At 36.6% G+C, this 537800-nt stretch overlaps 14 protein-coding genes and 1 pseudogene across 15 annotated transcripts; 7 read left to right on the forward strand and 8 right to left on the reverse strand.

Moving 5' to 3' along the window:
- The first annotated feature begins 2064 nt into the window (after nt 1–2064).
- LOC120633583 (probable aminopeptidase NPEPL1) lies at nt 2065–261122 on the forward strand. Its single transcript, XM_039903834.1, has 12 exons — nt 2065–2252; nt 3068–3231; nt 3924–4103; nt 4377–4551; nt 12740–12909; nt 14017–14244; nt 15439–15584; nt 16915–16979; nt 17158–17249; nt 252080–252256; nt 255124–255234; nt 259918–261122. Exons 2-12 carry the CDS (start codon nt 3076–3078, stop codon nt 260014–260016), a joined length of 1599 nt encoding a protein of 532 aa, XP_039759768.1. The 5' UTR covers nt 2065–2252; nt 3068–3075; the 3' UTR covers nt 260017–261122.
- On the reverse strand, nt 110183–111732 carry LOC120633641. The gene has a single exon (XM_039903969.1). The coding sequence runs from the start codon at nt 111675–111677 to the stop codon at nt 110376–110378; it is 1302 nt and encodes a 433-aa protein (XP_039759903.1). The 5' UTR covers nt 111678–111732; the 3' UTR covers nt 110183–110375.
- Nucleotides 261123–272275: 11153 nt separating the features above from the next.
- Nucleotides 272276–312225, reverse strand: LOC120624087 (coactosin-like protein). Of its 2 annotated transcripts, XM_039890429.1 has the most exons (6): nt 290390–290673; nt 288762–288916; nt 284663–284745; nt 280482–280592; nt 278257–278386; nt 272276–272796 (listed from the first exon to the last, which is right to left on the reverse strand). In XM_039890429.1, exons 1-6 carry the CDS (start codon nt 290565–290567, stop codon nt 272680–272682), a joined length of 774 nt encoding a protein of 257 aa, XP_039746363.1. In that variant the 5' UTR covers nt 290568–290673; the 3' UTR covers nt 272276–272679. The 2 variants fall into 2 exon arrangements, with proteins under 2 accessions (XP_039746363.1, XP_039746372.1); XM_039890438.1 differs by lacking the exons at nt 288762–288916; nt 290390–290673 and adding an exon at nt 311833–312225 and having other exon boundaries at nt 272281–272796.
- On the forward strand, nt 272976–274478 carry LOC120624079 (origin recognition complex subunit 5). Its single transcript, XM_039890417.1, has one exon. The coding sequence runs from the start codon at nt 273031–273033 to the stop codon at nt 274420–274422; it is 1392 nt and encodes a 463-aa protein (XP_039746351.1). The 5' UTR covers nt 272976–273030; the 3' UTR covers nt 274423–274478.
- On the reverse strand, nt 282384–282623 carry LOC120625010 (annotated as a pseudogene).
- Nucleotides 312226–312642: 417 nt separating the features above from the next.
- On the forward strand, nt 312643–313660 carry LOC120637931 (EKC/KEOPS complex subunit TP53RK). Its single transcript, XM_039910006.1, has 2 exons — nt 312643–312717; nt 312867–313660. Exon 2 carries the CDS (start codon nt 312898–312900, stop codon nt 313612–313614), a length of 717 nt encoding a protein of 238 aa, XP_039765940.1. The 5' UTR covers nt 312643–312717; nt 312867–312897; the 3' UTR covers nt 313615–313660.
- A 2588-nt stretch (nt 313661–316248) lies between these two features.
- Nucleotides 316249–316860, reverse strand: LOC120625773 (EKC/KEOPS complex subunit Tp53rk-like). Its single transcript, XM_039893013.1, has one exon. It carries the CDS (start codon nt 316858–316860, stop codon nt 316249–316251), a length of 612 nt encoding a protein of 203 aa, XP_039748947.1.
- Nucleotides 316861–318010: 1150 nt separating this feature from the next.
- Nucleotides 318011–328592, forward strand: LOC120637922 (39S ribosomal protein L39, mitochondrial). The gene is made up of 8 exons (XM_039909993.1): nt 318011–318132; nt 318204–318383; nt 319638–319738; nt 320294–320435; nt 321923–322141; nt 322662–322775; nt 328101–328216; nt 328475–328592. Exons 1-8 carry the CDS (start codon nt 318060–318062, stop codon nt 328550–328552), a joined length of 1023 nt encoding a protein of 340 aa, XP_039765927.1. The 5' UTR covers nt 318011–318059; the 3' UTR covers nt 328553–328592.
- Nucleotides 328593–329448: 856 nt separating this feature from the next.
- On the reverse strand, nt 329449–336000 carry LOC120625699 (gastrulation defective protein 1 homolog). Its single transcript, XM_039892842.1, has 5 exons — nt 335229–336000; nt 334477–334588; nt 333172–333367; nt 331509–332444; nt 329449–330173 (listed from the first exon to the last, which is right to left on the reverse strand). The coding sequence occupies exons 1-5, from the start codon at nt 335811–335813 to the stop codon at nt 329984–329986; spliced, it is 2019 nt and encodes a 672-aa protein (XP_039748776.1). The 5' UTR covers nt 335814–336000; the 3' UTR covers nt 329449–329983.
- An 874-nt stretch (nt 336001–336874) lies between these two features.
- Nucleotides 336875–363425, forward strand: LOC120637880 (digestive cysteine proteinase 2). Its single transcript, XM_039909931.1, has 15 exons — nt 336875–336985; nt 337273–337360; nt 342606–342711; nt 343593–343716; nt 346923–347058; nt 348467–348582; nt 349074–349188; nt 349596–349676; nt 350979–351100; nt 352030–352131; nt 353888–354014; nt 358867–358972; nt 359875–359964; nt 361715–361812; nt 362769–363425. Exons 1-15 carry the CDS (start codon nt 336922–336924, stop codon nt 362953–362955), a joined length of 1662 nt encoding a protein of 553 aa, XP_039765865.1. The 5' UTR covers nt 336875–336921; the 3' UTR covers nt 362956–363425.
- Nucleotides 363426–365793: 2368 nt separating this feature from the next.
- Nucleotides 365794–367398, reverse strand: LOC120625640. The gene is made up of 2 exons (XM_039892732.1): nt 366556–367398; nt 365794–365952 (listed from the first exon to the last, which is right to left on the reverse strand). Exons 1-2 carry the CDS (start codon nt 367378–367380, stop codon nt 365869–365871), a joined length of 909 nt encoding a protein of 302 aa, XP_039748666.1. The 5' UTR covers nt 367381–367398; the 3' UTR covers nt 365794–365868.
- Nucleotides 367399–368706: 1308 nt separating this feature from the next.
- On the reverse strand, nt 368707–370719 carry LOC120626444. The gene is made up of 2 exons (XM_039893971.1): nt 370593–370719; nt 368707–368930 (listed from the first exon to the last, which is right to left on the reverse strand). The coding sequence occupies exons 1-2, from the start codon at nt 370708–370710 to the stop codon at nt 368734–368736; spliced, it is 315 nt and encodes a 104-aa protein (XP_039749905.1). The 5' UTR covers nt 370711–370719; the 3' UTR covers nt 368707–368733.
- A 99429-nt stretch (nt 370720–470148) lies between these two features.
- On the forward strand, nt 470149–473373 carry LOC120625943 (uncharacterized protein K02A2.6-like). The gene has a single exon (XM_039893247.1). It carries the CDS (start codon nt 470149–470151, stop codon nt 473371–473373), a length of 3225 nt encoding a protein of 1074 aa, XP_039749181.1.
- Nucleotides 473374–490096: 16723 nt separating this feature from the next.
- On the reverse strand, nt 490097–491554 carry LOC120626031. The gene has a single exon (XM_039893346.1). It carries the CDS (start codon nt 491552–491554, stop codon nt 490097–490099), a length of 1458 nt encoding a protein of 485 aa, XP_039749280.1.
- An 18322-nt stretch (nt 491555–509876) lies between these two features.
- LOC120626131 lies at nt 509877–526630 on the forward strand. The gene is made up of 12 exons (XM_039893464.1): nt 509877–510129; nt 510543–510628; nt 511100–511274; nt 517543–517688; nt 519563–519660; nt 521042–521238; nt 522588–522709; nt 523251–523388; nt 524687–524857; nt 525046–525454; nt 525755–525898; nt 526504–526630. The coding sequence occupies exons 1-12, from the start codon at nt 509877–509879 to the stop codon at nt 526590–526592; spliced, it is 2028 nt and encodes a 675-aa protein (XP_039749398.1). The 3' UTR covers nt 526593–526630.
- Nucleotides 526631–537800: the final 11170 nt, after the last annotated feature.

Genomic DNA, 537800 nt, shown 5'->3' on the forward strand with positions numbered 1-537800 from the left:
ACGTGTAACTACATTCCACACCATCTGTGGCGCAACTTCTTTTGCAGTTCTGTTGATAAGTCTCTACTGCCGTTGTAATACCATCGTGTGCAAAGCCTCTTACTCATTTAATTAAGTGTATTTTTTGTAAATAATTTCATGATGTTATTATTTTTATAAGATTCAGAGGGAATTTGGACATTATGTAATAATGTTTGTACTTTTAATCGTGATTCCAGTTTTTAATGTAATTAAAATTATATTGAAATAAATCACTAACAGGTTTATCAGCACTGGTTTTATTTTCCCCTCTTATAAAGCTTCTAGCTGTGCCACCAGTTTTAAGTTCATTAACGACGATGTTAAAAAAGTCATCATCTCTGGGTCCAAAATCCACGGTACTGGGCCGCTTGTTCGGCTCCCTGCGACTTCAATTCAATTTCCCCATACAAGCAATAATTATCCACATGCTTAGTTGGCAACATTAAAATTTAATGTGACGTCAGTCTTTCTAGAAAACATTTAATAGGGTACTGAAAAGATGATTACGACAGCGTAGCTGTGAAGCTGTCTATAGTGCCCTTATGACAGCAAGACATCTATTCTGATCCTTAATGCATAACTACCTACATTCCACTATAGTCGTAAAAATGTAATAGGCCCGTTTTGACATTTGTCATCGCGACGTAACTAGTTATGGAACCATAAGACTGTACTCGATACTCACGATAAATCAATTCAAGTTTGTATCAGTACTAGATTGATATTATTATGTATTGTAAAGTGTTCGTTCGTTCAAAGTATTCCTTTAACTTCACAACCAATACGCGTGACTGGCTGTTGATTATACGTCCACTTTTCAACATGTTGAAACAGAGTTAGTACTATATAACAACAAACACAAAAATCGAGTCAAATCACTATGTTTAAATTAATGTCCAAATTAGAAGAGCCATAGTTAACGTAATAGTAAACAATATATATCAAACTTAAACGAGCGCACAGTCAACTTTACAAGATATGGAACGAAAAATTGCGCAGTGCGCGCGGGGACGCTTCAGTCATGTGCCGCTTGGTCAGATACATCATCTCAGACTCATTATTTAGAACCCATTTTGAGAACCAAGCTTATTCTTTGCAGTAAAGATAACTACACAATATTTAATTTCGATATTCAGTAAAAAAATGGTTACAGCTCTAGTATAAAAAAAAAAAGACTGAGAACGTAACTGTTTTCGAAACGTTTCGCAACAATTATAAATTGCATGCTACTATGAAGTAAGCGCAAAAAGAATACTCGCGATATATTCTTTCATATTATTTAACGTCCCAAAAAAATTTACGTATTTTTTAAAACACTGTATGTAATTGATTATTATTTTTTTGTTTCCTTCAGTTTCGTTCCAAGTTACATTCTATGGTCTTGCACAAATGTCAAAACGGGCCTATTACATTTTTCCGACTATAAGTGTAGTAATAACCAATGAAAAAATTGCTTTTGAGAAAAATTAAAACTGGTGGATGAATTATGTTTAGTTTCACAAATAATACCGCTTTCAAAGTTATAATATATAAGTGTTAGCGGTGATAACTGATAGCCTGCTGGTTAGGGCTTTGGACTCGGTAATCGGTTGATAATAACGACCTTAAAATTTCAATTTTTCGCGCTGTAAATAAGCAGTACAATGCCGTTATAAATTGTACCTCATAAATTGATATATCCTGTAGAAAGAATACATTAAAAAAAATCTTTTCCTGCGTAATAGAAACGTGAGTAGTTTTAAATCCTTACATAAACTGTTTCGTTTCTAATTGAATTTTGAACATAGATACACGACCCTGTTTTTGATATATTTATACATTAGGTATATGATTTAGGATGACACTTTGTGGATGTTGTGCGGTGAAATACCATACTTTTTTCTATGGAAAAGAATAAAGAAATAAAATTGACAAGTGACATCATTAAAAATTCTGAACGCATCAGATTATTCAGAACATGGCTGTACGGTAACATACCTTTGCCTTTTACGAATGCGAAATAAATAAGAATAAAGAAAAAAAAATACCTGTCTAAAAGTGAACTTAGTGATTTGGCAAGTTATCATTGAATTTTATTTAAAATTATAGCTTAACTTTGCATTTTCTTCATTATATTAGAAAAAAACATTTGCCATTTAGTATATGATCTAAATACGATGTCAATGTTGTCCTGATAACAATATCGCAGTGCACTAGATTACAGCAAAGTGGGTGGATATCGGCGTAACTTCGTAAGTAAATTTAAAAGTTACCGGTAACTATTTTTACCTCGTTTGTTTGTATTATTGATACGGTTTAGTGTTATGTAAGTAATTATGTGGACAGTTAGGCTAATAACATGCAATCCTGCTACGTTTCATCGCCTCGTAATGAACTTTGCAGGTGAATGACCTCTGCGGAGTTATATTTGGTTTATAATGATATTTTCCGTTTAATAGATTGTATGTTTATGCATTTCGGTGGGAATTGAGGTTACATAAAATTATTTATTTGTGTTTACAACTGGTTTCAAACGTGCGAGCAGACAAACATGCGAGATTCTCTTACTAGACCCATTTCCCCACATTTGTTTAAGATTGAGGCTGTAGTCCCATGTAAGGCTAGTGCAGGCCTCTTTGCTTGTGCTCTAGCAGCAGGCAGTGCTGGATCTAGACTATTTGATGCCTTAAGCATTTCAGACCTGTGGACTCCTATTCATTAGTATACAAGTATCATTCTTAAAAATGCTATCATATTTATTAAGACCAGATAAGTTCTTACATACCTTAGAATATGTACGAAAGACAAAAGAGAATTGTGGACTGTGTTTGTTACCTATGTAATACAATTAAAACACCTTGTCTAGTAAATATTTTTTAAGTTGTGTTTATTGTGCCCCCTAGTGATGTGAATGTGATGCCCTAAGTGCTTAATTTGCTTGAGGGCAACAGCACATGTTTCAGCATTTCATCTTTTAAACAAGCTCTACTTAAATAAGAGAAGAACATAAAAAATTTTAAGCAAACTTTCCCTTAAATAGAAAATAATATAAAATTTTGTGTTCCAGTAAGGAGAATGTCTCACTCTCCAGTAAGCATAAAGTTCAAATGGGGCTTGAGTGCCTCAGACCCGGAGCAGAAGCCGGTGCTATTTGTAGGTCAGGCAGCCCACCTCTCTGCCCTGACCTGGCAGGATGTTCGCTGCAAACTGGAACCTAAGGTTTCAGAAGAGGTAACTATTCTAAAATATTACCAATTTAACTATTTAACAAAAAAATGGGTTTCAGAGAGTACACAACTAATATGATACTTATCAAGACAGATTACACCAACATACAGATATGGATATGCACTCAGGAAATTTATAAATTCATAACAAGAAGGCACCTGATGTCAAATGGTGGCCATAAACAACTAGATCACTCAGTGTTGGTGGCTATTGAGGAACTTGTTATTACATATGCTCTATAAATAACCCCATCTTGAAACCAAGACAAAATATCTCACTTAATATCATCCTCAGATGTCTTATCCTACATTCATAAGTGCACAGTTTGTAATAGGAAATTGGATATTAGTTAAATGTCTTTACATATTGTTTTGTGTTTTGAATATTTCATAGCATGAAACTATTATCCAATAATTATTATTTTTAATTTAAAATCATCAAATAATATTTAAACAATTTATGAATGTACACTATTACTTAATACACAGGTGTTGCCACAACTCTGGCCTTATTGGTTTAGGGTTTTTTCCAGCTGGAACTGAGGTTTTCATCCTCTATTGCTTTTCTGGATAAAAAGCATCTGTGGTGTCCACCTGGATGCAACCTATCTCTTATAAAATTAGTATCAAATGTACCTGTTCATCTTTATCATGATTACCCTTTGTTCCTTGTGGTCATTATATAACGTGTTGCAGGCTTGGCGGCGTGGTATAAACGTAGCCTCGCCTGGGGAGCTGTGCGAGCTTTGGCCTCGCGCCGCATCTCTGGGCGTGCTACCTCCGCGGCGTTCTCGGCACGCGGCGCCTGCACGCTCTCACGCACTGTCCAAACTCGTGCGTTCGGGCTTACGCTCCTCAGCCGACGAGTTTGTTGTGGTGAGCTTTAAGCTTCTAGCTGTAATAAATAACCAAATCTAAATTGCTTTATATAAATTGGTTTATTTATATTCACTTTTGAATCTTTCATACATACTGTTACCATTTTTCTTAATATTATATATATATCCTCTTTGTCTATAATATTATATATATATTATTAGTGTACCTGATGTGTCGACCGTCAATTTTTATTATCGGTTACACAAATTCTAAATGCTCGATTTGTTATGTAACCATATTCAAGCAAACAAATAACCTCTATCTTCCCAGCTGGTGTGCCGCAAGCGCGACGTGCTCGCCAGCGCGGTGGCCATCGCTCGCGCCGTGCCGCTGTACAGCGCGCGCTCCGGGCCCGCGCCGCTGCCCGCCAGCCTGACGCCGCCCACCACCCCCGCCGCGCCCACCAAGAACACCCTCACCGTGGAGATACACATCTCGCAAGACGGTAAGGACTGAGGGTACCTAAGCACGCAACTCCAACTTTTTGTAGCTATGCGCGTGTTAAAAAAATATAGGATGAAAGACCAAGGTATTCAGATATTGAGTTCAATACTAACAATGTTCAGGATGGCACTTGGATCTTTCATTAACTAACAGTATTATTGAAGCTAAATACCTAGTTTCTTAGCAGTAATTATTTATTCTCATGACTATTATTCTTCATTACTATTAATGTATTATTTTATAAAAGACGCCTGGCAGGAAACTCTACCGTTGCTCTTTTATTCAATTAATTAAAACAAGATTTATAAACACAATGACAACATTGTCATATGTTATAACGCTAGGCCCTTTGATACAAGACATATTTTAAGACTGGTCAAACATAAAATTTTTGTATAAAATAATGCTAGGGCTCCACATATGATACCTAAATAACCCAAAGAATGAGATATACTTATCTTATGCAACATCAGGTGCAACCATAGTACCAACAACTTTTAACAACTCCATCACCAGTACATACAACTCTTGTTTCGCCACAACAATATTTCATTAAGTATATTGTTTCCATTATAAATCATTTATTCCCAATTTGTAACGTTCTTTCCACAATACTTTACTTAATCTCCTTTTCTGAATTCATTAATTTAAATTCATGCTAACTTTTCTTTCCCACCAATCTATCTTGTCAAACTCGCCATAGATCCTATACTTTTCTTTGACAGTCTACTATAGTCGTAAAAATGTAATAGGCCCGTTTTGACATTTGTGCAAGACCATAGAATGTAACTTGGAACGAAACTGAAAGAAACAAAACAATAAAAATCAATTACATGCAGTGTTTTAAAAAATACGTAAATTTTTTTGGGACGTTAAATAATACGTAAGAATATATCGCGAGTATTCTTTTTGCGCTTACTTCATAGTAGCATGCAATTTATAATTGTTGCGAAACGTTCCGAAAACAGTAACGTTCTCAGTCTTTTTTTTTTTATACTAGAGCTGTAACCATATTTTTACTGAATATCGAAATTAAATATTGTGTAGTTATTTTTACTGCAACGAATGAGCTTGGTTCTCAAAATGGGTTCTAAATAATGAGTCTGAGTTGATGTATCTGACCAAGCGGCACATGACTGAAGCGTACCCGCGCGCACTGCGCAGTTTTTCTTTCCTCATCTTGTAAAGTTGACTGCGCGCTCGTTTAAGTTTGATATATATTGTTTACTATTACGTTAACTATGGCTCTTCTATTTTGGACATTAATTTAAACACAGTGATTTGACTCGATTTTTGTGTTTGTTGTTATATAGTACTAACTCTGTTTCAACATGTTGAAAAGTGGAAGTATAATCAACAGCCAGTCACGCGTAGTGGTTGTGAAGTTAAAGGAATACTTTGAACGAACGAACACTTTACAATACATAATAATATAAATACAAACTGATACAAACTTGAATTGATTTATCGTGAGTATCGAGTACAGAGTCTTATGGTTCCATAACTAGTTACGTCGCGATGACAAATGTCAAAACGGGCCTATTACATTTTTACGACTATAAATGCCATTATTCTATTTTCAATATACTATCAATGAGTATACAAACTATGATTTGTTGATATATTTAGTATAATCATCAGGTTTATCATAAATAAAGTGCTATAATTCCCTATTTCCTAACACGCGCTTGTAACGAAGAAACCTGCATGCCTGAGTGTTTTCTATAATGTTTTCAAGGGTGCGTAAATAATAAGAATAGTAATAACGCCCTGACTCCCGGCCGTCTGGTCTCCCCTGCCGGGGTGCAATCCTACGCGCGGTGCAAATATATATTTATGTAATGTATATTTAAGTGTATAAATCTCTATGTATCTGTTTGGCGTGGCTGAAAAATTTCCAGAAACCGAGGGTTTCATGCTTGTCTTACAGGATCAAGAAATTGATACCAACAACTACCAGAAATATATAATACGTAGTCCCAACATCAGCGATACATGCAGACACTGCCGCGCAGTGGGCAGAAATTCGAGCTTCTCTTTCATTCTTCTTCATCTTCTTCTTCTTCTTCTTCTTCTTCTTCTTCTTCAGCTTGCGGCTCAGGTTCGTCTGGTCCCTGGTGTCACGTCGACCGGCTACGATCTATTGTGACGCCGCTGTCTAGATCTCCCAGCTAGCGTTGGTCGCCTTCAGGAAAAGCAGCACTTTCCTTGCTGGAAGAAGTTTAGCATCCTCTGGTTGCATTATGTGCTTCCCCAAAAGAGTGCTGCGTTTATGCATCAGCGCGGGGCAGGAACAGATCAAATGCAGCGGCGTCTCCGCAGCCTCCTTACAGAGTCTACATAGATCTGCGTCCTGCAGCTTTCCCTTTCATAGGATTGTTTAAAAATTTATTCCTTATTCTGACAGTTTGTAATATACAGTTTTGTTGTCAACATAGAAATTTTGCCGACTTCGTGACAAAGCCATATGACCTTTGAGCTTGACCCCGACCGTCCCTGTTTAGAAGATATGAAGGAAATAAAAATGCTTATTTTGGCGTTATTGTTCTATGGGGTAGTGAACCTCAAAATACAGTTTTGCTAATTTTTTTATTACCCTGAATTGTTACCTGGTATCTAACGATCCCATAAAACTTTTTACCTTGACACCGACCCCCGTTTAGAAGATATGAAAGAAATAAAAATCATTACACAAACTATTTGGACTTAGAAATCAAATGGCCAGAGTTCAAGTAAATATCGACGAGTTGATATTATCGAGAATTGATGAATTATCGTGTGTTGAGGAGAGTTACGAAGATGCCTCAAGAAGTATTTTAACCGTAGCAACACCAAGCACGTCAATGGAATTAGCTGTGCCCCATGTTTCGACGTAAACAACTGCATTTTCTCCTCGAAAAGCCTTTCCTGATCTAAGTCGACTTTAAAAAAGAAGAAGGGCTGAAGATATTCTCAGTGAAGGTTTTGATACTCTGGCTTATGCTATGGCCAATAAAGCTGGTGAAAATGAAAACCAAAAGGACTTTGCTGAATTAGAATTATTTGAAGTATTTAATTAAACATCCTTAGGATACGCCAATGTTTCGAGCCTGCCTCAGTTTGAAAAGACGTACTTTTCCTGCTGATAAGGCACTGGTTATGTCAATATCACTCGAGATATGAAAATGACAATATATTACATTAAAAAAGAAAACAAAATATATGGGGGTGATATGTCCCCATCATATGGGGCTTTAACAAATGAAAAGAAAGTGCTAGGTAGAAAATGACAGTATGGTGAATCTGTATGGTGTAATTTATAATTTCCTCAATTCTTACACTCCAAACTAAACAGATCTTCGGCAATGCGCACGTTTCGCTCCGAAAACTGAGCATTCTCAGGAGATGTTGACTTTACAATGAATAATTGTTAAGTATTAGAGTATACGGATGCTTTTCGCGGAGTATAGCAAATTAAGCTTAATTTTCATAACACTGCGAGAAGATTTTTTGCCATTCCCGAAGCAACTGCACAGATCACGGGTGTTGGCGTAGAGCTCATCCGAAGTATTGGAGTGATTCTTCAGGTAATATCATGTGGAGAGTTTGTTGACGTGGAAAAGTTCAAGCAATATTGTGCTATAACTGCACATAGATATGTCGAGCATATTATCCATAATATGCTGATATCATCTGATCCATACCTCTCTAGCTTTAGATCTAAAATAATTCAGTTTTCAACGTCTTTTAGATGAAGCCAAATTGTTATTGTTATTAACTTCTAGTGCAGATCAAGAAAATGAAGAGTTTGTAAATGTAGGAAACCTGTCTGACAGTTACATTGACTAGTTTAATTGTGTTTTCCGCTATCTATAGATTTAATTTTATCTAACTTTTTAGTAAAGGTTATGTGATCGGATTGTGTTAATCTTATAGATGATTCTTTTGTTGTTTTTTTTTAAATTACTAATCTATAATTAAACGGTCCTATTACCATATACTATTTATTTAAACATTATTTTTAATCGATAATGTGTTAACATTCGTAGTTACGTTATATTATGGTGAACATCATATTTAAATTTGTTTTTTAAGAGAGTATTGAAACCAAAGTTGTAATTTTAAATATATCTTTATGTACCTAATTTTTGTCATCTGTATCTAACGATAAAATGTTATTTCCATATTTGAAAAGATAGGTTTTTTTATCATATAAATTTTAATTAATGAAATGCTTGAGTCACGGACAAGAACTAACTGTTTTATTCATAAGGTTTGTATTACATACTTTAAGAAAGATGGCGCTACTAGTTTCTTAATCTATGATATTGACGATATAATACAACACCCCCATCGCAAAATACATTAAACTATAATAAACTAAATAATTCAATACAAACTATGCCTAGACGCCACAAAAATCTATAATGTTTTACTAAACATAAACTTTTGGTTAAAATGCCATCTGGAAAAACAGCTGTTGGTAAATACAGAATCTCAACAATTTTTATTCATTTTCACAGTCACAGCGTTAATTAAAGTTTATCACAATCTGCAAGATCTATTTCCACAAGTAAAGTCCAAGAATAACTTGCGAGAAAACTTAAAATCACTGGGCCCATAACCTTTAATAAATGAAACGCTTGAGTCACGGACAAGTAACTGTTTTATTCATAAGGTTTGTATTACATACTTAAGGATAGATGGCGCTACCAGTTTCTTAATCTGATATTGCCGATACAAAACAACATAAATACTGTATCTACCTACTTGAGAAACAAATCCCCTAATCACGCTAATTAAACAATATTTGGTCACACCTGTGATATAACAATGGATATTGAAAGCAGGTAGACTTGAACTATTGTTAAGTTAGGTAGTCGAACATATAGATTAGTGACTAATGAACGACTTCTATTATAATACTTAATACAATAACGTTTTATTAACCATTTTTACCATGAACACATCTAAATATTATTTTTTCATAAATTCAAGGTCATTCATAAGGTCAAGGTCTTGGGTAAGGTTATATGGGACCGTGCGATCGGAACAATTCTGGATTAAAAAAAAATTACAACACTTATTTTTTGAGGTCCACTACCCCATAGGACAATTACGCCCAAATAAGCATTTTTTATTTCTTACATATCTTCTAAACAGGGACGGTCGGGGTCAAGGTCAAAGATCATATGGTTTTGTCACCAAGTCGGCAATAATACCTAAAGGTATCAGCCTAAACGAGCAAGACTAAAAAAAGTTATGGAGAAAACAAATTTAATTTTCATACATTTGAAATATACAAAGTAATTTTTTTATCGTTTATAGTCTAAAAAACACTTCGTATACTTCTAACTGTCAGAATAAAAAATACACTTAAAAAAAATCCTATGTCAAAGTAAAACATTACTTATATGGCACTTTTGATGCGTACATTACGTGTAAAATATAACTAAATTCGTCAACTTAAAATTAAAGCTACGAGGGTTCCAAACGCGCCTTGGTCTAAGAAGCCCATAACAAATTTAGCCGGTTGTTTTTTTTGTTATCACCATCTTACATTGTCACTTAAAACTATTAAAGAAGCAACCTGGTTAGAGCAATAGTTTACACCCAAGCATTTTTATCGTCGACATAGTCCTTAATACCTTTTCTATAAGCTTATGAAAGGGAAGCTGAAAATTCTGTCTATTGTTTGCCGTAACAGTCCAGAGACTATAAAGCATATTACCGGCGGCGTGCAAATCCATGGCACAAACAGACTACAAGCACCGCCAAGTGTCATGATAAAGTGGCTGCAATAATTCAAAAGTATTTAAATTTATGACGCAACCGGACGCAACAAAACGGAATTAAATCTCTACCACAAAACAAAACTATCTCCAGTTTTTATCAATTAATGAACAATTACATACATCGTCAAATGAAATAGTTATTCTCCAAAGGGGGGACATGTAAAGAAACCCTCTTTTCTTGAGTTCGTATATTGAACCTTTTTTAAAGTCACAAGTGCAGAACTTCTTTTCTCGAATTCGTATATCGAACATTTTTTAAAGTCACCCTTGCTTTTTACAGTCATCAGTGACATTTAAAAATATATATCGGAGTTTGTTTTAACAAGAAATTATTTTATTTAAAGACCTGAAGTGTTTGAAGACCTGAAGGCTTTAAATGTTGTTTCTTGCATTTCCAAAGGTTAGTGAATATATTTAACCATATAATTATTGTAATTGGTAAAATACTTTGTAATCTTGTATTTTCACAGAAATGCAATTTCGTATATATTTCAACTACCCATTGAAGGGGGGTACCCAGTGAAAATAAACACAACTTTAGTATTTAATTATAATTTATCTTTCTTTTTTCTTATTTCACACTCTTTGTTTTCACGTCTTTCCACCTTCCCATCAACTCGCCGAATCCCCCGTCATCCTTTTCGTCGATCAATCACCACACCGCCACCGCGGGTTGTTGCTCGACGTTTTCCTGCATCACCGTCATTGGTTAAATAAAAGTAACAAGTTCTACATTCTTAAAGTAATAGAATATTTTTAAACAATAATAATTTATATCGGATGACGGTGATATAAAATCTATATTTAACATAACACCATTGAATGGTGATAAGTATTATAAATATTATTATATATATTACGTAGACCCAACACAGTGATACATACAGACAATGCCGTTGCAGTACAGAGAATATACAGCATATAACCGGCGCATGTAAATCCAAGACTACAAGCATCGCCATGATCAAGTGGCTGCAATAATTCATCAGAATTTAGCTTGGTTATATAAAATTTATAATAAGGTTCTTTCTATGATATTAATCCGAGAGCCTTATTATAAATGCCAACTACAATAAGTCTTAGAAAATAATAGCTACAGGATTTACTGGGATAGAACTATAGTAACAGATAAAACTATATACAACAACAGACCAGACATAACAATTCTAGATAAAGAAAATACATCAGTTTATTTGATAGACATTGAAATCTGTAACACCCATAATTAAACCACCACCTACACCGACAAAATCTCAAAAAACACAGATCTAGCCTTAGGAATAAAAACACAGTGGGAAATCAATAATTCCAACACTATCTCTATAATTATTTCATCCACAGGAGTAATGCCTCACATTCTCCACGCAGGTCTAAAAACACTAAATATACATAACCTCATGCGCCTGTCATGACACCGGCATTCACACCGTCTCACCCGGAACACAGCAATGCTGTTTGTCGGCACAAATTAGCTTGGCGGCAGTGACGTGCATTTCATACAAGCACAAAAGCAACACTCCTACAGAAAGTCATATTAAACACATGTCGACTGGTGCAAAAGTGTTTAACACGACTTCCCTGATTTTGAACCTGGCTGATGGCTGCGGCACGTGCTTTGTTAATTATACTTTCTTAAAGAACAGATTTAAATTTAATACAAAATAATAATAGTAATAATAAACATTCTTGCAAATAAATGATTAATATAGTAGTAGTAGAGCTTTTTGAAACAGAAGAATAATAATAATATACTACGACAATACACACATCGCCATATAGCCTCGAAGTAAGCATATCTTGTGTTATGGTACTAAGATGACTGATGAATAATTATATGAATAATATACATAAATACTTATAATATATAGATAAACACCCAGACACTGAAAAAACATTCATGTTCTTCACACAAACATTTCCCAGTTGCGGGGCTCGAACCCGCGACCTTGGACTCAGAAAGCAGGGTCGCTGCCCACTGCACCACTTGGCCTTCATAATACGAAAGATAATTTGACCGGGGAATTTCTGTCGCCATGCAGTGGCGTGCACAGGATTTTTGACCTGGGTATGCATAAAGAAGGAAGATAGTGTGAGATGGAAGAACTCTTCCCGTCCCGTCTATTATTACACAAACATTATTTGAATATAATTTCCACTTGTACGCCAATGCTCTGTTTATAAAGCTGTGGGGGAAAAAAACTCCAGGGAAATAATTGTGTCCTGCCTATTCTAACTGTGCCGGTCTGAGAGATCTCACAAAAAACTTAGCTTAGCATTTGCTTATTAATCACTAAAAAGCATTTGACATTCATGAGTGAATGAATGAATACAATTTTATTGTACACCAAAGGTTTAAAAGCAAATATGATGAAGTCACTGCTTGGTCCGCCAATAAGTACTGTTCTATTCCTCCAGAGGGCGACTCCGAAGAGGAGGGCCTCGAGCAACTGGAGCCCGAGCTGCTGGAGAACACGCTGTCCACGGACGAGCTGAGCACGTTGCAGGACGTGGCCGACGCCACGCGCCTCGCCGCGCGCATCACGGACACGCCCGCGAACATCATGGACGTGGACGCGTTCATTGAGGTCAATATACAGACAAAGAACCTTATTGCTAGTGACTTGAAGTTCATAATCGCGCGTGGCAACGCAGCGTAGGTAACAACTCAGTTATGCCGAGAACATGTTACACTACTTAACTGTTACATAACTTTTATAATTTTTATTAGTGTTTTTACCTACACTTGGAGGAATTATCAATTCTATAAATTTAAAATGCATATAAAAATTTTCGGAACCGACAGGATTTGAACCTGCGACTCTCTGGCAATCGCGGCCTGAGCGCTTTCTCCAATTAAGCTACGGCTCTCCTACCGTCGATGCCGAAATTAGTATATGCCTTTTACATCAGTATTATAGCGACTGTAGCGTCATCTAGTAGGAATCTAGTGGGTTTTTATATGCATTTTAAATTTATAAAATACATAACTTTTATTTATTAGCTATAGTTTTCTCAGCTCACGCCAAATAACTCATTTTATGTCCAGATTTCGTTATTTTATTGCAGATTATTGCAATGTTCTTCTAAGGATTTCTAATTTATTAAAAAAAAGCTTTCTGTTGGTATAAAAAATGGTTAAAATTCGTCCCAAACAAACAAAAAAATGATTCCACTCTAAAATACCTTAATTATATTGTAATAATGTCGTCTAATAAGGGGTATTAAAACACGAGTGTTATAATAGTATCACATGAGTGTTTTAATTCCTAGCTATAAACAGATGCATACAAGACTGTATCAACTCCCTTAATATGAAACCTCTAAAAGATTATGAAACAGTAAGCCTAATATAAAATACATCTAAAATATCTGACGGTGTGCCGTCAAAACTTGAATCGCTAATTTTTATAAAAATATCGAAAAAAAAATGGAATAACCTACTTTTTTTTTTACGGCGCGCGGCTTTCATTTGTGGCTCACGCTTAAATGACACTATTCTTTGTTTTATCGAGCAGTAAGAAATTGGCTGTCTGCGAGAAACCCTTTGCTTACATGGGATATAAAAAAAAAGGAATGTTATAATGAAATTCAGTACAACATCATCTGTTTAGATGATATAATGGTTATTATGACTTTGGATTTAAGGCTTGGGAGTAGATAAAATAAAGAAAAATTTCACCTTTTTTTTCCAGGAGGCCTGCAAAGTAGCAAAAGATCTGGATATCGCAGAGCCGACGATCATCCGCGGGGAGGAACTGAAGGAGCGAGGCATGGGAGGCATTTACGGAGTGGGCAAGGCGGCAGTAAAGCCGCCCGCGCTTGTCACACTCTCGTACAGCGCCGCGGGTGCGACAGAGACGGTCGCGTGGGTCGGCAAGGGCATCGTGTACGACACCGGCGGCCTGAGCATTAAGGCACGGGTAAGATGATACTATATAATGTTAGGTACATATCCCTTGTTGATATTATTAAAAAAAAACCAGTAAATACAATGTAGTAAATACAACAAGAAAAACAGTAATTACATTACAATGTCATTTCACAATAAAATAAATGTCAATCTAATGTATGCATTTAAAATGGAGCCCTGTGAGTGTGCGAACAAGATTCGGGGGCGAACTTGTTATTGTCATTGTTAAATATTTTCATTTAGAAAGTCGTTCATTTGATAATAAGCTTTCTCCAGCAAGTAATGTTTAAAGGATTTTGTAATTATGTTTATACTTTTTTCTTTTGTATGCTCCAGGATTTTTTGTCCATTTTTGTGCGGTTTGGGCCGGTGCTGTGGATTTTAAATTTCGAGAGCGGTAGGACCAAGTTCTGTTTGCGCCGCAATCTATCGGGGCATGTCATGGAGTATTTAAAAATATTCAGGATGTTTTCTTACGTATTTGCATGTTTCTTGCATGTATATGCTAGGCAGGGTGAATATTTTTAGCGATCTAAAATAAGGCGCTCAGCTATCCTTGTTGTTAATATTTTAACAATACATAACAGTTGATGTACCTCTGTACTATTTCCCCATGATAGGATATTGCGTACGCGAAGTAGGCTAATTTAAAATCCAGCCTCCATATTTACCAATGGGGAAAACCCACGGGGTTCGATTCGATTTGACTTGGACTCTCGGCTATTATTACACAAACATTATTTGAATATTATTTCCACTTGTGCGCCAATGCTCTTTCTTCTTTAAAATTCTTTTTGTTAGTTTCAAACCACAGAGTAATGAGTTTGTCTTTCGCCTGATTCTTGATTTATTTATGGTCTGTCAAATGTACGTTATAAACGTAAATTATGATGCCCCGTTGGCTGATGCCTTGTTGCGACTTAATTGGTGAAATTGGCCCTAAATAAAGTAGTATTTCACTTCTGAAGGAGCAATATATAAAAAACAGACAATTCTTTTTGGTAGTTTTGAACCGCAGAGTAATGTTAGAGGTGTATCTTTCGCCTGATGTTTGATTTAGTGATGGTATATGTTATCATAATTTACTTATTATGATAACATCCCGTTTGTTTTTGATGCCCCGTTAGCTGATGCCTTGTTGCGAGTTTAATGGTGAAATTGTCCCTAAGTATAACGTGGTCTTACCTCTTTCTTTTTCTTACAGACCTCCATGGTAGGTATGAAGGGCGATTGCGGCGGTGCGGCCGCGGTGCTGGCGGCCTTCTCCGCACTGGTGAAAGCCAAACCCTCCATCAACCTACACGCGGTGCTGTGCCTCGCCGAGAACTCCGTTGGGCCCCATTCTACCAGGTGAGTGTGCTTTTGGCTTACAGGTATTCCATTTTATATCAAGGTAACTTATATTTCAGTTATAGCCTTAATGGGTAGCGCTTCGACCTCCCTTTGGGGGGGATCGAGTTTGATCTCCGGCACGCACCTTTTCAGTGTCACTCAGGATGATGTAAGAGTTCTAACGCTACTCCATACACCCGAATCTTTTCAGGCAAAGTAATTATGGAGGATTAATGAACCTCACATACATACATGCATACACATATATACATACATACATACAGTGGCGTGCATTTCATACATGCAACAAAGCACTGCATACCCAAATTATTTTATATACCTCGTATTGGAGGGGGATATTTCTATTGTATGCTATATATCTGCTTTATGCATACCCTGGCCGAAGACCCTGTGCACGCTACTGCATACGTACATGCATATATACACATACATACATGCATACATACATACATATATACATACATACATATAGTGTAAGAAAGTACATTAAAAAAAAAGCATTCAAAGTGCTTTAAAAAGGTAGGTAAGTTTGGAGCAATTATTGAAATTATTCACAAAGGAAGGCATTTACATTGCAACGCGCGGCGGTTAAAAAGAGTGCTGACTGACTGACATAAACCGGTGATTTTATGCATACAAATTACCTAAAAAAATAACAGTGATCAGTTTTTTGTTTCATTATTTATCTATAATAATAAGTTAGTTTATTGTATACACTAAAAAACATTATTTAATTTAATCGCCGCAATGGCAGTCAGCTCTAAAAACTGATTTACTGATTTAACGCGCTGGTCGGTCGTCGGAGAGCTTACTGGACATAGGAGATGCGATCTACAGACTACATTATACCAAATGAGTATCACAATAACTTGTTAAGTACCTCACAAAATAATATTATACAGTAACTTACAAATATCATGTTAACTTTTCCTTCATTATATATATATATATATATATAACATGTGATGATGCGAACAACTTCTGCTTCTCGAATAACCATTTTAAGCGTCGTAAAATTAAAAGAAGATACTACTGCACTTGCAGCAATAAAAAAAAACAAAACAGTTGTCGAGTGCTAATACACTGCGTTAATTTAAACTTAAAAGGTTAATGATGACGGTCCTGAAAATATCGTAAATAAATATGTCACTTACCTGAAATGCATTTCATTTTGTTTAAAACTAAGTAAATAATTATAAAAAAAATCAACTTAAGTTGACATTTATTCACAAAAAAAAATTAGGGCATTTTTGTGCACGCCAATTTATATAAATGAAAATGTAAAGTTATGAAGATGTATTTTAGTAGTTCTATTATTGTTTTCCAGACCTGACGACATCCATCAACTGTATTCAGGACGCACAGTCGAGATCAATAATACAGACGCAGAAGGTATTTTTTTTTTTTTGGTTTCTAATAATCAATTGAACTACGAATACAATATGGTCGCACTATCCCCCATTCCTTTACCCGTCAGAAGTTATTGTTCAGCAGTTAATTGCAGAATTTGCTAAAAGCAGAGTTCAAGTAAAGAATTTTCACAAATAAATCGCGAGAATATTCTTTGCAGGTCGTCTAGTACTAAGTGACGGCGTTGTGTTCGCTCAGCGGGATTTAAAGGCGGATACGATCGTCGATGTAGCCACACTTACTGGCGCGCAGGTGAGAATATATCTTATTTTTTATGTAGTAAGTAACAATTATTGCTCGTATTAAGTTTAAATGTGTGTTGTAACTCAGATTGGATTATCTGATAAGTTTAACTTTAATGCTGTTGATATTAACACTAAATACTCGCAGCAGAAGACGTAGAGAAGACAAGTAGCACGTCTTATTAGCACTTTCGATAAAATATTAGGCAGAAAATTTGGAAGTTCGACTTTTGAGCTCGTGTATTTTAAATTGTGTGCACAGTGGCGTTAAAACGTTTATTCTAACTAAAAGCAGCACTCTCTGGCTTTCCGAATACATATTCTTTTTTCGCTAGAGTGCCTTATTTAAGCAAGGGTCCCCCCTTTAACTAGACCCGGGAATGCCATTTTTTCGACGTTTCGTGAATCTATATACCAGGAGCGTAGCAAATGGGAAGAGATTGCGCATGTAGAAGAATTGGTCATAGTTAAGCTGATGCTTATCTAAGTAGCTTAGATTGGATTATCTGATTAGTTTAACTTTAATGCTGCTGATATTGACACTAAATACTCGCAGCAGAAGACAAGTAGCACGTCTTATTAGCACTTTCGATAAAATATTAGGCAGAAAATTTGGAAGTTCTACTTTTGAGCTCGTGTATTTTAAATTGTGTGCACAGTGGCGTTAAAACGTTTATTCTAACTAAAAGCAGCACTCTTTGGCTTTCCGAATACATATTCTTTTTTCGCTAGAGTGCCTTATTTAAGCAAGGGTCCCCCCTTTAACAAAACCCGGGAATGCCATTTTTTCGACGTTTCGTGAATCTATATACCAGGAGCGTAGCAAATGGGAAGAGATTACGCATGTAGAAGAATTGGTCATAGTTAAGCTGATGTTTATCAAAGTAGCTTAGATTGGATTATCTGATTAGTTTAACTTTAATGCTGCTGATATTGACACTAAATACTCGCAGCAGAAGACAAGTAGCACGTCTTATTAGCACTTTCGATAAAATATTAGGCAGAAAATTTGGAAGTTCTACTTTTGAGCTCGTGTATTTTAAATTGTGTGCACAGTGGCGTTAAAACGTTTATTCTAACTAAAAGCAGCACTCTCTGGCTTTCCGAATACATATTCTTTTTTCGCTAGAGTGCCTTATTTAATTCCCCCTTTAACTAGACCCGGGAATGCCATTTTTTCGACGTTTCGTGAATCTATATACCAGGAGCGTAGCAAATGGGAAGAGATTGCGCATGTAGAAGAATTGGTCATAGTTAAGCTGATGTTTATCAAAGTAGCTTAGATTGGATTATCTGATTAGTTTAACTTTAATGCTGCTGATATTGACACTAAATACTCGCAGCAGAAGACAAGTAGCACGTCTTATTAGCACTTTCGATAAAATATTAGGCAGAAAATTTGGAAGTTCTACTTTTGAGCTCGTGTATTTTAAATTGTGTGCACAGTGGCGTTAAAACGTTTATTCTAACTAAAAGCAGTACTCTCTGGCTTTCCGAATACATATTCTATTTTCGCTAGAGTGCCTTATTTAAGCAAGGGTCCCCCCTTTAACAAGACCCGGGAATGCCATTTTTTCGACGTTTCGTGAATCTATATACCAGGAGCGTAGCAAATGGGAAGAGATTGCGCATGTAGAAGAATTGGTCATAGTTAAGCTGATGTTTATCAAAGTAGCTTAGATTGGATTATCTGATTAGTTTAACTTTAATGCTGCTGATATTGACACTAAATACTCGCAGCAGAAGACAAGTAGCACGTCTTATTAGCACTTTCGATAAAATATTAGGCAGAAAATTTGGAAGTTCTACTTTTGAGCTCGTGTATTTTAAATTGTTTGCACAGTGGCGTTAAAACGTTTATTCTAACTAAAAGCAGCACTCTTTGGCTTTCCGAATACATATTCTTTTTTCGCTAGAGTGCCTTATTTAAGCAAGGGTCCCCCCTTTAACTAGACCCGGGAATGCCATTTTTTCGACGTTTCGTGAATCTATATACCAGGAGCGTAGCAAATGGGAAGAGATTGCGCATGTAGAAGATTTGGTCATAGTTAAGCTGATATTTATCAAAGTAGCTTAGATTGGATTATCTGATTAGTTTAACTTTAATGCTGCTGATATTGACACTAAATACTCGCAGCAAGAGACAAGTAGCACGTCTTATTAGCACTTTCGATAAAATATTAGGCAGAAAATTTGGAAGTTCTACTTTTGAGCTCGTGTATTTTAAATTGTGTGCACAGTGGCGTTAAAACGTTTATTCTAACTAAAAGCAGCACTCTCTGGCTTTCCGAATACATATTCTTTTTTCGCTAGAGTGCCTTATTTAAGCAAGGGTTCCCCCTTTAACTAGACCCGGGAATGCCATTTTTTCGACGTTTCGTGAATCTATATACCAGGAGCGTAGCAAATGGGAAGAGATTACGCATGTAGAAGAATTGGTCATAGTTAAGCTGATGTTTATCAAAGTAGCTTAGATTGGATTATCTGATTAGTTTAACTTTAATGCTGCTGATATTGACACTAAATACTCGCAGCAGAAGACAAGTAGCACGTCTTATTAGCACTTTCGATAAAATATTAGGCAGAAAATTTGGAAGTTCTACTTTTGAGCTCGTGTATTTTAAATTGTGTGCACAGTAGCGTTAAAACGTTTAATCTAACTAAAACCAGCACTCTCTGGCTTTCCGAATACATATTCTTTTTTCGCTAGAGTGCCTTATTTAAGCAAGGGTCCCCCCTTTAACTCGACCCGGGAATGCCATTTTTTCGACGTTTCGTGAATCTATATACCAGGAGCGTAGCAAATGGGAAGAGATTACGCATGTAGAAGAATTGGTCATAGTTAAGCTGATGTTTATCAAAGTAGCTTAGATTGGATTATCTGATTAGTTTAACTTTAATGCTGCTGATATTGAAACTAAATACTCGCAGCAGAAGACAAGTAGCACGTCTTATTAGCACTTTCGATAAAATATTAGGCAGAAAATTTAGAAGTTCTACTTTTGAGCTAGTGTATTTTAAATTGTGTGCACAGTGGCGTTAAAACGTTTATTCTAACTAAAAGCAGCACTCTCTGGCTTTCCGAATACATATTCTTTTTTCGCTAGAGTGCCTTATTTAAGCAAGGGTTCCCCCTTTAACTAGACCCGGGAATGCCATTTTTTCGACGTTTCGTGAATCTATATACCAGGAGCGTAGCAAATGGGAAGAGATTGCGCATGTAGAAGATTTGGTCATAGTTAAGCTGATGTTTATCAAAGTAGCTTAGATTGGATTATCTGATTAGTTTAACTTTAATGCTGCTGATATTGACACTAAATACTCGCAGCAGAAGACAAGTAGCACGTCTTATTAGCACCTTCGATAAAATATTAGGCAGAAAATTTGGAAGTTCTACTTTTGAGCTCGTGTATTTTAAATTCTGTGCACAGTGGCGTTAAAACGTTTATTCTAACTAAAAGCAGCACTCTCTGGCTTTCCGAATACATATTCTTTTTTCGCTAGAGTGCCTTATTTAAGCAAGGGTTCCCCCTTTAACTAGACCCGGGAATGCCATTTTTTCGACGTTTCGTGAATCTATATACCAGGAGCGTAGCAAATGGGAAGAGATTACGCATGTAGAAGAATTGGTCATAGTTAAGCTGATGTTTATCAAAGTAGCTTAGATTGGATTATCTGATTAGTTTAACTTTAATGCTGCTGATATTGAAACTAAATACTCGCAGCAGAAGACAAGTAGCACGTCTTATTAGCACTTTCGATAAAATATTAGGCAGAAAGTTTAGAAGTTCTACTTTTGAGCTAGTGTATTTTAAATTGTGTGCACAGTGGCGTTAAAACGTTTATTCTAACTAAAAGCAGTACTCTCTGGCTTTCCGAATACATATTCTATTTTCGCTAGAGTGCCTTATTTAAGCAAGGGTCCCCCCTTTAACTAGACCCGGGAATGCCATTTTTTCGACGTTTCGTGAATCTATATACCAGGAGCGTAGCAAATGGGAAGAGATTGCGCATGTAGAAGATTTGGTCATAGTTAAGCTGATGTTTATCAAAGTAGCTTAGATTGGATTATCTGATTAGTTTAACTTTAATGCTGCTGATATTGACACTAAATACTCGCAGCAGAAGACAAGTAGCACGTCTTATTAGCACTTTCGATAAAATATTAGGCAGAAAATTTGGAAGTTCTACTTTTGAGCTCGTGTATTTTAAATTGTGTGCACAGTGGCGTTAAAACGTTTATTCTAACTAAAAGCAGCACTCTCTGGCTTTCCGAATACATATTCTTTTTTCGCTAGAGTGCCTTATTTAAGCAAGGGTTCCCCCTTTAACTAGACCCGGGAATGCCATTTTTTCGACGTTTCGTGAATCTATATACCAGGAGCGTAGCAAATGGGAAGAGATTACGCATGTAGAAGAATTGGTCATAGTTAAGCTGATGTTTATCAAAGTAGCTTAGATTGGATTATCTGATTAGTTTAACTTTAATGCTGCTGATATTGACACTAAATACTCGCTGCAGAAGACAAGTAGCACGTCTTATTAGCACTTTCGATAAAATATTAGGCAGAAAATTTGGAAGTTCTACTTTTGAGCTCGTGTATTTTAAATTGTGTGCACAGTGGCGTTAAAACGTTTATTCTAACTAAAAGCAGCACTCTCTGGCTTTCCGAATACATATTCTTTTTTCGCTAGAGTGCCTTATTTAAGCAAGGGTTCCCCCTTTAACTAGACCCGGGAATGCCATTTTTTCGACGTTTCGTGAATCTATATACCAGGAGCGTAGCAAATGGGAAGAGATTGCGCATGTAGAAGAATTGGTCATAGTTAAGCTGATGTTTATCAAAGTAGCTTAGATTGGATTATCTGATTAGTTTAACTTTAATGCTGCTGATATTGACACTAAATACTCGCAGCAGAAGACAAGTAGCACGTCTTATTAGCACTTTCGATAAAATATTAGGCAGAAAATTTGGAAGTTCTACTTTTGAGCTCGTGTATTTTAAATTGTGTGCACAGTGGCGTTAAAACGTTTATTCTAACTAAAAGCAGTACTCTCTGGCTTTCCGAATACATATTCTATTTTCGCTTGAGTGCCTTATTTAAGCAAGGGTCCCCCCTTTAACAAGACCCGGGAATGCCATTTTTTCGACGTTTCGTGAATCTATATACCAGGAGCGTAGCAAATGGGAAGAGATTGCGCATGTAGAAGAATTGGTCATAGTTAAGCTGATGTTTATCAAAGTAGCTTAGATTGGATTATCTGATTAGTTTAACTTTAATGCTGCTGATATTGACACTAAATACTCGCAGCAGAAGACAAGTAGCACGTCTTATTAGCACTTTCGATAAAATATTAGGCAGAAAATTTGGAAGTTCTACTTTTGAGCTCGTGTATTTTAAATTGTGTGCACAGTGGCGTTAAAACGTTTATTCTAACTAAAAGCAGCACTCTTTGGCTTTCCGAATACATATTCTTTTTTCGCTAGAGTGCCTTATTTAAGCAAGGGTCCCCCCCTTTAACAAGACCCGGGAATGCCATTTTTTCGACGTTTCGTGAATCTATATACCAGGAGCGTAGCAAATGGGAAGAGATTACGCATGTAGAAGAATTGGTCATAGTTAAGCTGATGTTTATCAAAGTAGCTGAGATTGGATTATCTGATTAGTTTAACTTTAATGCTGCTGATATTGACACTAAATACTCGCAGCAGAAGACAAGTAGCACGTCTTATTAGCACTTTCGATAAAATATTAGGCAGAAAATTTGGAAGTTCTACTTTTGAGCTCGTGTATTTTAAATTGTGTGCACAGTGGCGTTAAAACGTTTATTCTAACTAAAAGCAGTACTCTCTGGCTTTCCGAATACATATTCTTTTTTCGCTAGAGTGCCTTATTTAAGCAAGGGTTCCCCCTTTAACTAGACCCGGGAATGCCATTTTTTCGACGTTTCGTGAATCTATATACCAGGAGCGTAGCAAATGGGAAGAGATTGCGCATGTAGAAGAATTGGTCATAGTTAAGCTGATGTTTATCAAAGTAGCTTAGATTGGATTATCTGATTAGTTTAACTTTAATGCTGCTGATATTGACACTAAATACTCGCAGCAGAAGACAAGTAGCACGTCTTATTAGCACTTTCGATAAAATATTAGGCAGAAAATTTGGAAGTTCTACTTTTGAGCTCGTGTATTTTAAATTGTGTGCACAGTGGCGTTAAAACGTTTATTCTAACTAAAAGCAGCACTCTTTGGCTTTCCGAATACATATTCTTTTTTCGCTAGAGTGCCTTATTTAAGCAAGGGTCCCCCCTTTAACAAGACCCGGGAATGCCATTTTTTCGACGTTTCGTGAATCTATATACCAGGAGCGTAGCAAATGGGAAGAGATTACGCATGTAGAAGAATTGGTCATAGTTAAGCTGATGTTTATCAAAGTAGCTGAGATTGGATTATCTGATTAGTTTAACTTTAATGCTGCTGATATTGACACTAAATACTCGCAGCAGAAGACAAGTAGCACGTCTTATTAGCACTTTCGATAAAATATTAGGCAGAAAATTTGGAAGTTCTACTTTTGAGCTCGTGTATTTTAAATTGTGTGCACAGTGGCGTTAAAACGTTTATTCTAACTAAAAGCAGTACTCTCTGGCTTTCCGAATACATATTCTATTTTCGCTAGAGTGCCTTATTTAAGCAAGGGTCCCCCCTTTAACAAGACCCGGGAATGCCATTTTTTCGACGTTTCGTGAATCTATATACCAGGAGTGTAGAAATGGGAAGAGATTGCGCATGTAGAAGAATTGGTCATAGTTAAGCTGATGTTTATCAAAGTAGCTTAGATTGGATTATCTGATTAGTTTAACTTTAATGCTGCTGATATTGACACTAAATACTCGCAGCAGAAGACAAGTAGCACGTCTTATTAGCACTTTCGATAAAATATTAGGCAGAAAATTTGGAAGTTCTACTTTTGAGCTCGTGTATTTTAAATTGTGTGCACAGTGGCGTTAAAACGTTTATTCTAACTAAAAGCAGCACTCTCTGGCTTTCCGAATACATATTCTTTTTTCGCTAGAGTGCCTTATTTAAGCAAGGGTTCCCCCTTTAACTAGACCCGGGAATGCCATTTTTTCGACGTTTCGTGAATCTATATACCAGGAGCGTAGCAAATGGGAAGAGATTACGCATGTAGAAGAATTGGTCATAGTTAAGCTGATGTTTATCAAAGTAGCTTAGATTGGATTATCTGATTAGTTTAACTTTAATGCTGCTGATATTGACACTAAATACTCGCTGCAGAAGACAAGTAGCACGTCTTATTAGCACTTTCGATAAAATATTAGGCAGAAAATTTGGAAGTTCTACTTTTGAGCTCGTGTATTTTAAATTGTGTGCACAGTGGCGTTAAAACGTTTATTCTAACTAAAAGCAGCACTCTCTGGCTTTCCGAATACATATTCTTTTTTCGCTAGAGTGCCTTATTTAAGCAAGGGTTCCCCCTTTAACTAGACCCGGGAATGCCATTTTTTCGACGTTTCGTGAATCTATATACCAGGAGCGTAGCAAATGGGAAGAGATTGCGCATGTAGAAGAATTGGTCATAGTTAAGCTGATGTTTATCAAAGTAGCTTAGATTGGATTATCTGATTAGTTTAACTTTAATGCTGCTGATATTGACACTAAATACTCGCAGCAGAAGACAAGTAGCACGTCTTATTAGCACTTTCGATAAAATATTAGGCAGAAAATTTGGAAGTTCTACTTTTGAGCTCGTGTATTTTAAATTGTGTGCACAGTGGCGTTAAAACGTTTATTCTAACTAAAAGCAGTACTCTCTGGCTTTCCGAATACATATTCTATTTTCGCTTGAGTGCCTTATTTAAGCAAGGGTCCCCCCTTTAACAAGACCCGGGAATGCCATTTTTTCGACGTTTCGTGAATCTATATACCAGGAGCGTAGCAAATGGGAAGAGATTGCGCATGTAGAAGAATTGGTCATAGTTAAGCTGATGTTTATCAAAGTAGCTTAGATTGGATTATCTGATTAGTTTAACTTTAATGCTGCTGATATTGACACTAAATACTCGCAGCAGAAGACAAGTAGCACGTCTTATTAGCACTTTCGATAAAATATTAGGCAGAAAATTTGGAAGTTCTACTTTTGAGCTCGTGTATTTTAAATTGTGTGCACAGTGGCGTTAAAACGTTTATTCTAACTAAAAGCAGCACTCTTTGGCTTTCCGAATACATATTCTTTTTTCGCTAGAGTGCCTTATTTAAGCAAGGGTCCCCCCCTTTAACAAGACCCGGGAATGCCATTTTTTCGACGTTTCGTGAATCTATATACCAGGAGCGTAGCAAATGGGAAGAGATTACGCATGTAGAAGAATTGGTCATAGTTAAGCTGATGTTTATCAAAGTAGCTGAGATTGGATTATCTGATTAGTTTAACTTTAATGCTGCTGATATTGACACTAAATACTCGCAGCAGAAGACAAGTAGCACGTCTTATTAGCACTTTCGATAAAATATTAGGCAGAAAATTTGGAAGTTCTACTTTTGAGCTCGTGTATTTTAAATTGTGTGCACAGTGGCGTTAAAACGTTTATTCTAACTAAAAGCAGTACTCTCTGGCTTTCCGAATACATATTCTTTTTTCGCTAGAGTGCCTTATTTAAGCAAGGGTTCCCCCTTTAACTAGACCCGGGAATGCCATTTTTTCGACGTTTCGTGAATCTATATACCAGGAGCGTAGCAAATGGGAAGAGATTGCGCATGTAGAAGAATTGGTCATAGTTAAGCTGATGTTTATCAAAGTAGCTTAGATTGGATTATCTGATTAGTTTAACTTTAATGCTGCTGATATTGACACTAAATACTCGCAGCAGAAGACAAGTAGCACGTCTTATTAGCACTTTCGATAAAATATTAGGCAGAAAATTTGGAAGTTCTACTTTTGAGCTCGTGTATTTTAAATTGTGTGCACAGTGGCGTTAAAACGTTTATTCTAACTAAAAGCAGCACTCTTTGGCTTTCCGAATACATATTCTTTTTTCGCTAGAGTGCCTTATTTAAGCAAGGGTCCCCCCTTTAACAAGACCCGGGAATGCCATTTTTTCGACGTTTCGTGAATCTATATACCAGGAGCGTAGCAAATGGGAAGAGATTACGCATGTAGAAGAATTGGTCATAGTTAAGCTGATGTTTATCAAAGTAGCTGAGATTGGATTATCTGATTAGTTTAACTTTAATGCTGCTGATATTGACACTAAATACTCGCAGCAGAAGACAAGTAGCACGTCTTATTAGCACTTTCGATAAAATATTAGGCAGAAAATTTGGAAGTTCTACTTTTGAGCTCGTGTATTTTAAATTGTGTGCACAGTGGCGTTAAAACGTTTATTCTAACTAAAAGCAGTACTCTCTGGCTTTCCGAATACATATTCTATTTTCGCTAGAGTGCCTTATTTAAGCAAGGGTCCCCCCTTTAACAAGACCCGGGAATGCCATTTTTTCGACGTTTCGTGAATCTATATACCAGGAGTGTAGAAATGGGAAGAGATTGCGCATGTAGAAGAATTGGTCATAGTTAAGCTGATGTTTATCAAAGTAGCTTAGATTGGATTATCTGATTAGTTTAACTTTAATGCTGCTGATATTGACACTAAATACTCGCAGCAGAAGACAAGTAGCACGTCTTATTAGCACTTTCGATAAAATATTAGGCAGAAAATTTGGAAGTTCTACTTTTGAGCTCGTGTATTTTAAATTGTGTGCACAGGTGGCGTTAAAACGTTTATTCTAACTAAAAGCAGCACTCTCTGGCTTTCCGAATACATATTCTTTTTTCGCTAGAGTGCCTTATTTAAGCAAGGGTCCCCCCTTTAACTCGACCCGGGAATGCCATTTTTTCGACGTTTCGTGAATCTATATACCAGGAGCGTAGCAAATGGGAAGAGATTACGCATGTAGAAGAATTGGTCATAGTTAAGCTGATGTTTATCAAAGTAGCTTAGATTGGATTATCTGATTAGTTTAACTTTAATGCTGCTGATATTGAAACTAAATACTCGCAGCAGAAGACAAGTAGCACGTCTTATTAGCACTTTCGATAAAATATTAGGCAGAAAATTTAGAAGTTCTACTTTTGAGCTAGTGTATTTTAAATTGTGTGCACAGTGGCGTTAAAACGTTTATTCTAACTAAAAGCAGCACTCTTTGGCTTTCCGAATACATATTCTTTTTTCGCTAGAGTGCCTTATTTAAGCAAGGGTTCCCCCTTTAACTAGACCCGGGAATGCCATTTTTTCGACGTTTCGTGAATCTTTATACCAGGAGCGTAGCAAATGGGAAGAGATTGCGCATGTAGAAGAATTGGTCATAGTTAAGCTGATGTTTATCAAAGTAGCTTAGATTGGATTATCTGATTAGTTTAACTTTAATGCTGCTGATATTGACACTAAATACTCGCAGCAGAAGACAAGTAGCACGTCTTATTAGCACTTTCGATAAAATATTAGGCAGAAAATTTGGAAGTTCTACTTTTGAGCTCGTGTATTTTAAATTGTGTGCACAGTGGCGTTAAAACGTTTATTCTAACTAAAAGCAGCACTCTCTGGCTTTCCGAATACATATTCTTTTTTCGCTAGAGTGCCTAATTTAAGCAAGGGTTCCCCCTTTAACTAGACCCGGGAATGCCATTTTTTCGACGTTTCGTGAATCTATATACCAGGAGCGTAGCAAATGGGAAGAGATTGCGCATGTAGAAGAATTGGTCATAGTTAAGCTGATGTTTATCAAAGTAGCTTAGATTGGATTATCTGATTAGTTTAACTTTAATGCTGCTGATATTGACACTAAATACTCGCAGCAGAAGACAAGTAGCACGTCTTATTAGCACTTTCGATAAAATATTAGGCAGAAAATTTGGAAGTTCTACTTTTGAGCTCGTGTATTTTAAATTGTGTGCACAGTAGCGTTAAAACGTTTAATCTTACTAAAACCAGCACTCTTTGGCTTTCCGAATACATATTCTTTTTTCGCTAGAGTGCCTTATTTAAGCAAGGGTCCCCCCTTTAACTAGACCCGGGAATGCCATTTTTTCGACGTTTCGTGAATCTATATACCAGGAGCGTAGCAAATGGGAAGAGATTGCGCATGTAGAAGATTTGGTCATAGTTAAGCTGATGTTTATCAAAGTAGCTTAGATTGGATTATCTGATTAGTTTAACTTTAATGCTGCTGATATTGACACTAAATACTCGCAGCAGAAGACAAGTAGCACGTCTTATTAGCACTTTCGATAAAATATTAGGCAGAAAATTTGGAAGTTCTACTTTTGAGCTCGTGTATTTTAAATTGTGTGCACAGTGGCGTTAAAACGTTTATTCTAACTAAAAGCAGTACTCTCTGGCTTTCCGAATACATATTCTATTTTCGCTAGAGTGCCTTATTTAAGCAAGGGTCCCCCCTTTAACAAGACCCGGGAATGCCATTTTTTCGACGTTTCGTGAATCTATATACCAGGAGCGTAGCAAATGGGAAGAGATTGCGCATGTAGAAGAATTGGTCATAGTTAAGCTGATGTTTATCAAAGTAGCTTAGATTGGATTATCTGATTAGTTTAACTTTAATGCTGCTGATATTGACACTAAATACTCGCAGCAGAAGACAAGTAGCACGTCTTATTAGCACTTTCGATAAAATATTAGGCAGAAAATTTGGAAGTTCTACTTTTGAGCTCGTGTATTTTAAATTGTGTGCACAGTGGCGTTAAAACGTTTATTCTAACTAAAAGCAGCACTCTCTGGCTTTCCGAATACATATTCTTTTTTCGCTAGAGTGCCTTATTTAAGCAAGGGTCCCCCCTTTAACTCGACCCGGGAATGCCATTTTTTCGACGTTTCGTGAATCTATATACCAGGAGCGTAGCAAATGGGAAGAGATTACGCATGTAGAAGAATTGGTCATAGTTAAGCTGATGTTTATCAAAGTAGCTTAGATTGGATTATCTGATTAGTTTAACTTTAATGCTGCTGATATTGACACTAAATACTCGCAGCAGAAGACAAGTAGCACGTCTTATTAGCACTTTCGATAAAATATTAGGCAGAAAATTTGGAAGTTCTACTTTTGAGCTCGTGTATTTTAAATTGTGTGCACAGTGGCGTTAAAACGTTTATTCTAACTAAAAGCAGCACTCTTTGGCTTTCCGAATACATATTCTTTTTTCGCTAGAGTGCCTTATTTAAGCAAGGGTTCCCCCTTTAACTAGACCCGGGAATGCCATTTTTTCGACGTTTCGTGAATCTATATACCAGGAGCGTAGCAAATGGGAAGAGATTGCGCATGTAGAAGAATTGGTCATAGTTAAGCTGATGTTTATCAAAGTAGCTTAGATTGGATTATCTGATTAGTTTAACTTTAATGCTGCTGATATTGACACTAAATACTCGCAGCAGAAGACAAGTAGCACGTCTTATTAGCACTTTCGATAAAATATTAGGCAGAAAATTTGGAAGTTCTACTTTTGAGCTCGTGTATTTTAAATTGTGTGCACAGTGGCGTTAAAACGTTTATTCTAACTAAAAGCAGTACTCTCTGGCTTTCCGAATACATATTCTATTTTCGCTAGAGTGCCTTATTTAAGCAAGGGTCCCCCCTTTAACAAGACCCGGGAATGCCATTTTTTCGACGTTTCGTGAATCTATATACCAGGAGCGTAGCAAATGGGAAGAGATTGCGCATGTAGAAGAATTGGTCATAGTTAAGCTGATGTTTATCAAAGTAGCTTAGATTGGATTATCTGATTAGTTTAACTTTAATGCTGCTGATATTGACACTAAATACTCGCAGCAGAAGACAAGTAGCACGTCTTATTAGCACTTTCGATAAAATATTAGGCAGAAAATTTGGAAGTTCTACTTTTGAGCTCGTGTATTTTAAATTGTTTGCACAGTGGCGTTAAAACGTTTATTCTAACTAAAAGCAGCACTCTTTGGCTTTCCGAATACATATTCTTTTTTCGCTAGAGTGCCTTATTTAAGCAAGGGTCCCCCCTTTAACTAGACCCGGGAATGCCATTTTTTCGACGTTTCGTGAATCTATATACCAGGAGCGTAGCAAATGGGAAGAGATTGCGCATGTAGAAGATTTGGTCATAGTTAAGCTGATATTTATCAAAGTAGCTTAGATTGGATTATCTGATTAGTTTAACTTTAATGCTGCTGATATTGACACTAAATACTCGCAGCAAGAGACAAGTAGCACGTCTTATTAGCACTTTCGATAAAATATTAGGCAGAAAATTTGGAAGTTCTACTTTTGAGCTCGTGTATTTTAAATTGTGTGCACAGTGGCGTTAAAACGTTTATTCTAACTAAAAGCAGCACTCTCTGGCTTTCCGAATACATATTCTTTTTTCGCTAGAGTGCCTTATTTAAGCAAGGGTTCCCCCTTTAACTAGACCCGGGAATGCCATTTTTTCGACGTTTCGTGAATCTATATACCAGGAGCGTAGCAAATGGGAAGAGATTACGCATGTAGAAGAATTGGTCATAGTTAAGCTGATGTTTATCAAAGTAGCTTAGATTGGATTATCTGATTAGTTTAACTTTAATGCTGCTGATATTGACACTAAATACTCGCAGCAGAAGACAAGTAGCACGTCTTATTAGCACTTTCGATAAAATATTAGGCAGAAAATTTGGAAGTTCTACTTTTGAGCTCGTGTATTTTAAATTGTGTGCACAGTAGCGTTAAAACGTTTAATCTAACTAAAACCAGCACTCTCTGGCTTTCCGAATACATATTCTTTTTTCGCTAGAGTGCCTTATTTAAGCAAGGGTCCCCCCTTTAACTCGACCCGGGAATGCCATTTTTTCGACGTTTCGTGAATCTATATACCAGGAGCGTAGCAAATGGGAAGAGATTACGCATGTAGAAGAATTGGTCATAGTTAAGCTGATGTTTATCAAAGTAGCTTAGATTGGATTATCTGATTAGTTTAACTTTAATGCTGCTGATATTGAAACTAAATACTCGCAGCAGAAGACAAGTAGCACGTCTTATTAGCACCTTCGATAAAATATTAGGCAGAAAATTTGGAAGTTCTACTTTTGAGCTCGTGTATTTTAAATTGTGTGCACAGTGGCGTTAAAACGTTTATTCTAACTAAAAGCAGTACTCTCTGGCTTTCCGAATACATATTCTTTTTTCGCTAGAGTGCCTTATTTAAGCAAGGGTCCCCCCTTTAACTCGACCCGGGAATGCCATTTTTTCGACGTTTCGTTAATCTATATACCAGGAGCGTAGCAAATGGGAAGAGATTACGCATGTAGAAGAATTGGTCATAGTTAAGCTGATGTTTATAAAAGTAGCTTAGATTGGATTATCTGATTAGTTTAACTTTAATGCTGCTGATATTGACACTAAATACTCGCAGCAGAAGACAAGTAGCACGTCTTATTAGCACTTTCGATAAAATATTAGGCAGAAAATTTGGAAGTTCTACTTTTGAGCTCGTGTATTTTAAATTGTGTGCACAGTGGCGTTAAAACGTTTATTCTAACTAAAAGCAGTACTCTCTGGCTTTCCGAATACATATTCTATTTTTGCTAGAGTGCCTTATTTAAGCAAGGGTCCCCCCTTTAACTAGACCCGGGAATGCCATTTTTTCGACGTTTCGTGAATCTATATACCAGGAGCGTAGCAAATGGGAAGAGATTGCGCATGTAGAAGAATTGGTCATAGTTAAGCTGATGTTTATAAAAGTAGCTTAGATTGGATTATCTGATTAGTTTAACTTTAATGCTGCTGATATTGACACTAAATACTCGCAGCAGAAGACAAGTAGCACGTCTTATTAGCACTTTCGATAAAATATTAGGCAGAAAATTTGGAAGTTCTACTTTTGAGCTCGTGTATTTTAAATTGTGTGCACAGTGGCGTTAAAACGTTTATTCTAACTAAAAGCAGTACTCTCTGGCTTTCCGAATACATATTCTATTTTTGCTAGAGTGCCTTATTTAAGCAAGGGTCCCCCCTTTAACTAGACCCGGGAATGCCATTTTTTCGACGTTTCGTGAATCTATATACCAGGAGCGTAGCAAATGGGAAGAGATTGCGCATGTAGAAGATTTGGTCATAGTTAAGCTGATGTTTATCAAAGTAGCTTAGATTGGATTATCTGATTAGTTTAACTTTAATGCTGCTGATATTGACACTAAATACTCGCAGCAGAAGACAAGTAGCACGTCTTATTAGCACCTTCGATAAAATATTAGGCAGAAAATTTGGAAGTTCTACTTTTGAGCTCGTGTATTTTAAATTGTGTGCACAGTGGCGTTAAAACGTTTATTCTAACTAAAAGCAGCACTCTTTGGCTTTACAAATACATATTCTTTTTTCGCTAGAGTGCCTTATTTAAGCAAGGGTTCCCCCTTTAACTAGACCCGGGAATGCCATTTTTTCGACGTTTCGTGAATCTATATACCAGGAGCGTAGCAAATGGGAAGAGATTACGCATGTAGAAGAATTGGTCATAGTTAAGCTGATGTTTATCAAAGTAGCTTAGATTGGATTATCTGATTAGTTTAACTTTAATGCTGCTGATATTGAAACTAAATACTCGCAGCAGAAGACAAGTAGCACGTCTTATTAGCACTTTCGATAAAATATTAGGCAGAAAATTTAGAAGTTCTACTTTTGAGCTAGTGTATTTTAAATTGTGTGCACAGTGGCGTTAAAACGTTTATTCTAACTAAAAGCAGCACTCTCTGGCTTTCCGAATACATATTCTTTTTTCGCTAGAGTGCCTTATTTAAGCAAGGGTTCCCCCTTTAACTAGACCCGGGAATGCCATTTTTTCGACGTTTCGTGAATCTTTATACCAGGAGCGTAGCAAATGGGAAGAGATTGCGCATGTAGAAGAATTGGTCATAGTTAAGCTGATGTTTATCAAAGTAGCTTAGATTGGATTATCTGATTAGTTTAACTTTAATGCTGCTGATATTGACACTAAATACTCGCAGCAGAAGACAAGTAGCACGTCTTATTAGCACTTTCGATAAAATATTAGGCAGAAAATTTGGAAGTTCTACTTTTGAGCTCGTGTATTTTAAATTGTGTGCACAGTGGCGTTAAAACGTTTATTCTAACTAAAAGCAGCACTCTCTGGCTTTCCGAATACATATTCTTTTTTCGCTAGAGTGCCTAATTTAAGCAAGGGTTCCCCCTTTAACTAGACCCGGGAATGCCATTTTTTCGACGTTTCGTGAATCTATATACCAGGAGCGTAGCAAATGGGAAGAGATTGCGCATGTAGAAGAATTGGTCATAGTTAAGCTGATGTTTATCAAAGTAGCTTAGATTGGATTATCTGATTAGTTTAACTTTAATGCTGCTGATATTGACACTAAATACTCGCAGCAGAAGACAAGTAGCACGTCTTATTAGCACTTTCGATAAAATATTAGGCAGAAAATTTGGAAGTTCTACTTTTGAGCTCGTGTATTTTAAATTGTGTGCACAGTAGCGTTAAAACGTTTAATCTTACTAAAACCAGCACTCTTTGGCTTTCCGAATACATATTCTTTTTTCGCTAGAGTGCCTTATTTAAGCAAGGGTCCCCCCTTTAACTAGACCCGGGAATGCCATTTTTTCGACGTTTCGTGAATCTATATACCAGGAGCGTAGCAAATGGGAAGAGATTGCGCATGTAGAAGATTTGGTCATAGTTAAGCTGATGTTTATCAAAGTAGCTTAGATTGGATTATCTGATTAGTTTAACTTTAATGCTGCTGATATTGACACTAAATACTCGCAGCAGATGACAAGTAGCACGTCTTATTAGCACTTTCGATAAAATATTAGGCAGAAAATTTGGAAGTTCTACTTTTGAGCTCGTGTATTTTAAATTGTGTGCACAGTGGCGTTAAAACGTTTATTCTAACTAAAAGCAGTACTCTCTGGCTTTCCGAATACATATTCTATTTTCGCTAGAGTGCCTTATTTAAGCAAGGGTCCCCCCTTTAACTAGACCCGGGAATGCCATTTTTTCGACGTTTCGTGAATCTATATACCAGGAGCGTAGCAAATGGGAAGAGATTGCGCATGTAGAAGAATTGGTCATAGTTAAGCTGATGTTTATCAAAGTAGCTTAGATTGGATTATCTGATTAGTTTAACTTTAATGCTGCTGATATTGAAACTAAATACTCGCAGCAGAAGACAAGTAGCACGTCTTATTAGCACTTTCGATAAAATATTAGGCAGAAAATTTAGAAGTTCTACTTTTGAGCTAGTGTATTTTAAATTGTGTGCACAGTGGCGTTAAAACGTTTATTCTAACTAAAAGCAGCACTCTCTGGCTTTCCGAATACATATTCTTTTTTCGCTAGAGTGCCTTATTTAAGCAAGGGTTCCCCCTTTAACTAGACCCGGGAATGCGATTTTTTCGACGTTTCGTGAATCTTTATACCAGGAGCGTAGCAAATGGGAAGAGATTGCGCATGTAGAAGAATTGGTCATAGTTAAGCTGATGTTTATCAAAGTAGCTTAGATTGGATTATCTGATTAGTTTAACTTTAATGCTGCTGATATTGACACTAAATACTCGCAGCAGAAGACAAGTAGCACGTCTTATTAGCACTTTCGATAAAATATTAGGCAGAAAATTTGGAAGTTCTACTTTTGAGCTCGTGTATTTTAAATTGTGTGCACAGTGGCGTTAAAACGTTTATTCTAACTAAAAGCAGCACTCTCTGGCTTTCCGAATACATATTCTTTTTTCGCTAGAGTGCCTAATTTAAGCAAGGGTTCCCCCTTTAACTAGACCCGGGAATGCCATTTTTTCGACGTTTCGTGAATCTATATACCAGGAGCGTAGCAAATGGGAAGAGATTGCGCATGTAGAAGAATTAGTCATAGTTAAGCTGATGTTTATCAAAGTAGCTTAGATTGGATTATCTGATTAGTTTAACTTTAATGCTGCTGATATTGACACTAAATACTCGCAGCAGAAGACAAGTAGCACGTCTTATTAGCACTTTCGATAAAATATTAGGCAGAAAATTTGGAAGTTCTACTTTTGAGCTCGTGTATTTTAAATTGTGTGCACAGTAGCGTTAAAACGTTTAATCTTACTAAAACCAGCACTCTTTGGCTTTCCGAATACATATTCTTTTTTCGCTAGAGTGCCTTATTTAAGCAAGGGTCCCCCCTTTAACTAGACCCGGGAATGCCATTTTTTCGACGTTTCGTGAATCTATATACCAGGAGCGTAGCAAATGGGAAGAGATTGCGCATGTAGAAGATTTGGTCATAGTTAAGCTGATGTTTATCAAAGTAGCTTAGATTGGATTATCTGATTAGTTTAACTTTAATGCTGCTGATATTGACACTAAATACTCGCAGCAGAAGACAAGTAGCACGTCTTATTAGCACTTTCGATAAAATATTAGGCAGAAAATTTGGAAGTTCTACTTTTGAGCTCGTGTATTTTAAATTGTGTGCACAGTGGCGTTAAAACGTTTATTCTAACTAAAAGCAGTACTCTCTGGCTTTCCGAATACATATTCTATTTTCGCTAGAGTGCCTTATTTAAGCAAGGGTCCCCCCTTTAACTAGACCCGGGAATGCCATTTTTTCGACGTTTCGTGAATCTATATACCAGGAGCGTAGCAAATGGGAAGAGATTGCGCATGTAGAAGATTTGGTCATAGTTAAGCTGATGTTTATGAAAGTAGCTTAGATTGGATTATCTGATTAGTTTAACTTTAATGCTGCTGATATTGACACTAAATACTCGCAGCAGAAGACAAGTAGCACGTCTTATTAGCACCTTCGATAAAATATTAGGCAGAAAATTTGGAAGTTCTACTTTTGAGCTCGTGTATTTTAAATTGTGTGCACAGTGGCGTTAAAACGTTTATTCTAACTAAAAGCAGCACTCTTTGGCTTTCCGAATACATAATCTTTTTTCGCTAGAGTGCCTTATTTAAGCAAGGGTTCCCCCTTTAACTAGACCCGGGAATGCCATTTTTTCGACGTTTCGTGAATCTATATACCAGGAGCGTAGCAAATGGGAAGAGATTACGCATGTAGAAGAATTGGTCATAGTTAAGCTGATGTTTATCAAAGTAGCTTAGATTGGATTATCTGATTAGTTTAACTTTAATGCTGCTGATATTGAAACTAAATACTCGCAGCAGAAGACAAGTAGCACGTCTTATTAGCACTTTCGATAAAATATTAGGCAGAAAATTTAGAAGTTCTACTTTTGAGCTAGTGTATTTTAAATTGTGTGCACAGTGGCGTTAAAACGTTTATTCTAACTAAAAGCAGCACTCTCTGGCTTTCCGAATACATATTCTTTTTTCGCTAGAGTGCCTAATTTAAGCAAGGGTTCCCCCTTTAACTAGACCCGGGAATGCCATTTTTTCGACGTTTCGTGAATCTATATACCAGGAGCGTAGCAAATGGGAAGAGATTGCGCATGTAGAAGAATTGGTCATAGTTAAGCTGATGTTTATCAAAGTAGCTTAGATTGGATTATCTGATTAGTTTAACTTTAATGCTGCTGATATTGACACTAAATACTCGCAGCAGAAGACAAGTAGCACGTCTTATTAGCACTTTCGATAAAATATTAGGCAGAAAATTTGGAAGTTCTACTTTTGAGCTCGTGTATTTTAAATTGTGTGCACAGTAGCGTTAAAACGTTTAATCTTACTAAAACCAGCACTCTCTGGCTTTCCGAATACATATTCTTTTTTCGCTAGAGTGCCTTATTTAAGCAAGGGTCCCCCTTTTAACTCGACCCGGGAATGCCATTTTTTCGACGTTTCGTGAATCTATATACCAGGAGCGTAGCAAATGGGAAGAGATTACGCATGTAGAAGAATTGGTCATAGTTAAGCTGATGTTTATCAAAGTAGCTTAGATTGGATTATCTGATTAGTTTAACTTTAATGCTGCTGATATTGAAACTAAATACTCGCAGCAGAAGACAAGTAGCACGTCTTATTAGCACTTTCGATAAAATATTAGGCAGAAAATTTAGAAGTTCTACTTTTGAGCTAGTGTATTTTAAATTGTGTGCACAGTGGCGTTAAAACGTTTATTCTAACTAAAAGCAGTACTCTCTGGCTTTCCGAATACATATTCTATTTTCGCTAGAGTGCCTTATTTAAGCAAGGGTCCCCCCTTTAACAAGACCCGGGAATGCCATTTTTTCGACGTTTCGTGAATCTATATACCAGGAGCGTAGCAAATGGGAAGAGATTGCGCATGTAGAAGAATTGGTCATAGTTAAGCTGATGTTTATCAAAGTAGCTTAGATTGGATTATCTGATTAGTTTAACTTTAATGCTGCTGATATTGACACTAAATACTCGCAGCAGAAGACAAGTAGCACGTCTTATTAGCACTTTCGATAAAATATTAGGCAGAAAATTTGGAAGTTCTACTTTTGAGCTCGTGTATTTTAAATTGTGTGCACAGTGGCGTTAAAACGTTTATTCTAACTAAAAGCAGCACTCTCTGGCTTTCCGAATACATATTCTTTTTTCGCTAGAGTGCCTAATTTAAGCAAGGGTTCCCCCTTTAACTAGACCCGGGAATGCCATTTTTTCGACGTTTCGTGAATCTATATACCAGGAGCGTAGCAAATGGGAAGAGATTGCGCATGTAGAAGAATTGGTCATAGTTAAGCTGATGTTTATCAAAGTAGCTTAGATTGGATTATCTGATTAGTTTAACTTTAATGCTGCTGATATTGACACTAAATACTCGCAGCAGAAGACAAGTAGCACGTCTTATTAGCACTTTCGATAAAATATTAGGCAGAAAATTTGGAAGTTCTACTTTTGAGCTCGTGTATTTTAAATTGTGTGCACAGTAGCGTTAAAACGTTTAATCTTACTAAAACCAGCACTCTCTGGCTTTCCGAATACATATTCTTTTTTCGCTAGAGTGCCTTATTTAAGCAAGGGTCCCCCTTTTAACTCGACCCGGGAATGCCATTTTTTCGACGTTTCGTGAATCTATATACCAGGAGCGTAGCAAATGGGAAGAGATTACGCATGTAGAAGAATTGGTCATAGTTAAGCTGATGTTTATCAAAGTAGCTTAGATTGGATTATCTGATTAGTTTAACTTTAATGCTGCTGATATTGAAACTAAATACTCGCAGCAGAAGACAAGTAGCACGTCTTATTAGCACTTTCGATAAAATATTAGGCAGAAAATTTAGAAGTTCTACTTTTGAGCTAGTGTATTTTAAATTGTGTGCACAGTGGCGTTAAAACGTTTATTCTAACTAAAAGCAGCACTCTCTGGCTTTCCGAATACATATTCTTTTTTCGCTAGAGTGCCTTATTTAAGCAAGGGTTCCCCCTTTAACTAGACCCGGGAATGCCATTTTTTCGACGTTTCGTGAATCTTTATACCAGGAGCGTAGCAAATGGGAAGAGATTGCGCATGTAGAAGAATTGGTCATAGTTAAGCTGATGTTTATCAAAGTAGCTTAGATTGGATTATCTGATTAGTTTAACTTTAATGCTGCTGATATTGACACTAAATACTCGCAGCAGAAGACAAGTAGCACGTCTTATTAGCACTTTCGATAAAATATTAGGCAGAAAATTTGGAAGTTCTACTTTTGAGCTCGTGTATTTTAAATTGTGTGCACAGTGGCGTTAAAACGTTTATTCTAACTAAAAGCAGCACTCTCTGGCTTTCCGAATACATATTCTTTTTTCGCTAGAGTGCCTAATTTAAGCAAGGGTTCCCCCTTTAACTAGACCCGGGAATGCCATTTTTTCGACGTTTCGTGAATCTATATACCAGGAGCGTAGCAAATGGGAAGAGATTGCGCATGTAGAAGAATTGGTCATAGTTAAGCTGATGTTTATCAAAGTAGCTTAGATTGGATTATCTGATTAGTTTAACTTTAATGCTGCTGATATTGACACTAAATACTCGCAGCAGAAGACAAGTAGCACGTCTTATTAGCACTTTCGATAAAATATTAGGCAGAAAATTTAGAAGTTCTACTTTTGAGCTAGTGTATTTTAAATTGTGTGCACAGTGGCGTTAAAACGTTTATTCTAACTAAAAGCAGTACTCTCTGGCTTTCCGAATACATATTCTATTTTCGCTAGAGTGCCTTATTTAAGCAAGGGTCCCCCCTTTAACAAGACCCGGGAATGCCATTTTTTCGACGTTTCGTGAATCTATATACCAGGAGCGTAGCAAATGGGAAGAGATTGCGCATGTAGAAGAATTGGTCATAGTTAAGCTGATGTTTATCAAAGTAGCTTAGATTGGATTATCTGATTAGTTTAACTTTAATGCTGCTGATATTGACACTAAATACTCGCAGCAGAAGACAAGTAGCACGTCTTATTAGCACTTTCGATAAAATATTAGGCAGAAAATTTGGAAGTTCTACTTTTGAGCTCGTGTATTTTAAATTGTGTGCACAGTGGCGTTAAAACGTTTATTCTAACTAAAAGCAGCACTCTCTGGCTTTCCGAATACATATTCTTTTTTCGCTAGAGTGCCTTATTTAAGCAAGGGTTCCCCCTTTAACTAGACCCGGGAATGCCATTTTTTCGACGTTTCGTGAATCTATATACCAGGAGCGTAGCAAATGGGAAGAGATTACGCATGTAGAAGAATTGGTCATAGTTAAGCTGATGTTTATCAAAGTAGCTTAGATTGGATTATCTGATTAGTTTAACTTTAATGCTGCTGATATTGACACTAAATACTCGCAGCAGAAGACAAGTAGCACGTCTTATTAGCACTTTCGATAAAATATTAGGCAGAAAATTTGGAAGTTCTACTTTTGAGCTCGTGTATTTTAAATTGTGTGCACAGTGGCGTTAAAACGTTTATTCTAACTAAAAGCAGCACTCTCTGGCTTTCCGAATACATATTCTTTTTTCGCTAGAGTGCCTTATTTAAGCAAGGGTTCCCCCTTTAACTAGACCCGGGAATGCCATTTTTTCGACGTTTCGTGAATCTATATACCAGGAGCGTAGCAAATGGGAAGAGATTGCGCATGTAGAAGAATTGGTCATAGTTAAGCTGATGTTTATCAAAGTAGCTTAGATTGGATTATCTGATTAGTTTAACTTTAATGCTGCTGATATTGACACTAAATACTCGCAGCAGAAGACAAGTAGCACGTCTTATTAGCACTTTCGATAAAATATTAGGCAGAAAATTTGGAAGTTCTACTTTTGAGCTCGTGTATTTTAAATTGTGAGCACAGTGGCGTTAAAACGTTTATTCTAACTAAAAGCAGCACTCTTTGGCTTTCCGAATACATATTCTTTTTTCGCTAGAGTGCCTTATTTAAGCAAGGGTCCCCCCTTTAACTAGACCCGGGAATGCCATTTTTTCGACGTTTCGTGAATCTATATACCAGGAGCGTAGCAAATGGGAAGAGATTGCGCATGTAGAAGATTTGGTCATAGTTAAGCTGATGTTTATCAAAGTAGCTTAGATTGGATTATCTGATTAGTTTAACTTTAATGCTGCTGATATTGACACTAAATACTCGCAGCAGAAGACAAGTAGCACGTCTTATTAGCACTTTCGATAAAATATTAGGCAGAAAATTTGGAAGTTCTACTTTTGAGCTCGTGTATATTATATTGTGTGCACAGTGGCGTTAAAACGTTTATTCTAACTAAAAGCAGCACTCTCTGGCTTTCCGAATACATATTCTTTTTTCGCTAGAGTGCCTTATTTAAGCAAGGGTTCCCCCTTTAACTAGACCCGGGAATGCCATTTTTTCGACGTTTCGTGAATCTATGTACCAGGAGCGTAGCAAATGGGAAGAGATTACGCATGTAGAAGAATTGGTCATAGTTAAGCTGATGTTTATCAAAGTAGCTTAGATTGGATTATCTGATTAGTTTAACTTTAATGCTGCTGATATTGACACTAAATACTCGCAGCAGAAGACAAGTAGCACGTCTTATTAGCACTTTCGATAAAATATTAGGCAGAAAATTTGGAAGTTCTACTTTTGAGCTCGTGTATTTTAAATTGTGTGCACAGTGGCGTTAAAACGTTTATTCTAACTAAAAGCAGCACTCTTTGGCTTTCCGAATACATATTCTTTTTTCGCTAGAGTGCCTTATTTAAGCAAGGGTCCCCCCTTTAACTAGACCCGGGAATGCCATTTTTTCGACGTTTCGTGAATCTATATACCAGGAGCGTAGCAAATGGGAAGAGATTGCGCATGTAGAAGATTTGGTCATAGTTAAGCTGATGTTTATCAAAGTAGCTTAGATTGGATTATCTGATTAGTTTAACTTTAATGCTGCTGATATTGACACTAAATACTCGCAGCAGAAGACAAGTAGCACGTCTTATTAGCACTTTCGATAAAATATTAGGCAGAAAATTTGGAAGTTCTACTTTTGAGCTCGTGTATTTTAAATTGTGTGCACAGTGGCGTTAAAACGTTTATTCTAACTAAAAGCAGCACTCTCTGGCTTTCCGAATACATATTCTTTTTTTGCTAGAGTGCCTTATTTAAGCAAGGGTCCCCCCTTTAACTCGACCCGGGAATGCCATTTTTTCGACGTTTCGTGAATCTATATACCAGGAGCGTAGCAAATGGGAAGAGATTGCGCATGTAGAAGAATTGGTCATAGTTAAGCTGATGTTTATCAAAGTAGCTGAGATTGGATTATCTGATTAGTTTAACTTTAATGCTGCTGATATTGACACTAAATACTCGCAGCAGAAGACAAGTAGCACGTCTTATTAGCACTTTCGATAAAATATTAGGCAGAAAATTTGGAAGTTCTACTTTTGAGCTCGTGTATTTTAAATTGTGTGCACAGTGGCGTTAAAACGTTTATTCTAACTAAAAGCAGCACTCTCTGGCTTTCCGAATACATATTCTTTTTTCGCTAGAGTGCCTTATTTAAGCAAGGGTTCCCCCTTTAACTAGACCCGGGAATGCCATTTTTTCGACGTTTCGTGAATCTATATACCAGGAGCGTAGCAAATGGGAAGAGATTGCGCATGTAGAAGATTTGGTCATAGTTAAGCTGATGTTTATCAAAGTAGCTTCGATTGGATTATCTGATTAGTTTAATGCTGCTGATATTGACACTAAATACTCGCAGCAGAAGACAAGTAGCACGTCTTATTAGCACTTTCGATAAAATATTAGGCAGAAAATTTGGAAGTTCTACTTTTGAGCTCGTGTATTTTAAATTGTGTGCACAGTGGCGTTAAAACGTTTATTCTAACTAAAAGCAGTACTCTCTGGCTTTCCGAATACATATTCTATTTTCGCTAGAGTGCCTTATTTAAGCAAGGGTCCCCCCTTTAACAAGACCCGGGAATGCCATTTTTTCGACGTTTCGTGAATCTATATACCAGGAGCGTAGCAAATGGGAAGAGATTGCGCATGTAGAAGAATTGGTCATAGTTAAGCTGATGTTTATCAAAGTAGCTTAGATTGGATTATCTGATTAGTTTAACTTTAATGCTGCTGATATTGACACTAAATACTCGCAGCAGAAGACAAGTAAGTAGCACGTCTTATTAGCACTTTCGATAAAATATTAGGCAGAAAATTTGGAAGTTCTACTTTTGAGCTCGTGTATTTTAAATTGTGTGCACAGTAGCGTTAAAACGTTTAATCTTACTAAAACCAGCACTCTTTGGCTTTCCGAATACATATTCTTTTTTCGCTAGAGTGCCTTATTTAAGCAAGGGTCCCCCCTTTAACTAGACCCGGGAATGCCATTTTTTCGACGTTTCGTGAATCTCTATACCAGGAGCGTAGCAAATGGGAAGAGATTGCGCATGTAGAAGATTTGGTCATAGTTAAGCTGATGTTTATCAAAGTAGCTTAGATTGGATTATCTGATTAGTTTAACTTTAATGCTGCTGATATTGACACTAAATACTCGCAGCAGAAGACAAGTAGCACGTCTTATTAGCACTTTCGATAAAATATTAGGCAGAAAATTTGGAAGTTCTACTTTTGAGCTCGTGTATTTTAAATTGTGTGCACAGTGGCGTTAAAACGTTTATTCTAACTAAAAGCAGTACTCTCTGGCTTTCCGAATACATATTCTATTTTCGCTAGAGTGCCTTATTTAAGCAAGGGTCCCCCCTTTAACTAGACCCGGGAATGCCATTTTTTCGACGTTTCGTGAATCTATATACCAGGAGCGTAGCAAATGGGAAGAGATTGCGCATGTAGAAGATTTGGTCATAGTTAAGCTGATGTTTATCAAAGTAGCTTAGATTGGATTATCTGATTAGTTTAACTTTAATGCTGCTGATATTGACACTAAATACTCGCAGCAGAAGACAAGTAGCACGTCTTATTAGCACCTTCGATAAAATATTAGGCAGAAAATTTGGAAGTTCTACTTTTGAGCTCGTGTATTTTAAATTGTGTGCACAGTGGCGTTAAAACGTTTATTCTAACTAAAAGCAGCACTCTTTGGCTTTCCGAATACATAATCTTTTTTCGCTAGAGTGCCTTATTTAAGCAAGGGTTCCCCCTTTAACTAGACCCGGGAATGCCATTTTTTTGACGTTTCGTGAATCTATATACCAGGAGCGTAGCAAATGGGAAGAGATTACGCATGTAGAAGAATTGGTCATAGTTAAGCTGATGTTTATCAAAGTAGCTTAGATTGGATTATCTGATTAGTTTAACTTTAATGCTGCTGATATTGAAACTAAATACTCGCAGCAGAAGACAAGTAGCACGTCTTATTAGCACTTTCGATAAAATATTAGGCAGAAAATTTAGAAGTTCTACTTTTGAGCTAGTGTATTTTAAATTGTGTGCACAGTGGCGTTAAAACGTTTATTCTAACTAAAAGCAGCACTCTCTGGCTTTCCGAATACATATTCTTTTTTCGCTAGAGTGCCTTATTTAAGCAAGGGTTCCCCCTTTAACTAGACCCGGGAATGCCATTTTTTCGACGTTTCGTGAATCTTTATACCAGGAGCGTAGCAAATGGGAAGAGATTGCGCATGTAGAAGAATTGGTCATAGTTAAGCTGATGTTTATCAAAGTAGCTTAGATTGGATTATCTGATTAGTTTAACTTTAATGCTGCTGATATTGACACTAAATACTCGCAGCAGAAGACAAGTAGCACGTCTTATTAGCACTTTCGATAAAATATTAGGCAGAAAATTTGGAAGTTCTACTTTTGAGCTCGTGTATTTTAAATTGTGTGCACAGTAGCGTTAAAACGTTTAATCTTACTAAAACCAGCACTCTTTGGCTTTCCGAATACATATTCTTTTTTCGCTAGAGTGCCTTATTTAAGCAAGGGTCCCCCCTTTAACTAGACCCGGGAATGCCATTTTTTCGACGTTTCGTGAATCTCTATACCAGGAGCGTAGCAAATGGGAAGAGATTGCGCATGTAGAAGATTTGGTCATAGTTAAGCTGATGTTTATCAAAGTAGCTTAGATTGGATTATCTGATTAGTTTAACTTTAATGCTGCTGATATTGACACTAAATACTCGCAGCAGAAGACAAGTAGCACGTCTTATTAGCACTTTCGATAAAATATTAGGCAGAAAATTTGGAAGTTCTACTTTTGAGCTCGTGTATTTTAAATTGTGTGCACAGTGGCGTTAAAACGTTTATTCTAACTAAAAGCAGTACTCTCTGGCTTTCCGAATACATATTCTATTTTCGCTAGAGTGCCTTATTTAAGCAAGGGTCCCCCCTTTAACTAGACCCGGGAATGCCATTTTTTCGACGTTTCGTGAATCTATATACCAGGAGCGTAGCAAATGGGAAGAGATTGCGCATGTAGAAGATTTGGTCATAGTTAAGCTGATGTTTATCAAAGTAGCTTAGATTGGATTATCTGATTAGTTTTACTTTAATGCTGCTGATATTGACACTAAATACTCGCAGCAGAAGACAAGTAGCACGTCTTATTAGCACTTTCGATAAAATATTAGGCAGAAAATTTGGAAGTTCTACTTTTGAGCTCGTGTATTTTAAATTGTGTGCACAGTGGCGTTAAAACGTTTATTCTAACTAAAAGCAGCACTCTCTGGCTTTCCGAATACATATTCTTTTTTCGCTAGAGTGCCTTATTTAAGCAAGGGTTCCCCCTTTAACTAGACCCGGGAATGCCATTTTTTCGACGTTTCGTGAATCTATATACCAGGAGCGTAGCAAATGGGAAGAGATTGCGCATGTAGAAGAATTGGTCATAGTTAAGCTGATGTTTATCAAAGTAGCTTAGATTGGATTATCTGATTAGTTTAACTTTAATGCTGCTGATATTGACACTAAATACTCGCAGCAGAAGACAAGTAAGTAGCACGTCTTATTAGCACTTTCGATAAAATATTAGGCAGAAAATTTGGAAGTTCTACTTTTGAGCTCGTGTATTTTAAATTGTGTGCACAGTAGCGTTAAAACGTTTAATCTTACTAAAACCAGCACTCTTTGGCTTTCCGAATACATATTCTTTTTTCGCTAGAGTGCCTTATTTAAGCAAGGGTCCCCCCTTTAACTAGACCCGGGAATGCCATTTTTTCGACGTTTCGTGAATCTCTATACCAGGAGCGTAGCAAATGGGAAGAGATTGCGCATGTAGAAGATTTGGTCATAGTTAAGCTGATGTTTATCAAAGTAGCTTAGATTGGATTATCTGATTAGTTTAACTTTAATGCTGCTGATATTGACACTAAATACTCGCAGCAGAAGACAAGTAGCACGTCTTATTAGCACTTTCGATAAAATATTAGGCAGAAAATTTGGAAGTTCTACTTTTGAGCTCGTGTATTTTAAATTGTGTGCACAGTGGCGTTAAAACGTTTATTCTAACTAAAAGCAGTACTCTCTGGCTTTCCGAATACATATTCTATTTTCGCTAGAGTGCCTTATTTAAGCAAGGGTCCCCCCTTTAACTAGACCCGGGAATGCCATTTTTTCGACGTTTCGTGAATCTATATACCAGGAGCGTAGCAAATGGGAAGAGATTGCGCATGTAGAAGATTTGGTCATAGTTAAGCTGATGTTTATCAAAGTAGCTTAGATTGGATTATCTGATTAGTTTAACTTTAATGCTGCTGATATTGACACTAAATACTCGCAGCAGAAGACAAGTAGCACGTCTTATTAGCACCTTCGATAAAATATTAGGCAGAAAATTTGGAAGTTCTACTTTTGAGCTCGTGTATTTTAAATTGTGTGCACAGTGGCGTTAAAACGTTTATTCTAACTAAAAGCAGCACTCTTTGGCTTTCCGAATACATAATCTTTTTTCGCTAGAGTGCCTTATTTAAGCAAGGGTTCCCCCTTTAACTAGACCCGGGAATGCCATTTTTTTGACGTTTCGTGAATCTATATACCAGGAGCGTAGCAAATGGGAAGAGATTACGCATGTAGAAGAATTGGTCATAGTTAAGCTGATGTTTATCAAAGTAGCTTAGATTGGATTATCTGATTAGTTTAACTTTAATGCTGCTGATATTGAAACTAAATACTCGCAGCAGAAGACAAGTAGCACGTCTTATTAGCACTTTCGATAAAATATTAGGCAGAAAATTTAGAAGTTCTACTTTTGAGCTAGTGTATTTTAAATTGTGTGCACAGTGGCGTTAAAACGTTTATTCTAACTAAAAGCAGCACTCTCTGGCTTTCCGAATACATATTCTTTTTTCGCTAGAGTGCCTTATTTAAGCAAGGGTTCCCCCTTTAACTAGACCCGGGAATGCCATTTTTTCGACGTTTCGTGAATCTTTATACCAGGAGCGTAGCAAATGGGAAGAGATTGCGCATGTAGAAGAATTGGTCATAGTTAAGCTGATGTTTATCAAAGTAGCTTAGATTGGATTATCTGATTAGTTTAACTTTAATGCTGCTGATATTGACACTAAATACTCGCAGCAGAAGACAAGTAGCACGTCTTATTAGCACTTTCGATAAAATATTAGGCAGAAAATTTGGAAGTTCTACTTTTGAGCTCGTGTATTTTAAATTGTGTGCACAGTAGCGTTAAAACGTTTAATCTTACTAAAACCAGCACTCTTTGGCTTTCCGAATACATATTCTTTTTTCGCTAGAGTGCCTTATTTAAGCAAGGGTCCCCCCTTTAACTAGACCCGGGAATGCCATTTTTTCGACGTTTCGTGAATCTCTATACCAGGAGCGTAGCAAATGGGAAGAGATTGCGCATGTAGAAGATTTGGTCATAGTTAAGCTGATGTTTATCAAAGTAGCTTAGATTGGATTATCTGATTAGTTTAACTTTAATGCTGCTGATATTGACACTAAATACTCGCAGCAGAAGACAAGTAGCACGTCTTATTAGCACTTTCGATAAAATATTAGGCAGAAAATTTGGAAGTTCTACTTTTGAGCTCGTGTATTTTAAATTGTGTGCACAGTGGCGTTAAAACGTTTATTCTAACTAAAAGCAGTACTCTCTGGCTTTCCGAATACATATTCTATTTTCGCTAGAGTGCCTTATTTAAGCAAGGGTCCCCCCTTTAACTAGACCCGGGAATGCCATTTTTTCGACGTTTCGTGAATCTATATACCAGGAGCGTAGCAAATGGGAAGAGATTGCGCATGTAGAAGATTTGGTCATAGTTAAGCTGATGTTTATCAAAGTAGCTTAGATTGGATTATCTGATTAGTTTAACTTTAATGCTGCTGATATTGACACTAAATACTCGCAGCAGAAGACAAGTAGCACGTCTTATTAGCACCTTCGATAAAATATTAGGCAGAAAATTTGGAAGTTCTACTTTTGAGCTCGTGTATTTTAAATTGTGTGCACAGTGGCGTTAAAACGTTTATTCTAACTAAAAGCAGCACTCTTTGGCTTTCCGAATACATAATCTTTTTTCGCTAGAGTGCCTTATTTAAGCAAGGGTTCCCCCTTTAACTAGACCCGGGAATGCCATTTTTTTGACGTTTCGTGAATCTATATACCAGGAGCGTAGCAAATGGGAAGAGATTACGCATGTAGAAGAATTGGTCATAGTTAAGCTGATGTTTATCAAAGTAGCTTAGATTGGATTATCTGATTAGTTTAACTTTAATGCTGCTGATATTGAAACTAAATACTCGCAGCAGAAGACAAGTAGCACGTCTTATTAGCACTTTCGATAAAATATTAGGCAGAAAATTTAGAAGTTCTACTTTTGAGCTAGTGTATTTTAAATTGTGTGCACAGTGGCGTTAAAACGTTTATTCTAACTAAAAGCAGCACTCTCTGGCTTTCCGAATACATATTCTTTTTTCGCTAGAGTGCCTTATTTAAGCAAGGGTTCCCCCTTTAACTAGACCCGGGAATGCCATTTTTTCGACGTTTCGTGAATCTTTATACCAGGAGCGTAGCAAATGGGAAGAGATTGCGCATGTAGAAGAATTGGTCATAGTTAAGCTGATGTTTATCAAAGTAGCTTAGATTGGATTATCTGATTAGTTTAACTTTAATGCTGCTGATATTGACACTAAATACTCGCAGCAGAAGACAAGTAGCACGTCTTATTAGCACTTTCGATAAAATATTAGGCAGAAAATTTGGAAGTTCTACTTTTGAGCTCGTGTATTTTAATTTGTGTGCACAGTGGCGTTAAAACGTTTATTCTAACTAAAAGCAGCACTCTCTGGCTTTCCGAATACATATTCTTTTTTCGCTAGAGTGCCTTATTTAAGCAAGGGTCCCCCCTTTAACTAGACCCGGGAATGCCATTTTTTCGACGTTTCGTGAATCTATATACCAGGAGCGTAGCAAATGGGAAGAGATTACGCATGTAGAAGAATTGGTCATAGTTAAGCTGATGTTTATCAAAGTAGCTTAGATTGGATTATCTGATTAGTTTAACTTTAATGCTGCTGATATTGAAACTAAATACTCGCAGCAGAAGACAAGTAGCACGTCTTATTAGCACTTTCGATAAAATATTAGGCAGAAAATTTAGAAGTTCTACTTTTGAGCTAGTGTATTTTAAATTGTGTGCACAGTGGCGTTAAAACGTTTATTCTAACTAAAAGCAGCACTCTCTGGCTTTCCGAATACATATTCTTTTTTCGCTAGAGTGCCTTATTTTAGCAAGGGTTCCCCCTTTAACTAGACCCGGGAATGCCATTTTTTCGACGTTTCGTGAATCTTTATACCAGGAGCGTAGCAAATGGGAAGAGATTGCGCATGTAGAAGAATTGGTCATAGTTAAGCTGATGTTTATCAAAGTAGCTTAGATTGGATTATCTGATTAGTTTAACTTTAATGCTGCTGATATTGACACTAAATACTCGCAGCAGAAGACAAGTAGCACGTCTTATTAGCACTTTCGATAAAATATTAGGCAGAAAATTTGGAAGTTCTACTTTTGAGCTCGTGTATTTTAAATTGTGTGCACAGTGGCGTTAAAACGTTTATTCTAACTAAAAGCAGCACTCTCTGGCTTTCCGAATACATATTCTTTTTTCGCTAGAGTGCCTAATTTAAGCAAGGGTTCCCCCTTTAACTAGACCCGGGAATGCCATTTTTTCGACGTTTCGTGAATCTATATACCAGGAGCGTAGCAAATGGGAAGAGATTGCGCATGTAGAAGAATTGGTCATAGTTAAGCTGATGTTTATCAAAGTAGCTTAGATTGGATTATCTGATTAGTTTAACTTTAATGCTGCTGATATTGACACTAAATACTCGCAGCAGAAGACAAGTAGCACGTCTTATTAGCACTTTCGATAAAATATTAGGCAGAAAATTTGGAAGTTCTACTTTTGAGCTCGTGTATTTTAAATTGTGTGCACAGTAGCGTTAAAACGTTTAATCTTACTAAAACCAGCACTCTCTGGCTTTCCGAATACATATTCTTTTTTCGCTAGAGTGCCTTATTTAAGCAAGGGTCCCCCTTTTAACTCGACCCGGGAATGCCATTTTTTCGACGTTTCGTGAATCTATATACCAGGAGCGTAGCAAATGGGAAGAGATTACGCATGTAGAAGAATTGGTCATAGTTAAGCTGATGTTTATCAAAGTAGCTTAGATTGGATTATCTGATTAGTTTAACTTTAATGCTGCTGATATTGAAACTAAATACTCGCAGCAGAAGACAAGTAGCACGTCTTATTAGCACTTTCGATAAAATATTAGGCAGAAAATTTAGAAGTTCTACTTTTGAGCTAGTGTATTTTAAATTGTGTGCACAGTGGCGTTAAAACGTTTATTCTAACTAAAAGCAGTACTCTCTGGCTTTCCGAATACATATTCTATTTTCGCTAGAGTGCCTTATTTAAGCAAGGGTCCCCCCTTTAACAAGACCCGGGAATGCCATTTTTTCGACGTTTCGTGAATCTATATACCAGGAGCGTAGCAAATGGGAAGAGATTGCGCATGTAGAAGAATTGGTCATAGTTAAGCTGATGTTTATCAAAGTAGCTTAGATTGGATTATTTGATTAGTTTAACTTTAATGCTGCTGATATTGACACTAAATACTCGCAGCAGAAGACAAGTAGCACGTCTTATTAGCACTTTCGATAAAATATTAGGCAGAAAATTTGGAAGTTCTACTTTTGAGCTCGTGTATTTTAAATTGTGTGCACAGTGGCGTTAAAACGTTTATTCTAACTAAAAGCAGCACTCTCTGGCTTTCCGAATACATATTCTTTTTTCGCTAGAGTGCCTTATTTAAGCAAGGGTTCCCCCTTTAACTAGACCCGGGAATGCCATTTTTTCGACGTTTCGTGAATCTATATACCAGGAGCGTAGCAAATGGGAAGAGATTACGCATGTAGAAGAATTGGTCATAGTTAAGCTGATGTTTATCAAAGTAGCTTAGATTGGATTATCTGATTAGTTTAACTTTAATGCTGCTGATATTGACACTAAATACTCGCAGCAGAAGACAAGTAGCACGTCTTATTAGCACTTTCGATAAAATATTAGGCAGAAAATTTGGAAGTTCTACTTTTGAGCTCGTGTATATTATATTGTGTGCACAGTGGCGTTAAAACGTTTATTCTAACTAAAAGCAGCACTCTCTGGCTTTCCGAATACATATTCTTTTTTCGCTAGAGTGCCTTATTTAAGCAAGGGTTCCCCCTTTAACTAGACCCGGGAATGCCATTTTTTCGACGTTTCGTGAATCTATGTACCAGGAGCGTAGCAAATGGGAAGAGATTACGCATGTAGAAGAATTGGTCATAGTTAAGCTGATGTTTATCAAAGTAGCTTAGATTGGATTATCTGATTAGTTTAACTTTAATGCTGCTGATATTGACACTAAATACTCGCAGCAGAAGACAAGTAGCACGTCTTATTAGCACTTTCGATAAAATATTAGGCAGAAAATTTGGAAGTTCTACTTTTGAGCTCGTGTATTTTAAATTGTGTGCACAGTGGCGTTAAAACGTTTATTCTAACTAAAAGCAGCACTCTTTGGCTTTCCGAATACATATTCTTTTTTCGCTAGAGTGCCTTATTTAAGCAAGGGTCCCCCCTTTAACTAGACCCGGGAATGCCATTTTTTCGACGTTTCGTGAATCTATATACCAGGAGCGTAGCAAATGGGAAGAGATTGCGCATGTAGAAGATTTGGTCATAGTTAAGCTGATGTTTATCAAAGTAGCTTAGATTGGATTATCTGATTAGTTTAACTTTAATGCTGCTGATATTGACACTAAATACTCGCAGCAGAAGACAAGTAGCACGTCTTATTAGCACTTTCGATAAAATATTAGGCAGAAAATTTGGAAGTTCTACTTTTGAGCTCGTGTATTTTAAATTGTGTGCACAGTGGCGTTAAAACGTTTATTCTAACTAAAAGCAGCACTCTCTGGCTTTCCGAATACATATTCTTTTTTTGCTAGAGTGCCTTATTTAAGCAAGGGTCCCCCCTTTAACTCGACCCGGGAATGCCATTTTTTCGACGTTTCGTGAATCTATATACCAGGAGCGTAGCAAATGGGAAGAGATTGCGCATGTAGAAGAATTGGTCATAGTTAAGCTGATGTTTATCAAAGTAGCTGAGATTGGATTATCTGATTAGTTTAACTTTAATGCTGCTGATATTGACACTAAATACTCGCAGCAGAAGACAAGTAGCACGTCTTATTAGCACTTTCGATAAAATATTAGGCAGAAAATTTGGAAGTTCTACTTTTGAGCTCGTGTATTTTAAATTGTGTGCACAGTGGCGTTAAAACGTTTATTCTAACTAAAAGCAGCACTCTCTGGCTTTCCGAATACATATTCTTTTTTCGCTAGAGTGCCTTATTTAAGCAAGGGTCCCCCCTTTAACTAGACCCGGGAATGCCATTTTTTCGACGTTTCGTGAATCTATATACCAGGAGCGTAGCAAATGGGAAGAGATTGCGCATGTAGAAGATTTGGTCATAGTTAAGCTGATGTTTATCAAAGTAGCTTAGATTGGATTATCTGATTAGTTTAACTTTAATGCTGCTGATATTGACACTAAATACTCGCAGCAGAAGACAAGTAGCACGTCTTATTAGCACTTTCGATAAAATATTAGGCAGAAAATTTGGAAGTTCTACTTTTGAGCTCGTGTATATTATATTGTGTGCACAGTGGCGTTAAAACGTTTATTCTAACTAAAAGCAGCACTCTCTGGCTTTCCGAATACATATTCTTTTTTCGCTAGAGTGCCTTATTTAAGCAAGGGTTCCCCCTTTAACTAGACCCGGGAATGCCATTTTTTCGACGTTTCGTGAATCTATATACCAGGAGCGTAGCAAATGGGAAGAGATTACGCATGTAGAAGAATTGGTCATAGTTAAGCTGATGTTTATCAAAGTAGCTTAGATTGGATTATCTGATTAGTTTAACTTTAATGCTGCTGATATTGACACTAAATACTCGCAGCAGAAGACAAGTAGCACGTCTTATTAGCACTTTCGATAAAATATTAGGCAGAAAATTTGGAAGTTCTACTTTTGAGCTCGTGTATTTTAAATTGTGTGCACAGTGGCGTTAAAACGTTTATTCTAACTAAAAGCAGCACTCTTTGGCTTTCCGAATACATATTCTTTTTTCGCTAGAGTGCCTTATTTAAGCAAGGGTCCCCCCTTTAACTAGACCCGGGAATGCCATTTTTTCGACGTTTCGTGAATCTATATACCAGGAGCGTAGCAAATGGGAAGAGATTGCGCATGTAGAAGATTTGGTCATAGTTAAGCTGATGTTTATCAAAGTAGCTTAGATTGGATTATCTGATTAGTTTAACTTTAATGCTGCTGATATTGACACTAAATACTCGCAGCAGAAGACAAGTAGCACGTCTTATTAGCACTTTCGATAAAATATTAGGCAGAAAATTTGGAAGTTCTACTTTTGAGCTCGTGTATTTTAAATTGTGTGCACAGTGGCGTTAAAACGTTTATTCTAACTAAAAGCAGCACTCTCTGGCTTTCCGAATACATATTCTTTTTTTGCTAGAGTGCCTTATTTAAGCAAGGGTCCCCCCTTTAACTCGACCCGGGAATGCCATTTTTTCGACGTTTCGTGAATCTATATACCAGGAGCGTAGCAAATGGGAAGAGATTGCGCATGTAGAAGAATTGGTCATAGTTAAGCTGATGTTTATCAAAGTAGCTTAGATTGGATTATCTGATTAGTTTTACTTTAATGCTGCTGATATTGACACTAAATACTCGCAGCAGAAGACAAGTAGCACGTCTTATTAGCACTTTCGATAAAATATTAGGCAGAAAATTTGGAAGTTCTACTTTTGAGCTCGTGTATTTTAAATTGTGTGCACAGTGGCGTTAAAACGTTTATTCTAACTAAAAGCAGCACTCTTTGGCTTTCCGAATACATATTCTTTTTTCGCTAGAGTGCCTTATTTAAGCAAGGGTCCCCCCTTTAACTAGACCCGGGAATGCCATTTTTTCGACGTTTCGTGAATCTATATACCAGGAGCGTAGCAAATGGGAAGAGATTGCGCATGTAGAAGATTTGGTCATAGTTAAGCTGATGTTTATCAAAGTAGCTTAGATTGGATTATCTGATTAGTTTAACTTTAATGCTGCTGATATTGACACTAAATACTCGCAGCAGAAGACAAGTAGCACGTCTTATTAGCACTTTCGATAAAATATTAGGCAGAAAATTTGGAAGTTCTACTTTTGAGCTCGTGTATTTTAAATTGTGTGCACAGTGGCGTTAAAACGTTTATTCTAACTAAAAGCAGTATTCTCTGGCTTTCCGAATACATATTCTATTTTCGCTAGAGTGCCTTATTTAAGCAAGGGTCCCCCCTTTAACAAGACCCGGGAATGCCATTTTTTCGACGTTTCGTGAATCTATATACCAGGAGCGTAGCAAATCGGAAGAGATTGCGCATGTAGAAGAATTGGTCATAGTTAAGCTGATGTTTATCAAAGTAGCTTAGATTGGATTATCTGATTAGTTTAACTTTAATGCTGCTGATATTGACACTAAATACTCGCAGCAGAAGACAAGTAGCACGTCTTATTAGCACTTTCGATAAAATATTAGGCAGAAAATTTGGAAGTTCTACTTTTGAGCTCGTGTATTTTAAATTGTGTGCACAGTGGCGTTAAAACGTTTATTCTAACTAAAAGCGGCACTCTTTGGCTTTCCGAATACATATTCTTTTTTCGCTAGAGTGCCTTATTTAAGCAAGGGTCCCCCCTTTAACTAGACCCGGGAATGCCATTTTTTCGACGTTTCGTGAATCTATATACCAGGAGCGTAGCAAATGGGAAGAGATTGCGCATGTAGAAGAATTGGTCATAGTTAAGCTGATGTTTATCAAAGTAGCTTAGATTGGATTATCTGATTAGTTTAACTTTAATGCTGCTGATATTGACACTAAATACTCGCAGCAGAAGACAAGTAGCACGTCTTATTAGCACTTTCGATAAAATATTAGGCAGAAAATTTGGAAGTTCTACTTTTGAGCTCGTGTATTTTAAATTGTGTGCACAGTGGCGTTAAAACGTTTATTCTAACTAAAAGCAGCACTCTCTGGCTTTCCGAATACATATTCTTTTTTTGCTAGAGTGCCTTATTTAAGCAAGGGTCCCCCCTTTAACTCGACCCGGGAATGCCATTTTTTCGACGTTTCGTGAATCTATATACCAGGAGCGTAGCAAATGGGAAGAGATTACGCATGTAGAAGAATTGGTCATAGTTAAGCTGATGTTTATCAAAGTAGCTTAGATTGGATTATCTGATTAGTTTAACTTTAATGCTGCTGATATTGACACTAAATACTCGCAGCAGAAGACAAGTAGCACGTCTTATTAGCACTTTCGATAAAATATTAGGCAGAAAATTTGGAAGTTCTACTTTTGAGCTCGTGTATTTTAAATTGTGTGCACAGTGGCGTTAAAACATTTATTCTAACTAAAAGCAGTACTCTCTGGCTTTCCGAATACATATTCTATTTTCGCTAGAGTGCCTTATTTAAGCAAGGGTCCCCCCTTTAACTAGACCCGGGAATGCCATTTTTTCGACGTTTCGTGAATCTATATACCAGGAGCGTAGCAAATGGGAAGAGATTGCGCATGTAGAAGATTTGGTCATAGTTAAGCTGATGTTTATCAAAGTAGCTTAGATTGGATTATCTGATTAGTTTAACTTTAATGCTGCTGATATTGACACTAAATACTCGCAGCAGAAGACAAGTAGCACGTCTTATTAGCACCTTCGATAAAATATTAGGCAGAAAATTTGGAAGTTCTACTTTTGAGCTCGTGTATTTTAAATTGTGTGCACAGTGGCGTTAAAACGTTTATTCTAACTAAAAGCAGCACTCTTTGGCTTTCCGAATACATATTCTTTTTTCGCTAGAGTGCCTTATTTAAGCAAGGGTTCCCCCTTTAACTAGACCCGGGAATGCCATTTTTTCGACGTTTCGTGAATCTATATACCAGGAGCGTAGCAAATGGGAAGAGATTACGCATGTAGAAGAATTGGTCATAGTTAAGCTGATGTTTATCAAAGTAGCTTAGATTGGATTATCTGATTAGTTTAACTTTAATGCTGCTGATATTGAAACTAAATACTCGCAGCAGAAGACAAGTAGCACGTCTTATTAGCACTTTCGATAAAATATTAGGCAGAAAATTTAGAAGTTCTACTTTTGAGCTAGTGTATTTTAAATTGTGTGCACAGTGGCGTTAAAACGTTTTAATCTAACTAAAAGCAGCACTCTCTGGCTTTCCGAATACATATTCTTTTTTCGCTAGAGTGCCTTATTTAAGCAAGGGTTCCCCCTTTAACTAGACCCGGGAATGCCATTTTTTCGACGTTTCGTGAATCTTTATACCAGGAGCGTAGCAAATGGGAAGAGATTGCGCATGTAGAAGAATTGGTCATAGTTAAGCTGATGTTTATCAAAGTAGCTTAGATTGGATTATCTGATTAGTTTAACTTTAATGCTGCTGATATTGACACTAAATACTCGCAGCAGAAGACAAGTAGCACGTCTTATTAGCACTTTCGATAAAATATTAGGCAGAAAATTTGGAAGTTCTACTTTTGAGCTCGTGTATTTTAAATTGTGTGCACAGTGGCGTTAAAACGTTTATTCTAACTAAAAGCAGCACTCTTTGGCTTTCCGAATACATATTCTTTTTTCGCTAGAGTGCCTTATTTAAGCAAGGGTCCCCCCTTTAACTAGACCCGGGAATGCCATTTTTTCGACGTTTCGTGAATCTATATACCAGGAGCGTAGCAAATGGGAAGAGATTGCGCATGTAGAAGATTTGGTCATAGTTAAGCTGATGTTTATCAAAGTAGCTTAGATTGGATTATCTGATTAGTTTAACTTTAATGCTGCTGATATTGAAACTAAATACTCGCAGCAGAAGACAAGTAGCACGTCTTATTAGCACTTTCGATAAAATATTAGGCAGAAAATTTAGAAGTTCTACTTTTGAGCTCGTGTATTTTAAATTGTGTGCACAGTGGCGTTAAAACGTTTATTCTAACTAAAAGCAGCACTCTCTGGCTTTCCGAATACATATTCTTTTTTCGCTAGAGTGCCTTATTTAAGCAAGGGTTCCCCCTTTAACTAGACCCGGGAATGCCATTTTTTCGACGTTTCGTGAATCTTTATACCAGGAGCGTAGCAAATGGGAAGAGATTGCGCATGTAGAAGAATTGGTCATAGTTAAGCTGATGTTTATCAAAGTAGCTTAGATTGGATTATCTGATTAGTTTAACTTTAATGCTGCTGATATTGAAACTAAATACTCGCAGCAGAAGACAAGTAGCACGTCTTATTAGCACTTTCGATAAAATATTAGGCAGAAAATTTAGAAGTTCTACTTTTGAGCTAGTGTATTTTAAATTGTGTGCACAGTGGCGTTAAAACGTTTATTCTAACTAAAAGCAGTACTCTCTGGCTTTCCGAATACATATTCTATTTTCGCTAGAGTGCCTTATTTAAGCAAGGGTCCCCCCTTTAACAAGACCCGGGAATGCCATTTTTTCGACGTTTCGTGAATCTATATACCAGGAGTGTAGAAATGGGAAGAGATTGCGCATGTAGAAGAATTGGTCATAGTTAAGCTGATGTTTATCAAAGTAGCTTAGATTGGATTATCTGATTAGTTTAACTTTAATGCTGCTGATATTGACACTAAATACTCGCAGCAGAAGACAAGTAGCACGTCTTATTAGCACTTTCGATAAAATATTAGGCAGAAAATTTGGAAGTTCTACTTTTGAGCTCGTGTATTTTAAATTGTGTGCACAGTGGCGTTAAAACGTTTATTCTAACTAAAAGCAGCACTCTCTGGCTTTCCGAATACATATTCTTTTTTCGCTAGAGTGCCTTATTTAAGCAAGGGTCCCCCCTTTAACTCGACCCGGGAATGCCATTTTTTCGACGTTTCGTGAATCTATATACCAGGAGCGTAGCAAATGGGAAGAGATTACGCATGTAGAAGAATTGGTCATAGTTAAGCTGATGTTTATCAAAGTAGCTTAGATTGGATTATCTGATTAGTTTAACTTTAATGCTGCTGATATTGACACTAAATACTCGCAGCAGAAGACAAGTAGCACGTCTTATTAGCACTTTCGATAAAATATTAGGCAGAAAATTTGGAAGTTCTACTTTTGAGCTCGTGTATTTTAAATTGTGTGCACAGTGGCGTTAAAACGTTTATTCTAACTAAAAGCAGCACTCTCTGGCTTTCCGAATACATATTCTTTTTTCGCTAGAGTGCCTTATTTAAGCAAGGGTTCCCCCTTTAACTAGACCCGGGAATGCCATTTTTTCGACGTTTCGTGAATCTATATACCAGGAGCGTAGCAAATGGGAAGAGATTGCGCATGTAGAAGAATTGGTCATAGTTAAGCTGATGTTTATCAAAGTAGCTGAGATTGGATTATCTGATTAGTTTAACTTTAATGCTGCTGATATTGACACTAAATACTCGCAGCAGAAGACAAGTAGCACGTCTTATTAGCACTTTCGATAAAATATTAGGCAGAAAATTTAGAAGTTCTACTTTTGAGCTCGTGTATTTTAAATTGTGTGCACAGTGGCGTTAAAACGTTTATTCTAACTAAAAGCAGCACTCTCTGGCTTTCCGAATACATATTCTTTTTACGCTAGAGTGCCTTATTTAAGCAAGGGTCCCCCCTTTAACTAGACCCGGGAATGCCATTTTTTCGACGTTTCGTGAATCTATATACCAGGAGCGTAGCAAATGGGAAGAGATTGCGCATGTAGAAGAATTGGTCATAGTTAAGCTGATGTTTATCAAAGTAGCTGAGATTGGATTATCTGATTAGTTTAACTTTAATGCTGCTGATATTGACACTAAATACTCGCAGCAGAAGACAAGTAGCACGTCTTATTAGCACTTTCGATAAAATATTAGGCAGAAAATTTGGAAGTTCTACTTTTGAGCTCGTGTATTTTAAATTGTGTGCACAGTGGCGTTAAAACGTTTATTCTAACTAAAAGCAGCACTCTCTGGCTTTCCGAATACATATTCTTTTTACGCTAGAGTGCCTTATTTAAGCAAGGGTCCCCCCTTTAACTAGACCCGGGAATGCCATTTTTTCGACGTTTCGTGAATCTATATACCAGGAGCGTAGCAAATGGGAAGAGATTGCGCATGTAGAAGATTTGGTCATAGTTAAGCTGATGTTTATCAAAGTAGCTTAGATTGGATTATCTGATTAGTTTAACTTTAATGCTGCTGATATTGACACTAAATACTCGCAGCAGAAGACAAGTAGCACGTCTTATTAGCACCTTCGATAAAATATTAGGCAGAAAATTTGGAAGTTCTACTTTTGAGCTCGTGTATTTTAAATTGTGTGCACAGTGGCGTTAAAACGTTTATTCTAACTAAAAGCAGCACTCTTTGGCTTTCCGAATACATATTCTTTTTTCGCTAGAGTGCCTTATTTAAGCAAGGGTTCCCCCTTTAACTAGACCCGGGAATGCCATTTTTTCGACGTTTCGTGAATCTATATACCAGGAGCGTAGCAAATGGGAAGAGATTACGCATGTAGAAGAATTGGTCATAGTTAAGCTGATGTTTATCAAAGTAGCTTAGATTGGATTATCTGATTAGTTTAACTTTAATGCTGCTGATATTGAAACTAAATACTCGCAGCAGAAGACAAGTAGCACGTCTTATTAGCACTTTCGATAAAATATTAGGCAGAAAATTTAGAAGTTCTACTTTTGAGCTAGTGTATTTTAAATTGTGTGCACAGTGGCGTTAAAACGTTTTAATCTAACTAAAAGCAGCACTCTCTGGCTTTCCGAATACATATTCTTTTTTCGCTAGAGTGCCTTATTTAAGCAAGGGTTCCCCCTTTAACTAGACCCGGGAATGCCATTTTTTCGACGTTTCGTGAATCTTTATACCAGGAGCGTAGCAAATGGGAAGAGATTGCGCATGTAGAAGAATTGGTCATAGTTAAGCTGATGTTTATCAAAGTAGCTTAGATTGGATTATCTGATTAGTTTAACTTTAATGCTGCTGATATTGACACTAAATACTCGCAGCAGAAGACAAGTAGCACGTCTTATTAGCACTTTCGATAAAATATTAGGCAGAAAATTTGGAAGTTCTACTTTTGAGCTCGTGTATTTTAAATTGTGTGCACAGTGGCGTTAAAACGTTTATTCTAACTAAAAGCAGCACTCTTTGGCTTTCCGAATACATATTCTTTTTTCGCTAGAGTGCCTTATTTAAGCAAGGGTCCCCCCTTTAACTAGACCCGGGAATGCCATTTTTTCGACGTTTCGTGAATCTATATACCAGGAGCGTAGCAAATGGGAAGAGATTGCGCATGTAGAAGATTTGGTCATAGTTAAGCTGATGTTTATCAAAGTAGCTTAGATTGGATTATCTGATTAGTTTAACTTTAATGCTGCTGATATTGAAACTAAATACTCGCAGCAGAAGACAAGTAGCACGTCTTATTAGCACTTTCGATAAAATATTAGGCAGAAAATTTAGAAGTTCTACTTTTGAGCTAGTGTATTTTAAATTGTGTGCACAGTGGCGTTAAAACGTTTTAATCTAACTAAAAGCAGCACTCTCTGGCTTTCCGAATACATATTCTTTTTTCGCTAGAGTGCCTTATTTAAGCAAGGGTTCCCCCTTTAACTAGACCCGGGAATGCCATTTTTTCGACGTTTCGTGAATCTTTATACCAGGAGCGTAGCAAATGGGAAGAGATTGCGCATGTAGAAGAATTGGTCATAGTTAAGCTGATGTTTATCAAAGTAGCTTAGATTGGATTATCTGATTAGTTTAACTTTAATGCTGCTGATATTGAAACTAAATACTCGCAGCAGAAGACAAGTAGCACGTCTTATTAGCACTTTCGATAAAATATTAGGCAGAAAATTTAGAAGTTCTACTTTTGAGCTAGTGTATTTTAAATTGTGTGCACAGTGGCGTTAAAACGTTTATTCTAACTAAAAGCAGTACTCTCTGGCTTTCCGAATACATATTCTATTTTCGCTAGAGTGCCTTATTTAAGCAAGGGTCCCCCCTTTAACAAGACCCGGGAATGCCATTTTTTCGACGTTTCGTGAATCTATATACCAGGAGTGTAGAAATGGGAAGAGATTGCGCATGTAGAAGAATTGGTCATAGTTAAGCTGATGTTTATCAAAGTAGCTTAGATTGGATTATCTGATTAGTTTAACTTTAATGCTGCTGATATTGACACTAAATACTCGCAGCAGAAGACAAGTAGCACGTCTTATTAGCACTTTCGATAAAATATTAGGCAGAAAATTTGGAAGTTCTACTTTTGAGCTCGTGTATTTTAAATTGTGTGCACAGTGGCGTTAAAACGTTTATTCTAACTAAAAGCAGCACTCTCTGGCTTTCCGAATACATATTCTTTTTTCGCTAGAGTGCCTTATTTAAGCAAGGGTCCCCCCTTTAACTCGACCCGGGAATGCCATTTTTTCGACGTTTCGTGAATCTATATACCAGGAGCGTAGCAAATGGGAAGAGATTACGCATGTAGAAGAATTGGTCATAGTTAAGCTGATGTTTATCAAAGTAGCTTAGATTGGATTATCTGATTAGTTTAACTTTAATGCTGCTGATATTGACACTAAATACTCGCAGCAGAAGACAAGTAGCACGTCTTATTAGCACTTTCGATAAAATATTAGGCAGAAAATTTGGAAGTTCTACTTTTGAGCTCGTGTATTTTAAATTGTGTGCACAGTGGCGTTAAAACGTTTATTCTAACTAAAAGCAGCACTCTCTGGCTTTCCGAATACATATTCTTTTTTCGCTAGAGTGCCTTATTTAAGCAAGGGTTCCCCCTTTAACTAGACCCGGGAATGCCATTTTTTCGACGTTTCGTGAATCTATATACCAGGAGCGTAGCAAATGGGAAGAGATTGCGCATGTAGAAGAATTGGTCATAGTTAAGCTGATGTTTATCAAAGTAGCTGAGATTGGATTATCTGATTAGTTTAACTTTAATGCTGCTGATATTGACACTAAATACTCGCAGCAGAAGACAAGTAGCACGTCTTATTAGCACTTTCGATAAAATATTAGGCAGAAAATTTGGAAGTTCTACTTTTGAGCTCGTGTATTTTAAATTGTGTGCACAGTGGCGTTAAAACGTTTATTCTAACTAAAAGCAGCACTCTCTGGCTTTCCGAATACATATTCTTTTTACGCTAGAGTGCCTTATTTAAGCAAGGGTCCCCCCTTTAACTAGACCCGGGAATGCCATTTTTTCGACGTTTCGTGAATCTATATACCAGGAGCGTAGCAAATGGGAAGAGATTGCGCATGTAGAAGATTTGGTCATAGTTAAGCTGATGTTTATCAAAGTAGCTTAGATTGGATTATCTGATTAGTTTAACTTTAATGCTGCTGATATTGACACTAAATACTCGCAGCAGAAGACAAGTAGCACGTCTTATTAGCACTTTCGATAAAATATTAGGCAGAAAATTTGGAAGTTCTACTTTTGAGCATGTGTATTTTAAATTGTGTGCACAGTGGCGTTAAAACGTTTATTCTAACTAAAAGCAGCACTCTCTGGCTTTCCGAATACATATTCTTTTTTCGCTAGAGTGCCTTATTTAAGCAAGGGTCCCCCCTTTAACTCGACCCGGGAATGCCATTTTTTCGACGTTTCGTGAATCTATATACCAGGAGCGTAGCAAATGGGAAGAGATTACGCATGTAGAAGAATTGGTCATAGTTAAGCTGATGTTTATCAAAGTAGCTTAGATTGGATTATCTGATTAGTTTAACTTTAATGCTGCTGATATTGACACTAAATACTCGCAGCAGAAGACAAGTAGCACGTCTTATTAGCACTTTCGATAAAATATTAGGCAGAAAATTTGGAAGTTCTACTTTTGAGCTCGTGTATTTTAAATTGTGTGAGCAGTGGCGTTAAAACGTTTATTCTAACTAAAAGCAGTACTCTCTGGCTTTCCGAATACATATTCTATTTTCGCTAGAGTGCCTTATTAAGGCAAGGGTCCCCCCTTTAACAAGACCCGGGAATGCCATTTTTTCGACGTTTCGTGAATCTATATACCAGGAGCGTAGCAAATGGGAAGAGATTGCGCATGTAGAAGAATTGGTCATAGTTAAGCTGATGTTTATCAAAGTAGCTTAGATTGGATTATCTGATTAGTTTAACTTTAATGCTGCTGATATTGACACTAAATACTCGCAGCAGAAGACAAGTAGCACGTCTTATTAGCACTTTCGATAAAATATTAGGCAGAAAATTTGGAAGTTCTACTTTTGAGCTCGTGTATTTTAAATTGTGTGCACAGTGGCGTTAAAACGTTTATTCTAACTAAAAGCAGCACTCTCTGGCTTTCCGAATACATATTCTTTTTTCGCTAGAGTGCCTTATTTAAGCAAGGGTCCCCCCTTTAACTCGACCCGGGAATGCCATTTTTTCGACGTTTCGTGAATCTATATACCAGGAGCGTAGCAAATGGGAAGAGATTACGCATGTAGAAGAATTGGTCATAGTTAAGCTGATGTTTATCAAAGTAGCTTAGATTGGATTATCTGATTAGTTTAACTTTAATGCTGCTGATATTGACACTAAATACTCGCAGCAGAAGACAAGTAGCACGTCTTATTAGCACTTTCGATAAAATATTAGGCAGAAAATTTGGAAGTTCTACTTTTGAGCTCGTGTATTTTAAATTGTGTGCACAGTGGCGTTAAAACGTTTATTCTAACTAAAAGCAGCACTCTCTGGCTTTCCGAATACATATTCTTTTTTCGCTAGAGTGCCTTATTTAAGCAAGGGTCCCCCCTTTAACTAGACCCGGGAATGCCATTTTTTCGACGTTTCGTGAATCTATATACCAGGAGCGTAGCAAATGGGAAGAGATTGCGCATGTAGAAGATTTGGTCATAGTTAAGCTGATGTTTATCAAAGTAGCTTAGATTGGATTATCTGATTAGTTTAACTTTAATGCTGCTGATATTGACACTAAATACTCGCAGCAGAAGACAAGTAGCACGTCTTATTAGCACTTTCGATAAAATATTAGGCAGAAAATTTGGAAGTTCTACTTTTGAGCTCGTGTATTTTAAATTGTGTGCACAGTGGCGTTAAAACGTTTATTCTAACTAAAAGCAGCACTCTCTGGCTTTCCGAATACATATTCTTTTTTCGCTAGAGTGCCTTATTTAAGCAAGGGTCCCCCCTTTAACTCGACCCGGGAATGCCATTTTTTCGACGTTTCGTGAATCTATATACCAGCAGCGTAGCAAATGGGAAGAGATTACGCATGTAGAAGAATTGGTCATAGTTAAGCTGATGTTTATCAAAGTAGCTTAGATTGGATTATCTGATTAGTTTAACTTTAATGCTGCTGATATTGACACTAAATACTCGCAGCAGAAGACAAGTAAGCACGTCTTATTAGCACTTTCGATAAAATATTAGGCAGAAAATTTGGAAGTTCTACTTTTGAGCTCGTGTATTTTAAATTGTGTGCACAGTGGCGTTAAAACGTTTATTCTAACTAAAAGCAGCACTCTCTGGCTTTCCGAATACATATTCGGAATTCATTATTCCGAACATATGATATGTTCTTAATTTTAGGTGATTTTAACATGAGTTCCATTCGATGGAATGAAACTGAAGAGGGCCTTCAAGCTTATAATTTAAATGATAATAATTCAAGGAACTTTATTGATACATTAAGTTTATGTAACCTTAATCAATTTAACAATATTAAAAATAACTTCGGTCGCATATTGGACTTAGTCTTATCGAATGATTCAGTGACTGTTTTACATTGTGATGACCCTCTAGTACCTGAAGATCCATACCATAAGGCCCTTTGTATCAATTTACCGTTCTTTTCCATCCAGACACTACCATTGTCATCTAGAACTATGTATGCATATAAAAGAGGTAACTTTTCTCAGATTAATGAAGCCTTATCGAATTATGACTGGGATACTCTATTGCATGTCGGGGATCTTGAATCTGTTGTCAAATCGTTCTATAAAATTTTGTATGAACTGCGAGATAGATTTGTTCCCTTAATCAAAAATAAAAGTAATAAATATCCATCCTGGTACAGTATTCCACTTATTAAAGCAATTAAAGAGAAATACAAACATTTAGTTAAATATCGTACGTATAAAAACCTAGAAGACAGGCTTTCATTCGATATACTAAGAACCAGAGTCAAACTACTTGAAGATAACTGTTACTCATATTACATTAATTCACTTGAAGAGTCTCTCACGAAAGATTCTCAATTATTCTGGTCACATGTTAAGCGTAGTATTGCCAAACGTGCAACTAGCTTCTATCCTAAGTCTATGACTTATTCCCATTCTAAATCTGACACTGGAACAGGTATATGTGAACTCTTTTCATCATACTTTCATTCAACCTATCAACAAGTAACTTCTTCATCTTCGCATGTGCAGCCAGGAGATTCTATTACAACTGACATTTATACAATTGAATTCATTCCCCAAGTTATAGAAAAAGCCCTAAAATCCTTAAAACCTAATAAATCAGCTGGCCCAGATGAAATTCCTGCCATTTTTCTGATTAGTTGTGCGCATAGTTTATCAGTTCCCCTTTCTATTCTTTTTCGGAGGTCTATATCTGAAGGATATATGCCTTCTCTTTGGAAATCTGCTTATATTACCCCTATTCATAAGAATGGCCCAAGAAATATGGTAGAGAATTATCGCCCAATCTCTAAACTTTGCCTTGTGGCCAAAGTTTTGGAACGTATTGTATATAATCAATGCTATAATGTCCTAAAGTCGCAATTTAGTCAGAACCAACATGGTTTCTTAAAGGGTAGATCTACGGTCACAAACTTGGCACTATTCTTAGATTTTCTTACTGATAAGTTAGATAGTCGTGACCAAGTTGATGCTGTATATACTGACTATAGCAAAGCTTTTGACAGGATTGACCACATCTTGCTTCTAAAAAAACTGGCCTCCCTTGGGATCAGAGGAGATTTGTTTCGCTGGTTTTCTTCTTATATTAATAACAGACTTCAAACAGTTGTGTTAAATGGTTTTAAATCAAATTGGATGGCAGTACCGTCGGGTGTGCCCCAAGGGTCCTTGTTGGGACCCTTTTTATTCACTATTTTTATTCATGATATCGATCTCTGCTTTATACATTCAAAATTTTTACTTTTTGCTGATGACTTGAAGGTATTTCGTACAGTCAATAATGTTAAAGATGCGGAACTTTTACAAGCTGACTTGTTTAGATTAGATGATTACTGCATTCAAAATAAACTTGATCTTAATGTCTTAAAGTGTAACTCTATATCTTTTACTAGGAAAAGGGAACCTTTTCTCTATGACTACATTTTAAAACATCAAAACCTTAACAGAACTGATATTATAAGAGATCTCGGGGTACTCCTCGACACTAAACTAATTTTTGATTATCATATAGATGCTATTGTGACCAAAGCATTTAAAGCTTTAGGTTTTATTATACGTGTTAGTAAACCATTCAAAAAAATGAAAACCATCAAAATCCTCTACTGTTCACTGGTCCGTAGTCAACTAGAGTATGCTTGCCAAATATGGAATCCTGCGTATCACATTTATATCAATAAATTAGAAAGTATTCAAAAGAAATTCATTAGATTCCTTAAGCACAAATTTCACCTTCCTAAAACTTCCTACGAAATATCATGTTCGGATTTACACCTTGTACCCCTTCATACACGTAGAAACATTGCCGACGTTTGTCTCTTACTTAACATTGTTAGAGGGTCAATAGATAGTCCGGAATTACTTACTAAGTTAGATTTATTTGTACCCTCGCGATTACCTAGGCATAAAAAGATTCTGCACGTACCCTTAACTAAAACTAAGAATAGATTTAATTACTTTTTAATCCGTGTCTCTCTCTCGCCTTCTTAATTCTGTTTACAATGACCCCGAAATTGACCTATTTTATGGTAATATGAATAGTGTACGTCGCAAATTAGTAGATAAACTGTTGCATGCTAGGTAAACTTAACACTTTGTTTTAGTTTGCTGCGTTTCTGCTGGGTTCTATCAGGTACCCTTGTTTATATAAGACTTATCTGTGGAAACCTGTTATTAGTTTTAAGTCAATCAATCTGTTAACTAGTTAGTATCTACAACTGTTGGTTTTCCAATTAAAGAAAAAATAAATAAAATAAAATAAATATTCTTTTTTCGCTAGAGTGCCTTATTTAAGCAAGGGTTCCCCCTTTAACTAGACCCGGGAATGCCATTTTTTCGACGTTTCGTAAATCTATATACCAGGAGTGTAGAAATGGGAAGAGATTGCGCATGTAGAAGAATTGGTCATAGTTAAGCTGATGTTTATCAAAGTAGCTTAGATTGGATTATCTGATTAGTTTAACTTTAATGCTGCTGATATTGACACTAAATACTCGCAGCAGAAGACAAGTAGCACGTCTTATTAGCACTTTCGATAAAATATTAGGCAGAAAATTTGGAAGTTCTACTTTTGAGCTCGTGTATTTTAAATTGTGTGCACAGTGGCGTTAAAACGTTTATTCTAACTAAAAGCAGCACTCTCTGGCTTTCCGAATACATATTCTTTTTTCGCTAGAGTGCCTTATTTAAGCAAGGGTCCCCCCTTTAACTCGACCCGGGAATGCCATTTTTTCGACGTTTCGTGAATCTATATACCAGGAGCGTAGCAAATGGGAAGAGATTGCGCATGTAGAAGATTTGGTCATAGTTAAGCTGATGTTTATCAAAGTAGCTTAGATTGGATTATCTGATTAGTTTAACTTTAATGCTGCTGATATTGACACTAAATACTCGCAGCAGAAGACAAGTAGCACGTCTTATTAGCACTTTCGATAAAATATTAGGCAGAAAATTTGGAAGTTCTACTTTTGAGCTCGTGTATTTTAAATTGTGTGCACAGTGGCGTTAAAACGTTTATTCTAACTAAAAGCAGCACTCTCTGGCTTTCCGAATACATATTCTTTTTTCGCTAGAGTGCCTTATTTAAGCAAGGGTTCCCCCTTTAACTAGACCCGGGAATGCCATTTTTTCGACGTTTCGTGAATCTATATACCAGGAGCGTAGCAAATGGGAAGAGATTGCGCATGTAGAAGAATTGGTCATAGTTAAGCTGATGTTTATCAAAGTAGCTTAGATTGGATTATCTGATTAGTTTAACTTTAATGCTGCTGTTATTGACACTAAATACTCGCAGCAGAAGACAAGTAGCACGTCTTATTAGCACTTTCGATAAAATATTAGGCAGAAAATTTGGAAGTTCTACTTTTGAGCTCGTGTATTTTAAATTGTGTGCACAGTGGCGTTAAAACGTTTATTCTAACTAAAAGCAGCACTCTCTGGCTTTCCGAATACATATTCTTTTTTCGCTAGAGTGCCTTATTTAAGCAAGGGTCCCCCCTTTAACTCGACCCGGGAATGCCATTTTTTCGACGTTTCGTGAATCTATATACCAGGAGCGTAGCAAATGGGAAGAGATTACGCATGTAGAAGAATTGGTCATAGTTAAGCTGATGTTTATCAAAGTAGCTTAGATTGGATTATCTGATTAGTTTAACTTTAATGCTGCTGATATTGACACTAAATACTCGCAGCAGAAGACAAGTAGCACGTCTTATTAGCACTTTCGATAAAATATTAGGCAGAAAATTTGGAAGTTCTACTTTTGAGCTCGTGTATTTTAAATTGTGTGCACAGTGGCGTTAAAACGTTTATTCTAACTAAAAGCAGCACTCTCTGGCTTTCCGAATACATATTCTTTTTTCGCTAGAGTGCCTTATTTAAGCAAGGGTTCCCCCTTTAACTAGACCCGGGAATGCCATTTTTTCGACGTTTCGTGAATCTATATACCAGGAGCGTAGCAAATGGGAAGAGATTGCGCATGTAGAAGAATTGGTCATAGTTAAGCTGATGTTTATCAAAGTAGCTGAGATTGGATTATCTGATTAGTTTAACTTTAATGCTGCTGATATTGACACTAAATACTCGCAGCAGAAGACAAGTAGCACGTCTTATTAGCACTTTCGATAAAATATTAGGCAGAAAATTTGGAAGTTCTACTTTTGAGCTCGTGTATTTTAAATTGTGTGCACAGTGGCGTTAAAACGTTTATTCTAACTAAAAGCAGCACTCTCTGGCTTTCCGAATACATATTCTTTTTTCGCTAGAGTGCCTTATTTAAGCAAGGGTCCCCCCTTTAACTCGACCCGGGAATGCCATTTTTTCGACGTTTCGTGAATCTATATACCAGGAGCGTAGCAAATGGGAAGAGATTACGCATGTAGAAGAATTGGTCATAGTTAAGCTGATGTTTATCAAAGTAGCTTAGATTGGATTATCTGATTAGTTTAACTTTAATGCTGCTGATATTGACACTAAATACTCGCAGCAGAAGACAAGTAGCACGTCTTATTAGCACTTTCGATAAAATATTAGGCAGAAAATTTGGAAGTTCTACTTTTGAGCTCGTGTATTTTAAATTGTGTGCACAGTGGCGTTAAAACGTTTATTCTAACTAAAAGCAGCACTCTCTGGCTTTCCGAATACATATTCTTTTTTCGCTAGAGTGCCTTATTTAAGCAAGGGTTCCCCCTTTAACTAGACCCGGGAATGCCATTTTTTCGACGTTTCGTGAATCTATATACCAGGAGCGTAGCAAATGGGAAGAGATTGCGCATGTAGAAGAATTGGTCATAGTTAAGCTGATGTTTATCAAAGTAGCTTAGATTGGATTATCTGATTAGTTTAACTTTAATGCTGCTGATATTGACACTAAATACTCGCAGCAGAAGACAAGTAGCACGTCTTATTAGCACTTTCGATAAAATATTAGGCAGAAAATTTGGAAGTTCTACTTTTGAGCTCGTGTATTTTAAATTGTGTGCACAGTGGCGTTAAAACGTTTATTCTAACTAAAAGCAGTACTCTCTGGCTTTCCGAATACATATTCTATTTTCGCTAGAGTGCCTTATTAAGCAAGGGTCCCCCCTTTAACAAGACCCGGGAATGCCATTTTTTCGACGTTTCGTGAATCTATATACCAGGAGCGTAGCAAATGGGAAGAGATTGCGCATGTAGAAGAATTGGTCATAGTTAAGCTGATGTTTATCAAAGTAGCTGAGATTGGATTATCTGATTAGTTTAACTTTAATGCTGCTGATATTGACACTAAATACTCGCAGCAGAAGACAAGTAGCACGTCTTATTAGCACTTTCGATAAAATATTAGGCAGAAAATTTGGAAGTTCTACTTTTGAGCTCGTGTATTTTAAATTGTGTGCACAGTGGCGTTAAAACGTTTATTCTAACTAAAAGCAGCACTCTCTGGCTTTCCGAATACATATTCTTTTTTCGCTAGAGTGCCTTATTTAAGCAAGGGTCCCCCCTTTAACTAGACCCTTCAAAGAACTAAAAGCAGCACTCTCTGGCTTTCCGAATACATATTCTTTTTTCGCTAGAGTGCCTTATTTAAGCAAGGGTTCTCCCTTTAACTAGACCCGGGAATGCCATTTTTTCGACGTTTCGTGAATCTATATACCAGGAGCGTAGCAAATGGGAAGAGATTGCGCATGTAGAAGAATTGGTCATAGTTAAGCTGATGTTTATCAAAGTAGCTTAGATTGTATTATCTGATTAGTTTAACTTTAATGCTGCTGATATTGACACTAAATACTCGCAGCAGAAGACAAGTAGCACGTCTTATTAGCACTTTCGATAAAATATTAGGCAGAAAATTTGGAAGTTCTACTTTTGAGCTCGTGTATTTTAAATTGTGTGCACAGTGGCGTTAAAACGTTTATTCTAACTAAAAGCAGCACTCTCTGGCTTTCCGAATACATATTCTTTTTTCGCTAGAGTGCCTTATTTAAGCAAGGGTCCCCCCTTTAACTAGACCCGGGAATGCCATTTTTTCGACGTTTCGTGAATCTATATACCAGGAGCGTAGCAAATGGGAAGAGATTGCGCATGTAGAAGATTTGGTCATAGTTAAGCTGATGTTTATCAAAGTAGCTTAGATTGGATTATCTGATTAGTTTAACTTTAATGCTGCTGATATTGACACTAAATACTCGCAGCAGAAGACAAGTAGCACGTCTTATTAGCACTTTCGATAAAATATTAGGCAGAAAATTTGGAAGTTCTACTTTTGAGCTCGTGTATTTTAAATTGTGTGCACAGTGGCGTTAAAACGTTTATTCTAACTAAAAGCAGTACTCTCTGGCTTTCCGAATACATATTCTATTTTCGCTAGAGTGCCTTATTTAAGCAAGGGTCCCCCCTTTAACAAGACCCTTCAAAGAACTAAAAGCAGCACTCTCTGGCTTTCCGAATACATATTCTTTTTTCGCTAGAGTGCCTTATTTAAGCAAAGGTTCTCCCTTTAACTAGACCCGGGAATGCCATTTTTTCGACGTTTCGTGAATCTATATACCAGGAGCGTAGCAAATGGGAAGAGATTGCGCATGTAGAAGAATTGGTCATAGTTAAGCTGATGTTTATCAAAGTAGCTTAGATTGGATTATCTGATTAGTTTAACTTTAATGCTGCTGATATTGACACTAAATACTCGCAGCAGAAGACAAGTAGCACGTCTTATTAGCACTTTCGATAAAATATTAGGCAGAAAATTTGGAAGTTCTACTTTTGAGCTCGTGTATTTTAAATTGTGTGCACAGTGGCGTTAAAACGTTTATTCTAACTAAAAGCAGTACTCTCTGGCTTTCCGAATACATATTCTATTTTCGCTAGAGTGCCTTATTAAGCAAGGGTCCCCCCTTTAACAAGACCCGGGAATGCCATTTTTTCGACGTTTCGTGAATCTATATACCAGGAGCGTAGCAAATGGGAAGAGATTGCGCATGTAGAAGAATTGGTCATAGTTAAGCTGATGTTTATCAAAGTAGCTTAGATTGGATTATCTGATTAGTTTAACTTTAATGCTGCTGATATTGAAACTAAATACTCGCAGCAGAAGACAAGTAGCACGTCTTATTAGCACTTTCGATAAAATATTAGGCAGAAAATTTAGAAGTTCTACTTTTGAGCTAGTGTATTTTAAATTGTGTGCACAGTGGCGTTAAAACGTTTATTCTAACTAAAAGCAGTACTCTCTGGCTTTCCGAATACATATTCTATTTTCGCTAGAGTGCCTTATTTACAAGCAAGGGTCCCTCCCCCCTTTAACAAGACCCGGGAATGCCATTTTTTCGACGTTTCGTGAATCTATAAACCAGGAGCGTAGCAAATGGGAAGAGATTGCGCATGTAGAAGAATTGGTCATAGTTAAGCTGATGTTTATCAAAGTAGCTTAGATTGGATTATCTGATTAGTTTAACTTTAATGCTGCTGATATTGACACTAAATACTCGCAGCAGAAGACAAGTAGCACGTCTTATTAGCACTTTCGATAAAATATTAGGCAGAAAATTTGGAAGTTCTACTTTTGAGGTCGTGTATTTTAAATTGTGTGCACAGTGGCGTTAAAACGTTTATTCTAACTAAAAGCAGCACTCTCTGGCTTTCCGAATACATATTCTTTTTTCGCTAGAGTGCCTTTTTTAAGCAAGGGTTCCCCCTTTAACTAGACCCGGGAATGCCATTTTTTCGACGTTTCGTGAATCTATATACCAGGAGCGTAGCAAATGGTAAGAGATTGCGCATGTAGAAGAATTGGTCATAGTTAAGCTGATGTTTATCAAAGTAGCTTAGATTGGATTATCTGATTAGTTTAACTTTAATGCTGCTGATATTGACACTAAATACTCGCAGCAGAAGACAAGTAGCACGTCTTATTAGCACTTTCGATAAAATATTAGGCAGAAAATTTGGAAGTTCTACTTTTGAGCTCGTGTATTTTAAATTGTGTGCACAGTGGCGTTAAAACGTTTATTCTAACTAAAAGCAGTACTCTCTGGCTTTCCGAATACATATTCTTTTTTCGCTAGAGTGCCTTATTTAAGCAAGGGTTCCCCCTTTAACTAGACCCGGGAATGCCATTTTTTCGACGTTTCGTGAATCTATATACCAGGAGCGTAGCAAATGGTAAGAGATTGCGCATGTAGAAGAATTGGTCATAGTTAAGCTGATGTTTATCAAAGTAGCTTAGATTGGATTATCTGATTAGTTTAACTTTAATGCTGCTGATATTGACACTAAATACTCGCAGCAGAAGACAAGTAGCACGTCTTATTAGCACTTTCGATAAAATATTAGGCAGAAAATTTGGAAGTTCTACTTTTGAGCTCGTGTATTTTAAATTGTGTGCACAGTGGCGTTAAAACGTTTATTCTAACTAAAAGCAGTACTCTCTGGCTTTCCGAATACATATTCTATTTTCCCTAGAGTGCCTTATTTAAGCAAGGGTCCCCCCTTTAACAAGACCCGGGAATGCCATTTTTTCGACGTTTCGTGAATCTATATACCAGGAGCGTAGCAAATGGGAAGAGATTACGCATGTAGAAGAATTGGTCATAGTTAAGCTGATGTTTATCAAAGTAGCTTAGATTGGATTATCTGATTAGTTTAACTTTAATGCTGCTGATATTGAAACTAAATACTCGCAGCAGAAGACAAGTAGCACGTCTTATTAGCACTTTCGATAAAATATTAGGCAGAAAATTTAGAAGTTCTACTTTTGAGCTAGTGTATTTTAAATTGTGTGCACAGTGGCGTTAAAACGTTTATTCTAACTAAAAGCAGTACTCTCTGGCTTTCCGAATACATATTCTATTTTCGCTAGAGTGCCTTATTTACAAGCAAGGGTCCCTCCCCCCTTTAACAAGACCCGGGAATGCCATTTTTTCGACGTTTCGTGAATCTATAAACCAGGAGCGTAGCAAATGGGAAGAGATTGCGCATGTAGAAGAATTGGTCATAGTTAAGCTGATGTTTATCAAAGTAGCTTAGATTGGATTATCTGATTAGTTTAACTTTAATGCTGCTGATATTGACACTAAATACTCGCAGCAGAAGACAAGTAGCACGTCTTATTAGCACTTTCGATAAAATATTAGGCAGAAAATTTGGAAGTTCTACTTTTGAGGTCGTGTATTTTAAATTGTGTGCACAGTGGCGTTAAAACGTTTATTCTAACTAAAAGCAGCACTCTCTGGCTTTCCGAATACATATTCTTTTTTCGCTAGAGTGCCTTATTTAAGCAAGGGTTCCCCCTTTAACTAGACCCGGGAATGCCATTTTTTCGACGTTTCGTGAATCTATATACCAGGAGCGTAGCAAATGGGAAGAGATTGCGCATGTAGAAGAATTGGTCATAGTTAAGCTGATGTTTATCAAAGTAGCTTAGATTGGATTATCTGATTAGTTTAACTTTAATGCTGCTGATATTGACACTAAATACTCGCAGCAGAAGACAAGTAGCACGTCTTATTAGCACTTTCGATAAAATATTAGGCAGAAAATTTGGAAGTTCTACTTTTGAGCTCGTGTATTTTAAATTGTGTGCACAGTGGCGTTAAAACGTTTATTCTAACTAAAAGCAGCACTCTCTGGCTTTCCGAATACATATTCTTTTTTCGCTAGAGTGCCTTATTTAAGCAAGGGTTCCCCCTTTAACTAGACCCGGGAATGCCATTTTTTCGACGTTTCGTGAATCTATATACCAGGAGCGTAGCAAATGGGAAGAGATTGCGCATGTAGAAGAATTGGTCATAGTTAAGCTGATGTTTATCAAAGTAGCTTAGATTGGATTATCTGATTAGTTTAACTTTAATGCTGCTGATATTGACACTAAATACTCGCAGCAGATGACAAGTAGCACGTCTTATTAGCACTTTCGATAAAATATTAGGCAGAAAATTTGGAAGTTCTACTTTTGAGCTCGTGTATTTTAAATTGTGTGCACAGTGGCGTTAAAACGTTTATTCTAACTAAAAGCAGCACTCTCTGGCTTTCCGAATACATATTCTTTTTTCGCTAGAGTGCCTTATTTAAGCAAGGGTTCCCCCTTTAACTAGACCCGGGAATGCCATTTTTTCGACGTTTCGTGAATCTATATACCAGGAGCGTAGCAAATGGGAAGAGATTGCGCATGTAGAAGATTTGGTCATAGTTAAGCTGATGTTTATCAAAGTAGCTTAGATTGGATTATCTGATTAGTTTAACTTTAATGCTGCTGATATTGACACTAAATACTCGCAGCAGAAGACAAGTAGCACGTCTTATTAGCACTTTCGATAAAATATTAGGCAGAAAATTTGGAAGTTCTACTTTTGAGCTCGTGTATTTTAAATTGTGTGCACAGTGGCGTTAAAACGTTTATTCTAACTAAAAGCAGCACTCTCTGGCTTTCCGAATACATATTCTTTTTTCGCTAGAGTGCCTTATTTAAGCAAGGGTTCCCCCTTTAACTAGACCCGGGAATGCCATTTTTTCGACGTTTCGTGAATCTATATACCAGGAGCGTAGCAAATGGGAAGAGATTGCGCATGTAGAAGAATTGGTCATAGTTAAGCTGATGTTTATCAAAGTAGCTTAGATTGGATTATCTGATTAGTTTAACTTTAATGCTGCTGATATTGACACTAAATACTCGCAGCAGAAGACAAGTAGCACGTCTTATTAGCACTTTCGATAAAATATTAGGCAGAAAATTTGGAAGTTCTACTTTTGAGCTCGTGTATTTTAAATTGTGTGCACAGTGGCGTTAAAACGTTTATTCTAACTAAAAGCAGCACTCTCTGGCTTTCCGAATACATATTCTTTTTTCGCTAGAGTGCCTTATTTAAGCAAGGGTTCCCCCTTTAACTAGACCCGGGAATGCCATTTTTTCGACGTTTCGTGAATCTATATACCAGGAGCGTAGCAAATGGGAAGAGATTGCGCATGTAGAAGAATTGGTCATAGTTAAGCTGATGTTTATCAAAGTAGCTTAGATTGGATTATCTGATTAGTTTAACTTTAATGCTGCTGATATTGACACTAAATACTCGCAGCAGAAGACAAGTAGCACGTCTTATTAGCACTTTCGATAAAATATTAGGCAGAAAATTTGGAAGTTCTACTTTTGAGCTCGTGTATTTTAAATTGTGTGCACAGTGGCGTTAAAACGTTTATTCTAACTAAAAGCAGCACTCTCTGGCTTTCCGAATACATATTCTTTTTTCGCTAGAGTGCCTTATTTAAGCAAGGGTTCCCCCTTTAACTAGACCCGGGAATGCCATTTTTTCGACGTTTCGTGAATCTATATACCAGGAGCGTAGCAAATGGGAAGAGATTGCGCATGTAGAAGAATTGGTCATAGTTAAGCTGATGTTTATCAAAGTAGCTTAGATTGGATTATCTGATTAGTTTAACTTTAATGCTGCTGATATTGACACTAAATACTCGCAGCAGAAGACAAGTAGCACGTCTTATTAGCACTTTCGATAAAATATTAGGCAGAAAATTTGGAAGTTCTACTTTTGAGCTCGTGTATTTTAAATTGTGTGCACAGTGGCGTTAAAACGTTTATTCTAACTAAAAGCAGTACTCTCTGGCTTTCCGAATACATATTCTATTTTCGCTAGAGTGCCTTATTTAAGCAAGGGTCCCCCCTTTAACAAGACCCGGGAATGCCATTTTTTCGACGTTTCGTGAATCTATATACCAGGAGCGTAGCAAATGGGAAGAGATTGCGCATGTAGAAGAATTGGTCATAGTTAAGCTGATGTTTATCAAAGTAGCTTAGATTGGATTATCTGATTAGTTTAACTTTAATGCTGCTGATATTGACACTAAATACTCGCAGCAGAAGACAAGTAGCACGTCTTATTAGCACTTTCGATAAAATATTAGGCAGAAAATTTGGAAGTTCTACTTTTGAGCTCGTGTATTTTAAATTGTGTGCACAGTGGCGTTAAAACGTTTATTCTAACTAAAAGCAGCACTCTTTGGCTTTCCGAATACATATTCTTTTTTCGCTAGAGTGCCTTATTTAAGCAAGGGTCCCCCCTTTAACTAGACCCGGGAATGTTATTTTTTCGACGTTTCGTGAATCTATATACCAGGAGCGTAGCAAATGGGAAGAGATTGCGCATGTAGAAGATTTGGTCATAGTTAAGCTGATGTTTATCAAAGTAGCTTAGATTGGATTATCTGATTAGTTTAACTTTAATGCTGCTGATATTGACACTAAATACTCGCAGCAGAAGACAAGTAGCACGTCTTATTAGCACTTTCGATAAAATATTAGGCAGAAAATTTGGAAGTTCTACTTTTGAGCTCGTGTATTTTAAATTGTGTGCACAGTGGCGTTAAAACGTTTATTCTAACTAAAAGCAGCACTCTCTGGCTTTCCGAATACATATTCTTTTTTCGCTAGAGTGCCTTATTTAAGCAAGGGTTCCCCCTTTAACTAGACCCGGGAATGCCATTTTTTCGACGTTTCGTGAATCTATATACCAGGAGCGTAGCAAATGGGAAGAGATTGCGCATGTAGAAGAATTGGTCATAGTTAAGCTGATGTTTATCAAAGTAGCTTAGATTGGATTATCTGATTAGTTTAACTTTAATGCTGCTGATATTGACACTAAATACTCGCAGCAGATGACAAGTAGCACGTCTTATTAGCACTTTCGATAAAATATTAGGCAGAAAATTTGGAAGTTCTACTTTTGAGCTCGTGTATTTTAAATTGTGTGCACAGTGGCGGTAAAACGTTTATTCTAACTAAAAGCAGCACTCTCTGGCTTTCCGAATACATATTCTTTTTTCGCTAGAGTGCCTTATTTAAGCAAGGGTTCCCCCTTTAACTAGACCCGGGAATGCCATTTTTTCGACGTTTCGTGAATCTATATACCAGGAGCGTAGCAAATGGGAAGAGATTGCGCATGTAGAAGATTTGGTCATAGTTAAGCTGATGTTTATCAAAGTAGCTTAGATTGGATTATCTGATTAGTTTAACTTTAATGCTGCTGATATTGACACTAAATACTCGCAGCAGAAGACAAGTAGCACGTCTTATTAGCACTTTCGATAAAATATTAGGCAGAAAATTTGGAAGTTCTACTTTTGAGCTCGTGTATTTTAAATTGTGTGCACAGTGGCGTTAAAACGTTTATTCTAACTAAAAGCAGCACTCTCTGGCTTTCCGAATACATATTCTTTTTTCGCTAGAGTGCCTTATTTAAGCAAGGGTTCCCCCTTTAACTAGACCCGGGAATGCCATTTTTTCGACGTTTCGTGAATCTATATACCAGGAGCGTAGCAAATGGGAAGAGATTGCGCATGTAGAAGAATTGGTCATAGTTAAGCTGATGTTTATCAAAGTAGCTTAGATTGGATTATCTGATTAGTTTAACTTTAATGCTGCTGATATTGACACTAAATACTCGCAGCAGATGACAAGTAGCACGTCTTATTAGCACTTTCGATAAAATATTAGGCAGAAAATTTGGAAGTTCTACTTTTGAGCTCGTGTATTTTAAATTGTGTGCACAGTGGCGTTAAAACGTTTATTCTAACTAAAAGCAGTACTCTCTGGCTTTCCGAATACATATTCTATTTTCGCTAGAGTGCCTTATTTAAGCAAGGGTCCCCCCTTTAACAAGACCCGGGAATGCCATTTTTTCGACGTTTCGTGAATCTATATACCAGGAGCGTAGCAAATGGGAAGAGATTGCGCATGTAGAAGAATTGGTCATAGTTAAGCTGATGTTTATCAAAGTAGCTTAGATTGGATTATCTGATTAGTTTAACTTTAATGCTGCTGATATTGACACTAAATACTCGCAGCAGAAGACAAGTAGCACGTCTTATTAGCACTTTCGATAAAATATTAGGCAGAAAATTTGGAAGTTCTACTTTTGAGCTCGTGTATTTTAAATTGTGTGCACAGTGGCGTTAAAACGTTTATTCTAACTAAAAGCAGCACTCTTTGGCTTTCCGAATACATATTCTTTTTTCGCTAGAGTGCCTTATTTAAGCAAGGGTCCCCCCTTTAACTAGACCCGGGAATGCCATTTTTTCGACGTTTCGTGAATCTATATACCAGGAGCGTAGCAAATGGGAAGAGATTGCGCATGTAGAAGATTTGGTCATAGTTAAGCTGATGTTTATCAAAGTAGCTTAGATTGGATTATCTGATTAGTTTAACTTTAATGCTGCTGATATTGACACTAAATACTCGCAGCAGAAGACAAGTAGCACGTCTTATTAGCACTTTCGATAAAATATTAGGCAGAAAATTTGGAAGTTCTACTTTTGAGCTCGTGTATTTTAAAGTGTGTGCACAGTGGCGTTAAAACGTTTATTCTAACTAAAAGCAGCACTCTCTGGCTTTCCGAATACATATTCTTTTTTCGCTAGAGTGCCTTATTTAAGCAAGGGTCCCCCCTTTAACAAGACCCGGGAATGCCATTTTTTCGACGTTTCGTGAATCTATATACCAGGAGCGTAGCAAATGGGAAGAGATTGCGCATGTAGAAGAATTGGTCATAGTTAAGCTGATGTTTATCAAAGTAGCTTAGATTGGATTATCTGATTAGTTTAACTTTAATGCTGCTGATATTGACACTAAATACTCGCAGCAGAAGACAAGTAGCACGTCTTATTAGCACTTTCGATAAAATATTAGGCAGAAAATTTGGAAGTTCTACTTTTGAGCTCGTGTATTTTAAATTGTGTGCACAGTGGCGTTAAAACGTTTATTCTAACTAAAAGCAGCACTCTCTGGCTTTCCGAATACATATTCTTTTTTCGCTAGAGTGCCTTATTTAAGCAAGGGTCCCCCCTTTAACAAGACCCGGGAATGCCATTTTTTCGACGTTTCGTGAATCTATATACCAGGAGCGTAGCAAATGGGAAGAGATTGCGCATGTAGAAGAATTGGTCATAGTTAAGCTGATGTTTATCAAAGTAGCTTAGATTGGATTATCTGATTAGTTTAACTTTAATGCTGCTGATATTGACACTAAATACTCGCAGCAGAAGACAAGTAGCACGTCTTATTAGCACTTTCGATAAAATATTAGGCAGAAAATTTGGAAGTTCTACTTTTGAGCTCGTGTATTTTAAATTGTGTGCACAGTGGCGTTAAAACGTTTATTCTAACTAAAAGCAGCACTCTCTGGCTTTCCGAATACATATTCTTTTTTCGCTAGAGTGCCTTATTTAAGCAAGGGTTCCCCCTTTAACTAGACCCGGGAATGCCTGTTTTTCGACGTTTCGTGAATCTATATACCAGGAGCGTAGCAAATGGGAAGAGATTGCGCATGTAGAAGATTTGGTCATAGTTAAGCTGATGTTTATCAAAGTAGCTTAGATTGGATTATCTGATTAGTTTAACTTTAATGCTGCTGATATTGACACTAAATACTCGCAGCAGAAGACAAGTAGCACGTCTTATTAGCACTTTCGATAAAATATTAGGCAGAAAATTTGGAAGTTCTACTTTTGAGCTCGTGTATTTTAAATTGTGTGCACAGTGGCGTTAAAACGTTTATTCTAACTAAAAGCAGCACTCTCTGGCTTTCCGAATACATATTCTTTTTTCGCTAGAGTGCCTTATTTAAGCAAGGGTCCCCCCTTTAACTAGACCCGGGAAAGCCATTTTTTCGACGTTTCGTGAATCTATATACCAGGAGCGTAGCAAATGGGAAGAGATTACGCATGTAGAAGAATTGGTCATAGTTAAGCTGATGTTTATCAAAGTAGCTTAGATTGGATTATCTGATTAGTTTAACTTTAATGCTGCTGATATTGACACTAAATACTCGCAGCAGAAGACAAGTAGCACGTCTTATTAGCACTTTCGATAAAATATTAGGCAGAAAATTTGGAAGTTCTACTTTTGAGCTCGTGTATTTTAAATTGTGTGCACAGTGGCGTTAAAACGTTTATTCTAACTAAAAGCAGCACTCTCTGGCTTTCCGAATACATATTCTTTTTTCGCTAGAGTGCCTTATTTAAGCAAGGGTCCCCCCTTTAACAAGACCCGGGAATGCCATTTTTTCGACGTTTCGTGAATCTATATACCAGGAGCGTAGCAAATGGGAAGAGATTGCGCATGTAGAAGAATTGGTCATAGTTAAGCTGATGTTTATCAAAGTAGCTTAGATTGGATTATCTGATTAGTTTAACTTTAATGCTGCTGATATTGACACTAAATACTCGCAGCAGAAGACAAGTAGCACGTCTTATTAGCACTTTCGATAAAATATTAGGCAGAAAATTTGGAAGTTCTACTTTTGAGCTCGTGTATTTTAAATTGTGTGCACAGTGGCGTTAAAACGTTTATTCTAACTAAAAGCAGCACTCTCTGGCTTTCCGAATACATATTCTTTTTTCGCTAGAGTGCCTTATTTAAGCAAGGGTTCCCCCTTTAACTAGACCCGGGAATGCCATTTTTTCGACGTTTCGTGAATCTATATACCAGGAGCGTAGCAAATGGGAAGAGATTGCGCATGTAGAAGAATTGGTCATAGTTAAGCTGATGTTTATCAAAGTAGCTTAGATTGGATTATCTGATTAGTTTTACTTTAATGCTGCTGATATTGACACTAAATACTCGCAGCAGAAGACAAGTAGCACGTCTTATTAGCACTTTCGATAAAATATTAGGCAGAAAATTTGGAAGTTCTACTTTTGAGCTCGTGTATTTTAAATTGTGTGCACAGTGGCGTTAAAACGTTTATTCTAACTAAAAGCAGCACTCTCTGGCTTTCCGAATACATATTCTTTTTTCGCTAGAGTGCCTTATTTAAGCAAGGGTTCCCCCTTTAACTAGACCCGGGAATGCCATTTTTTCGACGTTTCGTGAATCTATATACCAGGAGCGTAGCAAATGGGAAGAGATTGCGCATGTAGAAGAATTGGTCATAGTTAAGCTGATGTTTATCAAAGTAGCTTAGATTGGATTATCTGATTAGTTTAACTTTAATGCTGCTGATATTGAAACTAAATACTCGCAGCAGAAGACAAGTAGCACGTCTTATTAGCACTTTCGATAAAATATTAGGCAGAAAATTTAGAAGTTCTACTTTTGAGCTAGTGTATTTTAAATTGTGTGCACAGTGGCGTTAAAACGTTTATTCTAACTAAAAGCAGTACTCTCTGGCTTTCCGAATACATATTCTATTTTCGCTAGAGTGCCTTATTTAAGCAAGGGTCCCCCCTTTAACAAGACCCGGGAATGCCATTTTTTCGACGTTTCGTGAATCTATATACCAGGAGCGTAGCAAATGGGAAGAGATTGCGCATGTAGAAGAATTGGTCATAGTTAAGCTGATGTTTATCAAAGTAGCTTAGATTGGATTATCTGATTAGTTTAACTTTAATGCTGCTGATATTGAAACTAAATACTCGCAGCAGAAGACAAGTAGCACGTCTTATTAGCACTTTCGATAAAATATTAGGCAGAAAATTTAGAAGTTCTACTTTTGAGCTAGTGTATTTTAAATTGTGTGCACAGTGGCGTTAAAACGTTTATTCTAACTAAAAGCAGTACTCTCTGGCTTTCCGAATACATATTCTATTTTCGCTAGAGTGCCTTATTTAAGCAAGGGTCCCCCCTTTAACAAGACCCGGGAATGCCATTTTTTCGACGTTTCGTGAATCTATATACCAGGAGCGTAGCAAATGGGAAGAGATTGCGCATGTAGAAGAATTGGTCATAGTTAAGCTGATGTTTATCAAAGTAGCTTAGATTGGATTATCTGATTAGTTTAACTTTAATGCTGCTGATATTGACACTAAATACTCGCAGCAGAAGACAAGTAGCACGTCTTATTAGCACTTTCGATAAAATATTAGGCAGAAAATTTGGAAGTTCTACTTTTGAGCTCGTGTATTTTAAATTGTGTGCACAGTGGCGTTAAAACGTTTATTCTAACTAAAAGCAGCACTCTCTGGCTTTCCGAATACATATTCTTTTTTCGCTAGAGTGCCTTATTTAAGCAAGGGTTCCCCCTTTAACTAGACCCGGGAATGCCATTTTTTCGACGTTTCGTGAATCTATATACCAGGAGCGTAGCAAATGGGAAGAGATTGCGCATGTAGAAGAATTGGTCATAGTTAAGCTGATGTTTATCAAAGTAGCTTAGATTGGATTATCTGATTAGTTTAACTTTAATGCTGCTGATATTGACACTAAATACTCGCAGCAGAAGACAAGTAGCACGTCTTATTAGCACTTTCGATAAAATATTAGGCAGAAAATTTGGAAGTTCTACTTTTGAGCTCGTGTATTTTAAATTGTGTGCACAGTGGCGTTAAAACGTTTATTCTAACTAAAAGCAGTACTCTCTGGCTTTCCGAATACATATTCTATTTTCGCTAGAGTGCCTTATTTAAGCAAGGGTCCCCCCTTTAACAAGACCCGGGAATGCCATTTTTTCGACGTTTCGTGAATCTATATACCAGGAGCGTAGCAAATGGGAAGAGATTGCGCATGTAGAAGAATTGGTCATAGTTAAGCTGATGTTTATCAAAGTAGCTTAGATTGGATTATCTGATTAGTTTAACTTTAATGCTGCTGATATTGAAACTAAATACTCGCAGCAGAAGACAAGTAGCACGTCTTATTAGCACTTTCGATAAAATATTAGGCAGAAAATTTGGAAGTTCTACTTTTGAGCTCGTGTTATTTAAATTGGTTGCACAGTGGCGTTAAAACGTTTATTCTAACTAAAAGCAGCACTCTCTGGCTTTCCGAATACATATTCTTTTTTCGCTAGAGTGCCTTATTTAAGCAAGGGTTCCCCCTTTAACTAGACCCGGGAATGCCATTTTTTCGACGTTTCGTGAATCTATATACCAGGAGCGTAGCAAATGGGAAGAGATTGCGCATGTAGAAGATTTGGTCATAGTTAAGCTGATGTTTATCAAAGTAGCTTAGATTGGATTATCTGATTAGTTTAACTTTAATGCTGCTGATATTGACACTAAATACTCGCAGCAGAAGACAAGTAGCACGTCTTATTAGCACTTTCGATAAAATATTAGGCAGAAAATTTGGAAGTTCTACTTTTGAGCTCGTGTATTTTAAATTGTGTGCACAGTGGCGTTAAAACGTTTATTCTAACTAAAAGCAGCACTCTCTGGCTTTCCGAATACATATTCTTTTTTCGCTAGAGTGCCTTATTTAAGCAAGGGTTCCCCCTTTAACTAGACCCGGGAATGCCATTTTTTCGACGTTTCGTGAATCTATATACCAGGAGCGTAGCAAATGGGAAGAGATTGCGCATGTAGAAGAATTGGTCATAGTTAAGCTGATGTTTATCAAAGTAGCTTAGATTGGATTATCTGATTAGTTTAACTTTAATGCTGCTGATATTGACACTAAATACTCGCAGCAGAAGACAAGTAGCACGTCTTATTAGCACTTTCGATAAAATATTAGGCAGAAAATTTGGAAGTTCTACTTTTGAGCTCGTGTATTTTAAATTGTGTGCACAGTGGCGTTAAAACGTTTATTCTAACTAAAAGCAGCACTCTCTGGCTTTCCGAATACATATTCTTTTTTCGCTAGAGTGCCTTATTTAAGCAAGGGTCCCCCCTTTAACTCGACCCGGGAATGCCATTTTTTCGACGTTTCGTGAATCTATATACCAGGAGCGTAGCAAATGGGAAGAGATTGCGCATGTAGAAGATTTGGTCATAGTTAAGCTGATGTTTATCAAAGTAGCTTAGATTGGATTATCTGATTAGTTTAACTTTAATGCTGCTGATATTGACACTAAATACTCGCAGCAGAAGACAAGTAGCACGTCTTATTAGCACTTTCGATAAAATATTAGGCAGAAAATTTGGAAGTTCTTCTTTTGAGCTCGTGTATTTTAAATTGTGTGCACAGTGGCGTTAAAACGTTTATTCTAACTAAAAGCAGTACTCTCTGGCTTTCCGAATACATATTCTATTTTCGCTAGTGTGCCTTATTTAAGCAAGGGTCCCCCCTTTAACTAGACCCGGGAATGCCATTTTTTCGACGTTTCGTGAATCTATATACCAGGAGCGTAGCAAATGGGAAGAGATTGCGCATGTAGAAGATTTGGTCATAGTTAAGCTGATGTTTATCAAAGTAGCTTAGATTGGATTATCTGATTAGTTTAACTTTAATGCTGCTGATATTGACACTAAATACTCGCAGCAGAAGACAAGTAGCACGTCTTATTAGCACTTTCGATAAAATATTAGGCAGAAAATTTGGAAGTTCTACTTTTGAGCTCGTGTATTTTAAATTGTGTGCACAGTGGCGTTAAAACGTTTATTCTAACTAAAAGCAGCACTCTTTGGCTTTCCGAATACATATTCTTTTTTTCGCTAGAGTGCCTTATTTAAGCAAGGGTCCCCCCTTTAACTAGACCCGGGAATGCCATTTTTTCGACGTTTCGTGAATCTATATACCAGGAGCGTAGCAAATGGGAAGAGATTGCGCATGTAGAAGATTTGGTCATAGTTAAGCTGATGTTTATCAAAGTAGCTTAGATTGGATTATCTGATTAGTTTAACTTTAATGCTGCTGATATTGACACTAAATACTCGCAGCAGAAGACAAGTAGCACGTCTTATTAGCACTTTCGATAAAATATTAGGCAGAAAATTTGGAAGTTCTACTTTTGAGCTCGTGTATTTTAAATTGTGTGCACAGTGGCGTTAAAACGTTTATTCTAACTAAAAGCAGCACTCTCTGGCTTTCCGAATACATATTCTTTTTTCGCTAGAGTGCCTTATTTAAGCAAAGGTCCCCCCTTTAACTCGACCCGGGAATGCCATTTTTTCGACGTTTCGTGAATCTATATACCAGGAGCGTAGCAAATGGGAAGAGATTACGCATGTAGAAGAATTGGTCATAGTTAAGCTGATGTTTATCAAAGTAGCTTAGATTGGATTATCTGATTAGTTTAACTTTAATGCTGCTGATATTGAAACTAAATACTCGCAGCAGAAGATAAGTAGCACGTCTTATTAGCACTTTCGATAAAATATTAGGCAGAAAATTTAGAAGTTCTACTTTTGAGCTAGTGTATTTTAAATTGTGTGCACAGTGGTGTTAAAACGTTTATTCTAACTAAAAGCAGTACTCTCTGGCTTTCCGAATACATATTCTATTTTCGCTAGAGTGCCTTATTTAAGCAAGGGTCCCACCTTTAACAAGACCCGGGAATGCCATTTTTTCGACGTTTCGTGAATCTATATACCAGGAGCGTAGCAAATGGGAAGAGATTGCGCATGTAGAAGATTTGGTCATAGTTAAGCTGATGTTTATCAAAGTAGCTTAGATTGGATTATCTGATTAGTTTAACTTTAATGCTGCTGATATTGACACTAAATACTCGCAGCAGAAGACAAGTAGCACGTCTTATTAGCACTTTCGATAAAATATTAGGCAGAAAATTTGGAAGTTCTACTTTTGAGCTCGTGTATTTTAAATTGTGTGCACAGTGGCGTTAAAACGTTTATTCTAACTAAAAGCAGTACTCTCTGGCTTTCCGAATACATATTCTATTTTCGCTAGAGTGCCTTATTTAAGCAAGGGTCCCCCCTTTAACTAGACCCGGGAATGCCATTTTTTCGACGTTTCGTGAATCTATATACCAGGAGCGTAGCAAATGGGAAGAGATTGCGCATGTAGAAGATTTGGTCATAGTTAAGCTGATGTTTATCAAAGTAGCTTAGATTGGATTATCTGATTAGTTTAACTTTAATGCTGCTGATATTGACACTAAATACTCGCAGCAGAAGACAAGTAGCACGTCTTATTAGCACTTTCGATAAAATATTAGGCAGAAAATTTGGAAGTTCTACTTTTGAGCTCGTGTATTTTAAATTGTGTGCACAGTGGCGTTAAAACGTTTATTCTAACTAAAAGCAGCACTCTCTGGCTTTCCGAATACATATTCTTTTTTCGCTAGAGTGCCTTATTTAAGCAAAGGTCCCCCCTTTAACTCGACCCGGGAATGCCATTTTTTCGACGTTTCGTGAATCTATATACCAGGAGCGTAGCAAATGGGAAGAGATTACGCATGTAGAAGAATTGGTCATAGTTAAGCTGATGTTTATCAAAGTAGCTTAGATTGGATTATCTGATTAGTTTAACTTTAATGCTGCTGATATTGAAACTAAATACTCGCAGCAGAAGACAAGTAGCACGTCTTATTAGCACTTTCGATAAAATATTAGGCAGAAAATTTAGAAGTTCTACTTTTGAGCTAGTGTATTTTAAATTGTGTGCACAGTGGCGTTAAAACGTTTATTCTAACTAAAAGCAGTACTCTCTGGCTTTCCGAATACATATTCTATTTTCGCTAGAGTGCCTTATTTAAGCAAGGGTCCCACCTTTAACAAGACCCGGGAATGCCATTTTTTCGACGTTTCGTGAATCTATATACCAGGAGCGTAGCAAATGGGAAGAGATTGCGCATGTAGAAGATTTGGTCATAGTTAAGCTGATGTTTATCAAAGTAGCTTAGATTGGATTATCTGATTAGTTTAACTTTAATGCTGCTGATATTGACACTAAATACTCGCAGCAGAAGACAAGTAGCACGTCTTATTAGCACTTTCGATAAAATATTAGGCAGAAAATTTGGAAGTTCTACTTTTGAGCTCGTGTATTTTAAATTGTGTGCACAGTGGCGTTAAAACGTTTATTCTAACTAAAAGCAGCACTCTCTGGCTTTCCGAATACATATTCTTTTTTCGCTAGAGTGCCTTATTTAAGCAAGGGTTCCCCCTTTAACTAGACCCGGGAATGCCATTTTTTCGACGTTTCGTGAATCTATATACCAGGAGCGTAGCAAATGGTAAGAGATTGCGCATGTAGAAGAATTGGTCATAGTTAAGCTGATGTTTATCAAAGTAGCTTAGATTGGATTATCTGATTAGTTTAACTTTAATGCTGCTGATATTGACACTAAATACTCGCAGCAGAAGACAAGTAGCACGTCTTATTAGCACTTTCGATAAAATATTAGGCAGAAAATTTGGAAGTTCTACTTTTGAGCTCGTGTATTTTAAATTGTGTGCACAGTGGCGTTAAAACGTTTATTCTAACTAAAAGCAGTACTCTCTGGCTTTCCGAATACATATTCTATTTTCGCTAGAGTGCCTTATTTAAGCAAGGGTCCCCCCTTTAACAAGACCCGGGAATGCCATTTTTTCGACGTTTCGTGAATCTATATACCAGGAGCGTAGCAAATGGGAAGAGATTGCGCATGTAGAAGAATTGGTCATAGTTAAGCTGATGTTTATCAAAGTAGCTTAGATTGGATTATCTGATTAGTTTAACTTTAATGCTGCTGATATTGACACTAAATACTCGCAGCAGAAGACAAGTAGCACGTCTTATTAGCACTTTCGATAAAATATTAGGCAGAAAATTTGGAAGTTCTACTTTTGAGCTCGTGTATTTTAAATTGTGTTCACAGTGGCGTTAAAACGTTTATTCTAACTAAAAGCAGCACTCTCTGGCTTTCCGAATACATATTCTTTTTTCGCTAGAGTGCCTTATTTAAGCAAGGGTCCCCCTTTAACTAGACCCGGGAATGCCATTTTTTCGACGTTTCGTGAATCTATATACCAGGAGCGTAGCAAATGGGAAGAGATTGCGCATGTAGAAGATTTGGTCATAGTTAAGCTGATGTTTATCAAAGTAGCTTAGATTGGATTATCTGATTAGTTTAACTTTAATGCTGCTGATATTGACACTAAATACTCGCAGCAGAAGACAAGTAGCACGTCTTATTAGCACCTTCGATAAAATATTAGGCAGAAAATTTGGAAGTTCTACTTTTGAGCTCGTGTATTTTAAATTGTGTGCACAGTGGCGTTAAAACGTTTATTCTTACTAAAAGCAGCACTCTCTGGCTTTCCGAATACATATTCTATTTTCGCTAGAGTGCCTTATTTAAGCAAGGGTTCCCCCTTTAACTAGACCCGGGAATGCCATTTTTTCGACGTTTCGTGAATCTATATACCAGGAGCGTAGCAAATGGGAAGAGATTGCGCATGTAGAAGAATTGGTCATAGTTAAGCTGATGTTTATCAAAGTAGCTTAGATTGGATTATCTGATTAGTTTAACTTTAATGCTGCTGATATTGACACTAAATACTCGCAGCAGAAGACAAGTAGCACGTCTTATTAGCACTTTCGATAAAATATTAGGCAGAAAATTTGGAAGTTCTACTTTTGAGCTCGTGTATTTTAAATTGTGTGCACAGTGGCGTTAAAACGTTTATTCTAACTAAAAGCAGCACTCTCTGGCTTTCCGAATACATATTCTTTTTTCGCTAGAGTGCCTTATTTAAGCAAGGGTTCCCCCTTTAACTAGACCCGGGAATGCCATTTTTTCGACGTTTCGTGAATCTATATACCAGGAGCGTAGCAAATGGGAAGAGATTGCGCATGTAGAAGAATTGGTCATAGTTAAGCTGATGTTTATCAAAGTAGCTTAGATTGGATTATCTGATTAGTTTAACTTTAATGCTGCTGATATTGACACTAAATACTCGCAGCAGAAGACAAGTAGCACGTCTTATTAGCACTTTCGATAAAATATTAGGCAGAAAATTTGGAAGTTCTACTTTTGAGCTCGTGTATTTTAAATTGTGTGCACAGTGGCATTAAAACGTTTATTCTAACTAAAAGCAGCACTCTCTGGCTTTCCGAATACATATTCTTTTTTCGCTAGAGTGCCTTATTTAAGCAAGGGTTCCCCCTTTAACTAGACCCGGGAATGCCATTTTTTCGACGTTTCGTGAATCTATATACCAGGAGCGTAGCAAATGGGAAGAGATTGCGCATGTAGAAGATTTGGTCATAGTTAAGCTGATGTTTATCAAAGTAGCTTAGATTGGATTATCTGATTAGTTTAACTTTAATGCTGCTGATATTGACACTAAATACTCGCAGCAGAAGACAAGTAGCACGTCTTATTAGCACTTTCGATAAAATATTAGGCAGAAAATTTGGAAGTTCTACTTTTGAGCTCGTGTATTTTAAATTGTGTGCACAGTGGCGTTAAAACGTTTATTCTAACTAAAAGCAGCACTCTCTGGCTTTCCGAATACATATTCTTTTTTCGCTAGAGTGCCTTATTTAAGCAAGGGTTCCCCCTTTAACTAGACCCGGGAATGCCATTTTTTCGACGTTTCGTGAATCTATATACCAGGAGCGTAGCAAATGGGAAGAGATTGCGCATGTAGAAGAATTGGTCATAGTTAAGCTGATGTTTATCAAAGTAGCTTAGATTGGATTATCTGATTAGTTTTACTTTAATGCTGCTGATATTGACACTAAATACTCGCAGCAGAAGACAAGTAGCACGTCTTATTAGCACTTTCGATAAAATATTAGGCAGAAAATTTGGAAGTTCTACTTTTGAGCTCGTGTATTTTAAATTGTGTGCACAGTGGCGTTAAAACGTTTATTCTAACTAAAAGCAGCACTCTCTGGCTTTCCGAATACATATTCTTTTTTCGCTAGAGTGCCTTATTTAAGCAAGGGTTCCCCCTTTAACTAGACCCGGGAATGCCATTTTTTCGACGTTTCGTGAATCTATATACCAGGAGCGTAGCAAATGGGAAGAGATTGCGCATGTAGAAGAATTGGTCATAGTTAAGCTGATGTTTATCAAAGTAGCTTAGATTGGATTATCTGATTAGTTTAACTTTAATGCTGCTGATATTGACACTAAATACTCGCAGCAGAAGACAAGTAGCACGTCTTATTAGCACTTTCGATAAAATATTAGGCAGAAAATTTGGAAGTTCTACTTTTGAGCTCGTGTATTTTAAATTGTGTGCACAGTGGCGTTAAAACGTTTATTCTAACTAAAAGCAGCACTCTCTGGCTTTCCGAATACATATTCTTTTTTCGCTAGAGTGCCTTATTTAAGCAAGGGTTCCCCCTTTAACTAGACCCGGGAATGCCATTTTTTCGACGTTTCGTGAATCTATATACCAGGAGCGTAGCAAATGGGAAGAGATTGCGCATGTAGAAGATTTGGTCATAGTTAAGCTGATGTTTATCAAAGTAGCTTAGATTGGATTATCTGATTAGTTTAACTTTAATGCTGCTGATATTGACACTAAATACTCGCAGCAGAAGACAAGTAGCACGTCTTATTAGCACTTTCGATAAAATATTAGGCAGAATATTTGGAAGTTCTACTTTTGAGCTCGTGTATTTTAAATTGTGTGCACAGTGGCGTTAAAACGTTTATTCTAACTAAAAGCAGCACTCTCTGGCTTTCCGAATACATATTCTTTTTTCGCTAGAGTGCCTTATTTAAGCAAGGGTCCCCCCTTTAACTCGACCCGGGAATGCCATTTTTTCGACGTTTCGTGAATCTATATACCAGGAGCGTAGCAAATGGGAAGAGATTACGCATGTAGAAGAATTGGTCATAGTTAAGCTGATGTTTATCAAAGTAGCTTAGATTGGATTATCTGATTAGTTTAACTTTAATGCTGCTGATATTGAAACTAAATACTCGCAGCAGAAGACAAGTAGCACGTCTTATTAGCACTTTCGATAAAATATTAGGCAGAAAATTTAGAAGTTCTACTTTTGAGCTAGTGTATTTTAAATTGTGTGCACAGTGGCGTTAAAACGTTTATTCTAACTAAAAGCAGTACTCTCTGGCTTTCCGAATACATATTCTATTTTCGCTAGAGTGCCTTATTTAAGCAAGGGTCCCCCCTTTAACAAGACCCGGGAATGCCATTTTTTCGACGTTTCGTGAATCTATATACCAGGAGCGTAGCAAATGGGAAGAGATTGCGCATGTAGAAGAATTGGTCATAGTTAAGCTGATGTTTATCAAAGTAGCTTAGATTGGATTATGTGATTAGTTTAACTTTAATGCTGCTGATATTGACACTAAATACTCGCAGCAGAAGACAAGTAGCACGTCTTATTAGCACTTTCGATAAAATATTAGGCAGAAAATTTGGAAGTTCTACTTTTGAGCTCGTGTATTTTAAATTGTGTGCACAGTGGCGTTAAAACGTTTATTCTAACTAAAAGCAGCACTCTCTGGCTTTCCGAATACATATTCTTTTTTCGCTAGAGTGCCTTATTTAAGCAAGGGTTCCCCCTTTAACTAGACCCGGGAATGCCATTTTTTCGACGTTTCGTGAATCTATATACCAGGAGCGTAGCAAATGGGAAGAGATTGCGCATGTAGAAGATTTGGTCATAGTTAAGCTGATGTTTATCAAAGTAGCTTAGATTGGATTATCTGATTAGTTTAACTTTAATGCTGCTGATATTGACACTAAATACTCGCAGCAGAAGACAAGTAGCACGTCTTATTAGCACTTTCGATAAAATATTAGGCAGAAAATTTGGAAGTTCTACTTTTGAGCTCGTGTATTTTAAATTGTGTGCACAGTGGCGTTAAAACGTTTATTCTAACTAAAAGCAGCACTCTCTGGCTTTCCGAATACATATTCTTTTTTCGCTAGAGTGCCTTATTTAAGCAAGGGTTCCCCCTTTAACTAGACCCGGGAATGCCATTTTTTCGACGTTTCGTGAATCTATATACCAGGAGCGTAGCAAATGGGAAGAGATTGCGCATGTAGAAGAATTGGTCATAGTTAAGCTGATGTTTATCAAAGTAGCTTAGATTGGATTATCTGATTAGTTTAACTTTAATGCTGCTGATATTGACACTAAATACTCGCAGCAGAAGACAAGTAGCACGTCTTATTAGCACTTTCGATAAAATATTAGGCAGAAAATTTGGAAGGTCTACTTTTGAGCTTGCTAAAAATATAGATATGGAAGGGCCAAGGTATTCAGATATTCACTTCAATACCCACAATGTTCAGGATGGCACTTAGATCTTTCATTAATTAACAGTATTATTGAAGCTAAATACCTAGTTTCTTATATTAAAGTATTCATTTTATAAAAGACATCATTAAAGCCCACCAACCTGCTTTAGAGCAGTGTTGTGGGTCTGTACTCTATAAACCTGACTTCCCAAGGAGTGAAATAAAACAACTGGACTGACTCTAATACTGTATATTAAGCTTCTCTATAATTCATATTACTTGTTACCTTCAAATGACTCTACTACCAGTTCGGAATGCTGTCTTCGGCAGAGAAGACCACTGGCAAGAAACTCTACCGTTGCTCTTTTATTCAATCAATTAAAACAACTTATAAACACAATTACAACATCATCATTACAACGTCATATGTAATAACGCTAGGCCCTTTGATACAAGACATATTTTAAGACAGGTCAAACATAACTACTATTATCACTTATAACATCAAGACTTTTGGAACAAGTTGTTTGTATAGAGCAACCTCTGCTACATAAACTGTCGGTATAAAGTTATGCTAGGGCTCCATATATGATACCTAAATAAACCAAGGGATGAGATATACTTATCTGATGCAACATCAGGTACAACCATAGTACCAACAACTTTTAACGACTCCATCACCAGTACATACGACTTGTTTCGCCACAACAAGATTTCGTTAAGTGTATCGTTTCCATTATAAATCATCTCAACCCAATTTGTAACGTTCTATCCACAATACTTTACTTAATCTCCTTTTTCCAATTCATTACTTTAAATCCGTCCTAACTTTTTCTTTGCCGCCAATCTAACTTGTCAAACTCGCGTCTCCCGCCATAGATCCTATACTTTTATTTGACAGTCTACTAAAGTCCATTATTCTATTTTCAATACATTATCAATGAGTATACAAACTATTATTTGTTGATATATTTAATATAATCATCGGGTTTATCATAGATAAAGTGCTGTAATTCCTTATTTCCTAACAAGCTCGTGTATTTTAAATTGTGTGCACAGTGGCGTTAAAACGTTTATTCTAACTAAAAGCAGCACTCTCTGGCTTTCCGAATACATATTCTTTTTTCGCTAGAGTGCCTTATTTAAGCAAGGGTTCCCCCTTTAACTAGACCCGGGAATGCCATTTTTTCGACGTTTCGTGAATCTATATACCAGGAGCGTAGCAAATGGGAAGAGATTGCGCATGTAGAAGAATTGGTCATAGTTAAGCTGATGTTTATCAAAGTAGCTTAGATTGGATTATCTGATTAGTTTAACTTTAATGCTGCTGATATTGACACTAAATACTCGCAGCAGAAGACAAGTAGCACGTCTTATTAGCACTTTCGATAAAATATTAGGCAGAAAATTTGGAAGTTCTACTTTTGAGCTCGTGTATTTTAAATTGTGTGCACAGTGGCGTTAAAACGTTTATTCTAACTAAAAGCAGCACTCTCTGGCTTTCCGAATACATATTCTTTTTTCGCTAGAGTGCCTTATTTAAGCAAGGGTTCCCCCTTTAACTAGACCCGGGAATGCCATTTTTTCGACGTTTCGTGAATCTATATACCAGGAGCGTAGCAAATGGGAAGAGATTGCGCATGTAGAAGAATTGGTCATAGTTAAGCTGATGTTTATCAAAGTAGCTTAGATTGGATTATCTGATTAGTTTAACTTTAATGCTGCTGATATTGACACTAAATACTCGCAGCAGAAGACAAGTAGCACGTCTTATTAGCACTTTCGATAAAATATTAGGCAGAAAATTTGGAAGTTCTACTTTTGAGCTCGTGTATTTTAAATTGTGTGCACAGTGGCGTTAAAACGTTTATTCTAACTAAAAGCAGCACTCTCTGGCTTTCCGAATACATATTCTTTTTTCGCTAGAGTGCCTTATTTAAGCAAGGGTTCCCCCTTTAACTAGACCCGGGAATGCCATTTTTTCGACGTTTCGTGAATCTATATACCAGGAGCGTAGCAAATGGGAAGAGATTGCGCATGTAGAAGAATTGGTCATAGTTAAGCTGATGTTTATCAAAGTAGCTTAGATTGGATTATCTGATTAGTTTAACTTTAATGCTGCTGATATTGACACTAAATACTCGCAGCAGAAGACAAGTAGCACGTCTTATTAGCACTTTCGATAAAATATTAGGCAGAAAATTTGGAAGTTCTACTTTTGAGCTCGTGTATTTTAAATTGTGTGCACAGTGGCGTTAAAACGTTTATTCTAACTAAAAGCAGCACTCTTTGGCTTTCCGAATACATATTCTTTTTTTCGCTAGAGTGCCTTATTTAAGCAAGGGTCCCCCCTTTAACTAGACCCGGGAATGCCATTTTTTCGACGTTTCGTGAATCTATATACCAGGAGCGTAGCAAATGGGAAGAGATTGCGCATGTAGAAGATTTGGTCATAGTTAAGCTGATGTTTATCAAAGTAGCTTAGATTGGATTATCTGATTAGTTTAACTTTAATGCTGCTGATATTGACACTAAATACTCGCAGCAGAAGACAAGTAGCACGTCTTATTAGCACTTTCGATAAAATATTAGGCAGAAAATTTGGAAGTTCTACTTTTGAGCTCGTGTATTTTAAATTGTGTGCACAGTGGCGTTAAAACGTTTATTCTAACTAAAAGCAGCACTCTCTGGCTTTCCGAATACATATTCTTTTTTCGCTAGAGTGCCTTATTTAAGCAAGGGTTCCCCCTTTAACTAGACCCGGGAATGCCATTTTTTCGACGTTTCGTGAATCTATATACCAGGAGCGTAGCAAATGGGAAGAGATTGCGCATGTAGAAGAATTGGTCATAGTTAAGCTGATGTTTATCAAAGTAGCTTAGATTGGATTATCTGATTAGTTTTACTTTAATGCTGCTGATATTGACACTAAATACTCGCAGCAGAAGACAAGTAGCACGTCTTATTAGCACTTTCGATAAAATATTAGGCAGAAAATTTGGAAGTTCTACTTTTGAGCTCGTGTATTTTAAATTGTGTGCACAGTGGCGTTAAAACGTTTATTCTAACTAAAAGCAGCACTCTCTGGCTTTCCGAATACATATTCTTTTTTCGCTAGAGTGCCTTATTTAAGCAAGGGTTCCCCCTTTAACTAGACCCGGGAATGCCATTTTTTCGACGTTTCGTGAATCTATATACCAGGAGCGTAGCAAATGGGAAGAGATTGCGCATGTAGAAGAATTGGTCATAGTTAAGCTGATGTTTATCAAAGTAGCTTAGATTGGATTATCTGATTAGTTTAACTTTAATGCTGCTGATATTGACACTAAATACTCGCAGCAGAAGACAAGTAGCACGTCTTATTAGCACTTTCGATAAAATATTAGGCAGAAAATTTGGAAGTTCTACTTTTGAGCTCGTGTATTTTAAATTGTGTGCACAGTGGCGTTAAAACGTTTATTCTAACTAAAAGCAGCACTCTCTGGCTTTCCGAATACATATTCTTTTTTCGCTAGAGTGCCTTATTTAAGCAAGGGTTCCCCCTTTAACTAGACCCGGGAATGCCATTTTTTCGACGTTTCGTGAATCTATATACCAGGAGCGTAGCAAATGGGAAGAGATTGCGCATGTAGAAGATTTGGTCATAGTTAAGCTGATGTTTATCAAAGTAGCTTAGATTGGATTATCTGATTAGTTTAACTTTAATGCTGCTGATATTGACACTAAATACTCGCAGCAGAAGACAAGTAGCACGTCTTATTAGCACTTTCGATAAAATATTAGGCAGAAAATTTGGAAGTTCTACTTTTGAGCTCGTGTATTTTAAATTGTGTGCACAGTGGCGTTAAAACGTTTATTCTAACTAAAAGCAGCACTCTCTGGCTTTCCGAATACATATTCTTTTTTCGCTAGAGTGCCTTATTTAAGCAAGGGTCCCCCCTTTAACTCGACCCGGGAATGCCATTTTTTCGACGTTTCGTGAATCTATATACCAGGAGCGTAGCAAATGGGAAGAGATTACGCATGTAGAAGAATTGGTCATAGTTAAGCTGATGTTTATCAAAGTAGCTTAGATTGGATTATCTGATTAGTTTAACTTTAATGCTGCTGATATTGAAACTAAATACTCGCAGCAGAAGACAAGTAGCACGTCTTATTAGCACTTTCGATAAAATATTAGGCAGAAAATTTAGAAGTTCTACTTTTGAGCTAGTGTATTTTAAATTGTGTGCACAGTGGCGTTAAAACGTTTATTCTAACTAAAAGCAGTACTCTCTGGCTTTCCGAATACATATTCTATTTTCGCTAGAGTGCCTTATTTAAGCAAGGGTCCCCCCTTTAACAAGACCCGGGAATGCCATTTTTTCGACGTTTCGTGAATCTATATACCAGGAGCGTAGCAAATGGGAAGAGATTGCGCATGTAGAAGAATTGGTCATAGTTAAGCTGATGTTTATCAAAGTAGCTTAAATTGGATTATCTGATTAGTTTAACTTTAATGCTGCTGATATTGACACTAAATACTCGCAGCAGAAGACAAGTAGCACGTCTTATTAGCACTTTCGATAAAATATTAGGCAGAAAATTTGGAAGTTCTACTTTTGAGCTCGTGTATTTTAAATTGTGTGCACAGTGGCGTTAAAACGTTTATTCTAACTAAAAGCAGCACTCTCTGGCTTTCCGAATACATATTCTTTTTTCGCTAGAGTGCCTTATTTAAGCAAGGGTTCCCCCTTTAACTAGACCCGGGAATGCCATTTTTTCGACGTTTCGTGAATCTATATACCAGGAGCGTAGCAAATGGGAAGAGATTGCGCATGTAGAAGATTTGGTCATAGTTAAGCTGATGTTTATCAAAGTAGCTTAGATTGGATTATCTGATTAGTTTAACTTTAATGCTGCTGATATTGACACTAAATACTCGCAGCAGAAGACAAGTAGCACGTCTTATTAGCACTTTCGATAAAATATTAGGCAGAAAATTTGGAAGTTCTACTTTTGAGCTCGTGTATTTTAAATTGTGTGCACAGTGGCGTTAAAACGTTTATTCTAACTAAAAGCAGCACTCTCTGGCTTTCCGAATACATATTCTTTTTTCGCTAGAGTGCCTTATTTAAGCAAGGGTTCCCCCTTTAACTAGACCCGGGAATGCCATTTTTTCGACGTTTCGTGAATCTATATACCAGGAGCGTAGCAAATGGGAAGAGATTGCGCATGTAGAAGAATTGGTCATAGTTAAGCTGATGTTTATCAAAGTAGCTTAGATTGGATTATCTGATTAGTTTAACTTTAATGCTGCTGATATTGACACTAAATACTCGCAGCAGAAGACAAGTAGCACGTCTTATTAGCACTTTCGATAAAATATTAGGCAGAAAATTTGGAAGGTCTACTTTTGAGCTTGCTAAAAATATAGATATGGAAGGGCCGAGGTATTCAGATATTCACTTCAATACCCACAATGTTCAGGATGGCACTTAGATCTTTCATTAATTAACAGTATTATTGAAGCTAAATACCTAGTTTCTTATATTAAAGTATTCATTTTATAAAAGACATCATTAAAGCCCACCAACCTGCTTTAGAGCAGTGTTGTGGGTCTGTACTCTATAAACCTGACTTCCCAAGGAGTGAAATAAAACAACTGGACTGACTCTAATACTGTATATTAAGCTTCTCTATAATTCATATTACTTGTTACCTTCAAATGACTCTACTACCAGTTCGGAATGCTGTCTTCGGCAGAGAAGACCACTGGCAAGAAACTCTACCGTTGCTCTTTTATTCAATCAATTAAAACAACTTATAAACACAATTACAACATCATCATTACAACGTCATATGTAATAACGCTAGGCCCTTTGATACAAGACATATTTTAAGACAGGTCAAACATAACTACTATTATCACTTATAACATCAAGACTTTTGGAACAAGTTGTTTGTATAGAGCAACCTCTGCTACATAAACTGTCGGTATAAAGTTATGCTAGGGCTCCATATATGATACCTAAATAAACCAAGGGATGAGATACACTTAGCTGATGCAACATCAGGTACAACCATAGTACCAACAACTTTTAACGACTCCATCACCAGTACATACGACTTGTTTCGCCACAACAAGATTTCGTTAAGTGTATCGTTTCCATTATAAATCATCTCAACCCAATTTGTAACGTTCTATCCACAATACTTTACTTAATCTCCTTTTTCCAATTCATTACTTTAAATCCGTCCTAACTTTTTCTTTGCCGCCAATCTAACTTGTCAAACTCGCGTCTCCCGCCATAGATCCTATACTTTTATTTGACAGTCTACTAAAGTCCATTATTCTATTTTCAATACATTATCAATGAGTATACAAACTATTATTTGTTGATATATTTAATATAATCATCGGGTTTATCATAGATAAAGTGCTGTAATTCCTTATTTCCTAACAAGCTCGTGTATTTTAAATTGTGTGCACAGTGGCGTTAAAACGTTTATTCTAACTAAAAGCAGCACTCTCTGGCTTTCCGAATACATATTCTTTTTTCGCTAGAGTGCCTTATTTAAGCAAGGGTCCCCCCTTTAACAAGACCCGGGAATGCCATTTTTTCGACGTTTCGTGAATCTATATACCAGGAGCGTAGCAAATGGGAAGAGATTGCGCATGTAGAAGATTTGGTCATAGTTAAGCTGATGTTTATCAAAGTAGCTTAGATTGGATTATCTGATTAGTTTAACTTTAATGCTGCTGATATTGACACTAAATACTCGCAGCAGAAGACAAGTAGCACGTCTTATTAGCACTTTCGATAAAATATTAGGCAGAAAATTTGGAAGTTCTACTTTTGAGCTCGTGTATTTTAAATTGTGTGCACAGTGGCGTTAAAACGTTTATTCTTACTAAAAGCAGTACTCTCTGGCTTTCCGAATACATATTCTATTTTCGCTAGAGTGCCTTATTTAAGCGAGGGTCCCCCCTTTAACAAGACCCAGGAATGCCATTTTTTCGACGTTTCGTGAATCTATATACCAGGAGTGTAGAAATGGGAAGAGATTGCGCATGTAGAAGAATTGGTCATAGTTAAGCTGATGTTTATCAAAGTAGCTGAGATTGGATTATCTGATTAGTTTAACTTTAATGCTGCTGATATTGACACTAAATACTCGCAGCAGAAGACAAGTAGCACGTCTTATTAGCACTTTCGATAAAATATTAGGCAGAAAATTTGGAAGTTCTACTTTTGAGCTCGTGTATTTTAAATTGTGTGCACAGTGGCGTTAAAACGTTTATTCTAACTAAAAGCAGCACTCTCTGGCTTTCCGAATACATATTCTTTTTTCGCTAGAGTGCCTTATTTAAGCAAGGGTCCCCCCTTTAACTAGACCCGGGAATGCCATTTTTTCGACGTTTCGTGAATCTATATACCAGGAGCGTAGCAAATGGGAAGAGATTACGCATGTAGAAGAATTGGTCATAGTTAAGCTGATGTTTATCAAAGTAGCTTAGATTGGATTATCTGATTAGTTTAACTTTAATGCTGCTGATATTGACACTAAATACTCGCAGCAGAAGACAAGTAGCACGTCTTATTAGCACTTTCGATAAAATATTAGGCAGAAAATTTGGAAGTTCTACTTTTGAGCTCGTGTATTTTAAATTGTGTTCACAGTGGCGTTAAAACGTTTATTCTAACTAAAAGCAGCACTCTTTGGCTTTCCGAATACATATTCTTTTTTCGCTAGAGTTCCTTATTTAAGCAAGGGTCCCCCCTTTAACTAGACCCGGGAATGCCATTTTTTCGACGTTTCGTGAATCTATATACCAGGAGCGTAGCAAATGGGAAGAGATTGCGCATGTAGAAGAATTGGTCATAGTTAAGCTGATGTTTATCAAAGTAGCTTAGATTGGATTATTTGATTAGTTTAACTTTAATGCTGCTGATATTGACACTAAATACTCGCAGCAGAAGACAAGTAGCACGTCTTATTAGCACTTTCGATAAAATATTAGGCAGAAAATTTGGAAGTTCTACTTTTGAGCTCGTGTATTTTAAATTGTGTGCACAGTGGCGTTAAAACGTTTATTCTAACTAAAAGCAGCACTCTCTGGCTTTCCGAATACATATTCTTTTTTCGCTAGAGTGCCTTATTTAAGCAAGGGTTCCCCCTTTAACTAGACCCGGGAATGCCATTTTTTCGACGTTTCGTGAATCTATATACCAGGAGCGTAGCAAATGGGAAGAGATTGCGCATGTAGAAGAATTGGTCATAGTTAAGCTGATGTTTATCAAAGTAGCTTAGATTGGATTATCTGATTAGTTTAACTTTAATGCTGCTGATATTGACACTAAATACTCGCAGCAGAAGACAAGTAGCACGTCTTATTAGCACTTTCGATAAAATATTAGGCAGAAAATTTGGAAGTTCTACTTTTGAGCTCGTGTATTTTAAATTGTGTGCACAGTGGCGTTAAAACGTTTATTCTAACTAAAAGCAGCACTCTCTGGCTTTCCGAATACATATTCTTTTTTCGCTAGAGTGCCTTATTTAAGCAAGGGTTCCCCCTTTAACTAGACCCGGGAATGCCATTTTTTCGACGTTTCGTGAATCTATATACCAGGAGCGTAGCAAATGGGAAGAGATTGCGCATGTAGAAGAATTGGTCATAGTTAAGCTGATGTTTATCAAAGTAGCTTAGATTGGATTATCTGATTAGTTTAACTTTAATGCTGCTGATATTGACACTAAATACTCGCAGCAGAAGACAAGTAGCACGTCTTATTAGCACTTTCGATAAAATATTAGGCAGAAAATTTGGAAGTTCTACTTTTGAGCTCGTGTATTTTAAATTGTGTGCACAGTGGCGTTAAAACGTTTATTCTAACTAAAAGCAGCACTCTCTGGCTTTCCGAATACATATTCTTTTTTCGCTAGAGTGCCTTATTTAAGCAAGGGTCCCCCCTTTAACTAGACCCGGGAATGCCATTTTTTCGACGTTTCGTGAATCTATATACCAGGAGCGTAGCAAATGGGAAGAGATTACGCATGTAGAAGAATTGGTCATAGTTAAGCTGATGTTTATCAAAGTAGCTTAGATTGGATTATCTGATTAGTTTAACTTTAATGCTGCTGATATTGACACTAAATACTCGCAGCAGAAGACAAGTAGCACGTCTTATTAGCACTTTCGATAAAATATTAGGCAGAAAATTTGGAAGTTCTACTTTTGAGCTCGTGTATTTTAAATTGTGTTCACAGTGGCGTTAAAACGTTTATTCTAACTAAAAGCAGCACTCTTTGGCTTTCCGAATACATATTCTTTTTTCGCTAGAGTTCCTTATTTAAGCAAGGGTCCCCCCTTTAACTAGACCCGGGAATGCCATTTTTTCGACGTTTCGTGAATCTATATACCAGGAGCGTAGCAAATGGGAAGAGATTACGCATGTAGAAGAATTGGTCATAGTTAAGCTGATGTTTATCAAAGTAGCTTAGATTGGATTATCTGATTAGTTTAACTTTAATGCTGCTGATATTGACACTAAATACTCGCAGCAGAAGACAAGTAGCACGTCTTATTAGCACTTTCGATAAAATATTAGGCAGAAAATTTGGAAGTTCTACTTTTGAGCTCGTGTATTTTAAATTGTGTGCACAGTGGCGTTAAAACGTTTATTCTAACTAAAAGCAGCACTCTCTGGCTTTCCGAATACATATTCTTTTTTCGCTAGAGTGCCTTATTTAAGCAAGGGTTCCCCCTTTAACTAGACCCGGGAATGCCATTTTTTCGACGTTTCGTGAATCTATATACCAGGAGCGTAGCAAATGGGAAGAGATTGCGCATGTAGAAGAATTGGTCATAGTTAAGCTGATGTTTATCAAAGTAGCTTAGATTGGATTATCTGATTAGTTTAACTTTAATGCTGCTGATATTGACACTAAATACTCGCAGCAGAAGACAAGTAGCACGTCTTATTAGCACTTTCGATAAAATATTAGGCAGAAAATTTGGAAGTTCTACTTTTGAGCTCGTGTATTTTAAATTGTGTGCACAGTGGCGTTAAAACGTTTATTCTAACTAAAAGCAGCACTCTCTGGCTTTCCGAATACATATTCTTTTTTCGCTAGAGTGCCTTATTTAAGCAAGGGTTCCCCCTTTAACTAGACCCGGGAATGCCATTTTTTCGACGTTTCGTGAATCTATATACCAGGAGCGTAGCAAATGGGAAGAGATTGCGCATGTAGAAGAATTGGTCATAGTTAAGCTGATGTTTATCAAAGTAGCTTAGATTGGATTATCTGATTAGTTTAACTTTAATGCTGCTGATATTGACACTAAATACTCGCAGCAGAAGACAAGTAGCACGTCTTATTAGCACTTTCGATAAAATATTAGGCAGAAAATTTGGAAGTTCTACTTTTGAGCTCGTGTATTTTAAATTGTGTGCACAGTGGCGTTAAAACGTTTATTCTAACTAAAAGCAGCACTCTCTGGCTTTCCGAATACATATTCTTTTTTCGCTAGAGTGCCTTATTTAAGCAAGGGTTCCCCCTTTAACTAGACCCGGGAATGCCATTTTTTCGACGTTTCGTGAATCTATATACCAGGAGCGTAGCAAATGGGAAGAGATTGCGCATGTAGAAGAATTGGTCATAGTTAAGCTGATGTTTATCAAAGTAGCTTAGATTGGATTATCTGATTAGTTTAACTTTAATGCTGCTGATATTGACACTAAATACTCGCAGCAGAAGACAAGTAGCACGTCTTATTAGCACTTTCGATAAAATATTAGGCAGAAAATTTGGAAGTTCTACTTTTGAGCTCGTGTATTTTAAATTGTGTGCACAGTGGCGTTAAAACGTTTATTCTTACTAAAAGCAGTACTCTCTGGCTTTCCGAATACATATTCTATTTTCGCTAGAGTGCCTTATTTAAGCAAGGGTCCCCCCTTTAACAAGACCCGGGAATGCCATTTTTTCGACGTTTCGTGAATCTATATACCAGGAGCGTAGCAAATGGGAAGAGATTGCGCATGTAGAAGATTTGGTCATAGTTAAGCTGATGTTTATCAAAGTAGCTTAGATTGGATTATCTGATTAGTTTAACTTTAATGCTGCTGATATTGACACTAAATACTCGCAGCAGAAGACAAGTAGCACGTCTTATTAGCACTTTCGATAAAATATTAGGCAGAAAATTTGGAAGTTCTACTTTTGAGCTCGTGTATTTTAAATTGTGTGCACAGTGGCGTTAAAACGTTTATTCTAACTAAAAGCAGCACTCTCTGGCTTTCCGAATACATATTCTTTTTTCGCTAGAGTGCCTTATTTAAGCAAGGGTCCCCCCTTTAACTAGACCCGGGAATGCCATTTTTTCGACGTTTCGTGAATCTATAAACCAGGAGCGTAGCAAATGGGAAGAGATTGCGCATGTAGAAGAATTGGTCATAGTTAAGCTGATGTTTATCAAAGTAGCTTAGATTGGATTATCTGATTAGTTTAACTTTAATGCTGCTGATATTGACACTAAATACTCGCAGCAGAAGACAAGTAGCACGTCTTATTAGCACTTTCGATAAAATATTAGGCAGAAAATTTGGAAGTTCTACTTTTGAGCTCGTGTATTTTAAATTGTGTGCACAGTGGCGTTAAAACGTTTATTCTAACTAAAAGCAGCACTCTCTGGCTTTCCGAATACATATTCTTTTTTCGCTAGAGTGCCTTATTTAAGCAAGGGTTCCCCCTTTAACTAGACCCGGGAATGCCATTTTTTCGACGTTTCGTGAATCTATATACCAGGAGCGTAGCAAATGGTAAGAGATTGCGCATGTAGAAGAATTGGTCATAGTTAAGCTGATGTTTATCAAAGTAGCTTAGATTGGATTATCTGATTAGTTTAACTTTAATGCTGCTGATATTGACACTAAATACTCGCAGCAGAAGACAAGTAGCACGTCTTATTAGCACTTTCGATAAAATATTAGGCAGAAAATTTGGAAGTTCTACTTTTGAGCTCGTGTATTTTAAATTGTGTGCACAGTGGCGTTAAAACGTTTATTCTAACTAAAAGCAGCACTCTCTGGCTTTCCGAATACATATTCTTTTTTCGCTAGAGTGCCTTATTTAAGCAAGGGTTCCCCCTTTAACTAGACCCGGGAATGCCATTTTTTCGACGTTTCGTGAATCTATATACCAGGAGCGTAGCAAATGGTAAGAGATTGCGCATGTAGAAGAATTGGTCATAGTTAAGCTGATGTTTATCAAAGTAGCTTAGATTGGATTATCTGATTAGTTTAACTTTAATGCTGCTGATATTGACACTAAATACTCGCAGCAGAAGACAAGTAGCACGTCTTATTAGCACTTTCGATAAAATATTAGGCAGAAAATTTGGAAGTTCTACTTTTGAGCTCGTGTATTTTAAATTGTGTGCACAGTGGCGTTAAAACGTTTATTCTTACTAAAAGCAGTACTCTCTGGCTTTCCGAATACATATTCTATTTTCGCTAGAGTGCCTTATTTAAGCAAGGGTCCCCCCTTTAACAAGACCCGGGAATGCCATTTTTTCGACGTTTCGTGAATCTATATACCAGGAGCGTAGCAAATGGGAAGAGATTGCGCATGTAGAAGATTTGGTCATAGTTAAGCTGATGTTTATCAAAGTAGCTTAGATTGGATTATCTGATTAGTTTAACTTTAATGCTGCTGATATTGACACTAAATACTCGCAGCAGAAGACAAGTAGCACGTCTTATTAGCACTTTCGATAAAATATTAGGCAGAAAATTTGGAAGTTCTACTTTTGAGCTCGTGTATTTTAAATTGTGTGCACAGTGGCGTTAAAACGTTTATTCTTACTAAAAGCAGTACTCTCTGGCTTTCCGAATACATATTCTATTTTCGCTAGAGTGCCTTATTTAAGCAAGGGTCCCCCCTTTAACAAGACCCGGGAATGCCATTTTTTCGACGTTTCGTGAATCTATATACCAGGAGCGTAGCAAATGGGAAGAGATTGCGCATGTAGAAGATTTGGTCATAGTTAAGCTGATGTTTATCAAAGTAGCTTAGATTGGATTATCTGATTAGTTTAACTTTAATGCTGCTGATATTGACACTAAATACTCGCAGCAGAAGACAAGTAGCACGTCTTATTAGCACTTTCGATAAAATATTAGGCAGAAAATTTGGAAGTTCTACTTTTGAGCTCGTGTATTTTAAATTGTGTGCACAGTGGCGTTAAAACGTTTATTCGAACTAAAAGCAGCACTCTCTGGCTTTCCGAATACATATTCTTTTTTCGCTAGAGTGCCTTATTTAAGCAAGGGTCCCCCCTTTAACTAGACCCGGGAATGCCATTTTTTCGACGTTTCGTGAATCTATATACCAGGAGCGTAGCAAATGGGAAGAGATTGCGCATGTAGAAGAATTGGTCATAGTTAAGCTGATGTTTATCAAAGTAGCTTAGATTGGATTATCTGATTAGTTTAACTTTAATGCTGCTGATATTGACACTAAATACTCGCAGCAGAAGACAAGTAGCACGTCTTATTAGCACTTTCGATAAAATATTAGGCAGAAAATTTGGAAGTTCTACTTTTGAGCTCGTGTATTTTAAATTGTGTGCACAGTGGCGTTAAAACGTTTATTCTAACTAAAAGCAGTACTCTCTGGCTTTCCGAATACATATTCTATTTTCGCTAGAGTGCCTTATTTAAGCAAGGGTCCCCCCTTTAACAAGACCCGGGAATGCCATTTTTTCGACGTTTCGTGAATCTATATACCAGGAGCGTAGCAAATGGGAAGAGATTGCGCATGTAGAAGAATTGGTCATAGTTAAGCTGATGTTTATCAAAGTAGCTTAGATTGGATTATCTGATTAGTTTAACTTTAATGCTGCTGATATTGACACTAAATACTCGCAGCAGAAGACAAGTAGCACGTCTTATTAGCACTTTCGATAAAATATTAGGCAGAAAATTTGGAAGTTCTACTTTTGAGCTCGTGTATTTTAAATTGTGTGCACAGTGGCGTTAAAACGTTTATTCTTACTAAAAGCAGTACTCTCTGGCTTTCCGAATACATATTCTATTTTCGCTAGAGTGCCTTATTTAAGCAAGGGTCCCCCCTTTAACAAGACCCGGGAATGCCATTTTTTCGACGTTTCGTGAATCTATATACCAGGAGCGTAGCAAATGGGAAGAGATTGCGCATGTAGAAGATTTGGTCATAGTTAAGCTGATGTTTATCAAAGTAGCTTAGATTGGATTATCTGATTAGTTTAACTTTAATGCTGCTGATATTGACACTAAATACTCGCAGCAGAAGACAAGTAGCACGTCTTATTAGCACTTTCGATAAAATATTAGGCAGAAAATTTGGAAGTTCTACTTTTGAGCTCGTGTATTTTAAATTGTGTGCACAGTGGCGTTAAAACGTTTATTCGAACTAAAAGCAGCACTCTCTGGCTTTCCGAATACATATTCTTTTTTCGCTAGAGTGCCTTATTTAAGCAAGGGTCCCCCCTTTAACTAGACCCGGGAATGCCATTTTTTCGACGTTTCGTGAATCTATATACCAGGAGCGTAGCAAATGGGAAGAGATTGCGCATGTAGAAGAATTGGTCATAGTTAAGCTGATGTTTATCAAAGTAGCTTAGATTGGATTATCTGATTAGTTTAACTTTAATGCTGCTGATATTGACACTAAATACTCGCAGCAGAAGACAAGTAGCACGTCTTATTAGCACTTTCGATAAAATATTAGGCAGAAAATTTGGAAGTTCTACTTTTGAGCTCGTGTATTTTAAATTGTGTGCACAGTGGCGTTAAAACGTTTATTCTAACTAAAAGCAGCACTCTCTGGCTTTCCGAATACATATTCTTTTTTCGCTAGAGTGCCTTATTTAAGCAAGGGTCCCCCCTTTAACAAGACCCGGGAATGCCATTTTTTCGACGTTTCGTGAATCTATATACCAGGAGCGTAGCAAATGGGAAGAGATTGCGCATGTAGAAGAATTGGTCATAGTAAAGCTGATGTTTATCAAAGTAGCTTAGATTGGATTATCTGATTAGTTTAACTTTAATGCTGCTGATATTGACACTAAATACTCGCAGCAGAAGACAAGTAGCACGTCTTATTAGCACTTTCGATAAAATATTAGGCAGAAAATTTGGAAGTTCTACTTTTGAGCTCGTGTATTTTAAATTGTGTGCACAGTGGCGTTAAAACGTTTATTCTTACTAAAAGCAGTACTCTCTGGCTTTCCGAATACATATTCTATTTTCGCTAGAGTGCCTTATTTAAGCAAGGGTCCCCCCTTTAACAAGACCCGGGAATGCCATTTTTTCGACGTTTCGTGAATCTATATACCAGGAGCGTAGCAAATGGGAAGAGATTGCGCATGTAGAAGATTTGGTCATAGTTAAGCTGATGTTTATCAAAGTAGCTTAGATTGGATTATCTGATTAGTTTAACTTTAATGCTGCTGATATTGACACTAAATACTCGCAGCAGAAGACAAGTAGCACGTCTTATTAGCACTTTCGATAAAATATTAGGCAGAAAATTTGGAAGTTCTACTTTTGAGCTCGTGTATTTTAAATTGTGTGCACAGTGGCGTTAAAACGTTTATTCTAACTAAAAGCAGCACTCTCTGGCTTTCCGAATACATATTCTTTTTTCGCTAGAGTGCCTTATTTAAGCAAGGGTCCCCCCTTTAACTAGACCCGGGAATGCCATTTTTTCGACGTTTCGTGAATCTATATACCAGGAGCGTAGCAAATGGGAAGAGATTGCGCATGTAGAAGAATTGGTCATAGTTAAGCTGATGTTTATCAAAGTAGCTTAGATTGGATTATCTGATTAGTTTAACTTTAATGCTGCTGATATTGACACTAAATACTCGCAGCAGAAGACAAGTAGCACGTCTTATTAGCACTTTCGATAAAATATTAGGCAGAAAATTTGGAAGTTCTACTTTTGAGCTCGTGTATTTTAAATTGTGTGCACAGTGGCGTTAAAACGTTTATTCTAACTAAAAGCAGTACACTCTGGCTTTCCGAATACATATTCTATTTTCGCTAGAGTGCCTTATTTAAGCAAGGGTCCCCCCTTTAACAAGACCCGGGAATGCCATTTTTTCGACGTTTCGTGAATCTATATACCAGGAGCGTAGCAAATGGGAAGAGATTGCGCATGTAGAAGAATTGGTCATAGTTAAGCTGATGTTTATCAAAGTAGCTTAGATTGGATTATCTGATTAGTTTAACTTTAATGCTGCTGATATTGACACTAAATACTCGCAGCAGAAGACAAGTAGCACGTCTTATTAGCACTTTCGATAAAATATTAGGCAGAAAATTTGAAAGTTCTACTTTTGAGCTCGTGTATTTTAAATTGTGTGCACAGTGGCGTTAAAACGTTTATTCTAACTAAAAGCAGCACTCTCTGGCTTTCCGAATACATATTCTTTTTTCGCTAGAGTGCCTTATTTAAGCAAGGGTCCCCCCTTTAACTAGACCCGGGAATGCCATTTTTTCGACGTTTCGTGAATCTATATACCAGGAGCGTAGCAAATGGGAAGAGATTGCGCATGTAGAAGAATTGGTCATAGTTAAGCTGATGTTTATCAAAGTAGCTTAGATTGGATTATCTGATTAGTTTAACTTTAATGCTGCTGATATTGACACTAAATACTCGCAGCAGAAGACAAGTAGCACGTCTTATTAGCACTTTCGATAAAATATTAGGCAGAAAATTTGGAAGTTCTACTTTTGAGCTCGTGTATTTTAAATTGTGTGCACAGTGGCTTTAAAACGTTTATTCTAACTAAAAGCAGTACACTCTGGCTTTCCGAATACATATTCTATTTTCGCTAGAGTGCCTTATTTAAGCAAGGGTCCCCCCTTTAACAAGACCCGGGAATGCCATTTTTTCGACGTTTCGTGAATCTATATACCAGGAGCGTAGCAAATGGGAAGAGATTGCGCATGTAGAAGAATTGGTCATAGTTAAGCTGATGTTTATCAAAGTAGCTTAGATTGGATTATCTGATTAGTTTAACTTTAATGCTGCTGATATTGACACTAAATACTCGCAGCAGAAGACAAGTAGCACGTCTTATTAGCACTTTCGATAAAATATTGTTGTGTGTATATATAATTTGGACTGTATTGATGTTTATGCATTGAAATTAAACTTATTGCTGGTTTACTAGGATTTATTTTGTTACAAAGTTTAGTAAATGCACTGAGACCGCCAATGCGTGAATGATCGTGTGGGCCACGTAACTCGAGCTCGCGGGTCGCCCCCCGCGGAGCCCGCGACCCGCGGACCGGTTTCGATGCATACTAGTGGGCATCGAACATACTGCCCGGGGAACGTTGAAGACATTCAACTTTATGAAGAGATTGGAAGGGGGCAGATGTTATTGAAGGCCCTCTGAATGATGCCCTTCCTGGTCTTGATGTCGGCAACCCGGTTGACACCATCCTTGCCTGGATGCAGCTTGACGACTCTGCCCAGCTGCCACAGAAGTGGTGGTTGGTTCTTCTCCTTCACGAGAACCATAGAGCCGAGCTGGAGAGAACTTGAAGAAGACCGCCACTTGGAGCGTTGCTGGAGGAGAGAAATGTATTCAGTTGAGAATCTTGTCCAAAAATGCTGTTTTAGTTTCTCGATCCTCTCGTAGCGGTCCAAGCGATTGATATTAGCGTCGCTGACCGGAGGACGGGGAACTGTCAACAGTGAACGCCCTATAAGGAAGTGAGCGGGTGTAAGGCATGTAAGATCTGAAGGATCCGAGGACAGAGGAGTGAGAGGTCTAGAATTAAGGATAGCCTCTATTTGAATCAAACAAGTTGACATCTCTTCGTAGGTTAAGTTTGTGAGTGTTAGAATACGTCTAAGGTGATGTTTCACAGACTTAACCGCCGCTTCCCAAAGACCACCAAAATGAGGTGTGTAAGGGGGAATGGTTTTAAATTCAATACCCCTATTACTTAATTCATTTTTAATGTTTTCTGAGCATTGACTAAAAAATGATGTAAGATCGTTACTAGCTCCTATGAATGTCGTCGAATTATCTGACGTCACCGAAATTGGCTTTCCGTGTCGACTAATAAATCTCAGGAACGCTGCAAGGAATGCCTCCTTTGTAAGATCCGTGACCAGCTCCAGGTGCAATGCTTTTACTGCAAAACAAACAAAAATGCAAATATAAGCTTTTGTTAATTTAGCACCCCTGCCCTTACGGTTGGCTATCAACACTGGCCCAGCATAATCAACACCAGTGTGTAAAAAAGGAAATTCTAATTTAGTTCTATCTTTGGGTAAGTCACCCATAACGGGTTGAAACGGCTTAGCTTTGAACCTAAAGCAACGTACACAACCATGCACGACACGTCTGGCAAGGTTCCTCCCCCCCAGTGGCCAATATTTTTGTCTCACATGAGACAAAAGTAACTGAGGTCCGGCATGCATAAGTCTTATGTGTTCTTTTTGAAAAATGATTTGTGTCAAATTATGTTTGCTGCATAGTAGGATTGGGTGTTTTACGTCAAATGTATAACAAGAATTTTTAAGACGACCACCAACTCTTATTAATTTATTTGAGTCCATAAAGGGTGATAATGAGTTTAACCTACTATTTTTAGGGAGAGGCCTGTTTGCTTTTAATAATATGTATTCATCAGCAAACATTATTTGTTGAACGAATTGTAATAAGTAATTTTCAGAATTTTGTAACTCTGTTGTAGATAAAGATTTAATTTGTTTATTTTTAGGATTTCTACAATTGTAAATAAATCTTTGTATATATGCAAATGATCTTATTAAGTATGTATAATTTGATTTGCTATTTATGAAATTATGTAGTATGTTTGTTGGTAAGTTTGTGCTATCATTTTGTGTAGTAGTATGTAAGATGATTTCTGAATGTGTATCTGAGTGTGTGTTTGGTATGATCGGAAATTCTATATTCTTAGACTTTAGAAAATCTGGACCAGACCACCATAAAGTACGAGAATTAATGCTGTCAGCTATGACCCCTCGAGAAACTAGATCTGCAGGGTTCTCTTTAGATGGAACGTAGCACCATCTGTGACCGGCAGTGCTGTCTTGTATCTCACCCACTCGAGTCCGAACAAACATTTTTAATTGATTCGATTGAATTTTAAGCCATGCCAACACGATAGTAGAATCGGTCCAAAAGTAGGAATTATTTATTTTAATTGATAACGATGATATCACTTTTGCATGGAGCCTGGTGGCAAGGAGCGAAGCACAAAGCTCTAACCTAGGGATTGTGGTAGGCTTTAAAGGTGCCACTTTATTTTTAGAAGTTAAAAGACGAACTTGTACTTTGCTATTAGTGTCAACCACTCTTACATAGACACACGCGCCGTAAGCGCGCTCTGAAGCATCTGAAAAGGTGTGCAATTCTAATAACAACATGTTATTAGTACAAACCCACCGTGGAATGCGAAGTGACTTGAGAGAAGTAAGGGAAGATGTAAAATTTAAAAAAGACTTTTGCGTTTCTTTTGAAACTTCTTCATCCCAACTGTATTTTTTAACCCATAGTTTTTGCATTAAAATTTTTGCTTGCACAATACAAGGTCCTAAAAGTCCAAGGGGATCAAAAATTTTACTTATAAGAGATAATATTTTACGTTTTGTCATTTTTTTTGAGTTGGAATCTAGGTTAATAATTGTAAATAATAAATTATCTGTATTGCAATCCCAATGGAGACCAAGTGTTTTACTGGGTGAATTGTCTAGATTTAAAGTTTTATCTATTTTAATATGTTCAAGTAAATTTTCACTAGGTAAAGAATTTAATATTTCAGTATTATTTGACTGCCATTTACGTAACCTAAATTGCGCTGACTGTAAGGTGTTGGTAACATTTTTACATAGTTGAATTACTGACTGTATGGAATCCCCACCGCTAAGAAAATCGTCTACATAGAAATCCCGAGTAATAGCGGTTTTTGCGTCAGGATCAAAACATTGTTCTGCCAACGAAACTAGGCATTTGGTGGCTAGGTACGGTGCAGATGCTGTACCGTAAGTAACCGTGTTAAGCGTAAATGTTCTTATTTTCTCACTAGGATTAAATCTAAATAAGATTTGCTGTAGTGAGCGTTGAGAGGGTTCTACAAGAATAGCTCTGTACATTTTTTCGATGTCTCCCGACACTACGTATTTATGCTGTCGGAAGCGCAACAAAATAGAAATTAAATCGTCTTGGACGACTGGACCAACCATCTGAATGGAATTAAAGGTTTTACCGTTATTTGACGAAGGGCTTGAACCATTGAAGACCACCCTTAATTTCGTGGTAGTAGAAGACTCACGAACTATGCCATGGTGAAATAAGTAGTATGAACGGTTTTGAGGTTTGTTACTAGGTTCTAAAGTTTTTGATGTGTCACTCATATGACCTAAGTTTTCGTATTCAGTCATAAAGTCTAAATACCGCTTTTTTAAGATAGGGTTGCGTTGAAACCTACGCTCAAGCGCTAAGAAGCGGTTTTTTGCACTTTGAAAAGAATCGCCGAGTACATCTGGGGACTCCTTTAAAGGTATAGTTACGATAAATCGACCGTCATTATCGCGCCAAGTGTTCTCTGCGAAGCTCTTCTCACAGGCTTGCTCTTCTAATGATAAGCTATATTTAGGATTAATTGATTCTAATTCCCAAAATCGTGTTAATAAGGCCTCATTATTTTGAGAAAATAAGCACGTAGTAGGAGAAGTATTTGTATTTCTGTATTTATTAAAAGTGCCTGAAACAAGCCAACCGAGTTTTGTTTGTTGCAACTTAGGACGTTGCTTACCTAAATCTATCAAGTTGGAACATATAACGTCCCAAAACACATCTGCACCCATCAAGATGTCTATGGGTGACGAAATGTGGAAAGAAGGATCGGCTAGTTGTATATTAGGCGGAAGTTTTATGCACTGTATATCTATATTACAAGAAGGCAAAGAATTTGTAATTTGAGGTAAAACGTAACATTCTATATTGAGTTTATAATCACCACACGATGACTCAATGGATAAGTTACAAGACTCTGCACTATGGGAAACTTGATTATTGATACCTGTCACAGTGGAGCTTACGTTACGCCGTTCCAAACCCAGCCTCTCACAGAGCTGCCGTGTGACATAGTGCGCAGTGGCACCATTGTCGAGAAGAGCGCGGGCAGGGTGTAGGTTTCCGTCCGCGCCAACCACGTTAACCAAAGCTGTGGAAAGCAATATATAGGGCTTGTTAATGGTATTAATATTGGAAGATAGTGCCACTGTGCTGTGCTGTTCTGTGTCTTTGTGTAAGAGTGTGTTGTGCTTGTTAACACAATATTTACAGTGTGTAAGTTTACAAAAATTGGCTTTGTGACCAGGTCTAAGACAATTTTTGCATACTGTAAAGTTTTGCATCTTGAGAATACGTGTATCTACGTCTAAATTCCTAAAATCGGGACAGCTAAATAAAAAATGATTTTGCTTACACATGGGACATGCAATTATTTTATCATCGATATTTTTTGTTTTATTGCTGTAAAATGTGTTTTTCGATTTTGTTTCTATATTTTGTGTATTTTGATTTCTTTCCGTACTTTGTGTGTTTAAGTAAGTTTGTGTTAATGATTGTCGTTGTTTTATATCTTGATGTATAGTTTCTAGTAAATCTGCCCTATTTGTTAAAAAGTCAACAAATTGTTTTAATGTAGGCGAAGTTGAAATTGTGTTGCGATGCTCTTCCCATTCGCGAAAGGTGATAGAATCTAACTTTTTAGTCATTAGGTGTATAATGAGTGTGTCCCAATGATCAGTTGGTTGACCTAGGGTATTTAAAGCACAAAGATTGCGTCTAATTGTGTCTATCAATTTCCTTAAGAAATGACATGACTCCTTTTGTATAGGAGTGAAATCCAATATGGCATTGATATGATTATTAATCAAAAGTCTTTCATTGTCATATCTATTTGATAGCAATTGCCATGCAATTTTATAATTTTTTGATGTAAATTCTAAATTTTGTATCATAATTAGGGCACTGCCTTTTAATGCTGCTTTTAAATAATGGAATTTGTTAATATCGCCTATAGTGTTATTATCATGAATAAGAGAAATAAACGTGTCTCTGAAAGTGAGCCAGTGCTGAAAGTCTCCGTCAAATATGGGCAAACTTATTTTTGGTAGCCTGACGAAGTCATGAAGGGCACCCCTGTTTGCTCGCTCGCTCCCTTCGCTCGACTCGGACATGGATAATGTTCGCCGTTGCTGACGACTACACTTAGCAAGAAGAGTGCGCGCCGATGCAACTAGCGAGTAATATCTAGTGTCGAATTCTTCTCGTTCGAGTAACAACTGCTCAGGATCGTCAGACAACAACTCCATCTCCGTCTGAAGTTTATCATACTCAACTTGTACGCTATCTAGTTTATTTAGACGACATTCCAGCTCGTTAAATTGAGTTTCATTTATTCTCTCACATGTATTTAAGCTATTTAAAAAATTTTGAAAAATTGTTAACTTTCCTTTAATGATCCCTCTAAGTTTGATCAGGTCTTTGCTCCGTGCATCAGACATTTTGAAAGGAAAGGATATATAAATTCAGTATAACAAAGAAATAAGTAGGTAAGTCGCGTAAAATAACGCGCAAATCAAGCGGTAGGCACGGTGCGGTGCGTTGTAGGTATAAGAGACCGACCGGCCGGCAAGCGATAACAAATGCGAAAAGGTCTCAATGTCAAATCAAATAGTGGCAAGAAAGACGGAAAGAAAAAGAAAGGATATGGAACGGACTCACTGAAGATCGTGCCCTTGTCCTTTTGTCATTCCGCGATGCCTCCTTCTCGCTAAGTCTTCTTAGGTCTAAGGCTTGATGAATTCACGATGCGGCCACCACGAGTTTTCCACGAGGTGTGATTATTTATCCTTTTGAGGATCGAAGGACCAAAATGTTGTGTGTATATATAATTTGGACTGTATTGATGTTTATGCATTGAAATTAAACTTATTGCTGGTTTACTAGGATTTATTTTGTTACAAAGTTTAGTAAATGCACTGAGACCGCCAATGCGTGAATGATCGTGTGGGCCACGTAACTCGAGCTCGCGGGTCGCCCCCCGCGGAGCCCGCGACCCGCGGACCGGTTTCGATGCATACTAGTGGGCATCGAACAAATATTAGGCAGAAAATTTGGAAGTTCTACTTTTGAGCTCGTGTATTTTAAATTGTGTGCACAGTGGCGTTAAAACGTTTATTCGAACTAAAAGCAGCACTCTCTGGCTTTCCGAATACATATTCTTTTTTCGCTAGAGTGCCTTATTTAAGCAAGGGTCCCCCCTTTAACTAGACCCGGGAATGCCATTTTTTCGACGTTTCGTGAATCTATATACCAGGAGCGTAGCAAATGGGAAGAGATTGCGCATGTAGAAGAATTGGTCATAGTTAAGCTGATGTTTATCAAAGTAGCTTAGATTGGATTATCTGATTAGTTTAACTTTAATGCTGCTGATATTGACACTAAATACTCGCAGCAGAAGACAAGTAGCACGTCTTATTAGCACTTTCGATAAAATATTAGGCAGAAAATTTGGAAGTTCTACTTTTGAGCTCGTGTATTTTAAATTGTGTGCACAGTGGCGTTAAAACGTTTATTCTAACTAAAAGCAGTACACTCTGGCTTTCCGAATACATATTCTATTTTCGCTAGAGTGCCTTATTTAAGCAAGGGTCCCCCCTTTAACAAGACCCGGGAATGCCATTTTTTCGACGTTTCGTGAATCTATATACCAGGAGCGTAGCAAATGGGAAGAGATTGCGCATGTAGAAGAATTGGTCATAGTTAAGCTGATGTTTATCAAAGTAGCTTAGATTGGATTATCTGATTAGTTTAACTTTAATGCTGCTGATATTGACACTAAAGACTCGCAGCAGAAGACAAGTAGCACGTCTTATTAGCACTTTCGATAAAATATTAGGCAGAAAATTTGGAAGTTCTACTTTTGAGCTCGTGTATTTTAAATTGTGTGCACAGTGGCGTTAAAACGTTTATTCTAACTAAAAGCAGCACTCTCTGGCTTTCCGAATACATATTCTTTTTTCGCTAGAGTGCCTTATTTAAGCAAGGGTCCCCCCTTTAACTAGACCCGGGAATGCCATTTTTTCGACGTTTCGTGAATCTATATACCAGGAGCGTAGCAAATGGGAAGAGATTGCGCATGTAGAAGAATTGGTCATAGTTAAGCTGATGTTTATCAAAGTAGCTTAGATTGGATTATCTGATTAGTTTAACTTTAATGCTGCTGATATTGACACTAAATACTCGCAGCAGAAGACAAGTAGCACGTCTTATTAGCACTTTCGATAAAATATTAGGCAGAAAATTTGGAAGTTCTACTTTTGAGCTCGTGTATTTTAAATTGTGTGCACAGTGGCGTTAAAACGTTTATTCTAACTAAAAGCAGCACTCTCTGGCTTTCCGAATACATATTCTTTTTTCGCTAGAGTGCCTTATTTAAGCAAGGGTCCCCCCTTTAACAAGACCCGGGAATGCCATTTTTTCGACGTTTCGTGAATCTATATACCAGGAGCGTAGCAAATGGGAAGAGATTGCGCATGTAGAAGAATTGGTCATAGTTAAGCTGATGTTTATCAAAGTAGCTTAGATTGGATTATCTGATTAGTTTAACTTTAATGCTGCTGATATTGACACTAAATACTCGCAGCAGAAGACAAGTAGCACGTCTTATTAGCACTTTCGATAAAATATTAGGCAGAAAATTTGGAAGTTCTACTTTTGAGCTCGTGTATTTTAAATTGTGTGCACAGTGGCGTTAAAACGTTTATTCTTACTAAAAGCAGTACTCTCTGGCTTTCCGAATACATATTCTATTTTCGCTAGAGTGCCTTATTTAAGCAAGGGTCCCCCCTTTAACAAGACCCGGGAATGCCATTTTTTCGACGTTTCGTGAATCTATATACCAGGAGCGTAGCAAATGGGAAGAGATTGCGCATGTAGAAGATTTGGTCATAGTTAAGCTGATGTTTATCAAAGTAGCTTAGATTGGATTATCTGATTAGTTTAACTTTAATGCTGCTGATATTGACACTAAATACTCGCAGCAGAAGACAAGTAGCACGTCTTATTAGCACTTTCGATAAAATATTAGGCAGAAAATTTAGAAGTTCTACTTTTGAGCTCGTGTATTTTAAATTGTGTGCACAGTGGCGTTAAAACGTTTATTCTAACTAAAAGCAGCACTCTCTGGCTTTCCGAATACATATTCTTTTTTCGCAAGAGTGCCTTATTTAAGCAAGGGTCCCCCCTTTAACTAGACCCGGGAATGCCATTTTTTTGACGTTTCGTGAATCTATATACCAGGAGCGTAGCAAATGGGAAGAGATTGCGCATGTAGAAGAATTGGTCATAGTTAAGCTGATGTTTATCAAAGTAGCTTAGATTGGATTATCTGATTAGTTTAACTTTAATGCTGCTGATATTGACACTAAATACTCGCAGCAGAAGACAAGTAGCACGTCTTATTAGCACTTTCGATAAAATATTAGGCAGAAAATTTGGAAGTTCTACTTTTGAGCTCGTGTATTTTAAATTGTGTGCACAGTGGCGTTAAAACGTTTAGTCTAACTAAAAGCAGCACTTTCTGGCTTTCCGAATACATATTCTTTTTTCGCTAGAGTGCCTTATTTAAGCAAGGGTCCCCCCTTTAACTAGACCCGGGAATGCCATTTTTTCGACGTTTCGTGAATCTATATACCAGGAGCGTAGCAAATGGGAAGAGATTGCGCATGTAGAAGAATTGGTCATAGTTAAGCTGATGTTTATCAAAGTAGCTTAGATTGGATTATCTGATTAGTTTAACTTTAATGCTGCTGATATTGACACTAAATACTCGCAGCAGAAGACAAGTAGCACGTCTTATTAGCACTTTCGATAAAATATTAGGCAGAAAATTTAGAAGTTCTACTTTTGAGCTAGTGTATTTTAAATTGTGTGCACAGTGGCGTTAAAACGTTTATTCTAACTAAAAGCAGCACTCTCTGGCTTTCCGAATACATATTCTTTTTTCGCTAGAGTGCCTTATTTAAGCAAAGGTTCCCCCTTTAACTAGACCCGGGAATGCCATTTTTTCGACGTTTCGTGAATCTATATACCAGGAGCGTAGCAAATGGGAAGAGATTGCGCATGTATAAGAATTGGTCATAGTTAAGCTGATGTTTATCAAAGTAGCTTAGATTGGATTATCTGATTAGTTTAACTTTAATGCTGCTGATATTGACACTAAATACTCGCAGCAGAAGACAAGTAGCACGTCTTATTAGCACTTTCGATAAAATATTAGGCAGAAAATTTGGAAGTTCTACTTTTGAGCTCGTGTATTTTAAATTGTGTGCACAGTGGCGTTAAAACGTTTATTCTAACTAAAAGCAGCACTCTCTGGCTTTCCGAATACATATTCTTTTTTCGCTAGAGTGCCTTATTTAAGCAAGGGTTCCCCCTTTAACTAGACCCGGGAATGCCATTTTTTCGACGTTTCGTGAATCTATATACCAGGAGCGTAGCAAATGGGAAGAGATTGCGCATGTAGAAGAATTGGTCATAGTTAAGCTGATGTTTATCAAAGTAGCTTAGATTGGATTATCTGATTAGTTTAACTTTAATGCTGCTGATATTGACACTAAATACTCGCAGCAGAAGACAAGTAGCACGTCTTATTAGCACTTTCGATAAAATATTAGGCAGTAAATTTGGAAGTTCTACTTTTGAGCTCGTGTATTTTAAATTGTGTGCACAGTGGCGTTAAAACGTTTAGTCTAACTAAAAACAGCACTCTCTGGCTTTCCGAATACATATTCTTTTTTCGCTAGAGTGCCTTATTTAAGCAAGGGTCCCCCCTTTAACTAGACCCGGGAAGCCATTTTTTCGACGTTTCGTGAATCTATATACCAGGAGCGTAGCAAATGGGAAGAGATTGCGCATGTAGAAGAATTGGTCATAGTTAAGCTGATGTTTATCAAAGTAGCTTAGATTGGATTATCTGATTAGTTTAACTTTAATGCTGCTGATATTGACACTAAATACTCGCAGCAGAAGACAAGTAGCACGTCTTATTAGCACTTTCGATAAAATATTAGGCAGAAAATTTGGAAGTTCTACTGTTGAGCTCGTGTATTTTAAATTGTGTGCACAGTGGCGTTAAAACGTTTAGTCTAACTAAAAGCAGCACTTTCTGGCTTTCCGAATACATATTCTTTTTTCGCTAGAGTGCCTTATTTAAGCAAGGGTCCCCCCTTTAACTAGACCCGGGAATGCCATTTTTTCGACGTTTCGTGAATCTATATACCAGGAGCGTAGCAAATGGGAAGAGATTGCGCATGTAGAAGAATTGGTCATAGTTAAGCTGATGTTTATCAAAGTAGCTTAGATTGGATTATCTGATTAGTTTAACTTTAATGCTGCTGATATTGACACTAAATACTCGCAGCAGAAGACAAGTAGCACGTCTTATTAGCACTTTCGATAAAATATTAGGCAGAAAATTTGGAAGTTCTACTTTTGAGCTCGTGTATTTTAAATTGTGTGCACAGTGGCGTTAAAACGTTTATTCTAACTAAAAGCAGCACTCTCTGGCTTTCCGAATACATATTCTTTTTTCGCTAGAGTGCCTTATTTAAGCAAGGGTCCCCCCTTTAACTAGACCCGGGAATGCCATTTTTTCGACGTTTCGTGAATCTATATACCAGGAGCGTAGCAAATGGGAAGAGATTGCGCATGTAGAAGAATTGGTCATAGTTAAGCTGATGTTTATCAAAGTAGCTTAGATTGGATTATCTGATTAGTTTAACTTTAATGCTGCTGATATTGAGACTAAATACTCGCAGCAGAAGACAAGTAGCACTTCTTATTAGCACTTTCGATAAAATATTAGGCAGAAAATTTAGAAGTTCTACTTTTGAGCTAGTGTATTTTAAATTGTGTGCACAGTGGCGTTAAAACGTTTATTCTAACTAAAAGCAGCACTCTCTGGCTTTCCGAATACATATTCTTTTTTCGCTAGAGTGCCTTATTTAAGCAAGGGTTCCCCCTTTAACTAGACCCGGGAATGCCATTTTTTCGACGTTTCGTGAATCTATATACCAGGAGCGTAGCAAATGGGAAGAGATTGCGCATGTAGAAGAATTGGTCATAGTTAAGCTGATGTTTATCAAAGTAGCTTAGATTGGATTATCTGATTAGTTTAACTTTAATGCTGCTGATATTGACACTAAATACTCGCAGCAGAAGACAAGTAGCACGTCTTATTAGCACTTTCGATAAAATATTAGGCAGTAAATTTGGAAGTTCTACTTTTGAGCTCGTGTATTTTAAATTGTGTGCACAGTGGCGTTAAAACGTTTAGTCTAACTAAAAACAGCACTCTCTGGCTTTCCGAATACATATTCTTTTTTCGCTAGAGTGCCTTATTTAAGCAAGGGTCCCCCCTTTAACTAGACCCGGGAAGCCATTTTTTCGACGTTTCGTGAATCTATATACCAGGAGCGTAGCAAATGGGAAGAGATTGCGCATGTAGAAGAATTGGTCATAGTTAAGCTGATGTTTATCAAAGTAGCTTAGATTGGATTATCTGATTAGTTTAACTTTAATGCTGCTGATATTGAGACTAAATACTCGCAGCAGAAGACAAGTAGCACTTCTTATTAGCACTTTCGATAAAATATTAGGCAGAAAATTTAGAAGTTCTACTTTTGAGCTAGTGTATTTTAAATTGTGTGCACAGTGGCGTTAAAACGTTTATTCTAACTAAAAGCAGCACTCTCTGGCTTTCCGAATACATATTCTTTTTTCGCTAGAGTGCCTTATTTAAGCAAGGGTTCCCCCTTTAACTAGACCCGGGAATGCCATTTTTTCGACGTTTCGTGAATCTATATACCAGGAGCGTAGCAAATGGGAAGAGATTGCGCATGTAGAAGAATTGGTCATAGTTAAGCTGATGTTTATCAAAGTAGCTTAGATTGGATTATCTGATTAGTTTAACTTTAATGCTGCTGATATTGACACTAAATACTCGCAGCAGAAGACAAGTAGCACGTCTTATTAGCACTTTCGATAAAATATTAGGCAGAAAATTTGGAAGTTCTACTTTTGAGCTCGTGTATTTTAAATTGTGTGCACAGTGGCGTTAAAACGTTTATTCTAACTAAAAGCAGCACTCTCTGGCTTTCCGAATACATATTCTTTTTTCGCTAGAGTGCCTTATTTAAGCAAGGGTCCCCCCTTTAACTAGACCCGGGAATGCCATTTTTTCGACGTTTCGTGAATCTATATACCAGGAGCGTAGCAAATGGGAAGAGATTGCGCATGTAGAAGAATTGGTCATAGTTAAGCTGATGTTTATCAAAGTAGCTTAGATTGGATTATCTGATTAGTTTAACTTTAATGCTGCTGATATTGAGACTAAATACTCGCAGCAGAAGACAAGTAGCACTTCTTATTAGCACTTTCGATAAAATATTAGGCAGAAAATTTAGAAGTTCTACTTTTGAGCTAGTGTATTTTAAATTGTGTGCACAGTGGCGTTAAAACGTTTATTCTAACTAAAAGCAGCACTCTCTGGCTTTCCGAATACATATTCTTTTTTCGCTAGAGTGCCTTATTTAAGCAAGGGTTCCCCCTTTAACTAGACCCGGGAATGCCATTTTTTCGACGTTTCGTGAATCTATATACCAGGAGCGTAGCAAATGGGAAGAGATTGCGCATGTAGAAGAATTGGTCATAGTTAAGCTGATGTTTATCAAAGTAGCTTAGATTGGATTATCTGATTAGTTTAACTTTAATGCTGCTGATATTGACACTAAATACTCGCAGCAGAAGACAAGTAGCACGTCTTATTAGCACTTTCGATAAAATATTAGGCAGTAAATTTGGAAGTTCTACTTTTGAGCTCGTGTATTTTAAATTGTGTGCACAGTGGCGTTAAAACGTTTAGTCTAACTAAAAACAGCACTCTCTGGCTTTCCGAATACATATTCTTTTTTCGCTAGAGTGCCTTATTTAAGCAAGGGTCCCCCCTTTAACTAGACCCGGGAAGCCATTTTTTCGACGTTTCGTGAATCTATATACCAGGAGCGTAGCAAATGGGAAGAGATTGCGCATGTAGAAGAATTGGTCATAGTTAAGCTGATGTTTATCAAAGTAGCTTAGATTGGATTATCTGATTAGTTTAACTTTAATGCTGCTGATATTGAGACTAAATACTCGCAGCAGAAGACAAGTAGCACTTCTTATTAGCACTTTCGATAAAATATTAGGCAGAAAATTTAGAAGTTCTACTTTTGAGCTAGTGTATTTTAAATTGTGTGCACAGTGGCGTTAAAACGTTTATTCTAACTAAAAGCAGCACTCTCTGGCTTTCCGAATACATATTCTTTTTTCGCTAGAGTGCCTTATTTAAGCAAGGGTTCCCCCTTTAACTAGACCCGGGAATGCCATTTTTTCGACGTTTCGTGAATCTATATACCAGGAGCGTAGCAAATGGGAAGAGATTGCGCATGTAGAAGAATTGGTCATAGTTAAGCTGATGTTTATCAAAGTAGCTTAGATTGGATTATCTGATTAGTTTAACTTTAATGCTGCTGATATTGACACTAAATACTCGCAGCAGAAGACAAGTAGCACGTCTTATTAGCACTTTCGATAAAATATTAGGCAGTAAATTTGGAAGTTCTACTTTTGAGCTCGTGTATTTTAAATTGTGTGCACAGTGGCGTTAAAACGTTTAGTCTAACTAAAAACAGCACTCTCTGGCTTTCCGAATACATATTCTTTTTTCGCTAGAGTGCCTTATTTAAGCAAGGGTCCCCCCTTTAACTAGACCCGGGAAGCCATTTTTTCGACGTTTCGTGAATCTATATACCAGGAGCGTAGCAAATGGGAAGAGATTGCGCATGTAGAAGAATTGGTCATAGTTAAGCTGATGTTTATCAAAGTAGCTTAGATTGGATTATCTGATTAGTTTAACTTTAATGCTGCTGATATTGAGACTAAATACTCGCAGCAGAAGACAAGTAGCACTTCTTATTAGCACTTTCGATAAAATATTAGGCAGAAAATTTAGAAGTTCTACTTTTGAGCTAGTGTATTTTAAATTGTGTGCACAGTGGCGTTAAAACGTTTATTCTAACTAAAAGCAGCACTCTCTGGCTTTCCGAATACATATTCTTTTTTCGCTAGAGTGCCTTATTTAAGCAAGGGTTCCCCCTTTAACTAGACCCGGGAATGCCATTTTTTCGACGTTTCGTGAATCTATATACCAGGAGCGTAGCAAATGGGAAGAGATTGCGCATGTAGAAGAATTGGTCATAGTTAAGCTGATGTTTATCAAAGTAGCTTAGATTGGATTATCTGATTAGTTTAACTTTAATGCTGCTGATATTGACACTAAATACTCGCAGCAGAAGACAAGTAGCACGTCTTATTAGCACTTTCGATAAAATATTAGGCAGTAAATTTGGAAGTTCTACTTTTGAGCTCGTGTATTTTAAATTGTGTGCACAGTGGCGTTAAAACGTTTAGTCTAACTAAAAACAGCACTCTCTGGCTTTCCGAATACATATTCTTTTTTCGCTAGAGTGCCTTATTTAAGCAAGGGTCCCCCCTTTAACTAGACCCGAGAAGCCATTTTTTCGACGTTTCGTGAATCTATATACCAGGAGCGTAGCAAATGGGAAGAGATTGCGCATGTAGAAGAATTGGTCATAGTTAAGCTGATGTTTATCAAAGTAGCTTAGATTGGATTATCTGATTAGTTTAACTTTAATGCTGCTGATATTGAGACTAAATACTCGCAGCAGAAGACAAGTAGCACTTCTTATTAGCACTTTCGATAAAATATTAGGCAGAAAATTTAGAAGTTCTACTTTTGAGCTAGTGTATTTTAAATTGTGTGCACAGTGGCGTTAAAACGTTTATTCTAACTAAAAGCAGCACTCTCTGGCTTTCCGAATACATATTCTTTTTTCGCTAGAGTGCCTTATTTAAGCAAGGGTTCCCCCTTTAACTAGACCCGGGAATGCCATTTTTTCGACGTTTCGTGAATCTATATACCAGGAGCGTAGCAAATGGGAAGAGATTGCGCATGTAGAAGAATTGGTCATAGTTAAGCTGATGTTTATCAAAGTAGCTTAGATTGGATTATCTGATTAGTTTAACTTTAATGCTGCTGATATTGACACTAAATACTCGCAGCAGAAGACAAGTAGCACGTCTTATTAGCACTTTCGATAAAATATTAGGCAGTAAATTTGGAAGTTCTACTTTTGAGCTCGTGTATTTTAAATTGTGTGCACAGTGGCGTTAAAACGTTTAGTCTAACTAAAAACAGCACTCTCTGGCTTTCCGAATACATATTCTTTTTTCGCTAGAGTGCCTTATTTAAGCAAGGGTCCCCCCTTTAACTAGACCCGGGAAGCCATTTTTTCGACGTTTCGTGAATCTATATACCAGGAGCGTAGCAAATGGGAAGAGATTGCGCATGTAGAAGAATTGGTCATAGTTAAGCTGATGTTTATCAAAGTAGCTTAGATTGGATTATCTGATTAGTTTAACTTTAATGCTGCTGATATTGAGACTAAATACTCGCAGCAGAAGACAAGTAGCACGTCTTATTAGCACTTTCGATAAAATATTAGGCAGAAAATTTGGAAGTTCTACTGTTGAGCTCGTGTATTTTAAATTGTGTGCACAGTGGCGTTAAAACGTTTAGTCTAACTAAAAGCAGCACTTTCTGGCTTTCCGAATACATATTCTTTTTTCGCTAGAGTGCCTTATTTAAGCAAGGGTCCCCCCTTTAACTAGACCCGGGAATGCCATTTTTTCGACGTTTCGTGAATCTATATACCAGGAGCGTAGCAAATGGGAAGAGATTGCGCATGTAGAAGAATTGGTCATAGTTAAGCTGATGTTTATCAAAGTAGCTTAGATTGGATTATCTGATTAGTTTAACTTTAATGCTGCTGATATTGACACTAAATACTCGCAGCAGAAGACAAGTAGCACGTCTTATTAGCACTTTCGATAAAATATTAGGCAGAAAATTTGGAAGTTCTACTTTTGAGCTCGTGTATTTTAAATTGTGTGCACAGTGGCGTTAAAACGTTTATTCTAACTAAAAGCAGCACTCTCTGGCTTTCCGAATACATATTCTTTTTTCGCTAGAGTGCCTTATTTAAGCAAGGGTCCCCCCCCCCCTTTAACTAGACCCGGGAATGCCATTTTTTCGACGTTTCGTGAATCTATATACCAGGAGCGTAGCAAATGGGAAGAGATTGCGCATGTAGAAGAATTGGTCATAGTTAAGCTGATGTTTATCAAAGTAGCTTAGATTGGATTATCTGATTAGTTTAACTTTAATGCTGCTGATATTGACACTAAATACTCGCAGCAGAAGACAAGTAGCACGTCTTATTAGCACTTTCGATAAAATATTAGGCAGAAAATTTGGAAGTTCTACTTTTGAGCTCGTGTATTTTAAATTGTGTGCACAGTGGCGTTAAAACGTTTATTCTAACTAAAAGCAGCACTTTCTGGCTTTCCGAATACATATTCTTTTTTCGCTAGAGTGCCTTATTTAAGCAAGGGTCCCCCCTTTAACTAGACCCGGGAATGCCATTTTTTCGACGTTTCGTGAATCTATATACCAGGAGCGTAGCAAATGGGAAGAGATTGCGCATGTCGAAGAATTGGTCATAGTTAAGCTGATGTTTATCAAAGTAGCTTAGATTGGATTATCTGATTAGTTTAACTTTAATGCTGCTGTTATTGACACTAAATACTCGCAGCAGAAGACAAGTAGCACGTCTTATTAGCACTTTCGTTAAAATATTAGGCAGAAAATTTGGAAGTTCTACTTTTGAGCTCGTGTATTTTAAATTGTGTGCACAGTGGCGTTAAAACGTTTATTCTAACTAAAAGCAGCACTCTCTGGCTTTCCGAATACATATTCTTTTTTCGCTAGAGTGCCTTATTTAAGCAAGGGTTCCCCCTTTAACTAGACCCGGGAATGCCATTTTTTCGACGTTTCGTGAATCTATATACCAGGAGCGTAGCAAATGGGAAGAGATTGCGCATGGCGAAGAATTGGTCATAGTTAAGCTGATGTTTATCAAAGTAGCTTAGATTGGATTATCTGATTAGTTTAACTTTAATGCTGCTGATATTGACACTAAATACTCGCAGCAGAAGACAAGTAGCACGTCTTATTAGCACTTTCGATAAAATATTAGGCAGAAAATTTGGAAGTTCTACTTTTGAGCTCGTGTATTTTAAATTGTGTGCACAGTGGCGTTAAAACGTTTATTCTAACTAAAAGCAGCACTCTCTGGCTTTCCGAATACATATTCTTTTTTCGCTAGAGTGCCTTATTAAGCAAGGGTTCCCCCTTTAACTAGACCCGGGAATGCCATTTTTTCGACGTTTCGTGAATCTATATACCAGGAGCGTAGCAAATGGGAAGAGATTGCGCATGTAGAAGAATTGGTCATAGTTAAGCTGATGTTTATCAAAGTAGCTTAGATTGGATTATCTGATTAGTTTAACTTTAATGCTGCTGATATTGACACTAAATACTCGCAGCAGAAGACAAGTAGCACGTCTTATTAGCACTTTCGATAAAATATTAGGCAGAAAATTTGGAAGTTCTACTTTTGAGCTCGTGTATTTAAAATTGTGTGCACAGTGGCGTTAAAACGTTTATTCTAACTAAAAGCAGCACTCTCTGGCTTTCCGAATACATATTCTTTTTTCGCTAGAGTGCCTTATTTAAGCAAGGGTTCCCCCTTTAACTAGACCCGGGAATGCCATTTTTTCGACGTTTCGTGAATCTATATACCAGGAGCGTAGCAAATGGGAAGAGATTGCGCATGTAGAAGAATTGGTCATAGTTAAGCTGATGTTTATCAAAGTAGCTTAGATTGGATTATCTGATTAGTTTAACTTTAATGCTGCTGATATTGACACTAAATACTCGCAGCAGAAGACAAGTAGCACGTCTTATTAGCACTTTCGATAAAATATTAGGCAGAAAATTTGGAAGTTCTACTTTTGAGCTCGTGTATTTTAAATTGTGTGCACAGTGGCGTTAAAACGTTTATTCTAACTAAAAGCAGCACTCTCTGGCTTTCCGAATACATATTCTTTTTTCGCTAGGGTAGCTTATTTAAGCAAGGGTTCCCCCTTTAACTAGACCCGGGAATGCCATTTTTTCGACGTTTCGTGAATCTATATACCAGGAGCGTAGCAAATGGGAAGAGATTGCGCATGTAGAAGAATTGGTCATAGTTAAGCTGATGTTTATCAAAGTAGCTTAGATTGGATTATCTGATTAGTTTAACTTTAATGCTGCTGATATTGACACTAAATACTCGCAGCAGAAGACAAGTAGCACGTCTTATTAGCACTTTCGATAAAATATTAGGCAGAAAATTTGGAAGTTCTACTTTTGAGCTCGTGTATTTTAAATTGTGTGCACAGTGGCGTTAAAACGTTTAGTCTAACTAAAAACAGCACTCTCTGGCTTTCCGAATACATATTCTTTTTTCGCTAGAGTGCCTTATTTAAGCAAGGGTTCCCCCTTTAACTAGACCCGGGAATGCCATTTTTTCGACGTTTCGTGAATCTATATACCAGGAGCGTAGCAAATGGGAAGAGATTGCGCATGTAGAAGAATTGGTCATAGTTAAGCTGATGTTTATCAAAGTAGCTTAGATTGGATTATCTGATTAGTTTAACTTTAATGCTGCTGATATTGACACTAAATACTCGCAGCAGAAGACAAGTAGCACGTCTTATTAGCACTTTCGATAAAATATTAGGCAGAAAATTTGGAAGTTCTACTTTTGAGCTCGTGTATTTTAAATTGTGTGCACAGTGGCGTTAAAACGTTTATTCTAACTAAAAGCAGCACTCTCTGGCTTTCCGAATACATATTCTTTTTTCGCTAGGGTAGCTTATTTAAGCAAGGGTTCCCCCTTTAACTAGACCCGGGAATGCCATTTTTTCGACGTTTCGTGAATCTATATACCAGGAGCGTAGCAAATGGGAAGAGATTGCGCATGTAGAAGAATTGGTCATAGTTAAGCTGATGTTTATCAAAGTAGCTTAGATTGGATTATCTGATTAGTTTAACTTTAATGCTGCTGATATTGACACTAAATACTCGCAGCAGAAGACAAGTAGCACGTCTTATTAGCACTTTCGATAAAATATTAGGCAGAAAATTTGGAAGTTCTACTTTTGAGCTCGTGTATTTTAAATTGTGTGCACAGTGGCGTTAAAACGTTTAGTCTAACTAAAAACAGCACTCTCTGGCTTTCCGAATACATATTCTTTTTTCGCTAGAGTGCCTTATTTAAGCAAGGGTCCCCCCTTTAACTAGACCCGGGAATGCCATTTTTTCGACGTTTCGTGAATCTATATACCAGGAGCGTAGCAAATGGGAAGAGATTGCGCATGTAGAAGAATTGGTCATAGTTAAGCTGATGTTTATCAAAGTAGCTTAGATTGGATTATCTGATTAGTTTAACTTTAATGCTGCTGATATTGACACTAAATACTCGCAGCAGAAGACAAGTAGCACGTCTTATTAGCACTTTCGATAAAATATTAGGCAGAAAATTTAGAAGTTCTACTGTTGAGCTCGTGTATTTTAAATTGTGTGCACAGTGGCGTTAAAACGTTTAGTCTAACTAAAAGCAGCACTTTCTGGCTTTCCGAATACATATTCTTTTTTCGCTTGAGTGCCTTATTTAAGCAAGGGTCCCCCCTTTAACTAGACCCGGGAATGCCATTTTTTCGACGTTTCGTGAATCTATATACCAGGAGCGTAGCAAATGGGAAGAGATTGCGCATGTAGAAGAATTGGTCATAGTTAAGCTGATGTTTATCAAAGTAGCTTAGATTGGATTATCTGATTAGTTTAACTTTAATGCTGCTGATATTGACACTAAATACTCGCAGCAGAAGACAAGTAGCACGTCTTATTAGCACTTTCGATAAAATATTAGGCAGAAAATTTGGAAGTTCTACTTTTGAGCTCGTGTATTTTAAATTGTGTGCACAGTGGCGTTAAAACGTTTATTCTAACTAAAAGCAGCACTCTCTGGCTTTCCGAATACATATTCTTTTTTCGCTAGAGTGCCTTATTTAAGCAAGGGTCCCCCCCCCCTTTAACTAGACCCGGGAATGCCATTTTTTCGACGTTTCGTGAATCTATATACCAGGAGCGTAGCAAATGGGAAGAGATTGCGCATGTAGAAGAATTGGTCATAGTTAAGCTGATGTTTATCAAAGTAGCTTAGATTGGATTATCTGATTAGTTTAACTTTAATGCTGCTGATATTGACACTAAATACTCGCAGCAGAAGACAAGTAGCACGTCTTATTAGCACTTTCGATAAAATATTAGGCAGAAAATTTGGAAGTTCTACTTTTGAGCTCGTGTATTTTAAATTGTGTGCACAGTGGCGTTAAAACGTTTATTCTAACTAAAAGCAGCACTTTCTGGCTTTCCGAATACATATTCTTTTTTCGCTAGAGTGCCTTATTTAAGCAAGGGCCCCCCTTTAACTAGACCCGGGAATGCCATTTTTTCGACGTTTCGTGAATCTATATACCAGGAGCGTAGCAAATGGGAAGAGATTGCGCATGTCGAAGAATTGGTCATAGTTAAGCTGATGTTTATCAAAGTAGCTTAGATTGGATTATCTGATTAGTTTAACTTTAATGCTGCTGATATTGACACTAAATACTCGCAGCAGAAGACAAGTAGCACGTCTTATTAGCACTTTCGATAAAATATTAGGCAGAAAATTTGGAAGTTCTACTTTTGAGCTCGTGTATTTTAAATTGTGTGCACAGTGGCGTTAAAACGTTTATTCTAACTAAAAGCAGCACTCTCTGGCTTTCCGAATACATATTCTTTTTTCGCTAGAGTGCCTTATTTAAGCAAGGGTCCCCCCTTTAACTAGACCCGGGAATGCCATCTTTCGACGTTTCGTGAATCTATATACCAGGAGCGTAGCAAATGGGAAGAGATTGCGCATGTAGAAGAATTGGTCATAGTTAAGCTGATGTTTATCAAAGTAGCTTAGATTGGATTATCTGATTAGTTTAACTTTAATGCTGCTGATATTGACACTAAATACTCGCAGCAGAAGACAAGTAGCACGTCTTATTAGCACTTTCGATAAAATATTAGGCAGAAAATTTGGAAGTTCTACTTTTGAGCTCGTGTATTTTAAATTGTGTGCACAGTGGCGTTAAAACGTTTATTCTAACTAAAAGCAGCACTCTCTGGCTTTCCGAATACATATTCTTTTTTCGCTAGAGTGCCTTATTTAAGCAAGGGTCCCCCCTTTAACTAGACCCGGGAATGCCATTTTTTCGACGTTTCGTGAATCTATATACCAGGAGCGTAGCAAATGGGAAGAGATTGCGCATGTAGAAGAATTGGTCATAGTTAAGCTGATGTTTATCAAAGTAGCTTAGATTGGATTATCTGATTAGTTTAACTTTAATGCTGCTGATATTGAGACTAAATACTCGCAGCAGAAGACAAGTAGCACTTCTTATTAGCACTTTCGATAAAATATTAGGCAGAAAATTTAGAAGTTCTACTTTTGAGCTCGTGTATTTTAAATTGTGTGCACAGTGGCGTTAAAACGTTTATTCTAACTAAAAGCAGCACTCTCTGGCTTTCCGAATACATATTCTTTTTTCGCTAGAGTGCCTTATTTAAGCAAGGGTCCCCCCTTTAACTAGACCCGGGAATGCCATTTTTTCGACGTTTCGTGAATCTATATACCAGGAGTGTAGAAATGGGAAGAGATTGCGCATGTAGAAGAATTGGTCATAGTTAAGCTGATGTTTATCAAAGTAGCTTAGATTGGATTATCTGATTAGTTTAACTTTAATGCTGCTGATATTGACACTAAATACTTGCAGCAGAAGACAAGTAGCACGTCTTATTAGCACTTTCGATAAAATATTAGGCAGAAAATTTGGAAGTTCTACTTTTGAGCTCGTGTATTTTAAATTGTGTGCACAGTGGCTTTAAAACGTTTATTCTAACTAAAAGCAGCACTCTCTGGCTTTCCGAATACATATTCTTTTTTCGCTAGAGTGCCTTATTTAAGCAAGGGTCCCCCCTTTAACTAGACCCGGGAATGCAATTTTTTCGACGTTTCGTGAATCTATATACCAGGAGCGTAGCAAATGGGAAGAGATTGCGCATGTAGAAGAATTGGTCATAGTTAAGCTAATGTTTATCAAAGTAGCTTAGATTGGATTATCTGATTAGTTTAACTTTAATGCTGCTGATATTGACACTAAATACTCGCAGCAGAAGACAAGTAGCACGTCTTATTAGCACTTTCGATAAAATATTAGGCAGAAAATTTAGAAGTTCTACTTTTGAGCTAGTGTATTTTAAATTGTGTGCACAGTGGCGTTAAAACGTTTATTCTAACTAAAAGCAGCACTCTCTGGCTTTCCGAATACATATTCTTTTTTCGCTAGAGTGCCTTATTTAAGCAAGGGTCCCCCCTTTAACTAGACCCGGGAATGCCATTTTTTCGACGTTTCGTGAATCTATATACCAGGAGTGTAGAAATGGGAAGAGATTGCGCATGTAGAAGAATTGGTCATAGTTAAGCTGATGTTTATCAAAGTAGCTTAGATTGGATTATCTGATTAGTTTAACTTTAATGCTGCTGATATTGACACTAAATACTTGCAGCAGAAGACAAGTAGCACGTCTTATTAGCACTTTCGATAAAATATTAGGCAGAAAATTTGGAAGTTCTACTTTTGAGCTCGTGTATTTTAAATTGTGTGCACAGTGGCTTTAAAACGTTTATTCTAACTAAAAGCAGCACTCTCTGGCTTTCCGAATACATATTCTTTTTTCGCTAGAGTGCCTTATTTAAGCAAGGGTCCCCCCTTTAACTAGACCCGGGAATGCAATTTTTTCGACGTTTCGTGAATCTATATACCAGGAGCGTAGCAAATGGGAAGAGATTGCGCATGTAGAAGAATTGGTCATAGTTAAGCTAATGTTTATCAAAGTAGCTTAGATTGGATTATCTGATTAGTTTAACTTTAATGCTGCTGATATTGACACTAAATACTCGCAGCAGAAGACAAGTAGCACGTCTTATTAGCACTTTCGATAAAATATTAGGCAGAAAATTTGGAAGTTCTACTTTTGAGCTCGTGTATTTTAAATTGTGTGCACAGTGGCGTTAAAACGTTTATTCTAACTAAAAGCAGCACTCTCTGGCTTTCCGAATACATATTCTTTTTTCGCTAGAGTGCCTTATTTAAGCAAGGGTCCCCCCTTTAACTCGACCCGGGAATGCTATTTTTTCGACGTTTCGTGAATCTATATACCAGGAGCGTAGCAAATGGGAAGACATTACGCATGTAGAAGAATTGGTCATAGTTAAGCTGATGTTTATCAAAGTAGCTTAGATTCGATTATCTGATTAGTTTAACTTTAATGCTGCTGATATTGACACTAAATACTCGCAGCAGAAGACAAGTAGCACGTCTTATTAGCACTTTCGATAAAATATTAGGCAGAAAATTTGGAAGTTCTACTTTTGAGCTCGTGTATTTTAAATTGTGTGCACAGTGGCGTTAAAACGTTTATTCTAACTAAAAGCAGCACTCTCTGGCTTTCCTAATACATATTCTTTTTTCGCTAGAGTGCCTTATTTAAGCGAGGGTCCTCCCTTTAACTAGAGCCGGGAATGCCATTTTTTTCGACGTTTCGTGAATCTATATACCAGGAGTGTAGAAATGGGAAGAGATTGCGCATGTAGAAGAATTGGTCATAGTTAAGCTGATGTTTATCAAAGTAGCTTAGATTCGATTATCTGATTAGTTTAACTTTAATGCTGCTGATATTGACACTAAATACTCGCAGCAGAAGACAAGTAGCACGTCTTATTAGCACTTTCGATAAAATATTTGGCAGAAAATTTGGAAGTTCGACTTTTGAGCTCGTGTATTTTAAATTGTGTGCACAGTGGCGTTAAAACGTTTATTCTAACTAAAAGCAGCACTCTCTGGCTTTCCGAATACATATTCATTTTTCGCTACAGTGCCTTATTTAAGCAAGGGTCCCCCCTTTAACTAGACCCGGGAATGCCAGTTTTTCGACGTTTCGTGAATCTATATACCAGAAGCGTAGCAAATGGGAAGAGATTGCGCATGTAGAAGAATTGGTCATAGTTAAGCTGATGTTTATCAAAGTAGCTTAGATTGGATTATCTGATTAGTTTAACTTTAATGCTGCTGATATTGACACTAAATACTCGCAGCAGAAGACAAGTAGCACGTCTTATTAGCACTTTCGATAAAATATTAGGCAGACAATTTGGAAGTTCTACTTTTGAGCTCGTGTATTTTAAATTGTGTGCACAGTGGCGTTAAAACGTTTATTCTAACTAAAAGCAGCACTCTCTGGCTTTCCGAATACATATTCTTTTTTCGCTAGAGTGCCTTATTTAAGCAAGGGTCCCCCCTTTAACAAGACCCGGGAATGCCATTTTTTCGACGTTTCGTGAATCTATATACCAGGAGTGTAGAAATGGGAAGAGATTGCGCATGTAGAAGAATTGGTCATAGTTAAGCTGATGTTTATCAAAGTAGCTTAGATTGCATTATCTGATTAGTTTAACTTTAATGCTGCTGATATTGACACTAAATACTCGCAGCAGAAGACAAGTAGCACGTCTTATTAGCACTTTCGATAAAATATTAGGCAGAAAATTTGGAAGTTCTACTTTTGAGCTCGTGTATTTTAAATTGTGTGCACAGTGGCGTTAAAACGTTTATTCTAACTAAAAGCAGCACTCTCTGGCTTTCCGAATACATATTCTTTTTTCGCTAGGGTAGCTTATTTAAGCAAGGGTCCCCCCTTTAACTAGACCCGGGAATGCAATTTTTTCGACGTTTCGTGAATCTATATACCAGGAGCGTAGCAAATGGGAAGAGATTGCGCATGTAGAAGAATTGGTCATAGTTAAGCTAATGTTTATCAAAGTAGCTTAGATTGGATTATCTGATTAGTTTAACTTTAATGCTGCTGATATTGACACTAAATACTCGCAGCAGAAGACAAGTAGCACGTCTTATTAGCACTTTCGATAAAATATTAGGCAGAAAATTTGGAAGTTCTACTTTTGAGCTCGTGTATTTTAAATTGTGTGCACAGTGGCGTTAAAACGTTTATTCTAACTAAAAGCAGCACTCTCTGGCTTTCCGAATACATATTCTTTTTTCGCTAGGGTAGCTTATTTAAGCAAGGGTCCCCCCTTTAACTAGACCCGGGAATGCAATTTTTTCGACGTTTCGTGAATCTATATACCAGGAGCGTAGCAAATGGGAAGAGATTGCGCATGTAGAAGAATTGGTCATAGTTAAGCTAATGTTTATCAAAGTAGCTTAGATTGGATTATCTGATTAGTTTAACTTTAATGCTGCTGATATTGACACTAAATACTCGCAGCAGAAGACAAGTAGCACGTCTTATTAGCACTTTCGATAAAATATTAGGCAGAAAATTTGGAAGTTCTACTTTTGAGCTCGTGTATTTTAAATTGTGTGCACAGTGGCGTTAAAACGTTTATTCTAACTAAAAGCAGCACTCTCTGGCTTTCCGAATACATATTCTTTTTTCGCTAGAGTGCCTTATTTAAGCAAGGGTCCCCCCTTTAACTAGACCCGGGAATGCCATTTTTTCGACGTTTCGTGAATCTATATACCAGGAGTGTAGAAATGGGAAGAGATTGCGCATGTAGAAGAATTGGTCATAGTTAAGCTGATGTTTATCAAAGTAGCTTAGATTGGATTATCTGATTAGTTTAACTTTAATGCTGCTGATATTGACACTAAATACTTGCAGCAGAAGACAAGTAGCACGTCTTATTAGCACTTTCGATAAAATATTAGGCAGAAAATTTGGAAGTTCTACTTTTGAGCTCGTGTATTTTAAATTGTGTGCACAGTGGCTTTAAAACGTTTATTCTAACTAAAAGCAGCACTCTCTGGCTTTCCGAATACATATTCTTTTTTCGCTAGAGTGCCTTATTTAAGCAAGGGTCCCCCCTTTAACTAGACCCGGGAATGCAATTTTTTCGACGTTTCGTGAATCTATATACCAGGAGCGTAGCAAATGGGAAGAGATTGCGCATGTAGAAGAATTGGTCATAGTTAAGCTAATGTTTATCAAAGTAGCTTAGATTGGATTATCTGATTAGTTTAACTTTAATGCTGCTGATATTGACACTAAATACTCGCAGCAGAAGACAAGTAGCACGTCTTATTAGCACTTTCGATAAAATATTAGGCAGAAAATTTGGAAGTTCTACTTTTGAGCTCGTGTATTTTAAATTGTGTGCACAGTGGCGTTAAAACGTTTATTCTAACTAAAAGCAGCACTCTCTGGCTTTCCGAATACATATTCTTTTTTCGCTAGAGTGCATTATTTAAGCAAGGGTCCCCCCTTTAACTCGACCCGGGAATGCTATTTTTTCGACGTTTCGTGAATCTATATACCAGGAGCGTAGCAAATGGGAAGACATTACGCATGTAGAAGAATTGGTCATAGTTAAGCTGATGTTTATCAAAGTAGCTTAGATTCGATTATCTGATTAGTTTAACTTTAATGCTGCTGATATTGACACTAAATACTCGCAGCAGAAGACAAGTAGCACGTCTTATTAGCACTTTCGATAAAATATTAGGCAGAAAATTTGGAAGTTCTACTTTTGAGCTCGTGTATTTTAAATTGTGTGCACAGTGGCGTTAAAACGTTTATTCTAACTAAAAGCAGCACTCTCTGGCTTTCCTAATACATATTCTTTTTTCGCTAGAGTGCCTTATTTAAGCGAGGGTCCTCCCTTTAACTAGAGCCGGGAATGCCATTTTTTTCGACGTTTCGTGAATCTATATACCAGGAGTGTAGAAATGGGAAGAGATTGCGCATGTAGAAGAATTGGTCATAGTTAAGCTGATGTTTATCAAAGTAGCTTAGATTCGATTATCTGATTAGTTTAACTTTAATGCTGCTGATATTGACACTAAATACTCGCAGCAGAAGACAAGTAGCACGTCTTATTAGCACTTTCGATAAAATATTAGGCAGAAAATTTGGAAGTTCGACTTTTGAGCTCGTGTATTTTAAATTGTGTGCACAGTGGCGTTAAAACGTTTATTCTAACTAAAAGCAGCACTCTCTGGCTTTCCGAATACATATTCATTTTTCGCTACAGTGCCTTATTTAAGCAAGGGTCCCCCCTTTAACTAGACCCGGGAATGCCAGTTTTTCGACGTTTCGTGAATCTATATACCAGAAGCGTAGCAAATGGGAAGAGATTGCGCATGTAGAAGAATTGGTCATAGTTAAGCTGATGTTTATCAAAGTAGCTTAGATTGGATTATCTGATTAGTTTAACTTTAATGCTGCTGATATTGACACTAAATACTCGCAGCAGAAGACAAGTAGCACGTCTTATTAGCACTTTCGATAAAATATTAGGCAGACAATTTGGAAGTTCTACTTTTGAGCTCGTGTATTTTAAATTGTGTGCACAGTGGCGTTATAACGTTTATTCTAACTAAAAGCAGCACTCTCTGGCTTTCCGAATACATATTCTTTTTTCGCTAGAGTGCCTTATTTAAGCAAGGGTCCCCCTTTTAACTAGACCCGGGAATGCAATTTTTTCGACGTTTCGTGAATCTATATACCAGGAGTGTAGAAATGGGAAGAGATTGCGCATGTAGAAGAATTGGTCATAGTTAAGCGAATGTTTATCAAAGTAGCTTAGATTGGATTATCTGATTAGTTTAACTTTAATGCTGCTGATATTGACACTAAATACTCGCAGCAGAAGACAAGTAGCACGTCTTATTAGCACTTTCGATAAAATATTAGGCAGAAAATTTGGAAGTTCTACTTTTGAGCTCGTGTATTTTAAATTGTGTGCACAGTGGCGTTAAAACGTTTATTCTAACTAAAAGCAGCACTCTCTGGCTTTCCGAATACATATTCTTTTTTCGCTAGAGTGCCTTATTTAAGCAAGGGTCCCCCCTTTAACTAGACCCGGGAATGCAATTTTTTCGACGTTTCGTGAATCTATATACCAGGAGCGTAGCAAATGGGAAGAGATTGCGCATGTAGAAGAATTGGTCATAGTTAAGCTAATGTTTATCAAAGTAGCTTAGATTGGATTATCTGATTAGTTTAACTTTAATGCTGCTGATATTGACACTAAATACTCGCAGCAGAAGACAAGTAGCACGTCTTATTAGCACTTTCGATAAAATATTTGGCAGAAAATTTGGAAGTTTTACTTTTGAGCTCGTGTATTTTATATTGTGTGCACAGTGGCGTTAAAACGTTTATTCTAACTAAAAGCAGCACTCTCTGGCTTTCCGAATACATATTCTTTTTTCGCTAGAGTGCCTTATTTAAGCAAGGGTTCCCCCTTTAACTAGACCCGGGAATGCCATTTTTACGACGTTTCGTGAATCTATATACCAGGAGCGTAGCAAATGGGAAGAGATTGCGCATGTAGAAGAATTGGTCATAGTTAAGCTGATGTTTATCAAAGTAGCTTAGATTGGATTATCTGATTAGTTTAACTTTAATGCTGCTGATATTGACACTAAATACTCGCAGCAGAAGACAAGTAGCACGTCTTATTAGCACTTTCGATAAAATATTAGGCAGAAAATTTGGAAGTTCTACTTTTGAGCTCGTGTATTTTAAATTGTGTGCACAGTGGCGTTAAAACGTTTATTCTAACTAAAAGCAGCACTCTCTGGCTTTCCGAATACATATTCATTTTTCGCTACAGTGCCTTATTTAAGCAAGGGTCCCCCCTTTAACTAGACCCGGGAATGCCAGTTTTTCGACGTTTCGTGAATCTATATACCAGGAGCGTAGCAAATGGGAAGAGATTGCGCATGTAGAAGAATTGGTCATAGTTAAGCTGATGTTTATCAAAGAAGCTTAGATTGGATTATCTGATTAGTTTAACTTTAATGCTGCTGATATTGACACTAAATACTCGCAGCAGAAGACAAGTAGCACGTCTTATTAGCACTTTCGATAAAATATTAGGCAGAAAATTTGGAAGTTCTACTTTTGAGCTCGTGTATTTTAAATTGTGTGCACAGTGGCGTTAAAACGTTTAGTCTAACTAAAAGCAGCACTCTCTGGCTTTCCGAATACATATTCTTTTTTCGCTAGAGTGCCTTATTTAAGCAAGGGTCCCCCCTTTAACTAGACCCGGGAATGCCAGTTTTTCGACATTTTGTGAATCTATATACCAGGAGCGTAGCAAATGGGAAGAGATTGCGCATGTAGAAGAATTGGTCATAGTTAAGCTGATGTTTATCAAAGTAGCTGAGATTGGATTATCTGATTAGTTTAACTTTAATGCTGCTGATATTGACACTAAATACTCGCAGCAGAAGACAAGTAGCACGTCTTATTAGCACTTTCGATAAAATATTAGGCAGAAAATTTGGAAGTTCTACTTTTGAGCTCGTGTATTTTAAATTGTGTGCACAGTGGCGTTAAAACGTTTATTCTAACTAAAAGCAGCACTCTCTGGCTTTCCGAATACATATTCATTTTTCGCTACAGTGCCTTATTTAAGCAAGGGTTCCCCCCTTTAACTAGACCCGGGAATGCCAGTTTTTCGACGTTTCGTGAATCTATATACCAGGAGCGTAGCAAATGGGAAGAGATTGCGCATGTAGAAGAATTGGTCATAGTTAAGCTGATGTTTATCAAAGTAGCTTAGATTGGATTATCTGATTAGTTTAACTTTAATGCTGCTGATATTGACACTAAATACTCGCAGCAGAAGACAAGTAGCACGTCTTATTAGCACTTTCTATAAAATATTAGGCAGAAAATTTGGAAGTTCTACTTTTGAGCTCGTGTATTTTAAATTGTGTGCACAGTGGCGTTAAAACGTTTATTCTAACTAAAAGCAGCACTCTCTGGCTTTCCGAATACATATTCTTTTTTCGCTAGAGTGCCTTATTTAAGCAAGGGTCCCCCCTTTAACTAGACCCGGGAATGCAATTTTTTCGACGTTTCGTGAATCTATATACCAGGAGCGTAGCAAATGGGAAGAGATTGCGCATGTAGAAGAATTGGTCATAGTTAAGCTGATGTTTATCAAAGTAGCTGAGATTGGATTATCTGATTAGTTTAACTTTAATGCTGCTGATATTGACACTAAATACTCGCAGCAGAAGACAAGTAGCACGTCTTATTAGCACTTTCGATAAAATATTAGGCAGAAAATTTGGAAGTTCTACTTTTGAGCTCGTGTATTTTAAATTGTGTGCACAGTGGCGTTAAAACGTTTATTCTAACTAAAAGCAGCACTCTCTGGCTTTCCGAATACATATTCTTTTTTCGCTAGAGTGCCTTATTTAAGCAAGGGTTCCCCCTTTAACTAGACCCGGGAATGCCATTTTTACGACGTTTCGTGAATCTATATACCAGGAGCGTAGCAAAAGGGAAGAGATTGCGCATGTAGAAGAATTGATCATAGTTAAGCTGATGTTTATCAAAGTAGCTTAGATTGGATTATCCGATTAGTTTAACTTTAATTGCTGCTGATATTGACACTAAATACTCGCAGCAGAAGACAAGTAGCACGTCTTATTAGCACTTTCTATAAAATATTAGGCAGAAAATTTGGAAGTTCTACTTTTGAGCTCGTGTATTTTAAATTGTGTGCACAGTGGCGTTAAAACGTTTATTCTAACTAAAAGCAGCACTCTCTGGCTTTCCGAATACATATTCTTTTTTCGCTAGAGTGCCTTATTTAAGCAAGGGTCCCCCCTTTAACTAGACCCGGGAATGCAATTTTTTCGACGTTTCGTGAATCTATATACCAGGAGCGTAGCAAATGGGAAGAGATTGCGCATGTAGAAGAATTGGTCATAGTTAAGCTGATGTTTATCAAAGTAGCTGAGATTGGATTATCTGATTAGTTTAACTTTAATGCTGCTGATATTGACACTAAATACTCGCAGCAGAAGACAAGTAGCACGTCTTATTAGCACTTTCGATAAAATATTAGGCAGAAAATTTGGAAGTTCTACTTTTGAGCTCGTGTATTTTAAATTGTGTGCACAGTGGCGTTAAAACGATTATTCTAACTAAAAACAGCACTTTCTGGCTTTCCGAATACATATTCTTTTTTCGCTAGAGTGCCTTATTTAAGCGAGGGTCCCCCCTTTAACTAGACCCGGGAATGCCATTTTTTTGACGTTTCGTGAATCTATATACCAGGAGCGTAGCAAATGGGAAGAGATTGCGCATGTAGAAGAATTGGTCATAGTTAAGCTGATGTTTATCAAAGTAGCTTAGATTGGATTATCTGATTAGTTTAACTTTAATGCTGCTGATATTGACACTAAATACTCGCAGCAGAAGACAAGTAGCACGTCTTATTAGCACTTTCGATAAAATATTAGGCAGAAAATTTGGAAGTTCTACTTTTGAGCTCGTGTATTTTAAATTGTGTGCACAGTGGCGTTAAAACGTTTAGTCTAACTAAAAGCAGCACTCTCTGGCTTTCCGAATACATATTCTTTTTTCCAGTGGCGTTAAAACGTTTAGTCTAACTAAAAGCAGCACTCTCTGGCTTTCCGAATACATATTCTTTTTTCGCTAGAGTGCCTTATTTAAGCAAGGGTCCCCCCTTTAACTAGACCCGGGAATGCCATTTTTTCGACATTTTGTGAATCTATATACCAGGAGCGTAGCAAATGGGAAGAGATTGCGCATGTAGAAGAATTGGTCATAGTTAAGCTGATGTTTATCAAAGTAGCTTAGATTGGATTATCTGATTAGTTTAACTTTAATGCTGCTGATATTGACACTAAATACTCGCAGCAGAAGACAAGTAGCACGTCTTATTAGCACTTTCGATAAAATATTAGGCAGAAAATTTGGAAGTTCTACTTTTGAGCTCGTGTATTTTAAATTGTGTGCACAGTGGCGTTAAAACGTTTATTCTAACTAAAAGCAGCACTCTCTGGCTTTCCGAATACATATTCTTTTTTCGCTAGAGTGCCTTATTTAAGCAAGGGTCCCCCCTTTAACTAGACCCGGGAATGCAATTTTTTCGACGTTTCGTGAATCTATATACCAGGAGCGTAGCAAATGGGAAGAGATTGCGCATGTAGAAGAATTGGTCATAGTTAAGCTGATGTTTATCAAAGTAGCTGAGATTGGATTATCTGATTAGTTTAACTTTAATGCTGCTGATATTGACACTAAATACTCGCAGCAGAAGACAAGTAGCACGTCTTATTAGCACTTTCGATAAAATATTAGGCAGAAAATTTGGAAGTTCTACTTTTGAGCTCGTGTATTTTAAATTGTGTGCACAGTGGCGTTAAAACGATTATTCTAACTAAAAACAGCACTTTCTGGCTTTCCGAATACATATTCTTTTTTCGCTAGAGTGCCTTATTTAAGCGAGGGTCCCCCCTTTAACTAGACCCGGGAATGCCATTTTTTTGACGTTTCGTGAATCTATATACCAGGAGCGTAGCAAATGGGAAGAGATTGCGCATGTAGAAGAATTGGTCATAGTTAAGCTGATGTTTATCAAAGTAGCTTAGATTGGATTATCTGATTAGTTTAACTTTAATGCTGCTGATATTGACACTAAATACTCGCAGCAGAAGACAAGTAGCACGTCTTATTAGCACTTTCGATAAAATATTAGGCAGAAAATTTGGAAGTTCTACTTTTGAGCTCGTGTATTTTAAATTGTGTGCACAGTGGCGTTAAAACGTTTATTCTAACTAAAAGCAGCACTCTCTGGCTTTCCGAATACATATTCTTTTTTCGCTAGAGTGCCTTATTTAAGCAAGGGTTCCCCCTTTAACTAGACCCGGGAATGCCATTTTTACGACTTTTCGTGAATCTATATACCAGGAGCGTAGCAAATGGGAAGAGATTGCGCATGTAGAAGAATTGGTCATAGTTAAGCTGATGTTTATCAAAGTAGCTTAGATTGGATTATCCGATTAGTTTAACTTTAATTGCTGCTGATATTGACACTAAATACTCGCAGCAGAAGACAAGTAGCACGTCTTATTAGCACTTTCTATAAAATATTAGGCAGAAAATTTGGAAGTTCTACTTTTGAGCTCGTGTATTTTAAATTGTGTGCACAGTGGCGTTAAAACGTTTATTCTAACTAAAAGCAGCACTCTCTGGCTTTCCGAATACATATTCTTTTTTCGCTAGAGTGCCTTATTTAAGCAAGGGTCCCCCCTTTAACTAGACCCGGGAATGCAATTTTTTCGACGTTTCGTGAATCTATATACCAGGAGCGTAGCAAATGGGAAGAGATTGCGCATGTAGAAGAATTGGTCATAGTTAAGCTGATGTTTATCAAAGTAGCTGAGATTGGATTATCTGATTAGTTTAACTTTAATGCTGCTGATATTGACACTAAATACTCGCAGCAGAAGACAAGTAGCACGTCTTATTAGCACTTTCGATAAAATATTAGGCAGAAAATTTGGAAGTTCTACTTTTGAGCTCGTGTATTTTAAATTGTGTGCACAGTGGCGTTAAAACGATTATTCTAACTAAAAACAGCACTTTCTGGCTTTCCGAATACATATTCTTTTTTCGCTAGAGTGCCTTATTTAAGCGAGGGTCCCCCCTTTAACTAGACCCGGGAATGCCATTTTTTTGACGTTTCGTGAATCTATATACCAGGAGCGTAGCAAATGGGAAGAGATTGCGCATGTAGAAGAATTGGTCATAGTTAAGCTGATGTTTATCAAAGTAGCTTAGATTGGATTATCTGATTAGTTTAACTTTAATGCTGCTGATATTGACACTAAATACTCGCAGCAGAAGACAAGTAGCACGTCTTATTAGCACTTTCGATAAAATATTAGGCAGAAAATTTGGAAGTTCTACTTTTGAGCTCGTGTATTTTAAATTGTGTGCACAGTGGCGTTAAAACGTTTATTCTAACTAAAAGCAGCACTCTCTGGCTTTCCGAATACATATTCTTTTTTCGCTAGAGTGCCTTATTTAAGCAAGGGTTCCCCCTTTAACTAGACCCGGGAATGCCATTTTTACGACTTTTCGTGAATCTATATACCAGGAGCGTAGCAAATGGGAAGAGATTGCGCATGTAGAAGAATTGGTCATAGTTAAGCTGATGTTTATCAAAGTAGCTTAGATTGGATTATCTGATTAGTTTAACTTTAATGCTGCTGATATTGACACTAAATACTCGCAGCAGAAGACAAGTAGCACGTCTTATTAGCACTTTCGATAAAATATTAGGCAGAAAATTTGGAAGTTCTACTTTTGAGCTCGTGTATTTTAAATTGTGTGCACAGTGGCGTTAAAACGTTTATTCTAACTAAAAGCAGCACTCTCTGGCTTTCCGAATACATATTCATTTTTCGCTACAGTGCCTTATTTAAGCAAGGGTCCCCCCTTTAACTAGACCCGGGAATGCCAGTTTTTCGACGTTTCGTGAATCTATATACCAGGAGCGTAGCAAATGGGAAGAGATTGCGCATGTAGAAGAATTGGTCATAGTTAAGCTGATGTTTATCAAAGTAGCTTAGATTGGATTATCTGATTAGTTTAACTTTAATGCTGCTGATATTGACACTAAATACTCGCAGCAGAAGACAAGTAGCACGTCTTATTAGCACTTTCGATAAAATATTAGGCAGAAAATTTGGAAGTTCTACTTTTGAGCTCGTGTATTTTAAATTGTGTGCACAGTGGCGTTAAAACGTTTATTCTAACTAAAAGCAGCACTCTCTGGCTTTCCGAATACATATTCTTTTTTCGCTAGAGTACCTTATTTAAGCAAGGGTCCCCCCTTTAACTAGACCCGGGAATGCCATCTTTCGACGTTTCGTGAATCTATATACCAGGAGCGTAGCAAATGGGAAGAGATTGCGCATGTAGAAGAATTGGTCATAGTTAAGCTGATGATTATCAAAGTAGCTTAGATTGGATTATCTGATTAGTTTAACTTTAATGCTGCTGATATTGACACTAAATACTCGCAGCAGAAGACAAGTAGCACGTCTTATTAGCACTTTCGATAAAATATTAGGCAGAAAATTTGGAAGTTCTACTTTTGAGCTCGTGTATTTTAAATTGTGTGCACAGTGGCGTTAAAACGTTTATTCTAACTAAAAGCAGCACTCTCTGGCTTTCCGAATACATATTCTTTTTTCGCTAGAGTGCCTTATTTAAGCAAGAGTTCCCCCTTTAACTAGACCCGGGAATGCCATTTTTCGACGTTTCGTGAATCTATATACCAGGAGTGTAGCAATGGGAAGAGATTGCGCATGTAGAAGAATTGGTCATAGTTAAGCTGATGTTTATCAAAGTAGCTTAGATTGGATTATCTGATTAGTTTAACTTTAATGCTGCTGATATTGACACTAAATACTCGCAGCAGAAGACAAGTAGCACGTCTTATTAGCACTTTCGATAAAATATTAGGCAGAAAATTTGGAAGTTCTACTTTTGAGCTCGTGTATTTTAAATTGTGTGCACAGTGGCGTTAAAACGTTTATTCTAACTAAAAGCAGTACTCTCTGGCTTTCCGAATACATATTCTATTTTCGCTAGAGTGCCTTATTTAAGCAAGGGTTCCCCCTTTAACTAGACCCGGGAATGCCATTTTTACGACGTTTCGTGAATCTATATACCAGGAGCGTAGCAAATGGGAAGAGATTGCGCATGTAGAAGAATTGGTCATAGTTAAGCTGATGTTTATCAAAGTAGCTTAGATTGGATTATCTGATTAGTTTAACTTTAATGCTGCTGATATTGAAACTAAATACTCGCAGCAGAAGACAAGTAGCACGTCTTATTAGCACTTTCGATAAAATATTAGGCAGAAAATTTAGAAGTTCTACTTTTGAGCTAGTGTATTTTAAATTGTGTGCACAGTGGCGTTAAAACGTTTATTCTAACTAAAAGCAGCACTCTCTGGCTTTCCGAATACATATTCTTTTTTCGCTAGAGTGCCTTATTTAAGCGAGGGTCCTCCCTTTAACTATAGCCGGGAATGCCATTTTTTTCGACGTTTCGTGAATCTATATACCAGGAGTGTAGAAATGGGAAGAGATTGCGCATGTAGAAGAATTGGTCATAGTTAAGCTGATGTCTATCAAAGTAGCTTAGATTCGATTATCTGATTAGTTTAACTTTAATGCTGCTGATATTGACACTAAATACTCGCAGCAGAAGACAAGTAGCACGTCTTATTAGCACTCTTGATAAAATATAAGCCAGAAAATTTTGAAGTTCTACTTTAGAGCTCGTGTAATTTAAATTGTGTGCACAGTGGCGTTAAAACGTTTATTCTAACTAAAAACAGCACTTTCTGGCTTTCCGAATACATATTCTTTTTTCGCTAGAGTGCCTTATTTAAGCGAGGGTCCTCCCTTTAACTAGAGCCGGGAATGCCATTTTTTTCGACGTTTCGTGAATCTATATACCAGGAGTGTAGAAATGGGAAGAGATTGCGCATGTAGAAGAATTGGTCATAGTTAAGCTGATGTTTATCAAAGTAGCTTAGATTGTATTATCTGATTAGTTTAACTTGAATGCTGCTGATATTGACACTAAATACTCGCAGCAGAAGACAAGTAGCACGTCTTATTAGCACTTTCGATAAAATATTTGGCAGAAAATTTGGAAGTTCGACTTTTCAGCTCGTGCATTTTAAATTGTGTGCACAGTGGCGTTAAAACGTTTATTCTAACTAAAAGCAGCACTCTCTGGCTTTCCGAATACATATTCTTTTTTCGCTAGAGTGCCTTATTTAAGCAAGGGTCCCCCCTTTAACTAGACCCGGGAATGCCATTTTTTCGACGTTTCGTGAATCTATATACCAGGAGCGTAGCAAATGGGAAGAGATTGCGCATGTAGAAGAATTGGTCATAGTTAAGCTGATGTTTATCAAAGTAGCTTAGATTGGATTATCTGATTAGTTTAACTTTAATGCTGCTGATATTGACACTAAATACTCGCAGCAGAAGACAAGTAGCACGTCTTATTAGCACTTTCGATAAAATATTAGGCAGAAAATTTGGAAGTTCTACTTTTGAGCTCGTGTATTTTAAATTGTGTGCACAGTGGCGTTAAAACGTTTAGTCTAACTAAAAGCAGCACTCTCTGGCTTTCCGAATACATATTCTTTTTTCGCTAGAGTGCCTTATTTAAGCAAGGGTCCCCCCTTTAACTAGACCCGGGAATGCCATTTTTTCGACATTTTGTGAATCTATATACCAGGAGCGTAGCAAATGGGAAGAGATTGCGCATGTAGAAGAATTGGTCATAGTTAAGCTGATGTTTATCAAAGTAGCTTAGATTGGATTATCTGATTAGTTTAACTTGAATGCTGCTGATATTGACACTAAATACTCGCAGCAGAAGACAAGTAGCACGTCTTATTAGCACTTTCGATAAAATATTAGGCAGAAAATTTGGAAGTTCGACTTTTCAGCTCGTGCATTTTAAATTGTGTGCACAGTGGCGTTAAAACGTTTATTCTAACTAAAAGCAGCACTCTCTGGCTTTCCGAATACATATTCTTTTTTCGCTAGAGTGCCTTATTTAAGCAAGGGTCCCCCCTTTAACTAGACCCGGGAATGCCATTTTTTCGACGTTTCGTGAATCTATATACCAGGAGCGTAGCAAATGGGAAGAGATTGCGCATGTAGAAGAATTGGTCATAGTTAAGCTGATGTTTATCAAAGTAGCTTAGATTGGATTATCTGATTAGTTTAACTTTAATGCTGCTGATATTGAAACTAAATACTCGCAGCAGAAGACAAGTAGCACGTCTTATTAGCACTTTCGATAAAATATTAGGCAGAAAATTTAGAAGTTCTACTTTTGAGCTAGTGTATTTTAAATTGTGTGCACAGTGGCGTTAAAACGTTTATTCTAACTAAAAGCAGCACTCTCTGGCTTTCCGAATACATATTCTTTTTTCGCTAGAGTGCCTTATTTAAGCAAGGGTCCCCCCTTTAACTAGACCCGGGAATGCCATTTTTTCGACGTTTCGTGAATCTATATACCAGGAGCGTAGCAAATGGGAAGAGATTGCGCATGTAGAAGAATTGGTCATAGTTAAGCTGATGTTTATCAAAGTAGCTTAGATAGGATTATCTGATTAGTCTAACTTTAATGCTGCTGATATTGACACTAAATACTCGCAGCAGAAGACAAGTAGCACGTCTTATTAGCACTTTCGATAAAATATTAGGCAGAAAATTTGGAAGTTCTACTTTTGAGCTCGTGTATTTTAAATTGTGTGCACAGTGGCGTTAAAACGTTTATTCTAACTAAAAGCAGTACTCTCTGGCTTTCCGAATACATATTCTATTTTCGCTAGAGTGCCTTATTTAAGCAAGGGTTCCCCCTTTAACTAGACCCGGGAATGCCATTTTTACGACGTTTCGTGAATCTATATACCAGGAGCGTAGCAAATGGGAAGAGATTGCGCATGTAGAAGAATTGGTCATAGTTAAGCTGATGTTTATCAAAGTAGCTTAGATTGGATTATCTGATTAGTTTAACTTTAATGCTGCTGATATTGAAACTAAATACTCGCAGCAGAAGACAAGTAGCACGTCTTATTAGCACTTTCGATAAAATATTAGGCAGAAAATTTAGAAGTTCTACTTTTGAGCTAGTGTATTTTAAATTGTGTGCACAGTGGCGTTAAAACGTTTATTCTAACTAAAAGCAGCACTCTCTGGCTTTCCGAATACATATTCTTTTTTCGCTAGAGTGCCTTATTTAAGCGAGGGTCCTCCCTTTAACTATAGCCGGGAATGCCATTTTTTTCGACGTTTCGTGAATCTATATACCAGGAGTGTAGAAATGGGAAGAGATTGCGCATGTAGAAGAATTGGTCATAGTTAAGCTGATGTCTATCAAAGTAGCTTAGATTCGATTATCTGATTAGTTTAACTTTAATGCTGCTGATATTGACACTAAATACTCGCAGCAGAAGACAAGTAGCACGTCTTATTAGCACTCTTGATAAAATATAAGCCAGAAAATTTTGAAGTTCTACTTTAGAGCTCGTGTAATTTAAATTGTGTGCACAGTGGCGTTAAAACGTTTATTCTAACTAAAAACAGCACTTTCTGGCTTTCCGAATACATATTCTTTTTTCGCTAGAGTGCCTTATTTAAGCGAGGGTCCTCCCTTTAACTAGAGCCGGGAATGCCATTTTTTTCGACGTTTCGTGAATCTATATACCAGGAGTGTAGAAATGGGAAGAGATTGCGCATGTAGAAGAATTGGTCATAGTTAAGCTGATGTTTATCAAAGTAGCTTAGATTGTATTATCTGATTAGTTTAACTTGAATGCTGCTGATATTGACACTAAATACTCGCAGCAGAAGACAAGTAGCACGTCTTATTAGCACTTTCGATAAAATATTTGGCAGAAAATTTGGAAGTTCGACTTTTCAGCTCGTGCATTTTAAATTGTGTGCACAGTGGCGTTAAAACGTTTATTCTAACTAAAAGCAGCACTCTCTGGCTTTCCGAATACATATTCTTTTTTCGCTAGAGTGCCTTATTTAAGCAAGGGTCCCCCCTTTAACTAGACCCGGGAATGCCATTTTTTCGACGTTTCGTGAATCTATATACCAGGAGCGTAGCAAATGGGAAGAGATTGCGCATGTAGAAGAATTGGTCATAGTTAAGCTGATGTTTATCAAAGTAGCTTAGATTGGATTATCTGATTAGTTTAACTTTAATGCTGCTGATATTGACACTAAATACTCGCAGCAGAAGACAAGTAGCACGTCTTATTAGCACTTTCGATAAAATATTAGGCAGAAAATTTGGAAGTTCTACTTTTGAGCTCGTGTATTTTAAATTGTGTGCACAGTGGCGTTAAAACGTTTAGTCTAACTAAAAGCAGCACTCTCTGGCTTTCCGAATACATATTCTTTTTTCGCTAGAGTGCCTTATTTAAGCAAGGGTCCCCCCTTTAACTAGACCCGGGAATGCCATTTTTTCGACATTTTGTGAATCTATATACCAGGAGCGTAGCAAATGGGAAGAGATTGCGCATGTAGAAGAATTGGTCATAGTTAAGCTGATGTTTATCAAAGTAGCTTAGATTGGATTATCTGATTAGTTTAACTTGAATGCTGCTGATATTGACACTAAATACTCGCAGCAGAAGACAAGTAGCACGTCTTATTAGCACTTTCGATAAAATATTAGGCAGAAAATTTGGAAGTTCGACTTTTCAGCTCGTGCATTTTAAATTGTGTGCACAGTGGCGTTAAAACGTTTATTCTAACTAAAAGCAGCACTCTCTGGCTTTCCGAATACATATTCTTTTTTCGCTAGAGTGCCTTATTTAAGCAAGGGTCCCCCCTTTAACTAGACCCGGGAATGCCATTTTTTCGACGTTTCGTGAATCTATATACCAGGAGCGTAGCAAATGGGAAGAGATTGCGCATGTAGAAGAATTGGTCATAGTTAAGCTGATGTTTATCAAAGTAGCTTAGATAGGATTATCTGATTAGTCTAACTTTAATGCTGCTGATATTGACACTAAATACTCGCAGCAGAAGACAAGTAGCACGTCTTATTAGCACTTTCGATAAAATATTAGGCAGAAAATTTGGAAGTTCTACTTTTGAGCTCGTGTATTTTAAATTGTGTGCACAGTGGCGTTAAAACGTTTAGTCTAACTAAAAACAGCACTCTCTGGCTTTCCGAATACATATTCTTTTTTCGCTAGAGTGCCTTATTTAAGCAAGGGTCCCCCCTTTAACTAGACCCGGGAATGCCATTTTTTCGACATTTTGTGAATCTATATACCAGGAGCGTAGCAAATGGGAAGAGATTGCGCATGTAGAAGAATTGGTCATAGTTAAGCTGATGTTTATCAAAGTAGCTTAGATTGGATTATCTGATTAGTTTAACTTGAATGCTGCTGATATTGACACTAAATACTCGCAGCAGAAGACAAGTAGCACGTCTTATTAGCACTTTCGATAAAATATTAGGCAGAAAATTTGGAAGTTCGACTTTTCAGCTCGTGCATTTTAAATTGTGTGCACAGTGGCGTTAAAACGTTTATTCTAACTAAAAGCAGCACTCTCTGGCTTTCCGAATACATATTCTTTTTTCGCTAGAGTGCCTTATTTAAGCAAGGGTCCCCCCTTTAACTAGACCCGGGAATGCCATTTTTTCGACGTTTCGTGAATCTATATACCAGGAGCGTAGCAAATGGGAAGAGATTGCGCATGTAGAAGAATTGGTCATAGTTAAGCTGATGTTTATCAAAGTAGCTTAGATAGGATTATCTGATTAGTCTAACTTTAATGCTGCTGATATTGACACTAAATACTCGCAGCAGAAGACAAGTAGCACGTCTTATTAGCACTTTCGATAAAATATTAGGCAGAAAATTTGGAAGTTCTACTTTTGAGCTCGTGTATTTTAAATTGTGTGCACAGTGGCGTTAAAACGTTTAGTCTAACTAAAAACAGCACTCTCTGGCTTTCCGAATACATATTCTTTTTTCGCTAGAGTGCCTTATTTAAGCAAGGGTCCCCCCTTTAACTAGACCCGGGAATGCCATTTTTTTGACGTTTCGTGAATGTATATACCAGGAGCGTAGCAAATGGGAAGAGATTGCGCATGTAGAAGAATTGGTCATAGTTAAGCTGATGTTTATCAAAGTAGCTTAGATTGGATTATCTGATTAGTTTAACTTTAATGCTGCTGATATTGACACTAAATACTCGCAGCAGAAGACAAGTGCACGTCTTATTAGCACTTTCGATAAAATATTAGGCAGAAAATTTGGAAGTTCTACTTTTGAGCTCGTGTATTTTAAATTGTGTGCACAGTGGCGTTAAAACGTTTATTCTAACTAAAAGCAGCACTCTCTGGCTTTCCGAATACATATTCTTTTTTCGCTAGAGTGCCGTATTTAAGCAAGGGTTCCCCCTTTAACTAGACCCGGGAATGCCATTTATTTGACGTTTCGTGAATGTATATACCAGGAGCGTAGCAAATGGGAAGAGATTGCGCATGTAGAAGAATTGGTCATAGTTAAGCTGATGTTTATCAAAGTAGCTTAGATTGGATTATCTGATTAGTTTAACTTTAATGCTGCTGATATTGACACTAAATACTCGCAGCAGAAGACAAGTAGCACGTCTTATTAGCACTTTCGATAAAATATTAGGCAGAAAATTTGGAAGTTCTACTTTTGAGCTCGTGTATTTTAAATTGTGTGCACAGTGGCGTTAAAACGTTTAGTCTAACTAAAAACAGCACTCTCTGGCTTTCCGAATACATATTCTTTTTTCGCTAGAGTGCCTTATTTAAGCAAGGGTCCCCCCTTTAACTAGACCCGGGAATGCCATTTTTTTGACGTTTCGTGAATGTATATACCAGGAGCGTAGCAAATGGGAAGAGATTGCGCATGTAGAAGAATTGGTCATAGTTAAGCTGATGTTTATCAAATTAGCTTAGATTGGATTATCTGATTAGTTTAACTTTAATGCTGCTGATATTGACACTAAATACTCGCAGCAGAAGACAAGTGCACGTCTTATTAGCACTTTCGATAAAATATTAGGCAGAAAATTTGGAAGTTCTACTTTTGAGCTCGTGTATTTTAAATTGTGTGCACAGTGGCGTTAAAACGTTTATTCTAACTAAAAGCAGCACTCTCTGGCTTTCCGAATACATATTCTTTTTTCGCTAGAGTGCCTTATTTAAGCAAGGGTCCCCCCTTTAACTCGACCCGGGAATGCCATTTTTTCGACGTTTCGTGAATCTATATACCAGGAGCGTAGCAAATGGGAAGAGATTACGCATGTAGAAGTATTGGTCATAGTTAAGCTGATGTTTATCAAAGTAGCTTAGATTGGATTATCTGATTAGTTTAACTTTAATGCTGCTGATATTGACACTAAATACTCGCAGCAGAAGACAAGTAGCACGTCTTATTAGCACTTTCGATAAAATATTAGGCAGAAAATTTGGAAGTTCTACTTTTGAGCTCGTGTATTTTAAATTGTGTGCACAGTGGCGTTAAAACGTTTATTCTTACTAAAAGCAGCACTCTCTGGCTTTCCGAATACATATTCTTTTTTTGCTAGAGTGCCTTATTTAAGCAAAAGCCCCCCCTTTAACTCGACCCGGGAATGCCATTTTTTCGACGTTTCGTGAATCTATATACCAGGAGCTTAGCAAATGGGAAGAGATTACGCATGTAGAAGAATTGGTCATAGTTAAGCTGATGTTTATCAAAGTAGCTTAGATTGGATTATCTGATTAGTTTAACTTTAATGCTGCTGATATTGACACTAAATACTCGCAGCAGAAGACAAGTAGCACGTCTTATTAGCACTTTCGATAAAATATTAGGCAGAAAATTTGGAAGTTTTACTTTTGAGCTCGTGTATTTTAAATTGTGTGCACAGTGGCGTTAAAACGTTTATTCTAACTAAAAGCAGCACTCTCTGGCTTTCCGAATACATATTCTTTTTTCGCTAGAGTGCCTTATTTAAGCAAGGGTTCCCCCTTTAACTAGACCCGGGAATGCCATTTTTTTGACGTTTCGTGAATGTATATACCAGGAGCGTAGCAAATGGGAAGAGATTGCGCATGTAGAAGAATTGGTCATAGTTAAGCTGATGTTTATCAAAGTAGCTTAGATTGGATTATCTGATTAGTTTAACTTTAATGCTGCTGATATTGACACTAAATACTCGCAGCAGAAGACAAGTGCACGTCTTATTAGCACTTTCGATAAAATATTAGGCAGAAAATTTGGAAGTTCTACTTTTGAGCTCGTGTATTTTAAATTGTGTGCACAGTGGCGTTAAAACGTTTATTCTAACTAAAAGCAGCACTCTCTGGCTTTCCGAATACATATTCTTTTTTCGCTAGAGTGCCGTATTTAAGCAAGGGTTCCCCCTTTAACTAGACCCGGGAATGCCATTTATTTGACGTTTCGTGAATGTATATACCAGGAGCGTAGCAAATGGGAAGAGATTGCGCATGTAGAAGAATTGGTCATAGTTAAGCTGATGTTTATCAAAGTAGCTTAGATTGGATTATCTGATTAGTTTAACTTTAATGCTGCTGATATTGACACTAAATACTCGCAGCAGAAGACAAGTAGCACGTCTTATTAGCACTTTCGATAAAATATTAGGCAGAAAATTTGGAAGTTCTACTTTTGAGCTCGTGTATTTTAAATTGTGTGCACAGTGGCGTTAAAACGTTTATTCTAACTAAAAGCAGCACTCTCTGGCTTTCCGAATACATATTCTTTTTTCGCTAGAGTGCCTTATTTAAGCAAGGGTTCCCCCTTTAACTAGACCCGGGAATGCCATTTATTTGACGTTTCGTGAATGTATATACCAGGAGCGTAGCAAATGGGAAGAGATTGCGCATGTAGAAGAATTGGTCATAGTTAAGCTGATGTTTATCAAAGTAGCTTAGATTGGATTATCTGATTAGTTGAACTTTAATGCTGCTGATATTGACACTAAATACTCGCAGCAGAAGACAAGTAGCACGTCTTATTAGCACTTTCGATAAAATATTAGGCAGAAAATTTGGAAGTTCTACTTTTGAGCTCGTGTAATTTAAATTGTGTGCACAGTGGCGTTAAAACGTTTATTCTAACTAAAAGCAGCACTCTCTGGCTTTCCGAATACATATTTTTTTTTCGCGAGAGTGCCTTATTTAAGCAAGGGTCCCCCCTTTAACTAGACCCGGGAATGCCATTTTTTCGACGTTTCGTGAATCTATATACCAGGAGCGTAGCAAATGGGAAGAGATTGCGCATGTAGAAGAATTGGTCATAGTTAAGCTGATGTTTATCAAAGTAGCTTAGATTGGATTATCTGATTAGTTTAACTTTAATGCTGCTGATATTGACACTAAATACTCGCAGCAGAAGACAAGTAGCACGTCTTATTAGCACTTTCGATAAAATATTAGGCAGAAAATTTGGAAGTTCTACTTTTGAGCTCGTGTATTTTAAATTGTGTGCACAGTGGCGTTAAAACGTTTATTCTAACTAAAAGCAGCACTCTCTGGCTTTCCGAATACATATTCTTTTTTTGCTAGAGTGCCTTATTTAAGCAAGGGTCCCCCCTTTAACTCGACCCGGGAATGCCATTTTTTCGACGTTTCGTGAATCTATATACCAGGAGCTTAGCAAATGGGAAGAGATTACGCATGTAGAAGAATTGGTCATAGTTAAGCTGATGTTTATCAAAGTAGCTTAGATTGGATTATCTGATTAGTTTAACTTTAATGCTGCTGATATTGACACTAAATACTCGCAGCAGAAGACAAGTAGCACGTCTTATTAGCACTTTCGATAAAATATTAGGCAGAAAATTTGGAAGTTCTACTTTTGAGCTCGTGTATTTTAAATTGTGTGCACAGTGGCGTTAAAACGTTTATTCTAACTAAAAGCAGCACTCTCTGGCTTTCCGAATACATATTCTTTTTTCGCTAGAGTGCCTTATTTAAGCAAGGGTCCCCCCTTTAACTAGACCCGGGAATGCCATTTTTTCGACGTTTCGTGAATCTATATACCAGGAGCGTAGCAAATGAGAAGAGATTGCGCATGTAGAAGAATTGGTCATAGTTAAGCTGATGTTTATCAAAGTAGCTTAGATTGGATTATCTGATTAGTTTAACTTTAATGCTGCTGATATTGACACTAAATACTCGCAGCAGAAGACAAGTAGCACGTCTTATTAGCACTTTCGATAAAATATTAGGCAGAAAATTTGGAAGTTCTACTTTTGAGCTCGTGTATTTTAAATTGTGTGCACAGTGGCGTTAAAACGTTTATTCTCACTAAAAGCAGCACTTTCTGGCTTTCCGAATACATATTCTTTTTTCGCTAGAGTGCCTTATTTAAGCAAGGGTCCCCCCTTTAACTAGACCCGGGAATGCCATTTTTTTGACGTTTCGTGAATGTATATACCAGGAGCGTAGCAAATGGGAAGAGATTGCGCATGTAGAAGAATTGGTCATAGTTAAGCTGATGTTTATCAAATTAGCTTAGATTGGATTATCTGATTAGTTTAACTTTAATGCTGCTGATATTGACACTAAATACTCGCAGCAGAAGACAAGTGCACGTCTTATTAGCACTTTCGATAAAATATTAGGCAGAAAATTTGGAAGTTCTACTTTTGAGCTCGTGTATTTTAAATTGTGTGCACAGTGGCGTTAAAACGTTTATTCTAACTAAAAGCAGCACTCTCTGGCTTTCCGAATACATATTCTTTTTTCGCTAGAGTGCCTTATTTAAGCAAGGGTCCCCCCTTTAACTCGACCCGGGAATGCCATTTTTTCGACGTTTCGTGAATCTATATACCAGGAGCGTAGCAAATGGGAAGAGATTACGCATGTAGAAGTATTGGTCATAGTTAAGCTGATGTTTATCAAAGTAGCTTAGATTGGATTATCTGATTAGTTTAACTTTAATGCTGCTGATATTGACACTAAATACTCGCAGCAGAAGACAAGTAGCACGTCTTATTAGCACTTTCGATAAAATATTAGGCAGAAAATTTGGAAGTTCTACTTTTGAGCTCGTGTATTTTAAATTGTGTGCACAGTGGCGTTAAAACGTTTATTCTTACTAAAAGCAGCACTCTCTGGCTTTCCGAATACATATTCTTTTTTTGCTAGAGTGCCTTATTTAAGCAAAAGCCCCCCCTTTAACTCGACCCGGGAATGCCATTTTTTCGACGTTTCGTGAATCTATATACCAGGAGCTTAGCAAATGGGAAGAGATTACGCATGTAGAAGAATTGGTCATAGTTAAGCTGATGTTTATCAAAGTAGCTTAGATTGGATTATCTGATTAGTTTAACTTTAATGCTGCTGATATTGACACTAAATACTCGCAGCAGAAGACAAGTAGCACGTCTTATTAGCACTTTCGATAAAATATTAGGCAGAAAATTTGGAAGTTTTACTTTTGAGCTCGTGTATTTTAAATTGTGTGCACAGTGGCGTTAAAACGTTTATTCTAACTAAAAGCAGCACTCTCTGGCTTTCCGAATACATATTCTTTTTTCGCTAGAGTGCCTTATTTAAGCAAGGGTTCCCCCTTTAACTAGACCCGGGAATGCCATTTTTTTGACGTTTCGTGAATGTATATACCAGGAGCGTAGCAAATGGGAAGAGATTGCGCATGTAGAAGAATTGGTCATAGTTAAGCTGATGTTTATCAAAGTAGCTTAGATTGGATTATCTGATTAGTTTAACTTTAATGCTGCTGATATTGACACTAAATACTCGCAGCAGAAGACAAGTGCACGTCTTATTAGCACTTTCGATAAAATATTAGGCAGAAAATTTGGAAGTTCTACTTTTGAGCTCGTGTATTTTAAATTGTGTGCACAGTGGCGTTAAAACGTTTATTCTAACTAAAAGCAGCACTCTCTGGCTTTCCGAATACATATTCTTTTTTCGCTAGAGTGCCGTATTTAAGCAAGGGTTCCCCCTTTAACTAGACCCGGGAATGCCATTTATTTGACGTTTCGTGAATGTATATACCAGGAGCGTAGCAAATGGGAAGAGATTGCGCATGTAGAAGAATTGGTCATAGTTAAGCTGATGTTTATCAAAGTAGCTTAGATTGGATTATCTGATTAGTTTAACTTTAATGCTGCTGATATTGACACTAAATACTCGCAGCAGAAGACAAGTAGCACGTCTTATTAGCACTTTCGATAAAATATTAGGCAGAAAATTTGGAAGTTCTACTTTTGAGCTCGTGTATTTTAAATTGTGTGCACAGTGGCGTTAAAACGTTTATTCTAACTAAAAGCAGCACTCTCTGGCTTTCCGAATACATATTCTTTTTTCGCTAGAGTGCCTTATTTAAGCAAGGGTTCCCCCTTTAACTAGACCCGGGAATGCCATTTATTTGACGTTTCGTGAATGTATATACCAGGAGCGTAGCAAATGGGAAGAGATTGCGCATGTAGAAGAATTGGTCATAGTTAAGCTGATGTTTATCAAAGTAGCTTAGATTGGATTATCTGATTAGTTGAACTTTAATGCTGCTGATATTGACACTAAATACTCGCAGCAGAAGACAAGTAGCACGTCTTATTAGCACTTTCGATAAAATATTAGGCAGAAAATTTGGAAGTTCTACTTTTGAGCTCGTGTAATTTAAATTGTGTGCACAGTGGCGTTAAAACGTTTATTCTAACTAAAAGCAGCACTCTCTGGCTTTCCGAATACATATTTTTTTTTCGCGAGAGTGCCTTATTTAAGCAAGGGTCCCCCCTTTAACTAGACCCGGGAATGCCATTTTTTCGACGTTTCGTGAATCTATATACCAGGAGCGTAGCAAATGGGAAGAGATTGCGCATGTAGAAGAATTGGTCATAGTTAAGCTGATGTTTATCAAAGTAGCTTAGATTGGATTATCTGATTAGTTTAACTTTAATGCTGCTGATATTGACACTAAATACTCGCAGCAGAAGACAAGTAGCACGTCTTATTAGCACTTTCGATAAAATATTAGGCAGAAAATTTGGAAGTTCTACTTTTGAGCTCGTGTATTTTAAATTGTGTGCACAGTGGCGTTAAAACGTTTATTCTAACTAAAAGCAGCACTCTCTGGCTTTCCGAATACATATTCTTTTTTTGCTAGAGTGCCTTATTTAAGCAAGGGTCCCCCCTTTAACTCGACCCGGGAATGCCATTTTTTCGACGTTTCGTGAATCTATATACCAGGAGCTTAGCAAATGGGAAGAGATTACGCATGTAGAAGAATTGGTCATAGTTAAGCTGATGTTTATCAAAGTAGCTTAGATTGGATTATCTGATTAGTTTAACTTTAATGCTGCTGATATTGACACTAAATACTCGCAGCAGAAGACAAGTAGCACGTCTTATTAGCACTTTCGATAAAATATTAGGCAGAAAATTTGGAAGTTCTACTTTTGAGCTCGTGTAATTTAAATTGTGTGCACAGTGGCGTTAAAACGTTTATTCTAACTAAAAGCAGCACTCTCTGGCTTTCCGAATACATATTCTTTTTTCGCTAGAGTGCCTTATTTAAGCAAGGGTCCCCCCTTTAACTAGACCCGGGAATGCCATTTTTTCGACGTTTCGTGAATCTATATACCAGGAGCGTAGCAAATGAGAAGAGATTGCGCATGTAGAAGAATTGGTCATAGTTAAGCTGATGTTTATCAAAGTAGCTTAGATTGGATTATCTGATTAGTTTAACTTTAATGCTGCTGATATTGACACTAAATACTCGCAGCAGAAGACAAGTAGCACGTCTTATTAGCACTTTCGATAAAATATTAGGCAGAAAATTTGGAAGTTCTACTTTTGAGCTCGTGTATTTTAAATTGTGTGCACAGTGGCGTTAAAACGTTTATTCTCACTAAAAGCAGCACTTTCTGGCTTTCCGAATACATATTCTTTTTTCGCTAGAGTGCCTTATTTAAGCAAGGGTTCCCCCTTTAACTAGACCCGGGAATGCCATTTTTTCGACGTTTCGTGAATCTATATACCAGGAGCGTAGCAAATGGGAAGAGATTGCGCATGTAGAAGAATTGGTCATAGTTAAGCTGATGTTTATCAAAGTAGCTTAGATTGGATTATCTGATTAGTTTAACTTTAATGCTGCTGATATTGACACTAAATACTCGCAGCAGAAGACAAGTAGCACGTCTTATTAGCACTTTCGATAAAATATTAGGCAGAAAATTTGGAAGTTCTACTTTTGAGCTCGTGTATTTTAAATTGTGTGCACAGTGGCGTTAAAACGTTTAAAAGCAGCACTCTCTGGCTTTCCGAATACATATTCTTTTTTCGCTAGAGTGCCTTATTTAAGCAAGGGTCCCCCCTTTAACTAGACCCGGGAATGCCATTTTTTCGACGTTTCGTGAATCTATATACCAGGAGCGTAGCAAATGAGAAGAGATTGCGCATGTAGAAGAATTGGTCATAGTTAAGCTGATGTTTATCAAAGTAGCTTAGATTGGATTATCTGATTAGTTTAACTTTAATGCTGCTGATATTGACACTAAATACTCGCAGCAGAAGACAAGTAGCACGTCTTATTAGCACTTTCGATAAAATATTAGGCAGAAAATTTGGAAGTTCTACTTTTGAGCTCGTGTATTTTAAATTGTGTGCACAGTGGCGTTAAAACGTTTATTCTCACTAAAAGCAGCACTTTCTGGCTTTCCGAATACATATTCTTTTTTCGCTAGAGTGCCTTATTTAAGCAAGGGTTCCCCCTTTAACTAGACCCGGGAATGCCATTTTTTCGACGTTTCGTGAATCTATATACCAGGAGCGTAGCAAATGGGAAGAGATTGCGCATGTAGAAGAATTGGTCATAGTTAAGCTGATGTTTATCAAAGTAGCTTAGATTGGATTATCTGATTAGTTTAACTTTAATGCTGCTGATATTGACACTAAATACTCGCAGCAGAAGACAAGTAGCACGTCTTATTAGCACTTTCGATAAAATATTAGGCAGAAAATTTGGAAGTTCTACTTTTGAGCTCGTGTATTTTAAATTGTGTGCACAGTGGCGTTAAAACGTTTAAAAGCAGCACTCTCTGGCTTTCCGAATACATATTCTTTTTTCGCTAGAGTGCCTTATTTAAGCAAGGGTCCCCCCTTTAACTCGACCCGGGAATGCCATTTTTTCGACGTTTCGTGAATCTATATACCAGGAGCGTAGCAAATGGGAAGAGATTACGCATGTAGAAGTATTGGTCATAGTTAAGCTGATGTTTATCAAAGTAGCTTAGATTGGATTATCTGATTAGTTTAACTTTAATGCTGCTGATATTGACACTAAATACTCGCAGCAGAAGACAAGTAGCACGTCTTATTAGCACTTTCGATAAAATATTAGGCAGAAAATTTGGAAGTTCTACTTTTGAGCTCGTGTAATTTAAATTGTGTGCACAGTGGCGTTAAAACGTTTATTCTAACTAAAAGCAGCACTCTCTGGCTTTCCGAATACATATTTTTTTTTCGCTAGAGTGCCTTATTTAAGCAAGGGTCCCCCCTTTAACTAGACCCGGGAATGCCATTTTTTCGACGTTTCGTGAATCTATATACCAGGAGCGTAGCAAATGGGAAGAGATTGCGCATGTAGAAGAATTGGTCATAGTTAAGCTGATGTTTATCAAAGTAGCTTAGATTGGATTATCTGATTAGTTTAACTTTAATGCTGCTGATATTGACACTAAATACTCGCAGCAGAAGACAAGTAGCACGTCTTATTAGCACTTTCGATAAAATATTAGGCAGAAAATTTGGAAGTTCTACTTTTGAGCTCGTGTATTTTAAATTGTGTGCACAGTGGCGTTAAAACGTTTATTCTAACTAAAAGCAGCACTCTCTGGCTTTCCGAATACATATTCTTTTTTCGCTAGAGTGCCTTATTTAAGCAAGGGTCCCCCCTTTAACTCGACCCGGGAATGCCATTTTTTCGACGTTTCGTGAATCTATATACCAGGAGCGTAGCAAATGGGAAGAGATTACGCATGTAGAAGAATTGGTCATAGTTAAGCTGATGTTTATCAAAGTAGCTTAGATTGGATTATCTGATTAGTTTAACTTTAATGCTGCTGATATTGACACTAAATACTCGCAGCAGAAGACAAGTAGCACGTCTTATTAGCACTTTCGATAAAATATTAGGCAGAAAATTTGGAAGTTCTACTTTTGAGCTCGTGTATTTTAAATTGTGTGCACAGTGGCGTTAAAACGTTTATTCTCACTAAAAGCAGCACTTTCTGGCTTTCCGAATACATATTCTTTTTTCGCTAGAGTGCCTTATTTAAGCAAGGGTCCCCCCTTTAACTAGACCCGGGAATGCCATTTTTTCGACGTTTCGTGAATCTATATACCAGGAGCGTAGCAAATGGGAAGAGATTGCGCATGTAGAAGAATTGGTCATAGTTAAGCTGATGTTTATCAAAGTAGCTTAGATTGGATTATCTGATTAGTTTAACTTTAATGCTGCTGATATTGACACTAAATACTCGCAGCAGAAGACAAGTAGCACGTCTTATTAGCACTTTCGATAAAATATTAGGCAGAAAATTTGGAAGTTCTACTTTTGAGCTCGTGTATTTTAAATTGTGTGCACAGTGGCGTTAAAACGTTTAAAAGCAGCACTCTCTGGCTTTCCGAATACATATTCTTTTTTCGCTAGAGTGCCTTATTTAAGCAAGGGTCCCCCCTTTAACTCGACCCGGGAATGCCATTTTTTCGACGTTTCGTGAATCTATATACCAGGAGCGTAGCAAATGGGAAGAGATTACGCATGTAGAAGTATTGGTCATAGTTAAGCTGATGTTTATCAAAGTAGCTTAGATTGGATTATCTGATTAGTTTAACTTTAATGCTGCTGATATTGACACTAAATACTCGCAGCAGAAGACAAGTAGCACGTCTTATTAGCACTTTCGATAAAATATTAGGCAGAAAATTTTGAAGTTCTACTTTTGAGCTCGTGTAATTTAAATTGTGTGCACAGTGGCGTTAAAACGTTTATTCTAACTAAAAGCAGCACTCTCTGGCTTTCCGAATACATATTTTTTTTTCGCTAGAGTGCCTTATTTAAGCAAGGGTCCCCCCTTTAACTAGACCCGGGAATGCCATTTTTTCGACGTTTCGTGAATCCTATATACCAGGAGGGTAGAAATGGGAAGAGATTGAGCATGTAGAAGAATTGGTCATAGTTAAGCTGATGTTTATCAAAGTAGCTTAGATTGGATTATCTGATTAGTTTAACTTTAATGCTGCTGATATTGACACTAAATACTCGCAGCAGAAGACAAGTAGCACGTCTTATTAGCACTTTCGATAAAATATTACGCAGAAAATTTGGAAGTTCTACTTTTGAGCTCGTGTATTTTAAATTGTGTGCACAGTGGCGTTAAAACGTTTATTCTAACTAAAAGCAGCACTCTCTGGCTTTCCGAATACATATTCTTTTTTCGCTAGAGTGCCTTATTTAAGCAAGGGTCCCCCCTTTAACTCGACCCGGGAATGCCATTTTTTCGACGTTTCGTGAATCTATATACCAGGAGCGTAGCAAATGGGAAGAGATTACGCATGTAGAAGAATTGGTCATAGTTAAGCTGATGTTTATCAAAGTAGCTTAGATTGGATTATCTGATTAGTTTCGTGAATCTATATACCAGGAGCGTAGCAAATGGGAAGAGATTACGCATGTAGAAGAATTGGTCATAGTTAAGCTGATGTTTATCAAAGTAGCTTAGATTGGATTATCTGATTAGTTTAACTTTAATGCTGCTGATATTGAAACTAAATACTCGCAGCAGAAGACAAGTAGCACGTCTTATTAGCACTTTCGATAAAATATTAGGCAGAAAATTTAGAAGTTCTACTTTTGAGCTAGTGTATTTTAAATTGTGTGCACAGTGGCGTTAAAACGTTTATTCTAACTAAAAGCAGTACTCTCTGGCTTTCCGAATACATATTCTATTTTCGCTAGAGTGCCTTATTTAAGCAAGGGTCCCCCCTTTAACAAGACCCGGGAATGCCATTTTTTCGACGTTTCGTGAATCTATATACCAGGAGCGTAGCAAATGGGAAGAGATTGCGCATGTAGAAGAATTGGTCATAGTTAAGCTGATGTTTATCAAAGTAGCTTAGATTGGATTATCTGATTAGTTTAACGTTAATGCTGCTGATATTGACACTAAATACTCGCAGCAGAAGACAAGTAGCACGTCTTATTAGCACTTTCGATAAAATATTACGCAGAAAATTTGGAAGTTCTACTTTTGAGCTCGTGTATTTTAAATTGTGTGCACAGTGGCGTTAAAACGTTTATTCTAACTAAAAGCAGCACTCTCTGGCTTTCCGAATACATATTCTTTTTTTGCTAGAGTGCCTTATTTAAGCAAGGGTCCCCCATTTAACTAGACCCGGGAATGCCATTTTTTCGACGTTTCGTGAATCTATATACCAGGAGCGTAGCAAATGGGAAGAGATTGCGCATGTAGAAGAATTGGTCATAGTTAAGCTGATGTTTATCAAAGTAGCTTAGATTGGATTATCTGATTAGTTTAACTTTAATGCTGCTGATATTGACACTAAATACTCGCAGCAGAAGACAAGTAGCACGTCTTATTAGCACTTTCGATAAAATATTAGGCAGAAAATTTGGAAGTTCTACTTTTGAGCTCGTGTATTTTAAATTGTGTGCACAGTGGCGTTAAAACGTTTATTCTAACTAAAAGCAGCACTCTCTGGCTTTCCGAATACATATTCTTTTTTCGCTAGAGTGCCTTATTTAAGCAAGGGTCCCCCCTTTAACTCGACCCGGGAATGCCATTTTTTCGACGTTTCGTGAATCTATATACCAGGAGCGTAGCAAATGGGAAGAGATTACGCATGTAGAAGTATTGGTCATAGTTAAGCTGATGTTTATCAAATTAGCTTAGATTGGATTATCTGATTAGTTTAACTTTAATGCTGCTGATATTGACACTAAATACTCGCAGCAGAAGACAAGTGCACGTCTTATTAGCACTTTCGATAAAATATTAGGCAGAAAATTTGGAAGTTCTACTTTTGAGCTCGTGTATTTTAAATTGTGTGCACAGTGGCGTTAAAACGTTTATTCTAACTAAAAGCAGCACTCTCTTGCTTTCCGAATACATATTCTTTTTTCGCTAGAGTGCCTTATTTAAGCAAGGGTCCCCCCTTTAACTCGACCCGGGAATGCCATTTTTTCGACGTTTCGTGAATCTATATACCAGGAGCGTAGCAAATGGGAAGAGATTGCGCATGTAGAAGAATTGGTCATAGTTAAGCTGATGTTTATCAAAGTAGCTTAGATTGGATTATCTGATTAGTTTAACTTTAATGCTGCTATTATTGACACTAAATACTCGCAGCAGAAGACAAGTAGCACGTCTTATTAGCACTTTCGATAAAATATTAGGCAGAAAATTTGGAAGTTAAACTTTTGAGCTCGTGTATTTTAAATTGTGTGCACAGTGGCGTTAAAACGTTTATTCTAACTAAAAGCAGCACTCTCTGGCTTTCCGAATACATATTCTTTTTTCGCTAGAGTGCCTTATTTAAGCAAGGGTTCCCCCTTTAACTAGACCCGGGAATGCCATTTTTTTGACGTTTCGTGAATGTATATACCAGGAGCGTAGCAAATGGGAAGAGATTGCGCATGTAGAAGAATTGGTCATAGTTAAGCTGATGTTTATCAAAGTAGCTTAGATTGGATTATCTGATTAGTTTAACTTTAATGCTGCTGATATTGACACTAAATACTCGCAGCAGAAGACAAGTGCACGTCTTATTAGCACTTTCGATAAAATATTAGGCAGAAAATTTGGAAGTTCTACTTTTGAGCTCGTGTATTTTAAATTGTGTGCACAGTGGCGTTAAAACGTTTATTCTAACTAAAAGCAGCACTCTCTGGCTTTCCGAATACATATTCTTTTTTCGCTAGAGTGCCTTATTTAAGCAAGGGTTCCCCCTTTAACTAGACCCGGGAATGCCATTTATTTGACGTTTCGTGAATGTATATACCAGGAGCGTAGCAAATGGGAAGAGATTGCGCATGTAGAAGAATTGGTCATAGTTAAGCTGATGTTTATCAAAGTAGCTTAGATTGGATTATCTGATTAGTTTAACTTTAATGCTGCTGATATTGACACTAAATACTCGCAGCAGAAGACAAGTAGCACGTCTTATTAGCACTTTCGATAAAATATTAGGCAGAAAATTTGGAAGTTCTACTTTTGAGCTCGTGTATTTTAAATTGTGTGCACAGTGGCGTTAAAACGTTTATTCTAACTAAAAGCAGCACTCTCTGGCTTTCCGAATACATATTCTTTTTTCGCTAGAGTGCCTTATTTAAGCAAGGGTCCCCCCTTTAACTAGACCCGGGAATGCCATTTTTTCGACGTTTCGTGAATCTATATACCAGGAGCGTAGCAAATAGGAAGAGATTGCGCATGTAGAAGAATTGGTCATAGTTAAGCTGATGTTTATCAAAGTAGCTTAGATTGGATTATCTGATTAGTTTAACTTTAATGCTGCTGATATTGACACTAAATACTCGCAGCAGAAGACAAGTAGCACGTCTTATTAGCACTTTCGATAAAATATTAGGCAGAAAATTTGGAAGTTCTACTTTTGAGCTCGTGTATTTTAAATTGTGTGCACAGTGGCGTTAAAACGTTTATTCTAACTAAAAGCAGCACTCTCTGGCTTTCCGAATACATATTCATTTTTCGCTAGAGTGCCTTATTTAAGCAAGGGTCCCCCCTTTAACTCGACCCGGGAATGCCATTTTTTCGACGTTTCGTGAATCTATATACCAGGAGCGTAGCAAATGGGAAGAGATTACGCATGTAGAAGTATTGGTCATAGTTAAGCTGATGTTTATCAAAGTAGCTTAGATTGGATTATCTGATTAGTTGAACTTTAATGCTGCTGATATTGACACTAAATACTCGCAGCAGAAGACAAGTAGCACGTCTTATTAGCACTTTCGATAAAATATTAGGCAGAAAATTTGGAAGTTCTACTTTTGAGCTCGTGTAATTTAAATTGTGTGCACAGTGGCGTTAAAACGTTTATTCTAACTAAAAGCAGCACTCTCTGGCTTTCCGAATACATATTCTTTTTTCGCTAGAGTGCCTTATTTAAGCAAGGGTCCCCCCTTTAACTCGACCCGGGAATGCCATTTTTTCGACGTTTCGTGAATCTATATACCAGGAGCGTAGCAAATGGGAAGAGATTACGCATGTAGAAGTATTGGTCATAGTTAAGCTGATGTTTATCAAAGTAGCTTAGATTGGATTATCTGATTAGTTTAACTTTAATGCTGCTGATATTGACACTAAATACTCGCAGCAGAAGACAAGTAGCACGTCTTATTAGCACTTTCGATAAAATATTAGGCAGAAAATTTGGAAGTTCTACTTTTGAGCTCGTGTATTTTAAATTGTGTGCACAGTGGCGTTAAAACGTTTATTCTAACTAAAAGCAGCACTCTCTGGCTTTCCGAATACATATTCTTTTTTTGCTAGAGTGCCTTATTTAAGCAAGGGTCCCCCCTTTAACTCGACCCGGGAATGCCATTTTTTCGACGTTTCGTGAATCTATATACCAGGAGCTTAGCAAATGGGAAGAGATTACGCATGTAGAAGAATTGGTCATAGTTAAGCTGATGTTTATCAAAGTAGCTTAGATTGGATTATCTGATTAGTTTAACTTTAATGCTGCTGATATTGACACTAAATACTCGCAGCAGAACACAAGTAGCACGTCTTATTAGCACTTTCGATAAAATATTAGGCAGAAAATTTGGAAGTTCTACTTTTGAGCTCGTGTATTTTAAATTGTGTGCACAGTGGCGTTAAAACGTTTATTCTAACTAAAAGCAGCACTCTCTGGCTTTCCGAATACATATTCTTTTTTCGCTAGAGTGCCTTATTTAAGCAAGGGTCCCCCCTTTAACTAGACCCGGGAATGCCATTTTTTCGACGTTTCGTGAATCTATATACCAGGAGCGTAGCAAATGAGAAGAGATTGCGCATGTAGAAGAATTGGTCATAGTTAAGCTGATGTTTATCAAAGTAGCTTAGATTGGATTATCTGATTAGTTTAACTTTAATGCTGCTGATATTGACACTAAATACTCGCAGCAGAAGACAAGTAGCACGTCTTATTAGCACTTTCGATAAAATATTAGGCAGAAAATTTGGAAGTTCTACTTTTGAGCTCGTGTATTTTAAATTGTGTGCACAGTGGCGTTAAAACGTTTATTCTCACTAAAAGCAGCACTTTCTGGCTTTCCGAATACATATTCTTTTTTCGCTAGAGTGCCTTATTTAAGCAAGGGTTCCCCCTTTAACTAGACCCGTGAATGCTATTTTTTCGACGTTTCGTGAATCTATATACCAGGAGCGTAGCAAATGGGAAGAGATGGCGCATGTAGAAGAATTGGTCATAGTTAAGCTGATGTTTATCAAAGTAGCTTAGATAGGATTATCTGATTAGTCTAACTTTAATGCTGCTGATATTGACACTAAATACTCGCAGCAGAAGACAAGTAGCACGTCTTATTAGCACTTTCGATAAAATATTAGGCAGAAAATTTGGAAGTTCTACTTTTGAGCTCGTGTATTTTAAATTGTGTGCACAGTGGCGTTAAAACGTTTAGTCTAACTAAAAACAGCACTCTCTGGCTTTCCGAATACATATTCTTTTTTCGCTAGAGTGCCTTATTAAGCAAGGGTCCCCCCTTTAACTAGACCCGGGAATGCCATTTTTTTGACGTTTCGTGAATGTATATACCAGGAGCGTAGCAAATGGGAAGAGATTGCGCATGTAGAAGAATTGGTCATAGTTAAGCTGATGTTTATCAAAGTAGCTTAGATTGGATTATCTGATTAGTTTAACTTTAATGCTGCTGATATTGACACTAAATACTCGCAGCAGAAGACAAGTGCACGTCTTATTAGCACTTTCGATAAAATATTAGGCAGAAAATTTGGAAGTTCTACTTTTGAGCTCGTGTATTTTAAATTGTGTGCACAGTGGCGTTAAAACGTTTATTCTAACTAAAAGCAGCACTCTCTGGCTTTCCGAATACATATTCTTTTTTCGCTAGAGTGCCTTATTTAAGCAAGGGTCCCCCCTTTAACTCGACCCGGGAATGCCATTTTTTCGACGTTTCGTGAATCTATATACCAGGAGCGTAGCAAATGGGAAGAGATTACGCATGTAGAAGTATTGGTCATAGTTAAGCTGATGTTTATCAAAGTAGCTTAGATTGGATTATCTGATTAGTTTAACTTTAATGCTGCTGATATTGACACTAAATACTCGCAGCAGAAGACAAGTGCACGTCTTATTAGCACTTTCGATAAAATATTAGGCAGAAAATTTGGAAGTTCTACTTTTGAGCTCGTGTATTTTAAATTGTGTGCACAGTGGCGTTAAAACGTTTATTCTAACTAAAAGCAGCACTCTCTGGCTTTCCGAATACATATTCTTTTTTCGCTAGAGTGCCTTATTTAAGCAAGGGTCCCCCCTTTAACTCGACCCGGGAATGCCATTTTTTCGACGTTTCGTGAATCTATATACCAGGAGCGTAGCAAATGGGAAGAGATTACGCATGTAGAAGTATTGGTCATAGTTAAGCTGATGTTTATCAAAGTAGCTTAGATTGGATTATCTGATTAGTTTAACTTTAATGCTGCTGATATTGACACTAAATACTCGCAGCAGAAGACAAGTAGCACGTCTTATTAGCACTTTCGATAAAATATTAGGCAGAAAATTTGGAAGTTCTACTTTTGAGCTCGTGTATTTTAAATTGTGTGCACAGTGGCGTTAAAACGTTTATTCTTACTAAAAGCAGCACTCTCTGGCTTTCCGAATACATATTCTTTTTTTGCTAGAGTGCCTTATTTAAGCAAGGGCCCCCCCTTTAACTCGACCCGGGAATGCCATTTTTTCGACGTTTCGTGAATCTATATACCAGGAGCTTAGCAAATGGGAAGAGATTACGCATGTAGAAGAATTGGTCATAGTTAAGCTGATGTTTATCAAAGTAGCTTAGATTGGATTATCTGATTAGTTTAACTTTAATGCTGCTGATATTGACACTAAATACTCGCAGCAGAAGACAAGTAGCACGTCTTATTAGCACTTTCGATAAAATATTAGGCAGAAAATTTGGAAGTTTTACTTTTGAGCTCGTGTATTTTAAATTGTGTGCACAGTGGCGTTAAAACGTTTATTCTAACTAAAAGCAGCACTCTCTGGCTTTCCGAATACATATTCTTTTTTCGCTAGAGTGCCTTATTTAAGCAAGGGTTCCCCCTTTAACTAGACCCGGGAATGCTATTTTTTTGACGTTTCGTGAATGTATATACCAGGAGCGTAGCAAATGGGAAGAGATTGCGCATGTAGAAGAATTGGTCATAGTTAAGCTGATGTTTATCAAAGTAGCTTAGATTGGATTATCTGATTATTTTAACTTTAATGCTGCTATTATTGACACTAAATACTTGCAGCAGAAGACAAGTAGCACGTCTTATTAGCACTTTCGATAAAATATTAGGCAGAAAATTTGGAAGTTAAACTTTTGAGCTCTTGTATTTTAAATTGTGTGCACAGTGGCGTTAAAACGTTTATTCTAACTAAAAGCAGCACTCTCTGGCTTTCCGAATACATATTCTTTTTTCGCTAGAGTGCCTTATTTAAGCAAGGGTTCCCCCTTTAACTAGACCCGGGAATGCCATTTTTTTTGACGTTTCGTGAATGTATATACCAGGAGCGTAGCAAATGGGAAGAGATTGCGCATGTAGAAGAATTGGTCATAGTTAAGCTGATGTTTATCAAATTAGCTTAGATTGGATTATCTGATTAGTTTAACTTTAATGCTGCTGATATTGACACTAAATACTCGCAGCAGAAGACAAGTGCACGTCTTATTAGCACTTTCGATAAAATATTAGGCAGAAAATTTGGAAGTTCTACTTTTGAGCTCGTGTATTTTAAATTGTGTGCACAGTGGCGTTAAAACGTTTATTCTAACTAAAAGCAGCACTCTCTGGCTTTCCGAATACATATTCTTTTTTCGCTAGAGTGCCATATTTAAGCAAGGGTTCCCCCTTTAACTAGACCCGGGAATGCTATTTTTTTGACGTTTCGTGAATGTATATACCAGGAGCGTAGCAAATGGGAAGAGATTGCGCATGTAGAAGAATTGGTCATAGTTAAGCTGATGTTTATCAAAGTAGCTTAGATTGGATTATCTGATTAGTTTAACTTTAATGCTGCTATTATTGACACTAAATACTCGCAGCAGAAGACAAGTAGCACGTCTTATTAGCACTTTCGATAAAATATTAGGCTGAAAATTTGGAAGTTAAACTTTTGAGCTCGTGTATTTTAAATTGTGTGCACAGTGGCGTTAAAACGTTTATTCTAACTAAAAGCAGCACTCTCTGGCTTTCCGAATACATATTCTTTTTTCGCTAGAGTGCCTTATTTAAGCAAGGGTTCCCCCTTTAACTAGACCCGGGAATGCCATTTTTTTGACGTTTCGTGAATGTATATACCAGGAGCGTAGCAAATGGGAAGAGATTGCGCATGTAGAAGAATTGGTCATAGTTAAGCTGATGTTTATCAAAGTAGCTTAGATTGGATTATCTGATTAGTTTAACTTTAATGCTGCTGATATTGACACTAAATACTCGCAGCAGAAGACAAGTGCACGTCTTATTAGCACTTTCGATAAAATATTAGGCAGAAAATTTGGAAGTTCTACTTTTGAGCTCGTGTATTTTAAATTGTGTGCACAGTGGCGTTAAAACGTTTATTCTAACTAAAAGCAGCACTCTCTGGCTTTCCGAATACATATTCTTTTTTCGCTAGAGTGCCTTATTTAAGCAAGGGTCCCCCCTTTAACTCGACCCGGGAATGCCATTTTTTCGACGTTTCGTGAATCTATATACCAGGAGCGTAGCAAATGGGAAGAGATTGCGCATGTAGAAGAATTGGTCATAGTTAAGCTGATGTTTATCAAAGTAGCTTAGATTGGATTATCTGATTAGTTTAACTTTAATGCTGCTATTATTGACACTAAATACTCGCAGCAGAAGACAAGTAGCACGTCTTATTAGCACTTTCGATAAAATATTAGGCAGAAAATTTGGAAGTTAAACTTTTGAGCTCGTGTATTTTAAATTGTGTGCACAGTGGCGTTAAAACGTTTATTCTAACTAAAAGCAGCACTCTCTGGCTTTCCGAATACATATTCTTTTTTCGCTAGAGTGCCTTATTTAAGCAAGGGTTCCCCCTTTAACTAGACCCGGGAATGCCATTTTTTTGACGTTTCGTGAATGTATATACCAGGAGCGTAGCAAATGGGAAGAGATTGCGCATGTAGAAGAATTGGTCATAGTTAAGCTGATGTTTATCAAAGTAGCTTAGATTGGATTATCTGATTAGTTTAACTTTAATGCTGCTGATATTGACACTAAATACTCGCAGCAGAAGACAAGTGCACGTCTTATTAGCACTTTCGATAAAATATTAGGCAGAAAATTTGGAAGTTCTACTTTTGAGCTCGTGTATTTTAAATTGTGTGCACAGTGGCGTTAAAACGTTTATTCTAACTAAAAGCAGCACTCTCTGGCTTTCCGAATACATATTCTTTTTTCGCTAGAGTGCCGTATTTAAGCAAGGGTTCCCCCTTTAACTAGACCCGGGAATGCCATTTATTTGACGTTTCGTGAATGTATATACCAGGAGCGTAGCAAATGGGAAGAGATTGCGCATGTAGAAGAATTGGTCATAGTTAAGCTGATGTTTATCAAAGTAGCTTAGATTGGATTATCTGATTAGTTTAACTTTAATGCTGCTGATATTGACACTAAATACTCGCAGCAGAAGACAAGTAGCACGTCTTATTAGCACTTTCGATAAAATATTAGGCAGAAAATTTGGAAGTTCTACTTTTGAGCTCGTGTATTTTAAATTGTGTGCACAGTGGCGTTAAAACGTTTATTCTAACTAAAAGCAGCACTCTCTGGCTTTCCGAATACATATTCTTTTTTCGCTAGAGTGCCTTATTTAAGCAAGGGTTCCCCCTTTAACTAGACCCGGGAATGCCATTTATTTGACGTTTCGTGAATGTATATACCAGGAGCGTAGCAAATGGGAAGAGATTGCGCATGTAGAAGAATTGGTCATAGTTAAGCTGATGTTTATCAAAGTAGCTTAGATTGGATTATCTGATTAGTTGAACTTTAATGCTGCTGATATTGACACTAAATACTCGCAGCAGAAGACAAGTAGCACGTCTTATTAGCACTTTCGATAAAATATTAGGCAGAAAATTTGGAAGTTCTACTTTTGAGCTCGTGTAATTTAAATTGTGTGCACAGTGGCGTTAAAACGTTTATTCTAACTAAAAGCAGCACTCTCTGGCTTTCCGAATACATATTTTTTTTTCGCGAGAGTGCCTTATTTAAGCAAGGGTCCCCCCTTTAACTAGACCCGGGAATGCCATTTTTTCGACGTTTCGTGAATCTATATACCAGGAGCGTAGCAAATGGGAAGAGATTGCGCATGTAGAAGAATTGGTCATAGTTAAGCTGATGTTTATCAAAGTAGCTTAGATTGGATTATCTGATTAGTTTAACTTTAATGCTGCTGATATTGACACTAAATACTCGCAGCAGAAGACAAGTAGCACGTCTTATTAGCACTTTCGATAAAATATTAGGCAGAAAATTTGAAAGTTCTACTTTTGAGCTCGTGTATTTTAAATTGTGTGCACAGTGGCGTTAAAACGTTTATTCTAACTAAAAGCAGCACTCTCTGGCTTTCCGAATACATATTCTTTTTTCGCTAGAGTGCCTTATTTAAGCAAGGGTCCGCCCTTTAACTCGACCCGGGAATGCCATTTTTTCGACGTTTCGTGAATCTTTATACCAGGAGCGTAGCAAATGGGAAGAGATTACGCATGTAGAAGTATTGGTCATAGTTAAGCTGATGTTTATCAAAGTAGCTTAGATTGGATTATCTGATTAGTTTAACTTTAATGCTGCTGATATTGACACTAAATACTCGCAGCAGAAGACAAGTAGCACGTCTTATTAGCACTTTCGATAAAATATTAGGCAGAAAATTTGGAAGTTCTACTTTTGAGCTCGTGTATTTTAAATTGTGTGCACAGTGGCGTTAAAACGTTTATTCTAACTAAAAGCAGCACTCTCTGGCTTTCCGAATACATATTCTTTTTTTGCTAGAGTGCCTTATTTAAGCAAGGGTCCCCCCTTTAACTCGACCCGGGAATGCCATTTTTTCGACGTTTCGTGAATCTATATACCAGGAGCGTAGCAAATGGGAAGAGATTGCGCATGTAGAAGAATTGGTCATAGTTAAGCTGATGTTTATCAAAGTAGCTTAGATTGGATTATCTGATTAGTTTAACTTTAATGCTGCTGATATTGACACTAAATACTCGCAGCAGAAGACAAGTAGCACGTCTTATTAGCACTTTCGATAAAATATTAGGCAGAAAATTTGAAAGTTCTACTTTTGAGCTCGTGTATTTTAAATTGTGTGCACAGTGGCGTTAAAACGTTTATTCTAACTAAAAGCAGCACTCTCTGGCTTTCCGAATACATATTCTTTTTTCGCTAGAGTGCCTTATTTAAGCAAGGGTCCGCCCTTTAACTCGACCCGGGAATGCCATTTTTTCGACGTTTCGTGAATCTTTATACCAGGAGCGTAGCAAATGGGAAGAGATTACGCATGTAGAAGTATTGGTCATAGTTAAGCTGATGTTTATCAAAGTAGCTTAGATTGGATTATCTGATTAGTTTAACTTTAATGCTGCTGATATTGACACTAAATACTCGCAGCAGAAGACAAGTAGCACGTCTTATTAGCACTTTCGATAAAATATTAGGCAGAAAATTTGGAAGTTCTACTTTTGAGCTCGTGTATTTTAAATTGTGTGCACAGTGGCGTTAAAACGTTTATTCTAACTAAAAGCAGCACTCTCTGGCTTTCCGAATACATATTCTTTTTTTGCTAGAGTGCCTTATTTAAGCAAGGGTCCCCCCTTTAACTCGACCCGGGAATGCCATTTTTTCGACGTTTCGTGAATCTATATACCAGGAGCTTAGCAAATGGGAAGAGATTACGCATGTAGAAGAATTGGTCATAGTTAAGCTGATGTTTATCAAAGTAGCTTAGATTGGATTATCTGATTAGTTTAACTTTAATGCTGCTGATATTGACACTAAATACTCGCAGCAGAAGACAAGTAGCACGTCTTATTAGCACTTTCGATAAAATATTAGGCAGAAAATTTGGAAGTTCTACTTTTGAGCTCGTGTATTTTAAATTGTGTGCACAGTGGCGTTAAAACGTTTATTCTAACTAAAAGCAGCACTCTCTGGCTTTCCGAATACATATTCTTTTTTCGCTAGAGTGCCTTATTTAAGCAAGGGTCCCCCCTTTAACTAGACCCGGGAATGCCATTTTTTCGACGTTTCGTGAATCTATATACCAGGAGCGTAGCAAATGAGAAGAGATTGCGCATGTAGAAGAATTGGTCATAGTTAAGCTGATGTTTATCAAAGTAGCTTAGATTGGATTATCTGATTAGTTTAACTTTAATGCTGCTGATATTGACACTAAATACTCGCAGCAGAAGACAAGTAGCACGTCTTATTAGCACTTTCGATAAAATATTAGGCAGAAAATTTGGAAGTTCTACTTTTGAGCTCGTGTATTTTAAATTGTGTGCACAGTGGCGTTAAAACGTTTATTCTCACTAAAAGCAGCACTTTCTGGCTTTCCGAATACATATTCTTTTTTCGCTAGAGTGCCTTATTTAAGCAAGGGTTCCCCCTTTAACTAGACCCGGGAATGCCATTTTTTCGACGTTTCGTGAATCTATATACCAGGAGCGTAGCAAATGGGAAGAGATTGCGCATGTAGAAGAATTGGTCATAGTTAAGCTGATGTTTATCAAAGTAGCTTAGATTGGATTATCTGATTAGTTTAACTTTAATGCTGCTGATATTGACACTAAATACTCGCAGCAGAAGACAAGTAGCACGTCTTATTAGCACTTTCGATAAAATATTAGGCAGAAAATTTGGAAGTTCTACTTTTGAGCTCGTGTATTTTAAATTGTGTGCACAGTGGCGTTAAAACGTTTAAAAGCAGCACTCTCTGGCTTTCCGAATACATATTCTTTTTTCGCTAGAGTGCCTTATTTAAGCAAGGGTCCCCCCTTTAACTAGACCCGGGAATGCCATTTTTTCGACGTTTCGTGAATCTATATACCAGGAGCGTAGCAAATGAGAAGAGATTGCGCATGTAGAAGAATTGGTCATAGTTAAGCTGATGTTTATCAAAGTAGCTTAGATTGGATTATCTGATTAGTTTAACTTTAATGCTGCTGATATTGACACTAAATACTCGCAGCAGAAGACAAGTAGCACGTCTTATTAGCACTTTCGATAAAATATTAGGCAGAAAATTTGGAAGTTCTACTTTTGAGCTCGTGTATTTTAAATTGTGTGCACAGTGGCGTTAAAACGTTTATTCTCACTAAAAGCAGCACTTTCTGGCTTTCCGAATACATATTCTTTTTTCGCTAGAGTGCCTTATTTAAGCAAGGGTTCCCCCTTTAACTAGACCCGGGAATGCCATTTTTTCGACGTTTCGTGAATCTATATACCAGGAGCGTAGCAAATGGGAAGAGATTGCGCATGTAGAAGAATTGGTCATAGTTAAGCTGATGTTTATCAAAGTAGCTTAGATTGGATTATCTGATTAGTTTAACTTTAATGCTGCTGATATTGACACTAAATACTCGCAGCAGAAGACAAGTAGCACGTCTTATTAGCACTTTCGATAAAATATTAGGCAGAAAATTTGGAAGTTCTACTTTTGAGCTCGTGTATTTTAAATTGTGTGCACAGTGGCGTTAAAACGTTTAAAAGCAGCACTCTCTGGCTTTCCGAATACATATTCTTTTTTCGCTAGAGTGCCTTATTTAAGCAAGGGTCCCCCCTTTAACTCGACCCGGGAATGCCATTTTTTCGACGTTTCGTGAATCTATATACCAGGAGCGTAGCAAATGGGAAGAGATTACGCATGTAGAAGTATTGGTCATAGTTAAGCTGATGTTTATCAAAGTAGCTTAGATTGGATTATCTGATTAGTTTAACTTTAATGCTGCTGATATTGACACTAAATACTCGCAGCAGAAGACAAGTAGCACGTCTTATTAGCACTTTCGATAAAATATTAGGCAGAAAATTTGGAAGTTCTACTTTTGAGCTCGTGTAATTTAAATTGTGTGCACAGTGGCGTTAAAACGTTTATTCTAACTAAAAGCAGCACTCTCTGGCTTTCCGAATACATATTTTTTTTTCGCTAGAGTGCCTTATTTAAGCAAGGGTCCCCCCTTTAACTAGACCCGGGAATGCCATTTTTTCGACGTTTCGTGAATCTATATACCAGGAGCGTAGCAAATGGGAAGAGATTGCGCATGTAGAAGAATTGGTCATAGTTAAGCTGATGTTTATCAAAGTAGCTTAGATTGGATTATCTGATTAGTTTAACTTTAATGCTGCTGATATTGACACTAAATACTCGCAGCAGAAGACAAGTAGCACGTCTTATTAGCACTTTCGATAAAATATTAGGCAGAAAATTTGGAAGTTCTACTTTTGAGCTCGTGTAATTTAAATTGTGTGCACAGTGGCGTTAAAACGTTTATTCTAACTAAAAGCAGCACTCTCTGGCTTTCCGAATACATATTTTTTTTTCGCTAGAGTGCCTTATTTAAGCAAGGGTCCCCCCTTTAACTAGACCCGGGAATGCCATTTTTTCGACGTTTCGTGAATCTATATACCAGGAGCGTAGCAAATGGGAAGAGATTGCGCATGTAGAAGAATTGGTCATAGTTAAGCTGATGTTTATCAAAGTAGCTTAGATTGGATTATCTGATTAGTTTAACTTTAATGCTGCTGATATTGACACTAAATACTCGCAGCAGAAGACAAGTAGCACGTCTTATTAGCACTTTCGATAAAATATTAGGCAGAAAATTTGGAAGTTCTACTTTTGAGCTCGTGTATTTTAAATTGTGTGCACAGTGGCGTTAAAACGTTTATTCTAACTAAAAGCAGCACTCTCTGGCTTTCCGAATACATATTCTTTTTTCGCTAGAGTGCCTTATTTAAGCAAGGGTCCCCCCTTTAACTCGACCCGGGAATGCCATTTTTTCGACGTTTCGTGAATCTATATACCAGGAGCGTAGCAAATGGGAAGAGATTGCGCATGTAGAAGAATTGGTCATAGTTAAGCTGATGTTTATCAAAGTAGCTTAGATTGGATTATCTGATTAGTTTAACTTTAATGCTGCTGATATTGACACTAAATACTCGCAGCAGAAGACAAGTAGCACGTCTTATTAGCACTTTCGATAAAATATTAGGCAGAAAATTTGGAAGTTCTACTTTTGAGCTCGTGTATTTTAAATTGTGTGCACAGTGGCGTTAAAACGTTTATTCTAACTAAAAGCAGCACTCTCTGGCTTTCCGAATACATATTCTTTTTTCGCTAGAGTGCCTTATTTAAGCAAGGGTCCCCCCTTTAACTCGACCCGGGAATGCCATTTTTTCGACGTTTCGTGAATCTATATACCAGGAGCGTAGCAAATGGGAAGAGATTACGCATGTAGAAGAATTGGTCATAGTTAAGCTGATGTTTATCAAAGTAGCTTAGATTGGATTATCTGATTAGTTTAACTTTAATGCTGCTGATATTGACACTAAATACTCGCAGCAGAAGACAAGTAGCACGTCTTATTAGCACTTTCGATAAAATATTAGGCAGAAAATTTGGAAGTTCTACTTTTGAGCTAGTGTATTTTAAATTGTGTGCACAGTGGCGTTAAAACGTTTATTCTAACTAAAAGCAGCACTCTCTGGCTTTCCGAATACATATTCTTTTTTCGCTAGAGTGCCTTATTTAAGCAAGGGTCCCCCCTTTAACTAGACCCGGGAATGCCATTTTTTCGACGTTTCGTGAATCTATATACCAGGAGCGTAGCAAATGGGAAGAGATTGCGCATGTAGAAGAATTGGTCATAGTTAAGCTGATGTTTATCAAAGTAGCTTAGATTGGATTATCTGATTAGTTTAACTGTAATGCTGCTGATATTGACACTAAATACTCGCAGCAGAAGACAAGTAGCACGTCTTATTAGCACTTTCGATAAAATATTAGGCAGAAAATTTGGAAGTTCTACTTTTGAGCTCGTGTATTTTAAATTGTGTGCACAGTGGCGTTAAAACGTTTATTCTAACTAAAAGCAGCACTCTCTGGCTTTCCGAATACATATTCTTTTTTCGCTAGAGTGCCTTATTTAAGCAAGGGTTCCCCCTTTAACTAGACCCGGGAATGCCATTTTTTCGACGTTTCGTGAATCTATATACCAGGAGCGTAGCAAATGGGAAGAGATTGCGCATGTAGAAGAATTGGTCATAGTTAAGCTGATGTTTATCAAAGTAGCTTAGATTGGATTATCTGATTAGTTTAACTTTAATGCTGCTGATATTGACACTAAATACTCGCAGCAGAAGACAAGTAGCACGTCTTATTAGCACTTTCGATAAAATATTAGGCAGAAAATTTGGAAGTTCTACTTTTGAGCTCGTGTATTTTAAATTGTGTGCACAGTGGCGTTAAAACGTTTATTCTAACTAAAAGCAGCACTCTCTGGCTTTCCGAATACATATTCTTTTTTCGCTAGAGTGCCTTATTTAAGCAAGGGTTCCCCCTTTAACTAGACCCGGGAATGCCATTTTTTCGACGTTTCGTGAATCTATATACCAGGAGCGTAGCAAATGGGAAGAGATTGCGCATGTAGAAGAATTGGTCATAGTTAAGCTGATGTTTATCAAAGTAGCTTAGATTGGATTATCTGATTAGTTTAACTTTAATGCTGCTGATATTGACACTAAATACTCGCAGCAGAAGACAAGTAGCACGTCTTATTAGCACTTTCGATAAAATATTAGGCAGAAAATTTGGAAGTTCTACTTTTGAGCTCGTGTATTTTAAATTGTGTGCACAGTGGCGTTAAAACGTTTAAAAGCAGCACTCTCTGGCTTTCCGAATACATATTCTTTTTTCGCTAGAGTGCCTTATTTAAGCAAGGGTCCCCCCTTTAACTCGACCCGGGAATGCCATTTTTTCGACGTTTCGTGAATCTATATACCAGGAGCGTAGCAAATGGGAAGAGATTGCGCATGTAGAAGAATTGGTCATAGTTAAGCTGATGTTTATCAAAGTAGCTTAGATTGGATTATCTGATTAGTTTAACTTTAATGCTGCTGATATTGACACTAAATACTCGCAGCAGAAGACAAGTAGCACGTCTTATTAGCACTTTCGATAAAATATTAGGCAGAAAATTTGGAAGTTCTACTTTTGAGCTCGTGTATTTTAAATTGTGTGCACAGTGGCGTTAAAACGTTTATTCTAACTAAAAGCAGCACTCTCTGGCTTTCCGAATACATATTCTTTTTTCGCTAGAGTGCCTTATTTAAGCAAGGGTCCCCCCTTTAACTCGACCCGGGAATGCCATTTTTTCGACGTTTCGTGAATCTATATACCAGGAGCGTAGCAAATGGGAAGAGATTACGCATGTAGAAGAATTGGTCATAGTTAAGCTGATGTTTATCAAAGTAGCTTAGATTGGATTATCTGATTAGTTTAACTTTAATGCTGCTGATATTGACACTAAATACTCGCAGCAGAAGACAAGTAGCACGTCTTATTAGCACTTTCGATAAAATATTAGGCAGAAAATTTGGAAGTTCTACTTTTGAGCTCGTGTATTTTAAATTGTGTGCACAGTGGCGTTAAAACGTTTATTCTAACTAAAAGCAGCACTTTCTGGCTTTCCGAATACATATTCTTTTTTCGCTAGAGTGCCTTATTTAAGCAAGGGTCCCCCCTTTAACTAGACCCGGGAATGCCATTTTTTCGACGTTTCGTGAATCTATATACCAGGAGCGTAGCAAATGGGAAGAGATTGCGCATGTAGAAGAATTGGTCATAGTTAAGCTGATGTTTATCAAAGTAGCTTAGATTGGATTATCTGATTAGTTTAACTTTAATGCTGCTGATATTGACACTAAATACTCGCAGCAGAAGACAAGTAGCACGTCTTATTAGCACTTTCGATAAAATATTAGGCAGAAAATTTGGAAGTTCTACTTTTGAGCTCGTGTATTTTAAATTGTGTGCACAGTGGCGTTAAAACGTTTAAAAGCAGCACTCTCTGGCTTTCCGAATACATATTCTTTTTTCGCTAGAGTGCCTTATTTAAGCAAGGGTCCCCCCTTTAACTCGACCCGGGAATGCCATTTTTTCGACGTTTCGTGAATCTATATACCAGGAGCGTAGCAAATGGGAAGAGATTACGCATGTAGAAGTATTGGTCATAGTTAAGCTGATGTTTATCAAAGTAGCTTAGATTGGATTATCTGATTAGTTTAACTTTAATGCTGCTGATATTGACACTAAATACTCGCAGCAGAAGACAAGTAGCACGTCTTATTAGCACTTTCGATAAAATATTAGGCAGAAAATTTTGAAGTTCTACTTTTGAGCTCGTGTAATTTAAATTGTGTGCACAGTGGCGTTAAAACGTTTATTCTAACTAAAAGCAGCACTCTCTGGCTTTCCGAATACATATTTTTTTTTCGCTAGAGTGCCTTATTTAAGCAAGGGTCCCCCCTTTAACTAGACCCGGGAATGCCATTTTTTCGACGTTTCGTGAATCCTATATACCAGGAGGGTAGAAATGGGAAGAGATTGAGCATGTAGAAGAATTGGTCATAGTTAAGCTGATGTTTATCAAAGTAGCTTAGATTGGATTATCTGATTAGTTTAACTTTAATGCTGCTGATATTGACACTAAATACTCGCAGCAGAAGACAAGTAGCACGTCTTATTAGCACTTTCGATAAAATATTACGCAGAAAATTTGGAAGTTCTACTTTTGAGCTCGTGTATTTTAAATTGTGTGCACAGTGGCGTTAAAACGTTTATTCTAACTAAAAGCAGCACTCTCTGGCTTTCCGAATACATATTCTTTTTTCGCTAGAGTGCCTTATTTAAGCAAGGGTCCCCCCTTTAACTCGACCCGGGAATGCCATTTTTTCGACGTTTCGTGAATCTATATACCAGGAGCGTAGCAAATGGGAAGAGATTACGCATGTAGAAGAATTGGTCATAGTTAAGCTGATGTTTATCAAAGTAGCTTAGATTGGATTATCTGATTAGTTTAACTTTAATGCTGCTGATATTGAAACTAAATACTCGCAGCAGAAGACAAGTAGCACGTCTTATTAGCACTTTCGATAAAATATTAGGCAGAAAATTTAGAAGTTCTACTTTTGAGCTAGTGTATTTTAAATTGTGTGCACAGTGGCGTTAAAACGTTTATTCTAACTAAAAGCAGTACTCTCTGGCTTTCCGAATACATATTCTATTTTCGCTAGAGTGCCTTATTTAAGCAAGGGTCCCCCCTTTAACAAGACCCGGGAATGCCATTTTTTCGACGTTTCGTGAATCTATATACCAGGAGCGTAGCAAATGGGAAGAGATTGCGCATGTAGAAGAATTGGTCATAGTTAAGCTGATGTTTATCAAAGTAGCTTAGATTGGATTATCTGATTAGTTTAACGTTAATGCTGCTGATATTGACACTAAATACTCGCAGCAGAAGACAAGTAGCACGTCTTATTAGCACTTTCGATAAAATATTACGCAGAAAATTTGGAAGTTCTACTTTTGAGCTCGTGTATTTTAAATTGTGTGCACAGTGGCGTTAAAACGTTTATTCTAACTAAAAGCAGCACTCTCTGGCTTTCCGAATACATATTCTTTTTTTGCTAGAGTGCCTTATTTAAGCAAGGGTCCCCCATTTAACTAGACCCGGGAATGCCATTTTTTCGACGTTTCGTGAATCTATATACCAGGAGCGTAGCAAATGGGAAGAGATTGCGCATGTAGAAGAATTGGTCATAGTTAAGCTGATGTTTATCAAAGTAGCTTAGATTGGATTATCTGATTAGTTTAACTTTAATGCTGCTGATATTGACACTAAATACTCGCAGCAGAAGACAAGTAGCACGTCTTATTAGCACTTTCGATAAAATATTAGGCAGAAAATTTGGAAGTTCTACTTTTGAGCTCGTGTATTTTAAATTGTGTGCACAGTGGCGTTAAAACGTTTAAAAGCAGCACTCTCTGGCTTTCCGAATACATATTCTTTTTTCGCTAGAGTGCCTTATTTAAGCAAGGGTCCCCCCTTTAACTCGACCCGGGAATGCCATTTTTTCGACGTTTCGTGAATCTATATACCAGGAGCGTAGCAAATGGGAAGAGATTACGCATGTAGAAGTATTGGTCATAGTTAAGCTGATGTTTATCAAAGTAGCTTAGATTGGATTATCTGATTAGTTTAACGTTAATGCTGCTGATATTGACACTAAATACTCGCAGCAGAAGACAAGTAGCACGTCTTATTAGCACTTTCGATAAAATATTAGGCAGAAAATTTGGAAGTTCTACTTTTGAGCTCGTGTATTTTAAATTGTGTGCACAGTGGCGTTAAAACGTTTATTCTTACTAAAAGCAGCACTCTCTGGCTTTCCGAATACATATTCTTTTTTCGCTAGAGTGCCTTATTTAAGCAAGGGTCCCCCCTTTAACTAGACCCGGGAATGCCATTTTTTCGACGTTTCGTGAATCTATATACCAGGAGCGTAGCAAATGGGAAGAGATTGCGCATGTAGAAGAATTGGTCATAGTTAAGCTGATGTTTATCAAAGTAGCTTAGATTGGATTATCTGATTAGTTTAACTGTAATGCTGCTGATATTGACACTAAATACTCGCAGCAGAAGACAAGTAGCACGTCTTATTAGCACTTTCGATAAAATATTAGGCAGAAAATTTGGAAGTTCTACTTTTGAGCTCGTGTATTTTAAATTGTGTGCACAGTGGCGTTAAAACGTTTATTCTAACTAAAAGCAGCACTTTCTGGCTTTCCGAATACATATTCTTTTTTCGCTAGAGTGCCTTATTTAAGCAAGGGTCCCCCCTTTAACTAGACCCGGGAATGCCATTTTTTCGACGTTTCGTGAATCTATATACCAGGAGCGTAGCAAATGGGAAGAGATTGCGCATGTAGAAGAATTGGTCATAGTTAAGCTGATGTTTATCAAAGTAGCTTAGATTGGATTATCTGATTAGTTTAACGTTAATGCTGCTGATATTGACACTAAATACTCGCAGCAGAAGACAAGTAGCACGTCTTATTAGCACTTTCGATAAAATATTAGGCAGAAAATTTGGAAGTTCTACTTTTGAGCTCGTGTATTTTAAATTGTGTGCACAGTGGCGTTAAAACGTTTAAAAGCAGCACTCTCTGGCTTTCCGAATACATATTCTTTTTTCGCTAGAGTGCCTTATTTAAGCAAGGGTCCCCCCTTTAACTCGACCCGGGAATGCCATTTTTTCGACGTTTCGTGAATCTATATACCAGGAGCTTAGCAAATGGGAAGAGATTACGCATGTAGAAGTATTGGTCATAGTTAAGCTGATGTTTATCAAAGTAGCTTAGATTGGATTATCTGATTAGTTTAACTTTAATGCTGCTGATATTGACACTAAATACTCGCAGCAGAAGACAAGTAGCACGTCTTATTAGCACTTTCGATAAAATATTAGGCAGAAAATTTGGAAGTTCTACTTTTGAGCTCGTGTAATTTAAATTGTGTGCACAGTGGCGTTAAAACGTTTATTCTAACTAAAAGCAGCACTCTCTGGCTTTCCGAATACATATTCTTTTTTCGCTAGAGTGCCTTATTTAAGCAAGGGTCCCCCCTTTAACTCGACCCGGGAATGCCATTTTTTCGACGTTTCGTGAATCTATATACCAGGAGCGTAGCAAATGGGAAGAGATTACGCATGTAGAAGAATTGGTCATAGTTAAGCTGATGTTTATCAAAGTAGCTTAGATTGGATTATCTGATTAGTTTAACTTTAATGCTGCTGATATTGAAACTAAATACTCGCAGCAGAAGACAAGTAGCACGTCTTATTAGCACTTTCGATAAAATATTAGGCAGAAAATTTAGAAGTTCTACTTTTGAGCTAGTGTATTTTAAATTGTGTGCACAGTGGCGTTAAAACGTTTATTCTAACTAAAAGCAGTACTCTCTGGCTTTCCGAATACATATTCTATTTTCGCTAGAGTGCCTTATTTAAGCAAGGGTCCCCCCTTTAACAAGACCCGGGAATGCCATTTTTTCGACGTTTCGTGAATCTATATACCAGGAGCGTAGCAAATGGGAAGAGATTGCGCATGTAGAAGAATTGGTCATAGTTAAGCTGATGTTTATCAAAGTAGCTTAGATTGGATTATCTGATTAGTTTAACGTTAATGCTGCTGATATTGACACTAAATACTCGCAGCAGAAGACAAGTAGCACGTCTTATTAGCACTTTCGATAAAATATTAGGCAGAAAATTTGGAAGTTCTACTTTTGAGCTCGTGTATTTTAAATTGTGTGCACAGTGGCGTTAAAACGTTTATTCTAACTAAAAGCAGCACTCTCTGGCTTTCCGAATACATATTCTTTTTTTGCTAGAGTGCCTTATTTAAGCAAGGGTCCCCCATTTAACTAGACCCGGGAATGCCATTTTTTCGACGTTTCGTGAATCTATATACCAGGAGCGTAGCAAATGGGAAGAGATTGCGCATGTAGAAGAATTGGTCATAGTTAAGCTGATGTTTATCAAAGTAGCTTAGATTGGATTATCTGATTAGTTTAACTTTAATGCTGCTGATATTGACACTAAATACTCGCAGCAGAAGACAAGTAGCACGTCTTATTAGCACTTTCGATAAAATATTAGGCAGAAAATTTGGACGTTCTACTTTTGAGCTCGTGTATTTTAAATTGTGTGCACAGTGGCGTTAAAACGTTTATTCTAACTAAAAGCAGCACTCTCTGGCTTTCCGAATACATATTCTTTTTTCGCTAGAGTGCCTTATTTAAGCAAGGGTCCCCCCTTTAACTCGACCCGGGAATGCCATTTTTTCGACGTTTCGTGAATCTATATACCAGGAGCGTAGCAAATGGGAAGAGATTACGCATGTAGAAGAATTGGTCATAGTTAAGCTGATGTTTATCAAAGTAGCTTAGATTGGATTATCTGATTAGTTTAACTTTAATGCTGCTGATATTGACACTAAATACTCGCAGCAGAAGACAAGTAGCACGTCTTATTAGCACTTTCGATAAAATATTAGGCAGAAAATTTGGAAGTTCTACTTTTGAGCTCGTGTATTTTAAATTGTGTGCACAGTGGCGTTAAAACGTTTATTCTAACTAAAAGCAGCACTCTCTGGCTTTCCGAATACATATTCTTTTTTCGCTAGAGTGCCTTATTTAAGCAAGGGTTCCCCCTTTAACTAGACCCGGGAATGCCATTTTTTCGACGTTTCGTGAATCCTATATACCAGGAGGGTAGAAATGGGAAGAGATTGCGCATGTAGAAGAATTGGTCATAGTTAAGCTGATGTTTATCAAAGTAGCTTAGATTGGATTATCTGATTAGTTTAACTTTAATGCTGCTGATATTGTCACTAAATACTCGCAGCAGAAGACAAGTAGCACGTCTTATTAGCACTTTCGATAAAATATTAGGCAGAAAATTTGGACGTTCTACTTTTGAGCTCGTGTATTTTAAATTGTGTGCACAGTGGCGTTAAAACGTTTATTCTAACTAAAAGCAGCACTCTCTTGCTTTCCGAATACATATTCTTTTTTCGCTAGAGTGCCTTATTTAAGCAAGGGTCCCCCCTTTAACTCGACCCGGGAATGCCATTTTTTCGACGTTTCGTGAATCTATATACCAGGAGCGTAGCAAATGGGAAGAGATTACGCATGTAGAAGAATTGGTCATAGTTAAGCTGATGTTTATCAAAGTAGCTTAGATTGGATTATCTGATTAGTTTAACTTTAATGCTGCTGATATTGACACTAAATACTCGCAGCAGAAGACAAGTAGCACGTCTTATTAGCACTTTCGATAAAATATTAGGCAGAAAATTTGGAAGTTCTACTTTTGAGCTCGTGTATTTTAAATTGTGTGCACAGTGGCGTTAAAACGTTTATTCTAACTAAAAGCAGCACTCTCTGGCTTTCCGAATACATATTCTTTTTTCGCTAGAGTGCCTTATTTAAGCAAGGGTTCCCCCTTTAACTAGACCCGGGAATGCCATTTTTTCGACGTTTCGTGAATCCTATATACCAGGAGAGTAGAAATGGGAAGAGATTGCGCATGTAGAAGAATTGGTCATAGTTAAGCTGATGTTTATCAAAGTAGCTTAGATTGGATTATCTGATTAGTTTAACTTTAATGCTGCTGATATTGACACTAAATACTCGCAGCAGAAGACAAGTAGCACGTCTTATTAGCACTTTCGATAAAATATTACGCAGAAAATTTGGAAGTTCTACTTTTGAGCTCGTGTATTTTAAATTGTGTGCACAGTGGCGTTAAAACGTTTATTCTAACTAAAAGCAGCACTCTCTGGCTTTCCGAATACATATTCTTTTTTCGCTAGAGTGCCTTATTTAAGCAAGGGTTCCCCCTTAAACTAAACCCGGGAATGCCATTTTTTCGACGTTTCGTGAATCTATATACCAGGAGTGTAGAAATGGGAAGAGATTGCGCATGTAGAAGAATTGGTCATAGTTAAGCTGATGTTTATCGAAGTAGCTTAGATTGGATTATCTGATTAGTTTAACGTTAATGCTGCTGATATTGACACTAAATTCTCGCAGCAGAAGACAAGTAGCACGTCTTATTAGCACTTTCGATAAAATATTACGCAGAAAATTTGGAAGTTCTACTTTTGAGCTCGTGTATTTTAAATTGTGTGCACAGTGGCGTTAAAACGTTTATTCTAACTAAAAGCAGCACTCTCTGGCTTTCCGAATACATATTCTTTTTTCGCTAGAGTGCCTTATTTAAGCAAGGGTCCCCCCTTTAACTCGACCCGGGAATGCCATTTTTTCGACGTTTCGTGAATCTATATACCAGGAGCGTAGCAAATGGGAAGAGATTACGCATGTAGAAGAATTGGTCATAGTTAAGCTGATGTTTATCAAAGTAGCTTAGATTGGATTATCTGATTAGTTTAACTTTAATGCTGCTGATATTGACACTAAATACTCGCAGCAGAAGACAAGTAGCACGTCTTATTAGCACTTTCGATAAAATATTAGGCAGAAAATTTAGAAGTTCTACTTTTGAGCTAGTGTATTTTAAATTGTGTGCACAGTGGCGTTAAAACGTTTATTCTAACTAAAAGCAGTACTCTCTGGCTTTCCGAATACATATTCTATTTTCGCTAGAGTGCCTTATTTAAGCAAGGGTCCCCCCTTTAACAAGACCCGGGAATGCCATTTTTTCGACGTTTCGTGAATCTATATACCAGGAGCGTAGCAAATGGGAAGAGATTGCGCATGTAGAAGAATTGGTCATAGTTAAGCTGATGTTTATCAAAGTAGCTTAGATTGGATTATCTGATTAGTTTAACGTTAATGCTGCTGATATTGACACTAAATACTCGCAGCAGAAGACAAGTAGCACGTCTTATTAGCACTTTCGATAAAATATTAGGCAGAAAATTTGGAAGTTCTACTTTTGAGCTCGTGTATTTTAAATTGTGTGCACAGTGGCGTTAAAACGTTTATTCTAACTAAAAGCAGCACTCTCTGGCTTTCCGAATACATATTCTTTTTTTGCTAGAGTGCCTTATTTAAGCAAGGGTCCCCCATTTAACTAGACCCGGGAATGCCATTTTTTCGACGTTTCGTGAATCTATATACCAGGAGCGTAGCAAATGGGAAGAGATTGCGCATGTAGAAGAATTGGTCATAGTTAAGCTGATGTTTATCAAAGTAGCTTAGATTGGATTATCTGATTAGTTTAACTTTAATGCTGCTGATATTGTCACTAAATACTCGCAGCAGAAGACAAGTAGCACGTCTTATTAGCACTTTCGATAAAATATTAGGCAGAAAATTTGGACGTTCTACTTTTGAGCTCGTGTATTTTAAATTGTGTGCACAGTGGCGTTAAAACGTTTATTCTAACTAAAAGCAGCACTCTCTTGCTTTCCGAATACATATTCTTTTTTCGCTAGAGTGCCTTATTTAAGCAAGGGTCCCCCCTTTAACTCGACCCGGGAATGCCATTTTTTCGACGTTTCGTGAATCTATATACCAGGAGCGTAGCAAATGGGAAGAGATTACGCATGTAGAAGAATTGGTCATAGTTAAGCTGATGTTTATCAAAGTAGCTTAGATTGGATTATCTGATTAGTTTAACTTTAATGCTGCTGATATTGACACTAAATACTCGCAGCAGAAGACAAGTAGCACGTCTTATTAGCACTTTCGATAAAATATTAGGCAGAAAATTTGGAAGTTCTACTTTTGAGCTCGTGTATTTTAAATTGTGTGCACAGTGGCGTTAAAACGTTTATTCTAACTAAAAGCAGCACTCTCTGGCTTTCCGAATACATATTCTTTTTTCGCTAGAGTGCCTTATTTAAGCAAGGGTTCCCCCTTTAACTAGACCCGGGAATGCCATTTTTTCGACGTTTCGTGAATCCTATATACCAGGAGGGTAGAAATGGGAAGAGATTGCGCATGTAGAAGAATTGGTCATAGTTAAGCTGATGTTTATCAAAGTAGCTTAGATTGGATTATCTGATTAGTTTAACTTTAATGCTGCTGATATTGACACTAAATACTCGCAGCAGAAGACAAGTAGCACGTCTTATTAGCACTTTCGATAAAATATTACGCAGAAAATTTGGAAGTTCTACTTTTGAGCTCGTGTATTTTAAATTGTGTGCACAGTGGCGTTAAAACGTTTATTCTAACTAAAAGCAGCACTCTCTGGCTTTCCGAATACATATTCTTTTTTCGCTAGAGTGCCTTATTTAAGCAAGGGTTCCCCCTTAAACTAAACCCGGGAATGCCATTTTTTCGACGTTTCGTGAATCTATATACCAGGAGTGTAGAAATGGGAAGAGATTGCGCATGTAGAAGAATTGGTCATAGTTAAGCTGATGTTTATCAAAGTAGCTTAGATTGGATTATCTGATTAGTTTAACTTTAATGCTGCTGATATTGACACTAAATACCCGCAGCAGAAGACAAGTAGCACGTCTTATTAGCACTTTCGATAAAATATTAGGCAGAAAATTTGGAAGTTCTACTTTTGAGCTCGTGTATTTTAAATTGTGTGCACAGTGGCGTTAAAACGTTTATTCTAACTAAAAGCAGCACTCTCTGGCTTTCCGAATACATATTCTTTTTTCGCTAGAGTGCCTTATTTAAGCAAGGGTCCCCCCTTTAACTAGACCCGGGAATGCCATTTTTTCGACGTTTCGTGAATCTATATACCAGGAGCGTAGCAAATGGGAAGAGATTGCGCATGAAGAAGAATTGGTCATAGTTAAGCTGATGTTTATCGAAGTAGCTTAGATTGGATTATCTGATTAGTTTAACGTTAATGCTGCTGATATTGACACTAAATTCTCGCAGCAGAAGACAAGTAGCACGTCTTATTAGCACTTTCGATAAAATATTACGCAGAAAATTTGGAAGTTCTACTTTTGAGCTCGTGTATTTTAAATTGTGTGCACAGTGGCGTTAAAACGTTTATTCTAACTAAAAGCAGCACTCTCTGGCTTTCCGAATACATATTCTTTTTTCGCTAGAGTGCCTTATTTAAGCAAGGGTTCCCCCTTTAACTAGACCCGGGAATGCCATTTTTTCGACGTTTTGTGAATCTATATACCAGGAGTGTAGAAATGGGAAGAGATTGCGCATGTAGAAGAATTGGTCATAGTTAAGCTGATGTTTATCAAAGTAGCTTAGATTGGATTATCTGATTAGTTTAACGTTAATGCTGCTGATATTGACACTAAATACTCGCAGCAGAAGACAAGTAGCACGTCTTATTAGCACTTTCGATAAAATATTAGGCAGAAAATTTGGAAGTTCTACTTTTGAGCTCGTGTATTTTAAATTGTGTGCACAGTGGCGTTAAAACGTTTATTCTAACTAAAAGCAGCACTCTCTGGCTTTCCGAATACATATTCTTTTTTCGCTAGAGTGCCTTATTTAAGCAAGGGTCCCCCCTTTAACTAGACCCGGGAATGCCATTTTTTCGACGTTTCGTGAATCTATATACCAGGAGCGTAGCAAATGGGAAGAGATTGCGCATGTAGAAGAATTGGTCATAGTTAAGCTGATGTTTATCAAAGTAGCTTAGATTGGATTATCTGATTAGTTTAACGTTAATGCTGCTGATATTGACACTAAATACTCGCAGCAGAAGACAAGTAGCACGTCTTATTAGCACTTTCGATAAAATATTACGCAGAAAATTTGGAAGTTCTACTTTTGAGCTCGTGTATTTTAAATTGTGTGCACAGTGGCGTTAAAACGTTTATTCTAACTAAAAGCAGCACTCTCTGGCTTTCCGAATACATATTCTTTTTTCGCTAGAGTGCCTTATTTAAGCAAGGGTCCCCCCTTTAACTCGACCCGGGAATGCCATTTTTTCGACGTTTCGTGAATCTATATACCAGGAGCGTAGCAAATGGGAAGAGATTACGCATGTAGAAGAATTGGTCATAGTTAAGCTGATGTTTATCAAAGTAGCTTAGATTGGATTATCTGATTAGTTTAACTTTAATGCTGCTGATATTGAAACTAAATACTCGCAGCAGAAGACAAGTAGCACGTCTTATTAGCACTTTCGATAAAATATTAGGCAGAAAATTTAGAAGTTCTACTTTTGAGCTAGTGTATTTTAAATTGTGTGCACAGTGGCGTTAAAACGTTTATTCTAACTAAAAGCAGTACTCTCTGGCTTTCCGAATACATATTCTATTTTCGCTAGAGTGCCTTATTTAAGCAAGGGTCCCCCCTTTAACAAGACCCGGGAATGCCATTTTTTCGACGTTTCGTGAATCTATATACCAGGAGCGTAGCAAATGGGAAGAGATTGCGCATGTAGAAGAATTGGTCATAGTTAAGCTGATGTTTATCAAAGTAGCTTAGATTGGATTATCTGATTAGTTTAACGTTAATGCTGCTGATATTGACACTAAATACTCGCAGCAGAAGACAAGTAGCACGTCTTATTAGCACTTTCGATAAAATATTAGGCAGAAAATTTGGAAGTTCTACTTTTGAGCTCGTGTATTTTAAATTGTGTGCACAGTGGCGTTAAAACGTTTATTCTAACTAAAAGCAGCACTCTCTGGCTTTCCGAATACATATTCTTTTTTTGCTAGAGTGCCTTATTTAAGCAAGGGTCCCCCATTTAACTAGACCCGGGAATGCCATTTTTTCGACGTTTCGTGAATCTATATACCAGGAGCGTAGCAAATGGGAAGAGATTGCGCATGTAGAAGAATTGGTCATAGTTAAGCTGATGTTTATCAAAGTAGCTTAGATTGGATTATCTGATTAGTTTAACTTTAATGCTGCTGATATTGTCACTAAATACTCGCAGCAGAAGACAAGTAGCACGTCTTATTAGCACTTTCGATAAAATATTAGGCAGAAAATTTGGACGTTCTACTTTTGAGCTCGTGTATTTTAAATTGTGTGCACAGTGGCGTTAAAACGTTTATTCTAACTAAAAGCAGCACTCTCTGGCTTTCCGAATACATATTCTTTTTTCGCTAGAGTGCCTTATTTAAGCAAGGGTTCCCCCTTTAACTAGACCCGGGAATGCCATTTTTTCGACGTTTCGTGAATCTATATACCAGGAGCGTAGCAAATGGGAAGAGATTGCGCATGTAGAAGAATTGGTCATAGTTAAGCTGATGTTTATCAAAGTAGCTTAGATTGGATTATCTGATTAGTTTAACTTTAATGCTGCTGATATTGACACTAAATACTCGCAGCAGAAGACAAGTAGCACGTCTTATTAGCACTTTCGATAAAATATTAGGCAGAAAATTTGGAAGTTCTACTTTTGAGCTCGTGTATTTTAAATTGTGTGCACAGTGGCGTTAAAACGTTTAAAAGCAGCACTCTCTGGCTTTCCGAATACATATTCTTTTTTCGCTAGAGTGCCTTATTTAAGCAAGGGTCCCCCCTTTAACTCGACCCGGGAATGCCATTTTTTCGACGTTTCGTGAATCTATATACCAGGAGCGTAGCAAATGGGAAGAGATTACGCATGTAGAAGTATTGGTCATAGTTAAGCTGATGTTTATCAAAGTAGCTTAGATTGGATTATCTGATTAGTTTAACTTTAATGCTGCTGATATTGACACTAAATACTCGCAGCAGAAGACAAGTAGCACGTCTTATTAGCACTTTCGATAAAATATTAGGCAGAAAATTTGGAAGTTCTACTTTTGAGCTCGTGTAATTTAAATTGTGTGCACAGTGGCGTTAAAACGTTTATTCTAACTAAAAGCAGCACTCTCTGGCTTTCCGAATACATTTTTTTTTTTCGCTAGAGTGCCTTATTTAAGCAAGGGTCCCCCCTTTAACTAGACCCGGGAATGCCATTTTTTCGACGTTTCGTGAATCTATATACCAGGAGCGTAGCAAATGGGAAGAGATTGCGCATGTAGAAGAATTGGTCATAGTTAAGCTGATGTTTATCAAAGTAGCTTAGATTGGATTATCTGATTAGTTTAACTTTAATGCTGCTGATATTGACACTAAATACTCGCAGCAGAAGACAAGTAGCACGTCTTATTAGCACTTTCGATAAAATATTAGGCAGAAAATTTGGAAGTTCTACTTTTGAGCTCGTGTATTTTAAATTGTGTGCACAGTGGCGTTAAAACGTTTATTCTAACTAAAAGCAGCACTCTCTGGCTTTCCGAATACATATTCTTTTTTCGCTAGAGTGCCTTATTTAAGCAAGGGTCCCCCCTTTAACTCGACCCGGGAATGCCATTTTTTCGACGTTTCGTGAATCTATATACCAGGAGCGTAGCAAATGGGAAGAGATTACGCATGTAGAAGAATTGGTCATAGTTAAGCTGATGTTTATCAAAGTAGCTTAGATTGGATTATCTGATTAGTTTAACTTTAATGCTGCTGATATTGACACTAAATACTCGCAGCAGAAGACAAGTAGCACGTCTTATTAGCACTTTCGATAAAATATTAGGCAGAAAATTTGGAAGTTCTACTTTTGAGCTCGTGTATTTTAAATTGTGTGCACAGTGGCGTTAAAACGTTTATTCTAACTAAAAGCAGCACTTTCTGGCTTTCCGAATACATATTCTTTTTTCGCTAGAGTGCCTTATTTAAGCAAGGGTCCCCCCTTTAACTAGACCCGGGAATGCCATTTTTTCGACGTTTCGTGAATCTATATACCAGGAGCGTAGCAAATGGGAAGAGATTGCGCATGTAGAAGAATTGGTCATAGTTAAGCTGATGTTTATCAAAGTAGCTTAGATTGGATTATCTGATTAGTTTAACTTTAATGCTGCTGATATTGACACTAAATACTCGCAGCAGAAGACAAGTAGCACGTCTTATTAGCACTTTCGATAAAATATTAGGCAGAAAATTTGGAAGTTCTACTTTTGAGCTCGTGTATTTTAAATTGTGTGCACAGTGGCGTTAAAACGTTTAAAAGCAGCACTCTCTGGCTTTCCGAATACATATTCTTTTTTCGCTAGAGTGCCTTATTTAAGCAAGGGTCCCCCCTTTAACTCGACCCGGGAATGCCATTTTTTCGACGTTTCGTGAATCTATATACCAGGAGCGTAGCAAATGGGAAGAGATTACGCATGTAGAAGTATTGGTCATAGTTAAGCTGATGTTTATCAAAGTAGCTTAGATTGGATTATCTGATTAGTTTAACTTTAATGCTGCTGATATTGACACTAAATACTCGCAGCAGAAGACAAGTAGCACGTCTTATTAGCACTTTCGATAAAATATTAGGCAGAAAATTTTGAAGTTCTACTTTTGAGCTCGTGTAATTTAAATTGTGTGCACAGTGGCGTTAAAACGTTTATTCTAACTAAAAGCAGCACTCTCTGGCTTTCCGAATACATATTTTTTTTTCGCTAGAGTGCCTTATTTAAGCAAGGGTCCCCCCTTTAACTAGACCCGGGAATGCCATTTTTTCGACGTTTCGTGAATCCTATATACCAGGAGGGTAGAAATGGGAAGAGATTGAGCATGTAGAAGAATTGGTCATAGTTAAGCTGATGTTTATCAAAGTAGCTTAGATTGGATTATCTGATTAGTTTAACTTTAATGCTGCTGATATTGACACTAAATACTCGCAGCAGAAGACAAGTAGCACGTCTTATTAGCACTTTCGATAAAATATTACGCAGAAAATTTGGAAGTTCTACTTTTGAGCTCGTGTATTTTAAATTGTGTGCACAGTGGCGTTAAAACGTTTATTCTAACTAAAAGCAGCACTCTCTGGCTTTCCGAATACATATTCTTTTTTCGCTAGAGTGCCTTATTTAAGCAAGGGTCCCCCCTTTAACTCGACCCGGGAATGCCATTTTTTCGACGTTTCGTGAATCTATATACCAGGAGCGTAGCAAATGGGAAGAGATTACGCATGTAGAAGAATTGGTCATAGTTAAGCTGATGTTTATCAAAGTAGCTTAGATTGGATTATCTGATTAGTTTAACTTTAATGCTGCTGATATTGAAACTAAATACTCGCAGCAGAAGACAAGTAGCACGTCTTATTAGCACTTTCGATAAAATATTAGGCAGAAAATTTAGAAGTTCTACTTTTGAGCTAGTGTATTTTAAATTGTGTGCACAGTGGCGTTAAAACGTTTATTCTAACTAAAAGCAGTACTCTCTGGCTTTCCGAATACATATTCTATTTTCGCTAGAGTGCCTTATTTAAGCAAGGGTCCCCCCTTTAACAAGACCCGGGAATGCCATTTTTTCGACGTTTCGTGAATCTATATACCAGGAGCGTAGCAAATGGGAAGAGATTGCGCATGTAGAAGAATTGGTCATAGTTAAGCTGATGTTTATCAAAGTAGCTTAGATTGGATTATCTGATTAGTTTAACGTTAATGCTGCTGATATTGACACTAAATACTCGCAGCAGAAGACAAGTAGCACGTCTTATTAGCACTTTCGATAAAATATTAGGCAGAAAATTTGGAAGTTCTACTTTTGAGCTCGTGTATTTTAAATTGTGTGCACAGTGGCGTTAAAACGTTTATTCTAACTAAAAGCAGCACTCTCTGGCTTTCCGAATACATATTCTTTTTTTGCTAGAGTGCCTTATTTAAGCAAGGGTCCCCCATTTAACTAGACCCGGGAATGCCATTTTTTCGACGTTTCGTGAATCTATATACCAGGAGCGTAGCAAATGGGAAGAGATTGCGCATGTAGAAGAATTGGTCATAGTTAAGCTGATGTTTATCAAAGTAGCTTAGATTGGATTATCTGATTAGTTTAACTTTAATGCTGCTGATATTGACACTAAATACTCGCAGCAGAAGACAAGTAGCACGTCTTATTAGCACTTTCGATAAAATATTAGGCAGAAAATTTGGAAGTTCTACTTTTGAGCTCGTGTATTTTAAATTGTGTGCACAGTGGCGTTAAAACGTTTAAAAGCAGCACTCTCTGGCTTTCCGAATACATATTCTTTTTTCGCTAGAGTGCCTTATTTAAGCAAGGGTCCCCCCTTTAACTCGACCCGGGAATGCCATTTTTTCGACGTTTCGTGAATCTATATACCAGGAGCGTAGCAAATGGGAAGAGATTACGCATGTAGAAGTATTGGTCATAGTTAAGCTGATGTTTATCAAAGTAGCTTAGATTGGATTATCTGATTAGTTTAACTTTAATGCTGCTGATATTGACACTAAATACTCGCAGCAGAAGACAAGTAGCACGTCTTATTAGCACTTTCGATAAAATATTAGGCAGAAAATTTGGAAGTTCTACTTTTGAGCTCGTGTATTTTAAATTGTGTGCACAGTGGCGTTAAAACGTTTATTCTTACTAAAAGCAGCACTCTCTGGCTTTCCGAATACATATTCTTTTTTCGCTAGAGTGCCTTATTTAAGCAAGGGTCCCCCCTTTAACTAGACCCGGGAATGCCATTTTTTCGACGTTTCGTGAATCTATATACCAGGAGCGTAGCAAATGGGAAGAGATTGCGCATGTAGAAGAATTGGTCATAGTTAAGCTGATGTTTATCAAAGTAGCTTAGATTGGATTATCTGATTAGTTTAACTGTAATGCTGCTGATATTGACACTAAATACTCGCAGCAGAAGACAAGTAGCACGTCTTATTAGCACTTTCGATAAAATATTAGGCAGAAAATTTGGAAGTTCTACTTTTGAGCTCGTGTATTTTAAATTGTGTGCACAGTGGCGTTAAAACGTTTATTCTAACTAAAAGCAGCACTTTCTGGCTTTCCGAATACATATTCTTTTTTCGCTAGAGTGCCTTATTTAAGCAAGGGTCCCCCCTTTAACTAGACCCGGGAATGCCATTTTTTCGACGTTTCGTGAATCTATATACCAGGAGCGTAGCAAATGGGAAGAGATTGCGCATGTAGAAGAATTGGTCATAGTTAAGCTGATGTTTATCAAAGTAGCTTAGATTGGATTATCTGATTAGTTTAACTTTAATGCTGCTGATATTGACACTAAATACTCGCAGCAGAAGACAAGTAGCACGTCTTATTAGCACTTTCGATAAAATATTAGGCAGAAAATTTGGAAGTTCTACTTTTGAGCTCGTGTATTTTAAATTGTGTGCACAGTGGCGTTAAAACGTTTAAAAGCAGCACTCTCTGGCTTTCCGAATACATATTCTTTTTTCGCTAGAGTGCCTTATTTAAGCAAGGGTCCCCCCTTTAACTCGACCCGGGAATGCCATTTTTTCGACGTTTCGTGAATCTATATACCAGGAGCTTAGCAAATGGGAAGAGATTACGCATGTAGAAGTATTGGTCATAGTTAAGCTGATGTTTATCAAAGTAGCTTAGATTGGATTATCTGATTAGTTTAACTTTAATGCTGCTGATATTGACACTAAATACTCGCAGCAGAAGACAAGTAGCACGTCTTATTAGCACTTTCGATAAAATATTAGGCAGAAAATTTGGAAGTTCTACTTTTGAGCTCGTGTAATTTAAATTGTGTGCACAGTGGCGTTAAAACGTTTATTCTAACTAAAAGCAGCACTCTCTGGCTTTCCGAATACATATTCTTTTTTCGCTAGAGTGCCTTATTTAAGCAAGGGTCCCCCCTTTAACTCGACCCGGGAATGCCATTTTTTCGACGTTTCGTGAATCTATATACCAGGAGCGTAGCAAATGGGAAGAGATTACGCATGTAGAAGAATTGGTCATAGTTAAGCTGATGTTTATCAAAGTAGCTTAGATTGGATTATCTGATTAGTTTAACTTTAATGCTGCTGATATTGAAACTAAATACTCGCAGCAGAAGACAAGTAGCACGTCTTATTAGCACTTTCGATAAAATATTAGGCAGAAAATTTAGAAGTTCTACTTTTGAGCTAGTGTATTTTAAATTGTGTGCACAGTGGCGTTAAAACGTTTATTCTAACTAAAAGCAGTACTCTCTGGCTTTCCGAATACATATTCTATTTTCGCTAGAGTGCCTTATTTAAGCAAGGGTCCCCCCTTTAACAAGACCCGGGAATGCCATTTTTTCGACGTTTCGTGAATCTATATACCAGGAGCGTAGCAAATGGGAAGAGATTGCGCATGTAGAAGAATTGGTCATAGTTAAGCTGATGTTTATCAAAGTAGCTTAGATTGGATTATCTGATTAGTTTAACGTTAATGCTGCTGATATTGACACTAAATACTCGCAGCAGAAGACAAGTAGCACGTCTTATTAGCACTTTCGATAAAATATTAGGCAGAAAATTTGGAAGTTCTACTTTTGAGCTCGTGTATTTTAAATTGTGTGCACAGTGGCGTTAAAACGTTTATTCTAACTAAAAGCAGCACTCTCTGGCTTTCCGAATACATATTCTTTTTTTGCTAGAGTGCCTTATTTAAGCAAGGGTCCCCCATTTAACTAGACCCGGGAATGCCATTTTTTCGACGTTTCGTGAATCTATATACCAGGAGCGTAGCAAATGGGAAGAGATTGCGCATGTAGAAGAATTGGTCATAGTTAAGCTGATGTTTATCAAAGTAGCTTAGATTGGATTATCTGATTAGTTTAACTTTAATGCTGCTGATATTGTCACTAAATACTCGCAGCAGAAGACAAGTAGCACGTCTTATTAGCACTTTCGATAAAATATTAGGCAGAAAATTTGGACGTTCTACTTTTGAGCTCGTGTATTTTAAATTGTGTGCACAGTGGCGTTAAAACGTTTATTCTAACTAAAAGCAGCACTCTCTTGCTTTCCGAATACATATTCTTTTTTCGCTAGAGTGCCTTATTTAAGCAAGGGTCCCCCCTTTAACTCGACCCGGGAATGCCATTTTTTCGACGTTTCGTGAATCTATATACCAGGAGCGTAGCAAATGGGAAGAGATTACGCATGTAGAAGAATTGGTCATAGTTAAGCTGATGTTTATCAAAGTAGCTTAGATTGGATTATCTGATTAGTTTAACTTTAATGCTGCTGATATTGACACTAAATACTCGCAGCAGAAGACAAGTAGCACGTCTTATTAGCACTTTCGATAAAATATTAGGCAGAAAATTTGGAAGTTCTACTTTTGAGCTCGTGTATTTTAAATTGTGTGCACAGTGGCGTTAAAACGTTTATTCTAACTAAAAGCAGCACTCTCTGGCTTTCCGAATACATATTCTTTTTTCGCTAGAGTGCCTTATTTAAGCAAGGGTTCCCCCTTTAACTAGACCCGGGAATGCCATTTTTTCGACGTTTCGTGAATCCTATATACCAGGAGGGTAGAAATGGGAAGAGATTGCGCATGTAGAAGAATTGGTCATAGTTAAGCTGATGTTTATCAAAGTAGCTTAGATTGGATTATCTGATTAGTTTAACTTTAATGCTGCTGATATTGTCACTAAATACTCGCAGCAGAAGACAAGTAGCACGTCTTATTAGCACTTTCGATAAAATATTAGGCAGAAAATTTGGACGTTCTACTTTTGAGCTCGTGTATTTTAAATTGTGTGCACAGTGGCGTTAAAACGTTTATTCTAACTAAAAGCAGCACTCTCTTGCTTTCCGAATACATATTCTTTTTTCGCTAGAGTGCCTTATTTAAGCAAGGGTCCCCCCTTTAACTCGACCCGGGAATGCCATTTTTTCGACGTTTCGTGAATCTATATACCAGGAGCGTAGCAAATGGGAAGAGATTACGCATGTAGAAGAATTGGTCATAGTTAAGCTGATGTTTATCAAAGTAGCTTAGATTGGATTATCTGATTAGTTTAACTTTAATGCTGCTGATATTGACACTAAATACTCGCAGCAGAAGACAAGTAGCACGTCTTATTAGCACTTTCGATAAAATATTAGGCAGAAAATTTGGAAGTTCTACTTTTGAGCTCGTGTATTTTAAATTGTGTGCACAGTGGCGTTAAAACGTTTATTCTAACTAAAAGCAGCACTCTCTGGCTTTCCGAATACATATTCTTTTTTCGCTAGAGTGCCTTATTTAAGCAAGGGTTCCCCCTTTAACTAGACCCGGGAATGCCATTTTTTCGACGTTTCGTGAATCCTATATACCAGGAGGGTAGAAATGGGAAGAGATTGCGCATGTAGAAGAATTGGTCATAGTTAAGCTGATGTTTATCAAAGTAGCTTAGATTGGATTATCTGATTAGTTTAACTTTAATGCTGCTGATATTGACACTAAATACTCGCAGCAGAAGACAAGTAGCACGTCTTATTAGCACTTTCGATAAAATATTACGCAGAAAATTTGGAAGTTCTACTTTTGAGCTCGTGTATTTTAAATTGTGTGCACAGTGGCGTTAAAACGTTTATTCTAACTAAAAGCAGCACTCTCTGGCTTTCCGAATACATATTCTTTTTTCGCTAGAGTGCCTTATTTAAGCAAGGGTTCCCCCTTAAACTAAACCCGGGAATGCCATTTTTTCGACGTTTCGTGAATCTATATACCAGGAGTGTAGAAATGGGAAGAGATTGCGCATGTAGAAGAATTGGTCATAGTTAAGCTGATGTTTATCGAAGTAGCTTAGATTGGATTATCTGATTAGTTTAACGTTAATGCTGCTGATATTGACACTAAATTCTCGCAGCAGAAGACAAGTAGCACGTCTTATTAGCACTTTCGATAAAATATTACGCAGAAAATTTGGAAGTTCTACTTTTGAGCTCGTGTATTTTAAATTGTGTGCACAGTGGCGTTAAAACGTTTATTCTAACTAAAAGCAGCACTCTCTGGCTTTCCGAATACATATTCTTTTTTCGCTAGAGTGCCTTATTTAAGCAAGGGTCCCCCCTTTAACTCGACCCGGGAATGCCATTTTTTCGACGTTTCGTGAATCTATATACCAGGAGCGTAGCAAATGGGAAGAGATTACGCATGTAGAAGAATTGGTCATAGTTAAGCTGATGTTTATCAAAGTAGCTTAGATTGGATTATCTGATTAGTTTAACTTTAATGCTGCTGATATTGAAACTAAATACTCGCAGCAGAAGACAAGTAGCACGTCTTATTAGCACTTTCGATAAAATATTAGGCAGAAAATTTAGAAGTTCTACTTTTGAGCTAGTGTATTTTAAATTGTGTGCACAGTGGCGTTAAAACGTTTATTCTAACTAAAAGCAGTACTCTCTGGCTTTCCGAATACATATTCTATTTTCGCTAGAGTGCCTTATTTAAGCAAGGGTCCCCCCTTTAACAAGACCCGGGAATGCCATTTTTTCGACGTTTCGTGAATCTATATACCAGGAGCGTAGCAAATGGGAAGAGATTGCGCATGTAGAAGAATTGGTCATAGTTAAGCTGATGTTTATCAAAGTAGCTTAGATTGGATTATCTGATTAGTTTAACGTTAATGCTGCTGATATTGACACTAAATACTCGCAGCAGAAGACAAGTAGCACGTCTTATTAGCACTTTCGATAAAATATTAGGCAGAAAATTTGGAAGTTCTACTTTTGAGCTCGTGTATTTTAAATTGTGTGCACAGTGGCGTTAAAACGTTTATTCTAACTAAAAGCAGCACTCTCTGGCTTTCCGAATACATATTCTTTTTTTGCTAGAGTGCCTTATTTAAGCAAGGGTCCCCCATTTAACTAGACCCGGGAATGCCATTTTTTCGACGTTTCGTGAATCTATATACCAGGAGCGTAGCAAATGGGAAGAGATTGCGCATGTAGAAGAATTGGTCATAGTTAAGCTGATGTTTATCAAAGTAGCTTAGATTGGATTATCTGATTAGTTTAACTTTAATGCTGCTGATATTGTCACTAAATACTCGCAGCAGAAGACAAGTAGCACGTCTTATTAGCACTTTCGATAAAATATTAGGCAGAAAATTTGGACGTTCTACTTTTGAGCTCGTGTATTTTAAATTGTGTGCACAGTGGCGTTAAAACGTTTATTCTAACTAAAAGCAGCACTCTCTTGCTTTCCGAATACATATTCTTTTTTCGCTAGAGTGCCTTATTTAAGCAAGGGTCCCCCCTTTAACTCGACCCGGGAATGCCATTTTTTCGACGTTTCGTGAATCTATATACCAGGAGCGTAGCAAATGGGAAGAGATTACGCATGTAGAAGAATTGGTCATAGTTAAGCTGATGTTTATCAAAGTAGCTTAGATTGGATTATCTGATTAGTTTAACTTTAATGCTGCTGATATTGACACTAAATACTCGCAGCAGAAGACAAGTAGCACGTCTTATTAGCACTTTCGATAAAATATTAGGCAGAAAATTTGGAAGTTCTACTTTTGAGCTCGTGTATTTTAAATTGTGTGCACAGTGGCGTTAAAACGTTTATTCTAACTAAAAGCAGCACTCTCTGGCTTTCCGAATACATATTCTTTTTTCGCTAGAGTGCCTTATTTAAGCAAGGGTTCCCCCTTTAACTAGACCCGGGAATGCCATTTTTTCGACGTTTCGTGAATCCTATATACCAGGAGGGTAGAAATGGGAAGAGATTGCGCATGTAGAAGAATTGGTCATAGTTAAGCTGATGTTTATCAAAGTAGCTTAGATTGGATTATCTGATTAGTTTAACTTTAATGCTGCTGATATTGACACTAAATACTCGCAGCAGAAGACAAGTAGCACGTCTTATTAGCACTTTCGATAAAATATTACGCAGAAAATTTGGAAGTTCTACTTTTGAGCTCGTGTATTTTAAATTGTGTGCACAGTGGCGTTAAAACGTTTATTCTAACTAAAAGCAGCACTCTCTGGCTTTCCGAATACATATTCTTTTTTCGCTAGAGTGCCTTATTTAAGCAAGGGTTCCCCCTTAAACTAAACCCGGGAATGCCATTTTTTCGACGTTTCGTGAATCTATATACCAGGAGTGTAGAAATGGGAAGAGATTGCGCATGTAGAAGAATTGGTCATAGTTAAGCTGATGTTTATCAAAGTAGCTTAGATTGGATTATCTGATTAGTTTAACTTTAATGCTGCTGATATTGACACTAAATATCAGCAGCAGAAGACAAGTAGCACGTCTTATTAGCACTTTCGATAAAATATTAGGCAGAAAATTTGGAAGTTCTACTTTTGAGCTCGTGTATTTTAAATTGTGTGCACAGTGGCGTTAAAACGTTTATTCTAACTAAAAGCAGCACTCTCTGGCTTTCCGAATACATATTCTTTTTTCGCTAGAGTGCCTTATTTAAGCAAGGGTCCCCCCTTTAACTAGACCCGGGAATGCCATTTTTTCGACGTTTCGTGAATCTATATACCAGGAGCGTAGCAAATGGGAAGAGATTGCGCATGAAGAAGAATTGGTCATAGTTAAGCTGATGTTTATCGAAGTAGCTTAGATTGGATTATCTGATTAGTTTAACGTTAATGCTGCTGATATTGACACTAAATTCTCGCAGCAGAAGACAAGTAGCACGTCTTATTAGCACTTTCGATAAAATATTACGCAGAAAATTTGGAAGTTCTACTTTTGAGCTCGTGTATTTTAAATTGTGTGCACAGTGGCGTTAAAACGTTTATTCTAACTAAAAGCAGCACTCTCTGGCTTTCCGAATACATATTCTTTTTTCGCTAGAGTGCCTTATTTAAGCAAGGGTTCCCCCTTTAACTAGACCCGGGAATGCCATTTTTTCGACGTTTTGTGAATCTATATACCAGGAGTGTAGAAATGGGAAGAGATTGCGCATGTAGAAGAATTGGTCATAGTTAAGCTGATGTTTATCAAAGTAGCTTAGATTGGATTATCTGATTAGTTTAACGTTAATGCTGCTGATATTGACACTAAATACTCGCAGCAGAAGACAAGTAGCACGTCTTATTAGCACTTTCGATAAAATATTAGGCAGAAAATTTGGAAGTTCTACTTTTGAGCTCGTGTATTTTAAATTGTGTGCACAGTGGCGTTAAAACGTTTATTCTAACTAAAAGCAGCACTCTCTGGCTTTCCGAATACATATTCTTTTTTCGCTAGAGTGCCTTATTTAAGCAAGGGTCCCCCCTTTAACTAGACCCGGGAATGCCATTTTTTCGACGTTTCGTGAATCTATATACCAGGAGCGTAGCAAATGGGAAGAGATTGCGCATGTAGAAGAATTGGTCATAGTTAAGCTGATGTTTATCAAAGTAGCTTAGATTGGATTATCTGATTAGTTTAACGTTAATGCTGCTGATATTGACACTAAATACTCGCAGCAGAAGACAAGTAGCACGTCTTATTAGCACTTTCGATAAAATATTACGCAGAAAATTTGGAAGTTCTACTTTTGAGCTCGTGTATTTTAAATTGTGTGCACAGTGGCGTTAAAACGTTTATTCTAACTAAAAGCAGCACTCTCTGGCTTTCCGAATACATATTCTTTTTTCGCTAGAGTGCCTTATTTAAGCAAGGGTCCCCCCTTTAACTCGACCCGGGAATGCCATTTTTTCGACGTTTCGTGAATCTATATACCAGGAGCGTAGCAAATGGGAAGAGATTACGCATGTAGAAGAATTGGTCATAGTTAAGCTGATGTTTATCAAAGTAGCTTAGATTGGATTATCTGATTAGTTTAACTTTAATGCTGCTGATATTGAAACTAAATACTCGCAGCAGAAGACAAGTAGCACGTCTTATTAGCACTTTCGATAAAATATTAGGCAGAAAATTTAGAAGTTCTACTTTTGAGCTAGTGTATTTTAAATTGTGTGCACAGTGGCGTTAAAACGTTTATTCTAACTAAAAGCAGTACTCTCTGGCTTTCCGAATACATATTCTATTTTCGCTAGAGTGCCTTATTTAAGCAAGGGTCCCCCCTTTAACAAGACCCGGGAATGCCATTTTTTCGACGTTTCGTGAATCTATATACCAGGAGCGTAGCAAATGGGAAGAGATTGCGCATGTAGAAGAATTGGTCATAGTTAAGCTGATGTTTATCAAAGTAGCTTAGATTGGATTATCTGATTAGTTTAACGTTAATGCTGCTGATATTGACACTAAATACTCGCAGCAGAAGACAAGTAGCACGTCTTATTAGCACTTTCGATAAAATATTAGGCAGAAAATTTGGAAGTTCTACTTTTGAGCTCGTGTATTTTAAATTGTGTGCACAGTGGCGTTAAAACGTTTATTCTAACTAAAAGCAGCACTCTCTGGCTTTCCGAATACATATTCTTTTTTTGCTAGAGTGCCTTATTTAAGCAAGGGTCCCCCATTTAACTAGACCCGGGAATGCCATTTTTTCGACGTTTCGTGAATCTATATACCAGGAGCGTAGCAAATGGGAAGAGATTGCGCATGTAGAAGAATTGGTCATAGTTAAGCTGATGTTTATCAAAGTAGCTTAGATTGGATTATCTGATTAGTTTAACTTTAATGCTGCTGATATTGTCACTAAATACTCGCAGCAGAAGACAAGTAGCACGTCTTATTAGCACTTTCGATAAAATATTAGGCAGAAAATTTGGACGTTCTACTTTTGAGCTCGTGTATTTTAAATTGTGTGCACAGTGGCGTTAAAACGTTTATTCTAACTAAAAGCAGCACTCTCTTGCTTTCCGAATACATATTCTTTTTTCGCTAGAGTGCCTTATTTAAGCAAGGGTCCCCCCTTTAACTCGACCCGGGAATGCCATTTTTTCGACGTTTCGTGAATCTATATACCAGGAGCGTAGCAAATGGGAAGAGATTACGCATGTAGAAGAATTGGTCATAGTTAAGCTGATGTTTATCAAAGTAGCTTAGATTGGATTATCTGATTAGTTTAACTTTAATGCTGCTGATATTGACACTAAATACTCGCAGCAGAAGACAAGTAGCACGTCTTATTAGCACTTTCGATAAAATATTAGGCAGAAAATTTGGAAGTTCTACTTTTGAGCTCGTGTATTTTAAATTGTGTGCACAGTGGCGTTAAAACGTTTATTCTAACTAAAAGCAGCACTCTCTGGCTTTCCGAATACATATTCTTTTTTCGCTAGAGTGCCTTATTTAAGCAAGGGTTCCCCCTTTAACTAGACCCGGGAATGCCATTTTTTCGACGTTTCGTGAATCCTATATACCAGGAGGGTAGAAATGGGAAGAGATTGCGCATGTAGAAGAATTGGTCATAGTTAAGCTGATGTTTATCAAAGTAGCTTAGATTGGATTATCTGATTAGTTTAACTTTAATGCTGCTGATATTGACACTAAATACTCGCAGCAGAAGACAAGTAGCACGTCTTATTAGCACTTTCGATAAAATATTACGCAGAAAATTTGGAAGTTCTACTTTTGAGCTCGTGTATTTTAAATTGTGTGCACAGTGGCGTTAAAACGTTTATTCTAACTAAAAGCAGCACTCTCTGGCTTTCCGAATACATATTCTTTTTTCGCTAGAGTGCCTTATTTAAGCAAGGGTTCCCCCTTAAACTAAACCCGGGAATGCCATTTTTTCGACGTTTCGTGAATCTATATACCAGGAGTGTAGAAATGGGAAGAGATTGCGCATGTAGAAGAATTGGTCATAGTTAAGCTGATGTTTATCAAAGTAGCTTAGATTGGATTATCTGATTAGTTTAACTTTAATGCTGCTGATATTGACACTAAATACCAGCAGCAGAAGACAAGTAGCACGTCTTATTAGCACTTTCGATAAAATATTAGGCAGAAAATTTGGAAGTTCTACTTTTGAGCTCGTGTATTTTAAATTGTGTGCACAGTGGCGTTAAAACGTTTATTCTAACTAAAAGCAGCACTCTCTGGCTTTCCGAATACATATTCTTTTTTCGCTAGAGTGCCTTATTTAAGCAAGGGTCCCCCCTTTAACTAGACCCGGGAATGCCATTTTTTCGACGTTTCGTGAATCTATATACCAGGAGCGTAGCAAATGGGAAGAGATTGCGCATGAAGAAGAATTGGTCATAGTTAAGCTGATGTTTATCGAAGTAGCTTAGATTGGATTATCTGATTAGTTTAACGTTAATGCTGCTGATATTGACACTAAATTCTCGCAGCAGAAGACAAGTAGCACGTCTTATTAGCACTTTCGATAAAATATTACGCAGAAAATTTGGAAGTTCTACTTTTGAGCTCGTGTATTTTAAATTGTGTGCACAGTGGCGTTAAAACGTTTATTCTAACTAAAAGCAGCACTCTCTGGCTTTCCGAATACATATTCTTTTTTCGCTAGAGTGCCTTATTTAAGCAAGGGTTCCCCCTTTAACTAGACCCGGGAATGCCATTTTTTCGACGTTTTGTGAATCTATATACCAGGAGTGTAGAAATGGGAAGAGATTGCGCATGTAGAAGAATTGGTCATAGTTAAGCTGATGTTTATCAAAGTAGCTTAGATTGGATTATCTGATTAGTTTAACGTTAATGCTGCTGATATTGACACTAAATACTCGCAGCAGAAGACAAGTAGCACGTCTTATTAGCACTTTCGATAAAATATTAGGCAGAAAATTTGGAAGTTCTACTTTTGAGCTCGTGTATTTTAAATTGTGTGCACAGTGGCGTTAAAACGTTTATTCTAACTAAAAGCAGCACTCTCTGGCTTTCCGAATACATATTCTTTTTTCGCTAGAGTGCCTTATTTAAGCAAGGGTCCCCCCTTTAACTAGACCCGGGAATGCCATTTTTTCGACGTTTCGTGAATCTATATACCAGGAGCGTAGCAAATGGGAAGAGATTGCGCATGTAGAAGAATTGGTCATAGTTAAGCTGATGTTTATCAAAGTAGCTTAGATTGGATTATCTGATTAGTTTAACGTTAATGCTGCTGATATTGACACTAAATACTCGCAGCAGAAGACAAGTAGCACGTCTTATTAGCACTTTCGATAAAATATTAGGCAGAAAATTTGGAAGTTCTACTTTTGAGCTCGTGTATTTTAAATTGTGTGCACAGTGGCGTTAAAACGTTTATTTTAACTAAAAGCAGCACTCTCTGGCTTTCCGAATACATATTCTTTTTTCGCTAGAGTGCCTTATTAAAGCAAGGGTCCCCCCTTTAACTAGACCCGGGAATGCCATTTTTTCGACGTTTCGTGAATCTATATACCAGGAGCGTAGCAAATGGGAAGAGATTGCGCATGTAGAAGAATTGGTCATAGTTAAGCTGATGTTTATCAAAGTAGCTTAGATTGGATTATCTGATTAGTTTAACGTTAATGCTGCTGATATTGACACTAAATACTCGCAGCAGAAGACAAGTAGCACGTCTTATTAGCACTTTCGATAAAATATTACGCAGAAAATTTGGAAGTTCTACTTTTGAGCTCGTGTATTTTAAATTGTGTGCACAGTGGCGTTAAAACGTTTATTCTAACTAAAAGCAGCACTCTCTGGCTTTCCGAATACATATTCTTTTTTCGCTAGAGTGCCTTATTTAAGCAAGGGTTCCCCCTTTAACTAGACCCGGGAATGCCATTTTTTCGACGTTTTGTGAATCTATATACCAGGAGTGTAGAAATGGGAAGAGATTGCGCATGTAGAAGAATTGGTCATAGTTAAGCTGATGTTTATCAAAGTAGCTTAGATTGGATTATCTGATTAGTTTAACGTTAATGCTGCTGATATTGACACTAAATACTCGCAGCAGAAGACAAGTAGCACGTCTTATTAGCACTTTCGATAAAATATTAGGCAGAAAATTTGGAAATTCTACTTTTGAGCTCGTGTATTTTAAATTGTGTGCACAGTGGCGTTAAAACGTTTATTCTAACTAAAAGCAGCACTCTCTGGCTTTCCGAATACATATTCTTTTTTCGCTAGAGTGCCTTATTTAAGCAAGGGTCCCCCCTTTAACTAGACCCGGGAATGCCATTTTTTCGACGTTTCGTGAATCTATATACCAGGAGCGTAGCAAATGGGAAGAGATTGCGCATGTAGAAGAATTGGTCATAGTTAAGCTGATGTTTATCAAAGTAGCTTAGATTGGATTATCTGATTAGTTTAACGTTAATGCTGCTGATATTGACACTAAATACTCGCAGCAGAAGACAAGTAGCACGTCTTATTAGCACTTTCGTTAAAATATTAGGCAGAAAATTTGGAAGTTCTACTTTTGAGCTCGTGTATTTTAAATTGTGTGCACAGTGGCGTTAAAACGTTTATTCTAACTAAAAGCAGCACTCTCTGGCTTTCCGAATACATATTCTTTTTTCGCTAGAGTGCCTTATTTAAGCAAGGTCCCCCCTTTAACTAGACCCGGGAATGCCATTTTTTCGACGTTTCGTGAATCTATATACCAGGAGCGTAGCAAATGGGAAGAGATTGCGCATGTAGAAGAATTGGTCATAGTTAAGCTGATGTTTATCAAAGTAGCTTAGATTGGATTATCTGATTAGTTTAACTTTAATGCTGCTGATTGAGCTCGTGTATTTTAAATTGTGTGCACAGTGGCGTTAAAACGTTTATTCTAACTAAAAGCAGCACTCTCTGGCTTTCCGAATACATATTCTTTTTTCGCTAGAGTGCCTTATTTAAGCAAGGGTCCCCCCTTTAACTAGACCCGGGAATGCCATTTTTTCGACGTTTCGTGAATCTATATACCAGGAGCGTAGCAAATGGGAAGAGATTGCGCATGTAGAAGAATTGGTCATAGTAAAGCTGATGTTTATCAAAGTAGCTTAGATTGGATTATCTGATTAGTTTAACTTTAATGCTGCTGATATTGACACTAAATACTCGCAGCAGAAGACAAGTAGCACGTCTTATTAGCACTTTCGATAAAATATTAGGCAGAAAATTTGGAAGTTCTACTTTTGAGCTCGTGTATTTTAAATTGTGTGCACAGTGGCGTTAAAACGTTTATTCTAACTAAAAGCAGCACTCTCTGGCTTTCCGAATACATATTCTTTTTTCGCTAGAGTGCCTCATTTTAGCAAGGGTTCCCCCTTTAACTAGACCCGGGAATGCCATTTTTTCGACGTTTCGTGAATCTATATACCAGGAGCGTAGCAAATGGGAAGAGATAGCGCATGTAGAAGAATTGGTCATAGTTAAAAGCTGATGTTTATCAAAGTAGCTTAGATTGGATTATCTGATTAGTTTAACTTTAATGCTGCTGATATTGACACTAAATACTCGCAGCAGAAGACAAGTAGCACGTCTTATTAGCACTTTCGATAAAATATTAGGCAGAAAATTTGGAAGTTCTACTTTTGAGCTCGTGTATTTTAAATTGTGTGCACAACAGTGGCGTTAAAACGTTTATTCTAACTAAAAGCAGCACTCTCTGGCTTTCCGAATACATATTCTTTTTTCGCTAGAGTGCCTTATTTAAGCAAGGGTCCCCCCTTTAACTAGACCCGGGAATGCCATTTTTTCGACGTTTCGTGAATGTATATACCAGGAGCGTAGCAAATGGGAAGAGATTGCGCATGTAGAAGAATTGGTCATAGTTAAGCTGATGTTTATCAAAGTAGCTTAGATTGGATTATCTGATTAGTTTAACTTTAATGCTGCTGATATTGACACTAAATACTCGCAGCAGAAGACAAGTAGCACGTCTTATTAGCACTTTCGATAAAATATTAGGCAGAAAATTTGGAAGTTCTACTTTTGAGCTCGTGTATTTTAAATTGTGTGCACAGTGGCGTTATAACGTTTATTCTAACTAAAAGCAGCACTCTCTGGCTTTCCGAATACATATTCTTTTTTCGCTAGAGTGCCTCATTTAAGCAAGGGTCCCCCCTTTAACTAGACCCGGGAATGCCATTTTTTCGACGTTTCGTGAATCTATATACCAGGAGCGTAGCAAATGGGAAGAGATTGCGCATGTAGAAGAATTGGTCATAGTTAAGCTGATGTTTATCAAAGTAGCTTTGATTGGATTATCTGATTAGTTTAACTTTAATGCTGCTGATATTGACACTAAATACTCGCAGCAGAAGACAAGTAGCACGTCTTATTAGCACTTTCGATAAAATATTAGGCAGAAAATTTGGAAGTTCTACTTTTGAGCTCGTGTATTTTAAATTGTGTGCACAGTGGCGTTAAAACGTTTATTCTAACTAAAAGCAGCACTCTCTGGCTTTCCGAATACATATTCCTTTTTCGCTAGAGTGCCTTATTTAAGCAAGGGTCCCCCCTTTAACTAGACCCGGGAATGCCATTTTTTCGACGTTTCGTGAATCTATATACCAGGAGCGTAGCAAATGGGAAGAGATTGCGCATGTCGAAGAATTGGTCATAGTTAAGCTGATGTTTATCAAAGTAGCTTAGATTGGATTATCTGATTAGTTTAACTTTAATGCTGCTGTTATTGACACTAAATACTCGCAGCAGAAGACAAGTAGCACGTCTTATTAGCACTTTCGTTAAAATATTAGGCAGAAAATTTGGAAGTTCTACTTTTGAGCTCGTGTATTTTAAATTGTGTGCACAGTGGCGTTAAAACGTTTATTCTAACTAAAAGCAGCACTCTCTGGCTTTCCGAATACATATTCTTTTTTCGCTAGAGTGCCTTATTTAAGCAAGGTCCCCCCTTTAACTAGACCCGGGAATGCCATTTTTTCGACGTTTCGTGAATCTATATACGAGGAGCGTAGCAAATGGGAAGAGATTGCGCATGTAGAAGAATTGGTCATAGTTAAGCTGATGTTTATCAAAGTAGCTTAGATTGGATTATCTGATTAGTTTAACTTTAATGCTGCTGATATTGACACTAAATACTCGCAGCAGAAGACAAGTAGCACGTCTTATTAGCACTTTCGATAAAATATTAGGCAGAAAATTTGGAAGTTCTACTTTTGAGCTCGTGTATTTTAAATTGTGTGCACAGTGGCGTTAAAACGTTTATTCTAACTAAAAGCAGCACTCTCTGGCTTTCCGAATACATATTCTTTTTTCGCTACAGTGCCTTATTTAAGCAAGGTCCCCCCTTTAACTAGACCCGGGAATGCCATTTTTTCGACGTTTCGTGAATCTATATACCAGGAGCGTAGCAAATGGGAAGAGATTGCGCATGTAGAAGAATTGGTCATAGTTAAGCTGATGTTTATCAAAGTAGCTTAGATTGGATTATCTGATTAGTTTAACTTTAATGCTGCTGATATTGACACTAAATACTCGCAGCAGAAGACAAGTAGCACGTCTTATTAGCACTTTCGATAAAATATTAGGCAGAAAATTTGGAAGTTCTACTTTTGAGCTCGTGTATTTTAAATTGTGTGCACAGTGGCGTTAAAACGTTTATTCTAACTAAAAGCAGCACTCTCTGGCTTTCCGAATACATATTCTTTTTTCGCTACAGTGCCTTATTTAAGCAAGGGTCCCCCCTTTAACTAGACCCGGGAATGCCAGTTTTTCGACGTTTCGTGAATCTATATACCAGGAGCGTAGCAAATGGGAAGAAATTGCGCATGTAGAAGAATTGGTCATAGTTAAGCTAATGTTTATCAAAGTAGCTTAGATTGGATTATCTGATTAGTTTAACTTTAATGCTGCTGATATTGACACTAAATACTCGCAGCAGAAGACAAGTAGCACGTCTTATTAGCACTTTCGATAAAATATTAGGCAGAAAATTTGGAAGTTCTACTTTTGAGCTCGTGTATTTTAAATTGTGTGCACAGTGGCGTTAAAACGTTTATTCTAACTAAAAGCAGCACTCTCTGGCTTTCCGAATACATATTCTTTTTTCGCTAGAGTGCCTTATTTAAGCAAGGGTCCCCCCTTTAACTCGACCCGGGAATGCTATTTTTTCGACGTTTCGTGAATCTATATACCAGGAGCGTAGCAAATGGGAAGACATTACGCATGTAGAAGAATTGGTCATAGTTAAGCTGATGTTTATCAAAGTAGCTTAGATTGGATTATCTGATTAGTTTAACTTTAATGCTGCTGATATTGACACTAAATACTCGCAGCAGAAGACAAGTAGCACGTCTTATTAGCACTTTCGATAAAATATTAGGCAGAAAATTTGAAAGTTCTACTTTTGAGCTCGTGTATTTTAAATTGTGTGCACAGTGGCGTTAAAACGTTTATTCTAACTAAAAGCAGCACTCTCTGGCTTTCCTAATACATATTCATTTTCGCTAGAGTGCCTTATTTAAGCGAGGGTCCTCCCTTTAACTAGAGCCGGGAATGCCATTTTTTTCGACGTTTCGTGAATCTATATACCAGGAGTGTAGAAATGGGAAGAGATTGCGCATGTAGAAGAATTGGTCATAGTTAAGCTGATGTTTATCAAAGTAGCTTAGATTCGATTATCTGATTAGTTTAACTTTAATGCTGCTGATATTGACACTAAATACTCGCAGCAGAAGACAAGTAGCACGTCTTATTAGCACTTTCGATAAAATATTTGGCCGAAAATTTGGAAGTTCTACTTTTGAGCTCGTGCATTTTAAATTTTGTGCACAGTGGCGTTAAAACGTTTATTCTAACTAAAAGCAGCACCCTCTGGCTTTCCTAATACATATTCTTTTTTCGCTAGAGTGCCTTATTTAAGCGAGGGTCCTCCCTTTAACTAGAGCCGGGAATGCCATTTTTTTCGACGTTTCGTGAATCTATATACCAGGAGCGTAGAAATGGGAAGAGATTGCGCATGTAGAAGAATTGGTCATAGTTAAGCTGATGTTTATCAAAGTAGCTTAGATTCGATTATCTGATTAGTTTTACTTTAATGCTGCTGATATTGACACTAAATACTCGCAGCAGAAGACAAGTAGCACGTCTTATTAGCACTTTCGATAAAATATTAGGCAGAAAATTTGGAAGTTCTACTTTTGAGCTCGTGTATTTTAAATTGTGTGCACAGTGGCGTTAAAACGTTTATTCTAACTAAAAGCAGCACTCTCTGGCTTTCCGAATACATATTCTTTTTTCGCTAGAGTGCCTCATTTTAGCAAGGGTTCCCCCTTTAACTAGACCCGGGAATGCCATTTTTTCGACGTTTCGTGAATCTATATACCAGGAGCGTAGCAAATGGGAAGAGATAGCGCATGTAGAAGAATTGGTCATAGTTAAGCTGATGTTTATCAAAGTAGCTTAGATTGGATTATCTGATTAGTTTAACTTTAATGCTGCTGATATTGACACTAAATACTCGCAGCAGAAGACAAGTAGCACGTCTTATTAGCACTTTCGATAAAATATTAGGCAGAAAATTTGGAAGTTCTACTTTTGAGCTCGTGTATTTTAAATTGTGTGCACAACAGTGGCGTTAAAACGTTTATTCTAACTAAAAGCAGCACTCTCTGGCTTTCCGAATACATATTCTTTTTTCGCTAGAGTGCCTTATTTAAGCAAGGGTCCCCCCTTTAACTAGACCCGGGAATGCCATTTTTTCGACGTTTCGTGAATGTATATACCAGGAGCGTAGCAAATGGGAAGAGATTGCGCATGTAGAAGAATTGGTCATAGTTAAGCTGATGTTTATCAAAGTAGCTTAGATTGGATTATCTGATTAGTTTAACTTTAATGCTGCTGATATTGACACTAAATACTCGCAGCAGAAGACAAGTAGCACGTCTTATTAGCACTTTCGATAAAATATTAGGCAGAAAATTTGGAAGTTCTACTTTTGAGCTCGTGTATTTTAAATTGTGTGCACAGTGGCGTTATAACGTTTATTCTAACTAAAAGCAGCACTCTCTGGCTTTCCGAATACATATTCTTTTTTCGCTAGAGTGCCTCATTTAAGCAAGGGTCCCCCCTTTAACTAGACCCGGGAATGCCATTTTTTCGACGTTTCGTGAATCTATATACCAGGAGCGTAGCAAATGGGAAGAGATTGCGCATGTAGAAGAATTGGTCATAGTTAAGCTGATGTTTATCAAAGTAGCTTAGATTGGATTATCTGATTAGTTTAACTTTAATGCTGCTGATATTGACACTAAATACTCGCAGCAGAAGACAAGTAGCACGTCTTATTAGCACTTTCGATAAAATATTAGGCAGAAAATTTGGAAGTTCTACTTTTGAGCTCGTGTATTTTAAATTGTGTGCACAGTGGCGTTAAAACGTTTATTCTAACTAAAAGCAGCACTCTCTGGCTTTCCGAATACATATTCCTTTTTCGCTAGAGTGCCTTATTTAAGCAAGGGTCCCCCCTTTAACTAGACCCGGGAATGCCATTTTTTCGACGTTTCGTGAATCTATATACCAGGAGCGTAGCAAATGGGAAGAGATTGCGCATGTCGAAGAATTGGTCATAGTTAAGCTGATGTTTATCAAAGTAGCTTAGATTGGATTATCTGATTAGTTTAACTTTAATGCTGCTGTTATTGACACTAAATACTCGCAGCAGAAGACAAGTAGCACGTCTTATTAGCACTTTCGTTAAAATATTAGGCAGAAAATTTGGAAGTTCTACTTTTGAGCTCGTGTATTTTAAATTGTGTGCACAGTGGCGTTAAAACGTTTATTCTAACTAAAAGCAGCACTCTCTGGCTTTCCGAATACATATTCTTTTTTCGCTAGAGTGCCTTATTTAAGCAAGGTCCCCCCTTTAACTAGACCCGGGAATGCCATTTTTTCGACGTTTCGTGAATCTATATACCAGGAGCGTAGCAAATGGGAAGAGATTGCGCATGTAGAAGAATTGGTCATAGTTAAGCTGATGTTTATCAAAGTAGCTTAGATTGGATTATCTGATTAGTTTAACTTTAATGCTGCTGATTGAGCTCGTGTATTTTAAATTGTGTGCACAGTGGCGTTAAAACGTTTATTCTAACTAAAAGCAGCACTCTCTGGCTTTCCGAATACATATTCTTTTTTCGCTAGAGTGCCTTATTTAAGCAAGGGTCCCCCCTTTAACTAGACCCGGGAATGCCATTTTTTCGACGTTTCGTGAATCTATATACCAGGAGCGTAGCAAATGGGAAGAGATTGCGCATGTAGAAGAATTGGTCATAGTAAAGCTGATGTTTATCAAAGTAGCTTAGATTGGATTATCTGATTAGTTTAACTTTAATGCTGCTGATATTGACACTAAATACTCGCAGCAGAAGACAAGTAGCACGTCTTATTAGCACTTTCGATAAAATATTAGGCAGAAAATTTGGAAGTTCTACTTTTGAGCTCGTGTATTTTAAATTGTGTGCACAGTGGCGTTAAAACGTTTATTCTAACTAAAAGCAGCACTCTCTGGCTTTCCGAATACATATTCTTTTTTCGCTAGAGTGCCTCATTTTAGCAAGGGTTCCCCCTTTAACTAGACCCGGGAATGCCATTTTTTCGACGTTTCGTGAATCTATATACCAGGAGCGTAGCAAATGGGAAGAGATAGCGCATGTAGAAGAATTGGTCATAGTTAAAAGCTGATGTTTATCAAAGTAGCTTAGATTGGATTATCTGATTAGTTTAACTTTAATGCTGCTGATATTGACACTAAATACTCGCAGCAGAAGACAAGTAGCACGTCTTATTAGCACTTTCGATAAAATATTAGGCAGAAAATTTGGAAGTTCTACTTTTGAGCTCGTGTATTTTAAATTGTGTGCACAACAGTGGCGTTAAAACGTTTATTCTAACTAAAAGCAGCACTCTCTGGCTTTCCGAATACATATTCTTTTTTCGCTAGAGTGCCTTATTTAAGCAAGGGTCCCCCCTTTAACTAGACCCGGGAATGCCATTTTTTCGACGTTTCGTGAATGTATATACCAGGAGCGTAGCAAATGGGAAGAGATTGCGCATGTAGAAGAATTGGTCATAGTTAAGCTGATGTTTATCAAAGTAGCTTAGATTGGATTATCTGATTAGTTTAACTTTAATGCTGCTGATATTGACACTAAATACTCGCAGCAGAAGAAAAGTAGCACGTCTTATTAGCACTTTCGATAAAATATTAGGCAGAAAATTTGGAAGTTCTACTTTTGAGCTCGTGTATTTTAAATTGTGTGCACAGTGGCGTTATAACGTTTATTCTAACTAAAAGCAGCACTCTCTGGCTTTCCGAATACATATTCTTTTTTTCGCTAGAGTGCCTCATTTAAGCAAGGGTCCCCCCTTTAACTAGACCCGGGAATGCCATTTTTTCGACGTTTCGTGAATCTATATACCAGGAGCGTAGCAAATGGGAAGAGATTGCGCATGTAGAAGAATTGGTCATAGTTAAGCTGATGTTTATCAAAGTAGCTTTGATTGGATTATCTGATTAGTTTAACTTTAATGCTGCTGATATTGACACTAAATACTCGCAGCAGAAGACAAGTAGCACGTCTTATTAGCACTTTCGATAAAATATTAGGCAGAAAATTTGGAAGTTCTACTTTTGAGCTCGTGTATTTTAAATTGTGTGCACAGTGGCGTTAAAACGTTTATTCTAACTAAAAGCAGCACTCTCTGGCTTTCCGAATACATATTCCTTTTTCGCTAGAGTGCCTTATTTAAGCAAGGGTCCCCCCTTTAACTAGACCCGGGAATGCCATTTTTTCGACGTTTCGTGAATCTATATACCAGGAGCGTAGCAAATGGGAAGAGATTGCGCATGTCGAAGAATTGGTCATAGTTAAGCTGATGTTTATCAAAGTAGCTTAGATTGGATTATCTGATTAGTTTAACTTTAATGCTGCTGTTATTGACACTAAATACTCGCAGCAGAAGACAAGTAGCACGTCTTATTAGCACTTTCGTTAAAATATTAGGCAGAAAATTTGGAAGTTCTACTTTTGAGCTCGTGTATTTTAAATTGTGTGCACAGTGGCGTTAAAACGTTTATTCTAACTAAAAGCAGCACTCTCTGGCTTTCCGAATACATATTCTTTTTTCGCTAGAGTGCCTTATTTAAGCAAGGTCCCCCCTTTAACTAGACCCGGGAATGCCATTTTTTCGACGTTTCGTGAATCTATATACCAGGAGCGTAGCAAATGGGAAGAGATTGCGCATGTAGAAGAATTGGTCATAGTTAAGCTGATGTTTATCAAAGTAGCTTAGATTGGATTATCTGATTAGTTTAACTTTAATGCTGCTGATATTGACACTAAATACTCGCAGCAGAAGACAAGTAGCACGTCTTATTAGCACTTTCGATAAAATATTAGGCAGAAAATTTGGAAGTTCTACTTTTGAGCTCGTGTATTTTAAATTGTGTGCACAGTGGCGTTAAAACGTTTATTCTAACTAAAAGCAGCACTCTCTGGCTTTCCGAATACATATTCCTTTTTCGCTAGAGTGCCTTATTTAAGCAAGGGTCCCCCCTTTAACTAGACCCGGGAATGCCATTTTTTCGACGTTTCGTGAATCTATATACCAGGAGCGTAGCAAATGGGAAGAGATTGCGCATGTCGAAGAATTGGTCATAGTTAAGCTGATGTTTATCAAAGTAGCTTAGATTGGATTATCTGATTAGTTTAACTTTAATGCTGCTGTTATTGACACTAAATACTCGCAGCAGAAGACAAGTAGCACGTCTTATTAGCACTTTCGTTAAAATATTAGGCAGAAAATTTGGAAGTTCTACTTTTGAGCTCGTGTATTTTAAATTGTGTGCACAGTGGCGTTAAAACGTTTATTCTAACTAAAAGCAGCACTCTCTGGCTTTCCGAATACATATTCTTTTTTCGCTAGAGTGCCTTATTTAAGCAAGGTCCCCCCTTTAACTAGACCCGGGAATGCCATTTTTTCGACGTTTCGTGAATCTATATACCAGGAGCGTAGCAAATGGGAAGAGATTGCGCATGTAGAAGAATTGGTCATAGTTAAGCTGATGTTTATCAAAGTAGCTTAGATTGGATTATCTGATTAGTTTAACTTTAATGCTGCTGATATTGACACTAAATACTCGCAGCAGAAGACAAGTAGCACGTCTTATTAGCACTTTCGATAAAATATTAGGCAGAAAATTTGGAAGTTCTACTTTTGAGCTCGTGTATTTTAAATTGTGTGCACAGTGGCGTTAAAACGTTTATTCTAACTAAAAGCAGCACTCTCTGGCTTTCCGAATACATATTCTTTTTTCGCTACAGTGCCTTATTTAAGCAAGGTCCCCCCTTTAACTAGACCCGGGAATGCCATTTTTTCGACGTTTCGTGAATCTATATACCAGGAGCGTAGCAAATGGGAAGAGATTGCGCATGTAGAAGAATTGGTCATAGTTAAGCTGATGTTTATCAAAGTAGCTTAGATTGGATTATCTGATTAGTTTAACTTTAATGCTGCTGATATTGACACTAAATACTCGCAGCAGAAGACAAGTAGCACGTCTTATTAGCACTTTCGATAAAATATTAGGCAGAAAATTTGGAAGTTCTACTTTTGAGCTCGTGTATTTTAAATTGTGTGCACAGTGGCGTTAAAACGTTTATTCTAACTAAAAGCAGCACTCTCTGGCTTTCCGAATACATATTCTTTTTTCGCTACAGTGCCTTATTTAAGCAAGGGTCCCCCCTTTAACTAGACCCGGGAATGCCAGTTTTTCGACGTTTCGTGAATCTATATACCAGGAGCGTAGCAAATGGGAAGAAATTGCGCATGTAGAAGAATTGGTCATAGTTAAGCTAATGTTTATCAAAGTAGCTTAGATTGGATTATCTGATTAGTTTAACTTTAATGCTGCTGATATTGACACTAAATACTCGCAGCAGAAGACAAGTAGCACGTCTTATTAGCACTTTCGATAAAATATTAGGCAGAAAATTTGGAAGTTCTACTTTTGAGCTCGTGTATTTTAAATTGTGTGCACAGTGGCGTTAAAACGTTTATTCTAACTAAAAGCAGCACTCTCTGGCTTTCCGAATACATATTCTTTTTTCGCTAGAGTGCCTTATTTAAGCAAGGGTCCCCCCTTTAACTCGACCCGGGAATGCTATTTTTTCGACGTTTCGTGAATCTATATACCAGGAGCGTAGCAAATGGGAAGACATTACGCATGTAGAAGAATTGGTCATAGTTAAGCTGATGTTTATCAAAGTAGCTTAGATTGGATTATCTGATTAGTTTAACTTTAATGCTGCTGATATTGACACTAAATACTCGCAGCAGAAGACAAGTAGCACGTCTTATTAGCACTTTCGATAAAATATTAGGCAGAAAATTTGAAAGTTCTACTTTTGAGCTCGTGTATTTTAAATTGTGTGCACAGTGGCGTTAAAACGTTTATTCTAACTAAAAGCAGCACTCTCTGGCTTTCCTAATACATATTCATTTTCGCTAGAGTGCCTTATTTAAGCGAGGGTCCTCCCTTTAACTAGAGCCGGGAATGCCATTTTTTTCGACGTTTCGTGAATCTATATACCAGGAGTGTAGAAATGGGAAGAGATTGCGCATGTAGAAGAATTGGTCATAGTTAAGCTGATGTTTATCAAAGTAGCTTAGATTCGATTATCTGATTAGTTTAACTTTAATGCTGCTGATATTGACACTAAATACTCGCAGCAGAAGACAAGTAGCACGTCTTATTAGCACTTTCGATAAAATATTTGGCCGAAAATTTGGAAGTTCTACTTTTGAGCTCGTGCATTTTAAATTTTGTGCACAGTGGCGTTAAAACGTTTATTCTAACTAAAAGCAGCACCCTCTGGCTTTCCTAATACATATTCTTTTTTCGCTAGAGTGCCTTATTTAAGCGAGGGTCCTCCCTTTAACTAGAGCCGGGAATGCCATTTTTTTCGACGTTTCGTGAATCTATATACCAGGAGCGTAGAAATGGGAAGAGATTGCGCATGTAGAAGAATTGGTCATAGTTAAGCTGATGTTTATCAAAGTAGCTTAGATTCGATTATCTGATTAGTTTTACTTTAATGCTGCTGATATTGACACTAAATACTCGCAGCAGAAGACAAGTAGCACGTCTTATTAGCACTTTCGATAAAATATTAGGCAGAAAATTTGGAAGTTCGACTTTTCAGCTCGTGCATTTTAAATTGTGTGCACAGTGGCGTTAAAACGTTTATTCTAACTAAAAGCAGCACTCTCTGGCTTTCCGAATACATATTCTTTTTTCGCTACAGTGCCTTATTTAAGCAAGGGTCCCCCCTTTAACTAGACCCGGGAATGCCAGTTTTTCGACGTTTCGTGAATCTATATACCAGGAGCGTAGCAAATGGGAAGAGATTGCGCATGTAGAAGAATTGGTCATAGTTAAGCTTATGTTTATCAAAGTAGCTTAGATTGGATTATCTGATTAGTTTAACTTTAATGCTGCTGATATTGACACTAAATACTCGCAGCAGAAGACAAGTAGCACGTCTTATTAGCACTTTCGATAAAATATTAGGCAGAAAATTTGGAAGTTCTACTTTTGAGCTCGTGTATTTTAAATTGTGTGCACAGTGGCGTTAAAACGTTTATTCTAACTAAAAGCAGCACTCTCTGGCTTTCCGAATACATATTCTTTTTTCGCTAGAGTGCCTTATTTAAGCAAGGGTCCCCCCTTTAACTCGACCCGGGAATGCTATTTTTTCGACGTTTCGTGAATCTATATACCAGGAGCGTAGCAAATGGGAAGACATTACGCATGTAGAAGAATTGGTCATAGTTAAGCTGATGTTTATCAAAGTAGCTTAGATTGGATTATCTGATTAGTTTAACTTTAATGCTGCTGATATTGACACTAAATACTCGCAGCAGAAGACAAGTAGCACGTCTTATTAGCACTTTCGATAAAATATTAGGCAGAAAATTTGAAAGTTCTACTTTTGAGCTCGTGTATTTTAAATTGTGTGCACAGTGGCGTTAAAACGTTTATTCTAACTAAAAGCAGCACTCTCTGGCTTTCCTAATACATATTCATTTTCGCTAGAGTGCCTTATTTAAGCGAGGGTCCTCCCTTTAACTAGAGCCGGGAATGCCATTTTTTTCGACGTTTCGTGAATCTATATACCAGGAGTGTAGAAATGGGAAGAGATTGCGCATGTAGAAGAATTGGTCATAGTTAAGCTGATGTTTATCAAAGTAGCTTAGATTCGATTATCTGATTAGTTTAACTTTAATGCTGCTGATATTGACACTAAATACTCGCAGCAGAAGACAAGTAGCACGTCTTATTAGCACTTTCGATAAAATATTTGGCCGAAAATTTGGAAGTTCTACTTTTGAGCTCGTGCATTTTAAATTGTGTGCACAGTGGCGTTAAAACGTTTATTCTAACTAAAAGCAGCACCCTCTGGCTTTCCTAATACATATTCTTTTTTCGCTAGAGTGCCTTATTTAAGCGAGGGTCCTCCCTTTAACTAGAGCCGGGAATGCCATTTTTTTCGACGTTTCGTGAATCTATATACCAGGAGCGTAGAAATGGGAAGAGATTGCGCATGTAGAAGAATTGGTCATAGTTAAGCTGATGTTTATCAAAGTAGCTTAGATTGGATTATCTGATTAGTTTAACTTTAATGCTGCTGATATTGACACTAAATACTCGCAGCAGAAGACAAGTAGCACGTCTTATTAGCACTTTCGATAAAATATTAGGCAGAAAATTTGGAAGTTCTACTTTTGAGCTCGTGTATTTTAAATTGTGTGCACAGTGGCGTTAAAACGTTTATTCTAACTAAAAGCAGCACTCTCTGGCTTTCCGAATACATATTCTTTTTTCGCTAGAGTGCCTTATTTAAGCAAGGGTCCCCCCTTTAACTAGACCCGGGAATGCCATTTTTTCGACGTTTCGTGAATCTATATACCAGGAGCGTAGCAAATGGGAAGAGATTGCGCATGTCGAAGAATTGGTCATAGTTAAGCTGATGTTTATCAAAGTAGCTTAGATTGGATTATCTGATTAGTTTAACTTTAATGCTGCTGATATTGACACTAAATACTCGCAGCAGAAGACAAGTAGCACGTCTAAAATATTAGGCAGAAAATTTGGAAGTTCTACTTTTGAGCTCGTGTATTTTAAATTGTGTGCACAGTGGCGTTAAAACGTTTATTCTAACTAAAAGCAGCACTCTCTGGCTTTCCGAATACATATTCTTTTTTCGCTAGAGTGCCTTATTTAAGCAAGGGTCCCCCCTTTAACTAGACCCGGGAATGCCATTTTTTCGACGTTTCGTGAATCTATATACCAGGAGCGTAGCAAATGGGAAGAGATTGCGCATGTAGAAGAATTGGTCATAGTTAAGCTGATGTTTATCAAAGTAGCTTAGATTGGATTATCTGATTAGTTTAACTTTAATGCTGCTGATATTGACACTAAATACTCGCAGCAGAAGACAAGTAGCACGTCTTATTAGCACTTTCGATAAAATATTAGGCAGAAAATTTGGAAGTTCTACTTTTGAGCTCGTGTATTTTAAATTGTGTGCACAGTGGCGTTAAAACGTTTATTCTAACTAAAAGCAGCACTCTCTGGCTTTCCGAATACATATTCTTTTTTCGCTAGAGTGCCTTATTTAAGCAAGGGTCCCCCCTTTAACAAGACCCGGGAATGCCAGTTTTTCGACGTTTCGTGAATCTATATACCAGGAGCGTAGCAAATGGGAAGAGATTGCGCATGTAGAAGAATTGGTCATAGTTAAGCTAATGTTTATCAAAGTAGCTTAGATTGGATTATCTGATTAGTTTAACTTTAATGCTGCTGATATTGACACTAAATACTCGCAGCAGAAGACAAGTAGCACGTCTTATTAGCACTTTCGATAAAATATTAGGCAGAAAATTTGGAAGTTCTACTTTTGAGCTCGTGTATTTTAAATTGTGTGCACAGTGGCGTTAAAACGTTTATTCTAACTAAAAGCAGCACTCTCTGGCTTTCCGAATACATATTCTTTTTTCGCTACAGTGCCTTATTTAAGCAAGGGTCCCCCCTTTAACTAGACCCGGGAATGCCAGTTTTTCGACGTTTCGTGAATCTATATACCAGGAGCGTAGCAAATGGGAAGAGATTGCGCATGTAGAAGAATTGGTCATAGTTAAGCTAATGTTTATCAAAGTAGCTTAGATTGGATTATCTGATTAGTTTAACTTTAATGCTGCTGATATTGACACTAAATACTCGCAGCAGAAGACAAGTAGCACGTCTTATTAGCACTTTCGATAAAATATTAGGCAGAAAATTTAGAAGTTCTACTTTTGAGCTCGTGTATTTTAAATTGTGTGCACAGTGGCGTTATAACGTTTATTCTAACTAAAAGCAGCACTCTCTGGCTTTCCGAATACATATTCTTTTTTCGCTAGAGTGCCTCATTTAAGCAAGGGTCCCCCCTTTAACTAGACCCGGGAATGCCATTTTTTCGACGTTTCGTGAATCTATATACCAGGAGCGTAGATAATGGGAAGAGATTGCGCATGTAGAAGAATTGGTCATAGTTAAGCTGATGTTTATCAAAGTAGCTTAGATTGGATTATCTGATTAGTTTAACTTTAATGCTGCTGATATTGACACTAAATACTCGCAGCAGAAGACAAGTAGCACGTCTTATTAGCACTTTCGATAAAATATTAGGCAGAAAATTTGGAAGTTCTACTTTTGAGCTCGTGTATTTTAAATTGTGTGCACAGTAGCGTTAAAACGTTTATTCTAACTAAAAGCAGCACTCTCTGGCTTTCCGAATACATATTCCTTTTTCGCTAGAGTGCCTTATTTAAGCAAGGGTCCCCCCTTTAACAAGACCCGGGAATGCCATTTTTTCGACGTTTCGTGAATCCTATATACCAGGAGTGTAGAAATGGGAAGAGATTGCGCATGTAGAAGAATTGGTCATAGTTAAGCTGATGTTTATCAAAGTAGCTTAGATTGGATTATCTGATTAGTTTAACTTTAATGCTGCTGATATTGACACTAAATACTCGCAGCAGAAGACAAGTAGCACGTCTTATTAGCACTTTCGATAAAATATTAGGCAGAAAATTTGGAAGTTCTACTTTTGAGCTCGTGTATTTTAAATTGTGTGCACAGTGGCGTTAAAACGTTTATTCTAACTAAAAGCAGCACTCTCTGGCTTTCCGAATACATATTCTTTTTTCGCTAGAGTGCCTTATTTAAGCAAGGGTCCCCCCTTTAACTAGACCCGGGAATGCCATTTTTTCGACGTTTCGTGAATCTATATACCAGGAGCGTAGCAAATGGGAAGAGATTGCGCATGTCGAAGAATTGGTCATAGTTAAGCTGATGTTTATCAAAGTAGCTTAGATTGGATTATCTGATTAGTTTAACTTTAATGCTGCTGATATTGACACTAAATACTCGCAGCAGAAGACAAGTAGCACGTCTAAAATATTAGGCAGAAAATTTGGAAGTTCTACTTTTGAGCTCGTGTATTTTAAATTGTGTGCACAGTGGCGTTAAAACGTTTATTCTAACTAAAAGCAGCACTCTCTGGCTTTCCGAATACATATTCTTTTTTCGCTAGAGTGCCTTATTTAAGCAAGGGTCCCCCCTTTAACAAGACCCGGGAATGCCATTTTTTCGACGTTTCGTGAATCCTATATACCAGGAGTGTAGAAATGGGAAGAGATTGCGCATGTAGAAGAATTGGTCATAGTTAAGCTGATGTTTATCAAAGTAGCTTAGATTGGATTATCTGTTTAGTTTAACTTTAATGCTGCTGATATTGACACTAAATACTCGCAGCAGAAGACAAGTAGCACGTCTTATTAGCACTTTCGTTAAAATATTAGGCAGAAAATTTGGAAGTTCTACTTTTGAGCTCGTGTATTTTAAATTGTGTGCACAGTGGCGTTAAAACGTTTATTCTAACTAAAAGCAGCACTCTCTGGCTATCCGAATACATAATCTTTTTTCGCTAGAGTGCCTTATTTAAGCAAGGGTCCCCCCTTTAACTAGACCCGGGAATGCCATTTTTTCGACGTTTCGTGAATCTATATACCAGGAGCGTAGCAAATGGGAAGAGATTGCGCATGTCGAAGAATTGGTCATAGTTAAGCTGATGTTTATCAAAGTAGCTTAGATTGGATTATCTGATTAGTTTCACTTTAATGCTGCTGTTATTGACACTAAATACTCGCAGCAGAAGACAAGTAGCACGTCTTATTAGCACTTTCGTTAAAATATTAGGCAGAAAATTTGGAAATTCTACTTTTGAGCTCGTGTATTTTAAATTGTGTGCACAGTGGCGTTAAAACGTTTATTCTAACTAAAAGCAGCACTTTCTGGCTTTCCGAATACATATTCTTTTTTCGCTAGAGTGCCTTATTTAAGCAAGGGTCCCCCCTTTAACTAGACCCGGGAATGCCATTTTTTCGACGTTTCGTGAATCTATATACCAGGAGCGTAGCAAATGGGAAGAGATTGCGCATGTAGAAGAATTGGTCATAGTTAAGCTGATGTTTATCAAAGTAGCTTAGATTGGATTATCTGATTAGTTTAACTTTAATGCTGCTGATATTGACACTAAATACTCGCAGCAGAAGACAAGTAGCACGTCTTATTAGCACTTTCGATAAAATATTAGGCAGAAAATTTGGAAGTTCTACTTTTGAGCTCGTGTATTTTAAATTGTGTGCACAGTGGCGTTAAAACGTTTATTCTAACTAAAAGCAGCACTTTCTGGCTTTCCGAATACATATTCTTTTTTCGCTAGAGTGCCTTATTTAAGCAAGGGTCCCCCCTTTAACTAGACCCGGGAATGCCATTTTTTCGACGTTTCGTGAATCTATATACCAGGAGCGTAGCAAATGGGAAGAGATTGCGCATGTAGAAGAATTGGTCATAGTTAAGCTGATGTTTATCAAAGTAGCTTAGATTGGATTATCTGATTAGTTTAACTTTAATGCTGCTGATATTGACACTAAATACTCGCAGCAGAAGACAAGTAGCACGTCTTATTAGCACTTTCGATAAAATATTAGGCAGAAAATTTGGAAGTTCTACTTTTGAGCTCGTGTATTTTAAATTGTGTGCACAGTGGCGTTAAAACGTTTATTCTAACTAAAAGCAGCACTCTCTGGCTTTCCGAATACATATTCTTTTTTTGCTAGAGTGCCTTATTTAAGCAAGGGTCCCCCCTTTAACTCGACCCGGGAATGCCATTTTTTCGACGTTTCGTGAATCTATATACCAGGAGCGTAGCAAATGGGAAGAGATTGCGCATGTCGAAGAATTGGTCATAGTTAAGCTGATGTTTATCAAAGTAGCTTAGATTGGATTATCTGATTAGTTTAACTTTAATGCTGCTGATATTGACACTAAATACTCGCAGCAGAAGACAAGTAGCACGTCTTATTAGCACTTTCGATAAAATATTAGGCAGAAAATTTGGAAGTTCTACTTTTGAGCTCGTGTATTTTAAATTGTGTGCACAGTGGCGTTAAAACGTTTATTCTAACTAAAAGCAGCACTCTCTGGCTTTCCGAATACATATTCTTTTTTTGCTAGAGTGCCTTATTTAAGCAAGGGTCCCCCCTTTAACTCGACCCGGGAATGCCATTTTTTCGACGTTTCGTGAATCTATATACCAGGAGCGTAGCAAATGGGAAGAGATTGCGCATGTCGAAGAATTGGTCATAGTTAAGCTGATGTTTATCAAAGTAGCTTAGATTGGATTATCTGATTAGTTTAACTTTAATGCTGCTGATATTGACACTAAATACTCGCAGCAGAAGACAAGTAGCACGTCTTATTAGCACTTTCGATAAAATATTAGGCAGAAAATTTGGAAGTTCTACTTTTGAGCTCGTGTATTTTAAATTGTGTGCACAGTGGCGTTAAAACGTTTATTCTAACTAAAAGCAGCACTTTCTGGCTTTCCGAATACATATTCTTTTTTCGCTAGAGTGCCTTATTTAAGCAAGGGTTCCCCCTTTAACTAGACCCGGGAATGCCATTTTTTCGACGTTTCGTGAATCTATATACCAGGAGCGTAGCAAATGGGAAGAGATTGCGCATGTAGAAGAATTGGTCATAGTTAAGCTGATGTTTATCAAAGTAGCTTAGATTGGATTATCTGATTAGTTTAACTTTAATGCTGCTGATATTGACACTAAATACTCGCAGCAGAAGACAAGTAGCACGTCTTATTAGCACTTTCGATAAAATATTAGGCAGAAAATTTGGAAGTTCTACTTTTGAGCTCGTGTATTTTAAATTGTGTGCACAGTGGCGTTAAAACGTTTATTCTAACTAAAAGCAGCACTCTCTGGCTTTCCGAATACATATTCTTTTTTCGCTAGAGTGCCTTATTTAAGCAAGGGTCCCCCCTTTAACTAGACCCGGGAATGCCATTTTTTCGACGTTTCGTGAATCTATATACCAGGAGCGTAGCAAATGGGAAGAGATTGCGCATGTAGAAGAATTGGTCATAGTTAAGCTGATGTTTATCAAAGTAGCTTAGATTGGATTATCTGATTAGTTTAACTTTAATGCTGCTGATATTGACACTAAATACTCGCAGCAGAAGACAAGTAGCACGTCTTATTAGCACTTTCGATAAAATATTAGGCAGAAAATTTAAAAGTTCTACTTTTGAGCTCGTGTATTTTAAATTGTGTGCACAGTGGCGTTAAAACGTTTATTCTAACTAAAAGCAGCACTCTCTGGCTTTCCGAATACATATTCTTTTTTCGCTTGAGTGCCTTATTTAAGCAAGGGTCCCCCCTTTAACAAGACCCGGGAATGCCATTTTTTCGACGTTTCGTGAATCCTATATACCAGGAGCGTAGCAAATGGGAAGAGATTGCGAATGTAGAAGAATTGGTCATAGTTAAGCTGATGTTTATCAAAGTAGCTTAGATTGGATTATCTGATTAGTTTAACTTTAATGCTGCTGATATTGACACTAAATACTCGCAGCAGAAGACAAGTAGCACGTCTTATTAGCCCTTTCGATAAAATATTAGGCAGAAAATTTGGAAGTTCTACTTTTGAGCTCGTGTATTTTAAATTGTGTGCACAGTGGCGTTAAAACGTTTATTCTAACTAAAAGCAGCACTTTCTGGCTTTCCGAATACATATTCTTTTTTCGCTAGAGTGCCTTATTTAAGCAAGGGTCCTCCCTTTAACTAGACCCGGGAATGCCATTTTTTCGACGTTTCGTGAATCTATATACCAGGAGCGTAGCAAATGGGAAGAGATTGCGCATGTCGAAGAATTGGTCATAGTTAAGCTGATGTTTATCAAAGTAGCTTAGATTGGATTATCTGATTAGTTTAACTTTAATGCTGCTGTTATTGACACTAAATACTCGCAGCAGAAGACAAGTAGCACGTCTTATTAGCACTTTCGATAAAATATTAGGCAGAAAATTTGGAAGTTCTACTTTTGAGCTCGTGTATTTTAAATTGTGTGCACAGTGGCGTTAAAACGTTTATTCTAACTAAAAGCAGCAGTCTCTGGCTTTCCGAATACATATTCTTTTTTCGCTAGAGTGCCTTATTTAAGCAAGGGTCCCCCCTTTAACTAGACCCGGGAATGCCATTTTTTCGACGTTTCGTGAATCTATATACCAGGAGCGTAGCAAATGGGAAGAGATTGCGCATGTAGAAGAATTGGTCATAGTTAAGCTGATGTTTATCAAAGTAGCTTAGATTGGATTATCTGATTAGTTTAACTTTAATGCTGCTGATATTGACACTAAATACTCGCAGCAGAAGACAAGTAGCACGTCTTATTAGCACTTTCGATAAAATATTAGGCAGAAAATTTGGAAGTTCTACTTTTGAGCTCGTGTATTTTAAATTGTGTGCACAGTGGCGTTAAAACGTTTATTCTAACTAAAAGCAGCACTCTCTGGCTTTCCGAATACATATTCTTTTTTCGCTAGAGTGCCTTATTTAAGCAAGGGTCCCCCCTTTAACTCGACCCGGGAATGCCATTTTTTCGACGTTTCGTGAATCTATATACCAGGAGCGTAGCAAATGGGAAGAGATTACGCATGTAGAAGAATTGGTCATAGTTAAGCTGATGTTTATCAAAGTAGCTTAGATTGGATTATCTGATTAGTTTAACTTTAATGCTGCTGATATTGACACTAAATACTCGCAGCAGAAGACAAGTAGCACGTCTTATTAGCACTTTCGATAAAATATTAGGCAGAAAATTTGGAAGTTCTACTTTTGAGCTCGTGTATTTTAAATTGTGTGCACAGTGGCGTTAAAACGTTTATTCTAACTAAAAGCAGCACTCTCTGGCTTTCCGAATACATATTCTTTTTTCGCTAGAGTGCCTTATTTAAGCAAGGGTTCCCCCTTTAACTAGACCCGGGAATGCCATTTTTTCGACGTTTCGTGAATCCTATATACCAGGAGAGTAGAAATGGGAAGAGATTGCGCATGTAGAAGAATTGGTCATAGTTAAGCTGATGTTTATCAAAGTAGCTTCGATTGGATTATCTGATTAGTTTAACTTTAATGCTGCTGATATTGACACTAAATACTCGCAGCAGAAGACAAGTAGCACGTCTTATTAGCACTTTCGATAAAATATTAGGCAGAAAATTTGGAAGTTCTACTTTTGAGCTCGTGTATTTTAAATTGTGTGCACAGTGGCGTTAAAACGTTTATTCTAACTAAAAGCAGCACTCTCTGGCTTTCCGAATACATATTCTTTTTTCGCTAGAGTGCCTTATTTAAGCAAGGGTCCCCCCTTTAACTCGACCCGGGAATGCTATTTTTTCGACGTTTCGTGAATCTATATACCAGGAGCGTAGCAAATGGGAAGACATTACGCATGTAGAAGAATTGGTCATAGTTAAGCTGATGTTTATCAAAGTAGCTTAGATTGGATTATCTGATTAGTTTAACTTTAATGCTGCTGATATTGACACTAAATACTCGCAGCAGAAGACAAGTAGCACGTCTTATTAGCACTTTCGATAAAATATTAGGCAGAAAATTTGAAAGTTCTACTTTTGAGCTCGTGTATTTTAAATTGTGTGCACAGTGGCGTTAAAACGTTTATTCTAACTAAAAGCAGCACTCTCTGGCTTTCCTAATACATATTCATTTTCGCTAGAGTGCCTTATTTAAGCGAGGGTCCTCCCTTTAACTAGAGCCGGGAATGCCATTTTTTTCGACGTTTCGTGAATCTATATACCAGGAGTGTAGAAATGGGAAGAGATTGCGCATGTAGAAGAATTGGTCATAGTTAAGCTGATGTTTATCAAAGTAGCTTAGATTCGATTATCTGATTAGTTTAACTTTAATGCTGCTGATATTGACACTAAATACTCGCAGCAGAAGACAAGTAGCACGTCTTATTAGCACTTTCGATAAAATATTTGGCCGAAAATTTGGAAGTTCTACTTTTGAGCTCGTGCATTTTAAATTGTGTGCACAGTGGCGTTAAAACGTTTATTCTAACTAAAAGCAGCACCCTCTGGCTTTCCTAATACATATTCTTTTTTCGCTAGAGTGCCTTATTTAAGCGAGGGTCCTCCCTTTAACTAGAGCAGGGAATGCCATTTTTTTCGACGTTTCGTGAATCTATATACCAGGAGCGTAGAAATGGGAAGAGATTGCGCATGTAGAAGAATTGGTCATAGTTAAGCTGATGTTTATCAAAGTAGCTTAGATTCGATTATCTGATTAGTTTTACTTTAATGCTGCTGATATTGACACTAAATACTCGCAGCAGAAGACAAGTAGCACGTCTTATTAGCACTTTCGATAAAATATTAGGCAGAAAATTTGGAAGTTCGACTTTTCAGCTCGTGCATTTTAAATTGTGTGCACAGTGGCGTTAAAACGTTTATTCTAACTAAAAGCAGCACTCTCTGGCTTTCCGAATACATATTCTTTTTTCGCTACAGTGCCTTATTTAAGCAAGGGTCCCCCCTTTAACTAGACCCGGGAATGCCAGTTTTTCGACGTTTCGTGAATCTATATACCAGGAGCGTAGCAAATGGGAAGAGATTGCGCATGTAGAATAATTGGTCATAGTTAAGCTTATGTTTATCAAAGTAGCTTAGATTGGATTATCTGATTAGTTTAACTTTAATGCTGCTGATATTGACACTAAATACTCGCAGCAGAAGACAAGTAGCACGTCTTATTAGCACTTTCGATAAAATATTAGGCAGAAAATTTGGAAGTTCTACTTTTGAGCTCGTGTATTTTAAATTGTGTGCACAGTGGCGTTAAAACGTTTATTCTAACTAAAAGCAGCACTCTCTGGCTTTCCGAATACATATTCTTTTTTCGCTAGAGTGCCTTATTTAAGCAAGGGTCCCCCCTTTAACTCGACCCGGGAATGCTATTTTTTCGACGTTTCGTGAATCTATATACCAGGAGCGTAGCAAATGGGAAGACATTACGCATGTAGAAGAATTGGTCATAGTTAAGCTGATGTTTATCAAAGTAGCTTAGATTGGATTATCTGATTAGTTTAACTTTAATGCTGCTGATATTGACACTAAATACTCGCAGCAGAAGACAAGTAGCACGTCTTATTAGCACTTTCGATAAAATATTAGGCAGAAAATTTGAAAGTTCTACTTTTGAGCTCGTGTATTTTAAATTGTGTGCACAGTGGCGTTAAAACGTTTATTCTAACTAAAAGCAGCACTCTCTGGCTTTCCTAATACATATTCATTTTCGCTAGAGTGCCTTATTTAAGCGAGGGTCCTCCCTTTAACTAGAGCCGGGAATGCCATTTTTTTCGACGTTTCGTGAATCTATATACCAGGAGTGTAGAAATGGGAAGAGATTGCGCATGTAGAAGAATTGGTCATAGTTAAGCTGATGTTTATCAAAGTAGCTTAGATTCGATTATCTGATTAGTTTAACTTTAATGCTGCTGATATTGACACTAAATACTCGCAGCAGAAGACAAGTAGCACGTCTTATTAGCACTTTCGATAAAATATTTGGCCGAAAATTTGGAAGTTCTACTTTTGAGCTCGTGCATTTTAAATTGTGTGCACAGTGGCGTTAAAACGTTTATTCTAACTAAAAGCAGCACCCTCTGGCTTTCCTAATACATATTCTTTTTTCGCTAGAGTGCCTTATTTAAGCGAGGGTCCTCCCTTTAACTAGAGCCGGGAATGCCATTTTTTTCGACGTTTCGTGAATCTATATACCAGGAGCGTAGAAATGGGAAGAGATTGCGCATGTAGAAGAATTGGTCATAGTTAAGCTGATGTTTATCAAAGTAGCTTAGATTCGATTATCTGATTAGTTTTACTTTAATGCTGCTGATATTGACACTAAATACTCGCAGCAGAAGACAAGTAGCACGTCTTATTAGCACTTTCGATAAAATATTAGGCAGAAAATTTGGAAGTTCGACTTTTCAGCTCGTGCATTTTAAATTGTGTGCACAGTGGCGTTAAAACGTTTATTCTAACTAAAAGCAGCACTCTCTGGCTTTCCGAATACATATTCTTTTTTCGCTAGAGTGCCTTATTTAAGCAAGGGTTCCCCCTTTAACTAGACCCGGGAATGCCATTTTTTTGACGTTTCGTGAATCTATATACCAGGAGTGTAGAAATGGGAAGAGATTGCGCATGTAGAAGAATTGGTCATAGTTAAGCTGATGTTTATCAAAGTAGCTTAGATTGGATTATCTGATTAGTTTAACTTTAATGCTGCTGATATTGACACTAAATACTCGCAGCAGAAGACAAGTAGCACGTCTTATTAGCACTTTCGATAAAATATTAGGCAGAAAATTTGGAAGTTCTACTTTTGAGCTCGTGTATTTTAAATTGTGTGCACAGTGGCGTTAAAACGTTTATTCTAACTAAAAGCAGCACTCTCTGGCTTTCCGAATACATATTCTTTTTTCGCTACAGTGCCTTATTTAAGCAAGGGTCCCCCCTTTAACTAGACCCGGGAATGCCAGTTTTTCGACGTTTCGTGAATCTGTATACCAGGAGCGTAGCAAATGGGAAGAGATTGCGCATGTAGAAGAATTGGTCATAGTTAAGCTGATGTTTATCAAAGTAGCTTAGATTGGATTATCTGATTAGTTTAACTTTAATGCTGCTGATATTGACACTAAATACTCGCAGCAGAAGACAAGTAGCACGTCTTATTAGCACTTTCGATAAAATATTAGGCAGAAAATTTGGAAGTTCTACTTTTGAGCTCGTGTATTTTAAATTGTGTGCACAGTGGCGTTATAACGTTTATTCTAACTAAAAGCAGCACTCTCTGGCTTTCCGAATACATATTCTTTTTTCGCTAGAGTGCCTTATTTAAGCAAGGGTCCCCCCCCCCTTTAACTAGACCCGGGAATGCCATTTTTTCGACGTTTCGTGAATCTATATACCAGGAGCGTAGCAAATGGGAAGAGATTGCGCATGTAGAAGAATTGGTCATAGTTAAGCTGATGTTTATCAAAGTAGCTTAGATTGGATTATCTGATTAGTTTAACTTTAATGCTGCTGACATTGACACTAAATACTCGCAGCAGAAGACAAGTAGCACGTCTTATTAGCACTTTCGATAAAATATTAGGCAGAAAATTTGGAAGTTCTACTTTCGAGCTCGTGTATTTTAAATTGTGTGCACAGTGGCGTTAAAACGTTTATTCTTACTAAAAGCAGCACTCTCTGGCTTTCCGAATACATATTCTTTTTTCGCTAGAGTGCCTTATTTAAGCAAGTGTTCCCCCTTTAACTAGACCCGGGAATGCCATTTTTTCGACGTTTCGTGAATCTATATACCAGGAGCGTAGCAAATGGGAAGAGATTGCGCATGTAGAAGAATTGGTCATAGTTAAGCTGATGTTTATCAAAGTAGCTTAGATTGGATTATCTGATTAGTTTAACTTTAATGCTGCTGATATTGACACTAAATACTCGCAGCAGAAGACAAGTAGCACGTCTTATTAGCACTTTCGATAAAATATTAGACAGAAAATTTGGAAGTTCTACTTTTGAGCTCGTGTATTTTAAATTGTGTGCACAGTGGCGTTAAAACGTTTATTCTAACTAAAAGCAGCACTCTCTGGCTTTCCGAATACATATTCTTTTTTCGCTAGAGTGCCTTATTTAAGCAAGGGTCCCCCCTTTAACTAGACCCGGGAATGCCATTTTTTCGACGTTTCGTGAATCTATATACCAGGAGCGTAGCAAATGGGAAGAGATTGCGCATGTAGAAGAATTGGTCATAGTTAAGCTGATGTTTATCAAAGTAGCTTAGATTGGATTATCTGATTAGTTTAACTTTAATGCTGCTGATATTGACACTAAATACTCGCAGCAGAAGACAAGTAGCACGTCTTATTAGCACTTTCGATAAAATATTAGGCAGAAAATTTGGAAGTTCTACTTTTGAGCTCGTGTATTTTAAATTGTGTGCACAGTGGCGTTAAAACGTTTATTCTAACTAAAAGCAGCACTCTCTGGCTTTCCGAATACATATTCTTTTTTCGCTAGAGTGCCTTATTTAAGCAAGGGTCCCCCCTTTAACTAGACCCGGGAATGCCATTTTTTCGACGTTTCGTGAATCTATATACCAGGAGCGTAGCAAATGGGAAGAGATTGCGCATGTAGAAGAATTGGTCATAGTTAAGCTGATGTTTATCAAAGTAGCTTCGATTGGATTATCTGATTAGTTTAACTTTAATGCTGCTGATACTGACACTAAATACTCGCAGCAGAAGACAAGTAGCACGTCTTATTAGCACTTTCGATAAAATATTAGGCAGAAAATTTGGAAGTTCTACTTTTGAGCTCGTGTATTTTAAATTGTGTGCACAGTGGCGTTAAAACGTTTATTCTAACTAAAAGCAGCACTCTCTGGCTTTCCGAATACATATTCTTTTTTCGCTAGAGTGCCTCATTTAAGCAAGGGTTCCTTCCCCCTTTAACTAGACCCGGGAATGCCATTTTTTCGACGTTTCGTGAATCTATATACCAGGAGCGTAGCAAATGGGAAGAGATTGCGCATGTAGAAGAATTGGTCATAGTTAAGCTGATGTTTATCAAAGTAGCTTAGATTGGATTATCTGATTAGTTTAACTTTAATGCTGCTGATATTGACACTAAATACTCGCAGCAGAAGACAAGTAGCACGTCTTATTAGCACTTTCGATAAAATATTAGACAGAAAATTTGGAAGTTCTACTTTTGAGCTCGTGTATTTTAAATTGTGTGCACAGTGGCGTTATAACGTTTATTCTAACTAAAAGCAGCACTCTCTGGCTTTCCGAATACATATTCTTTTTTCGCTAGAGTGCCTTATTTAAGCAAGTGTTCCCCCTTTAACTAGACCCGGGAATGCCATTTTTTCGACGTTTCGTGAATCTATATACCAGGAGCGTAGCAAATGGGAAGAGATTGCGCATGTAGAAGAATTGGTCATAGTTAAGCTGATGTTTATCAAAGTAGCTTAGATTGGATTATCTGATTAGTTTAACTTTAATGCTGCTGATATTGACACTAAATACTCGCAGCAGAAGACAAGTAGCACGTCTTATTAGCACTTTCGATAAAATATTAGGCAGAAAATTTGGAAGTTCTACTTTTGAGCTCGTGTATTTTAAATTGTGTGCACAGTGGCGTTAAAACGTTTATTCTAACTAAAAGCAGCACTCTCTGGCTTTCCGAATACATATTCTTTTTTCGCTAGAGTGCCTTATTTAAGCAAGGGTCCCCCCCCCTTTAACTAGACCCGGGAATGCCATTTTTTCGACGTTTCGTGAATCTATATACCAGGAGCGTAGCAAATGGGAAGAGATTGCGCATGTAGAAGAATTGGTCATAGTTAAGCTGATGTTTATCAAAGTAGCTTAGATTGGATTATCTGATTAGTTTAACTTTAATGCTGCTGACATTGACACTAAATACTCGCAGCAGAAGACAAGTAGCACGTCTTATTAGCACTTTCGATAAAATATTAGGCAGAAAATTTGGAAGTTCTACTTTCGAGCTCGTGTATTTTAAATTGTGTGCACAGTGGCGTTAAAACGTTTATTCTTACTAAAAGCAGCACTCTCTGGCTTTCCGAATACATATTCTTTTTTCGCTAGAGTGCCTTATTTAAGCAAGTGTTCCCCCTTTAACTAGACCCGGGAATGCCATTTTTTCGACGTTTCGTGAATCTATATACCAGGAGCGTAGCAAATGGGAAGAGATTGCGCATGTAGAAGAATTGGTCATAGTTAAGCTGATGTTTATCAAAGTAGCTTAGATTGGATTATCTGATTAGTTTAACTTTAATGCTGCTGATATTGACACTAAATACTCGCAGCAGAAGACAAGTAGCACGTCTTATTAGCACTTTCGATAAAATATTAGGCAGAAAATTTGGAAGTTCTACTTTTGAGCTCGTGTATTTTAAATTGTGTGCACAGTGGCGTTAAAACGTTTATTCTAACTAAAAGCAGCACTCTCTGGCTTTCCGAATACATATTCTTTTTTCGCTAGAGTGCCTTATTTAAGCAAGGGTCCCCCCTTTAACTAGACCCGGGAATGCCATTTTTTCGACGTTTCGTGAATCTATATACCAGGAGCGTAGCAAATGGGAAGAGATTGCGCATGTAGAAGAATTGGTCATAGTTAAGCTGATGTTTATCAAAGTAGCTTCGATTGGATTATCTGATTAGTTTAACTTTAATGCTGCTGATACTGACACTAAATACTCGCAGCAGAAGACAAGTAGCACGTCTTATTAGCACTTTCGATAAAATATTAGGCAGAAAATTTGGAAGTTCTACTTTTGAGCTCGTGTATTTTAAATTGTGTGCACAGTGGCGTTAAAACGTTTATTCTAACTAAAAGCAGCACTCTCTGGCTTTCCGAATACATATTCTTTTTTCGCTACAGTGCCTTATTTAAGCAAGGGTCCCCCCTTTAACTAGACCCGGGAATGCCATTTTTTCGACGTTTCGTGAATCTATATACCAGGAGCGTAGCAAATGGGAAAAGATTGCGCATGTAGAAGAATTGGTCATAGTTAAGCTGATGTTTATCAAAGTAGCTTCGATTGGATTATCTGATTAGTTTAACTTTAATGCTGCTGATATTGACACTAAATACTCGCAGCAGAAGACAAGTAGCACGTCTTAGTAGCACTTTCGATAAAATATTAGGCAGAAAATTTGGAAGTTCTACTTTTGAGCTCGTGTATTTTAAATTGTGTGCACAGTGGCGTTAAAACGTTTATTCTTACTAAAAGCAGCACTCTCTGGCTTTCCGAATACATATTCTTTTTTCGCTAGAGTGCCTTATTTAAGCAAGTGTTCCCCCTTTAACTAGACCCGGGAATGCCATTTTTTCGACGTTTCGTGAATCTATATACCAGGAGCGTAGCAAATGGGAAGAGATTGCGCATGTAGAAGAATTGGTCATAGTTAAGCTGATGTTTATCAAAGTAGCTTCGATTGGATTATCTGATTAGTTTAACTTTAATGCTGCTGATATTGATACTAAATACTCGCAGCAGAAGACAAGTAGCACGTCTTATTGGCACTTTCGATAAAATATTAGGCAGAAAATTTGGAAGTTCTACTTTTGAGCTCGTGTATTTTAAATTGTGTGCACAGTGGCGTGAAAACGTTTATTCTAACTAAAAGCAGCACTCTCTGGCTTTCCGAATACATATTCTTTTTTCGCTAGAGTGCCTCATTTAAGCAAGGGTTCCCCCTTTAACTAGACCCGGGAATGCCATTTTTTCGACGTTTCGTGAATCTATATACCAGGAGCGTAGCAAATGGGAAGAGATTGCGCATGTAGAAGAATTGGTCATAGTTAAGCTGATGTTTATCAAAGTAGCTTAGATTGGATTATCTGATTAGTTTTACTTTAATGGTCCTGATATTGACACTAAATACTCGCAGCAGAAGACAAGTAGCACGTCTTATTAGCACTTTCGATAAAATATTAGGCAGAAAATTTGGAAGTTCTACTTTTGAGCTCGTGTATTTTAAATTGTATGCACAGTGGCGTTAAAACGTTTATTCTAACTAAAAGCAGCACTCTCTGGCTTTCCGAATACATTTTCTTTTTTCGCTAGAGTGCCTTATTTAAGCAAGGGTCCCCCCTTTAACTAGACCCGGGAATGCCATTTTTTCGACGTTTCGTGAATCTATATACCAGGAGCGTAGCAAATGGGAAGAGATTGCGCATGTAGAAGAATTGGTCATAGGTAAGCTGATGTTTATCAAAGTAGCTTAGATTGGATTATCTGATTAGTTTAACTTTAATGCTGCTGATATTGACACTAAATACTCGCAGCAGAAGAAGACAAGTAGCACGTCTTATTAGCACTTTCGATAAAATATTAGGCAGAAAATTTGGAAGTTCTACTTTTGAGCTCGTGTATTTTAAATTGTGTGCACAGTGGCGTTAAAACGTTTATTCTAACTAAAAGCAGCACTCTCTGGCTTTCCGAATACATATTCTTTTTTCGCTAGAGTGCCTTATTTAAGCAAGGGTCCCCCCTTTAACTAGACCCGGGAATGCCATTTTTTCGACGTTTCGTGAATCTATATACCAGGAGCGTAGCAAATGGGAAGAGATTGCGCATGTAGAAGAATTGGTCATAGTTAAGCTGATGTTTATCAAAGTAGCTTAGATTGGATTATCTGATTAGTTTAACTTTAATGCTGCTGATATTGACACTAAATACTCGCAGCAGAAGACAAGTAGTACGTCTTATTAGCACTTTCGATAAAATATTAGGCAGAAAATTTGGAAGTTCTACTTTTGAGCTCGTGTATTTTAAATTGTGTGCACAGTGGCGTTATAACGTTTATTCTAACTAAAAGCAGCACTCTCTGGCTTTCCGAATACATATTCTTTTTTCGCTAGAGTGCCTCATTTAAGCAAGGGTTCCCCCTTTAACTAGACCCGGGAATGCCATTTTTTCGACGTTTCGTGAATCTATATACCAGGAGCGTAGCAAATGGGAAGAGATTGCGCATGTAGAAGAATTGGTCATAGTTAAGCTGATGTTTATCAAAGTAGCTTAGATTGGATTATCTGATTAGTTTAACTTTAATGCTGCTGATATTGATTCTAAATACTCGCAGCAGAAGACAAGTAGCACGTCTTAGTAGCACTTTCGATAAAATATTAGGCAGAAAATTTGGAAGTTCTACTTTTGAGCTCGTGTATTTTAAATTGTGTGCACAGTGGCGTTAAAACCTTTATTCTTACTAAAAGCAGCACTCTCTGGCTTTCCGAATACATATTCTTTTTTCGCAAGAGTGCCTTATTTAAGCAAGTGTTCCCCCTTTAACTAGACCCGGGAATGCCATTTTTTCGACGTTTCGTGAATCTATATACCAGGAGCGTAGCAAATGGGAAGAGATTGCGCATGTAGAAGAATTGGTCATAGTTAAGCTGATGTTTATCAAAGTAGCTTCGATTGGATTATCTGATTAGTTTAACTTTAATGCTGCTGATATTGACACTAAATACTCGCAGCAGAAGACAAGTAGCACGTCTTATTAGCACTTTCGATAAAATATTTGGCAGAAATTTGGAAGTTCTACTTTTGAGCTCGTGTATTTTAAATTGTGTGCACAGTGGCGTTTAAACGTATATTCTAACTAAAAACAGCACTTTCTGGCTTTCCGAATACATATTCTTTTTTCGCTAGAGTGCCTTATTTAAGCGAGGGTCCTCCCTTTAACTAGAGCCGGGAATGCCATTTTTTTCGACGTTTCTTGAATCTATATACCAGGAGTGTAGAAATGGGAAGAGATTGCGCATGTAGAAGAATTGGTCATAGTTAAGCTGATGTTTATCAAAGTAGCTTAGATTCGATTATCTGATTAGTTTAACTTTAATGCTGCTGATATTGACACTAAATACTCGCAGCAGAAGACAAGTAGCACGTCTTATTAGCACTTTCGATAAAATATTTGGCAGAAAATTTGGAAGTTCGACTTTTCAGCTCGTGCATTTTAAATTGTGTGCACAGTGGCGTTAAAACGTTTATTCTAACTAAAAGCAGCACTTTCTGGCTTTCCTAATACATACATATTCTCTTTTCGCTAGAGTGCCTTATTTAAGCTAGGGTCCCCCCTTTAACTAGACCCGGGAATGCCATTTTTTCGACGTTTCGTGAATCTATATACCAGGAGCGTAGCAAATGGGAAGAGATTGCGCATGTAGAAGAATTGGTCATAGTTAAGCTGATGTTTATTAAAGTAGCTCAGATTGAATTATCTGATTAGTTTTACTTTAATGCTGCTGATATTGACACTAAATACTCGCAGCAGAAGACACATAGCACGTCTTATTAGCACTCTTGATAAAATATAAGCCAAAAAATTTGGAAGTTCTTCTTTTGAGCTCGTGTATTTTAAATTGTGTGCACAGTGGCTTTAAAACGATTATTCTAACTAAAAACAGCACTTTCTGGCTTTCCGAATACATATTCTTTTTTCGCTAGAGTGCCTTATTTAAGCGAGGGTCCTCCCTTTAACTAGAGCCGGGAATGCCATTTCATTCGACGTTTCGTGAATCTATATAGAAGAATTGGTCATAGTTAAGCTGATGTTTATCAAAGTAGCTTAGATTCGATTATCTGATTAGTTTAACTTTAATGCTGCTGATATTGACACTAAATACTCGCAGCAGAAGACAAGTAGCACGTCTTATTAGCACTTTCGATAAAATATTTGGCAGAAAATTTGGAAGTTCGACTTTTCAGCTCGTGCATTTTAAATTGTGTGCACAGTGGCGTTAAAACGTTTATTCTAACTAAAAGCAGCACTCTCTGGCTTTCCTAATACATATTCTTTTTTCGCTAGAGTGCCTTATTTAAGCAAGGGTCTCCCCTTTAACTAGACCCGGGAATGCCATTTTTTCGACGTTTCGTGAAATTATATACCAGGAGTGTAGAAATGGGAAGAGATTGCGCATGTAGAAGAATAGGTCATAGTTAAGCTGATGTTTATCAAAGTAGCTCAGATTGGATTATCTGATTAGTTTAACTTTAATGCTGCTGATATTGACACTAAATACTCGCAGCAGAAGACAAGTAGCACGACTTATTAGCACTTTCGATAAAATATTTGGCAGAAAATTTGGAAGTTCGACTTTTCAGCTCGTGCATTTTAAATTGTGTGCACAGTGGCGTTAAAACGTTTATTCTAACTAAAAGCAGCACTCTCTGGCTTTCCTAATACATATTCTTTTTTCGCTAGAGTGCCTTATTTAAGCGAGGGTCCTCCCTTTAACTAGAGCCGGGAATGCCATTTTTTTCGACGTTTCGTGAATCTATATACCAGGAGCGTAGCAAATGGGAAGAGATTGCGCATGTAGAAGAATTGGTCATAGTTAAGCTGATGTTTATCAAAGTAGCTTCGATTGGATTATCTGATTAGTTTAACTTTAATGGTCCTGATATTGACACTAAATACTCGCAGCAGAAGACAAGTAGCACGTCTTATTAGCACTTTCGATAAAATATTAGGCAGAAAATTTGGAAGTTCTACTTTTGAGCTCGTGTATTTTAAATTGTGTGCACAGTGGCGTTAAAACGTTTATTCTAACTAAAAGCAGCACTCTCTGGCTTTCCGAATACATTTTCTTTTTTCGCTAGAGTGCCTTATTTAAGCAAGGGTCCCCCCTTTAACTAGACCCGGGAATGCCATTTTTTCGACGTTTCGTGAATCTATATACCAGGAGCGTAGCAAATGGGAAGAGATTGCGCATGTAGAAGAATTGGTCATAGTTAAGCTGATGTTTATCAAAGTAGCTTAGATTGGATTATCTGATTAGTTTAACTTTAATGCTGCTGATATTGACACTAAATACTCGCAGCAGAAGAAGACAAGTAGCACGTCTTATTAGCACTTTCGATAAAATATTAGGCAGAAAATTTGGAAGTTCTACTTTTGAGCTCGTGTATTTTAAATTGTGTGCACAGTGGCGTTAAAACGTTTATTCTAACTAAAAGCAGCACTCTCTGGCTTTCCGAATACATATTCTTTTTTCGCTAGAGTGCCTTATTTAAGCAAGGGTCCCCCCTTTAACTAGACCCGGGAATGCCATTTTTTCGACGTTTCGTGAATCTATATACCAGGAGCGTAGCAAATGGGAAGAGATTGCGCATGTAGAAGAATTGGTCATAGTTAAGCTGATGTTTATCAAAGTAGCTTAGATTGGATTATCTGATTAGTTTAACTTTAATGCTGCTGATATTGACACTAAATACTCGCAGCAGAAGACAAGTAGCACGTCTTATTAGCACTTTCGATAAAATATTAGGCAGAAAATTTGGAAGTTCTACTTTTGAGCTCGTGTATTTTAAATTGTGTGCACAGTGGCGTTATAACGTTTATTCTAACTAAAAGCAGCACTCTCTGGCTTTCCGAATACATATTCTTTTTTCGCTAGAGTGCCTCATTTAAGCAAGGGTTCCCCCTTTAACTAGACCCGGGAATGCCATTTTTTCGACGTTTCGTGAATCTATATACCAGGAGCGTAGCAAATGGGAAGAGATTGCGCATGTAGAAGAATTGGTCATAGTTAAGCTGATGTTTATCAAAGTAGCTTAGATTGGATTATCTGATTAGTTTAACTTTAATGCTGCTGATATTGATTCTAAATACTCGCAGCAGAAGACAAGTAGCACGTCTTAGTAGCACTTTCGATAAAATATTAGGCAGAAAATTTGGAAGTTCTACTTTTGAGCTCGTGTATTTTAAATTGTGTGCACAGTGGCGTTAAAACCTTTATTCTTACTAAAAGCAGCACTCTCTGGCTTTCCGAATACATATTCTTTTTTCGCAAGAGTGCCTTATTTAAGCAAGTGTTCCCCCTTTAACTAGACCCGGGAATGCCATTTTTTCGACGTTTCGTGAATCTATATACCAGGAGCGTAGCAAATGGGAAGAGATTGCGCATGTAGAAGAATTGGTCATAGTTAAGCTGATGTTTATCAAAGTAGCTTCGATTGGATTATCTGATTAGTTTAACTTTAATGCTGCTGATATTGACACTAAATACTCGCAGCAGAAGACAAGTAGCACGTCTTATTAGCACTTTCGATAAAATATTTGGCAGAAATTTGGAAGTTCTACTTTTGAGCTCGTGTATTTTAAATTGTGTGCACAGTGGCGTTTAAACGTATATTCTAACTAAAAACAGCACTTTCTGGCTTTCCGAATACATATTCTTTTTTCGCTAGAGTGCCTTATTTAAGCGAGGGTCCTCCCTTTAACTAGAGCCGGGAATGCCATTTTTTTCGACGTTTCTTGAATCTATATACCAGGAGTGTAGAAATGGGAAGAGATTGCGCATGTAGAAGAATTGGTCATAGTTAAGCTGATGTTTATCAAAGTAGCTTAGATTCGATTATCTGATTAGTTTAACTTTAATGCTGCTGATATTGACACTAAATACTCGCAGCAGAAGACAAGTAGCACGTCTTATTAGCACTTTCGATAAAATATTTGGCAGAAAATTTGGAAGTTCGACTTTTCAGCTCGTGCATTTTAAATTGTGTGCACAGTGGCGTTAAAACGTTTATTCTAACTAAAAGCAGCACTTTCTGGCTTTCCTAATACATATTCTCTTTTCGCTAGAGTGCCTTATTTAAGCTAGGGTCCCCCCTTTAACTAGACCCGGGAATGCCATTTTTTCGACGTTTCGTGAATCTATATACCAGGAGCGTAGCAAATGGGAAGAGATTGCGCATGTAGAAGAATTGGTCATAGTTAAGCTGATGTTTATCAAAGTAGCTTAGATTCGATTATCTGATTAGTTTAACTTTAATGCTGCTGATATTGACACTAAATACTCGCAGCAGAAGACAAGTAGCACGTCTTATTAGCACTTTCGATAAAATATTTGGCAGAAAATTTGGAGGTTCGACTTTTCAGCTCGTGCATTTTAAATTGTGTGCACAGTGGCGTTAAAACGTTTATTCTAACTAAAAGCAGCACTTTCTGGCTTTCCTAATACATATTCTCTTTTCGCTAGAGTGCCTTATTTAAGCTAGGGTCCCCCCTTTAACTAGACCCGGGAATGCCATTTTTTCGACGTTTCGTGAATCTATATACCAGGAGCGTAGCAAATGGGAAGAGATTGCGCATGTAGAAGAATTGGTCATAGTTAAGCTGATGTTTATTAAAGTAGCTCAGATTGGATTATCTGATTAGTTTTACTTTAATGCTGCTGATATTGACACTAAATACTCGCAGCAGAAGACACATAGCACGTCTTATTAGCACTCTTGATAAAATATAAGCCAGAAAATTTGGAAGTTCTTCTTTTGAGCTCGTGTATTTTAAATTGTGTGCACAGTGGCGTTAAAACGATTATTCTAACTAAAAACAGCACTTTCTGGCTTTCCGAATACATATTCTTTTTTCGCTAGAGTGCCTTATTTAAGCGAGGGTCCTCCCTTTAACTAGAGCCGGGAATGCCATTTTATTCGACGTTTCGTGAATCTATATAGAAGAATTGGTCATAGTTAAGCTGATGTTTATCAAAGTAGCTTAGATTCGATTATCTGATTAGTTTAACTTTAATGCTGCTGATATTGACACTAAATACTCGCAGCAGAAGACAAGTAGCACGTCTTATTAGCACTTTCGATAAAATATTTGGCAGAAAATTTGGAAGTTCGACTTTTCAGCTCGTGCATTTTAAATTGTGTGCACAGTGGCGTTAAAACGTTTATTCTAACTAAAAGCAGCACTCTCTGGCTTTCCTAATACATATTCTTTTTTCGCTAGAGTGCCTTATTTAAGCAAGGGTCTCCCCTTTAACTAGACCCGGGAATGCCATTTTTTCGACGTTTCGTGAAATTATATACCAGGAGTGTAGAAATGGGAAGAGATTGCGCATGTAGAAGAATAGGTCATAGTTAAGCTGATGTTTATCAAAGTAGCTCAGATTGGATTATCTGATTAGTTTAACTTTAATGCTGCTGATATTGACACTAAATACTCGCAGCAGAAGACAAGTAGCACGACTTATTAGCACTTTCGATAAAATATTTGGCAGAAAATTTGGAAGTTCGACTTTTCAGCTCGTGCATTTTAAATTGTGTGCACAGTGGCGTTAAAACGTTTATTCTAACTAAAAGCAGCACTCTCTGGCTTTCCTAATACATATTCTTTTTTCGCTAGAGTGCCTTATTTAAGCGAGGGTCCTCCCTTTAACTAGAGCCGGGAATGCCATTTTTTTCGACGTTTCGTGAATCTATATACCAGGAGTGTAGAAATGGGAAGAGATTGCGCATATAGAAGAATTGGTCATAGTTAAGCTGATGTTTATCAAAGTAGCTTAGATTCGATTATCTGATTAGTTTAACTTTAATGCTGCTGATATTGACACTAAATACTCGCAGCAGAAGACAAGTAGCACGTCTTATTAGCACTTTCGATAAAATATTAGGCAGAAAATTTGAAAGTTCTACTTTTGAGCTCGTGTATTTTAAATTTTGTGCACAGTGGCGTTAAAATCTAACTAAAAGCAGCACTCTCTGGCTTTCCTAATACATATTCTTTTTTCGCTTGAGTGCCTTATTTAAGCGAGGGTCCTCCCTTTAACTAGAGCCGGGAATGCCATTTTTTTCGACGTTTCGTGAATCTATATACCAGGAGTGTAGAAATGGGAAGAGATTGCGAATGTAGAAGAATTGGTCATAGTTAAGCTGATGTTTATCAAAGTAGCTTAGATTCGATTATCTGATTAGTTTAACTTAATTGCTGCTGATATTGACACTAAATACTCGCAGCAGAAGACAAGTAGCACGTCTTATTAGCACTCTTGATAAAATATAAGCCAGAAAATTTGGAAGTTCTACTTTAGAGCTCGTGTATTTTAAATTGTGTGCACAGTGGCGTTAAAACGTTTATTCTAACTAAAAACAGCACTTTCTGGCTTTCCGAATACATATTCTTTTTTCGCTAGAGTGCCTTATTTAAGCGAGGGTCCTCCCTTTAACTAGAGCCGGGAATGCCATTTTTTTCGACGTTTCGTGAATCTATATACCAGGAGTGTAGAAATGGGAAGAGATTGCGCATGTAGAAGAATTGGTCATAGTTAAGCTGATGTTTATCAAAGTAGCTTAGATTCGATTATCTGATTAGTTTAACTTTAATGCTGCTGATATTGACACTAAATACTCGCAGCAGAAGACAAGTAGCACGTCTTATTAGCACTTTCGATAAAATATTAGGCAGAAAATTTGAAAGTTCTACTTTTGAGCTCGTGTATTTTAAATTTTGTGCACAGTGGCGTTAAAATCTAACTAAAAGCAGCACTCTCTGGCTTTCCTAATACATATTCTTTTTTCGCTTGAGTGCCTTATTTAAGCGAGGGTCCTCCCTTTAACTAGAGCCGGGAATGCCATTTTTTTCGACGTTTCGTGAATCTATATACCAGGAGTGTAGAAATGGGAAGAGATTGCGCATGTAGAAGAATTGGTCATAGTTAAGCTGATGTTTATCAAAGTAGCTTAGATTCGATTATCTGATTAGTTTAACTTTAATGCTGCTGATATTGACACTAAATACTCGCAGCAGAAGACAAGTAGCACGTCTTATTAGCACTCTTGATAAAATATAAGCCAGAAAATTTGGAAGTTCTACTTTAGAGCTCGTGTATTTTAAATTGTGTGCACAGTGGCGTTAAAACGTTTATTCTAACTAAAAACAGCACTTTCTGGCTTTCCGAATACATATTCTTTTTTCGCTAGAGTGCCTTATTTAAGCGAGGGTCCTCCCTTTAACTAGAGCCGGGAATGCCATTTTTTCGACGTTTCGTGAATCTATATACCAGGAGCGTAGCAAATGGGAAGAGATTGCGCATGTAGAAGAATTGGTCATAGTTAAGCTGATGTTTATCAAAGTAGCTTAGATTCGATTATCTGATTAGTTTAACTTTAATGCTGCTGATATTGACACTAAATACTCGCAGCAGAAGACAAGTAGCACGTCTTATTAGCACTCTTGATAAAATATAAGCCAGAAAATTTGGAAGTTCTACTTTAGAGCTCGTGTATTTTAAATTGTGTGCACAGTGGCGTTAAAACGTTTATTCTAACTAAAAACAGCACTTTCTGGCTTTCCGAATACATATTCTTTTTTCGCTAGAGTGCCTTATTTAAGCGAGGGTCCTCCCTTTAACTAGAGCCGGGAATGCCATTTTTTTCGACGTTTCGTGAATCTATATACCAGGAGTGTAGAAATGGGAAGAGATTGCGCATGTAGAAGAATTGGTCATAGTTAAGCTGATGTTTATCAAAGTAGCTTAGATTCGATTATCTGATTAGTTTAACTTTAATGCTGCTGATATTGACACTAAATACTCGCAGCAGAAGACAAGTAGCACGTCTTATTAGCACTTTCGATAAAATATTAGGCAGAAAATTTGGAAGTTCTACTTTTGAGCTCGTGTATTTTAAATTGTGTGCACAGTGGCGTTAAAACGTTTATTCTAACTAAAAGCAGCACTCTCTGGCTTTCCGAATACATATTCATTTTTCGCTACAGTACCTTATTTAAGCAAGGGTCCCCCCCTTTTAACTAGACCCGGGAATGCCAGTTTTTCGACGTTTTTCTACACTCCTGGTATATAGATTCACGAAACGTCGAAAAAATGGCATTCCCGGGTCTAGTTAAAGGGGGAACACTTGCTTAAATAAGGCACTCTAGCGAATAAAGAATATGTATTCGGAAAGCCAGAGAGAGCTGCTTTTATTTAGAATAAACGTTTTAATGCCACTGTGCACACAATTTAAAATACACGAGCTCAAAAGTAGAACTTCCAAATTTTCTGCCTAATATTTTATCGAAAGTGCTAATAAGACGTGCTACTTGTCTTCTGCTGCGAGTATTTAGTGTCAATATCAGCAGCATTAAAGTTAAACTAATCAGATAATCCAATCTAAGCTACTTTGATAAACATCAGCTTAACTATGACCAATTCTTCTACATGCGCAATCTCTTCCCATTTCTGCACTTTCGAAAAAATATTAGGCAGAAAATTTGGAAGTTCTACTTTTGAGCTCGTGTATTTTAAATTGTGTGCACAGTGGCGTTAAAACGTTTATTCTAACTAAAAGCAGCACTCTCTGGCTTTCCGAATACATATTCTCTTTTCGCTACAGTGCCTTATTTAAGCAAGGGTCCCCCCTTTAACTAGACCCGGGAATGCCATTTTTTCGACGTTTCGTGAATCTATATACCAGGAGTGTAGAAATGGGAAGAGATTGCGCATATAGAAGAATTGGTCATAGTTAAGCTGATGTTTATCAAAGTAGCTTAGATTCGATTATCTGATTAGTTTAACTTTAATGCTGCTGATATTGACACTAAATACTCGCAGCAGAAGACAAGTAGCACGTCTTATTAGCACTTTCGATAAAATATTTGGCAGAAAATTTAGAAGTTCGACTTTTCAGATCGTGCATTTTAAATTGTGTGCACAGTGGCGTTAAAACGTTTATTCTAACTAAAAGCAGCACTCTCTGGCTTTCCGAATACATATTCTTTTTTCGCTAGAGTGCCTTATTTAAGCAAGGGTCCCCCCTTTAACTAGACCCGGGAATGCCATTTTTTCGACGTTTCGTGAATCTATATACCAGGAGTGTAGAAATGGGAAGAGATTGCGCATGTAGAAGAATAGGTCATAGTTAAGCTGATGTTTATCAAAGTAGCTCAGATTGGATTATCTGATTAGTTTAACTTTAATGCTGCTGATATTGACACTAAATACTCGCAGCAGAAGACAAGTAGCACGTCTTATTAGCACTTTCGATAAAATATTAGGCAGAAAATTTGGAAGTTCTACTTTTGAGCTCGTGTATTTTAAATTGTGTGCACAGTGGCGTTAAAACGTTTATTCTAACTAAAAGCAGCACTCTCTGGCTTTCCGAATACATATTCATTTTTCGCTACAGTACCTTATTTAAGCAAGGGTCCCCCCCTTTTAACTAGACCCGGGAATGCCAGTTTTTCGACGTTTTTCTACACTCCTGGTATATAGATTCACGAAACGTCGAAAAAATGGCATTCCCGGGTCTAGTTAAAGGGGGAACACTTGCTTAAATAAGGCACTCTAGCGAATAAAGAATATGTATTCGGAAAGCCAGAGAGAGCTGCTTTTATTTAGAATAAACGTTTTAATGCCACTGTGCACACAATTTAAAATACACGAGCTCAAAAGTAGAACTTCCAAATTTTCTGCCTAATATTTTATCGAAAGTGCTAATAAGACGTGCTACTTGTCTTCTGCTGCGAGTATTTAGTGTCAATATCAGCAGCATTAAAGTTAAACTAATCAGATAATCCAATCTAAGCTACTTTGATAAACATCAGCTTAACTATGACCAATTCTTCTACATGCGCAATCTCTTCCCATTTCTGCACTTTCGAAAAAATATTAGGCAGAAAATTTGGAAGTTCTACTTTTGAGCTCGTGTATTTTAAATTGTGTGCACAGTGGCGTTAAAACGTTTATTCTAACTAAAAGCAGCACTCTCTGGCTTTCCGAATACATATTCTCTTTTCGCTACAGTGCCTTATTTAAGCAAGGGTCCCCCCTTTAACTAGACCCGGGAATGCCATTTTTTCGACGTTTCGTGAATCTATATACCAGGAGTGTAGAAATGGGAAGAGATTGCGCATATAGAAGAATTGGTCATAGTTAAGCTGATGTTTATCAAAGTAGCTTAGATTCGATTATCTGATTAGTTTAACTTTAATGCTGCTGATATTGACACTAAATACTCGCAGCAGAAGACAAGTAGCACGTCTTATTAGCACTTTCGATAAAATATTTGGCAGAAAATTTAGAAGTTCGACTTTTCAGATCGTGCATTTTAAATTGTGTGCACAGTGGCGTTAAAACGTTTATTCTAACTAAAAGCAGCACTCTCTGGCTTTCCGAATACATATTCTTTTTTCGCTAGAGTGCCTTATTTAAGCAAGGGTCCCCCCTTTAACTAGACCCGGGAATGCCATTTTTTTCGACGTTTCGTGAATCTATATACCAGGAGTGTAGAAATGGGAAGAGATTGCGCATGTAGAAGAATTGGTCATAGTTAAGCTGATGTTTATCAAAGTAGCTTAGATTCGATTATCTGATTAGTTTAACTTTAATGCTGCTGATATTGACACTAAATACTCGCAGCAGAAGACAAGTAGCACGTCTTATTAGCACTTTCGATAAAATATTAGACAAAAAATTTGGAAGTTTGACTTTTGAGCTCGTGCATTTTAAATTGTGTGCACAATGGCGTTAAAACGTTTATTCTAACTAAAAGCAGCACTTTCTGGCTTTCCTAATACATATTCTCTTTTCGCTAGAGTGCCTTATTTAAGCTAGGGTCCCCCCTTTAACTAGACCCGGGAATGCCATTTTTTTGACGTTTCGTGAATCTATATACCAGGAGTGTAGAAATGGGAAGAGATTGCGCATGTAGAAGAATTGGTCATAGTTAAGCTGATGTTTATCAAAGTAGCTTAGATTGGATTATCTGATTAGTTTAACTTGAATGCTGCTGATATTGACACTAAATACTCGCAGCAGAAGACAAGTAGCACGTCTTATTAGCCTATCGATAAAGTATTAGGCAGAAAATTTGGAAGTTCCACTTTTGAGCTCGTGTATTACAAATTGTGTGCAAAAAACGTTTTTGTGGAAACTTCATTGGTTTATGTGATACATAAATACGGCATTAATTTTATGTGTAATAGTACTGTTTGTTTCCCTTAAAAAGCTAATAAATAATTAAATAAATAAATTAAATATTGTCACTTGTACGCCAGTGCTCAGAGATTTGTTAAAGCTGTATGAGAAGATAAATTTTTATCCATACTCCGAGGAGATAATTGAAAAATATGCTGCGGATGATGTCCTTACTAGGACCATAAATAATTTTTATTTTTCCATTCTCAGGGTACGGCAACCGGCAAATACCATGCAGCAATAGTTTCCAACTCTGCCCGCCTGGAGCGTCTGTGCGTGAGCTCTGGCCTAGTTTCAGGCGACCTGGCACACGCTCTGCCGTTTGCTCCGGAGCTGCACTTCTCAGAGTTCAGCAGTGTGGTTGCTGACATGAAGAACAGTGTTGCGGTGAGTTAGTTCACATTGTGCTATCATACATTACTGCAGCGGCATCGAATGGACGAACGTGTAATCGTGTAAACTTAATGTAGTCCATTAATGCTACCTTGCGGCCGAGGTTTGTAATTTTGCAAAATTGCGCGACCATTAAAACTGAGCAACAAACAAACTTATTTATTTTCTAGCGTCGAAGTGTTCGTTTGGGTTTTTGACTTTTTCAATAAACTGCTTTTTTCTTAAATTTAAATTAACCTTTGATAAGTTACCTTTTTATTACCGTTTTTCAGAGTGAAATGTCTTTCCATTTTTAAATTACACGACAGATGTTAGCTTATTATGCTAGCTAGGCTAGTTTATTTTGCGTACTTTCATAGTGTTATGTCCTATGGAATCTTGTTATGGGGTAAAGCAGCTGATATCGAAACTATATTTATATTGCAGAAAAGAGCTGTACGGTCAATATATAAACTTAAATCACGCGAATCCCTCCGTGAGAAGTTTAAAGAAATAGGCATACTTACTGTAGCTTCACAATATATTTATAACAATATAGTATTTGTAAGACAACATATTAGTCTTTATAAACAAAAAGTGGACATAAACAGTCGACTTACAAGAAATGGTCATAAATTAGTGTCATCTGCATATCGTCTGCGTAAGGTACAGGGATCATTTGTGGGATTGAGTATACGCTTTTATAATATGATTCCTAAGGTGATTTTGGACCTGCCAATGCACAAGTTTAAAGAATTTGTTAAAACACATTTATTAGAGCGAGGTTACTATACAATTGATGAATTTTTTAATGACAAGGTTGCTTGGAAGCATCCGGCTCCGCTTTCAGCTCTCACAAGATAGAAAAATGAATGTTAAAATACAAAATGTAAATTGTTGATGTTGGAAAAGAGCAACTGCTGAGTTTCTTGCCGGCTTCTTCTCGGTAGAATCTGCCTTCCGAACCGGTGGTAGAATCACTATAAACAGACAGACTTGACGTTTCAAAAGTGCTTATATTAGGCCTACTTGAAATAAATGAATTTTGAATTTTGAATTTGAATTTTTTGAATTTATGTAATTCATATAGATGTGGATTTTCATACAACTTTGCCCGCCGCTGCTCGCATATATTTGGACACAGAAATGGATTTATCTCGAAGAAGTTTTACTAAATAATGCTTAAACCGGTATTTTGCTTATAAATATTGTTAAACATAAGCCCACCAAATCGCATTATGGTGGCATTGTCGCAGCGTGGTGGTTCTACGCTGTATTAAATATAAAAAATATAATTCAGTTTATTTTTTAAAAACCTTCAACCCACAAGAAAAATATGATACACATAATACCACACCTTGTGGAAAGAAACATAGACAAGTTATGTTATATGAGTCGCCTCGTTAAAATCGGATGGTGAAGGGTAAATGTATGCCAAGGAATCTTCTTTGTCTTTGATTGACTTGTCTGTTGTTAGTGACAAAATTCAAAAAATTCAAAATTCATTTATTTCAAGTAGGCCTAATATAAGCACTTTTGAAACGTCAAGTCTGTCTGTTTGTAGTGATTCTACCACCGGTTCGGAAGGAAGATTCTACAGAGAAGAAGCCGGCAAGAAACTCAGCAGTTGCTCTTTTCCAACATCAACAATTTACATTTTGCATTTTAACATTCATTTTTCTATCTTGTGAGAGCTGAAAGCGGAGCCGGATGCTTCCAAGCAACCTTGTCATTAAAAAAATCATCAATTGTATAGTAACCTCGCTCTAATAAATGTGTTTTAACAAATTCTTTAAACTTGTGCATTGGCAGGTCCAAAATCACCTTAGGAATCATATTATAAAAGCGTATACTCAATCCCACAAATGATCCCTGTACCTTACGCAGACGATATGCAGATGACACTAATTTAATACCATTTCTTGTAAGTCGACTGTTTATGTCCACTTTTTGTTTATAAAGACTAATATGTTGTCTTACAAATACTATATTGTTATAAATATATTGCGAAGCTACAGTAAGTATGCCTATTTCTTTAAACTTCTCACGGAGGGATTCGCGTGATTTAAGTTTATATATTGACCGTACAGCTCTTTTCTGCAATATAAATATAGTTTCGATATCAGCTGCTTTACCCCATAACAAGATTCCATAGGACATAACACTATGAAAGTACGCAAAATAAACTAGCCTAGCTATTTCAACGTCAGTAATCTGTCTAATTTTTCTGACTGCGTAGGCAGCCGAGCTTAGTTTACCCGCTAGTGAATCTATATGGGCACCCCACTGTAGCTTATTATCCAAGGTCACGCCCAGAAAAACTGTGGAAGTCTCTATTTTTAGTGATTCACCATTTATCATTATATTTTTATCAATTTTCTTTACATTTGGTAAGATAAATTCGACACACTTTGTTTTTTTTGCATTTAAAAGTAAGTTGTTAACTGTAAACCCGTGCGACACATGCGACATAACACGGTTTACTTCGTCAGAGTTATCTTTACTCCTATCAGTCTTAAAAATTAGAGATTTATCATCTGCAAACAATACAATGTCGCATGTTCCACTGACATGGTACGGTAGATCATTTATATACACTAAAAATAGAACAGCTCTAAATAGACAACGGGCATAAATCGCTTAGCGGCACATTTTTGTCGGTAGGATGGTTACTGGCCTGGGCGGAAGCCTCCCATCAGGCCTGATCATAGAAAATTTTGAAATTGTGCATTCCAAAATTGCTCTTGGCGGAAATCGAATCCTTCTACATAAACCCACAGCGCTCACCGCTGCGACAGGGAGGACTTTGTTTGCTCGCTCGTTTCAGTTCTTGTGAGTTTATCTCCATTCTCAATTTAACTATCCCTTCAAATGTCCCACAGGACCGCAACAACGCGCAGTCGTCATGCGCCGGGCTCTTCATTCTGGCGCACCTCGGATTCGACTTCCCCGGCGCCTGGCTTCACGTGGATATGGCTGCGCCGGCGCACTGCGTGAGTTTTACTACTACATACATATTTTTTCTTTCTTTTTTTTCATAGTAATTAATGACGAACCAAGCAGATGGCCCACCTGATCCATCCTATAAGCACAGCAACACTCACAAAACACACAAAAAACTTTCCACTTTGTTAATGAATTCAAATTCAAAATTTCTTTATTCATTTAGGCCTATCACAGGCACTTATGAAGCGTTCATACATGTATATATGTTTACATAATTGTAAGGGGATGGTGATAACTTCGTTCACCAACTTAAACCTAAAGGGGTTCCAAACGCGCCCTGGTATAAGAAGAGCCCACAACAAGATTTTTTTTGTTATCACCATCTCACAGTAAATTTATATTAAGCTATGAAGCTAGAGCTATTCACACCTAAGCATTTTTATCGTTTAAGTAATCCTTAACATTATAATAGGATTTTTCTGTAAGCTTACGTTTTATATAAACTTTGAACTTATTGAGAATTAAAAATTCAATTGTAAAACGTGCAAGTATTTAATGGAGCCGTAGGTTCGATTGATACCGCGGCATTTTGCCTAGTAGTGCAAGTAGCATTTTAATTGTAGCATTTTAATTCCCGTCGTATAAGACTAAACGATTGTATAATTGTTATTATATTATATAATCTCATTGTAATATGGACCTTTGAAAACGTAGATCGAAGCTGCAACGTTTCCTACTAGATGGCGCTACAGTCGCTATAAGACTGATGTAAAAGGCATATACTAATTTCTGCATCGACGGTAGGAGAGCCGTAGCTTAATTGGAGAAAGCGCTCAGGCCGCGATTGCCAGAGAATCGCAGGTTGAAATACTGTCGGTTCCGAATTTTTTTATATGCATTTTAAATTTATAAAATTGATAATTCCTCCAAGTGTAGGTAAAAAAACTAATAAAAATTATAAAAATTAATAACTCATCTTTCACAAGATAGAAAAATGAATGTTAGCATGAAAAATGTAAAATGCACACAGTAGATGTTGAAAAAGAGTAACTGCTGAGTTTCTTGCCGGCTTTCTTCTCGGTGGTATCGGTGGTAGAGTCACTACAAACAGACTGACGTGACGTTTCAAAAGTGCCTACGTTATGTCTACTTGAAATAAATAAATTTTGAATTTCAATTTTTATGAATAATATACATAAAATACTAATAAAATACAGACAAACACCCAGCACTGAAAAAAAAAAAAATTTTCATCGCACAAACATTTTCCACTTGTAGGAATCGAACCCACAGCCATGGGCTCAGAAAGCATGGACGCTGTCCACTGCGCCAATCGGCATACAATGAATTTTTTTTTTCCAGCACGGCTAGCATGGGCTGGAGACAATTATCTCCCCGGGGAAAGGATAAAAAATATATCTTCTCCCACAGCTTTATCAAATCTCAGAGCAATGGTGCACACGTCGAAATAATACTATCCAAATAATATATGTGTACTAATAAACAGACTGTCAGTGATAATCGTTCGATCCCAGTAGAGCAATGCACTGCTATTTTCAAGAACTGACGCCGGGTCGTACCTATATATTTTTAATAGTGTTTTTTAATTTATTTTTAAGCATTGTTAATAATTAAAAAAAAAAAAAAATAAAAAAAAAATTATAAATGATAGAAAAGTAATAACAGACGTAAACTTCTCCTATTCCATGTTCCCGGGCTTTAGGAGATGGACACGTTAAATATATGCCTTGTTAGGTTAGGATTTATTTATTTATTGTTATTAGGTACACAAAACAGGTAATAACTAAAAGTAGATCTAAATATATGTAATAACTAGCCGTTTCCAGCCCGCTTCGCTGAGCGAATTGAAAAAGGAAATAAATAACATTTTATGTTTCATTTTTATTTTATTTTTTCATATTTTTATTATTCTCCTTTTTTTTTATTTTTGTATGAACATAAATAGGCCCCGCGGATAGAACTGTAAGCATCGATATTGTTTAGACTTACTCAAATTCCAAATTCCATCGATTTAGCCTGTATCTTTCATCCAGGTGATTTTTCTCACTAATATTTATTGTAACTTTCAATGTGCAATCATTATAACATTTCCGTGCATTTCTTCCAAAAATTAATAATAATTGACATGAAGAAAAAAATTTGAAATGAGCATTGAAAGTTTAAGTTAAAGTCATTGCAAGTCTCATATGTGAAGTTGAAATCTGTCTAGGTTCAAGTGCGACGAATTTTCTGTTAACTAAAATTTTCTCCGTGACATCAATTTTTTATAGAAAATTAATTGTGCATGTTTTTTATGAATTCTATTGGAATAAGTAACTAAATTTCTTTTCCACATCTCATGTGCTTGGAAAATGCATTCATTTTAATCTGTTACATTTCCGCGATCCCGCAAAAAAAGAATTCGTCGGTTATGTAGTCTGCAAAAGTAAAATGAATGTAAAATTCTTAGTCCGTTGATTGGATAGCTACATGTAAAGTTAAGTTTTTGAAACCTCTCAATGACTTTTTCTCCGCTGCCAAAAAGACGATTGTTGTAAGGAAATACACGAATATCCCTACATACACGAAGATCCCCACCAAATTTGGAGTCTGTAGAAGTTACAGGTTAGAAATAAAAACTTTAGATTTTAACACCCACCCCCGCAATTCCTGTCGGAAGTAGACTTTATTGAAATCCATTTTGAGATGTTCTTTATGTGAATAATAAAAGATTCCTACCATATTTAGAATTTTTAGAAGCTATATTTCGAAATTGAAATTTTTTATTGTTAACACCCACCCCCGCGAACCTTATTGGAGGTGATTCATTGTAAAATCCGCTCGAAGATCATTTTTATATTACATATAGAACACTCTCACTAAATTTGGAGTCTATAGGAGCTATCGCTTGGAAATTGAAAATTTTCATTGTTAACGCCCCCGCAATCTTCTTTGGGGTGGGATATCGTAAAATTTGTTCATAAATCATTTTTTACATCACTTATAGAAAATTCCTACAAAATTTGGAGCTTGTAGGAGCTTTAGCTGGAAAATTAAAAATATTAATTGTTAATACCCACCCCCGCAACCTCCTGTGGGGTGAGCTATCGTAAAATTCGTTCATAGCCTATTTCTACACCTCTTACAGAAGATTCCTACCAAATTTGAAGTCTATAGAAGCTATAGTTTAAAAACGGGAATTGTTTATTGTTAACGCCCCCGCAATCCCCTTTGGGGAATGAGTTTCTTAAAATCTATTCATAGCTGACCTCTACATAGCAAAAGTAATATTCCTACCAAGTTTCACGTTTCTAAGTCTTATGGTTCTCGAGGTTTCGTGGTGAGTGACTATATAGATGGGAATTCTTCGATTATCATCGAAATTTTTAACTTTTTATCGGGCTTTTATAAAATGTTCTTACATACAAAACTTTCTCCTGACAATTCTGAAGATAAAAAAAGCCCAATTGGTCCAGCCGTTCTCCACTACCGTGAGTAGATTCTTAGCTGAATGTAAAAAACCATAATCTGTTTAATACACTCTGTTGAAATCCATGAAAACAAAAGAATCAAGAGAAAATGCTTATCTTTTGTTTTTATTAGCGGGATAAATGTTCATAAAAGTAAAACAGCAATAAAAAAATGAAGGAATGTTGGAATTAAAAAAATAGATAGCCATAAACCATCTAGGAAAAATTTCGCATCGAATGGTGGTAGTTTCATGTCGATACGATCAGTGGTTTAGGCGTGATTGAGCCTCAAACGAAGACCATTTTCATTAAATATATATAGATAGAAGATTGTAGCGGTAATAGCCTAGTGGTTAGGTTTTTCCTTTTACGGAAAAAAAAAAACAAAATTTATTAATTTCCAGTAGGGAGTCAAATCTGTCTATTTGTAGCGACTCTACCATTTGTTTTTCTGCCTTTTGAATGGCCCCATATTTAAACACAATGAAAACACCGCAAATAGAAGCTGCATACACAATTTTTATGAAGGTACGTGGAAACAGGTTCTCCTTATAATTTTTATTGAATGCCGAGCCTCAAACGAAGACCATTTTCTTTATATATATATAGAGACAAGTTTTGTTCTGAGTAGTAGGGGAGCCCACGATGCTAAATGGGGATTTACTCGAGCGTCGCAGAGACCTATTGGGATGCAAAAGCTTAGATGATAAGAAGAAAAAAATGTTATATGATATATACCTTTACATCGGTGGGGGAAGCGGCTATAGATTTTTAAATATGTAAAAAAAACTGTTGCATGGACATCCTCAAGCGTGTAAGATATTGATAGCATCAATGCCCTACGTATTTTTAATAATGTACGTACATCAAATGTTAATCTGATCGTATGCATGATGCGGGTGGTTGTATTGAAGGGTTGTAAATGAAAAAAGTATGTGTACACAACCTGGAATTAAATTAAACAAAAAGTAAAGATAAAATTAAAGTTTATTTTAGGTCATATTTATATTTTAAAGAGACAATATTACTATATTTCTTCATTAACATTAACATTACTGAGTATTCTTAAATTAAAGTTGAAACAAAAAAGGGATACTTAAAAAATAATATATATATAATTACCCTAAAGATTATGTGGAATAGACATATTGGATAAGACAATTGTGCTTAATAATTTGATTGTTAAAAATCGGGGTATATAATTTTTATCTTCTGTCCGTGCTAAACCTGGAGTTGTAATGTTTAAATTTTTTTTTCCAGGGTGAACGTGCTACAGGCTATGGGGTGGCCCTACTGACGGTCCTTTTCGGTTCGCAAACTCGCAGTCGGCTTCTGAAGGCCTTGTCTCCGAACAAGTGACGAATGTACACAATCACCACCTACCACGTGAGTGGGTTATAGTACACCACACTCCGTATACGAACAAGAACTTATAAAGGATCTAGAACCAGGAATCTGTAATAATATTGTAAAGCGGAAGAGTTTGTTTGATTGAACGCGCTAATCTCTGGAACTACTGGTTCGAATTAGAAAAATATTTCTGTGTCGGATAGTCCATATCGACGCAAGCTTTAGGCTATACCTATAACATTGCGCTACGACGATTAGGAGCGGATAATTCAACGTCTCGAAAAAACAGGAAAAGTTATTTCCTTTTTGGGCTTCCAATGCGTGCGATGACGATGAAAACGATTAAAGTTACGGCAAAATTATGTATTACGGGTCTATTCTTCTTTTAAAGTTCTTAAAAAAAAAAGTCCGCGACGGTATGTATCTATACTCTAATTTTTTTTTAACTTGTCTTATTATTAAAACTATCCTTTAATTACTTTTTAGTGTAAAGTAGGTTTTTAAGAATAGAAGAAAAACCAATTTGTTACGATATATTAAAACAAGTATAATAATATTTTCAAAACGATCTAAACACTTAAAAGTAACTGAAAGATTGTTTTCATAATAAGACATACCTACAGTAAGAAAAAAATGTAGTGTATATTTTAGGGTTGATTCATACTCCGACAAAGTCGCGGGGTACCGCTAGTAAGATAATATAATGTACGAAAGCCAATACTGTATGAAGAGGTGCTAAAGTTGACGTCACAAATGTCACCTTTTGTCAAGACTTAAATGTCATATGGAAGCGGAGTTCTTGGTTGCCCACGATCGTATTTCAATCATGCATTCTGTGTGGTCGTAGCTTAGTTTTTGCAGAATCATAATAATATTTGTAAGTGCATATCCGTCAATAGCCAATACCAGTCCGATGATAAATAAATAAATAAATGAGAAGTGTGAAGGGAGAGAAGAGATGGTGACAATTGTATTTTCATCTGCCGTCGCCACACGCCACACGTACATATGAGAAGTCATTTAATATCCCTACTTATATTATAAATGTCAGTGTTAGTTTGTTTGTTACGCTTTCACGCAAAAACCACTAACCCATCCTCATGAAACTTTGTACACATATTCTTGGAAGTGTTTGAAGTAATATAGGATACTTTTTATCCCGACATTAAGCTCGGTTCCTTTGGGAGAGGGGATGAAAGTGTTTGACGATTTTACACCATAACTCCGACAAATTATAACCGATTTAAATAATTATTTTTGTACTATAGAGGTTATATATAATACGTGTTTAATTTTGCCCAAACTGTGGTTGGAGATAGACGACAGAACTCCTCATTTAAGGCATAGCGAACAACTAAATTTAATGCCACCACAAAAAACAAAATCAAACGCAGACGAAGTCGCGGGCAACAGCAAGTTGTAAAATAAATAAATAATAAAAAACTAGTTTAGGTGTGCAAGGCGGTCCTATCGCTGAAGCGCTCCCTCCCAGACAACCTATGGCGTAAGTAGTTGTAATAAGGACTGGTTTGGTGCGGCAATAACAGTTATATTAAAGTTAAAAATATTAATTTTTATATTAAAGTTGCCTCATTTAAATTTTGTTGATAACAGCCTAATTAAATAAAAAACCATTAATTACCATCTTAATAACTCTATGTAACAATAAAATACGTCCACCATTCCGCCCTGGGCCAACATGGTGGACTACGGCCTTAATCCCTTCTCACTGTGTCACCCGTGCCATGTTGTGGGCCGATAATGGGTTGATATGATGATGATAAACTAAAAAATGCTTCATGGTAGTGACGAACTTTTTCCACAGTTTTGCTCCACTTCTAAACATTACATTGCAATAAAAAATAAGGTGCTATAATAGGTACTAGAATATAGTTATTTGACAGCAGTTATAAGTAATGCTGTCAATTAAAATAAACACAAATTTCACGAAATAATAAAATAATACCTTATCAATTAACATCAACTGAGATTATCGTACCAAAATAATAGTGTGTTCAATTAATTCATAATAGATATTAAAACATGTCGTTTTTTCTGATAAAAATATTATTTTCATGCTCTGGGTTCTAGCTAGTTTAAGTTATTATAATGACCGCACTCTGAGTCGAAATTATATCGAATCGAATAAAAAAATAACCATGTATTTCTTCCCTAACAATCTTTTTAGCGTAAGTATATATTGAAAAAAATGAAAAAATGAAAAAATTTTTTTATTCAAAAAAAAATGAAAAAATTTTTTATTCAAAAAATACGTTTTACATTTAACATTTATCCGTTGTTGGGACATCCTTTTAAGTAATTATTTTACTTGTGCCAGGGTGTCCCGCCTTCCGTAAAATGTATATAATATGTATTATCTGTGTATATATTCTTATATATATAAAATCAAATCAATAACCGGGAGAGAGTGTGTGTGTTTCTGTGTGTGTGTGTGTGTGTGTGTGTGTGTGTGTGAGTGTTTGTGTGTGTGTGTGTGTGTGTGTGTGTGTGTGTGTGTGAGTGTTTGTGTTGCGATTGGGATTTTACTTGTTTGCTTCGAGTAATGCCTCAGTGTCTTCATATGTTAGTTTTCCAAGCCACTCAGTTAGAGTCTTTTTAAGCTGGTAAGTATTAAGTGAGTGTATATTTAATAAACTGTTTACCTTCTTGTAGATATAAGTCGATTGTCTAGTATATTGTTTTTTAGCAAATGTAGTTTTTACAATATTTGAACCTGTTCTAATGTTTATTCTTCTTTTCGTCTTTGTGTTTATGTCTATGGTTACTGTTTTATGCCTCCTTAATAATAGTTGTAATATATATAGCTTTCTCACACTCAACAAGTTATCTATGGAGTATAGCTCAATTGTGGGGAATCGATATGGTTTGCAGTACATTACTTTTAACAAGGCGCGATGACTACGTTCTAATTCAAGGAATTTAATTTTTGATGCTCCTCCCCATATTGGAACGCAGTAAGACAGTATGGATTTAGCAAGAGCTGTATAGACTTGTTTAACAACTTTATTTGTTGCAACATGTCTTAAGATTTTAAAGATCCAAATTAATTTTCTAATTCTGCTAGATATTAATTCAAGATGGGAATGCCAGGATAATCTTTGGTCAATAATTATGCCTAAGTATTTGGTTGAGTTTATTTTATCAATGGTAGGACACGTACAAATTACGCTCTGGTCGTCACAGTAATGTATTTTTAGATTTGATGTAATTGGTTGACTTTTATTATTTATTGCGAAACATATATAGTTTGTTTTATTAGTGTTAAGTGTGAGAAAGTGAGCATTAAGCCAACTTGATATTTTTCTTAAGCCTGTTTCGGCAGCGCTATGAACTTCTATCCAAGTTTTCCCATAAAATACTATAGCAGTGTCATCTGCATAAGAGTAAATATGTCCAGAATTTATTTTAAAATCACATAAGTCATTTATGTATATTAAAAACAAGGTAGGTCCCAAGACACTACCTTGTGGAACACCAAAGGTAATTTCAAGATCAGAACTGATAGAGTCGTCTATTTTTACGCGCTGAGTTCGGTTACTTAGATAGTCCTTCATCAGGTTAAGCTGGTTTCCTCTAATTCCTATGTTATGTAGTTTTTTTACAAGGATGGGGATAGAAACTGTATCGAACGCCTTTTTTAGATCCAAAAAGACAGTTAGACATTTATTTTTCTGGTCAAGATGGTCAGTAATTCGCGAAGTTAAATCTAAGATGATATCTTGCGTACTTTTCCCTTGTCTAAAGCCATATTGCGAGGTAGATAATATGTTAAATTTATTTAGGTAGTGAATTAGTCTGTTATTAATTAATTTTTCCATTACTTTAGACATACCCGTTAATACTGAAATTGGCCTGTAGTTATTGATTTGAGTTTTTTCCCCATTTTTATACACAGGAGTAATAATTGATTGCTTCATAAGTGAAGGGAAAACACCTTTTGTAAAACAAAGATTTGCTAAATAAGTGAGTATGGGAACTATTAAGTCTTTTGAGCGTTTTAAAAACTTTGTAGGGATGTTATCAATACCAGAAGCACTGTCTGATTTTAACTTCAAGAGAATTGAAGTTACCTCTTCGTGATCGGTATTTAAAATAACAAAGGATGACAATTGATTATTACCGTTAGGTATCTCTATTGATTTGTGAAGGAGTGATAATTGATTGTTTGATTCAATTTCTTTAGCAAGGTTTGGTCCAACATTAGCAAAGAAGTTATTTACCGAGTTAACTGCCTTTGCAGGACATGGGTCGATGTCTAGTAATTGGGAATTTGTTGTTTTACTGGGTTTTGAATTAGTTAAATTTCTTACATTGTTCCATAGCACTTTTGGATTTTTATCAAGTAATAATTTCCTATCATGTAAACGTTTTACTTTCTTAATTAAATTGTTACAGTAATTGCGATATCTTTTAAATGTTATTTTAAGTATGTTATCATCTGGATTACGTTTTAGTTGTTTTTGCAAATTATTTCTATGACGAATACAGCGTAAGATACCATGAGTTATCCATGGTTTTAATGTTCTTTGTTTTTTAGGTAAATTCATAGTATGTGTATTTTCTTGTAAAGATTCAGTGATTTTAGTAGTTAGAGTTTCAAGTAAACTGTTCGGGTCGTCACATTGCAGTAAAGAAGATAGGTTTTTATTTGCTAGTGTTATAAGAGCTTTGTCAAAATCAATATAAGTTTTCTTCTTAGTAGTCTCTCTAGCATATTTAATTTTAGTTAAACTACAAAATACCATAAGATGGTCTGTGATGGTTGTGTTAAAGACAGCTACACTAGCATTGATCTTTTTTCTGTCCAGTTTTAGCATAAAGTGGTCTAAGCAGCTATTATCTCTAGTTGGTAATATATGCCCTGGTAAAAGTCCAAACGTAGATAGCATATTTAGATAATTATGTCTATTTTTATGATCTGTGGAACTTTCATTAGGTTTCTGGATAAGATTAATATTAATATCTCCAGTTACTACAATACTTTTACAAGTTTTGATTATGTCAAGGTGCATTCTAAGTGATTCAGTAAATCTATCAGTATTAGTATTAGAAGGTGACCTATATATACCTAGTATGATATGATTAAAAATATCAATCTGAACACATGATGCTTGATCTAAGATAATTTCTTTTATTTTAGGATTAAGATTGCTTTTAACAAATATTACTACCCCATCGTTTTGGTTGAGATGATTAGCTGTAGCAAATGATATATAGTTATTTAACTGAGGTAAGTTTTTACTGTCGTCAAGTCTGCATTCTGTTAGTATTAATATGTCGATTTCATGCCTTAGATTTGATATTGTTACTTGTAAGTCATCAATGTTTTTATATATACTTCGTATATTTTGGGTGATAATAGTTAAATCTTTTTTATTTATATGTATATATTCATTTAAGTTTTCGATATCGCAATTTATTGAAGTAGCTATTTCAGTTTTGTCTATTTCATTCACTGTTGATAGTGTATTATCCATTTTGAAATGTTTTTCCCTGTATGCGTGTGAAGCAAGTGTTCGTCACCACGGTATGATTAAAGATTAGCTTACAGTATTTTTCGTGTAGTGTAATATACGTCCTTCTTAGCAGCAATTCATGTGTTACAACTATGATATTCCAGAGTAGTAACATAGATTTTTTAGGTAAAGATTGTTTGAGTATGTTTGGTGTGTATAGCAAACTATATAGGGTGATTTTTGGTAGTAATTTGTAATTGTAAGTTATGGAATGTGACCTTTGAGAGATATGTGTGAGTAAAGTAAGTGATGTGTGTATGAAAATATTTAGCTCGCATGTTTTAAGATTATATACAATCAGATAGATGTAGTAACAATGTAAATTTATAAGAGTGATTGACACTGTATTCACTAAGCATAGTCAGTCTTCTTGTTGCAGTTTTTGAATTTGGGCCTCGTTAGTAATCAGAATCACTCGCGAATTGTCGTCTTTCCTCACATACACTTTGCCATAAGACGTCCAACAGTATTTATATAGACCCGAATTTGTAAGCCCTCTTCCCAGAAAATATAGTCGGGAGGCCTTCGCTGTTAAGTTTTCAGATATGTAAACCGGAGTGTCTGGTTCACGGCGTAGTCCTAAATGTTTCGCACAGATTTTTGTCTTGTTTTTTATATTAAAAGACTTACTCATTTTAAGGAAGTTATTTTTGGTTATTGTTGACATTGTTTCTATTATTATAGGCGTATTCCTTTGTCCTTCCTTTCTTGGACGTACTCTATATATGTCTCTTATATCAGACCTACTTATTTCACAATCAATGTTTTTGGACAGGCAAGTTACCATGTCAAGCAAATCCTCCTTAGTCTCTTTATCATTCCTCGGCACATTTTTAACTTCAAAGCTAGTTTTCCTCATCCCTTTCTGTATGTCTTCAATTTTATCTTCCAAAATAGTTATGTATTTTCTATCTTCCTGCGCTTGCATTTCCAATAATTCAATTTTCTTTTTATATTCTTCATTTTGAGATGTGAGAAATGCAATAGAATTTTCTATGTTTCGATTTGATTGCTGAATGTCTGCTAGTGTCGGTGTAATTTTCTTTATTTCTTCACTATTTGTGGACACCATAGAGTGTATCAAGCTTTTCATTTCCTCCTTGAATACAGAGAATTCAAAACTAAAGTCCTCTTTTTCCCTCTTTCTTTTGTTACGCAATGAGACAAAACTTGATGTTGAGTCCGATTTGTTAGGCGAATCTTCCGCAATGTTAGATTCAGAGAATGATTTGTTCATATTGAATCCTTTAATTTATGTTATATTAACTTTTGATAATCTTAGAAGGTAATTTAGTTTATCAAATCTGAACTCCTCGACAGTGTGGGACAAGCATTACCAATCATATCAGTCGAAAGTATGGCTCAGGCATTATAATACCCCAACTAAGAGATCAAATGCGCATGTGCTCCATTCGCTGTACAAACAATAACAAAAGTCTGGATGTTCAAATGTCACAATCGTTACAGTTAGTAATTGTCAGGTACCAGGGTTGCATGAGCTCAGCGCAGGTCAACGTTAACGGCCACGCCTCGGAACAAGATGGCTTCAATGAAGGAGGCGCTTGCGCAGCAGTGAATCACGCCCTCCAGCAAGATGGCTGTCCTGAAGGGGCGGCGCATACACTCTTAACTCTGACGTCGCCGCTGAGACGGGGCCTGTGGCTTCCTAGTAGACCTCCTGAACACTTATGCACTCCTATTATTTTAAATTTATTTTTTGAACACAATTTAATTTAATATTAATATATATAAAAATTTACACTATGATCGCACGTCTACTCGATACCGAGGTCCGGGGGGAAGGATATATTATATTTTAAATGCAAAAAAAAATGTAACATTTAAAATATACATAGCGGAATTGTATTTTTTATGAAATTATGTATTATTCATAATAGAGTTTAAAGAAAAACATAACTTTTATAGCTTAATCAACTGTTGTAGAATTAATCAAGTATACATTTTCTATTTTAGTCTCGGTTTTGTTTCTAACTTCTACTTCACGCCTGTTTAAAATGCATTTGAATTTAACTTTTTTGATATTTTTCTGTGTATTCTTATCTTCAGTAGTTTTACACCACTATTCAGGTACACAAATCCTTGTATTACAAAACTTTAGATAAATTGTACTTTTTATTGACGACCTCCTTGGTGTGGCGGTGAACTCTGTGGTTTTAAGTTCGAGGACCGAGGTTCTATTCCCAGCAGGGACAATTTGGAAATTTATAATTTCTAAATTTTCTCTGCTCTGGCCTGGTGGGGGGTTTCGGCCGTGGCTAGATACCATCCTACCGACAAAGACGAAGCGGTTCAGCGTTCCGATACAAAGTCGCATAGAAACCGGTTAAGGGTATGGTTTAATATAACCCTAGCAGGTTAGCCCACTACTATGTCAGACTGCACTTAGGTACCACCAGGTGAGATTTCAGTCAAGGGCTGGCTGACAATAAAATAAAAATAAATCTATTATTTTTATTGTAAAGTTTCTCCTTTAAAAGTACTTACTTTAATATTTATCTTTCATTAAACTGCGGCCAATTTATCCGCGGACTAAATTTAAACTATATACTAAAAAATGTCACGTCGTTCGCTTAGTGAAGGAGTAAACAACATTTAAGGCTTCTTGTTGAAAATGTTGTTTACCTGTAAAATACAAAAATAACCTAGCCTATCCTGTTTTATAAAATGTTCACGACCTGTCATTTGTTTGTATACATTTGGTCCGCGGATAGATTGGCTGTTCTTTAGGTCTGTCGAAGGATTGCAATCATCACATATATTTGCAGTAAAGTTTCGTAATACGGGACCAAGTATAATTTTTGTAAACCGTTCATCGGACAATAGTAGATAGGTTCGCTAATCTAGCTAAAGTAGTTTTACTACAGTATTATAAATTACATCGCCAATATTCGTAAGCGCAAAATTGAAGAGCCAACTAACAAATGTGATATAGACCTTGTTACTCTGCGTTTAGATTTGAAGTTTGCTCTGAAAAAAAGTCACATCTGCACGAGTACTTTGTCGTAATTTATAAAACTGAGTAGGTACTATATAGTGATTAATATACATAAGGCAATAACACAAGTGTTCATTATATCATAATAATATAATTAAAAGGTGCTTATGGAGATTTAGTTATTCCAAGCGGGCCCCCAAGCACGACTAGGGCAGGAGACAATTATATACCCGGGTAAAGGATAAAAAATCATCTTCTCCCACAGCTTTTTCAACTCCGAGCACTGACCCACAAGTGGAAATAATATCCAAATAATGTATGTGTAACAATAAACGGAGGTAAACTTCTCCTTTTGCATGTTCCCGTGATTTAGCAGGTGGACACGTCAATTATATCCCCTGGCAGGGGATATAATCGGGGGATATAACTTTTGTCTCCTGCTTATACTAACTCTTCAGGAATAGGATGATACCGGCGCGAGCCTCCGAGTTTTCGAATATAAAATGCAATAAAACATTGAAAACTCAAGTTGCTACCGATTTTATCGCACATAGGACCCCGCTGGGTACAACCTAATCTCAGGGAGCCATCAATTACGTCACATAAAAGCAGTTTTGTCCATTCGAATGAGGATTCAATATGATAATACAAGTGTACTTTTGAGTACCTATATCTTTGTCGGCGCCAGAAAATTTTCATTGAACTTGTAACCTCTAAAGTGTTTCAGTTATAAGACTGAAAGGACGTGTTAATGTGACATAATAATTGGCCCCTTTCTATTCTGTTGTATTGTTAATTAATTATTAGACAATAAGCTCTTAGTAATGCATACGAAAAGAAGTAACGATAGAAAACCAACCAATAAGCCATGAAATATGTTAATTTCATAAAATCAATAAGTTGTAAGTGAAATGATAAATAAAAATTATGACACTAAGTTGTTTGGTTTTATTTGACGGCCTGTGCCAGTAGGCAGCGACCCTGTTTTCTGAGCCCTGAGTCCAAGGCTGTCGGTTCAATTCCCACAGCTGGGATAATGTTTGTGCGATGAACATTAACACAAACGTGAACATTTTTTCAGTATCTAGGTGTTTATCTGTATGTTATAAGTATGTATTTATGTATAATATTTCTAAAAATATTTATTTAGGGGCTAGCCGATGGCGATGTCGTTATATACTTAATTATTATATTATTTATATGTCAAAAAGTCAGTGTTTCTTTAAAAGTCTTGATAAACAAAATTTAATTACGATGTGGTGTTAAAATGTACATAATAAAGAAAAAGTTTTGTTCCATCACTTTTTGAGATCAATACTTTTAGAGAAATAACTCAACAAAGTTATCATTAAACAAACTAAACTAAATGTCCAATCTCGGTGCTCACGTGCAAATTGTAACCTTGCTACTTTGTGAGCTACTGTAAGTTTAGGGCCCGTTGCAGGTTTAAAGGATTTAAAACCTCGTTCTTTAAGCCTTCTTCTTACTGTCTATTCACTTACATTTCGAACATCTCTGAGCATGTGCTGCTCTTAAACAGCAGAGCGGTGACGATTTCTTAAACTTGTAGATACAATAAATCAATCATCTCTCACCGTTGTCTTCCTTCGGCGACCAGCCAAGTTCGCCTGATGTAGCCAACTGTCTCCAGATATCTATTGTACACATACTGAACAGTGGAACGACTAACTTCACACGTACTGGCCACATTTCGTTGACTCGTTCCGGTTTCCAATAGCGTGATGATACGAACAACTTCTGCTTCTCGAATATCCATTTTAAGCGTCGTAAAATTAAAAGAAGATACTACTGTACTTGCAGCAATAAAAAAAACAAAAAAGTTGTCGAGTGCTAATACACTGCGTTAATTTAAACTTGAAAGGCTAATGATGACGGTTCTTGAAAATATCGTAATAAACGAATAAAAAAAAAAAAATTTTTTTCTTACCTTCTACCTTAGAAAGAGGTTGCAATGCTTTGATTTTTACTTTGTTGTTGCTACAAATGATAAAAATTAAATCTGCATTCCATAGGATCCAATTTTAAGCGTGGCCTAATTATGCACGCCAGTTTATATTAAACAAACCATATTTTAGTTATTATAATAACATAATAGGTAAAAAATTTGAAACTTTCTTTCTTCTATTTTCCCAGGTATGAAAATTTACAAGAACTGTAATTGGAAAGCCCATGTAGATTATGTTTGTGCAAAGGTCAATAAATGTCTTTGTTCTCAAAAGATTAAGAATAACTAACTCTCGTAACATAGTTTTAATGTCATACTACGGATACATAGATTCTGTGCTTAAGTATGCTATTCTTGTATGGCGCAACTCCCCTGATTTAAATAGAGCTTTTATTGCACAATAAAGATGCATACGAGCAATTTGTGGTCATTATTATACGGACTCGTGTAAGCCCCTCTTTAAAAGTTCGGAGACACTAATTCTGTCAAGCATGTACATATTTGAATTGGAAGTTTTTCTTAAATGTACACTTATTTAAAAAAGCTATCGACAAACTCCCTAGAAATGTTAGATATCCAGAAAGATATATCTTTTAGAAAGCTTCAAAGCTAAATGCTTTTTAATTTATCTCAACATTTGGACGTCGATGTGAACGACGAAATATGCGTGAAACACAAAATGATAACATCTATATATAAGTGTTTAGTACCTATCATATTTTTGCCGAATAAAGAATTTGAATTTCTGTTATTTAATTATGAATTAAAAGATACGTAGTAACAAACCATAATATCAACTGTGTTTACATTTAAGGTCAAATGTGATTGCAACAGAAAAAAACAGGGTTAAATAAATAAAACCCATTAATCGATAATAATCTCACCCACATTCTCGTTTTAAATGCGTTATATGTTAGGGTTATATCTTATTAGGTTACTTTCCAAAAAAATCGAAAAATATTAAATTCATTTATTTCATGTAAATAAGTAGTATTTAGAATTTCACTCACACTTGAAAGGTCAAGTAGTGTCAATTTGTTTAGTTTGAAATGATAATCATTTAAAACCAAATAGATCTTTATAACTTGTCCTTGTTTGTATAAAATTGATTAACTACATCATATTTCAATGTTAATAGTGTGCCTTAATTTAAAGGATGTGCACACTGCATAGGATTTGATTTTTACCCATAGCCATTGCAGAACAGATAAAATAGAAAACATTTTAATTTTCTCTAATTAAAACTAGGATACCACTGAGGAGAAAATAAAACTAAAAAAGTATGGTTTGGTTATTTTTTTATTACCTGTCATCAAAAATTATGTACGGTGATATAATACTAGTCAATGTATAGGTATAAAAGCAAGTAAAATCCGAACGCTTGTATACAAATGTGGACCAAAAATAAATGCACCTTTGCGCCTTACACATGGCAACATCGCAGTTATTATGTCATTCTCATTCTAAATATGAATATTGCACCCTGCCACTAAAACTAAGCTTCATTAATTTAAAAAAAAATCAGTCGATGAATACAATATATTTCTTACAATCGATAAAAAATAAATATATCTCCACAGTTAAAAAAATAAATTAAAATTTAGTTAGTGACTGATCGAAATAAAAAAAAATGAAGTATTAAATAAAGAAAATAACCTGACTACATACTCTACAAAAAATGGTATTATATTTTAAAGGCAAGATGCAGCAGTAAAATAGCTAAGACCCGACGAGTTTCAATCCGATTACTGCCAAGAAATATTAATTATACAAATATATTGTCACACAATATATTGATACAAAATATAAATCGAAATTTCAATTTATACGATATAAATATAAAACATTACAAAAATTTTAAATCCTTTACGATTACTTTAATCTACTAAAAATTTCTTGAATATGCCACTTTTGACCTGAATTTAAACCTTTCACACAAAATATATCTTAACAAAGCAATACATCAGTAAAAATTGTTTTCTCACCCAAATTCCTTAATTTCAATAAAATCTCACTGAAACGCGGAACTAAATCCGTTCCGAATCGTTGATATAATCCACGTTTCAATTGTATCTTTATAACTTCGCGCCTTGTCAACGTACTACGATGAGAACTATGTTTTAACCACATACACACGAACTAAATGCTAAAGGGAAAAGAGTATTGCTCTGTTAAAAACGTATATTCGGTAAGGTTTCAGCATTTTATTCAATTCATAAATCTCTAATTCCAGTGCCGTAGTTGGCCCCGCCTGCTCTGTTTAGGGCGTCTTTGAATTGATCGATGTCTATTTCAGACTGGCTCTCTAATTGAAGCTCAACTGCAAAATTCTGAAACAAAAATGAGAAAACAACATTATATTATCTGATATTAACAATAAACAAAAATGAAAATCCTGTTCCATAAAAACAGCGTAGAGAGGCGGCACATTAAAGCGCGTAAAACGAGACGTTCAGTTTCAAGCCGACCAATGAGAATCGTTTAATTTTTGACATATGACACTTGCAATTTCAGTTATCCGCGCTTTGCGACTTGTAGCTTTTGATTTTGTTTATTTTAAAAATATGGACGAAATATATGAAAAAGTGCCTTGTAGAGAGAACCAGTTAGATGATTTGTTAGATCTGCTGGGTGAAGACGATGAACCGCTACCGGTTTCCATATTTATCAGTGGAAACATGGCTACTGGAAAAAGTTTATGTGTAAACACTGTGCTACAGCATTTACGTTTCAAACACGTTATGATAGACTGCATAGAGTGCTATACGCCGAAAATTATGTACGAGGTAATTTTATCGGGACTTTACGATGACCAGGTAGATATTAAATGCGATTCTATATGGGAATTAATGAATAACCTAAACACATACAGTACTCAACTAAGTCGCTACGAACCAATAGTATTAGTGTTCGACAGAGCAGAAAGGTTTCGTGCAATGGATCAAAGCATAATGTGCGCGTTTTTAAGATTGCGCGAATTCTGTACCTTAAATATTTGCACATTTTTTGTCACTCATCTGATTTACGACAACTTTAATTTCAAAATGGGCGTCCGAGAGCCTATAAAGATCTATTTCCCAAATTACAACAAAGAGGAGCTGTTTAAAATAATATTTTTACGCCAGAAAGCGTTCGTGCGTCACTTGACGAGCAATCACGACGTTGATTGTGGAATAAAAGAAGATCTTGAATGGCCAGAGTTGTTCGCAAACTTTCTTAATGCATTCTTGAGCGTGTTCTATCGACCATGTCGGGATTTAATCGAATTACAGCATATGGCGAGAGTAAACTTTGTAAAATACTGTGAGCCGATCATTAAAAATGAGATAAAATCCAATGATCTTTCAAAGCTATGGCGCCACATTGCACCTATTCTCAAAACAAGTTTAGAATTACTGTATCTTAGAATAAGCACATCAAAACCCACCATACCATCGCCAGGGAAAGAAAACAATGACTGGATTGATTCCCATAACTATAATTTTGAAAATACATTAAAACAAGAATTGTTATCAACAAAGACATTTGCACAGAGTTTTGAACTGCCATACTATGCCAAATTTCTTCTTATTGCTGCCTATTTAGCCAGTTATAACCCACCGAAAGAAGATAAAAGGTTGTTTATGAAAAATCATGGAAAACAACGAAAGAGGTTGCAGCAAGTCAAAGCGAAGGCTAAAATTAGTGAGAAACTAAACACACAGCTTGGACCTAAAGTATTTACGCTCGATAGATTGCTAGCAATCTTTTACGCTATACTACAGGAGAAAATTGGTTTAACAAGTAATTTATTGGCTCAAATAGCCACTTTAGTTGAATTAAAGTTAATTGCGGGCAGCAAAGAAATTGATTTAGACACATCTAAATATAAGTGCATAGTTGGTTATGATTTTATTTCAGCCGTTGCTCAAACGGTTGGTTTTAATGTTAGGAAGTATTTGTATGATTTCATCTAAACTGTAATTTCATATTTTGTTAAATATAATATTTATTAAATAGTGTAAATAATTTATTAATGGCTTTTATTCTCATTTAATATATTTATTGGTATATATAAATACATTCCAATTAAATATACAATTTATCTTAACAAACTTTTTTCCTGAAAGCAATTACTGTATTAATTAAATATTATAAGGTTGATCATTTTAATATCCTTAAACCAAATTTGCACACTATTAATTTAGTAGAATGTTATGCTCTCTAAACTAACTATATTGTTTACCAACATCTTGATATTGTACAAACGTTCTTGCAAATAAATGAAAAAAAAATAACTGGTTTTTTGGTAGAGTTAGTCAAAAGGATATTGTTGTTTGTTTGTTTTTCTAGGACATTTTGTCCTAGAAAAACAAATAATATCCACAGGATTTGTAAAAAACAGTAATTAAAGCTGGCAATAGCTAGTGTTTTTTATTTTTTTTTACATCTTGTTAGTACGGCAGGGCCACTAACACTAACACTAACTAGATAGAACTAAGATCATAATTTATGTCTAACTATAAGACAAATGAATAAAAGATGACATTAAACATTATAAAAGACATGATATTAATTTAGTGGACTATTGTGATACTCTGCAAATATTGAAGTAAAGGTCATTCAATATTCTCAGAGTAGGTATATCAACAATTCATGGAACAATGCTGTCCACCCCAATAGAATAGGTCCCATTGAGCATAAATAAACTATTAAATGACTGGTTTAAAAGAAACCATTTTTCATTGGAAAAATAATTGTTTTCATAACCCATTAGTGATATAGGGGATTAGTGATAGCTAATGATAAAATCAATATTGCCATCATGATAAGCACTCCTCAGTTCGCCCTTCCAACTGTTAATCTGACTCATATCAGCACTTAGCTGTATCTCATATTTCAGTACATACAAAGAAAAAAGTATTAAGGGACTGCTTAAGTATTTGTGGGATTTTAACAAGCACTTATTTAACTTGCCTTTTTTGCTGGGTGACAACAACTGAATTTTCAACCAGTCATCTATTGAGCTGAAATTTTGCTGCTGAAACATTGTCGTCCAAATCAAACGAGTACAACTTTTGATTTTAATGACGATGAATAGTACTAATATAACTAACTAATATAAACAATTTTGATATGTATTTTTATTAAAATGCTCATTATTACTTATTTATTCATTTAAATAATAAATTAATTGTTGTCCCACTGATGGTCCTTGTCTTAAGTAGGTGAGAGAGATTTAAGAGTTTAGACCGACCCTACTGCTCCTATGCGGGTATGCGGTAATTTTACTTAAAAAAAAAATTCAGTTTTTTACTCGCATGTATTATTAGCGTTTACTTTTAAACTATAAAGTATAAAATGATGTTGGAAAAAAGCAATCTGCTGATATTCTAGCGGGCTCTTCGCAGTGGAATCTGCCTTCCGAACCGGTGGTAGAGTCACTGCAAACAGACTGACTCGACGTTTCAAAAGTGCTTAACAAGGCCTACTTGAATTAAATGAATTTTGAGTTTGAATTTGTTTTTCATGATACACGTGAGCTAATAAAGAAAGAACCGTTGAAGCGAACGTAGGCCCTTAACACTAGAATCTAAATGATAAGAACATAGTGGTCTAATTATGATCATAAAACGATTATTTAGTTTTATTACTAATTGTCAATTTGATTTAAAATGGGTTTTTCGAAGTGGAAGTACTTAGTTATAAATAGGATAAAGATGTTTCTTTTTTTGTAAGAACATTTTTTTGAGAATGTATACTGTTCATAAACAATAAGACAGAAGAATGATTAACTATTGTTAAATTGTAAAAGTGTTAAAGAGCAACTGCTTAGTTTTTTGTCGGCTTCTTTCTCTTTAGAATGCAATAGTAACTTAATAGTTAAAACCGATAGACTTGACGTTTCAAAAATCAGTATGTAGTAAAGTCCGCCTACTTGAAATATAATGTTTTTTTTAAATGATTGAGCCAGAGAAAAAATGAACTTAAATTATAAGCAAGAAACCCGACGTTGCAAAAACAAAGATAAGTGAGTAATGTAGGGTAGGTACAAGGAAAAAATAACACGAGTTTAACTGAAGCGGTAAATAAGGACGCTACTAAGCTGCATTAAGATTCTCCGAATAATATTTTCCTGAGCTAGATAAAAGTTAGGTAAACAAATCGCGGTATTTATGAGTTACCAAAATACTGATTTAATCTGACGCAACAGTCAACACGTGTTATTTATTATTGTAAAAGTTTGCCTATCGGAGATTTAAAGTATAAGACTAGGTAGGATAAATATATAAGAATAGGTAGATATACCTAGTCTTACCTATAAACATAGTTATTTTCAGTACTTAAAAGAATATAATTGAAAGTCTTTAATTCATATACGTATAGAAAACTAGGTTAACAAAACAAACGATAATACTTTAAATATGCGCAAAAGCGTCCTTATCGCTTGAAACGATAAGTACGCCTTTGCGCATATCATTTCCAGAGAACCTTTGGCTGAAGAAACATGCTACACGTAACGGGATAGTGCAATAGGCAAATTTGAAAATTATATACAGGGATCGGGACAGCCGCATTTTCCACCTATAGGAGCGCGAGGTTTAGCGGCACCATGCTGCCCCGATGCAGGTTGGCGGGCCTTAACGTATATATTACCAGGTTGCTCTTCTAATAATTTTAAATGTCAATGTGAGATGCTATGATGGTACAAAAAAAACACCCGGCTATGTTTGTTTTGGGCTTCTTCTTAGACCAGGACGCGTTTGGAACCCTCGTAGTTTTAGTTTAAACTTTTTAAGAATACGAATATGGTTATCGCCATCATCTCACTACCGCAGTTTGCAGCGACCCTGCTTTCTGAGCCCAAGGCCGTGGGTTCGATTCCCACTACTGGAAAATGTCTGTGTGATGAGCATGAATGTTTTTCAGTGTCTGGGTGTTTATATATGTATATTCTAAGTATTTATGTATGTTATTTATAAAAAAATATTCATCAGTCATCTTAGTACCCATAACACAAGCTACGCTTACTGTGGGGCTAGATGGCGATGTGTGTATTGTCGTAGTATATTTATTTATTTATCTAAAAAAAAAAAAAAAATATTACGTTATTAACGTTCATATTTCTATCTTGTGAGAGTTGAAAGCTGAGTCTGATGCGTCCAACTAACTTAACCTTCTCATTTCAGAAATTTATTAATTGTATAGTAACCTCGCTGCAATAGATGGGTTATATTGTACTAGTTTAAATTTACCCGATTGGTTGGTTGACTTGGTGATTTCTACGCGGCGTACCAGATAGCATAATTGCTTAGTGGCACATCTTTGTCTATAGGGTGATAACTAGCCACGACCGAAGCCACCCTAGTTGGGGGAAACTATGTAATTAATTCTCATGTAATGTACGCATCAAAAGTGCCACCTATGGGCCTACTTGAATAAAGATATTTTTTAATTTGATATCACCACATTTCATTGATCCTGTGAAACGTAGTTGTAAACGCTAGGCCACTAAACCAAGCGGGAATTCTGGACACATGCTTCCATAAGTTATTTTTATTTAAAGTCAAAGTCAAAGTCAAATATATCTTTATTCAAATAGGCACATAGATGGCACTTTTGATGCGTTATTATATACAAAATGTGTACATAGCAGTGAGTAGTGATGGCGATAACTACAATCGTAAACTTAAAACTAAAGCTACGAGGGTTCCAATCGCACCCTGGTCTAAGAAGAAGCCCACAACAAACTTAGCCGGGTGTTCTTTTTGTTATTATTATTTTAATTGTAGAATGTTCGATACACTTACAGAAATTATATCCTTAATGATGGCCTTGTCAGTGGACATCTTGGCGCGGTTGATGACCGACACGCTGGGCCCCACCCACGTCATGAACATGAACTTCTTGCGCTTAGACATCTCGTCGCCCATCTGGAGCCTGAAGACAAACGCACATCATCATTATAATAATATGAAGTAACCTAACTTTTCTAAGTTATGTGCGTTTTAAGTAATTAAAAATATCTCCTGCTACGACGGTGAAGGAAAACATCTTGAGGAAACCGGCATGCCTGAGAGTTCTACATAATTTTCTCAGAGGTATGTGGAGTCCACCAATCCGCCCTGGGCCAGCATGGTGGACTACGACCTTAACCCTTTCTCATTGTGGGAGGAGACCCGTGCTCTGTTGTGGGCCGGCAATGGGTTCAAATTCAAATTCATTTATTTCAAGTAGGCATACCTTAAAAGCACTTTTGAAACGTCAAGTATGTATGTTTGTAGTGACTCTACCACCGGTTCGGAAAGCAGATTCTACCGAGAAGAGCCGGCAAGAAACTCAGTAGTTGCTCTTTTCCAACATCAACATTTACAATCATTTTGCTATCTTGCGGGAGATGAGAGCGAGGCTGGCTGCTTCCATTCTACCTTGTCATTGAGGAATTCATCAAATGTATAGTAACCTCGCTGTACTAGATGCGCTTTTACACATTTTTTAAATGTATGCATTGGTAGGTCAAGAATTTCCTTAGGAATCATGTTGTAAAAGCGTATACCCACAAAGGAGTTCTGCACCTTTCGCAGACGATATGCAGATATCACTCTCTCTCTCTCCCAATGCAGATCTTATCATCTCAGTTTACAGAATATGTTAAAACACATTTATTACAGCGAGGTATATTATACAATTGATGAATTTCTTAATGACAAGGTTGCTTGGAAGTATCCGGCTCCGCATTCATCTCTGACAAGATAGAAAAATGAATGTTAAAATGTAAATAGTCGATGTTGTAAAAGAGCAACTGCCGAATTTCCGGTAGTAGAGTCACTACAAACAGACATACATGACGTTTCAAAGTGCTTATATTCAATGGCGTGGCGTTTTATAAACTGGCCAAAGACCCTGTGTCTTCGGCCAGGGTATAAAACAGGGCATAAACCAGATATATAGCGTAAAATAGCGTAGAGCTTTATAAAATAATTTGGGTATGCAGTGCTTTTGTGCATGTATGAAATGCACGCCACTGCTTATATTAGACCTACTTTAAATAAATGAATTTTGAATTTTATCAACGTCCCACTTCTCTCTCAACGCCTCTCTCAACTCTCTCACCTATAGCATAGCACAGTCCCACAACACTGCTCCACCTGTTCTTGACGACCTCCCTGGCGCAAAGCGCGTGAGCTCTGTGAATTTAAGCAGGAGGTCCCGGGTTCTGTTCCCGGCATGGGCTATTTGGGAATTTATTACTAAATTTTCTCTGGTCTGGTCTGGTAAGAGGCTTCGGCCGTGGCTAGCTACCACCCTACCGACAAAGACGTGCCGCTAAGCGATTCAGTGCTCCGGTGCGATGCCGTGTAGAAACCGATGACTTCTATACCCCTAAAAGATTAGCCCGCTGCCATCTTAGACTGCATCATCACTTACCAGTGCAGGTTACAGTCAAGGGCTAAACTTTAGTGTTATTAAAAAAAAAAAAAAAGTATGAACACTCTCTGATCATAGTCAGTCCCTCAGGAGGGGAAGCTGAAGGTGAAGTCCTAACCTCTAAGCTATCAACTCTTAGATAACTGTTATTAGCAGGCTTTATATATAATGACTCAGATCGTATTCTTCACTACCAAGACGACACGGAGGACAGATTATGTATCTACATATAGATTGGAATCAGGGTTGAAGTGTTCTCTAAAGATTCGTGTCACATGATTACTCTGGTACACACACATACAATAATAAGTCATGAGAATATATTCCGCAATGATCTACCGCATCGAGAAATAACACCTTCATCTGACTAATTGTAATTATCAAAAAGATAAGAAAGAACCTGAAGCCAATTCTTCGAGTGCGACCATTTTAAAAAGATTACGGGTTGGTGAGCTTTGCTGACTACAGCAACAGGTTTACTACCGTTTAGTTGTTTACACAAGTGCGCCAAAGCTCGGAGAGTAGATAAAGCTTGGAGAAGATGAAGAAAGGACCAATCCTTTCCCCGGGGAGCAAAATGTCTCCTGCTTCTAGCCGTGTCAGTTACCTTAGGTATCCGAAAGCACGTTCGTCGTCGGAAAACTGCGTGCGGAACTCCGTGAAGTCAGAACCTCGCGCCGAGCAGATGATACGCGCCCCATCGAACTTGAAGACCGCCCTGCGGAGACCAAGAGCCTGTTAATAACTTTTACACATATCAAGATGATCACTAAGAACAGCCTTCGACAGTCCACTGAGCGATTAAAGATCTCTCCCAACGGGAGCGTTTGCCCGTAATCACCGAGCTGGGCAGATGGTTTGGTGATCGCAGCAGATGGTAGTAGTATGATCTTAACGAGAACTAATAAATTATTGGATATCTATATACATAAAAAAGAAAGTGTGTGGGTATGTTCTATATGAAACTTTCAGGGAATCTCCGGATTGACCTGGCGAGTAATCCTGTAAAGTTTGGTGACGATCGGAGCATTCCTATTTTTGAACTGTCAAACTGGCACATACAGCTTTTATTTACTATGATGATATTCTATTGTTGGGTTTACATGGGTGTAGATAATGATCTTCAACCGCTCGAGAAGAGAATAGAAGAGAATGAATACGGAGAGAAATATATGATTTAATATATTATGAGACTTAAATTAAAAATTTAATGATGTAAGTTTATTGTTTAAATAAAATTAAGCAAAATCTAGCCCGGCGAAGCGGGCTGGGTACGCTTGTAAAATATAAATAAAACGAAAAGGAAATTGAAACGAAAACGAAATAAACAAGTGTTTTTAATTTTATTTCTATTATTTGTAAATCATAATCACTCATTACCGGCTTACTACAGGCCACGGTTCTCCTCCTACAAAATTCAAATTTAAAATCAAATCTTTATTTGCGTGATTGCAAGTTAAAAATTTGATCTTTTAATAAAACATAACAAGTTCCGCGCTACAATCTGCCATTCTATGGCATGCAAATTATAACAATACCTTAATTATAAAATTATTTTTCCATTTTATACAAAATGTCAGAAAATTAAGGTATCAAAACTGTGTAATTAAATAACAATGTCAATTTTTAATTAAATAATCTAAAGTAAACCAAAATATAGAACTAGAAACACAATAATTTAAACCTTTAGTTTTAGATATTCGTCCACTAAATAAAACTGACGGAGCAAAAGCCATTACATAATTTTAATCTTAAATTTAGGCAGAGGTGTGTCTATTTAAGTATTTGGTAATTTGTTATAAATTGTTATTGCCATACAATAAACATTTCTTTTATATAAAGTCTTACAACGAGAATGGGTTAAGGCCGTAGTCCACCAAGCTGGCCCAGTGCACTGGTAGACTCACACACTTTTGAGAACATTATGGAGAACTCTCAGGCACGCAGGTTCCCTCCGATGTTTTCCTTTACAGTTGAAGCAAGTGATATTTTCATAATAAAACGCACTTAACTCAGAAATGTTAGAGAACTTAGAGGTGCGTGCTGGGATTCGAACTCGGCACCACGAAAGTGAAGTCGAAGTTCTACCCAATGGGCTATACCGGCTTCTTTTAATGATTATTCTAATATTAACTAAAAACTATTTTTCATCTTCCAGTCGTTCCGTGACTGCTAACTTTATGTTTATTAGTAAGTAAATGGCGAATCAATAAACTGCTCTATAGAATATAGTTTTGCTTTTCCTCGCTTCGGTAAACCGCTTACGCCGTGTTCATGAGCCGGTAGAGGCTTTTCTATAAGCCTTTAAAGTTTAAATTAACACCGCTCAGCTAGTTTTTGCAGCGCAACGGGCTCACAGACATGAAAGCTCAATTATTGGGATTGGTACAGACTGTGGATACCGAATAGCAAGCGTACAGTTTGGTTACGAAATGTTGACGTCTCATAGACTACTATTGTTTATATGTTATCTTATAATCTTATAATGTAAAACTTCTTAAGACTACATTCAGTAGTTTTAAGCCAGGATGCCGTCCTTCTTGGTGATGCTCACGATGCAGTCGTCGGACTCGCCCATGCGGCGGATGGCACCGCACGCCACGTACATCTTGCTGGCGTCGCCGGCGCGCCCCGTGGCCGGGTCCACGTCCGCGATCACCAGCTGCACGGACGCGTGGTCCTTGGCGTGGATCAGCCGGTTGCTGGCCGAGCATTTCCTCGGGCAGTACAAGTCAATGTTGGATAGAAGCAGGCGTTACTTTGCGAAAATCCATGATATATTATGAAAGCGAACGAGGGTATATTGCCGAAGATCTGTTTGGTGTGGAAAATAAGGATAGAAATTTTAAATTACACCATACATATTCTCCTGCTTTTCACAGAGTTTAGCAAATTAAGCTTTATTTTCACTATTGTTTAAGACTATTTTGTATGAACTGTTAAAAAATATTAAAGCCGCAATTTTTATTTTTAAAATGTCTTCGTTCTCTTTTGTATTTAATTTAGTACGCTAAAATTGTCTGCAATCTCACGTGCACGGCTAGCTTAGACAAGAGACGAAGATATTTTTCTCCCCAAGGAAAAGATGAAAATTTATCTTCTTCCATAGCTTAACAACTCTCCGAACATTGCCGCACAAGTGGCATAATAAACGGGTCTAAACTTCCTCTATTCATTGTTGCCGTAATTTGGCAGGTGAGCACGTTAATTTATTTAAGTAATGTGCGTTTAAAGTAATTAAAATATCACTTGCTTCAACGGTGAAGGAAAACATCGTGAGGAAAAATGCATCTACATAATGTTCTCAAAGGTGTTTGGAGTCCACCAATCCGAACTGGGCCAGCGTGGTGGTTAACGGCCTTAACCCTTTCTTATTGTGGGAGGAGACCCGTACTCTTTAGTGGGCTGGTAATGGGTTGATGAGGATGATGATTTGATGTAAAGCGTGTTGTTTCAACGCGGATTGCTACATGTACCTAAATGAACAATGTACCTACTATATGATTGCTATACTGTGTTACAGACATGGCATGAGCTGCGCAGGCAAATTTTTGGCCGTTTTTGTTCCCAGTCTCGTGGAATCGCGATGTCTCTCATCTTTTTTTTGCTTTTCGGAAACAGGTGTTTTGTGTTTATGAATACACTTTCAGTTTTTTGCTTTTTACTCTTTTTAGTTATGTTTTAGTAAAACTCAAAGTCATCATTTTACAGTCAGTGATTTGAATACCATTCTGCAGTGAGTGAGGTTGCCAAGTCGTTCTATCAAATTTGTATGGATTGATTGACATTCACGTGATATTAAAAACAGAATATAACAATAAGTAATAACACTTTCCTTCTGTTTTTTATTACCTAAATGTAGGTACCTTTTAATTTTAAATTCTTTTCCAAACAGTTGATTTTTATTTATTCTTTTATTTATAATCCCGAAAAAGCAACCGGGTATCCACGCCAATTGATATGCAATGCTGTACAGCCTAACCGAGCTTGAGGACATCCTAACCTACCTATATTATAAATATTGGATAAGTTACACCATACAGATTCTCCTGCTGTTCGCGGAGTATAGCAAATTAAGCTTAATTTTCATAATATATATTATAAATGCGAAAGTTTTGTATGGATGGATGTATCTTTGTTACTCTTTCACGCAAACACTCCACCAATTTGATTGAAACTTGGAATGGAGATAGATTTTAGCCAGGTTTGACACATACTTTAATCCCCAAATTTTACAGTTCCGCGGTATCTATGAAAATGCAAAAAAACGCGGTCAAAGCCACGGGCAATAGCTACTGTAGCATAAAGATAGCTTCGGACCTAGAGATAGGATACTTTTATGAGCACGAAAATATTCCTATATTCCTACGTTTATTATATACACAGGTCGTAAAATTAATTTGTTCTAAATTTAATAAAATCTTTATTTTTTATTTGCAGGAGACCTGGTTTATAAGCACTTTTGAAACGTCAAGCCAGTCTGTCTGTAGTGACTCTACCACCGGTTTGGAAGGCAGATTCCACCGAGAAGAAGCCGGCAAGAAACTCCGCAGTTGCTCTTTTCTAACAACAACAATTTACTTTATAATATTTACTTTCCGATCTTGTGAGAAATGAAAGCGGAGACGGATGCGGATAGTGATCTTGCTGTAATAAATGTGTTTCAACGAAATCTTATTGACAAGACAAATTAAGATTTCAATGGTTTTAACACATTGCTAACTTACGGTGGGTGAAAAAGCACCTTAGGAATCATATAAGGTATAATAAACTCAATCTTGTTATTACCACTCTGTGGGGGACCCGTCGGAGCGCACGTCTTCGTACGCTGACCGTATCGTGTCTCTATCCAGGCCGGTAGTCATGGTTACCTGCAACAATAAATACATCATCTTATTAGTTATGCGAGCCTAGTATATGACTATTACGTATTGTAATATATAGTAGTATATACCGCTAACGAGGCTTTATAGCTACCATACCCTAAGGCTAGCCCGCTACCATCTTTTTTTTTAATGTTTATAGACTAGCGCTTGACTGCAATCACACCTGATGGTAAGCGATGATGCAGCAGCCTAAGGTGGAGCGCGCTTGCCAAGAAGATGCCTATTCACTCTACAGATAAATAAATCTTAGACTTCATCACCAGATAAGAAAGTAAGATCCAGGGTTAACTGAAGGATGATGATGATAAGAATAGAATATCCGAAATAATAAGTTTTTTGTGGACTTTTAGGACCAGTAGGGTAAACATTCGCACCACGAGATAATTGCGTATCTCTACCATTTTCTCTTCCTATTTCTATGCGATAAGACGAGTACGTACATGAGTAGATAATTTTCTCGTGACGGGCATATTCTTAGCCCTATATATAGGGTTTGTTTGGAACCCGTTAGGAACTAGTACAATAAGTGGGAGCAACACATGATAACATTTGGATGATTTTTAATATATATTTTTTTCATACAAACATAATTGCCACCCAATTACATGTGTATGAAACGTTAGGTTACCTTTGTCATTCGCGGGTAGCGCAAATTTAAATACAAGCTTTTACAAAAAGAACTGCATTCCGTAGGCAGCGGTAAGTGAAGTGAAATATGTAAAATATGTGTTTTGCTGACTTCCTTTCACTCGCATATATACCGCGGTCGCTACGTGAAGCAAAATGTAATTTCTTTGTAATTAGCAACTCTTGTTAACTCGACTGGGGTGGCCAACTGTAGATGATGTTACGGGACAATCCCATAAATTCACCCATCAATGGGTACTGGGCCCCAAGTATGCTTCTGCAATTGTGTCTATGGTGTCGAGTGTGTCTGTATCTAAGGTGACAATGGTGTCTATGGTTTCGGTGCTGAGTCTAAGACATAGTACCCAAAAATGATATTATAGAAAGGCCTTAAAGTAATTGAATCCATGGCCGTAAAATAAGTAAATAAAAAAAAAATACTAATGATTTTTTTTAATACATGCAACAAAAGTATAAGGAGAGGTAAGTTTGCAATCAAGAGTGTGAAGAATCTTACGGTTACCTCAAAAGGTAACCACAATTTGAACAGGCGCCCACAATACAAACTTGTCTTGTGTGGTTACCATTTAAAAAAGTGGTTTATTAATTTAATTTTGTCATTGATCGACCACAGAGTCTGCTAAATGCTAAAAGGGATCGGCGCATGGTCGTGAGACAAATAACAACTGCCACAATCACTGCTTCAACGTTATGTTCACTTAACACCAGTGCTACGACGAAGATAAAGAATATAACATCATGCATCAATATACTGTTAATGTGCGAAGTAAGCAAGTTTTTTCATAGTAATAACTGTGGTGACCCACAGTTTGGAGCAGAGTATATACAATTCCGTAGTACATTAATTTGATCTATTTCATAAGGTATAGCTAGTTCGCCATGTAAGCGCACAAAAATATGTTTGGCACAACATTTATTGTGTGTGTCATGTCATTACAAATAAAACTAATCAAATATCTGAATTTCTTGGTTTCTCTCTACTATTATATGCATATATACTTTGTGCTATGTAAAGGTCAGGCCAAGCAGATGGACCACCTGATGCTAAGTAGAAAACCATCCGCCTATAAACAAGGCAACACTTTTTTTTTTTTTTTTTTTTTTCTTCTATATCGATATTTAATTTTCCCGTGTGATTTTAAGTTTCCCGTGCTTAAAATTAAAAACATATTGTTTATATGACGTACTGATTTATAAAAACCATTCAACCTCCCATTTCACTCGTAGTGGTGGAATTGAAAACAGCAAACTTAATGGAAATTTACGTATTTTGATAAAAAAAAAAAAAAATAATAATAATTTAAAAAAAAAATCGGTAAGAAACAAAGTGGTATCAATATATCGCTGAAGCCTCCTTTTAAGAGTAGTATTACTACCCCTGTGTCAGAAGACCATGTCCTGAAACGGGCCGCAACTTGAGGCTAGGTGTTAAGCATCATGCGCCTGAAATGGCACAAGCAACCACGCCCTTCAGACCGGAACACAGCATTGCAACAATGCTGCTTGGGGCAGAAATTAGCATGGCAGTAGTACTTTCCCGGATGAACTCTGTCTCAAGAAGCTCGACTACGACTGGCAAGAAATCCGACCCGACGAAAAATGCACACTTCAATCAAACAATCAATTTTTTATTTTCCTTGAATATGGTACATACAACATGTTTACATAGGTGTTAATTAAATTTTATAAGTATCACATACCCTGCCAAGATTGGCGTGCAAAAATTATTCGTTAATTATTATATAAATTTTCTACATTAAATAACAAGTCACATTTAAATAATTAATTAAAAGTAAAAACACAAATTAATGAAATGAAATGAATTCATGAATGTCTATAATTATAATAATTTTCCATTTAGGTAGTCATTGATATGATAATAAAGTCTATCCAAAAGTTTATTAAATAAAACTGATTTGATTTGTGGGTAGAAAGGAACTTGAAAAAGAAGAGAGGGCGATTGTTGTAGAAAAAATTGTATGCCGAGCGCAAGATTTATCGGATAGGTATAAAAGTGAATTCAGTGCTTGAATAAATATTTAAAAAAAAACCAACGTTTCCGGACTCCGCCTGCAAACCGGAAGTGACTATTTTGCTGAAGGTAAACTCTTTTATTTCGCGAGATCTTTTGTTAGAAGATTCTAAATTATTTTTTTATTATGAAGTAGTGCGCCGCCTTTATATTTTGCGAAGAGTGGGTAGTCACGTGCTATAATAACCACACGGTTGAGGTTCCAATCCAGGGTCATTTTATCTCAAAAGCTACAACCATATACAAAAAGATTTCACCGTGGTTTTCTAAATCCTTGGGAAACCTTTACCGTTTTAAACCGCCGTCACTAATATTTATATTTCACATTCATCAACTTTAAAGTACAATTTTATGTTTTATCTCGCTAGTCCTAAGTTATAGGTTAGGTACCTTTAATTTATTAACTCGCGCGTGAATCATTTCAAGGCTGGCGTATGGTACGCAAAATTAGGGGAATGCTGCCTGGCGTGACGCTGCGAGCAGACGGGTGTGGCGATCTATATTTGTCAACACCCACCCCTCAGGTTATTTCACTTTGTTTTAACTTTCGTAGTATAATACAGAAATATAATTTCTTGCTGTATTAAAGCAAAAAATTATATTCGGTATTATATCTATAAATATTTGAATTTGGACTGCTGATTCATACAAAAATATCAATGACAAACCATTTAAAAAAAAAAGTACTTTTAACGTCCCACTATTAACGATATGTCAGCCTGAGTACCTGTGTGAATCAGACAATAACACTAACGGAATCATCCTGATACATCATTAATATCAACAAGGAGCACAAACAGTCCTAATATGGAACCATAAGGGACCCTTCTGTTACAACTAATCAGTTTTCACTTTAATAACTTGCGATATTGAAGGCAAATTGCTGGAAGTCTTATGTCATGTTGCACGAAGACCAAAAAGTTTTAACAGATCAACATCGACGTCTTAAAAAGCTTAAAATAATGGTCTATGCTTTAACATTACCGGCACAAAAAGATTGAACTTACGCTGTGAGCACCGATTCGGGAGCCAATTTAATTTAGGATCAAAATAAATCTCTGGAAGAAATAGCTATATAGCGATAAGGCCACCAAATTGTACTCTCTTGCTCTGTATTTATATCTCTGTAACTACTTTTTTCTTTGGTGTACAATAAAAGTGTATTCATCCATTCATACTCTAAACATTGGATGCTCTATAGCAGATAAAGTGGGCTAGACTAAGTCAGAATGTAAACCGCACCTAGCAGGGTACCGTTTAGTCAGATACTTCATCATACTCGTAAGTGTGGCCTGAGTAGGTAACCCAAAAGAATTGTTACCTTGGATGAACAAGAGAACCCAGAATGGCAGGACTCAACATCGCGTACGTCATCGCTTGGGGCAGAGCCTTCCTCCTTGCCTTCCTTCACGATATCGTACAGTTCATCGATTCTGTTCCTCAGCACTTTTATATCAACCTTAAATTTTCTCTTGTCTAAAAAGAAATAACCGTTTAGTCGATACCATCATTACCGTTACCTACCTAAGTGTGGTTTATAGAAAAGTCCTACTATAGTATAATGGACTACGTAATAGATAAAAAAGCTTGGGTGTGAATTATTGTTCTAACCAGGTTGCTCATCTAATAATTTTAAATGACATTGTGACATGGTGATAACAAAAACAAAACACCCGGCTAAGTTTATTGTGGGCTTCTTCTTAGACCAGGACGCGTTTGGAACCCTCGTAGCTTTAGTTTTAAGTTTACGAATGTGGTTATCGCCATCATCTCACTACCGTGTAATACTTATGTACGCATCAAAAGTGCCTACTTGAATAAAGATATTTTTTTGACTTTAATAAAAAAAATTAAAAAAAAAATTACAAAAGCCCCTATTTTCAATTAGTGTAAATTACTCTACTAGTCAAGCCCTTTCATTTGATTAGGGATGCGGAGATTAAATGAGAGAGGTATGCGAAGATTCGAATCACGCTGTTCAACTCATCATCATCATCAACCCATAACCGACTCACTTAGTCTTCTGTCAGAATGAGAAGGACTCAGGCCGTAGTCCACCACACTGGCCAATTGCGGATTGGTAGACTTTGAGAACTTTAAAGAGAACTCTTAAGCACGTAGGTGTTTATGATATAAGAACGCACATAACTCAATAATTGACGGACCAATGAGATGTCCACCTGCGGGTAAGTGGAAAACCATCGCCTATAAGCAGACAACACTTCAACACTTCACAGGGCATGCAAGGAGCACGTCCTGCAACATGCCGCCATAAATTTAGGGCGTAGATATCAAATACTGGCAACTACGCCCTTCAGACCGGAACACAGCATTGTCACAATGCTGCTTAGCGGCAGAAATAGGCATAAAGTCAAAGTCAAATATTTCTTTATTCAAATAGGCACATAGATGGCACATTTGATGCGTTATTATATACAAAATGTGTACATAGCAGTGAGTAGTGATGGCGATAACTACAATCGTAAACTTAAAACTAAAGCTACGAGGGTTCCGATCGCGCCCTGGTCTAAGAAGAATCCCACAACAAACTTAGCCCGGTGTTCTTTTTGTTATCACCATCTCACATTGTCATTAGAAAATAAAATATACCATTGCATAGCCATTGTAGGTTCGTACACAGTCCTTCCGGAGGGGAAGCTGAAGTCCTAACCACTATGCTATCAACGCTTAGATGACTAATATTATCAAGATTAATATATATACATAATGACTCGTATCGTTCTCTTCACTACCAAGACACTGAGGACAGATTATGTACATATAGATTGGAATCAGGGTTGAAGTGTGCTCTAAAGATTTCGTTTCACATGATTACTCTGGTACACACACATACATAAGTCATGAGAATATATTCCGCAATGATCTACCGCATCAAGAAATAACATCTTCATCCGACTAATTGTAATAATCAAGAAGAAAAGAAAGAACCTGAAGCCACTTCTTCGAGTGCGACCATTTTCTCCGAAAACTGAGCCAGTATTTTTCTCATTTCATCAACATTTTTGGACAGTGCATCGAACTTTTTTATAATGCTGCACTGGTTCAGTGTCAACTTGTCGATGTTACTTTCTAGGTTCCTATAATTTTTGTCAACTGCGTCGGCCATGTTGGTAATGAACGGTTTTTGTATACCACCAGAATTAATAGCTATATTGTGAACATTATTTGTGGTTTTCCGGTAAAATTAACATCTGTATATTATTTTACAGATAACTTATGAAGACTTGTTGACATAAGTGACGTTTAGATTTCGTTTTAACTTTGGCTCGAACAAAAAATATTGAAAATCAACATAAAAGTTTTTATTGTATTACATATGTAATAGTTATGTTTGTTTTATTGTGTGTCTCAGACTTAGACCAAAACAATGAATAGGAAATAATTCCTTAGTCACTGGATAAAAAGGACATGTACGCTGTTCTAATGAATTAATTAGTATTTTTATTCTGTTTACCTACTCTTTGCAAAATAAAAAATAGACTTAAGTTATTTTTTTTAATGCGGTTTGGTCACATGTGATTTCGGGATAGATTCGGTTTAAGGACTAATCAATTCATGGTAGAAAAACTAAATACCTTAACGCAGTAACCTTAGTCGCATTGTCTCTACAGTTAACACAAAAACAGCCTTTGCCTTTAGGCAACTAAAGAAACAATCTAATAATCTCTTGTCTGCTGTATAATAGAATAAATAGAGTTTTGGATATTTATCCACTGAAACTGCATGACTGTAAAAAAAACAGTAACAAATTGGTTAAAATCATTAACGTACGATGAGACAGAATCTAGAAATAATTTTTCATTTTTTCATTTTTTAGTGAAAACTACACTTTCGATGAGATCAGCGGGATTACTGTCGCAGCTATTTATAAACATCCGTTGTTTAGCTAAGCGTCCAGCTATTCGGTTTACGGCGGAAGTGGCCAGTTGCTGCAACAACTAATGTAAGACAGCCCAATCTCGTGACTGAATTAAGTGAAATTGGTACTACTTTCATCCTTAAACGGACGAGGCGGATTCATGTGGGCCAGAGAATTAAGTCTGGAGTATTACTCCAGATTTAATCTTGTAATCGAATAATATAGAAATTATTTTACGGCGCAGTTATGAGACAGATTTTTTTATGCGCTTACAGCTTAGCTTAATTAGGTATACTCCGTTAAAAGAAGTAGAATCTGTACGGTGCATATGTAATGTATAATTTCTTCAATATTTATATCTGTTAGCAAATACACCTTGGTGTGTACGTTAAATTTAAAAGAAAAGGTATCTTCGTTCAGACTGGGCAATGTTATGGATAATCTGTGGTCGATAGAAGCGTCAAGGTACCATTGAAGAAGAAAAATATTAAAGTTAATTCAAAGTTAAAATAGTTTCATGTTTGAGTTTAAAATGTGTCATGCTGTAATTAGAACTAAAACGATTAAACGTTACCTAAAATATGGGGTTTATTTTAGGTACACAAAACATCTACCACTGCGTACTCCCTAAGCACGTTTCGATCCGACACCGGAGCGTGCTCAGGAGATGTTGACTTCACAATGAACAATTGCTAAGTCAGTAAAATAGTAGGTTATAGTATACATTTTGTCCCTCTCAGATGAAGTAAATGTCTTCTGTCTATTCTAGCTTTGCTGATAATCGAGATAAAGGTATAACTTGTAGAGTAATAAATAAAAATGCCACACATTTTAATGTCCGGTAATCAAATTCGAACTCACCATCGAAATAACGTAGTCGGTGTTGGATAGAAGCAGGCGTTACATTGCGGAATTCCATGATATATCATGAAAATTAAGCTTAATTGATAGTTAAGTTCTTAACAATTATTCATTGTAAAGTCAACATCTCCTGAGGATGCTCCGGTTTCGGAGCGAAACGTGCGTACAGGGTACATTGCCGAAGATCTGTTTGGTGTGGAGTGTAAGGATTGAAGAAATTATAAATTCCACACTACAGATTCTCCTGCAATCGCGAAGTAGGTATAGCAAATTAAGAGGGGGTATAAAGCAGACTCGCAACTTTTTGATTTGATTTTTACAGTAGTGCGTCAAGTTTGATTTACCCAAAAAAAAAACATATAAAAATCATATTTATTATCATCATACTTCCACATCCCACATCATATTTCCAACAGCCCAGATAGAGCGAAAACATAAAAATATGAAATTTTATCGATAGAAAAAATTACGTAATCTCACTTTAATTTTTAAGTATTATCAATATGTTTTCAATCTGTTGCATAGATCAGAGACAATATTTAATTACATAGTTACTATGAATATTATCCAGTGCCCCTATTAGCCATTTAAAAAATAAATTAAAAAAATTTTTGCTTAGATTTCATAGCAACGTAGTCAGGTAATTTACTAATTCCTCCAGTCACCACCGTTTAAATAGTGATACAACCACGTATTTAGAACAAGCCACGTGTCGCGACCCACTTGGCAACATATACAAATTGTTTTCGAAACCTACACGATATATCGAATTACTTACCCGTGGCGTGCACTCCATACATGCACAAAAGCACTGCATACCCTTACATTGATATATTACTGGAATAGGAGGAGAATTCGTGCCGTTTTATACAATTTTCCTGGTGTCTGCATACCCTGGTAAGAAACCCAATGCACGCCACTGCTACTTACCAGAAGAAAGACCAATTTTACGTAACATAGTTTGTAATAGTGGGTGCAAAGTGCATATTCTGATTTGCACCATTACGTACCTACGTAATGGTGCAAATCAGAATATGCACTTTCACCTGGTATCCCATGGACTCGCATGAGCACGGCTAGCATGGGCAGGAGACAATTATCTCCCCGGGGAAAGGATAAAAATGTATCTTCTTCGACAGCTTTATCAACTCTCAGAGCATTGCCGCACAAGTGGAAATAATATCCAAACAATATATGTGTAATAATAAACGGGTCATTTCAGTCAATGGTCTTCTCGCGAAAAGCTTCGACCAACATCAATCAATCAATAAATCAAATCTTTATTCAATTTCGGCTATAGTTACAGCACTTATGAACGTCATACATTTTTAAGTTTTATAAATAATAATGTAAAAAATGAAATTAAAAAAAAAACTGCAATGATCAATAATTATCTAATAATTAAAATTAAGTAAAGTTTATGTTACAGACTTAAAACATATAAGAGATGTTGACATCATCATATCAACCGATTACCGGCCCACTACAGAGCACGGGTCTCCTCCCACAATGAGAAGGGGTTAAGGCCGTATTCCACCATGCTGGCCCTGTGCGGATTGGTGGACTTCACACACCTTTGAGAATATTATGAATAACACTCAAGTACGCATGTTTCCTCACAATGTTTCCCTTTACCGTTTACGCAAGTAATATTTTAATTGCTTAAAACGCACATAACTTAGAAAAGTTATAGGTGCGTGCTGGGATTCGGACACCCCCCCCTCCCCCCCCCCCATATTAAAGTCGAAGTCCTACCTGTCCTACTGGGCTTTAACCGCTTTGAAGAACCGAATGAATAACACTCATAAATACTTATAATATACAGATAAACACCCAGACACTGAAAAACATTCAAATGTTCATCGCACAAACATTTTCCGGTTGTGGGAATCGAGCCCACGGCCATGGACTCAGAAAAAATCGGCCGTCTATGACGATGATGAATGTAATAAGAATAAGAAATGGCTGCGCCCAAACTGGGTGTACATACGTTACATTATATAATTAAATTTATTTTAAATATTGTATTATAAAGGTAACATCATGAAATAAATTGAAATTGAAATTGAATGAGTAGATCGCTATGCATTCGAAGTCAATATTTAACATTTTCCTGTTTTCATGTCTCGTAACACGCAAAATACATTACGGATAATGCATTTTGGGAATTCATGTTAAATTATTAATTACCGTTTTTGTACATTAAGTACCTACTACGAGTGTTAGTTTATTTGAACAACAAGGAACGATATAGACCGTAATGTCTAGACGTATATTGGACAGAAGCAGGCGTTACTTTGCGGAAATCCATGATTTATTATGAAAATTAAGCTTAATTTGCTGTACTTTGCGAAAAGTAGGAGAATCTGTATGGTGTAATATATAATTACGAGTACTTGTTACGGCAATGTACCCTACATTGCCGAAGATCTGTTTGGTGGGGAATATAAGGATTGAACTGCGCACGATTCGGTCCGAAATCGGAGCATCCTCAGATGTTGACTTTACAATGAATAATTGTTAAGTAAATTATTGACTTTACAATGAATAATTGTTAAGTACATTGTTAACAATTATTTATTCAATGTAAAGTCAACGTCTCCTTTTATTATTGTTATACCCCTACTTAAGCTGCTAGACTCTTACACTCTTAGCTGCAGCAGTGGAGACCAGTGGGGCTAGCATGCGCACCACGAGAAAAGTATGCCTACCTGCTATCACGTCTATACAGAGTATAATGTTAGCGCTGGGACGCCATGACATTCGTAAACGCCATTGGGGTTTAGTTTAGTCCCACATACCCACCTGTCCGATGGGATGCGTAAATAAATAAATAAATATACTAAGCGTAAGCGTAGCTTGTGGGTACTAAGATAACTGATGAATAATTTTAAGAATAATTTCCATAAATACTTATAATATATAGATAAACTCCAAGACACTGAAAAACATTCATGTTCATTACAAAAACATTGTCCAGTTGTCTAGTTGTCTAGTTGTGGGAATCGAACCCATGGCCTTGGCCTCAGAAAGCAGGGTCGCTGCCCACTGCGCCAGTCGGCCGTCAAATGGATTCCCCAGTGGCTTTAAAAAAAAACTATCTCGTCTATTGAATAGAAAATTATTATCTCGTGGCATGCATGCTAGCCCAACTGAACGAGAAAACATGTAAATACGTAGGATTTTATCACCACGAGCCCCCTCCGCTTACATTTAGATCCAATTCAAATCTTAATAACATTTACAAGCAATACGTCGTCTGCCACCGAATGAAAGGAAACGCGGGTGTTTAGGACCCCCCCCCCCCCCCCCACTTCTCCAAGTCCCCCTTTTCGTCAAAACATTCAAATAGCACGCTATAAGAGAAGACAGCGTCCTTAATTAAAGTTACTTGATGTTTTGAAGTTATTTTTATACCAAATCATTGCGAGATGAATATTATTACCTAACTTACTTAATGAAAACTAACTGGGAAATGGGAACTGGTAACTGTTTTCCTAACTAACGCCACCTACACGGTTTCTCAATTACCATATAATCTTTGTCGGAACAGTAATATATGCCATTTCAAGATTTATAAGTCGGCAAAAAACATTAAGAGTTGTTTATTAAAATTTAAATACAATAATATTATTGTACTACTATCTTCTTCTTTGGTTTACAACGACAAAAACCAAAATTATTTACTTCTTCAATCAAAAACATTAATCAAAATAACTTACATTAAAACTATAAACATAAAGAGTCGTGCATTCATATTTTTTACATTTTTGTGAAGTTTATGAAATTGTAGGTAAAATTTTGACCCCGTGGTCCTGTAATTTGGCGTAGACGAACGTTGCGTAGGACTTCTTTGGGGTATGGACCGTGTTGCTTATTCCAGCAAAACACATCTAAATAAAGCCGTGCGTTCAACTCGCGCAAGTTCACGTCATGATTATTTTTAATCTGTCGAATATTGACCTAACGACTTGGCGGCTGGGATATACCTATTGGTTAATATAATAAACTGTGTTTGTTTTGTTCTTTCGCACAGCAACGGAAGTAAATCTTTAAAATACTACGACTGGTAATTATTCAAATGGACTTAGGTCAAATTACTCTGTCAATCTATAATATTAATTACTAATATCAAAATGAGGAAAGATTTTCTTTATTGTTTGTGCCCAATAGGCTCCGAAACTACTGGACCAATATTGACGACTTTTTATAGTTAGATTCGTTATATTCTTTATATTTTTTTTCTTGCAATTAAGTAACCTAATGTACTATTTAATAATAAACTACGAAAAATCCGCGGAAAGTCTTGAAACTTTGTAAATAACCGCAGTTAACGCGGACGAAGTTGCGGGCAACAGGTAATCAATGGATAACCAAACTGAGAAATCAATCTGACAGATTCATTATCATTATCAATAACCCGTAAACAGTCCATGGCTGGTATCAATGGATGATCCCAACAGGATGGTATCTCCATAATCAGCAAGCTGGGCAGACGGGTTGGTGATCGAAGTACATGCTAGAAGTAGCACAGAGGACGCTGCCCGTTCTTTTTCCAAAACGTGAAAAAATTCCGCTCTCAATGTTGATTTCGCTCGCAAATTATAGACGTAAGTAAATAAAACTACCTTTCTATAGACGTAAATAACCGACCTTCTTATCCTGCTTCTATCCAATAAGAAGGTCGGTTTCATCTGCGTGCGCTGACTAAATGGCCAGTTCAAAAGAAATAGTACCTTCTTCATATAAACTAGTTTAAGTAGATATAAAAAAAAAACCAGTGGAGACCATCGCATATCAATAAGAAACTTATTCAAATTTAAATTTAAGAATTAAAAATTCAATTATTTTAATTAAACCTAACGACTTTAAAAACTTCAAGTCTGTCTGTTTTGAGTGACTCCACCACCGGTTCGGAAGGCAGATTCTACAGAGAAGCCGGCAGGCCACAAAACTAAAACATAAGCCGTAAAATAAGGACTATAGTAAATTAAGCTTAATAATCCTTTTATAAGGCTTAGTTATTTCAAAGTTAACAGACAGACAATTTAATTTTATTTGTTAATATGTATAGATATTAAATAGAGATTTACAATAGTAGTAGGTTTACTGGTAAATAACCAGTAAACCTACTTATAATTACCTTATCATAATGCATTTTACTAAGATTACCGCGAAAATTTACGGCTTCGAAAATACCTAGCATAGATATTTCGAGAAAGATAAAAATGTATAAAAATCGGATTTCTTTGTAATAAATAGGTATACTTAGTAATCATTTGTCTTTTTTTGCACAATTTTATAATCAACTTGTCAAAAAGGTATTTATGAAAATTTAAAATCACAACACACCCAAGCTAAAATCGATAAAAATCGATTACGTAGTCCTTTATACTATAATAGGACTTTTCAATAAGACGATCGGTAGTTTATTGTAGAATTGTATGCAATTTCCTTTAAACTAATTTTATGTACCTTCTAGTGTACGCTCGCAACATGTTATAGTTTTAAGTTTAGTTTTCTCTACTAATCGATTTTATGTCATTCTAATGAGAAATGAAGATCTTAAACCATAATTTTGGCATAGAGTAAGTTAAAAGGACGGAGAGTAACATAGACTTTTATCCCAGGAAAACAAACGGCTACCACGGGCTTGTAAAAACCGTAATAAAAGCGGACAAAGAATGCGGGCACCATAATATAGTATGTACTAAAGCAATAAAATATTGACAACAGAATATTATAATCTGTTGGAGTTTCTTATCAAATATTGTACTAAGGTGAGTAGGTATAACGGTCGGATTGTGAATCACTTAAAGATATATTTCGTTATTATTTCTTCTTTAACTAAGTTATTTTTTCTTCAATATCATTATCAGCTCTTTACCGGCCTACTACAAGGCCGGGTCTCCTCTGAGACTGAGGAGGGTTTAGCCCGTAAGGAATAAGTACAAAACGGCCAAGTAAGGATTAGTAAGACTTTACACGCCTTTGAAGTTTGAAGACCAAAGTCTTCGAACAGTGCGTTTACCCAGTGATGACCTATGGCTCCGAAACATGTTCGCTAACTATGGGACTCATAAGAAGGCTCAGAGTCACTCAGCGGGCGATGGAGAGTGCTATGCTCGGAGTATCTCTACGTGATCAAATCAGAAATGTGGCGATCCGTAGACCAAGCGACCAGAGTTACCGACATAGCTCAACGAGTCGCTAAGCTGAAGTGGCAATGGGGCACACGGTTCGGAGGAGAGATGGACGTTGGGGTCCCGAGGTGCTGGGACCCGCACTGGTAAACGCTGCGTTGGTCGACCCCCGACGAGGTGGACGGACGACATTAGGCGCGTCGCAGGTAGCTGCTGGATTCAAGCTGCACAAAACCTTGGAATTTGGAACTCCCTACGAAAGACCTATGTCCAGCAGTGGACGTCTATCGGTTGATATGATGATGATGACCTACAAAATGAAAAACAACATGAGGTTTCCTCATGTTGTTTTTCATGTGTTGAAGTGATATATGATATATATATATATATATATATAGTGATATATGATATATATGATAAACTCTGCGAGGATTGAACCCCCCAGGTTGTTGGAGTTGGAGGTCGACGAAAACATAAAACACAGCTATTTTGTTAAGATAGTAAGTATATTAGTTTAATAATCGTTATAAAGTTTAACATGGTCGGTTGAGTACACAGATTGCTCTCGAAATAAAAAGTGCGTCTTACAAAAAGAGAAATTACTTACTTGAGTGTAATAAAAACTGATCGCCAATGCTGATTACGTTGGTCACGAAAAATTGAAAGTGTTAAAATGGTTGCGCACGGCAACCAAGTTGTATGATAAATAAGAATGCAAAATACATAATTACTTAATTATAAGGTATCGTCTATAATTATTTTGTGGTTATAATGATTTATGATTGAAGCGGTAATAACCCAGTGGTTAGGATGTGGCTTCACTTTCGGTGGGCCGCGTTCGAATCCCAGCACGCACCTCTTTTTTTAATTTAAACTAAGATGCCGAATATCAAAATGCCCTTATTAATATATGTATAACTATTTTAAGCAATGTACGCCGATCCACCTCGTCGCGTTACCCGCATTCATCGATCGACTCCTAAGATTTTTCAAAAACGTATAAACAAACTAAAAACACTTTTTTTTAGCTTTATTAAGTAGGTATATAGAAAGAATATTAAAACATCAGTTAAACCTAAAATCCTACTCGTCAAGACATTACTTATGTGGTAAGTAGTTCTGTGTAGCTGTCAAAATCAATGCGCCAAGTTGGTAAGCAACAACACAAATATTAAACTAACTGAGGGTAGTACGCTTATAGAAATAATATGTGAGGCGGGTAAGTTCAAATATAGAATCTTGTGACCTCGAACTTCAGAGTGCATGCGTCTGGGCAATTTGCCAGGGGAATGAGTTTCGATTTTTAAATGACATGCACTCTTTAATTTCTTTGTATTATTCATCGCACCAAAACCACAGTAATTTAGATACTACAATAAGGGTTTATGTTATGTCATGTAAAAATATTTATGCGATAAAAAGTTCTATTTAATTCCAGCATCGTCGTACAGAGACCATGAGCAGGAAGGATAAAAATCCTGCTTATTTCGAAAGGGGTTTGAATAATATAACACCATAGTTGGCATTAAGGTGAATAAAAATTATGTGAGACACAATTTTCTTAAGTGTTTTTTGTTACATTAGTTTAAGGACGACCTGATCGTACCCAAGTGAAAAGTCATCGCCTATACATAGGTCACTTAAGCGTATGCAAGGAAAACATCCTGCAACGTGCTGCCCTGGCGGTAGTACTTAACCGGACGAGCTCTATTTTCAGAACTTTCCGACAGAATGTTGAAAAAATAAAACCGGCCACGGCTGTGCAACCAATTGGGTAATAATTTCTGGTATTATACAGAACTAATAAAGTAAAGAGTTAAAAGATAAAAGTTTCATTAATAAGTTTAAATCTTCAATAGATCTTCGTTTTGCGCATCATTCTCACATCTCACTTTTAGAGCTAATTTCTGAAATATTCTCTCACACCGTCGCACTATTTTTCAGATATACTGCATTTTTTCAATATTTGAAGCCCCTTTCTCGATATCAGAGGTCATCGCTCCGAGCCGAGATGGATCTCCGAACAAAAGAGGCTTTGTGGAGCACATGTGGCAAAGTACTTCCGGGTTCTTAACGCATCACGCCACAGACAAACTGAAAACAGCCTTGTTGGCTTGGGTACGAGCTTTTTTGTTGACAGATATACGAGTATGTATATATATATATACTCCATACTATCTTACTATCCTACAATATTATAACGTGTGGATGTTTGTTACTTCATCACGCAAAAACGGCTGAACGAATTTGGATGAAATTTGGCACGCATGTGCCTTTTATCTCGATTCCTTAAGTAGTTCCCGAGGAAAAATTGATTATTGCTTACGAGCTAAGGCATGGGCAGCAGAAATTTGGTAAGCATGTCACCTATGTTTTGGAAAAGGACAGGAACTTCCTATACCGATCTCTTGAATGGTTCCCGTGGTAGGATTAAAAGAGCTGGCGCTTATTTCGCCCAACGGCTAAGTCTAGCAATTCAAAGAGGCAATAGCGCCAGCATTTTGGGTACCATTAGTGAACAGTTAGACGGCTTATATTTATCGTAAATATTAATTTTAGTTTGTAATTATTATTTCCCTAGAAAAATATGTTTTTTAAATAAATAAATTATTTGAAAAAAAACAGTTATAATAACATTTCAGAGCGTTGCAAATACTGGTATTTAGTTGGTCTAAACCCGTATCTGTGGAACCATATACCTGACTCTTATATAAATTAGCTATAACGAAAAATTTTAATATGTTTTTGGTTATCAAAACCAAAATCTTTAACGACTTGTAACAAGGAATTATTAAAGCTCTAATTTAGCTATGAAGTCACTAGTAGGTACCACCATGACGACGGGCGAGCGTTTTCGCGAAAAATATTTGTTTTCAATATTATTGCATTTGTATAAAACTTATAATTTTTGTAAAACTAAGATATTTTTTGGATAGGTATCTATACTATATACATACTTTCGAATATCATAGTTATTTTTTTCAAAATTTGTCAAATTTGTATTGTTACATTTATTGATTAATAAACGTTTTATGCGTGGCCGCTAATCTGGGAAAAAATTAAAAATATAAAATTTGGACATATCAGAGTTTGTCAAGACAGCTAGTTTATAATGAAACAATAAACAACTCATTTGATCACATTACCTTCAATATTGACGTCAAAAATCACAGTAACGAGTGTGCTAAGATTGTGACATAGACAATCAGGGCCCCTTGAAAATGCATCACAATTGCTTAGTCACGAGTTAATTATAAGTAGCGAACGCCGACCGCGTGAAAGCTGCCATATTGCCTTATTGGCTGTGAGAAATGGGAATTGCTCAGATTCATTCTGTATTAATTAATGTTTTTATGCTCACCTAGACCTAATAGACATGTCTACAACAATTCAACGTATTCGATTGCGTATCTAGGTCCGAGGTTCGATCCCCGGATCGGTCTAAGAAACGTTATTGGGCTCTTAATGAAAGCCCAGTGCCTGTATATTGGACTTACATGATAGTTAATACTTGAAGCCCGCCAACCCGCATTGGAGAAGCGTGGAAGGATCTATGTTAAGCTCATTATTGTCATTATTGTATAAACGGAAACCTGTGCCCAGCTCTTGGGACTTGAGCACTTAATGATGTATTTTCCCCCAACTAGGGCGGCTTCGGTTGTGGCTAGTTATCACCCTATAGACAAAGATGTGCCACTAAGCAATTATGCTTTCTGGTACGCCGCGTAGAAATCACCAAGTCAACCAACCAATTGGGTAAATTTAAACTAGAACAATATAACCCATCTATTGCAGCGAGGTTACTATACAATTAATAAATTTCTGAAATGAGAAGGTTAAGTTAGTTGGACGCATCAGACTCAGCTTTCAACTCTCACAAGATAGAAAAATGAACGTTAATAACGTAATTTTTTTTTTTTTAAATAAATAAATATACTACGACAATACACACATCGCCATCTTGCCCCAAAGTAAGCGTAGCTTGTGTTATGGGTACTGAGATAGCTGATGAATATTTTTATATGAATATAATACACATAAATACTTATAATATACAAATAAACACCCAGACACTGAAAAACATTCATGTTCATCACACAAACATTTTCCAGTTGTGGGAATCGAACCCACGACCTTAGACTCAGAAAGCAGGGTCGCTGCCCACTGCGCCACTCTGCCGTCATATTTATTTATAACGTATTGTATATTTTCTTCATTTTATATCATCTGCATACCCTGTGCATACCCTCTATGTACGCCACTGTATATACATATGTGTGAATGTGGAAAAAATACATATGCATTCTGCATTCCCTAACTCTCCGATGTTGGAGCTGCCGTCCGATCTAGTCCGATGGGACGGCAACTCGGACATGACCGGAGAGAGATCTGCGCAGGACAGACAGCTTTACGTTGTCTACAATTCATGGGGGTGAAAACGCGAAAATTTTCATTGCGGGCTGATACTAAGAATTCCTTGATAGGAATATCCAATTCATTGCCATAACCGTGGATCGAAAGGGTCTTGTAATATCCAGACAAACACGCTAACAGCTAAACCAAAGAAGCCGTTTATAAGCATACATTATAGCGTTTTAATAAATGAATCAATCTTATCTTATATCTTATACTAATATATAAAGCTGGACAGTTTATAGTATTTAGTTTATTTGAACGCGATGATCTGAGTAACTATTGGTCCGATTTGAAAAATTCTTTCAGTGTTGCTTTGCCCATTTCTCGAGGAAGGCCATGGCCCATATACCATCACGCTAAAACCAATAAAAGCATAGCATCAATGAAGAATGTTTCAAAACCTTTTTTATATTCAACTACAAGTTAGCCATTGACAGCAATCTCATTTGGTGGTAAGTGATCATGCAGTCTAAGATGGTAACGGGCAATCATGTTACGGAGTATGGTAGTCATACTAATCCTTAATCGGTTTTTACGCGAAATCGCACCGGAACACTAAATCGCTTCGCGAAACGTGCCGCTTCACGACTTTGTCGGTAGTGTAGTAACAAGCCACGGCCAAAGCCTCCCACCGGCCACCACGCCAAATAAATTTTATAAATTTAAAATGCATATAAAAATTTTCGGAACCGACAGGATTTGAACCTGCGCCTCTCGGGCAATCGCACCCTGAGTGCTTTCACCAATCAAGCTATTAAGTATTCGCAAGTTGTGGCAGTCTTTAAGTGGGTCTACAATATTACATTTATATGTTTTTTTCATTTTTTGTTTAGTTCTTAAGAGTTGTTGTTGTAACCTGTTGATTGTCCCTTAAATAAATAAATAAATAAGCTACGGCTCTCCTACCGTCGATGCCGACTTAAGTATATGCCTTTCACATCAGTCTTATAGCGACTGTAGCGTCATCTAGTAGGAAACGTTTTAGTTTCGATCCACCCAACGACGCCAAATAAAGTTTTGATAAAATCTTGTATCACAAAGTTGGTCCTCTTAAAAAGTTCTAATAAAAGTCTTCGACAGCATATGACTATCCTCTAAGGTTTGACTTAGGAGGGACGCTAGTTTTAAATATCAGAGTAATGAAGCCCGTCGACGCGAGACTCAAGTTGCAGAGTGCGCTTGACCCCAAATTGGTAAAACTACCGGATAAAAACTTGATTATTGAAAACGAACCGAAAAGGTTATAATATGCTGACCTTAGCGGACCCAAGTTTGCACAAAGCAGTGGAGGTCAACTTTAATAAAGTATATCGGGGGTTCGTGACACAGTTGTTTTCACAACAGATGTATCAGAAAATCCACAATATGCCCTGTATTTATTTCGATAACTATATGTCAGCAAATTGCCTTTGCCTGTACGTACGTTAATTTAAAAAAGGAATCTTAGTTCAGACTGGCGAAAATTATGCATAATCTGTGGTAGATATAAGTTGCTGTGGGTCACCTAATTACGTCAGTTGAGTGGGAATTCAAAATAATCTTATCAAATTAGTATATTGTCATCGTTCCTCGATATATCTTCAAAGTTTGAACGAAATCAGACCGTTTGAGGAGGGTCAAAATCAAGTCAAAAGGAGTCTGTTACAAACATACCAACATAGCTAATAAAAATTTTATTTTTTATATTGAAAATTGGAATAATCTTCTCAAATTAGTGTATTGTCATCGGTCCTCGATATGTCTACAAAGTTTGAACGAAATCTGACCGTTTAAAGTGGGTCAAAAAAGCGTCCAAAGAAGTCGGTTACAAACATACAAGTGAAGCTAATATAAAGCGTGTAATGACAGGAACTCAGACGAAATAGGAAGGTTATATAGAAAATTATAAAAATAGCGGAATGGAAAAAAACAGTAAAAGATCGTAGTGAAGTGTCAAGAAGATTGAAGAAGCGAATTATTAAATTCACCGAATTAAAATTTCAAACAGTTTGATGCGTGAGTTTATAACGAGCTATGCCATAGATATAAATATACTTAAGCGCTGGAAGATAAGAATAAGAGTTTGCTGTGTTATATTTTATTGCTTTGCTTTATCCTGTATTAATAAAGGGATAATTCTCATCATCATATCAACCCATTACCGGCCCACTACAGGGCCTCCTCCCACAATGAAAAGGGGGTTTAAGGCCGTAGTACACCACGCTGGCCCAGTGCGGATTGGTGGATTATTCTAATGGAAAATTTTAATATTTTAAACTTATCATAGAATCTCTAAAAGTAGTCGATGGACTGTCATGGAATGGAGAAAACGGAAAACATCGTGTGGAAACCTGCACACTTGGCCAGCGTGGTGGACCCTTCTCTTTCTGAGAGGGTTGATAAGGTTGACATTATCATCATGATCAGTCAGATACAGAACAGTCCAATACTCTCCTGGGTCTCCTCTCAGAAAGAGAGGGTTCAGGCCGTAGTACACTACGCTAGCCAAGTGCGGATTGGTAGACTTCACACACCTTTGAGAATGTTATGGAGAACTCTCAGGTTTCGCTATACCAACTGATATTTTAAATTTCTTAAAATAAAAACGCACATAACTCCAAAAAGTTGGAGGTGCTCGAATCGAACTCGGTTAACCCGAAAGAGGTGCCGAAGCTCTAACCACAAGGCTATCACCGCTTTTTATTATAATTTTGATGATTATAGTATCATCAATCTATTCCTGCAGGGTTAAAGAATTAAACTAAACACCCATACAGATTGTGTTTCCGCCTTGAAACTTATTCGTAAGTGTCGAAGTTCTCAATATGGTACCGCTAACAAGTATGTAAAAGCATTTAGCCAGTCATCCCGCTTCGCAGTCATGTGCAGTCATCCAGAGACCGTTAGACGCTCGAAACTTAATCCTAATTAGATACCCAAACATTCCCCGAATCACACACTAATCTTTGAACAACTGGTTCACTGTTTATTTATAAACGGAAATCTATGAGTCTATAGTTTAGCAGACGATAGTTAAGCTTAGTTTACACTCTCTCACCCGACAATGGCCAAATATATCTAACAATCTAATTGCCCAGTAAACCAAGTTTCAGAGCCTGTCGCTTTCATCACATTAGCTCCGTGAACAGGAAATGGTGAGATGGTGATAACAAAATAAAACAACCGGCTAAGTTTGTTGTGGGCTTCTTCTTAGACCAGGGCGCGTTTGGAACCCTCGTAGCTTTAGTTTTCAGTTGACGGATTTAGTTATCGCCATCAACTCGCTTCTATATTATATTTTACATGTAATGTACGTATCAAAGTGCCTATGTGTCTATTTGAATAAAGAAATATTTGACTTTGACTTTGACGGACGCTGGGGTCCCAAGGGGCTTGAATGCCGACCCCGCAACGCAGCGGTGGTTGACGTCTGTCCACATCGTTGGGGGCTCCCAACGAGGTGGACAGACGACAATACGGTTCGCTGGGAGCCACTGAAAGCTAGCGGCCCAGGCAACAGAGCGAGAGTTCCCTACAAAATACCTACGAGGTAGACAGAAGTGGACGACAATCGGTTGAAGTTATCATAATGATGATATTTTGAATGTTAATGTTCGCCGAATTTAAATTTTTTTACGCGAGTGTTTAAATATTTAAAATGTTTAACTTCAAATCTCAGAGAAAAAAAAAAAGGGGAAAGTAAGTAATTTTAAATGAGCCATGGAACTGAGGAAAATAATCTAATTAAACCCGAAGCTAAAATAATCTAATTAAATAATTAGGATATTAATCCGTGATATAGTATTTTAATATACACTAGCAATGTGAACCAAGCTTTACGTTTAATAACTGGAATAAGAAATCAGAAATGCGCCGCCGCCCCTCCGTTGTCGATGATCATTATAATTTCTGAACGCAAACACAAATGGCAGTTATTATTCTTTTTTTATTCAAACTCGAGCACGTGCTCCTATTACCTACATTCTGAGAAATATGATTTCTTATTTATAAATGGATAGCGAAAATGTAATATTGGACCATTGAAGACTTTTTATTAAATAACAAAATAATTATTTAAGATAGCTTGATTATAAAAATACCGTTTTTGTTCAGGCCTTCTGAATAATTCATAAAATTAAGATACAAAAAAATTGAGTGTCATCATGTCGAGGTTGGAGATTTTTGACAAACAAAAGAATGAAAATTTATGTTTTTTTTCTGCCATTTCCAATCATCGTCAAATATTTGTTCCGCAAAATTGGCGCCAAATGTTACAAACTAACTGTCAATCTCCTGGCAATTTGTGTCTTTTCGTTACTTTTTCGAATTATAGCATAGTGAATCGTTGCGTACAACCCAACAAAGCTCGTTTTAATAAATAATCCAATTATAAAAATATAGAATTAAATCAATCAATTGACATATAAATATAAGTTTTTCTTTTAATACTAACATATTAAGAAATATTGCCACGGGTGGCAACTGACAAAGAAATAGCGTCTTCTACATATAAGTTTTCAGTAATCTTCTCTCGGAGGAGTAGCATAAAGGAGTAGCTCAAATACATAGTAGCAAAGTCTTCCCCAATGATGTTTTTCAAGAACAGACAACACTTCAAACTGTTCTTTTTATGCCATGAGACATCGCGGCCGAGCGCCAACTTGGCGCTAATATCACAGATAAAAAATATCAAACTTCACTTCTTACTATCGGCGCTTCTTATCATAATGATTAAAGATAAACCCGCAAATCATTAGCTACATTTACATTATATGAACTCGATAATATGGCTTACCTGCTGTATAATTACATTAACAATATTAATACTTAAAACTATTAATGTACAAATTTTAGTAAACAAACTATTCATCTATAAACAATAAATTACTTTATGGTGACATTGCGATATTATCAATTTAGAAACTCCGTACAGATTTTGTAAATATTTCGCAACTTTAACTGACCTTGAACTGTCAGTTTAAAAAAATAACGAAGCGAAACTGACAGAAACATGATTTTAATGTATAAAAGATGATAAAAAGTTTAACAAATAAAATCGTCTTCTAAACTCTGGGTCCCACAGCTTCTAGATCCCCGTTAACACTTAAAATGTAGCTACCAATTTACGGATAGTCTTATAATCGTTTATACAATAACTAAAACCATAAAAGCCATCGCAAGAAACATATTACTTTATCAGATTTTTGAACCGGATGTCCTCCCACATCTTAATCTAAATTAGGTACCTAGCAACTAATTACAGTCTAATGGTAAAAGCTATATTATTTACTTAAACAAATTTAGGTATGTAATAAGTTCATTGATAAATAAGTAACGCCTTATATAAGGAAAGTCCTATTTATACATCTCCACATCTACCTTTGACCATTGTTATCAACTAAGAACGTTTTTGTATAGGTACACATCGCCTAAATAACTAGGTATTCGACAACATTCCTAGGTTCCTAGGTATAGTGATAACGGACATAAGTTTTAATACATTGTAATTCATTATATCATTATGTCCTAAATTTTGCACAATTATATATTACCATACGCGTTCAATGCCCCGAATTAGACTTCTAAACTTAAATAATAATTAGGTTCGAGTTTTAAATTGTATACAAATAAAGCCTAAGTTTTTCAGCTGCGACCTGAATTAACCAAATGAACTGGGAATATAAAAATAGTCTGAAAAAATAATAATAGAGTGCAATTGTCTATGGGTAGCCTTACAATCCAATAAGATATGTTCATATAAAACACTGAAGACATGGCTACACGGCGCTTTTGCCTTTTCCCTGCGGCAAATAAAAAAAAAAAAAAATTATCTTCATTATAAATATTAATTTTAATTTAATATTACTAATCAATCTGTTATAATAGCTTAATTCATATTTATATTATTATTTTTAACAATCTTTAGTTAAATACTTATTTAAGTTTTAATTTTTTTTAATTGTGACCGGAGATAACAAAGATAATGCTGTATACACCTTTAATTGATTATTGTAATGGCACTAGACAGAATTTGTAATTCTAACTCATAATTTTATTTCTTATGAATGTAGTTACAATTAATTGCTGGTGTGTCTTATGAATAATTAAAATAAATAAATAAACCAAAAAGATCTATGGATATGTCTACCGTCAATAAAAACAAAATAACTGACATTTACTAAATAAAGCTCAGACTACTGTTTGAGTGATAAATTGGTCGATATTACGAAATACACCTACAAAAGAAATAAAAAAAACCAATCAAATGAGAATCAATCAAAGCTCTCCAAACAATGTCTCAATTCATAAATAACAATCTACGTTTTTTGTAAGAAAAAACATGCGCCACTAGCAACCACTCTGTCACAGATTTTTATACAAATAAATGATGTATTGTATAGAACAAGAAGTATAATTACTGCTTTATTTCATGTTCTTAGTACATTGTGACAAACGCATTTATTTAAAATCATCATCACATCAACCGACTGACGTCCACTGCTGGACATAGACTTTTGTAGCGCGTTCCACGATTCTGGGCCGCTTGTATCCAGCGGCTCCCCGCGTCTCGTTTGATGTAGTCTGTCCACCTGGTTGGGTGTCGACCAACGCTGCCCTTACCGGTGCGGGGTTGCCACTCTAACACCTTGGAACCCCAACTTCCATCGGTTCTCCGAGCTATGTGCCCCGCCCATTGCCACTTCAGCTTCGCGTCTCGCTGAGCTATGTCGGTAACTCTAGTTCTTCTACGGATCTCCTCATTTTTGATTTGATCACGTAGAGATACTCCTAACGTAGCTTTTTCCATCGTCCGTTGAGTAACGCTTAGCCTTCTTATGAGGCCCATAGACCCAATGGTCAAATAGACTTTTCCATGCCCGCTTACTTCGTATGCCAAATAAACTGTTATCTATACACAGTGTTCCCTATTCTGTTCTAAAAAAAGGAAAGGTACAGTTGTCCACAGTATATCTTTTAAGGTTATCTCATCTCATATGCGGGCAAAAACGCGGGGGAACGCTAGTATTAAACGTTATTCGCGACGGTAGATGTTTGGAAGCCCCCTGAAATATGACTAAGAAATAATTTTGTACTTCGGTATCTGCTGTCTCTGGGAAGACGGGCGTAAAAAAAACACCCCACGTGTCATTCAGCTTAAAAGCTTGCGTTAGGACAGTTATTTTCATACTATCGCAGTAAGACAACTTACGAGGTAGAAGTAACAAATATGGTGAAACTGAGTGAAAGAATACATTTATTTAGAGTTCTATGCATTATGTTGAGCTATCGTGTAGGATAGAATATATTATTTAATAATATTAGACTAGATATTTTGGACATTTGCTTGGTTTCCATTTCATATGTATAGGAATAAGAGAAGTTTTGTAGTGTAACTTTTTGTTGAAAAAGAAATAAACAAATCATAAGAACACATAGAATCAAAACCAAAAAATTCTAGTACAAGAAACACAATGATCGAGACTCTATATTTAAAATATAATTTAAAATTAAGAATAGATCCATTATGCTAATTCAAAATGGCTGTTCATCGACCCATGACCGTCGTGGGTGTGTTTAACATTCATGCTTTTTATGATAACAGTACACTTTTCTAATTTAGTATCTACGTGTTTTCGATGTAATTTTGTATCGTCCTTAGATATATTAAATAGATACACGTAGGTTTTTGTATTATTTATAAGAAAAACTGAGCAATAAAAAAACCATGCCTACCTATTTTATTTTTCATACATTTATAGTACCGACAATGTCTCGCATTTTTTATTTTTTTTACCGTATATTTATATGGATGACCGACCGAGAAAAACTAAGCAAAAAATAATCAGCTGGGCTTCTGGTTTCGGGACTGCCCGTATTCCCACCTGAGCTATACCTTGTACACGATGGCGAATTTACCTTCATATTCTAATGATATTGCATCAGTATTTCATTGCCTGAAAACACGTCTTATTAGACGTTTTCTTAGAATGAAATCTAACTAGATCGATTTATCGCCCCCGAAACCCCACTGCATACTAAATTCATGAAAATCGTAGGAGCAGTTTCCGACATTTAGATTAAATTATATATATATACCTACATAGATATATACAAGAATTTATGTTATTTTTGAACCCTTTAAATAACCTATTTATTTCAAGCAAAATTATATCATTAACTATTTCGATAAATGATGTAGATAAATATTAATATTAATTAATACTTAGCTATTAGTAATATAATGTTGATAAAATATCCTAGTGTAACGGACATTATATTTGTTCTGATCTCGGCCATCCATTGTTCACAGCTTTACCGTTTCACTAATAAAATCTCTTGGAACTAACTGTTTCATTATTATTTCACCGCTCTCATGCTTTTGGTGGGAAAATCTTGATTTTGAATCGCTTTCAAATCGAATTTTTGTTCATTTGACGAAATTAGGAGTTAATCTCCTAGGTACTTTCGGTATTCGAAAATTACTTTTCTGAAAAATATCTGTACATAGGTAGTTTTGTTTCATTGGATTGCTCTATATTAAGTTTCATCATAATTATTACAACAGTTACTAAAACATAATCATATTTATTTTGCTAAAATTGCCTTAATTGAAATAAACCTATTAATTGGATACTTGCTGACTGTCTCAGTAACTGCTGCAACTACTACCTTCCCAAGTTCACAAACTATAATCTATAAACAATCACGATTTTCCAGGAGTAATGGAATAATTAGAACGTTTACTAAAATTCTCTACTTAATCACGTACGAAAAAAACTGCTTGGTAAGAATCAAATTGGCTTAAAACAAAAAATAAAAACCAATGATTAAAAAACATCGTACAATAAATAGCAACAGCATCTATAAAATATCTTTGTTTATTACTCATCTTCCAGACAAACTCAAAGATTTTCATCGAACGGAAATCATATTAGTGGTATACAGGCACGCCTGCATTGATATATCTACGAAAATGCACCCAGACATTTCTATAGCATGCCACTTCACCCCCCCTCGCATATCAATACGGCGCGACATGGCAAAGCCATAGCTTACTGAACGGCTCTTACATGGTTATGTCCCAAAACACTAAAAGAAAAAAAATAACTTACTTTCTTAGGCCCATTCTGTACGATGTTTTCGTATTCCAAACCTTCCACAGACATTTTCACTTTAAAAAAAAAAATTACACTAAAAAATATACACTTCAAAGATTTTTCTTTTAAATATTTTGATTGCTTTAATTTTTTTAATTGCACTTTATCAGTTCTTGAACGTATCTGCAGTCTTTTAGGGATGGCACTGGATTATAAATAGTGATGTTAAATCACTGTCTTCATTAAAGAATTTAGAAAAATAAACTGTGATCGAATCGTACGTCGTGCGGACTGCCGGCACGGGTGCAGCCAATATCAAACGCCCACACAGCCTCCCTTGCTCTCCAGCGAGTGAAATAGTGCTGTCATACAGCATACTATGTATAGAAAGTTGGTAGAGAAACAACAAGGACTGTAACATGTAAAGTGCGGCTCATCTACGACTTTTTGTGTTATATTTTTGCAACGTTCCTTTTCACAGTCGATTTATTAATGTGATTCTCAGACCCACAACTTCTTGGAACAAGTAGAGGATTGATGTATTATTTATTATTGTGCTTTAAACGTAACTTGACGCCTGAACTGATTCCCAGAACTAGACTCAGGGTGCAAATTGCAATATGAATTTTGTATTGATACCAGCAATTTGTTTGAATTTATGTATTTATCCCGCTATCACCCTAGACTACATCATCACTTACCACGAGGTAAATTTGCACACACCCGTTTGGGTCTATTTCGAGAATCACAAATTCTAACCCTCACAACAAAAAAAATTAACCATAATTAGTGGTATACGATCAGGTCACTAAAGGTGTCAACTCTCATTTGTCAGTTGTCACCTCCTTGGAGTAATATTGTTCTGTGGTTGTCACTTGTCAGTTCATCGTCACCAATCAGGTACCTATCTATCATTTTATATAGCAAACAATCGGAGTATTAAGGTTCATTAAATATGAAACGGGAACATCAATGTTAAAACAACAATATTTTAAAGCCTTAAATTTTCCACTTTAAATAAAGACCATTTGGTTAAAAACATTTTTTAGGTTACCTACAGTATGTTTATGAAACTAAAAAATGAGTGAAGAATTAAAAATATTAAAACAAGGCGCTGAGGCGAAGTTATACATCTGCAATTACCTGGGAAAACCAACATTAATCAAGGAGAGATTTAAAAAGAATTACAGGCACCCTGACTTAGACGCATCAATCACTAAAGAGAGAATAAAAAATGAAGCCAGATCTATAGTACGTTGTAAAACAGCGGGAGTTAAAACCCCAGCTTTGTATCTAGTAGATTTTGAGCGACGACGTATTTATATGCAACATTTCCTACAGAGTATTACAGTGAAGGATTTCATTGTAAACTTAAAAAGTTCAACCAACCAGTGTGACATAACTGCCTTAGATGTGTATGCGGATAAAATTGGCGAAATAATACGTAGAATGCATGAAAATAACATAATTCATGGTGATTTAACTACATCAAATATGTTGCTTGTTGAAAAAGATCCTACTGGCAGCGAAGAAAATTCCAAATGGTTGGAATATAGTAATGTAGACTTGGTTCTTATAGATTTTGGTCTGTCTTTCATTGATTCTAGTGCAGAAGATAAAGGTGTTGACTTATATGTTCTTGAGCGAGCATTAATAAGTACACACAATGACTATCCAAATCTGTTTAATAGAATATTCAATGCCTATAAAAGTTATAGTAAGAATAATATAAAGGAAATTATTAGCAAGTACGAAGATGTAAGAGCTAGAGGAAGAAAAAGAACTATGGTAGGATAAGTGAATTTAAGAACTTTTAATAAATAAATTTGATAAGGTTAATTCATTTGTTCTTTTACTTGGGAAAATTCACTAAAATACAAACAATCCTTTATTAATATGTGTTGGAGAATGTGGGGATAGGACTTAGAATAATACTAGTTTTCACTTATTACATTTGACATATAATCAAGCAGAATTTCTCCCTACAATTACTTGATACAGAACAAATGCTTGAGCAGGTAAGGTTTATACAGCTTGGGTATCTTTTACAATATTAATTTCCAGAAAGTTATTTCACAAAATATAAAGTTATTATTCTATTTGGAAAAACATTCAATATTTAGATAAGTGTTATTATATAAAGCAAAATAGTACTATTAAAGCAATTCTATATTAATGAATCTTAAGCGAAGGTATAAGCCAGGTGGCCAACCGCTAACATATAAATGTGAAAGTGTGTGTTAGTTGGTTCCTTCTTTTAAGCCCTAACTAATCAACTTGATACTTTGATATTGGTACATAGTGGTGATATGACACTAGCATAATCTAAACTGTCATCTGTTACCAATCTAAACTATAATCGGTTCTATTCCCGTGTAGCAAATAATTGTTCTTAATCCTCGGAACATGCCCTGGGTTAGGAAATTGGGGGTGTGTTGGATGTTGTATTCCTTGGAAAGTATATTTAACTGTCTGTCTAGTTAATGTCCGTAACACCCAAAAAATATTGTTGAAGTCCAAGGCGGGCATTCATGAATGGTCCACCTTGGACTTTAAAAATAAGAGGAGTGTAGTGGATATTTTCTCTAAAACCCTGTCTCATAAAAAGCTCTATGCCTAGTTAAAGAGTTAATATGCTAAGAACGATGATCATGATAACCTAAACATTCTCGTTATATGATAACATTTTTGAGAAAAACTCAAATGTGATGTATAATGGCGTAAAGCACCGTCTAATAATCATAATCCGATCCGATCCGATCATAGAGTGTGACAAAGCCTAGAAATCTTCTTTAATTAGGCAGTTCCTTGTCCGTCGAATTTGCCTACAATTTTTTTTATCCTGCAGCTGCATATATATTATATTATTACAGTTTTATCAACTCTCAGAACATTTGCGCAAGTTTGGAATTAAAAATTTTAATACCCAAGTGTAAACGTGGTCTGGCAGGTGGACTCTTAAATTTTATCCCTTGTCAGGGGATATAATTTTTATCTCTATCATCATAGATAGATCTTTCTATAATCTAGATCTAATACTGCCATTTAATTTAACTTACTATCACTAAGCAGTCAGTCAGTAACATTGTGACTTTCGAGAAACCCTCATTGCAAAGGTGTTACTCACACCATATTTTCGATTTTACTAATTTACCTCTATTAATACTATAATAGAGGTATATTAGTTATATTATTAGTACTAATATTATGCTTCAAGCAACGACTTATTGCTTGAAAAAATATATAAATTTCTAGTTTTTGAAAAAGGAACCATTAAAAATTATTTTTGGGTTTCAAAATACAAATTCTTTTTCTAAAAACATACATAACCAGTTACGTGCGTGTTGGACCACGCTAAGTTTGACTAAAAGTAACTAGAAAGAAAGCGATATCTCACTTTATCTTAGTTATTATTATTAAGGATGTTATGATTTCATTTAACCATCGGTTTAAATCGACCAGATCGGAAAGGGGTAAATAAAGCAACATTTTCGCTTGTACTTCTACTATAATTCCCATTAACTGGTTACAATAAATAGACACATAGATATTTGATAAAAACTTGATAAAATGTTTTCACAGCCTATTCCTAAAAGCGGACTGTTTAAGATAATGATAAGATCAACATTAGGTACAGTTCTAAAATAATATGAATTTAATAAAATCTTAATAAAAAATTGTTTGCTATTCAATTAAATGCAATGCTTAAAATAATTAACAACAACTGACTAGTATTTTACACATACATTTGGTGCTAATTCTGTGTTGTTCGTACACAAGTCTTACATTTTCATAACCTTCCCTGTGGAGCAATTTTAAAGCCATAAGTTTACAACAGAATACAGTCTTAAATGTTTTTATTTTAATAAAAACTTAACAACTTGACATTTGTGTCAATTGTGTTAAACACAAATCTAAATAAACTAAATTAACAGATCTAGAAGTCCTTATCACAATGTTTGTTGTGGAAAAGGATTGCACTATTCTTGCAGGAATCAAACCAAGATGGGATTTATAAGAAGAATTTTTTAAAGATGATTTAAATTTGACCCATCAAATCCCAGTGTGCATTTCACATACATATTACCCTACATAATGGGATTTGAGATGTTAGTTAAAACTTTAAAGTATTCAATATTTTTTTTATGAGAGCCTCAGCACTGGCAACAGATGAACCGCCTTGGCCTAGTGATGACTGGAATGCTAGGTGGGCCGAAGACATCAAGCAAGTCACAAGGAGCTAGTTGATTGGACTCCATTGGTTCATATGGTCATGATGTTGATTCAGTTTCATATATGCTGATAATATATTTTTCTTATCATAACAACAAGATTCTTCAAAAATTCTAATTAATAGACCGGAATATATTCTATGAGTATGCATGAAATAATACTCCCACTGCTTCTTTTTCTGGGCGATTATTACCCTCTTTACATAAGAGTCATTTTTATCTCTTCATATTTGCTGACAATTTCAGTTATGTTGTTCCTGCTGTGACTCTTGTACGATTCAAATATTTTACCGAACAGATCTGGATGATTAATGTGTAGCTCACTAATGGATATCTCGAGGATGAATAAATCCTGTCCCTTAGCTTCAGGGCTAGCGTTAGCACAGCTGTTACCAAAATCGGAGATCACCAAGTCAATGTTGGCGTGGTTCAGCCATTTTCTGCTGCTTTGGGTGTTGGCAGCAACTTTTTCAACCAGCAACACATTCCTGGTACTTAGATTACCATGAATGCTGTTCTTCTCATGCATGATACAGAGGAGTTCACCGACTCTATCTGCATACACATCCAGGATGTTCATTTCAGCCGGGTTGTTCCTCTTTATCATGTTCTCGATGAAGTCTGCATACAAAATGCCCTGCGTGAACTGTTCCAAGGAAATGGTGCGTTTCTCGGAGTCCACTAGAAACAGGTTTAGGGTTTTAGGCGCTGTCCCGGATCTGTTTTCTTCTCGTGCTCGAGCATCAGCAGTTAATGCAGCATTGTTTTTTCCTTTGTATCTGAAGAGGTACAGATTTTTTTGTCCGCCCATTTTTGTGGTTTTGAAACCTTGTTTTGCTTCAGAAGCTTTGAGTTTTGAGTGGAAAACACAAAGTAGTAGACACAGATACTAATTTAATGTTGAATTTAAATTTTAAAACTAAATCATATTTTTAGTGCTCAATCACAAAGACATGGTTTTCCCTCAACAGGAAATCAATACTCAATTTTCAACTGCGTAGGTAAGGGTTGATGGTGTGGTTCAATCAATACAGTTGGATTAAAATTACGTGCGACAGGATAGTTTTACCCGAAATCATAACATTACAAATTAAGCTTAATGCTATGAACATAAGAGTGTTTTTAGGTTAACTAACTTTTATGAAGTCTTGCTTTTCCTTGGTGCGTTTTCTCTTTCCCACTCAGCTTTCCTACAATAAAATTATTGTCATAACAGAAAATTCATACCTGAAAAAAACTCTTGTATGTATTTTTGTACGCCTATGCGAAATAAGACTTGGAGTGCACAAACGATTTTTTAGAATTAAAACACATTTGTTAGAATTTTGGGTTTATAGGACTTTATAACATGATTTGAATGGCTTAGGTATCTATAATATTAAGGGTCGTTCACGTTTTGCAAGCGAAATGTATTTATGACACAATAATTAATCTGTAGCTACATATTCCTAAAGAAGTTTGAAGGACGTGCCATACAAGTATCCTCCATACATACAAGTTTATTCATCCTTTAAATTTTACTTTTATACCTATATAGTTATATAGTTTTTTTTCTATTCTGAATTGTAACATGAAAATAATTGTATGTTTACCGGATAGCTTGTTTTATACCTCAGCCAATAATAACGATATTTGAATATTCAGATGATTGTCAATACCATATTGGCATATGTGCCGGGTGCCTAGATAAAGTTACTGTTGCTTCCGTTGTTAATGATATAAATATATATTACTCTTACCTTAAGTGTTGATTTGGCTTTGGACTTTTAATTTCCGTAGCTCCTCCGTAGGGATTTTTTACCCTGAGGCAAAGATTATAATACCAAATAATTGAGGTAAATGCCCACAGATCAGATACGAGACCTTAAAAGACTTGAACCCGTACCAACCAACCCGTAAAAATTAATATAATAAAAATAACCTCAAAGGCTCATATTTTATGAAGTTTGTTTGTTTTCAAACCAATTACAATTTTTATGTAGCAAAAACAGAAATTTTAATTTTATAAAAATGAAACAACATTCTATGCGTATTTCGAAATCCTTGCTCTTGAACAACAGCACTAAATGTTTTTCTACACTAAGTAATATTTATGTCTGTAACGTTTAATACGTTTTTCTTTACATTTCGTTAATGATTTATTGTAAATTTAAGGATGTCTGAGTACAGCGGAGGCTGTAGAACGTCGGAATCACCTTTACAAGTTGGAAAAGAAACGGCAACTCGAAAAAGTGGGCCGAATTGAAAAAATAGAAGTGAATTACAAAGGTGTACCTAAAGACTGCACTTTGGTTATGAATAAAGATATATCCACGCCTTACGACTGTGCGAAACGTAAGTAGACTTTAATTTATAATATCTTAAAATATATCTATTAAAATAGACTTGTTCGTCTTCTTCTTCTGCTTGCGGCTCAGGTTCGTCTGGTCCCTGGTGTCACGTCGACCGGCTACGATCTATTGTGACGCCGCTGTCTAGATCTCCAAGCAAGCGTTGGTCGCCTTCAGGAAAAGCAGCACTTTCCTTGCTGGAAGAAATTTAGCATCCTCTGGTTGCATTATGTGCTTCCCCAAAAGAGTGCTGCGTTTATGCATCAGCGCGGGGCAGGAACAGATCAAATGCAGCGGCGTCTCCGCAGCCTCCTTACAGAGTCTACATAGATCTGTGTCCTGCAGCTTTAGGTTGAACATGTGTCTGTTAAGCCCACAGTGCCCCGTAAGCGCTCGCACTAGGATGCATAGGTTTTTTTCTGTTCAGTGCTAATGCCTCAGAGGCGGCCCTTTTGTTGAATGGTCTTATTAGCACTCGGGAATGGTTCATTCCTTGGAGTTGTCTCCAGCGAATGAGTGTGTGGTAATTACAAAAAATAAAAATAGACTTATACGAGGCACTTTTGATGAATACAATATACACTTCAAACAATTGCTAATTATTTTAAAAAACCCTACAACTGGAGACAAACTAAAATATCAGAGACAACGCAGTTTGTATTGACATCCTTTTGGCAGGTCATCTTTCCATCTTTTTTGAGTCCGTAATTTTTTCCTCTTGCCATCTCTAGGGTAGAGATGGGTACTCTTTAGTCCATTTTTTTTTCAAGGTTCTAACCACAAGGCCAGTCCAGCAACATTTTAGCCTTTAAATCTTTCTGGGGTCATGTGTTACTTGTATGGCCTTCCTAATTTGTCTGGGACTCCACCTGTCTGCCTTTTGTCCTTTTGATGTTTGTCCAGTCTGTTCTTTATCTGAGCCAGTAATGCTGCAGTTACTAGACCAGGCCTCCTCAGACAAGGCGTTCCGCATTTATAGACCATAAGTCTATTACTGATAAAGTGTTTAGAAGGAATGGATGAAGCCTACTAAAATCCAAGTTTGTGGCCATAGAGCCTCCTAGTCTGGGGTTACTCTTTTTGTAAATATGGAATGGAAATAAGGAATGTTGTAATACTTGTTCAGTATATTATAAGTTTCAATGAGATATGAGTATTACTATAAAAAAAAGTATTTGGAAGGCTAAATATTACCTCCCTAAACAACTGCCTCACTTAGATAAACTAAATGCATGTTTTTTTTTCTATTTTGTTGCAGATTTCAGTGAATGGCACATTGAAACCAGTGCACTGGCTTTGTTGGATGGCACTATTCACTGGGACATGCATAGACCACTCACAGAAAGTTGTACATTGGAAGTGAGTATCTATCTATGTATTATAGCAGGGGTTCCCAACCTTTTTAAGCTTGCAGCCCAAACTTTAGAAATTTGTAACTGTGCCCCTTCCTCAACCTGGCTTGTTGAATTATGTACTGGTTAGCTAGGTTAGTTTTTTAATGCCTCGTTGGTCTAGTGATTAGCATGTTCAACTACGGATCACGAGGTTTTGATTCGAATACAGAGTCGGGCGAAACAAAATAAAATGTTGCTTTTCTATTAAAGAATTTTCGGTAACAGCCCGAAGTTGGGAAGTTGGCGGTGTCAGATCCGTACCTTGAAGAACACGTAAAGCCGTCGGTCCTAGTTCATCATCATCATCATCAGTATTATAACCCATTACCGGCCCACTACAGGGCAGGGGTCACCTCCCACAATGAGAAGGGGTAAGGTCGTAGTCCACCACGCTGGCCCAGTGCGGATTGGTGGACTCGTTTTAATATTACCTACATAAAAATAAGTTGTATATGTTCTCATTGTGTGAAATTGTAATTTCTTTTGAGAAAATAAATGTCTTTAACCACAATGTCCACAGTTCCAATCGTTCAATGTAGCAGAGCCGCAGCAAGTCAACAAAGCTTTCTGGAGGTCTTGTTGCCTGGTGCTGGGAGCGTGTGCCAGTGTAGCCTTCAAGGACACAGTGCCGGTTGTGCTGCACAGCTTCCCTGGACCAGATAGTAAGGATCACTGACCTCTGTTTTTTTTTATTCCACTGTTTTTTGTTAAACCGTGACTGAAATCGCGCCTAGAACCCGGACCTCCCACTTATATGGAATACAGTGCTCACCACTGAGTCACGGAGTTCTAGATTATTTATTTATTTATTTATTAGTAATCCAACAGCGTTACAAACAGTTTTTGTTAAGGGTTTATCTTATTAGTAAAATAAGGCCAAATCTAGATTACATATATAAAGCAATAGGTACAAGTACAAAATATACAAAATAATCAGTTACGATATTCACAACAGCATGAATGAGTGTGAGTGTGCGTAAGTGTGTGCGTGTGTTCGATTATTTGAATCAGATAATAAAGGTCAAAAGGAGCAAGTCTTTAATACTACTTAAGCGGTTCCCCGCGACTTAGTTTCCCGTACAAACTTTCTCCCGCTATTTTACACAATTTACTATGACCCACCGCGTCGCGTCGCCCACCTGTGCTCATCATTACTCGGCTCCTAAATTGGCCTATCAAATGCAAAAAGCACAAAAAAAGCGAACAGATTTCTACGTAGTACAATTACAGATTAAATATCTGTAATTGTATGCCCCTTCTGAGGTAGAACTTTTATAAATCCCTAAAAATGTAATTTACTATTTTGTCTGTCGACCTAAATAACAATTTTCAACGATATGACTTAAACGACGTGTCAAAACAAAAAAAATATATAAATCAAATTCAAGAATGGTTTATATACTCGTATGTGGACCTACCACAGGCACTTATGAAGCGTTCATACATATGACATGTTACCACTAACTGCATTTGTTAACTTAACTTAACAAACGCGCGTTGTTCTAAAAAGAGCCCATAAGAAACTAAGCCGGAGTTTTTTTTTTTTTTATAAACCTTTCACCCTTCCCCTATTTCATCTCCGATTTATGATAATTCTCGGAATTATTTTTTTGTTTTGACACGTTATTATATTTTATTTATTTATTTTTATTTTTTATAACATAACAGTTGCCCAATTCGTCTCCCCGGGGCTATTAAAAGAATGTATGAACGAATGATAACAACAAATTAAATTAAATTAAAACATAAAAATAAGCTATATAACTATTGGATAGAAGCACGCGTTACTTTGCGGAAATCCATGATATATTATCAAAATTAAGCTTAATTTGCTATACTCCGCGAAAAGCAGGAGAATCTGTGTGGTGTAATTTATAATGACAATTTCATTGTAAAGTCAACATCTCCTGAGGATGCTCCGGTTTCGGAGCGAAACGTGCGTAGAGGGTATATTGCCGAAGATCTGATTGGTGTGGGGTATAAGGATTGAAGAAATTATAAATTACACCACACAGATTCTCCTGCTTTTCACGGAGTATAGCAAATTAAGCTTAATTTTGATAAAGCTATACATTAAGAATTTAAAAAAAAAAACAAAATTATATTATCCAGTACACATTATTTCTAACGTTGCATTGTCATCGCCCAGTCCGCAGCGGATCCTTCATCTACGACGTGGACCTGCCGACCCTGCCGGACTGGCAACCCTCGGCGCAAGAACTGCACACCCTTGCCGCGGAGTACATCAAGCTCTCCAGAAGGAAGCTGCCCATAGACAGGCTGGACGTGTCCGAGGAGCTGGCGTTGGAGATGTTCGTGGACAACCCTCACAAGACTGGCCAGATACCAAGCATCGCTAAGACCAATGGTAAGGTTCAACTGTACATGGAATTATCGACGACCTTTGCATTGTTCCGTAAAAAGTAAAACGGGACACCACTGTGTTACAGTAATTTTATTAAGTGCAAACTTTTGATAACTATAAATTGATATTTGCCAGATATTTTATTAAATTGATTAGGTTTTTACAAATACCCTAATAATTATTAATTAATTCATAGATAGTTTTCAAGAAACAGTTAAAATTTTATTTGATTAATAACCAATGTTCATGACATTGAGTTGGTGGTAATTTTGATATAAATACGGGTGCATTTTCGATACACGGCTGTCCTACATGGACTCGAACGATGTAAAGATACCTCCCGGTGTCTCAGTCGTTTATCAACTGCTAATGCCCGTTTTCACTAAATCTAGGCACCGCCTAAATCGAATGCCTAAAGATAAGAGAAATGCGTAATGCGTCTGTTTTCTTTATTTGGTCCTTTAACTTAATTTTTGGCATAGTAGGCATAGCGATAGTTAAAAATTAACATTCTCTTTTGCAGGCAAAGTGACGCTATACAAAATAGACAAGCACGTGGACATATCCAAGGGTCCCATGATCAGCAACAGCGGGCAGATCGGCAAAGTTGCCGTCACTGCTGTGCACAAGCTCACTGGTGAGTGTAAAGTGCAAAAGTAAAAGTCAAAAAGGTCTTAAGCCTTATAGCAGTTAGAGACTTCTATACCAATCTCGTAGAAAATACTCTTTCAAATTACACTTGAGACATACAAAACTAGCATAAAGGACACCTACATCTTATATGCTAGACATACAGAACTCACATAAAAGACACTTTCAAATCACATGCTAGAGGTACAGAACTCTCATAAAAGACAGTTTCAAACCACATGCTAGACATACAGAACTCTCATAAAAGACAGTTTCAAACCATATGCTAGACATACAGAACTCGCATAAAAGACACTTTTAAACTACATGCTAGACATACAGAACTCGCATAAAAGACACTTTCAAATCACATGCTAGAAGTATAGAACTCGCATAAAAGAGACTTTCAAATCACATGCTAGAAGTACAGAACTCGCATAAAAGACACTTTCAAATCACATGCTTTACATACAAAACTTGCTTAAAAGACAGTTTCAAACTATATGCAAATCACATGCTAGACGTACAGAACTCGCATAAAAGACACTTTTAAACCATATGCTAAACATACAGAACTCGCATAAAAGACACTTTCAATTCACATGCTAGAAGTACAGAACTCGCATAAAATACACTTTCAAATCACATGCTAGACATACAGAACTCGCATAAAAGACACTTTCAAATCACATGCTAGAAGTACAGAACTCGCATGAAAGACACTTTCAAATCACATGCTAGACATAGAGAACTCGCATAAAAGACACTTTCAAATCACATGCTATACATACAAAACTTGCTTAAAAGACAGTTTCAAAGTATATGCTAGCCATACAGAACTCGCATAAAAGACACTTTCAAATCACATGCTAGACGTACAAAACTTGCTTAAAAGACAGTTTCAAACTATATGCTAGACATACAGAACTCGCATAAAAGACACTTTCAAATCACATGCTAGACGTACAGAACTCGCATTAAAGACACTTTCAAATCACATGCTAGACGTACAGAACTCGCATTAAAGACACTTTCAAATAACATGCTATACATACAAAACTTGCTTAAAAGACAGTTTCAAACTATATGCTAGACATACAGAACTCGCATAAAAGACAGTTTCAAATCACATGCTAGAGGTACAGAACTCTCATAAAAGACAGTTTCAAACCACATGCTAGACATACAGAACTCTCATAAAAGACAGTTTCAAACCATATGCTAAACATACAGAACTCGCATAAAAGACACTTTCAATTCACATGCTAGAAGTACAGAACTCGCATAAAAGACACTTTCAAATCACATGCTAGACATACAGAACTCGCATAAAAGACACTTTCAAATCACATGCTATACATACAAAACTTGCTTAAAAGACAGTTTCAAACTATATGCAAATCACATGCTAGACGTACAGAACTCGCATAAAATACACTTTTAAACCATATGCTAAACATACAGAACTCGCATAAAAGACACTTTCAATTCACATGCTAGAAGTACAGAACTCGCATAAAATACACTTTCAAATCACATGCTAGACATACAGAACTCGCATAAAAGACACTTTCAAATCACATGCTAGAAGTACAGAACTCGCATAAAAGACACTTTCAAATCACATGCTAGACATACAGAACTCGCATAAAAGACACTTTCAAATCACATGCTATACATACAAAACTTGCTTAAAAGACAGTTTCAAACTATATGCTAGCCATACAGAACTCGCATAAAAGACACTTTCAAATCACATGCTAGACGTACAAAACTTGCTTAAAAGACAGTTTCAAACTATATGCTAGACATACAGAACTCGCATAAAAGACACTTTCAAATCACATGCTAGACGTACAGAACTCGCATTAAAGACACTTTCAAATCACATGCTAGACGTACAGAACTCGCATTAAAGACACTTTCAAATCACATGCTATACATACAAAACTTGCTTAAAAGACAGTTTCAAACTATATGCTAGACATACAGAACTCGCATAAAAGACAGTTTCAAACTATATGCTAAACATACAGAACTCGCATAAAAGACACTTTCAAATCACATGCTAGACATACAGAACTCGCATAAAAGACACTTTCAAATCACATGCTAGACGTACAAAACTTGCTTAAAAGACAGTTTCAAACTATATGCTAGACATACAGAACTCGCATAAAAGACACTTTCAAATCACATGCTAGACGTACAGAACTCGCATTAAAGACACTTTCAAATCACATGCTAGACGTACAGAACTCGCATTAAAGACACTTTCAAATCACATGCTAGACATACAGAACTCGCATAAAAAACACTTTCAAATCACATGCTAGAAGTACAGAACTCGCATAAAAGACACTTTCAAATCACATGCTAGACATACAGAACTCGCATAAAAGACACTTTCAAATCACATGCTAGACGTACAGAACTCGCATTAAAGACACTATCAAATCACATGCTAGACATACAGAACTCGCATAAAAGACACTTTCAAATCACATGCTAGAAGTACAGAACTCGCATAAAAGACACTTTCAAATCACATGCTAGAAGTACAGAACTCGCATAAAAGACACTTTCAAATCACATGCTAGACATACAGAACTCGCATAAAAGACACTTTCAAATCACATGCTAGACGTACAGAACTCGCATTAAAGACACTTTCAAATCACATGCTATACATACAGAACTCGCATAAAAGACAGTTTCAAACTATATGCTAAACATACAGAACTCGCATAAAAGACACTTTCAAATCACATGCTAGACATACAGAACTCGCATAAAAGACACTTTCAAATCACATGCTAGACGTACAAAACTTGCTTAAAAGACAGTTTCAAACTATATGCTAGACATACAGAACTCGCATAAAAGACACTTTCAAATCACATGCTAGACGTACAGAACTCGCATTAAAGACACTTTCAAATCACATGCTAGACGTACAGAACTCGCATTAAAGACACTTTCAAATCACATGCTAGACATACAGAACTCGCATAAAAAACACTTTCAAATCACATGCTAGAAGTACAGAACTCGCATAAAAGACACTTTCAAATCACATGCTAGACATACAGAACTCGCATAAAAGACACTTTCAAATCACATGCTAGACGTACAGAACTCGCATTAAAGACACTATCAAATCACATGCTAGACATACAGAACTCGCATAAAAGACACTTTCAAATCACATGCTAGAAGTACAGAACTCGCATAAAAGACACTTTCAAATCACATGCTAGAAGTACAGAACTCGCATAAAAGACACTTTCAAATCACATGCTAGACATACAGAACTCGCATAAAAGACACTTTCAAATCACATGCTAGACGTACAGAACTCGCATTAAAGACACTTTCAAATCACATGCTATACATACAAAACTTGCTTAAAAGACAGTTTCAAACTATATGCTAGACATACAGAACTCGCATAAAAGACACTTTCAAATCACATGCTAGACGTACAGAACTCGCATTAAAGACACTTTCAAATCACATGCTAGACGTACAGAACTCGCATTAAAGACACTTTCAAATCACATGCTATACATACAGAACTCGCATAAAAGACACTTTCAAATCACATGCTAGACGTACAGAACTCGCATTAAAGACACTTTCAAATCACATGCTATACATACAGAACTCGCATAAAAGACACTTTCAAATCACATGCTAGACGTACAGAACTCGCATTAAAGACACTTTCAAATCACACTTGAGACACAAAAGTTAGAATGTATCCACTTTTGGTCCCAGATAAGTCCATTGTATAATTCCTATGGGATAGAGTGATTCTGATGTAACCTCTCCACGCTAAACGCTTTTGTTTTTATAACATTAGTGGTAAATTGAGATACAATGAATGCGTGTAGTAGTAAAGCGAACGAAGCCGTAGTTACTTTTTTTATATGCCTTCTTGGCATTTCTTCTCATATTCTTAGATATTACTTTTATAATTGTTTTGTTTTTATTAATTTATGTGGCGGCTAATGGTACCGGTCCAGGGTGCTGAATCTTAAAATACACCATTACCAAAAATATACGTAAAGGAAAAACAAACAAACTTTCGCATTTATAATATTAGTAATGATAATTACGATGTATGTTTGTTCTTATCGGGCACTCTAGAGACGAAACGCGTGGATCGTTTTTGATGATTCTTAAATTTAGAATAAATTAATAAATATACTGATGAATTTATTTATGAATCTACATTTTATTTATACACTTTATTTGTTCACCACAAATAGAAAAAAAAACAGTGGACACAACAAGAAGAAAATTAAAAAGTTGGATACAAAGGGTTGCCTTATCGCTTAGTAGCGATCTCTTTCAGGCAACCTTAGGATTAGGAAAACCAACCAATAATTAGGTACATACATACTCTAACTCTAACAGCTGCCTTTCCCCTCCCAATCGGACCGAATCCGGCGCAAGCAATCCAAATTAAATTTGCCCGCTCCTTCGTATCCATTCTGAGAGGTTAAAATTTTATCGGGGCCAATAAAACGGATTCATGAATTTGAGAAATGCATAACCGTATTTATGGATGGAGGCGCGCTCGCTCCGCCGCGAATATGTCGCAGTAATTTGATAGCCGCCTTTGTAGCAGGTGCTGATGGGAAACATCGAAATTGATGCGGCTGTAAAAGTTTGTTCAATCTGCGTAAATTTGATACCCGTTTGCCGAAATTACGCACGTGTTTTATTTGACAATATATATTCATAAACCGAACAATCCGCTTTGGTTATGACAATATCTGGTGATACAGTATTGAATAGATGTAATAAGACAGCAACTAAACTAAAATGTCTAGTCGTTAACTTAGGTTAGGTACATTTTCTTTCCACTTTGTTTGATAACTCAATGCCCGTTCAGTGTTGAATGGTCTACACATACTTCGAGAAAAATACGTGGAATAATAATACATACATTCTACCATGTTTAACTACGATAGCTTCTTATTGGAAAATAACTTTACTATTTATTTTAAATGTCCGAAATTCTAATCTTTATTACTTAAAACGAATTACTACACAATATTTCATTTACATTTTCTTCTTCTTTTTTTTATATTTATTAAACATCGAGTTTACTACAAACACCCATTGTGAGGAGAGGAGTGTTTCTAAAACGAGCGGATTTGGCACCAAAATGCAGCTTATATTTAAAATGAATAAAAATAAATACTAAATCACACAAAGATTTTCCAGTTTTGGGAATCGAACCGACGGCCTTGGGCTCATAAAGCAGGGTCGCTGCCCACTGCGCCAATCTGCCGTCAAAATTACAAACGTTTTTCCTCAGGCTCCAGCGACAGTGAAGTAAAGCAGCTGTATAGGTTCCAGGGAGTGGCGCTGCCAACCGGCGTTATACTTAACCACTTCGCGTTCTCCTTGCTCATCGAGAGGGCGAAGAAATTGGTAATTTATTTATGTATTTATTTATTCGCTTTTCCAGGGTAACGAACAGTAGGTACTTGGCGGGCGTTCATAAAATACGTTAATACTGCATTATGAAAAGTAGTAGAACAAAAGTTGTTCGTTTTAATGATAAGAACTTCAAGGCCGAGAGCTTTCTGATCTTTTTTATTTATGATATATAGCTATAGCTAATGTATAGCTATTGCTATAGTATAGCTATTCGTTTTTATATTTGTTAATACTATTTTTTTTTTTCAGAACTCCGCTCGCTCACCGATCAATCCCTTTGTAGATACGAGGGAACCTGCTCCAGAAAGTATAGCTGCTAGGGCATAATGTATTTAATTATTTACCATAATTTGTAGTTAGTTTTATTATATCTTAAGAAAATAAATTTAGAAATTAAAATTAATAAAAAATGTACTGAATTTTATTTATTTAATATTGAACCTACGATCATTACAAGATTTGTTGGGGTTTGGCACTCCGTGTGTTAGAAACTTTGAACAGTGATAACACAGTTTCACAGATTTTATACGAGACGCGATTTAAAAGTACAAACCTCCATAGCGGAGCCGCGACCAAAAGTACTAACGCTATACTAAAACTTAGTGCAGTGCGCAGACTGCATAGGTGCGAGCAAGCCCATCACCCTGTGTGAGCGAGAGAAAGATAGAGAAAGAGAACGCATAATAGTTATGCGTTCTCTACGTTTGTGCAAATAACCGCACCGCGTCGCACTACTCATTTAACGGTTAAAAGAAGATACTTTCTCAATTCGGCGAATCAAATTAATTTTGTGTACGATATATCAAACCGCTCTCTAACTGGTTTCCCGCATGTTTACAAGAGATCGTAAACATGCAAGAAGCACATTGCCAGCTGTTAGAGGTCGAATGCATGCGGTCAATGAACCCTGGCAACGCTTACGCAAGGTCACAGCTTCATTCTTATTTATGTACTATGTTTACATAGGTTGCGGTTACAAAAAACGGTCATGAAAAATTTTCATGTAAACTAACGTCACATCCACGATTGCGTAAATTTTGGTTTGTTTTTGTTGCTTTGATAACCGCAACCTTTCGATTCAAATGGGAAAGGTTGTTATCCCCTTTCAATCGCAAAGCCTTCCTTAGCATCCATTATGTGCGGTTTATTAAACTTATTCTTTAAAAAAATAAATGAAAAACAGCATATTACATTAGACTATTTTATTTACCAAAAAAAATATATGCGTACGATAAAATAACAGTATTATACAATATTTACAATGGCTGTAGCCATCCAAATCAGTAGAATTTTATTTTTCGTTCAGAGAATCACAATGATGATTTTGCTCGGAAAACACAGCTCCTGTGTGTGCCATAGACAAAGAATAAAAGATGGATTGCGTTCAGTTTAAAAAAAAATCCGACTCTGGTATGACAGAAAGTCGGAACAATGGCAGAGAAACATGGGTATAATATAAACTTCGTTTCATCTCCATCACTTCAGTCGATTGAAGTCCACTGCTGGATATAGGTCTCTTATAGGGAGTTCCAAAACCCACGGTCCTAGGCCGATTTTTTCCAGCGGCTTTGAGGTCTTCTGTTCACCTCGATGGGGTCTAATTGATTATTTACCCAACTAAAAATCAGACTTTATTGGGATACCTATGTCATTAATCCAAATAAATAACCTTCTAAGAAAGTATAAAACTATGGACTATTACGTAAATGGGAATTAGAGTCTCCAAAAATGTGTGCTTCATTAAATTTTATCTGTTTTTCAACTATCTGTCTTTGGTTTCTTGGCATCGGAAGGATCGTCTTCGCTATCTTGAAAGATCGCTTTGGGCTGGGTCTTCTTGTAAGCTGGTGCTACCCAAAACGGATTCTCTTCAGCTTCTTTCGCATATTTCAATATCGCCTCCCTTGGATCCTGGTCATCATCAACTCTCTTGCTCAACCCCAGATTTCTATAAAAAAAAATCTTTTTTATTTATTTGAACATGTTTCTTTAGTGCTTAGTATAGGATAAATTAAGAATATTCATAAAAGAAATTAGAGGCTAAATGCGACCTTATCACTAAAAGTGATCTCTTCCGGGTTACCTAAACTACAGGAATATACATGAGAGTCGGGGAATCGCAATTACAACAAAACAATACAAAAAAGTTACACAATAAAATACAAATATTATAAATATTTATATATACTATTGCTATATATAAATGCATATATACATACAACATAATTATAATGACTGTTTGTCGTAATTTTATAATGTGATATGATATATATATAATAATGTGTAATGTGATACCTAACACAGCTTTTGAAAACAGCTAAGGATTTTGAGCGACGAGTGACTAGCAGGCAGGGGACAAAAATTATATCCCCTGTCAAGGGATACCCAAGAGTGAGGTAAACTGCATGCCTGAGAGTTCTCGATAAGTCAAAGACAAATATTTCTTTATTTAAATAGGCACATAGATGGCACTTTTTATGTGTTGATTATATACAAAATGTGTACATAGCAGTGAGTAGTGATGGTGATAACTACATTCGTAAACTTAAAACTAATGCTACGAGGGTTCTAAACGCGCCCTGGTCTAAGAAGAAGCCCAGAACAAACTTAGCCGGTCGTTCTTTTTGTTATCACCATCTCACATTGTCATTTGAAAATATTTAAGAAGCAACCTTAAGGTTAGAGCAATTGTTCACACCCAAGCTTTTTTATCGTTTACGTAATCCTTTATACTATAATAGGACTTTTCTATATGCATTCGCTTAATACAAACTTTTAGCTTTTTTAGAGACATCCCCAATATATCAACCGGTATTTTATTGTAAAATAGTATAAAATTTCCTTTAAACGAATTGCTTATTTTATTTAGTCTAGTGTGCTGTACTACAGGTTTATTTTTGCTTCTAACGTTCAAATTAATGCAGTCACATTTCCTATTAAATTTTGATATATTTTTTGTGAACATACATTAAATTTTCAAATATGTATTGGCTATAGACTGTGATTTTAACATCTTTAAGTTACGATAAGTATGAAGTAGGTGTATTAAATTAGATGTATTGCAGTTGTGGCGGTCTCCACATTACATAACTAGATGGCGCTACTAAAATCCTACATCGCGCTAGCGAAGTGTTCACTAAGAATGCCTATATATACAACTTCCAAAACCGAAAGTTCGGACCTCGGTCCCCGAGCATGATCACCCGTTCGGAGGAAGATCCCGTACAAAGTGATGTATGAAGAAGGTATCTGAAATTGGATGTAAATAATTAGAGCTACACACCTTATAACGAAGGAGCTCAAAGTGCTACCCGACGCAGCGACCCGACCTCCCTGACCTGACGTGATTGGGAGGTCAGGTCGCCGTGACTTCATCGGGTCAAGTCTATCCTTCTCCATTCTCTTCTTACTTGTCCGCAACTTCTCTTGTCTGAACAGGGGAAGTGCGTGTGGCGTTATTATTTGCTGCGAGCTCACCACCTCCATAGACTGTTTCTTGCGGTGAGTTTTGATAATGCAGAGTTTTGCGCCGCGTAAACTTTTCTTGTTATCATAATAACATTTAACTAAGCCGTTGCCGCAACCAACGAAGATCTGGTTCAACTTAGCGTGCCATACCGCCTTGATGACGTGGGACTTCGCGACATCTATATTCATGACCTCCTCGAATGTTTTCGTGCTGTAAAACCTCAATCTACCCACATCTTCGTTCCTCTGTAGCGACTCGCCCGTGAACACGATAGAATCGTCGGGGCTGAAACCGCAATCGGTTTGCTCGTATCTGGAGAACAGATTCCCGAACGCGTGCAGAGGTTTCCTGAAGTTCCTGAGGTCCCATATCTTTAGCGTATCGTCGTTCCCGCGGCTGACTAAACTGGAGCCTAGATATGAGAAAGAGATGCACGAAATCTCGCTTTGTTTCTGGTGCGCGTCCCGTAGTACTGCTGTGGTGTTCACGTAGTTCTTTCTGTGGTCCCACATTTGTATGGAGCCGTCGAAGCATCCGCAGGCTACGGTGTTGCCGTCCCGTGAAAACGCGCAGGCTGTGGGGTTGGTCTTCAGACCGCCTTGCTGTCGGGGTTTGATGACGTGTTTGTGCTGCTTGGGGGACTCCGTGAGCCAGAGGCGGAGGGTTCCGTCCTGGGAGCACGTCATGAACTCCTCCCGTATGTGCGGATGCCAGCAGCCGCTGTTTAACGTGGCTGTGTGGCCTTTAGTTCTGCAAAAAATATACAACGTGTAACAGAATTACCGAAATATTCAAGGATGTAGAATGTAGATTGTAGTATTTTTCCTGCGGAATCACCTGTAAAGATATCAAGTCAAAAGAAGCAAATTTCTTTCTCCATACAAACGAATTCAAAACATTGTCTATTAAAAATAAAAGATTGAGACGCGCATAGTACGTACGGAGTCGCTGCATTTTAATAAGAAGTTACCTATGCATAGCCTAAAATCAAAACCGATTATGACAAAATTTTGCATATATATAAACTGGCGTGCATAAAAATTAGGCGACATAAAAAATGCCCTAATCTTTTTTTGTGAATAAAGTTCAACTTAAGTTGATTTTTTTTATAATTATTTTAGTATTATTAGTTTTAAGCAAAATGAAATGCATTTCACGTAACATCTTTTTTTAAAGCTTTAAAAAAACAAAAAAGTAGTCGAGTGCTAATACACTGCGTTAATTTAAACTTGATAGGTTAATGATTACGGTTCTTGAGAGTATCGTAACAAACGAATAAAAAAAAAAACAATTTTTTTTTCTTACCTTCTACCTTAGAAAGGTTGCAACGCTGTGATTTTTACTTTGTTGTTACTAGAGATGATAAAAATTAAATATGCATTCCATAGGATCCAATTTTAAAGGTGGCATATTTTTATGCACGCCAGTTTAGCATGAGAAATGCAAATAGCATTATGGCAAATAAATAAAAACTCACTTCGCCATATCATTAATATATTGGTCTCCTTTAACGCACTCCAACACCTCGAAGCCATCTCTATCCAGCACCTTGGCCTGAGCCGCTCCGCTCACTACTAATATGGAGTCGCCAGTAGCTGAGTACTGTAGGGCCTTTATGGGATGGTTCTCACAGGGTTGCAGGGTACGGAATGAACGCATTGAGGAATCCATGCCTGAAAGTAATATGATGAAATTTCAAATACCAGCCATCTGGCGTATCAACCTGCTGCCATTTTGATTATTTTTCGAAGTCTTACGCCTACAATAACATGTAATATGTCTATTTTTATTGAATGTTGTTGTTTTCATACATCCGTAATCATTGATTTAATAATATGTAACTATACAGAATTTGTAAGTTAAATGCCTCACCTGTTACTTAACAATTTTTGTGCCCTCTAACCAGTGGCGTGCATAGAGGTCTAGGTTTGGTAACTGCTCTGCTCTTGTGTACAACGTAACCCTTAAGTCTGTGTTTTTCTTTCCTTTGTTGGGTTGCCTGGCAGAGAACGCTTTTTAGCGATAAGGCCGCCCATTGTACCTGTGTTTTATTGTGTTGTTTTTGTTTACAATTTAATTTCTGTTAGGTGTACAATAAAGTGTATTTTCATTTCATTTCATCGGCGTACCCTGTGCATACCCTCTATGCACACAACTGCCCCAAACCACTTTTATCGTGCACTGACTTCAATTTCAAGCAATAATCAAAATGGCGCCAGGTATGCTACCATACAAAAATTTTAGAGCCCCTTTATACAAGTTTTTTGTCAAATGTCAACCGAAAAGGGAATAAACAGGGCCCTAGTTTTAGCTACAATTGAAAAAAAAACATTTACTGATTGACTGTTTCCCTGACAGATTTCAGTCATGACAACATCAGTCTGTCTTCAGAGATTTTCAACTACAGCAGGATATATTATAGTGCACAAGTGTGTACATAAACACTGGTGCACTCTCTTTTCCCTCACTCTCATAGCCAGATGGGACGGCAGCACCAACACGACCGCAAAAGGGATCCGGTACCGTACTGCTCTACTACTTAACATGCTCTCAGAAGCACAGGGTTTAGTGACTGTCAATTTCCAAACTTCAAGCTAGTGCTAATCATGTGTCAATAATATCGTGACAGAAATATTTATTGATTGGCTTGACCCGGAGATTGAGCATGCTCCAAACCAGTTATACAAGACAAATTAAGTTATTACATAAATAACGAACATTCTTACTTATTTAACTTATACATACAAGACAGTAAGTAAAAAAAAAACATTTGGTGTCTTACCAGCAAAGTCCCAAAAGGACACATCATAGTCCACAGACCCTGTGGCCAGTCTAGCACCAGAGGGATCCACAGCAACAGCCACTACTGCTTTTGTGCCGTGACGCATTTCAACCTACAAGACAATCATACAATTTATTCAGTCTCGTGCTATTTCAACTCATTCTCATAGCAGAGAGAAAGGTGTAGAGTTTATTATCGTAACTGGTATGGATAGAAAATTTTAACCCAGAAATGAATCTAGTTTATAACTAAATTAAAATGCAATCATTGATTTTTCAAATATTAAAGTGACAAATTAAAAAAATATCGTAAAACAAATTGGTGGAAATCTAACCTGATAAACAAATAAAAGTCATTAAAAGTTATGCTATTTATCCTACACACCTAAAGTATTTGATTTTGTACCATATTTTTTCCCTTTCACTATCCAGTTTTCCTTAACATATTTCTACTGTTATAGTGTAGATAGTCTAGAGGAGATTGATTTATTTCTAGCAATAAGGCTGGCTTTGCACATTGAAATAAAATTTTGCATGTTGTTATTTTTATAAGACCTCTTTATCTATCTACACACAGAAAGTGGATGTCACAGTGGGACTAATGTGTTAAAGTTTCTTAAAGAAAAAGTTCACTACTACAGGTAATGAACTTTTTCCTTGCCCAAAATTTCCAAATTTTTTTAAGAGATCTGAGAGAAAAAACATAAGTTTTATCAACCCTCTCTGATATGGTATAAAATGCATCCAACCCACCTCATGCGAATTCGGTATTCGTTTCTCGAAACTCAACTCTTCGTCATCAGACCCGCTCAATTCGTCATAACTGTCTTCATCACCTTTTATTTTATCATCTTTACCTCCATCACCACTTTGGACTTTATCAGGGTCTTTAGCAATCAGATTGGAGGGTATTGGAGGCCCTATTAAGTCTTCATCATCACTTGATTCTCCACTGCTTACATCACCACCTGTAGACTTCGCCGGCAGAAGGCCTATCACATCGCTTTTTGAACAAACCATTTTCTTTGACAAACTATTTTCTGTTGAAAATACCTTTATATTCTTTCTACTCGTTTCTTGGGCAGTCTTCTTCGCTTGCTCGATCATCTCCTCGACGTTAAAGCTTTTGGCTTTCTTACCGAAGTTTTTGATACCCATTACTTTGTGGACGTGTTGACTTTCTAAGTCGTCTGTAATTTCCTCGATATCCTTTTGTTCCTGTATCGGTGTACGTCCGAAAGTTCCAAAGCCCGACGTGGATTCATCCTTGTTTTCGTCTAAACTACCTTTGGTAAAGTTGAAGCTAATTTTGCCGAAAGATATAGGTTTTTTGCTCATTCTGCTCAGTAGTGTCTTGTTAACGACAAAGTTTGGGAACCATAGAGTGTTCCTTTATGATTTTTTTTTATTTAAATAATTAAGCCCACGACTGACCACTAAACAACTTTTTCAAAAACTTCCGTCGTCTAAGAATTGAGATGCTATCAACTTGGAGTAATATTGTTCTGTGAGCTAAACAGTAAACTCCTGAAGACAAGTTGATAGCGACATTGACATTTGAAGGCTGAAATTATGGTTTTTGTCACACTGTTTGATAGTGGGTTCTAGCTTTTGTAAGCTGGTAAGATTTTTTTTCTGATATATCACATACTAACGTAATTGAAGCTATCTAAATACCTAAATAAAACGTACACGTGTGTATGTGTTATGTGCATGTTTGTAACTCAGATGGTGATGCGCCTTGCACCGATAACAATTTTCTATATGAACAAAATATAATTAATTAATTAAATATATCTAACATAATATGTAGAGAAGTTTGAACAATTAAAGTAAATAATATTTATTCAATCATAACGAGTAACATATAATTTCATCACGGGTAAAAATGTTATTTTTTTGCCCAACGGGGCACATTAGTTATTTTTGGTTGAATGCAAAAATTTCAGGAACTGTCGATTCGAATTGGACAAATCTTTTTGTGTTTGATAGTTTATTTATCAGCTTCAACATCATACTACGACTAATAGCGGATCATTGAAGAGAAATGCTGGAAAAATTATCCTTAAACGGCAAACGTTACGCCGAAACGACTGAAGTAGTTATATAGTAAGTATAACCGTTTTAAAAAAAAACAGTCGCGACAGCATATGAACATCTTTAAGGTTGACTCATACGCGGACAAAGTAGCGGGGGACCGCTAGTTTTTGTTATGACTCTCAGTCTAATAATGCCAGAAACGCATGAAATATATTACAGTACAAAACTATCAAGCAAGCAAAGCTTTGATTACAAAAACCTCTCAAATCTTTGAGCTAATCTAAAATTCAGATTATAGAACTGACATCAAGTTGTCAAAAGTCAAAATGCAAATTGACATTTGACATATCCATTTGTCTTGATTTGTCATTCTTGTTCAAGCGGTGCTAGCAGGCGCTTGTACAAAATGTTTGTTTACGCATTTATATGCGTTTTTATCGGGTCAACTATAGGCTTTCATGTCGATAAAGGTAAGGAAATTTATAGCTTTTAAGTACAATATTAAAATTTTATAATGCTACCTTATTCGACTTATTCTAGCCCACGAAAAACGTTCTGCGCTTTATAATTTTTTTCTGTTACTACAGTCTCTTAATTATTTTGTCTTTGTTTAGTAGACCGGTGTTTAACGTTATCTTTTGTATGTTGCACGCCTTTTTCAGCATCTATGCAAACTTAAAATGCATTATAAATCTTTTATATTTTGTGAAATGGGTGAAACTTTTTTGTTTCACTACCTACGTTTTATTTTTTTTAGAAGCACCACCGCAATGGAGTGACGTGTATACGATCAAGGGAATATTAAATATCCCGTATGCAGAGCTCCATGAACCCTTCTACGCTTGGTAAGATAAAAAAAGATATGTACTTTTTGGTAAACTTGTCACACAAATATTCTAAAGTAAGCTAAAGAATTCTGAAGTTATTGGTGTAAGCAATACACCGATAACTTTAGAATGTACTGAAAATATTTCAGTAGAAGATGCCAGCAATATATATATTGTTACCTCTTATTATAACTAGATCAACCGGTGAACATACAATCTAAAGAACTATTAAAAGTAATCAAAAGTTGCAATTGCCATAAAGAAAATCTAATTTAGTTATTTTCAATAATTCAACTATTCCAGATTTTTCTGGTTGAAAACATCAGGATGAATGTTATTTCCACACAAAAGTGTATGAGGCCCCTACCAACCAATTTTTTTTTACCTATTGTGGCTTTGTTAGATATTGAACACTTAATTGCTTATGTTACTGACTAGTATTGAGCTAACAGGTGGTAGAGTCACTACAAACAGACAGACAGACTTGACGTTTCAAAAGTGCTTATATTAGGCCTACTTGAAATAAATATTTTTTGAATAATCAGACCCTGTTTCTATGAAGAAAACTGTGTTTACAGGGACTGTTTAGCTCAATACTAGTAGTATTGAGTTTCTGAAACAAAATGTTTTCATGTATGGGCATCAATTATACCTATTAGTACCATACCACTGTGGTCACCTCATTCAATAATTGATATATCCTTTGGTTATTTTAATAATTAAAAGTCAATATAAAATATAGCCTTCCTCTATAAAAGGATTAGTCTATTATATATCGCATCTTTAATAATTTGAATAGTTATTCCTTATTATTTTAATTTAATTGTTTTTAATTTAGATATTTTTTTTTTATGTTTTATAAGTTTAGGGGTTTATACTCTAATAATTGTTGGGTGATCTTCTAATACAAATTATTCTTTATTAGGGGGATAACGGGGAGTAGCTCAAACAATTTCTTATGATGTGTAAGTGTGATACACACAGCATTATTATTTTTGCACTGTAAAGTACAGGCCTATTTTGACCCACAATGCTGCCTCAATGCATATTGGTGGACTTGGGTAAATTACTAAGACTATCATCTTTACCAACCGTTTACTGGCCCACTATTGACATGGGTCTTCTCTCGGAATGAGGAGAGTTTATACAGTAGTCCACAGTGCTGGCCAAGTGGATTGGGAGAACTCACACTCTTAAAGATTCCCTGAAAATGTTTTCCAAGAATCACTCATGGCACTGAAACGTGGAAGCTTATGTATGATACACAAATCTAAAATCACTCAACTAAATCAAGTGATATTTAATTGCTATATGTTGTATGTTGAGCACAAAAGATCCTGGAGGGTTGAAGAAGTAATCTGTTAGGTAGTATGCCAGTTATATTGAATTGTTTTACACGCGACTTGGTACCGGAACGCTAAATCGCTTAGCGGCACGTCTTTATCTGTAGAATGGTATCTAGCCACGGCCCAAGCCACCAGACCACACCTGGGAAAAGTTAGAAATTATATAAATTCCAAAACTATCCCTGTCCTGCAGGAATCAAAAAAGTAAGTAATTATATAAATTCCAAAACTATCCCTGTCCTGCAGGAATCAAATAAGTCCTCCAGCTTTAAACCACAGCACTCACCGGTGTGCCAGGGAGGTCGTCATATATTTTCTTTAGTCAACAGTATTTGATATGTTTAAAACTATTTAATTTTTAACATCTACTCGTAGGTACACACATCTAGGTACACAAATGATATTTTGATGACTCGTAATTTATTGCTTAGATATTGTTTATTTTAATACCTTGTTAATAAACTGTATTTTAATTATAAGTAGGTATTGAATAACTGCTGCGTTTGCCACCTATTATTGCATTTATTGTACATGAATATGATATATGTGACCTTGCAATAAGAAACTGAATTCAGTACACACTGAAGTGGTGCATTATAAGTATATACATTATTGATTGACACGCTTTTTTCATTAGGATTGCTGTCCTACTTGTACAGATATTGTTTTTTTTAAATACAGTCAAACCTGGATAAGCGAGCGTTCAAGGGAGCACAATCTCATTCTCGCTTACAGAGGTTTCTCACTAATGCAGGTACATGGGTAGCGTTTCTCTCTTATAGAGGTACGCAGCAATAACAAGACATATTCATGCACTATGTAATTTTATTTTATTTAGAACTTATTTACATTAAAAAAAATCCGTGAATTTCGTTTGGGTTTCTGTTTTTGTATTTTGAATGTTTTTCTCTAACTCATAAATTTTGTCGAATATTGCTTGCTCGACTGTCGCTTATAGAGGTATAGATAAGTAGCAGTCTCACCTACGGAGGTCCGTGGGGGAAAAACGACTCTCTCTTACAAAGGTTTCTGTTTCTCGCTAATAGAGGTTTTGGGAGCTTAAAATGACGGGTCCTGGCTATTACTCTCACTTATAGAGTTTTCTCACTTACCCAGGTTTGACTGTATACAGACAGGCAAAGGCAGTTTTGACAGACGTGCCTCAAATTGATGGACACAGGGTGGCATGCATGTTGCAAGATGTGCCCATTGCATGCCCTGTGAAGTGTTGCTCTGGCCATTTGCTAGGTCCGTCAATTATTACTGTCAATAGAAAGCTTCGATAATAGGTACAGGATACACTAATCGGAAATTCACTCAAGGAAACTGTTGTTTCTATTCATACCAATAATAAAAACGCTTAAGTTTGTCTGGATGTTTATTTATTTGTTTTGTTTGTTAACCTATGTTCTAAATCTGCTGCATCGATTCTGATGAAATTAAACGAAAAGTGATAGAAGAATTTCATCAAAAATTTCATCCCGGAGAAAGACATTCGAAACTTTTATCAGGCGAAAACTAAGCCGCGGGCGCTTTTAGTTAATTATAACTGAGGATATTTATTAAATTATATTATTATCATCATCATCATCATCATCATCATCATCGTCATCATCATCATCATCATCATCATCATATCAACCCATTACCGGCCCAATACAGGGCACGGGTCTCCCTCACAACAAGAAGGGTTTAGGCCGTAGTTCACCATGCTGCCCCAATGCGTATTGGTGGACTCTACACGGATTTCAGAACATTCAGTGGCGTGCACTTCATATATGCGCAAAAGCACTGCCTACCCTAAAATTGATAGATAACACGTCCTATCTCCTCCTATCGAATTATCGAGAACTTTGGCCGTTTTATTTTCCTGCATACCCTGGTAGGAAACGTAGTGCACGCCACTGAGAACATTATTGAGAACTCTCAGGCATGCAGGTCACGATGTTTTCCTTCAAAGTTGAAGCAGGAGATATTTTAATTACTTAAAACGTAGATAAATTGATGCTTGCTGGGGATACGAACTCGGTCCCCCGAAAGTGAAGTCGAAATCCTACCCACTGGGCTATCACCGCAATTATATATTACTCTGTTTATAATAATATAGTATATGTGCGATATATATTTGCACAACATGAGGTCATAGTATGAATCGAGGCGTTTATTGAACTTTATCTACATATTATGGGTCATGTTGTTCGAAGATAAATCTATTTACGCTTATTATTTATTGGCTTACTGCTTTGTTTTATGTTTCACGGAGTGTTAACCCAGTTTACGTTTTAATTAGATAGTATTTGAACTTTATCCATACCAATTACCAAGTTATGACCAAAGAAATCGAATTCAATATAAATTAAATTTAGGAAAGTAGGAAAGCAGGTGATGATTTTAATTACTTAAAACGCACGTAGATTAGAAAAGTTGGAGGTGCGTGCTGGTAATTTAGGGTTGCCAGACGGTCGGGAATTGGCGGGATTCTCCCGAATTTTTGTATGTCCTCCCGACTCCCGACAAAGCAAATAATCTCCCGAAAAACAAGTTCGATAATTTTAAGTTCACATTTTCGTCAAACGAAACTAGCAAACAACACACCAAAAAAAATGACAAATACTTATGGCAAGAACAAAACACAATAAACATGCTCATTCGGTTCTTATCTTATGTGTCACAAATACCTACTATTTTTTTTCCTCTTATATCTACAGTGCAATGTAAAAATATGTTTGTTTACCTAATATATTACGTATAATTGAGATTATTAACTTATTTTTTTATTTCTCCCGACCAAAGCCATAAAATCTTGAAAAATCGATTATTGATCCCAATAACAGGAAGAATCAATCTGGCAACCCTGGCTGGGATTCGAACTCGGTCCCCCGAAAGTGCAATCGAAGTCATATGGACTATAACAGCTTATAAAGTAAAACTGTGATAGTCCAGCGCGTAGGACTTGGAATTCACTTTCGGGGCGCAGAGTTTGAACTCCGGAACGCACCTCTAACTTTACTAAGTTACGTGTTTTAAGCAATTAAAATATCACTTGGTTCAACGTTGAAGGGGAACATTATGGAAACCTGCATGCCCGAGAGTTCTCCATAATTTTTCTTAAACGTGTGTGGAGTCCTCCAATCCGCACTGGGCCAGCGTGGTAGACTACGGCCTTAGCCCCTTCTCATTGTGGGAGGAGGGATATGCCCTGTAGTGGGCCGGAAATGGGTTGATATGGTGATGATGACGATGACTATTTATACTACTACTTTTGAAACGTCAAGTCTGCCTGTTTGTAGTGACTCTACCACCGGTTCGGCAGGGTTACGGATTACGTATCTTGCGACAGGCGTAGATCTTGCAATCACTGCTGTCAAACGTCACTTTTGTTTATTTATTGTATGGATAAGTGCAGTGTCACAGCAGTGATCGCAAGATTTACGCCTGTCGCAAGATAGGTGCGAGTGAGAGGGAAATACATCGTCCGCCAGCTCACTTCTTACGTTGGGCCCGCACACCGTCACAAAAAACCTGCACCCTGAATTTAGCGTGACGCAGATTCCACCGAGGAGAAGCAATTAATCAAGATATTTCATAATCACTTTTTGTCTTGCGGAGATAGTTGAATGAACGAAAATGAACGAAACACTTGATCCGTTTTCATTTAGGACTGGTAATGACTGTTTGAGGAATATTTTCAGAACTACTTGAAAAAGAATATAATATAGAATAGGGAAACTTTAATGAAAACAGTAATAGTACTTAGTGCTAGGGTGCAAAGTCGGCCTTATCACTAAATGTGATCTTTTAAAGGCAACCTGAGCGCACGAAGCTGATTATTTAGGTACTGGCTGTTACCCGAAACCTTCTTATGCAAGGCTAGATCGCACTTAGCCGCTTCTTTCAAACCCTATTCTCTTTTCCAGGTTTGACAGCAAGAATGGCAAGTCCCGGATCGACTACTATGGTGCGATGGTCAAGACCTACCAGCTCGCAGCATCCGTTTACCCCGAGTTTGGTACTTCTATCAAGGTGTTTTTCTCTTTTTTTCTTTACCTCTTCTTTAATTCTCGGCTATGCAACGTATTGAAGTCTTAGCGCACGTCGACCTTTATCGGTCTAGTATGATCTTGTCATCATTCTAAATTCAATATGGCGGATTATCAAAGATGGCGGAATTGTTTTTACTAGATATGTTTCTCTCCGTCCTTTCAACTAACTCTATGCCAAAGATCAAGCTGATTGGGTGCTTAGTTAGTTAGAGCATATTAATGAAGATTACCCCTATTTTATGATTTTTTATAAGTTTGCTGAGATTATTTTCAAAAAGTTATGAGATATAAAGTAGCTTTTGAATATGTATGTCACATAGTACAGGTTGGATAAATAAAGCTGGCATGTTCACGGTACTTTTATTATAAAAACTCTTTATTTGAACGAATCGAGAGTAATACAAAGACTGGAGTAGAATTCGAAAGGCGGCCTTATCACTTAGAAGCGATCTCTGCCAGGCGACCTCTGGATTAGGACAACAAGAACTTGAACAAATTGGTGGTGTAAAATTATTATAAACGTACATTCAATTAACTACATACGAATACATGAACCAGAACTAAAAAAAATATATTTATTATTAATGAATGAATGAATGAATGAATGAATACACTTTTATTGTACACCACATAAAAATACAGGAAAAAAAAAACACGATGTATACAATTACGTGGCCTTATTATACAGGCTGTGTAAAAAAAATGACATAGTGACCAATCCACTATACATTTCTTTGCTAACCATGGTCGCTTTTTACCTGGTGAAATTACTACAGGCGGTGCGAGGTCGCCATTCCGGCGCCTTGGGACCCCAACGACGGACGAACGGACAGAAGATTTCAATGGTTATATTATCAACAGATCGCTCCGGTGACCACTGAGAAAGTACAAAACCAAGACACCTGCCTCCAGGTGAACGGTACTAAGGGTGAGAGCATCAACGTACAGACAGTGCTGCCGGATATGACAGACTTCAAATATGTCGGTGAGTACCATCATCAGCAACCAATTGCCGGCCCACTGAAGTTCGCGGCAGGAGTATTACGTATCTCACAACTGGCTTGGGTACTTTTAGACTCTGAGATGGTGATAACAAAAAAAAAACCTGGCTAAGTTTTTTGTGGGCTCTTCTAAGACCAGGGCGCGTTTGGAACCCTCCTAGCTTTAGTTTTAAGTTAACAAATACAGTTATCACCATCAATAACATTAGTGTAAAATGTTAAATGTATGAACGCTTCGTAAGTGCCTGTAATAAGGTCTACGTGAATGAAATATTTTTGAATTTGAATTTTTTGGTAAATATCGCAATCTTTGCGACATTAGTTCAACAGCTTAAAAAACACACTTTGTATAAAAATCCAAACCTATATATATGAAAATGAAAATGAAAATGAAAAATGAAAATGAAAATTTATTTGTTCACATAAAACAATAGCAGATAAGGCGGAGAACTTCTGTTAAGTTTAAAACCTGTGCCAGAATATCTCGCTCTATCTATCTCAATTTATTTATATAATACTTTTTTATTTTTTACTTTTTCTGACATGCGAGTAAAACATGCAGTGTGAGTGCGATTATGTTATGTGTACGTGCGTGTGTGTGTGTGTGTGTGTGTGTGTGTGTGTGTGTGTGTGTGTGTGTGTGTGTGTGTGCGAGCGAGTGTGCGCGCGTGTGTGTGTATGTGTGAGAACGTGCTTGCGTGCGCGCGTGCGTGTATATGCGTGAGGCTGATTATTACTTAAGTAATAAACCTTATTGTTTAATAAATTTAATGACTTACTTTATCAGTTGCAAAAGGAGTTCAGTTTCTTCATATGTTAGTGATTGTAACCATTGAGTAATTTTTGTTTTACAATCGTAAGAATTTAATTGGTATATATTAAGTGCTTTATTAATTCTGTTATATATAAGACTGGATTGTTTTTTAAATTGTTTATTAGCAAAGGCCGTTTTAGTGATTACTGAAGGGACAACAGTATTATTAGTTCTTTTATTAAGAATACTTCGATCAATACGCAGAGTTTTATGTACTTTAAGAGTTGCATTTAAAACGTATAATTGTCTTACTGTAAGACAGTTACTGATTTGATATAACCACTCTGTTGGGAATCGACATGATTTGAAGTTCATAACTTTCAATAAATACCGCTGAGCCCTTTCCACTTCAATGAATCTAGTTTTAGCGGCACCTCCCCATAAAGGAATACAGTAGGTCATGATTGATTGGGCCAAGGCCAGATATATTTTTTTGAGCAACTCAGATGTAGCAACATATCGCAACATCCTAAAAATATAAGTTAACTTCCTTACTCTGCTAGCAACTAATTCTACTTGGGGATACCAGGATAGGTTTCAAGAACAACACCTAGATATTTAGTAGACGAGACTTTATCAAGGGTTGGACAAGAGCAATTTTGACTTTGTTGATCACCGCATTTGTGAATTTTAAGCGTAAAATTGAATCGTGGTTGAGCGTTATTCTTAATAGTGAAACATATAAAATTAGATTTACTCGTGTTTAAAGTAAGCAGATTTGAATTTAGCCATGCAGAAACCTTAGCGAGACCTTCTTCACTTGAGCTTTGGACCTCTTTCCAGGAGGTTCCATAGAACACGATAGCGGTATCATCAGCGTAAGAGAAAACTTTACCATTTTTCAATTTTTTATCACACAATCCATTTATGTAAAGAAGAAACAAGGTCGGTCCCAATACACTTCCTTGTGGAACGCCATAGATTATATTTGTCTCTTCACTAACATACTCTCCGATTTTAACTCTCTGTTTACGGTTACTTAAATAATCCTTGAACAGTTTCAAGGGCGTTCCTCTAATTCCTATATGTTCTAGCTTTTTCACCAGAATGGGAACAGAAACGGTGTCAAACGCCTTTTTTAAGTCCAGAAAAACACATAAACACTTATTCCTCTGATCAAGTTGGTTAACAATCATTGAAGTTAAGTTGGAAATTGCATCTTCGGTTGATTTACCCTGTCTAAAACCAAATTGTGTATTTGAAATTTAGTTGTATTTGTCTAAGTAATTAATTAGCCTTTTGTTCAAACATTTCTCTAATATTTTGGAAATTGCTGGCAGGACCGATATTGGTCGGTAGTTGTTGATATCGCTTCTGGCCCCACATATATATATTAGTTTAGTTTATTTATAAGGGCGTGTTTTTTTAGGTTTTCTTAAATTATTATATTTATTAAAGCAAAATTAATCGATGATTAATTCACCAATGTCTTTTTTTACTATTAGAAATTAAAATTACTGTCATTCCTGCCTTTTTGACTCATAGATGAAAATTATATAAATTAAGAAAACCAATTAGGAAAACGTTTTTTCAAAATTGCTTATATGTAATAGCTAAATATATTGTTTATATGTTTGAAGGAGTAATCTCAGGAACAACCAGTCTAATCACAAAAAATATTTACCTGTTGTATCGCCTTTTTATAAGAATCTTTTAGTTATACCAAAATTAACGTGGCAAAAATATTATTAACTTGATTAACAAAAATCTTATTTTACACATTGAAAAATGGAATAATCTTATCAAATTGTTGTATCATCATTCCAACAGAAAGCTAAAATATTAACAAAATATTAAGAACTACGGAAAATGCAAGTCGACATACAGCCTGTATAAAAAATATTATACTGGGAATTGCGAATGATTTTATAAATTTTAACGTTCATTACCAAATTAATTTTTTTTTATGGTTAAATAGATTTATATCCGGAAAAAATTTGGGCGCTTTTATGGCAAAACATATTTGGATCTATTTTATTCTGTACCTATTTACCACATATGTAACCCATTTTTGATGCAAATAAATTAATTATTATTATTAAAATTCAAAAATTATAAGTAAGGTTATTTGTTTCAGAAAATTCATATTAATTTCAAACGAATAAAAACTATTTGTTGATATGAAAAAATCCAGTAGGTGTATTATATCTATATTATCCAGTTAATTTAGAGGTGTGAGGTAAAACTTAACTTAATCGGAATATCTTAAATAACACACAAGTGCGGTAAAATTAAATAAAACACGCGTGTTTAATACCTTGGATAATGAGCCTTATTAGAATGTAATAAGGTCCACGTTACAAGCAAGAGTGATGCTAAAAAAATTATAAAATCTCTTACCATCATTGCATTTATAATATTGGTATGTTTATATAGATACAGAAACGATGCAAGACTCGGACGCAGTGAAATGGCGGATGGTGCAGAACATCGGCGACAAGATCAACAAGTACACTATGTGGGTGAAGTACAAGAAGAGCTTGAGGGGTGACCCCATTCCCATACCTATCAGGTGAGTGTGATGATAAAATGATAGATTTATCACGATTCACTAATTATATGAGTGTATGCTTTTATAACGAAGGTAATTTTTACCATTACATAAGTTTAAAGAATGTATAAAAACACATTGAATACATCAAGGTTACTATACTATTGATGATTTTTTTAATGGCAAGGTTGCCTGGAAACTAAACAGAACTATGATTGTTAAATTGTAAATGATGTTGGAAAAGAGCAACAGCTAAGTTTCTTGGCAGCATCTTCTCGTTAGAATCTGCCTTCCGAACCGGTGGTAGAGTATACAAACAGACATACTTGACGTTTCAAAAGTGCTTATATTAGGCCTACTTGAAGTAAATGATTTTTGTATTTGAATTTGATTAGTTTATGAATGAATGAATGAATACACTTTTATTGTACACCAAATAAAAAAAAGTAGTTACAAAGATATAAATACATATAAAGAGAGTACAATTTGGTGGCCTTATCGCTACATAGCGATTTCTTCCAGGCAACCAATGGCGTAAAAGGAAAAAAACATAGAAAAGAGGTAGCTGGTGCAATAAATAAGATTTAAAATTATACAAATATATAAATAATATATATATATATATATATATATATATATATAAATATAACTATAATATATAGTTTATATTCTGTGAATTATTAAATTTTCAACATATTTAAATAATACAAAATAACACTATTAAAAATTTATAAAAAACATCTTGCGGGGCTTTTGAGTACCCCAGCAACGGGCGGGGTCAGGTCTCCAGACAGGAACCTCACAATATGCGTCGTTTCAAGAACTAACTACTGCTTTTCTACGACCCTTGATCCAACAATTAAGCGAAAGCCTGTCAAGATGTTGGACTGACTAGTAAATAACAGTCTTATCGAAATAGAAATAATAACAAGTTTTGATCCACGCTAAAGTCGAAAGTGTGTGCACACAACTATGAATTTAAAATGAATGCAGTGCGAAAAAAAGTGGAATAACAGTAAAAAAAATGAAAAACTATACAAGCAATGCAATGAATGAAGTATCTAAGAATTCAATTAACCAATTTTATGAAGAAGCTAACACTCTGTTCTTTAACTCTCTGTGTTGTTTAACACTATGTTCTGACGGCCGATTGGCGCTGTGGGCGGGAACCCTGCTATCTGAGTCCAAGGCCGTGGGTTCGATTCCCACAACTGGAAAATGTTTGTGTGACGAACATTAATGTTTTTCAGTGTCTGGGTGTTTATATGTGTATTAAAAGTATTATTCATAAAAATATTTATCAGTCATCTTAGTACCCATAACACAAGCCACGCTCATTTTGGGGCTAGATGGCGATGTGTGTATTGTCGTAGTGTATTTATTTATTTAAAAAAAAAAAGGTCGGCTAAGTAGGTTTTATTATTTTCAGGTACGAAATGAAGGGCTTCAACTCGCTCCTCGGCTCGCACTACGACCATTACTACATCGACTATAGGGACTATGACGTCGATGAAATCGACCAGGACGTGTTCAGGATTGACCCCAGTAAGTTTATCAGTTTACCTGCTTAGTAATAAATTAATAGTTAAAAAAAAACTAAAAAACTCGCTTGTCATAAAATCCAAACTAATTTCTACCTTTTAGTTTATTCATAAATGCTTGAATATATTCGTTATATAAACTAACAAAAAATCTATTTTGCGAATTGAAAAATGGTATAATGCCATATGATTTCGTCAAACTTATATCTAAAAAGTTTTAACGAAATCAGACTGTTGCGGTGTCTGTTACAAACATATAAAAATAAATAACAGGTGAAGCTAATATAAAGCGTGTAAAAAGTTATAAATTTTAAATTTTTTTTGTTGTACTAGTAGTGTTATAACCTACACTTGCAGGAAATATCGATTTTATAATTTTTTTTTCAAATGCACATAAATATTAACTATCATCAATCGCGGCCTACCACTTGTGATTTAGTCAGCGCACGCGCATAAAGCAGCTCCAACAATTTCATTGGTTTTATCTGGCCCCAGGTTTCCAGTGCTCGTCGTTCCCGGGCCCTGGATCGCGCCACTTCGCCACCTTCAACCCGATGAAGGAATTCGTGCATCCTGTACATGACGCTCACGTTGATGATGAATTCGAAAGGTACTGTTGATAACCTCCTCAACCCAATCTTGATATTTATAATCTTTATTTCAGGCATCAAGGCTCATTTTTTTTTTTTTGTAAAAAGAGTTAGCATAACTGAAATTCAAAAAGAGATACCTGCTCACTGATTCACGAAATATTGACATTTAAAAGGTATTTTCTTTTTAAGACGTAGATGTCTGCTCAGAAATGGTTTTGAGAAATTACCAACCCAAGGGGGTGAAATAGGTGTAGGAAGTTTGCATGTTTTTGAAGTTGACCAAAATTTGCATGAAGAATTATATATAATATATTATATATATATATATTATATTATTCTTTAATATTATGAGTAAATGTGTTAATAATTAAGGGATGCACATACAACAGACAAGAAATTTAATTTCAGTAATAATTTTTTACAGGTTCAAATTCAAGCACAACAAACAATATGCATCCGACGTCGAACACGCCAAAAGATCCAATATTTTCAGACAAAACCTCAGGTAAGATGTTGTTTGTGGTTTTTCTTTTACTAAAATTTTTTTTATAAAAGCGCTGTGAAATTTATAAAAAAAATTTCAATGAACTTTTAAGCTTAATTTACTAAATTAAAATGCGAGACATAAATAATGGAAATTGAGCGTTTTGAAACTTCTAAATTTATTTATTTCAAGTATATTATTTACACACGTAAATGTATATATATATATATATATATATATATATTTTCTACATATATTTAAATTTATTATGGGTATTCATTGATAAATTAATATCATTGAAAAGTTTTTTTAAAGTCATCATTTTAACTATCGGCGATAGCCTAGTGTTTAGGACTTCGGCTTTACTTACGGGGGGCTAAGTTCGTATCCCAGCACGCACCACTAACTTTTCTAAGTTATGTACGTTTTAAGCAATTCAAATATTACTTGCTTCAACGGTGAAGGAAAACATTGTTAGGAAATCTGCATGCCTTAGAGTTCTCCATAATGTTCTCAAAGGTTTGTGGAATCCACCAATCCGCACTGGGCCAGCGGGGTGGGCTACGGCCTTAACCTCCTCATTGTGGGAGGAGACCAGTGCTCTGTAGTCGGCCGGTAATGTGATGATATGATGATGATTCTGAAAACGACTACGGTCATGACACGCCCATTTTTTATTTTTTTATATCACTACAACTTAGCCCTTGACTGCAATCTCACCTTTTGATAAGTGATGATGCAGTCTAAGGTGGTAGCGGGCCAACCTGTTAGGGAGTATGGTAGTTATACCCCTAATCGGTTTCCACGCGACATAGCACTGGAACACGTCTTTGTCGGTAGGGTGTTAACTAGATACGGCCAAACCTTCCCACCAGACCAGACCAGAGAAAAATTCAGAAATTAGAAATTCCCAAATTTTTCCTACCGGGAATCGAACCCGGGCCCTGCTGCTTAAATTCACAGAGCTCACCGCTGCGCCAGGGAGGTCGTCTTAAGGTGTAACTTCCCCTGTTATGCTTTTCAAATTCAATAATTATTTTTTCATGTAGACCTTATCACAGGCACTTATGAAGCGTTCATACATTTAACATGTTACACTAATGTTAGGTTATGGTTATAACTGCATTCGCTAACTTAAAACCAAAGCTAGGAGGATTCCAAACGCGCCCTGGTCCAGAAGAGCCCACAACAAACAAACAAGCTTAGCCATGGTTTTTTTTTGTTATCACCATCTCACAGTCGAGTTAATGTAGTTATGAAGTTAGGCAAATTCATACCCAAGATTTTTTATCATACGTATTGTAATCCTTAATATGCTGCCAGGTACATCCACTCAAACAACCGCGCCCGTCGTGGGTTCACGCTGACTGTCAACCACCTCGCGGACCGGACCGACGACGAACTCGCGGCGTTACGAGGCCGCCGGTACTCCGGACCCAACATGGGTATGTTGATATCAGGGCTTAGAAACCTGCAATCATCGTATTACTTTCAATAAATAAATAAAATAAATAAATAAATTATATATACTACGATTACACTTTCTATAGTAGGGTTGATGACGTATATTGAAAAACTGCCCTTTGACGTTCGGAAGTATAAACTATATACAAAATGTATCTTACTTCTGCAGAAATTAAAGGTTTTGTTCATATAAATTGCCAATTATATTAAAAAGAATTTATTCCCGCGGAAACGCTCGGCGGCTGTCATGGCCGCACATGGCTGTGACGTAATTTTCGTGTCATAGCTAAAGATTTTGGTATTTATAACAAATAACTTAGCATGTGATCTTTGATTAGAAATGACAAAATACCCGATATACGCAGAGTTTGTGACCGGATTTGGCACTGTTTTATTTCGATTGCGAAGAAATAAAATAACTCGTAAAATATAAAATAGGTAAAAATAAAAAACATATATTCCTATTACTTTCGTGATTTCCCCCCAATTGCTCATATTCTCCTGAGCACCGACAACATATATTATTTTCTTGTCGTTGCTGTTATTTAATCATGATTGTAAGTCTTTGAAATATCAAGGAATAAGTGGATATTTACATGAAATGGACGAAAACATTTTAATAAACTAGAAAAAATAAACAAAAATTAACAATAGTAATAAAAAAAACAACGTAGTGTTTACATACTCTTTGCATCAAAATAAAATTATCCTCACATAAAGGTTAGGTATATGATCAACAGTACTAGAACCCAGAGCCGGAAAGTCGATTATAACTATTTAGTTTTATCCTCAAGATCAAATTGAGTTTTAGTCCACCTACACATAGACACATATTATACGACTCCGACTCCGACTTTAAGAGCATGAGTAGTGGAAAAGATATATTTTAACCATACCCTTATATGAACAGGCTTGCCGTTCCCTCACAGTGAGAAGTCGTTGGAGGAACTGAGCGACAAAGTACCAGCGGAACATGACTGGAGATTGTTCGGCGCTGTCACTCCAGTCAAAGGTATGAAGTTTATTTAACACTTTCATATAAAAAAGAACCTTATTACTAATATATCAAAGTTCATAATGTATGACTCTCTAACTCATTGTAAGTGTTTCATGTGACTTTTTGTGGCAGGAGTTTTCGTTCCATTAAAATCTGATTTATATACATTGTCAAAAATGAGATATTTTGATATAATTCCGATATATATCGGATATATTATATGCAGGCTAAGAAAAATAAGCGAATTTGAGTATCTTAAGTAGATTAAACACTTAAAAATGTGAAAGGAATTTGTAAAAAATATGTGTCAATTATCACATTTTTTATTTTAAAAAAGTAAAAAAAGAATTCGTGGTTTTTTGAGATTTTTTTTAGGACACTCAATAAACAAGTACCTATTATTATATTAATCTTCATTTGTTTGTGATATAAATGAACTAAGTCAAGTTAATCAATCAAGTAATTTAAAGGGGATTTCCCCAATTTTAAATGAGATTGCTGTATGGAGTACAATCTTAATCATTCTGAATTGTAGTTTTACGCTACGTGTTGCCAAGGTAACCAGTAATCACCAAAAAATTTAGTTCAGAAGACAAGAAAAAATCAATTCTTATATGTCAACATAAATATCAAAGTCTAGGTCAAAGTCAAATATATCTTTATTCAAATAGGCACATAGATCGGCGAACCCTGTTGATAACACCGTAAAGTTCAGTTTACTTCAGTGAACTAATAATTAGACTATAGAAGCGAGTGGTTTCAAAATTCAGAATTCAAAATCTCAATTTATATCAAGAAGGCCTAGTTTAAAACACTTTTGAAACGTCAAGTGTTTGTAGTGACTCTACCACCGGTTCGGGAGACAGATTCTACCGAGAAGATCCGGAAAAAAACTCAGCAGATTGCTCTTTTTTCAAACATCTTTTTATAGTTTAACCATCTTTAGAATTTCTCTGTCTTATGCGGGATGAGGAATTCATCAATCGTGTTTTGTAACATTGTTTTAACTTATGTTAGGTAGATCTAATATTACTTTCGTGGTTAAGCTCGGTTAAAGTATCGCTAAGCCTTAAATGAGGGATTTGCTGCTGTCCGCTGAGGAGTTCTGTCCTCTATCTCCAACCACAGTTTGTGCAAAATTAAAAACATATTATAACCTCTATAGTACAAAAATAATTATTTAAATCGGTTATAATTTGTCGGAGTTATGGTGTAAAATAGTCTAACATTATTATCCTCTCTCCCAAAGAAACAGAGCTTAATGTCGGGATAAAAAGTATCCTATATTATTTCTAATACCTCCAAGAATATGTATAAGAAGTTTCATGAAGATCGGTTCAGTAGTTTTCGCGTGAAAGCGTACCAAACAAACTTACATTCACATTTATAATATTAGTAGGGCTAAGTATATTGCGAAGCTACTGTAAGTTTACCTATTTTTTTCTAATTTGTATTTATTATTTTATAAATTTAAAAGCATATAAAATTTTTTTTCGGAACGGCGCTCTTAACGTCGATGCCGACATAAGTATATGCCTTTTACATCAGTCTTATAGCGACTTTAGCGCCATCTAGTAGGAAACGTTTTCGATCTACTTTTTCAAAGGTCCATATTACAATGTACCAATTTGGAGATGACACATTGCTTTTTTTTTTTTTTATAATTTTATAATTTGTATTTGTATTACCCGTACCTATTTCTTTAAATTTGCCACGAACTGTTGCCTCCGGTGCTGGGGAAAATCGTTAAAATGCTGCTAACTTGTCACAGATCAGTCCGTCTGCGGTTCGTGCTGGTCTTTCGGCACCGTGGGTGCGGTGGAGGGAGCACTGTTCATGCACAACGGCGGCCACTTGGTGCGACTCAGCCAACAGGCCCTTGTCGACTGCTCTTGGGGGTAAGTGTGTGTTTAATTGTACGCGATGATCTCAGGAGCTACAAGTCGCGGCAAGAAGGTCTAGCGCTGAACGAAACGTGGAGGGGATAGCTGCGCATGGGTACTGTCGCGCAGGCAATACAATCATTACTATAATTAATAAATAGTATTTAGCCATTCATTAATAAAGCAATGATTATTATCCAATGAAAATGATATTATTTGTGGTTTAAGATCTTTATTTCTCAAAAGAATTACAAAAAATTCGCTTAGTTGAGAAAACATTAAACTTAGAAATAAAACATGTTGTGAGTGTACACTATAAAAGTACATATCTATAAAGCATAACTTAATGCAGCTAAAAGAAAATGTTCGTACAATCGGGTAGTTTCACAAATATTACCGAGCAAAAACATACGACTTAAACAAAGATCATCGTTTACTGGAAACGACTTATACTGACATATTATTTATCAAGTAGAATTTTAATTTTTTCTTAAAAATAAACGTTGATTTGTGAAAATTATTTAATTGTAATGTGTGTGTTATGTGTAGTGTAAATGCATGTTTGAGTGTGAGTGTATGTGTTTGTAATTATTATAGTTTAGAGTTTCAAGTTCCAAGTTCCAAAGATTTCTTGTTATCTAGGCTATAATTTTTTACAAGTTTATAGGGAATAGAAAAATAAAAACATTCATAAAAACAACAACAAAAATTAACAGTAATAACAATACAATTCAGAACGCGACTGTACACTGGAAGTGTGCGGGGTGTCGTATCGGTACGGGAGACGGAATACGACTGGTGAGCCAATAAGCACGTGCGAACAATACGCACACCCTCCCCGCGACCCTCTTACTCCCCCATGATACCTTATTTTCGACTCCTGCGCAATAATGGTCACCGCTACACTTTCGTGCCGCTACTTATAGTGGTCCGATTTGAAAAAAACTTTCAGTGTTGGATAGCCTATTTATCGAGGAAGGCTATAGGAGTATGGCACCCTAAAATAATGTTTAAAAATCGGATTTTTTTTTCGGAAGCTCTCCACTGCGTGCGCTTCGTGAACGGTAAAGTAAAAGTTTCGATTGAATCATGTATGACAAAGTTGTTGCCACTTAAAAGATCTGAAAAAAGTCCGCCTCAGCATATGTCTATCTTTTAAGGTTGACTTATAGGCGGAAGAAGTCGTGTGGGACCGCTAGTGACATCAGTGGCGTGCACAGGTTTTTGGTGTAAAACTGATTTTTTCGTTGCGACACAGGCCGTGGCAACGCATCGCCACGCTATATGATTAAATTTTTGTATTTCGTATGTAAAAATAGAAATGAATATTAATTTTGTAATAAAACAGTCATTATTAACCGACTTACAAAAAGGAGTGGTTATCCATATGGTTGTCATTTCATTATGCAATATCTGCAATAACTTACAGAAAACTATTTCGATGTTTCACATCTGCCAGGCGTCCCGTGAAAGCTCACACGTTTTTTTCGACAAGGGTATGCATAATGACCAGGGCCCCAAGTCTGCTATTACAATTGTGTGTCAGTGATCGATCAGTGACTTCATAATTGTCAATTTTGGCATATTTGGTAGTCTGCTAACACAATGGTGTCATTATGGTGTCATTATGATTTTCCGATGGAAAACCACTGACACTTCAATGAACATTTGCTAGTCTGCTGCACAATGACAATTCAATGATCGCACGAATTGGTAGTCTGCTAATATTTTGACAGTTCTATTGATCATTGTGAGACCATTGAGACGCAATTCTGCAGTCATTGCCTTTTAGCAATATTATTGTTGATTACAATTCAATTGTGAAGTGTGAGATCATAATATTCAGATTAAGGTGGAATATTTTTAAGTTGGCTAAGACTATTGATGTTCTTCAATACCATTTGATTAAGCGTAGCAGGCGCCGTCGAGCCCGCAGCTTGCTAAGAAACAATGTAGACTACTTTAGGATCTTCCCGATGCGGAATTTATAAAAAAAGGAGTTGCTTGGCAGACTGTAATGAGTCAAGTGTGGGAGCTCGCTCCACTTAGGCATTCCCAAACCACGGTAAGAAAACAACTTTAATTTTCGTTGCTTTTTAATTAAGTATAGTACCTATATCTCAGAAAATGTTATGATGGCATGGCTGTAATGCTGGTATTTCTGTTGCAGTTACTGGTAGCACTAGCATTTTATGCATCTGCCCCTAAAAAATAACGATTGGGCCCCCCACAATGTTTCTCAGATCACTGCCTCAAGAGCTGTGGGACAAATAACGGAGGTGCTTAACACCAAATTTAATAAAAAGTGTTAAATGTCCAGAGTGATAAGGATGCTGAAGTGGAGTGATGGATGAAGGAAGAAATTATATTTTACCAGTTATATGCTGAGTACTTTACCAAGAAGAATGCTTTTTCAGCTTCTATGAAAAAAATTACTTCAGATATCATAGATGGGACACATGTGGCAATAATAAGGCCAAATGTTCATGAAAGGCAATATTATAACACTAAGGTATTGCATTCCCTAACTGTTATAATAGTAACTTTAATATTGAACTCATATTTTAATATTATGTGATATATCTAGCCAATAATCTTCAATTTATTTAACAATCTGTGACGCAGATTTAAATATATTGTGCCTGCAACCCAGGCTCTGCTCTTAACTCCAATGTGTGGCAGAGTCACCCACTCAGCCAACACTTAACTCCATTAAATGATAATGGGGCATGAGGTTTTTTTTAGGTATTACTTATTTTAGGTTTTTTTAATTAATTCCAATATAGATTTTTAATCGTCAAGGTTAATATTGGTTGGATTTTCAGGTGAGTTTTTCCTCTGTGAAAAACTATGATGACCACAACTTAAATACTATAGAGGGGAGATACACCACACTACTCTATGCATGAAACTTGTGACTGTATGCAATACAGTAGAGCGCTGTAAAAGTATATTGGAAGAATGTTTCAGGTAAAGTAAATAAAATGCTTTAGATAGCATGTTAGGGTCTCCTAGATTGAAAACTGTAGTAATTCATGTACATAGTTTGATGGTCAAGTGTTTTATTTCCAAATATCTTTTTCTGGTAATTGTTTAGAGCAAGTATGCATTATAATGCATACTTGCTCTAAACAATTGCACTGCTGGCAAGATTGCAGATGCATGTTGTGTTTGGCACAATATAAAAGCCACAACACAATTAAAGCAATTCTTCTGCAAGAGGCATTTAACTTTTGTGTGTTATTAAAATTATTTTTATAAATCTATGAGGAGACAAATAATACAAGTTAATAAAGATAAGACACTGAACAATGATTTTTATTTACAGTAATTTAGTTTACAAATGAATACATGTAAAAAATGAAGACTCTTCAGCTGGCTTCCAATAAAAGCAGGAGGATATAATTTTTTCTTTAATTAGCAAATTTCATTTTGAAATCCAAACCTTTATTGTTACCCTTTTTATATTCATTCCAAGAATTATTTATTTTATCTGATGAAGTTCCTTATAGATAGAGGACAGAATTCTTCAACAGATAACAGCAAATCACTTTGTTCACGATTAGAGCCGAGTTGGAAAGCTCTATCACATAAGGACTTGGTTCACAGAGACTTCAACGAGTAAACCAGGGTCTGCTTGAAGGTTGGGCACTGCAGCAGGCTCTTGTCAAAAGACTGTGGACAAAGGCATATATTATGAGTATATGTGTTCCAAGGGTTAAACATAGTGTTTTGTCCTATTAATCTATTGTTTTTAATTATTCTACAACAATTTTTTACTCTGTTACAGGGATGCTGGTCACAATTTGTGCAATACCTTAAATGGGTCCACAAGTTAATAAAAGATAAAAAATTTAAAAGAAAATAGAATGGAATGAAAAGCTCCTAGCTTTAGTTTTAAGTTAAAAAATGTAGTTAGCACCACCATGATAAGTACAAGTTCATTAGCACCTGTGATAAGCGTACATGAATAAAGAATTTAAGAATTTTATAAAATTTTTGATTACTCCCCATATTTGTGTTTTTTTTAATTAAATTACCAGAGATACTGTTGGAAACACACCAATTTGATACCTACTTAGACTTCATATCATGCTTAAACAGTACAAGATTGCATTACTTACTTTCGCTCTTCAGTGGGAATTTATTTATAAAATTTGAGCGTAGGTACGCAACCCAATGTCGCTTCGCCGGGCAACGTCCGTTATTGGTACAGCTGCAGTGTCCAGGCTGATCTGTCTAACTCTCCAAAAGCAGCGACGAAGTTTGCTCGATGAGGAGCATTTTGTTTGTTTTTATTATAATTTATATATTTTCACTAGCACAAAATAACGTCAATGAAATTTAATGTCAATTCGACAGTTACAGATTAAATATAATTATTTTTGACAAAATTTGGCACACAAAATATTTGTTTTTTGGGTTCCTTCGATTGTTTTACCAAATGTGATACAAAGTTCGTCTTTAGAACACATATCAATAACATTTAAAAATATTTCTAATCAAAAATTCGCTTAATTGGACATTATTAATTAATGGTAGTTTTTTTAATTTTACTTCTCAAACACAGTTTGACCAAATGGCAACACTGATTCCCTTTCTACCACAATGCAATTATCATCCAATTACAATCCAATTGTAAGACCATTGTGAATTTAGTAGACTACCGACTTTGGGCACAATGATAATTGGATTGCAATGGAATGGTGTCATAATGACAAATCTTGTAAAATAGCAGACTTGGGGCCCTGGCTATCTTGTAGTGCGCTACAAGATAGCCCTGTAGTAAGTTATGTAGTGTAGACAATAAACGAAAAAACACACTTTATTTATTAAGGATTTGAACATTTTATTAAATAATTTTCAGTTTTGGTAACAACGGCTGCGACGGTGGGGAGGACTTCCGCGCGTACCAGTGGATCATGAAGCATGGACTACCCACTGAGGAGGACTACGGCGGTTATTTGGGACAGGTGGGTTATAAAGAGCCAAATGTCATCATCGTCGTCGTCGTCGTCGTCGTCGTCGTCGTCGTCGTCGTCGTCGTCGTCGTCGTCGTCGTCGTCGTCGTTGTCGTCGTCGTCGGCCTATTAACTGTGCAGAAACCAGCCATTTATGGCATAGATCCACCACACTGCTGGGTTGCTGGGTTATTAACCGACTTCAAAGAGACGTTATTTTTTTTTTTCAATTTGTTGAAGCATAACTCCGTAATAGAACGACGGCTTTGTAATATAGGGCCATTTATATTAAATATGGAGGGTAAGGTAAGGAGAGTCATCTTATATGGGAGAAAAGTTGAAAAAGTGTCCAGTTGTTGCGCTAAATAACAGTTCAAAAATCCTCCACAATGGCGCTGGTGGATGCACAGGGTATGGTATGAATGTAGCAATCGTAGATGAATTGAAGTATGCCGAGTTAAAAAATTGAATGTCATTATCGACTAAAGTAGTTAATTATTGAGAATTTCAACAACTTACGTTGTACAAAATATTGTGGTAAATATAACCTTACTTCCTTGTATCTCCATACTTCCTTGTTTATTTTTCAAGCCTACTCTAACAATATTTATATTTGGCGCTTCTTTTAAGAGTTACCCTGATGCAAATGTGGCGCCATCCTAATTTAATACATTTTGACGACACTTTTTCATATACACAGATGACTCTCCTTATTTAAATATAATATGATAATGACAGAAATTCTTAAAAAATTACAGCAAATTAATTTTACAGAAAGATGGTTATGGTATTCTAGCTTGATTCAATTTTCATCTGTCTCTTTCATTACTTTTTGCCTTATAAACTTGATACAGTTGAGCTTGGTCAAAGGATTAAAAAAAAAAATTTTGCTAACTCGTGTTACTTGTTTCCAGGATGGATACTGTCACATAGACAATGTGACACTCGTCACGTCGATGAAGGGCTGGGTGAACGTCACCACCAAGAACGAAAACTCCTTGCGGGTGTGTATTTTCCACTGACCTTGTTATTGCCACTTTATTTTTATTTCAAGTCGGCCTAAATAAAATTCCAATTAGTAAACACATAATAATGATAAAAAGGACCTTGCTCACGAGATTACCGCCATTTGGAATGTTGAGTCGACCGTTATTGTTCCGACTTCGTTTCAGTCAATGGTATTCTCGCGAAAAGCTTCGACCAACATCTTAAGAAGCTTTCGCTTGGTTGTTGGATCAAGGGTCGGATACAGAAGGCAGTAGTCCTTGAAACGGCGCGTATTGTGAGGAGGTTCCACACTCTTGAGCCCTGACTAAAAGCCCACCGGTTTCTTGGGCATTCAAAAGCCCCGCAAGCGGAAGGTGGATGTTTTTTCTTATAAATATTAAGTGGTTTTTTTTCAAGCATTGTTAAGAATTTAAAAAACAAATGAAAATCAATAAATCATAGATAAATTAAAAAGTAAAATATAAGCCGTCTAACTGTTCACTTATGGGCATGGTATCCAAAATGCTGGCGCTATTGCCTCTTTGAAATGCTACACTTAGCCGTTGGGCTAAATAAGCGCCGGCTCTTGGATATGTCGTCGGCCGATTGGCGCAGTGGGCAGCGACCCTGCTTTCTGAGTCCTAGGCCGTGGTTTCGATTCCCACAACTGGAAAATGTTTGTGTGATGAACATAAGTGTTTGCCAGTGTCTAGGTGTTTATCTGTATATTATAAGTATTTATGTACGAGTATATTATTCATAAAAATCTTAGTTCCCATAACACAAGCTACGCTTACTTTGGGGCTAGATGGCGATGTGTGTATTGTCTTAGTATAGTATATTAGTTTAGTATGTATAATACTATACTAATATACTATATCACTCTCTTACTGTAATCTCATATTATACGAATAAGTGGTGATATATTTTCACCTGGAACTAACATTTCAGGGTTTTTGTTAAAAGAATAAGCCATCTTTATACACGCCCAATTTATCTTTATAAATATTATCTTTATTAAACAAAGCATAAGTAATTAACAAAAAGTCGATATAAACAGTCGACTAACTAGAAACGGACATAAATTAGTGATATCTGCATATCGTCTGAGAAACGTACAGAAATCCTTTGTGGGGATGGGTATAGGCTTTTATAACATGATACCGAAGGTAACATTAGATCTACATTTACCTAAGTTTTAAACAATATATTAAAACACATTTAATAAATCGTGGTTACTACACGATTGATGAATTCCTAAACGACAAGGCTGCTTGGAAGCAGGCCACTCCGCTCTCATCTCTATATCACAAAACAGAAAGATTCTAAAGATTGTTAAACTTTAAAATGATGTTGGAAAAGTGCAATCTGCTGAGTTTCTTGCCGGCTCTTCTTAGTGGAATCTGCCTTAAAAACCGGTGGTAGAGTCACTACAAACAGACTTGACGTTTCATAAGTGCTTATTAATTAGGCCCACTTGAAATAAATGAATTTTGAATTTTTTGAATTTTGTGCATACCCGCTATGCACGCAACTGGACGTATTATATTTATTATTATTAAATTCTTTATTGCACACACAAAACCAAAATACAAAGAAGCACATTTACAAATAAAAAAAAATAAAAAAACTAGTTTAGGTGTGCAAAGGCGGACTTATCGCTAAAGCGATCTCTCCCAGACAACCTTTGGCGATGGTAGTATTTATATTTATTTATTAGCCATTGTAATGAACTTATGTAAAGATGCCATTTGACATTGTTTTCAGTTTGCTATCTTCAAATACGGCCCGGTGTCCGTGGCCATCGACGCGTCGCACAAAAGCTTCAGTTTTTACTCGAATGGCGTCTACTATGAGCCCAAATGGTGAGTTCAGTTGAAAATAACTTATGGATATCATCTTTTCATTCTTGGTTTTTTTCTTAATAGTAGTAGTGAAACGGTGAGTGGCAAATGGTATGTCTGGCTGGAGGCTTCGGTCGTGGCTAGTTACCACCCTACCTACAAAGGCCGTATTGACTGCCGATTGGCGTAGCGGGCAGCGACCCTGCTTTCTTAGTCCAAGGCCGTGTGTTCGATTCCTACAACTGGACAATGTTTGTGTGACGAACATGAATGTTTTTCAGTGACTGGGTGTTTATATGTATATTATAAGTATTTATGTATATTGTATATCATTCATAAAAATATTCATCAGTCATCTTAGTACCCATGTCACAAGCTACGCTTACTTTGGGGCTAGATTTCAATGTGTGTATTGTCGTAGTATATTTATTTATTTATTTAAAAAAAAAAGATATAAAAAAGCGTGCCGCTAAGCGTTCAACGGAACGCTAAATCGCTTAGCGGCATTTTTGAAATCTTTATATAAGTTCCATATGACTCTTAGTAGACTACATTAATTATGGGGTAATTTTATTTCATGTATGTTTATATCTTATTTGTATTTATATGTGATATATATATATATATATATATATATGTATTAATATATTATACTTATATATATAATATATATATATATATTTGTGTAATGTTTAGATCTTATTTATTGCGACACCTACCTCTTTTCTATGTTTTTCCCTTTAACACCTTTGGTTGCCTGGAAGAAATCGCTATGTAGCGATGAGGCCACCGAATTGTACTCTCTTGCTCTATCTTTATATTTCTGTAACTCCTTCTTTTCTTTGGTGTAAAACAAAAGTGTATTCAAGCATTCATTCATTCGTTCATTCACTCATTCGTTATATCTATCATTCATTCATTTATTTATTCTTTCATTCATTTTTTCTTTCAATCATTCATTCATTCAATGTTTACAGCAAAAACAAAGTTGAAGAACTCGATCACGCAGTACTGGCGGTCGGCTACGGCATCCTCAAAGGTCAGAAGTATTGGCTGATCAAGAACTCTTGGTCCAACTTGTGGGGCAACGACGGATACGTCCTTATGTCCACCAAGGACGACAACTGCGGCGTTCAAGCAGCCCCCACTTACGTCCTTATGTAGATGACATACACTTACGCCCTTAAATAAATACCATCTTTATAGCACGGACGAAATAATACGTTTCTGAGCCTCTAAAACAGAATCCAATTCTGTACGCCCATTTTTTTTTTAATTTTTTTTACGGCATGGATTCAAGTCCTTTAAGGCCTTTCAAAGAATATTACATTTTAGCTTGAAACTAAGATAAGGTAATTATCATTTTCTTTGAAACATTAAAAAAAAACAACATAAAAATAATTAATATAAAAGCTGTAAATTTAGGAACTACGGTGTCACTTATTGTGTCATGTGACATTGTAACAGCGCAGTATGGATAAAAAAACGTTTTCTCATTTATCGATGATTATAAAAAAAAAATCAAGTTGGTAGTATAGTTTGTGTTGATAATCTTCTAAAATTTGTACTTTTTGTGTACAAACCAGACATACTTGACGTTTCAAGTGCTTATAGAGTAGGCGTACTTAAATTAAATGAATTTTTAATTAAAAATTCAACGGCACTTCAAAGTTATACTTCCGCATTTTTTCATCATTCAAACCATGCCAGAGAAATTTCTCAAATAATATATAAAACTTACTAAGACTGCATGAACAAGATTTGAAGACGGGTTTAAGTGGAAGGCTTTCGATTCCCGGCGAAGAAATTTGGAAATTTATAATTTCACAATTTTGTCTGGTCTGGTGAAAGGCTTCGGCCGTGGCTACCACCCTACCGACAAAGACGTTCCTCCAAGCCATTTAGCGTTCCGGTACGATGCCGCGTAGACACCGATTAGGGCGATAGGTTTTAACGTAAGTTAGGCTGCATCTTCACATACCACCAGGTGAGATTTCTGTGAAGGGTTATCTTGTAGATAGTGGAATTAATAATGTTTTATATGAAGTTTTATTTTTAATTGCGTTTTGTATTTTAATAAAATCAAAAAAAAAAAACTTTTAGTTTCAAAACATATCATGCCCTATTCAAATGTATGTACAGATGAAATCCTCTCTCATCCTTAAGACCGGAGTATATGAGGAGATATTTTCAATTGTGCATTGCTGTATCGGATAAGATGGAGTAAATAATTAATTATATACAAAAAAGCATTTTAATGAATCTCAAGTATTTATTTACTATATAACTTCTAGTTTTGATATGGGTTAACCATATTCGAAATGTCCCATTTTCGTGTTCATCCGAAATCAAGTTTGCAGCGCGTTTCACTCGGTTCTGACGCGGATAGGTAAAAAAAAGAGGTTAAAAGGTAAGTTAAGAGTAATTTTTTTTTATTTATAGATTTAATAGTAGTTTGTTATTGTAACAACGACCCAAATATGTTATTAATATTAAGAGATACTGAGTAAAACTGAGCTATGAATTAAATGAATTTTTAAATAATTTTTGTTTTATTTCAGAACATATTAAATCTGATTTTAGTATTACGTTTTCATTTTACCAGCCGCATAAGAATCCTATACAAACTTGTTGCCGCTATTCTACACAAAATACTCCTGCTAACAACTGATACTTCTTGAGCTTAGCGCGTTCTACCAAATGAAGTTTCATCCCCTATTGAACCCCTTTGGGGTTGGATTTTTTTTATAAAATCTGAAACATTTGTTGAAATTGGCTAGCTAAATACCAATTATCATTGATACAGCTTGAAGAAATGTCGGAATTTCATACAAACTTTCATCCCTTATTTAATCCCCAGTTTAAATTGAAAAAGTTATATTATTTAATTAATTTACATGATATCTGTCATTATTATTATTATTATGGCTGTAATAACAATTATAGCTGTAATAATGAGTCTATATTATGTAACTTGGTAGGTATAACTATATCTAGTTCTGTTTTTTTCCTGTTCTGTTCTGTTCTCTTCTATTCTGTGCTAGTTTGTTCTATTATTTTCTATTCTATTCTGTTCTATTTTTTCCATTCTTTGCTATACAAGAGTTTATGAATTAATTCATTTAATTAATGTGATATTAGAATTTTGATACTAAATCTTAGATTTTTGTCTTAAAGTTCCAATTACGAGTTCAAAATATTGTATTATTGTTTCAATTAGGTCACAGTTATTATTAAAATTATTGTAACCTCACAATAACCTATTGGCCTTACGAAAGTAACGTTTATATTTGTTTAATATTGTTTAAAAACTCTTTCAGAGCTGTTCTGTAAATAGTAAGTCGGTATATTTTGGTTTGTTATAAAAAGTAGATTTTTATTTTTTTTAAACAATATTTCATAGTATTTTTAAGTTGAATGTTCTTTCGAAGATAAAAGCTTTGAAAATAGTTTAAGTATTACTACCGTCAGTTTTACCAAAATAAAAGACTACCTACTTTCGGACTGTAATAGCTCCTTCAAGTGTTGTTGTTAACGTCACTTTTATAAATTTATATAATTATTGCTTACCTAAAACGTCGGTACGGTTGAATCATCTGCAATAGGCTACATTTTAGTTTCCCCAAAAGACACTACTGTTAACAGACAACAGTTATTCGAAAGTGTTCTGTTAGATCTACATTTTTATAGTTTCAATTTTGGTATATGTTTATTAGTTATCAAATGGCATATATTCTTTATATTTTCGCGCTTTTTCGATCATATCTCGTAACTTGGTTTTTCTAGTTAACGATACTAGCTTTAGTACGGCAGAATAGGGGCCTCGAGTGTTTTTTTTACACTAACACAATAACATATTCTTTGTTATATGCCTCGAAAATAACAAATTATAAAACATAATATAAAAATAATGTTTATTCAATCACGATGGAGTAACTAAAAGAACAATTACTTAATTAAAAATTAAGCACTACAGGTTAATTTTTAATTTAAAATAGCATTTTGAATAAAATGTAACTTCTCCTGTTAATAAACATAGGTAACCGAAGAGTATATCCCTGGTCTGTACTATAAAGACTAATGTGGCGGAGTCCATATGCACATGTTACCAATTTTGACTTGTGTCCCGGGACAGACGTCTTCATGGATGGTCTTCTTATACTGAAAAATAAAAGCTGTGTTTAAAGTTGGGATGTGGTTAAGTGAGAGTGGTTATAGTGTGTAATCAACTTTTAGCGCCAGCCATAGCGAACATAGTAATGTAAGAAGAGACTTAAAATGCTACGTGCTTTTATTTCCACTTTATTATTTTCCTTTTTTGTCATTTTGAGCATGCTCTTTTGATTTTAATTTATAAGCAAATTAGGGCCAATATATTTATTTTGTAGATATCTTTAAATTTTGACTATACAGCTCGTCTATTTAAAAAAATCTCTATTTTTCTTAAAAAATGGTATATTGATTACACACATCTTCTATCAACACTATTTATTTTATATTTCATGCTTTCCCGAAAAAGCTTATTTTTTAAACGATAATAAGTAGGTACAAAAAAATTCTTTCATATGATACCGCACACAAACATGTCGCCATTTTATAATATCGATGCTCTTGTTTTTGTTTCGACCTTTATTGTTATGAAAACAAGCATTATATACATTTCAAACAAGCAAACTTGTGCCAATGCTCGTTTCTATAATTTTGGCGACGAAATCCTAAAATACATCAAGATGACTCTTTGTTACGGGATTTGAAATTGCTTACCGTCCAATAATTCCACGGTGGATAGTGCGGTATCCATTTCTCAGGTGATTTAATCTCTTCATAGGGCTCTGGGATCGTTTCCCTACCAGGAGCTAAAGGGTCATTATGTTCTCCAGACTTCTCAAATTGGGGAGACCTCAAGTTGTTGAGAGCGTTAATCACTTTTGCATAAGCTTTGACCCTTTTGGATTCAGGTTTGATTAATTTTATTTTATTCTGTATTTGTTTCAGCAGTTTCAATCTTTTATCTCTGACACCTTTATCATTGTTATATGTTTGGAAAGGTTCCAATAGAATGCCATCATTTAGATTAAAATGTTTATATTCAGCATCTTTTGGTTGCACAAAAATAATTTTTTCATGTTTTAAACCTTTTTTTAAAGTGTCATCGGTTTTTTTTGATGCAACTTCACTGAAAAATTGGTTTATCGATTTCGTTTTATGGACTCTTATTAAAGGTTTATAAATAGTGTTATATTTGTGATCATATTCAACACCAGATGGCGCGTTACCATGGGGAACGATCCTTTTCACTAATATTTTGTTTCTATAGTTGTTATCTTGTTTGCCTTTCTTGAATAAAATTGGTTCGTTTTCTTCTTCAACTTCATCTTTTATTCCATTATGTTGCAGTCTAGGCTCTTGAATATTATATTTCGCAAAAGTATCATCAAATTTAGCTTTATTTTGAATACCTTTTACTAATCTTGGTTCTAGTAAATCATTTATGTCTATTATTATTTTATAGCTGTTTGCAGTTTGATTTAAATTTAAATATATTAGGAAATACAGTAACTTTCTTTTAATAATTAGTGTTTCAGACATTTTGTTAGACTATGTAGGCACTTACATAATGTAGTAAACGACTTGCATTTCATTATTAATTAACAACGACTTTAGTAAAAATTTAATTATTAAATTTAATTAACCGTAAAATGTACGGTTCATCGCTATAATAATTTTGGTTTACAGTTTCCTAAGAATTTTTAGATATTTATGTTTCTGCGATAGTTATGTCAAGCGGTGGATAGCCTTGTGGAAAAGTTTTCGTGGAGACCGACTTTGAGCCCCGGCACGCACCACTGACTTTTCGGAGTTATGTGCGCGTGAAGTCTACCCATCCGCACTTGGCCATTGCGGTAGGCTACGGCCTAAACGCTTCACATTCTGAGACGAGACCCGTGCCGTTTTTATTTTATAACTAGCTGTCCCGGCGAACTTTTTGATGAGTGTTATATTTTAATACTTATCATCCTATTCCGGTCTAAGAGGAATCCAAAAAATCAAATAGTATAAAAATCGGTCCAGCCGTTCTTGAGTTATAAATGGTGTAACTAACACAACTTTCTTTTATCTATATAGATTCATTCGTTTGCAGATATATATTGTCGTTTTTTACATGTGTGTACAATTTCAGTATTGTCCATACCGTTTTATTTCTTTGGTGACCATCATCAATTCCACCTGTGTTAACAACTAGAAAAATATAAAATACCCTTTTTAATAACCCTAAAGGATGTGACCGCGGCGAAGAAATGAAAAATACGTGTCTTTAAATAATCTTTCTTAAAATATAAATAGTAATTCAGACTCTTTTTATGCGTCCCATAATAAAATACCATACATATTGTATGGTATCATCAGTTCATATAATTCATATCATCCCCCCAAGGTAATCAGTTACCCATACAGAATCGCACAGAATTAAGAAAATACAGAAACCGTGTACATGACTAATATTGAGGCATCAAAAACCACTACAATTTAGTAGTGACTCTCTAACAGAGGGTTAGTAACTTTACTCAAAGCAGTTGACAGTAATTATTGTGCCTCTAATGTTCTAAACGCGGTGATAACGCATTAGGTAGGAGCTCGACTTCACTTTCAGAGGGCTGAGTTCGAATCCCAGCACGCACCTCTAACTTTTAAGTTTTGTGCGTTTTAAGTAATTAAAATATCGCTTGCTTCAACGGTGAAACATCGTGAGGAAACCTGCATGCCTGAGAGTTCCACATAATGTTCTCAAAGGTGTGTGGAGTCCACCAATCCGCACTGGGCCAGCTTGGTGGACTGCGGCCTTAACCTTCTCAAACGTTTACCATAAAGTGGGGAAAATAGGAACAGTTTGAGAGCTAGCAACACTACGCGGGAGTGGAGCGAAACGAGTCTTTATTAAATTTAAAAATATTTCTCTATAAAATCGGAGAGTCTTTGTTTATCCAGATTCCCTTCGTCCTGGGTCATAGCAGCGAATATCGGGATATCGAACAGGTCAATTTCCTCGGATTGCGGTTTGTTCCTAGTTGGTTTAGTTTTGCCATATTCATGATTTGCAGGCTTCATATTACACCATTTGCAGTATTGTTTTGAATTGCCTGCAATTAAAATGATCTTTTTAAAACATTATTTATTAATTTTTTTTTTTTTTTATCTATCTAGTACCAAACATATTAGGTACGTTATATATTATATTTATATGTTACGTTTATTTATTTAAAATATCTATGTAATTGTATATATACATTTTGGTAATTATGGATATATTGCAACACTCTGCATTATCCCGTTCTCTTGCTGATTGTTATGGCATTGCTTGCAGCAATAAGGCCGCCTTTGTTTACTAAATGTTTCTTTTCATGTATGTTATACGTGCAATAAAAATAACTCTTCTTCTTCAAACTTCAACCAAAGGTTGTCTGGAGGAGATCGCTTCAAGCGATAAGGTCGCCTTTGCGCATATATATTTAATTACTTTTTGATTTGTTTCACTTGTTTTTTTTTCTGTTTGTGCAATAAAGACTTTCTAATCTATCTCTCTAGTTACTACCCGCATTCTTCTTCCGCGTTTATCACGGTTTTATACAACTCTCGTGGGAACCGTTTGTTCTCTTTGGATAAAAAGTACGTTCGACCACCCTGGTGCAACAGCGAAAGCCGTGATTTTAAGTAGGATGTACCGGGCTTGTTTTCCGGCAGAGGCAATTTGGGAATTTTTAATTTCTGAATTTAATCTAGTCTTGTCCGGTGGGAGGCTTTGGCCGTGGCTAGTTACAACCCTACCGACAAAGACATGCCGCTAAGCGATTTGATGAATGTTATATTTTAATAATTATTATCCTATTCCGGTCTAACAGGAATCCAAAAAATCTTATATTATAAAAATTGGTTTAGCCGCTTTTGAGTTATAAATGGTGTGACTAGCACAACTTTCTTTTATATATATATATAGATTCTTCATTCCAACTTAAGCTAAGTATCCTCTATATCCTCTCAGAGAATCCCTATCCTTACTAATATTATAAATGTGAATGTAAGTTTGTTTGTTACGCTTTCACGCAAAAACTACTAAACCGATCATCACGAAACTTTGTACACATATTCCTAAAGGTATTAGAAGTAATATAGGATGCTTTTTATCCCGAAATTAAGCGCAGTTATCTCGGGAGAGGGGGCGAAAATGTTTGACGATTTTACACCAGGCTTAGCCATCCTGAATACATAAAGTGCTGCCACATTTATGAGGCACATGTCTTTCGAAAAACAAAAGCGGACGAATTCGCGGGCAACAGCTAGTATGCTATAACTCGTAAGTATACTTGTCTAAATTTTTATACAAAACTTCTTGGGTAAACCTGCAAGCCTAAGAGTTCTCCATAACGTTCTCAAGGGCGTGTGAAGTCTGCCAATCCGTACTGGGCCAGCGTGGTAGACTACGGCCTTATCCCTTCTCATTCTGAGGGGAGACCCGTGCCCTGTAGTGGGTAATGGTTTGATGTGATGATGTTGAACGTGCATAAGTACTCCGAGCTATGTGCCCCGCCCATTGCCACTTCAGCTTCGCGACTCGTATAGCTATGGCGTCTAACTCTAGTCCTTCTATGGAACCATCATTTCTGATTTATCACGTAGAGATACTCTCAGCTCTCGCCTGCTGAGTGACGAGCCTTCTTATGAGGCCCATGGTAAGCCGCTACGTTTCAGAGCAGTCTTCCGATGTTACCCCACGTTATTTGTCAGACCCCACAGTAGTATGTTACCTGCTAAATATCGAAATATGGGCTTAGAATTTTCAATTTCTGACGAGATGTCTTTCGTTCTGTATGCAAACACTGATAGTTGAGGCATTAAAAATAAAAGGACGTGTATTGACTTCATCTGAACACACTAAAGAACTTAAAACTACCTAATGTAATATTCTATTCAACTGTTGAGCGTAAACTTTTGTTGTAGACGTAATTATTGAGAAGTCATGCAGTAAATTAAATTATGATTTTTAAAGTGCCTTTTATAGTTTATAGTTTTTATTTAATATGTGATTTATTTTATACCTACTAGTTGTTACCGGCATGGTGATTACGTATCTCGCGACAGGCGTAAATCTTGCAATCACTGCTGTCAAACGTCACTTTTATTTACAATAAATAAACAAAAGTGACGTTTGACAGCAGGAATTGCAAGATTTACGCCTGTCGCGAGATACGTAATCACCATGCCGTGTTCTCTGTCGGCGGGTATTTTACAAATCCCGCGGGAACGGTTCGTTTTACTGGAATAAAAAGTAGCCTATGTTACTCTCCGTTCTATCAACTAACTTTATGTCAAAAATCAAGTTGATTGTTCACTTAGTTAGGGCGTGAAGGAAGAACAAACAAACGAGTTTACTATTATTATTAAAATATACTTTCAAGCCCGTACAAGATATATATATATTAAGCTAAAACAACATTAACATAGTTACATACATAGAGATTAATACACTTAAATACTATATGCTATACAATAAACTACCGTTAGAACTCATTAAGACAAATAATTTTAATATATTTAAAAATAAATTGAAAGAGCATCTTCTGAATCAATGTTATTATGATGTAAATGAATATTTAGGTTAATTTTAAGAATTATATAACAGTAAGAAAAGTAATCAACTTGACTAAACATTTTGGTATTGGCTGACATTTGAGGACCTGCTTTAATATTAGGATATTAAATTTAGTTATAACTTTGGGAACTAAATTGTATAATTGCGTTATCATCGTAATATTATAATTATTATTAGTTTTAAAATAATGTTAATGATTTTGCACGCCAATTTTGGCTGAATATGAAGATCATGAATTATGCATAACATCTATTTTTCTAAATTCTAAATTTAAATACAGTACATAAATACATATTACACCCCGGCAGGGGAGACCAGACGGCCGGGGGTCAGGGCGACAAGTTAAGTAAGCGGCGGACTTTCCTAGCCGAGTCCAGCAACACCACTTTCTGCAGCCAGTGGCTACCACGGAACCCCAGTCGCAGGTATTACGATAGGGATGGTTTCAGTTGACCCCACGAGTCACATGGCGTTAACCTCGTGAGTTAGATGAAGATACTTACGATTACTTATAATTATCGAGATTTACTCTTACGCCCGTGTACAAAATAAATATATAAAGTGAGATAAATACACTTAAATAAACACTAGCTGACCCGTGCAACTTCGTCTGCACCAAATCGGTTATTACCGGAAAACACGAATAAAATGACATTTTCTAAAAATGAATCCTAGCTAGATCGATTTATCGCCCCCGAAACCCCCTGTATACTAAATTTTATGAAATTCGTTATAGCCGTTTCCGAGATTCCAATTAATATATAATTACATACAAGAATTGCTAGTTTAAAGATATAAGATGCAGTTTACTAGGCTACATAAATTTAAGGGCCATTGTATATTATTTTATAACAAATACCGAATGAAATCTCAACAAGTTCAATGTTTATATAAAACGTAAACTAATAGAAACGTCCTATTATAATGTTAAGGATTACTTACACGATAAAAAAGCATAGGTGCGAACTGTTCTAGCTTCAAAGCTTAATATAAATTTGCTATAACATGGTGATAACAAAAAAAACAATTTACCCGGCTAAGTTTGTTGTGGGCTCTTCTTAGACCAGGGCGCGTTTGGAACCCTCGTAGCTTTAGTTTTAAGTTGGCGAACGAAGTCATCACAATCCCCTTACAATTATGTAAAATTTACTGTGAGATGGCGATAAACAAATAATTTGCCCGGCTAAGTTTGTTGTGGGCTCTTCTTAGACCAGCGCGTTTAGAACCCTCGTAGCTTTAGGTTTAAACTGGCGAACGAAGTTATCACCATCCCCTTACAATTATGTAAACATATATGTATGAACGCTTCATAAGTGCCTGTGATAGGCCTACATGAATAAAGAAATTTTGAATTTGAATTTGAATTTGAAATTTGAATTACATAAATACATATTTGCACCGGAAGGGGGATTACACCCCGGCAGGGGAGACCAGACGGCCGGGGGTCCGCCGTCATGGTACGATACGTAGAGTACGTTGGTACTTTTGTCATTGATCGAATCTAACACGCTATATTAATAATTGTATTAGTAAACTTGAAGCCCTGATTTCGTGCAGAGATGCAGTAAAGAAAAAGTCTTTAATGACCCGCGCGGGACACAAATAAAGGTAAGGAGTCACGTGGAGAGGTATTAACCATAAAATGTCACGGTACACGTCACGTTCCCTATAAATGTTTCCCTGAAGTCCCCGCTGTAAATTACCTTACCTTAAAAGCTTTCCTCAGGAACGAAATGGGAATGTTCCGATTTTTCGTCGCCTCCTGAATAACGGGCGGAATTAAATTTGTATGAAAGTTAATTTTTTTTTAAGCAATTTAAATGTCACTTGCTTCAACGGTAAGGAAAACGTCGTCAGGAATCCTGCATGCCTGCAGGGCAAGCACAGACAGGAAATAAAAATTATACTTCCCTTGATTTTATTGATTGACTGATTATATCCCCGATTATATCCCCTGAGAGGGGATATAATTAACGTGTTCAGCTGCTAAAGCACGGGAACATGGAATAGGAGAAGTTTACCCCCGTTTATTAATACACATTTCTTATTTGGATAATATTTCCACTTGTGCGCAAATGCTCTGAGAGTTGATATAGCTGGGGGAGAAGATAATTTTTTATCCTTACCCCGGGGAGATAATTGTCTCCTGCCCATGCTAGCCGTGCCGAGAGTTCTCTGGTTCTCTCTCCACAGCACGTTGAGATGTTCTCAAACGGGTGTGGAGACCACCAAACCACACTGGGCCAGCCTGCTGGAGTACTGCCTTAACCCCTTTTCATTGTGGGAGGAGACCCGTGCCCAGTAGTGGGCCGGTAATCGGTTGATATGATGATGATGATGAAAAAGTACCCCATGCACGTTCGCTGGATGCTAGCTATATTTACGGCTTTTACAGTAAAGATATGTGCAATATTGGAGCTGAACCTAAACGGACGTACTTTCGCATTTATTTTATTAGTGTAAATATACGAGTATAACAGCTTGGAAGAAGCTCTGCTCTCATCTCTCACAAGATAGTGAATTTAAAAGATTTTATACTGTAAAATGATGTTGAAAAAGAGCAATCTGGTGAATTGATTGCCGGCCCTTCTCGGTGAAATCTGCCTTCCGAACCGGTTGTAGAGTCACTACAAACAGACTGACTTGACCGTTTTAAAAGTGCTTAAAAACTGGGCATATTTAAAATAAATAAATTTTGAATTTAATAATGTTATATTCGCTGTGGCTTCAGAGGATTTATATAACAAAAAACGGCGGGTTTAATCGTGAACGCGTCACGTTTCCCATAAATGCTCCCCTAAAGGGCCCGCTGTAAATTAACCTTAAAAGCTTTCTTTATTGCCGAACAAACTAAGTTTGCGCTGACTCCTCGTTTTATTGGCCGCTGAAAACCGGATTACAAAGATGTGAAAATCGGTTTTTTGTCACGCAGCCATCATTTAAAATTTAACTGTTATAATTATATATCATTTTATAACAAACCAGCTTTTGCCCGCGGCTTCGCTTACGTTAAGTTCAATTTTTGATTTGGTAAATTTTAACTGCAAAGGTTAAATAAAGTGTCTTGCTACCAATAGAAAAATATGAACGGATTTTGATAAACACGTATTTCTTTATTATTAATCGAAAACTAATAATGTAACTTGAAAAATAAATTCATAAATGAAAGATTTTATACAAAATTTCATCCCCCATTTAACCCTCTTAGCGTTGGAATGTTCAAAAATCCTTTCTAAGCTGATGCCTAAGTTGTAATAACTATCTGTGTGCAAAATTTCAGCCCGATCCGTCAAGTGGTTAGAGCTGTGCGTTGATAGATCAGTCAGTCAGTCAGTCAGTAGTCACCTTTGCCGTTTAGATTGCCATATGAAAGCCTTGAGATGTCTCTTAATAAGTTCAAAGTGTATATATAAAACGTAAGCTTATAGAAAAATCTATTAGTAAATCCTTATATAAAATTAAAGATCACATGTATGATAAAAAAGCTTGGGTATGAATTCCTCTTACTTTATAGCTAAATAAAAATTAACTGTGAGATCGTAATAACAAAAAAAAACCTGGCTAAGTTTGTTGTGGGCTCTTCTTGAACCAGGGCGCGTTTAGAACTTTCCTCGCTTTAGTTTTAAGTTAACGAATGTATTTATCACCATCACCTAACGTTAGTGGTAACATCTTATATGTATGTTCTTCATAATTGCCTGTGAAAACCCCTATGATTATTAACAGCTTTAAACCCTTATCATTCTGAGTGGAGATCCGTTCCTGTAATGGGCCGGTAATGGGTTGCTATGTTGATGATAACTCCGAAAAATTTGAAATGTGGGCCGGAATCGAACTCAGTTCCCCCCGAAAAAGCCGAAACCCTAACCACTGAGCTATCTTGTGAGGTTTACTTGTATCCTTTATCTTTTGATTTTATTTTCGTTTTGGGTTTTTTATTATCTGCTTTAAGCTACGTTTAACAACTTTGTGAATAACTCGATAAGCGTATAGTATACGTCGTGAGCTGATTTTATGAATTTTTTTACGATAGCTTTTCAGTGTTGTGGTGTGGGTGCAATAAAGCAAAAACATCTCATAATATCCAAAATACATCATAACATGGGGTTCGGAATTGGGAGATATTCACATAAAACTAGATCATAAATTCTGTCAAACGAATTATCGAAATCGGCTTAGATTTCACGAATATATCGTGTAACAAAGAATACTAGTACATTATGTTACGAGTTTGGTACTTAGCAATTTATAGTCGAGGCGGTATTAGGCGCGCGAGTTGTAAGCGAGCGCGGTAGTGAAGACGAGAATGTAATACGCAATGCGCCATACCCGTTGCAAACCACGATTTGAACTTGCGAGAAACTTTACATTATATAATTCGATTTTTTTAAAATATTGTATGATAAATGTAACAATTTCTATTGTGCTAAAGAAATTGAAATTGAAAAGCAGTTGTAAATCCGTTGTCAGAAACAACTTTTGCTCAATGCAAAAGTTGTTTCTGACAACGTTTATGAAAGTTTCAAAGGCCGCTCTCTAGATTTTGGTGGGAACAGGCTATTTACTCGCGATTTGTGCCTCGATTATTATTCCCGGCGGAGTAAAATCCACTATTCCTCTACTTTCCAAGTAAAACTGGACATTTTAAATAATTAATAATCAACCACAAAGCGAAATTATTAACAAAATATTGAATACGGAAAATGGCGCTAGGATTTTTTTTTCACCAACGCAGACCAAGCTTTGTTCTCTGCATATTATCGTATTCGAAATAAAGATATAATAAAAGAAATATTTTTGTATTTAAAACACAACGCAGTATGAATTTTGAATAATTTATTCAAATTAAACATCCATAATAAATTTTCATTCAAGAAAATGCGTACTATTTTAAGAATTACAAAACCTCTTTGTTTATTTAAAAAAAAAAAAACAATTAAAGAGGATAGTTATCATGTTGTTTAGTTTAGTATTTATACTTTGGTTTAAGTTTCTTAGAGTATAGTACCATAATAAAACCATGGTTTCGTCTTCGGTGAAGTAGCTATTTATGTGAAAGTTTCCTACTTCTTGTCTCAGACGAAGGAGCTACTCTAGTAGCTTCTTATACTTTTTTTATTAGTTTTTTTATTTATTTTTGAAATAGGAACTGGGCGTGGGGGAGTCTTTAGGTTTTGAGGAGGGATCTTAGTCCTTAGACATTCGAGTTCGCAACTAAGTTTAACATTAGAGGATTGTTCAATATCCATACAAACTCAGTGGATTTCCAGGACACAAAGTCACCTATATTTTTAATGCTACCGACTGATTGTAGGAAAAAAAAGTATATATGAAGATAAGCTATTTATGCGATAGTTTTGTCAAATCCATGTTCAACTTAATTTTAATTAAGTATTTTGTTGTTTTGTGTTGAGTAATGCTAGAGTCATAGAGATGCTATATTAAAAATCGATAAATTTGTTTATTTTAAATTATTTTTTATGCCACAAAAGAAAATACAAAGGCGGCTTATCGCTTAGTAGTGAACTTTACCAGGCAACCTTAGGGGCTCCGTGTGGAGTTGCTGGTCTCCCATCGGACGCGTCCCCAGGTTGTGGATAGGGGAACACTTCCCAGATATGGGTGGTACCGGGGAAATTAAATACCCGGCGCGAACAAAAACTGGTAGGCATGGGCGTGCCTAAAGTCCTGTAAGACGCGGCCTAGGGGACTTCACCCCGACAGAAAAAGCAAGCTGTAGCTCAGCCAAAAATGCAAGCGAATGGTAAAAACATTGTACCCCAGGAGGGTACCGCAGCCGGAATACCCTGCGGAGAACCCCTCACTGAACTACGTTCAGTCAGCCCCACCGTATCTGGGGGGGGCAGCTATCGCTGTACACAAGGAGATGACAGTTTTGACATGGACAATGACAGTATACAAGAGGTAGAAAACCCATTTTTAAGGAGGGATTCTATTAAACGAACACCACCGGCACTAGAAAATCTGCAAAGACCTCATGAAAGTGAGATACATCAGCCTTCTCACACCGAAAGACCAGAAAACGAGATCAAGAGTAGAGAGGAGACCTCGCCATCGGATGATCGCCCAAAAAAAAGGAAAAAACTATCGAGCCCTTTCGCATTACAATTAGGAGAAATCAAACCATCGATAGAACTCGCTAAGCTTAAATTAAGGTCTGATGAGCTATATAATTTTACAAGAAGCAACAAGAACGTACATAAAGAAGTTAAAAAGTTTTCGATGGAGATAACAAGTTTGGTGAAACAAGCAATTACAAGACATAAACATGACACATACAAAATCCAAGAACTGCAGAAGGAACTACAAGAGTACAGGGAGACTCAAGAATCCAGATACTCCAAATTAGAAAACGAACTACAAGAGCTTAGGTTACTAAACGAAAAAAGGTTTGAAGGCTTAGAGAAAGACAGAAGAGAGTACTGTTATAAATGTTCTTTAGGAAATATATACAACTCACAGAACCTAGAAATCAATAACTACGAAGAATTTAGTAAAGTTGTAGGCCAAATTTGGGCGGAAGATAGCTTCAAAAATATTCGAATTGACCATGGGGACCCGTTCAAAATCACAGCTGAGAATGTAGTATATTTTTGCGATGAAACGATGGAAAGGCAAACAAGGATGGGTAAAAGGATCTTAAGTAGACACCCAGAACTCATGGAGGGAAATAAGCTTGACTGCAATGGAGGCCGCTATACCTCTCTTAGACAACAAACTACTTATAAAACTATGGATGGTGACCAAATGAAGGAAAAGAACATCATTGCTTTCTTTTATGATCCTACAAAGCAAGATGGTAGAACTCAATGCGATGTGTTCCACATGTGCCAGAAGCTAAGAGATATGAGTGAACACTATAAGATGCGGGAGTTAGTTGTAGTTGCTCCACAAGCAGTAAAAGTCGAAAATATGAAAAAAATACTAGGGGCTATTTTCCATAATACGGAGCTTAAGATTATACTAAGAACAAATAAAAAACTAAATGACAAAAAAAGAAAGATAGCCGATAATATTATCATAGTAGAGGATGGTTTAGCTACCTATGCAGATACAGTCAAAAAACTAAAGGAAGGTCTAAAAGGCAGTGGTGCTCTAGAATATATAAAAGGAGTAAGTAAGACAAATTCAGGGAAAGTCTTAGTGAGAGTCTCGGAAAATGCGGACAAGGATAAAGTAATAAATGGACTAATGGAGAATTGCAATATAGTAGGACATAATAAACTGAAAAGAAAGTTCTTACATATTAAAGATATAGATGCCACTGCAGGTGAAGATGACATAAGGGAAGCAATAATAAATACCAACCAAATTCACTACCAAGAACAGCTAGAAGTTAAAGCACTGCGACCTATGAAAAATGGAAACCAAATAGCGACAATTTGGATAGAACAATCGGATTGTACCAAAATCTTGGACAAGGGCAAACTAAGAGTTGGACTCAATATATGTCAGATACATGAAAGAATAGAAATATTGAAATGTTACCGGTGTTGGGGCTACGGCCATAGAGCTGCGCATTGCGACGGAGTGGACAGGAGCCAAAAATGTCGTAAATGCACTGGTGATGACCACAAAGCAAAAGATTGCAGCAAAGAACTGTTCTGTCCACATTGTGAAAAACAAGGACACGCAGCTGGAAGTAGTAGATGTATGGCTTTCCAAAGAGCTCTCGGCATTATGAGAAGAGCTAAAAACCGAAAAATAAGATCAGAACGTTCACAGTCCTACAAATAAATGCAAACAGGAGCGTAACTGCACATGATATGGCTAACCTAGTTGCAGCCAAGATGCAATGTGACTTTGTTGCTATTAGTGAACCAAATATAAAAACATGCAAGATCAAAGGAACAAAGTGCTATAGCGATGCGAACGGAGACACAATGATCCTAAATTTTAGTAAGAAATACAAAGTCAGAACCTATCGCTCTGCAGACTGTTTTGTCTGCATAGAGACAGCCGATATTACACTTTATAGCATCTATATAAGCCCTAACAAGTGCACGCTAGATGATTTTAAGAATAATCTGAGCATAATACAGCAAGATCTTACTGAGTCGCAAGCGCGGAATAAGAAAATCATAATTACAGGAGACCTAAATGCAAAACACCCATGCTGGGGGGGGATGCAAACGAATAAAAAGGGAGAGGAACTTTTAGAATGGATCCACAGGCTAGACCTTGTTATTCTTAATGATGGCATATTTCCCACTTGTGTTCGACAGAACGGACAGTCGTTTATTGATGTAACGATTATCAGTGGAAGTCCCAACTTAGATAAAGTGACTTGGTCTGTTTTAGAAGACGAATCAATGAGCGATCATAAATATATTTTGACGAAACTAAATATGAAAGGTGGAGCAAATAAAACAAAGTATATACGAGGAAAGACAAATCTGGATAAATTTAACTCGGTCTTGAGAAAAGATATAGCTAGCACAGCAGTTGACAAGGAACATTGTGAAAGAGCTATTGCTAAAGCATACGAAAGAAGTACACCCTTCGTGAAATGCGACGACGACTACAAACTACCATACTGGTGGAACGAAACCGTACAAACCAAAATTAAGGAGACGAGACAAAAAAGGAGAAAATTTCAGAAATGCAAACAACAAAACAAAAGAGAAAACCTAAAAGAAGTGTATAAAGTCTCAAAAAAAGAGCTAAAGACGATGATAGCAGCAGCAAAGGCCAAAGCATGGGAGGACCTCTGTAAGAATCTCGAATTTGATATATATGGCGATGCGTATAAGATCGTTAAAAGCCAAATGCAAATTTCTAGCCCCAAAACGTGGTTATCCTTAGATCAAAAGAGAGAAATTTTCGAAAGTCTGTTCATTACTTTGGCTCACACGCGTGAACTAACGAGAGAAGAGATGAGTGACGTGGCCTTTGAAACTGTTGCCTTCACGCTGGATGAAACAAAAGACTGTAGCAAAAGAATCAAGATAAAAAAGGCACCAGGCCCAGATGCAATTCCACCTGAAGTTATTAAATCTGCTATTTGCAATAACACGGGATATTTTACACGTCTTTTTAACAGTTTGCTAAAACAAGGAACTTTTCCTGATAGCTGGAAAGTTGGAAAGCTTGTACTGATTGATAAGCCTAAAAAATCATTCAGCGATCGAACAAAGTACAGACCTATATGCCTCCTAAATGTTATTGCAAAGACATATGAAAGACTTATAAACATTCGACTAACTCAGGAGATTGAAAAAAGTGGAGGGCTCCACAAAAACCAGTATGGTTTCAGACCTGGAAGAACCACTGTTGACGCGATAGAAGAAGTGATCCAAGCAGCAAAAGAAGCGAAACTCAATAACCAATGGAATTCCCTTATACTGGTTGATGTCCGAAATGCTTTCAATACAGCAAGGTGGGATACGATTATCAACAAGCTGAAATCTCGGAATATCAATAAACACTTGATGAACGTAATAGTGGACTATTTTACAAACCGTTTCATACAATTGGAAAAAAAAGTTACGGCAAAGGTAACCGGGGGAGTACCACAGGGATCAGTACTTGGCCCTACGTTGTGGAATATACTCTACGATGACGTGATGGATATCGAAGCCCCTGAAGGAGTCAAGCTTATCTGCTACGCGGATGATCTAGCGATTTCAGTAACTGCGAAGGAGGCGCATGATATGGTGGTTAAAGCCAATGAGACGCTGCATGCCATAGACCTGTGGATGCACCAAAATAATTTAGACGTCGCGCCGGAGAAAACTGAAGCAGTTGTCTTTAACAGGAAAAAGAATGTTCACAGGATATACTTTGATTTTGGGGGAAAGACAGTGATACCATCATCTAGTGTAACATACTTAGGAGTAAAACTGGACTCGGGATTAAATTTCGGGCTGCACATAAAGTCGGTTTGTGAGAAAGCTTCTAGGACCTCGAGAGCTCTCTGTAAGTTACTCCTGAACACAAAGGGACCCAGCGACAACAAAAGGAGGACGTTAGCCATGGCCACCCAGTCAATAATCCTGTACGCTGCACCAGTTTGGGAGCCAGCGATGACCTTCGCTTTACACAGAAGGCGGGTTCTCAAGGCACAGCGCGTGTTAGCACTCCGAGTATGCTCTGCCTACAAAACCATATCGACGGATGCAGCGCTGGTGTTAGCTAACCTAACGCCTATCCATCTACTTGCTGCTGAGAGGACAGAAGCAAGAAAATCGAAAAACTCCGATCTCACTATTTCAGCTCAGCAGGTAACACTCGCGAGATGGCAAAATGAATGGGATACGTCTACCAAAGGCAGATGGACACACCGACTCATTCCTAATATTGAACGATGGACGAGTAGAAAGCATGGCCGATTATCTTACCGACTGACGCAGTGCCTTACGGGCGATGGCGTGTTTATGGACTACCTTAGAGGCATTGGGAAAAGAGAATCAGGGAGATGCATGTACTGCAACGAAACGGATGATGCAATGCACACAATTTTTAATTGCGTCAATTGGGACAAGGAAAGACGAGAAATTAGTGAGGAAATCGGAGAATTTAACGCTGAAAGTTTGGTGCATAAAATGTTGAAGACGGAAAAAAACTGGGTGACTGTCGCAAAGTATTTAGAGACTATTATACAGGAAAAGGAGAAAGAAGAAAAGAGAAGAAAAACAAGTCCATGAAACATTTTCAAAATCGTTGTCGTGTTTTAGGCCGAAAGGTGGGTACACGGTCAACGAGGTGACAGGGGGGGTTTTAGCCGGTACAAGTCCGGCACTACCTAGCGCTGCGGGTGTCCATGAGGATTTCCCCTCCTGTGTAGGAAAAAAAAAAAAAAAAAAAAAAAAAAAAAAACCTTAGGGGCTGGGAAATCATGTAAACATACCATACTAATATTGAACTAGATAATGCAAATAAAATAACAAATAATGTAATAAATATGTAGAAAAACTCAAAAAATCGCCTCAAGCATTCTTAAAATTAGGACAAAGATTTGTGTATACAAACATATATTTCCTCTTTATGATACTTGTATAAGAAGCCGCATACAAATAAATAAATAAATAAATAAATAAATATACTAAGACAATACACACATCGCCACCTAGCCCCAAAGTAAGCGTAGCTTGTGTTATGGGTACTAAGATGACTGATGAATATTTTTAGGAATTATATATAAATAAATACTTAGAAAATACATATAAACACCCAGACACTGAAAAACACTTATGCTCATCACACAAACATATTCCAGTTGTGGGAATCGAACCCACGGCCTTGGACTCAGAAAGCAGGGTCGCTGCCCACTGCGCCAGTCGGCCGTCAAAACACACAATATATACAGTGCACAGTACCCAAGTAATCTCTGAAACAGAAAATTGCCTTTCATCCTCGCATCGTCGGGAGTCGGGACACAAAACCTTATGTTTTGTACGCAACTGCACTTTATGATGTCAATTTTGGTATATAGCTTGGAGTAGGGTGTCATCAGTGTTGATTTTTTAAGAACTTTTAACAAAATCTTTATTTAAATCAACTATTGCCCGTGCTCATGACAAATTTCTGGGAAACATCTTGATCTCATGGGAAAAACAATTGCATACGTTACTTAGTTAGTAATAATTGTCCTTTTAACAAAGTCTTTGCCAAAAATCGAATTGATTTATAGCTTAGTAGAAAAATCCTATTATAACGTTAAGGATTACTTAAACGATAAAAAATCTTGGGTGTGAATTGCTCTAACTTCATAGCATAATGTAAATTTACTGAGAGATGGTGTTAACAAATAAAATACCCGGCTAAGTTTGTTGTGAGCTCTTCTTAGACCAGGGCAAGTTTGGAACCCTCGTAGCTTTAGGTTTAAGTTGGCGAACGAAGTCATCACCGCAATTATATAAACATATTAAATGGATGAACGCTTCATAAGTGCATGTGATAGGCCTACATGAATAAAGAAATTTTCTTAGTTCGGGCGTAAAATAAGGACAAACAGCATTACAGTCGCCAAGCAGAATTGATGTGATACTGAAGGATCTGGTTGCTGGTGTAGTTACTGGCACATGAGGCTTAACACCAGTGGCGTGCATAGAGGGTATGCACAGGGTATGCAGATGATATAAGATGAAGAAAATCACCAGTACGAGTTATAAATAGTTAAGGGTAGGCTTTTTATAGCTCTTACAATGCCTATCCTTCAGTTTTTTATAACTTTTACTGAAGATTTTCTTCATTTTTTATCATCTGCACACCCTGTGCATACACCCTATGCACGCCACTGCTTAACACCTACCTCTAAGGTTGATGGACACAGGGCGGCACTTGTCACACAAGACGTGTCGATTCAATTCAATTTTATTTATTTACTGATACAGGTAAATAGGTGTTACAGGAAAAAAAATATATGCAGATCTTAACTGTACCACGCCAAATTGGCATGCAAATTGTTGTCAGGGTAGTGTTTTAAATTTTAATTGGTTACTACTAGGTACAATTAAGATATTGGCAATTACAATGTTTATAACACAATACAATTTATAAAATAATAAATTACAATTAAGTTTATATGGGCACATGTCAAAGAATACAAAATAAATTAATAATTACTAACAAATGTCATTTTATATATTCATCAATAGCATAAAAAGAATGTCTATTTAAATATTGAAATAACTTATCTTTAAAACATTTCATAAATATATTCTAGAATAGAATAGAATAGAAAAGAAGTAGTCTTTATTGGACATACAAATAGAATGCTAGGTTAACAAAACAAACTTTAATACAAAATATATGCGCAGAGGCGGCCTTATCGCTTGAAGCGATCTCCTCCAGACAACCTTTGGTTGAAGTAATATATTACATAAAACTATTGAATTTTCGGTACCAGTCCGAAAATTTAGATGGGATGGTCACCCTACACAGATACTAGTCGGTATAAAATTTATTTAACCCCAAATCGCGTTCATGTTGTAAAATGTTGGTGATAAAATTTTAAAATTTCCCGAAAACCGACATTGTTACCTAAAACAAACATTAATAAAAATTGGAGATAAACGGGATTTAGTGTATGTGCGATATGTACTCGTGACATTGTTGTTGATAGCCTAGTTTAGGTTTGTTTTTCCGATTGTACCTACTAAAGGAAATAATGAATAATGTTATTTTTCCAATTTTCTATCAAGATTATTATTATTTTATAATAGAATAATAATTCAAAATTCAAAATTCATTTATTTCAAGTAGGCCTAATACAAGCACTTTTGAAACGTCAAGTCTGTCCGTGTGTAGTAACTCTACCACCGGTTCGGAAGGCAGATTCTACCAAGAAGAAGCCGGCAAGAAACTCAGCAGTTGCTCTTTTCCAACATCAAAAATTTACATTTTAACATCAATATTTCTCGCAATCAAGTTACTTATATAACACGATTAACAGAAAACTTAAAATATATCCGCAAAAATTGCATGCATGCAAAGAAATATTAAATAAATTTCTATTAACATTAAATTATAATGAAGTGGAATCGCTATTAAAACGCATAATTTAATATTAAAACAATTATAGAGGTTAAAACACACACACACACGCACGCACACGCACACGCACACGCACACGCACACACACACACACCCACACGCATACTCACACCCTCACGCATACTCACAAACACGCACGCGAATTACTTTACACTTTAAATATATTGTAATGTCATTTTTCTTTAATGTTCATTTTTTAGTTAACTTAATTTCTTCTGTTAAGATGTCTATTATTTTTAATATCAACTCAAATATTTTTGTTTGTATACCTACCCTCGTTTTTATGTTTATTTCTTGTTATGGAAGAGCGGTGTCTTCTGACACAGGGGTAGTAATACTACCCTTAAAAGAAGGCTCCAGCCATTAGTGTTTAAAGTAATTTTATTTACCCAAATAAACTATTTTTTATTTTTTTATTTTTTATTTTTTTTATTCATTTTTCTATCTTGTGAGAGATGAAAGCGGAACCGGATGCTTCCAAGCAACCTTGTTATTAAGAAACTCATCAATTGTATAATAACCTCGCTGTAATAAATGTGTTTTAACACATTCTATAAACTTATGCATTGGAAGGTCCAAAATTACCTTAGGAATCATATTATAAAAGCGTATACTCAATCCCACAAATGACTGCACCTTTCGCAGACGATATGCAGATGTCACTAATTTATGACCATTTCTTGTAAGTCGACTTATATAGAAAAATCTCATAGTTAGCACCAGAAAACCACCCGGGTTTTTAATTTTTAGTGGAAGTGGAGCTTTTTACTACTAATATAAACCATCCCCCAATATCGGTGTCTAAGCGACATCGCATCCAATCGCCAAATTGCTTTTCGGCATGTCTTTGTACAGCGGCGGTAACTAGACCGGAGAAAATGAATAAATTATAAATTACCAAATTTTCCCCCGCCGGGAGTCGGACCCGGGACCTCCACCAATAAGACCACAGCGCCACTGCGCCAGGGAGGTCTGCAATAATAACAGTGAGTAGGTCTTCTTTCATAACAGTGAGCGAATCAGCGCATAGACTCACCGACTTGCCTCAACACCGGTTGTCGTACATAAATAGATATAATCACTACAAACAGACATACTTGACGTTTCAAAAGTGCTTATATTAGGCTTACTTGAAATAAATGAATTTTGAATTTTGAATTTGAATTTTTAATTTTTAAACCTACCTCGTTAAAGAACTCTGCCATTTAACTACGAGTAAAAGAAACCCATATTCATATCTAACTACGTTTAATCGTTTTAGTATCTCTAACTACAACATATCACATTATAAACTCAAACAACAATCTATGAGAACTTTTAGCACCCTTTTTAATTAACTTCAAAGAGATAATTTCTTAAATCTTTTCTCGACACTGCCCTACTCTTCTGTACCTCTATTTTTCACGCCATTTTATATATTATTTACCTTTCTTTCTGATAAACTTATATACCGACCACAGATTATACATAATTTTGACCAGTCTGAGCAATATATCAATTTATAAATTTAAAATGAGCGCTTTTTCCATTTAAGCTACGGCTCTCGTACCGTCGATGCCGAATATAGTATATGCTGTTTACATCAGTCTTATAGCGACTGCAAAAAAAAAAAATGTATGCATTTTAAATTTATAAAATTGATAATTCCTCCAAGTGTAGGTAAAAACACTAATAAAAATAATAAAATTATACATATAATATTATACATTTAATCAAATGTATAAATAAGTGTCAGAGAAATCTCAGAATATGTTAAAATCCGACTCAATAAGAATTGAGATAGAGCAATTACAGAGATAACAATTAGGTCGTATTCTCGCGCCGCCCGAGCTGTGGGCTGCTCCGAGAGAGATATTTATGGCTGCCATTACCAGAATTATCCCGAAGACGCCTCTTGGCGCCCCAACTGGGGTGTAGAATGTACATTTTACGGTTTTCAGGGTTCCGGAGCACATCATTTGTCTTTCTCTTTAAAAAATAATGCTTTCTTGGCTGCATGCTATACAATGGGATTAGATAAACACGCAATTAAAGAATGTTCAATTCATTAATTAAACAGTACATCCATTTTGACGGCCGAGTGGCGCAGTGGGCAGCGACCCTGCTTGCTGAGTCCAAGGTCGTGGGTTCGATTCCCACAACTGGAAAATGTTTGTGTGATGAACATGAATGTTTTTCAGTGTCAGGGTGTTTATCTGTATATTATAAGTATTTATGTGTATTATATTCATAAAAAAATATTCATCAGCTATCTCAGTACCCATAACACAAGCTACGCTTACTTTGAGGCTAGATGGCGATGTGTGTATTGTCGTAGAATATTTATTTATTATATTTATTATTACGAGGGTAATAAGTTTTACAGTCTATAAATGTATAGATTATTCAGTCCTGTGAAGCCCTATTAGGCCGATTTTAATAATATGGTGGGGTTTTATTAATTACGTCAAGTTAAATCTAATATGACAGAAAAATAAAAAAGTTAAAAAAAGTCAAAGTTAAAAAACTAAAAACCCGACTGTGGACAAATTTGCATACACACAAATAATTGCATAGTGGTGTAGAGTCAAGTGTTAGATTTTAAACTCAAGTAATTTGAGTGGATTTCCCTGACTAGTCAGGGTTTTATAGGTTTGCTCACGTCAATCTTTTTTTGAGTCTGATATAATCGGCCAATTAATTTTACTGATTTGTGTTCGAAAGACTCTTTGTAGCAAATGAGCGGTTTACCTAATTTTGAAATTTGTAGGTGAACTAAATTTTTGTCGGTAAAAATATTTTAAAGAAAAATATTTCTATTACTTTTAAATTCTAAAACAGTTTTCGATTTTCGATCAATTTGTAAAGTGGACACCATTGGTGGGGGTTTGTTTTAATAATTTTGGTTAGGAATCCCTCAAAATTATGTTAAAATGTGTCCTACTTGACTCTTGAAATGCGATTTTCAGGGTTTGACACATACCAGCTAACAAAGTATTTATTGTGTAGGGGTAAAAGTTACGTTCTAAGCCCGTGTTAACGAGGGTGATATAGGCTGGAAATATCCCTTAGGGTGCTTATCGACAACTATTTATTTCGCTCAAAGCGTGCGATATGAGGCGACATCACAAATCTATCGATTTCGTTGATCCCAGTCCGTTAGTGGGTGGGTGTACGAATTTAGAAGTTCTAATGCTTGCCCTCTTGTGCAACTATTCTTTTAGACGACTAGTACCATTTACTGCGATCACCGACTCGTGGACCGTCCGGTTTAAAGACTTTTAAAACGGAGGAGGTTCCCAATTCGGTTGTACATTGATATAAATATACTAGCTGTTCCCTGGACGTTATATAACACTCGTTGGTATAAACACTTTCCTAATACGGCGCGACCGTTCGATTGATAATTTACATTATCTACTTAAATATATGTCTAAATATCATGCCATAAAAGTCAAGGTTTATCTACATTAGATTGTCTTGGTGACTTTTTTTATAAGGATTAATATTCTATGCCAAATAAGAAATTTAGAATCATTTTTGCAATATAATTTTGGGTGTGAATTGCTCTACGCTATAAAGCGTAATATAAATTTTATGAGAGATGGTGATAACAAAAAAAATCAATCCCGGCTTTAGTCTTTAGTCCAGCGTCGAGGTGTCGGCTAAATTAAAAAATCATTTTCCCTGACCGATTTCTGATACGGTGGTCCATCTTAAGAAGGATTTTCGAACGCTGGAAATGTTATAGTTCAAATCATCATTTGGTTGAACATAAGTATAATAAGAAACATCTATGTATTTACTTATGGCAACACTATTGAAGTTAAAAGACTGACACGTGCATAGTACCTACGTCACATGTCGCGTGCATGATAAAATGACAGTATAATAAAGTACTTGATTTTAAGTCTGCATACGATTTTAGGGCTGAATCTAATTTCTTCCAGTAAAAACTATGGCAGTGATTTACACAAAAACTATTAGTGTTTTGATTTCACACATAAGTCTCAGAGACAGTAAATAATGTACCTCTAAAGCCTGTGAGTACTATTTCGGTTTTTATTTACACGTTGTATATTATACATATACATATTGGACAGATTAACTGGTTCACTGTCTTGTGACGAAAAAAAGTCACCATCTATATGAAGTAACTTACACATATTAAATGAATACTTAATGAACTTCTTTGAAGTTCTATACAGAGCGTGAGCATATATTTCTATGAATTTCTAAAACTTGATAACGCTAGAGAAAAACTCAGCTAAGTAATATGTTTGGTAGATATAATTTTACCTATACCTACATTTTATAACAAAACAAAGACTGTATTAACTATCATTATATAAAAATTAATAAAAATGCAAAAATTATTGATTAATAATTAAAAAATTTAATAAAAATTGTTTGTTCCTATAAGAAATTTATTTTTTATGCTGGCTACATGGTCAAAGCATAGATAAAGCCAGGTCATTAAAAAAGGGAAGTCAAAACATAGACAAAAGTCCAAATTTAAAGTAATTCAAATAATGATGATAAGGTTTCATTAGTCAATACAGTTTAGTAGTATCCACCATACAAATTATATGAACTTACGTATGTACATTTACCACATTGTACTCTCTTGCTCTATGTTTATATCTTTGTAACTACTTTTTTTCTTTGGTGATACAATAAAAGTGTATTCATTCATTCATTCCTTCATACATTGTTTCCATGGTGACAACAAATATGACGTTATAAAGTCGAATTATTTAATGATACTTTATGATACTAGTTTGCTATATTGGATACACACTGAGAGTATTGTGAACAATGCATGTGTTACATGCGACGTTTTTCACTACACTAGTAATGAATATTACTTGAAAAAACGTAACTTTCGTTTATGAGCCCTGAAGTAATCTCATAAGATCAAAAGCACAAGCAAGTGTAATAAAAAAAAAAACCGATACCGTATTGTATTTAGCCACCGAAGTGCGTTTTACTAATATGAGTGTCGATCGAGTATTTTCCCTCTAGGGTACATGTCAATTAAAACACTGGTATAAGATACCTAGCGGTATCGGCGAGAGGATCGTCCAGTATAAGTAATGCGTTAAAAGAGAACAATGGTTCTTATGTTTAACCAAATTTCAGCCTCACAACGTGCAACATTACTTAACTTCTGAAATATACTAACAATACAATTTACATTTATTTATGTAGTGCTCAAGTATGTGCGAAAACTTAGGTGCACTCTCTATTCCCTTACTCTCATAGTCAGAGGAAAGAGATCAGGCGAAGGAACGACAGCTGTACGTGCTCTCCGAGGCACGGGGGTAATATTCATTGACCTGACTCGGTGATTGAACTTAGAACATCGTGATCTCGTGACCTCGTGATCAGCTGAATAGAAAATAGCATAATGGACGGAGTGTAAACGTACGAGTATTTTAGGACCCTCGTCCTATGTGACAGTAAATGAAATAACATCGGGGTCCATTAGTGTACGGTCTACCTTATAAAAGCTTGTCATGTTCCATTAAGAAAGAGGGTAGATATTATTTATTATCTTCTTCGTTCACACTTGTTGTCGAGTTATACACGCTTGGTACATCTATTTGAAGTTTTGAATTCTTCTTTTCTTTCACCTGATGGTAAGCGGTAAATTTGCGCCTATAAAAAGCAACACTTCGTGTTTCCTGCATGATGCAGTGTCGGTACTGCCATAGAAGCCGAAAAGCCGTGCTTGCTTTACAATAAATATCTTTGCTCGACTATTACATAATGCAATTAATACTTGATAGCAACGAGAAAATAAACACTATTTTTTAATCTTTTCTTAGTATTGTATAGACAATGAGTATACAAGCACTACGGCAACATGTATCCGAACGCAGCGCGCCACCTGCACATATAATAACTTATATCCTATGCATATCCGAATTTCGGAAACGCAATTATGGAATGCCTTCGTCTCGCTCACACTCACTGGCTTATATGGGGCTTTTTATAACTGCTTTCACTCATAGAAATGTTAATGTACTTAGCAGAGACAATATAAATTATCGAATAATTTAGTATGGATAGAAGAGCAAGATTACGGGTTGAGTTTCGTGCGAATGACCAGCAAGTTTTAGTAAGTACGACAAGAACTGCGCTTTTGATGTCATGTTGAGTCAAATTAGTCCTTTAAGTTACTTGGCTTCCTCAAATTCAAGACTTGGACATTCCACAGCGTTATTTGGGAAAAAAAATCCTTATGGCGCCTTAAATATACAACAAATTGCCAGCATCACTAGCAAACAGAAACATACTCGTAAATCTTGTAAATTTAAAAGATAAGATAAAAAAATAGCTAATTGAGAATAGTATATTGTGCAACTAGTGCGACAAGTTGTCGATTGCCCACGAAAGCGAAGTTGAACGCACGAGAGAAGCGAGTGCGGTCACTCGCTTGAGTGGGTAATCGATGTCGCACTTGTTGCACATACTATTTTGTATTACTCATGCGGGGAAAGTATCTTGACGCTCGCTGTAGCGGTTGAAAAAGAACCGTTTGCCCATTTTAAATAATTCTTATAATAATAGATTAGAAATTTGATATTTTGATATCAGTCTTAAACTATATTCTTACTAGCTGTTGCCCGCGACTTCGTCTACGTTTGATTTTGTTTTTTGATGTGGCGTTCAATTTAGTTTTAGTTCTAAAATAATAAAGTATTCAGTATCGCTAAGCCTTAAATGAGGAGTCCTGTCCTCTAGCTCCAACCACATTAAGATCTACACAAAGTTTGGACAAAATTAAACACATATTATAACCTCTATAGTACAAAAATAATTATTTAAATCGGTTATAATTGTTTTTTTTTTTTATTAACGATAGGCCAGCGTTTGACGACAATCATGCCCGTTAGAAAGCAATGATGAGGTCTAGGTTGGAGCACGCTTGCCTAGAAAAAGCCTATTCACTCTAGCCTTAAAGGTACTCAAATTATACGTGGCAGGAAACACAGTTGCAGGGAGGGCGATCCACATCTTAGCGGCACGTATCAGAAACGTGGATAAAAAACGTTTCGTGCGTGTTGATGTAATACCAACCACATAAGGATGCCACCGCTCATGGTGTCTCGCTGTTCTGTGGTAAAACGGGGAAGGAGGAACAAGATTGTGAAGTTCCTGAGCACACTCACCGAAGTATATCCGGTAAAAAACCGATAAACAGGCAACATTGCGTCGGTGCTGGAGACTATGTAGTTTCGACTGTGTTAACGAATTGTCGCCTATAATTCTCCTGGCGCGACGATCCACCGAATCCAAAGCTTCAAGCTGGTACTCGGCTGGTGGTCGGAGTTATGTTGTAAAATCGGGGGGCAAGGGAGCCCCTTACATTTGTTCCGCGTAGAATGAAGCGGAACACGTCCTACAAATTACCGATCTATGTCCATCCTGACATGCTTAGTGTGAGGTCTAACAACACTGCGTTTACCGATACGAGGTCGCCATTGACGGCCGATTGGCGCAGTTTGCAGCCACCCTGCTTTCTGAGCCCAAGGCCGTGGGTTCGATTCCCACAACTGGAAAATGTTTGTGTGATGTTTTTCAGTGACTGGGTGTTTATATGTATATTCTATGTATTTATTTATAAAAATATTCGTCAGTCATTTTAGTGCTAATACTACTAGCTACGCTTACTTTGGGCCTAGATGGCGATGTGTGTATTGTCGTAGTATATTTATTATTATTATTTATTATTTATTCCAGCCAGCCTTAGGACCCCAACGTACACCGGTTAAGTGGGCGAAGTGGAAAGTGACCCTGCTTTCTGAGTCCAAGGCGTAAGTGTTAAGCCTGCAATAACACCGACAACCACGTCCTTTAGACAATCAATAACATTATCAGTAACTTATAACAGTGAACGCAGTACATGGTAGTAGTAGCAAAGATTACGCTGCTGCCCGTTTTCCGCTACATATCCCTTAGTCGTCTCGAACGAGAGCAGAGAGGGTTGGTGACACCTGTATTATGATATGCCGTCACCACACGGCACGCAATACCGAACAATTTTACTGGTCTGCCCTGGGAACCAATTTCAGGATCTCGCAATCCGTAGTACCATAATTCAAGGATATCGAAGTAAATTTTTTTTTTTATTCTTCTACAAGTTAGTCCTTGACTGCAATCTGACTGGTGGTAAGTGATGATGCAGTCTAAGATGGTGGCGGGCTAACCTGTAAGGAGTATGGTAGTTATACCCCTAATCGGTTTTTGCGCAATATAGCATCGGAGCATTAAATCGCCAGATCAGACCAGAGAAATTTCAGAAGTTATAATTTCCCAAATAGCCTCTTCCGGGAATCAAATTCAAAATTCAAAATTCATTTATTTCAAGCAGGCAATAAGCACTTTTGAAACGTCAAGTATGTCTGTTTGTAGTGACTCTACCACCGGTTCGGAAGGCAGATTTTACCGAGAAGAAGCAAGAAAAAGTAGTTGCATTTTCCGAACCCGGGACCTTATACTTAAATTCACAGTGCTCGACGTTGCGCCAGGAAGGTCGTCAAGATTTCGCTAAAAGCCCGCATCCCACACAATGCCTCTTATTATTTTGCTCTCAAGCAGCCGCGACTCAATACAGGACCCTCGTCAACAAATAAGGCGTCTATTCATGTACCGTCTTTTTCAATTGATCTAAAACGCGACCTTTTTTTATCAATGCAATTCGCTGTTTCATTGAATGTATTTTTTTGCGTTATAGTGTACATAGGTGTATACATAGGTGATACCTATGTATACTGCCCCACTGGGTGCCCAGTAGCTTGGACTGAATTTTCGGGGGGCCGAGTTCGGATCTCAGAACGCACCTATAACTTTTCTAAGTTATGTGCGTTTTAATTAAAATATCACTTGCTTCAACGGTGAAGGCAAAAATCGTGAGGAAACCGACAAAGACGTTCCGCGATATCCGGTGCGATGTCGCGTTGAAACTGATTAGGGGTATGACTACCACACTCCCTGACAGGTTAGCCCGCTACCATCTTAGACTGCATCATCACTTACCACCAGGTGAGATTGCAGTTAAGGGCTAACTTGCAGTGCGATAGAAAAACAAAAAACATTTAGAATTCCGGTGCCATGTTGCTTAGAAACCGATTAGGGGTATGACTACCATACTCCCCACAGGTTAGCCCGCTATCATCTTAGACTGCATGATCACTTACCACCAGGTGAGATTGCAGTTAAGGGCTAACTTGCAGTGCGATAGAAAAACAAAAAACATTTAGAATTCCGGTGCTATGTTGCTTAGAAACCGATTAGGGGTATGACTACCATACTCCCCACAGGTTAGCCCGCTACCATCTTAGACTGCATGATCACTTACCACCAGGTGAGATTGCAGTCAAGGGCTAGCTTGTAGTGCGATAAAAAAACTAAAAAAATTTAAAATTCCAGTGCGATGTTGCGTAGAAACCGATTAGGGGTTTATACCATACTCCCTAACAGGTTAGCCCGCTACCACCTTAGATACGATACGTGATAAAAAAACAAAAGACATTTAGAAAAAAAAATAGAATAAATTTTGAGGGCGTGCTGGGATTAGAACCCGGCACCCCGAAAGTAAAACCGAAGCGTTACCACTAGGCTCATAAAGAACATGAATTTGGAGGCAGTTATTTCTGGGCTCCCCTCGCTGATCTTACTCAGTGTTCATTACGGTAACATCGGTTTCGTACTATTATTAGAATAATGATATTATCACGTACGATAAAGGGTCCGCGGTACCTTTTAAAGTTGTAGCAGAATGGTAGCGTTTTATCAGCTAGTAGCTCGTACGCAATTCCTGTTTCTAACCGCATTTCTAATGGAGAAGGTCATCAATCATTTTTGTTTATATATTCAATACCAAAACAAGTAACATACCTAATCTTTAACAAGAAATACGTGGGCTATAAAAACTTAAACTGAGGTACCGAAAGAATCTGCACCGTTACGTTGTTGAAATACCATCAACACGTACGAAGCGCTTTGCTTCTTCCTTTCTGATCCGCACCGCAAAGGCCTGAAATGCCCTCCCATCTTCCGTCCTCCCCGATACCTATTATCTGGGTACCTTCAAATCAAGAGTGAATAGGCATCTTCTAGGCAAGCGCGCTTCATCTTAGGCTGCATCAACAGTTACCATCAGGTGTGATTGCAGTCTACATATTTAAATTTTATTAAAAAATAAAATTTAAAAAGAAAAAAAACTTTGATCTATGGGAGATCTCTACCGGTGACCCATGCAGTTGGAGAGCGACAAACCATGGAATAGACTAGAATAGAAAAGAATATCTGTATTTTCAAAATACACGTTGCAAAATGTAAGCACCATGCAAATAATGCAACAAATTTAATTTTGTTGTAGAAAATCATTGAAAGTAAAAAAGTTCTTATTTAAAACATTTTTTGAGTTCAGATCAAAATACAGTTGTCAACACCACTCAACCTGCGTCGTACGAGGCGATTAGCTTAGTTTATTTTTATTTTTTTTATTAACAGTAAGTAGCATATACAAGTACATCCATAAAAACGTGCGACTAATATAAATGCTAAAAATAAGAATAAACGTTTCGTACTCTATGGCCTACATCATTATCATCATCATATAAACCCATTTCCGGACCACTACGCCTCGTTTGATGTCGCCTCCACCAACGCTGTGCTTACCGGTTCGGAGTGGTCATTCTAACACCTTGGGACCCCAACTTCTATCGGTTCTCCGAGCTACCTGCCTTTTGCCACTTCAGCTTCGCGACTCGTTCAGTTACGTCAGCAACTCTAGTTCTTCTGCGGATCTCCTCATTTCCACTATGCTTATATTTGATCACGCAGGTACTCCTACCATAGCCCTCTCCTTAGCCCGCTGATCACTCGTGGGAAATTTTCTGAGCCTTCTTTTGTCTAGTCCAGTAAGCGACCACGTTTCAGAACCGTAAGTACTGGCAACACGCACTGTTTGAAGACTTTGGTCTTTCTACGCTTACGCTCCTTCTGTATTTTCGATGAGCACCTTACCCGGAGGTAATAGAGTGCGGATAATGATTCGCCAACACGCGCAGGGACATATTAACTATCGCACGGGCGTCGTTAGATTTTACTGGAGATTGCGAGATTCATGGTATACAAGGCGTTCTGATGGAAATTTCATTATTCCACGGTTTATCTTTATCGCTGGTCTTAATTGATAACATGGAGCGAATTCTATGGATTCAATACAAGGTATGTTATATTTTCAGCTATATCATAACTTCACAATGTACCTTTTATTTTGGTAAAAGAACTTAACAGTTAGACGGCTTATATTGATTGTAAATATTAATTTTAGTTTGTAATTATTATTTCCCTAGAAAAATATATTTTTCGTTGGTTCACTAATAAATAAATAAAGATGAACTTATCTCATTAAGTACGAAATTTTGTCTACTTCCTACGTTCGTCTATAGTCTTATACTTTACTACTATAGCGAAACACTATTTTATATCGGCCATGTTGAATATTTCACATCTCGCAAATATTTTTAGTATAGAAGAAAAACATTAGTAAGTGTTTTTGGTAGAAAAAGCGTAGAAATCCAATTGATAAAACTTGTCTAAATTTATTATATTGGGAATATTTTCAGCTGTAAAAAGTACTGACTTATTTCACGCGAGATGTTTTCAAGCCGGTTTTGCCTTGGTGACATCTTAAAAGTCCGTCTAAGTCTGTCCCCCTCGTTGGGGGTCGACCAACGCTGCGGTTTTGGATTATATTGATTAATTATGAATTTCAGGCGTATATCGAACTAGCTTAAGATAAACGGGGCAAAAACTTGCAACTACTAGAGATACGCGAAGTCATCCACTAATGTTAAGTGAATCAATTAAGCATGACAAGCGCTACATCTCCATCAATCTCAAGTGCTTAAGTACCTCTCAAAGTACGTCTCAATGGTGAGAGATTATCGCCCAACTTGGTCTCTGATTACAGTCATAACACTTTGTCACTGGGGATGGCTCGCTGACAAACAATTAGTTAATGTCCGGCTAAAGGACCCTAATTTTATTATAAAGGATGTAAGATAGAACGAAATATAACGACCGTCCGCAACTTCGGACAGTCAAAGACCAAATAAGGTAGTTTTGTCAACCTCAATGAAGACCGTTCCATTCGTAAAGTAGGTATGTAAGATAGTCCCAGGAAATAAATATATTGTATAACCGCAACTTCGGACAGTCCAACAGCAAATCAGCTAAATATTGGCAACCATTATTAAATCTTTTCCCTTTATAAAGTACTAGCTGCGCCTCGGGGTGTTCGCCAAACGCATCCAAAGCTAATTACAATTAATTAATGTTTTTCCAGCACTTAAAGTAGCCTGTGATACTCTCCGTTCCTTCATATTTTAGGGCGTCAAGAAATGACAAACAACAAACACTTTCGCATTTAGTAAGGATGGAAGGTAGGCCCCCCTAGGAAATAAATATATTTTCTAAACGTAACTTCGGACAATCCAAGGCAAAAATGTTTCGGTTTCGGCAATCTCAGGTCTGTTCAGTTTATGGTATGGTTTTGTTGAGCTTGATGACTTTAATCGGCAATAAAGCGTTAAAAAGGTAGAGTTTAAAGTGCACACGGTGGTTTAAACTAATACCCTTTTTCATATTTTACGAATGCACGTTTTTGGCAGTAGTAGGGTTTTTTGTGACAGAGCTCGTCCAGGGAAGTACTACCGCTGTGCAGCATTGCTGTGTTCCAGTCTGAAGGGCGTGAATGCCGGTTTAATTACAGGTATATACATACTTAACATCTACGCTTCTGGTTGATGGACAAAAGGCGGCACTTTGTAGGACATATACCTTGCATGCGAATGTATATACCTGCGAAGTGTTAGTGGCAATATATCTATATATTGTACAACCACGGTAACTTCGGACAATCCAAGAGCAAATCAGCTAAATATTGGCAACCATTATGAAATCTTTTCCCTTTATAAAGTACTAGCTGCGCCCCGCGCTGTCAATACATTATATAAATATATTGACAGCGGATTGGCGCAGTGGGTAGCGACCTTGCTTTCTGAGTCCAACGCCGTGGGTTCGATTCCCACAGTTGGAAAATGTTTGTGTGATGAAAATGAATGTTTTTCAATGTTAGGGTGTTTATCTCTATATTATAAGTATTTATGTATATTATATTCATAAAAGTTCCCATATCACAAGCTATGCTTACTTTGGTTCTATATGGCGATGTGTGTATTGCGTAGTATATTTATTGCTATTATTATTATTATCTGTCAATCATAGTTTAGCAGCTCAAAGTGGTGGTCAATATAACATCACCGCAACGACCATTATTAGTTAACGGATAAAACCGAGGGAAAAGAAAAATGGCGGGGTGTTTATTATAAAGCTAAAGAGAATTGATCGCGAGTTTTGATTTTAAGTAGCCCGTTTCTTTAGAGTTGTTGTTTAGTTTGGCAACTTTTTGACAGCAGGTAAAACCGCGTGGTATAACTAAGTAATATAGTATATGGTTAATTAAACTCGCGAGTTGCTTCAAACACTTGTGCAAATACAGTAATTACAACACAAATTATGTGCATGATTAACTATAATAATTATGATGGTGGCCACACGATAGAACTTGATCGGGATTCGTCGTATTTGGAATTTTTCAAAGATTAGAAATATTGCATTTATAAAATTTAATCTATTTTTGCTTGGAACAGAAATGTGCAAAAGTGTACCTAAAATGTACCTTAAATGCATGGCAAATGCTGAGCTGTACACCCTTTCTGTGTGGTGTTACACACAGACATTGGTACTATGTTGTTACTATATTATTATAAGATGTACTGTTTGTAACACTAACATGAATAAATGTATTTTTTCTCTTTCTTCCTTTAAATGTTAAATGTGAAAAGCAAAGAATCAATATTTTCTACAAAATTTTTAAGTCTGAGTGCTAGGTGAAGATCATAAATTCGTATTCCCATTTATATAGTAGCAAGGCAAGTAGCAAAGTTATTGTGTGATTCCGGTTATTGTATAAGCTCTATTAAGACGTCGAGTATGTCTGCTTGTAGTGACTCTACCACCGGTTCGGAAGGCATATTCTATCAAAAAGAAGCCGACAAGAAACTCCGTAACATTAGCATTCAACATTCATAGCATACCAAATAAGGTATCTTTTTTATTGACTATTCACTGCCCAACCATAAATCGGCTTATAATAGGCGGACTTAATACTTGAGCCAACGTTCGGAAATGCGAGTAAAACGAGTGAGAGTGTGGTAAAAAAATATTATAAATTAAATTAATAAATCATTTTTAAACATTATGTTTTTGGATGATGAAAACACTTCACGTTCTTCTTCTTCTCAATTTCTTATCCTGATATTTTGTTCGCAAAGTACAGTGCTCCTACTAATTACTATTAATGGAGACAGTTATTGTTTCAAGCTCACCTATGAATATTCATTGCAATCATTATGATAGTGCTCTAGATCAGAAAGTCGGACCAGGGCATGGAGTCTTCTACCTATCTGCGTTCAATAGGCAAAGCATCCAGTAAAGACTGTCCATATTCTGGTGAGGAAGACACGTCGAATGACGCAATATTAGAGTACATGGAGTTCGAAGAAAACAAAAATTAATTCCGAGTGCCTCTTACAAGAGTAAATCTAGTGCCCAAATGTTGTAGAGTAGAGAGCTGCAATAATGCTTCAGAACAAGGACAAATGGGATCAGAAAAAGGTAGACGAAGCCTGATCAGACAGCCCCTTTCTGAAGTCATGCGTTTTGCTGTTCCGAGAAGGACGGTAAGTGTATTTAGATTTTAGTCCGTAGGTCTCCGAGTGTTGAACTCTCAGTGAAGTCGGGCATGTCAAGTTGTACTGACCTGTTGACATCCATAAGGAAAAAGACCAGCTGTCTTCCACGTTTAGGTACGACAAATGAGAATCCAGAGCACATGAACACCGGTGCCCTAACTAATAAAACTATTGCCGTCTCGCTAGACCGCGAACTCCCCATCTCTTTCTCCGAAGAGTGTGATAAGGATAACTTATAAAAAGTCTTGGAGCACTTCGTTTAGTAATCGACTGATTTTTCATCAAAAACTGTCTCATTCAATTATTTCTAGGCACGGATATTTTAAGAAAGGTTTCTCTTACTTTCTTTTGTTATTTTCTTTTCATATTTGCCTTGGAGTGCCCTGAACATGGCGATAAAAAGGTGAATTTTCTTTCGATCTACCGTCACGTACCGTAGGGCCGTCAGTTTCCTACCTGAACGCTTAATAACACTACCTTTCTGCCTGCCTTTTGAGTCCAAGGCGATTACCTCACAACAGGAGAAATGTTTGTGTGATGAACACGAATGTATTTCAGTGCCAGTTTATCTAAATATTAAAAGTATTTATGTGTTTTATTCCTTAAAATTATTAATCAGTTATTCTAGTACCATTAACATAGGCTACGCTTAGTTTTGGGCTAGATGGCGATGTGTGGATTGTCACACATCGTCATATCAGCCCATTTCCGGCCCACGCCACGGCACGGGTCTCTTCCCACAATGGGAAGGGGTTAAGGCCGCAGTCCACCACGCTGATCCAGTGCGGATTGGTGGACTCCACATACCTTTGAGAACATTATCGAGAACACTCAGGCATGCAGGTTATCTCAAGATGTTTCATGTTTTCCTTCAACGTCGCGTCGGTCCATATACACCATATTTCGTAATACATTTATTATTTATTTTATTTGGTAGAAAATCCCCAAATTACCCCGGTTAATAACACAATTTACAGTACAGTCCACACAGCTCACCACTGCGCCATGGAAGCCGGCAGTCCCATAAAAGCTTCGCATAACAAGCAACGCGTTCACGCGAAATAATTTAAGGGCAGTCGACACTTCCGGAGTTTCCCGAAACTTCGCTGGAGCTCGTATCAAAAACTGCGAACTTGGGCAAGAGAAACTTTTAATCGTTAAAATTGTTAAGGGCTCTTTGTTACTTTCGCTAAAGACTAGGACACCCTTTTGTGGGCGTTGATACGACTCTCTGGGTTAAATTTGTAGTTTTTCTTTCATTATAATTTTATTGTGTTTATCACCATCATCAATATATAGTGGTGATGACGATGATGATGATAAGGCTTCGGCTTTCCTTTCGTAGAGACCGAGTTCGAGCCCCGGCACGCACCACTGACTTTTCGGAGTTATGTGCGTTTTAAAATTAAGCAATTTGACGGCCGATTGGCGCAGTTTGCAGCGACCCTGCTTTCCGAGTCCAAGGCCGTAGGTTCGATTCCCACAACTGGAAAATGTTTGTGTGATGAGCTTGAATGTTTTTCAGTGTCTGGGTGTTTATATATATATTATAAGTATTTATGTATTATATTCATAAAAATATTCAATAGCTTTCTTAGTACCCATAACACAAGCTACGCTTACTTTGGAGCTAGGTGGCGATGTGTGTATTGTCGTAGTATATTTATTTATTTATTATTTATTTATTTATTAAATATCACTTGCTTTAAACGGTGAAGGAAAACATCGTGAGGAAACCGGTATGCCTGAGAGTTCTCTTAACGTTCTTAAGGGCATGTGGTAAAGTACGACCTAAACCCTTCTCATTACAAAGGTGACCCGTGCCCTGTAGTAGGCCTTTAATTGGTAGATAACTATGATGATGAAGATTATCATCAATTCAACCAATGGACGTCCACTGCTGGACATAAGTCTATTGCAGGGAGTTCCATATAGCATTCTTGTGCCGTTTGGGTCCAGGGACTCGCTTGATGTCATCCGTCCGCCTCGTGGAAGGTCTACTCACGCTGCGTTTACGGTGCCATTCCAGCACCTTGGGACCCAAACGTCTATTATATCGCAGAACTATGTGCCCCGTCCACTGCCACTTTAGATTAGCAACTTTCTGAGCTACGTCGGTTATTCTGGTGGTACTAATAGTAGTATAGCATCATCATCTTCATATCAACCCATTAGGGTTAAGGCCGTAGTCCACAACGCTGGCCCAGTGCGGAAGTATAGCATATTCATCATTCAAAGTCAAAAATATCTTTATTCAAGTGGGCAGGTGGAACTTTTGATGCGCACATAAGAATTACACGTTAGTGAGATGATGGCGATAACCACATTCGTAAACTTAAAACTAAAGCTACGAGGGTTCCAAACGCGTCCTGGTCTAAGAAGAAGCCCACAACAAACTTAGCCGGGTGTTTTTTTTTGTTATCACCATCTCACAATGGCATTTTATATTATTAGAAGAGCTACGTGGTTAGAGCAATAATTTACACCCAAGCTTTTTTATCGATTACGTAGTCCATTAATTTCAAGCGTAGCAGCACGAAACCGTGGCATTCGGGAATCCCTGCCAAATACTATATATGTCCAGCATTGAACGTCTATTGGTTGATGTGATGACGGTGTATACAAAATAACTATTTCTCCTTAACAAAAACGCGTTCACCCGAAATAATTTAAGGGCATTATTAAGCACTCTTTATTACTTTCGCTTAAGAACAGTGTCACTCTTTTTTTGGGACGTATAAATTTAAAGTAAAAAAAAAAACCCTTGTTTTTACTTGAGAGACTTTATTTATGTGACAATGGAAAATAAATCGGTGATGGAATGATCTTATACTTAATATATTAAATTGAAGAGTTCTTTTGTTTACTTGAACCGAATGATCTCAGGAACTACTGGTACGATTTAAAAAAGTATTTCAGTGTTGGGGAAGGTTATATATATATATATTTATATATATCATCATGCTAAAACCAATAGGACCTATATAGAATGCTTTAAAATCGGGGTAAAAGTTTAAAGTTTCGATTAAATCATGTATGGCAAAATTCTTACCCATTAAAAGTTCTAAGAAGAAGTCCGCGACAGCATATTTCTATCTTCTAAGGTTGAGTTATACGCGTAGGAAGTCGCGAGGGACCGCTAATATCTAATATTTCTGGAAACTACTATGGGTATACCGGCCGAAAGGTTCAGAAACAAGCGGCGATCTACTGCGATCGCCAACCCGTCTGCCCAACGTAGTGTTGGGCAAACCCTCCCGTTGGTAGATGCCTTTAGTCCAGCCGTGGACTGGTGTAGGCTATTAATTAAATAAAAGATCAGCATCCTTTGGCGGTGGTGTAAACAATATTGTCCTATTAAACCCTAACTCAGCTCTCTGAATTTATGGGAAGTACTAGTTCTATTTTGATGATCATGAGTGTCAGAAATGCGAATCTTTGCTTTCGCTTAACTTCGGAACTAAATAGCCTACAGATTTGAAATTTTGGATCTTAAGTATGCGATTATAGTTTACTGGATGACCAAAATTTCTGCGTTCTGGTCTTATCCAGACGGTCTCAAATAGGGGCCTGAAAATGCGTTGAAAGGATGGTTCGGAAGTGTTTGCTTCAAGCTCGATTTGGTGGGGGCCTACTGTCCCAAGGGTACTATTCTACATAGTATACTCGGTTGCAGTAAACTTTTTAGAATTTTTGACTACCTTTAACTAAGCACAGCTTAAACACAATATTAAAACACATTTAATCATTCGTGGTTACCACACGATTGATGAATTCCTTAGCGACAAGGCTGCTTGAAAGCCGGCCACTCCGCTCTCATCTGCCACAGAACAGAAAATATATAAAGATTGTTAAACTATAAAAAGATGTTGGGAATTAAACTATAATAAGATGTTGGGAAGGAGCAATCTGCTGAGTTTCTTGCTAGCTCTTTTCGGTGGAATCTGCCTGCCGAACCGATGGTAGAGTCACTACAAAAAGACTGACTGGACGATCCAAAGATGCTTATAAACTATACCTACTTGAAATAAATAGGTTTAGAATTTTTTTGAATTTTGAATATTACCTAAATTGTGACGTAAAGAAGCGACGTTTACACGGAAAAATTCGCGTGGAACCACCGGTTTGAAATAAAATCCTCAACGCGTAGTAGCTACGTTCTTAACTGCGTCCCATTTTCAAAATCAAGCTTCCTGAATTAATGATGCCGCGAATAGAGTTGAAGTAATGAGTAAACTAGTAAACCGACTAAGTGTTTACTTGGCCCCATTACAAGTTTATAGAATGAATAGCTTAATATTTCAAGCGCTGAAAGCGTTTCGCCCGTACACGTAATTACTCGCTTAGTGAAGAATAGGACTTTTGAGGCTCCTGTTAACAAGGTCGGTTACATAAAAAAATGGGTTTATTTTTATAAAACCAAATTTTAAGAAAACGTTACTGCAGCGTTATAGGTAACTGTGAGATGTGAAACATCTAGGGACATCTAGGGAGTCCGTTTCTACGCAGTAAGGCAGCCGTTGCGGAGGGCTGCGCTAAGCTCCGCACCCGCGGTCTAGTAGTTTGGGGTGGGCTACCCATGACGCGGCGCGCTCGTTCAGAGGTCGATGACCCTAACGCATCCGATTCCAGGTTTATGAAGTTTACTCGTAAACTTTCCAATGTCTTTGTGACGCAAACCAGGATAAATCTATAGGCGGAGGGAAAATCTGATTATTGGCGTGGCGATACAGGCCGTGGCGACGTGCATATATCTCCAGTACGAGTTAGAAATACTTGAGGGTAGGCTTTTTATAACTCTTACAATGCCTATCCCTAAGTTATATATAACTCGTACTGGAGATTTTCTTCACATACGAATACATAAACAAAATATACATGTCGTATGTTCGTAGGGAGAGCATTTCACAGTTCGATAGCTTGCACTTTAGTGTTTGAATTATTAAAAAAAAAAATTACAAGTATCTTTAAACTAATAAAAGGGATGCTGATTAATCTTCAAACATCTCACGTCTCGAAATTACATTGTATTGAACGTGCTTGATTGTTATTTATGAGAAATTTCCCCCTTTTTGGTATTCGGTTAACAACAAACTTATTGTTATCATTATATCAAATGTAGGTATAAATGTAACAATGAACGTAAAAAAACAGTGAAAACAATGCCTGCTATCTCTGTGCATGTACACTCAAGGCCAGTAAAAGTTGATTAATCAGTTTTAAAATAAAATTTAATTATTATTTCATTGGAACTTGTAACAATCAACGTACCTACTCAAAATCTATACAATAGGTATGCTGAAAAAGGAAATATCGGTACAATAAAAAAAAAACACCTTAAATGAATGTAAAAAATATCATTGTTCAAGAAGCATGAACCATACAATAATTGTAATCTTAAATTTAGGCAGAGGTATGTCAATTAAAGTATGTGGTAATTTGTTATAAATTGTTAAATCGGCTCGGAATCGGCTCCAACGATTTTCATGAAATTTAGTATACAGGGGGTTTCGGGGGCGATAAATCGATCTGGCTAGGATTCATTTTTAGAAAATTTCATTTTATTCGTATTTTATCGATAATTAACTTAAACATAAACTTACTTTTTTTTTTTAAATACCATAATCTAAACTAAATAAAAACGTTTTCGAAACCACCGCAGCGAAAAATATATATAATGACACTAATATTTACGTTAGTCTTGTTTACTTTATATCTTAAAATGATTTCTATTATTGTGCTTAAGATTTCTATTCGTGACACATTTTTCCTCATATTTTTCGCGTCACTAAGTATATTTTCTCTATTTATAAAGAAAGATGCGCGGTTTATTTGTCCTCGCGTGTACCAACTTTCAATTCACTAAAAAGACAACGAAAATGATTTTCATTTCGTAAGTTAGGGAAAAAGCGAAAAAAAGGAAAACAAATATTTTTACGATGCCGTAATGTTTTAATATAGCGCCGCTTCATACGAAACTCGCATTTGAAATGAAAAAAACTCTTTGAGTTACGTTATTACCTACCTAGTTCACGTTTTTTCATATAGGTAACACAATGTTTAATGGTCATCAATATATTTATTTTTAATTTTTGGTCTTCTATTTATATATATTTATTAATAAAAATAAAATAAAAAGACCGGCCAAGTGTGAGTCAGCCTCGAGCCATACCTAAAAAAATTCTAATTAGAAATTCAAAATTCATTTAATTCAAGTAGGCCTAGTTTATAAGCACTTTTGAATCGTCAAGTCAGTCTGTTTATGACTCTACCACCGGTTCGGAAGGCAGATTCCACTGAGAAAAGCCGGCAAGAAACTCAGCAGATTGCTCTTTCCCAACATCATTTTATAGTTTACCTATCTTTAGATTTTTCTCTTTTGTGAGAGATTAGAGCGGATTAGCCTGCTTCCAAGCAGCCTTGTCGTAAAAGAATTCATCAATCGTGTAGTAACCACGATTGGTTAAATGTGCAACTAGACTAAACGGGCAGACATTAATAAGTAAATAAAGAGAGTAAGTATATATGTATAAAGAAGTAAATAATGTATAAAGAAAATAATATACGTAAGTAAATAAAATAAGTAAATAACGTTAAAATAAAATTCACTACCTGATGATTAATAGCCGTTTCAAAAACTGCGTCAAGAGTGCTCAGACCTATCCGGGATCGGATGTTAACTCTGACCATAACCCAGTAGTTGCGACATTATCTTGTACTCTTAAGAAGATAAAAAGGAAACGGCTGTTTAGCAGAGTTGATATTAGAAGAATCAAAACAATGCCAACCAAAGCTCTAGTATCTAATGAAATAAATAAGTGGGCAAGTGAAGCAAAACGAAGACCACCACAGTCTGTCCAAGATAACTGGCGAAAACCTTATTGCACCCAATTGGATTCCGAAACAGACAGAATATATCAACTCATGGAGAAAAGACGTAGTTACAAAAATACTGACCAAGTGTGTTATAACAAGTATAATAAAGAAGAGATGTGTGATTTGCACAACAATCTTGGTATAGCAACAAGTGTCAATATGTAGAAAAGCTCCATGCGAAGCATGACTCATTCAATCTACGTAGGGACAAAACCATGCTTGGTCAAAAAACACAACAGCAACACCAGCTTGTGGATGAAAACAATATTCCTATCATAGACCTAGACAGTAAGATGACCCAATGGGAACGATATATTGCAACTATGTTTGCTGATGATTCTAGAAGTCACAGTTGGTCTTTAGAACAAGAAGACCAATTCTGAAGGATGAAGATATCAAGGTCCTTAGTAAGGCTACGGTTGGAAAATCTGCAGGAACAGATGGAATACACATAGAAATTCTGAAACTAATAAAAGACGAACATCTCGATCCGTTAGTTAAATTTATGAACCTCGTGTTTATTACACCGGTGAACTTGCGGGGCACTGGCACCGGTGAAAATCGGTTTTTATCACTATTCCAAAGAAGAGAAACGCTAGGAAATGTGAGGAATATAAAACTATAAGTCTTATGAGTCAAGTTCTGAAGTTATTCCTTTGTGTGAGACATGAACACATACGAATAAAATGTGATGAACAGCTTGGAGACAATCAATTTGGATTTAGAGGTGGCGTAGGCACCAGAGAAGCTTTATTTACACTACAGGTACTTGTACAAAAATGCAGGGGGATGCAAAAAAACGCGTTTATGTGCTTCATAGATTATAAAAAACATTTGACCGTGTTAAGCATGACCGTCTTGGAACACTTCTCAGGTAAGGAAAAGATCTGCGAACTAGTACTGTACTAGGCCACAGCTTGTATAGAGGGCGAAGTATCCAAAGAGGTAGAGATACAGAAAGGAGTTCAACAAGCCTGTATTTTGCGTCCTGTGCTTTTTAATTTTTATTCGGAGGCATTCATGGGCAGAAGCATTGGAAGACTTAAACTGTGGAGTAAAGATTAATGGTCGTATTATTAACAATTTACGGTACGCTGACGACACAGTTTTAATTGCGTCCACGGAGGCAAAACTACAGAGGATTGTTGATCGTGTCAATAAGTGTAGCGCACTATAAAAATCAAGAAAACAAAGGTCTTGGGTAGTATCTAGGCACTTGGCTGACTGAAAAATGGGACAGTGAAACTGAAAAAAAAAACCCGGATAGAAGTCGCCCGTAGTGCTTTTCAAAGCATGAAAAAAGTGCTCACTAGCCGCCGCCTAAACATCGCATTACGTAAACGCCTTCTACATTGATACGTATGGCCAATACTTCTTTACGGGTGCGAATCCTGGACCATCAAAGAGGATCTCAGGAAACGTCTATAAGCGTTCGAGATGTGGGCCTATCGACGCATGCTGAAAATCAGTTGGACTCAAAAGGTTACCAATGAGGAAGTCTTGCGACGAGTTGGTTGTCAGCGCGAACTTTAGAAGACCGTCAAAAACAAAAAAGTTGCTTATTCTAGGGCATGTGCTTCGGCATGATAGATACAGGCTACTGCAACTGATAATGATGGGCAAAGTTGCTGGAAAGAGACGCATCGGTCGCAAGAGGATGTGTTGGTTGCGCAACATTAGAGAGTGGACCAGCTGTTTAGCCTCGCGAGAGAAAAGGAAAACTATCAAAAACTCACGGCCAACCTTCACTAGTTGGAGAAGCACCTAAAGAAGAAGATACGTAAGTAAATAGAATAGGTAAATAACATCAGTAAGTAAATAATATACTTAAGTAAATAATCATTATCATCATCATCATCGTCACATCAACCGATAGACGTCCACTGCTGGATATAGGCCTTTTGTAGGGAGTTCCAAGTTCCACGGTTCTGAGCCGCTTGGATCAAGCGGGTACCTGCGACTGAAAAAAAAATAACAAAAAAAAAAGTAAATAGTATACGTAAGTAAATAATGTAACGAGCTTATGTACTTTAGTAAATAACATACGTAAGTAAATAAAACGCGTAAGTAAATAGAATGAGTAAAATCATGAGAAAGTGAATAATGTATTTAATAAAATAATATACGTAAGTAAATAGAATAAGTAAAAACATGAGAAAGTTAATAATGCGTTTAAGTAAATAATATATGTAAGTAAATACAAAGCGTGGGTATATAACATGAGTAATTAAATAATGTATTTAAGTAAATAATATACGCAAGAAAAACGCGTAAGTAAATGAAATAAGTTACTATACTTACCTACTATGTTAAATTACATGAGTAAGTAAATAATGTAACTAACTTATGTTCTTTAGTAAATAAAGAGAGTAAGTAAATAATTTATAAAGAAAATATGATACGTAAGTAAATAAAACGCGTAAGTAAATAGAATAAGTAAATAGCGTACATAATGTAAGTAACTTAAGTAAGTAAATAAAGCGATTAAGTATATGGGTGAATATACGCTATTTGAATTCCAATGGTCCATAGACAAATCTAAAATAAATAAATAAATCTTAAATAAATAAATTTATAATATTAATGTTTCTGTATGCTTAAACATTAAAGAATGTTGTCTTTTATTTGGCCCACATTGTCTATTCACAATAATTGTTTAATTTAAGGCATTAATAGTTAAAAATAGTTGTAAATGTATACTCCTCTGGCCTACCCTTTTAAATATGATCATTTTTACATTATATTTTATCAAAATATAATGTAAAAATATTTATTAGAAAAAAAAACAAAGAAAAATAACTAATTTTTTTGTCATGTTCACCAATAGTTATCACCTAAGAGTTGGTGAAACATTTTTTTTTCTATAGACAACGCTTAAATCGTTAGGCAATCGATTAAAGCGACGCATACGTTTAGTGAAACGGCATGAGCTTTCTTACCCACCCACCACTTTTAAATAAATGAATGTTAAACATTAAAAAATCTGCGGAAGCGGTTATAGCCCAGTAATTAGAGGGTAGGACTTCTTCACTTTCGAGGGAGCGAGTTCGAATCTCGGCAAGCACCTTTAACTTTTCTAAGATATTAGCGTTTTTAGCAATTAAAATATCTCTTGCGGTGAAGGAAAACATCGTGAGGTGGCACGTGCATGCCTGAGAGTTCTCCATAATGTTCTCAACGGTGTGTGAAGTCCACCAATCCGCACAAGGCCTGCGTGGTGGACTACGGCCCTAACCCCTTCTCATTGTGCGAGGAGACCCGTGTCCAGTAGTGGGCCGGTAATGGGTTGATATGATGATGACGATGAATCATTGAAAATGCATTTAAAAACAAAAAACCCAGACTTTGTTTTTCTAACTGAAATTACGTGAAAGATTGCCGAAAAGAGCCTTTTATTCACAGATTCGTTACCCGCATCTAGCTTTCACAAAGCATCGAACATCAAAGTGAGTTACTTTTCGTACTATATTCCATTAAGCCCAGTCACCGACTTGCAGGAGAGTGGTTACGCGTTCCGATCAGCCGAGTGTTGGCGCGTAATGAATTCGACCCACTTACCCCACACCGGGCCGTAACGAACCTCGGTACAGTCGGCATGCCAAGCTGTAAAGATGTTCAATTTAAATAATATTTGTAAACAGCAAAAAAGTATATACGATGGGACTATTTTTACGTGTTACGAATTAATTTATAAAAAAAAAATACAACATTACGAAATGTTATCAATTAATGACATTGAATGAATGAGTGAATGAATCCACTTTTATTGTTCACCAAAAAAAAAAAGTAGTTACAGAGATATAAATACATATCAAGAGAGTACAATTTGGTGGCCTTATCGCTACATAGCGATTTCTTCCAGGCAACCAATGGCGTAAAAGGAAAAAACATAGAAAAGAGATTGATTAATTTTTTCCAACATTAACATTAAAATCCCCAGCCAAAACTAATGCTAACTTTGTTTATCGGTTTGAAAAAATTATTACCTATAGACTACGTATAGTACATATGTATTCCATCTTATAGCGTGTCGAAGCGACGCCACGGCCTGTATCGCCAGACAGTGGCGGTACTACCATACAAGCCGAAAAGCCGGGCTTGCGTTACAATAAATATCTCTTTTAAATTTTTCTCGACTATTCCGAAATGAAATAAACAAAATAATTAAAACTTAATAGCAATGAGGATATAAATACAATGTTTTAACTTTTGCTCAATAATTTATATACTCTTCGTCTACGTTCCTGCAAGCACTACGTTCTCTGGCAGGTAGACTCTGCGGTAGCAACCAGCCGAACGGCGCGGCGTCGCGCCGAACTATCACTATCGCCTATAGATATTTCACATCAATATTTAGTCTTTTCCTGTTTATGTAAAGAGATAAGCGAAAGCTTTTCGATATCACCGACTTAACCATCACCTTAATTTGCTCAGATGAAGATGTGTAGATTTTACTTTGAGATTTATTTCAGTTAAGTTCGACCTAGTATATATTGTGCGCCCGTTGCCAGAGCGTATTTCAATTATTTACTTTGCTGCCCGTACAAAGTTGACTTATGTTGATAAATGGATCGCTGGGCAAACCGAGAACGTTCGGTTTCCTCAGCGGTTACTTCAGATTACACAGAGTCGCAAAAAGTGGATATAAAGAGTCGACTTGCACATCGTCTGCGAAAGGTGCAGAAGTCGTTTGTGGGATTGAGTATACGCTTTTATAATATGATTCCTAAGGTAATTTTGGACCTACCAATGCAAAAGTTTAAAGAATGTGTTAAAACACATTTATTACAGCGAGGTTATTATACAACTGATGAATTTCTTAATGACAAGATTGCTTGGCATCCGGCTCCGCTTACATCTCACACAAGCTGGGAAAATGAATTTTAAAATGTAAACTGTAAATTGTTCATATTGGAAAAGAGCAACTCCTGAGTTTCTTGCCGGCTTCTTCTCGGTAGAATCTGTCTTCCGACTTGTCGTTTCAAAAGTGCTTATATTAGGCCTACTTGAAATATATGAATTTTGAATTTGAATTTATACTTAATGGTCACTTTTAATGAGCTTAATAATTATAGTGAAATATCTATTTGTCTTCAGTACTTTTATAGCTTTGTGACAGAGGTCGTCCAGGGAAGATCTATTGCCCTTCTAATATCGAAAATTTAAAATTCTTGTTAAGAATATTCATCGTCATCATCACCTCAACCGATTGAAGTCCACTGCTCGACATAGGTCTTATGTAGGGAGTTCCAAATTCCACGGTCCTGGGCCGCTTGTTTCCAACGGCTCCCAGCGACTCGATTGATGTCGTGTGCGGTGTCGCCATTCCAGCACCTTAGAACCTCAACGTCCATCGGTTCTCCAAGCTATGTGCGCCGCCCATTTCCACTTCAGCTCTTCTTCATATCTACAACTCTAGTTACCCCATGTCTATTATATTGCATCTTCTACGGATCTCCTCATTCCTGTTTTGATCACGTAGAGATACTCCATTGCTCTCTCCATCGCCCACTGAGTGATTCTGAGCCTAAGGTGAAGAATATTATAATATAAAACTTCAATGTCAGCTATCATAAAAATGTCAGAGCGGTCAATATTATGGAAGTAGTTATAATTTTGAGTACCGAGGACAACCAGTTATCCTAAGTAAAAAATCAAAGTGTCTTTGGCATATGCCCTTCAGGGACAGCTCGATGAGAAGTGTGCGTTGGCGTGCTCTCGGAAAGGCTTGTCGATTTTATTAAAGAAAATGTAGACATTGGGTACAACGCTCATGACTGTATTTCTACCTTTTTCTATTTTTAAGTGTATGTACAACAAACAACAAGCGAAGCGAGCGAAACGTGCGTGGAGAGTACATTGCCGATGATCTGTTTGGTGTGGAGTATAAAGATTGACGAAATTATAAATTGCACCATGGAGATTCCCCTGCTTTTCGCGGAGTATAGCAAATTAAGCTTAATTTTCATAGTATATATGGAGTTCCGCAATGTAACGCTTGCTTCTATCCAATACGAGGTTGTGTGTTTTCTTTTAAATGAAATAGAACAAAGATTTTAAACTAAGATTTTCGTGGCTATTGATTTGTTTGATAATATTATGCAACTGGGTAACATAATATATTTGTTTGATAATAGTATACATAATATTATCGTGGTATTCACCCATCATGATAATTTCATGCCAAAAAATTACATTCATTTTATGCCACAATGAGAAGGGGTTAGGCCGTAGTCCGACACGATGGCTTACTGCGGATTGGCAGTATATACCCTTCTAATAATATTTAAGAAATGTTAAATAGAACAGTTCTAAAGTTATAACACTTGTGTTGTCGAGTGTCCGTGACTTAGGCCCGTTTAACTTAGTTAAGGCCGGGTTTATACTGCCGCCCTACGGTGATATGCGCAGTCAGTAAGTTAATAATCATAAAACTGAACTGCATGACAGTACAGCTAGGGCCTTATTATATGGCATAACGAATGATCGTAAGGCCATTAGTATATTACTGCTGCATACAATACTTATTTGCATGGACGTACCCAGCTTTTCTCCTAAGGGAGGGCAAGTCAGTCATAAGTCATAAAAGTAAATTTGACAAAGCGGAAGCTCCCAAAAGGGAAAAAAACAAATATTTTAAAACATTCTTCATTGGTGCTTTTTGTCTTAGCGGGATGATATATAGCCTATAGATTTTCTCAATAAATGGGCTATCTCTAACACTTCAAATCGGGCCAGTAGTTCTTGAGATCATCGCGTTTAAGTAAACAAACAAACTCTTTCCCTTTATATAATCTGATTCCCAGGGTAATTTTAGACCTGACAATGCATAAGTTTAAACACATTTAATAAATCGTGGTCACTATACGATTGATGAATTACTTAACGACAAGGCTGCTTGGAAGCTGGCTCCGCTCTCATCTCTCACAAGATAGTAAATCTATTGTACATTTTTTTTTCATTGTAAACTGTAAAAATTATGTTGAAAAAGAGCAATCTGCTGAGTTTCTTACTGGCTCTTCTCGGTGGAATCTGCCTTCCCAACCGGTGGCAGAGTCACTAAAAACAGACTGACTTGACGTTTCCAAAGTGCTTACAAACTTGGTATACTTGAAATAAATGAATTTTGATTTTGAATTCGTATTTATATTAGTATAGCACTATACAGTTACCATGGTAACTAAAAAAAAAGGAAACAAAATGTGTAATGTTATCTATCTCATTCTATTCTATACATTTATGTGTGTGTGTTTTGTTTCTTTATCGTTACGCATATTCGTTACATCGCGAAATTACAAAGAAGTTTCACTTAAAAAAATTCTTCAAACTCCCTTAAACAGACTTATCAGCTAGTCGGTCGGTCTAGTTATATTCGGAACATCTCTTTCAACAATATTATAGTAGGTATTCATCTGCACAAGCCCTAACTATCTATGGATCTATATTGCGCAAAATAGCTCCGGACTGTATCTCTAGAGTGCCTTAAATTTGAATGGAAATTTGAAATTCAAGGCTCCGACAAAAGAGGCCAATTTAGCCCCCGAGGCTGCCCGGGTGCAGGTGCATGACACGGCTTCACTGATACCCGCTAAATAACTTATTGCAGAGTGTATTACCCAAGCTAAACTTTGTATCTAATTAAATTGAATTTTCCTTGCCTCGGTACGGGCTCTTATTCTGCATGACATTAACTCGGTACGTACAGCGAAACTTTGGCTAATGACTGATAGTTCAAAATAACTTTTTTAATATTTCCACAACTTTTATTTCCTTAGCCGGTTTTTTACAATATTACTTTTAATTACCACACTTCGCCACTTCAACAATTATATCCATTCCAGGATGGCGTACCTTGAGCGTTCGCGCCTGAATCCATAATTATCACCATCTTTTTCTTCTTTGTATTCTTTTTTTCTCGGCATATAGACTAGACCTAAGAGGAAACAAACATACAATTTTTATTCAAGCTAATATAAATTAATTGATTATTGTTGTAAATATTTAAATAATCTAAATTAAATAGTTATTGTCTAAATTAAATAGGTTTTTTTACAATTACGTATATTTAAATATATAATGTCATCAATCATATAATGATCTTAATTAATATTTTTTTATATATTTTAATAATATCCTAAATTTAAATAATTTTAACATGTTAAATAACGCTAACAGAAAGCATTTTGTAACTTAAAAATGTTATAGCTTACATGCACATTGGTGCCAGTTCAGTTCAGAGTGAAACGAAACGGCTATGGTGACAGTTGACATTGACAACTGTCACTGTAACATTACGAAAACACCGCATCGGGAGAGAAGGGGGTTTTGCTATTTTATGAGATAAAATATATAAATGAAAAAAGAACGACTTTAAATATCGTGTACATTATTTATTATATTGATGGAATTGTGAAAAAACAAATATAATTCATCATTGTACCGTGGCGGCCATCGTGGATTTGAAATCTGTCATAGTGTATTCTACTAGTGAAGCCCTTTTATTTGATACCCGTATTGAGGGACTTGTGATAAAATATGTAAACTGCCATTTTATAGCGGCGGCGATCTTGGACTGTTTTCATAAAACAGAACTTAGAACACTCCCGCTTCATTCAAGCTTCAAACACAATAAACTTATTTCATCCGTTCGGCAGCTACGATGCCACACACACACACCCCGATACGACAAACTTATAACACCCCGTTGTTTTTGCGTCGGAGGTTGATAAACCCCTGCAGAGCCCATTTATGGAGGAAGGCTATAAGCTATTATTAAATCAAAAATTAAAATCGTGTTTTTTTTCCTTTTGGGGTTTTCCGCTGCCTGCGCTGCGTAAACGACTAAAGTTTCAATAAAATCTTGTACAAAGGTGTTCTCCTTTAAAAGTCCTAAAAAAATATCCACAACAGCATATGTCTATCTTTTAAGGTTGACTTATACTCATACGAAGTCGCGAGGGACCCCTAGTAGATTAAAGCAGAACTTCACAAACTGTTTAAATGTTGTCTTTAACTAATTCGTGAGTCCTGTACAAACCGCTCACGAAGCCCGAACATTAAAATAGTTTCCACTTTACAACGAGTGCTGGCAATAAAGCAAAGTGAACACTCATAAAATTGCGAAAACTAACTTTATACGGTCCTTTTTAAGACATGGGGAAGGAATGGAGTAGCGTAGTTGTAAAAACTTTGAAATTTTTGAAGTTATACTTCTTTAGCGGCGTCGTTAGGAAAAAATCATGGGAGTGAAACTATATGATTTAACGAAATGGGCACGCACATGGTTACACGATTTTAACACGATGAAGTTAGTTGAGAAACCGAGTGAGAGGGGAATACATCGTCCGCCAGCTCACTTTTTACGAAGCGCGCGCACACCGTCACAAAAAACCGGAACCCTGAAGGTAACTATAAGGTTTGACAGTGACACTTTCAATTGTCAAAGTCTACCTGTTCATACCGGTGAAAATTGGTGGTCCGATAGTTAGATAATACGTTGTAATATAAAACTTTCAATGTATTAAATACCTGTTTCTATTGTTAGTGTCGGTTTCTCTTCAAACGTGGAATAAGATAAAATTTTTGAAAGGATTTTTATGTTGTTACGCCAAAGAAGTATAACTTCTAACGCGTGTACATAAGTAGACACACGTTTTTTTTACAAGAATACACAACTTTTTAATATGCTCTTAAAACCAAAAACACCCGCGGGCGAAGTCGCGGGCAACAGCTAGTATTGTATTAAGACACGATATACAAAATAATACCTAGATTTTAATCTTGGTCTTCGGTGTCAAAGAAGAATGTGGCCCTAGCCCATTTGTTCATCATCTCTATTCACGACTCATCTTCTGACAACCTCCCTGGCGCAACGGCGAGCGCTGTGAATTTAAGTAGGAGGTCCGGGGTTCGATTCCCGCCAGGGGCAATTTGGGAATGTATAATTTCTAAATTTTCTCTGGTCGGGTCTGGTGGGAGGCTTTGGCCGTGGCTAGTAACCACCCCACTGACAGAGACGTGCCGATCAGCGATTTAGTGTTCCGTTGCTATGTTGGGTAGAGACCGATTAGGGGCTACCATACTCCCAAACAAATTAGCCCGCTACTATCCTGCATCATCACTTACCACCAGGTGAGATTGCAGACAAGGGCTAACTTGCGGGGGAAAAAAAATCACCATCATCATCATCACTCTATTTCAGTCCAATGGACTAAGGTCTATTAATTAGGGCGCCATCTTGCTCTATTGCTGGTCAGCTGCATCCGGTTCTTCCCTACTGCCTTTACGATATCATCCCTCCATCGAGCTGGTGGTCGGTCTGTGTCCAATGCGTGGTTACCAATCCACTCACTCATCATTCTGCTCCACTGCCCATTCCCCTCTACGACATATAAATAAATAAATAATAAATATACTACAACAATAATACACACCGCCATTTAGCCCAAAATTAAGCTTGTGTTATTGTACTAAGATGACTGATGAATATTTAATAATATACATAAATACTTATAATATACATATAAACACCCAGACACTGAAAAACATTCTTGTTCACCACACAAACATTTTCCAGTTGTGGGAATCGAACACACAGTCTTGGTCTAATGGCTGCGCCCAAACTGGGTGTACATACGTTACATTATATAATGAGATCTATTTCAAATATTGTATTATAAATGTAACATTATGTATTGGTCTGAATAAATTTAAATTGACTCAGAAATTAGGGTCGCTGCCCACTGCGCCAGTCAGCCGCTCTTTCCATTGCACGCTGAGAAACTTTGAGCCGGCACACCACCTGCTTGCCATTCAGTTGGACATCAATTAAGGCCGATATTAAGAATAATGATTAAAAAAAAACAAAGGAATATTGAGATTCGAAAACAAGGTATAATCGTAGCAAAACGATCCATTGCACGTCAAAGCATGAATTGACAAAGCCCTCGGATACGTAGGTGAGGTATTTTGTGCAGCATGTTTGCGTACGCAGTTTGAAGATAACTATTATTCCCAATTTTAGCAAATGCTTAATGGTAATGATTTGTGGCTATTATGCTAGATTATTACTTAAATGCATTAAATAGAATTAGGAATAGTTTTACTGTGAAAATAAATCAAAATCTGGGACGCATATGCAGTTAATATATAGCCGAAACATCCTGTGTAAAGTTTATTCAAAAGATGAATTGCGATATGCGGAACTGGTGTAATGAAGGGTACTAGCTGCAACAAAATCTTTATTTTTTAGAACTAACCTCACTTAACCATCATATTTTATTGTTAACGACTTTTAATAGTATGTATATATGTACTTACTCATTTATTGTATGTTAAAGTATTTAATTATGTAAGTGTTGTTATTATATATATTAGTTTATTTTTATATTTATTTATTTATTATATTAGTTACTTTTTATCTATTTGTGCACACTAGTTTATGTATTAGCATGTAGTTATTTGCATGTATGTATTTTAATATTTGTACCACCAGCAGTCTATTCTCCTCTTCTTTTTTTTTTCCTAATTCTAAGGTTGCCTGGCAGAGATCGCTATTAAGCGATAAGGCCGCCTTTTGTATTACTACTTCTTTCGATGTTTCTGTTTTTGTTATATTTTAAATGTTGTGGTATACAAATAAAGAGTTTAATAATAATAATAATATTTTGTATGTAACTTTAAAAATACTTACCTACTTATAATTCCGAGCGCTGAACGAATGATACTGGTGTACGGGTAAACCCGATTGGATTTTTGTTTACAGCTTCTAAGGTCGCAGTGAAGCGATAAATTCATCATCTAATTAAAAAAAAATCCTTTCAGCCCTTTCTATACCACTGTTGTGCTAACGACTAAACTTCCAACCTTCACCGTTAAATTCACAAAGTGAAATCCGGAAGATACTCGTAATAATAAAATGTTAATAATTTTATTATGTACGTGATGCCGTACAACTAGTGTACAAAGTTTTAATCAAATTATTTGTTCTTTACGAGAGTTCAGAGAGAGAAAGAGACGTTCTCGAGCTAATTGAGACTGTTTAGATAGAACTTGTGCTTTGTTAAACGGATTTTACGGTTTCAGAAAGTACGTGGACACATTTTAATTTCTTTTTTTAATTCAATAACAAGTTAGCTCTCGACTGCAATTGAACCTGACCGTAAACAATGATGCAGTATTTGAATTATTTAAAGGTTTAAAGGAATTTGAGGGGTTGTGTATACGTTTTATAACATGATTCTCAAGGTTTTTTTTTTAAAGAGGAATTTAGCTGTGCTGAGTTTCTTGCCGCCTTCTTCCCGATGGAAAGTGGCTTCCGAACCGCTGGTAAAGTACAAACAGACAGACTTGACTTGACGCAAAGCGATTATTACTCTCTCTCACTCTGCACTCTGTTTACTTTGCCCTTTGTCAGTCTCTAATCACCTATTGCATAACTTGCTGGGGTAATGCTTCGAAATCACACTTGATTCAGTTAGAACGAGCACAAAGGTCAGTACTCAAAACTATTCTTAAGAAGCCTTATAGATATCCAACCGTCAAGCTATATCAGGAAAGCAGAGTCCTTAGTGTACGTCAGTTATATATTTTAAAAATGGTACTTAGAGTTCATCAGTCAATAACATCCACTAAAGATTATAAAACTCTACTCAAACGTCGGGTCTTTAAGCTCCCGTTGCCAAGAATCAAGTCGAGCTTTGCTAAACGTTTCAGTCCGTTTATAGACTCCTTTATTTATAATAAAGTTACCAGTATTTGTGACATTAAACATTGTTCCGTAAAACAGGCAAAAGCAAAAATTGTTACCTGGCTTGCTACCTTAACCTATGATTCAACAGAAAAACTTTTCTTGTGTCTAGCGTAATATCATACAAAATGCAACTTTATCAATAATTAGAGTGTATTGTACGAATTGTTTAATCGACTGTAATTCGAGTGACAACATAAATTTAAGCTGTTAAATTGTAAATAGGCACCCACGAAACAGGAATACCTAGTGTGGGTACCATCGGTAACATGGAATCTGTAAATGTTGTTTTTGATAATAAATATTTTTTTTTTTTTTTTTTTTTTTTTTTTTTTTTCATTAAGTAGGCTTAAATAAATACATTTTGAATTGCATTTCTCCAAAATGGGGTGATTAAAATGAATAACGTGAGATTATTGGTGGTGATAGCCCAATGGGTAGGACTTCGACTTCACATTCTTCGATTTTGGCCATCAAAACTGCCAGTGTCTGGTTACCGATTTGAAATAAAATCTATAACGTCTTCGTTACCACTGCAGCGAGGAATAGTGGCTAAGATTCTGGCAGAATGTTAAGTTTATTTTAAGATGTTCTATTTAAGTACTAAGCAGTTTTGTTGCGACTAATCAGTCTGTTTGCAGTACCTCTACCACCGATCCGGAAGCCAGATTCAACCTGGAAGTAGCGGGCAAGAAACTCAGCAGTTGCTCTTTTCCAATATGAAAATTTTACATTTTATCAAACTTTATTAAATCAAGTGATGAAATATGGAAGCCGATGCATCTATACAACCTAGTCACTAAGAAAATTCATCAAAAACCTCGATGCATAAATGTTTGCGAAATTTGTTTGTGAGCAAATAGCAAAGGCGTGGTTTGTGATTTCGTTTTACCATGTAAATTGATATATTTGATCTAGTCAGCTAAACTGCCTCGTTGGCGTAGTGGTTAGCATGTTTAATTATGGATCACGAGGTTTAGGGTTCAATTTCCGGGTGAGGCCAAGCATTAAATATTAAGGATTACTTGAACGATAAAAAAGCTTGGGTGTGAATTGCTCTAGCTTCATAGCTTCATATAAATAAACTGTGAGATGATGACAACAAAAAAAAAAATTACCCAGCTAAGTTTGTTGTGGGCTCTTCTTATACCAGGGCGCGTTTGGTACCCTCGTAGCTTTAGGTTTAAGTTGGCGTACGAAGTTATCACCATCCCCGTACAATTATGTAAACATATATGTATGAACGCTTCATAAGTGCCTGTGATAGGCCTACAGAAATTTTGAATTTTGTAATTTATTGTAGTTATTACGACAATCTGTCCTAATTATTATCACCAGATATGATGATGATGATGATATCATCATCATCATATCAACCCATTGCCGTCCCACTACAGGGCACGGGTCTCCTTCCACAAAGAGAAGGGGTTAAGGCCACAGTCCACCACGCAGGCCCAGTGCCGATTGGTGGACTCCAGACAACTTTGAGAACTTGGAGAACTCTCAGGCGTGCAGGTTTTCTCACGATGTTCTCCTTCACCATTGAAGCAAGTAATATTTCAATTGTTTAAAACTTTCATAACTTAGAAAAGTTAGAGGTGCTTACTGGGATTCGAACACTGCACGTTGGCATCCTATTAAATTAATAAATACATTGCATAACATGGATAGTTAGTTTAAAAACCATTTACTTGTCGCTCAGTCTTAATAAAACAAAAATTGTACCTAATCTCGATTCATTTTACTTGTTCAAACGAATAAATCGACGTGTCGCCTTCAAAGAATTCTGTTATGAACTCTTGGAGGGCCCTAAAACATTAAGCAGGTACACATTAAAGTCACGGGGACGACAAATATTTGCTTTTTTTTCATCTTAAAATTGCGTAGCGATATCAAAATATTTTATTATATTAGACTTCGTACCTGACGTCAGAATGAGCTTTAAGCTACGGTCAGATACAATACAGTGATATAGAAAGCTCAATTGCGTCAAGGCTGTTATTCTACACTTTGAACTAAATATTATTGACGGACCTAACAGGTGGGCCCCCTGATGGGAAGCCATCTACTCGTACCAACCACATTTATTACAGTAAGGTTACTAATCAATTGATGAATTTCTTAAAAACAAGGTTGCTTGGAAGCATCCGGCTCCGCTTTTATCTCTCACTAGATAAAAAACTGAATGTAATAATGTATACTATGTTTCTTGCCGGCTTCTTCTCGGTAGAATCTGTCTTTCGAACCGGTGGTAGTCACTTTAAATAGACATAAGGGTTTTTTTTTATACTTTTATTGCACACCACAAACGGTACATATAAGGTCTAGTTGTAATCAATGTATTTTAAATTTGACTCGCCTGTAACCAGAGCAAAAACTAAGTAACGGAAGTCTAAAAAGATGCCTATGGCGACATTTTCTTCCAATATTCACATCAAACAACCACTCGGTTGTAAAGTTTAGATTCCGTTGCACTATAGGGGTATCCGAATACCCCGTTCTGGGAAAAGAATAAGTTTTATAACTGCGCAGCATTTGTTATACTTCGGGTGCGGTTTGAAATGTTCAATCTAATGGAAGTTTCAAAACTTAATCCTTGCTATGATAGCCGACATTACTCTTGGGCGCTATTGGCTGTAATGTAATTCTAGGCGAGTTATTTCCAGCTACTTCTATTGTTTGATTGGCTTTTTTTTGGAAAAGTATCAAATTCTAGATTTCTTAATTCATGTAGGCCTATCACAGGCACTAATGAACCGTTCATACATATGTATACATAATTGTGTACCGGTGATAACTTCTTTCGACAACTTAAACCTAAAGCTACAAGGGTTTCAAACGCGCCCTGGTCTAAGAAGAGCCAACAACAAACTTAGCCTGGAAATTGGTTTTTTGTTATCACCATCTCATAGTAAATTTACATTAAAGTATGAAGTTAGAGTTTAAGTAATCCTTAACATTGTAATAGGACTTTTCTGTAAGTTTACGTTTTATATAAACTTTGAACTTATTGAGATCCATCTCAAAGATTTCAGTCGGTAATTTGCTATAAAATAATAAACAATTGCCCTTGAATGAATAGGCTATTTTATGTATCATAGTAAACTACACTACGAGTTTATTGTTGCTTCTAATTCTTTGTTCATACTTCACGTATATCACAGGCACTTTTGAAGCATTCATAAATATGTTTACATAATTGAATAATAGAGATAACTTTGTTTGGACACGTTTGGAACATAGCTTTAGTTTTAAGTTCACGAATCTGGTTATCGCGATCATCTCACTACCGTGTAGTTCTCATGTAATGTAAGATATTTTGACTTTGACTTTGACTTTTATAAACAAAAACTCATTTATATTTGTTGAGTTCAATTATAACGTGATAATTGCTGATGACTTAAAGGTATTTCGTACAGTCAATAATGTTAAAGATGCGGAACTATTACAAGCTGACTTGTTTAGATTAGATGATTACTGCATTGAAAATAAACTTGATCTTAATGTCTCTAAGTGTAACTCTATATCTTTTACTAGGAAAAGGGAACCTTTTCTCTATGACTACATTTTAAAACATCAAAACCTTAACAGAACTGATATTATAAGAGATCTCGGGGTACTCCTCGACACTAAACTAATTTTTGATTATCATATAGATGCTATTGTGACCAAAGCATTTAAAGCTTTAGGTTTTATTATACGTGTTAGTAAACCATTCAAAAAAATGAAAACCATCAAAATCCTCTACTGTTCACTGGTCCGTAGTCAACTAGAGTATGCTTGCCAAATATGGAATCCTGCGTATCACATTTATATCAATAAATTAGAAAGTATTCAAAAGAAATTTATTAGATTCCTTAAGCACAAATTTCACCTTCCTAAAACTTCCTACGAAATATCATGTTCGGATTTACACCTTGTACCCCTTCATACACGTAGAAACATTGCCGACGTTTGTCTCTTACTTAACATTGTTAGAGGGTCAAAAGATAGTCCGGAATTACTTACTAAGTTAGATTTATTTGTACCCTCGCGATTACCTAGGCATAAAAAGATTCTGCACGTACCCTTAACTAAAACTAAGAATAGATTTAATTACTTTATAATCCGTGTCTCTCGCCTTCTTAATTCTGTTTACAATGACCCCGAAATTGACTTATTTTATGGTAATATGAATAGTGTACGTCGCAACTTAGTAGATAAACTGTTGCATGCTAGGTAAACTTAACACTTTGTTTTAGTTTGCTGCGTTTTTGCTGGGTTCTATCAGGTACCCTTGTTTATATAAGACTTATCTGTGGAAACCTGTTATTAGTTTTAAGTCAATCAATCTGTTAACTAGTTAGTATCTACAACTGTTGGTTTTCCAATTAAAGAAAAAATAAAATAAAATAAAAATAAAAAATAAGATAAGCAACAGCCTATAATTTTTTCTTATCTGAATATATCTCCTATCTAATGGAAAGAAAGCAGGGAAGCAAGAAAGAAAAAAGTGGGTTTCAGAATTCAGACCCTCCATCCCGTTCTAATTGCAGTGGTAGGCTTTAACGTTTTTTTTATTTTCTACTACAAGTTAGCCCTTGACTGCAATCTTACCTGGTGGTAAGTGATGAGGCTGTCTAGGTAAGATGGTAGCGGGCTAACCTGTTAGGGAGCAGTAATACCTCTAATAGGTTTCTACGCGACATCGCACATCTTTAGTTGTTCGTAGGGTGGTAACTAGCCACGGCCAAAGCAAACCCACCAAACCAGATCAGAAAAAAATTCAGAAAGTATAAATTCTCAAATTGCCTCTGCCTCTGGAATTGAACTCCGGAACCTCCTACATAAATTCTCAGCGCTCACCGTTGCTCCAGGGAGGTCGTCAATAAGCAAACGTTAATGATAACAACTGGGCACGTTGGCTCAACGTACTCTCTGAGGCACGTTATAACGTTTACTTCAGGGGCGTTCAAAGGCAGGCAGGAATTAACAGAGATTAATCTAGGTTCTTTTTAGCAAGATAATTTAATAATAAAAAAACAGTGGATCAAAAAGGTTACACAGAATATCAATACAACAGTAAAAAGAAAAAAGAATAGGATGCAATACAAGAAATAAAACAATTTCACATAAATTGGTAAACATATTTGTATTGGACCAATATTTATGGTTTTTTTTTTCAGTTGGAAATCTTAAGAACTTTGTAAAGAGTGTTCTAGACTCCTTGGTACAGTATTAAGATAAAAGAAAAACAGGAATTCTGCTCTGATGATGTCGCGAGTAACTGCAAATACTGATATTAAGTCTGCCAAGCTCCGCTGTGATACAGTCTGGCATTAACCATATAGTTCCCTCGGGAGCTTAGGGATTAAAAGCACATAAAACTAACTAAAGATAATTTTATTAAGATCTACGGAAGACCATTGTTTTTTAGTAGGTAAAGCATTTTTCTGTGTTTTCGTGGTTAATCAAACATTTCTTAAATATAGTTCAAGTTGTACCCGTACGTACCACGATATTTTGGATGTGTCGATATTTCGACCCAGTTGCATGGATCGTGGTCACGACGGGCAGAATCTGACTACCCGCTATCGTGTTTCAGATTCTGCCCGTGACATCCAACTTGACATCTTGACATTTTTCTCTGTGTGTCCATTTAAGACTTGTTTTACAAACTGAAATAAACCTATCTGTGTTCTATCACAAATTTCAAGCAAAATTTTGATAATTCTTTAGATTCAGTAGTCTAGTAGTAGTAGTATCATCCGCAGCATATTATCCTCCCACTAGGCACAGGCCTCGTCTACCATAGGAGAGACGGTTTTAGAGCTTAAGCCCACCACGCTGTGGAGCAGCGGAGCAGTATACGGGTTGGCAATTTTTAACGACTATTGTAACTAAGCCAACTGGGTCCTATCAAAGAACCATAACGTTTCATAATTTCTTAAATAATACTGGCACATGATCATCCAGAGGCTAATACGCCAACCTTGTTGTCCCATAATAACTCAAGACACATGTGTCCTTCACCTCATAATTCAATACATCATAGCATATTCAACTTCATCTTTCTTCTCCAGGCAATCATCTCCGTTAAACGGCATAGTGAATTCTCTCTTATTACAGGAAGAAGTCTTTATGCTACCACAATCTCTTATTGAAATAATGATAGTTTCGAGCCCCAACACACCTCTGGACTCCTACCCGAGCTCGGACTAGAAACAAGTCGATTGTGAATTACCGGGACCGACGGCTTTGCGTGCTCTCCGAGGCACGGGGGCTGATACCGCATGGTTACAATACTGCTTAGCAGCAGATATAAGCATGGTGGTAGTAGGTACTTTTCAGGACGAGCTCTGCCACAAAAACTCTGCCATAAAGTTTAAAGATTTTAAAATAATGACTGTGTATAGTCAGTACATATTTGAAAATTTTATGTACGTTCATAAAAACATTTCTAAATTTAAGAAAAAATGTGACTTCTTCTAATTCTTACTTCTAATTTAAACATTAGAAGTAAGAATAAACGTACAGTGCAATGTACTAGGTTACATAAAATTCAGTTTAAAAAGTTTAAAGGAAATTGCATACAATTCTACAATAAACTACCAATTGACATCTTGGACATGTCTCTTAAAAAGTTCAAAGTTTGTATTAAACGTAAGCTTATAGAAAAGTCCTACTATAGTATAATGGACTACGTAATCGATAAAAAAGCTTGGGTGTGAATTATTGCTCTAACCAGGTTGCTCTTCTAATAATTTTAAATGACATTGTGAGATGGTGGTAACAAAAAAAAACACCCGGCTAAGTTTGTTGTGGGCTTCTTCTTAGACCAGGACGCGTTTGGAACCCTCGTAGCTTTAGTTTTAAGTTTACGAATGTGGTTATCGCCATCATCTCACTACCGTGTAATTCTTATGTACGCATCAAAAGTGCCCTGTGCCACCTATGGGCCTACTTGAATAAAGATATTTTTGATTTTGACTTTAAATTTGAAAAACTCTACTACTACTAAAATAACCTCCTCCCACAAAAAGAAGGGGTAAAGGCCGTATTCCACCACGCTGCCCCAGTGCGGATTGGTGGACTTCACACAGCTTTGAGAATGTTATTTAGAACTCTCAGGCATGCAGGTTTCCTCACGATGTTTTCCTTCACCGTTGAAGTAAGTGATATTTTAATTACTTAAACCGCACATAACTTAGAAAAGTTAGAGGTACGTGCTGGGATTCTAACAAGGCCCCTGAAAGTGAACCGAAGAATATAACGGATTCAAAATAATACATAAAAAAATATTTATAGGATTAGTATACATGTATAGAATCCCTTACTGAGTCAGATCGATGTACAGACAAACAATAATGCCCGCCGCAGATTCTCATCACCGCCCTTCGAACGTAATCATGAATAATGTCTCTTTGCATCGTAAACCACTGATAGAGCCTGCATACACTGAGGCAGTTAGCTGGGATTCATGTCAACACAATCTATATTATCTTATACTAATATACAACGTGTTAATGAAAACTGAAATAATACTTTACAGGTTTAAGAAATAGATTATTTACTGTCTCTGAGACTTATGAATGAATGAATGAATACACTTTTATTGTACACCAAAGAAACAAAAAGTAGTTACGAAGATATAAATACAATCAAGAGAGTACAATTTGGTGGCCTTATCGCTACATAGCGATTTCTTCCAGGCAACCAATGGCGTAAAAGGAAAAAACGTAGAAAAGAGGTAGGTGGTGCAATAAATAAGATTTAAAAATTATACAAATATATAAATATAAATAAAATATATATATATATATATAAATATAACTATAATATATATATACTTATCTGTGAAAACGAAACGTTAAAAGTTTTTGAGTAAACCACTGCGACAGTTTTTACTGAAAGTAATCAGATACAGCCCTAACATCACATTAAAAATAAAATCAAGTGACTCCTGTCACTTCATTAGGTACGCGACGCGCAGCGTAGACGCTACACGCGTGTCAGTCTTTTAATTTCAATAGGGTTGTCACAAGTGATCACTTCGAATGTTTTGAATTAGTTTGTATGAATTAAAATTCAAATTCATTTATTTCAAGTAGGCCTACTTTATAAGCATTTTTGAAACGTCAAGTATGTATGTTTTGAGTGACTCTACCACCGGTTCGGAAAGCAGATTCCACCGAGAAGAGCCTGCATGAAACTCAGTAGTTGTTCTTTTCCAACATCAACATTTACAATCATTTTTATATATTGCGGGAGATGAGAGCGAGGCTGGACGCTTCCAATCTACCTTGTCGTTAAGGAATTCATCAAATGTATAGTAACCTCCTTGTATTAGGAGTGTTTTTACACATTTTTTAAATGTATGTATTGGTAGTACTATGTAAAAAAATAAATATGCTTAGTTTGATACAATATTTTTACGGGGTGATTCCTTATATATTATATCCACCCTTCAACAGTATTTTGTAATTCGGTTACACAAAGCTGAAGAGTTTGTTTGTTTATTTATTTGAACGCTATGATTTTATTTTATTATAAACAACATGCATATTACACGTTTTTAAATATAGCGCACACACAAAAACATGGAGTGATATGCACGTCAGTTACAAGTGCACATAGCATTGACAAAGGGTAATGTAAACTTAATTTGACAAAAAATTCAATTCACCGATAAGTGTTCGGTGTGTTATTTCCTGAACGCTGCCATCAACTACTGGTCCGATTTGAAAAATTATTTCACTGTTGGATAGCCCATTTATCGAGTAAGGGCCAATAGGAGCATAGCGCCATTGAAGAATGTTTTCTTTTAGAGCTACCGCTGTGTGCTCTGCGTAAACGGTTAAAGTTTCGATAAAGTCATGTATGACAAAGTTATTCCCCTTTTAAAGTTCTACAAAAAAGTCTGGGACAGTATATGTCTAGCTTTTTAAAATTGTCTTATAAGCGGACGAAAGCGCGAGGGACCGCTAGGATATTAATACAGACTAGCGGACCTGCGCAACTTCGTCCGCGAATGAGTCGACTTAAAAAAATAGTCGTATGTCCACTATAAATGATTTCGAGATTCCAATATAAATGAATCCTAGCTTGATTTATTTTTTCGCCCCCGAAACCCCCTGTATACTAAATCATGAAATAAGTATAATAAATTCATGAAAATCGTTGGAGCCGATTCCAAGATTCTAATTATATATACTCGCATATATATAACGATAAAACACGAATAAAATGACATTTTCTAAAAATGAATCCTAGCTAGATCGATTTATCGCCCCCGAAACCCCCTGTATACTAAATTTCATGATAATCGTTGGAGCCGATTCCGAGATTCCATTTATATAAATACAAGAATTTCTCGTTTAGAGATATAAGATAAGAAAAGATAAACATATTATAGAGCGGATCTCTGCTAGATATCCTAGCCTAGTTAGTTAGGTTAGAAGCCTTTTAAGTTTACGAAGGTTTACTACCTTCTCAATGAGATTTTGTAGAATAAACGACGTAAAGAAATTAATCTCTTCTCAAAGTTCTTTGGTCTTTATGGTAGGTAGCTACCGGGCTTCTTCGGGAACAACTTCAAAGTTGACAACTGCCATTTAATTATTTTGAATAAACGGTAAAAGCGAGGAAAGTTTCTTTGTAATTATTTAAAGTTTGCGATTGTTGAGTCTTTATTTCCCGAAGGGTAATTGTATTTTATGTATTGGACAGAAACGGGCGAACTTTGTGAAAGTTCATGTTATACAATGATGAAGCTTCATCATATCGACCTATTACCGGCCCACAGGGCACGGGTCTCCTCCCACAATGGGAAGGGGTTAAGGCGGTAGTCCACCACGCTGGCCCAGTGCGGATTGGTGGACTCCACATACCACAATGTTTTCCTTCACTGTCGAAGCAAGTGTAATTTTTAATTACTTAAAACGCACATAACTTAGAAAAGTTAGAGGTACGTGCTGGGATTCGAACTCGGCCCCCCTAAAGTGAAGTCATGCTCTTACCCACTCCGCTATCACCTCTTCTCAACTAATCGGCCAGACCTTAGAAAGTACATACGTTAATTGGAAGATATTGTTACGATATAGGGTTTTTTAATTTGGAATAAGAACACCTGATGACTCTTGTAAGACTTCAATCTTTTCTGCAGTAAAAAGTTTCAGAACACACCTTCAATCGTAGGTCTATAATGGTAGCTGAGGTATATTATATGGTATATGAGGTATATTGCACACTTATTACTTGCTTCTTCATAAACTATCACTTCGACGTTACTTCACTTCGCTCTCCAAGTAGACTGACTCAACCACGATTTCGATTAGATTTTCGGATGGACACTTGCCGATAACCACCTGAGGGGTTGCTACGGTGTCACCGGGGGAGTGCGAGAGCTAGCCATGAGAAGAGTCTCAGGACTCGACGACATCGGTGGGCCACCTGCGAGGGCTCCGACCACGGCTCGGTTCGACGTTAATCTGACTTTTGGACTAATCATTGTTAAGTCGCCCCCGTGACAGCGTCGTAACGATCCACGTTCGGATGACGTCAGAAATCGGGGCCTTTATCTTCGCCGGGTAAGCTGTGTCGGCTGTGTGTTTGTGTGCTGTTGGGACACATTATCGGTAGTAATTTGATCGTCAGGGTCGTAAAGGACATGCTTCGGACGTCGCCACCTAGGCTCGAAGTCGAGGGTATAAGTGGACGCCTCGACCACTAGGGGTTGTCGGACTGCACTCAATCGCGACGAACACCCGCTATTTGTATCGATTCGGAGGCCTTCTTCTTGAACTATTTAGAAACGTTTTAAAGCTCGCCTATGCTTTATTACATTGTTGCATGAAAAGTAAATAAATAAAGTGATCGATTAAGCTTTTACTCTGACTGGAACTTGGCTGATTCGCTCCGCGTGTCTTGATAACTCTCCCGTGATAAAGCGGTACATTATATGGATGATGGATATAAGAACTAGTATCCAAGCGAGTTTACTAAACGAAAGATGGTCCACTGAAATGTCTCTGGCGCGTATACACCGCCATGTTGTCAAGTATTAATGCGTGGGTACAACAAAACGTCTATTTATTACCTTTTATGCGTCCACTTATTTATGTTTATGGTTTGTATGACTGGATAACTTATGAGAACATATTATTATAACAGTCTCGTATTAGGACTATATTTTATTAAGAGTATACTTGTAGTATAACAAAACAAATAAATATCTAGTTTGTGATATGTGTATTATAACTCAACGAGTCACTTTCTTTCATTTCTCATTTTTCTCTGGTCGCGGCTAGTTACCACCGACAAAGACGTGCCGCTAAGCGATGTTGTTTAGGGGTACGGGTGTAAAATAACTGCCATACCCCTAACAACCCGTTAGCCCGTTTCCATCTTAGACTGTGTCACCTCAGGTTGATTGCAATCAAGGGCTATCTTGTAGTAAAATAAATAAAAAAAGGAGATTTTTATATTCTGATAATGGTGATGGTGATTTATATAGTAAAAATAGGCAGGTAAGGTGCTTTAGCTGGGTGCTTCCTAAATTCATAGCTTAATATTAAGCTTATTTTACTGTGAGATGGTGATAACAAAGAAAAAATTACCCGGCTAAGTTTGTTGTGGACTCTTCTTAGACTAGGAGGAACCCGCGTAGCTTTAGGTTTAAATTGGCGAACGAAGTTATCACCATCCCGTTACAATTATGTAAACACATATATGTATGAACGCTTCACAAGTACCTGTGATATGCCTACATGAATAAAGAAATTTTGATTTTTTTTTTTATATACTACGCCAATACAAGCACCGCCATCTAGTCCCAAATTAAGCGTAGCTTGTGTTATGGGTACTAAGATAAATGATGAATATTTTATGAATAATATACATAAATACTTATAATATACATATAAACACCCAGACACTGAAAAACATTCATGTTCTTTACACAAACATTTTCTAGTTGTGGGAATCGAACCCACGGTCTTGGACACAGATTTTTTTTTGAATTGAAGCAAAACATTATTATGAATAAACTATATTCTTAAATAGTATTTCCGTTATTTAAGCACGTTAAAAGGATTCTCCGAAGCAAACGTAATGCTCGGCGAAACGTGCGACGTAATAAGCAAGTTCCCAGAAAACCACCTGCGCCTCTAAGGGAAGCCCCTTTAACACGAGAACGTACCCTATACAATATCTACCTCGTATACTTACACAATCTCACGAGTAATTTTGATGTATAGACCTCAGAAGGGTTAGAAATATCATAATCATTTTGTGCCACTTGCTCGCTTCGTTATTAAATAACAACAAAAGGTTGATGGGCCTTTTCTTTCAATATAAAGAAAAAATTGCTGATGACGACTAAGACACCGTGGCACTTCATACATGCATGAAAGCGCTGCCTACCATAACATTTCCATATAACCGGAAACAGAGGAAGATTTTCACAGTCTATGCCATTTAACCGCTTTATTATAATAAATAATAAATATACTACGACAATACACACATCGGAAGAAATCGCTATGTAGCGATAAGGCCTCCAAATTGTACTCTGTTGATATGTATTTATATCTTTGTAACTACTTTTTTTTCTTTGGTGTACAATAAAAGTGTATTCATTCATTCATTCATACATTCATCGCCATCTAGTCCCAAAGTAAGCGTAGCTTGTGTTATGGGTACTAAGAAGATAGATGAATATTTTCATGAATAATATACATAAATTCTTATAATATAAATATAAAAGTCCAGACACTGAAAAACATTTAAGTTCATCACACAAATATTTTCCAGTTGTGGGAATCGAACCCGCAGCCTTGACTCAGAAAGCAGGGTCGCTGCCCACTGCGCCAATCGGCCGTCAACATGTGAAAATTATGGAATTATGAAAATTAACCTTCATTGCCGAAGATCTGTTTGGTGTGGAGTATAAGGATTGAAGAAACTATAAATAACACCACACAGATTCTCCTGCTTTTCGCGGAGTATTGGAGCAAATTAAGTTTAATGTTCTTAATAAATCATGGATTTCCGCAAAGTCACGCCTGCTTCTATCCAATATCCAATATGTGCTTTATGCTTACCCTGATCCAAATTTCTTCGCACGCCCGTCAGGTGTCCCTACTAACATTACGAATGTCAATGTAAGTTTGTTTGTTACGCTTTCTCGCAAAAAACTACTTAACCGATCCTCATGAAACTTTGTACACATATTCTTGGAAGTGTTAGATGTAACATTGGATACTTTTTATCCCGACATTAAGCTCGGTTCCTATGGGAGAGGGGAAGAAACTGTTTGAAGATTCTACACCATAACTCAGACAAATTATAACCGATTTAAATAATTATTTTTGTACTATAGAGGTTATAATATGTGTTCAATTTTGTCCAAACTTTGTGTAGATCTGAATGTCGTTGGAGATAGAGGACAGAACTCCTCAGCGGACAGCAGCAAACCCCTCATTTAAGGCCTAGCGATACTGAATACTTTAATTTTTTTGAACTACAACTTAATTTAACGCCACATCAAAAACAAAATCAAACGCTGACGAAGTCGCAGGCAACAGCTAGTAATATATATATTTCGCGTTTGTAAAACAAATCAATCCTATCCTTTTATTCCTTATTATCCTTATTATATTTCGCATCGATTTACAGCGGTACACCCTTAACGGAATAGTTTCGTCGGATCAGGGGTGTTCATATTTGATGAACGGCGTCCGCAACTAATTTTAAACTGGATTAGCAAATATTTGCGCCGGCCCGTTTTGTTGTTTCGGTTAAACAACTAAACCGTAACTAAATGGTCCAGTTTAAACTAAAATTCCAAATTGTTAAGTTAACTATATCTTTTCTTAACAAGATGTCGTCGGCAGTTTTATGTCTCATTCAGATTTTTCTGCGTTCCTCAATTTGTGCCATTAACGGGAAAAATACTATCATAATCATCCGAGGATGCTCTTTTGTTAACGGTCGATGAACATTGATAAAATTTGTCATCCTCTGTTAACAAATCAACTGCTAGGAATTCTGTCTGAAATAATAAAGAAACCAAAATAGATGAAACGTTTTTCTATTCGTTTAAAACTTTATTTATTTTCAAATTGTTATAAGTCTACACACAGCTCTTGAATGACATAACGAATAAAAAAACAATAAAACAGTAATGAACAAAAAAAAATTAAAAAACAAACACCTCAAGTATGTAATAGGATACAGAAGGCGGCCTTATCCTTACTTGTATATTATAAGTATTTATGTATATCGATAATTATAATAAAAATGTAACTGATAGATTTCTGTACATTTAATATCTTTTGAAAATTTTGACCGGGGGATGCTTTATAATCGATACTGAGTCCAAAACAGATTTTTATTTAATTTTAGTTTGTCTGTCTGTCTGTCCGGACATCACGTGAAAACTACTTTATAGTTTTTTGAAAGTCCTGGCAAACCGGCAGTCTATTCATAAAATGGCGTAAACATAAATAAGTGCACACATAAAACATTATAAACGTTATAAACAGGTTGTTTGTCTCGCTCCTGGGGTACAATAAATCGTTATAATATGGCGGTTCACCTACTTCCTGCTTACTCGAGGAAGGTGTTTTATATTGTCGAGGCGGCTTATAGTGTTAGGGGAAAAGGCGTTTTATAATGTAAAGAAGGGTAATGTATAAAATTATTGTTATCATACACATAAATATTATAATTATGAGGGTCTAGTGATTGCCCCCGACTTCGCTTGAAATTTTAAACATTTCCTATACAAACTTTTATCCCATATTTTTTAATAAAGAATGGTTTAAAAAAAATATAGTTCATACGTCTATTCATTGACAACTAAGCAGATTGTATTGCCATAGCATCAAAACACAGAGACTTAAATGAAATCTCTTCTCCGTTTAATCTGAAATCTGCCCCGATATAAGAAAACAATTTCTTAGCGGATACCAACAACTAAGAATAAACCTGCCTTGACGTCCGACTTCGGTTTTTTATGTCCTTATTTGAGAATATTATGGAGAACTCTCAATTGGAATGCTGGTTTCCCCATGATATTTTCCTTCAAAGTAATAGCAAGTGAGATTTAATTGCTCAAAACCCACGTAACTCTAAAACTTTCTCCCACAGCGCAGGCAACAGATCTTCGGTAATGTACGCTCTACGCACGTTTCGCTCCGAAACCGGACAATCCTCATATTTTGACTTTACAATGAATAATTGTGAACAAATTGTTAATGATTCATTAACAATTATTCTGTTTGGTTGATCTGTTTGGTGTGGAGTATAAGGATTAATGAAATTATAAATAATACCATACAGATTATCGTGCTTTTCGCGAAGTTTTTCGCGAAGAAAAATAAATGTCTTTAAGCTGAAGTTTAGCAAATTTAGCTTAATTTACATAATAGCCATCTACTGTGTAAACTTTAAAATTATGTTGGAAAAGAGCAATCTGCTGAGTTTCTTGCTGGCTCTTCTCAGTGGTATCTGCCTTCTGAACCGGTGGTAGAGTCACTACAAACAGACTGACTTGATGTTTCAAAAGTGCTTATTAATTAGGCCTACTTGAAATAAATGAGTTTTGAATTTGTGACAAACATACCAGACAAACCACAGTATCGAGGCAGTTCCGGCATTATCCTGAAGTTATTATTATTTTGGACTCGAAGTCCTGTCCTTAACATGTTGTGAAGTACAAATAAAAATAAATAAACGGATGTGTAGCTACAAATCTCCGCGCCATTGAATAGAGTGCAGGCAGAGTCACGGCTCAGTGCCGGATTGATGACGTGTATTTGTCAAGTCACTTAACTTACCTTGGTACAAAGATCTGGACTTTGTAAACAGTGGATGTGGCGTATTTACGACTTAGTACTATACCAGTCGCGAGTATTCTTAGCTATGTTTGATGAAAATAGGTCAACCCCGCCACAAAATGGCGGATGACATCTTTTCTGCACAACACCCTTGAAACGGGTATCAAATCAAGGGGCTAAATTATATAATACTAGACACTACGACAAACTTAAATTCCAAGATGGCCGCCGCCACAAAATGGCGGATTATTTTTTTTTCAAAACTCCCTTAATATGTATCTAATGGAAGGGCTCGACTAGAAAAACATTGTTAACTACATTTTTGTTTTATAATTTTATATAATCCTAGCGCCCCCCCGACATCGCACGGCTGCAATGTAGATACTAATTCGGTGTGGTAAAAAAAAAAATTGATCTTTTTTAAATTTTTATTTTTATTATTTTAAATAAAAGAGTATGGTAGTCATACCCATAATCGGTTTCTACGCGACCTTGTACCAGAAAACTAAATCGCTTAGCGGCACGTCTTTGTCGGTAGTGGTAACTACCACGGCCAAAGCCTCCCATCAGACCAGGCCAGAGAAGTTCAGAAATTATAAATTCCCAAATCGCCTCTGCCGGGAATCAACGTTGCGCCAGGAAAGACGTCAAAAAACTATAAAGTAGTTATATATATACCTTCTTCTATTACCATTACTCTATTCCATATACTTCATTCCATATTACCTAATAATTGTATTCTATTACTATTGCTGTTCTAAGCTCCGATTGGGGAACTACTGGACCGATTTTACCAATTTTTTACCACTAGGAAGTTAAACTAATACAAAGCAACTTAAATAATATTCAGAAAAAATTGAGATCCTGAAAAAAAAGAACCTAAAATTTGCCATTAAAATTTATTATTATTTGGCGTGCACTGAAAAAACTATCGATGATACATAAAAGTTATGTACATATATTTACAAATCAAAGTACTTATTATAACCTACAGAAAATCGGCAACAGTTAATATCTAATAATAAATACCTATAGCCCGCCATCCCTACAAGACCCTATTAAGAAAATAAGAATGTTCCTCATAATATATGGTCGAAATATTTTATTTTTCGTAACTCCCAGTACGCAGGACCTAAACGCGTATACGCCTTTTGTTAAATTTACCTATTTATTCACCTACAATCGCTCACGGCTGATGGACCGAGTTCTTTTTGTTGCCACAGATTCCCAAAAAGGGCTGAGTAAGCGAACCGCTTTAAATGGGCTCGCAGACGGGCTAGTTTTTCAACAATTTTAGTTGCATATAGCTGATAAAACCGTGCAATTCAATGAATATTCATGATTAGTGTTTCCAACTTAGTTATGCGGGTTGCTGTTTTCGAAGCACGTTACTTACCTTTAAAACCGTAGGCAAGTGAAGTTTATTTTTTATATATCATTATAAGTATACATAACTGTCTAGTGATTAGCATGGTCAACTACAGGTCGCGAGGTACTTGGTTTGGATACCAGCAGAGGGCAGTATGGAATAATTTATCTCTGGGCTGGTGGAAGGCTTCGGCAGTGGCTAGTTACCACTCTATCTGCAAAGACGGCGGCACGTCTTTTTTTTTAGCGTTCCAGTACGAAATCGCGTAAAACCGATTAGGGGTATAGGCTTTAACATAACAAATTATCCAGCTACCATCTAAGACTACATCATCTCCTACGTACCCATGAGGTTGGCTGGCAGCAAATGCTTTAGCATCAAGTCTATAAGCCGATTTATAGCTTGTATTAACTGCCTATTTGTAACTTTTTGTATATGCTTATTAATATTTAATGTTTAGTGTTGTAATAAAGTTTTTTTGATTCAGTTTAGTTTTTAATTATTCTGTTATATTATAGTGTAGATGGGTTATAGGTTACGATATAAAGATAAATAAATAAAATTAATAAATAGCTGTGCAGTAAAGAGAAAAAAGTGCTTATTGTAATGTCATAAAAAATAGGAAATAAATCGTTTATTTATTTCCTATAATTGCTCAGCTATAGTTTTCAGCAATATTTATAGCGCGTTTACCGCTCGCTTAGAGGTTTGGTTGAATTGTCTTGGGTTTTTGCTAGCCTGCCGTCACTTTAGTAGATAGATCTAGTCGGGTCTAACGATAAATCTTGTCAAAAGCCTCCACTCACTCAGACTGACTTTTACTTTCCAGAACATAAACTTGCAGACATCTGAATCTGGCCACCATGCATTTGGGATTGATTTACTGAATAATTTTTTATTTTTTAATTTTTTTTCCTTTTTATTTTTTCTAAAACTAAAATAGGTACTATTTTAACTAAACATAACATCCATGCTGATACTAAAAATGCGAAATAAATAAATAAATAAATATACTACGACAATACACATCGCCATCTAGCCCCAAAGTAAGCTTAGATTGTATTATGGGTAATATGATGACTGTTGGATATTTTTACGAAAAATATACATAAATACTTATAATATACATATAAACACCCAGATACTGAAAAACATTCATGTTCATATTCAGACAAACATATACTCAACCAAACAAACATAGACTCAAGGCCGCTGCCCAGTGGCGTTCACTGGGTCTTTGGACAGGGTAAGCATAAAGCAGATACATGGCAGAAAATGGAAAAATTACCTTTCATTATGAGCTATAGCAAAAAAATGGGGTAGGCAGTGCTTTCGTGCGTGTATGAAGTGCACGGCACTGCCGCTACCCACTGAGCCAATCGGCTCAAAAATTCAAATTCAAATTCCAATTCATTATTTGGAAAAAGTATGGTAGTTACTGAACGCTTATATATAGATGTTATCATTTTGTTTTTCACGCATACTTTGTCGTTCGCATCGACGTACAAATATTGAGGTAAATTAAAAATCATAATAAGTATAATGTCAGTATAGGTAATTAGGTATATATATCTAGTCAAATATTTTTGTGCGCTAAAAATTCCTTGACTGTATAAAATGAAGTTTGTAAGAGCCATTTCAAGGCAAAATCTGTATATTTTGTGTAAAAAGGTTGAAAATTTTAATGCACATTGCACAACAGCTTTTTAAATCGGAAGTAGCCTTTGAAGTTTTATAAAAGATCAATCTTTCAAATATAGGGTTTTCCTGAAATAATGATTAACTAGCTGACCCGTGCAACTTCGTCGGCACCAAATCCGTTATTACCGGAAAACACGAATAAAGTGACATTTTCTAAAAATGAATCCTAGCTAGATCGATTTATCGCCCCCTGTATACTAAATTTCATGAAAATCGTTGGAGCCGATTCCGAGATTCCAATTATATATATAAGAATTGATCGTTTAAAGATATAAGATATTACCACTGTTATAAACAAAAAACTTTCAAGCATAGTTATACTTACCATCAGACCACAGAGATATCCATCAAAGTGTATTGTGTACACAACCACAAAATTAATACATTAACTACTCGGATATTAGCAAAGTCTTGGCTTCCTCAGACTCCAATCTCTAATACATCAAGTATTGGGTCGACCGATTGGTTTTGGGTAATTTCAACTTGAAGTTTCTCCCCGAACTCATAACCCCGGACACACATTCTCGCAAGTCGAGGCAAGCGAGACATAAAACGTTGCCTTTATCCATACTAATTGTATGCTGGCACGAATAAGAAGAATTGGTCAACGAATTTATGAACATGAATATTATAGGGAAATATAGGCATAAATTTATTCTTTTTCCAATAATAAAAAAACAACCAGAAACAGTATAGTTTGTTGGACAAAAATGTAACGATTTTTTTTTATTCACTGAAAATTTACTCTTGACTGAAATCTCACTGCCTTGTCAAATTCAAATTTCAAATTCAAATTCAAATTAAAAATTTCTTTATTCATGTAGGCCTATCACAGGCACTTATGAAGCGTTCATACATATATGTTTACATAATTGTAAGGGGATGGTGATAACTTCGTTCGCCAACTTAAACCTAAAGCTACGAGGGTTCCAAACGCGCCCTGGTCTAAGAAGAGCCCACAAAAAACTTAGCCGGGTATTTTTTTGTTATCACCATCTCACAGTTTATTTATATTAAGCTAAATGCCCGACCCGACCGCAAACGCCTTTGAGATGTGGTGCTGGAAGAAAATGCCTAGAATACCTAGGACGGCTTTTAGAACCAAAATGTCCATCCTAAAGCAACTAAAATTTCCCACCAGGCTAGCCTATGACCTCGGAATACTTCGCCACACAAAGCGCCTTCTATAATCTCATCCGTGTCACGTGACTGCTCGTGGAGAGTGTGAATCCTGGGTAATATTGTAACGCTCAAATAACCTTTGCAATCAATACGCTAAGCAGTTTAGTCATTTTCACAATAAACTAGCTAGTACGCCCTGCTTTGCGCGGGTGGCCTTATCTATTAGAACATTTATTTTATCTTTTTTTTTTTTTTTTTTTTTTTTTAAAGTATATAGACAAGTGCTTGACTGCAATCACACCTGATGGTAAATGATGATGCAGCCTAAGATGAAGCGCGCTTGCCTAGAAGATGCCTATTCACTCTTGATTTGAAGGTACCCAGATTATAGGTATCAGGGAAGACGGAAGATGGGAGGGCATTCCAGGCCTTTGCGGTGCGGATCAGAAAGGAAGAAGCAAAACGCTTCGTACGTGTTGATGGTATTTCAACCACGTAACGGTGCAGATTCTTTCGGTGCCTCGCAGTTCGATGGTAGAAAGGAGATGGTTTGACCAAATCGAATAGCTCCTGAGCACACTCTCCGAAATGTATCTTGTAGAAAACAGCCAGACAAGCAACCTTGCGCCGGTGTTCAAGGCTTTGAAGTCTACTGACTACAAGGTCGTTGCCAATGAGTCTCCTAGCACGACGATCCACCGAATCCAAAGCATCGAGCTGGTACTTGGCAGAGCCATCCCATAAATGGCTGCAGTACTCCATGCACGACCGAACCTGAGCTTGGTACAGGGTTAGAAGCTGTTCTGGCGTGAAGTAGCGCTTAACTTTGTTGAGGATGCCAAGTTTTTTGCCAGCAGTTTTAGCTTTGGACTCGATGCATTGTCCAAAGCTTAGATTGGACGAAATGCTGATACCTAGGAGCTCAATACTATTCGTGATTGGCACAGATACATTTCGGAAAGTCGGAGTTAGGGGGAACGGACTCCGTTTGGCGGAAAACAAACACGCTTGGGTTTTGGAAGCATTAAACTGTACCAGATTAGTGTCACCCCAATCGGACACCTCGCTTAAGGCCAGATTAACGCGTTCCACCAAGGCCTCTCTGAGCACAAGAGTTTCGTCTCCACTAGCTCGTGGACTGGACATGTATCTAGCCGTCACAGTGCTGTCATCTGCATACCCAAAGATGCCGGGTTTTAACAGATCATTTATATGCAGCAGGAAGAGCGTAGCGGAAAGAACCGATCCCTGAGGGACACCAGCGTTGATGGCCATTAGGTCAGACGAGGACCCATCGACGACAACCCGAAAAAATCGTCCACTCAAGAAATCAGCGATCCAGTTGCAAAAACTAATGGGTAACCCGTAGGCTGGAAGCTTGTGCAGAAGACTTTCATGCCAGACACGATCAAAAGCTTTCGATACATCGAGTGAAACGGCGAGCGCTTCACCGTGCTTATCCATGGCTTCACCCCAGATGTGCGTGGCATACACTAAAAGATCCCCTGTTGACCGATTTCGTCGAAAACCGTACTGACGGTCTGACAGGAGTTCGTTGTTTTCTAGGTATCTATTAGAATAGATAAAATAAATTTATCCTTACCTTATTTTACCCTTTATCCTTGTTTTACCTTATCTATTAGAATTTTATTCTATTCTATTCTAGTGATTAACGACACTCAATCTTACTAAATCTTAATACCCTATTTCATAGTACCTAATTTAAAAGTGAAAGTTTATATGGATGGATCACCATTTTTTTTTATTAAATCTATAAATATAAATAAATAAATAAATATACTACGACAATACACACATCGCCATCTAGTCCCAAAGTAAGCGTAGCTTGTGTTATGGGTACTAAGATAACTGATGAATAATTTTTATGAATAATATACATAAATAATTATAATATGGGCCTCTACATGAATAAAGAATATTCGAATTTAAATTAATCCATTTTTATTTTACTAGAATATGGTACGTGCAATATGTTTAAATAGGCCTAGATTAGCGTGCAATTGTCGTTAATTACAAGTAAAAAAAAAAGACAGCAATACCGATATGCAAGCATAGATTGACGGCCGACTGGCGCAGTGGGCAGCGACCCTGCTTTCTGAGTCCTAGGCCGTGGGTTCGATTACCACCACTGGAAAATGTTTGTGTGGTGAACATGATTGTTTTTCAGTGTCTGGGTATTTATCTGTATATTATAAGTATTTATATGTATTATATTCATAAAAATATTCAACAGCTATCTTAGTGCCCATAACACAAGCTACGCTTACTTTGGCGCTAGATGGTGATGTGTGTATTGTCGTAGTATATTTATTATTTATTTATTTAATTATGCTGCTTAGCGGCAGAAATAAGCACGGTGGTAGTACTTCCCCGGACGATCTGTCACAAAAAAAACCACTACAATATGATCTTAAGAAAACTGATGAGTATATCCTAACGTACTGGAACAAAAAGTTACATTCGGTGCCGCTGAGGTTGTCTATTTTTAGCAGATTCCATTTCCATTTTTATTTTCATACTTCATTTATTCAAGTGACCCATTGAAAAGGGAAAATAATTATATCCAGCTCAAGTAGCATTGATTGATTCTGTTCTTGAGTCGAGAGACATAATTGCCTCTCACGGCTCACTTCTGCTCTCGAGAGCTGCTTCATTTCACTTGTTTGTATTAGCGAGACTCATATATTCTCGTAGTTCCCTCAAGGAATTTTTAAGCTATGTTTATACTGATCTTCATGTATCAGTGCGACATTTAACTATAATAACTTTCTCGCAAGGTTGGGGATTAAATACACCATTTACAATAATTACACAAACCATATCGCTGCGTAAAATCTAACCTACGTCTTTTCCAACATGAATTTATTTATTTTAATCATAAAATAACAATATTATTAACAGGATTGAAATATTTATAAACAAAAATGACCTTTGTACTAAACTTAAATGAAGTCTAAAACGTCTTCGAAACCAGCGCAGCGGGGCATAGAACCGAAGATGCTGGCAGTATTGCCCCTTTTAATGGCCAAGCAAATCCTTTGGCCAAGTTAACTGCCAGCTCTTAGATCACCGGTAAACTCATTAACTCTTTTAGACAATTATTTAATAACAGCTGGAGCCCTTCTCCCAGTACAACAAGGTATCTACTCTAAAAGGCACAAAAATGAAACTGCTTTATATTTGCGCCTTTTGGCAAGCTCAACACTACTAGCAGCCGCACCCACGATTTGCTGAGGTGACCTGAAAACATTTTAAATTGTATGTATTTATTAAAAACTGTAATGTCTACATAAAATGAAGAAAATCAAATTCAAATTCATTTATTTCAAGTAGGCCTACTTTATAAGCACTTTTGAAACGTCAAGTATGTATGTTTGTAGTGACTCTACCACCGGTTCGGAAAGCAAATTCTACTGAGAAGAGCCGGCAAGAAACTCAGTAGTTGCTCTTTTCCAACATCAACATTTACAATCATTTTGCTTCATCTTGCGGGAGATGAGAGCGAGGCTGGCTGCTTCCAATCTACCTTGTCATTGAGGAATTCATCAAATGTATAGTAACCTCGCTGTACTAGATGAGTTTTTACACATTTTTTAAATGTATGCATTGGTAGGGCTCTCCAGTCAATCTCCAGTATGAGTTATTAAAACTTTAAAGCGTAACCTTAATATTTATAACTTGCTCAATGATAACAAATCTCATAAAGCCAGGAGGCGAGTAATTACGATTGTAATTACCGTATTTGCAGCACATGATTATTCCGCAAGCATTGCTCTGTCGTATTAGCTTTTTCAGTTATTCACCTTAATTGCTTTGATTACTGTTGCTTTGGAATAGGGCAATTCCTGTAATAACGCAAATATGCTATTTAAAAGTAATTTTACTTTTATTTCTCAGTTTTACAACTTGTACAGTGAAAAACTGAGAAATAACAGTGAAATTATTTCTGATATGTGAATAATACCGTAAATATATTATATTTGCCATATTATTATTATTATTATTATTATTCCTATCATTTATTTAACACTTTTGTTTTTATTTTCAACAGTAAAATTATAAAAGAAAACACTATTTAAAATTTATAAAAAAAAACACTCTTCTGCTTGCGGGGCTTTTGAGTTCCCAAGCAACATGAGGTCAGGGCTTCAGAGTGAGGAACCTCCTCACAATACGCGCCGTTTCAAGGGCCTGCTGCTACTGCCTTCTGTATCTTATTATCATTAATAATTTGGAATCACCTAATTCGAATGCCTACTGATTTAGGCGATATCTATGGAAAAAAAAAATTGGTTGTCTGTAAAGTCGGCTTACTGACGATAGTTGAACGTGACAACGTCTTAAGAAAATACTGATGGAATGGTTGCATTTTTAAAAAGAAAATTTTAATTTTATTTGTTTGATAGATATTATCGTTGCTATAAACAATTGACACCACATTCACTTTTCACTGCACTTTATCCTTGCCGAAAACATGTAATTGTATAGAAGCTGTCCACGCAGACGCATCGCTCACTCAAGTAGGAGAGAGATAGATGTCGAACGGGGAAGCCGACTGTGCCTCTGTGTCGCTCGTTCCGCGCTCTCGCTTGCACTTCAAGCCTTGAATGGAACGCCTCAGAGCGAGGTAACGCCGCATACGTCATATTTTTTCGTGTGTGCAGCCGGCTCCATCGAATTATAAGACGTTGTCACGTCTAAAAACACCAACCACCAACTCCTAGGTGATAACTATGGGTCTATTTATTTATTTGTTTATTTGTTGTCAATTATCAAAGTCTGCGGGCTCATTACGGCGATTTCATTGATTCAATTTTACAAAAATCTCAAATTTTTATGTTCAGTGAAACGTAGTGGTCCAATAATGAGATAACTAGATAATGGGTTATAATATAACTTTTAATGTATGAAATTCATGTTGTGTCTGTGCATGTCTGTACAAACGTAGAATAAGGCGTAAGATAAAATTTCCGAAAAGATTTTTATCTTGTAACGCCAAAGAAGTATAACTTGTGACGCGTGTACATTACTTATGTACACGCGTCATTTTTTTTTTCATTCATATTTATATTCTTTGTATATATTTATATTGTAAATGGGTGTGAGAGTTTAGCTTAAATGATAATAATATTTCTATTTGTCAAATTGTGGGTACACAAAACTAAACCTATAATAACACAGTCCCTTCACAATCGACTGTCAGTGAGCAATTTAAAAAAAAAATTACATTAAAACACACGTAGCGAACTGATAACATTATTTCTCTGAAACGAGTTAATAAACTTACTACGCTGAAAAGGTGTGAACATAAAATTAGCATAAAGAAGTCAAACTAGATAGGTAAGCTACACGGTAAAGATGCTAAACTCACAGGCGACGATGCTAAACTAAAAGCATACAATGTTAAACTGTAAGTAAAGCCGTGTTTACTTTGTGCAAGTACTTGGATGCAGTAATTAAGTTCATGTGCCAGTCATCTTCACATCAACCTTTTACCGCTCCACTACAACACACGGGTCTCCTCCCACAATGAAAGGTTAAGGCCGTAGTCCACCATTCTGGCCCAGTGCGGTGGACTCCACACACAATTGAGAACATTATGAAGAACTCTCAGGCATGCAGGTTTCCTCACGATGTTTTCCTTCACCGTTGAAGCAAGTGATGTTTTTCGAATACTTAAAACGCGCATAACTCAGAAAAGTTAGAGATGCGTGCTGGGATTCGAACTCGGCCACCCGAAAGTTAAGTCGAGATCCTACTCAATGCGCTATCACCGTTTCTGCGCTATCACCGCTTAATATATAAATTAAAATCCGACTTACAGTACGGCATACCTTATAATACTATCCTGGGGTGTAAGTGGGCGGCGGGCTGGTACTAGCCTTGCCAATATCGTCAGCCCGTGGTGCACCCTGCCGACTAACCGACGAGGCTCTGGCGACCGATAATTGGTGGTATAACCACTTCGAACTTCGGCACAGTATGAAGACACCGGTGCAATCAGTCTAGCTGAGATGACCTACCCGCCGGCCCAGCGTGTTCGAAAAGAAAGCAATAGCTTCTAGGCTCCGGCAGCCCCGCTATTGCTGGCTCTGGTAGTGGTTGTGAGTCGCTGGGAGCCGCTTGAAACAAGCGGCCCAGGACTGTGGATTTTGGGACTGCCTAGAATACACCCCTAGAATACTCCCTAGAATGCCTGGAAGAGATCGCTATTCCTATTATATATACAACATGATTCCTAAGGAAATTCTTGACCTACCAATGCATACATTTAAAAAATGTGTAAAAGCTCATCTAGTACAGCGAGGTTACTATACATTTGATGAATTCCTCAATGACAAGGTAGAATGGAAGCAGCCAGCCTCGCTCTCATCTCCCGCAAGATAGCAAAATGATTGTAAATGTTGATATTGGAAAAGAGCAACTACTGAGTTTCTTGCCGGCTCTTCTCGGTAGAATCTGCTTTCCGAACCGGTGGTAGAGTCACACAAACATGCATACTTGACGTTTCAAAAGTGCTTATAAAGTAGGCCTACTTGAAATAAATGAATTTAAATTTGAATTTATTCAGCGATAAGGCCGCCAAATTGTAAGTTCTACCTTATTGTGCTGTTGTATTTGTATCTCTGTAAATTTTCTCTGTGGTGTACAATAAAAGTGTATTCATTCATTCATTCATACACCTTTGTTCAGCAGAGGACGCCAATTGGTTGAATGATGATGATGATGATGATGATTCCCTAATCAAGTTCATTCATTTGATAACTACCCGTAATGAGGGAGTTGTAAAAAATACCGTTTTGCGGTAGCGGCCATCTTTTATTTGAAATTCGCCATAGTTAATTGTATTCTAGTAGTTAAGCCCTGTTATTTAATACCAATATTGAGGGAGCTATGTAAAAGTATGTAATCCGCCATTTCATGACGGCGGCCATCTTGGACTGATTTTCTTGGAACATAGCTAAGAATACTCCAATTCACCTTTGGAACAAACAAAATCAAAATCCATTGATTCGTTCGGGAGCTACGATACCACAGATAAACACTCACATACACACGCACACACCCACGCATGCACAGTCAGTCCGGAAAACAGTATTTGAAACAGTGCTGAAAATGAAAATGAAAAATGAAAAATTAATTATTTCTTATCTAAATTTCATTACAAAACAATAGGCTAAGACCTCCATTTACTCGTAAGTTTGGAAAAAACCTGTATTTGGAGGTCTTGCTCTTTCCGACATACACATATTTTACACATATACTGATAACATGACTTAACCAATTTATTACATTTTATAATTTTATACTTTTTTTTTTGTTTTTGTTGTGTGTGAGTGCTGGCAGAAATAACCATGGCGGTAGTACTTCCCCGGATGAGCTCTGTCACAAAAAGCTCTGCTACTACATAAATTGCAAGCAGTAGGGACTTTTACAGTATAAACGCGGCTTAAGCGTACCAGGACTTCAGAGATGCTAAGCGCTTTTAACAGGTGTTTAGAGGGATGCAGTTCACTCGGGGAATACTAACCGGCGCGCGTTGCTTTGTCACTCAATAACAAAAGCTTATACGAGAACAACTAAATAAATTATACTAAGATTTACAAAAATATCAAAACAGACTTCATTGTTCGACTTTCTGGGACGTTTTGGCTTTGGCCAGGACTGATAAAGAACGCCAAGATATTTAGCGACCCAGTTAAATGTCTAAACGCGTAGAGAAATTTGTGGTATGGATTTGTGGCTTCGGCCGTGGCTAATTTTTTTTAATTTATTTATAAATATTCTACGACAATTCACACATCGCCATCTAGCCCCAAAGTAAGCGTAGCTTGTGTTATGGGTACTAAGATAGCTGATGAATATTTTTATGAATATTATATTCATAAAAATATAACACATAAATACGTAGAATATACAAACAAACACCCAGACACTGAAAAATATTCATGTTCATCACACAAGCATTTTCCAGTTGTGGTAATCGAACCCACAGCCTTGCACTCAAAAAGCAGGGTCGCTGCCCACTGCGCCAATCGGCTGTCAACAGTTACCACCTTAGGAACAAAGACATGTTGACAAGTGATTTAGCGATCTTGTACGATGTCGTGTAATAAGAGATAAGAGACTAGGAGTATAGGTTAGCTCGCTGCCATCTTGGTCTACCTCAGTATTGGCAATAAGCTGACATTGCACTAAAACCAACTGGTAGTTGAATAAAGGAAACCGTCAATCTATCCTCTGGACTTTAAATGCAGTCTAAAACGAACTTGTATTTGAATTGACGGTTAGCGCTGTGGTTTTAAGTTGGAGGTCCCGGATTCGATCCAAAATTAAAAAAAAATCAAAATTCATTTAATTGAAGTAGGGCTAATATAAGCACGTTTCAAAAGTGCTTATATTAGCCCATAAGCACTTTTGAAACGTCAAGTCAGTCTGTTTGTAGTCACTCTACCACCGGTTCGGAAGGCAGATTCTACCGAGAAGCCAGCAAGAAACTCAGCAGTTGCTCTTTTCCAACATCAAAAATTTACATTTTACATTTTAACATTCATTTTTCTATCTTGTGAGAGATGAAAGCGGAGCCGGATGCTTCCAAGCAACCTTGTGATAAAGAAATTCATCAATTGTATAGTAACCTCGCTGTAATAAATGTATTTTAACATTTTCTTTATACTTATGCGTTGGTAGGTCCAAAATTACCTTAGGAACCATATTATAAAAGAGTATACTCAATCCTACAAATGACTCCTGTATCTTTCGCAGACGATATGCAGATGTCACTAATTTATGACCATTTCTTTTAAGTCGACTGTTTATATCCACTTTTTGTTTATAAAGACTAATATGTTGTCTTACAAATACAATATTATTATAAATATATCGTGAAGCTACAGTAAGTATACCTATTTCTTTAAACTTCTCACAGAGGGGGTTCGCTTAATTTAAGTTTATATATTGATCGTACAGCTCTTTTCTGCAATATTCCCGACTGCAAATTTGGAGCTAGAGCAAATTTCAGAATTTTCTGTTTTAGCTTTTAGTGGTAGGTTTCGGGCTAGTTGGCTAGATACCACCCGCTAAGCGATTTAGATTACCGGCCCTATTTCGAACAAGTTAGCCCGCTACCATCTTAGATTGTATTATATCACCAGATGCAGCCAAGAACAAACTTTTAGTGGAATAAAAATATATGTATGAGTATCTTCAGAACTACATGCCAATGCACATTGAGTTTAAATTGAATTATTCAACCCAATGACGTAAGACAGATTGCTGAGTTATAGCTAAGAAGAGAAATGACAAAAAAACAACTGAAATAATCCTTTGTGACAGACAGTAACACGACAAATTTCATTAATAGTGACGGAATTGAATATAATTGTTAAACTTTATTCGAAGCTCAACTAACGCTACAAGAGCTTGTAATTGCAGGCAAGGTGTTCGAGCTAGAATTAATTGTTAAGCTATATTATCTGTGCAAATGAGATAATTGCTGTGAAGATGAGAAGTTACACATAAGATTTACCCGAGCATGCATGCCTGAGAGTTCCCTATAATGTTCTCAAGAGCTTGTGAATTATTCTCCTCTTATTTTTACCTAATTTCTAAAGTTGCCTGACAGAGGTCGCTATTAAGCGATAAGGCCGCCTCTTGTATTCTTCTTTTTTCTTCATGTTTCTTTTTTATGTTGGTGTATGTTAATGTTGTGGTAACAATAAAATTAAAGAAAATAAATAAAAAGATTTCCTTAGTAAAAACTTTAGCAAGAGATATGTTTGTTATCTGAATAATTAAGGCTTAATTTGAACTTTGAACAACACACCGCACAATTTTACTTTTTGTTTTTAAACCGACATCAACCAACTACGCGGGAGATATTATAACGCACAAGTGTGTGCGCAAATGCAGGTGCACTCTCTCTTCATAACTCTCATAGCTCGATGGTATGGCAGATATGACACGACCGGAAAGCGATCTGGCGCAGAACCGATAGCTTACCGTGCTCTCATAGGCACGAGGGTGAATCACCGCCAGCTTCCGAATTTCGAGCTTTCCAAATTGATTGATAGAAAACATCCAATACCCATCGGTCTGACCCGGGGATGCATGCCTGAGAGTTACCCATAATGTTCACGCCCTTGAGCCTGTGAAGACTAAAAATCTACGCATGCAGGCGTGAATAGAGAGTATGCAGATATAAAATAAAGAAAATCAGTCACAGGTGTCCCCTTGGAATTAGGTATTCCACCACGTTGGCCAATGTACGCAGTGGCCAAATGCACTGAGCGGCCAGATAATACAAAATTAAAAAAAAAAACCAGTTAGGGTTATAAAAAACATAAGGATAGGCATTGTAAGAAATACAAAAAGCCCGCCGTAAGTTTTTATAACTCTTATTTTTTTTTTAATTTTATATCATCTGGCTGCTCAGTGCATGGTCACTGTGCACATTGGCCAGCTTGGTGGAATACGGCCTAATTCCGAGGGGACACCCATGCCCTGAAGTGGGTCGGTAAAGGGCTGATAAAATACAGGCCATCTGTACGTATGAAGGAATAAATAATTGAAAACACTATTGATTGTTTGTTTGTTTTAATGCTTAATTGCACACACACATTTTATACAAAGTAAACACATATAATACAGAAGAAACAGAATAGAAAATGGGGCGTGCAAAGGCGGTCTTATCGCTAAAGCGATCTCTCCCAGACAACCTTTGTATAATAATAAACTACTTACTCATAAATTCTAATACTACACACATATTATACTTAATATATAATATAAAAGTAGGTACATACATATTTATATATACTACGTACTATAATATTACATAAGATAAGAAAAGGTTTTCCAAACGCTTCTTAAAATTTATTAGGGATTTAGCCTGACGTATGTCAGCAGGCAGGGAATTTCAGAGTTAACCGAAAAAGAGTTACCATAGTATTCACTTTTGTTGTACACGACACAGAAAAATAACAATGATACAAAATACAATTGCCGGCCTTATCTCTACACAGTGAGCTCTACGGTACATGGTACATAGTGCATTGAACATTACTCAATCCGTAACAGCTTTTAAAAAAAATATTCAATATTTTTGTGTTTATCTGCGTGTCAATAAATACCTGCCATGATGTGAAATGGCCGCACGGCGCCGGACGGGTTTTTATCATGTTTTTATTTTCCGCTTTAGCGGGATCCCGGTCAAAAGTTTTTAAATTAAAATATAGGTACGCATCTGTTTTATCATTTATGTATTGCGTGAAAATATTATTTCTGTTCATTCCTGTTTTCATGTTTGAGTTATCTAACAGAATGCAAGCATATGATAAAGTTATTGTGGTGAAACTTTTGATAACTATAGCTTTATAAGTGCCAGATATTTTATTAAATTAATTATCATTCTGAATAATTTGCTATTGATTCTATTTATTCAAATTCTTCATTATTATTTATTGCATATTTCAGGTCAGGTTGGGTTTAATTAAATGTATGAAGTCCCAATGTATATTGCCTTATTGGACAAACTATAATACATATATAAAAGACTAAAGTTAGTTATTTAAAACTAGTATATTAAATGTTATACTTAAACTAACTACAAAATTCATTATAAAATGCATTGTTCACTAAAAATTTATCATTATTGTCATCATATCAACCGCTAGACGTCCACATAAGTATTTTTAAGGGAGTTACAAATTCCACGGTTTTGTGCCGCTTGAATGCGACGCGCCTAATATCGTCCGTCCACCTCGTTGGGGGTCGACCAACGCTGCGTTTACCAGTGCGGGGCTGCCATTCCAGCACCTTGGGACCCCAACGTCCATCCCTTCTCCGAATTATGTGCCCACCCATTGCCACTTCAGCTTCGCGATTTTGTGAACTATGTTGGTAACTCTGGTGTCTTCTACGGATCTCCACATTTCTGATTTGATCACGTAGAGATACTCCAAGCATAGCTCTCGCCATCGCCCGCTAAGTGACTATGAGCCTTCTTATGAGGCCCAAAGTTATTCGGAGCCATAGGTCATCACTGACAACACGCACTGTTCGAAGGCGTTGGTCTTCAGGCACTGAGGGATTTTTGACGAAAAGATGTCACGAAGTTTGCCGAACGCTGCCCACCCGAGTTGGATTCGGCGGTTCACCTCCTTCTCGTAATTGGACCTACCTAACTGGATCGTGTGTCCTAGGTACACGTATTCGTCGACAATTTCGAGTGCAGTGCTCTCTACTCAACTCAACAAAAAAAATTATAAGATTCTTTAAATAATTAATAGTTATCAAGAAACAATGACATGTACCTATTTTGATATAAATAAAAGCGCAAAGATACTTCCGGTGGCATAGTCGTTATCACATAGCTTTGTTTACTGCCTCCATGCGAAGATAGGGATATATTGGATAGATAGCAGGCGTTACTTTGCGGAAATCCATGATATATTATGAAAATTAAGCTTAATTTGCTATAGTCCGCGAAAAGCAGGAGAATCTGTATGGTATAATTTATAATTTCTTCAATCCTTATACTTCACACCAAACAGATCTTCGGCAATGTAGTGCTCCGGTTTCAGAGCGAAACGTGCGTAGTGGGTACATTGCCGAAGGCAAGGAATTTTTTAATGGCATTTTTATATGGCATGGCATGTCGTTATAGTAGATTGTACAACTAGTGAATCAAACAAGCCATTTCACCCGAGACGGTAATCCGGTAAAAGAAGTTAAAAAGGTAGATATTTAATCGAGGATGAAATTGGTTTTATAACCGAGTTATACGCTTTGCTTTTCACTTCGATAGCGAAAAATAGACATTAATATATAGTACTATGTACTCTTTCATTAAAACTACCGGCTCTTAGCAACTTCATCTAACTAATTCAAGGGCAATTGTATATTATTTTATAACAAACTACCAAATGAAATCTTTGAGATGTCTCTCAATAAGTTCAAAGTTTATATAAAACGTAAGCTTACAGAAAAATCCTTTTATAATATTAAGGATTACTTAAACGATAAAAAATCTTGGGTGTGAATTGCTCTAGCTTCGTAGCTAAATAAATTTACTGTGAGATGGTGAGAAACAAAAAAAAATACCCGGCTAAGTTTGTTGCGGGCTCTTACAGAGCTCTCTTAGACCAGGGCGCGTTTGGAACCCTCGTAGCTTTAGATTTAAGTTGGCGAACGAAGTTATCACCATCCCCTTACAATTATGAAAACATGTTTGTATGAACGCTTCATAAGTGCCTGTGATAGGCCTACATGAATAAAGAAATTTTGAATTTAACAATTTTAGCTTTTTTGTGTGACAGCACGATGTCTCTTTTCACTTTTTCGTGCGAGCTTTTATCCCGTATTCTGAATATGACTGACATGTTGTTTTCTTCCTCCTTTTTCTAATGCCAAGATTGCTTGGCGATCTTTGCTAAGCGATAATGCCGCCTTTACCTACTAATTTGTGTAGGTAAGTGAAGTATTTGTCTCAATCGGCCGGGATTCAAAATGTTTCTATATTGCTTTGTTTCTTTTGGGGGTTCTTCTATTTTGTTCTTTTATATTTGTTTAGTTTTCAAGTTTATGTTTTTATATCGTAATATCATAAATATATATATGCTGTACCATCTAATAAGCTTCTTAGTCCAGTCATTATAGAAAGGTCACCTCGGAATTCGAGATACCCAGCTGTAAGTCTGTAAATACTTGTATATTGACACCCTAAATGTTGTCTCAAAACCTACATATGGTAGGGTGTAAGCGACTATTAAATTTCAAGGTCAAAGGTTAAAAAAATCAGTTTTTTGCGCTTTTACATTCAACAACAACAACAACAATTATATTGGATAGAAGCAGGCGTTACTTTGCGGAAATCCATGATATATTATCAAAATTAAGCTTAATTTGCTATACTCCGCGAAAAGCAGGAGAATCTGTGTGGTGTAATTTATAGTTTATTCAATCCTTATACCCCACACCAAACAGATCTTCGGCAATATACCCTCTACGCACGTTTCGCTCCGAAACCGGAGCATCATCAGGAGATGTTGACTTTACAATGACAACAACAACAATTATTTTTCTTAACAATTATTCATTGTAAAGTCAACATCTCCTGATGATGCTCCGGTTTCGGAGCGAAACGTGCGTAGAGGGTATATTGCCGAAGATCTGTTTGGTGTGGGGTATAAGGATTGAAGAAATTATAAATTACACCACACAGATTCTCCTGCTTTTCGCGGAGTATAGCAAATTAAGCTTAATTTTGATAATATATCATGGATTTCCGCAAAGTAACGCCTGCTTCTATCCAATATAATTGTTGTTGTTGTTGTTGAATGTAAAAGCGCAAAAAACTGATTTTTGTAACCTTTGACCTTGAAATTTAATAGTCGCTTACACCCTACCATATGTAGGTTTTGAGACAACATTTAGGGTGTCAATATACAAGTATTTACAGACTTACAGCTGGGTATCTCGAATTCCGAGATTCATACCTAATTTAAGCTTAAATGACTGGACTATCTATAGTATTTTCTTCTAAGCCTTTGGTGACCTGGAAGAGATCGATATTCGAGCACATAGCGGAAAAGACCGCCAAATTGTATCTTTTACCTTAACGCTCTATTACATTTTGTATTTTGTGAATTTTCTGCGTGTGGAGTACAAAACGGTGTATTCATTCATTCACTCAAACTCTGTCTGATTTTCTTTTGATCTTCTCAACTTTTGGTGTACGAATAGAAACAAGCAATAATGTATTTTTACTTACTAATAAAGAGGATAAAAGAAAAAAATATAAATACCACGATATATTTTTTTTTAATAAATATACAAGTGCTTGACTGTAATCACACCTGATGGTAAGTGATGATGCAGCCTACTGTAAATATATAAAGAAATAAATAAACACGTTCTGTGGATGTTCGCCCAACTCCATTGTTGACGTTAGCCGGCACCTTTGCACTATAAAAACGGGGGAAACCTGATACCACACATTATATGTAAGGATCTAATAATATGAAGCATCAAAATTCAAAATTCATTTATTTCAAGTACTAGGCCTAGTTTATAAGCACTTTTGAAACGTCAAGTCAGTCTGTTTGTTGTGACTCTACCGCCGGTTCGGAAGGCAGATTCTATTGAGAAGATCCGGCAAGAAACTCAGCAGATTGCTCTTTTCCAACATCATTTTATAAATTTTAAAAAGCATACAAAAATTTTCGGAACCGACAGGATTTGAACCTGCGACTCTCTGGCAATCGCGGCCTGGGCGCTACAGTCGCTACAGACGCTACAGTCGCGATAAGACTAATGTAAAAAGGCATATACTAATTTCGCCACCGATGGTAGGAGAGCTGTAGCTTAATTGGAAAAAGCGTTCAAATCCTGTCGATTCTCTGGCATTCACACGCTTGTCTGCTTTTTAAAATTTATAAAATTGATAATTCCTCAAGTGCAGGTAAAAACACGAATAAAATCATTTTATACTTTAACAATCTTTAGCATTTTTCTGTTTTGTGAGAGATAAGAGCGGAGTGGCCTGCTTCCAAGCAGCCTTGTCGTTAAGGAATTCATCAATCGTTTAGTAACCACGATTTGTTAAATGTTTTTTAATATATTGTTTAAACTTAGGTAAAGGTAGAACTAATATTACCTTCGGTATCATGTTATACAAGCATATACCTATCCCCACAAAGGTTTTGTGTACATTTTTCAGACGAAATGCCGATATTACTAATTTCATCAGCATCAGCAACGTACTACCGGTGCACTGCGGCCATTCTCTTTTTTTTTTTTTTTTTTTTTTTTTTTTTTAATTTGTTCCTTCCTATTTTCCTCCGACATGACGGTCAGAGACTGTTTTAGGTTGGTACTTACAATTTTGCTCAGTTATCGTATTTGCTCTTTTTTGTGTATTCTCATATACATTGATTTGTCATTCGGTGTACATTCTTATCTATCGCGCTGATTATACGAGTATACTACTTTTATATTACATCAAATTACCTACATATAAGTCTTTCTTATTTTATAGTACTACACTTAAAAGCTAATAATAAATAATAAATAATAAATAATAAATAATAAATAATAAATAATAAATAATAAATAATAAATAATAAATAATAAATAATAAATAATAAATAATAAATAATAAATAATAAATAATAAATAATAAATAATAAATAATAAATAATAAATAATAAATAATAAATAATAAATAATAAATAATAAATAATAAATAATAAATAATAAATAATAAATAATAAATAATAAATAATAAATAATAAATAATAAATAATAAATAATAAATAATAAATAATAAATAATAAATAATAAATAATAAATAATAAATAATAAATAATAAATAATAAATAATAAATAATAAATAATAAATAATAAATAATAAATAATAAATAATAAATAATAAATATACTACGACAATACACACATAACCATCTACCCCGAAAGTAAGCGTAGCTTGTGTTATGGGTACTAAGATAGCTGTTGAATATCTTTATGAATATAATACATATAAATACTTATAATATACAGATAAATACCCAGACACTGAAAAACAATCATGTTCATCACACAAACATTTTCCAGTTGTGGGAATCGAACCCACAGCCTTGGACTCAGAAAGCAGGGTCGCTGCCCACTACGCCAATCGGCCGTCAAATATAATATTTAACTATTATATTTTTTCTTCTTTTAGAGTTATATTTTTTTTTATATAAGGAATAGAAATTTGCCTTTCTCTTAGAATAAGAATGGTTTAGGCTGTAGTCCACCACAATGGCCAAAGACATGTTCATTGCACGAGAATGTTGCTCTGTGTATGGCCGTTGGTTTCCTACTTACCAGTGGCGAGCACTTCATAAATGCGCAAAAGCACTGCATACCCTAAAATTGATATATAAATAAATAAATATACTACGACAATACACTCATCGCCATCTAGCCCCAAAGTAAGCGTAGCTTGTGTTATGGGTACTAAGATAACTGATGAATATTTTTATGAATAATGTACATAAATACTTAGATTATACATATAAAAACCCAGACACTGAAAAACATTCATGCTCATCACTCAAACATTTTCCAGTAGTGGGAATCGAACCAACGGCCTTGGATTCAGAAAGCAGGGTCGCTGCCCACTGCGCCAGTCGGCCGTCGAACATAACTCGTATAGGAGGAGAATTTTGGCCGTTTTATGCAATTTTCCTGTTGAATGCATACCCTGGTAAGACACCTAGTGCACGCCACTGCTACTTACATGGTGGTCATATTTGGTCCAACAAATGATACTATAAAAAAAACGATTCCCACGTTATGCCACGCTTATTAATAAGACAGTATAAGTTACGCTTCCGCCCCGATAGCGATACTTCGCTGTCAACCGCTATAAATCTGAAACGAATGGTTTCGTTATAAAGATGACACTTTTATTGAAAAAGGAAACCGTAATGGACAATTATTGTGTTACATTACGTTAACCGGTAAAGCGGTTATAGCTCAGTGGGTAGGACTTCGACTTCATTGTCGGCGCCGAGTTCGAATCCCAGCACGCACCACTTTTCTAAGTTATATACGTTTTAAACAATACAAATATCACTTGCTTCAACGGTGGAGGAAAACATCGTAAGGAAACCTGCACGCTAGAGAGTTCTTCATAATGTTCTCATAGGTATTTGGAGTCCACCAATCCGCACTGGGCCAGCGTGGTGGACTACGGCCCTAACCCCTTCTCATTGTGGAAGGAGACCCGTGTTCAGTAGTGGGCCGATGATGGGTTGAGATGATGATGTTGATGATACTAAAATTGAAAACGGTTTTATCACAATCTTAACTCATCGTTATACGTAACACACTCCCATTCATTTCGTATCTAAGCGACAAAGGGGAGCGATATTTATGTCCCCCGTCCCATGTGATGATACAATGATAAGGAATGATATATCTTCCGCAAGTTCGTGAGCATAACTTGCCATAATCGCGGGGATGTATGAGCGTTACGCCTATGGATTTATGATTCGTGAACCGGTATACGTTTCTTGTACGAGTATTGTCAGGGAGTGTGTATTTTATTAGTTTCAATATCCGAGCTTTGAATTCATGAAAACACTTTAATTGCACACCAAACAAAAGTATGAATGAATGAATGAATATACTTTTATTGCACACCACAAAAAGAACTTAAAAAAAGAAAAGTATAACAAAAAAACGTATACAATTTGGCGGCCTTATCGCTTCATAGCAATTTCTTCCAGGAAACCAACGGCGAAGAAAAAAAATACAGAAAAATAAGAAAAAAAACCACACAGAGCTTAAAATTTGGCGGCCTTATCGCTACGTAGCGATCTCTTCCGGGCAAGTAATGGCGTGGTTTAGGGTGAATCATATCAACCCATTACCGGCCCATTACAGGGCACGGATCTCCTCCCACAACGAGATGGGGTTAAGGCCGTAGTCCACCACGCAGGCTAAGTGCGGAATGGTGGACTCCACATACCTTTGAGAACACTATGTAGAACTCTCAGGCATGCAAGTATTGCGAATCGCCTGTCAAACAACGAAAACAAACCAAACAAGCTATTCAAACCAAACTAGCTTATGTTACTTTTTGGCCTCTCAACTAGCTTAATGCCAAAAATCATGTTGATTCATAAAAAAATATTAATTCTTAGTTATGATAAATGAACGTTTAATTTGATCAAATTATACTGAATTCATAATGTGTTATGTTTTAGATATCGATATACGAAATCATTCCCGTTATTTTATTTTTTATGCAGGCTGCAAGCGAGCGCGCTTTAGAATAATCGATACATAATTTAATAATATCAATGATATTGCCATAAAATTAAAAACATACAGAACCCTCAGTCAGTCATTATTATATGCAGTGCATTGTTTCATAAAACAGTGAAAACGCCCCACATCACATCAGGGGTAAAATAATTACTGTCATCTGTTAAATCGTATGAACCTTTTCAAAAAACACTACTAAAGTAGAGTTGCTGAAGAAAATATGGAGAAACCGTAACATAACTAAGGTCACTAAGATCCAGCTTGTACAAACACTTGTTTTTCCCATATTTATATACGCCGCGGAGACGTGGACTTTGCGAGTGGTCGAGAAGATGAAAATTGATGCTTTAGAGATGTGGTGTTGGAGACGTATGCTTGGAGTGTCATGGAACGATTTTCGCACCAATATTTCCATAATCCGAAAACGCGACATCACGCAACGTCTTTTGACATTAGTGTACAGCCGCATATTGAAATTCTTCGGACACGTCTCCCGGAGCGACAACAATTCTATAGAACGGCTTGTTGTGCAGGGAAGGTAGAAAGCAGTAGAGCACGCGGTAGCTCACCAATGCGATGGACCGATCATATCAAATCTTCATTGGGAGGTCTCATACATGATTGTACCAGGCTATCTGCAAATAGGGAGAAGTGGTGAATGATCGTGAGGCGATTAACAACTGCCACAAACAATGTCCCATCATGATGACCACGACCACTCTATAGTATGAACATAAAGCTTAATTTGCTATACTCCGCGAACAGCAGGAGAATCTGTATGGTGTAATTTATAATTTCTTTAATCCGTATACTCCACACCAAACAGATCCTCGGAAATGTACCCTCTACGCACGTTTCGCTCCGAAACCGGAGCATCCTCAGGGGATGTTGACTTTACAATGAATAATTGTTAAGTTCATTGGTAAATTGCCGAGGATCTGTTTGGTGTGGAGTATATGGATTGAAGAAATTGTAAATTACACCATACAGATTATCCTGCTGTTCGCAGAGTATAGCAAATTAAGCTTAATTTTATAGTATATTATGGATTTATGCAAAGTAACTCTCCAATACACGACCACTGGCTAGATTGTTACGACAATGAAGTACTACAGTGGTGTGACTTTTGATGCTTCAATGTTAGTCGGTTTCTGTATATTCTTCATTCTGAGGATAATATCAATGATATTGCGTAAGTTATGTCGCCAAACTTGTAAGGAATATTTCATACCGTATCGTTGTACTAACATGGGGATATTAATAGGGTACATAAATATTATCCGCGCTGTCGTCGACACAGTGGGTAGGGGAAGAACCTGTGATCCATTGTAATAAAATGATAGGCGAGAAATTTGTACCTACATTACATTGTTCTGTTTACAGTCGATGGTTTCCTACCTACCACCAGGTTGGGCTATTTGCTTGGTCCATCAAGTATTACAATACAATATAGCCTCTGCACATAGTCTTGCAGTAATTAGGTTTAACAAATTGATCAATTAGTACCCATATTTTTAACCTAGTACCAAGACTTTTTGGATTTCACCCTTAAGACATAGAGTGGGTTAGTTGCAGCTTATTAAACCACTGGCGGAAATCCTGTCACTCCAATAGTCGCCTGAGTCGAGGTTCGGTCTCACATGGGGCGCCCTCACTCGGATGGTCCCTTTATCGAGCCCTAGGGCTTCTTGGCAGAGCCCCATTCCAAGGTACGTCAATAAGCCCGCTTTAAGCTTCTAAAATCATTAGGGTTAATCAGCTACACAATCTGAAAAAAAAAAAGTTTAATAAAATGCAGTCGAGTACAAACGAGGTAAATATATTCAAATTCAAATTAAAAAATGTTTTTTCCATGTTATATAGATATCACAGGCACTTATGAAGCGTTCATACATATAACATGTTACCACTAATTTTGGGTGATGGTGATAACTGCATTCGTTAACTTAAAACTAAAGCTAGGAGGGTTCCAAACGCGCCCTGGTCTAAGAAGAGCCCACAACAAACTCGTCCAGTTTTTTTTGCTATCACCATCTCACAGTCGAGTTAATGGTTAGCTATGAAGTTAGAGCAATTCATACCCAAGCTTTTTTATCATACATGTAATCCTTAATATTATACCTAATAGGATTTTTCTATATGCTTACGTTTTATTAATAAAATTCATATGCAAAAGACTTTGTAGTATAACATGTGTTTCCAGGAACTAACTGTTTTAATTAACAATCTAATAAGTAGTGCTTGTACTGGGAACTAACGGCCCCGCAAATATAATATAAGCGTGGTTTTAAGGCCATAAATGCTGCATAATGGCTGTATATTAGACGTTTAAACGAGGGCCATAGCATTCGCTATTGTAACAAGCGGCCCAGTTATAGCGACGATTGTTTATTGGTGAACTTTATTGCAAAATTACTAGTACATGTTGATTTTGGTTAAGCAAAAAAATACGGAGCAAAAAAAGGGCATAATATAATCTGGAATCAAACCGGGGTCTTCGGGTTTCACGACCACCTGATTTTCCACCTGAGTTATTATGAAATTATAGATAACTAGCGGACCCCAGCGCCGTCTGTCGGGCTGATTTGTTAATCTGAACCATCCAGGGTGCCACCCAAAGTCCCAAACATATACCAAAAAATTCATTCAAATCGGTCCAGCCGTCTAGGAGGAGTTTAGTGACATACACACGCACGCAAGAAATATATATATATATATATAAGATAGCGTAAATTACCATCGCATTCTAAAGATACTGTAGCAGTTTTTCATTGAATGAAAACACGGATAAAACGACGTTTTGTAAAAATAAACTCTAGCTAGATCGAGCTAGAGCTCAGTGGTTAGGATTTCGGCTTCACTTTCCAGGGGGCAAGTTCGAATCCCAGCACGCACCTCTAACTTTTCTAAGTAATGTGCGTTTTTAAAGTATCACTTTCTGCAACATTGAAGAAACACATCGTGAGGAAACCTGCATGGGTGAGAGTACTCCACAATGTTCTAAAATTTTTGGCTGGAGTCCACCAATCCGAACTATGCCAGCGTGGTGGACTAACGCTTAAACCCTTCTCGTTGTAGGAAGAGACCCGTACCTTGTAGTGGGTTGATATGATGATGATAAGACAGATTTAGTAATCAATGACTGATCGACTATTGAGATATAATAGAATTTGAGCCCAGCTTGAAGTTATGGATTCTCATACATTGCTTTACCAAACTGGCTTATGGAGCCGAGACGTGGACACTGACAGTCGACCTGATCCACAAATTTAAAGTCGCGCAACACGCTATGGAGCGAGCTATGTTGGGAGTCTCTCTTCGGGATAGAAATCGCAACGACCAAATCCGTAGAAGACCCAAGGTCACCGACATAGCTCAAAGGATAAGCAAGTTGAAGTGGCAGTGGGCGGGTCATGTTCTCGTAGGACCGATGGCCGTTGGGGCAGACGTGTTCTAGAGTGGAGACCGCGAATCGGTAAGCGCAGTGTGGGACGACCTTCATTGTTGTTTATTGTTTATTGTTATTAGGTACACAAAACAGGTAATAACAAAAAGTAGATTTAAATATAAGTAATGACAAGTTTTGTTCTAAGCTACAACCCAAAGTATGTGTACACAACTTGGAATTAAATAAAACAGAAAGTAAAGATAAAATTAAAGTTGAAACAAAAAAGAAACACTTAAATAATAATATATATATTATTTCCCTAAAGATTATGTGGAATAGTGCTTAATAATTTGATTTTTAAAAATATTTATCCTTTTGTTAAAAATGTCAATATTATGATTACTTGATACATAATCATTATAAAGGCGGCACATGCGAACGATAGGATTGTAAAAGGAAGTATTGTTCTTGTAGACACTTAGGGAAAATGGTTAAAAATATTTTAATCTGGGATTAACGCGAGTATTTATAGTAATGAGCGAGAGCAAGACGGAAGAATCAATTTGGGAGCTAATGAGCTTAAATAAGAAGATCAAATGAAAGTATTTTCGACGAAATTGCAAGCTTTGCATCCCAAAGTGTACAAGTCTGTCATGGTAAGTTGTACGTTTATGGCCGAAGTGATGTCGATATGACAATATTCGTAAACATTTTTTTTTTGAACAGCTTCTAAACTTCAGCTCGCAGGACGTTAAAAAGATGGCTGGACGCGGCTGGATGAGAAAGGCGGAGGACCGTGTGTGATGACGCGCTCTTGGAAAGGCCTATTTTCAGCAGTGGACGCTTGTAGGCTGTTGATGATGATGGTGATGACATTACCAAAACAAATCCGCCCGGTAACTTTATTAAACGCCACACGAAACAAACTCTTTAAAAATTGTAAAATCGCTTTCCGCTTCTTTATCTTTGCTTTCTAGGAAACTACCGCTTATGAGTCGTGGCCCCACCGTGAATATTCCACTTTACCGCCATTCAGCTTATTAAAACAATAACAGCTAAAATAACACCATCAAAATAAAATGTACAGACGCGGGAAATGGCCTGAGTAATAGACAATTACGAATGTTCTTTGAGGTTTGTAACGGCCTGCTGTACTCCACTTCGATCTACTCTTAAGAATATCGAATAATATAAGTGTTGGTAACGGTGAAGGAAAACATCGCGAGGAAACCTGCATGTCTGAGAGTTCTCCATAATGTTCTCAAAGGTGTGTGGAGTCCACCAATCCGCACTGGGCCAGCGTGGTGTACCACGGTTAACAAGTAAAAGTTGCAAAAAGTTTGCTTAATTGAATTGAAGTTCTGGTGTGGGTTTTATAAAACTTTCTTACAAAGTTTAATATCAATTTAAATGAGAGGAGATAAGTTTTGTGTAATAATGTGGCGCAGTGGGCAGCGACCCTGCTTTCTGAGTCCAAGGCCGTGGGTTCGATTCCCACAACTGGAAAAATATTTGTGTGATGAACATAAATCTTTTTCAGTGTCTGGGTGTTTATCTGTATATTATAATTATTTATGTATACTTATTCATAAAAATATTCATCAACTATCTTAGTACCCATAACACAAGCTACGCATGCTTTGGGGCTAGATGGCCATTTACGTATTGTACATGGCCATTTTGCGAAGTATACGAAAGGATATTTATTTTATATTTTTATATATATTAACCCTTATTGTGAAAGGAGACCCGTACCCTAGTGGGTCGGTAATGGGTTGATATGAATGATATGATGATAATAAGTGTTGGAAGGTAGCTCTTGCCAGACGCGTTAGAATATTTCGCTTTCTTACTCACGGGTTAAGAAAGCAATCTCTTTTTTATTTACTTTTAATACATTAATAAACCATCATTTTTATTGACCCGTTACCGGCCCATCACAGAGCACCCAAAAAGAGAAGAGGTTGAACACGCTGGCCCAGTGCGGATTGGTGGACTCCACACACCTTTGAGAACATTATGGAGTACTCTCAGGCATGCAGGCTTCCACACTATGCCTTCCTTCACCGTTCAAGCAAGTGATATTTTAATTGCTTAAAATGCACACAAGTTAGAGGTGCGTGATAAGTATAATACAGTAAAGTTACCTACCTTTTTGCGTAGGCAGCAATAACAGATTGTATCTGTTACATTTCTCCTGTAGTAGGTATTATTGTAATAATTAAATTTTTGTTTTATATAGCTAGTTACTTAACTAGTGGCATATCCGTGTTGGATAAAAGTGCCAAGTAAATAAAGGTTAAAAAAAAAAAGTTACTTACCTCGAATTCGGCTTTCCAAAAGTGATGGCGAAGTGCCTATGCTTTCACTGCGTGCGCTGCGTAATCGGTTAAAGTTTCGATAAAATCTTGTATGAGAAAGTTGTTCTTCTTTAAAAGTTCTATGAAATCCGCGAAAGCATAAGTCTGTCTTTTAAGGTAGACTTATACGTGGACGAAGTCGCGTGGGACAGCTAGTGTCATAATATAACTAAAATTTTGCACAAAATAATCATAGTAAAGTACCCTGTTATAATAATTAGGGCGTTTCTTTCATGAATTTATACTGTCTAAGAGCTGATGACTAATTTGGTATTTAAGACTATTTAAAGTAATAAAAACCGTTTCATATCAATGTAGGTAAGTGAACTGAAGGTAACTATTACGTTAATTCACTACACTGTAAACATTTCACTAAATAATTTTTTTTTTTACAAATGCTTGATTGCATGAGGCGCGCTTTCCTAGAATATGCCTGTTCAATCTTGATTTGAAGGTACCCTGATTATAGGTATCTGGGAAGACGGAGGATGGGAGGAAGTTAACAGAATACTAAACGATATCAAAATTGGTTCAGCTATTTTAGCATGAACAGGTTATATTAATAGAATATGGCCTACAATCTATTTCCGTGCAAAACAATAAATTCAAGCCAACGTTCGGTTGCTGCGTGAAAGACAGATTAACCAGGGACACCCGCACCTACTATTTATAATGAATGTGATAGTGTCAGTTTGTTTGTTACCTATTTTCGACTCAACTACTGCAGTGATCATCGATAATTGTCATTTAAGTCATTTTGAATTTTGCACCTAAAAACTGCAATCGTGTTTAGTAAGAGGTAGGTTAAAGATAGTTCTGAGCAATTAATTATAAAACATGAACATTTTTAGTGTAATATTACACTGAATTATTTCTTAGTTTGAAAAAACGACTTTTAAGATTCTCAATACAAAATTTTAGAATTGCTTAAAATATCTACATCATTTTGGTCATCAGCTCTTCGGCTATTATTAAATAGAGAGTTACCAGTATTAAAACAAAATGCTGCAGTGAAGTATCGATAAAGCGAAGGCAAGTCCCACTTGTAATCGACCTAGTTTTTAAAAATATTGTTTTTATTTTTTTTTTCCATTCTGTTTAATGCGCATAATTGCAACACTGAGGTTCTAGAAATGTTTTCATTCGGCATACTACTGGCTGCGCTGCATAAAGCAAAATTATGTTGGTTGTTTGAAAATATATTTTTATTCTATAAAAGATTCAATTATATAAAGTAGGTAGGTACTAGAATGTAAGTATATTTTTAATAGTAAACTAATTTTTTTTGAGGTCCAAAAAAAATTGATATCTACATTCAGCCAAAACAATACAAGAAAAATAAAAATGCATTAATTTTTGAGTTTGATTCAAACATAACTATCTATATTTGCATTTCATCACAGTTATCAAAGTCAAAGTCAAAAATATCTTTATTCAAGTAGGCCCATAGGTGGCACTTTTGATACGTACATAAGAATTACACGGTAGTGAGATGATGGCGATAACCATATTCGTAAACTTAAAACTAAAGCTACGAGGGTTCCCAACGCGTCCTGGTCTAAGAAGAAGCCCACAACAAACTTAGCTGGGTGTTTTTTTTTGTTATCACCATCTCACAATGTCATTTAAAATTATTAGAAGAGCAACCTGGTTAGAGCAATAATTTACACCCAAGCTTTTTTATCGATTACGTAGTCCTTTATACTATAATAGGACTTTTCTATAAGCTTAATTTTAATACAAACTTTGAACTTTTTAAGAGACATCTCCAAGATGTCAATTGGTAGTTTATTGTAGAATTTTATGCAATTTGCTTTAAACAAATTATGAATTTTATGTAACCTAGTATCTTCACACATCTTTTAAGTGTATTTATCTTCACACATCTTTTAAGTGTTACATTAATTTTCACATAAATTCATATTGTATAAGTTCTGAACCAAGTAAAATATCTAAAGAATTCCATTTTATTACAACTTACAATCTAAAGATTTTAAACTAAGATTTTCGTGGTTAATCATCGTCATCATCATATCAACCCTTTACCGGTCCACTACGGGGTCGCCTCCCACAATGGGGAGGGGTTAAGGCCGTAGTCCAACACTCTGGGCCCAGAGCGGATTAGTGTTAGTTTAACGTGGTTAATCAACATTCCTTAAATATAGTTAAACGGGTATATGGGATATGGGATTTGTCTCTTCTTATCGTTCTCCGTTATATTCGCTTAGTTGCTCCGTAAGACATCCGCGATTTCAGGAGGTTTGGTGACAACTGTGTTCTGATCAGAGTGCAAAGTATTAGAATTTCTACCTACGCTTTCTTATTCTATCGCATGAATGCTTACTACGATTAATATACTATCGAAAAGCGCCATCTAGTGATAATAAATTTTCCCAGTATTGCTACTAGATGGCGCTGTTTCGATACCATATAAATCGTAGTTAACATTCACGCGATCTAATAAGTAAACTCGGATGGGCAGCGTTCGGGAAACTTTTGATATCTACTCATCCGTCAGTGCCTGAAGACTAAAGTATTCGAACAGTAAGTGTAGCCAGTGATGACTTACGGATCCAAAACGTGGTCACTTACTGTGGGCCTCATAAGAAGGCTCAGAGTCACTCAGCGGGCCACGGAGAGATCTATGCTAGGAGTATCTCTACGTGATCAAATCAGAAATGAGGAGTTCCGTAGAAGAACTAGAGTTACCAACATAGCTCAGCGAGTCGCGAAGCTGCCACTTCGGCAATGGGCAGGGCATATAGCTCGGAGAACCGACGGACGTACGGGATGTAATAGCGACCCCGCACCGTTAAACGCAGCGTAGGTCGGCCCCAAACAAGGTGGACAGATGACATCAGGCGAGTAGCAGGGAGCCCCTGGAGGCAAGCGGCCCAGGACCGTAGATTGTGGAACTCCCTACAAAATACCTTTGTCCTGCAGTGGACGACAATTGGTTAAATTGATGATGATAAGTTAACATAGGTAGAAAATCTAGAACAAAGGTTTGCGTTTGCGCTCCTAAGTAGGAATAAAAATCAACAAATAGGAGAGTTGGAGTTAGATACACTTAATAGATATATTAAAAGTAGGTCGACAAGTAGAACGTGCCTTTATTTTATCGGTAATTCGTCGCAGCACTTCGGTTTAATGGTGAAATCACAGCCTAATAAACCATCACAGTTGTACGCTGATTTACTGAAGGAAACATTAAGTTGTTTACTACGTCTTTTGTTTAACTGTATGCCTATTTAGATGAGGCTTTGTGATTCTGTTTATGTCTCGAACGAGTAGTCATTATTGTCAGCCTAATTAATTTGCCAGACCTAGGTACTATATAACTCTCTCTCTCATCTCTCTTAAAGGTGAGAGAAATAGAAGGTTTACATCCATAACGCTGCTACAATGCGGTTTATACTTTATACAAATCTAATACTTATATTCTAACGTAACAGTTCGTGCTAATATTATCATTAATGCGAAAGTGTGCTTGTTTTTTGCCACTGCACGGAAAAATGTAATTCAAAAGATAGTTTAAAACTAAAATAGTTGGAAAATTCAAAAGTGCACGCCTCATAATCTCATTCAGTACAATAAAATTTAAATTATTTGTTAATAATAACTAAACTACATCTAATTATACCGTGAAAAGTAATAGGCTTCTATTCCTCAAAATACTGAATCCTATAAATAAAAAAAACAACTCGATAAGTGAAGTATTTCGCTCGTTATCGTGACCACTAGATACGGGATCCGCACATACAGACACACGGACGTACAAGACAGAACTTTTTTAAACAATTTTTTTATTAGTTTGAATAATAAACAGAGATTTAAAAATATCATGAGTGTTAAAAATAGTGATTTTTCTCAAAATTTGTCTATTTATTTTTATATTCACTTATAAAAGCAATAAAGAATAAAAAAGTGACATTTTAAGTTGGAGAATCACTCGGTGTGCGTAAACTGACAGTAATATCCACCTCAACGCTTCACTTATGAGGCGTGCAAAATATTGGTATGCGACTGTATGCGCTATATGGTCAATGATACTTGCTTGTCCTAAAGGGAACATATCAAATATAACAAATTTCGTATGAAGTTTATATAATCTACTATAATATAAATAATATTAAATAATCTACTATTTCGTCGACTTGGTAGCAAAATAGCCTTCTTTTCTTTACCAAAAAAACTTAATTCGGCTTATACATAAATATGTGAAAAGTTACTAAATTATCCGTTCTTTGGTGGCGGCCACCTTGAACCGATTTTTATCCATTTTAGCAAAGAACACTCCCAATTAATTCCTATTTCAAACAAAAAAAAACAAAATCTAAATCGTTTCATCCGTTCTGAAGACGGACGAATACACGCAGTCGCATCCAACTTATAACATCTCGCTGTTTTGCTTCGGAGTTTAAAAAAGTGTTTAAAAAAATATAATGGGAAGGACACCCCAAAATCCTATAGTGGTTGAAACGTGCTCTTACTCTCACAACCGTAACGTCAATATTCTATATAACTATTCAGAAGACGCCCCAAACTCTTGTTTTAAGCACTGAACTATCAGACAATTAGTTAAATGAATAAATAAATATACTACGACAATACACACATCGCCATCTGGCCCCAAAGTAAGCGAAGCTTTCGTTATGGGTACTAAGATAGCTGATGAATATTTATATGAATATAATACACTAACTATTTTCCGTAATTGTTTTTTATCTTCTCCATTGGTTGCCTGGAAGAAATCGCTATGTAGCGATAAGGCCGCCAAATTGTATACCTACGTTGTTTTGTTATACTTATCTTTTTGTCCTATGTACTTTTGTGGTGTGAAATAAAAGTATATTCATTCAATCATATTCATTCATAAATACTTATAATATATAGATAAACACCCAGACACTGAAAGACTTCAATTTTCATCACACAGACATTTTTCCAGTTGTGGGAATCGAACCCACGGCCTTGGACTCAGAAAGCAGGGTCGCTGCAAACTGCGCCAATCCGGCTGTCAACAATACAACAAGTTACAATATAGTTTTATCTCATGAGGGGCAAGAGACACTACAGAATTGGCTGAGCAGAGGTTCTTTGGCTCTGTTCAGCCGATTCTCTACATCACTCGGTAGGAGTTTCCTTCCGTAGACATGGACGGATATTACGGACTTATCTCATGAACTCCAAGGAAGTTTGGTGAGAGTTTTTGGCTGTGTTTCATTACCACCTTACCTTGATGGACGTGCCGATAAGTGATTTACAGTTCTGCTACGATGCCGCGTAAAAAGTGATTAAGAATCTGCTTTCCGAACCGGTGGTAGAGTCACATACTTACTTGACGTTTACTTGAAATACATGAATTTTGAATTTCTAAGTATGTATGTTTTGGCCTTGACGCCTGGTGACCCAAGAGATGGCGCTTATTTAGCCCAACTACTTAGTCTAGCAATTTAAAGGGGCAATAGCGCCGGCATCTTGGATACCATGCTCATAAGAGAACAGTTAGACGGCTTATATTTCTTGTAAATATTAATGTCAGTTTGTAATTAAGTATGTGTTTAATATAACTTCAACAGCCCTAGTAAGTTACTCCGCTTCGATTCTTGAGTGGTTCATTATTTATTTATATATATATAGATATATATTTATTTACTAGCGGACCCCAGCGTCATCTGTCGGGCTGATTTGTTAAACTGAACCATCCAGGGTGCCACCCAAACATATACCAAAAAATTCATTCAAATCGGTCCAGCCGTCTAGGAGGAGTTCAGTGACATACACACGCACACAAAATATAAAGATATATATAGATATATATATAAATAAATAATCGGGCAAATCTTTGTGAGATGGAGAAAAGAAAGCCACAGCCCCTAGTCCCCGGCAGCCTTGCTATTCCTGGCTTTGGCAGCGGTTATGGTAACGACGGGGCAAGGGGTGTCAAGAGGTCGGCTCCCAACTGTTGGGTAGTTCCATAAGTAATTATGTGTGTACCTACATTTGGTCTCATATTAAATCAGTCTGTTATCCACTGCCTGGTTTTATTGCGTCATACGTAACTGGCGACGAGTTTTATCGATATTTCACTAATAATAGTTAGATTCATAGTGATAAATACGTTTCTAGTTTAAGTCTTTATTGGGAACATGCCTTACGGAAAAATTGAAAGTTTCGATTTGTCATCGCGAAAGTGGACGATATACGTAAATCGTGTAAAACAATTTATCGCCTTGAACGGAATTAAAAATTCTCTGCATGTTGCCACGTTAATAACCGTAGTTGGAGAACCAACCTACGATTTGATGTGTGATTTGTGCGCGCCCGATAAACCGGAGGATAAAACGTTCGACGTACTGGTTGAAATAGTAAAGAAGCATCTAGAACCCAGGCGTTCGGAAATCGCAGAACGGCATATCTTTCGTCAGCGGCGACAAAAGCCGGGTGAAGATTTGAGTTTGTATTTACAAACCCTTAAACATCTGGCTAGTACGTGCAATTTTGCTGAAAAATTGGAAGAAAATTTAAGAGACCAGTTCGTCTCGGGGCTTGTTAACGACGAGATGCGAAGTCGTATATTCGCGGAAACGGACTTGAACTACAAGAGGGCAGTGGAATTGGCGCTGGCGCTGGAGACGGCGGAGCGGCACGCGGAGGCAAGCGGCTCGGGCGGCACGGCGCCGGGCGCGGGCCCGAACGGCGCGGCGGTCGCGGGTGGCGCCGGCGCGGCTCCTGTACAGGTGCATAAGCTGGACGCGGCGGACAGCGGCGGGCCGCGCGGCGCGCGTCAACGGCATTGTTGGAGGTGCGGGCGGCAGCACCCGGCCGAAAGGTGCAAGTTTCGGCAATATACTTGTGATCTGTGCATGGCGAAAGGCCATTTAAAGAACATGTGCAAAAATGTGAGTGAGCGTCCTAGTCAGTTTACGAAGAAGAAGAAGAATAAGCTTTTTTTAGAAGCTGAAACGGAGAACGACGATAGTGATTTTTATAACATACAGGTTGATGGCGTTGCGGATAAACCGTATGTAGTACAAATTTTTATACAAAGTGTACCTATAAATTTTGAAGTCGATACGGGTAGTAAAATATCAGCAATCAATGAACATATGTTTAAAATGTATTTTCAATCTTGTGAAGTGTTTGAATGTAATTTAACCTTAAGGTCCTATACGGGGAATGTGATCAAACCCATCGGTTTTATTAGAGTTCTAGCGCGGTATGTTAATTGTAATGGCGAGGAGCGCACGGCGCGGGCGCTACCGCTGTACGTCATACCGGGCGGTGGTCCGCCGATACTAGGCCGGGCGTGGCTGCGACATTTACAGCTGAATAATATCAGCATAAGGTTAAATCATTTGGGACAACCGAACACGGTTAATGAGACGGAGCAGATAATTTTAAATTTTAAACAAGAATTTTCTGATGTTTTTGCCCCCGGATTGGGTACTTGTACTAAAAAGTTTTCGTTACGGCTGAAAGATGATGAACCAGTTTTTCATAAAGCACGCAATCCAACGCTAGCGTTGCGTGAACCTGTAGAAAAGGAGATTCAACGTTTAGTTAGTCAGGGCACTATTGTCAGAGTGGAAAATTCGGATTATGGGACCCCAATCGTCCCCGTTATCAAGAAATGTGGCAGTATTCGAATATGCGGTGACTATGAGGTCACTATCAATCCTAAATTGAAGCGCGAACCGTACCCGTTGCCGCGTATTGAAGAGTTGTATAGCATACTGAGCGGAGGGATTTTTTTTAGTAAGATAGACTTGGCTCACGCTTACGAACAGGTAATTTTAACCGAGGATTCCCGACCGTGCACAGCAATCAGTACACATGTAGGCACTTTTCAGTATATTCGTACCCCGTACGGTTTAAGTTGTATAACGAAAAAATTCCAAAAGATGATGGAGGAAGTAGTAAGAGGGGTACCGAATACGGTCGTATTTTTGGATGACATTTGCGTTGCGGGTGCTGACTTTAAAAGTCATCTCCGGAACTTGCGTGAGGTATTTCAGAGGTTGCAAAAAGTAGGGCTAAGAATCAAGTTTGAAAAATGTGAATTCTTTAAATCAGGCGTCTGCTACCTCGGTCATATTATCGACAGGGACGGCCTACGGCCGGACCCCAAGAAGATCAGAGCCATTGCCGAATCACCCCGTCCCACTGATGTTCAACAGCTCAAGGCGTTGGTAGGTCTCGTTAACTATTACGGAAAATTTATACCTAATCTGAGTAATTTATTACATCCACTTTACGAGCTATTTAAAAAAAATCGTCCTTGGAACTGGAGTGCAAATTGTGAAATGGCCTTAAAGAAAGTAAAAAATATTTTACTTAGCGATAAAATCTTAGCTCACTACGATCCCACCTTGCCTATAGTGTTGAGCGTGGACAGCAGTGCTTACGGGGTCGGGGCGGTGCTGGCGCACCGGTACCCGGACGGCTCGGAGCGACTGATATGCTGCGCGTCGCGAACTCTGAACGCGGCGGAGAAATCGTACAGCCAGCTCGATAAGGAGGCACTGGCGATATTTTTCGGTGGCACAAAGAGTCACCAGTACCTTTATGGTAGAAGTTTTGTTATTCGTACGGATCATAAGCCTTTGTCCTATATTTTCGGAGAGAAACTGGGTATCCCACAGACGGCAGCCAGCCGCTTACAGCGGTATGCCGCTCGGTTGGCCGCTTACGACTATACCGTAGAGTGGGTCAACTCTGCACAGAACGGGCCCGCGGACTGTCTCTCGCGGTTGCCATTACCTCAGAACGGCAATGATAACTCTGTGGATGCATATTCATATCTGTGTTTTTTAGAAAGCGCGTTCCCTGTGAATCATAAAGACATAGCGGAGGCGGTTAAAATAGATCTCGTTTTGCGAAACGTTTATAAATATATAATTTTCGGTTGGCCTTCAAATACAGATGTCGTTCAAGAAAAGCCTTATTTTAATCGCAAAGATAATTTGTACGTAGACTCTGGTTGTATTATGTATAACTATAGAATAGTCATACCGCCCAAGTTCCGCCAATATATTTTAAACGAGTTACATGAGGGTCATTTAGGGGTTGTCAAAATGAAAAACACAGCCCGGAGCTACGTATATTGGCCGGGCTTGGACGGTGACGTTGAGCAAATATGTAAAAGCTGCGCGGCGTGCCAGCAGCAGCGCGACGCGCCACCGCACGCGCCGCTCACGCCCTGGGAGTTCCCCGCGCGGCCCTGGCAGCGCTTACACGCCGACTTTGGGGAATACAACGGGAAACATTACTTAATTATTGTTGATGCGTACAGCAAATGGATTGAAGTTTTTCAATTAAATAGTACTGCTGCGAAGTTCGTAATTTCTAAATTTAGAGAAATATTTGCTTGATTTGGTTTACCACTTCAAGTCGTCACAGATGGGGGGCCTCCGTTCGGTTCCCATGAAATGAAGGAATATTTTAATAGGAACGGTATCATCCATAACATCACTAGTCCGTATAGACCTAAGGGCAACGGCGCCGCCGAGAATGCTGTTAAAACTGTCAAACGCTGTATTAAAAAGGCTTGTTTCGAAGGGGTAGATATCGATGCTGCAATAAATAAAATGTTGTTTAATTATAGAAACTGCGAGCAAGCTACTACCGGCGTAGCACCAGCAGTAGCATTGATCGGGCGGAGATTGAGGGGTCGTTTGGATATTCTACGGCCAGATGTTGCATCACGTGTCAGTAAGCAACTTGTGCAAATTGAGCGCGCTGGTGGCACGCAGCGTGAGGTTCAGCGTGGAGATAATGTGTTTATTAGAAATTATGGCAGAGATAAAACGAAGTGGGTTGAAGGTCAGGTGAGCGATCAGGTAGGGCCTTCTTCGTTTGAAGTTAATGTGCCGCATGGCACGGTAAGGAGGCATATTGATCAAATTATTAAACCTACTAGGGCCTCTAAGCGCTACTCGCTCACATGCACCTCCAAAGACACCAATGGTGACATGACGTCAGACTTTGATATTTTACCCGAGCAACCTGTGACGGCACAGAATTCAGAAATAATATCGGGACCGGAGAGGAAGGATCACAGTTCTGACGTTCAGTCTGTTGTTAAAGATCAGGTAGAGGATGATAAGTACGAACTAGCGTCCACCTCCCCAGTGCCGGTAACGGTAGAGAGAAAATGTCATGGTCTGAGACCCCTTCGTCATAGATTAAATTAAGTTCATATTTATCTCTTTATATTAATATTATTTTTTGTATTACAAAAACACCATTGTAATTAAGTAAGGAGGTGTTGGGTAGTTCCATAAGTAATTATGTGTGTACCTACATTTGGTCTCATATTAAATCAGTCTGTTATCCACTGCCTGGTTTTATTGCGTCATACGTAACTCCAACGAGGTGGGCAGATGACTTCAGGCGAGTCGCTGGGAGCCACTGGAGGCAAGCGGCCCAGGACCGTGTATTGTGGAACTCCCTACAAAAGACCTATGTCCAGCAGTGGACGTCGATTGGTTGACATGATGATGATGATAAATATATAAATATACCACGACAATACACACATCGCCATCTAGCCCCAAAGTAATCGTAGTGTGTTATGGGTACTAAGATGACTGATGAATAATTTTATGAATATAGTACCTATATGGCTTATATTTATTATAAATATTAATTTTAGGTTGTAATTATTATTTCCATCTATATGTATTACTACTTAAATAAATAAATAAAAGTATACTTTCGTGTTACCTATACATAAATACTAATAAAATAAAGATACAGATCGAGACACCAAAAAACATTCATGTTCATCACAGAAACATTTTTCAGCTGTGGTAATCGAACCCACGGCCTTGGACTCAGAAAACAGGGTCGCTGCCCACTGCGCCAATCGGCCGTCAAATATAAAAATATATATTATAGTTATATATTTTAATTATATATTTGTGTAATGTTTACATCTTAATTATTGCACTACCTACCTTTTTTCTATCTATTTTTCTTTTACGCCTTTGGTTGTCTGGGAGAAATCGCTATGCAGCGATAAGGCCACGAAATTGTACTCTCTTGATCTATGTTTATATCTCTGTTACTACTTACTTTCTTTGGTGTACAATAAAAGTGTATTCATTCATACATTCATCATCTTCCGCAAAGTGATATTATATTTAAGAACTAACTGGTAGCAGAGTGAAATATAAAAAGGCATTTCGTCTTTAGAATCTATTCAGAACTGCACGTGAATATGAGATATAGCGTGAGAATATCGCCGATAGCAGTTTTATTTTCTTAAAATCCTGTCTACATGGAGGTAGTACAAGAAATAAATTTAAAATAAATGCATCTGCCGCTCTCAGCGTGTTTTCGATATTCGTATCTCCCCATATCGGGGCCCTGCGGGAAATACATGGTGCACCTATTTACAACTGAGAAAAAGGACAAATCTAAACAGAACAGATTGTTAAGCGAAGGGTTTTTTAAAGGTGATAGTGTTCCGTGGCTTTTAAAATGAAGTAAGAGAAAAACAAGCAAAAAGTTTGCTAAATCGAATTGAAGTTCTGGTGTGGGTTTTATACAACTTTCTTACAAAGTTGAATATTAATTTTTAATGAGAGGAGATAAATTTCGTCTAATATTGTGTCGCAGTGGGCAGCGACCCAGCGTATATTTATTTATTATTTATTCACGTAACATACATGCACAAACACACACACACACACACACACACACACATAAACACAGTAAACAAACATGCCAAGCATAATTATTATTTTTAATTATTATTGTCTAACTAACTTCACTCTTATTTTTGTCAAGTGTGAAGCAGATATCTTGGGCCAACCTCGCACAACGTAGAATAAGGGCAACAAGAATATTATGCTTCGTAAAATAAAGGAAGTTTGTATGGAAATTTTGCATCACAGAAGTAGGACAGTCGTGGGCTATCGCTCGATGAAAAAGTAGGGATTTTGCTACGGACTCCAAAAAGTGAGTCAGTGAAAATAAACAAGTGTCTGCACGAGTCGAGCGGCGCGCGGCGCTGGAAGTATGCTCCAAATAAATTGAAGCGGCGCCATTGTCTTCAACAGCGCGCAATTTGCCATTCACAATATATTGATTGCATTAAAACGGACGCAGCAAACATAAAACGTACGCCTGAGTTGTAAAAATGACGAGTTAGTTAGGACTGTGAAGGCAAGTCCTGGGCAACTGCGTCCATCCTGCGTTTTGGCGTTCAAGATTGTGTTCTGGGTGCAAATCAAAGCGGTGTTAGCGCAGTAGGTAAGAGCTCGACTTTACTTTCGGGGGTCGAGTTCAAATCCCAGCACGCACTTCTAACTTTTCGAAGTTATGTGCGTTTTAAGTAATTAAAAATATCACTTCAACTGTAAAGGAAAACATCGTAAGGAAATCTGCTTGCCTGAGAGTGCCACATAATGTTCTCAAAGGTATGTGGAGTCCACCAATTCGCACTGGGCCGGCGTGGTGGACTACGGCCTTAACCCATTCTCATTGTAGGAGGAGACCCATGCCCTGTAGTGGGCCTGTATTGGGTCGGTAATGAGTCGATATTATTATTTAACTCATTATTTGTACACCACTATGAAGTTAGGAAAATAAAAAAAAAACAATACAAATAAAAAGACAGAAGTAGAGTACAAAAGGCGGCCTTATGTATTCTCTTAGTAGTGATCTCTTCCAGGCAACCTTTGGATTAGGAAAAGTTGAGCGAGAGCGGCCAGGTGGTGTAAAATTATTATAAACCTACATTCAAATAGCTAAATACAAATCATCACATCAACCGATAGACGTCCACTGCTGGACATAGGTCTTTTGTAGGGAGTTCCAAGTTCCACGATTCTTGCTTGGATCCAGCGGTTTGGATCCAGCGGCTACCTGCGTATGCTTCTTTGTGATACATGATTTTATCGACACGACGATTTTATCTTTTCGCAGCTCTCAAATGAAACCTTCTTCATGCTTCTTTTGGTCTCAGCATGATGATAAAGCCTTATTGCCTTCCTCGATAAATGGGCACTGAAACAATTTTTCAAATCGGACTAGTAGTTCCTGAGATCATTCCGTTCAAGTAGACAAACAAACAAACACACTCTTCAGCTTTAGTATAAGAGTTTAAGATGTTTTGTTTTTGTCTATATCAAAGTTATATTATAGAAGTGTGTAAATCATAATAAAATTATTATGGTTGTAAGTGTTTTGGTTGTTTCTTAAGTTTCTGGTAAGGTGGGGCTACGTCCATGAAGAAATTATAGCCTTAACACTTTAAGCAAATACTTAAAACCCGCTCTGAACCTGATACTGAGTAGGTTATACTGAGGAGGTAGGTAGTTTGTTTGCTCGGCATTCTTGTCAAACTTTTGTAAAGGTCAAATAAGTGTATGTGGCCTGAAACAAAAAGGTTAATTTTTTTATATTAGTGCAAACTCGAACGCTGTAATAAATCAAACAATTGACATCGATTTGTTTCTGTGAAATTAATTTAAAAAAAAAAAACAAGTTTTGTAACTCTCTCTTTCAAGCAAAAGCTATTAACAAGTTAGCACTTTCCTTTAGAAAGTGATTAAGACACATTCATAATATGTGGTCTCAAGATGGCACCTGATTAACGCCATTTTGACTATTAAAAATTCATTTATTTCAAGTAGGCACAATATACGTCAATTACGTCTGTTTGTAGCGGCTCTACCACCAGTAGATTTTACCACCAGTATAAGGCAGATTTTATAGCGAAGAAGCCAGCAAGTAACTCAGCAGTTGTTCTTTGCAAACATCAACAATTTTTTAAATAACTATTACTTCCTATTATTTTATAAATATTAAATTACCTGTTCTTGCAACTTAAGAGCTATATTTCTGCACTAAACTGTACGATACGATATTAGTTACGTATTCTCTTCCGAGATGTAAATCAACAATGTTAAGGCGTTTTGTCTGGAAGCCTAGCTCCGAGACAATTTGACAGATCAGCTGCTGTACACTCCAGTGGAATTACGGAGACTCGGGAATGGGTACTAAGTTATTTCCGAGCACTTGGCAAAATCTGACTAGATAATAACACCTTTGTACTATACATTTGCATATCTCTCGTTTGTATGTTTCTACGTATAACTTGAGTACCTTTAAGGCTAGACGGATGTGGCATTATCTACGCTTCCACGCACGAGAAGGAATTTATTATTAAAATACTAAATACCAGTACCAGTAATACGAATAAATAAACATAGGTAGATAATCTCATGGTTACTCAGAATGGTCCAGTTTATCCATTATCACTCAGAAACGAGGGGAATCTATTTTGTCGATTACGTGGAAAACACATGAGTGTGTCCTGAACACTCACTAGCGAGATGTGCGATTTGCTAATAGCATTCACTTGTACTTCCAGTCATTGAATGTAAACTTATTTGATTGTGAATAGGTCCTTTTGTACCGCTTTATACACTGAAGTTAATAGTTAGTTATAATAATAATAAATTAGAGAGTATTTAAATATGTAACTTATGTAAATTCTTATATCTTTAAACGAGCAATTGTTGTATAATATATAATTGGATTCTTGGAATCGGCTCCAACGATTTTCATGAAATTCAGTATAAACGGGGTTTCGGGGGCAATAAATCGATCTAGCTAGGATAAATTTTTGGAAAATGTCATTTTATTCGTGTTTTATCGATAAATATATACATAATTGGTATCTCGGAATCGGCCCCAACGATTTTCATGATGGTGATTTCATTTTCACATAAATCGATCTAGCTAGGATTCATTTATATTGGAATCTCAGAATCCTTTAATATAAAGACGACTTAAAAAATAGTCAGTAATATTTTTTTAAGTCGACTCATTCGCGGACAAGGCGCGCGGGTCCGCTAGTGTATATATATTTATTTATTTTATTTTTATTTATTAATTATATTATGTACTATTGATCTATTTGTGTACACTAGTTTATGTATTATTACGTAGTTATTCGCATGTATGTTTTTTAATAATTTGCACCACCAGCAGTCTATTCTCCTCTTTCTTTTTTCCTAATTCGAAGGTTGCCTGGCAGAGATCGCTATTAAGCGATAAGGCCGTCTTTTGTATTCTACTTCTTTGTGTATGTTTCTGTTTGCATTATATTATGTTTGTATATCTTCATGTTGTGGTATACAAATAAGTGTTTAATTATAATAATAATAATAAATATCTTCACTTTTATGTCCGAAATTAATAACCTACTCCAAAATTTAATGTACAATAAAAAAATTTAATAATTGATGGACAAAACAGATGGCCCACCTGGTGGTATGTGGAAAACTATTGCCTTAAAACAGAGAAACACTTCGCAGAGCATGCAAAGAACAAGTCCTGCAAAGTGCCGCCACGTGTCTATAACCTGAGACGTAGTTGTTAAGCCTAAGGCTGCCTGTCCACCGGAGCGGAGCGAGGCAGCGGAGCCGAGAAACGGAGCCACAACCGAAGCCCACTTCGGCTGTGGCTAGTTACCACCCTACTGACAAAGAAGTGCCGGTAAGCGATTTAGCGTTCCGGTATGATGTAGCGTAGAAACAAATAAGGGTCATGGATAATATATATCTGCCATACTCCCTTACAGGTTAGGCCTTTACCATTTTAGACTGCATCATTACTTACAAGGGCTAACTTGAAGAGAAAAAAAAAATACTATGTTATCATTATTGTGATAACAACTTTTGCTTACCTAAAACGAGATGCAAGGACCAGAAAAAATTCAGAAATAATAAATTTCCAAATATACCCGGGATAGCCGGGAATCGAAGCCGGGACCGTCAACTTAAAACCACAGCGCTTACCGCTGAGGCATTGTTACGTGCTACGGTTCGATGATCTGTAATAAGAACACGTGGTCTTATGAGATTTTTAGTCTTTGTTGATAGAGTAATAACTAGCCACGGCCGAAGCATTCTGCAAGGCCAGACAGAGAGAGTTCTGTAAATATAAATTTCCAAACTTAAGTCCAGAGCACTGACCGCTCAGACAGGGAGTAAAAAATATATCTCCCTTATAATGCCACGCCCACCGTTGCGTCAAAAGGTATATGTGCGTTTTTAAGGGCGGAATGTTTGAGAAGACTATAAATCGGTTCGCGTTACCCCTTTGTCGGATAGTCGATCTAAAATGTATGATCCGCATGCATGAGCATGCATGAGCATTTCGATTTTGAATCAAATCCCTATCTCTTTATATGCATTCCGTCACCTGGAATACGCGATAGCCGAGGAGATAGCGTTTTTTTTTAAACGCTGTGTTTAATATCTTTATTATCATTAATTGTACTTACATAGTTTTATAGTACAAACACTTTATGAGCCAAGGAATAAAATAAATAAATTTAATTTATTTGTAAATATTACACTTTTTTATTAATAGTGATGAAGCTTGTAAGCTTTTATCTTTATTTGTTTGTTTGAACACTCTTATCTCTGAAACTGAATGTTAGATTTCAATAAACGTTTTTGCATTGATTGATTGATTTTGTGGAAGGTTTCTTTGTAATAATACGCTATGAGCAAAAGAAGCCGAGCAAGCGAAGTAATAATACAGAAAGGCAACCCGACGTGATGGATTGTTTAAAACAGCGGATGAAAGTTTGTATTTTCATGGGAAACTGTAGCAAAATAGATACGTGCAGACGATGTACAATTGTATGCAAATATTAAATTATTTAGTTTATTTTAATTATTCATTACATATTAATTATGCTGATTGTGACTTTTATGAAATATAAATAATATTTAAACACATTGCAATAAGGGTCGCTAGCTCCTGTCCTACTTGTTGTAGAACTCTGTGACGGATGCCGTGTTCGTCCATGTGAGGAAATAAGTTCCAAGCTAGTCGGCGAACGCTGACGAGTGAATGTCGGACGTAGCGATCTGCTACGAATAATATGTAGCTATACTACACTCCTTTCAAATTCTTTTATCCTGGTACTTTTAACACTCGATGTCGATCACGACTTAACATTTATAGGAATAATATTAAATTGCTAAAAAATACCAAAAAAACTGAAAAAAGCGTAAGAATTCACACTATAGTTATGTACTGACATTATAGTTATTTGTAATAAGATTCGTTGCGTGCAGACAAAACCAAAAAATGGATTGGAGAGTATATTGTTAACTGCACTTTTATAAAATAATAGGCGACCCGATGAACTCCCTTTCAATTTGTATCCATGCAACTTGGTATTGCACGCCTCATAAGCGAAGCGTTGAGGTAGGTATTACTGTCAGTTTACGCGCACAGAGTGATTCTCCAACTTAAAATGTCATTTTTTATTCTTTATTGCTTTTATAAGTGAATATAAATAGACAAATGTTGAGAAAAACCCTATTTTTAACACTCGTGATATTTTTAAATCTCAACTAATTAAAAAATTGTTTAAAAAGTTCTGTCTTAGACATCCGTGTGTCGTCTGTATGTGCGGATCCCGTATCTTGTGGTCACGAAAACGAGCGAAATACTTCACTTATCGAGTTGTTTTTTTTTATAGGCTTCAGTATTTTGAGGAATAGTAGCCTATTACTTTTCACGGTATAATTAGATGTAGTTTAATTATTATTTAAAAATAATCTCAATTTTATTGTAATGAATGAGATGATTATGAGGCGTACACTTTTGGATTTTCCAACTTTTTAGGCTTTCAGTTAGAAATAAATATATTGGTTGTTTTTTTTCTGATTGGGCATGTCCGCTAGTAGGTACTTATAATAAAACTGTTGAAGTCCGATTATGTTCATTGAAAATATTTTGAGATTTTTGCAGGGCACTGTATTGTCATTTTCGTCACTTCAATCGATTGAAGTGACGAAAACTAGCTCTTAGAATAAAATTAAACGGATAAAAGCAAAGTTGTTGTAGCGCTATCGGATGGATAGCTGACGTGTGAATCTGGGACGTAGCGATTTGCTACGAGTAATGTAGCTACGACCGCTTTGAAATCCTTTTATCCTGGTACTTATAGTTTCATGGTACCGGTAACTCCGACTAACTCCTTGTAATACAGACGTCATCTGATATAGTGATAGATTGAATTTACTTTTGGCCTATAATAACTTATACTCCAAAGTATACTCTACCAATATTACAAAATTCTTCTTCTTCTTCTTTTGCTTTTTCTGGCTTTTAGGTGTGCCAAATCGGCACGTTGTATTTCGCCAATGTCACGTATACTTGGAAGATCCGCGAAGGTGATTGTCAAAAAATATACATTATATAGCACTATACTTTTTATTAATCGTAGTATATTATAAAATTAGAACGAACGTCGGTAAGATGTAAACGGATATAATTGAATTTTTTGCAAATAGATTTTGTCGGGTTTTTGAGACAGGCTATATAATTCCATAAATTATATACTGGATCGTACCCGTTGGTACCAAGCTCTTGATATAATTCATAGGACTTTTGTGGCAAAACCTTCAAATATTCCTAGTAAATGCGTTCTCTTAGCATGTTTCTCCAAAAAATGCTTACTGGCTCGTTAGTTAAATATAAATATAATAAATATAAATATACTACGACAATACACACATCGCCACCTAGCCCCAAAGTAAGCGTAGCTTGTGTTATGGGCACCAAGATGACTGATGAATATTTTTATGAATTATATATACATAAATACTTAGAAAATACATATAAACACCCAGACACTGAAAAACACTTATTGCTCATCACACAAACATTTTCCAGCTGTGGGAATCGAACCCACGGCCTTGGACTCAGCAAGCAGGGTCGCTGCCCACTGCGCCATTATCAGTCTATCAATATTTATAAGTTGCCAGATGAATGTTGAAATTCTACGGCAAGAAACTCAGCAAAGTTTTTCCCACATAATTTCACAGTTTAACAATCTTTGGAATATTTCTATCTCATGAGAAGCAATCACCGCTAATATGTTTTTCTAATTATTATCATCACATCAACACATTACCAGTCCACTACAAGGCACGGGCCTCCCCAACAATGAAGAGGGGTTAAGGGTACAACGCTGGCCCCAGTGCGGATTAGTGGACTCCACACCCCTTTTGAGAACATTATGGAGAACTCTCAGGCATGCAGGTTTCTTTACGATGTTTTCCTTCATCGTTGAAGCAAGTGATATTTCAATTGCTTAAAACGCAAATAGCTTAGAAAAGTTAGAGGTGCGTGCTGGGTTTTAAACTCGGCCCCCTAAAAGTGAAGTCGAAGTCCTAATTTTTCTTATCATCTAATTGAAATATGTAAAAGTTAGGCAGTTTGCCGGTGCTCGTCTCGCTAGTTAAGTTATGACGACACAACAAGAGTTTGTTCTGCGCCGCCAAGAGCGACACTGGTGTAATTAGAGTTTAGGGTGACCATTATTCTAGTTCGTCTATGCAATGGTACAGAGTACCTTCATATAATTATAGAACTGTGATGAATTAAACTTCAGAAAGTAAGTTATTTTAGGTTGCCTGTAAGAGATAGCATACAGCAATGCTCTTCACCGCCTTGCATGTCTACATTGTTTACTGTATACTTCTTAATGTTTCTTTTCCTGTGTGTTTACGCGCAATAAAGTTTCTTCTTCTTCTTATTATACTCTGCAATTATAATGTTTCTTAAAGAACAATTAAATAATGTTTTGTTAAAGAACAATTAATAAATAAATAAATATACTACGACAATACACACATCGCCATCTAGCCCCAAAGTAAGCGTAGCTTGTGTTATGGGTACTAAGATGACTGATGAATATTTTTATGAATTATATATACATAAATACTTAGAAAATACATATAAACACCCAGACACTGAAAAACACTTAATGCTCAAATTAAATCAAATTATATATATATATATATATATAATTTGATTTAATTTGAGCATTAAGTGTTTTTATATATATATATATATATATAATTTGATTATGATATATTTTAGACGTTAGAGATACCAAAATTAGGGGTGCGTTAGGGGTTACTACGGATAGCTCACCTGATGGTAAGTGCTCTCCTGTGTCCATTTACCTCAGGCGTCGGTGTTGAGTCTCATTTGCCTATAATTACCTACACCAGCAGCACGCCCTTCAGACCGGCACATAACATTACTGCTTGGTAGCAGAAATAAGCATAACGGACAAATAATTTTTCAATGGAGTTACTACCCTACTAATATTATGAATGCGAAAGTGTGCTTCTTTGTCTGTTTGTCCTTCCTTCACGCGCTAACTTATCAACTTTATATTTGGCATAGAGTTGATACAACGGAGGGTAACAACTTTTTATCACAGGAAAACAAACGGTTCCCGGAAGATTTGTAAGAATCAATCCAAAAACAGATACCTATATAAAGATATAAAAATATAAAAAAGCATGTGTCATCTCTTGTTTCAAACGTGTCTCATTGTAATATGGACCTTTGAAAAAGTAGATCGAAACTGCAACGTTTCCTACTAGATGACGCTACAGTCGCTATAAGACTGATGTGAAAATCATATACTAATTTCGGCATCGACGGTAGGAGAGCCGTAGCTTAATTGGTGAAAGCGCTCAGGCCGCGATTGCTCGAGAGTCGCAGGTTCAAATCCTGTCGGTTCTGAAAATTTTTATATGCATTTTAAATTTATAAAATATAAAGATGAGTCAATGTGTTTTACAACACATTGTTAAAACCTATGCATTTATTATCATCATCATCAGCCATTGTGCGTCAACTGCTGGACATAGGCAGTGGCGTGCACTTTATACATGCACAAAAACACTGCATACCCTAAAAATTTTGTATTACTCATAAAGTGGAAGGATTTTTCCATTTTACGCCATTTTCCTTCTTTATGCATACCCCGGTCAAAAACCATGTGCACGCCACTGGACATAGGCCTCTTTTAAGCAGCGCCAACTTTTTCTATCTAGCCGATGCCTGCCACTTTTCAGAGGTCGTCGCTCCATCTAGTTGGGGGGCATCCGACACTCCGTTTACCGACACGCGATCTGCACTCGAGGACCTTTCGACTCCAACGTCCATCGGTCCTCCGACAAACGGCACCAGCCCACTGCCACTTTAGTATGCTAACACCTGCCTGGTGCCTTGGTGTTTTGGCTAGCTGTATATATACTAAGGATATTCATAAATAAATAAACACGAAAGGCAGATTATGCATTGGCAGGTCCAAAATTACCTTGGGAAATACATCATTTACTCAATCCCACAAATGACTTCTGCACCTCTCAATGAAATATAAGAGAAAAAAAAAACCTGTCCTTTGGTCGTTCGGACGTTTGGTCACCGCGTAGCAAACGAGCGTGCAGACCGGCTTAAGTCTGAGTTAGAGCCGCTTTGTCTGCACGTGCATTGTTCGAGGCGAGAGACGACGAGCGTCCGAGGACTGCAGCATTAGAGGTTACTTAGTGTCCGTATCACGAGATAAATCCTGCTGAGTCTACGGAAAGATAGTTATAGTTAATACTTCGATTTGTACCTCAAGTTATCTGGATTCTTGAGGAAATTTCTTAAATCATAAACTAACAAGTAACGAATCTGTTGAATCCAAATACTTCACGATTATGTGTCTGAAGTGGCCAAGGAGTGCACAGTACGTCAGCAGGGTTTAAAAGAGTTTTTTTACTGTAGTTATTGGCGTCGTAAAATCAAGCGGTCGTAAAATCAGTGGGTAGGACTCCGACTTCACTTTCGGGGGGCCCAAATCAAACCGCAGCACGCACCTCTAACTTTTAAAGTTATGAATGAATGAATAAATACACTTTTATTGTACACTATATAAACAAATAGTAAAATTATAAATAAAAATTTAACAATAAGTATACAATTTGGCGGCCTTATCGCTCTACATAGTGATCTCTTCCAGACAACCAATGTGGTGCATTTAAATAAACATATATATTTGCATATATACCTATATATACATATAATAAACTTACAATAAAATATATAGATACTGATAATCAATATATACCTATATAATTAATATCAATACTTACTTAACTAATATTATAAATGTCAATGTAAGTTTGTTTGTTACGCTTTCACGCAAAAACTACTTGACCTATCCTCATGAAACTTTGTACACATATTCTTAGAAGTGTTAGAAGTAATATAGGATACTTTTTATCCCGACATTGAGCTCGGTTCCTATGGGAGAGGGGATGAAACTGTTTGAAGATTCTACACCATAACTCCGACAGATTATAACCGATTTAAAAATTTATTTTTGTACTATAGAGGTGTATATATACATATATGTGTTTAATTTTGCCCAAACTTTGTGTAGATCTGATGAATATGGTTAGAGTACAGAACTCCTCAGCGGACAGCAGCAAACCCCATTTAGGGCTTAGCGAAACTGAATACTTTAAATTTTTTTAGAACTACAAATAAATTGAATGCCACATCAAAAAACAAAATCGAACGCAGACGAAGTCGCGGGTAACAGCTCGTAATACATAAATATATAAGTTATGTGCGTTTTAAATATCCCTTGCTTCAACGGTGAAGAAAAACATCGTGAACAAATGTTCTCAAATGTTGGTGGACACACCAAATCGCACTACTCCAGCGTGGTGGACTACGGTCTTCTCAACCCCTTCTCATTGTGAAGGAGTCCTGTGCCCTGTAGTTAGCCAGTAATTAATGGAATATAAATAAATAAAATAAATAAATAATAATTAAACATCGCCATCTAGCCCCAAAGTAAGCGTAGCTTGTGTTATGGGTACTAAAATGACTGATGAATAATGAACCCACGGCCTTGGCTCAGAAAGCAGGGTCGCTACCCACTGCGCCAATCGGCCGTCTAAATATTATGATGAAAATGATTGTATTATTTATGTATAACATTAGATAAGGACTTATACCACAGGCTGTGATTTGGTGTAACATCATCGATAACTACACCGCTTGCAGCTAAACCACACTAAGCCGTGTAGTTATTACGAAAGTTAAAGCATAAAAATGATTGTTCCCGCGAGAAACAACTGCGGGTTCACATGCAAGAGTAATTAACTAGAGCCGCAGAAAAACTTGCTAACAATAATTCGTATTAATCTAAATGGTTACAACAGTTTTAGGATCTTTTACTAAAGCCCAACGAAAAAGGACGGGGTTGTGAAAATTTGCCGTGTCTGCGTGTGTGATTGTCTGTCTGTTGCATCTTTGATGATCATTTTTTATTACATTGCAAGGAGCGGAGATAGTCTAATGGTTAGGACTTCGGCTCCACTGTCGGGGGTCCAAGTTCGAATCCCAGCACGTGTGTTATACCGTTAAGTCAAGTAAATATCACTTGATTTAACGGTGAAGGAAAACATCAACTCCACTGACACATTTACACACACACACACACACACACACACACACACACACACAAACAAACGCACCTTAACTAGACACACATATCTTTGCAATATAACTTTAAATTATACGTTCAGGATCTACTTATTTATTTCCATTTGCATATGATGTTATGGAAGAGCGGGGCCGCCTGCCACAAGTGCTGCTAGTAATACTAGTAACTTACTAGGATCAACCCAATTTTAATGTATTATTTTGCTGTACGAAACGAAATCAATATTATTAATTTAATTTTAATCAACTGTACGGAGGAAAATGAAGGACAAGGGTGAATATTCTTTAATTTTACGTGCGTTCAGAATACTTGATTATTTCCTGTCAAAATCCATTTAGACTCCAGCCATTTTTGCTCGTCTGCAGCTCAGTCCAAGACCCAATCTGGAAATTACATAATTTTCGCACTTGCACCAAAATATCATAATAGTAGTACTTTAAAGTTCTGACAACCTTGACTGCAGTACTACAACTAGGATAATTAAAAGATAAAGCAATTAGCCACTACGAACGTTTCGTTTTATGTAAGCGTTATTGTTCTTGTGTGCATAACTTGGAAATTTAATATATATGCCAAGAAAACAAGTGTGTATGATATAAGTGTAAGTGTACAGCGTAGTGGTAACGAGTGCATTCCTCCCTATGCACCTTGAAATTCCGGAGGTAAGTGCGTTTTAAACTATCACCTGCTTCGACGATTAAGGAAACCAATTTCCGAGAGTCATTATAATGATCTCAAAGGGTTGTGAAGTATAATCTGCAGTTTGTTAGTATGCTGGACTATACCTAAACTCTTCTCATTCTGAGAGAAGACCCGTGACCTGTTGTAGGTGGGTAATAGATTTTTGATGATGATTTTTATTCCATTATAATTGTATTGCAGATCGATTCATCATCATCATCATCTTCACTTGAAGCGATTGACTGCTGGACCTATGTTCTACGTAGGTATGTCTATTGTAGGGCGTTCCAAACATTCTGGGCCGCTTGTTTCCAGCGGCGCTCCACGACACGTTAGATGCCATCTGTCCACTTGGTTGTGGGTCTACCAACGCTGCGTTTACCGGTGCGGGAATGCCGTTCCAACACCATGCAACCCCAACGTCCATCGGTTCTCCGAGCTATGTGCCCCGCCCATTGCCACTTCAGCTTCGCGACTCGTTAAACCATATAGACTTGTTGAGACATGCAAATCGATTAATAGAATAATGATAAGACTACAATAGTTTTCGGATTAAGCACCTACGTGATTTAAGTTTGTTAAAAAACACTTAAATTACAAGCTACAACGCAATTCCAAAAGTCAAAAAACACCTCAAATCCTAAAATCAAATTATACGAATGTACAAAGCCGCGAAAGAAAAAGGAAAGAATAAAGAGAGAAGAAAATAGAAAAGCATTAATTCCAAAACTTTTCAATTTCTGGTTTTCCAGTTGACAATAGAACCGAATCGATTCCATAACTTTTCCATTCCTGTTTTCCGATAGAAAAGAGAATACAGGCGGCACTGCAGTGAATTTACATGGAAATATCCGCACTTCTGCTGTTTGCTAACCAATTCTAAATGGAATTATAACGGAAATAAAATAACACCCAACTACTACGACTGAAATAACAGTCTGTTGGAGCAGGTTATATTTCCATAAACTAATATTAACTCTATTTATTTATTATTTACGCTTAGCAAACTTCGAAAGGTAAATTTTTGACTAGCTCATCACTTCAACCGATTGACGTCGATTGCTAGACATAGGTGTCTTTTGTAGGGTGTTCCAAACTCCGCGATTCTAGGCCTTCTGTTTCTAGCGGGTCCCAGAGCCCTGTTTGACGTCGTCTGCCCACCTGGTTGGGGGTCGACCAACGCTGCGTTTACCGGTGTGCGGTTGACATTCCAACACCTTGGGCACCCTACGCCCGTCGTTTCTCCGAGTTTTGTGTCCTGCCCAATGCCATTTTAGCTTCGCGACTGTTTGAGCTATGTCGGTAACTCTAATTTATTTATGTTTTTTTGGTTATTCATAATACTCTGAGCCTTTTTATTCGGCCATTAGCGACAAATATTTCTAGCAGTCGTTTTTGATTATTTTATTTATGCATATGTAGATAGGGAACTAAACTCTTGTCGGCGCAAAGCTGAAATACCTGTCTCCAGGTTTACGTATATGCTCATCTAAATACACAAGATTAACTAAATCCTCAGAGAGTCACGGCGCTAAGTCCGTACTTACCGTTAAACTTTAATACTAAAACGCACTTCTGTGCCTCGGGTACTTGAGTGATAAAACGGCTGTACATCCATGTAAGTACGGGCTACTTGCTGAGGTTTGAGCAGGTCTGGCCCTTTGCTTTTTTAATCCCTTCGATTTTTTTTTTTTTTTTTTTTCCAAACTCCATATTCCTGGAGCGCTGATTTCCTCCGATGTGGTGGTCGGAGACCTTTTGTATCCTTTTAACTTTTAATTCAGTATTTTTATTTGTTTATTTATATATTATTATTTTTAATTTATTAATTCATGTTTTTATTTATCTATTTATTGTTTGTTTATTTATATATTTATTTAATTATTTATGTTTTTATTTATCCATTTATTGTTTATTTCTTTATTTATTTATTTATTATTATTATTATTGTTTATTCATATATTTGTTACAGATTTTTAGTAGAAGTAGAAAGAGATAGGGCACTACGATGTTACACATGTAAATCTTTATATTCTAATATAAATTATACATTGCGTCTTTTACTACTGTGTCCTATTTCTTTCTATTGCTACTTTGGCTACTTTAACACAGTAATTTAAGAATGGATCCCTTGCAGAAGCATTATTTAGGATTACTGGAATGGAGTTCTTGCAGAGATTTATGTGTATTTGTTGATGCAGGTCCTCGAGTGCTCTGCTGTGCTGCGGGCAGTCAATCAACAAGTGAAAAATTGTCTCGTCAACATTTTCATCGCATACACAGCCGGGATCGTCCTTACACTTAAATCTGTGCAAGTACTCTGAAAACCCACCGTGTCCTGTGAAGACCTGGGTAAGTAGCGGCGACAGCGTGATCTTCTTTAATATTTTGTTTGCCTGTTCCACTGATGGCAGAAAGATTTTCGTCACGGCTGCAGTCTCTCCGTTTTTGTACCTTTTACCCCATTCATCGAGGATACTCTGTCGAATGGTTCTCTTGATGAATGAGATTGGGCATCTGTCGTAACTAGACTTTGTTTTTAGTTTAGTGACTGCTTCTCTGGCAAGAAAGTCCGCCCTTTCATTGCCATCCACTCCTACATGAGCACGTATCCAGAAAAGGTGAGTAATCGTTTGTGTTTCCCTCAGGAGACTCAAATTTCTCCTGATTGTAAAAACTAGTGGATGGGAGTTTTTAGTGCTACCGAGGGCTTCCAATGCTGATCTTGAGTCGCTTAGGATATTCACTGTATTCCTGTTTGTTTTTAAGGCAACTTCAGTGGCTTGGTACAGTGCGTACATCTCCGCCTGAAAAACTGTACAGAAGGCTTCGAGACGAAATTTCTTGGACATTATTTCCTCTCCAGCTTCCCAGCAGGACAGAGCTGCACCCACTCCACCATTCATTTTACTGCCGTCAGTGAATATCCTAAACCCCGTGATTGCATGTTTCGCCACAGTTTCCGGCTCAAGGTCCTCTAGACACTGAAACTTCACCTCCACCTCTTCAGACGGATGCGGAGCGTTCAGGAAGCTGACCCTTTTTTCCATCTTTCTGCCTTTCAGTGTAGGCTGCGGTCTTCCCCTTTTTGCCTCAAACAATTGGGATGCCTCTTGGATTCTCAGGTCCAATGGAATGAGACCAGCCAGTATTAAGGCCGCGTTTAATGAGACAGTGCGATACGATTTGCAGATTTTTTGAGCAAAACCCCGCTGGACAGTGTTTAGCTGCTTCTGTGTCATCAATTTTTGTGTGGCAGGTGCCCACACGCTGGACGCGTACATGATTATGGGTTCGATAACCGCCACATATATGGTTCTAATAGTCTCGGAGTTTAATCCCCAATTAATTTTGGCTGCTCTTGCTAATGGTTTGTATATGTTAGTAGCTTTACGACATACCTCTTTAATGTGGTTATTAAATGTTAATTTTTCATCTACTAACAGGCCTAATATTTTAATTTCTTTAACTATTTCTATCTGTATGTTGCTCATGTGTATGCGTGGGGTATCGTACTTCATTTTTTTTGTTACCACCATAGCATTGGTTTTATGTGGTGCAAATTTTAATTTGTTTGAAAGACCCCAGTCATACACACTTTGCAGCACAGTTTCAGATTTTCCTTCAATTTCCGTAATGTTGAACCCCGAGAATACAAGAACCACATCGTCCGCAAAAGCTTGGCAATATGTACCTTGGTCAGTTATCTCATTTAAGAGGGAATCCAAAAGTATGTTCCCCTTCGATTACCGATTAAGCATGTGATATTTTATTACGGCTGATTGGCGCAGTGAGCAGCGACCCGGTTTTTTGAGTCCAAGGCCGTGGGTTAAATTACCACAACTGGAAAATGTTTGTGTGATGAACATGAACGTTTTTCTGTGTCTGGGTGTTTATATACATAGTATAAGTATTTATGTATATTTTCATGCACATAACACAAGCTACGCTTACTTTGGAGCTAGATGACGCTGTGTGTATTGTCGTAGGATATTTATTATATTACTTGAATTACACATAACTTAGAAGAGTTATAGGATTGTGCTGGGATTAGAACTCGGCTCCTCCGAAAGCAAAACCGAAGATATAACCACTGGGCTATCACCGCTTGAGTAAGTAGGCCAATATGGCATCAAAAACGTTTGATTGCGGTTTATCTAAGTAAAAGAATCCAAAGGGTATGGCTTACTTACTTTTAGGTACAAGGTTTTATGTTTACAGTTCTTAGAAGGGTTTCCAAAGATACTTCAAAGTATGATGAGGCATGCTTTAATTTACCTTTAATACTTCATCTTAATTTGAATATTTTTTCCTCGTAGCCCTCTTTCTTATCTTTCTTTTTTTTCGTTGGTTGTTTCAGTTTTCAAAGTGTGTAGTATCTGCTAGTTTGTTGATAAAATAAACTTAATTAAACTCGTGAATCGTAGATTTAATCCGCCAAGTCGGCACAGGCTCAGTACAGCTGTGTACAGACGTGCCAACTAGTCGGATGCCAACATATTCCAACTAGGGCCCTGATTAACTGCCAGTTTCATTAACTATGTGTGAAATGCATTTCGTAGGTTAATAAACATACAACCGAAGATATGGTGATAGCAAAAACAACCGGTTAAGTTTGTTGCAGGCTTCTTCTTAGACCAGACTACTTTGAACCCTCGTTGAACTTGAACACAAATAAATTTGAATCCGACAAATCCGTACTGCTAAGCGATTAAGCCTTCTGGTACGATGTCACCTAGGGTTAGTACATATCTAACTACCATACAAAAGTGTGTGCCTTGAAAAGGTATATTTGAATTTAAAATTATTAGACTACGAAATAAATTTTGTCATTATTTTGTTTTTCCATATAGTAATAATTGACGGACCTAGCAGATGAGTCATATGCTAGATCCTTCTACGTCCGGACCGACAGGGTTTAAACTGAGATGACTCTTCTGACGGTAAGTGGAAAACCATCGATTAAATCCAGAGCAACACTGAAACACTAACAGGGCATGCAAGAACACCACCTGCGACATTCCGTCCTGCGTCAATCAACCTAAAGCAAAGGTGTTAAGCCTCATGTGCCTATATTTACACCAGAAACCACGCTCTTCAGACCGGATCACAAAAGTACAACAATAAATAAATAAATAAAAAACAAATAAATATACTACTACAGTACACACATCGCCATGTAGCCCTAAGTTAGCGTAGCTTATATTATGGTTACTAAGATGACTGATGAGTAATTTTATGAATAATGTACATAAATACTTGTGAAATACAGATAAACACCCAGACAAACATTCACGTTCATCACAAAATCGTTTTCCAGTTGTGGGAATTGAACCGTCGCGTCGGCCGAATACCTTTACCGTTCAAATATTTATTTATTTTCGGGAATTGATATTGGCAATGTGAATCGTTTTGGTTTGAACAGAGCATGTTAAATTTTATTTACCATACCATATTTACCAACAGTTATATTGCTATTTATACTATGCGGCTCGAATTTGTGATTTTTTCGTGTAGTTATACATTATTATAACTTTATATAATGTACCTTAAAAGGTTAATATTTCTTAAATACGAATGATCACTCGACATAGAAGAAGAGAGCTTTCAAAGAAGATTAAAAAATAATCATTATGTCGTAAAAATTTGTTGTCATTGCACTTTATATGTAAAGATATCGGGTCACGGTGTTTGTGGTTGCACTCCTACGAAGCGGACTATTCAGATTTTAGACTAAGCTGAAATAAGCATGGCGGTAGTACTCCAGTCTCAAACAGCTCTACTGCTACTCAAAAGGTCTGAAGTTGGTACGTCTGTAGAAGGCCGATATACTCGCAGTTTGCGTCGCACAATGAACGTGCAAATAAAATGGCTTTGACTCAGGCTTAAAATGCTCAGTACGCTCGTTTGCCGTTGCTGCTTTGTGAGTGGTAATACCATGGTTTTTGTTGGACAAAACATTTGTTTAATAATAAAGTGTTTTTTTTAAAATTAATCATTGCTAAGAATTAACAAAAAACAATAAATGATAGATTTATATGAGTGTATCGATATAAGTGTTTACAATATTAATATAATGACGGCCGATTGACGCAGTGGGCAGCGACCCCGGGTTCTGTTGAACAAAATATTTGTTTAATAATAAAGTGTTTTTTTTTAATTAAGCATTGTTAAGAATTAAAAAAAAATTAAAATCAGTAAATGTTATATATAAAGATTTACAGTAATAATATAATGACGGCTATTGACGCAGTGGGCAGCGGCCCTGTTTTTTGTTGGACATAACATTTGTTTAATAATAAATTGTTTTTTTTAAATTAAGCATTGTTAAGAATAAAAAAAAAATGACAATCAAAGAATGATGCATATATATATATATATATATATATATATATATATATATAAAGGTATAATATATTAATGCAACATATAATATATAATATAATAATAAAATGACGGCCGATTGGTGCAGTGGGCAGCGACCCTGCTTTGTTGAGTCCAAGGCTGTGGGTTTGTTTCCCACGACTGGAAAGTGTTTGTGTGATGATTATAAATGGTTTTCATTGCTGGGTGTTTATGTGTATATTATTAGTATTTTTGTATATTATTCATAATAAAAAATATTCATCAATTATCTTGGTATCTATAACACAAGCTATGCTTACTTTGGGGCTAGATGGCGATGTGTGTATTGTCGTAGTATATTTATTTATTTATTTATTATTAATAGTTTGTAGTGAATGCATCCGGATGATATGGGTACTAAGATAACTGATGAATAATTATATGAATAATATACGTAAATACTTATAATACATAGATAAACACCCAGACACTGAAAAACATTCAGGTTCATCACACAAACATTGTCCAGTTGTGGGAATCGAACCCACGGCCTTGGCTCAGAAAGCAGGGTCGCTGCCCACTGCGCCAATCGGCCGTCCAATTACTTATTATTTGCTTTCTTTCTTCTTTTCTATACATCGAATCTGTGAATGTTGTTTTTGTTAATAAACATTTTTTCATTTTCTTTTACAATGTGCCGCCATCTTTCCATCAGCCTTAGGTTTTAAGCCTAATGCGCCTGTAATTACACCGGCGACCACAGTAATGTTGCTTGACGGCATAAAAAAGATGGCGGTAGTACTTCCCCGTGCCTTGATTTTCCCTATATTCATGTACAGAGTTGAAACGTGGACCATCAAAGCAAGAGAAAGGCAAAGGATAGACGCGTTCGAGATGTGGTGTTGGAGGCGCATGTTGAGAATACCCTGGACAGCCAAGCGCACAAATGTGTCTATCCTGGCGCAGCTAGGAGTTAGTGTTCGACTTTCGTCTGTATGTTACCAGCGTTTGCTTTCTTATTTCGGGCACGTAATGCGGCGTGGGAATGATAGCCTGGAAGAAATTATAGTTACGGGCAACACCGAAGGCAAAAGACCTAGAGGCCGGTCCCCATCAAGATGGGCAGACCAGCTGAAAAAGTCAAATTCAGACCGCTTCTATCAAATCGCGAAAATGGCCTCCAACAGAAGTCGATGGAGATAGTTTACCAACGCGAAGTTGAGATCTCACCAGGACCACGATCTTCAGTGATGAAGGAACGATCATAGAGAGACTGAGTACTTCCCCGTACGAGCACGGTCACTTTAAATTAAAAAAAATGTACGGTAGTTGCTTTCATACAATTCGCCGTGAGTTCCGGAGTCAGCGAAAAATCGACGAGATCGCTGCTTGTTTCCACGCACGGCCGAGCACAAAACCTCCGGATGCATTCACTACAAACTATTCGCAGGATTCCTTTTATTCCATTTATTTATTTTCATTCCTTTTTCCGGTTAAAGGAGGAGAAATAAAGGCGGATACATTTTTATTCTGAAACGAACTGATGCAAATGTATATCGTGGTTTGGGTGTTGCATGAATGTTAAAACAGTTTCGCGGAAGTTAACTTTTGAAACAAAGCTCTTTTGGATGAATCAGGCTAGTTTTTAGATGGGGAGATAGATAGATAGATAAATTCTTTATTGCACACAATTAAGGAATAAAGATAATATAAATTGAAAACATAAATACAAGAAGAATAAAAATGCGCAAAGGCGGTCTTATCGCTTTAAGCGATCTCCTCCAGACAACCCTTTATGAAAGAAGAAAATGATTATGGAAACGGGATAGTGCAGTTTTAAGGGGAGCTTAGTAGTAGTAGAACTTTTTGTGACAGAGCTCGTCCGGGGAAGTACCTACTATCGCCATGCTTATTTCTGCCGTTAAGCAGCATTCTTTAAATGCTGTGTTTCGGTCTGAAGGGCGTGGTTACCGGTGCAATTACAGGCGCACCTACGCCTCAAATTGATGGATAGAGGGTGGCATTTTTCAGGACGTGCTGCTTGAATGCCCTGGTCACAGGCAATGGTTTCCCAGTTACAAAACTGTAACCATAGAGGCAAAACCATAGAGGACTCAAACTATCGCCCTGGAAAATACCACGCCTAATTCCTATCGTTTCAGTCGATTCAGAATTCACAACAGCTCCTGGGTGACGAAGGACTGTCATCCACTGCCTCATGCATGACTCAAGAAAATAGCATAGGGTTGAATCGACCTTATACAAACGAATGACTTCCATGAGCCACGAATGAGGCACCGAATCATAGGCTTTCTTGTAATCTGCCTGAGCCCTGAGGTTTTTTCTGTTTCGCCGAACCTGCTGGCAAATAGCAGTATCAATGATGAGGTGTTCCTTTGTACCACCAGACCGGGACTTACATCCATTATTACCATTCTTTCTTCAATTATTATTATAAAAAAAACTACAAGTCTCTTTTTGGTCCAGGATCACGAAGTTCTGGGTTCTATACCCATTGGAGCAAATCCTCTACAAACTTCTCTCCAATGAGAAGGGAGCCCTCTGCACCCAGTAGTAGCACGTTAACTACGTTAATACAGCCCAACTAAAGGTCTTATAATAATTGTTGGTTTACTTATGCCGCCCCTCTATTGGCGAGCCCTACATACCCTTCCGGAAATTGACTAGATTACTGGCTAATTTCCGGAAGGGATGCGTAAACAAAAAAATTGGTTGTCTGTAAAGTCGGCTTACTGACGATAGTTGAACGTGACAACGTCGTAAGAAAATACTGATGGAATGGTTGCATTTTTCAAAAGAAAATTTTAATTTTATTTGTTTGATAGATATTATCGTTGCTATAAACAATTGACACCACATTCACTTTTCACTGCACTTCATCCTTGCCGAAAACATGTAAATGTATTATTGTATAGAAGCTCTCCACGAGAACGCATCGCTCACTCAAGTAGGAGAGAGACAGATGTCGAACGCGGAGGCCGACTGTGCCTCTTTGTCGCTCGTTCTGCGCTCTCGCTTGCACTTCAAGCCTTGAATGGAACGTCTCAGAGCGAGGTAACGCCGCATACGTCATGTTTTTCGTGCGTGCAGCTGGCTCCATCGAATTATAAGACGTTGTCACGTCAAAAAGTAGGCGGTATCAACATATCTGACATTTCAAAATATTATCAACATACAACACATTATCACTATATATTTTACTTTTTCGGTTCACACGGTTTCGGTTATAACATATTATCAATATATATTTCAGAAATGAATGATCATATCAATTACTACGTATACAGTTTAAAAAAGAAACAATATGTTTAATTTATGGAAATAGATGCACACAGTAATCTCAGTTATATCTTAAAATATCGTCTGCGGAAGGTAGAGGAGTTTCTTGTGGTGTTGACTATACGCTCTCGTAAAATGATTCCAAAAGATAATTTAGGAACAACCAATACATATAATCGAACGATGTGTTAAAGCACTTATGCCATGTTTAAATGCAAAGATGAATTTTGTATGGAAAAGTTTGCTTGGAAGAAAATTGCTCCGGTCTCACTTGAAAGAATAATCTAAATGAAAGTCGAATTTTGTCAATTTTCGCTCTGACTAACCCGTTATAGAATTACGACATTCCTTCAATCCAGTAGCTTTAGAAGCTGTAGAAAGAGACAACAATATCCAAATTTTCATGTTTTCGTTATAATTTTCAGTATTGTGCCGGCGTTCGACGCGTGCGCATGTTTATCGAGGTCACGCGTCCGGTCGAACGGATTTGCGTTTCCGAATATTTGTTAATGTGGTGACGTGATTTATTTGTGTAGTGAAGTTGAAAGTTGAGTCTTAACTAAAGGAAGCTGCCAAGAATGTCGACGACAGAGTAAAAATACAAATAAATGACACGAATGAAAATTGATCTACTTTCTTGATTCTTGGTGAAACTATTGAAAGATAGTTTTCGGAAAATTCGAAGTGAAAAGTAAAAATTACTTAAATTTTTTTCGTTTCGTCTCCTTACCAAGGTTAGTGTCATAATGTTACGTCAAGAAACCACTGTTCTAGTTACGGTGTATCATTTGCTTATCCCAAAGTATCGACGTAAGTTTTTAATGCATGATATCCTTCTGCGACCAGGGGTCTTTCTACCATCGCTTAAAACTGTGTAATATGCGGTTGCCCGCCAGACATCGCTACTTAGCGATAAGGCCGCCTTTTGTATTCTACTCCAGTCTTTGTGTTTCTCTCCATTCATCCTTTATTTTCCTAACTGTGTAGTGGTGTGTAAATAGTTTAAATAAATAAATATAATATCATAATATCAATTTATTTGGCATACCTTGACGTCCAAAGAATAAGGATTATAATTCTGTGACAAAACGTCAACAATATTATGTTAATAATACTGCTTTAAGCGATGGCAGTGAGACCCCACTAGCATTTAGCATGTGCGCCACGAGATAACTATCTCTACCCGTTACTTGATTTTTTTTCTATTGAGATAATGACCCGTTCTAATATCGAATCTGGTCATGTCACGCTCTTTGGTTTTGGTTAGGCTAAGCAATTCATTTCAGTTATAGATCTGAGCCTGAGTACTTCTTGACACAGCAACGATGAGAGGTTACCATACCCTGATGTTGTTTGCGACCAGTTCTGTTTGCGAACCAAACTTTTCGGCAAATTACAGCAGTTATGGTTCCATAAGTGACTTTTATTTCAATGACCTCAGACCAGTTTCTTGGTTTGGTTATCAAGTTATGTTCTTTAGATCTTTTCAATTTTAAAATAGAATAGAATGTACATACAAATAGAAAGCTAGCTTTCAAAACAAACGATAATACTAAATATATGCGCTAATGCGGCCTTATCGCTTGAAGAGATCTCGCAATGCAGATCATGTAGTTAGGATACCCACACAAAAAAGCTGTCTTTTGTAAATTTTTTTTTTATAGGTCTCTAAGGTTTTTAATATCATTACTTGTCCGAGAACTTTAACGCATAGTTTGATGAAGATATGGACGCTGCGGAGACGTGGACTCTGTGACAAGTTACAAAGAAAAAGTTCGAGGGCTTAGAGATGTTAAGGCTCTTTGACCGATTAAAAATTAAATGTAGAAAAGGCGAACTTAATCCTGAACATTCTCTAACAGTCAACCTTGGTTCATTCTAAGAACATGACGCAGGCGCAAGAAAAGTAATAATCATAAAAATAATGTATGAAAAATATAAATTTTGTATCATACTATATATTATTGATAATTAAGCATCAAGAGAAATGGTTAGTACGAAATTGGATAAATAAATAGAAGTCTTGCTTTGCACCCACGAAGCAATAATTCATTTACCTTAATTTTGAATGTAGATATACTCCTCATCATCCCCACAAGCGTCCACAGTTGAACATAGGCCTTTCCAAGAGCGCGCCACCACACACGGTCTTCCGCCTTTCTCATCCAGCCAACTTTTTAAGGTCATCTGTCCAGCAGGCTGGAGGTCGTCCCACACTGCGCTTAACAATTCACGATCTCCGCTCCAGAACGCGTAGACACGAACGCGAACGACAGACATGACCCGCCCACTGCCACTTCAACTCGCTTATCCTGAGCTATGTCGGTGACCTTGGGAAATTTGTACCGCAGAGAGACTCCCAACAAAGCTCGCTCCATAGCGCGTTGCACGACTAGAAATTTGTGGATATGATGAACTGTCAGTGGCCACGTCTCCGTATGTCACAGGCAGGACACACTCGTTGATGACTTTCATCTTTAGGCTAATATTATGCGAGGAAAACTCCTAAGTCGTCTCCATACAACAAGAACTCAGGATCACGCATCCCGACATTGGTGCAGAGACCTTAAATTCTTCCGACACGCCCCCCAGCGAGGAAACGATTCCATAGAGCGCGTTGTTGTGCAGGGCAAGTTAGAAGGAACCAGAGCGCGCGTAAAGAATTTTCATGCGCAGAACTGATCAAGTCAAACCCGCAGTAGGCGGCCCTTGCAAGAGTGTACCATACTGTCTGTTATGGGAAAAGTGGTTCAAGTTCGAGAAGCAAATAACAGCGTCACGTCATGATGACGTAATCGATAAAAATCTTGGGTGTGAATTATTGCTCTAAACAGGTTGCTCTTCTAATAATTTTATATGACAATGTGAGATGGTGATAACAAAAAAAAACACCCGGATAAGTTTGTTGTGGGCTTCTTCTTAGACAAGGATGCGTTTGAAACCCTCGTAGCTGTTGCTTTAAGTTTACGAATTTAGTTATCGCCATCATGTACCGTGTAATTCTCATGAACGTGCTAAAAAAATATAGAGAATGGAAGTCCCAGGTATTCAGATATTCACTTCAATACCCACAATTTTCAGGATGGCGCTTAGATCTTTCATTAATTAACAGTATTATTGAAGCTAAATACCTAGTTTCTTAGCAGTACTTATTTATTCTCATGACTATTATTCTTCCTTCCTATTAAAGTATTAATTTTATATAAGACATCATTAAATTCCACCAACCTGCTTTAGAGCAGTTTTGTGGGTCTGTACTCTATAAACCTGACTTCCCAAGGAGTGAAATAAAACAACTAGACTGACTCTAATACTGTATATTAGGCTTCTCTATAATTCATATTACTTGTTACCTTCAAATGACTCTACTACCAGTTCGGAATGCTGTCTTCGGCAGAGAAGACCACTGGCAAGAAACTCTACCGTTGCTCTTTTATTCAATCAATTAAAACAACTTATAAAAACAATTACAACATTGTCATATGTAATAACGCTAGGCCCTTTGATACAAGACATATTTTAAGGCAGTTAAAACATAACTACTATTATCACTTATAACATCAGGACTTTTGGAACAAGTTGTTTGTATAGAGCAACCTCTGCTACATAAACTATCTGTATAAAATAATGCTAGGGCTCCATATATGATACCTGAATAACCCAAAGGATATAAGAGATATACTTATCTGCTGCAAAATCAGGTACAACCAAAGTACCAACAACTTTTAACAACTTATCTCAACTCCATCACCAGAATATACGACTCTTGTTCCGCCACAACAATATTTCGTTAAGTATGTCGTTTCCATTATAAATCATCTATTCCCAATTTGTAACGTTCTATCCATAATACTTTACTTAATCTTCTGTTCAATTCATTAATTTAAATCCGTCCACACTTTCAATTCCCGCCAATCTAACTTGTCAAACTCGCGTCTCCCGCCATAGATCCTATATTTTTCTTTGACAGTCTACTAAAGGCCATTATTCTATTTTCAATACACTATCAATGAGTATACAAACTATGATTTGTTGATATATTTAATATAATCATCGGGTTTATCATAGATAAAGTGCTATAATTCCCTATTTCCTAACAAACGCATCAAAATGGGCCTAATTGAATAAAAATATTTTTGACTTTGACATTTTTGACTTTGAACACGACCTCTCTGGCAAAGGTGTAATCGCAAAAAAGGCTTGTCAAAGCCGTACCAACGTTTTTGTGCCAGAATATTCGAGTACAGGAGATGGTTATTTTGATTTCCCTGTGGCACATTATGGTTTCGTAAGTGGCCTAATTTAAAGCAACACTATGTACTTCATCGCATGCCTCAGGCAATGTTTACCTACAACACATTTCGTGTATTCTACGTATTGTTTAGTCTACTCCCACGCATTAATGCGCCCTGGGATTAAACCCAATGTACTGTCTCAGAGTACGCCATAAAAAAAAAACAAAAAATCATTTATTTTTCTTGCACATTTTATTTATCCATTGACAAATAATATAGAATGGCTGCGTAAATTTCAAAATAGTTTTCACTAAGATGTTATCATAACGATTCTACATATTAACAGACGCAGTCGTACAGATGTTACAAAGTCTACAAACATGCCTCAGTAAATTTGTTGTCTAAAGAGTTAAGAACATACAGAATCCTCATTCAGCCATTATTGCATGCAGTGAATTGTGTCAAAAACAATGAAAACACCCCGCGCACGCCTAACTTCACACCCGCGGAAAAATTATTACGGTCAACTGCTAAATGGAATAAAATGACTAGCTGTCTGTTCGAGAAACGCTACTAGAGTGGATTGGTATTTAATGCTTCAATATTAAACGTGTACACGCTTTCTGTATGTTTTTAATTCTGTGCAGCGTACTTTTTTATATATAGACAAAAAGCAGTGGCGTTCACTCCATACATGCACAAAAGCACTGCATACCCAAAAATGTTTGTATAACTCATAAAGGGGAAGGATTTTTAAATTGTATGCCGTCTTCCTTCTTTATGCATACCCTGGTGAAAAACTCTGTGCACGCCACTGACAAAAAGCCCTCACGCCACGCGCCACAGATGTTGTGATAATAATGGTAACTGCCAGCCAACCCGCAATAGACCATCGTTGTGGGTTTATGCTCTAAGACCCTCACTTCTCTTGACGGCCAATTGACGCAGTGAGCAGCGACCCTGCTTACTCAGTCAAGGCTGTGATTCGAATCCCACAGCTGGAAATGGTTTGTGTGATGAACATGAATGGTTTTCAGTGTCTGGATGTTAATTTGTATGTTATAAGTACGTTACGCAAACAGCCTCAGTTAATTAGTGTTAACGTAAGTTTTACTAACCTACGTTAACACTTATTAACTGGGGGTGTTTTGCTCCAATAAATGTTATCTATGGTTTGATAAAATATTTTTTTCATTGATAGATGATTCGATTTATAATTTATATTATTCATACAAATATCATCAGTCCTCTTAGTTCATACATAAGCTATGCTTACTTTGGGGCTAGATGGCAATATGCGTATTGTCGTAGTATATTTTTTTATTAATTCTATGAGAGAGACGGCGTGTACCTATTATCTTTTTGTACGCGTACGGTCAATATCCAATTAAGGTTACTACATAAGTTTTCTATTGACTCGCTGTCAATCAATCGAACGGTATAAGGGATTTGATCTCTTCAGAATACCCAGTTTCCCGGAACTAAAAGTTTTCCCTCTGTTGGTAATGAGTGCCTTTTTCTTTTTTACAAAACATTAACTTGAAAAACTTCTTTTATTTTATAGTACTAATTGACGGACTAAGCGGACGGACATAACGGCCCAGTGTAGATTGGTGGACTTCAAACACCTTCGAGAACATTGTGGAGAACTCTCAGGTATGCATAGTCCTTACAATGTTTAAGCAAGTGCTATTTTAATTGCTTGAAACGCACTTAGAAAAGTTATTGGTGCGTGCTGTGATTCGAACTCGCTCTTCCGAAAGTGAATCCGAAGTCCTACCCACTGAGCTATCACCTCTATAATATATTGATGTATAATAAAATATAGCTCAACTAATTTGCGATTTCGTACATATTTCGAACGCATATTTTTCCCCCTTTTTACGTTACAGCCACCTGTTTGCCAAATACAGCGGCCCGATCCATCCAGTGGTTTGAGTTATCGGTTGATAGATCAGCTAGTTAGTCAACTTCTCCATTTATATATAAAGGACAAGAAGAAGTGTATTGGCAAAATTACGGAGAAATCGGTGTGGAGAAATGTTATTCGCATTATGGTGGTAGCCGCCTTCTTGGATTTCAAACTCTACTAGTCATGTCCTTTTATTTAATAACCATATTGAGGGATTTGTAAAAAAAAAGTAATCCGCCATTTTGTGGCGGCGGCCAACATGGACCATGGATTTCGATTTTTTCTGACATAGGTAAGAATAGAACCGGGTAATTCTCAAACAAAAAAAAAACTTAATCTTAATTTTAACCAGTTCATCCATTCGGAAATACAATGCACACACACACACACGCACACACATATACACATACAAAAACAAACACACACATACGCACACATACACGTACACAAACAATCACACGCATGCACACACAAAGACACGAAAAACGACACGAAAAACGCCTCGTCGTTTTTGCGACGGGGCTTAAAAATGTATCACAAGAAAATATTACAATAATATGGAAATTGCTTCTTCTTATTTCCCTTCCGCTTATCCCACGCTCTGTGGGGACAATTTATGGATATAGCTCAATAAATTGGCATTGAAATTAAAAGACCCAGTTACTGAAGAGATAATGTATAATGATTCAATTTTTTCCTTGAATCTCCGAAAACCCGCTTCTCTCTAGTTAGGCAAAATCTTGCTCGGCAGACTGCCAGACATTCCGTCGTCTAGACGATATCTCACCAGATTGGTCGTCATTTTATGCACGTAATTTACTACGGAACTCTTAATTCAAGTATACGAGTTTCCGACTACATTTTAACCGTTTTATTTAATTATAGTTTCTTAATAACACTGGAAGTAGGATGGCTTTTATTAAGTATTAGGTAGGTATATTTCTGGCAATGAATATAAGTAATTTATAGTGCGTGACATGACATCGCGGGCCTGACGGTTTTAAGATAAAAAAGACATTTATGTACCATTTTAATTTTCATAAGTAAAGAAAGATGTGTGTTTGTAAATCTATGCTTAAAAATAAAACTGTAACTATGTAATACCAGTACTTACATTTAATATTTTTTAAAGGTTTAACCACGGGCCGATTTTTGTCTGTGTGTTAGCGAATCGGACCGTAAGTATTGCAAAGATTTAAATGCAATTTGGCTGATACTTCAGGTTAATATAAACAATAGAGGTATTTTGGTAGAGGGATTGAAATATTTCGTCTATTTCACTCTGTAACTCCGTCATTGAAAGTCACTGAAAAAAGTAAATATACAAATAGATGTTTAATATAATTTTTATGTGAATACTATTGTTAAGAATCTATTAATACTGGCTTAATTTTTTTTTTTGTGTCTATATTGAAGTTTTTTATTGTGTTTTTTTATATAGGCTTAATCTATAAGCATTTTGATCAGTCAGGTCTGTTTTTAGTGACTCCATCACTTGATTTTACCTTAGAGTAGTGAGCTTAAAGTTTTATTCAAGAAATTAAAATGATAATATGAATTATTTAGTTTAATAATGACGATAGAATTGCCAGGTATTTCATTTTAAAATCCACCGTGCTGCCACGGTATCACTAGCTAACTAAATATTTGGCTAGCTTGATAATGTTTATGTTGGCAAAATGAATTTGCCGATTAAGTACAATATTATTATTTGGACAGCAGGATTATAAAATAGGTTAGATTAATAATGCGCTTTCGTACTTTTAGTAATAGAGACTTTTGTGACAGAACATGTTGTGGAAAGTTTTACCAATGTGCTTATTTCTCTCGCCAAACAGCATTGCATTGTGTTTATTGTTGATGTCGGAAAAGGGCAACTGCTGAGTTTCTTGCCGGATTCTTCTCGGTAGAATCTGCCTTTCGAACCGGTGGTAGAGTTACTATACACAGCAGACTTGACGTTTCAAAAGTGCTTATATTGGGCCTACTAGAAATTATTGTTTTTTTTTGTGTTCCAGTCTTTAGGGCGTGGTTGCGCACTTAGCTCGACTAAAGGAGCCTGGGAGGAATGGAGCACGTCGACTTTAGGGTTTTTCCTGCGAGTACTTCGGCTTAAGTAGACGTTTCGGACTGAGTGGAATTTTGGACGAGCGTTTAGTGCGAACGCCCCCGTCATTATGGCATGGGCCCACGTCCGGACGACACGCGACTTCAGATATAGGAGCCACTTTTTTCTGCTAAAAAATATCGTTAAAAACAAACTAGGAGAGTTGAAATTGAGTTTATAATGGAGCGTAATAGAGATGCCTCATTGTCTTAGTGGTTAGTCTCGTTAACTACTGATGGTCCTGGGTTAGATTCCGGATCATGCCGAGAATTTGTATTAAAAAAAAATCGCAACAGTGCATGCTTTGTAGTTAGGTCCATTACCACTGAGGTCTGTAAGGGTAATTCCTAGCCCCACACTTACTTCTTTATTAAACGATTGATCTGTCTAACTCTAGACAGCTTCATCGTACCCATGTTGCACCTCTTTGTAACTATTAACAACCTATATTTTCTTTATGTAGAACACAGGTAAATCTTAATTCTATAGGCGACACACGTTAATATTATTTACAATATTCGGCATACTGTGATTACGGGCAATAGCTACAATGTCAGTGTGTTCCGCACAAATTCTGAGTTCGTCTAGTCAAACACTCAAATGGTTTTGAGTAGGGACACAACTGACCTCAATTATACTGCGTAGTATAATAGAGGTCAATGAAATACACCCACAAGCTATCCACGAAATCTATAAGAAAATAAAAAATAAACCTTCTTCTTTTTGGTTTATTGGTTCTGCGCGCTGATCTAAACTGTCTAATCTAAGCTGTCCTTACAAGCCCGTGAGACTCAACAGGTACGCCTCAGTTTGATGTACACAGGACGGCAAATTGAAGGACGTATTCCAGGCATGCCCTTCGAGGTGTTGCTTTGGTAATAGACGACGGTTTTCCAGTTATCATCAGGTGGGCGGTCTGCTTATCTTAAAATATCTAGTTTATCAATTATTACTATTAAAAAAAGCATGCCACCAAGTCAATTAGCGCTCCAGTACGATGCTATTATACTAACAGGTTAGCCCGCTACCATGTTCAAATATCAGGAAACATCTTGTACCTGTCCAACACTAGATAAAACACCTAAAATAAAATTCTTAGGTAACATAATTGATCAACACTTAAATTTTAAAGAGCATATAAACTTACTCACCCGACGTACCCGACGACTCATTTATATTTTCAAACGCCTTCGAGAAACAGCAGAATACAAGATAACAATATTTTTACGTAATGTATGTATCAAATAAGTTGTAATGTTGATGTTCAAATAAACTTTTAATTTTAATTTTTTTCATTTTCATGTTAGACATCATCATAACCCAAGTCAAGGGCTAACTTGTAGTGGATTAACAAAAAGAAAAAAATACATTCGACTGTCGGTAGCGGTGGCATAACGGGATAAGAGAGCGTAATGCCATTTGCCGTGATAGCACACAGGTCAATTTAACTACCAAGGCAGCTAATGAATTTGATGGCCGATTGGCGCAGTTTTCAGCGAACCTGCTTTCTGAGTCCAAGGCCGTGGGTTCGATTCTTACTACTGGAAAATGTTTATGTGATGAGCATGAATGTTTTTTAGTGTATGGCTGTTTATATGTATATTCTAAGTAATTATGTTTGTCTAATATCTATATATATAAAATGCAAAGGTGGCTGACTGACTGACTGATCTATCGAGGCACAGCTCTAACCACTTGACGGATCGGGCTGAAATTTTGCACACAGATAGCTACAACGTAGACATCCACTAAGACGATTTTAAAAAAAATCCAATCCTAACAGGGTTAAATGGGGGATGAAAGTTTGTACAAAATCCTACCTCCTATTTATCAATGATTTAGGTTTTCTTTTAAAAATAAAGAAATAAATGTTTCACAAATTTAAAAAATTCTAACTCCTAATATAGGCATCACATAGTGGATGATAATTTATATGAAAGTTTTGGATTTTCTAAGTAATTTTGCGTTCATAGTTTCTATTTGCAGCTAGACATTTTTTTGAACCGTCGTAGTTAAAATGAAAAAAAATACCAAATCAAAAATTTAACTTAACGTGAGCGAAGCCGCGTGAAAAAACTAGTTATTCATTAAAATACTCATCAGTCACCCATAACACAAGCTACGCTTACTTTAGGGCTAGATGGCGATGTGTGTATTGTTGTAGTATATTTCATGAAATAAAACCGCTGCACTAGAACATTGTGGAATATACCGATTGACCGTGGGCGTGCCCTAACCCGCGTCGCCATGTGCGTTGCCACACTGGCCTCGCCCTACATCCAAGAAACTTGCTCTCGAAGCGGAAAATGCGTCGGAAACGGCTGAGTCGCTTCGCATCGTAGCTTTTGTACAAGCTTTTATTACACTGCTAATGTTAATCGGCGTTACTAATGAGCGTTGTATCTTTTTATTAGTTATGCGAATTCTTTTTTTGTCATTAGTAATTTAACGTTTGTAAGAAAAAGACAAAACAATTTTCATCACCATCATCAAGAGCCCACAAGGTTCCACTGCTGAACATAGCCTTTCCAAAAGCGCGCCACCACACACGGTCAACCATCTTTCTCATCCAGCCGTTTCCAGCCACCTTTTTAGGTCACACTGCGCTTACCAATTCCCAGTCTCCACTCCAGTACGGGTCTGCCCTCTCACTGCCACTTTAACTTGCTTATACTTTGAGTAGTACTCGCATGAAACGGTTTTATTTCAAAACGACAGTTACATATACAATATTATTACAATCCTAACATAAAGATTATATTTCATAAATTAGACCGTCTACGATATTAAAATAGCGATGGTAGTAGCTAATGTTACGTGCTAATGCATACAAAAATTTATTTGCATTTTTTATTGTTACAGATGCTGAATTCACGTGCTCTATGCTTTGTGGATTGCACAATTTTTTTTAACTAAAATAAAAACAAAATTATAATACTAATAGTTATTCAAAATTAATTATTACTTTAGGCAAAATTCATGGCTAAACAAATTAAAAACAGTGAAAACTTGTAAATATTAGTAGATGGTTCAATTAGAAACTGAAGTGGTCACCGTTGCCAGAGAGCAGTTGGTTCTTACTCGAGCGAAACCGTAAAATGTCATCGCCAACAGTGGTTTTGCTATTTTTGGCGCAAAGTAAGTATCTAGATTGGTCGAAAGAGTATGGATTTAAAATAATAAATTATAGATCATTCTTTATATTTTCTTATAGAGTGAATTAAAAATAATGAAATCAAGCCATCTATGTGCCATTATGAAACATAATAAGAAGGGTGCATTTTAATCTGTGGTGATTCGCCTTTGTCTTTTATGAGAGGAGCAACATTATTGTCTATGGTTAGAAAAGTTCAAAAAACTGTTAACGGTTGATTAGAACTAAATGTAGAAATCTTAGCAGTAGCTAACGGAGGATGTAAAACTTACTAAGTAAATGTGTTTCGGATTTATAATAAACAGTTATTACTTCATATATTAAAGAGGATTGTTATTTTGTGTTCCCCAATCCTATAAATCCATTGGTTCTTACTGATAGTTTATCCTTTTAGTCACAATAATTCTGTTTTATTTAATACATTTGTGTATAACGTAAATAAATGTTTAATTTTGATTAGTAATGATTATAAGTAGAATAGAAAAATCTTTATAGCAACAAAACAAAGAAGGAAAAACATAAAAAAAGAGAATATTAAAATAGATTTTTTTTTTCAGTTTTTTACTCCGTTGGGATAATATCAAATCAAACATCTAATACTAATAAGCATACAATTATTCACAGTAAAAATGATGCTTTACAATTAATAATAAAAGAAAATGTTTATGGTGAAAACCTAAAAACGAAAACAAGGACCAATTTATTTAAAGTAATGAATTATAGGGACAATGATTTATATAATTTAAATTATGAAAAAAAATATTATAGAGCAAAGAATTCTTTTGATAATATGAAAAATTATCACGAAGTTTATAAAGATAATGGAAATATATTAAATAGACATTTAAATATACACAATGATAATCCTATCAGTTCTGTAAAGTACTTTAAAAAGAGAAAAAGAGTTAGAAGAGATGAAAAAGCGCATAAATGTGATAGCTTCTCTTATAAAAAGGGCAAAGCATATATATCACATCCCCATGTTGGGGATAGTGATAGCGTGAATTATTCTGGGAATACAATTTGTACAACAGTTATACGTGGTAAGTAATGCTATGAGAGTAAATAATAATATTCAAGTAAAAAATACAAATTCACCTATAGAAATTTATACATTTGAAATCTATTTTCTGCGTCTATCTAAAGATGTTGCTGTTGCCATTCATCAGGATAATACACTAATACTTACAGACAATATTGCAAATTATGTTGTTTACACATCTGTACACTAATTTGACGGGTTAAAATGGCGTGCTATCCTATTTAACTGTGTATTGATATGACTATTTTAATAAATCCCAATTAATTCAATAAAGTCAATGTAGTTTTGCTGACAGATTTGTGTGGAACACAATCAGGACCAATGTATGAGACTGCTTTCAAAAACAATGATATAAGCAGTGAAGAGTTTATATTTAATGTAATAATCACTAGTTAAAGTAAGGAATCTTTTCAGCTTCAGAAGGTTATATAATCAAGCTGACATTTGTGGACATGTTCCATATAGAAGATCACCCAGAGTGTAACTATGATTATTTAGAAGTAAGTAGGAATCCAATATATACTAACAGTAAAAAAAAAAAAATTTTAGAGCCGCTGGATACAAGCAGCCCAAAATCGCGGAGTTTGGAACGCGCTACAAAATACCTATATCCAGCAGTGGACGTCAATCGGTGGATTTGATGATGATGATTTACCAAAGGAAATGGATAAATAAGGAACACTAAGGATAACTTTATTATAATTTAGGCACAAATGTAGAAGAATCCAGCGTCACTTGGTTCCTTGAGGTGGATGCAGGTAAAATTAAACTCACGATGGTTAGTAACTGAGTATCTTTCATCGTCAAACTTAGTCTTAACTTAGAGTGATATACTAGATATATACTGTACATAAGAAGTTATTACTCTAAAAAATGTCTAGTTAGTGAGACATCAGGTCTTATTTTACTAGACAATTTTCGCAAGAAGCTTCTGCGTATGTTCCAACTTTTATCTTAAGGTTAATTTTTAGATTCGCGATGGAGACAAGGGCTATTATAATCTCTTGGGCAAAGTGTGCGGAGAAAAGTTTCCATCGCAAATCACCACAACTGGCCCTAACGCCTGGATGAAGTTTTACTCTGATGATACCATTGAATATAAAGGATTCAGGGTGCAAATTGATTTCATTCCAAAGGACACTAGCGGTAAGATTACTTTCTCTTCTTAAAATAATCAATAAGGTAAAATATGTTATAATCTACAATGATATAATAATAATTATAATATATATAATAATTTAGAGACTTTGGGACCGTGGGGTCCGGAGGCAAGAGCCCTTTTCAAAGAATTATCGAAAAGGGTTATCGAGTCTACCGGTGATCCTAGAGCGGGCAGTTACCTTGGCCAACGAATTAGTTTGGCCATCCAGAGGGGCAATGCTGCCAGCATCTTAGGAACTGTGCCTCGCTGCGGTGGTTTCGAGGACGTTTTAGATTTTATTTAGTTTTTAAATAGTTTATTTTAGGTTATAGTTATGTATTAATAATCAATTAAATTATTTATTTATTCGGCTTACAAAATAAATCTACAATGTAACCATTGAATATTAAAACATATTTTACCACAATGTAACCATTGTAGATTAAAACATATTTTACCTACTTGGAGATAATTTTGGAATTTGACATATTTTCTGTCTACGACGTATGTAATGTAAGTTTGTTTGTTACGCTTTCACGAGAAAACTACTAAACCGTTCTTCATGAAACTATTTAAACATATTCTTAGAGGTATTAGATATAATATAGTATACTTTTCATTGAAAAAAAAAATTACGTAAGATAAAAAAAATGTTTGTGAAAAAATCTCAAAATCTCATATATGACTATAGGTGTAGACTATGTAGCAGAATGCTGCCTCCCAAAATTAAGCGGGCGAAGCCGCAGGGCACATCTAGTAACTTATAAAGCAATGCGATCTCTAGCTAAGATAATTTATAGCTATATATATTTTATTATAATTGGAATTTGATGCTTTATCATTCAGTCTGTCTAATGCTCCTCGGCAAGCATGCGATTTTTATCAACGTATGACTATAGTATCAAAGTCAAAGTCAAAGTCAAATATATCTTTATTCAAATAGGCACATAGATGGCACTTTTGATGCGTTATTATATACAAAATGTGTACATAGCAGTGAGTAGTGATGGCGATAACTACAGTCGTAAACTTAAAACTAAAGCTACGAGGGTTCCAATCGCGCCCTGGTCTAAGAAGAAGCCCACAACAAACTTAGCCGGGTGTTCTTTTTGTTATCACCATCTCACATTGTCATTAGGAAATATTTAAGAAGCAACCTGGTTAGAGCAATTGTTTACACCCAAGCTTTTTTATCGTTTACGTAATCCTTTATACTATAATAGGACTTTTCTATAAGCTTTCGCTTAATACAAACTTTGAACTTCTTTAGTGACATCCCCAAGATATCAACCGGTAATTTATTGTAAAATTGTATACAATTTCCTTTAAATGAATTGCTTATTTTGTGTAGTCTAGTGTACTGCACTGCAAGTTTATTTTTGCTTCTAACGTTCAAATTATTGCAGTCACATTTTCTTTTAAATTTTGATATATTTTTGTGAACATACATTAAATTTTCAAATATGTATTGGCTATAGAGTGTCATTATTTTAACATCTTTAAATTTATCTTTCAATGACTCTCTCGGACCCATTTTATAGATCGCACGAACAGCCTTCTTCTGCAGCACGAAAATAGTGCCAATATCAGCAGCATTACCCCATAGTAAAATTCCATATGACATAATGCTGTGAAAGTAACTAAAATAGACTAGCCTAGCAGTTTCTATGTCTGTCAGGTGGCGTATCTTCTTTACTGCATAGGCAGCAGAACTTAACTTATTAACATTTGGTAATGTGAATTTTATGCACTTAGTTTTATTTTCATTTAAAACCAAATTATTAGCTTCAAACCATTGTACTACTTTAGCGAGATAGTTGTTTACATCGTCTAAAGCTAATTCACGTCTCTTAATTTTGAACATAAGTGATGTATCATCAGCAAACAATACTATCCCGTGATTGTCCTTAACAAGGTAAGGCAGGTCATTAATGTAAATAAGGAATAGAAAAGGTCCTAATATAGAACCCTGTGGAACACCAATTTTCACAAATGACCCATTAGACCGCTTTCCATTAACGTCTACCATTTGCACCCTATCACGCAAGTAGTAACTAATCAAGTCGAGAGCTACACCCTGAATTCCATAGTGGTGTAGTTTTCTGACTAACGTTTCATGTACAACACAATCAAACGCCTTAGACAAATCACAGAACACACCAAGTGCATCATGTGACTCCTCCCAAGCTTCAAATATATTATGTATTAGCTCAACACCAGCGTCGATAGTTGAGCGACCCCGTGTAAAACCAAATTGTTTAACGTGGAGTAAATCATACTTATGAAAATAGGCAAGTAACTGATTTAAAATAAGTTTTTCAAAAATTTTACTGAAAGTGGGCAGTACTGATATTGGTCTGAAGTTAGTGGGGTCAGAAGTACTACCCGATTTAAACAAAGGAACTATTTTACTATGTTTCATTAAGTCAGGAAACACACCACAATCTATACAGTTATTAAATATTAATGCTAAATCGGGTGCAACGATATCAATTAGTGATTTGAGAACTTCAACGGAAATGCCCCACAAGTCACTTGTTTTTTTATTATTTAATAATTTAAAGGCTTTAATAACGTCAGAGCCACTAACATGGCTGAATTTAAAAGCGTTTTTACACTCGGGCACGTTATTCTCCAATAGAGAGAGAGCAATATCTGGTGAAGAGTTCAATGATTTAGTGGTGGAGATAGGAATGTTAGTAAAAAAGATTTCAAAAGCAGTAGCCACTTCGAAATCAGATGTTAAGTCTTTATTATCTACATTAAGTTTAAAGTTATTATACCGCGGTGGTACTCTTTCCGTCTCCTCATTAATTATTTTCCAAGTAGTTTTGATTACGTTATTGCTATTTTTTATTTTATTCTGTATGTATCGGGACTTTTCCAAGAAGCAATCGCGTTTAAAACTACTGGAACATAATTTAACACAATCTCTAAACTCAGCATCAGTATTGTATTGACGTTCTGCATAAAGTTCGTACATTTTTTGCCTACTCTTATGCAGTTCAATTGATGCCCACTCACTAAAAACTAAAGCATCAGTCACCACAACCGACTTACTAGTGAATATAGAATTAAATAGTCGTTGAAACGTGTTGAAAAAACAGCTGTACATCTCATTCGGACTTGTCCCCGATTGTAAGAACGGGAGGTCTTTGACGAGGCTAGTTCTCATTTTTTCTATGCGGTTTGATGTCACTGGTACAAAAGTAATTTTATGTTTGGAGACATTTTTCTTCACATTTTCAAATTGAATTAATTGACCACAATGATCAGAATCTAATTTATTAATTATGTGTTTACTTATTGGAATTATATTCGTAAAAATGTTATCCAAACATGTGGCGCTAGTGGCAGTAATTCTTGTTGGTTCCATGAACATATTTGTAAGATTGTATGTTTTAAATAAATTTAATAAATTAACACTTAAACAATTACGTTCTAAGATGTTTACATTAAAGTCTCCGCAAACTATTAACTTTTTATTTGACTATCGTTTATCGTATCGTATACGTCTTACGAATAAATAAATGAAGGACTATGTCGGTCATGGTGTTTGATTTATTCCAATAGCGTTATGAATACGGTAGTTGGTCACACTTAATTTTAATAGTAATGTTAAAGCGCCACACATCATAAATATTCTAATATTAAAAAGCTGAGAAGTTTGTTCGTTTGGTTGAACTCGCTAACCTCAGGAACTATTGGTTCTGAGTGGAAAATTTTATTAGTGTTGGATAGTCTATTTATGGTCCGTGTATTGCCTATGAGGCTATTTTACCTGACTTGCGACCAATAGGTGCGGAGCATAATACAAACGGTATAAAAATATTTATTTGGAGAGCTATCGTTGCGTGCACTTCGTGAACGGTTAAAGTTACGCAAAAATCGTATAATACAGAATTGTTTCCCTTTCAAAGTTCAAAAAAAAGTACGTTAATATCTTAAAACGTGTCTATCTTTCAAAACTCACAATAACCTTTTTTATGGTTATCAAATTTGTTTGAAGTTTCATCGGTTAACAGATTTTGATAATATATAGATAATGCCTACTGCATTCGGATCAACTAACAATCCCATTTTGATTCTTCTTTTATCTTTTTCTATTTTTTGTTAGTAAAATGAGCTTACACTAACGGATACCTAATTCTCTTTCGAATTTCTCATCCATTTACTAACTTAGGTCAACCTTGTTTACCTATGCTATCCCACACATTATTTGCAGTAATTTGTAATGGTGGATTAAAAGAATAATAAGTAAGGTGAAACTGGTGTTGGGCCCCGGGACGGTCATGTGCGATTCGCAATGTTTAGCTGACTGAAGATTTCAAATTATGGGTGAATGAATCTTCAAGAGCAAGAATCGATTGATTATTCGCGTACAGCTCAGTCATTTGTTTAAATATTTTGAAAGGAATTGCATCGCTAGCTTTACTCTGGTACTACTCCAAAAAAACTTATGAGTAGTTAGCCAATTTACTTAATATTTAGAAAAACGCTGCTGTCTATAGTTTAAGCGTGATAAAAATAGCACCTCTTAGATTCCGTTGACCCAAGTATATTCGGAAAAATGTTTGTGAAATGCACACTGCAGGGTCAGTCTCTAGTCAAACCGGATCAAAATTTCAATCTTGTCGTAGCTAGACGTTATTGCTCTCCAACTGCAAGGAAAATAGACATTATGGGAAATATATTTAACCACGTAGAAGATACGAGAAAATTGTGTGTCAGGGGGATGCTTGACCTTCGGAATGAAACGATATTTGCATTTATAGATATTACTTTCACACATATTGTTATCATAATAGGAACATAGAATAAATTGTTTATTATATCTCTCACATTGCGGTACTTAAAGAGTGTTGAGTTGATATGTTATGCGAGTCTATTAAAACTAGGTAATACGTAGTTTGTAACAGTTTATCTGCTTAACAATAATAATGTATTAATTTGGCCGTTTTATCACTAAAACTGTTTGTTTCTATGGCATTTGCGTTTGTATGATGTTGTAATATATGCGTTTATAACAGCTGTAACGAAAATAACGTTATTCTTTGATATGTATTAAAATGTTGGGATAAAAAAATTAATAGATTCTATACGAATACTATGGAGGCATTACTGAATAGTTAGTTTTTTTTTTGTTTTATGCTGATATTTCCTTAATAGTTTGGTAAAAACAAATACCGGACTCTCAAGTCGCGGTCATAATATATGAGATAAATAAAAATTATTTAAAATATAAACTAGAATGCTTAGGGCCTCGGCTGCTTTAATGAAATGATCAAGCTCGGCCCCCGCACGCACCTTCAACTTCTTGTAGGATTTATGTGTGCTTTAAGCAATTAGGTAAATATAGTATATTTATACTACAGAAAAAAGCTATACGATTAATATATAAACTTGGATCATGCGAATCGCTTCGTGAAAAATTTAAACAAATAGGTATACTTACAGTAGTTTCGCAATATATTTATAATAATTTAGTCTTTGTGAAACAAAATATTAATCTTTATAAAAAAAAGCTGATATTAACAATCGACTTCCCAGAAACAGACATAAATTAGTTATATCTGCATATGGTCTGCGAAAGGTGAAGAACTTCTTTGTGGTGTTGAGTAGGTATATGCTTTTACAACATGATTCCTGAAGTAATTCTGGACCTGCCGCTGCATATATTTATAGTAGCCTCGCAATATATTTATAATAATAACAAAATCTTTTTTAAACAAAACATAAGTAATTAGAAACAAAAAGTCGATATAAACAGTCGACTTACTAGAAACGGCCATAAATTAGTGATATCTGCATATCGTCTGAGTAAAGTACAGAAATCCTTTGTGGGGATGGGTATATGCTTTTATAACATGATACCAAAGGTAACGTTAGATCTACATTTACCTAAATTTAAACAATATATTAAAACACATTTAACCAATCGTGGTTACTACACGATTGATAAATTCCTTAACGACAAGGCTGCTTGGAAGCAGGCCACTCCACTCTCACGAAACAGAATAATTCTAAAGATTATTAAACTATAAAATGATGTTAGAAAAGAGCAATCTTCTGAGTTTCTTGCCGGCTCTTCTCAGTGGAATCTGCCTTCCGAACCGGTGGTAGAGTCATTACAAACAGACTGACTTGACGTTTTAAAAGTGCTTGTAAACTAGGCCCACGTGTTGTATTAATGAATTTAGAATTTTTCTGAATTTTTGTTAACTTAACTCACGATTTTAATTCTAAAAATGATTGTAATTATGTTTGTTTTAGTCAGCGTTCCGGAGTCCTGCGTCACTGAGCTGTCAGGAAAGTACGGAAGGTTCGATTCAGACAATTTGAACGAAGACTGCAAAGACAGAACCGCATCTCGAGCTCTCGACTATCTCTGGAGTATCGACGTGCCAGAGGGACACAAAGTATATACATTTTTTTAATTTCACTACAAGATAGCCTTTGACTGCAATATCACCTGGTAAGTGATGATGCAGTCTAAGATGGTACCGAACTAACCTGTTAGTCTGTTTCTACGGAATCATACCGGAACGCTATAACGCTAAGCGCTTTTTGTCATTAGGGAGGTAACTAGCCACAGCCGAAGCCTCCCACCAAACCAGACCAGAGAAAATTCTGAAATTCCTAAATAGCCCTTGCCGGGAATCGAAGTCGGGACCTCCAACTTGACACCACATCTCTCACTGCTGTACCAGGGAGTCAAATACTTACTTAGGTGTAGGTAGATTAATATTATAAATGCGAAATAACCATTTGTTTATTTATTTATAACCATTTTATATGTGCCTTTACGTCCTAACTACGCAACATAAACTCGTTGTGCAGTTTACTAGGCTACATAAAATTGCTATTTCATTCAAGGGCAATAGTATATTATTTTATAACAAATTACCGAATGAAATCTTTGAGATGTCTCGCAATAAGTTCAATGTTTATATAAATCGTAAGCTTACAGAAAAATCCTATTATTACTTAAACGATAAAGAAACTTAGGTGTGAATTTCTCTAACTTCTTCTTCTACGCTGGCTTCTAATGGTGATAACAAAAAAAAAAAATCCCGGCTAAGTTTGTTGTGGGCTCTTCTTAGACCAGGGCACGTTTGGAACCCTCGTAGCTTTAGGTTTAAGTTGGCGAACGAAGTTATCACCATCCCCTTACAATTATGTAAACATATTATATGTATGAACGCTTGATAAGTGCCTGTGATAGGCCAACATGAAATGGAGAAGTTTTGAATTTGAATTTTGATATAAAAGGATTAAAAGTAATAAAGACTACTTTTTGTCCTCAAAACACATCAAACATCCTAACCTAACTGTGACATATTTGCAGATGACTGGCATAAATTAAAAAATAAATTAAAGAATGTAACTGGCAACCTACTTTGATTTAATTTAATCCATGTGATTTTTGTTTGTTTGCTATTTATTGTTGTTATTAGTATTCCTATCTTTTTTGTCTCTTTTCTAATTTTATGCATCCCAATGTAGTGACATCCTTAGGGATTTTTTGGGTGAGAGAGGGATTGACATTCGCTGACAGTTTGACGTATACATTGACGCAAGGGCTGTCCTATTGCTCAAGGAAGTCACTTCACCTAATCCCTATTATTATGTCAATGTAAGTTTAACGCTTTCACGCAAAAACTACTTAACCGATCCTCATGAAACTTTGTACCTACACATATTTTTGAAAGTGTTAGAAGTAATATAGGATACTTTTTATCCCGACTTTAAGCTCGGTTCCTTTGGGAGAGGTGATGAAAGTGTTTGACGATTTTACACCATAACTCTTTAAATTATAACCGATTTGAATAATTATTTTTGTACTATACAGGTTATAATATGTGTTTAATTTTGCTCAAACTTTGTGTAGATCTGCATGTGGTTGGAGATAGAGGACAGAACTCCTCAGCGGACAGCAGCAAACCCCTCATTTAATGCTTAGCGATACTGAATACTTTAGTTTTTTTTAGAACTACAACTAAATTGAATGCCACATCAAAAAACAAAATCAAACGCAGATGAAATCGCGGGCACAAGCTAGTATTAAATAAATACATTTTGTTAGTGTAGTTCATAAGTATAATGAGAATAATAATGTGAATTAGTGTAACTCGATTTGTCCGATTTTGATACTAATAAATAAATAAATAAATCTAATCCTCAAGGGATATATAAAGGAACATTCGTTTCTCACAATAAATATCGTCCTTCGCTCACATTAATCGTACCAGCTGATTTAGACCCAAATTTCTTATGGCTTGAACTCTTACAGATATACCTTAACTTCACAACGTACACTGTGGGAGAGCCCAACGAGTGCGACAAAAATTTCGTCCAAGTTTTCGGAAGCGTTTTGGAATACGAAGAAAAGTACGTATCTTATTAAGTTCAACGAACTTTGAAAACAAGTTTGCGAGCGTGAGTAGTACTCAAATGTACCTAAACTGATGATTACTCATGTTTTGACCAACTTTTAAGCTCATTGTTCGGTTAATCATTTTAGACTGATGAACGAATGGACAAAAGAAATGTCACTAAATCAAAGTCAAAGATAAATAAATAAATATGCTACGATAATACACACATCGCCATCTAGCCCCAAAGTAAGCGTAGCTTGTGTTATGGGTACTAAGATGACTAATAAATATTTTTATTAATAATATACATAAATACTTATAATATACAGATAAACACCCAGACACTGAAAAACATTCACACACAAATATTTCCAGTTGTGGGAATCGAACCTAGATACTGGACTCAGAAAGCAAGGTCGCTGCCTATTGCGCCAAACGGCCGTCAATCAACCAATCAAATACACTTTATTGTACACCATATACAAAGCAATAAAAAAACACAATTAAAACACAATTGAAAGAAAGAAAGTTGAGGTACAAAAGGCGACCTTATAACTTAGAAGCGATCTCTACGAGGCAACCTACTTAAGGACATGAATTTAGATCTAAAGTCCATATTAATAAAGGTGGCTACAGCGAGGTTACTATACAATTGATGAATTTCTTAATGACAGGGTTGCTTGGAAGCCTCGCTCCGCTTTCATCTCTCACAAGATAGAAAAATGAATGTTAAAATGTAAAATGTAAATTGTTTATGTTGGAAAAGAGCAACTGCTGAGTGTCTTGCCTGATTCTTCTCGGTAGAATCTGCCTTCCGAACCGGTGGTAGAGTCACTACACACGGACACACTTGACGTTTCAAAAGTGCTTGTGTGTGCTTGAATTTTTTTTAATTTTTTGAATTTGAATTTCTTAATAACAAGGTTGCTTGGAAGCTCCGCTCCGCTTTCATCTCTCACAAGATAGAAGAATAAATGTTAACATGTAAATTGTTGATGTTGGAAAAGAGCAACTGCTGAGTTTCTTGCCGGCTTCTTCTATGTAGAATCTGCCCTCCGAACCGGTGGTAGAGTCACTACACACATATAGACTTGACGTTTCAAAAGTGCTTATATTAGGCCTACTTGAAATAAAAGAATTTCTTTTTTTTTTGCAACATGCTACTTTTTGTCCAACCTAAGGAGTAAGTAGGTTTTAAGCCTGTTATTACACTGATAACGTCACCCTTCAGACCGAAATACAGCATTGCAACATTGCTGCTTTGCGGCAGAAATAAGTTTGCAGAACCTCTAATACTACTGAAGTTACATTTAGTTACAGTTTAAATAAGTGGCGGTCGCTTCGCTCGGTCAACGAAGTTAGAAAAGCTTTAATAATATCATATTTTTTTACAGACTAGCACATTACTGTGGCTCCGTGGCTATGCCCGTGACGACAACGGGGCCGAGTGCCAACCCGGGCGAGGCGAATGAGGACGAAGACCTAGGCAATATAATGCATGTCCGGCTGTACGCGGCGAGAGAACAAAAAGCGAAAACTTTTATAGATGCCACGTTTACCGCTTACCGGACCTTGGATCTTAGTAAAAATAGTAAGAGAATTTTCATCATATCAACCTATTACCGGACCACTACAGGCCACGGGTCTCCTCCTACAATAAATAAATAAATAAAAATACTAAGACAATGCCCACATCGCCATCTAGCCCCAAAGTAAGCGTAGCTTGTGTTATGGGTACTAACACGACTGATGAATATTTTAATGAATAATATACATAAATATTTATTAAATACTAGCTATTGCCCGCGACTTCGTCTGCGTTTGATTTTGTTTTTTGATGTGGCATTCAATTTAGTTGTAGTTCTAAATAAAAAAGTACTCAGTATCGCTAAGGCTTAAATGAGGGGTTTGCTGCTGTCCGCTGAGGAGTTCGGTCCTTTATCTCCAACCACATTAAGATCTACACAAAATAAATTAAACACATATTATAATCTCTATAGAACAAAAATAATTATTTAAATCGTTTATAATTTGTCAGAGTTATGGTGTAAAATCGTCAAACACTTTCATCCCCTCTCCCAAAGGAACCGAGATTAATGTCGGGATAAAAAGTATCCTTTTTTATTTTTTTTATTTTTTATTAATCCTATATTACTTCTAACACTTTCAAGAATATGTATACAAAGTTTCATGAGGATCGTTTTAGTGGTTTTTGCGTGAAAGCGTAACAAACAAACTAACATTCACATTTATGATATTAGTAGGGATAGGGATTGGGAAACACCCAGACACTGGAAAACATGCATGCTGCTTTACATATAGAAATTTCATGGCTTTTTTTAGCATAATAATTATTGACATACAAAGCAGATTGCCTGATGGTTAGTTGAAAGCCATCGCCGATAACTCGAGCAACACTTTGCAGAGCATGCAAGGAGCACGCCAAACAAAGTGCCTCCCTGTGTAAGTAAACCTGAGGCGAAGGTGTTAAGCCTCATGAGCATATAATGACAGTAGGTACTTCCCCGGATGAGCTTTGTCAGCAAAAACATACATAATTTCTTAACGAAAACTTTTCGTTCGCTCCGCTCTTGTGACAAACAAGATAGAAAATTTAAAAGATTGTTAACTGTAAAATGATGTTGAAAAAGAGCAGTCTACTGAGTTTCTTGCCGGCTCTTCTCGGTGGAATCTGCCTTCCAAACCGGTGGTAGAGTCACTACAAACATACTGACTTGTCGTTTCAAATTTATTATATATAAACTGGGCCTCAAGTAAGCCCAGTTTATATATAATAAATGAATTTTGAATTTAATATTATTGGATGAAATCTTATATCACATCTACCCAGAATTTATGTTTTCCTGATAAATGTATACATGTGTAGACTAGAACACCGGTCACTAGCTTTCTGGTAAGTCAAATCGTTTCATTTCGTAGATACATGCGATGCGGAAACTGAATTTGATTGCGAAGATAACACTTGCATAGACATCGCTTTGAGATGCAATAACTATGCCAACTGCAGACTTAAAGCTGACGAAGAGAAAGATCTTTGTAAGGTTAGTTCACTAGGTTGCTTCAACTCAAACTTGCACTACAAGTTAATTTCTAACCTGAACGTCGCGGCGCCCTGTAATAAAAAAAAATCAAGAAAAATAATTATTTTATTGTCTTTGTGCAGCGGTGTCACATAGACATATAGTCACGGCTTGATCCTCACTTTGAAAAATTGTGTGTGGATCACCAAGCTCAGCCATCCCATTGCTGGGGTTTTTTTCTAAATTATTTTTTCAAATTTATTATTTATAATGGTTTTCACTACGAGGATGTTATATTTTTTTCGTGCTATCTGCCTAACCAACAAGTACTTATCTATTTTAATATGCTAGATAAGGGCGCGGGCGTGGTGACAAATTTCTTTCGCCGCTGGGTTAATAAGGTTGGGAAGGTTGGGTTATGTTCAAGCTAAATAATGTGGTCTAGTTTAAATAGAAATTCACATCACATTTCACTTGTTGTTTGCTATGCTTACCATCTCATTTTTAAGTTACAAGGACTGCATTACATTTAGGTACTGCATTGTATTTTTTATTCTTTTAGCACACGACCGAATCCCTTATCCAACAACCTCGTATCCAGATGATCGTGAGCATCTTTTGCGTCATTCTATCTGGCATTTCTTTTGTTTTCTTCTTCAAGTGTATCAAGAAACTTTACTTCGACCACAAGACTATTAAAGTAAGTTCTCAACGAATAATTATTTATTTCACAAAATATTGGTATGCGGCATTCTGCCTTTTTTTTAAAATGTGATTAGCTAATTTTACTATCAACTGGAATGCCCAAATTTACTGATTTTTTTAATTGACCTTCGGTTCAATTACTTCTGCTACTGTGACTGTTTATTTAGGTTTCGGTTAAAATTTTTCGATTCCGGTTTTCAGCAGTCTACCCGTAAGAGTCAGATAAATAGATTACTCTTCTGATTTCTAGTACTTTCCAAATGATAGGTTAACGAAACTTAATAAAGAGATAACGCTAAAAAGTTAACTGTACATTATTGTTTCCATCAATTCGCAGTGTTATTTTATTGAGAAACCTGAATGAACCTAGCAAAAAAGTGGTAATAGACATTGGCAGGTTCGTTGTTAAAAATAAATAGGCACAAGTTTCACTTTTAACAAGTTACAAGTAAGCAACTCAGGAACTATGTATGTTTGATTAAATTTAGATGCCTTTCTTTGAGATGCAAGCTATATAAGTGTCAAACTTCATTAAGATTGGTTCAAACAAATATGTTATAAATGAACAAAATTATATATTATAAGTGTAGATTATGCCAGTGAGGGCTTTCGTAATCAAACTAACACCGTCAGAATTTAAAAATCATAGTCATTGAGGCAAATAAACGACAATATTCGTTTATGAAAATGCTAACAGTGGATTCGGGGGCTGAAGCTCGTATTTGTTAATAGGGCTCTTCCAACCCAACACACAAAGAAAATGTAGCATTCAAAAAAGGAGTAATTGTATCCTGTATGAGGCTCCGCTCTTTATATGTCGTTACTTCAAAGCTACAAGTATGTTATGACTTGTAACAATGCGGCGTAAGATAATATTCCAAAAGGCGGAATGAGGGATAATTTTGCGAAAAAGTCGTGTTATTAAATTATTTTCCAATACTTTTAGTATTAGTTATAGAAAATAATGAGTTTAAAGTTTAAGGAAAAATCATTCGCTTTCAAGGTATTCGTTTTCTTTTCTATAGCTCGAATACTGATTTCACCTTAGTAACTAATAATCAAGAAATAATAAATAACAGGTGTCCGATCCACAGTTTATTTTTTTTTGTTTGAAGCGAATTCAAGCTTTAAAGTATCGATATATTATGTTGCTCACAGGTTATAACTTTTTTTTAACTATTTCTTATATACTTGATAAAATATCTTCAATAATTGTTAAAAGCATAAATGATCAAATGATTTTGATATATTCTTTACTCATTTTAATGGTAAAGCTCTTGTAAATATTTTTAGGAGCAGATCCACCAATCCTGCGAAGACAGATTAGACAGCATGATTGGCAGTCGACTCGTACTGGATTCAAAGAAAATGCAGCGGGTTAGCGAGCCACGAGCTAGCCTAGAGAGAGAAAACCTTACTAATGAAATGTTCAAACAGCAAAGAAAACTGCAGCAGCTAGTACGGGTAAGAACAAAGAACATATTTTACCAGAAAAATATTTATGTAATCGTTGCGATAACTCTTGCACTATTAACTGGAGCTAGCCAATTCATACCAATTGGTTTTAATGCGCAGGTACAGAAAACCTTCGTAAAATAAACACCTACACATAAGATAAAAAGTTAAATATAATAATGTTATGCATGTTACAGCCAACCAGCATAGATTCTGACTTTATGCAAGAAACTGAGCGAGATATTGAAGAAAGTCTATGGCGCAGAAATGTTGATGACGTTCCAAAAACGGAAAACGTAAGAATCGAGCGTAACGAAAGAACAAGAAGAAAAGAACAACAAGAGTTAAAAACTGAAAACAATGAAAGACCAAGGAGACTAGAAAAAGAGTTAGATGACATAAATATAGAAGTAAACAAAGGACACGATCACTTACCACGATTGAGCGAATTTAGTGATAAGGTCTTACCGAAGAAGAAAAGAAGGGAGGAAAGGAAAGAAATAAATACCTCTAGAGATGTTTCTGTTGGTGTCCCGGATACTAAACAATCTGGATGTCAAACAAGAGATAGTTTGTTTCAAACTGATCCAATAATGAAGTCAGATGGTGAGTGATGATTTTTACTCTCGTGCATAGGAATGTCAGACCTTTGTGGACACAGAAAAAAAGGTGGTCGTTTAAGGTCTGCGATGGTTTAAACAATCCTCTGCCTTATCAAACTTCAAAAAACTGAATGAAACAGGTCTTAGTTTTTAGTCATATACGTTGGATTTTGAACCATAACTATTTTTAAGACAGGTTAATTTACTTATTTATTTGAAAAAAACGATTAAAATTTTATTTCTGGTCTAATAATACAAAGATAGTTTCCATTATTTTAACAAATGACGCTAACCGATGTTCTAGGTTTTGGCACCACTAATGGCAGACGCTTATCAAAGTTCAGACAATCTGGCGCTAGTATTAGTAGATCTTCACCCCCTCAGATTAAACCCTCGGATATCATTATCGAAGTCATCAGACCCATAACAGAAGAGGAGAGAAAACCGCGTAAGTTGAAACGTGCTTAAATACAACCTATATTTAACTTTAGCTGTGATAAATTAGATAGTTATAACATTCTATTATTAGACTAAACTCTCCCAACGGGTGGGTTTGCCAATCATTACCACAGGGCAGATGGGATAGTGATCGGAAAAGATGGTATTAATATTAGCACAGAGGACACTGCTGCAAGTTCTCCAATATTCCCTTGAGCAAATCGTCACTTGCGGGAAGATTAGTTGGAGCTGTACTCTGATCGGCCGTCACCACACGGGCACTTTTTACTATTTATACGAAGATTTATCTATTCTCCTTTTACTTCATAATATTTGATTTAAAAGTTGTTGTTATGTTTAGTTTCAAAATACAGCAATATAAGAAAAATAATGCTACTCATAACATTATTTGGACTAACAGCGGACACGTATGCTACAATAAATAGCAAATGAAGATGTTTCGCGCGTAAATTTGGAGCGTTTTGAGTGGCTAAAAGGTTTCTACTCTTGACAAACCAATTGAAATCGCCCATGTTACTGCTTTGCCATCCAAAATGAGTAGGATTGTAATCAAACTTTTGTTTTTAACCACATTTTTGTTATCTTTGTTAACAGAGAAAAAGGTCCCCGATCCTCGCCCAATGAGTGCAGAAACCACCCGTTCAGCACCTGATGTCATCATTTTAGCCAAGCCGACTCTTTGATGGTGATTTAAAGCACACAAGGGCTTCTACTCCCTCGATCTTTGAAGCCTCGAGAAAACTTAAATACTGTTAACATATAAATGCAATTAGTTTCCATCATTGCCAAGTTCTGTTATTGGGCACCTTTTTAGGTCTAAGTTCTCTTAGTATATGTTATACACTCGGATGAAAAGCCCACTTTTATATCAAAGGAGTATATTTGTATATAATAACTGTAAATTAAGGGTTAGGAAAGAACATGTTAAACGATGAAGTTAAGTTATTTATTTTATATTTTTTTACATTGCATTTAATGCTGCATTTTTATTAACTTTATTATGGGTAACGTTAGAATTCAGATTTTTCATTTGAATGTGCTTTCGCCTTGTTAGTTTTGGAACAAAGTCTTTTAACGCAGCTCGCAGAAGGATTTCATTGGTAGACATCATCACGTAACGAAAAAGCGTTATGCCATGAGAACCGTTTAATTCCGCCTGGCGTAGTTCCGATTTTATCATCAAGCGTTGGCTGCCATACAAACATACTTGTTTACTTGTAAGATTAGTAGTGTATTCCATCATTTTGTCAGCCATTGCAGCGAGCGTGTCCAGCGACGATTCGTTATTAACGGATAATATGCAGCGGACTTGCGCTGATAAGTGGTTGAGCCATTCAATCTTTAGGCCTTCTTCGGTGATTAATCCGTTGTTGAGTTCTCGCATCTTTCGTAGTAGAACGCTGGGTTTCTGGTCGCCGAGTTCCAATCCACTGATCAGCTTCTGGAAGTTTTCAACTTCAGACTTTTCATACACCGCAAGTAGTCGTCTCTTGATCGTAGCGTACTTGTCTGTGGCCGGTGTGTCGTACAGCAAATCTGTTACGTCTGGGTCCGACGGCTCGAGTTTTTGCAGGACGTAGCGGAACTTCTGGTCGTCGGATGTCTTCAGTGGGTCGACGACGGCTTCAAATTGAACGAACCATGCTCTCGGAACTTGGCGCCAAAACGGTAGTAGTCTTGACTGCACCGATATAGCGGCTAGGTCGGCAACTTGCTTGGTTTCCACAGCTTCGCTTTCCATAATTTGATGTTCTTGATCACGTCGGGGTCACCACTGTACGGGAGCTATGGTGATATGCTCGACCGTAACAATAGGAAGATCTTCCTCCGAGCGGGTGATCGTGCTCGGGGACCGAGGTCCGAACATTCATTTTTGGAAGTTGTATATATAGGCATTCCTCGTGAACACTTCGCTAGCGCGATGCAGGATTTTAGTAGCGCCATCTAGTAATGTAATGTGGAGACCGCCACAGTCCATTAGGCTTAGTACTTAGGTACAGGATTTGCTTGCTCGCAATCGTTGAGTCGTTGGTGCATATCAAACTCTGTATTGTCAAAGAAAAGTTGACCTAATGCGTTTCGTTTTAGAGTCGCAAATCTTCTATTAAAAGCCCGAGCTAAAGAATTTTAAGCAAAATTAAGCTTTGATACAAATGCGAATAAGATCCATTTTACTCCGAAGTTCAACTTTATTTGAATACTCGAAAACGACGCCTTGTCTGTTAGCGAAAGGAATCGTGCGAGGAAACGAAAAGTCGTATTATTTTATTGTCTAGTGCATAAATAACACGGGCTGTTGGAGCCTTAACGTCAGATGACCTGCATGTTTGACAATAATTTTAGTGTTAAAAATCGTCCATGAACATGCAAACATCAGATGTTATTAGTATTTTAAATAAATTATTATATTAAATTATATCAATATCTTTTATTTTCATCTTCGTATGACCCGTAGAAATGTCTTAATTTTAAAAACCGACTATCGTTGTCTTGTTTCCTATACCCTTAATCTGGCAATTTTCGCCTCGTTGAGCTAGTGGTAAGTATGATCACGAGGTCTTTGGTTCGATCCCCGGGTCGGGCCAATAAATAGTATTGGGGTTTTCTATCAAGAAAATCTGAGTACCAGCCTGCAGTTTGGAATTTGGTGGTGATTCACCCCCGTGCTTTGGAGAGCACGTAAAGCTGCCAATCCTACATCTGTTCTGTTTCGGGTTATAAGAGTGAGGAAAAAATGTGCGCCTATTTTTGCCCAACTACACACATATTATATTCACTTGTGCACTTTAATATTTTCCGCGTAGTTGTAAAATCTCTCTGCACGGCTAACATGGGCATGGGACAATTATATACCCGGAGAAAGGATAAAAATTTATCTTCTCCCACGGTTTTATCAACTCTCACAGCACTGACGCACAAGTGGAAATAATGGCCAAATAATATATGTGTAATAATAAACGGGGGTAAACTTTTCCAATTCCTTTTTCCCGTGATTTAGCAAGTGGACACGTTAATTATATGCCCTCTCAGGGGATATAATCGGGGGATATAAATTTTGTCTCCTGCCCGTGCTAGCCCCGCTGGAGATTGACAACCGTGGTCGAAATCAGTCAGGGACACTGTTTTTTTATACCCTGATATCCTTAATGAAAGAGTTATAGTACGTTCGTAATCGAAGGTCAGTTTCGAACGTCCGTACCTACCTGCAACGCGTGAGTATATGTGACGCCTGCTTCTATAAAATACGTATAACTCAAATTTCAAAATTCATTTATTTCAAGTAGGCCTAATATAAGCACTTTTGAAACGTCATCTCTGTCTGTTTGTAGTGACTACCACCGGTTCGGAAGGCAGATTCTACCGAGAAGAAGCCGGCAAAAACCTCAGCAGTTGCTCTTTTCCAACATCAAAAATTTACATTTTACATTTTAACATTCATTTTTCTATCTTGTGAGAGATGAAAGCGGAGCCGGATGCTTCCAAGCAACCTTGTCATTAAGAAATTCATCAATTGTATAATAACCGCGCTGTAATTAATGTATTTTAACACATTCTTTAAACTTATGCATTGGTAGGTCCCAAATTACCTTAGGAATCATATTATAAAAGCTTATTAACACATTAAATACATACGTGGAATCCGCTTTGAGGAGAAACTGTAATTTGCGGTTTGCACATGATTGCTCACCCCACGTTTCAAGGGGTATCGAGTATCGTTGGTCTAGTAGTTAGTGTATATACAGCTACGGTTTATGAAGTCCTGGTAATAATTGTACCACTACTCAGTAACTGTCCGGAGTTAGGAAATTGTCCAAATCCGTGAGTCGGAGGGCATGTAAAGGTATCGATGCTGGTTCCGATAATATGATAATTCCAAATACTGCAATATAATAAATAAGTTTATTTTCTTCCTAGAAAGTTTTAGGAAGATAATTGTATATGAATTCAATATTAGTAATCTTAATAATCAATTTTAATTTTAATTATATATCACTCATCAATCTGTTATAATAGCTTAATTTATATTTACATTATTATTATTTATAGTTTTTAGTTAAATACTTATTTTCTTAGTTTTTAGTTTTTTTATAATGTGACCGTTGTTAATGCTGTTGCACCGCACCTATGATTGATTGTTGTAATGGCACTAGACATAATTTGTAATTCTAACACATAATTATTTTTCTATCAATGTAGTTAAAATTAATTGCTGGTGTGTCTTATGAATAAATAAATAAATAATATTAACGTTAAAGCTTTTGGCGGTCTTTATGTTACCTAGATGACGAAGTTTTCACAAATACGGACCCATTAGATAACTTAGTTGGACCTCGGTTCCGAGGACAACATCAGCTCGGAGGATGACCTGCTTATGGCTACGGTAGAGATCATCACCATATCTCCCGTACATGCCCAACTTAGCCGGTCTAAATGAAAATTAGCTGACGATCTTCAAACACCTGAATCCATATGAATCCAACTCTAAAATCAAGAATTTTTGATTGGGAGCTACAATGCCAAAGACAGACATTCATATAAACGCGTCACATTTAAGCCAGTCCACTTTTTGTGTAATTTGACATGTAACAGTTTTATTATAAGTATAGATAAGACACTATAACCAAGCGACGCCAGCTTGCTGTTATTTATAATTTTACATTAATTTTACATTTACTTTAAAGAGTATTTACCTGTACTGATAAAAAAGAGTTTCAAGTCCAATTTTAGATCAAATTGTCATTTAAATATTCGTTAACACTGTAGTAAGCTTTACTTCTCCTAACAATACGATGAAGAAGAGTAGGTAAAAACACTTAAATGTAAAAAAAATCAAATACATAATGCGCAGTTACAAGTATGTCAAATTCCAGGATAGCATTATCTTAGCGTACGACTGTATTATAGTTTACATTAGACAATTTCATCCAGCACATACAATTCTGAGAATCATTTACCGTAGAGAATTTTAACACAACTTCTAGTTCATTCCAAAGGTCGTTAACCCCACTGGACCAGCGCCAGATCCGCCAACCCGTCCAAAATTATCCTCTCAACGTGGAAATGCATAATAGGCTTAATTTATTCCGCTTTATTCTTTACACTTCAGTGTGAGAAAGAAAAATAGCTTTTAATATTCGTTAGCACATTTACTTGCTCGTTTAAGCAGTCATTGTTGCGGATTTTTTTTTACATTTAACAGCAGCCGCTTATTAAATTCATAGAATGACATTATGATTTGAAGATTGAAGATTAATTTCGGTAGAAAGAAAACACCTTTAGTCATTTGCCAATTTAAGAGGAATGCACACCAAGTGAGTCTGCGTAGCGTTAAAGAAAAACTAATAGAAATTGTGACATAGATAATATTATAATTATATCGTCCTTTGACTGACTACACCGCGCATGATATTGTGCATGATGACGATAATAAAGACTCGCGAAAATATTGTCTAATGATATATGATATGATTCATGTATTATGAGAAATGTATTTTTATTGGTACTTATTTTCAATAAGTAGGTAAAACTGCAAAATCTAGCGTTCCGCCATGACAGATGAAACGCCGAATGACGTCACGTCTATATAAACAAATTTTTACCTCTTGTACATCGAACATCTTTGCGTATATCAAGTATTATATGATTTCAGACTATCAGTTGCTAATTGTTGTCAAGTTAATTGTTATCAATACCAATATATATAATCTTATTATAGATTTTGGTATTGATAACAACTACTCAATTAATTTGCATCGATAGCTGCAAATTAATTGAGTAGTTGTCATTAGTTGTCATTAGTTGTTTGTTAGGGATATATTGAAAGTCCTTATTGATTGTTGATAAGGACTTTCAATATATCCCAAGCCTATCACGAGTTCACGAGTGTACAGAGTAGTAATTTTAAGATTAGAAACGCTGGATAAGTCCACAACAGTATATGAAACAGCAGACTGTTGTATGTACTAAAAAGTACGAACAAGATATTTTACATCCCAAAGTGAGTACGTGATACGTTTAAGTTGGTGTGCGTGAGTGAAAGCAATTATTCTTCCCACACAATCGACGGACCGACTGCCGAGTTTCTCGTATCCACCGATAATAGGTATCGGAGAGTAATGTTTACCATTAGGCCTCGTCTATTATCGCATCATAATGGCTGTTTACGAGCCTCCTGGACCTCGTGTAATCTACTAAGGTAGCATAGACATAAGGAATTATTTATTTGTTCACGTAAATAAAGTATGTTTTTTTAATTGGCCAGTAAGATAAGTAGCCGATAAAGAACTTATTTAAATATCTTACAGTAGCTTCGCAATATATTTAAAATAATAAAGCCGTTGTAAGACCAAATATTACTCTTTATAAACAAAAAGCTGATAATAACAATCGACTTTCCAGAAACGGATATATAGTGATATCATCTGCGGAAGTTGCACAACTTCTATGTGGGGTAGAGCAAATACCTAAGGTAATTTTGGATCTACCAATGCATACATATAAAAAAATGTGTGTTAATACAGCGAGGTTACTATACATTTGATGAATTTCTTAATGACAAGGTGGATTGGAAGCAGCCAGCTTCGCTCTCATCTCCCGCAAGATAGAAAAAATATTGTAAATGTTGATGTTGGAAAAGAGCAACTACCGGTTCTTACCGAATTTTCTCAGTAGAATCTGCTGTCCGAACCGGTGGTAGAGTAACAAACGTACATACTTGACGTTTTAAAACTGTTTCTAAAGTACGCATACTTGCAATAAACGAATTTTGAATTTTATTGAATACATAAAGAACGCGATTATGAACCTGCTTTGTTATTATGTCATTTGATAAAACAAATTTGCGTCAATTTACAAAAGTGCGGTTCGTGTGTTAAAGTAGAACATTTTCACGCTCCAAGATATTTTTTAATTGATATTATTTAAAATAAAATACCTACTGTATATTTTAATTATAATTATAATAATATTTATATAATAATAATAATTACAAACTTATATTAATATTTACAATAAATATAAGCTGGAACTGTTCACTAATGGGCATGGTACCCAAAATGCTGGCGCTATTGCCCCTTTGAATTGCTAGACTTAGCCGTTGGGCTAAATAAGCGCCAGCTCTTGGTTCACCAGACGTAAGGACCAATTTTTGGGACACGATGTTAATAACGTTCTTCGTGTCCGGAGACCATGGGCCCAGAGTCTCAAACGCGAACGCCGCAAAAACGTAGTCATTACAAAAAACTGAGTATTTACGGCGCTTAAGCACAAACACTTTAGAAATAGAAAACACCCATTATAATGTTGTCTATCCGAATTCTGCACCCCAACTAAGTTATAGTTAGGTAAGAACACATACCAAGAGTGGGGAGTTTGTTGTTAGTTCTACTAATTGAGTTTATCACTTAGGTACTTTGCTACGAACAAATTTCAGAGTATATGATCTTTACAGACGTTTACGGTTTAGCGTACTTTACAACATATACAAGCACTACAGCCACTATTCAGCTTAAGTAGCCCTTTTAAGCTTATGGTTAAATCTTCGCTCTATTTTAAGCTTTCTATTAAAAGTCAAATAAATAATACAAATAAATAGTTAATAATACTACGACAATACACACATCGCCATCTTATCCCAAAGTAAGCGTAACTTGTGTTATGAGTACTAGTAAGTTAGCTGAAGAATATTTTAATGAATAATATACATAAATATAAAAATATACATATAAACACCAAGACACTAAAAGCGGCCGTTGAAATATCCGATTGGAATGTATTAAAAAGCGTTGTACTGCTATAAAAATATCCTCAATGAAAAAATTATTTACTTGAATCAGACATAACACTGCGATACTAATGTAACCTACTTTTGTTTCTACCGGCGATCTCGTAAAATTTTAGAACACAAATGCTGCTATTGCGAATATTAAGTACTTTTATCATGTAATACAACTTTTGTTATGTATCGTCACAAGCTTTCTCAGCGCACAATGAATTTTATATCCGAAATTTTGCTACTTTGGGTAACATTATTGCCATTTTCTTATGGATCACCAATTTTTTTAAAACAAATTATAACTTATGTTAATTTGTTATACCTAGTATAGATTTCTTACGATAAAGAAATAGTTAAAATAGGTCCAGTACTTTTGGAGCCTATATACAAACAAACGCCAAAAATATTGCACTTAACAATTATTGATTGTAAAGTCAACGTCTCCTGAGGTTGCTCCGGTGTCGGAGCGAAACATGCGCAGAGTAATTGCCGAAATCTGTTCGGTGTGCAGTATAAAATTTGAAGAAATTATGAATAACACCGTACAGATTCTACTGCTTTTCGCGGAGCACATTAAGCTTTGTTTTCATAGTATTCCTACGCCAAAAAGTAGCATGTAACACTGACAGTAAATTACCAACGCCAAAAAGGACCAGCAGGGCGATTAAGTATCTCTCGGCTTGCGACGGGCGTTAACCTCGCGATCTTTGCTGTCAAACGTCGCTATTGCCTAAAAAGAAAATACAAGTGACGTTTGACAGCAAAGATTGCAAGATTTACGTCTGTCACAAGCTTGTCGTGCGATACGTAATCACAGATGTTGCCAATATAATAAATGTACTGATAAAGGATCCATGTTTCTTGTACTCGCTGATAATGGGTATTGGGCAATAATGTTTACCATTAGACGTCTATTACCGCATCATAATGGTTGCTTACGAGTCTTCTCGTTTAACCTAGTTAGCTAACTACATATACTTACCAACAGTGAATAATTTCTTGTAACTTCAACTAATTGAGTTTACAGCTTGTTTTACTACTATATAGAGACTACGAACACATACATACACATGCATATTCACAGTTATATACATAGGTTTTAGACGTATGTATAGATAGTTTTATATAGAACTTTGCATGCTCTCGGAAACTCGGGACCTCCTGCTTATATTCACAGCGCTCACCGTCGCGGCAAGGAGGTCGTTAAAAGACACTACAAACGGCCTTGACATTCCAAATGTGGTTACATCATGCGTTTATTTCAAGTATGCCACTTGAAATAAACGCATTTGATCGGTATGGTAGAAACAAATGAAACAAAATATTATTATGAAAAACGACTTAATTTTATTTTCAAAAGAATTACAAATTTAACAATACGTATATATTACATTACGCTAGTATATGCACACTATTTACAATTTATTGTTAGATATCATCTAAAATTTAATCTATACCTACAAATAAATAAAATTGTATTTTCGGTCTGTGAAGATTTGCGTAAATTTCGAAATAACTGCCTTTTATAGTTATTATATTACGATTAACTTTTAGCCGCGTTTTGTCCGTGTTATTTACGAATCCCGTGGGAACATTTTTTTCTGGGATAAAAGGGAGCCTATGTTACTATCCGTCCTTTCAACTAACTCTATACAAAACATCAAGTTGATTGGTTCCTTAGGCAATGAAGGAAGGATAAACAAACAAACGTTCACGTTTATAATATTAGTAAGGATTCTTTGAACGGCGATATATCCGAAACCTAGTCTTTTTTAATTTTTGTCTGTCTTTCTATATGTCAATTTATCCATTTGTTCGTACTAATTCACAAAACGGCTGTATCCTTTGTTTTTAATGGAAAGCAGGAAGAATTTCGAGCAGGTCGTCTTTAGTCTGTCAAGATTCGATTTCAGCACATCCATCCAATTTCCAATTTTTTTATGAATTTTTAATGCTTCCTAGAAATCGTTTATCATAAAATAAATTATAGATACACTTTTAACAAAATATCAGTAGAAAAAAAAAAAAGAAATCATAAAATAGAAGGTTTGGTGTCCAACGTCCATTCATCGGCCGTTTAAATCCCTGCTGACACCAATCAAATAAGGCCCGCTTCAAACGCCTCTTTGTCAAAAACAATTGAAACTTGCCGGATAAAACTAATTGTACTAGATAAAACAAAGGGCCCCAAACTTACAAGAGACTTCTCCGGTATCTTCATTACTTCCGGCGACGGGCAAAAAGGGAAGTTTTAATTCCTGTTCATAACTCGAAACTTTACCCTTTACAAATTTGTCCCGCAAATTAGTTTGCCCAAACTACGCTACGACAATTATTATCGTAACTTAGGCAATTAAATAGTAATTAAATCACTTGAATTATCTTTCGAAAGAAGATGTAGATTTCGTAAACATACTTCCGTATGAAGTCTTTTACTAAAATGACAAAAAAGCTGATGAATAAATAAATAAATGAATAATAAATAAATGTACTACGACAATACACACACACATCGCCATCTATCCCCAAACTAAGGGGAGCTTTGTGTTATGGGTACTACGAAGACCAATGAATACTTACTTAGAAAAAAGACATCAAAATTGGTTCTATAACGAAGCAGTCAATAACTTTCAAAACATTCGATCACTCTGTATGCAATTTGAAACATCACATACCAGATTCACACGTCTTTCAAGAACCTTTATTTGAATTTTTCTATTGTTGATTAATTTATTAAAAAAAATCCGTTAAGTCGGTCCAGAAAATTAAATTTGTATAGAATTGATTTAAAAGGAATAGTGCTATGGCACAAAAAAAAAGATTTTAATTCATTTTTTTCTAACATAATAATAATCATAAAAAAAAAACCTTAGCTAATCAGTTGCCATTAAATAATAAAGAATGTGTAGAATCGCTATTAAATATTTCATTTCAAATTAAAATTTACAAATATCTTTAAATAATTCATAATATAAAAAAGCTTTATACGTGTGAAGACTAAAAAACACTTCAATAAACTTTGTTAAAGTTATACAGTCTCTGCTGAAACTAAATTTTTGGACAAGCAAATATTTGATAGAATGTAGGTAAGTACACATATTCCAAAATATATAAAAATATTAAAACGTAATAAAATTCCGAAATATCTTAGCATACCTAATAATTATTATAATTTATTTATATCATATTATTCTGATAATAATCGAATTCATAAATACAATTTCATAATTTGTCATAGAATTTTAAGTTCTAATAATAATATTAATAAAGTAAATTTTAATTGTATTTAAACAATAACCATGGAAGACTTTTAAATTACAATTTTAGAACAACTTAATATCTTAAAGTTTCTCTCTTTTGGCAAAGTCGTTTTGACACTAAAACTCTAAATATGGCTAAAGCTGACAATAAAATAGTAGTTATTGAACATGTTTATAGTCATGTGCTTCATTTACGACTATATATTATGGAACGAAATCTCCTCGCAGTTTTAAATTAAAAGAGAAAAATTAATTAAATTTGGACAATACAATTATTTATTTTAATTACCTCCCATAAGAGTGCCTTGTATAAAAAAGCATAAAATTCCAACCTCGTTAATTTTCAGAATGACTACAGAAAGTTTTAAAAAAATAGGAAAAGCGTTTACTAAACTTTAGAATAAGGCCAAAGATTGAACAATAGTAGGACATGCTTTACGAGTTTTATGGTGGTTTTAATGCTTTAATCATCATGATACAATAGTCTCAAAAAATTTAATGAACAAGACCGGGTAAGAAAATATGCGGGAAAGCGTAGCGGGTTCTCCGCTCGAAGAAGTACAACGACGTACAGCTATCTTTGCAAGGTTAAGTGCGCTGTACAGTCATAGTATATGTGAATTTTTGTATATGTTAATGTTGTGGTATACAATAAAGAGTTAAATAATAATAAAAACACCTTAATAAGCGTATAACTCCTATTTTCAGCTCATTGTATAGTTGGGTCGGGCCTGCCACATTTATGACATTAAATAGGACATATATTTTTGATCAGTCATAAATTGCATTTCAGAGTTTTAACGATTTGAATGTCACATGGAACATTTATTACATTATTTAATTTTTGCAACTTTAAT

The sequence above is a fragment of the Pararge aegeria genome, chromosome 1 (genome assembly GCF_905163445.1).
Source record: "Pararge aegeria chromosome 1, ilParAegt1.1, whole genome shotgun sequence".
Classification (NCBI taxonomy): domain Eukaryota; kingdom Metazoa; phylum Arthropoda; class Insecta; order Lepidoptera; family Nymphalidae; genus Pararge; species Pararge aegeria.

What these genes read in the sequence shown, in the direction of transcription:
- LOC120633583 (XM_039903834.1), top strand. Translation starts at nt 3,076, where the DNA reads ATGTCTCACTCTCCAGTAAGCATAAAGTTCAAATGGGGCTTGAGTGCC. An exon ending in GTTGGGCCCCATTCTACCAG is followed by an intron (nt 15,585 to 16,914) that starts GTGAGTGTGCTT and finishes ATTGTTTTCCAG; the next exon opens with ACCTGACGACATCCATCAAC. An exon ending in TGGCTGCGCCGGCGCACTGC is followed by an intron (nt 255,235 to 259,917) that starts GTGAGTTTTACT and finishes TTTTTTTTCCAG; the next exon opens with GGTGAACGTGCTACAGGCTA.
- LOC120633641 (XM_039903969.1), bottom strand. Translation starts at nt 111,677, where the DNA reads ATGTTTGCTGATGAATACATATTATTAAAAGCAAACAGGCCTCTCCCT.
- LOC120624079 (XM_039890417.1), top strand. Translation starts at nt 273,031, where the DNA reads ATGGACGAAATATATGAAAAAGTGCCTTGTAGAGAGAACCAGTTAGAT.
- LOC120624087 (XM_039890429.1), bottom strand. Translation starts at nt 290,567, where the DNA reads ATGGCCGACGCAGTTGACAAAAATTATAGGAACCTAGAAAGTAACATC. An exon ending in GGTTCTCTTGTTCATCCAAG is followed by an intron (nt 284,746 to 288,761) that starts GTAACAATTCTT and finishes TTATTGTTGCAG; the next exon opens with GTAACCATGACTACCGGCCT. An exon ending in GACGGGTCCCCCACAGAGTG is followed by an intron (nt 280,593 to 284,662) that starts GTAATAACAAGA and finishes TGGTCTCCGCAG; the next exon opens with GGCGGTCTTCAAGTTCGATG.
- LOC120637931 (XM_039910006.1), top strand. Translation starts at nt 312,898, where the DNA reads ATGAGTGAAGAATTAAAAATATTAAAACAAGGCGCTGAGGCGAAGTTA.
- LOC120625773 (XM_039893013.1), bottom strand. Translation starts at nt 316,860, where the DNA reads ATGGGCGGACAAAAAAATCTGTACCTCTTCAGATACAAAGGAAAAAAC.
- LOC120637922 (XM_039909993.1), top strand. Translation starts at nt 318,060, where the DNA reads ATGAAACAACATTCTATGCGTATTTCGAAATCCTTGCTCTTGAACAAC. An exon ending in GCCTTACGACTGTGCGAAAC is followed by an intron (nt 318,384 to 319,637) that starts GTAAGTAGACTT and finishes ATTTTGTTGCAG; the next exon opens with ATTTCAGTGAATGGCACATT. An exon ending in CAGCTTCCCTGGACCAGATA is followed by an intron (nt 320,436 to 321,922) that starts GTAAGGATCACT and finishes GTCATCGCCCAG; the next exon opens with TCCGCAGCGGATCCTTCATC.
- LOC120625699 (XM_039892842.1), bottom strand. Translation starts at nt 335,813, where the DNA reads ATGAGCAAAAAACCTATATCTTTCGGCAAAATTAGCTTCAACTTTACC. An exon ending in GAATACCGAATTCGCATGAG is followed by an intron (nt 334,589 to 335,228) that starts GTGGGTTGGATG and finishes ATTGTCTTGTAG; the next exon opens with GTTGAAATGCGTCACGGCAC. An exon ending in TATATTAATGATATGGCGAA is followed by an intron (nt 332,445 to 333,171) that starts GTGAGTTTTTAT and finishes TATTTTTTGCAG; the next exon opens with AACTAAAGGCCACACAGCCA.
- LOC120637880 (XM_039909931.1), top strand. Translation starts at nt 336,922, where the DNA reads ATGTTTGTTTACGCATTTATATGCGTTTTTATCGGGTCAACTATAGGC. An exon ending in AGTTTGGTACTTCTATCAAG is followed by an intron (nt 342,712 to 343,592) that starts GTGTTTTTCTCT and finishes TATTATCAACAG; the next exon opens with ATCGCTCCGGTGACCACTGA. An exon ending in GTTGATGATGAATTCGAAAG is followed by an intron (nt 349,189 to 349,595) that starts GTACTGTTGATA and finishes AATTTTTTACAG; the next exon opens with GTTCAAATTCAAGCACAACA.
- LOC120625640 (XM_039892732.1), bottom strand. Translation starts at nt 367,380, where the DNA reads ATGTCTGAAACACTAATTATTAAAAGAAAGTTACTGTATTTCCTAATA. An exon ending in CACCGTGGAATTATTGGACG is followed by an intron (nt 365,953 to 366,555) that starts GTAAGCAATTTC and finishes TTTATTTTTCAG; the next exon opens with TATAAGAAGACCATCCATGA.
- LOC120626444 (XM_039893971.1), bottom strand. Translation starts at nt 370,710, where the DNA reads ATGAAGTCAATACACGTCCTTTTATTTTTAATGCCTCAACTATCAGTG. An exon ending in CATATTTCGATATTTAGCAG is followed by an intron (nt 368,931 to 370,592) that starts GTAACATACTAC and finishes TTTTAATTGCAG; the next exon opens with GCAATTCAAAACAATACTGC.
- LOC120625943 (XM_039893247.1), top strand. Translation starts at nt 470,149, where the DNA reads ATGCCTTACGGAAAAATTGAAAGTTTCGATTTGTCATCGCGAAAGTGG.
- LOC120626031 (XM_039893346.1), bottom strand. Translation starts at nt 491,554, where the DNA reads ATGAAGTACGATACCCCACGCATACACATGAGCAACATACAGATAGAA.
- LOC120626131 (XM_039893464.1), top strand. Translation starts at nt 509,877, where the DNA reads ATGAAAAATTATCACGAAGTTTATAAAGATAATGGAAATATATTAAAT. An exon ending in TTGTACAACAGTTATACGTG is followed by an intron (nt 510,130 to 510,542) that starts GTAAGTAATGCT and finishes GAATCTTTTCAG; the next exon opens with CTTCAGAAGGTTATATAATC. An exon ending in AGAAGAGGAGAGAAAACCGC is followed by an intron (nt 525,899 to 526,503) that starts GTAAGTTGAAAC and finishes CTTTGTTAACAG; the next exon opens with AGAAAAAGGTCCCCGATCCT.